Below are 576,716 nucleotides of genomic sequence, written 5' to 3' on the forward strand. Positions count from 1 at the left end.
GGGAGGTGCCTGATGCTGTCCACCAGATAGGAGCTCATCTGAGGTGTGTTGTAGGCAATTATTTCAAAGATATATGGATGCTAAAGCTCCTATCAAACTGGCAACTGACTTAAAATTCACATGCCTGTGAATTAAGACTCCCCTAACTGGCTTGAATTTCATTTGGTAGTGCTGGATGACCTTTAAGCAATATTCCATTGACCTCAAGCAGGTTGCAGGGTTTTCCCTACCCAGGCTGGTTGCCACATCTCTACACATGGTTTACCAGGTACTGTAAGAAGCCCCCTGGTGTGACTTCTCCTCCATCCCAAAACCAGAGACATGAGGGTTTCACATGCTGAAGGGGAGACATTTGATTACTCTTTGGAAGTCTAGAAAAGTGAATTTTACCAGGGATATGAACTAACTATGTGTACAGAAAGACTCCTGTACTGCTGGGGAGAACATGCTCCTGAAAGGGTTAAACTGAAAGAAGAAAAACTAGTGTTACATTTTGCTTGCCTCCTTTTATACGAAACCACATATGTTTCTGCCATCAGGATGCTGATTTGTATTGTAGAAAAGGCATGCATACATGCATCTTCCTTGTGGCATGCATGTGGCTGCTTGTTGAACAGACGTAGGGGCTTCTAAGTTCCTTTCTCTGAACTTGAGATAAAGTTACAGTCATTGGAATGATTTTTTCCCAATTGCATAACAGTGGAGGCAAGCAAGGTAAAAAGGGGAAGCAGAAAGGCTGTTACCATCAGGGAAAGGTCTCTGATCTGAAAATTGAGGTGCTCAGCAAGTTCACAGATGGATGGGAATCTCTCCTTCCCATAACTCCCAGGTGACCAATTCCTACAGTACTGTGGCAGTACTCCAGCTGCTTCAGAAGGGTTGGAAGTGCCGTAGCTGGACCATCCAGCCCTGCTTTCCATGCTTTTTACATTACAGATGTTTCTGTGGTGATAAAAGAACAAACTGTTTGATAGAACTCTAATAAGCCCACTGAAATCATCAGACTTGGTTTTAATGGGAAGGAAGCTGTTTCCATGATGTTGGCCTGGAAGTTTGCACAACCTGTTATTATAATACAGTGAAGGAAGAAATAGCTTATGGTAGGCCCAAGTGAAGAGGGCACTTCCCTTAAACTGGACGCCTAAGTTTTGGCCTGTTGCTGTCTCAATCTCATCTTGTCCATCCTGAAAGAAATACTGGTGCCATTCCCTGACTCCAGCTCAGGACACTAAACAGAGGCAGGAATTTTAAGTCATTTAGTCTTGAATGTTTTCCAAAATAGCCTTGCATCACAGAATCACAGAATCACAGAATAACAGAATCACCCGGGTTGGAAGGGACCCCAAGGATCATGTAGCTCCAACCCCCCTGCCTGGCAGGGCCACCAAACATACACATTCAGATCAGGTTGCCCAGGACCCTGTCCAACCTGGCCTTAAACACGTCCAAGGACGGGGCATCCACAACCTCCCTGGGCAGCCCGTTCCAGGGCCTAACCACTCTCCTAGTAAAGAACTTCCCCCTAACATCCAACCTAAATCTTCCCTCCTTCAACTTGGATCCATTTCCCCTAGTCCTGCTGTTGTCAGCCCTTTTGAAGAGTTTACTCCCCTCCTGGGTGTAGGTTCCCTTCAGGTATTGATAGGCTGCAATGAGGTCACCCCGCAGCCTTCTCTTCTCCAGGCTGAACAAGCCCAACTCCCTCAGCCTGTCCTCATAGGGGACATTGCATCCTTGTTTACTGATCTTCTTACTACACTGGTGAGCCCTGCTGATCTGTGGTGCCACTTTCTTACTGCCAGGAAAATTTCACCGAGGTTGAGTCAAAGGCTGCTAGGAAACGTGGTAAAGCAGAAAAGCTTTCCTATAAGTAGGGGAAATACAAATAGTAAAACAAAGAGGGAACTGACTTTCTTTGCATTCTAGGAAAGAAAACAATTAGTATTCTTGGGTAAGAGAGATGCTTAATGTTGACTTGGTATTTTATTTTGACACAGTTTAAATCCTGTTTCAAGAATGTCAGAAAAGGGTATTTGTGGATGCCCCATCCCTGGAGGTGCTCAAGGCCAGGCAGGATGGTGTCCTGGGCAGCCTGGTCTGGTGTGGGGCAACCAGTCCAACAGCAGGGGATTGGAACTAGAAGATAGTTATGGTCCCTTCCAATCCAAGCCATTTTATGATTCGGTGATCCCTGAATGTAAGCTCTAAGCAGGCTGAGTATTGTGCCTTATTACAGCTCTGGCTGGCATAGTGTGTATGCACCTGAGACTTCCCACCTGAATTTGTCCTAGCTGGTCCCAGCTGTTAGTACCAGGCTGCTGGAGGACAGAGGTGCCCGTGGGAGGAAGGAAATCTGCCTTACCGCACTACACAGAGGGCTTCTGCTTCTGTACCTCCTCTGAGCATCCATCCCTTGCACCCTGCTCAGCAGCTAACCCAGAACAGCTGAGCTGCCCTCTGAAACTAGTGCAGCTGGTGGAGCTCCACGTCTAGATGGTTAGGTGATATGCTGATACTCTGCTTCATTTAAGGTTGAGGTTTTAATTAAGCAGCCACATTAGTGTACACACACCAGTCAAACAACCCTTGGCAAGAGCCTTGTGGTGTGAGTAGGGGCTTCTATGGGGGAAATGCCATGTAATAAAGAAGCGAATTTGCTGTCCAAAAAAATAGCATTTTCTGCAATACTGTACACAGCAAGGTAATGAAAAACTATATTCCTTGCAGAACTGATGTCTTATCTTGTTCCCTCCTTTGAAAATAGGAGAAAAATCAAGAAATAGTCAACACAGCTAGGCTTTTCTTTTTGTTTACTTGGAAAATTTGTTTTAACCATCAACTTTAGCAAATTTTGGCAGTTACAAACCTGTACACTTTTTTTTGTTTGTTTGTTTGTTTTGTTTTTATAGCAAAAGAACACAAGACAATACTGCCAACAGCAATTATGAAGGAACAATTAGTTTTTGGATGAGGGACTATACCCACCTAAAGTGATAAACCTTCCCTTTCGCATAAGGTTGAATTTGTTGTCGTTGGAGAAATGACATCTCTTAATGCCTACTTGAAATGGCACAGAATTCATATCTCTTGAGTATTTTTGTGCAAAACACATTTCATTTAAAAAAAGTCAATAAAAAACGTCTTCTTAAGAACAGAAAAAGTTTAACAAAAAGAGCTGAACCAAAGAGTTACAGTACATTGTGAAATGATTAAAAAGTACCACTGTTCAAATCTAAAACTTTTTTTTTTTCTCTGTTACTCGAAAGTTTAAACCAACTTTGATGACTCTTCAAAATGACATCAAACAAACAAACAAAGGAACAAAAATTAAAGCGACCTGATTGGCATCAAATATCTACAAAAGCCTGGTAATTTGAAACCATTATATACATTATTTTATAAACTTCTTTTTAAACACCAAAACATACATCTTTTACAAACCAGCCTGCTTGCAACAGGTAAAATTTACAAGACAATCTTTTCCGATACAGTGCTTTAAAGAGAACTGCTTTCACTCATAAACATCTTTGTCACCTCCTGAAAAGTGGCAGTATGGGCTCATTGCATTGTTAAATAACAGCCATTCAGGTATTTCTATGACAGAAGAATGCTACAGTTCCGAGGGCTCTGATCTCTTTCCATAGTACAGTTCAAATGCACTCTTAACACTGGTAAAGATTACTTATGGCCTTTGTGTAATACGACACATTAGTAGTTATTGCTTTTTATTATTACAGAATGAAATGAATTTAATTTCATTTCTTCCCCACCCGCCCATCCCTTGGATGATGCAGCTGATTTACTAACTGAATGCCCCTTCTGGTAATGGAGATGTTAAATGTCAAGTTCATGAAGCACGGATTAATGGCCATGGACAATGAGCAACACTCTCAATTGCTAAGGCTCAATTCACAGTTTGGAGTATTGATGGAAAGAGGCAAAAAGCAGTTTTACTACATGATGAATGGCGGTAAACCATCAGAGAATGAACCTGAAAATATAACTCTCTCTTTGGAAGCCTATAAAATGTCCATTATTACTCGGTTAATAGCTCCAAAAAACACCAACAGAGCACAGATGTACATTCACTACTGGCTCTAAATAGCTGTTTTTCTCCATTATTGATCACATTACCTTTTCAAATGAAACTTAGAAAAACTGGTCCAGGGCACCTTCAACCCTCCCACGTTTGCATTTATTAAGGGCACACTACAGCATTCCTTTAGTTTTTCTAACAGGAACTTGATGAGGAGTAAATCATGTTTTTAGCCACTTGTCCGGTGATATATTTCTTTTCATAATGAATGTTTAATTGAGCCAACAGCAACAATTTTTATGCCACATTCTTGAAGCTTACCACTTGCCTGGCTCTGAGCAAACAGGCTACTGCCTCTCTATTAATCAGCATTTCAGTGGCATGCATTGTTTCCCTGTGCTGCATCCAGGCTGAGTTTCTGAGGTACAGATGCATGAAAACCAGCACTGCTTCAGACTTCGCTAGAGAAATCATTTAAGATTATGAAATCTCTCCTCATAGCTGATCCTGAAAGAAGATAGCGTGTAGTGGAGCCATCTACAGGAACATAAACTGAAATACAGAGATAGGACCAAGGCCAATCAGATCAGCAGAGATGGCAAGGGAAGCTGCAACAAAAGCAGGGAGCTGGGAATGACAACAGTAGCAACATAAATTTGCTGCATATGGCAGAAAAATAAATACATATTGGATGGAACAAGGTGAACACTAATTCTTATATTAGATTGGGAGGGTTGTTATCTTCCAGAAATTTAGGGCTTCTCCATGTAGAGCAGTAGTAAAAAGGATAATAAAACGGTTTGGATTAACAAGAGAGATGTTAATGCAAAAGTCTTACTCCCTAAGAAATATTTCACTTTGATCTCTGCATTCAGGTCTTATCACCATCAAAAAGAGCCAGAACAGAACCAGACAGGCCACAGAAGTACCAATATCCACAGAGGGGCATTTGCTTGAATATAGAACAATCAGGTTGGGAGTACTTCATTCGAAGGGGAGGAGATACTGAGGTATAGAAAGCATGAGTGGGACAGAGAACGACGAATGGCCGATCCTTGGCACCTTCCCCACAGCACTTTAATAAGTCGATGTTCAGTGAAATGCAATGGCAACAACATCAAAACAGAAAAAGTACTATACATTGTATTTATGCATATTTTACTAGTAAAATTCACTACCAACAAGATATTACTGAGGCAACAAGCTTGGTAAGAAACACTGATCTTTTCTGTATGGCAGCTGCTAAGCTTCTGTGGTGCTCTCCCTTGGGACACTTTTGATATGTCCCAGCACAGTTTTGATATCAGTGTCTTGGGCTTACTACAGAAGAATGATGACAAGAACACTTCATAAATAACTGGGGGCTAAAAGAGAATTAATTGCATGACAGATAAAAATGTCTCACACCAAAACTGAGTAGGAGCAAAACCTCATGTAAGCTATAAGCAGATGTTGAAAGAGTACCAAGCTCTCAAAAACATTATGCCACCTTTAAAATTACTTGGTGACAACTAAACTTCCAGCTTTGCTTTTTCACTCAGTTGTTCCTAACCTTGAAGAGATACCAATCTAATTCTTGCATCTGCTTTTCTGCAACACTGACTTGATGAGCAATGCACATCATCCTCTGTCTGCGCTTTGAGGCTTGCCAAACCACTTCATAGCTCATTGGCAAATCACAGAATCCCTCAGTTCTTGTGATACAAATTTCCATTATTTTTTCTTGAAAATGAGAGGGAAAGAGAGGTGAAATGTACTGTGAGCACATTCAGAATATAACACTGCTACAGAAGCATGTTCACTTTGAGAAGACCAAGTGACATTCATAAATTCAATGGACACGAACTATTGGCAGACAAGTACTTGACAATACTTGTACGTGCAGTATGTGGTCCTTCCAAAAGCTCACTCAATTCACAGACCTGTATAATAAGCCGTTTTCCAATGAAGAGTCACTGCATGTCATACCTGCTTCTAAGAATTTTAGAAATCCCGTTTTATTAAAAGTGTTACAAGCTGTAATTACTTCAATTATATTCTATTAACGATTTCTTTTTGCTGGGGGTGATTTGTGAATAAAAAAACCCACAACTTAATTCTGTGTGAAACTCCGCTCAGTCAAGAACACATCCGAGAACACAACTGCTGAAACTATTCCATTAACGTGTTTGAACAAGAGGCAGGATATGGAAAGTGGCATAAGAAATCTGTTAATGAATCTGTTCATTAATAACAAGGACACGCATTCAACAGCTTTTCAAAATGACTGAGCGATGCCATGGCAGGAATGGATGAACGTCCAGCAGTAATGCAGACTACAGACTCACATTCATTGTACCAGGTATAAAGATGATGTAAAAAGCAGTGGTTAAACATTTTCGTAGCACTGAGCAATGGGCATGTACACACTGAGTGCAAATCCACATTTCCATGTTGCACTGGGCTGTTCAGGCCAATCATTGCGAAAGGCCATTTACTCCAACCAGGCTGAGGGAAGCACAAGATCACGGTAATGCTGCCGCTGTCTTCACTCCACAGTGACATCCTGCAGTCTGCAAACAACCTTTGGAAATTCTCAAATCCTGTGAAATCACACGGACATCCAGCAGCAAATCTACAGTCAGATTCCTTGTCACGACCCATCCGTGCAGTTCCACCAACTGATCAGTTTGCAGCAGCTGAGAGCTCTTCCCATAAATACTATGGATGGACATTTGCCAAATGATGTTAAACTAACAATGAGATGATAGCAATGTTTTATGCAACTTAATTGCAACTAATTTTACTGCAATAATTCCAGCATGATGACTGCTGCTGAAGAAGAAATTGCCCAAAGAAAGAATTAAAAAAAATACCAACATCCGTGTTACACAGATACCCTAGGTTTCCAACTGCTTTCAGATCCATGTTCACACGTCATGCAGCAGTCAAGAGAAGTTCCCACTGGTGAAGTTGTACACATACGTCTGACACCGTGTTGAAAAATGGCAACCAAAGTGGGCTGATTTAGAGGGAACATATGCTGTACATGCGTTGCTGTATATGTGCATGAAGTAGAATGAAATATTATGTAACAAAGGAAACCGTAGACAAATATTTATGGACAAATGACTATCATCTCCGATATGTCAATTTGTAAATGCTGTTTTTTAAGCCATCTGATGTGATGTACATAGCAGCCTCAGCGATCAATTTCACTCTTTCACTGACAATATTTCATGCAACATTGCCTCTTGGAATCATCCATACCAGTTCTTTAATACTGTAGGAAGAACATAACACTGTAACACTTTTAATAATACAACAACGACAAAAAAAAAAACAACCCCAAATCCTAGGTGGAGGTGGGAGGGAGAAAAAGAATTTATTCAGCAATGAGATCATTTTCCCCTTCCTCATAAGTTTTACTCTTGTAATAAATAGAAGGTACACACTCTCCAGATTGTCTGTAACAATTTTGTAATGTGTAATACTTAACACAATTGGTCTCTTCATGTCTGCACATACAATACCATTTCTGAACAAGTTAATAATGGGTTATACTGTGTTTTTGCATTGCCCAATATATATAGATACACCTTCAGCAAAATTTCTTCTCAATATTTATACTATTAATTGGATCAAATGACAAAAAAAAAGAAAAAAAAGAAAAAAAAAGAGGAAGAAGAGAAAGAAGAAGGGAGCTTCCTTTTACACTTGTGTCTGATGCTGGGTCTCCACAAATGGAATGTGCACATTTTCTAGTTTGAGTTCCTCCACGCTTTCAAAGTCACTCATGGCTACTTCGGAGTCATCAAAGCCGCAGCTGGCTGAGACGTCAGAGGAGGAGGCATCTAGAGAGTTGTGCAAGGTTAAGGGCATCTTACCTGCACTAACGTTTTCTGTGTTCTGACTTGGGCCAACAGCAAAAGTACTAAACTCATTCCCAGTCTGAGCCCCTGTGGTGTCTGTCTCATGGGGGAACTGGTGAGGAGGGAGGTATTGGCTGGGGTGGAAGTGCGGCCGTCGCCGGCAGTCGGGGCTGAGAGTATTTGCCATCGAGACCGGCTGTGAGGGCGGGAGGGTTTCGTACTGGTCTGGGTAATCCTCTGGAAGAGGAGGTGGTAACTGATCCTGGCTCAGAAACTCCTCTTCGTGAGGGGGTGGGTAGTCGCTGTCGATGTCGTAGCCACCAAGATAGTAATCCGTCTCCAGCTCTCTGGTGCTGCCGTGATGAGCCGAGCCTCCGTCCGCCGTTTCAAAATTGGGCACTTCCTCTATGTCAGATAAACGAGCACTTGGCATCCAGTCTGAGGTATCCCAATGGTATGCTGGAAAGAGAATCACAGCAGTGAGGACAGGGCCGCTAATGACCAGGGGGCGACCGGCATGCACTCGCTAAAGAGCAAACTCTTAATCCTAAATACACATTTAGGTCACAGCATGCGTCAGAGGCTGTCTGCATGGGTCAGCCATGCTCTGACCCAATGGATAGGACAGAAGGACTACACGGTATGGCGATGCAATTGCAAACAAGCAAAGAAACAAACCACGGCCACTCAAAGGCAGTTCACGTTACAGGATGCTACTAGGTTGCATTAGAAACTATGAAGCTGAGAAATCAAAATGACAAAAATCTCTGAAACAATGCTTTTCAAAGTTAATTGAAGAAATACATAAAGGAAGTCAGCATGCTTATGGTATCATATCTAAACTCCCCTTCCACCTCCAATGGCTTTGTTTCAAGAAAGTGTGTAGGCAAACAATCTGATCGACTGAGAGACTAAGAACTGGATCCTGAAATAACGAAGTGGCTGGCCATTCTCATGCAGCATTTGCAACCCAACAGAATTCAAACAAAAGAGGACACAGGAAACAGTAAAAGAAAAACAGACCAAGTCAGTGCCCTCCCACCCTAGCACAGTCCAACAGGCAGAAAGGGTCCCCAAAAAATCACCTCTGCTGTAGTTCTGTCCTTGGTCCATGACAGACACTGCCAGATACAAAGTGAAAAGTAAAAGCTGGTAACTAGGAGCTTGTTACCAGCATGGACTTACATGTGAAAATATAAAGCTCTGCATGCATATTTCTAAAGTACAGCTGGCTCAGTGTTGTTTTAATAGGATTTTAAATTGTTCCTTATTTTAACATACAAGATAAGCTTGCCCAGTCAAATGCAGACATACATAAAGAAATGATTATGTCATGTGCATCATATTCCTATTCTATCATATCTTAACTATTTACCCTCACTGAACAGATATGAAATTACATTAGAGCTGGAATTCTTAGTACAAAAAGGGCTATCCACCATCTGTATGGTTTATAATTGCAAAGTACATTTTTCTTTCACTTGTTCACTTTGAAACAGAAAAATAAGAATCTACCATTCTCAGGGCCGGTTCAAACAAATCTGGGCCCACCTGGGCTCAGATACCATGGTGATGGGCACGGTATAAGAACCTGAATAGAATAGAATACAAAGCCATTTAATGGGGCCGTCAACTACAATGCTCCGCAACCCCATACCCACCTCCCACCTGCACTGCCATGCTAGCTGGTGGGGAGGGAGGCATTCCAGTATGGAGAGGGTGCAGGGGTTGGGGAGAGAGCAGGGGAAGAGGTTCCATGTGAGAAAAGAGCAGGGAAAAAGCTGCAGCGCTTACTAGATGGGATGGTTCTTGTTCAACCACATGTTATTTGGCTTCATGCAAGAACTGACTGGACGAGGTCTCTGGACTGCATCGCTGGAGGAGGCCTGTCCAGAAGAACTGCCTTTCATGGCACGACAGGTTTCCTCTCTTGGGCTCAGCCACAAAAGAGGGCAGAGCAGACAATTCTCCAGGCCTCCATCTATTAACACCACTCATGACCTGGTTTATCATCACATAAGCCATGTGATGATGGTGATTTATTTATTAGCTCATTAGCCAGATAGTGGCATTCTGCCTGCTCTGCATTAGCCTGGGCTGAGTAGGGCTCCGGCTACTGCAGCTTTAGCAGCACTGTCTGAACCGGCCCTAACCACTCTTCTCCTTTCCTCTAATTTCTCATAGTGGACGCTGCTGACTTTCAGAATAATGACATTGCCCCTGAGATGCGCCTGGTCCCTCCAAGCTGCATGACTTCAGGATCCAGGAGAACCTCACTAATACTGACCTGCAACACCTGCAGAGCTGCATGGGGAAGGAGCTCTGTTCCCTCCTGTGGCAGCCATTCTGCACCCATTACTGCTGCACAGCTTGTGAGAATAATGACTCTCAGAGAAGGGACTGGGAAGTGGGCAAAGCACTTTGAGTGACAGCCTTTTGAAAGCACTGCCAAGCTGGCTTTTTCTGACCTGTGAAGCATGACAGGAAGCCAGTGTGTTTGCTTATGTTTTCCATTAGGAAGACGGGGCCAATTACAGCGACTGTGCTTTCTTTTCAGGGGTATTTTCTTTTTTTCTTTTTCTTTTTCTTCTTCTTTTCTTTTTTTTTTTTTTTTAATGATTAGAACTAACTTTCTGAGTTAACCTTGGGTAGTTTTTTCTATGAAGTAGCAAGTAGAATGGCCATCTTACACTTCAGAAAATCAGTAAATATACTATAGACTATATTTTGGACTTTGAGGTTAGCTGGACTTGAGTCAACATTTTCCCAAAGTTAGGATGTATGTTGTATAAATAAATAAAACAAATATTTATCTTTGTTATATCACATTTCCTCAGTGCTTTGTTGGAGAACCAAATTGTAATGTAAGGAAATTAGTTCACTTGTAGTGAAATGGGTCTAAGATTACACAGAGGTCAATGGCAGAGCTGTATGATGGGCCCTCGGACCCAGTGCCACATTCTATTCAGTACACACATGAACCCCAAGGGGAAAGCAGTGGTGGCCAGGCTGCCTTGCTCCATGGGATGAAGGGAGCTGTGTCTGTACATCATCTATTTGATGTTATCACCTGGGAGAAACCAGCTACCTGCCCACCACCACTTTGTTGCCCTCCGTATAGTCCCAATGGAGTGTGTAATCCAGTTTAATCACAGTTTGGGATACTTTACAGATAACTTTTGGCATCTTCTGCTTCACATCCTCTGCAGATAGGATAATCTCAGTGATTTGGCTTCATTGTCAACCTCATCCTACGCTCTCTGAAGGCTATGGCAATTAAGCAAGCAAAATCATTGACTGGAACGAGAGATGATGATGGCCTTGATACCTTTTCTACCACTTCCAGTTACCCAAAGCTACCTTGTAGAACACCCTTTCAGGTTTGCTGGTGAACATGCTGATTTGCAAATCCCAATCCCCACTGCAGGTTTGCTGGTTGGTTTAGATTAGTGAGGTTCTGCTGGAATGTTTCACAATGAAAACAAGAAGCATTGTTGCATAACAAGAAAGAAAAAAAATTAAATACCTTCATTTTCTATAGTGTCAACTACATTGTTGACAAGCTGTATGACAGTCACTATGGAAGCTTGCAGGGGAGGGAAAGCAGAAAATAAAGGGAGGGGAAGGACAGCTTCAGGTTAGTATTTAAAACATACGTCATGTTACCACAATAAATTCTCTCAAACAGACAGAACTGACATTGGAAAAAAAAAGAAAAGGCTGCTGACCAATGCATGATTTATGCAGTGGATTGCAGGACACTTCATTTCAGATAATCCCATACATTTTCAGAGTGGAGATAAATTCCAAACCAACATTTCCAAAAAGGCGTATGGCATGATGTGTATCACCTCATAAATTCAAACAGACTGGCCAGCTGATTCAATTAACCACAGCAGTATCTTGTCTACCTGACACTAATTTCTAATTCATTTTTGCTTAAAGGTCTCCAGAGACCATGGTATGTGCTCCAAGGAATCATCATCCTCATGCCACCACACCATCTGAAAGGTGCTGGGCTTCATCTATTTCCTAAGAGGAATGTTTTACTTATAATTTACTTACATGCTGTGCAATGCAGTATCTCTGGGACATTAAGAAGCACTGCTATAATTAGAAGGACAGAGTCAAATAGGTTTGGTTCAAATTTTGACTTTTGCTTGACAGAATATTTTCACAAATGCCTTGTGTGTCCTCTGCAGCTATTTTACAAAATATACTTTTCCCTTGAAATAATCTGTATTGACCAAACAATCTTCTAACACAGAATAAAACAGTGGCACAGTGTGTGATATTGTAGGTGATTTTGGACAAAGTAACACCCTCGCCTTTGACTACTTGAGATAAAACCCAGTGAAAACAGAGGGAGAGCTCCCTTTAAATTCAGTTGGTACTGGCTTTTCTGCTCTCTTAATTACAAGAAAACTCTGACTGCTTTGGAGCAGGCTAAGAAGGCAACCAGAAATGTTGGGCAGGAAATAACATTTTTGTTTCACACAGTCAATAGACTTACAGGTCACAAAAAACACGTTAACAGTGATAGCACTTTTCACTCTACATTTAACATTCAGAGGCCACTTGAATTTTGGGCACAGGATCAAGAATCTCATCCAATTTCCTCAGTCCTTGTGAAAGCTTGGCAAAAATTCTTGATGAGCCAAAGGAACCATATTCTGTCTTTGACTATGTTTATGGCATCAGTGGCACTGGTAATTGTATAAACAAAGGAGGCTCGTATTGGCTAATGCATAACAAACATCATGGAAAACTAAATGGCACCATGTAAGTAGTTTCTGTGTGGGTAGAAAAAGAGGTTGAGGGTGGCTGAAAAATGCAAGAGAAGCCTCATCAGAGCTAAGGGAACCCCTGTCTTGGCAGTAGGTCCATAGTATGCAGCCCCATACCATTCCTGGCTTCTTCACATGCTGCTGGTGTGAGCGAGACATGACAGGAAAGGGCTGGAGACAAAAAGATCCCCACCAAGAAGGTCTGTCCATCCCTCCACTACTGAGAATGGCAGCCAGATGGGAACGGGTAATGAGAAAAGAAAGAACAGTGCTGCTGCCAAAGATCTGGGAGTCTTGGGCAACACGGACTGGAAACATGAGGTCAGAAACAGGGCAGTGTAAGTTTTCATGGCAGATATGGGCTGTCTCTGGTGAGAGCTGTGAGGAGCATTTTCACAGAAGGGAGGGAAACGTCTACCCCAGGCAGTTTAGTGCATGAGAACACCCAAAACCAGCACTGCCCAGGGGTAGAAAATTGGCATCATAAACAGTATTCCCTTGGACTACCCCACACAATCAGCAATTCACTGGCAGTGAAGTGATAACCCAGATGTCTGCTTTCGCCACATTCCTTTGTTTTGAAATTCCTTACGATGGAAACCTGCAACTTGTCTTTGAAGTGAGTTGGCAAGTATTATATTGCTGAGAGCAAGTGACTTTTCATTCTTCTATTTCATTTTCTTTATAATCTCTAAAAGTTTGGGGCTTTTTGATCACAAGGAATACCATTAACTACTTTTTATGGCTTCAGGAAGAATATCCATTACCCCCTATGTACAAGCAGAGTGTGTGCAAACACTTACCTATGCCTGTATTTGTATTTTAGGCTCTGCTACAGCAAACCCACTCTGCTGTTGCAGGAAAACCAGAGCGTGCAGTCTTGCACTGACCTCTGCAGAATGATTCAGATGATTTAAACTACTTCCCTCATTGTCTCTGAACTAGAATTGTTATCTTTAAAGACTATATTTTAAATGTAGCTTTCACAAAAAAGGAGCGGGCATATTCAGCTTCAGTGGATATTGTGCCAGTGACTGAAATGTGATGAAAAGCCTAATTAGAATGTGAGGGATATAAAAAGTTACCATGTGCCACACAAGAACACATGAATAATTATTATGGTAACAATAATATAATAAAAGTATTTAACTTTTTTTTTTTTTGAGGGGGAGCACAAAAAAGCCCTGAGAAGTGCGACAAAAAATACTCACAGTGCTTCAGTCACAGCTGAACCAAAAGCATCTGCAAGTGCCCTTCCCTTTAAGTGCATTTTCCAACATTCAGGAGTACCTAAGGGAAAGCTGCGTGACATGACTGAGAAGCTGAGCCTCCGACAGTTCATTAACTGGTGTCTGAGGAACCCAAGTGCAATTTCTTTGTGCTAATCTTTTATGCGTATCTCAATGAGGCTTCCCTGACAACCATCATCTCTCTCTGGCAGAAACATCTTGGCTTTTCTCAGCACCACTGCTCCACATGCACAGGCCTTGGAACAAGGGTTTGATCTGACTTTGTGTGCTGCTTTCTGGCTGTGTATGGCTCTGCCCACGTCACCTACTGAGATAATGATGTAGGACAACTAACACGCACAGAGCAAGGATTTAATGGTGCTCTTTTGTTCGCTGAACTGTGATTGCCAGGGAGAGGCCAAGCCACCAGGGGCTGCCTCATCTGCTCATTGTTGCATGCTGAGAACCTGCAGAGTTTTGCTGGGACTGTGAATGAGACCTGGCAAACTGTAGAGAAATTCCCTTTGATTTGACTGATAAAACATGAAAGTCATCTTCTTCCAAGAGGGAAGAAGATAGAACATCTACAGCTTAAGTTGCTACCTATTAGTCAGCTTCTATTTTAACAACGTGAGTCTGCTGTGTCCTAACTCTAATTCAGTGTAAAGCTTGGTACTGATGTAATGGCTCCATCCATCAAGATTTCAATCATGTACTACTAATTTAAAAAGTGGCCACAAAATGAAGGTTTGAATACAGAACTTTCTGACTTTCAGCATCATTAAAGGGTTTTCTAGATGTCACCTAATTGTTTTTATAAAGAGAGTTAAATCCCTTTGTCCCCAGCATAATAAAAATAAAATAATTTCTTACCATTATCATCACCGGAGTCAGACTGGAAGGAGCTGAGGGACTGCACTTCAGAGTTGCTGCCTTTATTACTTCCTGCAAAACAGGTCACTTCTTCAGCGTCATCAACCCCTTTACCTTCATTGACAGCAAAAACAAAGCAAAATGGTACTCTATAGGTATGCATATTTGCCTACTTGTACCACAGAGCCAACAGATTGCCTTCTCTTGTTATTGTCAGAATAAAAACATTTCCTCCAGATAGAGGAAATGAGCCACTGGCGATGAAGGCAGCTAATGACTTTTGAAGTGTTTGAAGCTTCTGAGCAGCTGACACCATTGCTATCAAGGAATAAACACCTGCAGTCAGTACTGCCTTTTGGACCCGGTGTAGTCTCAGTGGCTAGAAAACTGACGACTTTACAAATATGGTATAAACATCTTATACAAGAGATTACAGATACATTTATCTTTACTGTTCATTTCCCAATTTGAGAGTCACATTAGAGGCTCATACAAAGCCCAGTGAAGTTATTGGGTATCTTTACATCAACAGCCCTTGGATCCACCACTGATGTAGAGTGGATTTATGCATTTCATAATGGACATTCAGTCTTGTCAATTTGTCTACAGTTTAAGCATATAACTGCAGCCTGTGGTGTAAATTCTCATGTGATCAAACACACACATTCAAACATTCTGTAAGTGATAATAAGGAAAACATATCATCCATAGCAAGAATTGAGATAGATGCCTTAGTTAATTATGAATGAACAAGCTCAGGTGCTGCAAGCAGTCAATCCACCTAAGTACAGCCCTCTATTTGCTATCTGAAGATATTTCTACCCAGCATGGGGCACCTGCGTATAGTAACAGCTGATTTAGTCCTGCTGAGAAGCAGGGTACGGACTAGGTGGAGTAAGTGCTGCAGTAATGAAGCTGCACTGCTTCCCTCTCAGTGACAGCTGAGGCCCATCCCCATGGCATGACCTCATGCTGTGCAGAAATTCATGCAGATACCAGTGTCTGTGGTAAGAACACCCAAGGAATCACACAACACGCGTGGTGGCTTACATGCTGATATTTTAAATCAGCAAGACTGTATTTAATGGTTAAAGGTCAACCACAATGCAACAGTGAAACACATCCCAAAGGAATAATAATTAATCCCTGTTTTTCACTAGAAGACCAATATGCTGCCTTAGCTGAAAACGTGCATGTCGGATGTGAGGCACTGTGGAGAGTTCATCTCCTTGTTGCTCTGTTCTTATGCCTAAAACAACAGTGCTAAAAAACTTCCTGGACTGTGTATTTTTGTTGATAGATCTGCTCAAAGTTGTGTTGCTGTGGGGTTGAACACCCAGTAGAAAATGTTGCCTAAAAGAGAAAGCATGACTAAGTAAAGAAAGAAGCCTTGTGCTCTGCTAAAGCAAACATCTCAGTCCGTATGGAGCATTCTCAAGGATGGACAGCACAGGGCCTTAACTCTGGCTCAGCAAACTGGTGTTTTGCTATAAGAGAATACTTGAGGCTTGCTGTATCTCCAGCAACTCGTCCAGGAATGAAAATAGACACTATATTAAGCTGTTGAGAAACCATCAGAGAAGAAACAGCATGGCTGTGAGGATGAAAAAATTTGTGATCACTCTGATACAGAATGCAGATGAGAATGCAATAAACTGGAAGGGTGATCCTCTAAGTGGGGCTTGATTTCAGCTTCATTTCATTGACACTGGAATTAGAGAATATATTGGTGAATATCTCCCTTGCAAAATAGAATTTCTTCTTGTAGAAAGTTTTAAAATGTTAACTCTCCTGGGAGACCAAACGCCCAGACTGAGTGGAGTTTGAGAATTCTGCCTCAATCTTTTCTTCCCCAATAGAAAGATGACTGCATTGTATCACTTGAAGAACAAGTGCTCAGAGTGCTTATCTGTGCTTTTCGAACAAGCAAACAATGCGTTCGGTCACATTTAGTGCATGTAAGGAGATGTTTTGTGTGCCTAGTGTTAATCAAAATTTAAAATGCATTAGCCTTCAAGTTAGAGCATTAAGTATAGCCGTGCCTGCTGCAGCCTGTGAGGAACCTATACCTATGGTAAGAAGAGAGGCAGCAGCATGCAGCACTTACTTTCGGTTCCAGCATCCCACGTGCTCTTCCTGATGGAGTCACAGTCGGAGCGGCAGGGAGACACTGCGGGCAAGTTGGGAGCCACGCTGCACACCACCACACCCCGCCTGGCTGTCAGGATCCGGGGGGACTCGGGATGAAATGTTGTCATCTCCTGGTGCTCCACGCCAAGCCCATCCACTATCTTGTCCAGGTTATTCCGTGAGTCACTCTGGAAGCATGGGGTGTAGGCCATCGGCCTCACAGGGACCTGTGGAGGCCCAACCTCCTGGTAGATGTTCCTGCTGTCCCCGCTGTTCCTGATGTTCTTGAACTGGATGCCATTGCTCTTGTTGAGCAGGGCGGCAGTGGCTGGATCCTGTACCAGCGTGATGTTATTGCGGGAATAGTTCTTCCGGAACACTTTCTTGCGGAAAATTATAAAAAGGACGATCAACACAAATATGACAAACAGAACCACAGCTATTCCTATCAGCTCTTCCTTGCCGACATAGGAATGCCCCGCTTGTATATTGGGAACCACCACAGGGCGAAGACCACAGTACTGCCCCACGTAGCCAGGCGTGCAGTTGCACAGGAATGAACCAAATACGTTCACACAGGAACCACCATTTTCACATTCTTCTCTTTCGCACTCATTGATGTCTTCTTCACACCTTACAAGGAGAAAAGGAGAACACGGAGTTTGGAGATTGCAAACAGCCCAGCTTCCAGGTAATGACTTCTCAAAGTGGTACAACTACAATGCGCACCTTGCTGGTGCTTGGCCAATTATCATGTTATTATCATATTATTATCATATTAATTAATGGCATTTGATTTTTTTTTTTTTTTTGCAGGTATTCCATAGCTTTTTAACATAATAAAATGAAAATGTCACGAAGGAAATAAAAGTTTAAAGCATTTCATAGGTAAAGGCTCTTTGATCCTAAGATGGCTCACAGAACATAACAGAAGATCTGATCACTTTTATATCATTTTTGGACCAACACGTGGGATTCAATACAGTTATCAAGAGGATCCATGGAAAAAACAGAGCTGAAAATAAGTAATAAAAAATTCATAGGTTACTACTTTGAGAGAAAAGGGGAATACACTGAGTTTTAAAATAGATTTAAGGTTAGAGATAAAATGAATAAATATCAGAGAAGTGGGAAAAATGTAATGACAGGAACCCTAAACAGAGAGAACAGGGAAGAAAAGTAGGTGATAAAAAAAAGTAAAACAAAACAAAAAGTGCAAACAGACAGGGGAAATGAGAAAAAAGCACAGGGCAAGTTTCTATACCAAGTTTCTTATCAAGGTTTGAATTTTAAAACTGAATGCAATAAGTTAGGCTTTTAAGCTAGGCCTAAATAATCGATCCATTCTCAAAAAGAAAAGATTACAGATCAGCTTCCACAGGATTCATGGAATGACTCAGGTGTCCATATCTCAGCAAGATCACATCTTAGTGAGATCCATATTTCATTTGCAGATCACATCTGAAACAGTAGCTTCAGAGCTGGATTCAGAAAGCCTTATGGATTTCTCATCTTTCATTAGCTTGGACTTGATTCCAAGTGTCAGGTTGTTTTTTGCAAGGAGATCATAGAATTGTCTACGTTGGAAAAGACCTTCGAGATCATCAAGCCCAACTGCCAACCTGACCTACGGGGTCCCATCACTAAATCATGACCCTTAGCTGGATGCAAAGCACCCAGTCAAAAAAATAAACTCCACCACTCAATTAAAATGCTTTGATTGTCCATTTAGGAAAGTTTACTTACGTTACTCCAGTCAGACCATTTTTGCAGTTGCAGATGAAAGCATTGCCAATGGGATCGCATGAGCCTCCATTCCGGCATGGATTTGGGAAGCAGGCTGTGATCTCTGATTCACAATTTCTTCCAGTAAACTGTGAGAGGCAATTGCACTGGTAGCCTGGGAGGTGAAGGACACAAAGAAATACATCAGAAGCCATCCCCTGTTATCTAGAAGCAGGAGAATCTACTTGGCTAATTTACTACAAAAAATTTATTGTACTGTAGGGGAAAAGAGATGCTTATGCTCATTCTAGTGTGGTTCATACTAACTCCAGTGCAGCATTTGCTTATCTGGAATGTGGGGTGATTGGAGCTCATGTAATACAACCAGGGACCAGTGGAATCTCTGCAGCCCCAACTATTCCAATCACTGTGATTCCAATAAGAATAAATGCCCCCCGTGGACTTGGCTGCAGTAAATATTCCAGATCAGTGATGCATCTCCCTTTTTTTTTGAAAAGAAGGACCATATCTTCCAATAGTGGCAGCCCACACATCAAAGATCAAATATATCAGCTGAGATCTTAATAATAACACACTTGACTATGATATTTAACTCTTTCATAAAGTGCATCATCCAGGCACGAACCATGGGCTTCGTAACACTAGCTGAACAGGGAACTGCCACCCCTAATCAGAGCTCATTGAATGCAGTTTCTGCTATTAGGAGACCCATTCTGGAGAAGAGGAGGCTCAGGGGAGACCTCATAGCACTCTACAACTTCCTGAAGGGAGGTTGTGGTGAAGAGGGATTTGGCCTTTTCTCCCAGGCAACGAGCAGGACATGGGGCAATGGCTGCAAGTTGTATCAGAGGAGGTTTAGGTTGGACATAAGGAAGAACTTTTTCTCTCAGAGAGTGGTCAGGCACTGGAATGGCTGCCCAGGGAGGTGGTGGAGTCGCCGTCCCTGGCAGTGTTCAAGAGGCGTCTGGATGACGTGCTGCGTGATGTGGTTTAGTACTAGTGGTGGCAATGGTGATGAGGAGATGGTTGGACTGGATGATCTTATAGGTCGTTTCCAACCTTGTGATTCTATGATTCTATGATTAATTACTAGCTGCAATAAATCAGCCATCACACCACTTAAGTAGGGGACTGAAGGGGACCAAAGTACTTCCATGCTCCTTGCCAGCAAAGGACAACATGAGTCAGAAACATTTCCTGAAACCACCGGTTCACTCCCCCAAGTAGCAAATTACTATCTGTTTTATTCTCCTCTCCTTGTGATTTGCCATTAATAAATCCTTTATTTAAGGTCATAAAGAAATCCAGTGAGACAGTGCATGTCTTCATATTGTGTTAGAACTAAGTGTTGAAATCTGAGTATTTTTTCACTTGAAAAGAACAAGGAACAACCACTTACAAAATCAAAATGTCCCAACAGATGTGTAGGCAAGATTCAAGCTCCACTTATGTGGTTCACATATCAAAGCAATGTACTAAATATGGCATCTTAATCAACTAGAACAAGGAATCTTCCTGCTGTTAATACAGTTGAAATCCATATATCTATACTTTTGAAATATATATATGTATATATATATACTTTTGTATAATATATACAGATATGTATGCATTTTAAAACACACTGTTCTACTAACTGAGGCAGGAAATTTCAAGCACATTTATGAGAAAAAGAATTTCACAGAGACAGTGCAGTGGTGGCATGAGGCAAAAGCAATTCTGCATTAGAACTGCCACGTCTTTTATGTTCTGTCTGGTTCATTTTGACTTGTTCAGTTACGCTAATTGAATTCTTTCATGAGAATTCATGAGAGTTCTTTGCTCTAGCAAAGAAACTTGCAAACAGACTTACTGGCTCATTCAGTCAAGATTTCAAACCCATCTAGCTGAAGATAAATAAAATAGATAATCAGATACCATGCTGTTTGGTTGTCCTACTACAAAAAGGGGGATAAAAGCACTGCTATTTTAAGGTTACAGAATTAAGAGATGATTGCACTGCAAGGGTTCCTAGAAAGCTTACTTGATCAGCACCAGCAAGACAGATTATTTTGCTGTCTTACACATACTCACTCAGACAATACGAATGTATAAATGGCTTTTTAGACCTGTAGAGAGCTGGGACTGAAGAATTACAAAACAGCGACTGCACCAGGCATTTTGATGCCATTCCTACAAAATATTTATTGCTACTTGGTAAAACACCTGATCTAGAAATCCTTGAGGTAGAAATCACTGCATGAATAAGAGAGGCTGTTTCATTGCTCCATTTTATGACTGAACAGTGACATCTATGGTCGAAAAATTTACAGTAATGTTTTTGTGTACTTTTATGTTCTCATTGAGTGTAAGTGAAATGAAAATTTTCAAACATTTTATTCAGCAACATATATGTTGCTTTATAGAATAGCAGAATAGATCTGTTTTTCTAACTATCCAACAATTGGCATTTGAAAACTATATAGCTTTAAAATTATTTTTAAAACAAGCTTTCTGCACCTAGGTTACTAACTGCCAATCACTGGAACACCAAAGTCTTCAAATAATTGTCTTTTCACATCTTGCATTTGTTTCAGCTGCACTGAGTTAAGCTCTGGATTGTTGCTGTGTAATACGTTCTGTTACATCTATTCACTGTAGACAGCCTGAGAAATATTGATTTGACTAAAAAAAATCCTTTTTCCACTAAATATAGAAGGAGGATGGGTTTATTCATCATTATTATTGACAGGTATTTATAATCAAGATGCACTAATTTCAATTAGCATTTTGTATCACGAGGAGCTAAAACCGAATACTCCAGATGGGTCCAAGGTCTGCTGGGTGATGTATGAACAAAACAAAAATGAGAAGTTACTTATGAAAGCCAACATTTTGGACTGAATTTGACTTAATGATGGTGGTGGAGTGACTGACCCTGTTCGTGTTCAAGGAACATTTAGACATTGTGTTGAGGGACCTGGTTTAGAGAGAACTACTGGGGATAGGTGGACGGTTGGACTAAATGATCTTGTAGGTCTTTTCCAACACTGCTGACTCTATGATTCTATGATTTTGGAACACAATCAGATACTGGGCAGCTAAAATATTCAGTATAGTTTCTATAGTACAGTATTCAGTATAGTTTCTAAGTCTGGGGATCAAAGTTAATAATAAAAAAGGCAACGAAGTTAGGAATGAAAAAGGCAATAAAAGTCAGTGTTAAATTTCAGTATTTATCTCTGACTTCTCTTCCCATTAGAAGCACTGCCACACACCTTTTTACTCTAAGCCACTGGCAAAAGACACAGAACTTTCCTGTGACACACAATCAGAGCTGCAAAACATTCACTTGGGAGAACTCCAGCTCAGCAAAGCATATGTCAAAATTCATGGAGTAGAGCTGACACGAAGGCTCAGTTCACAGCATCTATCAACTAGGCCAGCAGATTTCCAGACCTTTCATTCCTTTCCAAACATCTCAGGAGAGGCTATAATGTCACCTGGTGCTGCACATTGTGGCCACATGGCTGTAGACAACGAGCATTCCTAAAGAAACCTTTTTGTTGGGGATGAATCCTAGGTCTAACAAAGAATTTTTATTACATATTTAATTTAATATCCAGGTAAAGTATCATGCATTTCTTCCCATCTGTTTAATGCAAGAGTAATATGCAAAATTCCCATGCCCAAAGATGAGTACAGGGGGCCAAGTGCCTCTGCCCTCTCAGTAGGAAAATTCCTCTTTCAAACTATCTAGGGCTGTTCCTGTTCACAGTGAAGACAATGGAAGTCTTGGAAATTCTTCAACATTTAAGATCATACAGTCATCTGCATTCCCTTCGAGAGAGATGAATATTTCATTTTGCATATTGATCCTGAAAAATGTTGATACCAGTGCAGCAAATCTTGTGCTGTCACTGCTGTATGGCTTCAAAAGGAACCACTGGAAAAAGACAGGAAGGTATGATAAATACATCTGCAGCACTGTTGGGATAGGGCCAACGCACCCTTGGTTTGTGTCACAACAGTCTGTGCCAACAAAAGGAAGACACTGAGGCTCTGGAGCGTGTTCAGAGAAGGGCAGTGAAGCTGTGAAGGGTCTGGAGCACAAGTGTAATGGGGAGAGGCTGAGAAAACTGGGATTGTTCAGTCTGGAGAAGAGGAGGCTCAGCGGAGATCTTACCACTCTTTACAACTCCCAGACAGGAGGCTGTGGTGATGGGAAGTCAGTCTCTTCTCCCAGTTAACAGCACTGGCACAGGCTGCCTGGGGAGGTAATGGGGTCACCGTCCTTGGAGGTGTTCAAGAACCTGTGGCACTGAGGGACATGGTATCTCTGGAGGTCCCTTCCAACCCCTACTATTCTGTGATTCTGTGATGGTTTAGTGGGCAATACGGGTGGCAAGTGGATGGCTGGACTAAATGATTTTACAAGTCTTTTTCAACCTTAATGATTCTAGTATTCTAATATTCTACGATTCTTTGAACAGCCGACTCTAAGGAACCATAAGCAATGAGCAATGACACTGCCCAGTTTGGCCATATGTATATTAACAAGCCCTAAGGAGCAATTGGCAGTGGGTTTGTGGAGAGAAATGGCACTGAGGACTCAACACCCTCAGTGCAAATGTTTCAGGGTTTTAGGATCAGGTTATCTGCACTCCTGATGTGTGCCTTCCAGCTCAACCCCACCCAAAGCAATTCTGGTTCTCTAAGGCCTCACCACTCACACTTCCATAGACACGGCTCTCTAATGCCTATTCACCATCTTGGGTGATCTGATAGTTTTACTAGGTTTCACCCACGCTCTTTCACTCAATCCTCCTAAGCAGCTGTGCCATATTCTCTGACTCCAGAGGATGTCCTCATATTTTTTTGACTAGATTTGACTTGACTCCGGCTTGTCCTCTTGACTTCTTGGTTTGTTTCTGCTCAGTCATATAAAGTGACAAGAAGAGAAGGGCTTTTTCAGCCCAGACCTTACCAAAGAGCAACATGCTGAAATTGAGGACGCTGCACAGGCTTCCTGTCTGTACCTATGTTTGCTTGGCACTTAATAGCAGTGACAGTGGCAAAAGACAGGCTCTGTGCCATCAGCAGATGGAATGCTGTTATGCAGTGAACATCCCTGTTGGTAGAATTCCCAGCCTGAGCACCTGAATGCCTATCTATCCTCAGGTTTACTTGGCTTTATTGAAGAGGATGTTCCTAACTGCTGCCAATTCTTTTTTTGAACATGTGCACGCTCCTGATTCTATCCACCACATGCAAGAGGAGCTGGCTTTTATTTGCTATGTGCTAGGCTTTTGCATTTGATCTCCCCATGCAGTTTCTTTCCCTGCTGTGCCACTAGCCCTGACAAACTCGATGTCAAGGAACAGGCCTGCCCTTGGCCCTGCTCACACATCATCTCATGTTGAGTTAAGTGATGAGAAAGCTGCAGGTGGAAACCGTCCATCCCAGCACTTATGTTTTGGTGTGTTTAGAGACATACCTGGCCAGCTTTAAGAGCTGTGTGTTCTTCAGCCATATGTATTCCTGCCACTTCAGATTTAACGTATCTTCAAAGAGATGATCACTGCCTTATGCTACAAGTTGGTAGGAAACTGGTGCTTTCTATAAAAGGGTTGGTGTATATTTGCTTTGAAACTGTGAATCTAAATCCAAATCTCTAAAAAGCATAGCTGTAAGGAAGATTAAAAAACAAAAAAATTCCTAAAAAAACCTTTAAAAATGAACTAATGCACATTTGGTATGCTTGCATTACAGTATGCTGGTTTGTGTGTGTTTGTTTGAAAAAAAAAGGCACTGAGAGTACACTTAAGGCCTGGTCAGTTCACAGCTACAGCAGTAATACACCCAGTTTTTCCCTGTCACTCTTGCAAACTACCTAGTCCTCAGAAACACCTGTGTGTTAATGTAGCCAACATGCTTTAAGGCGTGTATTAAAATCACCTAAGTGCCATGTTGCTTTTTTTTTTTCTCTCTCATTGCACTTTAACTTATAAAAAAATAAGAGAAAGGAAAAATGAGAGGGGAAAGCAATGACTTTCTGTCCTGATTCCCTGCCCTCAGTCCTTGACTTGCTAGATACTTTTGCTGAAATGTCTCATATTCAAATAAAATTGCCCACTTATATAAGCCATTTACTTCAATCAAAGCCAGATGTATATAGGACTGATCACATTAAAAGGAAGTAACTACACTTCTAATTGCAGGATTTACAAGCATGAGGTTTCTCTCCGTGGCTGAAAAGCTTGGCAAAAGACTCAGATTTGATTATAGTAAAGCTTTCTATTGCTGTGACTGCTCATGTTGTTATTCAAGCAGATAAACATACATTTATTATTGGCAGAATTGGTAACATCACTCTATCATTAAGGTTGTGTGACATTTCCCTTTTTAAGACCTCACATTCAACTGCTTACAGCTTAACCACACTTTAAACACTTGGTTGAGTTTTCTTTGGAAATTTTAGTCCAAAGAGACAAGCCATTAAAGAACATGAGGTTGTTTGTCAAGCTTCAAAATACTAACAGCTTTCTTTAAAAATAACTTTATTGACCCACACTTGAGGATAAGGACTGAAAATCTGCAAGAATGTGGTCTGTATTTCAGGACTGTGGTTTCCAATGTCTCCAAGAAAATTGTCCTTAAGCTGAAATCTCCTCCTGCTAGCAGTCTCCTGAGCTGTCAGGAACAATCCTGGTGAGTGCTCTTCCCCCTTTCTCAGGCTCTTTTAACCATGCATGAGATGTCCCTGTGGGCTCCCTGGGCACACTGTGCCCTGCCTCAGCTTTATAACCACTGACAGCACTGGACATCTACTGCTGACATGGGATTTGATTCAGACTTGTGGAAACACATCAGTGCAACTCATGTCATGGTAACTCTGCTGGTCCAGAACCCAAATTATAGAAGCAGAGAAGCTCTTACATGCTCTCACTGCATGGCTGTTGTTGGCAGGGACCTCTGAGTTCATGCGTTCCAAGCCCAGCTCCAGCAGGGGCACCCATAGCAGGCTGCTCAGGGCCATGCCCAGCTGACTGCTTTGTATCTCCAAGAAGGAGACTTCACAGCCTCTCAGTGATGAGCATCTGAACTATCTGTGCATCCTCTTGCAGGCTGAGATCGCAGTTTTGTTCTCCTGTTACAATACGTTCACGCTCCTAGTGCACACAAAGCACCACTTTAACAATTCCCCATCCAGGGCCATAATGTTACCCTATTTCCATAGCTGCACAGTAAAAAGCACTCAGAGGCAGCTTTTTATTAATGGTGAACAGTAGGCATTTCTACTGAAAGGAAGATCTCACAACAGGAATGCTATTACCGAGATTGTATTTTAGATGATCAATTTATGTAAATTGTGTTTAAATTAGACACTGGCCCTTTGATTTCTGGCATGTAGCCAGCAACTTTAATGCTATAATGTTGGGTAGCCTTTGTTTGACTGTTTTCTTTTAAAGTTAGCTACAAATTTGGGCTTTCTTTTTCTCTCAATTTCCTTGTAAAGCACAGTAGGGTTTTTTAAGGGAAAGGATGTTAACCGTATATGAAATCTGCTCTGTAAAATTCAAATTAAAGGACTGATTTATTAAAAGAAATCCTGCTATCATTCCAAACACTCGCTGTTTAGGAAAAGAACCATAATACTCCAGAAAGTTTAACAGGAGGAAAATATCATATCAAAGGAAGGAATCATAGGAAGAGGGGAAATTATTTCAAACTAAAAGAGGAGAGATTTAAATTGGAGATAAGGAAGAAATTTTTTTTTACTATAAGGGTGTTGAGGCACTGGTATAGGCTGCCTAGAATGGTGATGGATGCCCCATCCCTGGAGACACCCATGGTCAGGCTGGATAGGGCTCTGAGCATCTGATGGAGCTGTAGGTGGCCTTGCTCATTGCAGGGAGGTTGGACTTAGATGGTCCATAAGGATTCCTTCAAACTCAAACCATTCTGTGATTCTACGATTCTGTGAAAGCATTAGGAAAGAAACCTTGAACCTTTCAAATGCCCAGGGACTGGGGATGAGATTTCTGCTGGACATTTTAAATATCTATTTTCTCCCCAAAACCTGTTATTTCCATTCTTCAGATAAAAAATAAAGATTGATTAAATTTATCCTTTTTAAAATAAAATCCATCTGCTAACATCTCTGTCACCAAGCATGTCTGGCGATTCTTTAATGCACAGTGCAATTTGTGGCTCCATAACCAGCATTTGCAGTGCTGTTGGGCTCTATGGCATTTAATTACAGGATCTTTTTGTGCATGCAGGACACTATCAACAGAGTTGTTTTGCTTGGTGGAAACAAAGCTGCCCACGACTTCTAAGGGGCTGGGCTACAGATCTGCCAACATACAGTCAGGGCCCATTGCGCTAGAATTATGGCTTTATAACAACCTTGTATTTACATACACTGCTGAGGCAGTAAAAACAGCAAACAGATTTTGGAGCGGCAGGCAGCCGAAACATCCCCGCAGGGCACATGCCCCTCGCCGAGGCAGGAAGGCAAGGCAAGTTAAATCAGCTCCGTGACTGTGTTCCAGCAGCAAATTATGTTGACATGAGAACCGTGCCTGCCCATTCCAGTAACAAAATGGGTCCATTTTCAAGAGTCTGCCCAACCTTCAGGTTTCCCCATCCTACTGCTCCCCAAAGTGTGAAATAGCAAGCAGAGGGTGCTGGGAAAAATTCAGTTGCTGTGAAACTGTGAAACAGTTCCTTAGAAAGGTTTCAATTTACTCATCATGAGACCATTGAGCAGTATCGTAAATAGGCTCAAACAAATTCAACACAAAGAGCTGTTCTCATGCTTCCTAGGATGATGGCTTGAGGAATGGTTATCCTCATTTATTAAGCATGGAGTCAATCAAAGCCACACTACGTCCATATACATGGAACAGATGTATTTCCGAGCGATTTACGTAATCTTTACGTAACATTGCCATTGAAGAAGAGGTGGCTGAATCGAAGCCAAGCATTCAGAAGAGAAGTGAGCTGAGATCCAGCATCTGAAAATCCATAGTGTTGGACCTTAGTCTATAAAGACAAAAAACGTCTCACAGTGGGTTTTGCTCAGAATCTCACAAGATTTCGGCTCTGAAAACTAAATTAAAATGTTCTGAAGTTTAAGAATTTACTAAAGTTTAAGAAAATAGACACAGTTCTGTGAAGTGCACCTTCATAAAAATATCCCAGTTAAAAGTACTGTGCAGGTTAGGCACCAAAAATCTGTTTAGATCTCTGAAGACCCTGGTGCCAGCACGTGGCGGCATGGGGAGGACTGGGAATACATCCTGCAACTCCCTCCAGGACCACTGGATTCAAAGGTAACAGCCTAACTCTCAACTAAGAGGTAGAACTAGAGAGTGAGTGCAGAAAACCACCTGCCCCTGGGGAACCAGAAGGGAAATAAGAGAACTTTGGGGGAAGTTCTTTACTATGAGAGTGGTGAGGTGCTGGAACAGCTGCCCAGAGAGGTTGTGGATGCCCCATCCCTGGAGGTGTTCAAGGCCAGGTTGGATGAGGCCCTGGGCAGCCTGGTCTAGTATTAAATGTGGAGGTGGTGGTCCTGCATGCAGCAGGGAGGTTGGAGATTCATGATCCTTGAGGTCCCTTCCAACCTGGGCCATTCTGTGATTCTTTGATTCTATGAAAACTGAAAACAATTGAAAAACAAATGAGGGAACTACATAGACACAGTTAAGCAGAAAGGCCTGGATAATAATTAAAATGCATTTTCCCTATGGAAACATGACTTAAAATGCCAAAAATAAGTGAATGGAAAGCTCTGTGCTTGCAGAAGGTCTCCCTGTTGACAATGCTACTTTTTTTTTGGACTGAAAAAATGTCCTAATCAGGACATGGGGAGTGTCGAACTTTGCCAGCTCACTATGGCTAAATTTTAGCTTGCCAGAAAAGATGAACAATGCTTTCTGCAATGTAGGAAAGAGGGCAGAAATAGAACAGCCCTACAAGAAAGGTCCTATATGTATGTCATTTGCTGTTTTCCCACTAAGATGTTCTTATGGTTGGGGTATGTTGTGCACCAGATTATTTTACTACTGGTTCTACTACATTCAATTAGTTTACTAGTTTACTACATTAGGTTACTAGGCAGTGAATCACTAAAACCAGATTACACATGCCACCACTGGATAAGAAACTCTAGCACCATTTAAATCAATGCCCTATAAACTTTGATATTAGACCTTGTAGCACCCAGGCTTCCAAGGAAGCTGTAAGTACACTTCAAGGGGTTTATAATGGTGTAGACTCTCTCCTCTATGTGCAGACATGGAATCAAATTACTCACTCACAAAAGGACCAAGGTGTTTGTAGACAGCTCAATAATTATTTGTGACAGCTTCAGAAACAGAGAAGGGCAACAGTACCATTGCGTCAGTGATGGATGCTCAAAATCACCATCTTTGTGTATAACCTCTGCTGCTGTAAATGGTCCCGTAAAATCCAGCTGAGAATTACAGTAATTCTAATTCTATTGGTTTCTATAGAAATAGGATTATCCTAACAGTCAATAAATCAATTTCCTTTTGGAACATTAATGCAACGAGAAGGGGCATGGTTTTGCCATTATTTATAGAGCAAACAGCTTTTACACAATTTGCAATACCTATCTGAGCTTTATAGAGTTCACGAGATTTTTTCAAGCAGGCTGCTGCATAAAACCATTTCCAACAATAAATTGTAGAGGAAAACGAGAGGGAAAACCCATAAAGCAATGCAAAACATTTACCACCAGATGGCACGCTGGTACAGGTGCCGCCGTTCTGGCAGGGATGCCGTTCGCACGCGTCGGGGTACAGCACGCAGCCGAGTTTCAGCTCCGTCAAGCCAACCACTTCTGCAAAGCTGCTGCGCTTGTTCTGCAGCGGCAGCTCGTTGTTGTTTAGCACGACTGAATCCAGGCAGCCCTGGAAGCCGCTCAAGACCTGCGTGGTTCTCTTGTCTGTCAGGCTGCGGACGTTATCCACTTGCACCTGTGCTCCAAAATAGACAGAGCTATCCGTGCTGAGGGTCTGGAAATAGAGGGGGGCTTTGCGGCGCTCCACATAGCTGTCGTCCAGGGACAAGCTCGTGAAGTTGCGATTCAGCTCCAGGAAAACTGAGTGCCAGCTGCCATCATTGACAGCCCTGCCAGAAATTCCCAGGATCCCTGGGCCCGTCCCACAGTCCAACTGGAACCACAGTTTGCCATCAACAATCTGTGGGAGGAAAACAGAAATCATAGTGCTTCAGATTTCTCATCATAAGCTCTCACAGAGAATGAAAACACAGGGGACTTCCGGACTCTGTACAGTGCTAAAGATGGGCTTCTACATGCTGCAGAAACAACAAAATGCTGTGCTTTTATCACAAGAAATAAACACAAGGTAGTATCGCTACTTAGAATGTACCCAAAGCCAGTTACTCTAGGCAAACTAAACATATGGAGAAAAATAAATATGGATGTGTAACACACATCTCAGCATGGTGTGCACTTGGCCCCAGCTTCAGTTCCTCTAAGGATAACAATGTGATACAGAGGAAGGGAAAACCAGGAGGAGCACTAAGCTTAAGCCAAGGGATGGTACAGCACCATTTAGGCGTGGCAAGGCTAACGAGAGCATCTATGTTGCTCCAAGGAGCTCTAAGGGTTAAGAAGCACATCTGAAATGCTTGTGTATGAACATACCCAGTATGAGGAACAAATGAGGCAAACTGCAAGCTTTTCCTTTCTCAGAGTTGTATCATAGATATTAATGACATTGCATAGGATGAGTCCCACAACTAGAGTGCTGGGATAGATGAGTTATCGTAAAGGTAATGAGGGGAAATCTCTGGTTCAGCTGCTCTCATTGCTATTGGGAGAGTTCAGCTTCCCTGACATGAACTGGGAATATCATGCTGCTGTGACAAGCAAGTCTAGAGCTTGTTGAAAATCACAGAATGGTTTGCGTTGCAGGGAGCCTTAAAAATCATCAAACTCCAAGCCCTCTGCCATGGGTTGGTTGCCACCCACCAGATCACATTGCCCAGTGTCCCATCCAAATCTGCCTTGAGCACCTCCAGGGATGGGGCATCCATAACTTCTCTGGGCAGCCTGTGCCAAAGCCTCACCGCCCTTTGAGTAAAGAATTTCTTCCTAACTTCTTATCTTCAGTACTTATCTTAAGTTAATGAGGAAAAGTGCCCTTCCAGATCTGTTGTTTGAGAAAATAGTAGGCTCGTAGATGCCCCATGTCTGCAGGAGTTCATGATGCATTTTGCTAACATCCTCAACCACATGTTTTAATTTTCTGTGGTCAGGCAGTTGGACTTCCTGGTCTTTGTAGGTCCTTTTTTACTAATTACTTTATTAGTTTACTATTTTAGTTCTAGTTCTAATTCTAAGATTCTGGTTGGCTAGAAGTCATGTATTTTCCATTGAGGCCATACTATCCTTTGCATGTATTATTCATTGTGTATGCTTTACAGAATCACAGAATCACAGAATTGTAGGGGTTGGAGGGGACCTCCAGAGACCATCGAGTCCAACCCCCCTGCCAAAGCAGGTTCCCTACAGCAGGTCACACAAGTAGGCATCCAGGCAAGTCTTGAACATCTCCAGAGAAGGAGACTCCACTTCCCTCCCTGGGAAGCCTGTTCCAGTGTTTTACATTAAGATGGCTTTACTTTTTTTCCTTTCCTCATATTTATGCTGAGTTTGTGGCTTTAGAGTGATTGTTATGATTTCTTTTGATTGAGATACTGGAACAGGTTGCCCAGAGAAGCTGTGGATGATCAACGCTGGAAGCGTTCCAAGTCAGGTTGGGCAGGGCTTTGAGCAATCTCTTCTAGTGAAATATGTTCCTGCCCATGGCAAGAGAGAGGGAACTAGATGATCTTTAAGATGCCTTCCAACACAACTATTCTATGATATTATGATTCTGTGGCTCCATGATTTCTCACTCTCCACAATGCCCCTCACTCAAGAAAATGTTTTTCAAGAGAAAGTGGCTGAGGGATGCTAGGTAAGAGGCAAAGTGGAGCACTGAGGGGAATGAAACATTGCTGTGCTAATCATTTAATCTGTTCATGCATCAACTGTAAAACAATACAGCCCTTCTCTTCCTGATACGAAGGTCTGTAAGTAAAATCTGTCAAGAACTGCAAAGGGGATATAGTGATGAGAGCTGATGCAAATGCTTACAGACAGAGCTATGAAACTCAGACTTAGATTCCCTCTAATCTGAAGTCCTTATCCAGGGAAAATCTGTACTAGCATGCTGGGGCAGGCTGAGTGCAGAGAGAGGGAAGTGCTGCTTTCTCGATTAGCAGTTTATCCAAAGATTTTTAGGTTTCTTTAATAGATGGCAGATAAGTTTAAAATGGCTGTCAGGGTTAGGAGATAATTTCTTATGACATGTTAATTGGATTCAGGATCTCTGAAAGCTCTTGCAATTATTTTACCTTTATGTCATGCTCTAGGAAGTATTTATTCCTGCAAATCCCATCTTAAGACAGTTCTGTCCCATTATTTATCCCCCTGAAAAGTTCAGACACTGTGTCCTTTAGCAGCCTTCCTTGCAGCACAGACTGCACTCTGTACCAGTTCACTCATGACACAATCCTATTTCTCTCACCTGGCAAAGCAAAGGTGCCAAAGATGCCAATGGATCATAGACCAAAGACACAAGAACCCACCACAGCTTTGGTGGCCCATTAAGCTGGCATGGCTAGTGCATATGTGGGAAAGCTGCATTCTGTCCATGTCTTTGGACATTTTGGGCTATTTTTGCCATGGTTGACTGCATAGTCATTTAAAACTGGGATAGCTGATGACATCCTTTGGCATGTGTCTAAACTGGAGCTCAAACTCTTCTCTTGCAGCCACTCTGATGTGGTTTGATGGTAAATGGGATGCCATTAATCTGTAGGAATAGAGGGCATGGTTTCCAGCAAGTGAAAGTTTAAAATTATACTCTTTACCCTAGGAAAACAAATATTCCTTCAACTGCAGCGTGAGTTTGCCATTTGCCAATGCTCCAGCCTGATTCCTCCACTGAGCTTGAGTTTACATCATACATTAAAGCAAGGGTTCCTCCTTGACAGTCATGTTGTCAGCCCTTGGAAGTTCACAAAACTACCTGGAGAAAAAATATGGGTAAAATCTTGAACTCTGATGTTCCCTGGACTTTGCGTCTCTCCTTTCCAGATCTCAATCTCATGGCCAGCTGAATTTGAACTAGGCTGTAACCTCAAGGGAGGTGACATGAGCCAGATGGGGCACTCCTACAGTGCTCAGCTGCTCCACAAATGCTTAGGCAAGGTAGAAATAGAGATGCTAAGCACACAACAAGCTTCCTGAAAATGTCCACAACCTAAAATATAACACCAGAAGTGACTAGAATGTAGAAAGAGCTGAAGAACTAAATAAATTAGGTTCTCCTATGGACAGCTGGTTATTTGAAGTCTATGACCAGAAAGATGTAATGAAATTGAGAAGAAATGAGATCTATGATTGTAATACAATATGTTTGAGGGATGGGTATTGCTTGGTACTCTCTCAGCTCAATCAAAAAAGGCTAATGGACATGTAGAAAAATGTCTGGAACATTTTTCATCTAAAATCTATTCTTATAGGATTCAAATCTCATCTGCCGACTATTTCTGAAGATTTAAACTGGCCCTGTTAAAGCATCTGCTTGGGAGGAATCTTAGTAAACAAGATGCCTTGATAAACTGAAATAGTTTTCTCAAGAGATGCATCAATATTCTTTTCACCCGGTGCAGCAGAACAGTCCACAAACCTTGAAGATGCTGCCCAGAATGCATGGTCTGTCTCAACAGGAATAAAAATTATGCAGAAAAATACATGCCAAGACACTACACTTTAAAAAATGGCCATCATTGGATAAGCAGTTAACTTTCTCCTTATTCTAAAGGCTTTTTCCTATGGAAACCATACTACTGCTTGTGTGTAGTACACATATACCTCCCCTAAGACTACTTATACCCTGAAGGGCCAACTGCATGCATGTCTATTACCCTGACTCACAGAACATGCTTTTCCAATTATCTTTATAAATACAACACCACATATGAGCACCTGGGATAAATATTACAGCATTTATATATGGGAAATGATGATCTAAAATATCTGTAGTGCAAATATGTTTTATACATCTTTCTCATTTATTTCTCTTTCCTTTTACCAGCAGATGATTTGACACACATCTGAAATGCTGTGCTTCCTTCTCTTTATTAAAAAAGCACTAGTAACCCCAACCTTAGGCTAGAGTGAAAGATGGGAAGGATGCTCCAGCACTTGCAGTGCTAACCTGAGACATGATAGAAATGCATGGGAATCAAGACTCTGCAGTGCTCTTCCTCTGGGAGCTTAAGCAAGTCAATAGCTTCAGGTCTCCATCAGTAAAACAAGGATAACGTCATTTCCCTCCCTCACACCAGTGCTTTACGGATAAGCACATTAAAGACTCTGACATGCTCAGGGCCCCCTAGCACTGGGACCATAAGATTGCTCTCATTAAATGGATGGTCATAGACCTTGCTATAGCAGGGCAGGAAGGAAATGTTTGTTCTCTGCTGGCCCTGTGCCTCTAGCAAGAGTGAGGAACCCTAAAGAGCTCCTATCTTGCCTGCTTAGCAGCCCGGCTGGTTAGGGAAGAGAAGGGTTCTCCACTTAAAAGGGCAAAACGACATCTCTTCTCCTAAGCGTGGAGAAGTCAACCACAGATCTTCAATTCAGCAGTTAATCTCTGGTGTTCCCACAATTCTGCATAACCACTGTGAGGTTGTGGCACTGCTTCATCCTCATGGGGGAATCTTAGCTTAATAGCTTGGATCTTGGAACCAAGAAAAGCTGAACTTTAAGTTAACTTCTGATCAAATGAGTTACATGTAAAACAAACTGTATGAAAATCCCATGAGAGGCCCACCAAGCTTTCAGCTGCCCACATCCTTCTGGGCTTAGTTACACTGTCTCTCATTATATACTTTAGGAAACTGAGGTTAATACCCACTTAAAGACGTATGTTATTATAGACACAGAGCTCCTCACCTACACAAAATGAGTGGAGAAGTACAAAGAACAGAGAAGGCTCCAAAAGGTGATGCAATCTGTTACATTTCAACAGTTTCATTCAGTGAGCAAAATGGAGCCAAACACATATTGTAAATTATATTAGAATATTAGCCTGGCTAAGATGTTTGGCTAACGCCCATGTTTGTGTATCAACATAGGTAATAAAAAGATCAAATGGTTCTTCTGAGACCACGTTAGGCTCTCACAGTCCATCTGCAGTCACACACCACGGATACAGTGCGCTGCCTACTAATCTATCTGGGGAAATATTTCGTTAGCTGAATTACATTTTGGGTTTGTTTGTGTAAAACAGTATATTTAATTAAAACGTTACTTGTTTCAACTCCAGCCATAGCTGGGATCATATCCAAGCTTCAGCCTTACCCAGCATAAGCCATGCAGCAGTAACGCATTCAAACGAATAATACACACTTAACTAAACCATGCAAAGTTTCCTATTAACTGTCTGGATGGAAGAACATATGCCTTTTACTATTAAATAGCTACATTTCTGGCATGAAGATAAACTCTTCCTTTACCTGTTTTTAATACTTTAAATTCTAAAAATCAAATTGAATCTCAATTATACTCCTTTAAAAAAAATTAATTATTTGTGTAATTTTCAGCTGGAATGGCCTCAATGTGCTTTAAATTGTTAACTCTTATTTTTTCCAGATAGAAGCTCTGTCTGGAGCATCACATATGGACTTTGGAAATGGTTATACTGTTTTATGCACATGAAATCCTTCCAGAGAAGAAAAAGCCATCCACCTACAACTCATTTTTTTCCAATTGTCTTAAAAGCAAGAGTGAACAATGAAAAACTGGCCAGCCTCTCAAAATCGATGGATGAGTTGCTTTATTTGAAACAGCTGAATAAATAACACCCTTATTATATTGCATCAACACAGTGTAACTGGTAGGCTTTCAGCAAGCAGTTTGCTCTACAGAATTGATAATTCATCCAAGGACACTGTGTTATGATTATGAAATATTTCCATCCCTAGAGTTATCATAAATGTATGAGATCCCCAAATTAAGCTGGTCATTTAAACAGTGAAAACCATATTGCAGCATTAAATTTTAAATAGACTGCAATGGAGGGGACTTGCTTGAAAAAATCAATGCCACCACATTCTCTAGCAGTGCTGTTGTTTTCTGCCTGTTCTCCCATGGGTTCGTACTACAAGATGGGTCTAAACTTCTTCCAGCTCTACCTTTGTTTGGGCTCAGTGTTGGTACTAGGCCCTCTGCTGCTAAACCATCAAGACACTTAAGTACATGCTCAAAATTAAGTTATGTGAGTCGTTCCAATTGCCTTCAAATACAGGAAGTTAAGCAAGTGATTAAGTGCTTTGCTGGAGTGGTGCCAGGGTGCTCAAAAGAGCACAAGATCCCATTTTTTATCCTCTATTTGGAAAGCTTCTCCTCATGTTTAATTTAATTGAAAGCAATGCTCAAATGATAACAACTTCACATTTATAGACCGCTAATTAATCTACTTAATGGTCTCATTTCTGAGTGCCTCCCTATCCTGCAACATACGTATCTATTTAAATGAAAAAAAAAACAAAGCTCAACCTCTGGGTTACAAATGAAAATACATGCTAGCAAAGTTTAAGGCTAACTTAGTTGGAAGCATCTTAGTAAGAGATCCCAAAGTGCAGTACATGAGATAGGTGATATCCTTGAAGAGCCCTGCTATGGCTACATCCCTTGAGCACAGCACCTGTTGTCTGCCACAATGAACATTTATAAGATCTTAGTCTGAAGTTACTTTGCTAAATGAGCTTCATGAACAAAATTAGCAATTCCTGATGAGGTAAAGCCACATCTCCACAAACACATCACATGTAATGCTCCTCTTTAAATCTCTTGCTTAAACAATCTAAGGGCCAGACCTGGGTAAAAGGACCTACCCACTACAACAGCAAGTCCTTCCCTAATCTAAAAGATGAAAAACAAAGTTCAAGGCTTTAAGCAGGGATTTTCTGGTGTCATTCCCTGCCTGATGCATTGGAGATAGTGGCACTCTTGCATCTATAGCACTGCACAGATAACACTGGACCTTTCCTGTTGAACGTGTGAGGTGTTCAAAGATCTTTGTTAAATGCTATGAGGTGGGTTCAGATCTGGAAATCCTTCCTTAACAACTAGGAAGCAAAAAGAAGTTAACCTGTGAGACAGGAGCAGAATGTCAACTGCTCTTGTCACTGCTCCTTCAATTACCGTTCTTTATTCCCAGTATCTTTCAAAGCAAAATGATTAACTGATTGTGGGAACCATGACCAAGCCCACAAAATTTCAAACCTGTAACTATGAACCCAACCCAGAGAACTGCAATGACTGGCTCTCATTTATTTTTATGTAATAATACCACAGATTAATCAAAATTCCCAACTTCAAATGGAATTTTCCATTTGGTTGCCTACAAGCCAAACATTAGGGAACGTCTCCACGAGTTGAACAGCCTGAGCTCAGCCCATTAACATCAACATATCTCCCATTTTTAGCCTGAAGCACTATCCAGGTCATATGGGAATACAGGTGGCAGAAGAGGGAAGGAAAATGCCAGTACTGAATCCCAGCAACTAGGTCTGTTCCTAGCATACCGTCAAATGAGCTTCATGTGATGCCTGGTTTCCATGTAGACTTAAGTGGTTGGCTTAACTGAAGCAACTATGATTCTCAGCATGCTTTCTCTTAAAGCCTGAATTACTTGGGGGCTCAGGGCTACTTCCCTGAACAAAGCCCTGATAAATGGTGTATAGGATTTTGCTGTGGAAATCCCTTTACTTTTCACCGCAGCAAAGGTCAGTGCTCTTACATCCATCCACACTTTCCATAAAATTCGGTATAATACCAATGGTAACAAAAATTGTAATAATTTAATCACTTGAAATAAGCTAGATGGAAAGGTACATAGTATGCTTCCACTGCAGTCCTCTCTTTTATAATATTTGAAATAAAATGTTATCTAGAACAGTCACAATTTTTACATTATCGTTGTCCTGACCTTCTTGACTCCCTAATTATGACAGTTTTATACAGTAAACTCTGCTGTATTCACTGTAACACAATTTCAGTCTGCCTACGTATCATCTCCTATTGTTTTCAAGTGGTACCTTTCAGCAGGGCCATTTGTTTTTTTCCCAAGTGTTTTTCAAAACTAATCTGCAGTGTTCTTTACTGATACATAGCAAGAGCGACCACAATGAAGGCTTCAAAAAATGCCTTCAACTTTGCCCAGATAGGCTGTGGATGCCCCATCCCTAGAGGCATTCAAGGCCAGGCTGGATATGGCTCTGGGCAGCCTTATCTAGGAGTTGGTGACCCTGCACACAGCAGGGGGTTGAAACTAAATGATCTTTGAGGTCCTTTTCAACTCAGGCCATTCTATGATTCTATGATAAGCTTTGTCTTGTACAAATCTCAGCACTGCTAGAATTCTCAGAGAATGAAAGACAGCATTCCTGTGCATGAAATATTTCAGTCCAACAACTATACAATCATTTGTTGCCCAATAATAACTCATCTAGCAATTTTAACATTACCTAAGTATTCAGCTAAAAGAAATCTGAAGATTACAAATACAGATACAAGAGGCATTGTGCCATTTCTCCCACTGTTGAATTATAGGACATGGATGAATTACGAAAGTCAGCATCCTTGTTTTGTACCTTGGAGACTCTAGCAGTAATACTAATACACAGGCTCTTGGATGAGCCCAGCACTCCCTTTCTATCCAGAAGATACTGTCATTCTACAAAAACCAAACAAAGAATAGCAAGCTTATCAATTAAATAATCATTGGCAATCAATCTCCAGCTATTTTCTCCAGCTATTTCATGACTCTTTAGCCAATTTTAATTCACAGAGTGTAGAAATCTATTTATTCAGTAGGAGAGGTTCTCTAAGCAGTTGGGTTCTGGAATTAATTTGACAGCAGCACGGGCATATTCTCTAACCATAGGCATGGACACATGGGAAGAGAAGCTATTTCAGCATGTGTTATTTGGACTATATGGTCATGTAAATGGACAAATCTTACATCTTGTGCAGATCAGCTGTTGCATGCAAACACATTTAATATTCTTAAAATGAACAGCAACCAATTGAGCATTTTCCAAGTAAAGTACCACTAACAAGCTGCATTTTCGTTGCTGTTGTTGCAGACTCTCTTGAAATTGGTGTTTTTCCCTGTTAGTATGAAACAGATCAGACTTCATCTTCTCAATCTACAGCTGAAATGAGAACAACATTCCCCAAATCAAGAGCCAACAGAAAACATGTAATCAAGAAAAACAACTGCAGAAAAGATAAGTTATTTTAATTACCTTCAGAATTATACAGGGATTCGCTCTGGTGTACATTATAATCCCATTGCTTTGCAGGGTTCGCAGACGTAGAGCCAACTTGAACTCCTCTTTCTTGCTGTTTTCAGAAACGCGGTATTTAATGTAACTATTCCCAGCAAAGCTAAGGGAAGTGTGGCCTGAAATAACCATTTTGAAAAGACACATGTTCTTTTAGTGACACACAAAATATTCCTCAGCTGTCAAGCTAATTAAAGAATTTAAAGAGCTAATGAGAATTTTTAGGAAGAAACTTGTAAATAACACCCAACTGTGATGGGAAAAAAGCTTGCGCCTACTACAAATATATATTGCATTTTTTCAGGAAATTATTTTTCAGAGGAGAGGGATAGCTCTATTTCTCCAAACTTACAAAAAAATAATAATTAAAAAAAAGTGATTTCTTCCAAGCATTCAGCATTTTTAAGGCTATCTATCCCTGACCGCATCTATCTCTTCTCACCTGATAACAAAGGGAGTCCAAAATGGCCAAGTACATCAGGCAGTTGAGTTATGGGTAGAAAGCCAGGTGTGAGTGGATGCCAGTCAAAGCTGTACAGTCAGTTCCCTGCAAGCACTGCCCAGAATCACAATGAAACAAGATAGTATTTCCTGTGTTTTCCTGGAGAAAACACCCCTGTGCTGTCCTGGCACTACTGATGTCAATGGAAGGCTCTGCACCACACTCTTTGTATCCCAGGGAATAACACAGCTGCAGAGAACTAATAAATGTCCTGCAAGTTGATTTTTGGGATGGTGCAGTGTTTTTATTAATAAAGACTGGAATTTTGGTAATCTAAATTACAAGCAGAAGAGTTAAATTAACTATAGAGCTCTGTCCATGGCAAGACAACATCTGGCATAACAGCCTCTAGAAACAGCCCTTTATTTTTCTCAGTAGCCCGTTTTACTGATTGGGGAATTCAACCAAGTCAGTTTCAACAAGAAACTGCATTATGCATTAAACTTCATACAGCCTTATATGTAAAAAGCCAACTGCTATGAAGAGATACACTGAGTGCCAGTGCTGAGAAAGGTTAAACAGTACATCTTCTATTGACTTCAGTGGCACCTCTACCTACAAAAGAATGACAACATCTTTTTTCTTCAAGTACATCCCCCGCTCCCGCTTTGATGTGCACCTGAGCATTCGCCAAGCTTCCCTGGCGGGCACTGGCAGATGAAAGGTCTCCGGTTGGCTTCGTACCCCACACACTGCATGTCCCCCGGGCACGGCTTCTCCAGACAGGGATCGTTAGACCCTGGGCACAGTCCTCCTGCAATAAGTTAAAGTACTGTCAGGGACGCAGTGTGAAACAGGATCTTTAGCAGCACAGATGTAATAAAAGAAAGACAATTATTGATCTCAAACTTCAGTACAAGCCAAGCATGGCTTAATAATGCTAATAACTGCTAAGCAAAAGTAATCAGGGAAGAGATGCTCTTCAGACAATTAGCAAAACGTTGTCATGATTCCTAAAAGGGTGCCCTAAAATCCATAGCAAAACATTATGAGAACCAGCTGTTCTGAATGGTAACCGGTTATATATTAGTGATGCTCAGGTCACTCATTTACTCACAAAGCCTCCCATACAGGGAGTTTGGGGATACTAGGAAACAAATTACTCGAAGCTGTGTGCTCCTTTAGCCTCAGCACACTCACGGGAAGTAAATTTTAGGGAGTTAGAGTTCCACAGGAGACTGAATAAGAAAAACACACATTTCATGTTATGGAATCAAACCTTGCTCAAGAAAGTGTGAATTCAGAACTACTAGTAACTTTAAAAAGGTATTAAGATGGAGGAACAGCTGTATACAGTATTTTAAATTTGCTTAGAATAGTGTTTTTTTTTAATTGCATTAAGGATATTTGAAACCTGCTAAATTTTAACACGCAACATGCTGAGCACATCATGGGTTTACCTGAATCCCCATCAGTGTCAAACTGCTTGCATAAAACTTCTCTACAACTTTTCAGAGTGCCTAAATGTTCCAACTGTCCGATCCTAAAATGTTTGCAAACACTTTGTACTACACTGCAAAACACAATACAACTACCAATGCTCAATATAGGAATTCTCCTATGACTTTCTCAACAGTTAACCCTTTGTCGACTGTAATAGAGAATTTAGTTCATTTGGGGTCAGTTTCTACCTCTGGATGTCTGTACGCAAATGTTATGAAAGTACACTTTTTCAACTGCAGGAAGAGGCATCCATGCCACTGCTCCTATTGACTTGCTGTCAGGGCTTGAACTGAGAGAGAGCCAGCTGCTGGAATCGAATTTTTGCTTATCAAAATCATTTATTTAAAGTAGCTCATGCAGGTGGTGATTTTAATGATAGAATTTCAGCCCTTTCCTACCCATCACTTTCTGAATATTGGCCGTTCTTGTTTATTGCAGAACCTCAAATTGTATTCAAATACTATTTTATTTTTGGAGCATATGTATTTTATTTACAATTTATACAGGAAGAAATCAACCTGTCATAAAGTACATCTCCCAAAGTAATGGAGGGAAGAAACTTATTGCTTTCACTCTGTAGCACAAGCCAAGCAGGGCTCATTCAGAGCACAGCTGAAATTAGTTGGTACTATAAGTATTTTCTGGAAAAAGAAAAATCGCTGCTGCAGGTTCAGAATGGGCATAGGCTGACTACAAATGGGGGGAGGACTGTAAATGCCTTGCTTCATGTACAGCACAGTCAATTTAATCTTCAAAATCCTCCTCTCCTTTGTCAAACATTTGTTTGAGAGGTCTGTGCAGTAAACCATTTACAGTTCTGCCTGTAGCACTGTCAGAAAATGGCAATCTTTATTAATCGGTTTAGTAGGTAACATTAGCAGGAAAAACAGCTCCAATATACAGCCACACCTTAAATCTTATAAAATCAAGAAAAAAATATCATTTAATAGGATTCAACACTGTAGAATTATATTCTATTCAAATATAGTCTACAGAATTTAAGGAAGAGTACACTGTTTTCTATGGCTTATTTCTTTCACTGATTCTCTGGAATTCAATAGCAAGTAATTATTATTCCTGAAATTATATTGTATGTTAAATATTCCATTGGCTGGCTTGTATGCTTTGCTTGGTTCTGTAGACTCTTTTAATTTATTGTTGTGTGACAAACACACCATACTACGCTGTGTGCATGGTAGCTCTCTTCTCTGAACAGGCTTCCACCTTTTGTGAGGCTGCAGTTCAGGTACGCTCAGTGCAGCTGGCAGACAATCATTGGAGGAAAGCTGTACAGCACATCAGTGAGGAGCAGAGAGGGACAGCGAGTTTCCTCAATGAAGCTCCACAAATATTCATAACCCCTAACCTATGACTGCATCTCTGTTGTGAAGCAATAAAGCAGTAGGTTACATTGCTATCCATCTCTGTCAGTTTTTTAGCTGATTCAAGCTCTGATTTGTACTTCAGAGTCATCTTTCCACAGTCAAAAAATATACAGAAAGGATTTAACATATTTAGGATATCTGGGAATACACTAAAGAACTGCTTATCCTGGCAGGCCGAGAATAGTTCTTCTGCTAAGCTACGAGCAAATCAACTTTTTATTCATCATACTGCAGGATTTCATAGCTGTCAACAAAGTTTTAAAATATTCAGAGCTGGGAGAAGAAATGCTTTGTGTTTGTCTGTACGGATACAAGACAGAAGTTACAAATCTGCATTACTGCATTGCTCGAGCTAACACGGATTTTCAGGCTTGATTTCACAACTGTACGAAGCAAAACTGTGAAATCCTTCAAGGGTGTGTTGTCCACATCAAAGGTTTACAACCTGAGTTTTAAAAACATTTTTTTCTAATGTTGCATTTCCACTCTGAAGAACAGTCTATTTGCCATTCATTAGAGGTTCAAGAAATATGGATTTGATCACTTTTTTTTCTGTAGGCAAGTCCAGAATCCCCTTAAACTCACATTAGTATTAATAGAGCAGCTCTCTGCAAGGTATCCCAGAGATACATGGCAGTGCTTCACCCAGAGCATGGCAGGGAAGGTAGAAGTGGCCTATTTGATCTTGACAAATTACTTTCAGTTTTACCTCTCTGAATGAAGGTACAGAGCCATGCTGGAGCTTGAAGAGCTGCAGCCTGTGGGAAGCCCATGAAGGCTCAGTTCGGGAAGGATGGCATCCCTTGGGATGGATGGCATCCTGTGGGCGGGAGCCACGTGGAGAACAGAAGGACCATGGAGCAGTAGCAGAGGCAAAACATTATGGACTGAACAGAGCTCCCATTGCCCACTGTCCTGCACTGCTCAGGGAGAGGAGGTAGGATGGGGGGAAGGAGTTTGCAGTTCTCACTGCTCACTCTTTTAGTTCTCACTGCTCTAGTCCAGTAAATCACATTATTTCCTTATGAGACTGAGGCTGTTCGGCCCTTGAAGATAATTGGTGAGTGATCTCCTTGTCCTTATCTCCATTCATGAGCCTTTTGTTCAACATATTTTCTCCCTCTATTCTTTTAAGGAGGGGGCATGAAAAAGTGGTGTGGTGGACTTTAGCTGGCCATGAGTGTGAAACCACCACAAGTGCAGAAGGAAGACAATATCCGTATTCCTGTTGAGCTCTAACTTGTATGGCACACATATAAATTTATATGCCACAAACGTTGTTCTACACAAGTCAGCCACATGTTTCATTAAGCTCAAGGGCACTCAGTTGCACAGTGTGTCCTAATGAATCAGAGTTTCTCAGTTTTAGAAGAATGGACAAGATCGACCACTGTTCAGTCACAGCTTTCCTTAAGACCCAGGTGATAGATAGCAGTTTCCATTCCTCTTGATTCTACAGGCATGGTGCCACTTCATGCTTTGTCTCCCATGACTTTCATACAAGATGCTGTGTTCTCAGAGTAGGTCTTAAAATGGGGAATATTGTCAGGGAAAAAGTCTCCTCCTACACAAGTGCAACGTTAGAAGGGCTGAAGTCAAACCAACCAAATGTATCAAATAAATCTGCAAAGGTCTTTGTTCCCAAACCATTTCTTCTTTGCTTTTCCTTGTTACCTTGCCAGGAGAGCTCAACAGTACATGTGAGATTCTTGGAAACAGAGAAAGCAGAGGAAGGCCTACAAGGACAGCCTGAGAGAGCTGGGGCTGCTCAGCCTGGAGAAGAGAAAGCTGCTAGGTGACACGAGAGTGGCTTTTCAGTAGTATCTAAAGCAGAGCTGCAGGAAAGAAGGGGACAGACTCTTTAGAAGGGTCTGTGGTGACAGAGCAAGGGGAAATGGTTTCAAGATCAAAGAGGGTAGATTTAGGTTAGATATAAGGAAAAAATCTTTTGCAGTGAGGGTGATGAGGCACTGGAACAGGCTGCTAAGAGATGCAGTTGATGCCACATCCCTGGAGAATTTCAAGGCAAGGCCCTGGGCAACCTGACCCAGCTGTGGATGCCCCTGTTCATTGCAGGGGAGTTGGACTACATGGTCCTCAGAGGACCCTTCCAACTCTAACAATACTATGATTCAAAGTTCAGAATCCTGGTATTAGGATGGGGGTTGGATTTCTTATCTTGGTGCTGCAAAATACTCTGGTCTTCAAGAGGCAGTGTGTGCTTTGAGGACGTAGACCACCTTTCAAGATTAAGTCCTATATTAATACCAGATCTTATAATGCATCACAGTTTATGATTTCTTCTTGTCAGAACATTCACAAAACGCTAGAAGTGGCTTCATAAAATCTGAATTGCCTGGTTTCATGATAAAGTGGTGCAAGACTGCTATTCACTTGATTAAATAACGTGAATGTCCGCACTTTTGTTGAACACTTCTGAGTCTATTAGAAAAATTCTTTCAAACTATTAAGCCAGAACCATATTAAACACTTGAAATGGAATTCATCTCCTCTAACTTTAGGGCATGATTCATCTGACTGATTTTAGACATTCGGGGAGAGATTTATCACATCATTAAAAAAAACTTCATTCTTTCCACTGTCTGGAAATGGGGCCTGGAGTGACCAGCTCACATGTATATATATACCCACATTTGTCAAGATGATTTCAATCAAATCTTCTCCCATAAACATACTAATGGAACCTCCATTTGTAAGACTGTAACACGGAATTTCACTATAGCAAAGCAGCCACAAGAAAACCTACTTATTTCATGCATCTTTGTTCTAACACAAAAGAATTACCTTGCCACATGAAGAAATAAAGAACTGAAATAGATTTCTGCTTCTGAAAAATGAGAATGTCACGAGAACTATTTATTATATATATTTACTCTGGTCCTCCTGTCTTTGCTTCCCACAAACATTGACAGATGTTTTCATACCTTATGTCATGTGATGGGGGATTGGCAATTGCATAGCCCCTGTAGCTACACTGAAATCCCAGTTTGTTATAATATTTTTCATATAAACACAAGCAGAAGAGCCAGAAATCTAAGGAGACAGTCTGTTACTGGAAAAAAATTATAGTTCAATTTTATTGATTTTAAAGGCTTAGATTGATACCCCTGAACCTTCGAACTTACCCTTCCAGAACGGAGCTGCTGATCCTCACAAGTTCACACACTGCCTGCTTTACAGTCTCCCTGCATTTTTATGTTAGATAACTCTGTTTGCTCACAAAGGTAATCTAGGTAAGCTATGCACAGCTGGCACGCATAAATTGTGCATATCTATGACATCTGCCAGTGGGAAAATCTCTCCAAGTATGATACATATTTCAAGAATGAGTGAATTAGCTCAAATTCAAGCTTCTCTGGGTTATAATTGAATCAAACCACTGAAAACATATGGAATATTTTTAATGGGTTTGTCATATTTCAAGCTATTAATATTTACTGGACTGGATCGTTAAACTATCCTAGTAACAAAGAAAGTATAATGCTTTTATTATATTGATAATATCTTGCTAATGCATTCCTGTAAAAGGAAGCACAATAGGTGTATTCCACTATTCTCTGCTCTTTTTCTTGCTTTGCCACATTTATGTCCATGTACAAAGGATCAAAAGAAGCATTTGGATTTGTCTGATCAAAGGAAGTATTTGGATTTTTCTGACTCTTTCACTGAGCCTACTCTTCACAAAAGTAGTGCCATACCCAAGTTCTCTAATTAATATATCCTCAGAAGTCTGTGTCAACCTCCTAAGTGACAAAACACAGTATGTGTCTGTATTTATCTAAAGAGCAAGGCCCTTCTCGTGGCTCTTTTGATTAAAAAAATTAAAGTGCATGAAGTATTAACTAACGTTGAGAAGGGCAAATCATGTTGTTGTTTTTTTGTTTTTTTTTTAACTTCCTAACAAGGTCTCTTATCTCTGTACAAGTAACAAGCACCAAGGCTTTCATCTGCCTAGTGAGCTACATGTTTAGATCAGCAGCTCTGGACACGTTTTTGTTGCACACGAGGTGCACTAGGCCACCCCAAAGCATCTGTATCTCCCACGGGAAATGGGCACAGAGCAGCTTCAGCTCTGTGGGACCCCTCCAGCCTCCCAGCTGGACCAGGGAATGCCTGCACCAATGGCTCTCAACTGCAGGCTTCATGGCCAGGATAGATGGTCCCAAGGCTATGGATCACAGGTGGTAATTTTGGCAGCCTGAAATATTTTTTGAGGATTGATTGGTACATAACAGAAAAAAAATGGGAAATCGCTGTCCCAGCTGATTTTCTGTGCTTTCAGTGCAAGTGTGCTGAGCAGAGAGAAAGGAGAGAGCTGCTGGATCAGAACCATACCGCTCTGTAAAGCCAATTTTGGGAGCTAGGCTAACAGATTACGAGGCACATCCACTCACTACTAGTTTCTGAAGGGAATATACATCATTATTGACTTTAATAAGTAGTGAAATGAAATTATACACAGTGCAAATCCTGGCTGCCAGAAAAACAATTTCTGACACAGCGAGGGCCATAGCCATCCCTATGGAGATGAGGATTTGTGATTTCTGGGTACATAAACGAGACAAAGCTGTGAGTTAGGGAATATAAAAAGTGTTTTGCAGACAATGCTGATGCACTGGCTCCAGGACTCGGCTTGGGGATATTGCAGCATTGTCCCTTTCCAACCTGGGAAAATCCTTTTTTATTTCAGAGCCTTTCATGTGTAACAAAAAAGACAAGTACTATTATAATAGAAATATCTGTTCAGAACACAGAATGCTATTACTTAAAAACTGACCAAATAACCTGCTCTTCAATGTACATGAAAACAGCACAGATGGAAAATTCTGACATTTTTACAGAACTGAACTCCTATGGCATTATTATTCATGTGCTGCAGGACACAACGATTGCTGGTTCAGCTTTATGCATTAAGGCCTGTTTTCATTCCCACTGAAGTTGATGGTATGACATGAAGTCCTGCTGACTGCTGCAGGGACAAAGGCTGGTCACTGAGACACAGCTACTGAATTCCTATGCGGCTGTGTGTGTGTGTATGTCTACATGTGTGCTTCAGATGAGTGAGACTTGGATGTATTGATTTTACAGCAGCTTTTTTCTCTGCTCTTAAATGAAGTGGAATGAGGAGCAAATAGCTTGGCAAACAAAAGAAACAGAACTATTATTATAACTGCCTGAAGTGTTTTTCTCCAAGCACAGAGCCACATGGAAGACTGGCTGCCAAGTCTGTTTGTCATATATACCCCATGAAATCGCTGATAAAATGTAAGGCAGCCATCAGGATGTGAAATGTGAGGCAGAAATCAGGACAAAACCCCGTCCTGACTCCCCATGCAGCAATAAGGATCAGGAATAGTGCTTGGTATCAGTTACAAAATAAAATATTTCATTGTTTTTCCGCTCCTCTCTGTAAATATGGACTGTGCCTTGCACCTGTGTTGCTTAGGTCATGGGTCCTTCCCTTGGGGATTCCAGTGCACCACTGCAGACCAGGTGGCTCTGCCACAACCACGTGACTGGTTTATTCCAGTATTGGTTAAGTTCTTTACAGAGAGAGTGGTGATGTGCTGGAACAGGCTTTCCAGAGAGGTTGTGGGTGCCCTGTTCCTGGAGCTGTTCAAGGCCAGATTGGATGGCCCCCTGGGCAGCCTGGTCTAGTATTAAATGTGGAGGTTGGTGGCCCTGCCTATGGCAGGGGGGCTGGAGATTCTTTATCCTTGAGATCCCTTCCAACCCAAGCCATTCTGTGATTTGATTCTGTGATGGAATGGTGGTGAACTGAGTGGGAAACCACTAAGCTCCCACTCCTCTCCTTTCTCCTCCCCTTCCTTTCCCTCCCTTGGAAGTTTGCTGATGGCTCGGATCTTCCAGGAAAGCAGTCTTTGTCACACAAGGCCAAAGTTCACCAACTTCCATTTACATCAGTAAACACGAACAATTCTTCCTGAGCCTGAGAAATACATCAGCCAGTCGTGCTTTAACGGGCTGAATTGAAATGCCCTTTCTAATCTGCATCAGCAGCATAAAACCGATCCTATCGCATAATGTGTGAGGACGGGGGGAGCAGTACTCACCATTGCACATGCAGCGCACATTCCGGTAAAAGCGGGGGCACACAAAACTAATTCTTGCCGTGCTGTAGGTCATCAGGGAATGGGAATCAATAGATAGACTTTGTTCACAGTGTTGTTCCTGACAATCCAGTCCAGAGCAATTCTTCTCCAAGATAGCAGAAATACGAATCACATTTTCCAAGTGTCTCCTGGCATTGGTAAGCTTCTGAATCAAAAAGGCAGGCTTATAGAAACCGCCGCTGTGCATCTGAACTGCAAATAGCATGTCGAGCTGATTGCTGCCTGCCACTGGCTGAATGCTGATGATGTGCAGGCTGTCTTGTTTCTGAGACAGCACCGCGTTCCGCAAGGTGCGCCTGAAGCCATGCATGTGAAGGCCCACAAAGTCTTCTGGAGAAACGTTCTCGAAGCGGATGGTGACGGTGTTCTGCAGCATTTCCTGAAGTAATTGCTCAACGTGGACCACAACATCAATGGGGACCTGGAAGCGGCCATCACTGACAGACACATTGAGGATGTACTTGCCGTTATCGAGCCCCCCTAGGGCAATGATCTTCCCGTCGTGATTATTAACCTTGAACAAACTTTTCTGCTCTGATTTTAGTGTGTAAGTGAGGACATCATACACATCCTGATCCGTGGCGTGAATTTTTCCAATGACTCCACCTGGAAAATCATCTTCCATGGTGACAATGAAAATCTCCAGTGGAATGGCAGTTGGCTTGTGGATGCTTTCTTCAATAACCCTCACCTGAACGTAGGTGTGGGAAACCTGCTGAGGCTTCCCAGAGTCTTTGGCCTAATATAATTAAAACAACAACCAAACAACAAAATATAATATATATGTATAATGCAGCTGACAAGTAGAACTTTTTGCTACATGCATTCTAGACTTCCTGCTATATGATTTTCACAGCAACAGTAATTCTGAAGACCTCTCAAAAGAACTTCCCAAATGCATTTGCAAAATACATATGTAAAGAAATGTGCCATCTTTTTTTAGCAGTGAAACTTAAAAACTCTTTAGGGAAACACAGATATCTTATCTAAGTGAATTGCAGACAGAAATGTGTCAGCACTGTGTCTCATTACTCAATGTGAAAAGTTCCCAGAATCCCACAGCTATCACTTGTCCCCTTCACAGCAAAGCCATCTGAATGTGGTATATTTTACACCAAGTGAGTTTGGGCTCTCTTCTACCCTGGAAAATAGGCTGCATCCCAGTGCAATACCAGCAGCAGTTTCTGTGTTGCTCTGAAGTGCCTCAGACCTTGCTAAGCCTATGTGGATGCGAGGGAGTTGAGAGTTTTCCTCAAGCACTCTGTGTGACTTTCTCTGAAGCGTCCCAAGAATCATGCTTGAAAATAAAATAAAATTTATCACCCTCCAAAAGTGAAATAGGGTGCTTGTGCTGTTACTAACGATAAAATACGAGAGAAGCACTACACTTGGACAGATGACTGCATGACCCAGAGCACGTATGATAGCATCTGCACTTTTTTATAGAGTAAAGAGCAAGTATGACAAAAAATCCAAGGCTATCTTGACAGAAAAGTGTGCAAACTTGAATCAGTGCTCTTTCTTGTAGTAAGGAAAATGCTTCACTGAAGTCAATATGAAGATATACTAGTGCATGCATTCACTTGCTTCAGAGAAGAACATATGATGAAAAAATCACAGATGTAGCACACGTTGAAAGATGTTTGCATTTGGATACAGGGAGGAAAATCTACTCACTGAAGAAAAACAACAGGCAGGATGGCAGTACCAATATGGACATTACTAGGAAAGGATTAGTAACTCTGAGGCACTCAAAATCATGGCTCCTACCAGGGCTTTGTAGAGAATTTTAGAAAATATTTTATGTGCATGTGCACAGATACACATACATGCAGAGATTATTCCACATTCCACTTTCAACTTTAACACTACTTTTTTAATAAGCACAACACAGAGGAGGAATCTGATGGTGGAAAGAGGGAAGCAGCACTGCGGTACACATAAATGGAAAGAAAAAAATTCTATGCTTTATACACAACAGAAAATTGCAAAATATGTTTTCACTGAAGGAATCCCTAAAAAAATAATACTGGGAGGAATCAGGCTAATCCAACCGCGTGGTTTTCTGAATGTTTTGGTGCATCTCTGTGATTGCAGACTGGTTAATGCTTCATTAATATGACATACTTGGATGTATGTAGCTGAGGATGCTGCTTGAACTTAATTCCAATTTTGGTAATATTGGAAGTTTGGCTAGTAAATAGTCCTGAAAGCAGATATTTTTGGATGAGAACATAGCAGGAATGAAAAATGATTTTATTTTTCTTTTCCTACGCGGCTCAAAAAATAAGATTGCAAGAATATTAAATGGCAAACTTGTAAGCTGTCCCTTTGATTTGAACTGCTGATTGACATTAGAACTTGTATTTTTGAATTGTAACTCGGTGAGATTGTTATTGCTACAAACACCATTAAAAGTAGGTGTAAAAGAGCAGTTAGGCTCTAATTAGATTAACTCCAGCACAGCATGTTGAGAATGGTTGTATTTTCAGACTTAGATTGTAGGACCACATTCCATTTCAATGGAATTGCATGGACCTGCATACTTACTGAACTCTACTATGTTTTCCTATGCAGGCCTGAGAAATGGGCAAATTATTGCTGGATTTATAGCTACTCTGGTTAAAAAGTTCCTCAACAATGACTCTGGAGCTAAGTTTGAGCTGGCCTTCTATTTCATGTCTTCCTTTTACACTCCCTAAGAGCTAAGCTGACCTTGGAAATGTGATTTCATGAATTTTTGGTCAGGTTCCAAAAATTTTTGATTAAATTTATGACTTAAAAGGAGAAGTGATTTTCCTTCCTAGAACAATATTTTGCTGTCACTCGTTCCGTGGTATATTTATATGTACATAATGCATTTTTGCTTATTTTCTTCTCTAAGCTACAGAAAAAAAAGATGAAAATCTTAAATCATAACTGCTGCTGCTCAGAAAATCCATTTCATGCAGAGAAGATTGGAAAGGTGGCTGGCTACCTATTTATATTTACATGAAATTGGGTTTAAGGACATCAAAAGAAATATACAATATTGTGCACATGTAAAATGGAATGCATGGTATTTGCTCACAGACTAAAGTCAATTAAAACCAACCCAGACAGCAACATACACATGACCTGACACTATGAGTTTTTTCTTTCTGTGCAGATGCAAAAAATGAAGGCATACCTGCACGCAGAGCACATATTCGGTTGCAACCATGTGTCTGAAGATGACTGCAGATCTCAAGACACCGTTAGGGTCCAGTGTAAACTCCTCCTCTTCATTGCCAGTGAGGATGGTGAAGGTAAAAGGAGGGCCATTGTGAAAAGAGTCTTTGTCTGTCACTACCAGCTGCAAAATGCTTGTGCCCACTGGTTTATTTTCCTTTACACGTATACACAGCGTATAAAGAAAAGGATTAAAATGATACATCTTATCACAATGATAAAATACCACGTTTTGCTATCAAGAATATACAAGTAAAAGCTTTTTGGCCAAGATGCCATTTCACTGTGGCATTGCTTTGGCATCATTTGTACACCAAGGACTACTACTAGAGACAGAAGCACCCAGTGGAGCCTGTCTGGCCAGGACTGCCTAACCACTAGGACTTGCATCCCAAGCAAGGCATGGACAAGTGCAAGCTCATACCAGCTCAGAATTTTTGAGGCTAGAGAACATTTCCTGGTGCAACATGGATATAGAGTAAAACGTGTGATGGATGCTGAAGTTAAGGAGTCTCAGTAAACAGAATCTGAGCAAACGGCCAGAAAAGAAGTGTTTATACTTTCTTTTGAATAAGATCATTTGATACATCTTTGGCAGATAAATCATCAAAAGCTGCTTAACTGAAACCAAATGCTTTTGTATTTTAAAAGTCAGAGAAGTTTTTGATGTGCAAGATAAACTTACTTGAATTACAGCTGTATAATTAGCTGGAGTAAACACAGGGCTGTTATCGTTCACATCAGAAATGTCCACGTTGACCGTCACAGATGAAGACAGAGGAGGGGTTCCACTGTCTCTTGCCTGAATAACCAATGAATAACCAGATATCTGCAAAAAGGTGAAAATATTAAATCATCATGAAAGCGGTCCTAAATTTTAACTTGTGTTCTTTACATCCAGTACACCACCAACCATATTCTAAGGAAAGCTGTCTGGCCTCATTACCTTTCCTGCCCTTTGTATAACATTATCCTGTTTACTGCCAGACTGCCCCAAACTCTGGTTTATAAGGCTATCAATAAACCTAACAGCTTCACTATATTAAAATAACTGTATCAGCTGAAAACAAAGGGATAGACAAAAGTCGAATGATGAATAATATCCAAGCTCAGCCTAGGTCAACTGGGGTATGCAAACTAATTCCAGGATAAGATATTGAGTACTTAGGAGGAGAAGCCTCAATTTGACACAAACTGTTTCAGATAGTAAAGGAGCCCCTCCAAAAAAGTTAATGGGCAGTTGGATTAAGCATACTGGAAAACATTTGAGATCACTATGAACAACATATTCCTTGTAGCAAAAGGCTACAGTACTGTAGAAGATAAGGGATTTTTTGAGTCTTGTTCGCAACTGCCACAGACAGCTCAGCATGGTGTGGGTAGCTCAGTGCATCCCACCGGCTGTGGCACCCACAGACCCTCTATGCACATATGGGCACGTGCACAAAGTGTGAGCGTGTGTGACAATTTGGAAAAGATCTGTCTATGTGCTGCTTATGGATGACAGTGTGATTTCACAAAGTGCATCCTTATGTTGGCCTCCTTATGTCTTACAACTGCCTTTTACTGTATAGAGCTCTTGGATCCCCAGGGAGAGCTGCTGATATGTCTGCCCATGAAGCTTTCAGCGCAGGGGGAACAAAGGATGAACCACATGTCAGATAAAGCACCAGGAAGGGGTAAAACATGGCCCCACAGAGTGAAATGAAGAAAAACTAACGGAGCTTTTTAGGGCGGGAGGAAATCCAAAGGGACACAGAAGTAAAAGCTGCCGGGGTAGGAGAGAGGAAGGCAGGCTAAGTGTATGAAGCAAGGTGGCTCTTCTGAGCTATGGGACCAAGTTAAAGAAAAGGAAAGATTCTTAGGTGGATTACAGGGTCAAAGAAGTGTGTGATTTGATGGGGATGTACTGACAGTGTCAGGAGGAAGAATCCTTAACCATGGAGGATCAAGAAACTGAGGCTGAGCATTGATCCTTTTTTTTTTTCACTTTCAATGTTTAATTTTTACTGCTAAAAATCAGAGATCTTTCTGAAATTTTGTGTGAGTTTGTTTTCATTTCCACAGATCCCAGAAAGGTAAATGGCAGCAATCACGGTTTCTACGTGATTAGAGCTCTGGAAATGAGCTTCCTGATACCACTAAAACCTGGGAATCAGCACTGCCATTAGGGATCTACATCAGATGAGGAATCATGTATCATTTCCGCTGAAGAGAACATTTGTGTCTAGGAAATGTGCAAAGGAAGCAAAATAAAAGACAACACTACAGCTTACTTTATCTGAAGAAAACTTAGGAGAATGCAGATCTAGGAGCTGGCCTGAAATGTACAATGACAGTGAGGGTAAAAGCATGTGTCTGAAAGGAGACATATATATCTCAGCTAAATCAAATGGAGTCACTAAATAAAATATTAATAAAGTATGTAAGAACCAATAAACCATGTAAGAAATACAGCAAATTTGTCACATGTATAGCCTATTACTTCCTTGTTCTGCGGGACAAGGAAGGTCCTTCTGTCACCAATCACTAGCAATTTAATCCTGCCTGTATGATAACCTAGAAAGATTATTTGCCTGTTTTAAGCAGTAGCTCTGCTTCCAGCAGGAAGCTTTTCCAGCTGAGTCCATTTTCTGGGGACAGCAATCAGCTTTCCCAGTTTTGCAGATGCACTGCATGAGTGAAGTATCCTTGAGTCTTGCATGTGTTGCAGGACTTCTGAAGTCATGCAGCACATTCCTGCCCTGCTTGTAGCACAGGCAACAGTATTTGTTTGTTTCTTTTTCTCCAAAAGCTGCTAATTGCTAGCTATAGCAAAATGGTGATAAATCACCCGAATCTAGGGAGCAAACAAAGCAGCAGAATCAGATTAATGAAGCACTCTTTCTCTTTTGGTACAGCCTGGCTACTCCATAACATCAGTTCCCTTGTGACATGTTTTGCAGAGTGCTAATTAATGGCTGAAGTCTCAGCTCTGTACTTGGTGCCACAATTCGCAGTTTGCCGTGGTCCCTCTGTTGCATACAATGCTGCAAGCTTGTGCTTGCAGGCACAGAAGAGAGGTAGCTCATTAATGCAATAACAGCTGCCACAGGAAAAATCCAGGGTTGCTTCTTTCCCCAGTCTGGCCTCAGTAGTTGTGTTGGTGCAGAGTGAGAATGCTACCAGGGTAGCTGGCCTGGAAATACGACTGAGAAAAAGTCTGAGGTGGGAAAAGGGGGAAGAATGTTAGAAAGAGATGTTGGAATATCTTAGGCTGATTGCTGCAGAGTGAAAAGCAGCTACTTCACAACTGGCTAGCAGTAGAGTTGAAATTAACACACATCTGTAAGCCGTTGTAAGTCAAGAAATCTCACATCTTACCCTTTCTCTATCCAATTTCTTTTTAACTTTCACAAGTCCTGAACCAGGATCAACTGAAAATTCATTGTCTTGATCACCACTCACTATGGAAAAATGAATTTGGCCATTGGAAGGACTGTCCAGATCTTCTGCTATCAACTGTTTTGAGAGAAAAGTGAAAATTAGCAAAACAAATGTTAAGCCATCAGTATGCTCCATTAATCACTCAACACCCCACAGAGTAAGCCTTCATATTCTATCAGGCTAGTCACATTTGAGCTGCGCATCACTTGGCTGCTCTTCATAGGAGGCTCTCCTTGGATCTTTTCAAAATTCTAGCCTTAAAACACATAAAATATTTTAATCTTATTATATATAATACAAATATCATGTATTTCCCTGAAAAGTTGAATTTTGCCTTTCCAGAAAAACCTACTTATTTCAAGCTGACTCCTGAGATACAATGTCTTAAACACAGCACTGCTCTTTGACAGCATATTGTAGGAATTAAAAACTATTTTGGTATTACTACTTCTTTATTTCCTGGGGAAAACTGGCAGCTGTCTGGAAAGCTGTAGCAGACACAGAGTATTGGCTAGAGAACAGTTTGGTTGATTCAAGATGCATAATTTATCATTATTAATAAGTGCAGCAGTATCTTATTAAATGCAACAGAGGTCCTCACCCTGCCTAATCACGGCACATGGCCTCACTCACCATTATAACGGAATCACCAATTGCAGCATCTTCACTGATGACTGCACTGTAGACCACCTGGCTGAATTTTGGTGCGTTGTCATTGACATCCGTCACGTTGACGTTCACAGTCGTAACAGCGCTCAGGGCTGGAGTACCTCCATCTTTTGCTTCCACGACTAAGTAGAAATCCTTACACGATTCATAATCCAAAGATTCAGAAATGGAAATGGCTCCTTTGAAGGAAGGGAAGTAATGTCAGCACTGAGTGAAAAGGAAATGCTGCTGCAGATTAAGGGATTTCACTGCAGAAAATAGTACAACATGCTATTTATCACCTGAGCACAAAATATGTTGTTCTAAACTTAACACTGCTTAGTCCAATAAAAATATTTGGTCAGTTTTCTACTACTGTCATTTAATTAAAGAGAGACGACAATTGCACTTGGATTGCCTCTACAGAAAGACACAAAGCTATTAATGGTTTCTGACAGAAATAACTGTGGAAATACCAGTACTACAGACAGAGAAGCGAAGGCCACATCCGTTCATGTGCCTGGGCTCATGCACAGAGCCTGTGGGAGAACCAGATGCCAACTCTGGAAATCGACACTGACAAATCAACAGAAATTCAGTCCTACGTAATTAACTTCTCATGAATTAAATACTAACAAATGGGGTATGAATACCTTTGAGAAATTAGTTTTCTACCATCTGTGTGACTAAGCAGGGAGTTCCAGAGTAAACTAGGTATAAAAGTTCTCAGTTCTCGCATCACATAATAAAAATTAAGATTATTTGTAACTTGAATCACCCTCTCTCAGATCTCTTCTAGGACAGAAATAGTTTTTATGCACATTCTCTACTTGTCTCACATGTACCTATAACCTTATCAAGGAGGGGTGAGTGCGTTGCACACAGATTACCAGTGATGTCTTGAAGGAGGTGATGCTGGACATGGCAGGAAAGGCTTAAAAGCAAATCCCTAACCTTGGCAAGGCAAATCCTCTTTAGTATGAACTCATCAAGAGCAGGAATGACTGGGGCTTAGAGGTCATACAGTCCAACTGTTGCCCAGCACAGGTCACTTAAACACGATCTTTCTTGAAGCTACTCACTTCTAACGTCCTTAAAAAACCTCTAGACACATTACTTTCCTGTCTTTAGGAAATGTATTTATGTACTCAATAATTCCTACAGCAAGGAATTTCTTCCTGTCATTTAACTGAAATAATCCAAATGCAATTTAAGCTATTTCAAAACTTCTCTCATGAGTAGACACAAAGAAAAGTTTATTCCCCCCTCTTCACAGGTACTTTACAAGCTTGAATATTATCAGCATGTCTTCTTTTTTCTAGTTTAAATAGCCTCAATTCCTTCAGTCTTTCCTCCTAAGCCTCATTTTGTAGACCTCAGATCATTCTTCTTAATCTTGTCTGGGCTCTCTCCAAATGAATCCTACCTTTCAGCATGACTTGCTGAAAGCAGGAGCCCTGAAGAGAAGCTTCCAAGTGGCTAGCAGGGAGTCCCCACTGATAAATGCTGTGATGAGCATTATTTCTCAAGCCCTGATCAGGCATGCTACATCAGCACCCGGCTGTCTGGATCTCAGCTCCTGCCTCTAAACCGATAATAATGGAGCTGTCACACATTAATGAATAATAAATAGTTTTTGGTTTTTTTTTTCTTCCCTGTGTGATTAAGCTTCATTATGGGTTTTTATTGATTTATCTCCCTGGCTTCACTGTCAAATGCAAAGTTAAGTATTGCTGTCTAGACATATTTATGTTTAAATTTTGTTAGCACTAATCAACATTATGAAGATTGAAGACAACATACAATTATGTTATTTTAGGTCCTTTACATGTGAGGCAGTGGTCTTCACAAGGAGTGGAGAAAGATTTTTGCACACAGTAGTATAAATGACACAATGCATAATTCTGAGATTTTCCAGGTTAGAATCATAGAATCATAGAATCACAAGGTTGGAAACGACCTACAAGACCATCTAGTCCAACTGTCTCCTCATCACCATTGCCACCACAAGCACTAAACCATATCACGCATAGCACATCGTCTGGGTTACTGGTTATTACAGCTGCACTCAAACAAGTGTTAACTTCAGCTTTCAAAACCAAGACTGTTCTGCTCTGAAGCTCTGGTGGCAGATTTGTACCATCATCCTGAATGCTAGAAGAATAAGGGAATCCACTGCAGGAATCACAGAAGATTCATAGCTTACTATCTTTGTAGATTAAAGCCAAGCAAAGCAGAAGTTCCCTGCAGCCCAGCAGAGGCCCACAATGGAGCAGGCTGTCCCACTGCAGCCCATGGGCACTATGTGGAGCAGCTCTCGACGTGCAGCCATAGAGAAGCCCACGGTGCAGCAGTGGATGTGCCCATACATCTACAGTGACTTCAGTGCACATACCAATGGAGAATCCACTCAAGTCAAGGCAGCTGAATGGTGCCATAGTTTAGACCAAACTTCAATATAACATTTGTTTTACTCTGTGCAACAAGACTGACAAGCTCTGAGTCTCTCTTCTTGGAACTTATGTGGTCCAAATGTTTTCCCCAAAGCATCCACATTTTTTCTGAAACTTTCATTTAGTATTACAAGTAAGAACTAATTTACAAACCTGTTTTTGAGTTAATGTTGAACTTTCCCTTCTCGTTCCCAGATCTGATGAGATAGGTAATCTCAGCATTAGTGCCAATGTCCTGGCTTGTAGCAAAAACAGAGAGGACTTCAGTGCCAGGTGAAGTGTCTTCAGGTACTGTAACAAGATAATCTCTCCTTTCAAACACAGGGGGATTGTCATTAATATCTAGCACTGTAATGGTAACAGTAGCAAATGAGGACAAGGTCAGCACAATACTCTGATCTGAGGCCTTTACACTGATGTTGTAGGAAGACTGAAGCTCTCTATCAAGTGGATGCTCCAAAATAATGATTCCTGATGACCGGTCAACTGAGAAGTAACCATCTGCAGAGTCTGCAAGGGAATAGGTCACTTTTCTGTTCACACCTGAAAGAGAAGCAGATGTGAAAATGATAAAGTGTATTTAAAAAAAGAGACGCAAACCAACTCCACTCTTTTCACCTAATAGAAACTTTAAGCAAAATCTGCAACTGCACTCATCATTTCTGACTGATGGGAGCACACAGACATGAGAGCACTGAAAAGAACAGAACTTCTGAAGGTCTGGGAGACCAGGACACATGTCAGATCCCCATGGATAATTGAGTTCCCTCTCTCATCATAATATTTAAAAAGATTCCTTTGCAGAATTGCTGTGGAATGGAACTTGAAAGCAGAATCCATGTATAGATCCCGCCCAGAAAAGCTTGTAATTGAATGGAAAACTCTCAGTGCACATCTCGAAGGAACAGAAATGTACTTAAGGGAAAATAAATCCATAAAAATACATCAGGTGGCACAGATTGTACTTGCTCCCAGTGCGCCTTGTTTCTTCCGTTGAGAAGCAAAATAAAATCATAATACAATGACGTAGACAAAAGCTTCATCAAACAACTCCTGCAAGAACGTGGACATCTTACAAAGGGAAGTAGCCTCCTTCACTGTGAGAGCAAAAATTGAACCGTACAAAACTCTCTCATGTTTTCAAATCCTGCTTGTATTTCCCAATACATATCACCTATCCACCTAGCTGCTGACTAAGCAGATCTATGCTAAAGCTGTTAATAATGAGGGCTGAGAGGAAGTTATTAACTTGGTTGTTTGCTGCACTACAGAGGGACAGTCATTTCAAATCTAATTAAATGTGAATACAGTTGAAAACTCACTCAAGTTCCCTTGATGCTCCTTGACTTTGTGCTTTGGTCCTGGGTGCTGTGCTAAGATATTTTAACACAAAGATCCACTAAATTGGAGTTTCTATGTTTTTAACATCTCTCAGATGAGCATTTGCTGTCCTTTTTGCTGGAGAACAGACTTTACAAGCCTGACATTAATCAGATGAACAAGAGCTACCAATCCCTCCTAGGCATATTTTGTTAATTTAAAATTTGTGACAGTATTATTCTGCTTTCCAGCAGCAAAGCATTGCAGAAATGACTGATCAAAAGCAGCACAAATCACATTTGTTTTCTGCTTGACGTAGCAGGAGTAGAGCATCCACACGAGGGGAAGCTGGGGGGAGCTTTTCTTCAGCCATGCTCACATAAAAGGTAGAGCAACTATAAAGTTCCAGACCCTAATGGGATAGCACTATGAGTTACCATTTAACCTCATCAGGGAATAAAGTTTTTATGCAGTGCTTGAGACACCACGTCTATTTCAAATGTCTTTAACATAAAGAAAAGTTTAAATGCCGATATTGTAATGAACCAATTGTTTGTTTGTATTAATCACAGAACAACCTCTGCATTTAACACTGCATAATGAAAGTAAAAAGCACAGAAAAGCTCTTCTTCAGCAGAACATGCAATGCAAACAAGGAGGTTGTTCCTGTCTTACACACAAGCAACAGAGTGCAGCCCAGGAGTTAGTCAGAGACTCTACTGTGTGTTGAAGCACCTAGACTCTGAACACCTTACAGCCTGCTGGAAACCATGCTCTGCTTTTCACTTAGCCTCTTAAATGTATTCAAAGGCTCTGTTACCTGATGGTCAACTAAGGGGACCAGACCGAAGGAATAAAGCCCTCTGGAATTTAAAGGGTCTGAATGGCTGGAGATATGTCTACATTTCTGGTAAGATCTCCTGGCTGAAATCCTCCCTTAAGCTCCACAACACCAGAACAGTTAATGAGCTATTAATTAGAGTAGATATCTGCGTATGTTGAAAACCCAGAGGAACACTGAACCTACACAGAAATTTCAACAGTAAAGCTACTTAGTGTTCTGTACTGGGATCTCCTGATATCTGCCAGTCTCTGTATAGAATTGCATACATCCCTGAAGCTGGGACCTTAACTCACATGTTCCATGCCTATGTGCCTGTGACTGCATGAGAGATGTAGCTTGGTCTAGGCTTGCTCTGACACAAAGACCTTGCTTGAAACTCACCACAGCATATGTGAGCATAACAGAATCAGGAAACATGCTACTTAGTAGAAAAAAGATGGCCTACCCATGACTTGTGTCTTAAACACCTCAAAACTGCAGCCAGATCTTGCATGGGTTAAGCATTTGGTACATAAGACACCACATGGGGTGACTTCACATATAGCTGGTAACTCTACTGATGGCAATCTGATTGACATACAATTAGACCACACTCCTGTATTGCCTCAAGGTAATGACAGTTAAATAATACAATATGAATAGTGTTTGTTGATAAGAGATTGATTTTGATCCCACAAAAGATCCCACATTACGGTGTTGCGATTGCTATCTCTTAAAGAAGGAATTTTTAGGCAGAAATGGAAAAAGTTACTTCTTGAAGGTGTTCTTTTCTTGCAAAATAAGAGAGGAATACAGAAGTTCCAGGAGTGTAGGTTATTGCATACCAATCTATTCACATTAACAGGCTGATGATCAAAACTGTCTTATTTTGCCCACAGGACCAGGAATATAGTCTCTTACAGTGAAACTGCCATTTTAAGCACAGAGAGACAGAAGATCAGGGCAGAAGATATCACAGAATCACAGAATTGCAGGGGTTGGAAGGGACCTCCAGAGATCATCGAGTCCAACCCCCCTGCCAAAGCAGGTTCCCTACACCAGGTAATACATGCTGGGACACTCACATATTCGATTCCCTTACAGTTTCCAGCCTGAACACAGAAGCAGAACACATGGAGAAATAAAGATCTCAGCTTCTTGCTACTCTTCTATAGTGCTTTATGGGGAAATCAGTTTAACATTTGTTTTTTTGGAAGGACAAATAATTCAACAAAATGCTGCAGCAGAAACAGCACTCTGAAGGAAGTGCTGTGTTACATCAATAGTGTTCTCCCTTCACCTTCTCGGTACATGGCAAGAAAGAGAACAAGCAGGAGATGAAAAGATGAAGCTGGGAGCTATTTCTACTCAAATCCAAAATACTGGAGTGCTTAGGGCTGCCATCCGCAAAGAAGGAAGTGTCCACCAGTATGTGAAAGTGGCAGCCCTGCCATGGAGATGATGGTAGGCTGCAGATACACAGCACATTTTCTGTGGAAAGGAAACAACTGCTCCAGCACCGTGGTTCCTGGATTGGTAAGGAAAGCAATCCTCTGAGACGGACTGCCCACAGCTGTTGGGGGATTAATGTTTGCAAATTGTGTTTTGTCTATTCACTTATTTACTTATACTTCTCAGATTTCTAAGGTGCCAATCACAACCATAAGCTACATGAACATGAAAAGCTTTGCAGGAATTATTGTTCCTCTAAGAGGATTGTAGTATATTTTTCAAATAAAGGTATAAGCCAGCACATTTTATATTTAGACCTGTATTAGCATACGATACAAGACTGCACTTTGCCAGATCTCTGGTGTGAAACGTTTGTACAACGAACAGCCATCTCTTACCTCAGATGCCATCCTTCACTAGGGATTTTTTTTTCTTCTACACAAAGGAGCATGTACTGAATGTCACAATGACATCTATGTCATTACTACTTCAAATAACACCAGGGAAATAAAATATTTTCTTTATAATTAAGGAATACTAAAATTCTCCTTGTATACGTCAACTGAAAATGGTGGAGGTACAACACAGAATGGGCCAAGCATTAATAGAACAGATACAATTCCCATATGACAGTGAGATTCTCCAGTGAGCATTACCTGCTGACTGCATCACATGCAAATTTAAATTTATTTAAATTTACAGGTATTAAAGACCTTACACAGTGTGTTTCTCCCCTTTGTTTTAATCTGCCACCTGGCCTCATTATTTAATGTATTTCCCCAAGTATAGTTAGCCCACTCATTCTTGTCAATCTGTGGAAAGCAGTACTTAACTTTTTCTTCTGCTCATTTTTATTTTGAAAACCTTGAGAAAAAAAAAAAAAAAAAAAAGGCAAGCATTAAAAATAATCAATCAGAAAGGAAAATGGTAAAGTGTGCAGAAAGAGAGATGTAAAATAGTTTTTGCTTATCAATTTCAGATACTCGGTTAGTGTGCTGCCTCTTTCCTCTGTCACGGTGTGATAATGTTAACACTGGCATCTTTGGCGTTTGGTGATTAACCAAATGTTAACTGCACCATCAATTACTGCTAGTTAAAAGTTCACAACTTCATTAACAGCAAACAAGACAGAAAACAAATACAAAACCAGATTTTATAATTTCTACTCCATCATGTTGAGATGAAAGAGAGAGGTCTTGCTAGAATTACCTTGCTGAACTGTAGAAGAATATATAGCCATATACAATATAATATTCCAAGTGATTTTTACAACTTAAGCAGAAAAACTGGCCAAGTTCAATCCATAACACTGCCAAGGCATGCTTTCATTGTGTTGTCCCTTCTCTCTGGAGAAACAATAGCCTTAACCCCAAAACACCTTTACTCACATAAACACTTTGACAGAGTCATAGAACCATGGGATTGATGCAAGGCCACAGAAGACGCGGACGAAGAGACCAGCCCCTTACTGAAGGAAAGTACTGGACAGAAATGTCAAGCAGAAGATTTCAGTATATAGTATCTTCCATTGGCCCATTTTCTTGCTCACTGAGGTTGAGTATTTTCATTGGTGGGAAGGTGAGGTACGGATGGCTGGCTCGCTCTCCCTGTCTTTTCTAGCTGGGATTTATATAGCCCGTGGTATTGGCGTTGCATGAGTTTCTTCCACCAGTGATTGGGAATGCTTGATTATTTCATGGATAAGCTTGATGATTTTTTGAAGTGCAGGGAGGCTATGCAGGAATCACAGGTGTGAACACCATTTGTATACATTACTTTATAGACTCACTGGCTGCATTAACACTGTATCTGTGCAACACTGCTGTGCTACAACAGGGATCTGTTGCAAGGGAATGTGTATATATACACACACACACACACACATATATATATATGTTTCAGTGTATGTATGTTTCAGTAACCCCATTTAAATACAGGTTTTATCCAGTCAAGATAATCCAGGATATATAATTCTCCTTATTTGACATATTTCTAGTTCTCTGTTCCATATTATTTCTTGGAAATCTCAAAAATGAAATGGCAGAGTATAAGGATGGCAGGAATCTTACAAGATCATCTCATTTATCCCTGAACAAAGAAAGAAGGCATTAGATTTACCACTGAAGACAGGACCGTCCTTTCATTAGGAACTTGTACAACCTCGTTGGATATTACACCACAGTGTCTCACTTTCCTTACAACTATTATGATCTTACTTTCTGCTGAGAAAAATAATGAAAGATGAGGTAAAGCTAACAGAAGTCGATATTTTTCACCAGAGCTACTTAACTCGTATCTGATGCTTACTACAGTTTATCATCTTAACTCTGTTTTTCCATGGTACCCTCTTTCAACTATTTTAATACTGCTCATTAGCACACATTTTCAAGGCCCATGATCAAGCTCCAGGTAGCCCATATCTCTCTAGAAGTAGTGTTTCTGAAACGAGACACAACCTTTCAAATCAGGATTTTCCACCACCAAGTTAAACAGAAAAGATTACTTCTTTGCTTTCCAACATTACTCTTGTTTACCCAGCTGATTAAACTGTTTGCCTTTTCATACCACAATGGCAGTGTAAGCATACATTAACCTTGTGATTTGCTATAATACACCTGCTTCTCTGCAGGTCTGCTGCCCAGTCAGTCATTACCAAGGCAATAATGGTACCCTTGGTTATTCTTATCTAAACACAGGATTTCACATTTATCTCATGATTTGCATTGTATTTTTCCATACCACTCTTCCACCTGTTAAATCCCCCAACTAAGACTTAGACACTGTCCAGTGTACTCACAGCCCAATTCTGATTTCTGACATCTAGAACAAACCTTATGCCTACTTATTCATTCAGGAATGAAAATAAGAATACTGTGCTCAGTACCTTCCTCAACTTATTCCTCCAGTGTAAGAGCTCTTATATAGCAAACTTGTCTGATAACAACTTCATGTAGACCACGCTTCTCCCAGTTTTCTTGTAAAAATGTCATGCGGAATAGTGCCAAAAGCCTTACTGTGCCTACGCTATACTATTCACGTTTCCTTCCTTTCTGTCTCTTTCTCTTAGGACGTTACAGAAGGATATACGAATGGTTTTGTCTTCTGCTTGCTGAACAGAGACTAGCTCTGAGTAATTTCAATATGCAAGTTGGGTGCTGAAGTTCCCCTGACAATCTATTTGAAGTTTTCAAAATCTGGCCCTTTGAGCAATTCCACAATAGGTCCATACAGACTGACTGCTAACAGGATTAGGTCTCCTAAGCAAAACATGGAATATGAAGTAGGGCTTATTTAGGCAGAAACTGAAGTTTCTATCATAATCCCCAAACACCTTGTTTGTTTACTTCCTAACACTAAAGAAGTGTTAACTCCACTGAACCTATTATTTTTATTTGACAGTTTTTCAGGGGCCCAAAGTACATTTCTAAAAGTGTTTTTGATTTTATCAAAAAGCAAAAGCTAGGTTTTCTCCTTAACAGCTCTCTGGGTAAAGTTGGACCTGTAGCTATCCTCAGGACTGGCTAGCCCACACTGAAAGTTTTGGATGCTTTATATAATGCAAGAATAACTAAAACTTTGTGTTTGTTGTGTTTCACTTTAGCTGGGATCATGGGTTTGGACCTCCAATTCTTCTTCTAAGAAAATTCTAATGGTTGGGATACCTTGTATGAAGGAGAAGCAGTAGGGTACATTACTACAGGCTATTACTTTTCCCTGAATAAGCCCTGGGGAATGGAACCCAGAACCCAGTCACTCGTCTGGCTACAGAGCAATGCTCACTCACATTTATCTGATTCCTGAATCCTTTTTCAAAACAGCTTCAGTGATGGCAGAAAGTACCCCCTGCTTCAGCTGTAAGCTGAGCCTGTATAACCACCAACTTTTGCAATGTTGTTTTGAATAGCTGTAGAAAGAGGAGTCGATAATTCAGGTCTCATATATCCTGCATTAGTGTACTAACCTCTGACTATTTTATAAGGCAGCGAGGAAAAGATGAGAGTAAAGATATAGGAAGCTTCATATAAATTAAAAAAAAAAAAAAAAAAAAGAAACACCCTTGTCATATTTTTATAAACACTCAGAAAACATCCAGAAATATCATCTAGTTAAGGTTGGCTTCACTGCCGAAACTATCTACCTACCAGATGGGTTTTAGCAACTCTTCAGAACTATTTTTGTGTTATTCTTTTTATGTATGTTTCAGTCCTCATTTTCTTCTTTTTCAGATCTTGACTGCCTCAAAAATTTCTAGACTCATTTTAAGGGACCTGCCTAACATAAACAAACCGTACATGAAGCAGAAGTTTGCTGTACGTGGCTTTGCCAGCAAATGTCAAAATCAATGTATCCTTCATCATTTTCAAGTGTTAAGTATTACTTGCCATTGCTCATAATACAGAAAATTCAGTATGAATCAGGTTGCGGCCACCTTGTTCTCCTCTCTGGCACCTCTGCAATCTTACCTGGTAGCAATAAGTCTTCACCAGGCCTGGCTGTGTGGACCAACAGGCTAGTTCCCCTAATTCCTTCAAGAGTTGGTATCACTGAAATTTTGACTCACTGATTACATGCCCATGCTGCTGGAAGCAGTCAATCAGTGAATCACCTAATGAAACAATTTCTTCCTGTGCTGTGCTCACCAGCACTTTGATGCCACTTTCTGCAGGCAAGCATTTTGTTTGATAAACCCCAGATTGCTGTGTCTCTTAGTCATTACTTTGACAAGTATTTCATTTTTATTCTTTTAATTGATTCTTCAGCTTTCTTGTTGACCCAAGGAGTGTACAAGAAAAAATGGAAGATAAAACATTCTTGCCTCACCACTCTCTTGGGAATAGATACACTTTAGACTGGACTGAAGTTTAAAGGAGAGTTTATATTACCATTCTTCCCTAGAAAAGACATTTCTTATTTCCTGTCCACCTGCCTTATGAATGTACGTGGTAAAGGACTGTATTTTATTTTTTGACAAACTTAGTCTTTATTGAAACATCAAAACTCACTGGAATCAAACACTGCTGGGAAAAGTTTTATCAGGGATTTTTTTCAAATCCAAGATAAAACTTGCCACCATGAGGAGAAAACAAATGACACTCCTTACCCCAGCTCACCCAATTCCCCCCAGCTCAGGGAGCAGATGATGGACCACAGTTTGCTCCCCTGCATTTCATGGAGGAGGTCAGGGTTAGAAAGCAGAGGTCTCACAGCGTGAGGCCAAATGGATTCCACAGAAGGGCCAAGTCCCCTCTGCCACAGTCTTTGTGTGAATAGATGAATAATTAGTTTCTCCAGAGCCAGGCTGATTAGCGACTTGATTGATTAAAACTCTCTACATTAAAGGCACTAATCAGAGGACCACTGAATCTGTCTCCTAAATCTCAGCTCAAATAGTTTTTAACTATACACAACTCTTTAAAAAAAAAAACAGACAAACTCAGCTACAATTGACCTGCATAACCTGGCTGCATAAACTTATCTATGGGAGTCTCAAGAGTCTTATCCTGGCTCCCTGAATTAGGATTTCAACACACATTTTCTCCCTCATATCCTAAGCACTACAGCTTCGAAGGCTGTCTGTTTCTGACCATTTGTGAAAAAAAAGCAAAAACAACCAAAAAACCCCACATAACTGCATTTCCTTACTCTATTAAAAAGATATGGTAATTTTTGCTCTTGGCTTAGCCTCTCCTCCTTTCCTTAAACCCGCTGAGTCCCTTGATATGTGTGCTACATCCTGCAGGCCTTCAGTTGCTCACACAGACAACATGGCCCCAAGTGTCACGGTTGCTGTACCCAAGTCCTTGATGTGAATTCTCAGTCGTCCAAACATAAAACTTTGCCCAGAAAGCACTGCCACCTTTTTGCTGCCTGCAAACACCATGATCTGCTTTAGTTACAGCCCACGGAGAAACATCCATGGCCACACAAAAGAAAGAAAAGCTTCAGCAACACAGCTTTAGGCTGAGGGGAGGCCTGATGGTGGCTGCAGCTCCTCACAGGGAGCGGAGGGCAGCGCTGAGCTCTGCTCTGTGTGACAGGGAATGGCATGGAGCTGTGACAGGGGAGGACAGCTGGGGGTGAGGGAAAAGGTCTGCACCACAGGGCATAGAACAGCCTGCCCAGGGCTGTGTGCTCGGCCTCAACCTGCTGGAGTTCAAGGAGCATTTGACAGTGCTCTCAGACATTGGGTTTGGATGTTGAGTGGTGCTGTGTGGAACCAGAAGTTGGACTTGATGACCCTTGTGAGTCCATTCCAACATGGGATGTTCTGTGATTCTGTGAAATCCTCACCTTTGATCAGGCTGCAACACTGTATGTATACATAAAACATGCATGAGACTGCAAATCACTATGAAGCTGCAGCTCAGATAGCAAACTAGGCTACAGGTTTAGTTCTTTTTGTGCCCTAATATGAACAAAATTCAGTAATTTGGCACTTTGATTTGAAGACAGTGGGAGGTGGAAAATCCACCTGATCCCTGCGAACTCTTCTGACAAACTGTAAAATTAACATTTGTCCTTCCTTTCTTAGTTTGCACACATGCAAACCCTGTGGTGGTGAGCTAGTAGGAATAATTATCTCCTGGATATAGTAAGATTTTCCAACAGAATGAAGATGGAAGAAAGAACTGCTTTATAACAATGTCTGTAACATTTTTTTTTTAGCAAAGGGATGTGTGTATATTCTGTCTCCTCCAAGCAATCATTAAAGATACCTGGCTACATGGAGAAGTTATGTGAAACAAACTTTTATGCCTCTGAGTTAAATGCTTAATAGCTCAACTCATTTCCTTTACTGAGTATTGTGAAGAAAAATCATATCTCTCCTTCAGTGCATCTAGCTGGTACAGGTTGTTCCTAAGCATGTAACCAAATTACAAATATATACACATATATAAAGGATGTTCCTGTACTGAAGACTCCCAGAATATTATGAGTTCAGGAGTTCCAAGAGACATCAAAAGGCATACAGTGGATGCAATGCTATTCACCCTTTATCTACAAATTGCTTTAATTATCCAGCAGTGTCTGACAACAGTATTTTCAGTTTTACATTAAATTATTTTTAGTGACTTCTCTCAAGTTTTATCTCAACAGCCTCCTTGCCGATATTCCTACCCTTACAGTACCTAGTTCTTCAAATCCCAATGCAGAAGAATGGGAAAATTTTAAGACCTATTATAAAACAAATGTTCTTAATGCCAAAAATTGATTACTATGATGATTCTAGGCTTCATTCATTTTCAGGAAAACTCTGCATAAAACTCTATAGGAATTTCATAGCTCATCAAGAATATAAATAATAAATTTTTTCTCTGTGTCAGGGACATTACACTACCTGAATTTATTCATTATGTAGCAGCAGGAAATCAGTGATTTTAGTATTAGATTTAAATTTTAGTATGGACTAATAGAACAGTAATTAATATAAAGTCCTATTTCAGAGACTATGGTCACTTTCATACGATCTTGTTTGATTTCAGGTCTAATCATTAAACTCCATACCCCCTTCTCATTTATCACATACAGCCCTCCCTTTAACTTGTTTCAGAAAGGAGATGTAGCAATTAGCTCCTGTTTTTTTCCTAGCTAACCATCTTATTATGTAAAGTTGGTGCTAACAAGAACTTCTATTGACAACTTTCAATTTTAATCCCCTGTGTCTCCCCGCTCCTTGAAAGTCATCTCACCTATGAGAAAAATGGTAATTAAGACAACAGTGGAAAACAACAACACTTGGTGTTCAGACTGTTCAGTAGTTTACTACCAGTAATTGGCTCTTCACTGCAGGATGGTGTCATAAATTTTAATTGTGATTTTTCAACCAAGCGTATAATGCAGCTCTTCATAGATACTTTAATGAATGCTTGCTGCTCCTTTACTGATTGCTGTATATTTACACTACTAACATTAGTAACAGAGAGTTCCAGCATGAACTATGCTTAAAATGCAATATTTAAACTTAAATTTTTATCACTCAATGCAAGGCCTGTTTTTTATGTGAAGTTTTTACAAAGCACCTCCAAAACCGTAAGAAGAAAAAGATAAACTATGGGATTTATTTATTCCAGGTGAAGTGAATGAGCTCAAAATAAAATATGATGTTTAGGAAGTTTAACCACCATGCTACACAAAATAAACTCTTCAAATATTTATAATTGGGCCTAAATTTCAGTGTTAATCTATGGTTCAACAGCCAGAACATTTACAATGTACATTCACAATGTACAACAATAGTTTTATACTAAAGTAACCAGCTGGAACAAATGGGAGTTATAGCAATATAAAACTCTAGCAAAGCTGTGATTAAACACATATAGGTCCCTATGGCATGTAACTATAGTAGTTGCATAAGTAAAGACATAAGGGTTCAAAACCAGAGCTCAAGAAAGGAGGTGAGGCCAGTGGAGAAAGAAAGCTGCAATTTATCCCCACTGATCAGAAGAGTATAAGACTACATACCTCTTATGTAGTATGAGTGCTGGTGCACTGCTTTTCCTGTTTGCAACACTATCACGCCAAGCTTAGCCATCAGTATTTGCAAGTTAAGAAACATAAGACAAAAAAATGGGGTTGATGAAGAAACAAAAGGAGGAAAGAACAAAGAAAGGCAGCTATCGAAAAATCCATCAGTATTGAAGTTGTAATAGCCTAGAGTTTTCTTGAACGTTAGTTCTTTTTCACTTTTTATTCACTTACCAACATCGGGATCAGTAGCTTGGACTCTTGTTAGCAAAGCTTTAGTGGCTGTATTCTCATAGACACAAGCAGTGTAGTGATCAGATGAAAACACTGGTGGATTATCATTAACATCTTCTAAAATAAGGTGGATTTCTGACTGGCAAAACCTGCCACCACCATCTGTAGCTCGAGCAATCAAGTTGTACACAGGGATTTTCTCTCGGTCCAGTGGGGCCAAGGATTTCAGCTCACCTAAAATTGATTAAAAGCAGCAGTCACCATTACAGCTGTAGCAACGTCACTAATTTCTGTCAGTGGGCATATCCCAAATACACATATTTCACTGGAATTTAAAAGAGGAAGAAATAGCCTTGCTTATTCCAATCAATGGATTAAAAACTTCCAGCTGTCTCACTTCTGCCTCCTCTCCACTCAACTAAATAGTCTGGCATTGTGGGTGCAGGGAGGACAAGCCCTCATAGTAGCTTTTGAAGGCATACAGAGTAATATGGTATGGTTTTACAAGTCTGTTTTCATTACTCTCAAGATTAAAAGACTTCATGATAAAGGGAAGCACCCTAAATCTACTGATGACAGTAGCCATACTGAGCTGCAAAGTGCTAATGCTACCGTTCAAAATAAAGCCAATAATGCCCTTTCTTTTCCACATATTTTAACCTCCAACTACCTCTGAATTTCTGATATCCTTTCTCTCACAAATTCTAGGTATAAAAAGAATGTTTTTCTCACATGCTATAAAAACCAAGAAGCCCAGACCAATGTGGAAGAAGTAAATTCTAAAGGATTGTGCTGGCAGCTTCCTCTCTTCTGCACCAAGAGAGCCCCACACATCTCTGACCTAACTGGGCCTGGCTGGGAAACAGAAGGGTCAGTATGGATGGTCCTGAATACAGCATCCAACCTGGCCAACAAACCCAGTCCTCCTTCTGCTAGCAATGCAGCACTTCTGCTTCAGAAGTGCTCATCCATGCCTTCCAGAACAGGAACAACTGACTGATAACCAAACATACCCTGATTCTGCCCAAACCCTTGCTGCTGGTGTTGAGGGGATTATGTTAAAATATTTAGTTGTCACCTTACCATTTTCTGGATCCAAGAAAAATTTATTGTTCCCAGGACCGTAAAGAGAGTAGCGAATTTCACCGTTGGACCCAATGTCAGCATCTTTAGCACTGATTTTTAGAATGACTTTGTTTGAAGGAATGTCTTCAGGAAACAGTGCTGTGTATGCAACCTAGAGATAAAAACAGAAGTGTAAATTATGCAATAACAGTATTTTATAGCCTTTGCAAACTTCTTTTTTTTAAAAAAAAACCAAAAAACTATCTAGTGCATTTTTCTGTAAAGGAAACAATTTAACAATCTTCCTTTTTGTAACATGTCCCTAGAAATTCAAATCAGTGTTCAGCTTTGAGGTGTCACAAAAACACTGCCAAATTATGACTCTTAACAGGGTTAATGTTAGGCATAAAATACAGTCACATTTTCCATCTTCCATTTCTTTCACTGACACCTGTGAAATGGAAACTTTGTTAAGCGTGCTAATGAAGACAGCTGTTTTTATCACATCATCCGGCAATACTGAGAGAGATAAAGACTAATTCTTCTGAGTGGTGCTTGCAATGACAATGGTCCACTGATGATAATGTAATGATGATAATTACATACAGAAATGTATAAATAAGATTTTGTGAGCAGTACCATTAAGGAAATAGAGTTTTCATAGTGTCTTTTCTTTTGGGCACACCTTTCAATTGCATTAATATTAGTCCTCACATTATCTTTCCACAGAATAAGAGAGAGATGATTCTGTGAGAGCAGTGGTCAGGCCACACTGCCTGCATGACTGACAATGCGAAGGTAAGTTACATTCTTCTATCTCTTCTGCTAGGTCTGGCTGCTAGCCACTTGGTATCATCAGAAAGGCTGGAGTTAGCTTAGATTCCACTGCCTTTGCGAGGCCATTGTCTTTTCACCTTGGCTTCATCAGACTCTTCCATCCTGCTTCTCTCTAGGATGCTCTAGATCCTTCACATAAGACCTTCAGGCTGAAAATGGACACCTGCAAATCCAACAGTGGCATCCACTGGGAATCCATCACTTTCAGCACAATAGTCAATTGCAGTGGGTTTTGCTAACTCACCTGTTCACAAACCGGGCTGTTATCATTAACGTCAGTGACAGTCACTTCCACTGCAGCTTGGGTTACAAAGAGGCCATCTGTGGCAGTGATGTTCAGATAATAAACGTCTTGTTCTTCCCGATCTAGTGGCCTTTTTACGTAAACCTTCCACTCATTCTGAACCAGTCCTAGAGCAAACTTCCCTTTGGGATTCCCCCCTGCAATAAGACAAGAAACATGCAACAGGCAAGGACATCCCTTCAGAGCTCCCATTTGATTCAAACACAAACACAGATTCATCTTAGAGGATGTGGAATATGCAGTTGTCATTTGTTTCACAGTGATAGGTGCATTTCAACTTGCAGACTCGAGAAGTCTGTAATGAGATTATGCTCTCTGTGTTTATTGCCCCCTGAATGCCTTGTATGAAAGTGAACCAATAACTTTCCACGGAAACAAAATCCATTTAGCAGAGCTGAAGATGATCTCTTGTTTAGTTCCCCTTAAGGGCAATCAAATTCAAACTGTGAACAATCAATAGTCCTCTCAGGCTGGTACAATTGTCTTTCCACTTAGTCTCGGGAGAGGATGTAATACACCACGGCTCTTGTTACCAAGACAATTTCATTAGCTGTTGATTATGCAATCAAGGACTGGAAGTAGGTTCTATTAAGGAATCCTCTAATGAAAGCTTTATCATACAGCTGTGCCAATTCTTCTGCTCATTAAAATTCTAGTTTTAAAAAAAGTTTACATGACACAGGAAGACACATTAGTATTAAAATAGTTCTAACAAGAGGTCATTTGAGGAGCAGTCGGAAGATAAGCACTACAATCACATCAAATGTATCAGAGGGTGAAAGCACAGAGAGCCAGCAAGGACTGCAGGAATCGAAGCAGAACAGCTTTTTATCATGCTGTACCACTGACACTGAGCCTTCCAGGGTTGCTCTTCCACGTCATTAAATTGCATGGGGACAACAACAGGCTGGAAGAAGGAACTATTGTGCCCTCATCATCCTCAGGAAGGAAGGATGGACATCTCACACACAGAAAGACATGAGGAATAAAAGCAGGCACAATTCTTTGTTAATGTTTGTGAGTTATTTCCATGTTTATTTGAAATGGGACAATCCTCTGCCTGCCCTGTGGAATAAAAACCACTGTCAATTTTGGCTGGATGGTTGCACTCAGAGAATCACAATCAATGGCTCAATGTCCAAGTAGAAACAGGAGCTCCACAGGGATTGGTGTTGGGACCAGTGCTATTTAACATCTCTGTAGGTGACACAGACAGTGGCATCAAGTGCTCCCTCAGCAAGTTTGCAGAAGACACCAAGCTGAGTGGTGCAGTTGATACACTAGAGGGAAGGGATGCTCTCCAGAGGGACCTGGACAGGCTTGAGAGGTGGGCCCATTCCAACCTCATGAAGTTCAAGGCCAAATACAAGGTCCTGACACTGGGCTGGGGCAATTTCAAGTACGGATACAGGTTGGGTGGAGAATGGCTTGAGAGCAGCCCTGAGGAGAAGGATTTGGGAGTGTCGATTGATGAAAGATTCAACATGGGCTGGCAATGTGTGCTTGCAGCCAAGAGGGCCAACTGTATCCTGGGTTGCATCAAGAACAGCCTGACCAGCAAATCAAGAGAGGTGATTCTGCCCCTCTGCTCTGGACTACTGTGTCCAGTTCTGGGGCCCCAGCATAAGAATAGCATGGAGCTGCTGGAGAGGGTAGAGAGGAGGGCCACAAAGATGATCAGAGGGCTGGAGCACTTCTCCTATGAGAACAGGCTAAGAGAGCTGGGGCTCTTCAGCCTGGAGCAGGCTGGTCTGGGGGGACCTCTCACTGGGCAGTGAGAGAAGTACTCCTTCCAGTACCTGAATGGGGCCTACAGGAGAGCTGGTGAGGGACATTTTATAAGAGCAGGTAGTGAGAGAATGAGGAGAAATGGTTTTAAACTGGAAGAGGGCAGATGTAGACTAGATATTGGGAAAAAAATTCTTTACCGTGAGAGTGGTGAGACACCGGAACAAGTTGGAAGAAGCTGAGGATGACCCACCCTAGAGGCATTCAAGGCCAGGTTGGATGGGGCTGTGAGCAACCTGGTCTAGAGGGAGGTGTCCCTGCTTACAGCACTGGGACTGGAACTAGACGACCTTCAAGGTCCCTTTCAACCCAAACCATTCTATGATTCTATGAATCACCGCTCTGCGAGCTTGTTCTCACCCCCCCTGTCAGAGAGGACAGGAGATCTTTTAAGCCAAGTACCCAGTCCTCTGTAAACAGAATCTAACCTAAGTCTGTACTGTAATTTATAACACAATGTAGCTTGCAACATATCTGTAAAAGCAGACCTGCACATTTAACGATTAGGACAGAGCACAAAATAATTATAGCAAACTCATTCATTAGAGGAATTGCCTGTAAGAAAGAGACAGAGTCTTTAGGAGGATGCACTGTGACAGGACAAGGGGAAATGGTTTCCAACTAAAATAGGAGAGATTTAGATTGGATATAAGGAAAATGTTTTTTACACTAAGAGTGCTGAGGCAATGGCATAGGTTGACCAGAGACGTGGTGGATGCCCCTCCATGGAGACGCTCAAGGTCTGGCTGGATGGGGCTCTGAGAACCTGATGAAGCTGTAGGTGTCCCTGTTCATTGCAAAGTGGTTGGACCGGATGGCCTTTAAGGGTTCCATCCAACTCAAATGATTCCATGATGATTATATGATAAAAAACTATCATGCGTCTCGATTGGCTAACTTTAACTTCAGCTAACCCAGTACTACTTCCCCTCAATATTAAGCCTGTTTTTTCTGTACAAAAATGCTATTTCATAACTGTTTTCCATGTTTCTCACGTATAAAAGTGGTATAGAAATATTAAGGACATGATGCTTATTCTTTCTTGTGGCAGGATCAAGAATGTCAAACATGCCATGTTTGGTTTTGCTCACAAGTTATTCAGAGTCCTGACATGTGTCAGCGGATTTGTCCAATTTTAATGGCAAGATGAGATTTTTAAACCTTCCTCTCTAGTGCTTACGTTCAATGTTTGAGTGGGCAAGTATTTATAAAAAAAACCCACACAAATCCAACATAGAAAAAGTGCTTTTGGGGGGCTGAATTTACTTGAGCTGCCTCTGCTGTCAAGTGATTAGCTGTCACTGCTGCTGCTTCGGGTGTCACAGTTCTGTCAGTTCCCTGGGATCTTAGCAAAACATAAGAGATCTGAACTTAAAACTGAGCTTAAAATGGAGCAAGAAAGTGTAATGCACGTTTCTTGCCTTCTTTGTACATCAAAAAGCAGAAAAGAGGTCACAGGCTGTAATCTGTGCCTTTTTCATTAGCTACCAATGACAAGATAGACTGGTTTCTGTTTGATATGAAAGCTGTTAAGTTGAGACAGGCTGAGCAAATCTTCCCTGTTAAGCATCACCATTTGTGCCAACTGCAATTGTGCAAAAAAACCAACGTTGTAATGAATAAGATTTCCAGAAAATTAGTCAGATACGCATTATAATTATAAAAGGCCCTGAAGTCATATAGAGCACAAAACCAATTTATCAACCATGGATAACACGGATATTTTCTGCTGATAGAAAATCACCTTTTTAGGTCACAAAGCCGAGCACATTTCAATTTTCCCACTAATTTCTATGACAGTTTGGAATAATCATCAGAGAACTTGGATAGACGTTATTTAACCCGTTGTTTGGTACAAACCAATTTCTCCTAAAAAGGGTTACATACCACGCTGATGTGCACTGATGGCCAGAGCTGAATACAACCCAAGGCAATGAGAATCTACCCACTGGCTTATGTCTTAATGTGACTGTCTAAGAAAGCAGACCCCTGCTGATTAACATTAAATTCTCTCTATTCAGTTCAGCATCAGCACAAAAAAGCCTAACTCTCCTTTAGAAAAGGCTGTAATCTTGTCACAGTGAGTTTTATGTTGTATACCATTAATAAAAATGGTCTTAAGCACTCCTATTTAGCTTCATGATATCAATCAGTGCTTTCCTGCATATTATTTCCTTTGTAAAACGAAATGATTAACTGTCCAGAGCTACTGTGAAGCACTACACTCCAGGTACGGCTATCCCATGGCTAAGTAAGGAGGAAAGGTAAAATCTAATTAAAACCAGCTTGTGGCTTTTGTGGCTGGCATTTACAATAGCTCAAAGCAATTTTAAAATCACTGTTGCTTTGTTGTTAATGGAATACTTTTAGAACCACACATAGGAATTTTGGCAATATGTATTAAAAAATGGTCCCTGAGATCCCTTTCTTTCCCTGTTTACTTTACTAGAAGAGTACTGCTTGGAATGAACCGTGCAACACGCAGTACACATGCAAAACAGTTCATCTGCATGCTTTTTCACTACTGCTTCCTTCATTTTTCAGTTCTCAGGAGTGGCTATATAGTTTCTTAATAGGAGACAAAGTTGTGCTATACAGGTAACGGAATTAACAAGCTGGAAAGACTGAAATAATGCCAAGGCAATATTCTAAAAACAGGAAAGGCAAAAAAATCCACACTGTGGCTCAGGGAACCATTTCCCAGTACTTCTGTGAGAGTACATATGTCTTGATGCAGATCTCATTCTGCAGTGATTAATTAACTTTTTCACTAATATATGTAAGCAGATTCAGTATCCTAGGGGTGTTCTAATTAATTAGTTTTTCGCTCTGAATAATGTAGCTTTTCTAAAGGGGAGCCTCCTGACTGCATGTATTAATGGGCTCTTTAAAATCTGTTGGCAGTTTTCTTATGTTCTGCTTTGAATGTCACAACAGTGAAGTGCTAGCTACAAAAAACACTCCAGTAACTTTCCAGAATGGCTTTGAGGCTAGAAGAATCAGCCTTATCTTTTATCTTTTGTTACATGAAGTTTAAATAATACTCTGTCCCTTCCTACTCAGCAAATAGTACAAAGCCAAATCAAGCTCAAGTTTGGGACAAGAAAGAAAACAGCCAGATACAAATGATATGCAGAGACACAGTGATCCAAAACAAACAGATCCTGACACACATCATTACTAAAGCACACACAGAGGGAATTATAACAGCCAAAAGGGAACAGAACACTAGAAGTCAACAGTGTCAGTTTTCACAACAATATCCTGATCTGGGAGGGAGAACTGAATATTTACTAACTTATTTATTTAGATTCTCTCTTACGTTCATGCATCTGTTTAGATACTTTCAAATCCTAATTAGAACTCCAGGCGTTTGTGCAGCAGAAAATCAATAGTTTTAACTTTAAGATGTTGCTGTCAAAATGACAAACTCAGTGCTCACATCTTTGTTACTGTGAAGTTGTCCCTCAGTCTGCAGTACAAGTCTTCCACAAAGGTTTAAGCACACAGTTCTCCAGAACACCAGGATTTCAAATATAAAATTAACAAACAAACAAACAAACAAACAAGTCTGTTTGCTCACAGTGGGCAATTGACCCAGCAAGGTAATGACTGCACATAACACTAGAACTTTCTCCCCCCAGAAGTAACAAACGCACTAAATTCTTTCTATTTAGTTCAACCAAATACAAACGCTTGTCTCTTCTTCAATTGACATGTCTGATGGCACCTAATTAAAAGCACTGGGGAACGGGAAACACTTTACAGGGTGACAGTCCTAGGAACTCACATTCTTCTCGTGGCTCTTCCTAGTTTAGAATCACAGAATCATGGAATCATTAAAGTTGAAAAGACCACAAAGATCAACTAGTCCAACCTTCAGCCCACGTCACTCACTGTGACGTCTGCCCTTCCCTTGAACACCTCCAGGGACAGTGACTCCACCACCCCATGGGCAGCCTGTGCCAGTGCCTCACCACTCTTTCTGAGAAGAAATTTGTCCTATTATCCAACCACATTTCAGTCTCAGTAATATGAAGCTGGCTTTAGGATGGCTCAATATCCTACCTAAACATTGGCACAGCCCTTGTGCTTGTCAAACTGCCTCAAGTTACACAGGCGGTGAGTTCAAATGGGCCTTCAAAAGAAAAAACACTATGCTCCCTAGACACACTTGTATCACCTAAGCTTTCTGTTGATTTTAAGATTTTTATTACACTTTTTCTCTGTGAAGTCTCCACTTACTACTGAGCCTCAAATAACAAAAGGTAACTACAGAATTTTTTTCCACCATCAAATGCTGATGAAACTTGGTTTGAAAATGGCAACTTCCTGCTAGTAATTGTGGAAACCAATCCTACAAAGAAGGAGTTCAAAACAGAATAGTTATATCCACCAGAATGTATCCTCTCCTTTTCAAAGCTGATCAGAAAGACACAGCAAGGGTTTGTGTTTCTTAAAAAAAAAGCACAAAGTGCTTATTAATAATCACATCTGACCCGGAATGTCACTTCCTTTCATCCCCTAGATCTTTCCTTTCCATCTCTTTTCTGTGTGTTACTTTCCAAGCGATGCATTTGCACAAAGCTGGTTTTGATGGATCCAAATGTCATTCTCATAATTTGTCTTCTTTCCCCTTTTTGTCAGTGTCCTCTTTTACCTCAGTTTGTTTATTGTATTCATGGAAATTACGAGACCCCCAAATGCCTCCAAAAGGACAGCATTTGAATAATCACACAGTTAATCTGACTCCATGAAAAATTCAAGTGCAGTTCCCAAGGTTCACTTGGAGTGAAGTGTGAATAGACTCATTAATTAAACTACACTTAAGTATGTTTTAATATTTTAATTAAGAAAAACTCTAATTTTTCTAAGTGCATCTTCTGAATTCAAAGGATATATTCAGACCGAGGAGATTCTGAGCTCGTATGCCTTAGAAATTGTGCAATGGGCACTGTAGAAAGTTTGAGGCTTTGACATCAAATGTTTTCAGAAGCAACAAAAACCCAAAATATCTGGCATTTTGAAGTGTGGTACAAATTAAGGTACAGAAGGATATAAAACTGTAAATCATATGTTACTGTTACTATTCAAAAGTCCAATTTCTGCATAGGAATCTGAAGAAAACAGATTAATACATAACTAAAAGCATAATTAATTAGAAGAGATGACTAAAAGTCTTTAGAACAAAGAGAAAACAGTACCTTCAGCTAATTGTCAGCATATAGTAAAATATTTTTGTTACAAATATGAAGGATTTGCATTTCGTATAGCACTTTCTATCTTGACATCTCAAAATTCCTTAAAATATTACAAAATGACTAGAATGAAGCATTGCTTATTTAGTTTTAGTTTTGTGGAAACCAAGATACTGCCAGCTAACACACCTTGCTTAGAGCCTCCAGATCCTGTGCTTAACGCACAGGTCTGCTCTTTGCTTCTCCTTCTAATATCCTACCACACACCACACCACAAACACAGCAGCCCTTAGGAAACTTAAAACTGAATTCAGGCTCTTATATAAGTAGTCAGAATGGATTTCTGGCTGCACTGAGAAGGAGACTACTTGAGATGTGCAACAGGCACTCTACAGCTAACTGGAAGATCCCACCTGTCTCTACAAAGCATCCCACTGTCACTTCCAGTTTGGTAACCAACAAAGAAGCCCAAGTCTTGTCCTCCAGAGAAAAATATACAAACTGTTATCCTGTGAGTTGTCATCCTTGTAATTTTTGCCCACTGCCTTCTATCTATATGCTGTCTTGTGTGATACCAGTCCTATGAGGTGTACTAAATGTGAATCTGGCCAATAATATGGTTATTACTGTGTAATTAGAAATAGCTCTTGGATGGTGAAGTTTAGGGGGAATGACAAAGTGGTTCCCTAAAAAAATCTATTGGACAATGCAAGCTGCAGGCAGAAAAATAACCGTAGCACCTCATCACTCATAATATGCTCACATAAAATCCAGCCTGAATCTAGGAGAAAAGAAAGATAATAAAATACAGCACAATAGGAAAGAGCATTTTGAAAAATATGTTAGTAATGTAATTGAAATTGCCTCATGCTGTATATAACAATGTGTGGCAGCTAACCAGTATTTCAGAGTGGATTACCATTTCCCTAGACAGAAATCTGTGCTGATAAGAAATGGCATTCCCTGCTTGCTTCAATGTGCACTGCATTTTTTTTTAATAAGCAAAATAATTTCAAAATTATTCCTGTAGCATTTTCCTATCTCAAAAAATAAAAATGCTATTTAAAAACATGTAGATGTTTGAAAGTGCAAATATTTTCTCCTTAAGAATTAAAAGTTCTTCTCTTTGTCTGAAGCCTTGTAACTTACAAGCTGGCGCAGCAATTATGATGGGTTGACTGCACTGCAGCAAATCATGAAGAATTATTCTTGGAAATTAGAATCATCCAAACAAACACAGAAACACACAGATGCAAACACACATTCCCTTTTGCTGTTTTCCCTTTCTAGTTTTACTAGTTGCTGCAAAAGTCCATGCAAATTAAGGATACAGAGGTTGAAGGGAGATATAAGTGTCAGATTTACCTTGATAATTTAGCTGAAACCCTTCTAATCTTTCTCCGGCAATGGACAAACACACAGTTCTTCAATACAGCTGTTTGTGGGAAGAAAGCATGCTTGTTGTTTCTTACCTGTAATATGGAAGCTGACCTGCCGGTTGACATCAGATGTGTCTTCATCCCATGTGCTAAGGACAGCCACCACCTCCCCGGGGGGGTCACTCTCCTTCACAGACCCTCTGTACACCTCGTGCTCAAAGACAGGTGCGTTATCATTTATGTCCGTCACAGCAACTGAGACCAAGGTGGTTGATGACAGGGATAATGTTTCCCCCAGATCTGAGGCCACCACTGCAAAAGTGAAAGTGGGATCTTTCTCGTGGTCCAGATCCTTCAGTGTGCTGATCCAGCCACTGTTGCTATCAATGGTGAAAGCTTCTGTGATCTTTTCCAGCTCCGATTCCACTGCAAGTGTATATGTGACCTGCCCATTTGCACTTGAGTCTACATCAACTGCTTTAACTTGCATAAGTTTTGTTCCTATAGGCATCCCTTCCATTATTATGGCATCATAGCTAGCTGTTTCAAACACAGGCTTGTTATCATTTACATCCAACACCTTAACCTCCACATCCACCGTCAGGACAATGTCTACTTTGTCTAACTGAATGGTGGCTGCCACTTTGAAGTGAAAAGCAGAATTTGTCTCATGGTCAAGTCTCTTATCCAGTTTTATTAGCCCTGTATCTTGTTCAATGACAAATATACCATCTTTATTGTTTTCTGTCAGCTCTCCATTAACTGTGCTATACAAAGCCCCCTGATTAGGCACAATATGCACAATGTCAATGGTGCTGCCAATGAGGGTGTCTTCTGCTAAGGTGAAGGAATACTGAGGTTGGGAAAAGGACGGCAAAATAGTTTCTGGAGGTAAAACATGGATGTAGACAGGGATGAGAGAATGCTTCACGGGAATGCCACCATCAACTGCTTTGACAAAGAATGATAGAACTGTGTTTTTCAGTTGGTTAAAGCTACCCTTGGTGACCATCCATCCATTGTCTGGATCTATTTCAAGCAGATCAGCTACTGAAACTGAGGCCTCACTATACAGAGAATAGGTAATTCTAGAATTGGCTCCATCATCTGGATCTACTGCTTGCACTTGGGTCACCAGGTAACCCTTCCCAACATCCGCTTTGACACTTGCTCGGTATTCAACTGTCATAAACTGGGGAGCATTGTCATTCTCATCCACTACTATCACTCTCACAGTGCAAAACGTCGTCCTGCCACCTCCATCAAGTGCTCTCAGAAATATCCCGATATCACTTTCCAGCAAGTTCTCCCGGTCTAAGCGTTCGGTTGTCAGGATCTGCCCGTTGCTATCAATCAAAAATCGGTCCTTGGCAAAGTCGTTTATTATGGAGTAGCTTATCTGGCCATATACACCTGAATCTCCATCTGTGGCCTTCACATGGAGCACTTTAGTTCCAGGAGCTGCATTTTCTCTGACCTCTGCAACATAAACACTCTGTGAAAACACAGGGCTGTAGAGGTTGGCACCAAGGATCTGAATATGCACCTGAGCTGTGCTGGTGAACAACCCATCTGAGACAGAGACATTTAGGCTGTACATAGGCTCCATCCTCTGCTTCCGATGGTTGGAAAGGGTGATTACACCACTCTTGCTATCCATAATGAAACTGGTCCGATCATTTCCTGATAGAATACTGTACTCCAGTCTGTCAAAATCGGAGCTGTCAGCATCAGAGGCTTGGACACAAGTCACAAAATGACCCCGAGGTGCCAGCTCACTCACATACGATTCGTATATCAGCTGGTTAAAAACAGGAGGGTTATCATTCATATCTGTTATTGAAATACTAACAAGAACCTCACTGCTAAGTGGTGGGAATCCATTATCAGTTGCCCTGACTTTCAAGCTGCACTGCTGTATGAGTTCATGATCCAACATACGTGCTGTCAGAATTAAGCCACTTGTGCTGTCTATATGGAAATAATCCGTGCTGTTAAAGGTGTCTTGGACTATCTGATACTGCACAATTTTGTTATTGTCAGAGTCAGCATCAGTAGCAACAACCTGCAATACAGGAGTCCCAATCAAAGATGCTTCAGACAGAGTAGCATTGTAAGCTGACTGATCAAAAACTGGAGGATTATCGTTGACGTCATTAATGACCAAGTCCACAGTGACTTCAGCTCGAGCACCAGTGAGGGCATCGCTGGCTCGCACCATCAGCTTGAAAAGAGAATTTATTTCATAGTCCAATGGGCTGATGACACTTAGAACCCCAGTATCAAAATCAATATTAAACTGGTTATAAGGATCTCCTTCAACAATGATATAAATGATACCCTGGCCTTCTGGACTGGTTGCATTTATGCTTAAAATTGGTGTGTGGATTTCTACGTCTTCATTCACAGAGGCTGTGTAGAAGGGCTTGTCAAACACAGGCATAGCTTTGTTAACAATAGTAATGGGGAGCTCTACTGAAGCAGACAGTGATGGGTTGCCACCATCTTTTGCAAGAATTACAACCAAATACTCTATATTAGATAAGTCAGAATTGAAAGCTTCTTTTAGAGTGACGCTACCAGTTCCCCTATCTATTTCAAAATGTCCATAGTCTTCCTTCAGAAGATATGACACGTCACCATTTTCATCCTTATCTTTATCAATAGCCGTCACTCGATATATCAGGGTACCAGGCTCAGCATCAACTTGCACAGCAGCGTAGTACGGAAGCCCTACAAACACCGGTGCATTGTCATTTATATCCTCAATGTAAACCCTCACTACCACTCGAGCAACACGAAGGTGGTCCAGTTCACGGCTTGCTTCCACCACCAATTCATACAGCTCTTGCTCCTCTCGATCAAAGGATATACCAGTTGTCTGAATGACTCCTGAGGTGGATTTGATTTTAAATTTGTTGCCTGGGTTCAATATGCTGTACTTCAAGGGCTCATTAAGACGGTTACCAACAGCATTTACCACAGCAATCTTTGTGATGTTGGTGGTGTTTTCTGAGATAGAAGTAGAATAAAAGCTCTGTGTGAAATGTAGCCCGCTATCCATGGCTTCTTTTACCATTACTGTCACCATAGCAGTGCTGTAAAATTTCCCATCAGATACTCTTACTATTAGCATATAATGGTCTTTGGAGAGGCTACTGTTCCTAATGGTGAGTACGCCTGTGTTTGAGTCAATCAAAAAATGATCCATATTGCCTTCAATTAGACTATATGTGAGTTCAGGAGGGATCTCTGAATCTGGGTCTGTAGCCTTGACTTTGAGAACCTCAACACCAACATATGTGGGCAGAAGCAAGACAGTCTCAAACACTGCTTGACTGAAGACTGGTGAGTTGTCATTGACATCAGTTACCTCAATGGTAACTTCGACAGGACTCTCTGCTGTAAGCTGGGGATTTCCACTATCTCTAACATGAACATGGAAGTGGAAGTGGGCTATTGTTTCGTGATCTAAATTTGCAATTGTTCTGATTGCACCCGTGCTGGAATCTACCGTGAAATACTTCTTTGCAGTAGATTCAACAATCTGGTAGACAAGCAAGGCATTCTGGTTACTGTCAGCATCAGTGGCACGAATCACAAGGGGACTGTTATTTGCACTCCGGACAATGCTGTTTATGGGAGCAGCTTCACTTATGCTGCCTGAGTACTGAGAGAAGAGAAAAACTGGAGGGTTATCATTTTCATCAACAATCTGAATGTTCACTGTGGCATTTGATGCCATCCCTGCCATATTCGTTGCCTGTACAATGAGTTGATAGAAGGAAGCACGTTCATAATCAAGGGCCTTCTGACTGGTGATGACTCCAGAATATGGGTTTATAGCGAAGATTCCATCCACATTCCCATCTTTAATCTCATAAACTAATGTGGACTGACTGATTGCAGAAAGAGAGATGACAGAAGTACCAATATCCACATTTTCATTAACCTCAGCTTGGTATTCTTTTAGGGTAAACTTAGGGTGGGAGTTATCTGCCATTGTCACCGATATCCGTACAATTGCTGTTGCAGACAGGGGTGGAGAACCCTGATCAGCCACTTTAACCGACAGAACAAACTGTCCCATTGTAGTCAGGTCTGGCTCCTTCAGTAATGTAATGATCCCTAAAACTGGTTCAATCTTGAATGTGTTTCCTGTATTTCCTAAAACATAAACATTGCAAGCAAGTTAGAAATGAAATACAATACATTCAAATGATTATTATGGAGCAATTAGTGGCACTTTATCAAAGACAGTTGTCTTGTAAAAAAAAAACAACACACAACCAGTGTAAAATAATTCCCAAGGACATTCCAGTCTTCCTTTCTCAAAATCAGGCCCCTTCAGTAACATTACAGGTACTCAAATATTCAAAAAGTTGGGTGCTGGTATTTATTATTTTGATGCTGAGTTTTAGCATTGCAGTACCTGGTGAATGTACACTACTCCCACCAAACAAGGAAAAAGCATGTCTAAATTACGGGAGTTAGTCAACTACATGTACACCTAAGGCAATGAAATTAGATGAGAGGCTAGCAAGCCAATTACATGACAAATGGGTAACAACTCAGTCTCTTAATTGAAAGGGATATTAAGCAACCGTGGAGAAGATTACAGTAGTTCAAGACTCAAAGAACTGCATATAGAAAGGTTAAAGTGGCATTTAGAAAAATAAAATTGAACAAATAGCAAAGAAAAGAGATTAAAGTATCCAGTGGCACAAAGGTTTATTGTATGATCCCTGAGGAGGATGAATCTAGATGAATGAGACTTAGCAGAAAATGTCATGAAATGTCTGTTATAACATACAAGCACAGACACTACTGACTGCTTAAAGGTGAAAAGAGTGAGTTTGGAAAGGGACCTTCTTAAGGGCCTTTTTTCCACTTTTTACATAGCCATACTGCCTTCCTCTTCTTTAGCAAGGCAAAACTATTGCTATGATCCCTACCTGCAATTACAGACTGCTTTTATTAAACAACTGGTATTTTGTTGGCTCCTTGAGTGCCTGCTTAAAGGATAGGATGCTGTGTGTGCAGATGGCTTGGATAGGCATTCAGATTCTTTTTCTGAATTTGATTCTAAAAGCAAACTGAGTTTGTACTGAGTTACAGTGATTCCAATCATTATAACATGTCCCTGCTGTTGTGATAATTTATACTTCAATGTGGAAAATTGCTTGCAATCCATGAGGTAGAGAGGATCATGTTTCAGGTAACTGGTGATAAATACAGATTTGTTTCAGTGGTGATTGCTACAGGTGCTGTGCAGGATTGTAGCTGAAATACCAAATACACAGAATCCTAAATGAAGACATTTAATGTGTATTATTTTAAAGATGTGATTCACTATCTGTTGTAAATTTTGGTACTTGGAGGCTAACTTAAGCTACACACTGCTGCACGTAGATCAATGCCAGTAGTAGCTTTCTATTTATATCCATCCTTTCAGATCTGTAGTTTACTTTGCTAGATAAAATAAAAATTGTGCTATTCACTGAGGAGCTGAGATTCTGCCAGAGATACAAATTCTCATAAAGATCACAGTATTTGTCTCATTTGCAGGTTGTCTCATTGCTACAAAAGCCCGCTGTTGTTATTCTATCAGACTAGCAAATACAAAAGATCTGTAGCCACTGATTGCCTTATGTAAGGCCAGAGCTGGTTCTTCTCCCTTAGGAATTAGTTTTGAAATTTCACAGAAATTACTTTCTTTACCAGTTGTTCTCTTCACACATAAGTGATACAAGTAATTCACTGGAATGAAGGGGCTGTATACAATTTGAATGCTGCAGTTCAAATCAGTATCTTCAACTGCACAGATTTTATGGATCACACAGCAGCAAAAGGCTGAATTTTGATGCTTGTGGGATTTGAACATCTATGGATAGATAATGAATCTGTGGGAGGGCATGGCTTATAGCAAATGGAAGTTTGAAGTCTGACACTGCAGAGAAAGCTTGTGCTGAAATAGAAACAGGTTGTAGTAGGAGAGCTTCTAGCAAAGAGAAAAAAAAACGCAGACTGAAAAAGAACCATTTGATAGTGAAAGCATCCCTTCTGATCTTTGTATTTTTGTCTGCATTACGTATTCTCTATCCAGTGTAATACAGCCACAGTTCTAGCTTTTTATGGCTTTTTATGTTACATTGGCATCTAAAGGTGATTGCATTGGAGCCCATCAGAATAAGGCACTCAGAAGAAACTGGGAGTAGACTTGAGATACGTTGTCCCACAGAGCTGATCTGGCCTACTCAGGGTTTGTTCTGTAGGGCATTCTGCAGATAAGGATACTGATTTGAACAGTGCTGTCCTGCCTGGGCATGTGTAAAATTTTCAAGGCGACTGGAAAATACTGCAAAATCACTACTAAGACCAAAGTGCATAAAGGAAATATTAAGGGTTGGAATGCTAAGGTCTCTGTAGGATCACAAGAGTCTCACCTTTAGCTGCAAAAAATGTCACCCTCTGATTTGCTTAAAAGACTCTGTTATCACAGAGCTACAGGATAATGACAGAAACTAAGACTCCTTGGTTCTTCTGTAAGCTTAGGGTTATATCAGCTAAATTTAAGGTTTGAGCTCAAACCATGTAAAGTTATATTAGCACGAGATGCTGTAAATATTCTTACTTCAGTACTTGTCTTTTGACCTGTTCCTAATTGACTCAAGCCATCCTAGTTAGTGAAAAGCTTTTGTAATAAGATCAGGATAAACAATGATTCTGGTGGATCAGTGTCAATGATGGGAAAGGCATGATGTCTGGTTAAAATGAGGACAACGTGCAGCATATGAAACCTCTGCTCAGGGCAACGTAGTCAAGTTTTGTTAGCATCATAATGGGAAGATTTGTATTACCAAAAAGCATAAAATGGAAATGCAACATTAAAAACCCCAAAGGTTACAATTTCCATTTCCTCGTCTTTTTCTCCCAGGCAGCTCACTTGCATATATGCTAATTATTTAACTTAGAGATAATGCCTAACTTCAGATCCATGTAAACCAGAGAAAGTTACATTTGCTCGCATGAGTAGCAGACATAATGCAAATTTCCCACTGCCTTGCTGTTACACCAGCAAATATGATTTTGCTGTTTCAGTTTATATGGTAAATATAAGCATATAGATAATAACAATGAAAGTAATTTCATTCTGATATCACTGTGGCCTCTCTTAGGTTTTTATAGACATACATTCAAGAGCCATCATGTCACTAAATTACTGTGGCTTTGCTGGCCATTTATAGTCCCAATGCTCCTCTTATCCAAATACTGGAAAAGACGGAGGATTGCACAAGCCGTTGTGTCATTTTTTTGTGGAGGATCTACTGTGGACTACACTCAAGCCAGTAGCTTTCAATAACTTTTCTGTGATGGCTTTGAATGAGTGATTTAAAGGTAAAAGGATCATGGAGTGAATGTCAATGAGGTTCTGCACCGACGCTCTGTTCTAACCTGCTTCAATAGTGTAGACAAGCTCTGCATTTTCTCCTTTGTCTTTGTCTAAAGCTGTGACCTGTAAAACTGCTGATCCCACAGCTGCTGATTCATATACTGAGGCTTCATACAGTGGGCTGGTGAAGTAAGGGCTGTGGTCATTGGAGTCTTCCACATTTATGATGACTCTGGCCAGGTTTCTTCTATAAGGGAATTCTTGATCTCGGACCTACAGAAAAAGTACGTAATGTACATCCTGGTATCCATCCATTAAAACTTCACTAATATTAGTTATCTGAGTGCTTTGAGGTCTATTTAATACAAAGCAATGTAATTACACTAGTCCGAAGGAACGTGCAGTCTAAAACACAATCACACATTGCACAGAGACAGTAAATATTAAAATTCAAGAAGCTCAGAGATTTTTCATTTCAGTTGTAAAAAATTCATGGTAAGTAATCATTGTGATACGTTTTTAGATGACATCTTAAATTTAGTTCTAGGTTTCTTTTTTTGTAATACATGCTATACGGTCATGCCCTTACCCTAACACTCCTTGTTTCACAGACAAAGAAACCTTGCACATTGTTCCTTCTTTCAAAGAGCTGTAGTATGTAGAATTGTCTAGCTATCAGTCTGACATGTGGATTTTCCAGTGGACTTTTAAATATATAATATATTTAAATAATTATTTATATAATTAATAATTTAATATATTTTAAATAAATACATACCTTTTTGAAGATGATATCTACAGTAATCAGAGTAGAAATAAATTTAAGAAGTGCCAAGTACTCCCAACAGAAGTATCATTGAGAGAAAAGTCCCTCTCTCAACCTGATATTAAAACCTCAGCAACTCCTGATTCCTGGGCTACCCACTCAAAGTTGGCCCAGTGCCTCCCACGTTGTGAACTGTTCCTTTACAGAACTGTTCTGCAGGGCTCCTAAGTACTTAAATAAATATCAACCTGCAATGTTTAAAGGAAGGCAGATATTTTGTTATTAACTCCCACTTCATAATATACAACACTCACTTGAAACAGAGAGAATTAAATTCTGTAATCTATGCACACTGAGCAAAAAATGGTAGTAAATTTTTTTCTGTATATTCAAACACTTGGAAAGAGAAGTTGAAAACTACTTTGTATATCACTGATTATCTACTAAAATAAGTCTGTAAGCAAACTATAAATGAGGTCTGTATCCAGAGGGGCTGTAGCATTGTGTATGGCAAAAGAAATCATAGACTCATAGAAGAAAACAACACAGTTATCTCCCTGCGAGTAACTTCTCAAATAACTTTTGCCTCACTCCAGAAACACTGAAAATTACCTGGCGTGAGAAGACCAGATGCCAAGAGATTAAATAATTTCCTGCTTGCTCTCCTCTGAGATGGTAAATCATTTTGTATGAGGTGCAATGAATTCACAGTAAGTTTCACAGAAGTCCAAATAAAAAAGATAAAATAAATACACAGCAGGGCAGGCAATATGAAATTAATGGCTACATACTGCAGTGAAAGTACTTTACTCAAGCAAAGACCAAGGCATGTTTGCACTGCAACAGCAGTGGTTGCGTCCTGAGCCAAGTGAATATTGCATTCTTACCATGACATTAAGGATGTGCTTATCTTGAGCTTCATGGTCTAATCTCTCCGCAGTATAGAGCACCCCAGCACTGGGATCAATTCTGAATTTTCTCATGCTGATTGCATCAATGCTGCTGTGAACAGTGTAGCTCAGTTTATGTTTTTCATCTCTGTCTATAGCTTCAATCTGCAGAATTTCAGTGTCGGGGAGGATGTCCTCTGAGATGGTGACATCATAACTTGGCTGAGAAAATTCCGGACCATTATCGTTGTTATCCAACACTTTGATAAAGACCTACAGTTAATGAAAGAAAAAAACATTTGAAGTTACTGAAGTCTAGTCAGACTCCTGAACAGGCACCTGAAGAAATGTAATTGACTTTAGATAGCTGACTTTATGTTGTTGTATAGTGAGACTAGGAAACATAATTTAATATTAAATAGTTCAGATCTAAAGAAACTGTAAGGACTTTGGAGGCAAGATGTTCTAATTACTGAACCTACTTTAACTCTAACAAAGTATAGAAACTTTCAGTATCTATAGACTGGCAAATATTTCTGCAATGATAAACGGCACTGGTTCTGTTGTCCTTACAGTTCTGCTGGTTACTGCATTCTGCAGCTATTAAGGAATTTCCTTTTCTCCTTTTCCCCTCACTGTTAGTAAGACTATGAAAGAATCCTTATCAAGTTACTTAAACCCTTCCTTGATATGATCAAGATTACAAATCCTAAGAGTGTAAATCTTATATTGTTTTCTGCTCCGTATCTTGTGTTGCGACCTACTAGCAATGTCAAAACATGCAAGTTGTGCCACATCTCAGGCTATGAGGACAGTGCCAGCCCTCCCCAGCTGGATCAGTACACACCAGCCAGACAGGTAACCTCCAGGCACTGGTGCCAAAAAGGACTACTTGTATAGCTTTGCTTGTCTTTTGCCAGTGATGTCTGGCTTTATAGCTGACAAATTTTTCCTTGAACACTGACTTGCCTTCCTTTTCTTGCAGTTTATGGATGGTGGGACCGCTGCTAAAAGTGTGAATGAAAGCTACACCATTTGCATCAAGTCTGTCTTTGAAATTTGGGTACCAAGCCTTCAAGAAATGTGGAGAGGGAGAGGTCAGGCAGAATAACAAACTGCGTGGGAAAGGCTGTGCCCAGGACTGTTCCCTAAGACTAGAGGACTTGACTCATCCCTCATAATATTTTCTCTGTTGCTCTGGGAAGTACCTGGCCCTTTTTTAAGAAAGTACTTTATTACTTCACTTGATCAAACCTCATAAAGCCATATATTCTTAACAGAATAAAAATACAGTTATGCTTTTACTACAATATTGCAGAAACAGATGTTGGCCTCAGAGAGAAATGAAACTTTAGATTTCTCTGATCTTCGAAGAGTTTGCAGAATGCATTACCAGAAGGAACACGAGCAATTGTAAGCAGAGTCATAATGAACTAGCCTGGGAACTGTTTAAAAGACAGGTGAAATAAAATACTTTGTAAGTTAAATAGCATAGGGCTTCAACTGCACATTCCATGCTATTTAATTTTCAGCAGATTATGATACGCCAGAGTGAAGCAGAGAGAAGCCTTTATTAAGTTATGCTTCAGTCCTGGACAGATAGCAATAAAATTGGGGTGAAAACATACGTTGCTGAGGCTATAATAATGATGAAATGTTACAACACTTGTATTCTTGCTGCAGCTATACAATATATCAAGGCATATTTCTGACCTGACTGAGGAAGAAACAAACAATCAAAGAACTCACATCTGAAGAAGATGCAAATATATGTTTTTTAACACAGAAAGAAATCCCGAGGAAAAAAATAAGGCTCTATCATTACTCTAATGGGACAAAGGCAACGTCCCATTTTTGGGAACAACTTTTGCAAGTGTAAGGGACAATGAAGCAATCTCAGCTGAGGACAATCTGATTACTGGTGTTTAGCATTTCAAAGCATCTTCTTGAGCTATTTTGATACCCTCAATTCTCACAGAATCATAAAATCATAGAATGGCCCAGGTTGAAAAGGACCACAGTGATCATCACATTTCAAACCCCTGCTATGTGCAGGGTCACCAACCACCAGACCAGGCTGCCCAGAGCCACATGCAGCCTGGCCTTGAATGCCTGCAGGCATGGGGCATCCACAGCCTCCTTGGGCAACCTGTTCCAGTGTGTCACCACCCTCTGTGTGAAAAACTTCCTCCTACTATCTAACCTAAACTTCCCATCTTAATGTAAAACCATTCCCCCTTGTCCTGTCACTGCCCACCCTCATAAACAGCCGTTCCCCCTCCTGTTCATACGCTCCCTTCAAGTACTGGAAGGCCACAATGAGGTCTCCCCGCAGCTTTCTCTTCTCCAAGCTAAACAAGCCCAGTTCCCTCAACCTTTCCTCATAGGAGAGGAGCTCCAGCCCTCTGCTCATCTCAGTGCCCTCCTCTGGACCCGCTGCAAGAGCTCCATGTCCTTCCTGTACTGGGGACCCCAGGCCTGGACGCAGTGCTGCAGATGGGGCCTCACAAGAGCAGAGCAGAGGGGGATGATCAGCTCCCTGTCCCTGCTGTCCTCTTTTAGTGGAGCTCAGAACACAGATGGCCTTCCAGGCTGCAAGCATTGGGTTCCACTGTAACATAGCTTTTTAACAAGGATTATTTTAGTACTGCATTGCAAACAGAGACAACAAAAAAACGTTTCATTTTACTTATAGCTGATGGCCAGAAACTCTGCTCTAAATTGTTTTAGGTAGTCCACCAGAGAAGGAAAACCTTTTCAAATGGATTTGCTGGAGAACACCAAGAGTATTTGATTCAGCTGATGCTGAATCTCAGCCTACTTTGAGCAGGTAAGCTGCCATCTGGGGGTCAGCTCCTATGTGGGAGTTTGGTTTTAACAGTGCTGTGTGAAGGCTCAAGATGTTCTGTAAAAAAAAAGAAAAAAAAGGTAGAGATACACAGCAAAGTAAGTGTTGTAGAAGTACTGCCAGAGCAGGGACGTGCTGTGTTGTGTGCAACCACACAGCAGTGGGGTTCCCTTCCTATTATACCTAGTGCTTTTGGGGCTCATTCTGGCAAATTGAGGAAGTAGAGGAAGTCGTAAAACTTTAACCATTGCAAAGCTTGCACTGTGACTGTGCAAGCTGAGGATGCATGATTTATGCCTTCACCAGACTGCATAAGCAAAACAGTGTGGGATGAGACCAGCATCAGCAACCAGGCATAAGCCTTGAGGCTGTGGGTATCATAGGATGGCTTCACATAGCAACATTTCTTCCAATTGAAAAAGACAAAAGGTAGTGCCCTGACTTAAAGATATGACAGTGCTTGGAGAGCGAGAAGGATGGAAAAGGGAAAGTAAATACTGAGGCCACCAAACTGTGGTTGGTGAGCTCATGGGGAACTAGGCACAATATTATTTCAAGATAGAACTTCTATTTTTCCTTTCTCTTACCTACCGTAAAACCAATTGAGTGCCTGTTTACATGGTAGGAATTTTATTACCTGGAGATGACAGCATTTTAGTGATTTGTCAAATGATCCACACTGTAATATGCATTATTTACCATGTATTCTGTGTTTCAATAGCCACTTCCATCCGCAGGGGGAAGACAATGGGCTAATGATGTTAATGAATAAAGAGATCATTACTGGTTCATCATTTCTTATACCACAGTTAGAGTAATACTCATTTTTGTCAGATGTTCCTCAAAATCTCCAAGGATCATCTGTGATTTTAAGTTTACAGTGTCTCCTCTGCTGGGGCAGGGAAGGGGTAAATTCTCCTTATCAGAAAAGCAAATCAGAATATAAAGGGACACTGATTATGCATTCAAACCATTAAACTATGGAAAAATTGTAGCCTTATGGTCCTCAAAACCTAACCATTTTAGCAGCTACTGGAAACCAAATAATGTAAAATTAAATAGAACTTAAGTGTCATTTTGAGTAGATATTACTCCTTCAGTCCTTATAACATTTTAAAAAAGTAAGTGACAGTTATACTCATCCTCTGTACAGGAAGATACTGCCTGGCAGCACAGTTAAGTGACTTACCAAAGCAACATGAGAAGTAAAGATGGGGAAGAAGTTCAGGACCGCATTCATAGGCTTATTTTTGAGCCATCTCCTTCTTATTCAGTCATCTTAAAATCCTACTTTCCTATGCAGAGATTTCCTGCTACAGCAGGATGACTTCTAGTAAGGTGATATTTAATAAGAGGGGAAAATATTTTCCTTTATCTGAACGACAAACGTTACACTGACATGAACACCAGGCTCATAGAAAGCCTGATCCTACAAACATATGTGAAACCAAGCAAGTGGAATTCCACCAGATTGTTAATATAAGGAAAGGTTACTCAGATTCATTTAATCGTTGCCAAGCTTGGGCATAACATCTTGGCACTACTGGCAAACTTCCCACTGACTTCACAAGGACCACTGCTGCTCTGGAAGCTTTAAGCAATAGTCAGCCTGGAACAAGTCCTTCAGAAAACCACCTAAAACTGCGTGCTACCCTACTGAAGGCACTCAAGTACTCGTGGTGTGCGTACTTTCACACTTACTTCAGATTTCCTTCCAAATGGAAGATTCAACAAGACCGTGCTGTGTTGCACAAATATGGTTTAGTATTCTGCGAGTGCTCAAGTGCCCATTATAAACTAAAAAATAGGTTATAACAGGCTTCCAACACATCTCCAAAAAGTGACACACAGAAGTGGTTACTACTTGCTGTTAAAGCAGTGATTGCTCTGTGCTGTGGACCATACAAGGTTACTGACTAAAACGCTTTCCAGGACAAACATTAGCTGCAAGTCCCTTTTTCCATGCTCATAAAGCAAACCAGCAGCAAAGCAGCCTCTGCCCAGCCCTCCTTTGGAAGCTCGGAAACTTTCCAATCCATCGTGGGCTCCAGGCTTGCCATTGCTGCTCCATTGTGAGGTGCCTCATTTGCAGTCTGAACAAGCCCCTCTCTATAAAAGATTTGCTTCTCCCTGCTCACTTCCTATTTCCCACAGTTAAAGCAAGTTTCAAATAAAGGATTCACAGGTCTCCAAGCTTACAAATTAGGCAAAGTAACACTCAGAGCATTTGCAAAGACTTTGTATTTAAAATGGCAAGTGAAAGGCCTAGAGAAATACAATCAAATCAAGGCAGAACAAAACCTAATGCAGGAAGTCTTCCCAAAGCTGTTTTTAATGTGGCCCATCACAAATACCTTTGGTTTAGGCACAAATATACTTGAGTGAAAACTGGATTTGTGCCAGAAGCTGCTTTACAGACATTTGAAGCTGGAGGAATCTGTTTGGCTAATTGCTTGGTCTGGGCACAGTGTTGTAATATAACCTATTAAGCGCCTGAATGGCTTAAACTCAGGTTATGCTTTTGTATGGTTTTTGAAAACCTGCTTTGTTTTAATACAGCTTTCAGAAGAGTTACCACACAGCTTTATTTGCTACTTCCTGACAAGTTTTTCTCCCCCCAAACCTCAACCTTAACATAAAAATGCAAACAGTTTATCTGCAAACCTCAATGGCCTGTTATTTATACTTCACCATGTTCCTTTGTGTTATGTTAAAAGAGGGGAAAAAGTCTTTGTTTCATAGGCAAGGCAGTGCTGAGATGGCTGGAAAGGGCAGAAAAAAAAGCACAGTATTGAGTCACAGAATCATAAAGACCATCGAGACCAACTGTCCACCTACCACCAATAATGCCATCAAAACCATGGCCTTCCACACCACATCCATGCTTCTTGAACACCTCCTGGGACAGTGACTCCACCACCTCCCTGTGACACTGCCTCACCACTCTTTCTGAGAAGAAATTTCTCCTAATATCCAACCTGAACCTGCTCTGGTGCAACATAAGGCCATTCCCTCTCATCCTACTTGTCTGGTTCTAGTTTAGAAAAACATTCATCTGAGCAAACGTGAAAAACTAACTGGAAACACCACATCTTGTCAGTTCTCAAAGGCTCCACAATCCACACTGTCTGACTTCAGGGGAGCAATTTGCTCAGGGACAGAATCACAGAATCACAGAATCACAGAATCACCCGGGTTGGAAGGGACCCCAAGGATCATGTAGTTCCAACCCCCCTGCCTAGCAGGGCCACCAAACATACACATTCAGATCAGGTTGCCCAGGACCCCGTCCAACCTGGCCTTGAACACGTCCAAGGACGGGGCATCCACAACCTCCCTGGGCAGCCCGTTCCAGGGCCTAACCACTCTCCTAGTAAAGAACTTCCCCCTAACATCCAACCTAAATCTTCCCTCCTTCAACTTGGATCCATTTCCCCTAGTCCTGCTATTGTCAGCCCTTTTGAAGAGTTTACTCCCCTCCTGGGTGTAGGTTCCCTTCAGGTATTGATAGGCTGCAATGAGGTCACCCCGCAGCCTTCTCTTCTCCAGGCTGAACAAGCCCAACTCCTTGGACAACTCCTGGACAGCCAACATCTTTGCATACTCCCACTCTGCTGGAAAGGTGCAGGCAATGATGCTCATTTTTGACTTTTCTGAAGGCTCTTGTTTGATAGCTGCAGATCCTCCAAAGGAACAAATGTAATTGTACAAATGCCCCTCACCCACACGCAGACTCTCATATCTTGTCTGCACATTGGCCACAGTCTGCTAAGAAGAACTTTTCACTGTTTGGCAAAAACACCCACCCTCATCAGCTGTGACTGACCAGTTCCTCAGTGTTAACATAAACATAACATACCTTAAAATCACAGAACCGTTTGTGTTGGAAGGGACACCTAAAGGCCCTTAAAGGCCATCTCGTCCAACAATGGACTCTGCAATGAACAGAGACACCTACAGCTAGATCAGGTGCTCACTGCCCCATCCAGCCTGACCTCGAGTGTTTCCAGGGACATCCACTGCCTTTTTGGGCAACCTATTGCAGAGCCTGATCAAATCTTACAAAGAAAACTTTCTCTAGCAGGTAAAACAGTGGGATGGCTTCAGAGTAAGTGCAGCTAAAGCACTTTTTTCCTTCTAGCTTTGAAGCATTAGGCTTCATGCTTTAAAGCATCTTTTTATAGCAGTTAGAATGATGAGAAACAAGAAGGAGGTAAGAAAATAAGTAAGAAAGAAAAAGAAAAATGCCTTTTTTTTTTATATAATGCTATGACTCCAGGAGTTTGTTCTTCAAAAAATAATTGCCTGCTTGTACAAAATTATCCATTAAAGTGAAAAACATCATCACTTAGATGATTGTTTCCTGGTGTACTTCTGTAGGTAGTTTAGCAGTATACATTATAAAGAAATAAACATTACTACTATGCTGTGCTTGAAAGTAAAGGACTTGAGCTTCATTGAGGTCAATGAATTTAAAAAAAAGAAAAAGGATTTTGGTACAAACCTAAGTTATGACCCAGGGAATATCTGATGCTATTTAAAGTCAGACAGTAGTCTGGCTGAGTTAGCCAATCTCATGGCTACACCAAGAGATGCTGTCCCCATTTTTACCAGTGCCTGGGAGAAGCCCCATCCCCTCCCCATGGCCAGCAGCTCTCCTGGCAGCTGTGGGAATCATGTATCTAAGGGATTTAAAGCCAACGTATGCATTCAGCCTTTCATAAATAACCACGCAGCCTTGAGCAATGATGAATTAAGCTGAGGGGGAATAAAAACAAAAGCTCTCCTGGGCTTATTCCTGACTTAATTTATAATACATTTATATGTAAATATATATAAATATGCTAATACTTAGATATAAAAATATGTATGTAAATTGTTACATATATAAATAATACAGATATCAAATGAGGCAACATTTCTGCCTATTTTGCTCTCCATCCCTCCCTATCACCACTGTGTTCCACTGGGCGCGGTGAGTGGCAATGGCTCAGCGCATCCTGGTGCTATAATTCTCACTTAGGAGTTTGCAGTTCTGCAATGCTCATCACTTCCAAACCAAAACCACCTTCAGTTACAAACGAAGTTTAGGATTTTTTTTCCAACATTCCTTATGTTCTTTTCACCTCTTTTCACAACAGCAAACTGTTAATACAACAGATGTAGCTTTTAAATCAAAATGATTTCCTTCCTCTGATGGCAGAGCAGCGAACCATGTGCGCAGTAAGGCATGAAGGAAGCCAACAGTTTATCAGGATTCAAGGCGTGCAGGAGCATTGCTGCAGAAACTTATGTGAGGCCATGCCAGGGATCGTGTTACCCAAGCAAAAATCTTTGGCATTTTTATGCTGTATTTTACCACCTCCAACTGTGTACCAGACAAAAGGCCAGAAAGAGATAAAGGGGAACAGGTGGAGTGGAATAATAAGCAAGACTGTTCCACTTGGCACACTGCTGATCGGCTGTTTCACAATGAACCACATCACTTTGGAGGGACTTTTTATTATTTTACGTTGTACAAGTGGATGAATTCACCCATTTGCCTTCATCTCCCTTCCTCTTCCATCATATTCATCAGGCGGGATGGGGCTCTGAGCACCTGCTCTAGCTGTAGGTGTCCCTGTTCATTGCAGGAGAGTTGGATTAGATGACCTTTAAGGATCAGTTCTAACTCAAACAGTTCTCTAATTCTTTATCCTTTTGCAGCTATAGTTCAAAATGCAGGTACTACTGCACACAAGACAAAACACTTCCTGTGTCATCTTACCAGAACTCAGAACAGGGCCACCAACAGCCATGAGCAGATGCTATTTATACACTTTCTATGACATATATTACTTTTCAGTATTTTATTATTGTTCTGAAATGAAATGAAAATGAACAAAGTCACCAAAGGCTCCGAAGAACAGTCAGAAGTAAAGTAGGAAAATTTAGTGTTGTGGAGAGATAATTAAGCAGGCCAACATTCTGACAGGCTTGAGATACTGACTGCTTTTGAAATCTCTGTTGTGAACAGCAAAAGAAACACATTCTCAGGTACTGCTTGGGCCACAATTAAATCCACTAAGTATCTACATAGAGAGAAGGAAATGGGGAGAAGGGTTTGGACCCATCACTGATAATCAAATGCTATGATACTGCAATCTTAAATCATTATCTTAAAGCTTTTAAGTAGGTCACATCACTGCTATGAAGAATGCTTTGGCTTCTTTTAGAATGCAGCAGCTTTACTAAAATATGTTTTTACCATATGTTTTAATTAAAAATAATGGGTTTTCATCAAAACAGGTTTTGAGGATTGTCACAGGGGTCATTTTGTTAAAACATAAGCAACTAAAACAAGAAACATAACACTCATGCAAATACAAATCATCTGCATCCAGCCTGTTTGAAAGTCCTCCTGCTTTGTAACATTTGTTTGGCAGAAATGTTTGCACAAAGTGGTGTTAGCGATTCAATGCTCTGAAATGCGGACTGAAAATGTCACCAAGATTGAAATAAACAAAGCAAAACAAAAGGTTACTCGGGGGCTGAAGAAAATGCCTTATGGAAAGAGAACGTAAGGAGGTCAGTCATTCTCCTTTGCCTGTCTGCCAGAAGACTGGGAGGTGAATTGACTGCTCTGAGTAAGTGCCTTCCCAGGGAGAAAATACGGGTTTTTAAAGAGCTCTTTAATCGAGTAGAGAAAGGCATAACAGGGAATACAGGTCAGATATAATCAAGTTAAAAAATAACGAATGTTTTCAGTTGAGAGGCAGTTAATTACTTAAACTAGCAGGGAAAATAGTAGATTTCCCACCACTTAACTTACCATCAACTGATGTTTCTTATCAAGAGTGGATTATCAAGAGAAGTTATAGGATAGGGATAATTAGATAGAGATTTTAAGCCTGGTGACAAACAAGAATTTGGATTCAGAAAGCAGTCAATGATTTTCCAGTCTCATAGGAAAGTTACTGTTGTGATTCAGTGAATACAGATTTATATCCGAATGTTGAACAAAAAGGCAAGGTAAAAAGAAGAATCCACATGTGTACGTATATATCTATACACACAAATAAAAAAACATTCAGGCCTTCCTTCTGCATTATCATGAAACAAGTAACATCACAAATCTATTATTTTACTTCCTCTATAGGCCATATTTAACCTGGGATTTGAGGCTGCACACAGGTGTCCTGTGTTACTGTGCATTTTTTCCTGTGACAAATAACATTCAGGTTATAGCTCACTTTACACTTGGACACTAATTTTGGTGTAGGATTTCAGGATCTAGCAAACCCCTGCTCCACAACTCAAACCGTGTATGGGTTCCATCACCCTCACCAGATCCAGTGGGCAAAATGAGCAAATATACCAACTACCTCCCCTAGATTGATTCCTACCATGCAGACACCCAGACTGTGCATCACGATCTCCACAGCAGTGATGTGAAGAGTCAGTGTTACTCCAGCCCTTCATACTTACCTGATCTATCCTATTAATTCCTGAAAGGAACTGACCCTGATCAGCAAGTTTGGTTTGAAAGGCTTGACTATGGCTGTCCCTAGAAAGACAACGTAATCACAGGCAGTGACACTAAAGAGATATCCTTTAAATTTTAAGTGTCCTCGCTGAGCAATTCTGTCTCTGAACAATTGATCTTGTGTCCCACATTTGGGTCTTGGGAGGATGAGAGGCATAAACTCCATTTAATACAATCAATAGCAATATTCCCCAGCATCACAGAAGTACAGTTGTATTTTGGACAATTATGGGGTGATACAATTGTCAAAATCTATCAGTGCCAACAGAGACGGGGACTCCCTCAGCTGGAGGAAGGCAAATTACTTTCATGTGAGCACGAAGAGGACAAAAGGAGAAATACCGCTTTGAAGCATTCACCAGCCCATTCTTTACAACCAGATGGAAAGGCTCTGAAAAATATCCCTCCATTAGTTAACAGCGGTCTCAAAGGATGAGGTTTTAGCTCAGTAGCAAGATTATTAATAGCATATATATTTCACTAACAAACGAAAAACTTGTCAGAAAAGGAAGGTGATATTCTACCTGGGTCGTGGCAGTGTTTGTTCCGTCGGTGACCTCCACGGTCATATTATATATTGAGCGCTGCTCTGCATCCAAGGGCTTTGCAATGACAATAGTGCCCACTCCCTTCTCCGCGTCGAAGGAACTATCGTAATTCCCTCCTAATTGTTGCACAAAAATACAATTAAATTAGCCATCTCTGGAAAATTTCCATTGCAAATGTTCCTAAAAGTGGGCATATATATGTTTGCTGGCATCCATCTTAATGGCTTGCCTTAACACACACAATACATCCACTGATACGTCTTTGTTTGTAACTCATTTATATTTCAAAGCACAGTTTGTACACTGGAAAGCAGATATCATTAAAATGCACTGCAAGAAAAAAAATCTAGCAGTATATTTAAGTGAACCATAACTGAGTCTATAAAAAGAATGCAATGGCTATAAGCCCATAAGATGTTGCCCTTGCAGTCTGCGTAATAAATAAGCACAATAATCTTTTTGAATAAAAACCATTTTAAGAGAGTTCTATTCCACAAATTTTATTTTCAGGGAATTCTCACTGATGCCCGTGGATGTGAAGACTGAGCCTTTAAATATTACAACAAAATTATAAAATGCAAATAGAGATTTGTTATGTTAATTTCAAGGACAACGAAAATTACTGGCAGCAAAGGTCACATTCTACTGGTCTTTTAGGAATTATTTAAATAGATCGGACAGGATACACATCATGAATTCCTCTCCATTAAAAAAAACCCTCACAAAGCACTGTTCTGAAACTAATATCCCCTTATGCTGTCACACACTGACTGATGCAGCAGTGAAAAAACCCTCCTGAGTTTTAGGTGAAAGAAAAAAGAAGAAAAAAAAAGAAGAAAAAAATCTATTAAAAAGTAAGACAGAGCCATAAATAATTTGAGATTAAAGGGTTACAAGATTTCTCAGCCACAGCTATAGTTTACAGATTAGAACTGCTCATTATGTTCAGAAGTAAGGAGCACACTCCCTACTGCTAAGCTGCTTCCTACCCACTCCACTCCAAAGTGGAATTTATAGTGAGTTTGAAATTCTGTGGGGCTGGGGACAGGGAGAGGTGGAACGTAACACTGCTGACAAATGAACTCTTCAGGTGTATTCATCACAGAGCAATGCAATGCCAAAAGCTACGGACTGACAGCTCAGTCCTGCAAAGTGCTGTCAGATCTCACTGGCTAAGATCTTGTGCAGGAGCTGCTCAGATCTCTTTGCATTAGATCCACAGGTACAAAGACATCTGGTCCACTGACATAGTCCTTCTACAAGATGCATATAAATAAATAAATAAAATCAATTCTTATATTAGGACAAAATAGCTTTCACTTTCAGGCTGGAAACAAAGAAGTGGAGGGGATAGTTTTCCCTCCTCTGCCATCAAGTCCTGCATCTGCATGATGTGCTGATCCACAGCCAGAACATTCAGGAACACAGACATGCATTTAGTGAGGGAAGAAGGGTGTGGGCTTTCCAAGAAGCTGAAGATATAGGGGGATCACTGCAGGGGAACAGGATGAATTCACCCTAAATTCCATAACACAAAGAAATTCTCATTCCTCTTTCCCTCTGGCACAAGTTACTGCACAGAAAGTGCAAGATGGAAGCACTGCTTTGTCCTGGACTGCCTGGGAATGCATTCAGGGAAGGCAAGAAGAAAGAGGGAGAAGGAATATGAGAACATGTGATCTATGCAAAGGAAAGGAAGAACTGGTGAACTTCTGCCCTTTGAAAAAAATCTAAACATGATAATTTCAGACTCGACATCAGGTTTCCCTGTGCTGAATATCTGTGCATGCATATTTATAGCTCTGAGCCTAACAGATGCTGTTGTGGTTCTCCAGGAAAACACTGACACTGGATCTGCTGTGATTTATGGCGGATAGAAACACTGCTTATTCCCTAAACTCCTCCTGCAAGCCCAAATTGCATTGTTTTTTTCAATTGATATATATGCTTAACACTATTTGACACTAGAAAGAAAATGTAATTGTTCTTGACACTTAAGCAATACCAAGGTATTTGGACATTGATCATACGTTCAGGTTTTCTTTCTTCTTCTTTTTTTTTTTTAAGTTCGCAAGAAAAGGATGCCAGCTTCCAAGAAAAGTTTTAAATTGATTTACTTGAGAAAAACAGAGCCATGAAAACCAACTCTGACAAAAGCTTTCTTTGAAGAAGTGAATTTCAGATTCTTGCGAGGAAATCTCTGTTGAAACGAAGCTAGCCTTGGGACAGTAGGCACTTTACAAAGAGAATGTTTCATACTGATAACCATGAAAACAAAATGAAAGCCCTTACTTCAAGATGCTTAATAATCATCTTAATGAGCAGTCAAAAATTATATGCTGTCAACTGGCATACACATCCAAAGATACCCTGCCTTTAGAAATTCCAAGAAGTAAAAGAGAAGGATTAATAATCAATGTTATAAATTCCTTTCCTCTGCTGGATTACTGCAGGTTGTGCAGGGCAGCACACATTTGTGTTGCAAATAACCCAACTTCTTCAAGATATCTTCCCTAAATGCAGAATACTCTTCCCATGAATTATGAATTGAATACAGCATAAGAGCTTTTTACATGGCATAGGCATCTCCCAGATCAGTCTAATGACGAGCAAATAAATCTTGTTCACAAGCCATACCACTTTGGCCTGTACTTGTAACGAACTAGCCTATGCACTTTAATTCATATTGATTCATTTTCTATTAAGTAATGCAGAAACTGCATCAAACACTAAGACAGAGAAGAGGCAAAGAACTCATCTGTGAGATTTGTGGCTGTGATCTCTTCTGGAGTGAAATCCTGATTTATTTTTGATTTACCTGGTACATTTCAATGGACCATGGTTAGCTGCTGACAATGAAGAAGTCAGTGCTTGAATTTCTGGGAATAAGTTCTCATGTTCCCTGGGATATTGGTTCTGCTCCTCACCTACTAAATGTGGCCTGGAAATACTCCGTACTGCTTCTCAGCCTTCATATGGCCTCACAACAGTACCTCAGATAATGAATGCCTCTGAAGCACTTAAGAATAATTACTGAATTTGATATAAGTTTAGTCATATATGCCAAAAGAACGGCTATGTAAAGCCTACATCAGGCCTGTTACCAAGTCCCCAACAGAGTTACCTTTGAAAGATGGGTGCTGGAAGGGTACAGAGTGAGAAGAGTCATACAAAAACAAACAGGACTTTTCTATTAAAAATTTGTGCAGCTGAACTAATCTGGGAACTCCACTTGAAGCAACTTCCTTCCAAAGGGTGCTCACATGGAGGATGGAGGGCTGAGTCTGGAGCTAGTGAGAGCTGAGGAGTTGGCAGCTTCACACATTTCTGAGGTACCTGAATTTTCAAAATCATGCTGTCATGTAACTCCAAATCATTTTGAAGGGAGTTTATTTGCATTATTTGCATATAAACTCAAGCAGTATTGGTTTCAATAACATTACTGCAGGCCATTTCACATTTTCTTTGATCACAGTCTTGGAAGCAGGCTAAGGATGACAAAATTTTGTTTATCTGTTCAGTACTATTAATGTGAACTTGTATTACTTATTCCATTTTGTAGTATGTGGTACATGCTTTCCTTTCCATTGTCCTGCAAAACCTGCTTTTGGATACAAGATATGTGTAAGCTGTCTTTGCTAATGTGCTCACAATTGCATTAGGAAAGAAATAATTCAAATGAAGACAAAGTACTGTAAGTTCCTTGGACACTTTGGGAAAGTCAACGATAAAGAAGGCAAGTTAAATGAAATGGCAAAGTGGGTAATCAGGTTGATCTGAGAAAGCACTTTGACACTGAATGACCTAAGAAAGATGTGAATTAGCTGTTGTTTGCAGTAGCACTGCCAGCTAAGATGTAATGTTGGTACATTATATTAAAGACTTCCCTTTCAATACCCTAAAAAACTGAAACTCTCAGAGTGGAAAAAGTCCCATCTAGTTCCAGTGTCACCTTTGGGTGAGAATACATGTTGTGTTTGGATGGCATAAATTAATCCAGAAAGTGTTCTGTCTCTCTAATTGACTGTTAAGATTCCCAAGGAGAGCTAATGCAGATATTTATGTCTTCACTTTGGACACCTAAAGTGAAATGAAATGATTTCCACCCTTACTTTTTTGAGATTGGTCTTTATGCTCTTCAATAAACTGTGAAAGCATTAAATTTCCATAACCAGGAGATTTTTATGCTATCTGAAAGCATGTTGTCACTTATATAGCATTTTCCAATATAACTCTAGCCAACTCCAGATGCTGTCAAACTTGGGATGGCTGCAGAAACAGCCCCTGGTACAAAAGACCTTATCTGTTGACCCTTGCTAAAGCTTCATTATTTTCACAGCCCTGATTCTCAGTCTGGGAGATGCCATAGTATTGGCAAAGAGGTGGTCTCAAGAAATGGAATCTGGACACTTCTGGTTCAACAGTCTATAAGTTGTGCCCTTAGTACAGAATAGCTTTGATTAAATTTTCTGAATGTGAAATGCCACCTTGATTCTTAGCTCATTTCTTAGCTTCATAGCCACCATGAACCTACTTCTCTTCTGAAAAAAAAAATACTGAAAGATAGAAATAATTAATTTTCCTTTTATAAAAGGAGACGCCTAAGAAAAAAATGGTATAAAATCTTACATGACTAGCAGATAGGATCTTCTGATGTGAAGTTTACTACACACCTGGTGTAATGGCCAGGCCAAGAAAAGCCTTCTGAGCTGTTAAAAGGGACTTCTTGACATCAACTGGCAAATTTGCCTATGGCAAGATACGGTGCAGATACATTTCTGTCCTTTTTGAATTTCAGAATATGTTTAATTTTCATGCACAGTCTGCTTGTATTTTGATTATTGTATTTGCTGCAAGCAACAGTGTTTTCTTGTAGCGCTCCTTCTAGATGGAGTTCATTTCTGGTATGACGCTGAGCCTATTTATGTTTCTATTAGCTGCTGATACGCAGTTTTAGACAGGATTATCCTGCTGGGAGAAATGATTTTCTCCTCAGAGATGAAAACATATCTGCAAATCTGGAGGACTCACAGGCACATGAGTCTCTTCTAAGGGCCTTTTCACCTGTTTTCCAGTGGAATGATTCAGAAGAGTGGGATTGAATATACACCTAAGGAATGTCAGATGTCTGTGAACGTTCAGAATTGGTGGGTCTCAGATGCCAAGACTAATTAGACTGAATTCTGCAGGACATCTTGAAATCCGGACTCTTCCTTCATTGACAGATAGCAAAGAACATGGAAGCCATTTGCCCAAACTTCAAAAAACCAGGATATATTGTGTTCTTCACACAAGTGTCATTTGGCTTTCCATGATAGAAGAGTGGAGGTAAAGGGAAATACAGGAGACAATGCAATTTAGAGAACAATGCTCCAGAACAGATTTTCTCAAAGCAGAAAGAATTCTTACTTGTCTTGCCCCATAGTAAACTAACATCACCAAGAACGGTGATGATAAATTGGACCAATTGCTACAATTCTTCTTTGCTCAGAGCAGAGAATCAGAGGAAAATACAGAAGGCAAATTCATCCTGACTCTCAAGAACGTCTGAAGTACATCAAGGATTTCCAGGAAAAGAAAAAAGGGTCAGATTTCAAATGTTTCTGTTTGCTAAAATACCAAACAAACATATTGACTGCCTCAAGAAATATTAACTCAACTACAGACTTTTCTTAATCATGGCATAATACATATTAGTAACATTACATGCAAAGATTTATTATTTTATATAATGTATCAAGCTCAGAAGAACAGAATACTGCAGAGTGCAAATTTTCAGAAAGATAAAGCTATTGCAAGGAGAGTCAAAGCTTTGGGTTTGCTGCTAAGAAGCTGAAGGTACGGGCAAAAAAAAGCAGAAAAGAAATCAGAAGGTATTTTAGTTAGTTCTCAGAGGAGATAATTCACAGGAGGCTCACGACATACACAGCTTTGATATCAATGAACATTTGCAGAACTGTGAATTATATGGACAATTAACTAAAATTATTAGCTCTTAAAATTATTGCCACTTAAGCACCTTTGATAAAAAAGTCTGGATTTGTTTTTAATGTTTGGCTGGGGAAGAAAGAACAATAGAGGGAGGTGTTTTTGGAGAATCAGAGAGATGTTGTGCAACATGCTATGTAAGCAAAAACTAGCACCATGCAGCTGAGCTCCAATGGTCAAAGTAATCATCACACCATTCCCACCACTAACAAAGGAAGGAAAAGACAGAGGGCTGAATTTACCTGTGAGAAATAAATATCTTGTGACTTATGTTTGGAGCTTCTTTTATCATTTTTTATCTATCTCATAAATGAGTGAATAAATTTAACACAATTGAAACAACCTGCATTCATGTCTTCCACACTGTGTGATCTACATGAACTGAGAATGGCGTTGAATGCATTCTGAAAACAGAAACCAAGTGTGACATCTCAACCATTCCCAACAAATAACAACTAGATCCCCATCCTCTCTAATCTATCGAGGGAAGATGATCTCTCTGCACTCAAGGCATCTTCCTTATCTTAGATTAGCTCAGGAGCTGAAGCAGTTATTTTAGGAGCATACACTTTAGGTGCAACATGCTGAAGTTAGGCAGACAGAATCCTAGAAAACCTAATCTTCAGGCTCCCTTTCCTCTTGAGCTCAAAGAAAGTGTATATTATGCATTATAAAAAAGGTCCTCTCAAATTCCAATGCCCATTTAGTTTGAAAAGGTCATAAAAATAAAGGTCAACCTGCAAACTCTATATTAAATCATGCCTCTAGATAAGCCTTCATGGCTTCTGTTGACATTACTGTGAACTGTGCACAGAGGTCCAAAATCACAAAACACCAGATGTAGCAGGATCAAGTCTAGGTTTGACAGCAGCGCTAAAATCCTCTGTTGCATCAGCAGTCCTGAACAGCTTTCCATTTTCCACAACTAACCTACACCTTTCATGGGACTTTTGGGCACTAGACATCAGTATCAGAATCAAAGAATCACAGAATGGTTTGGATTGGAAGAGACCTCAATAGGCAGGGACACCACTTACCAGCTCAGGCTGCTCAGGGCCCCATCCAGCCTGGCCTGGGGCACCTCCAGGGATGAGGCACCACAGCTCTCTGGGCAGCCTGTGCCACGGCCTCACTGCCCTCACAGTGACAAATTCCTCACATTCCCCCAAAAGGAAAGTATCAACTCCTCCTACACGCTGGTATTGCAGAACAAGAAGAGCTCTTAAAACTGACACTGATTGAAGGCAGCAAACATAACCTAAACATGCATCGCTGTCTGTAATCCTCTCAGGACAGACTTTGTCTTTGCAGCCTGTATGCCTGAACAACCAAGTCTCCTGCATACCTGGGATTGCTGGCTGTTCCTATTGCGGAAATAGGGACTGTTGCTAATGCTGCTGGTAATAACAGCAGTGATATTTAATGACAACATCCATATGGTAACAGCACTGAACTGGATGGCTGGGGTCATCAACTTCTCATTAAGTCTAGGGGGGCAATGTCTCCTTGACGCTGTAAAGAAACCATTAGGATTGTCTGAATAGCCAAAATCTTCTAGACCATTTTGAACTATTTTCGCCATAAAGGTTACATTCAGGGACAAAATTAAAGGTCTTAAGTTAAGAATGTCCTCCCCATCATCTCTGTTTAGGAGGCAAACATGAAATGTTATTATAAGGTGTTGCTAGATTGCAAATGAGACTAACAACATAAAAGAAGGCAGCTGAAGAATGGGGGCTTCTCTCGGTGCTTAACACAGGCAGCATTTTAATGAGAGTTGGTGAATTCACTGAGGAAAAGACCAAAAGGCTGTAGAGGGCAGCAAAAGGTTCAAATGGGAAAAAAATTGTCAATAATGTCAATAAACACAGACTTCTCCTGGGAGGAAAGCTGGGGTCAGCAAGGAAGAAAAAGGGAATGTAAACATTAGCTAATAAATTGCACATAGCATACTGAAATAGCCAAGGGAGTGGAAGGGAAACAGTAGGAAACATATGCTGTCCTTCCCCAGAGGCTACCAGGAACCCCGGAACATGATAATAGCTTTGGGTTTAATTTTAATGCGGTTGGCACCTGAAACCTTGATACAAATTCAAAGAGGAAATGCAGCTGCTTCTGCCTTTCATCTGCACAAATTGGCAATAAAAGGTGGATGAAAACGACTCTGACAGAGCCTTTCTCTTGCGGTCCCTGCCCTTCCTGTTGGCTAAACCCATCCGCAAATAGCTGTGCAGAAATGGAAGCTGGGCTCAATCCCTGTAAACAGAGACTGCTGATGCACCCTTTCCACTAAGTCTGTGGCAAAGGCTTTTGTCTCTAATCTTTCATACAGTGTTTGCTTTATAACCCTTCATTTAAATAACACCACTTTGAGCAGATGCAGCGTTTGACGTCCAAAGACACACAAGCATTACCTACAAGTATCAGCAAATACTAAAATACCACAGCAACTTTGCAAGGCTGTTGGGAAAAGCCTCATTTTGGAGATGTCGAATGAGTTATTTTACATGACATAACTGAACTAGCAGAAGTAGGGAAGCAATGCTTAGGATTATCGATTCCTGTTTCCTCGCTGCAACCAAGCGAGAACTTCTATTCCATGTTTTTGTGGCAGCGACATCCTTAACTGCGTTTCCCTGTGATTTTAATAACACTGCTTCTGTGGCTTCTCCTCCTCTTTGCTAAGCGTATTTCTCCCTCCCTGTTTCTGTGAGCAATTTTACGTGAGGCAATTTTGTGGTTGAAATCTCACATCAAAACACATTTCTCTTTTTCAGCTCGCATTCAAGACAAACTTTTGGTGGCTCCATTTGTAACCCATATGTCGATGCATCCCATTCTGTTTCACAGTTAAATGGATGGCACTGGACTGTGAAAAGTTGGAATTAATTATTTGTGATAAACTGCGGAAAATCCGTGAATAAGAATGATAATAATTGGACACAAATACGGTAAAAGCTGTCATAGAAAGAAACACAGCACATCCATGTGTCGCATTGCATCCTGTCACAGGCACTTATGAAAGATGTAATATAAATCGTCTCATAGAACTTGCAAAAATAAAAGGCAGCCTGGATAGTTGTATTTTAGCAAATGTGTTTGCACTAAGGGTACCTTCTGTTGAACAGTTCTGCCCACAAGCTGTCTGTAGAATATAGAACATCTCTCGAGCATGCTTGCCACCTTGAAGCAGGGCAGTCGGAAGCAGAAAAAAAAGAACAGAATGCAGAAAAAAAGGTGAAGAAAGAGAGAAATGAGGGACAGCAAGTCTAAGTACCATAAATACATTTAGAAATGAGATTAGCAAAGTATGACAATAGAATTTAAATGACAGACAACATTAAGATTGCAGTAAATAACATACATTGAAAAAAAACAATTCAGCCATACAGCGCTTTTTTCAGCTTAGCTAAGGAGTCATAACAAAAGCAGGAATATTATTGTTAACACCATGTATAAATAGCATTTTCATATCAGCATTACAAAAATGGTTTTAAATAGGGGGGACAATTCACGGTTAGTTGTCTCACTCTCAACACCCCCCCTCCACACGCGTTGCTTCTCAAGCTTCTCCCCTACACCACCGCTCCCCCACTTACCCACAATGTCAAACCAGAGAGGGATGTTGGATGGCTGCACAGAAACCACCCCAACAATTTCTGTCACTTTGTCGCTTTCCATGACGGTGAAGTTGTAGAAGGGTTCATCGAAAGTCAGGGGCACAGGTGAGGGCGTGGGCTTCTTGATCCACTCGATATGGAGGCGCGCAGTCGAAGATTTTTGGGGCCGGCCATTGTCCACTGCTTTTATCTGGTGGGTGTAGAGAAAACAGGACTCAGACTGAGCACCCCAGCTTGGTACTTCAGACCTAATTCTATCCCAAGAAGATGCCTAAAATGGCCTTTCCAATCCTTTATGTAAAACTCAAGTAAGAAAGAGGGAGAGAAATGCTTATTTCACAGTTCTCAAGTTTTTTCAATTACGTTTTGACTTTTCATTGAAAAGTCTGGTTTCAAACTTCAATATTTTGACTTAGAACTGCTGATGTGAGGCCTTCAGGACATGCGCTCCACATAGAGATCCTCCCTTCCAAGATGACATCTTCCAACCAGTTTCCTCTTGCAGCTAATGAAGCCCTTGTGTTTTAAGCCATGTATTTAATGACACATGCTCACTCAGACCACGTTTGAATGCTTTAACTGGTGTCTGTATTGCAGATGAGATTAGAATCATAGAATCACAGAATCATTAGAGTTGGAAGGGACCTCTGAAGGCCATCTAGTCAAATTCCCCTGCAATGCACAGGGACACCACAGCTGGATCAGGTTGCCCAAAGCCTGATCCAGCCTCATCTTGAAAGTCTCCAGGGATGGGGCATCAACCACATCTCTAGGCAACCTGTTCCAGTGCCTCACCACCCTCACTGTAAAAGATTTTTTCCTAGTATCTAACCTAAATCTACCCTCTTTGAACTTGAAGCTACTTCCTCTTGTTCTATCACAACAGATTCTGCTTGAGAGTCTGCCCCCTTCTTTCCTGTGACTCCCCTCCAGATACTGAAAGGCTGCTATCAGGTCATCTTGCTGCCTTCTCCAGGGCTGTCCCCAATTGTCTCAACCTGTTCTCATAGGAGAGGCGTTCCATCCCTTGGACAGTTTTGTGGCCCTCCTCTGGACGTGCTCCATCAGGTCTATGTCTATTCCTTTTATTACTTTCATCAATATTTTCAATACTGAGTCAAATATGCTCCAGATCCTTTTGTCCATTTTTCAAAACAAATATATAGCTTTAGGACAATAGCTGTATCTATTGTCCTTGCTTTCTCTTCTCAGTTGTGTTTGCAAGCACTGCCCATCTTGGTTCTAATTCTTTATATTCCAATGTATGCTAGAGAGATGGATAGACTCAGTATTTGCCTGACATGCTTCACGGTTTCAGCACAGACGAGGTGATGACCAGTGACAAACTGAGGGATAAGACAAGGCTGAAAGTAGGTTACAAAATGGGTGCTTCAATGAATAATATCAATGCCCTAAGAGTGTGAAAGATTTTTCTTTTAAAACTAAAGTAAATGCTTCTGGCTATATGGGACCGCTGGTGTATAAAAAATGCTGTTACTACGCCTGTTAAAAATGGGAAATATTTTCCTGAAATACCATAGCCTATTTCTTTCTGTGGAAATGTGTTAAGTGGGCTTGGTGCTAATGCTTATCACCCTGCTTGCTCAGGAATGCCCACAGGGGAAAGAAGCTGAGCTTTGAGGTAGAAGACCTGCAGCTGTTACATTACAAAGAGGGCCACAACCCACACATCCAGCTCTGCACAGAGAAAAGCACGCACCCGATGGGTGCTGACCTCTGAGTATCTGAATATCCCTCAATATCTTGATACCTATGCTTTTATTTTCCTATCATAGTTTCCACCTCTATGAAGGTCTCCCAACAGACACCTGTAAATGACATTGTTTCCTTTACAGTGGTCTGACTGCAAACCTCTGACAACTTTCTGTCCCCTATTTTCTACAGTTTTGATGGACTCTTTATACATACTCTTTGTCTACAGAAGTACAACTTCAGCTTACTTCTGTAGACAAAGAGTACATATGCAAGCCTGGTACTTCTTTATATTATCAACTACATCTTCTTATTGTCTTTGACCTTGCCTGCATGGCTTGAGAATTACTTTGACTACTATTTCTTTTAAGTGAAATTGCTCCCATACTTAAATCCCAATGCACTATTTCATACAGAACCCAGTATTCCTCCTCCCTGAAACTTCCAGACATGAACAATGTAAGGATCCTTCCATGAGGACAAGCAGTTGGGTCTACACAAAAGCTGAATATTCAGTTGTAGCTTTACCAGCCCAGTTCAACATGTCAGAACACAAGCTTTTGGTCTTCAGTTTAGTGTATTTGAGGGAATGACTCCTGCCAACAATCTGCAAGCTAATTCTGAACAGTCTGAGAATAATTCAGCGTGTGCAATAGCCTGAGCAATCTCCAAATGTACTTTTTGTCTGCAGTTTTACATGAATAAGAAATTTTATAATACATTCAGATCTTACACGTAAGTCATAGATTAAATAGTTATGTATCACTCTTCATACAACAACAGCTGTTTTTAAAGTCAGTCACACTTGGATTTGTATGTTGATGGAAGCACGCTTACCGTTAAGATGTCATAGCTCCCTGCTGTGAACTGCTTTCTGGAAGACACCATCCCTGTCTTGGGATCAATAAAAAATTTCCCATCATCATTTCCATCCACAATGCTGTATGAGATTTCTGCATTAGGGCCTTCATCTTTGTCCAAAGCGAAAGCTCTGTAGATTGGCTCCCCTCTTTTCTTACGGTCCCTCTCTGGCAACTTGATCTGGTAGACTTTTTCTGGAAACTGGGGTTTGTTGTCATTCTCATCCAGAACCTGGACCACCACCCAAACCGAGGACTGCTTGGGAGACGTGCCTCCGTCTGAGACGGTCACCTGTAAACAGCAGCAGCAAAGGCATTACTCTGAGAAGGCAAAGCAGAATGTTGTCAGCTGGTGCAGCAAAACGTAAGGAAACAGTCCTCCCTCTCCAAATCTAACCTGTAGTTCACAAGGTCTTCTGTGTGATAAGTAACATTCAACACATGCCAGCTATAGGCATGCTGAGTGCAGAATTATAATGTACCTGTAATGGAATGGTGAAAGTTTTTCCTCTTGAGATGAATGTAGAACATGAATGTTGTGGATGAGGAACCTATTCCAAGAGAGTGGTGAGGTGCTGGAACAGCTGACCAGAGAGGCTGTGGATGCCCCATCCCTGGAGGTATTCAGGGCCAGGTTGGATGGGGCCCTGGGCAGCCTGGTCGAGTATTAGATGTGGAGGTTGGTGGCCCTGCTTGTGGAGGGGGGTTGGAGATTCATGATCCTTGAGGTCCCTTCCAAACCGGGCCCAAATGATTCCCCAGAAATGGAAATCTTTTAATTGCAAATTATGTAACTCAAAAGAAGACTGAACTGCAATTAAGCAACTAAGCAATATCCCTGCTTTTTTTTGCAGACATATTTTAAAGTTTCTTCAGTCACGCAATTAAGGATTTATTCTTAAATTATAGAAGAACTTCTGTCACTTCTTGCCATTAATTATTTGGGATTTCTTAAACAATGACAGGATTTTGTGCTGGTTCTTTTCATTCATTACCTGAGATTTGACAGCTCATTAATTCTAAAACTCCTTTATATGGTTTTAAGGGGCATAGAGAGGCATGTGGTAAAAAAAAAATAAATTGCTGCATTGTTAAAAAGTGCACTGTGCTGGCACAAATACACAAATAAAATCTCTGAGAGAAAAGTTAATTAGTAATTTAGCTGCAATGTAAACAGAATTACTAATAATTTTCAGTTAGAAACACTGTAAAAAAAAAGGATCCAAGACCAACAAGTGCTCAAGAGCTTCAATAATATGCCTTCAAAATGCAAGCAATCAATTTCAAACTTCTCTCTAAAAAGTTTGACTGTAGTTCCTAAAGAAATAAGGCAGAAGATTATTTCTGTTTGCACATAAGAAGTTCAGATTTCACTTCCAGCTATGTATGCTAACGAGAAATCCCACAGTACCATTTTTTGTGACAGCAAGCCAAAGTGTCCCATCCAGTTGCTTGGCTTGTATCCATCCCCACACATTGGGTGTGTTGCTGGTTAACTGCTCTGTGCCTTACTCTTCCTTGAATGTTAATGTGTAAAAAACACAGTCCCGATGCCCAATCCTAAGGCAAAGTAAGCATTTTCTGGGAATCCTGGCCCACGATGTTGATCTTGCCTTGCAACAAGAAATCTAAACTTAAGGTAACCCTGATTTAGTACTAACATCAGCAGAGAAACACACAACATCTTCTAAGAAAAAAGCAAAAGATCTCTGCAATTTCCTCTTTTTAACTGTACTTGCCAAAACTGATGCATTGGGAGTGGTGGACTGACAGCCTTAGGGACTTAAATCCCTTATTTACAGAAAAATAAGTGGTATGACATTACGGAGTAGAAACATAAAATCCCCAGATCAGCCCATAACTCATTTGTAGAGCGCAGCCTGTTCTCCCATCACTGCATAACGGCCTCCGGCCTCTGTCCCCTGAGGTGCCGTTGGGGCTGGCAATTAGCAGTCCTTGGGGTGGTGATGGTAAGGCTGTCTGCCGTCAGGAACCAGCCCCATGCTGTGTGCCACCAGCACACCATCTGCCTGCAGTGGGCATGGGCATGTGGAGAGCCCCTGGAGTGCTGCCTGCTCTCAGCACTCGCTGTGCTCCCCAATGCAGACGTCTTCCATTGTTGTGGGGCTACATACATGGCTGAAGATCTGCCTTCCCCTGGTGAGCTGGGAGCTCAGCCCCTCTGCTCCACCTCTCCCAGATGTTCCCCCCTCCTATTAAACACTCTTGCCCCACTTTTGAGGCTGATCCTCTCTGTTTTTGGTTTGCTGCGGCAGAATTGCTTGAGCCTGTAGCAGAAGTGCAGGTTAACAAAGAAAACCCTCATTCAGGATTTCTGCTGACTCCACAGATGAAATAACCCATGGTGCCAGGCAGTACAGCAAGGCTGCAGTGCACAGAAACAAAAGTAGACACATTTATTTAAATACTGGAAAAAAACACCTCCAAAAAGCACCCAAAAGGGTGCTAATGATCTTACTGCATAAAAAAGAAAATTGTGAAAAAAGAAACTTTTGTTGTCTGAACAGAACAGGAGTAAACTTTTAAGAAAAAAACATTTCCCTCAGGCTTTTAGCCAGGATATACAGGGAAGGGAAGGGAAGGGAAGGGAAGGGAAGGGAAGGGAAGGGAAGGGAAGGGAAGGGAAGGGGAAGGGGAAGGGAAGGGAAGGGAAGGGAAGGGAAGGGAAGGGAAGGGAAGGGAAGGGAAGGGAAGGGAAGGGAAGGGAAGGGAAGGGAAGGGAAGGGAAGGGAAGGGAAGGGAAGGGAAGGGAAGGGAAGGGAAGGGAAGGGAAGGGAAGGGAAGGGAAGGGAAGGGAAGAGGAAGATGGTGAAAAAGTTTACAAAAAGTAACAATAATACAATCCCTGAAAAGTACAGTTGTATAAGCAGCCAAGCAACTGTGACAAAAAACATGCTTAACCCAAAATGCTGCTCAAGAAGCTAAGTTATCCTCCTGCCATCACTGCACACAATCTCACAGTTTGCTAGGTTACTGCTGAAAGTGTGACTACAGTAGTGTGGCAGCAGATAGGTGCAGGCATTGGGTTGTTCCTGCAAGCTGAAACTTGTGGGAAATCCTTTCTGCAGTAGAAAAATTGCACTGAAAATAGTTGCTGGTAGCTAATTGAAAATTTAAAGGCCACCGAGTCCAACTGCCCTGCATTACAGTTAGATCAGGTGCTCAGAGCCCTGCCAGCCTGACCTTGAGTGTCTCCAGAAATGGAGAATCTACCACTGGGCAACCTGTGTCAGTGCCTCACCACCCTTAGCGTAAAAAACTTCTTCCTTATATCCAGTCTAAATCTCCTTTGTTTCCATTTGAATCCATTTCTCCCTGTCCTTTCACCACAGAGCCTGCTAAAGAGTCTGTCCCCTTCTTTCTTACAGCCCCTTTAGATACTGATACGCTGCTCTTGGTCTCTCCAGAGCCTTCTCCAATCCAAACAGCCCCAGCTCTCTCAGCCTGAATCAATGACACAAAATGCCATTTTATCAACAGGAACTAACACAGAAGGCCTGAAATCTGGCTCTGCCCTAATAAAAAGACAATACGTTGCCTGTTCAGAATTGTTCTGAGACAACGCAGCATAGTGCAAAACCAAGCCGTAAGGGAATGGGGGAAGTGGTGCAGTTGCCTAACCAACTGCTGTGCCTCCATCAAGACATCACACAGCACTTCAGGGCCCTTCTAACCAACAAAATATCAATTCAAACACAGCTGGAGATCTCAGAAAATCCTTGAACAGCTGGAAATCATGGTGAAAGGCAACCAGGGAGGGAAGGGAGGTTGGGACGTTTATAGGACAAAGACACAAAAGCTAATTCACAGCTGGTATCTCTGGAAATGGGAAAGGCAGACGTGCAAGGCATCTGTTTGCCAGGAGAGAAACTGCAACTCAGGACCAGTGAGGTTTCATTTAGAAACCTGCAGATGGCAGGGTGGGAAAACAAAACAAAACAAAACAAAACAGGAAAAGAAAGGTGATACACACAAATGACAGAAAAGTCAGTCCCAGTGTATGCTTATAGAGCACCAGAAACCCCACAAGAGGCAATCCTCAGAGCCATCGGGGTGGTGAAATGGCTAGGACCAGCATGACAGCTTTCCTGAAGGAGATGAGGAACTGCTGCTTGGACTGGATGTGCTTTGCTAAATGCTGAACACTTCAAGCCATGCTGACTGATAGACATTGGGGTGTAGACATTCTGCTTCTGGCCCAGGTACAACCTGAGATGAGGTTGGTCAGCTGCATTCTCTGCCCTTCTGATTTGATACTACTACTACTACTGCCTTGTCAACACAGCCCAAAAGAAGATATCACCTCCCTGAGCTGGAACAGAGCTGTGAGAGCAGCTGAGGTTTAACTCCCTGACCTATCACATGAAGGGCTGGTCCATTTACCAAGGGTGAAATATCTTAAAAGGAGTATGGCAACATGTTTAACGGGGTCTGACAGCCTCAGACAGCAAGAACATGAACTTTATTTATCACTTTCACAGGGAAGTCTTAAACATCACCGCTGTTCTCCCACAGCCTAGACAGTTCTTCATAAAATTTTCTTCATAAAACGAGCAGTTTTTTTGGCAATCTGCATTCCCCCATTGGCTTTAATGTTTACACCTTTACTGAACTATGTCAACCAATACGCATACAAGGTTTTAGTTACCTGGAAATTTTGTGGCAGAGCAACAGTAATGCACCTTCAACTTTCAGGACCAGGACAAAACACAAAAGATGTCATCATGCAGAGTACTGCAAATTCAATACAATAACAGATCCTTCAAAATCCAAGTAAGATAATCTCTATTTCTGGATACATTTCAGTAGGTTTGGTATGTAGCCCTTAAAACTACCCAAAATAAGTTTATATGAAATTATGTTTATGTTAAAGGCCACGGATCAACCACAAAGAGACTTCCATAGCAATGAGCTTTCACAGAGAAAATCAAAGTCAACAGTGTTAACGTGAAACAGTTGGAATGTTGGATATGGAAACTCCTTGTTTTTATGACCATGGGGAATGCATGGAGCAAACATCTCAGATTCAGCCAAATTACTGGCTAAAACACAGCGCAGGTCTAGCAGGCCTCAACACTGGTGACACTGACCATGTTATTTTGAGACAGTTGCTCCTCCTAGGAAGTGGAATGTCACGCTTAACTGAAGAAGGATTAGCCCTCACATTTTCTCAGAATACATATGCAACTGTGAGGACCACCTTCCCGACTTTAAAAGTACAGTATTGAATCTCAGTAACCAAAGCTCATGACTTCCAAGGTAATTACTAACTCAGTCAGGGAGAGTAGCTAGCAGGAATTTTCCTTTAACAACCTAACAAGACAATCAGTAGGTGTTTAATACATGTTATCAAGCTTCGGGATGAACAAGAACCTTCTTCCACATCACTCCTTGGCAGGAGGAAATACATAGCCTACCCAGTTTTAGGTCAAGAGGAATTGTCACATTAGTATCATTAGCATTGCGAAATGCTGAAGATGGCACACTTGCTTGTTTATTTTCCTCGCGTTGATACTACTTAATGCAAAAAGGCTGAGCTGGGATGCCTGCATCTCATCCAAGGCTTCCAGGTAAAAAGCTCTCCCTTCCCCCAGCCAGCAAGGCCAATTTTGCTTCACAAAACTTTAGAAAGGAGAATCTGGTTGAGTTACTCAGACAGAAAAAAATGATCAAAGGGAGCCTGAGAGCGGAGGCATACCCCTGCTGTTAGTGACTAATGGGTTTGTTTCTTCTGCCAATGCGAAAACGAGCTGCAATACCTATTGTAAGAGCCCCTGGAATTCAGCCCAAGTAACAGAAATAAAGGATTATAAAGCAGAGCTCCTTGAAGGATGAATGGAACTTTAAAGTCAAATACACTGAATTACTATCTATGCCTACTTCAGAGACACACTAAGATTGCAGCTAAATTCATACAAGGAATTTTTTATTGAAATACATTGCATTACTGAACTACATGTTGGATCATTGGTACAAAGTGAAGGCGGCCTGGCTCAAAGACATACAGAATAGGGGAGAAAAAAATACAAGTTACGCAAGAATCTTTTTTAGTCCAATGCATAAACAAGAATTAGATGTAGCAAACTAGATGTTGTTCTTTTTTAATTCTTTATTTGGCAGCTTTGGAAAAGAAGCAGACAGCTGTTTATTTCACTTACCCTTACACAACTTAGTGCTGTCCCAAAAGACAAATTATTTAAACACTTTTTGTAGGAAAGAGTGTCAATCATATTGATATGATCCATCTTTTTTGATTTCCTTTACAATGTGTTAATAAGAGGAACTCTCATTTTCAATCATAAAAAATTAATAGATTCGTTCTGGCCAAGTAGGAGAAATAAATAATTTAGAGTACTTCTGAAATACAGATTATCACTGACACAGGCACTCTAGGTGGCTGATTAGGAAAGTCAATGGCTCCCAGCCACATCCAAGCTAGAAAACGATGCATAATGGTCTGTTACACCATTTGAGAACTAACAATGACATCAGGCAATTTCAACGTGGTACTGCCAAAAGTCAGGAAGGAAGGAAGGCTGGCTTTTTCATCTGGAGTTAAATGCTCCCTACAGTATCTGCAAACCTAAATATTAGAGAACAGCACTGACAGAGGTCTTACAGGCTTCAAATAGTAACTTTGGTCAGACTCATTTACTGTTACCAGTAGGCAGTAAACAAATGGAAAGCAATGACCTGGCAGTACGAAATATCAGAGTGAGTGATCCAGAAGTCCTGAAATACTCCTAATTAGAGTTCCTTATTTTGTGCCATACTTTATCCTATGAGCTTTTTGAAAATTTAGAAAATAAAAGAGCTATCAGCTCTGAAAACAAACTGAAGGCTTGTGTTTTAGCTTTAGTTGTAGCAAAGGAGGATCTGCATACCTCTCAACAGCGGCTCTCAGAAAGAAAAATAGTCTTTTTCCATAGGCATTGCTTTTAAAGTTTGTTACATTGGCAACCTTAGTGCATGAAGCCATATTTAAGGTACTCATGAACTGATGGGTGCCAGGGTAAGTGCAGAACCAGACATTGCTCCATTCAATTTCCACAATAGAAATTCTGCTCTATGTCAAAAGAAACTCCTTCAAGCAATCACAGAATAGGATTCTGCTCTTCTCCTTTTCAGTAGCTATTGCTCTCAGGAATACCAATCTCATCTAATTTTGTTTATGACAAACTACAGATAAAATGTTGCCTGGAAGTGACTCAAAGCCGACTGCTTCCCAAAATGTGCCTCCTCCTTCCACACGTGGGGTTAAATGATCTCCACCTCTCCTGCATAGCAGCAGTGTATAGTCAGTTACAGTAAGAAAAGGCATTGCTCAACTAGGATTTTTCCTGACCTTGTAGGATATATCACCACCAACTGAAGCGATGCTTGGAACTGCATGTATAATATCATGTTAAGCAGTTTGCAAAGCTTGTATCTATGGGACTGGCAACTTTGAGGTGGTCACAGGAGGAACACCCACCTCTGCCTCACAACTGTAAAAGCCTTTTGAGTACATAAAAAATTTCTCTGTTGAAAAGGCTACAATAACCCAGCATACAATAAGGAAGACCTGGAAAGCAGAAAAAAAACATTAAAAATAGTCCTCTTACAATATCTGGCCGCATGAATGTTTAACCAGCTTCAAACTGACACTTTACAAACAAGATAAAGAACAATATGTGGTCTCTTAAGAACATTTTTACAGGGATTTGGAACCTCTTTAGAATTACCTATTAGTAAATAGAAGCATAACTACCCTCAGCCTCTGAGCAAGAGAGAAGATAAAAGTTGTGTATTGATCTTCACAGCAAACTTTGAAGAAGGTGTTTAGCTCCTGCTGATAGCAAAGATTAGAATCAAAGACTTTTGTGAACAGAAATGATGAGTAGTCAAATCTGAGAATATTTCATTTCAAGCAGCTTTAAATAAACTCAAGCTTGAAAATTAAGGTACTTAGGCAGTTTAATGTTAGGAATAATCTCTATGTCGATTCTAATTTCCTTAATACCTGAATATCTACTTCAGCCACTTGTGGATTTTGCTTTTCTCATGATAAGAAACACTTGTGATCAAATATCGATATGTGAGACTGTTCACCCATACCATATTTACCTCTACAGATAATGCCCTTCTCCAAAAATCTTATCTCAGCACTCAGGTAATGCAGTAGCTCTCCGTTCCTGTGCTTCAGAAGAGGTACGTATCAACTTTGAAGCTCACTGCACTCCCTTCTTCTCAAATATTCAACTACTTACCATTTTCCATCCACAGAACTCACTCGATTCTAATCTCTACTATAAGCAGGAGCTGAACTGAGTTTAATCATATACTAGCAAGAAAATAATTTTGGATATTAATAAAGACACAAGATTTTAGCAGTGCTTCCAAGAATTTTTCCTATAACTATTAGTCATTTATTTTCTGTTCCAATTATAAGCAGAAAAGCTGTATGCAAAAATACATGCTAATATATTTCTAGAATCTAATCAAGCTATAGTCATTGTAGAGTTTATTAATCAGGCAGCAAAACAAATTATACTTCACATCCCTGCTCTGGTGTGCTGTTGTATTGGTTTACAGTATAGGTCCCCAGATATTCAAAGTGATGAGAAATTAAAGCTGAGCAACTTTTTTAGTAGAAACTCTCAAATACAGATGATTTATTTTGTGGCAATACCCCTCTGTCTATTCTGCAATGAATCAGTAGCCTCGTGGTAACATGATACGTGTTGTTCCGTTTACTCCAAGACATGAGGGGAGGTTTAGGTGAGATATTAGGAAGAAGTTTTTCACCCAGAAGGTGGTGACGCACTGAACAGGTTGCCCAAGGAGGCTGTGGATGCCCCATGCCTGCAGGCATTCAAGGCCAGGCTGGATGTGGCTCTGGGCAGCTGGTCTGGTGGCTGGTGACCCTGCACATAGCAGGGGGGTTGAAACTAGGGGATCATTATGATCCTTTTCAACCCAGGCCGTTCTATGAACTTTGTAACTATGAATTACGACATAATATGAAGGAGCTTCCCCTGCTCTTGCTAAAATGTCTTTAGAGATATTACATGGCATACAGCTCCTGGTACAACAGAGTAGTAACTTCAAAGAAAACTTTCCATATGCAAAGGAAATATTGCCTTCTCTTCTGAACTATATTATCCAAACATACTTATAAACAATTTTAGACATGCCAACAGCCAGTGCCTTCTGATGTTGGATGAAACCCCCTTAGGTAAGGCTCTGCAACAGTCTTGAACTAGTCTTGCTATTATTTAGTAGGTAATACATGTGTTCAGCCACAAATCAGATGATAGATGCATGCTGTAGGTACAAGGCATCCAAATTCGATGTCGCTGTATGAAGCAGAACCATGTATTTTTGAAGGAAAGATAACACTTTTTTTTTGCTTTTTTTTTTTTTTAATTGCTCTAACAAACAGCCTTTGGTCGTGTTCCCGGAGGATGACATCGCCTTGTCCCTGTCAGAAAGGCAGATGAAGATCCATCCAGCCCCATCTCCAGCTCCTCCTCCAACCATTTGCTCTTCCCTTGTCAATGATCTGTAGCCACCTTTACCCGTCAATGCGCTGTTTGTGCATCTGTGCTACAAACAGGATTACTGAAAATAATCAGGGCTTAAAATGCACTGCTGAAAGCAAACAAAATCCCCCCAAAGGCAGATGGTTAACTAGTGCTGGGGTGGCAGCAAGGGAGCAGAGCGAGGCGATGAATGGCAGGAGGGGGGAAATTCCAGAGAACGTTTTGGACACTGAAGAAAAACGCAACGTGCAGCTATAGTTTGGTGATGAATTCTGCTGTTTCAGTACACATAGCCTCTTACTCACCTCCCCATTCCAAACCTCACTACAAAATTCATTGCTAATCAAGAAGCCTTTGATCAATATCAAAGCAGGCAAGGCCAGAACCAGGCACTGCATCCCCTCAGTAATTGCAGAACACATTCAATTTCCAGCTCACTCTAGTTTTCCACAACAAACAAGAAATAATGAATGCTCTCAATCCATACACATGTGCTGGGAAAATCCTGCATAGAATACCTCAAAGAGAGTTTTATAGCCGATAGCATGATGAGTCTCTGACGTTTATATGCATTTTATATTTTTCCATGTAGACAGGAAGCTTCTAAAGTTTTATGTTCAAAATAAAACTTATCAGTAAAAGAACTGATTAATAAAAAATGGTTTTCTTACCCAGATAGAAAGCATTTAATATCAGACCCTCAAGGGGCATAGTTCATTTCCAATTTTTGATTCTGGGGATACATTTTGAACTTGTAAAAGGCAAAATGAACTTTTTGTATCTCAGAAATTTCAATGGCTTTAGTGAACTATCGCCGAGGAAGACAGCTGTGGCGTTGTTCATTGATCTAAACGGGAAAAAATTAAAGATTTTTTTCTGTTGATATTCAAGTTAATTGCTGTAAGTTTCTTTGATTAACAGTGAAGTACAAAGGAAAGTTTTAATCAACTTAGATGACAGTCTATTAATGATAGTTTCATCTTGTTTTTGTCAGACCAGGTTAAAGTAAACTTATCTTTGCTTTGATTTTAGCAATAAAAATTCTACTTGACTTCTTGATGTCTACTCCACAACTTGCTGTGACAAATTCATTTTAGACAGATAATAAGCATTAATTGGGCCATATTTAATCACAGTTTCATCTAATAGGAAACAAAGACAAGCCTTATTATCTTAATCTCCACTTGTCTCCAAAGTGTCTATAAATATCTACTATCCAGTTTATGTTGATGGAGGGTCAATTCTACAAGCTGGTTGAGAATGATCATGGCACTGTGCACAGGGGGGAAATTCAGACGCCGACTTCGGAGCAGAACTTGTATTGATGGAGTACCTTTTTACTTCTTTCATGTTTAATTTTCCTACTTTAAAAACTCAGCCTGGAAAACAAGTTCAGTGCCTATACTTGGAGACAGAAGATGTGAAACTGAAATTCACTTAACTGTTCCACTGATAAAGATGAGAATCATCAGCATCTTCCCTGATGGGTACGTTAGGTCTCTGAGTTTCATCTAAATCTCTCTTCCTTTAGCTTAAAACCATTTCTCCTTGTCCTGTCAGTGTCTACCCATGTCAAAAGTTGATTCCCTCCTGCTTATAATCTCCCTTTAAATACTGGAAGGTCATAATGAGGTCTGCTCAGAGCCTTCTCTTCTTCAGAATCACAAATACCTGCTTGATAAAGGACCCATCCAGCTGTGGAATCTTCTGACTTAAGTCAGTAGGTATTTTCCCATTGGCTTTGGTGAGAACAAGGTTTCACTTGAAGTGCAACAATTTCAGCTGAACTTGTTTTCTCATTCAGCTTTTGCCCAGCCCTTGTCTCCAGCTGCATAACAAATAAATAGCTGGAAGTTGTTTGCCTTCAGCTGAAGGGTAAGAGAAGAGGTGTACTGCTGCAGCAGCACAACATCCATTGTAATTCACCAGGAAGGATCCTACTTTTACACCAAAACAGATTTTGTTCTAAGAAACAGTGATGCCATACATCATTCTTTTAACATGATTTTTCCTGTTGGTTACATGTATTACTAATGATCTTTCAAAGAGCAATGTATATGAATAATTTTCAGAACATCTAGAGACAGTACTGATAGCTAAATGGGTGTGAGTATGAGAACAGGGCTATCGTAGGGGTTAAGATACAACACGAAACTGTCCCCCACTTTTAATATTCCAAATGCATTGCAAAAAAAAAAAAAAAAAAAATCTTGGCCAGAAAACTGAATTTCCCTGAGTAACACTCAGAACCCATTAAAAATGTTCAGGTTATTAATATTAATTAATCAATTAATACTGTTATAATTAATTAATTATACAGTTGCCTGGAGTCCTGGAGAGGGATCTTTGTGTGTCTGAATAATAAAAAGATGACATTCTCCTCCCGCAATGCAGGAGGAATTTTAAAATAACACAAGTTTTTGAATATTCTTAGCGCTTCTATTCTTCTGCAGCATTCATCTTTGACATGCATTTGATTTTTGCAGCCACAGGATGGCATTCACTGCTGTGCAAAGGGTCAGTGGAATGTGAGCAGACCGTAGGCAGTGTATTTTCTGCCTGGGAAAGGGAAATGTTTAATCAAAAAAGATTAATATAAACTCACTGTTTCCTACTGATGGCAGCCATTTATATAAGAACTTAATATCAAGACCTTACCATGCATAGCCCTTAAGGTTCGTGGTCTTACTGTGTGGACATCCAGGTCCTCAAAAGATAGTTTGCTTGATTTCAGTACCCTGGGACATTCTAAAGCCAAAGCAGCAATTTCAACCCAGGACTCCGGCAACTGCATGAAGCACTGTACTTTTCCTTCCATGGTTTATGGAATCACCATAACTCTTAAATTTAGACTCATAATTTACTGTTTATTTTCCCATTAAGTCTATATACAGAGTATTCACATGGTGTGGTAATGGGAAGATAGATGAACCGAAAGGCCAAGGTGACTGATGATTGGATTGCAAATGTCAAATTGTGCAGTAGAATATGGATATATCAACCCAAACAGCCTTATCCTGGTTGTGAAATTAAAGCTAGGAGCAGGTAAATCACCTACAATAAGTTCCAATTTATAGAGGTGGAGCTGAAGGCAGTGGTAAGCAGCATGCAATTAACCTCAGTAGGGATGTCCAAGGCTGCTGGTAAAATGAGTGGATTTAGAGTGATGAGCAAGAATGTCAGACCAAAAGAGAACCCAGTAACACTATTAACCTTTGTGAGACTGCCCTGCTAATAATGTAATCTGGGGGAGAATAAAACACGGCGTGAGACAACATGCCCAAGTTGGTAATGCAAGGCCAATGATACATGGGAGAAAAACGAGAATTTTCGTTGATACATGTTATGGGCCTCCAATTAGCCCTCACTGTGTGAAGGGAGAGAAGGGAGGGAAGCAGAAGGAGTCCCTCTAATGAGTTGCTTTGTTGGTTTGCAGCAGAAGAGTTTGAAAAAGAAAAGTTTCAGGAGCTGCTTTACTTTTGAGATGGTCTCAGGGGGTGTTAAATGGGCCAGGCAGTTGGCTGGAAATAGCTGTGAGAAAGCTCCTGATTTATGGTGAGCCTGAACAGCACAAGTGTATCCCGTCAGCCTCAGCACCGGAGGCGTGATACCTCAGCAAGGGGAGATTGGATGTATCAGAGGCAGGCACTAATCCCGATGTTGAGATGCTGGGGTCATGACATGCTCATGCTGTGGAGCCATGGCCAACGCCATCCATACCACTGCTGCTTCCTTTAAGGAACTGTATAGTAAATATGCAGACACAGTGCTTGTTCTCTGTAGCTCTTTCTAGTGTTAGAAGTGGGAGATTAAGAGAGTTTAATCCACAGAATACTGATCTGACAAAATATCCAGATCTTATTTACAGGGTCACTGGGGCAAAGGCAGTTTGTCAATCAAGAGAAGTTTAAGATGCAGTTCCTGTTTTGCTGCATGAGCCTGGTGAATCTGTGTGCGTGAAGAACCTTTAAAAAATAGAGCATGAATATATAATTGATTGAGCTGCTACTGTTCAGGCACCCAAGAGGATCCAGGGGGTCTCAAGTTGAAGAGCTCAGAGGTAGATCTGAGTTCATGCTGCAGAGAGGAGCAGATGAAGGGACACAAATTAGCCCTGCAAGAACTGATGAAAACAGCTCACAGCTCCGAGCAGGATAATTTGCTCTGTCAAGAAGCAGGGCGAATGACAGCGTCATGCTGAGCACCGTGCTGCAGCAGAGGGGGGGTTTCTGGGAGCTCAGCAGCTGGAGAAAAGTTGGGTTCTGACGGCTGCAGGAAACACAAAATCCTCTGTACACATCAGACTGCTTCTTATTAAAAAAGGCACAGCTTTGAATTGATACCTTCACAGGCAGTGGGATATTAGAATTAAGTGCCTGAAGAGAAGACACTTAAAGCAAATATTAAAATGCCACTCCCTGGACAAGATGCTTGAATTATGGCTTCAGTCAGGCTTGCAAAAAAATACTGAAATATCCTGACCTGAAGAGGTGCTTGGTAAATGCCAGCACAAAAAGGACAAGAGCTGGGCTTCAGTAGTCGAGTTTCTTGCACAGACGCATGTCCAAAGCTGCAGCACACAGAGGGAGTTTGGGCAGGTCCATTTGAACATAAAGGTGAGAACAGGACAATATGCAAGCAAACCTCCTATGTCAATTAATATTTTCATTCCTTCAGCTATATGCTGTGAATTTCTTTTAGGAGTAAGGCAATTAGCCCCTTATCTTACTAATCAACACGTATCCTGTTGCCTTCTGTTTCTCACTCAGCTGAGAGGCCAAACCACCATGACACTGCTCTGTCTCATACCAAGACATGGTCTGCTGAGATAAATTGGGTTGTCTACGACTCAGGGCTTTCTGGATATTTCTTTCTCAGTATTTTTTTAAACTGTTGTCATGGCTAAAAAACGAAACCAACCAAACTAAACAAACAAATGCCTGTAGAAGATGACAAGTTTAAAATCTCCATGCTTTTTTTCAATTAAGTCTTTAAAGTATCTGTTTGGCCTTGGAGGTTAAGAACACATTTTTATTCATACAACGCCTTAAACATTTTCTGGAATGGTAGTGGAAGGGAATAAGATCCATAGGGAAAAACAAATATATGTGAGTCTAGGGCAGAAAGCATTAAGATCTTTTTTGGTAGCTTGATTAAAGATAACATGCTGGTTGAAACCATAAATTGACAGACCACTATTAGCAATATTTATATCTTTTACTTTCCCAGGGAATGTGAGAAAAAATAATTCATTATTTTGATTCTGACATTTTTGCTCTCAATTATCTACGCTAGTCCTTGCTTTTGAATATTTAGAACATTCCTTGCCAAAGAAAGCATTATTTTTTGCCAAAACATAAAATACTCTAGAGCTGCTATGATAACATTTTCAACATCTCTGTATCATGAGATTAGCAAACAGCAATATTACATTTCAGAATGAGGAGATTAATCTGTTTCCTGACAACTTAAATTTGTTAGGCTGGGAAAAGAAAATTACTGCTTTTGAGGGCAGATTTCATAGCACTTGATGCTTCAGGGCCTCAGTAAATTTGTTTTTAAATCATATCTTTGTAAAAAGTAAAAGAATTGTTTGGTCTCTGATTATTATCAAGCTGCACTCAGATAAGAAAAGCATTAGGATTCTTGTGTTCCATGGTAATATATTTAGGGAGAAAGAAGGTGTCAAATATGCTTATTAAACTGATGCTCAACCTGATTAGATGTTTTCTTATCTCTAGGTGTCTAGTAAATACATTAATTTGTGTCACATTACAAATTATGCTAAATATTCCAATCTTATTTCATCACACATCACACAATAATGTACTTTTGCCGTAAGAAATTATTTTCAAAATAAAAAAAAGTAAATACATTCTGCATATTTTTGCATGGTATTTTTTTCACCCTTTTTGTGCATCTTTTTGCTCTAGCTCAGTGCTGGAGGATGATGTGGGAAAGGGACAAAGTGGTAATCTGGGAAAACAGAAGAGTTGGTGAAGTATAGAATGTCAAAAGATATTACAGGCTGTGGTGAGAAAACTGTAAGGGATGCAGTGAATCCCCATCCTTGGAGACACTTGAGGAAGGGGCTCTGAGCACCTGACAGATCTGCAGGTGTCCCTGTTCACTGGGGGGAGTTGGACTGGATGGCCTTTAAAGGTCCCTTCCAACTGAAACCATTCTGATTGTATATGACAAAACTCAAAGAAAATGGCAGCGTGTTCAAGATGTGATTGAAATGTGATTGATTGTTGAGGGACATGGTTTAGTAGGAGCTATTGGGAATAGGTGAGCGGTTGGACTGGGTGATCTTTTAGGTCTTTTCCAACCTTAGTGATTCTATGATTCTATGATTCTATGATTCTATGATTCTATGAAAGAGGTTCTCATCAAGCACACTTCCTGGGGCAGATTTTGGGCCATGAATACCTGTCAGGGTATCACCAACACTGGAAATTATGAGACCCTGATAAGAGCAGGGTTTTCTCCATGATGGAGAAAAAAGGATCATGGGAAGACTGTAAAATATAACAGAACTTGCAAAAGGAAAGAGATATTCTATTTTTTCCATTATAGAATCATAGAATTGATAGAGTTGGAAGGGACCAACTTTTGCAAGGGGATGCCTGGAAATCAAAGGGCGCACAAGTGAAAATGATCAGATCAGGCTGAGGGCGTCTTAGGAACCCCCTGCAGTCAGACCCCATGGATATTGTGACAGGCTGTGATCAAAGAACATGCCCCAAAGCATGCCACTATCCAAGCATATCAAAGGAACTGGAGACTTGGTGCCAGGATCCCTACAGGCCGTACCACAGGGTGCTGGGCTTTGTGCGTGTGGAGGGTGGCAGGAAGTGAAGCATCCCTGAAAACATAGGACAGATTGGAGGGATGTGAAAATATCCCAGAATTACCTTTTTGTAGAGATAACAAGCATGAATTCTGAGCAGCTGAGTACTGATCATCTGAGAAGAAGGGATGAATGGATGCAAAATTGTGGAAGGGAACATTTCTAAATGCTGGATAAATTAAGAGATATTTAAGGATTTTCTAAGCCCAGAAGGGATTTTAGTACAGATGCAATGTGTTGCTGATGGGAAAAGAAGATGCCTTCTTGCTTTAAACCCAGTACTCAGCTGTCTTAGCCTGAGAGGCAGGAAACTGAGAGCTCCTCAAAATGTGTGTGTGTGTGCATATGTGTGTGCTCACACTTACAGACATAAATTAACAGTCTGGCAGCTGATAAGTGTTGCAAATGCTCCAGAACACATGATGCAGAGCTAAAGCAGACATGCTTCAGAAAGCGTACAGACTCTGCACATCTAAAATAGATTCAAATCATGTGAAAGAGTTCCTGCTGCTCCTGCAGAAGATTAAAACATTGGTGCATTCATCGCACAAAGGTGAAATTTAGCAAAGCAGTGCGCCCTTCACAATGACTCTCTATCTCACAAGCACAGAGCCTGGCCTACAGACATCCTGAAAGGGCACATCCGACCAATTTGTGACTGGTAGGTGGGCTCCATCCCATAAAAAGAACGCTACAGATCTTAAGAAACATACAAAGAGGAAAAATCCTGAGCTAATCTCTGAGCTAATCCATCAGCAGGAAAGCAGCATTAGACCAAACTCCTAAATCCTGCCAGAAAAGAACTGGGTGTAGATTAGCCACAGAATTTGCCTACACAACCTTAGCACAACGAATGATTTATAATATGGGAAGACCATTAATATATCCCTCTCTGTTTCAACAGCATTTAACACATGGCTGCAGACCTAATTTTCAAACCACACAATAATGTTTGCTGTTTTAATAATACTTTTCCATCCCATTTACATTGATCTAATGCTCTGCCATCTCATAGTTCTGCAAACAGAGCAGAAAGAACAGGTGTTGGGTGTACTTTAAATTGCTTTTCTCTCATGTGTTAACTCACCCATTTTCAGACAAACCTGGGGAAATGCAGCCATGGGTGCCAATGCTTAACTCCTTCATTCTGGGTACTGCCAGGGATAACCTCCAGTAGTTGGAGGGAGCTTACAAGCAGGAAGGGGACTGATTTTTACATGGTCTATTAGTTACAGGACAAGGGGGAATGGCTTTAAGCTAAAAGAGGGGAAATTTAGGTTAGATGTTAGGAAGAAGTTCTTTACTGAGAGGAGAGTGAGGCTCTGGCACTGCTGCCCAGAGAGCTGTGGTGCCCCGTCCCTGAAGGTGCTCAAGACTGGATGGGCCCTGGGCAACCTGGGCTGGTGGGGGGCATCCAGCCCATGGCAGGAATTGGAACTGGATGGGCTTTCAGGTCATTTCCAACCTAAGTCATTCCATGATTCTATGAATTTCAAGAAAGTTAGTGCTTCTAAAACCAGACTAAGGGCTCTACTTACTGAGCAAGAGAAACCACGGAGCCCCCAGGATAATGAATAAGACTTTCCCCTCCCTGCACTGACATCATAGATACCTTAACATAATACTAATAATCCAAAAGGTCACTTTCTTGTACTATTTGGCTTCACAGCTGCATGATGCTAAGTCTGGTGAGGTTTTAATTAGGTCCAGAGGGTTCAGAAAATGCTGATGCTCAGGACCTAGCAGGGTGGCAGCCTGCAGGCTGGATTTGCTCTCTGGCACAGTTCCACCTTTTCTATAATGCTGTTGAATGAGGTGGGGAACGCCTGATAAGGCAGCACAAGAACCCTACAGGCTGAGTATCTGCTTCCATGTATGCACGTGATGAAGGGCTTAAAGCTGATACCTGCTGCTGGATTGCTGTGGGTCCACAGGAAATCCCAGATGAGCATTTGATGCCCTGCACGAAAAAGCTGACAGCGCTATGCTTTATGGATTTTCATTTCTTCATTTCATGACCCAACAGTTCAGGTCAGTGATTCATGAAATCTGTAAAACAAGCTCCCTCCCCTCTGCCAACTCCAGATACATGCAAATCATTGGTAACTAAGGCAAAGCTCTGGGCAATCAGAAATGAGATTTTTCTAATGAGGCACCTGTGTTAGACAGCAGTGTGTGAACTGAAGCACTGCCCCTTGACATCGCTGATCTCGATATGCATCTATGAACCTGAATTAGTACGTGCAGAATCATCTTTATCTTCATACTGGATTTTCTTCAGATAGAGTTTTAGGAAAAACTTATTTCTGGAATGAGTGATGATACACTGGCACAGGCTGCCCAGGGAGGTGGTACAGTCACCATCCTGGGAGGTTTCAAGAGAAGGGCAGATGTGGAAGCGAGGGACATGGTGAGTGGGCATGGTCGGGGTAGGTTGATGGTTGGACTGGGTCATCTTAATGGTCTTTTCCAACATAAATGATGCTCTGGATCAACCTGTAACTTTTCATCTAAATGGCTAAACTTGTGTGGTTAGGAAATTAGGGATTAGGGGAAATTAGGAATTTAGGGACTTAAATTCTTTTTTTTTTTTTTTAATTCATATTTATTTTGCTCTATTATAATAGTTTCCATCCCATTTCTAGCCAGACTTGCTGTGCAGAAGAACATTATTTTGTGGAAGATATGCCCAGGGCAGTATTCCACTGCAGATGAAGAATCTATTGACAAACTGGGGGAAAAATCAAATCTGTTCCAAGAGCTGAGGAGTGACTAAATAATAAATGAGCTGTGCTTCTTTATTTTAATAACCAAACAAGTTAATGCAAGCTTACAATACATCTATAAAAGCTCTATAAATATTTGACTCATTGCCATAACTGTCAAACATTCCTAAGATAAAACAAAGTTTTGCATATAAAGTTACAAAGACCTTTGATTTAGGAAGTTCATTGAACATACAAAAGAAGATTGCTTTTCTTCATTACTATCAGTATCCTGAATCAATGGAATAGACAAACCAGTGTGAGATGCCATGTAAGAACTTCAGTACGGCACCAGATTATCATTAGCCGCTTTAAGCACTCTCCAAGGCCAGAATCTGATACTTGGATATAAGTGATCAGTGGTCAGATTGAACTGCCTGTGGTATGGTTATCCTTTGCATCATCCTTGTGACAGCATGTGCGGAACATTTGTAAGACAAACAACCTAATCTTGAGGGAACTAAAGGAGTCAGATGAACGGTATCTTAGAAAAATAAAGACTGAAATCAACCATAAGCACAAGGCCAAGAGCAAACAAAGCGTCCTCAGGAGTGACTTAAAAGTCTACAAATTGTGTGGAAATGTCACAGCCATTCTTAGCGCATCCAGCCTCTCAAGGCCATTTGTATTTCATTCAGTAACTGAGATGAGCTGAGGGTCACAGCTATTGATATATAGAGACCCATTCCTGCCCCTTCCCTTTGATATATATTATGTCATCAGACCTGTGTGCACATTTCCTATTGGCAATCTAAATTTCACATGGGAGAGATTTAAATAGCTTTTTTTTTTTTTTTTTTTTTTTTTTTAAATTCAGACTTATTTTACCCTACTGTAATAATTTTATGGAGGTTTTTCTTTTCTTATTTAATAACAAAGCGGAATTAAAATTCCACACGCATGAAGAAAAACACAGTCTTTCCAATGCTTAGGCTTTGTCATCTGTGTTACTTCTCAAGTCACTATCTAAAATAAAAGGACATCTGGGAGCTATTTAAACTTGCAATAGTCAAGGAAAAGAGAAGAATCTGTAAAAACGCCATCCCTTAATTATTTTGCAGTTTAACATTCCTGTTCATATCTCTTGCACGGGGGCCACTAAGCAAGTAACATTTTCAGTGATGCTCTTGATGATTCTTCATCTTATTGGATCCCATTAGCTAGAGACGATAGTCTGTGCAGGGAGACCACTTATCAGTGCAGACAGATGAATCACACCAGGACTCTCCCTGTGTTTTGCTGCATAAGACTTTATGCATGAGTACACATTAGAAGCAGAGTGCAATGTCATATGCAAATCTGTCTCTGAAAGAGAGTTTTAACCTCGGGTCACCTCCTGCCTTTGGAAAGTTGTTGGCTACTTCTGAAAATAGCAACTTGACAGAAGAAAAAATACTACTAAGCGGGAGGAGAGTGAAGGGGGGTGAGAGCAGTATGTGCATTTCTAGAAGGCTGGTGCACAGACAGCTCCTGAGGAACAGAGTGTGGGACGGGATCAGCAGCACGGGGTGAGTGAGCCCAGACTGTGTCCTGTGCTAGGAACACTGAGCTGGGCCAGAACCAGCAGAGCCTCTGAGACAGCATCCTCTGCTCATAAACCTGCTGGGATGAGATGAGCTCTCCTTTGCTGTTTTTAGAACTGTTTCATTACTTCCTTTTCTTCTTTTTCCTCTCCTCTCCTCTCCTCTCCTCTCCTCTCCTCTCCTCTCCTCTCCTCTCCTCTCCTCTCCTCTCCTCTCCTCTCCTCTCCTCTCCTCTCCTCTCCTCTTTTCTACATCATGACACAGCTTTCATTGTCTCTGTATAAAGTTTTCCCTTTACACCAATTGTTCCTCTACAAATCCTTTCAGACATCCTTGAAATAATAATAAACAAAGCAGTTCTCATTTCTCCCAAGCACCAACATTAGCAAAGCTTTAACTAGCCATTTTTAAAGTGGAGCTGGAATAAGAGGCTGTTTACCTACACTTCTGACTTCCCTTGCATCATCTGATAAGCTTCAGTGTTAAAACGGAGAGGCATGTGCCTTTGGAGCCATTAAAAACTCAGACAAAATGTTCAATCAGACACACTGCCTCATTTTTACCCCATTACCAGCATGTCACCAAGAAAAAATGCAGCTTTCTCTGCCAAATGTGGGCAATGTTAAAGATCCATGAAACAAATGCTCACACAGATTCGTAATCCAGAGTTTAAGCAATCAGTGTTCTGTAGAGCACTATTCAGCTACATAAACCCAATGAACTTCAGCTTTTGTAATTCTGCTGTGAAAAATACACACGAGCATATTGCCATACTGCTGCCCGTGCGCTTCGGAAAACACGCCAACTTCACACAAAGGACTCCTTGCTTCAGGCATCACCAGCAGTGAAGGGCACAGCCTAAATGAATAGGCTCTAAAGCAAAACAAGGTTAAATATATTAAGTTCTTGCGTGGGAGATCTTGGAGAAAAAGCGGAGGATGGCAGAGAATACAGCATTGGTTCAATGCTGAGCCACTACTGCGGTGTCTGGGGGAAGATTTTGAGAGGTTGCACTAATTTAAAGTGCTGCTTTTTAGTATACTAGGCCTCCTCCCCCCAGGGACCCTGGCCATAAAGGTTCCAGCAGGTCTCTCCACTGTGCTATCACTGACCAAATTCCAAATGGAAAACGATGACAGTCCCTCCATCTAAACACCCCCCGCAATTACAACTTCTTATTAAATGAGTGGACATTTGAAATCGTTTTGGAAGGCTGCAATTACAGCACATGATTACTCTTTCCTGTAATTACTGCACATAAATACATGCCATCTAATAGTTTATTGCACCTTGTTACTGTACTTACAGTAAACAGAAACCAATACAGCCCATGTATTTTGACACCCACATCAGATTTACCAATTTATCTTCATTACAGCCCCTTGTGCTGTTACTGTCACTCTTCTCAGAGCTATGCTAAGGCAGTGAGAAGATGGATGAGGCTTATGTACATGGACTTGCTGCTGCAGCAAGGCACTTGAGAGGCACAGTCACCCTTCCAGTCATATCAAGTTGGCTAAAAATCAGCTGCATTAAGCCAATGCTCTGCTCTCATTTCTCCTCCTCATAAATTACGGTACATGATTTGGACCTTGGAAGGTTAAGTCTGTTATAGGAGTAGTTTGAAACCTACTGTCTCCAGTTGCTTTGTCACCGTGGCAAAGATTTGACCACGCTACTACTTTTATTCCAACAACAGGCTCAAAATAGGTGTGTTTTCCACTATGACAGATATCAGAAGATATTTCTGAATGAATCCACGACAATAAATCTAAACCTAGTTTGGAATAACAGAGATCTGCTATGGCTACAATTGTCATAACTGGCCAAATGAGTTAAAAGCCTATGTTCTGTGAGGTCATCAAGAGGTGGCTGAAAAGCCTCAGCACTCTAAAAGCACCAATACATTATATTCCTCTACAGAGAAAATGAAGAGGTCATGTCTCACTGCAGATGATTTAGCTCTCCAATCACAACATTCTGGCATTTCAAAGGACTGCACGCTGAAGGCTGTAATAGTTTTGGATCATTCTTTTGCTAAATGCAGATCTTGCACCCCAGCAAACCAAACTGTCCAGCAGTGGGTGTGTGTCATAAAGATTTTCCCTGATGGAGGCTCAGGTAAGCCAGCATCTCCCACAGTGCATTCAGAAATCACTCAGACTCAGAAAGCATACACTCTGGGCTGAATGAGCAAGTCAATGAGCTGTAGCCTGGATAAACCTCTCCTATCAAGCTGAACATGTACATTGAAAAGCAGACCAGGAATTACTCATATTCTGGACATTTCCAAATCAGCTGACATAATACAAGGCTGTAGATCCTGCATTAAATGCTTACTGTTGAGCCTCCATTGCTCTAGTAGCTGTTTGCATATAATCCCATGGAAAAATCAGTGCAGGCAAAGCTATTACACCAGCACTAGAAAACAGTAAGAAGAAAAAATGGCAGCCCGTTTTCTGTGTTTTTCCACAGCTCAAACTCCACTCACATTCCCCAGTTTCAGATTCCTTTCTTTAGTAAATTGATGTAGTATATGATAGAAGAAGACAGAACCACAAAATCATAGAATGGCTTGGGTTGAAAAGGATCATAATGATCCCCTAGTTTCAACCCCCTGCTATGTGCAGGGTCACCAACCACCAGACCAGGCTGCCCAGAACCACATCCAGTCTGGCCTTGAATGCCTGCAGGCATGGGGCATCCACAGCCTCCTTGGGCAGCCTGTTCCAGTGTGTCACCATCCTCTGTCTGAAAAACTTCTTCCTAAAATCTAACCTAAACCTCTCCTGTCTCAGTTTAAAACCATTCCCCCTTGTCCTATCACTGTCCAACCTCGTAAACAGCCGTTCCCCCTTCTGTTTATATGCTCCCTTCAAGTACTGGAAGGCCACAATGAGGTCTCCCCAGAGACTTGTCTTCTCCAAGCTAAACAAGCCCAGTTCCCTCAGACAACATCTATCCAGAAAAAGAAAGAAGTGAAAGTAAGAAAAGAAGGAAGCCTATAGCCATAGTGCTGATCTGTTCAATTACTGGAAAAAAAAAATACATACAGATCACCTGAAAACTGCAATTCACCTCTCCTGGAAATTGCTTTCATTTCCTTGCAAAGTGAGCAGGTAACTATAAGAACTGCCTTTCTTGTTTTGGATGAGTATATACTTTATCCCAATTATAGACTCTTCTAGAAAGTGTGTGAAATAAAACAAATGCTTTTGGTTTACTTCATGTGGGACAGAAATGTAATTAAGTGGTCATTTTCCCCTGCTTCTGGCAGAAGCATTCCATTAGTAAGAATCCACTAAAGAAGAGACCATCCTGCATAAAATCCAGTGACATCCAATCTCCCCCAAAAGCAGAAAAATATTCCCTGATACCAAGCACTGAATAAAACCTGCACTTTTCCAACACATTATAGATGTGTAGAAAAAATTAAGCCCTACACTCGGGAGCTGGAAAAAAACATAGTGTTGGCAGTGCCACAATGCCACAGTCAATGAAAGATGTGGTAGAAGAAATACATCTTTTCTCAAAGAAGGTCATTCGGGGAGGAAGGAGGAAGAGATAGATGGATAATCTGAGTTTAAATGCACAGTGAGCCCTTGCTGAGAACTCGTGTTTCCTCTGACACTGACAGGCATAGAAGAGACACTCTAAGCCATCACCTGGAGATAGCAATGGCATGCAGAATTAATAAGGGCTAACATCATCCCTGTTTATAGAATTGTTGAATCACACAATATCTTGAGTTGGAAGGGACTCATTAGGATTACTGAGTCCAGCTCCTGGCTCCACACAGACCAACCAAAATCCAAACCTGATGTCTGATAGCACCGACCTGTTGGCTCATCTTGCTTTCCAGATAATTTTTGCAATGATATAGAAGTACTGCTGCTAATGGAATCAACTTGGTTAACAGTGGCCAACATGAAGTAGCATCCCTGTCAAATTCAGGGGGAAAAAAAGACAGCTTATTAAAAATAATTAACAAGTGGTATCTAGGAAAGGTCTGTCAGTGCTTCACACATGTATTGGGCAAAAGAGACCAAAGACTGTCAGGTCATGCACTATTAGAGCTTTTCAAAGGGAGCCAAATTTGCTGTCTTTTATAGCAGAGAGACTCCCGGGAGAAAGGTATGAAATGGAGCTGGAAGGGAAATACTGCACCATGGGAAGATTGTGGTTGTCTTGGCAATGAAGGCCTTCCCAGGGGGTTATTAACACAGCAAGTCAAGCATTAAATAAAATGCTTTTTGAGGGTGTCACAAGAATGTGCACACCTTGGCATGCCCAGCTCTGGAACTCTAGCAGCTTGTTTGTTCTGATCCACAGAATTCCCCTTCCAACAGGCAGTGCTGGGCAGTGCTCCTTAGCAGCTCAAGAGGTTGATTTGGCCATCGAGCCAAATCCCTCTCCTGGACAGCATCCCCAGCTGGGTTTTACAACATGGTCCTGCCCCCATTTCTCCATGAGACTGTCTCAAATCTCCACATTCAGGTGTTTTTCTTCTCTACAGCCTGCCTTCCATATGGTTTTACTGCTCCCCATTCACAGAATTATAGAATCATTAAGGATGGGAAAGACCAATAAGATCATAGTCCAACCACCAACCCATCAGCACCATGACGCTGGGAGCACCCTATGATACTATTCCTCAATTGTGCTTCCTGTCTTCAGAATCTTGTAGACAGTTATTTTCACAAATGAGACAAAAAACAGAGGAAGGAATACATTAACCTGTATTGAATTGATAACTAAACTCTAATTCTTACAAGCAATTATATATATATTTTTGTTCTTTTTGCTGTAAAAATTCCCCATCACTATAGGAATCCTCTGGCAAGTGTAATTGTGGCATGTTTCACTGTGATCTGATAGGGAAGCACATGAATGTGAAAAAGACTTATAGACCTAAGATTCTCATCAATATATATATTTCAAAATCAATGCCAATTTCATTCAGTTTACGACCTTCTCTGACCGTATAAACTGGAAAGCTTGCAGTTATTTGAACACATGATTACTTAAGAGTTTCCAATTTAATAAATCGTAACAAGGGCAAAATCCTTTTATTCCCTTCCATTTATTTATGGCCTGGAATGTGTGGGAATCTACAGTGAATTATCAAGGAAAAAACCTACATAAAACAATGTACAGTAGTAAATTAAGCACAATTTTGGATTTCTAGCAAAAAAACCCTCAACAAATATGGAATATAAATAAGTGTATTTTACTGCATTTTGCTGTGAAATAGTGACTGCACTGGGAACTATTTTATTCAGGAGCTTTTTAATTTGTATGCATTTGAAAATAATTTCCTAGAATATATGGTTGTAATGATTGATGATGTGGGACAATATGGCCATATTTCACTTGTACCAACATGAATCAAGAGCTCCTTATTTCACAAACTGACATGAGAACAGTCAAGGAAAGCACAACCATGGTGTACAGCAGTGCAAAAGAGATAGTAAACCAGTACATGAATATTTCAATCCGTACCCATTATATTGAAGCTGTTTCTAAACATTCCATTAAGATTAGATGAAGTGGTTGGTGCACTCTCTTCAGAGGGCAATTTTTTTATTTGAAAATTGTCATTGGTGGCCCTAATGAGCAAAAATTAAGGAATCAGTCATTGATTCTGAAGATGCAATGAAAGTGAATATGGTCAAAATTTGCTTTCATCAAACAGAATACTCTGAATCTTAGATTTGGGATGAAAACTCTAAACATGTTTAACTTCAGAGACAGGAAATGTGCCCATAAACTTCAAGGTTACTCAAGCTGCAAGAAGTTCTGTCCATACAAACCTTGGCAGGGTTGTGGTGATACCACTACTGTTAGAACAAGTATTTTCCTCTGGAATATTCTACAATTCTCTTACAAGTAAAACTTAAGGGCTACCATGAAAGATTTAACTGAAGCAGATTAGAAGTGGAAAACAAACGTTGTGCACATTTGTTTCATTTTTTTCCCATGCTTGTGAATTGCAAAATGTATTTTTTCCTCCGTATAATCAGGCAATTCCCATCTTTGTGTGAGTCAGTATATGTTGAGAGAAGGGAGAATTCCACTTTCTTGGCATAGGAAGAAGTGATTTTAAACTACAAAAATCAGTTAACCTTTTAACATATATTTTCCACTTAATCTTACCTCCAAAAAATGCTCTGCTTGCTGTTCTCGATCCAATTTTCTTGATGTTGTTGTAATCAGACCTGTGAACAGAGAATGATATTTGACTGTCAATACCAGTTGAAAAATATATATCTCTATCGACCAGAAGACCAAATTCATTTTTCAAACACTCAAAGGGAAAAAGTCTATTTGAAGCTGTATCAGCCACAGATTTCTTGACATCTGTCAAGCCTTTTCTTTTGCAGCACAGCCATTATGACTTTCTGACTAACAATGAATCTTTACAGAAAAATGCTGCGAGAAGAGTAACTGAAAAACAGTGAGCTGTGCATCTCTCCTTAACATGCTGCATTTATTATGCTGAATAAAAAACCTTAATAAAGAATCACTATTTGTCTTATGATTAAGTGCTTCATTGAATCATTTGCATTTGACTCAGATCCTTCCATAAAAAAAACTCATTAAATATTTCAGAGTTCTTAAACAATTAATGGGATAGGATGCTGATTACCTCCATGCCAAGAATGCTTGACAAAGAAGATTATTTCTGTAATACCTACTTGTATATGTAATGATTTCCAAATGTAATCATTCTAAGGTATTAAAGATTTTGTACCAAAATTTCATCAATTTGTTCCATGATCAAATTGAGTCTTTTGAATAAAGTATCTTATTACACGAGTATGATCAAAATATCTTTTCTTCTAAAGCAATTTTATGGCAACAAGTTGGGAGGTGGTGTTGATCTGCCTGAAGGTAGGGAGGCCCTGCAGAGGGATCTAGATAAGCTGGATTGGTGGGCCGAGGTGAATGGGATGAGGTTCAACAAGGCCAAGTGCCGGGTCCTGCACTTTGGCCACAACAACCCCAGCAGTGCTACAGGCTTGGGGATGAGTGGCTGGGTGAGTGTGGAGAGGAAAGGGACCTGGGGGTGTTGGTTGATGCTCAGCTGAACATGAGCTGACAGTGTGCCCAGGTGGCCAAGAGGGCCAACAGCATCCTGGCCTGCATTAGAAATGGTGTGGCCAGCAGGAGCAGGGAGGTGATCATCCCCCTGTACTCAGCACTGGTGAGGCCGCACCTCGAGTACTGTGTTCAGTTTTGGGCCCCTCACTACAAGAAAGACATTGAGGCCCTGGAGTGTGTCCAGAGAAGGGCAACAAAACTGGTGAGGGGTCTGGAGCACAGGGCTTATGAGGAGCGGCTGAGGGAGCTGGGATTGTTCCGACTGGAGAAGAGGAGGCTCAGGGGAGACCTCATTGCACTCCACAACTTCCTGAAGGGAGGTTGTGATGAGGAGAGATTTGGCCTCCTCTCCCAGGCAACAAACAGGACCAGAGGAAATGGCCACAAGTTGCATCAGAGGAGGTTTAGGTTAGACATAAGGAAGAACTTTTCCTCTCAGAGGGTGGTCAGGCACTGGAATGGCCTCCCAGGGAGGTGGTGGAGTCGCCGTCCCTGGCAGTGTTCAAGAGGCATCTGGATGACGTGCTGCGTGATGTGGTTTAGTGCTTGTGGTAACAATGGTAATGGAAGGTTGGTTGGACTAGATGATATTGTAGTTCCTCTCCAAACTTGTGACTCTATGATTCTATGATTCTATGATTCTATGCTGTGCTTTCAGAAATGATTAACGTCTTGTAAGATGTATAGCAAGTAAAGAAAATGAAGTACTTTACAAGTTCCCTCAAGAAAAGCAATGCACGCTGCTCTATGAACACAGGTTAGTTTTTACTTTTTCTCAGTAGAGATTTAAAGGTCAGATTTGAGTTTCCTCCACACAAAACATTTCTTTGAATGGGGAAATTCCTTGTTTGAATGTTGTCTGATATACTCAGACAACAGTAAAGGGACTGATTTCCCCTGGAGGTGAAGATGTTTTTGGAAACAATGCCAGTGGACAAAGTAGTTCTTAAGAACTCCTTCTCTGTAAGACTATCAACAAAGACAGGAAAAGGACTCCCTGTAGTACTTATAATATCTACTTATTTGATCAGAGCAGTCAATCACCTAAACACAAATCCGTGATAACTGCAAATTCTGCAGAAAACAACTGCAACAACATTTTATAGAGCCTCTAATTCCTGAAAGTTTCTACAGCTGCAACTCCTCATACACCGTTGCCTTCTACTTAGAGGCATCACTTATCTGTGTTAGTGAGAAGCGGGGGAAGAGGACACATTGTGGATAAAGAAGGGAAAATAGTACTTGAAGTAATGGAGAGGAAAGTCCAGTCTGCCTCCCATATTTCAGGCTCATTATGAGATCTACCAGACCCCAGAAGTGACACCCAAGGGGATATTGCAGGCACCAGATTGGATCATTAGAGCCATCTCAGTAATATTATTACATGGAAGAACAACCAGGTGCTGGCAAAAGGCTGAAAAAGCAAAATAACTGGTATTTCCTGCGCCAAGCAATTGTAAGTCTTCAAAACAGTTACACCATATGGGAGACTTCTACTCACTGCATGAGTTTAAACAGACATGACAGCATGGATGACAAATTGGTGTCATTCACACAAGATTCCCCACGTCTAGAGAAGACACAAGGAAGAAGTTCTAAGTTATGAAAGAAGCGTAGCTTCAATAAATTCATTAAACAAAAAATTCAGATTTGAAATATTTTTATTTGTTCTACACACGGTCTCTATGGAAATTAATTGTGCATGACCTAACTTCAGTAAGGAATATGATCATTTTTTATACTGTCTTTCACATTCATCCTTCTTACTGGGGTACTGTAAATTACAAAGACCTTCCCCTTAAATAATAAATGTTTAGAGTATTTACTATGCTGAAATATTAGTCAGCTCCCCCCACATACTGGGGAATGCTCAGGCAACTCTGTAAATCACAGACTTCTGTCCTTATCACCTACTTCAGGCAGAAGATTTCACTTCTGCTTTGAAGACCAAGAGCTAACATCTGACACTGAGCATCACTCACAGAATTTATAGTGCTTGTCTCTCACTAGTAAAACAAAAGCAGTTTCACACAATCGCTGTTCCCACTACAGGTGTGGGATTTTTCCTTTTTTCTTTTTTCAGTGTAGGGCCTTTTTGGGCTGCCACAATGGTCAGAGTGCTTGCAGAACTAAATTTACTTCTAAAGGGGGTATTTGAACACATAGCAAGAATCTACAACAAAAGTGCCTATATTTTAAAGTAAACAGATCTTAACAGATTTAGTACCAAGACAGCAGCTGCTCATGAAGAACAGGTAACCAAGCAAACAGATTCAACAACCAAGTCCTAATACTAAAACGCAGCTGCCCTTAAAGAGTGCTACAAAATACTTCTATACAGAGTTCTACAACAACAGTTTATTTAATTATGGTTATGTATTGGTACAGATATGAACCTTGTTCTTTCGGATTATAAAGCTGCATTCCAGGGAACTCTGCTTTAGATCTATCATTGACAGTGAAAAAGGAAAAAGATTCCAGTTATGTTTACTACACCAGTTCCTTCATGAGTTTCATGAGAATGTTGCTGTGTCCCTCTTGTATTTAGTACAAATACATAATAGTGGTAATTTTTAGCAGGATGTTTAACTTCCTTTTACAAGTCCATAGCCACTGAAAGAAACTTGGTTTTGCACAAGAGAATACACCCCAACTGCAGTTCTTTTGTAACTGTACTGTATCATCATACTGTTATGTTAGAAAGGCATTATCTAAAGAAAATAACTCGCAGGGAAATATATGCCCAAAGTAATGATGCTGGGCTGCACTGATACAAAATCTCAGGGGGACAATGATGAAAAATGACCATTTCTTTTTTTCCCATCTTCAATATGTGCCATAGCTCTTGTAGACACAACCATCTGGTCAACTGTCCGAAGCCAGCTGGGAGATATAGCAGGCATTTTTCACAAAATAGCAAAAATGCTAACAAGCTTCAGAAGTCATACCACACCACTCAGATGGTTTATCTGAAATTTCCAGGGAAACAACATGGTCCTTCTAGGTCCAGGAGATATTTCTAAGTGTGATGACTCTTAAAGAACAGCCAGGAAAGTGAAGAGAAAAACCGGGTGTGATAGAAAAGTTATTTGTGATAAAATCATCATCAGGGTTATGCGATTCTGTTCCCTGAATTTCTTACTTTTTCTTGAATTTCTGACTTAAAACATCTCGGTGTGCATCCTGGCACCTTGGCTCCTCAGGCCAGAAGCAGACTTTCTGACAAATTCAGGAACGTTGCTTGCTCCAGCATTTCAGGTTGGAGACAACCACGTTCTTATATAACTTACTTTTCTACAAATTCTCTTACTTTTGATATTGGAATACTCTTTCCATCCTAAATAAATTAACAGTTATTTTTCTCCTCGTGTTACAGAGTTTGGAAAAGATGGAAGGTGACTGAGCTCACCCTGTGCAGTATGTCCTGTAATCCTGCTCTGAATTTTGGCTGGTCCTGAATGGAGCCAGGAGTTGGACTCAATAATCCATATGGATCCCTTCCAACTTGGGGTCCTCTATGATTCTGTGATTCTAAGCCCCAGCTGAGACACAGAACTTAGAGTTAATGTCAGGTATGTGTGTGCCCACGGAGGCATGCAAATGTATGCGTATATATCTACGCAAGATGACATAAAGGCAGGAATATGAATTCGATGCCTGATGCTTTACAATGGGTTTTACAGAGAACTATCTTTATTAGTAATAAAGCCATCAAACCTGGCAAAGGAACAGCAACTTGATGGTTCTATCACGTCACCCAAGCTGTACTTTGTTATTCAGAACTGGAACAATGTTCTGTCTCAAATAAGAGTCTTTTGTGATGCATTGTATTTTTTGAGCAGTGTTCTGCTTGGACGCTTAGACGTGGCCATGCCAGATGAACGTATCTGAGAAATACCTCAAATTGACAATTGCTCTCTGACGATATGCAGGTAGTAGGCTCAATCTAGAGCAATTCCACTGGAATCAAGGCAGATCCACAAATTTATGCTAGCAAAGAACTTTGTACAGTGCCTGTAGTCTTTGCATTTTTATTGTCAATAACACATGAAAAAAGAAAATTACTAACTTACTTAATGTAAAGGAGCAAAGCAAACAAATTTATATTTCATGTAATTTGAGGCCCAAATCTTTCATTTCCGTAAGTTCTGTATCTATATTTGCATTTTGATATACTTCCTTAGAAGCTTGTGATACTGCCATTTATTTCTACTGCAGCTCCAAAATTTAAATTGAAGTCTAACATTTTTGCCAATCTGTATCAAAGCTTGTATTGTCCAGTACAGAAAATGGAAACATATTTTATATGATGGCCTAAAGATAACACATATACTTAAGTTTATGATTATTTTTATTATTAACTTGACAAGAAACAGAGTAATGAGCAAGCAGGGTGAGAGTTTTGAGAAAAACAGACATATGACTAAAGGCAAATAGTGACTTGCCACATACTCTCAGAATCATTGAGTGGTTTGGGTTGGAAGGGACCACAAAGCCCTGGCGTGGGCTGGTTGCCCCCACCAGCTCAGGGCCCTTCCAACCTGGCCTTGAGCTCCTCCAGGGATGGGGCACAACAGCTCTCTGGGTAGCTGTGCCCAGAATTTCCCCCAAACAGCTAAACTAAGTCTCCCCTCTTTTAATTTAAAACTGACCCCCTTTGTCCAATCACTACACTGCATGACAGAGTCCATTCCCACCTTTCCTTCAGGTGCCTTTTAGGTACTGGAAGGTCACTATAAGGTCTTCCCAGTGCCAACTCCTTCAGCCTATCTCCATAGGAGAGGTGCTCTAAATCTTTGAGCATCCTTCTGGCCTCCTTTGGACCATGCCCAGCTCCATGCCCAGGGACCAGACCTGGATGCAGTACCATAGTAGGGCATCATGAAAAACCTCCATGTGCCTTGTGCACTTAGGTAAACAGATAACATTATAGAAATGCATACATATGTTCTGTACATATGGTCCAATATTTGAATATGTGTATGGCTTTTTATATATATACCCAATGAAATGAACGTTAAAAAGTATCCTAAAATACACTAATTTAGAGAGTTATAGTAGTTCTGGTGTTCACCGGTGCTTATTCATTCTACATATATGTACTGTTTTAAACATTTGTGTTAGAAATAGATTGCACTTAAAGAGCCATGGAAGAAAAAATCACCCAGCTCTGTTGACCATAAAGCCTATGGTAGAGGTAACTTCCAAACACCTGAACAGTGCACAGGGAAACACTGCGGCACGTGTGCTTCTTCTGATGCTTATCTTCTGTGCATCCAGATCAGCCCAAAGCTGCAGGTGTGACCCTGAACTGAACTGACCTTTGACTTAGAAGAAATTCACATATTTTTCAATAGCACAGCATTTTGGGACCAAAAATCAGTTTGCTACAGGCTATTTTCTAGCACAGATTGCATTTCCCTAATATGGCTATGAAGCCAAGGAGAGTTCAATAGCCTTCTCCTTATGAAATCAAATTATTTTCTTTCAAACTGTAGATGGATAACCTTACCTGAGCTATGTTGTGAAGTCGCACTTAAAAGATAACAGAATCTGCTATGGAGACACAGCATATTTTACTGCTGGCTCTGGAAATACCACAAATTTTATGGGATAAAGCATTAATTTTTTGAAAATGAAATTTTAAAGAACTCCTTTATTAATATCTCATTTCTAAACTTGGTTTAGATGAGATATGAAGAGAGTACATGGCAGGTAATACAGGCTAAAGTGAAAGAAGACAAATATATTCTTCTGTTTTAAGCTGAAGACTGAATGTCTTCATAGGCATACAGAGATGAGCAGGAAAACAGCTCCCTCCCCCTCCCCAGAAATTTAACTGAATTCAATTTACTGCATGCTTTACTGTTCATCAGTAAATCACCTTTTTTTTTTTTTTCTTCCAGCCATGCATACTCATAAAAACAATTCATAAAATACAAGTGCGGATGGGAGAGAACTAGGACTAAGAGCTTCAGGTTATGGCTCAGAGCTTTTCTAATATCTTATAGGTGGAGGCAACTTTCTCCTAATAAAGGTATTGATCTTCATCTTATCAGAAATCAATTCTGAGTTGGAAGCAAGAATACAAAATTGGAGAGGCTCTTCTGCAGAGGCACCGTGCCCCATTTGATGCTCAGCCCACAACACAATTCCCAAACATCTTTCTCAAGCATTGTAAGGAATAAGCATACAGAAAGAAAACCACAGTAGGATATCAAAGGAAACTTTGTAGAACTACCCTTGGAAGCTCTGCTTGGGGAGAAAAATGCCTTGGGACTGTTTGCTGAGAACATGGCTCTTTTAACCCAACAAGTGAAACAGACAAAAGAACCTCTAAAGCAAACACTGCTTTTCCAAAAATGCTCCATGAATTCAGTGACTGGTTATACACACTGCCTGCTCCCGCAGGCCGACTGTGCAGAAATTCATGTGGGAACACACGGGTTTACTGATGAGTTTATTAGAAATCTCAAATATTTATTAACAGCTGACACACAGGTACAAATGCAGCCTATGTATTCTGAACACAGATAAGAGCACAGAGCTGTTCAGAAATACAGCCATCAGCTGTCAGCTGTCCCACTGCACTCTGATAGCATGAAACTAAATTTGGGGCTTTCAACAGGAAGGAAAAAAGGGAGCAGCCAAAACAAACAGCATCAGGATTTCCAACCTAATTCAGGAAAGTAAAACTATCAAGTATTCCTAACCACAGAAATGCAGAAACGAATAGCAATAACCAGGGTAATTTTATTACCCACAGGCAGTGAGAGGCACTGTAAACACTCTAACAGCACATTCATCTCCTGCAATAAATTAGAGATAGACAAAATGAAATTGAATTTCAAAGATAAATGATAGAAAATGATGTAAATTTTACTTGGAGATGTAAACAAACATATCATTTTATATAATTACATATGTAAACCTCTAATTTAAGAAGACTGTATTTTGATCTAAATGAATGATACTTTATTGAGCAAGAGAAAAAAAACCAGCAGGCAAGACTGTGCAATTACGTGAACGAGGGCTGCCTTATCGTTTTTCCAGAGGTGACAATGAGCAGAACGACCTCTTTGAAAATAGCTAGGTATCAAAAGTGATTGCTTTTAAAAACAGTTATGTTTTCTAATGTGTGGCTCTGAGGAATCGAAAAAAGTAAAGAACAAGCAGAAGAAAACTCCTTTTTTTGGTTGGACCTTCTGTTTCTTGCAAGACTTTTCTTCGCTTTTTCCTGAAAATGTGAAAACTGCACAAAATGCAAAGTGAACATTTCTTTCAGTGAAGAATTTGGATTCTGCCTTTAAAGGTAGCTTTTGGTTTGTTGTTGTTGTTCTTAAACTATGTTTAAAAGGCAATATGGTGTGACAGTCTGTTCTGCCTTTTGGAACGGAGGGCTCCACGGGACTTCCCCTTCTCACAGAACGGGTTGGGTTGGAAGGGACCACAAAGTCCCCCCTGCTGTGGGCTGGTTGCACCCACCAGATCAGGCTGCCCAAAGCCCATCCAAGCTGGCCTGGGAGCAAACCTGGGCTGTAGACCCCTACCACTCACAGCTTTCTCCCTGACTCTGTCTTCAGCTGCAACACCATGACAAATCTCCTACAAAGGGGAGGTGACTTATGCTGTGGGGACACAAGCCAGCTAACGCCACGCTGCCTACCAGAGACCCATAATAAACCCGCCAGCCTTTCTTTCGGTGAACTAAAGAGACTAAGATCCTTTGGCTTCCTTTCCTTTCCATTTTCCATTCATCTTCCTGCATTGCAGTTCCAGCATGTTGTCATCCACCCTGAGCCTAAGGAATGGAGAATGAATGCTGTGCTCCAATAACATCTCCACAGGCCCCATAAACCAGCCCAACCACTGCCTCAGTGCATGCGCTTTGAGCAGAGATGGGCAATCTTGTTTTCAGTCCTCAAATGCACTGCATATCTCATTCCATTTTGTTTCCTTGAACCCTCAGGTGTTTTTTCTTTTCCTTCCCTGGCACCTCCTCTGTGTATGACTGCTATTTCTGGATCAGAACCTTCCACTTTTGAAGCTGGCATCCTTGATGGGAACACCAAACAAGATCATTTGTCTAGCCAACACTTGAAACTGTTAATGCTCCTTTCAGCGTGGAAAATTCCTCTTTTAAGACTCATCACTTTTATTTCCTCCTCAGCCGGACCCATATGCACATATCAATTATCCTATTAATATCCATGTCCTCATGCCTCATAAATTCTGCAATGCAACCCTACCAAATGCATTACAGAAGTCCACGTAGATTACACACATAACATTTCTTACAACATCATTTATCTTATCAATGACATCAAGGTAGGCTAGCGCAATTTACTTCTGCTAAACACATGAGCACTTTTATTCCATTTTCAATCTATTTCCATGTCTTTAATTCTACTGTCCTTCAAAAAGCATTCAAAAGCCTTGAAGATGACGGAGGTCAAACAAAAAGGTTTATTCTTCACACTTCCCTCCATGGACATTCCATTTGTTATCTCCCACTTACATGACTCCACTCCAAGATTTGATAATACTTTTCAATAAGTAACTGCCTACAGGAGTCCAATTTAGCTTTCCTAAAACACTTTGTATGGAAATTCACAGGTTGTGGGCTATGGAGTTTTCAAAGTTCAGATCCTTTATTTAGGCTTAAATGAGTACATAAGAACAGAAAGAGCATTCGTATCTTCCTTTGTTTCCATCCCTAACGGAGTGCAGTGCTGCCTAAAAACCTCATTGCTAATATGATGCCTCAGCACAGATTTTAACATCCCCCTGCATTGCTTTCATTTTCAGCGAGAAATTGCAGAATTCTATTTGGGTTATAATTAGCATGTAATTGTTACTTACAGGAATAGCTATAAATATATCTAACTGGTGGCTAGCTTAGTAACCAGTGCACATAATCATTATACAATTTTCTTTAATTTTTTTTGTGCACAAAGGCCTCATCATTCTGCAAAAGTGACAACTGAGCCTAACTAGAATCTGGTTATAATTTATGCTAATGAATTTCACTGTTTGCAGGAGAGGAGAGTTATATAACACGGGTGATAGGGTGGGTGGTGACACCTTCAGTGAAAAGGGGACATGCAAATGCTTCTCATCCCATCCTGCTTTGTTCCATCTCTTTCTTTGGCATATTATGATGTAACAACAAAGGCAGGAAAAAGTAATAATAACTAAGTCCCCAATGTATGCTTTTGTATAACACATACCTAGGCTGCAGCAGGCTAAGTCCTGGTATTTTCTTTTCTCAGTTGTGGAGGAGATGTGGAGGTGTGTGCAGGTTACAGCTTCAGTGTTTTTTCCTCATCTGGACACCTTCATTACCTTCTAAAGACAAATGACTTTGCATCTTTTCATATACACCCTCAATGAGTGCTTTCACCCTTTATTACCAACGATTGCCTCCACCAATTAGCACCCATTGGTGCTGGGAAAGCAGTGCCTTGTGCTAACAGCAGATTCCCCAGATCAAGTAAATCTCGTCTTCATCTCTAATAAAAAATGATTCATTGGTGACGTGACCTTCCTGATGCAGGCACAGAATGCAGAGCTGCTGAAAGAGGCCTCATAGAAAAGATATATGGCCTTCTTTGGTGACAAACAACCTAAAAGACAGACCTATGTATACCTCAGCTGCCCTTCCCAAGGCGGTCTCCTGCCTGGGAAGCAGCACTGAGACACTCTGTTTGGTTTCTTGCTCACCCCCTGACTTGTTCAGTAACCTTCCATCCGATATTTGATGTCTCAGTGCTTCAGTTTCCCCTCCCATAAAAACTGGGATAATTGATATCTTTCTCCATAAAGTGCCTTGTGATCGATAAAGGAAAAAATCACTTGTGTAAGAGAAAGGTATTATTATTAACTAACAATCTCATAAAGCTCAGCCATAACAGCACTAAGCACTTTCCCAAAATTTATGGTTATGTAGGTAAAGAAAATAATTTCTTTAAAGAATAAAATTCATCTCTTTGGTTTCTAAGGTTTGCTGCTTTTTCTTTGCTCGTTCATACAGAGATTTACTTTAATTCTTAGCAAAGGATAAAATGTAGTACTGGCTTTGACCCCTGACTTCAATGGCTTTGCACATAACAAATAGCAATAACACACAGAAGGACTTGAACATAAGCAGGAACTGCTTTTCTCTGCAGAACGAGGCCAATACGTCAGTCTTGGTGACCAACTGTCAGAGCAGAGGGTCCCGCAGACAAGAAAATCTTTAGCTGAGGAAAAGCAGCAGAATCAGCTGTTGGCACAGAGCTCTCACCTGGGTACCAATGGTGAGATCCTCAGACAGCTCTTCCCATGTGCGCAGGCGGAAGGACAGCAGACCCAAGTTCTGCTGCTCTATCTGGATTCTCATCAAGACCCCAAGCACTGCACCCTGCTCTTTAGAAATGCACTTCAGTGTTACATGCAGTCTATCTTGGCCACAGCAACTGGACGCACGTGACCTTGAGTAGAGTAGGGAAAACCAACTTGTGGAGTAATATGAATAAATAAATAAATAATGTTCTTCTCTTTTTAAAAGCCTTGCCATGAGTTTTGTTCCATTTAACTGCAACACTGTTATTTCAGCTAGCTTTAATCTAGACAACTTTTCTACCAGCTTCTCCATAAAATGGATGCCACGTTTAACTGTCTTGCTGACCACAAGCTGAGAACTATGAGGATAACACACACACACATTGTGAAATCTATTCTGTGCTAACCTATCATGACACAAAAGCCAGTTGTTATTGAACTACTGGATACAAAGGCTCTGAAGCAGAGTGGGATGCTTAGTGTGCTCATTTGCATCTCATTACCCAGCATGCTCTTCCTCCTCAGAGCTATTTTCATAGTGGTATTGTTGTCCAAGCCCTGGGAACAAGTGGAAAGATTTGGGGGCTTTGGATGCAGGCAGTTCCTTTCTACTTGCTTTGCTCCTCTTTTACAATGAAAGGCTTTGCAAAGTGCTGAAAATGAACCATTTTTCCATTTTTAAAGCTGTATGGGTGTGGGGTGGGGGGTTCAGTAGTTTAAGCTATCAGGAACAAATCTTGAATAACAAATAAGACTTCAGAAATGTGAGCCTAATGCTCCTCTTCACAAGGTGCTCAGGCATGAAGGTTTTGATCAGAGAGGAAGAAATGAGATAGAACTTCCTTCTGATTTAAGTTTTGTTTGTACAAAGAACCTATTCCAGCAAAATGTGATTGCAAGCTCCCTGCTCAATGAAGGGCAAATATCTTCAATTGCAATCCAGTGCGATCAGCAGCTTTCTGTGTGCGTTATGAGCCTCAGCAAAGAGAACTGAACATGCTGGCTTCTGTCATTGTCTACATCTAAGACTGCGATGATTTCACCCTGTCCAATTCATTTCAAAAGCTGCAGCTTCCAATTAAAAGTACAAGTTGTCAGCCAGAATAAGTGTCTATCATTTGAGCCGGAGTGGTTTTGGTTTCTGGCAGATGTACTGCATCAAAGGGTTGATTTGTAGATCACTTACAAATTTTAGTCCAACAGTTAAGGGAATGAAACTGCCGCAGACACAGCACTCAGAAGAACACAAAGTTACTTGAACTTCCCATAGTTTGTGGTATGTTTTGTAAAGCTGGAAATCAAACCAATTTCCAAAATGACTTTATGTTTTTTCAGAGGTACCTGAAAATTAATAAAAAATAATAAAGTCCAGGAAAGCTGTTATGGTTTAACCCAGCAGGTGGTTGAGCATCACAGCTGTTCTCTCCTTCCTTCCCAGTGGGACAGGAGAGAGAATCGAAAACAAAGTAGAACTTGTGGGTTGAGCTAAAACTCTTTATTAAGATAGAAAAAAGGAAAAGGATAATAATCATCTATATAAATAAATACGTATGCATATAACAAGTGATGCACAAGCAATTGCTCACCACCCACCAACCAGTACCCAGCTAGCCCCCTGCGCAGCAGAAGAGAGTGTGATGAACTCCCACCACCTTCAAAATTCCTTCTGCATGATGATATGGTATGGAATATCCCTTTGGACAGTTTAAGTCAGCTGTCCTTGTTCTGTCCCCTCCCAGCTCCTTGCACCCTTAGGTGCAAATTGCCTTGGCTCTGTACAACGCTGCTTAGCAGCAGCTGTAACCATCAGTGTGTTGTCAGCATTGTTCTTCTAGAACCAAAACAGCATCATACCAGACATGCTGAAGAAAACAATTCCATCTTGGCTGTAACTGAGACAAAAGTCTATGAACCTCAACTTCATATTCATTAACACCATCTATCACACAAAAATCACATTGTACTTAATAAATGTCAATGAATTCTGCATCAAAAGCCAGTGTGAGGTTGGGAGTTAATTCCTCCACAGGTTAAGCAGATTTCTCTCATTTTACAGATACAGAAACTAAGCTATAAAATTAAAAATGTGTAGAAGACTGGTGCAAACCATAGCAGGAGTGCATTTTTAACTCTTTAGTCTCTCAGGTCTTTTTTTTAAGAATGGGATCAGTTTTGAGATTTCTCTTTGGGATAAAATGTGATTAGAGTGGCCAATGTCATACAAATAAAAACTAAAAAATCTTCAGATCAGAGGAAACCACGATTGATGGGCTAGGTTTCTAAGGCTAAGGCTCAACGCCACTTTAAAACATCCCTCATGTGGCAGGAGGCTGAGTGGCATTTCATAGCAGGATGGTGTGACGGTGCTTCTAGTTCTGTGCTGTACAAGCCTTGATGAAACAGTCAGGCATTCTCTCTCACCCAAGTTACTCATTTTATTTTAGCATTGTTTTCACAGCAGTAGCACAACCCTATGTCTAAAAAAACTGCTCCTGCAGGGTACAAAAGGAACAGGTTACACCTGTTGTGGATCCTTGGGAGTGTACTTGGTGAGTTTAAACCCAGAGATATCACACAAATGGATTGGATATTGAAAATATATTAAGATGGAGGAAATAACCACCAACTTCTTTATAGCCCAGATCAAACTCTTCTACAGTGCACTGCAGTCAGCTGGGGTGTCATGGAGATCTGCACACACTGCAAGCAGAGACTGGAGTGCACTTGGCAGCTGGGAAAAAGCTCCATCAGAGCCAGGACAAGCCCATCACAGCTAGGACAAGCCCATGCTTAACCACATGAACAATAAACCACATTCCATCAGCATTCCAAAGTGCCATGACATTTAGTATCGTCATGCAGACAGCTCTGACTGCTCCTGCACAAGGTGCAGTGATGGTGCAAATACAGGGATGCACCATCACTGAATGTTTCTCTTCCACTTGCAATGCTTGTCTGAGTACGCAGAAATAGATCTAGGCAGAATGGCAACACAGAATCACAGAATCATTAAGGTTGAAAAAGAGCACTGAGATCATCCAGTCCAACCAGCAGCTCATGCCCACCATGCCCACTGACCACGGCCCTCAGTGCCACATTTTCACCTTTCTTGAACACTTCCCTGGGCAGCCTGTGCCAGTGCCTCAACACTCTTTCTGAGAAGAAATTTTTCCTCATATCCAATCTGAACCTCCCCAGGTGCACCTTGAGGTGATCAGCTCTCACCCCATTGCTGTTACCTGGGAGAAGAGGCCGCCTCACCATAACCCACTGTTGTAGAGAGCAATACGGTCTCCCCTGAGCCTCCTCTTCTCCACATTGAACAATCCCAGTTCCCTCAGCTGCACCCCTTAGGAGCTGTACTCCAGACAGCTTCACTGCCCTTCTCTGGACACGCTTCAGTGCTTCAGTGTCCTTCTTGTAGTGAGGTGCCCAAAACTGAATGCAGTCCTTGAGGCATGGCCTCACCAGTGCTGAGTACAGGGAGACATTCCATCCCCATGCTTTAGGCTTCATCACTCTCCCACCACTTCTGCCAGGCTGGACCCTTTTAGTATCTGTGTGCAAGGAGTAGTCAGGAGGGACTGCTCCCACCGTGCAGCTCCTCCTGCAGCTTGTACTGGCTGCTGGAGGTCAACAGGGACATAGCACCTGTGACCCCTATTTCTGCTGCAGAGATAACTTCAACTTCCTATTCAATTTTATTTCTAGGTCAAGATAAGAATGATAGATTAAAACCAAAAATAGCAGAGCACTCAGTCTATTTGTTGTGCTGCACCTCAGACAGCCGGCTGCCTCTAACTATGCCAGTTATTGATTTTTGTACCAAAACATTTACACTGGCACAACCCCTAGTGAGTGCAATTATGTGGGCATAAAGGTTCTTTGTACTAGCATAGAATATGAGATAAATAAGGTCATTTATACTGCTCTAACTGCATTCATTTCAGGGTATTTGTATAACTTTAATCATATCAGGGTAGTTAAAGCAATACAACTTGTGTCTACAGACAGAACCTCAGCCTAATGGTAATTAATACAGACACTTTCAGCCAGCCTGGTCTGCAAGGCTTACACTAGAAGCAGCAACTGATCCATGATGATCTGCAGCCCTAACAGAAACCTCTATAAAACAAGCTCCACCTCCACTTGCTTTGGCCCCATTTGCAGGAAGGATGTTGTAGCAAGGAGGCCCTGAGAATTGCAAGTTGCCAGCAGTCGCTTTTCTCTTGAGTCTGGACAGCGGAACAAAGAAGAAATAATCAATTCACCAATGACATCTTGCTGTGAAAGGGCTGTGCCAGCACAAAAACGCTGACAGAGCAGTGGTTAACCCTGCACTGCCCTCACGGTGCTTCATTCACAAGTGAGCGGTGTGTGGGAGAGGGGCTGTTACTGCAATCAGTCCTGCTGGGCTTTTTGAGGCCATACAGGCACCATCCATCAGTAGGGACTTTGCTGTCAGCACTCTGCAAGGCAAAGGGACCTGCTTGGTGAGAGCTCTGGGTATTCATCAGGGTTGCTTTGGATGGAGTATGTTGTCAGGTCACCCTGGAGGCTGTGCCCTGCATGCTGTGTGATGTGATGGAGGGAAACAGCCCCTAGAAACAGGACCCCCTCTCCCACAAAGTTCCCCCAAGGGTTAAACTTCAACTCCCAAACACAGAAAACCAGCTTGTACTTTAGATGGAGAGCGGATTTGCCAAGAGACTGCTGAACCCATCACTGAGATAATGAGTAAACATTTTGCTTAGCTGCATACTCCCAGTCTCTTTTATCACTTTTCCGTAAATAGTAAGAGAACAATCTCACAGGAAACAAGAAGAAATTTCTCGTGAAGCAGCCATGAGTTCGATGGCCACAGGGCTGATGTGTGGGAATGCTGCCATGCAGAAAGGACCTGAGGCATGGAGCAGCTCAGTGACATGCTCGGTCTCAAGTCTGGATGTATGCATGGACAGGGGAAGCTCTGCAGTCCTGCAGCAGGACCACCTTCCACTCTGCCAGGTGTGTGAGTGGCTCATGCAATGTCAGAATGAAGAAAGGGCATGTATCACCTGTAAAGTATGTATGGCATAGATATGGCATACAGTGTCAGAATAATGGAACCCCTCACTACAAGGAAGATGCTGAGACCCTGGAGCATGTCCGAAGGGGGGCAACAAAGCTGTGAGGGGTTTGGAGCACAAGTGGTATAGGGTATGGCTGAGGGAGCTGGGATTGTTCAGTCTGGAGAAGAGGAGGCTCAGGGGAGAACATATCGCTCTCTTCAGTGGTGAGGTTGTGGTGAGGTGTGGGTCTGCCTCTTCTCCTGGGTTACAGTGATAGAATAAGGGGTGATGGCCTTATGAGGTAACAGGTGAGGTTCTGGTTTGATTGGAAAAAACTCTTCTCAGAAAGTGTTGAGGCACTGGCACAGGGTGCCCAGGGAGGTGGTGCAGTCACTGTCCCTGGAGGTGTTCAAGAAATGTGGAGATGTGGCACCGCGGGCCATGGTTAGTGGGCATGGTGGGGTGGGTCTAGTGGTTGGCGACCCTGCACACAGCAGGGGGGTTGAAACTAAATGATCATTGTGGTCCTTTTCAACCCAGGCCATTCTATGATTCTATGATTCTATGATCTTACTGGTCTTTTCCAGCCTTACTGACTGTGATTCTGTGATGGTTTTATGAATAAATGGTATGTATCATGTTTGAAATACATATGGCATAAATATGGAAAATTCCTAAAATAATAGACACGTATATTAAGAAACTTTGAGTGAAATACAGAGAAATTCCATTTGGAGAAGTTGAAATGCAATAAGTCTGCCAATATGAAACATAAGGTGGGATTAATTCTGAAATTATGACATGTAAATTTTGGTATCCACATGCAAGTTAGGGGACTAACACTGCACATTCAACTCAGTTGCCTACACTCAATCAGGCTTATGCTAGGAGTCTTTCTCTCAACTTTCACTGGAAGGAGGGGCTCTTCTGTAGGTCGTGGGCATCTGTGCCATATTCAGGTGTTTGAGGACTCCTCATTTAGCACTACATGTCCTGTCTAGGCAAGCCATTATGCCATCAGCTTGAGAGAGAAAAGAAAACAGTTCCTTGCCTGCTGTGTCAAGTTCGTGGCCACACGAGGACATTGGCTAGAATTGCATACCTCCCATTGATGAATGATTTAGGGTCTCAAAAGTGATCTTAATTTCATTTTTCTCCTACATGGTCTCTTCTCTGCATCTTATCTAACACAGAGCTGTGCTAATTCATATCTTCTTATACTGCACACCACCACTGATAGCCTCCCTCCCTCACAAATTGTTTTGACAAAATTGGGCATCAAATGAAGTGCTTTTCTCACTGAATCTCAGCTTTCCAACACTTCTTTTTTTTCCCTCCTGAAAAAAAAACCCACACCTCTTCATTACAGTGTTTTTAATTTCCATATTTTTCTCTAAATTTAGGAGTTTGGATTCAAAGATCCCACTGTGATGCTGAATAGTCTCACTTAATGCTTTGATAGAGTGTTATGTTCCCACAGCTCTTGTGTCCCGGTGTCCCAAGGGGTCAAAATTTCATGCTTAGGGGAAACCACAGCTACCCATAGGGAAAAGGCAAAGGTTTACTTTGGACAGTGCACGGGAGATGTTGAGTCCCCAATCTTCCTCTGTACTGCTTCACAGGAATGATGCTTAAATCAAGTTGTTTGACAACTCTATATTTAAATATCTTTTACTGGGGGAAAAAACATACTGCTCCTATAACTTTGCAGGAGCTACACCATGGCAACACTGTGCCCTCACAGGAAGAGAATTAATATTTCAACTGATATGAAGCCAAACAGTGCATAGGATGGAAGTCATCTTGTCTAATTTTAGCTAAGTAAATCTCAATGTACTGTCTAAAGTACAGTTTGGGTGTCTGCTGTGAGAAGCATAGGAAAAGACCAAACAGCATCAGAATTGTGGCCTTTTCTCCACTGCTTCCAGTCAAGTCAACACAGAGCTTAACTCTAAAACAGTGACATTAAAGCAAGGTAATCCCACCCTCACCACTACTTGCTCTGTTCCTCTCTCTTCTTTCACATGGGCAGACTTTGACAGGACAAGGGAGAATGGCTTTAAAGTAAAAGAGATGAGATTTAGGTTAAATATTGGGAGGAAATTCTTTACTCAGAAGGTGGTGAGGCCCTGGCACAGCTGCCCAGAGAGCTGTGGTGCCCCATCCCTGGAGGTCTCAAGGCCAGCTTGGATGGGCCCCGGGCAGCCTGAGCTGGTGGGGGGCAACCAGCCCATGGCAGGGGTTGGGGCTGGGTGGGCTTTGTGGTCCCTTCCAACCAAACCATCCTGTGATTCTGATTCTTCCCTGGACCTCTCAAATACATGCAGCATGTTTATGGGCAGCAGTGTCCTGGTATTTAGAAGTTCTGGTGTCTTTTGGCAATTCAGCCCTGAGGTTTAACTGTTTATACAGGCAGACTTAGTGAATGCAGTCACTTGTGTGAAAACACAAGCATCTGTGCTTGCGATTATGGCTGAATTCAGACTGCAACCTCAACTGTCAATAGCTTATTATCCTTTTTTTTTTTCCTCCAAATTGTAATATAACTCAATCGCATGCCCTAACTGCTAATTGTTCATTTTGATAAAGGTGCCGTGCACCTCCCAGTCAGGAGTGTGCTTTCTGTGTGCCCTCCCTGCCACCCTCAGTATAACACCGCAGCACTAATTGGGAAATTCCCTTCGATGTCAGCTCTCAGATGGCACTTGCCACTCCTGCAGCCTGTCATCATGCTGCCTCCTGCTCTGGTGATGGCTGCTGGCACGGGCTGTGCTCGCAGCGCACTGCATTATTAGCAAGCTGTCAGACACCGGCAGCTCGCTGCCCACGTGCCAGCACGGTTATAGGGGTAAGAATGCTGTGCGTTAGGTAAAAATAACTGAACTATTGGAGTACAAAAAAATAAAGAAATCATAAGCCTCGTCTTTGGCTGAATGCTGTTTTGTTGCCTTTCCCGTGCCAAGCTCAGAAGTGGGTTTACGAGGTGGATGCAGGCTGATGTTGAAGAGAGGTAATTTATTTGCAAAATTCTTACCGCTCTGCTTTGATTGCTTTTAATGGGCTGGGCAGTGCCTGCAAACCAAGAGCTGAGGAGGCATCTTGAGCACAAGCTGTCTCAAGGAGAGGAGCACCAGAGCTCTGGGGTTCAGACATCAGCTCCTGAGTCCCTGCCCCACACTGCAGTGGCCAACCTGCAGGGCTCCTTCCTTGGCTTCCTGCACAGTCACAAGAAAGGAGAAGCTGCTAGCACAGTCTCCATACACCTGCCTGGGGACAGTGTATAGGACAACGACTCCACTAGGGGACAATGAGTCCACCTCATGCCCACATCTGTTTCAGGCAGGAGATTTGCATTCTCCTGTGCAAATACCCATCCAAAGTGAACGTCCAGCTGTCAAACAGCTCATTCCTCTATACCGTCTTCCCCTACGTAAGGAGCAGCCCCTAGGTTCAGCTTTCAGACTAACACTTCATTCAGATCTCTCCTGAGGACCATAAAAATGTGTGAAGAGCAGTAAATATTTCATGAGTAACTCCACATTACTTCCCTCTTACCAGATCTTCCGCCTTTCTTGTTTCTCTTGCAAACCCAGGATATGACAATATCCTCAATTTGCAGCAGTGATAATTGTTCAAGTATTACATAGAATCACAGAATTGTTTGAGTTGGAAGAGACCCTTAGAGGCCACCTAGTCCATGTCCCCTTCAATGAACAGGGACACCCACGGCTCAATCAGGTGCTCAGAGCCCCATCCAGCCTGACCTTGAGTGTCTCCAAGGACAGGGCATCCAAAGAAATTATGAAGACAACAGGATAATAAAGCAATTTACAAGCAAATTGAAGCACTTAGCAGCTAATCTGCTTGCTGTGCCTATGAAATCAATAGCCAAAATCTTCCCTCCTGCAGTTTAGGAGTTTGGTTACTGTACTTCATTCATAGGCCCTAAATCCAAATGACCAAAAGCGAGATTCATTTACAGACACAGCTCAGGAAACTGGACAAAATCTGTGTCACTTCCAGTAACAGCTGAGAAATGCATTTCTGGAACATTTCTCACTTGCTTACACAAATGATCAATACTGGATTTGAAAGGACCATTTTAGCAACCACCAATTTTTTAAGCTGACACTTATGAGAATGCTTTTACAAATGATTCTCCCAGTACTGAAGATCTATTTCACTGAACCAAGCAAAGGCTGGGTAGATGCTGAACCCCTGGAAGACAAATGTGAATTCCTCTTGCCAAAACACCTCTGAGAAAGAAGATAGTGAGCAATATACTGGGTATGTGTGAGTCAAACTTTAATTTGAATTTTGGCTCTGCAGTACCAACTCAGTAGCCAGTTGGCAAAAACATAAATGAGCAATCACCTGTGCTCATTTTGTCAGATCTCATTGTGTTTCTTAGCACAGGAGTAAGGCTTGATGTGCTGATGGGGCTCCCATCTCTGGAAATCAGAGCCAAATACAAGTGATCACAGAAAGCCAGGCTTGCATCTGCTGAGCTGCACGGGGCTCCATTGCCTTCCACTGGAAGGGGCATGCCAACAACTGGGTCGAACTATTGCCAGAAACTCTAAAATACCGTGGCCTTGAATGGTGGCAGTGCATGAGCATGCTGACAGTGTCTGCTTCTGAGCCAGCCTGCCAACTGAACAAATCTACACCTGAGGGAATCAGAGGTAATTGAAGTTAATGCTCAGCAGTACAATTTGTGTTTTTATTCTCCTAGCCATAAGGTACAAAGTCGTATTTCAATATTTTATTTAGTTTTTTAGATGTAATAATTTGGGGTGCTTCAAAAAGAGGTATCTTTAAAAAGTCAGGTTTTTTAGAAGAATAAAGAAAAGCATTTGTTGAAATCACAACTGTGCTCATTATTTCATTCTGGGTGCCCTTACACCAAAATAACTATTTTACTTTTCATAATCTGCCTGAATTTAGTTAATGACTTCGAATTAGCATAGATAAGTCCTATATTTAAATTTAGATCCCAAGAAAAACTCTTCAGAGCCAGTTCTATCAGTTAAATTCCTCCCTTTACTATGAAGTCAGGTGCAGATTTTACCTGCTACAGCATCCCTCCCATAAATCAAGAGTTTGTGCTTTCTCTTTGACACTTTCCAAGCACATGGTGACATCTCTGGGTACAAATCAAAGCCATGGGGAAAGTGGCTTCAGCTGGGGGCTATGTGACACAGAAGAACAGCCTTACTTCTAGAGCCACTTCTTCACATCGTGGAATCATAGAATCATTTGAGTTGGAAGGGTCATTTAAAGGCCACTGAGTCCAACTCCCCTGCAGTAAGCAGGAACACCTACAGCTCCATCAGGTGCTCAGAGCCCTGTACAGCCTGACCTAGAGTGTCTCTGGGGATGAAGCATATACCACCTCCCTGGGCAACCTGTGCCAGTGCCTCACCACCCTTAGTGTAAAGAACTTTTTCCTTAAATCCAGTCTAATTCTCCCTCTTTTAGCTTGAAACCTTTTCCCCTTGTCATTTCACAACAGTTCCTGCTAAAGAGTGTGTCCCCTTCAAAGTATATGCGTTGCCTGGGACTTCAGCTGGAAGGGGTCAAGCCAAATACACCCACCTCTGCAGGCAGTGGAAAAACTGCATAAAATCCAATGCTGTTGGAAGAAGAGGATCTGGCTACAAAAGCTAAGTGATCTCTACAGATATGAGGTAATGGAAAAATTCAGCCACTTCTGCTCTTCAGAAAGACTGGGAAGAAGGTAAAATGGGGGAGAATGGGGTAAAACAGCTGTAATTAGTGTGAGTAAAAAAGAGAAATCTGGAAAAGAAAAATAAGAACATGACTGCACATACATATAATACAAGAAATAACGGAGCTCTAAGGCTTTGTAGGCTTTGTAGGTCTTGTGGGGAATATGTGACTTCTCTGCTGAATAAGGATGGGAAGAAAGGAAGGGAATGCAATGAGGATGAGTGGCCTCTCCACACGAGGCAGCTGATGGATCAGACAGACCTGTCTGACTCTCCCATGGAGTGGAAGTTAAGAAAATACTACAACCATCTGTACCTGATACAGCTGTCAGAACATGATGGGTCCAGTTAGTCAATGATCAGGTTGACAACTGCATCAGCTTCTCCTTCGCTTGGGTAGCTCTGAGGGGCAATCAAAGCTGCTGTCAACTAGAAGCCATCATTTCAATTCGGGGAACAGGCACATCTCTTCTCAGTGGTTTCACAGGCACCCTGTTCAGTGCCTGTTTGCAAATGAGATATTTTCTCAGCATAAGTTTATCTGAGATCGACACTTCTGCTTGCCCATCTGGTCTTATGAGATAATTCTTGGACATCTTTTGTTCTCCTTATTCCTAACGCTCTCTTTGCTTGTTTAGTTAAGTTGAAGAATAACTCAATTTATACAGCTCTCGAAAAGGAATACTAAAGAAATCTACTTGTTCCTCTAAAGATGATAAGCTATCCCTTTGAAAATGATAAGCTATTTCTTTTTTAGACTGAAATTTAAAAGGCCGTGAAAAATCCCTTACTCATTAATAAGTCTTCACGTTTACACAGCTAACAGTAAAATAGGAGGTCCATGTCTCTGTATGGCAGTACGAGCTTTATCAGACAATATCTTTGCCTTCCATCAATATATTTCCTACTAAATAAAGGAGTGGTCAAAGGTCTAGCTACAGCTGGACAATCTGGCTAGCTCCCTGAAAGCCACTTAGGGAATCTCTACCTGATGCTGTAATTATATTTGCATTCACATGGAGAGCAGGGAAGAGGTGGAGAGAAGCAAAAAGGAAGACTTACACGAGGAACTAACTGAGCCACACAGCTGCTCTGAAGGTCTTCCATACAGTTTTGAGCAGCTGCAAAGGCAGATCCTGTGACCAGAGCCAATGAGCTCTTAAAAACTCAACCTATCTTTCCAAAGGGGACAGAACTGGGGCTTAGTAGATACTACTCTCTTCCTCTGTTTGGAGATATACTGATCTTCATATAATGCAGCATACAGCACAGGTGATCATTGCTGATTCAGGACCAAATAGGAGAGAGAAATTTGTGAAAAGCTGTTGTTGGGGCAGCATACCTCAAGGTTGGATTCTGGGCATGAGTATAAATCTAGGAATCCACGCAATGAAAGGTGGTAGGGAAATTCCTCACTAAGATTTGCAGTATGATAATGTAGCTGAAGACAACAGCATTCAATCTACAGTTTTATATTAGCTTAACTCCACTGCCACCGCTTCCCATTCATGCTACTGCATCTAGGATGAGAATGAAACCTGGCACCCTAATGAAAGTTTAATTAATCATTTGGCACAAAACCACAAGAACATTTTAAAAACTGCAGAAAGCGGAAGCAAGTGCACAGACCAACTGGTTGGGAATGCTGTGGAGCTGAGACAAAGAGACACTGTGTCAAGTGTGCTGCTGAAAGGCTGAAGCAGCCCCAAAGAACACATCACTGACAGAGAAAATTACTAAACGTTTATAAATAATACAGTCTGCTCAAACCTATCACTGCAAGCACAACAGATCAGCGAGCTCTCAGGCAGCTGATGAGAGGAAGATGTGAAGCCAGCAGCAGCCAGCCAGCTGATGCCAAGTGATGTATGTGGGCGCAGGGCAGAGGGGCTGCAATGCGGGCTTTGCCCTGGTCATGTCCCCAGATGTTCCTGTCACTGCCCTATGCCTCAGCTCCCACAGCCACTGCTGAACCTTTTTCACCACCAGCAAGTTCTGCCAGGGAATCCTGATACAGGGAGCTGGATATGGGAGTGAAAGGGCAATTCTGATGCTGGAGATTACTTTCAGCAGGCAAGTAGAAGTGATACTGGAAGTAAGCTTCATGGATAAAAGACAAACACAGTCAATGAATCCTCAGTACTACTACAAGGCTCTGCAAATGAATATGTCTATTTTGAGAAACAATATAATTGGCTCTCGTGAAGTTTGAATGTCACTCATAGAGTTTAGCAAGCCAAAGAAGTAATAAATTATATCTAGAAGGAGAGTATTTTAGCAAACCAATGCTGAACCATAATGCTAGACAATGTCATAATACTGTAATTCAGCGCTCCTGTCAGACAGAAATAAAAGTAAACCAGGACTGTGTTATTTATAGGATTTGACCGACAGGTCAAGTCATCACTACATAAACAAATTGGTAATGAAACATAGGAGACTAGCTATATTAACTTCACTAAGATGTAAAACTTCTTTCCCTTCTCTTTTTACTGATGTTCAGCTGCCAGAGGCAGACTGATACTCACTTCTTAACTTACCCTTAGTTTAGCCTTCTTTTCTGAGATAAGGTGATGGCATGACTGTACTGCTTGATAAAAGCCCTCTACAGTTTCTATTAGGTAATTTCAACAAAATTTGACAGAGAGGTACAAGTCTCAATGATAGCAATTTGATGCATCTTGCTATATGTTTTGGAAATAGCAGCTGTATATAGAAGAGGAACAGCTATTTATGAGGGTGGACAGTGATAGGATAAGGAGCAATGATTTTAAACTGAGACGGGAGGTTTAGGTTAGATATTAGGAAGAAGTTTTTCACACAGAGGGTGGTGACACACTGGAACAGGCTGCCCAAGGAGGCTGTGGATGCCCCATGCCTGGAAGCATTCAAGGCCAGGCTGGATGTGGCTCTGGGCAGCCTGGTCTGGTGGTTGGTGACCCTGCACATAGCAGGGGGGTTGGAACTAGGGGATCACTGTGGGCTTTCTCAACCCAAGCTGCTCTATGATTCTATGATTCTATGGAGAGACCCAGCAAGCTCAGGATGGTGCTGCAGGATGTGCTCATGACAAGAGACAAAAGCCTCAGAACTAGCAGGGACCAGAAGGGATGGCCAGTACTCAGCTCCTGATTCTGGGTAAGGAATTCTCTCCTGCTGACCTACTTCCTCAGAGAACAGCCAAACCAAATGTCAGGGCATGTGTGTGAAATCACATGGAAATCTTGTTCTTTCTATGGGCACTGTGCCACACAAAACAAAATATCTAAAAGTAACTGTCTCTGGGAGAAGGAACAAACAGGAAGACAAAACAAGGAGCACATTATGGAGAAACTCACCTTGGAAATCCCCCAGTTCTACATTGGCCATTGGCGGTTCAGTAAGGAACATCAAAGCATCCTCAGCCCTAAAGCACAGAGTGTGGGCCGTCCCCTCCCAAGCAAATGCTTGAGACACTGTGATTGAAAACCTCATTTTCTCTTTGCTCTCTCTGCAATGCTTGCTTTGCTTCCCTTTTCTCCTTCCATTACAGAAAATGATGAATTATTTTTTCACTGAGAGTAAGTATAAAAGAAAGGGTACAGCAGTTATCAGTACAGCGCGTTGTATCTAGTACACTCTGCTTTTGAGCCTTTGGAGTGAGAGAACATTGGATTTCCTGGGTAAGTGCTCTAACCACAGCACTGATCCATCAGATAGAGGCCCTCCAACCTTCCCACAGCATTCTCCAAAAATAGCATGGCAACAGCAAGGAGCAGGGAGTTTGGCCCCATCAACAGGCACTCCTTATGCTCACAGAAAGCTTCCTGCATTAAGTCTATGGAGCCTTCTGTGTGAATTACAGCTGATGAGTCCTGCTAAGAGCCATCTGGGAAAGGTAAAGGATCCCAGGGTGGGGAGGAGCACGCAGCATTAGCACAGATTTAAGTGGCCTCAGGGTTGCATGCAAGTAATTACGGTTTTTGGGAGTGCAGTCTTAGATCTACATCCTTGGTCTTATTTTAGGCAATCAAGACATTATCTGGATCTAGCCCCTAGTGATTAGGCCATAGAAGTACGTTCCCTGCTGCCACGTGTTAAATAATTACTTTCTTCTGGAGTAACCACTTGGGCATCCATTCGCAGCCAGTGGGCCCGGGCTCCAGAACTGCTGACATTTTAGATGCTGTTTGAACAATCCCACCCCAGGTGTTCATGTCACACAGAAACAAAACTAAGCCACACTTTCAGCCTCAGCAGCAGTTTAACTATCAGCCTGGAGGAGCACATGCAGGTACAGAAACACAGAATCATCAAGGTTGGAATGACCAGTAAGGTGGAAAATACCACAGATGTCTTTTCCAACCCTGGTGATTCTAAGGTCACCTAGTTCAACTGCCTGTGACCACTCTGGACCATGCCTGAGTGCCACGTCTACTTTTTTCCTGAACACCTCCAGGGACGGTGACTCCACCGTCCCTCTGGGCAGCCTATGCCAATATCTCATCACCCTTTGTGAGAATAAATTCTTCCTGATATCGGGCCTGAACCTCCCCTGGCTTTATATGAGGGGGAAGCAAAGCAGTGGATGCTTGCTGGGAGAATTGGAACAACCACAGAAGGAAGGGGATAACCAAAGGGAAGGCTTTGCCATGCAGTCTGAATGCTCTGTCACAGCAGCCACACAGCAGGTGCTTTGATCACCCTTGCATACAGCAGGTCCATCTATTTCATGCACATACCACCATTTCCAAGCCTAATCCCTAGCAATTTCCTACAGGGAGTTATAAAACTCTAACAAACAATTCCACAAAAATTCCCAAAGCAATTTTCGTAGTAAAACACTATTCTTTCTTTTCCTGAAAATCTGTATCAGGAAGCAAACTCACCCACTGTAGCTCTCTGTAGAGCTTAACCTTTTGGGCTCCACACACAGATGCAGGGCTGCATGCAGCCTTGCTTTGTGCAGTCACATCCTCCCATGCCATTAATGTGCTGCTGCTCCACCCACTATCCGCAGCCACAGCCCCCAGGTGATTTCCAGGAGCAAGCATCTGCTTTGTGCTTTGTGCTTAAAATGACTTTTGGTCAGGTGACAGCACAGTGAGCAGGGTTCAAAAGTCAGGAGCTCCCGGTCATGGCTTTCCATGGCGAGCAGCTGGTTCTCACACGGAAACACTGAGATTACACCCAGTGGCATTTACTTAAGGAACACTGTCTACTTCAAATCTGTAAGAAAGGGTAAAAATGAAGGTATTTTGCAGTTGCTGTATAAAGCCATCATTGTGCCTTCCATCAGCTTGTCTCAAAGCAATTAAAAATAATTTTAAACAACACACCCACCTAAGACATTCTACAAAACCTACTCATTTTCCAGTCATGTTCTGTCATTTAAATACACGTGCTATCACAGCATCACAGAATGGCCAGGGTTGGAAGGGACCTCAAGGACCACAAAGCTCCAACCCCCCTGCCACAGGCAGGGCCACCAACCTCCCCATTTAATACTAGACCAGGCTGCCCAGGGCCCCATCCAACCCGGCCTTGAACATCTCCAGGGACAGGGCATCCACAACCTCTCTGGGCAGCTGTTCCAGCACCTCACCACTCTCTCTGTAAACAACTTCCCTCGACATCCAACCTAAATCTTCCCTCCCTCAACTTAAAACCATTTCTCCTTGTCCTGCAGTTATCAACCCTTTCAAAGAGTTGATTCCCCTCCTGTTTGTAGGTTCCTTTTAGGTATTGAAATGCTGCAATGAACTACTGTGCAATGTGCTACTGTGCATATAAAGATTTTCAACTACTTTTTCCAAAGCCAGTTTTCACAGTATAGATTGCACAAAGGCTCCTTCACTTCCAGGCTAGGATGGGCTGAAGGGATGGCAATGGGACAGGCAAAGTGAAGAGAGGCAGAAGATGGTGCTGCAGTGAGGGATGCACATCATCCTTGCAGAGTGGCAGGAGTCTGATGGCTACACCAAGTGTATAAGCCTGGGCACCAGTTTGGATAGGGATACAATGGAACATAGAAACATACAATCATTTGAGTTGGAAGAGACCTTTAAAGGTCATCTAGTCCAACTCCGCTGCAATGAACAGGGATATCTGCAGCTAGAGCTCAGCCCAGCCTAGGCAGACAGATTACATCTTCCATAAAAATAATGAGATTCTCAGTATCCATATGAGCCATGCCTCTCAGGACAAAAGACCCTGTAGACATGGAAAAAACATGGAAACAATGACATGTATGTATATATGTAAACATAAAACAGTCATGCACACGCTGCTTGTACCACTGTGTCCTCCCCATCCAGTGCTTTCCAAACAGAAAAATGAAAGAGCTCTGAGTCTCGTTAGAGACTCTGGATACTGATGGCTTTATGATAACAGGCTGAATGAAGATTAAAGCACAAGAGATCACTGAATCATAGAATGGTTTGGGTTGGAAGGGACCCTTAAGATCATACAGTTCCAACCCCCTGCTATAGGCAGGGACACCCTCCAGACCAGGGATGGCTGCTTCTGCAACTTGTCACCACTACTACCTGAGAGACATCCTGCTGAGGTTCACTGAGCTTCTCAGCACAGAGGTACTGTGAGTTCTTCCTACACTAGAGAAGGCACAAAACTTTTATCTCCGTTGTATTCAAGTTTGACTTTCACAGGGCCACAGAAGAACTTTAGGTTGGACAGAGAACACAGGCAGGCTGAGGTGGCAAACTAAATCCTGAACAAGGGCACTGAAATTAGCATCTCTACTGCTGTGAAACAGCTTAGAGACTAGAAGAGTACTTCACTGACTGATAAACCCATCTCTACATATTCATAAATTACTTTTGAACCTCAGAAAGCCGTAAAAAAACAGATGGAACAATTTAGATTAAAAAAAAAAACCAATCACAAACTCAATTCAAACACTGACCAATTTGTAAAAGATTCAACCACAGACTGCACACCTAGAGGCAGTCATTGCCTTTAAAACCAGCAAGAAACCTCAAACTCTGCAATAGCCAAAAATCAGGGTTTTTCAGCATTTACAGGTTATTCCCTAACCATGGCTAAATGTATTGCATCATAAAATGTCAACATCAAAACAATATAGAAAAAATAATTACAGACAGTGTTAGTGTTGTAAGCTGATAAGGACCAGATGGTCTTTTGTATTTATGGTTTGCCTCGTGCATACAAATGCTTTTGGGATCTAATTAGCCTTCTACAAAACTCAAACTGGGTAATTACTATCATTATCCCCTTTTCAAATAAATCTGAAGTCTAAACTGCAATTAAGTTTTTTATCTTACAATTCATATCTGTGCATTTTAAGAATTGTTCTTTGCTATCTTTTCACAAATCTTCTCTCCATGATTGACACAAATAAAATGCAGGAGCTGATAATTAGGGAAAAAAAAAAAAAAGAAAGAAAAAAGGAGACTTTTTGGTTAACACACTGAAAGCATTTCTGAGACTCACAGCGTTCACAATGAACAGGTTGCCAATTTCCTAAGCACTGGATTTTGCCACCCTCATAGTGGTTGGATGTCCCACATTCCCATTGATTGGGATCACTAAAAAGAAGGAATGAGACACAACCGGTAAGAGCTGCTGACAAACACATATATGGAGACAAACAACTTCTCCTGTACATACAATGATCATTTTTTATATAACATGAAGTGGCATTCTAATTAACTTTTGACTTTATCCTCATAGGCAGCACACAAGTTGATGATGGGCTATGAAAGGGTAGTGGTGCAAATAATAAGCAAGAATGTCATTTCTATTGGTTTCCTGCCCTCAGGGCAGCTAATCACATGACAAAGGTAGCACACACAGAAGAGAATGACAGCATGATAATGTACACCAGTGAATTTGGTTAATGGAGAATTAATCAAAATCCGTCCAAAAGGAGATAGCGAACAAGATTACTGTGTTATAAGCTAATCATCTTCCATCCCCATACTAGAAAAAAATATTATAGGTTACAGAGCTGTACTGCCATGTCCTCTTTCAAGAAGAGGACGTAGTTACAGTACAGTTACAGCAGTTCCATGTTTCATATCAGCTGATAGTGAAACAAATAACACTTCTAGAGACTAAGATAAGCACATATTAAGAAGTTGAAGTTTTGATCTCAACATCTGTTTTCCTGCTGGTATGTTTTCTTGTGAAGACCATTACTAAACTATGAAAATCAGCACTAAAATCAGACCAAAAGCTTTTATGTTTTAGCCTGGGCACACCCTCAAACAGTAACAACAGTATCTTTTAAAATAAAACTTGGAAAGCATCTTTCTGATGTCGAATGCTTACACTGGAAGCACATTTATACCAGATTGTTTCATGAACAAGGCTCTGAGGATTCTTAGAATCCCCAGCTATGAATCACACTTCTACCCATAGGACCACAGCATAATTCAGAGTCCAGTTTGTTGCATTCTCCACTGAATTTCTCATCCTTCTATGTTCTGCACTCACATGCACATTTGTACATGTTTATGTACAGAAAAGGCTCACTACTGCACTTTCCACTAACATGTTTGGAATGCAAAACTTTAAAGCTCTGAACAGAGAAGAGGAATGTGAAGAGATTCTCCAACCCCCTGCTAGGTTTCCTCCCATCACTGCCTGCACTCCTGAGCCCACATGCTGTATTCTGAAGAAACAGTTTCATGCCTGGCTGAACCTTTACGTGACTAAAATTAGGCACCCGTTTGCCTATCACCCACTTACTGAGGAAGCGTTGGTAAGCACACATAGGGCACATTTAGTCACAGACACACAAAGGCCACCGTGGCCATCTTGCCTCTCCACCTCCTCGCCCAGGCATCAATTCCTTCTGCTGGAATGAGTGAAATCAGAATTCAGCTCTTCCCTTCTCCTGCCTGGGTAAGGAGCACCCATTTGAAGCCGGTTCTGAAGGCACTCACGTAGCAGCAGTTTCCTGAGACATGCCCTCTTAGTGCAGCTGCTTCATTAGGGAAAGAAATAATTATAAATTCATGGGAACAGGGCAGAAAAGCAGATTTCTCTTTTCCCAGTTGAGCGCCTGTATCACCTGGCTACTGAGTCACTGTCACTCTTTGTGGCCTAATTCTGCAATGATTTCCATGACAACAGAGCGATTCCCTATTTGAATATTGTGGAGTCTGAAAAAAAATCTTTACACATAATAATGCAATGGAATATTACAGATAATGCGAAAAGTTAAAGAAAAAATGGTAACTGCAGCCACCACCCAGAAAGTAATCATCATCTCTGACTTCAGCAGGCAATTTCTCTGTTTGCAGGCTAGCAACAGAAACTGCTTATGTGCGTCAAAAGATTTTTTCTGCCATAGTGAGATAAATACATGCTTACTTGCTGATTTCCTAATCTTCCATTAAGAAATGCAGCATGTCAAAATGCAGCCTTGCTTGGCACCTCAGATATCTGTCCACTGTGTTCTTTTTGGGAGGAGGGGTTTCACTTGTGTATTTGATGTTTGTGGTATGCAAGGCAATCTCATTTCACATGAAAAAGGCTTCTTACAATTAGGAATTTATAGGTGAAAATAGCAGCTTACTTCTCAGGAACTGGAGTTCTTTGCAGTGTGCTTGCATTGCACGCACACATGTATCCTACGAGGGACATGCCTCACTCGTTCAGCTCCTAACAACTGGTTTCTTGCCCAGTGGTTTTCACACAGGGCACATCTGTCCCATCTCTCCATATGTTGTACATTGAAAGCAGAAAGCTTCTTTGTCTCTTCTCTTTCGTGGCGGACTCCAGAGTCCAATCCCAAGGAAAGAAAGAGGCGTAGCAAGATGCAGAATGTACAGGAACCGCAGTAAAAGATCCCCTAGTAGTTCCTCAGTCTCCTCCAGATGCTCACACAGATGCACAGGCTGCAGAGCAGACCCCAGTTTGCTGAAAGATGAGCCCCAAAGCTCTGAGCTGGGAGCAGACAGAGTGTACCTGGGTAAGTGCGCTCTCTCAGTGCCACTGCTATAACATCACATTAGGACTTCAGGAGGAGATGAGCTTTGCAGAAATCAGGAAAAAGCAGCTTTGTGAGATATGGAAAACCATGTAAGGCTGTGAGAACTCCTCCTGCTATTGATGGGATAGCGGGCATGGTGGTGATGGGTTGATGGTTGGACTAGATGATCTTAGTGGTCTTTTCCAACCTTCGTGATTCCATGATTTTACTATCTAAGATCCATGATTGCAGCTGGGTTGAGGCTGGAGATGCTGCTGCACACCCGAGTGCATGCTGAGGTCAAGAGGTGAACTCAGGTAAAGCTAAATTCTGGGTAATATCACTGTGACTTAGATCTTTTCTTTAATAAGATCCACATCTACAGTAATTTGTGGAAAGATTTTGTTCCATGAAGGTAAAGAAACAACATATTTTTATGTTAAGCAAAAATAGCAAATTATCAGAAGTGAAATTATTGTGCAAAAAGACAGAAGGCCTTGCATCCCTTTTTCTCAAATAAGAAGTGTTGTCCAAATCATGTGCAGGGGCTTCAAGCAACGTCTTTTTTCAGTAAAGATGTGCTTAATTTGATAAAACGTGCATTCTTGTGAATGGCCCTCTTCCTAGGCATACAAAAAACCAACACATCAAAAACCTTTTAGTAGACCTTCATCTCTCCCTAAGCGATACAGGCAGACTGTTTTGGAATGGCTCATGTCTTTCTACCAGTCACTGAGGGATCAGAGAAGCACAATATAATTCACATTGTAAGGAGTTTATGGAGGACATCTAGCTGAAATCACTGACCACATCAGTGCCAAAAAGACCAGATTGCTCAAGGATGGATATTCTGGGACTCCTCTGAGCACTCTTTCCAGAAGAAGACCACCCCATGTTGAAAACATTTCTTCTAAAGCTGCCACCTGTAAGCCTGGTGTGAGACACTCCATCATGGACACACAGCCTGCAGGTGCCAAGTACAGGTGATGAGAATATTATCTGGGCTGTTTGTCCACAGGTGGTGCAAATGGTGTTCCTCACCAACTGTCCTAACATTTCAACAGCAGTTGTCCAGAATGTGCAGCAGGTATAATCTCAAAGGTCCAAAAGAGTGATTTGGCATCCTGGCATCAAAAAATAACACAGGGTTGCAGGTTTTTTTTACTCCCCAGTTTTTCTAACCTACTCCTTACCTTTAGAGCTTTACACCACAGTTCCACATGTCTTTTGACCATGGAAGCAACAAAAAGAAATGGTAAGTGGTGAAAAAATAAAAGAGAACTTCGTAAAGGACTTGCCAGCATCCTGTGTGGGCATGGTATGAATTGCAGGCATCCACCATCCACTTCTTGTCCATTCTTGTTCTCCACTGGGGGGATGGGACTAACTGACCAATGCAAATACAGCCCTGAGTGCACATGGGAACTGCTATAACTCCTCCACAGGAATCATTAAAGTTGGACTTCCTCTCTGTGTGTTCTTTCATGCCTCCAAAGATACACATCTGTGATGTTGACAGAGTGATGAGTCCTCATCAAAAAAAAAGGGATGAATCAATCAGACAATCTGGAGATCAAATCAGAAAACTCTTGTTCCACAGCAATGGAACATAAAATCCATGCAGGAGAGAGCTTATGATGTGAAAACAACATATTGCTTGTGGTGTGATCAGCTTACAGAGTCAACACGTAAGTGGAAAGAAGGTGCACAGCCAAAAGAGCCATTTTAAGTTAGGCATATATCTCCAGATCATGAAGCAAGGAGGGTGAGCTGAGAACAGGAGGCTGAGCCTCAGGAACTTCTCTGAGGGTTCCAATGCCCCTGCAGGAGCTGCTCAGATCTGCTGCTATCAGAGAGAGAGAACCAGCAAAGCCCATCTTGAAGACAGAGCAGAAACTAAGAGCAATTTCCAAATGAGAGTTGGAAAGACAACAAATTCATGGCTAGCACTTCTGGACCAGCATGAAACCTAAACAGTACAACTGCAGCTGCACCACTCGTGAGCACAGTGCTGTGTAATGAAATCGCACCTCCAGATGCATTGCTACTGATGGAGAAATGTGAGAAGTCTACCAGTACAAAACACTGAAGTTCACAGTGCAAGGATACAAAGACTTGCCAGAGTGAGGCATGCAGTTGCTAGCTGCCAGAGGAGAAACTAAGTACTAAGTAAGTGCTTCCACACTTCCCAGAAGCTGAGCAGAGTTCTGCAGAGTGCTGGGATAACATCTGTGGGTTGCGTGTTATGTGGAGCTGCTCATGTTGATACAGCTGGGAAGAGTTTCTCAGAGAATCCTGCAGCCAACTTGTTTTTCTGAAAGCACACTCAATCCCCAGGTTGCTCTAGAAGTTTGTGCCCACTTAAGTTAAAGCATGCAACTCAGTCAAAAGAATCATAGAATCATAGAATCCTTAGAGTTAGAAGGGACCTCTGAAGACCATCTAGTCTAATTCCCCTGCAACGAACAGGGACATCCACAGCTAGATCAGGTTGCCCAGAGCCTGATCCAGCCTTGCCCTGAAAGACTCCAGGGATGGGGCATCAACCACAACTCCGGACAACCTGTTCCAGTGCCTCACCAACCTCACCATAAAAGACTTCTTTATATCCAACCTAAATCCACTCTTTTTAAGCTTGAAACCATTTCCCCTTGCTCTATCACAACAGACTCTGCTAAAGAGTCTGTTCCTTTCCTTCCTGTAGCTCCTCTTCAGATACTCTCAGATCTCCTTGCAGCCTTCTCTTCTCCATGCTGAACAGCCCCAGCTCCCTCAGCCTGTCCTCATAGAAGAGGTGTTTCATCCCTTGGAGCATTTCTGTGGCCCTCATCTGGATGTGCTCCAGCAGCTCCATGTCTCTCATGTACTGAAGACTCTACATCTGGACACAGTGCTCCAAGTGAGGCCTCACCAGCACAGAACAGAGTCCTCTGCAATGGGAACATGGGCTGACTCCAATCTGCAGTCAGCTCTCAATACACCGAAAAGTGGAAAGCATACAGCTAGCACAATTCACTGTGGAGATGGAATCATAAAGACCTGATTCTGTTGACCTCTAGAGACCCACATTGCTGACAGAAGGATAGTTCAGGTCAGTTAAGAGACGATGGCAGCATCCTTATTTACAGCAGCTACATGGTGCCCAGTGGGAGAAAATCATGTCTGAACTGAAGCTGACCCAAGTGACCCAGCTTTGACAATGACGTTGGGCTAGATGACCTCCAGGGTCCCTTTCAATCTAAACTTTCCTATGATTCTGTAGAGGAAAACATATCAAAAGACAGAGGGAAAGGAAAGGAATACAGAGTAACTCATTTGTAGGATGTTTGCAGGGGGTGCATGCTCTCTTGAATAACAGCAGTCAAGGGGAGCAGTGAGTTTGAGATGTCATCCAGGGCCCCTTTGCATGGGTTACTTAAAGCACCTAGATATATACACACAGCATACAGATACACTAAGCAGAAAGCCTTGGCATTTGTGTGCTGGAGGTGCGTGGAGGTCTGCAGTGCAGTGTGCATGCAGATGGCACTCTAAGGATAACTACATTTTATTCCCCAGCATAAAACTCAATTGTCCCAATAATGGCATGGCTTGCAGCCAACAGCACTGTTGTGTTTTGCTCCAAACAATAATTGAGTTGACAGTCCATTTTTTCACTGGGGGTTGAAATATCAAATTTGATCAGATATTAGTACTGATGCTGCTGCATTTTGCCAGCTTGCCAGTTTTTCTGGATGACAGGCGGATTTGTGATCACAGCACCATGACTGAGGACTGCAGCTGTGGCAGGAGATTGCCTTGGTCATGGCTTCAGCAACTTGTGCTGCAGAAGATAATGCAGTTCAGGAGTGGGAAAACAGGTCAGAAAGACAGGAGTCAGACTCACAAGTGACAGAATACGTTGCTTCCAAAGCCAGGCTGCTGTGAAACTATGAAGTCAGTGAAAATGCTGTGGTCTGTGATGCTTTTGCTGCAATTTCTCAAACTCTTGTTCCCTCTGATCTTTGTTTGAATTAGTATTTGAACAGGAGGGAAACGCTACACAGATACGGAGCATTACAGCGTGTCTCTTCTGTAGCTTTGTTATGCTTGAAGCTGGCAACTACATTTCCAGTCACTGAATCTCAGATTTTATTTAGGCTTTTATTCAGGGAAACACACCGTGCATATGGTTTAGTCTCCTTGTTTTCAAGAACATGCTTAGCTTCAAGAGTGTGCTTAGATGCCTTCTCAAGCTGCTTTGCGACATGTGCTTTCAGGCGGGCTGGCAGAGCAGCTTAGCCATGTAGCAACTCACCCAAAAACTTCTTCCTACCCAGATGGCTCATTACACCTCTCTTCTGCAATCTCTGCTGGGTGCCAAGTGGCTCTGAAGTGAAGCCTGAGGGGCAGTACTTGACCTAATGCCACGTATAGTTGATATACGCAGGAAGCCATCTCTCCCTTTATAAAGGCCAAGCAATCACAGCTTCCTGATGCAATGGTGGTGAACGAAGCTGCTCTGCATAAAAGCTTCATGATTTGAAAAGCGTGTGAGCAGGCCGGGAGTTCCTAAACGCACACAGCTTGTTGGTACCTCCCCAACTGTGCAGTGCGGCTTTCCCCTTCAGAAGCTGTACCTGCTGATGCACTGCAACCCTCACACAGTCCCTGCTTCCACAGAGCTGAGAGTTAAGTGAATACATTACATGTGCCTGTCATTCTTCCCCAATAACATCTTTTCCTCTCTTATCCAATTTCAAGCTTGATTTGACAGAAAAGAGAATTTTCTATCCAAGTTCCTATGAATTTGATGAAAACAACAACCAGCTAAAGAGCCAGGCCCACTTACTGCTTCCCTGCGCTCTAACTGTAGCACAAATTCAGATGGCTTAGTGGTAACCAGAGATTCCAAGGGGAAAAAAAATGCATTACAAATGGAAGAGTCACAGGAAGGGGGGAACTCATCAACACCAGCCAGGAAAGGAGGCAGGACTCTGTGCACTGCAGGGCTGAAAGCACTACTGCTCTGAGACAGGAGTGAGAAAGGAGGGTGGAAGAAGTGCAAAAGTTAGTTTTTGTTTGACAAAAATAGGGATGGTTCAGTGCAGTCTAGAATCAATATTTTCTTTTCCTGGAAGAACATGGTAGGGACAATCAATCGCTGCATCCTTGATGCTTCTGGGATTTTATCTTTTTTTGGGCACTATTGACTAACCATGACAGACAGACAGACAGCTAGAGAAAAAAAGAAGAAAAAAAAAAAAGAGAAATGCCCAAGCATTTTGTTCAGTTTGCTTCTAAAATCCCATCAGCTAATCTCTGCAGTTGTATAGAGCCCATGTGCTACTACCAGAATTCTCTGAGAACAGGAATGCAGAAGAAGGGAATTTGAGAGATCTACAAAGAGAGAATTCACTTTCCTGAACTTTAAGAGTATTTTTGGTTGTTTCTAAGTATAATTTTGATTAGTATTTTCCATAACACAGAAAACTTGTCACAAGCATGGCTGCAAAAAGATACCAAATTGAAAATATCTATTATTAATAAATACCATCAGTACCATCACTCTTAAAAAGCACACCTCTCTTGCAAATTGCTATCAGCTATTTTGACTGTAATTCAGACATTTCAATTTTGGGGTAATAGTGAGGAATATCAGCAGGTGTACCAAGGATGTAAAAGCATTTGTCACCTTCATCCCAGCCCAGTAAAAGGACAGGGTAATTGCACCCAGCTGGCACCAATGAAGGAGGAGAAAATGACTTCTCTCATCAGTGGGTCTCCCCTAGACCTAGCCTTCTTTGATGAAACATCTCCCAAGAAGCAAGTCCCCAGAAGATGCTTTCAGGCTTATAACCCTTTCTGGAAACTGTGTGTAAACCTGCCAGCTTGAACAGGCTCCTATCTTCTCTTCTTTCTGGTACAGAGCTGAACCAGCTTCTCAAGGTACTCAAAGACTCCCTGTGTCTTGTTCCATTGCCTTTCTCATTCAAATACAGGATGGCAGTAAGATGCGGTGTGCAACACTCCCTCAACCTCAAAACATCAGCACTCATTGCTAAGCAAATTATTCTAATATAAGCAGAACTTTAAACTGAATTTAAGCAGATGAAATGAGCACAGGATCCTGTTCCCTTCTACCAACACTAGATGCTAATATTTTTTTTTCTCTTGGCTAAATTGCTTTCACAGGGGACAAAGATCATTCATGTCCCACTACTGCTGTACTGTTTAAAAACAAACAAACACTTGAGTTTGCATTCCAAATAATGATACATTCACAAATATCAGCCCCAAGAGATCTCTTTGGAGGAGAGATGGTGCAATTACTACAAATAATCTTACGTCATTTGCCAGGCTGATTTTCCTCAGAGGAATGGCAGCTGTAAACTTGGTGGAGTTTCCATAGGACTGTGATGTAGAGAAAACCAGATTCCAAGCAATGCATCAAAAAGGAGCACACTGCTGACCCCAAACTGATAGTGCTGGCTTCCAAGTTGCTTGGAGAATGGCTGCTCCTTAGCAAATTAGAAGTGATAAATTTAGGGCAAGCTTAAAGGGAACAGAGTATTAATACAGGAGTTAGGGCACTGTGTAAGCTCTTCTTCTGCTACCGCAGTGTGGCTCAGCCCACTTCTCCTGGCTTTTCTATTCACATGCCAGTCTGTCACTTGCCTATTTACTCCGGTTTCTATTGGAATTCAAAATCAGTGCTCAGGTCAGAGCTCTAATGGGCAGGTATGAATCAGTACTGCTTCAGTGAAATCTTCAATCATTCCAAATTGTAAGAGAACAGATCTACACAACTCTGATCAGAAAGGGAACAACTCTAATCCTCCTCTTCACTCACACCCTGCTCCCTCCCAGTTGTTGCAAGCTTAACAGCATCTGCTGCCACAGATCTGAGTACTTTTATTTCTCTTCTCTGGTTAAACTCTGTTTTTATGATACTTTATGACCATTTACACCCTGTCAACAACCACCTGCATTTCACCGGGAATGGGGACTGGAAGGCAGAACTTGTCTGTGCTTCTCCTCTCAAGCAGGGGGTGTTTCTTTAGTCAAAGCCAAGAGGAAAAAAAGGACTGGGAATACACAAGCCCTCCAAATGTTTTCTACTGAAAACGCCTGGCGATATGCGGCCAAGTCCAGAATGTAGAAGTAACACTGTGTGCTTCAAGCATGAAGAAACAACGTGAAAAGACTGAACAAGGAACTGTTTGAGACAGAACAAGGGGCTGTCAAAGAATTCAGGTTCCTAGTGGTCCTACCACTCCATAATAATGACATCTCGAATGAATGTCTGTATTCGATTAAATTATACTGTAATTAGTGGGCAACAGCTTCAAGGCAACTGATCTCTGTTGTATTTGCAAGTGCTCCAAGCCAGTCCATATATGACAATGGTAGCCTGCTACTGAGAGCATGCTGTCAGCACTGCAGCCTCAAGAGCTTTGAATATGTTAAAATACCATGGAATGTATGTTAATATATCCATGGAAAAGGGCCATCCTACTGACTATTACCCTTTCTGTTCCATTGCCAAGCTCTTTCAGAGCCAAGGAAGGACATTTCTTTGAACATTTGTATTTCCCTGTGCCTTCACTCCCATCAAGCCACCCGTAACACATATTGCAGCCTCCTGCAGGCTTCTTTATACCCTGAGGGGAGAGAGAGGTGTGAACTGATCAGTTCCAAATCCTCACATCAACATGATGCAGCCTTTTATCTCTGCTTTTGTTGTAACTTAGTTCTCAAACTCATCATCCTGCAATTGTGAGAAAAGCAGGACTTGATACACCCAACACAGGTATATCAGCCACTGCCCTGGTGTCAACTGCTTGTGCTGTGCCTCAATTTGAAAGTGGTAATTAGTCATGAGAGCTGTGCATGCCTCCAGGACTGTTAGGCTTTGTCTGGTCTTCAACCTGTTTTAGGGTGATTTTTACTGTACCTGCACAAGTCAAGAAAATGCTACTGTGCTTGCTCTGCAGTCAGATGCTTGGCCCAGCAGAGAAGTAAAATTACCCTGTGATTATTTGCCTATCATCTGACTTCAAACTAAAAAAGGAAAGATTTAGACTTGATATAAGGAGAAGGTTCTTTACAATAAGGGTGGTGAAGCAGTAGCACAGGTTGCCCAGAGAGGGGCATCCCTGGAGACACTCAAGATTTGGCTGTATGGGGCTCTGAGCACCTGATAGAGCTGTGGGTGTTCAGTGCAGGGGGGTTGGACCAGATGACTTTTAAAGGTTCGTCCAACTCAAATGATTCTGTGATTCTATGACTCCTCCATGGTACCAATGATTCTTTACAGAAATTGCTATGGATTATTGCTGGAATTGTTCTAACAAGAAGCAGTTGTTGCAATTTGATTAGACTGTTAGACATTAGGAATAAAAATACATTCTGATTCTTGCATTCTCATATTAGATGTGCTCTTCTGGTTGCCTCTATTTTGTATGGAAACATTTGAAATTCTGCATGCAAAAATAAGCACATGTATATACATACAAAAAGAGATTTGCAGAACACTTATTTCACAGCAGTGCAGCCGTGGAAACTATCACAAGGTTGATTCATGAATATAAAATAAATCAGACCAAGCCAATTGCTGGATGCTATCTATGCTGGTAAGAAAAGCAATAGATGGAGTGCATGAAATATCTGTGGGAGCGGTCTTCTGAATCCCAGAATTAATACACTTTTCTAAATCGACTATCAGGAATTATATTCTTTTCATTACAGTAAAATGTTTAATTTGTGCAGCCAAGAACACTCCTTCTTGTTAGGAGAGATGAACCAGCACAAATTAGGAGGCAAGAGCTGCTTTCATAGCAAAAAGGGACCCACAATCAAGCAGTTCTGTGTTGTTCTGAGCAACACCAAGCTCTGAGCTCAGTCCACCCCACCCCAAGTCCTTAACCAAAACAATCTTTTTTCTTTGTTTTACTTATAGGAGTTAGTGCTAAAAGAGATGCTATTCAAATAAATTCTCATGCAGATTTACAGCACTGGCCCTTTCAATGCTCTTAATTTTTAGTGTCACATCAACTTCACCCTCACTGTAAGTCTTACCATCAAGCACAGATGATCACCCTTTATAGGCAGTCAGAAGAGGCTTCTGAGGGCTGCCAGCAAAGAACAATTAAGGAAAAACTTTCTGAACTACTGGACTACTTTCCTTTTCCTTATGAAGTTAACAGGTTATCAAATCTTCTTAAAAATAGACCACGGGTAAAAGAAGCCTTGGTGAATATGGGACAAATTGCATTTGAAAAGAGGTCAATGAGTGCATTTTCAATTCATTATCAGAGGTAGGAGCAGAGGACTGGTGGTCAGCCCCCAGCTCTCAACACGTTCATCTATCACAAGGCAAAATCCAATCCTTCATTTCCCCTGCTGTTTCATGTTGTTCAGAGGGCAATGTAACAGCAGTACAAACCCTGCAGGTTTGTTCTAGGCCACCTTTTGCCCCAGTGAGTGATTACTAAAAGTACTGCAGAGATACTCTGCTGAAGGGTTCATTCAGGCTCGCTAAGTGTGCCCGTTTTACCAGTGCTTTAATCACCAATTAGTACACATGCTGCTGCTGCTAACTCGCTTTATCTAAAGTGAATAAAAACCATCAGCTTGCTTCTGCTGTAGGAATGGCAATTGGAAGGGTGAGCGCAGCAGTGGCGGAGCTGAGCAGTAGCTCTGCTTTTACGAAGATAACCATGTCACAGGTTAGACAGAAAGCAGCAGGCATTCCTGGTTTTCAGGGACTGGACAAATTGCTTTAAAATGCTTCAAGGTCAAAAATCTTTTAAAATACATTCCAGACAAGCTAAAGATTTGGCATGTCTTTTATCTTGTAGTGTAGACAATTATGGAGCAGTGCCAAAGTAACGCTATTCACAGGCATAATGATGACCTGAAATCCTAAACCACTGCAGGCGATTTAACAATATATGTAGCTGGTTTCATTGTACATTCTTTCTTCGTGCATTGGCCAATTCCTAATTTATATATACCTTGGTCACTATTTCACCTATGTTTTCAAGCACACATCTGATTTTCTGCTTCCAATCATACATCATCTCTCCTTGTTCATTTTTCCTCCAAAGTAGGGAATTAGTCCTCTGCTGACCATTTAATAAAACTCCGCTCCACACAGGAATGTAAAGTCCTGTATAGCAATGTGTAACACCACCATCATGTTCAAATTACATACAGTTTGTCCTGAGCAATTCCAAACTGTCCCACCTTCCCTTTAACAGCAAGAAGTACCATATATTGTTGAAGAAGTTGCAAAGGAATCATCTAAATGTGTTCTTTTCGAACTGTGGAAGTTTCTTGATACTCCCTGCCAATTAGTGGCTGGCTCTGAAGCACGAAGGTTTATAATTCTTGGTTTTTCTCTTTATCCTTCCTAGTACAACCACGGCTATTCTCATTAGCTGGTTTCCTATTAGTTCCATACCTTGAGGCCACAAGCAGCACAGGTTCATTATCTGGCATTACTTTTAATTCCGATTGTTCGGGGCTTGAAAAAAAATGAACAGTAAAAACTTCTAAATGCCTTAATGACAAGAGATTCTCTAAGGGTGTTTCTAATGGGAAGTAAACCCACCTTTTCCACATAGAATAAAGCACTGGTGGTGGAATAAAGCTTACCATGACTAATGATTGTTCCTCACAAGTCATACACGTTCTTTTATGTTCCTAGGTTCTTTGCTGAACATTTGTTATATGGAAGCTACTTCTCATCCAATTCTTTGCTGAAGATATTTCAAAATCATTTGAAGCTCTAACAGCTTTAGTTTCTTCTTTTTTCTGTTTTTGCAAGCAAAGCAGCATTTTAAGTCCACATAACAGACCCGACAGATTCGCATTAAAAACATGTGACTTGAAAACAAAAACAAGGAGCCTTTTGACAAGCTCACTCTACAAACTGATGAATATAGTGCACCTAACTGTGATGAAATATTTAATACTACAGGCTATTTGCAGTTCTCTTATAAAAAGCCACTGACAACTCCGAGGAAACTGTGAAAAACATGCTAAAGCATTCTGCTGATGAGATACAATTTCAAAGGGAAGAGTCATTCTTCTATTTTCATAAGCAAGAAGGTTCACATTAAGAAACTGCTTATTGTGACTTTGACAATACCCTCCTGTGGTTTCTTCCTCACCTGCCTTCAGAGCCACGCACCTGTGAATGTGCAAACCCACATGCTGTACCAGGGACAAAGAGTCACAGATGTCTGAGCATGAAGTCTTAGAACAACTGGGGTAAAGCAGCTTGGCAAAGACTGACTTTTTCAGAAGCTCATGCCAACAAGAGTGGCTTTATCGTATATTCACACACAAAGGTTCCTCTTAGTGTTAGAGCTCCAAATTAAAGTACAAATATGGGAGGCGTAGGCAGAAAGGAAGAACTCGGGATATTTGGTGTGAAGAAAGCTCTCCCTTGGATAATATCCAAAGTGAGGAAGTACTGCCAATGCATTTTAGAAAAGCAAAGGTAGAAAGGGAGCACGAATTGGATGCGGTGCTGCAAGGGCAAGGACTAAACCCAGAAATGACTGCAGAGAGGCGGGGGGTAGGAGTCCTCTGAACCAACGGAGTAATGGACCATGCAGACCTGTACAGCTGGTGTAGCTCCCCAGGACAAATTGGTTCATTCTAAAATCAAGGCCTAAGGTAGGTTTGCTTTTGCTAATCATTTAGGGAACTGCAGGAAACTAGCCCAAATGCAAATAGTCCTACTACTGCTCTTAAAGGTTAGGAGACATAAATTCTGCAACTGTCTTAAACAAACAGCTCAGCAGTGCTGTTGTTTGGAAAACAGATGCCTGAGAAGCTGTTGGAAGCAACATTTCCAATTAGGAGTAATTTTTAGGAAATGTCAGTGAATTCTCAAGTTTTAGACACCTCATAATGTAAGTGTTCATTAGTACATGTGATCGCAACTTAATAAAAAAAAAACTACTAAAACATTGCTGGGAATCATCAAAATGTTTATGTAAAGCAGGAAAGCTTAAAGCAAAACTTTCATTTGGGAGCTAAATTAGCCTAACTGCTAACACCTTAAGCAACCAGCTGCTAAGGAGTGCAACCTGAACACAAGCCATGATCAAATGATATGCAGATTTTATCCCACTACTGTTATTGACCTGGACATACAGCCTGGATATAATGATTTGACTAATGGTAATGTAAGTGCCTTCAAAACATTAATCTGATTTACTTTGTCACATGCCTCCTTCCATAGAAGCTAAACTTAGAGCTGCGTACATATTCAGAGCAAACTTGTCATCCTCGACTATACAAGAGTTATATTAAAAAGGTGCATCAGGTTTTCTCTTTAGCCTAAATTAATTTCATATCCAAACAAAGCCAATGAGCAGATGAAGACAGAAGTAACTTTTGGAAAACGACAGAGAAGAAAGTCTGCCCAACAGGACTGGGATAAATAAGACTTGCTTTCCTGACAACAGAATCCCAGAATCACAGAATGGCCAGGTTTGGAAGGGACCTCAAGGATCACGAAGCTCCAACCCCCCTGCCACATGCAGGGCCACCAGCCTCCCCATTTAATAGTAGACCAGGCTGCCCAGGGCCCCATCCAACCTGGCCTTGAACACCTCCAGGGATGGGGTATCCACAACCTCTCTGGGCAGCCTGTTCCAGCACCTCATCACTCTCATAGTAAAGGACTTCCCTCGACATCCAACCTAAATCTTCCCTCCCTCAACTTAAAACCATTTCTCCTTGTCCTGCAGTTATCAACCCTTTCAAAGAGTTGATTCCCTTCCTGTTTGTAGGCTCCCTTGAGGTACTGAAAGGCTGCAATGAGGTCACCCTGCAGCCTTCTTTTCTCCAGGCTGAACAAGCCCAGCTCCCTCAGCCTAACAGAGGATCTGTTAGCCCAGCAGTTTGCCACCCAGAACCTAAAACAATTTCCAAGGACGGCATCTGCAGCAGACAGATGAGCTGATCCAACTCTCTACAAAAGGGGCCCACCCTGAAGCATGACATTATGGGATGTAGAGGCACTCAATCTATGAGCACACGGGTGAAGTAGGGACTTCTCAAAAGCAAGCCAAAGTGCTTTACTCTTAACCAACCCTCTTACATGGCTTGTTGTCCCTCAAGTACCTTAAAGTAGACTCTGAGTGCAGGTAACTTGTTCACAGAGGACTAGCCATCTCTCACCAGCTTTTCAGTGACTCTGAAATTACCTTACATTTTTGGAGGAAAAAAAAACACAAGTAAATGTACATCAATATTTAATCAATCTATCTGTACTACAGAACATCCATTCTTATAGAAGGATGGGCAGGGAACTTCTTCAGGCATTATGTAAAATGATCTTATTTATAACAGCAGCTTCCCAGATGCAAACATTAGTACTGGGGAGAAAAAGGCATACTAAAGAGATACACAGCTTTATTCATATTTATGTAACTCCACTACAACCATGCAAAAACATAAAGTAGCACTGAATAATCTTAAGAACTAACATTTCTGAGCAATATCAAGTTACTGAAATAACATATCTGAACCAAACTATCGGCGCCATTCTTCGATAGGGTCTGTAAATCTTAGCCATGTGCACTTCAGTACAGGCACAGAAGCATCCCAAATTATAAAACCAATGAGGAATTCCCAGGAATGGAAGGAAATGTAGGAATGCTTGTGAGTATTCATTTGTATCACAAATAAAACAGCAGATTTTAATACTTACACAGGATCAGTTACGTGACTGCTGATATCCAGCTGCTTACAAATGCTCTATGCTTGAAAATATTCATTATTTGCCTGACTGATCTCTACATTTAACAATGAGAGTTTCACTTGCTGGCTAGGAGTTATTTTCTTATACATGCTGCATTTCTGAACAGCTTAACTCCTACCCTTACAGCAGGAGGAACACCTAAAGATGCCTTATTTCCTGGGCTGCGTGGAAATGCAAGAGAACATTTTCTGGAAGCAAGAAGGTCTGCAATGAGTCTTTTTTTCAGCCTCTTTCTGAGAGAGGCTGGCGAGGTTGAATCTCTTCCCTTTTAAGTTTTATCAGCAGCCTCTTGACTTTAAAATGACCTTTTCTCTTTGGAATTGGCTAGTGTTGTTCCCAGTCTATTTATATCGCCTTTATAGCCTGATCACTCTAATAATTTTGGTCTTTGAAAAGTTACAGATCCAAACTTCTGCGCAACCAGTAGGTGTGAAAGCACACACCTTTAGGCACTGCTAAGCTAGTGTTTCCATTGTCCTAAAAATCCTTCTGTAAAACTAACTACAGAAAAGCAAGATTAATGAAAAACTAGTCACAAGTTTAATCAGCTGCATCTGAAAAGGCACAAACAGATTTACAGTTGGTGGCTTACTTATGTTGACTTTCTAAGCATGATGCAGAGTAAAGATACTTACACCTGCATCATAACTTGGTGCTCAATTTGTGCACTTACAGTTCTAAGTGGATAATATACAGCCCTGATATCATCAATGGAAAGTCACTGCTGCCTTTAAAAACTCACCTTACTATGCCATTCTCTTTATTACACATTTCATTGCTCAGACACCCATAAGCAGGTTGAACAGTGCGTTCAGAACAACCCATTAATCAACAGATTAAATACAAGAATGCAGAAGACAACACCAGAAGGACTTAAACAGATTTTGTCCAGCACAGGCCGCAAAGCTGGATCACCAATACCTAAACGATTCCCAACAGATATTCTTTTTACTCCTTCTAACTGTGAATGCAGATGTTTCAAGACTTTCCATGTTTCATTACTTCCACGCTTATCCATCCTTACTGTTAACGATGTTTCCGACAAAGTTTAGCCCGAATCTCTCTCATTACCATGAAACTTAGAGAATGAGCCTGACTTTTTCTTTTGATCACAGGTCCAGAGAAAAAGTGTCATGTAAAAAATTGATGTAAGAAAATCCTTTGGAAGCCTCCACTCTGAATATCAAGGAAAGGAGAAGAGCAGGAGTGCTATGAGCAGCATCACCATCTGCTGGAAGGAGTGGATTCAGCCGATGTACGAGGTGCCACCAAAGGAAGAGTGAAAAATGCCTTTGGCACGTATGTGACATAATGAGAGGAACACGAAGTCGTACACTGCCCAGTTCACAAGAAGCAAAAAGTTTAATAGCTTTCGCAGACTGCAGAACAGAATAAATCTACCCAGATTAATATCTCTTTACCATCCGTTAGCTAATGAGCCCAACATTTTTGAAATTCACCTTCCTCCTGGAAGAGGCCATCTGCTGTTGTGGAGGCCTCTCCATGCCCATCAGATCTGGAGGGATCAGGACAGCAGGCATGTGTGTGCTTCACAACCTGCCCATCCGTGTGGGGCGAACGGGAGCAATGGTGGTGTGAAAGGCTGCCAGTCGCCTCGGGAACAGATTGGGGTCCTGCTGAACAGGAATTTAGCACTTCTCCGCAGGCACCGCCTGGTCAGATGGTGCTCCTTGCTGCAGTTCCGTGTGTGGCACAACAGCTCACTTTCACTGTGCTTTCCTCATCTTTGTTCTCCTCTTTGTGACTGCTGTAGCAGCTTCAGGGGCCTGGTGAAGGGTAAGACATGGCCAAAGACTTCGAAAACAATTAAAGGAGGGAGCAGTGCCTCAGAGCACGTGGTTGATAAATTTGGCAGCAGCAGCAGCCTGGCTCTTGGTGCTCTGAGCCCTTCTGAGAGCTCACACTGACAGCACATTGGAGGCATGTTACTGCACACCAACTGCAGTCACCTGCGGTGTCATTTGTGGTGGTGAGAGCCCAACTGCAGTGGGGACAGCCTCCAAGAGGGGCTGGGAAGGGTGAACACATCAGCTAATGTCACCTTTCACCACTGATGAACGGTGCTGTGAGGTGCCGGAACAGGAGAGTGTGCAGACGGAGAGAACAACACCCATCAGGTCTCCATCACATTTCCTGGCCCCAGCATTACAAAGGCTGGGAACTGAGACTGAGAATAGGATGTGAATCACCAACAAGTCATTCGTGCAGCTCTGCTCTCTCCTTATCCCCCTTTCCTTCCAGTAAACCTTTCTTTACCTAAGCCCCTGAAATAAGCACCAACAAAACCCAGCCAGGAAATCGCCTGCAATTTATCCCAACACAGAAACAAAGTGGTGACAAGGACTTTGGCTTCCATTGAGATACCGAAGATCCCTCCTGGTTAGGTTGCTAACTAGCAGCACAGGGAGGTTGTCACCACCACAGATTTTAGAGATACCAATTACTGTGTGACAGCTCTGGGGAAAAAGAAAACAACGCATCTGTCTTTGTGTCACTGGAGATGGCCCCTGGGTCTCCTTCGTGCTGCATCTCTTCCCTCATGTCCCTGGCCAGGTGCCATGATCACAGTCCCACAGAGTTCCCCATTCAGCAAAGCACCTCCGCATGCTCTTCTGATAACACATTTCCTATCATAGCTGTTTTCCTACTCCTGCCAGGAAAGCATGTGTCAATTAGTTAATTCCAGTCTTTGAGACTTAACTGTAACACTGAATTTACCGCTTTTTTCACGGTATTCAATAGAAGTATGCTATCCAACAGTAGCTACCTGCAACCCACGTTTTGCAGACTGCTTTCATGAGTCTTTGCATTACAACACTGAAGCTTCCACCAACATCTAATAGCAAGAGTTAAGACATTTGCTTTTTGCTGTAAGAGAAGACCAGAAACCCACTACTAAAAGCCCTCTTGGAGCCCACAAGGCTGAACAGCTAAAGTGATTATCATCATGTGCCTGAAATTGCTACGTTTTATTAAAGCTGGCATGTCACATCCAAGGAATTTGCAGCAAGCAGGCTCCTCATGGATGTTATTACTGTGGAATCACAAGTGCAAGCACGGCAGTACTCTGCAAGCTGCTAGGAAGGCTGATCAGATTTCAAGTCTAAATACAAGATGGGAACCCCTCAGCCTGTACTGCTAATTGCAAAAAGCACCACTCTGCTGATTACAAATGGTTTGGTAACAAATATCTTGGTTCCCAGCCCCCAGCTTGCTACAAACAACATGAGATAAACCCCTGCTTATGGAAACAGTAATGTTTAACTATGGCAAAATGTAGCTCTGCACTATCTATATTTTAGGTGCTAAGTCTATGCCTATATATTCAGTCACTAATGTTGTTACTGTTCTGCACCCTGCACAGTCACAGTCTCCTGTGTCCAACTGGACCCTATAGGTGCTCTTAAAAAGTGGAAATGAGATTTTGGTAGTGTACCACTAACACCATTTTGGTTTAATTGAGCCATGGCAGCTTTTTGCTGAGCAGCTACCAGTAAGGTCCAGGAGTACCACAGGTAAGTTTCCTCAGTTTTTATATCTTGTGGCAGATTGATGATGGTGTCTATGATGATAGAGATCTGCAAAAAATGTCTTGTTACAATATCTCAAACTCTTGCTTTGTGTGCTTCCTTCAGTGCCCATCACACAGATTCTCTAGTGTTCACAGCACATGCTTCTGTTTCTTCTTTTCCTCCTGTAATTTCATATCCTTACATCATTTGAAAGAACTTCATCATCTTCAAGATTCCTATCTTACTGCCAAGGTTGGAACTGGTCAATGAACTAAGTACACATACATACATATACATATCTATCAGCAGTACACTCAGCCCCAGAGACTAAGGCACAAATGAGATGATCACAGAAGAAGGCAGGCTATAACAAATCACTGTGTGGTGGAAACATATTTGATTTATACCAGCAATGGTGTCCTTCCCATCAAACCTTTCTTCAGAAAGCAGACATAATTGATTTGAGAGATGAAGAGCATAAGGATCCCTTCTAAAAGTTACACTATATTTCTTTAATATAGAGATCTGATGTTTTCCAGAGTAACACTTTGTATTTAAGCGGTGATCTTCAGAAGGTGTTAATCCTGAAAGCAAATACAACATTACAAGAGAAGCTTAATATTCTTCCCTGTTCATGAGGGCTCCTGGTGGTCATCCGTAAGGGTGACAGTACCTTCCAATAATTATGATGCTCTGACACACAGAGTACTACATAGACAGATCACTATATAGACATGTTTTACTTTAAATGATTTTCAGTATGAATCTCGTCTGCTATCACTGCCCCTGTGAAGCAGCTATGTTTTGTTACCCAAATCGTACCAAGGAGCCAAATAAGTGACTTCAGTGCTCTCATACATCTGGGAAAGAGATTTCAAGAGCAGAAAAAAAAAGGATTAAATGATACATCAGCTGGAGATGAGATGAAAAAAAATATACGCAGCTGTTTATGCATTTAAGTAATATCAAATGTCTGCTACAGAGGAAATGTCTTTATGTGGTAAGTGGTAAGACTGACCCAGATTTTCAGGTGCAGGTCCCTAGGAAGTGGATGATTGCAGCAAGGCTGGGTAGCTGATATTCCAGGCACTGCAATGGCCATTTATGGGCTGCTGAGTGCTGCTGAGAACTGAACCTTGTGTCTGCAGAATATAGAAGGTCCTACCAGGGGGACTGTAGGTTTCCCTATCATCTTTCCTTTTAGTAAAAGCCCAACCCCAAAGCTTTGCCCAAGGAAGAAAAAGAAAGCACTCATCAGAAACCCGACATCCTTGTGGAATCAACCCCTTGAATTTTTCATCACTTTCTTGAATTCAGACATCAGAGCAGGCAACTAAGTTTGACAGAGTAAATCATCCGAACATGAGCTATGTAACTGCTTCTGATTTTACATGGAAAAAAATCTTGGACAACGTAGAGAAGAGTATCAGAAACATTTGAATAATCTTGTATTAAAGCAAGTCAAGCTGACGAGCAACAGAAAGCACAACACGAGGAAAATCAAATTGTCTAATAGTGTTAGGAGGAACCTCTTCACCAGAGAGCTCGCTGTGTACCATTTGATTCAGAAGCCATTACCCTGCATCTGTATGTTAACGAAGCAGCTGTTCCACTGCTAATTGCTCTTCCGACAAATTGCTTTTTTCCAATTAAGATTTTATTATAGAATTTATTATCGCAAACAGAAATAGATGTATTTCAATTTTAGAAAGACAACAGAATGGTGCAATTACCCACCAGTCTTCCAGCAGGGCATAAATCAGAATCCATAATGTCAGGGTTTTACAAGTTCCTTAGAAATTGAGCAGACTATTAGATACATACTTCTTTGGTCAATGTCTGTCTCCACAAGGATACTCATAGTAACCTTTTCATACTGGATTGCCACAAGCCACATAAGTCCAAGTGCTTATCCAGGTATTTAGCTAAGTAGCTTTCAGAGATGCTGAACACTTACAAAACTATCCCCACTACAGTTTGGTAGTCCTAAACATCTCATACCACAAAAGGAATTAAAGTAGTAGTTATATTTTTCTTAAAAGAGTCCTCTACTACAAGACTGCCTCATGAAACAGTAAATTGACTTTTAAATGATCTGAGAATGTGTAAAATGTAACTAAGCAACACTTCAGAAATAAAGGATCTGAAGAATCGGTTCAGAAGAGTACATCTCAAGGTTTCTGCAATGGTCCACCATGGCTGGAAATGCAGTCCTCTGCTCCCTGTTTCTAAATGTAATACTTACAGAATAGACCAGGTAACAGACCACTGAAGGTTGGACTTGATGATGCTTCTTTCAAAGTACTGCTACCAAAGCCCTAAAGCTGTGTGCGCTCACTGGCTTGGAGGCATAAAGTTATTTTCCATTCAGAGGAAAGTCAAGTATTACCACAGAAATAAACTACAAGGCTGATCTGAAAATAATGCCTTCTATTTTATTTTGCTCACCCACAACATCAGAGGTGGATGTTGGTGGTACAGCAACAGAGGCTGAACCTTCCCACTAACATCCCATTACATTTTATTGCCATGTGACAAATGGCAGAAGAGGATCAGTCTGAAAAAACGGAGTCTGACATGAAGTGCATATGAAGCAAAGGTGTGGGACTGAATTCCTCCAGTGGTGCCAATTGACATTCACTGATGCTTGCTGAATGTTCACGGAGACCAAACGGTGGATGTGAGCACAGTGAGTGCATTTCAGCAGTGGCAACAGCAGCATGAAAGACAAGCCATGTTCTGAACGGCCATGCACATTTTTATGAGCATGGCATGCAGGCTCTTGTTCATTGCTGATTAAAATGCATAGCTAATTGTAGCGACTGTTTTGAAAAGTATCATTGTGTAGCTCTGTCAAATAGAGTTATTGTGTTCTTTGCACATATTGTACTTTCCACGGAAATAAATAGGAGGCACTACTTTCAGAGCAACCTATGCATTTAGCATCCTTGCAGAAAACTCTGAACACCAATTACCTGTTTGTAACAAACAAAAAGAAGGGCACATCTGTTCACAGAAAATGTCTCAGAGAGGCCAAGCAGCAACGAGCAATAACGCCCAATGTGAATGACTACCACTGCAGCAAGGATGGGCAGTGAGAATTATACAGTGGCTGATCTGCAAGGAACCTCTGGGTCTATCCGGTCCAACTTCTGCTCTAGCACCAAGAGCAGGGTGTCAGGTGGCTGTGGAACATCCCCAAGGGAAGGGAAAGTACCCCACAACCTCTCTGGGTAAGCTTTGCCATTGCTTTGGCACCTGCACAGGAGTTCCCGTGTTTCAGTTCATGCCCATTGGTCTTGTTCTGTTTATGAGCATAGAGCACGTTTCTTTTTGTTTCTTTTTTTTTTTCTTTTTTAATTTCAAAATGCTAAGTTCTCTAAAAACATTTCAGTGGCTTTTTAGATGGATGGAAACAACTCTGACAGCAAATTTATAGCTGGAGAAATAACTACTTTCACCACAAACATGGCAATAACCATTCATCTATCAAGAACCAGATTAGAGTAATGGATTACGGAGAAGAGCCACTTTAGTTAATCAGGTTGGACAATGTAATATTTTTATGTTCCATAAATAATTTCTAACAGGAGCTTTATTGATAGAGACCACTTTGAGAGAAGGGTGAAAATAAGTCCGTCCTTTGCTTTGTCAGAAAGCATCAAACAAAAAGACACACTGATGGATACCTCTGCCCTTGGAAGCAAACTACTAGAAAATCAGTCTCGTTAAAGATGACCTGTATCAGCATCAAGAAAGACCTAGCAGCTTCAAAATCATATACTGACTGTCCGAAATAACAAGGCTAAAAGGAGCAAGTCAGAAAGATGCAAATGTGGCTATTTTCTCTAACTTAAAAGGAAAAACCAACCAACAAAACAAACAAAAAAACACTGAAAAACATTAAAACTTCCAAGGTCTCAGAAGCAATGATTTGCGAATACAACTTTTATCAAGGAGCTGTGATGAATACTGCACTAGGGGTATGATTAAGTGGTCGTGTAAGAAATGCACAAGTATTTTTTTTATTGGTTCTCATCAAAAGTGCCTATAACACATCATATTGAGTTGAGGTGTGTGAAACCAACACATTTATACAGACTTTGGAAAGTGGGTTTCCCTAGTTATGCAAATACTTGGGTTCCTAGGAACGTTCTTCTAGGCTACCTTAGGAAGTCTGTCAGTAGTGCAATAAAATCAGTAAGTGAAAATGAGTAATCCATTTATGGCAGAAGAATCTAAAAAGCTTAGAAGCATGGTGCAGTCATGATGCCTTCAAGTTCCACATGCTCTTCAAGAAGTGAGCCTGTTATGGTGATCAGAAACTCAATGTCACTCAATGATATACGCACTGCCAAAGCGTTCCCCTGGGATACGCACTACAGTCTTGGAGGCTGCAGGTAATTTGTAATGCAATCATGCAAGACAAATCCAGTCTGTAGTGATTTGGCAAATTTCTACTATTACCAAAAGTGGTAATGGAATGTAATGGCCACATATATCAGATGTGGTCTCAGTCATTAAGATCTCATCTGAAGAAGAAAATGCAAAGTAATGGCTAGCTTTTAATCCTCATAACAGGAAAGGATAAACACTAAGGTGATTCGGCCAAGATCTACAACTGTTGTTCCAGGAAATTGAGGTATTTTTGGCTTGATGCTGCAGGTGAACAGTCAATCTTATCTGTCTCTCAATGTATCATCTTTCATCCCGAAGCATTTAAAAAATAGTACACAAATCAGGATTTCTGTTCATGGGAGCATTCACTTCTACTCTTTACACTTTAAGTGCTCATAGCACATGCAACAGAAAAGAAATGGAGGCAACTTGATGTGTTATGTCCCACAGATCATTTTAATCTATCCTTAACATGAAATAAACATACAGTCATACAAGCTCTTCCACCAACAAGTAAACACTCAGTCTTGCACATGGGCTCGTGCTTGCTTTCTCTTGTGCGACTGCAGACCATAATCTAAATGGAGACACACTGATGCTAGGCGTAGGGCAAAAAGGCAATCTCCAATAAAAGAGCAGTGAACACATCCCTGTTGTTCAGTGTTTCAGTGTTAGCCACTGCCCTGACAGCACGATAGATACTCTGACAGATCTATAAGGAATGCAACTTTGGTTGCATGGAAGTGTATGTTGTACGGTTACATCTTCTAACAATAAAAAAGGATTAAAGAAAAAAATCTCTTCCACGGAATTGGTTCCTATTTCACAAACTGTGGCTTTTGTGAATTCTGACTGGAGCTGGCCACAAGGACTGCTAAATTTCCATGGCCAAAATAAATGAAGATGTACGAGTTTTACAAGAAACAAGTCTCACCTTCCAATGTTCACACATTGTTAATCCATGTAAAACCATTTCTGCCTTCATTAATCTCTTCTCAGTTTCTTTGCTTAGCTGGATATTATCTCCCCTGTATCACCAAAAGTCTTATTTGAAAGATCTGATTGATTCATTGAAAGGAACCTTGTATTAGACTTCCCAGAATCCCAAATACTGGATGCTTCCTACAGAGATGCAATATACCTATAACCTGCAGAACTACTGCACTCCATGGAGAAAAAGTCTTTTTAACTCTATGAAGAGCATACAGTTCTTTTCTGTTTCTCCTTAAGCCATAAAACTCGATATCACTTATTATTTCTTTCCTACTAAATGTAACAGTGATTGTAATAAAAAAGAAAAACTATTCTTTTTCTCCTGATAAAGGAGAAAAATTTCTTGAACACAGCTCTGGGAAGTTATAGCACTATTACCTCAGCCTAAATGAAGTTAAAACTTTCAGGAACCTAAGAGTAAACCATGGTTTTTACACTGTACTCCATCAAGCTTATCAACTTTCTCAATATGAGGAGAAGGGCTGCTGGTATTTAATACGTGGATTTGGAAAATCAAGCCACTGAGGCTCACCAGGAGTCACTGTTGGTAAAAAATAAAACAGAAATTCTGGCTAGCACTTCCAAATAGGGTGCCCACAATTCTCTTTCCAGGACAACTGAAGGAGGCTCTTGGACCCAGGAAGACACACTGCTCAGCAGGTCCTACGGCGAGTCAGGGTCTGAAATCCTTTACAGTGAAGGTGGTGAGACACTGGAACAGGTTGCCCAGTGAGGCTGTGGATGTCCCCTCCCTGGAAGCATTCAAGGCCAGGCTGGATGGGGCTGTGAACAAACCTGGTCTAGAGGGAGGTGTCCCTGCCTATAGCAGGAGGTTGGAACTGGATGATCTGAAAGGTCCCTTCCAGCCCAAGCCATTCGGTGATTCTATTCTATAATTCTGTGAAATGTATCAGTTTGTCCTATGTGTGCTTACACTCTAACCAGATTGAGAGCTCTGACAAAGACCGGAAGACTGGTTTGGGTGTTTGTTTTTTGTTGTTGTTATTGTTTGTTTTGGCTTTCTATTGTTTAAGCAGCAGAGCCATCTTTGGTAGCAATAAGTAGCAGATAAAAGGACACAAGTCTTGAAGTTTTCTAAATTTTTCAGAAAGAAAAAAAAGGAGCCAAGTAAACAGCAGAAGACCACATGTACACCCAGTTTCTAACACTACTGTAAGATAATTCAGCTTCCCAATTTAAACATGCCCAGAAGAATTTGCCAGACACGGATGGACTACTTGATGGTGTGTCAGTTATAAATGATCTTGAATAAAGTGGCTAGACTTTCTGTCTCATTCCGTCTTCACAGTGAAGGCAGCACCTGAGACTTTCCTCCCCTCTGCTGAGTCTCCAAGCAGAAGGGAAGAACTGAGTACCTTTGAAACAGAGCATCTCTGTGCTGCTTCCCTTTGATGAAGCAGAACAATTCTTGACTATCTCTGCACTTATCCCTCAACCTGATGGCTGCTCTTCAGAGACTAAATTAAATGCTGCAGCTAGTCCATCATCTCACTGCAACAGACTTCCTGAGAAGCACACACAAACCTCAGGCACAATAGTTGCCTGATTACGCTTCTGAGAAAAACCTATTTCTTTTTTTCCATTGAAGATAAAGTGCTCTGTAGGAAAACCCAACAAATCCCACTCACGGCTGCACAGGCAGACCGTGGTAAAAGCTCTCCTCCTTTGCCAAGGCATTCTTCCTGTACCTGGGCCAGATCTGTTACTGACTGGACACTGAACCACTGAATTAAGCACCCAAATGCTATCAAGGAAACCATTTTGGAGAAGGTGCGTAGGAGTTCTGTACTCCCATTAGCTTCTGTGAGATTGATTTCCGTTACTTACACTGCCTTGCATGACAAATTGTTCTTGATGCAGAGGCTGATGGAAACATGAATGGCCCCAATGAGGATTCTTTTTATTAAGGATGTATGAGAGGATACACGAGTTGCTTAGCTTCAGATAAAGAATGACTCAATCCCTTCTGACACTAATGCAAAAGTTCTTTAAAGTGTAGGTCAGTTGCTCAGTTATTTTAGGGACCCTGGAAGCACGATATTGGTTCGTAAGGCTGAAAATCCTTGGTTGTTGGTTTTTGTTTTGTTTTCTTTCTGGAATGCCCTCCCTTTCCTTTATAAAACTCCACTAAAGGGGCTGGATCTCACTAAAGACTTTTTTCAGGACCCAATTACAGTCATCCTATGGAACTGACCCACAGACTTAAAGTATGTAATACAGTAACAACCTTCTGCTTGTCCTTAATCTCAGGAGTACCATTGTTGCTCTTTAGCAGAGCAGTTTATGTTCCCCTCTGCATTGCACATCATCGCATTTACTTATCAGAAGAATTATGAATGCTCCAAAAGAGAAAAAAATAACCTTGGATGTCTGACTGAACAAAATCTGTACCTTTTCCACCTCTTTAAAGTCAGACAAGGAGCTTCTCATATTCATTCTTTCAGGCTTTAGGCAACTGATATTCAGGAAACCAAAGATTTCATTATGATCTCTTGCATTTTCTGTAATGGTTTGATGGAGATTAACCTCCAGGTTACACTGAAAGCTCTCATGTCTTCTGCTCGCAGTGACTAAAAGAATTATCCAGCTGCATAAGATTATTCCCTTAAATGAAACTGAAAAGGTAACACAAAACTTTTATCGTACAACGCCAATGCCACATACTGTCATAAAGAACCGCGAGACAGGCAGAAAGACAACTATCAGAGAGGTGAAGGCAATCAAGCAAATTACCACAGTTTGAAGACTTACTGCTGAACAGCAGCATATTGTGTGCATGCTTTAACTGTTTCAAATGCAAAGAAAAGTGTGCAAAGCTCAACTGTCCTAATTTTTGCATTGGAATTAGTCAAGAGTCTTCACCACCCATCGCCATGCTCTGCTGATGAGAGTGGTTCATTAACCATAGCAGATGCAGTGCTTACACCTGTCAATACCCTCCTCCTGCACAGTGCTGAGAAGAGCTGACAAGGAAAGCATCATTACAGTGAGGAAGGATAAATAAAAGATATTTGAGACCAAAAACATCAAAATCAATACGCAGGGTAAATAAAGAAGCTAAAGGAAGCAGTAATTAGATAACTTGTGCTATGAATTTACTTTGTTCAAGCAAAGGGACAAAAAGAAACATCCTGAAAAATTAGTGAAGGAAATTGGATTTGAAGTGTAATTGTGGTTAACTGGAGGCAGTTCTGTCATTCTGAGAGAGGAAATAATGTCTCCGGACTCGAACTGCCAGGATCTAAGCTGGTCAACATTATCTAAAGAGAAGTGACTTAGGTCACCCATTTTAATCATGATTTACATCAGCAAGCAGGAACAATTCATTTAAATAATCAATTCTAATCTTGTTTTGTAGCAGTACCTTTTATGTATTTCCCTGAAGTTAGTTTCAGTCCTGTGATTGGTAAACATTAAAACAATGACTTGTGACTTTACACGAAATCAGATCCCCTTTTCTAACCAAGAAAAGGGTGTTAATCTATACATACTTTAGTGCAGTCCTATGCCTCGTTATGCTAGATTTGTGAATTTTATATTTGCTAGGCTATTTTTATTACTTCACTTTGTGTTTTATTCCTGTACAAAGTCGCACTGGGAGGCAAACTGGAATTCATTTACAAAGCCCATAAATGATGTTTGGAAGTTACTCGCTAGTTACTATGAAATGATAGATTAATTGTAGGAAATGCACAATAAAAATGGACTGATATATTAGATGGATGTAACACAAGTCAGCAAATTGATCTTCTGGTGTCTAGTCACAGTCACTCTCTTAAGATTTCAGTTTCTGTGAATCTCCATCTGTGCCTCTTTAACCTGGTCTGATGTTAGAAAAATCATTTTCTTCCTTTTTGAACTTCAAGTCCATTTCTGATGAATAGGACATCGAAGGCAACTACAGGAAGCCAACCAAACGCAATCTGAAAAAGAAAACTAAAGTAAAGGCTCAGATTAACAAGAATCGGTTCCAATCACTGAACTGGTGACATCCAGCCATCCGGGGTCAGGATCTGGTCTGAAGATAGAGGATAGTGGGCTCACTTGCCACATGGGTGGGTGCTCTGGAGATGAGAGCTGAGTTCTGCAGCTCCCCCTACTGCCTAAGCCAGATGCACACCAGAAGTTTTGAACAGTTTGGTAGATTTGGGATGTGTCTGCTACCAAATTTATGTAAAAATCATGATACTGGGATGTCTGCCACTGTATAAACTGGATTGCTCTAGGAGACAGTGAGGAGCAAATGGCAGCGAGATCAGCACATAACACTCATTAATCAGGAAATCACTGCTTTTCTGTGACTGTGCTTCTGTGTTGACAAGTGTATTGCCTTTTAGGCGTTTGTAAAATAAGTGTTAGCAATGATCACATAAATGTATTACCTATCTTAAACGAAGCTAGCTGAATCCATAAAGTACCATCAACCTATCAGTTTCATTGATTGCAAATAGTTGGAATCATGCTGCTCATCAGTGCAACATTGTGCAGAAGGCATTCTATGGGATGTGCACAGATTTCTTCTTGCTTGCACTTGTATCTGAGTGCAGTAGCAGCCAAGACCAAGCTCACCAGCATAGCAGGGCACGCATGCTTCAGCATCCCATGTCAGGCTGCAGCCAAGGGGCCTCCAGTCTCCTCCATCAGCATCATCCTAACAGCATCCATGCCGCAGGCATTTAAGATGCAAATGTTAATTTTACTTAATGATGCATTGTACTTCTATTTGAACATTTACTATTTGAGTTCAGAGAACGTAGTATTTTGTGCCCCTGCCCTGAGCACTCAGCAAATACAAGCAGTGAAACATGTTACGGGGCACAAGAGGCCATGCGGTCTTACTTAATGTGTGCTGCTGAATGAATGGGACATAACTGCTACCACCAAAAGAATTAGCTACTCTATCATGAAAAAAGTGTGCCCGTTCTCTTTCATGTGTTATCTTTATGTTGGAAGCATTAAGTAGTTTTTCTGTGTATGCATAAGGTTTTTACTGGATTATGCAACGGGCGAAGAGTTGAAGCAGCTTGAAAGCCATTAACAAGAGAAGTCAGAACAGTGCCTTATCTTAAGCTGCTGCAGAGAAAATGACTGACGTGAGAACAACAACATAATAACAGGATGCAATTAACAGCATGAAGGACGAATTCTGCTCTAACTCTGGATCAGTGCTGTAAAACCCAACCAAATCTAATGAAGCACCTCAAAATGAAGATTTCATATAGCTCTCTGCCTATTAACCTATTAATTAAGTGTGTGCAGAACCAGTGTAGTCAGAAGACACAAACAGCTGCCTCTGGGTTTTTTAAACACAATCACAGGGTGTAAGGGCTCTTTGGAAAATGCCACGCATTATGTTCATCAACACTGCTAATTACAATACTGGGATATCATGACTGTACTCATTCCTAAAGACAGAGTGGTAATTGCTGCCTCTCAATCTGGAGTGGGACTAGTTGACTTTTTAAACTGAATCGGATCTAAACTTCTGAGAGCACTGATGAGCACCAGACAACAGGCAAACAGCAGCTCTGCGTTTAGCATCTTCAGCTCCAAGTGAGTCAGATCTGGGCAAAATTAAAAGGATTAGTCCTGATGGTTTAGAAGTCACTGTCAGGATGACACTTCTGAGTTTTAATAATGCTTCAATATTTAAGTTACATTTATCTTCAGTTATTAACTACACTTATCAGCGATCTCTTCCATCTTCACATTCTACAGAACCTTTTGCATTATTAATGGAACCAAAAATTGCATTTTTAATGTAAATTACTGGCAATATTGAGCTTTTCTTTGCACAAATTCAGAATTATACTTCTTTAAGTCCAAAATATCAATGAGAGAACTGTATCAGACAGAAATCTTCCTAAGCATGTGCTATTCCCAACTGTACATGAGCATTTTCATTTTTTTTAACTTACAAAGAACTGTGTAATGTCTACATACATCCATAAAGCAGCCTCTTTCTTTTCATTTTTCCCCACTTTTGCTATTCAGTCATTAATAATGCAAGAGACCAATTCTGCACTGACCTTCAAGCCATATGATGCTAACCGAATCAACTGAATTACTCCAATTTGCAGCCTGTGAAGAAATCAGTTTTCAGGCCCTGTGCTATACTCAACTTGCATTTATTGTACACTGTTCTCTTGCAATAATGAAATCAAATTTCTGTGCTCACGAGTAAAGCTGAAGAGATTGGAAACTCTCACAGATCAGAATATACAAATCCCTTTCACACAGAAGTGTGACTTCTTCTATTTATTGATTTTTGAGGCATTCAGAGAGTAGATGCATTAGTCTCCTCTCTTCCGCTGGCTCTTGTTTCTTACAGTGAGTTCAGCTGCAGCCATAAACTGGGATGGCTCTGAAAAAAAAGTATGGCAAGAAACATGATTCCAGATTACTCTGTGGATTTTTGCTTTGGTGGGAAATTGTGTATTCAACTCCAAAGAACAAATCCTGTCCCGGTACAAAAAGATAGTAAAAAATGGGATCCTGAGAACCTTTCTTTCAGAACTGATTTTTGTTCATCCCAGCTTTCTGCAAGTGAAAAACATAACTTATATTGCTAATGACATGTATATATATATATATATATAAAACTTACATATTACTATGAAGATAACAGTACTTGTTTCCTTTTTCCTTAAAAACCTCTTAGATCCTGAGCAGGGCTTTCCCCATTTCTGTTCCTGGAGCCCAGCTTAATGGGTGAGATGGCTGGCCTGAGGTCACAGGGTAAAACTCTTCAAGGAACTGCTTTCAGTATTAATTAATCCAACAGTAGTCTGGGTGGGACATTACAGACCTCAGTATCTACCTCTGAGAAGCGCACATCAGACTTTGCAGAGTAAGTGAATGAGGGGAAAAAAAAAAAAAGGTTTAGTGAAAAAGAATTAAAATCCTGCAGGCATCCTTACTCTAAACACCACCAGAGAAAACAGCCTGAAATTCCACCCACCTATCTACAATTACAAAAACACTGCTGTGTGCAGAGACCCTTTCTGTGGACAAAATAAAACCTGATATAGAACACTTCATAACTTCACACTTCTAATAAACATCAGCACAAAACTTTTTAGAAACCCTTCCAGAAACTCAATATGCTTTATCAGCTGGGCTACACAATTCACTTACAGAACTCCAGTCCTTCTGGAGATGCTGATATCCTCTACATAAGCTGCACAACAAAAGTTGTGTTGGATTCACCGGCCTGAAATTTCTGGTGGCATCTTTTCAGATGTTTCTGCAGAGTGCTGCCAAACACTCCAGGCCATGAAAAACTGAATTCTGGGCTGGGAGGAGTAGAAAAAAATAAGGTAAAATAAGATTTTGATATTGAAACTTGTAGAAAAGATTCCAGGTATCGCAGTGGGAAAAGCTATGAACAGCACTTCTGGTTGAGACTGCCTTGGAGAAGAAATGCATTAATAAAGCTTGAAATAGTCTAATAACGGTAGCAGAGAAAAAGATGCTGTAGGTGAAAAGACCTTTCTTAAATCAAAGCTCAAAGCAAATCTAAAAAAATTCTGCCTTTTAGCTCTCTTGTAAAAGTACATCTGAAAGATGTTACTGCATTGCACCGATACCTTCATTTAAAGGAAAAAAAATGTTTTAACCTATACGTGAAACAGAAGGAATGAATAAAGTGTCTTAACATGCAAAATACATTGTCTCTCTTGTCTGGTACTACACAAGTGACTAGAATCTCTAATGAAGCCAAGCACACCTCTTTCTTTCATATGCTCAAAATGCCCTACTTTCCTAACAGCATCGCCTGCACTAGAAGCATCGCCCATGCAAAACTGCTTCTTGTACTACACTGCACTCTCTTCCAAAAAAACTTATCTATAGAAACAGACTGGTTTATTCACAGGAGTGTTTTTATTCAATCCCCCTCTCCTTTATCCTCGTACAAACTTGAGTTGAGAATAATGTGCATTTGCACTCTGCTTTCTCACCAGGAGCTGTTGGTACTCTCTATGTGCTGGCACCTGGGGAATATTTTTTGAAAGCCTCAGGCAAACTGTCTCTTAGATTTAGACATTCCTTTTATATTGAAGAGCTTGTGCCTCTCCTTGAACAGTTCAAATACTGCAGTATAAGGTGTATCTTTCGGTTGCTGCCTTGTAGCAGTTAATAAAAGTCAAATCTGAGAACCTTAAGATAAAAACAGGAAAAAGGATGAAAATAATAATAAATAAGAAATGGTGCACATAGATGTTTTAAAGTTGTATGGCAAGGAATGCGGGGTACCGTGGCTCTTTCTCTATATAAAAATAATGCATCATTATTCTGAGGTTCTGCTGAACAATGAATTCTACAAAGCTGTTTCTCACAAAACACAACTACAAGAGGTGCTAAAGACTTTTCCCCAGTGACCTTTTGGGACCAGATTGCCAGGTTGACTTCACTGTAAAACAACTCTTATCTTTACATGCTGCAAAATTCCAGCAGTGAACAAACTGAGTCTTTTTCTTCCCCCCTCCCCCCCCCCCCCCAAGTAAGTTTATATTAAGTATTAGTTTTAAAAAAGGCACAAGTTCCAGGCAGGATACAGTTTATGCAGTGTATCTCATCTATATCTGTACCCTCCGTTCTTGTGAACCTACAGCACTGAAAACAAAGCACCCGAAACACAAATGGCTCTGTAAAAGAAATGACCTATAAAGAGTTTGCTCTGAAAACCCAGATAGTCACAGAGTTACAGCATACATCACAAAGGCAGAAAATACAATTAGTGTATACGTTGTGACATCACTGACTTTTCTGTTCAATATCACAAAATCGATGCGGTTTAAATATGGAATGCCTCATTTTATCTCATTTACAGCCAGCCCTCAGTGGTTTGTTACAGAGTACACTGAGTGACAGAAGATTGTCCAGGGAAAAAAAACCACCTTTTTATGACAAGAACCTACAGAACTAGAAATACAGAATTAATTAGGTTGGAAAAGACCTTCAAGATCACCAAGTCCAACCAGCAACATGACCTACTGAGTCCAATAATTAAATCATGTCCCTTAGTGTCACATCCACACAATTCTTAAATACCTCTGGGGATGGGGATTCAACCACTGCCTTGGGCAGCCTATTCCAAGCCCTAACCGCGCTCCCTGTGAAGAAATACTTTCTAATGTCCCATTTAAATCTTCTCTTCCTATTATGAAGAAGAAATGAGACACGATGCTTTGAGCCCCATGCACTGCCTGTTCTGCAACAAAGAGCACAGACTATCTGCCTTTTATGTCTGCTAATACAAATAAATGAGCAGATTTCCAGATTTCCCAGTGGAGAAAATTCTCACACAAAAACTTTATGCAGAACAAAACAAGGTTGGCGAGCTTTTTGTGTCATGTGTGTGCGTGACAAGGTGTCATAATGACAGACTGATGAGCAGGCTCAGCCTCTGCTAGCCTCCTTCCCCTTGTCATAGAGACATTAATCAGGCTCTGCTCTTCTGCAAGGACTTCAGGATGTTTTGGTCAATGTCAACACTGGGAAAATGAGAAGTTTGCCCTTTTATTAAACTTGCCTTGAGAGACGTCTTCACCAATTATATCTAGGGGCAGTTCAGAAAAAAAGCTCCAACTGTACATGATTTGTACTAAGGCACTTGACAGCATAAAAAATGACCAATGACTCACAGAGTTCCCCTTCCTGTGTTTTACTGTCTCTTTATATCTTGTTCAAAAATTCTATGCAAAGCTGTATTGTTCATCATCAATCCACCTCCTAACAGGTTACCGTGGGGCTGAGGAAAGCTACTGAGAGCTCCCTGAAGCCACACTCCTTGTTCTTCATAATCCCAGAAGTAATTTGGATCAACCAAAGTACAATACTGGGGCTCAGGTTCAAGATATTCATTTTAGCTTCTAATACCATGAGAAGGTTGCTTTCTGCATCCAAAGGCAACACAGGAGGAAATATTGATGAACAACTCTGCCATTTAGTCAGTACTGCCAACCTGAAGAATTCAGAACCTATGAAGATGCTCTAATCAGAATGATATTTGTAAACAAATGCTAGTAATAAGATGCATGCAATTTCTCCATTTCAAGGATTTCTAAATACAGTACCCAAATGTAAGAAAATGAGGAAGGACAGCAGATGTTCTCCATCTCCTTTCTTCAGGATCTTCTCCATCAGTAACTTTTCTATAACATAATGGGAATGAACTGAGCCCAGGATGCATTTGGTTCTCCTGCACTGTGTCTGATACGAGTTCACAGTACCTGAACACCAGAGGCAAGTTCTACCCAGCTGCTGGTGTACTGTATAGAAGATTGTAAGCTTCTCCTCCAACACACAGCTTCCCCAGCACCAAGCCTCTGTATGAAGGCAGATGAGGAGCAGCTGAGGTCCGTGGTGTGATCAGCCCAGAGCAGAGCAGGCTGAGGGGAGGCCTGATGGCAGCTGCAGCTCCCTGAGAAGCGGAGGGCAGCGCTGAGCTCTGCTCTGTGTGACAGAGACAGGGAACGGCATGGAGCTGTGACAGGGGAGGGCGGCTGGGGGTGAGGGCAAGGGTGTGCCTAATGCCTACACCTCGGCAGCCTTTTCAGCCAGGCTGCAGTGCTCCTCTGTCACTAGTTAAGCACTACTGCAAAAGCCGATGGGCTTTACAATTTCTTCTCCAAAAATGAGGCTGCATGTCTGTGCACAGGATTGCCACTCATTTACCCGCTGGCTGCTGTGAGGGCTCCCTGCACCAGCACAGCCCCCGCTGCTTCCCGGGGAGCACTTCCAAATGCAGCAAGTCTAAAACAGCACAATCCATGAGAGACTTCACAGCCAGACTCCTGCAGAAGCCCACACAGCCTATTTATACCTCAACAGCTGCAGAGAGGCAGAACAGGTTGAACGCTTGCAGACTCAGGAAAATATCACGGCCTCATTTCGGAAGATCATTATAATACGGAAAATGTAGACCCCTTTTGTTCATCCTTAAAGGAAAAGCTGAGACTGATCAATCTGCTCTTCATGATAGTGAGAAATGCTCTTTCTTAACAGCTGCTATCAGTAACCATTTGCTGGAGACCTGAGCAACTGTGAAGCGTAAGTATTGAGCCCTCCATGTAAAAAACAACTGGCAATTTTATCTGCCTCTGCACCCGAGCAGTGCATGCTTGCAGGCAATTAGTCACTGCAGATTACTTTTCAGCCCACATGGCCATAGTTTTCTGTTTGTTTGTTTGTTTTTATCTGAGAACAAGGAGAATGAGACCAGAATGGTGGCATTAAATTCTAATTCTTGCTCAGGTGGCCAAGAAGGCCAATGGCATCCTGGCTGCATCAGAACCAGTGTTGCCAGCAGGAACAGGGCAGTGATTGTGCCCCTGTACTCAGCTCTGGTGAGGCCGCACCTCCAGTACTGTGTGCAGTTTTGAGCCCCTCACTGCAAGACACTGAGGCCTGGAGCGGGTTCAAAGAAGGGCAACAAAGCTGGTGAGGGGTCTGGAGCACAGGGCTGATGAGGAGGGGCTGAAGGAGCTGGGATTGTTCAGCCTGGAGAAGAGGCTCAGGGGAGACCTCACTGCTCTCTATAACTGAAGGGAGGTTGCCCAGGGAGGTGGTGGAGTCACCGACCCTGGAGGTGTTCAAGGAACATTTGGATTTTGTGTTGAGGGACATGGTGTAGTGAGAACTATTGGTGATGGGTGGATGGTTGGATTGGATGATCTTGTAGGTCTCTTCCAACCTTGGTGTTTCTGTGATTCTGTGATTCTGTAATTTTCTGATGTCCCTACAAGTAGAAAATTGTCCGCTTACCTGCAAACCTCTAACTACGTATCTTAATGCTTTTACAGCCAAACATTAATTGGTGACTAAAAACAGTACTTTTTCAATTATTTTAGAATTTGCTTTAACCAGACAAGAAAAGAAGAAAAAGACCACCAATGCCTACCACTGTACTCCCGTCAGCTTTGATATCTAATCAGTAAATAATGTCAGAAGAATATTCTTCCTCTGCAAACTGCCTTCTGGAAGACAATTCAAGTAACAAGCAGATTTGCTATGTAAATTAAAACTTGACAGATTCACTCAACATCTTTTTTTTCTTTTTTTTTCTTCTTTTGTGCAACATCTTCAGAGAGATGCACACTCCGTTTTACATTTACAAACCACAGGAGGTTAAAAAGGTTAAAGATCTTTAATTGTTACTAGATGATCATCAGCCAAAAAACTGTATTTTAACAAAGATTGCACTGTTAGATTCATCCCCCCTAATTCCCCCTTTCCCCTTGGAATTTATTGTTAAACTGCATTTATGTGTATTGAATGACATACAGTCAGGAATCAATCTGAAAAGCCAAATCTGAAAGCTTCTTGTCATTTTCCATTTTCTATGACCAAGTAAGGGAAAAATGTACATGCTTTCTTTGGTGGAAAAGACCAGCTTTGCCATTTTCATCATTTGTGCTATGACAGCCTACAGAGGTCCCAGATGTGGAACAAAATTAATTGTTCCAGACCCAAGATAAACAAAATATAAAACCAGGCTGGATGCCAAAATACATATATATGTGCATAATTTCCCACCTTTTTTTCCTCTTCTTTTACTGAATATGTTGCTGAACCGGGGCATGAAAGAATAAAGATTTTGCATGCTACCTGTCCTGTGGTGCCCAGTAGTGCTGCATGACAGGGAACAGGAAAGACAGAAGAAGCGAAGTCATGGAAATTCTCACCCTGAAGTATCCTTCTGCTTTCTGGTCTCCTTATCTGGAACCACATGTTCTGCCATGCTTGTGGTAAGACTCCAGAGAGCTACATTAAGGTACTGCTACTTGCTCTTTAGGACTGCCAAAGAGCCATTCATCCTCTTCTAAATAAAACCACAATGGGAAGATCTGCACTCTGGAGGTTTTTCTCTCTATGCTTTCACTACAGAAGGAAAGTGGAGAGTTTTTTGTTTTAGGTTACTGGCTTATGTAAGCTCTAATGCAGCAGGGAGTTTGAAGAGTATATTAATATTATTTATTATTCAGAATAAGCCTCTGTTTTCCTGGTGATGTTAAATGGACTGGTTAATGATTTCTTGAAAGGCATTTAGATACTGTGATGTTTAAGCATGATGCAAAAATCTGAATAAAACACAGCCAAATGCAATTTAATAAATACCTTAGTATATACACTGCAGTATTTAAGGCACCAATTTAGGCAGCAAATCTTGTCTTTTAATGACCTTACATTTTCCTCTGATCAAAAAGCAAGAGACAAAAAGGCACTAGAGCACAAGGGTCTCGAAAGTTGCACAGTACTTACAAGATCATAGAACTGGATGGAAAAAGGTCACGTGCAGGATATTTTGAAATGTGCACGCCTCCAAGCATCTGCTCACATCTACTCCTTCCAGACTTGAAACCTATAGCACCGTGATTTATTATTATAGCACTGATTTTGGCCCAGACGCTAGGAATAGAGCTGGCTCTAATAGATGGTCATCACCAAGAATTAAGCCACGCAGAATTTTTTGCTAGAAATCACAAAAATCTGGATATGATAGGCAAAGCACCTGCCCTGTGCAAGGGAGCCCTACATGCAGACAGAGATCTCCGTGAAGGTGTGGGACTGGGGTGAAGCTGTGCCTTGCAGCAGTGCCGGGGCCTGAAGGTCACCGTGCTGCACATTGAGCAGCTGCAGACAGAGCAGCAGCAATGCCATGTGTGACTTTGCAGGTTGACTTTGGTGATGGAGAGCATTTACACTGAATGCAGATTGCATTTTAGTGAAATCCAGTGCTGCAGCATATTATATCCTTCTAAACAATATTATTAAACTACCATAATAATCACCCTGCTCTTCAATCCAAGGTCTCAAAGCACATTACAGGCGGTAATGAAATAACTCACACAAGACCACAGAAAGGAAGAGGGGGATCATTACTGCTAGTGCTTGCAGTCATAAAGCTGTGCTCAACACAGTTTCATTGCAAGAAGCCAGGCACAACCAAGTGGTCACCATATACTTCACTCCCTGGAAGTCTGTGATCAGTATGGGCCCTGTCAAGCATTTATCAACTCTTTCCTGATGCTCAGTATTTTAGCTGAAGTTCCAGGCCTTGAGACTCTTCTAATTACAGGAGACTCTCAGCTTCCAATTACAAAAAAGAAAATGAAAATAATCCCTAGAAACAATCAAACACACCTGTATTTGTGGAATTAAAGGTGGAAAATCTGTTCAGTCTACCCTGAAACAGAAGGCAAATGAAGACAACAAAGATGTACTTTCTTTTTGTGCTTCAGATAGTCTCATCCTCTTAATCAGTTGCAGCATTTTCTTGGGGGCTGAGCCATGATTTTCTTCTGTCTGCGCCTGTTAGCTCTGTGCAGCTGCATGGGACAAAGTCCCAAACTCAACACTGAGGAGGCTGCCCCAGGAGACATTTCCAAATCATGCAGGATCCTTATGGCTGAGCAGAGAAAGGGATTCAGATCTTAATTATACCACACTTCACATTAACAAAGAACTGTTAATACAACAACGAGTTAACTGGCAGCTTGCTACGATGCAGCATCCTGTGGTTCGGACTTTTAGCTGGAGCTCAGAGGAGTCGAGTTCAAACATGTGACCCTGACACAGCTTTCCATCATTACCAATGGCAAACCTCTTACCCAAAAGCCCTGTTTCTCAAAAGCACTGCTCACACTGATTTGCTGCATTATTTTCTGTGCCAGTAGCCACTTTTTGCTTGCAGTTAACAAAGCAAGCATCCTTCTGGGCAAGCAACAGAGTCAGTGAATTGATGGGAAAGCAACAACCAGTAGCCTGGATGCCAGTGTTGGTGTTCTAGGGGACCAGTGTGTCCCTATGCAATTGGATCAGACCAGACTACTCCTCTTCTGCACTACTCACTGACTGTGACTGATGAACCACGTTGGTCAGGCTTGCAATGTGTGCAAACCTGAAGGCGGAGGCAACAAAGATGAAAACAATGGGAATTTTGATGAGTTTCTGCTGCACGTTTCAGAAAATACATACTGGGATGCATACAAACCTACCAGCTGTCTAAATTCTCAACCCCCAAAATCCCTTCTATATGCTTAGATGTAGTACCAATTTTTCCACCTTTGGACAGTAAATGAAGTATTAACTGGGATGGAAAAAAAAAAAAAAACAAAGAAACCCACACAGCAAAAGACAAAACACACATACTGAAAAAAAAAAAAAAAGCCAAAAAAATGTTTAATCTTTAACCATAAACATAACTCAGCAATTTGCCCTTGGGGAGGGAGGCAGTATACACAGTAGATGACAAATGGCTAAGCCATATGCATTCACTTCCTATCTATGCTGAAAAGAAATTAAGCAGCTATCAGCTTACCATGGAAGCCAGAGCCACGAGCAATAATTTTTGTGAATGATAACCTGGAACATCTCCTCTGCTGCAATGGCAGCTGCTGCTTCTCGTGTCAAGAAGGTCCTTGGAGCTCCTCTGGAGCTCTGCATTCAGTCTGACTCTGAACGTGAAGACTTGGAGAGGAAGGACTTTGGAGGTCACTGCTGGACTGTGACTGTGGCTTTTTGGGGGCAGAGCCACCTGTGTTTTCCTACATGGAAGTCAATTAAATCTAGTGCTAATTAAATCAGTGCTTCTTCTGTCTGCATTAAAGAACTATACTATGTGTAATTAATTAATAATTGCATTAATGCACCTTAGTACCTGCACAGGGAGAAATTACTAGAAAGTAATGAGCTCTTTATTGCAGCACACGAAGGTACAACCAAAGCCAGCAGCTGGAAAGAAAAGGCAGACAGATTCAAATGAAAAATAAAGCAGACATTTCAAAGAATGAAAGAGATAAGCATCAGGAGAAAAAAAAGGTCTTGTAGCCTTTGAGTCAGTAACTTCCTGGAATAGAAGCTTTGGTCAAATACCAGTTAGACCTGTCAGTGCAGAAGTAATTAGGTGATTTTCTACAACTTGAACTATGTGTGGGGTCAGTGCAGGTGAACTAATAACCCCTGTGACCTTATGATGATGAATCTTTTCATTCGCTATCCTATCACACTGCAAAACCTCTGCTTTCACCTCTAAACCAGACAATGTTATAAGCAGGAAAAATAGTGGGGCTTTCATGCACTGTGCTGGAAGGTCTTGAATAAAATCACTTCTATCAGCAAACAAATGGAGCACAGTATCAAAAATGGTAGTACAATAACATTACAAAAATAATGGGATTATAATCATAGCAACAGGAATATCATCTTCAACTTTGTATTTTCCTGAAGCTAAAATAATCCTTTAATTATGGTAAACTTTTGAGGGCAAAGAATTGAACAATTTGCATTTTTTTCCCCATGTTTTGTTACAGTCCCCTTAAAGTGAGGAGACAGATACAGCAGGAAGGGTTATTCCACACTCATAACAGAATTTATGGTCATTATGCTGGAAGGCCAGGGAAATTAGCTCCAACAGTTATCCTGGACAAGAATGTGTATCTAATAGTCTCATAGGAGCCCAGCTAAATATATTTTCTCTCTTCACACTCAGACAAATACTAAGGGTTCAGTCCCACACCCATCTGCGGCAATGGCAGAAATCCCATTGACTTCACTGAGAGCAGGAAAAAACTCATGCCTTGTAGGTGTTACAGCATGGTTCTAGCCCCTTCTTTACAAGCATCTAACAAAAGAGCGGCATTTTTATTTTTTTATTCCTTTTTTCAAGTTAAACCAGCAGAGAAAATGAAGTTGAGCTTCTTTTACACCAGCACTCAGTTAGATATAAAATAGTGGAAGTGCCAATGCCCCGCATCAAGGCAGCCAAGCCAGGGACTTCATTATAAGCTCACATGGGCAGTGCTATTTTAAAAAGCATCTAAAATGGCTTCTCAAAAGGCACTTTTAAAAATAATTTGCTGGCATTTTTGATGACTTTACCATGGTTGCTGTGCCACCTATCTTACAAATCAATCTTGACCAGACAGAATGAAAGACTGCAACAAAATTCAAGGTGGGAAAAGGATAAACTCTAAAGTAATAAGATCAGGCTGTTACTCATTTACGGTACATTCACATCCTGACAGTTCCACTATTTCTGGGAAAGATTTATCTTGTCTTAACAAAATCATTTCTCAAATGTCAGGACTCGAGCGGCCCCTGGCAGAGGCAGGGCTGAGGTGTGAGTGGGAGCCAGGGGCAGCACCATCAGCCTGGCCGATGGCGTGGGTGCACAACAAAGAGGGATGCTTTTGCTTGGATGGTGGCAAAGTAAACCCACAGTTATCCCAAGATGACACCAGTGCCAGAATTATCACCGAGTTGGAACGCGTTTGTCTTATCTTTAAAAAACAAAATGTGTACGCAACTTGCAATTGCAATGCAGTGAATATTTTATGGCAAGGACTCACTTATGAAGGGCACTTCACAGGCTCTTGTTCCTATAAAGCATTTCTAAGCCACTCTGAGCCACATTTCTACTTTTTTTTCATTTTAAAAGCAACTGAATATTCAAATGCACTTTTGTATTTTAAGTGTAATTTCTAATTACATGCACAATTGCTAATCCATCTGTTTACTACATACTGTAAATGTCTGCAGTTATATATGCTTGAATAATTATTGAAAATTAAATATTGTAAACAGTCAAATTAATTTCTTCCAGCACACTAAATTGCAGGAAGGCTGCATGATGATAAGATATTACTTGCCCTTAGACATGGAAGAAGTCACTCTTATACCACACCTCACTGAATGTGCTTAGTGCTGTGCAGGAACTGATAGGAAACTTTTTAATCCAAAAATTTCTAACAAGAAGTGTCTGAAAAGCTCCATTACACTCTGCTATCAGTGAAAGAGTGATTTAAAAAGAATGTGGTCTGCACATGTTTCAGCCGTGTTGGAACAAGAAAATGATGCTCTGTATGTAAGGCAAGTTGCAGTTAACAACTTCTCATTTTTGTTTTGTAAGAAGCACTGTAAGCATACATACAATAAGATGAGTTAAATAAGTTTTTTCTTTCATTGATTTATTTATAAAGTCACATGGAGAAATGCTATTTGAGAAGCCCAGAGCAGGAAAATACTGGAACACACAGATGTATATTTGAATATAAATTACCTGTTCCCAGAACAGACATGGCCTTTCTTCCCAGCTTTCTGTGCAAAACTGCTGTGGCCATTTTGGGTTTAAATTTTGTTTGTTATGCATTTAAAGGTTTTCAGTGCAGGTAAGACCATCGACTTCGAGCACCTGCTTAACAGCACTTGAGGACTTTCACTGCTCAGACTCCGCTTCATGGACTGCAACTTCAGAGCAGCCCCTTTACAGCTAGTATTATCCTGAGACAGAAAGATATGATTTTTTCCTGTCTGAATTCATCTAACTTCACCTTCCGCTGACTTTTATGCCTTTTATCTTTTAGATGAAAGAAAACTTTTGTCAGAAGTCCTGTCCCTGTGTAGGCACCAACAAACTGAAAGCATCACCTCTTGAAGTTTTCTTGACAAATTAAACAGGCTGAATTTCCTCACCTTCTTAGTGAGGCAGTGCAAATTTTAGGTTTTCAAACAGGCAACTGAGAACCTTGGCAATGTGATCCTTTCAAGTGCATGGTTGACACAGGATGCAGGCATGCTTGAAAAGAGATGACAAGAGACATCGAACTTCTTCATTTAAAAGTGAGTCCTACTGCCTACACAGTGAGGAAGAAGATTTAGGATCATAACTCTAGGACAAATGGCTACAGCTATCACAGATGTCACACAATAGTAGTGGGACATCAGGTACCCAGACACCTTCCTAAATCTCACTTTGGCCATAGACAACATGTCTTCCTCTAAATTTTCCCTACAAAAATAACCTTGAGCTATGGTATTGGAGGAGGCAACTGAGATACTGTTAAATACTGTATTTTTTAACTCTGTTGAGAAGACAGAGAAGACAGCTTCTTCCTGAAAATAAAGGAATTTCACCTTTCAAGATCACAGCTGGGCACCGTGTTTGAAAAGCTCAGCCTTCCTAGGTGGCTCTACATACACAGTCCAGTGAATCTGCGACCAAGCACTTTTATTCTAAGACTGCTGCTGTCTTTCTTCTCTCATGAAAAAGAATGAGGAGAGGAGGAAAAACAACAGTGTGCTATGCATGCTATCAATGAAAAAAATCAAGAAAAAAAAAACACACTTTGTATGTTTCTGTTGAAAAACCTTTCCCTTTACACACAACAAAACAAAACAAATACTTTGCAACCTGGGCAAAAATTTGGTAGAAATATATAGATACATATCAATTAAGTATATTTCTATAGAGACATCTGAGAGATGGGTAGGGGGATGTCTCTGTGGATGCTGATGCAGATGCACCCACTGTCAGCTCAGCTGGAGGAGCAAGGAGCTGAGGAGCTGACACCTGTAAGACAGAGCAGGGAGGAGGCCAAGAGCTGCACCCACTGCACCCCTGCGGTGCACGGAAATGCCAACCATGTCCTGAAGCCCATTCATACAATAAGACCTGGGGAAGCCGCTTGGAGCCTGAGGCTCCAGCCCCCGTGGAACACCATGTGGGGAGCTCAAACATCATGCCAGAGTATCCAATACAGTCACCTGCATGCAGGGTCAGTCAGAATTTGCTGGGCATGGCATATGTGATAGAATCTGTCAGCCACATGCTACAACACCACTGCTTCCCTCTCCCATTCCTGTGATAATTTAGGGCAAACCCATTCCGCCATCTCCTTTCTGCCCTACCTGGTGCCAGGAGGCACAGCCCCAGGACAGTTCTGTGGGCACACACATGCACACCAGCAAGGTGGTGGAGTCACTATCCCTGGAGATGTTCAAGAAGAGGGTAGATGCCACATTGGGTGACATGGTTTAGCAGTATGACGGTGATGGGTTGGCGGTTACACTGCATAATCTTAATGGTCTTTCCAGCCTTACTGATTCTATCATTCTATGAGTCTGTTTTCACAGTGTGGTCTCAACTCCCTGAAGGATGATCAATACCGCCTTGGTTTTTCCATCTGCTTTTTCCCATCTGTTGTCTCAGGCTCCCTTTAGACTGTAAGTTTTTTGGTGCAGCAACCATCTTTTACTCCACTTACATTGCCAAGCTCAGTGGGGTGCTGCCTCATGATTGTCGCTATGAAGGTGCTACAAAACTGCAAATACATACTTTAAAAAGTCATACTTTCAGCTTACCAGGATCATAGTACAGGTTTTGCTTTTCCTCGCAGAATTCTTTTTAGTTCTGTATTATTTCTAAATACTAAAGAGAGAGTAAAAATGAAAAGAAGTCTCTCATTTTACCATACAGCACTCAATACAGAAAAATTAAGATATCCTGAAGGCACTGTGTTTTTTGTTGTTGTTTGGAAAAAGCATTCTCAGTGGTAAAGGTGAGAGTTCATGAGAACAAAAGCCAAATACATACACAGTCCAGATCACTTTGAACCACTCTTCAATGTGGAACATTTTTTGTTTGAGAGAATGTCATTGTACAGTCATTTCAATGAAACATATTATCTTACTGAGGTTTCCACCTCTTGCCTTGTGTTTGTTGATAAGAAGAAAACAGTCTCTACAGAAACTTTCCTTTCTCTCACATTTCTGTTATCCAATTAAATCTTTTAGCGCATCCTCAGTGCTGTGTTTGTATTGTTAACAGAACAGCAAGTTAAAGAGGTCAGGTTGATGCCTTGCAGGGTGTTTGTAAAATCCCAGCTATTCTGCACAGCAATTCAGGGGAAAACAGTGAAAACAGAAGTTTTGGAGGTGGAGAGGAAGATTCTTCCTCTATAGCACAAATAAGTGGATGAAAATCACAGAATCACAGAATTCTAGTGGGTGAAAGGGACCACTAGAGATCATTGAGTCCAAAGCCCCTGTAAAGCAGGCCCAGGCCCCATAAAGAAGGCTGCACAGGTAGGCATCCAGGTGGGTATCGAATATCTGCAGAGAAGAATCCACAACCTCAGTGGGAAGCCTATCCAGTGCTCTGTCACCCTCCCTGTGAAGAATTGCCTTTAGATACCAGAGCTGAACATCCTATGCTTCACTTCAAGGCCATTACCTCTTGTTGTATCCCTGCAAACCGCCATGTCCCTCAGACTCCAACACATAAGATATTTATAAACACTGACACCACTGCCAACCCTGGCAGGAGTTCCAGTGCCCTGTCACCCTCATTGTGAACACGTTCTTATGCACGTTTCTGCAGAACTTCCTATTTTGGCCATTTCCCATTGTCCTATCACCATGCACAGCTGACCCAGCATGACCCCACTGGGACGTAGGTTCCCGCTCAACATGTGCTGTCTCCCCTGGGGCATGGCTGTCTCTGGACACTTCACAGCCACCAATGCCTCTTTAATCCCTGGCCCACCACCCTTCCTCCTGCCTAGGAACATGCCCCCAGTCCCCGAACAGCAGCGCTGTCCTGCACCAATGCCTTTAGTGCTGCCACTGTCCCGGACGCACTGCCACCACAATGACACAGGCTGTGGAAATGATGATGTTATTTATTTGATGACTGATGGAAAATGGAGGTGATGATCAGGGGGAGGTTGGTGTCCACCCAGTGGAAGATGTTGTTGTCATCGCAGTTGCCTTCAGTGCCTCCTTTGGTCACCATTTGACCCACAGGCTGCCGGATGGACAGAAGCGCCTTGTGGAAATCACTCTGTTCGCATTCTGAAGCTGAGGCCGTTTGTTCCGTTCCCTGGAAATGACAGGGCATGAGCGCAGAGAAAGGGATGCAGGCTCGTTTTGCAGAGCATCGCCCTGCAGGGCTCTGATTCTTGCGCGGCTTTTCCAGCGTCCCAGGACAGCTCGGGGCAGCCCGTGGGGCTCAGGGCACCTCCGGCAGGCCCCGTTTGGCATAGGAGTCTGGGCTGGCTGTCAGCCCTATGGCTGGGCAAGTCTCTGGGGAGAGCTGATGGACCTCTGGAGGTCTGCTTTGCTTGGAAGCCCTCACAGACCAGACCTTTGCGGTTCCCTGCTCCCCACCCTCAGTCCCTTCTGTGCAGTATGAATCCTGAGCGCTTACCTGTGCCTGATGTCTTCACAAATCTCTCCAGAGCCGGTAGGCAATCCACAGCAGCCGGAACAGATAGCAGTTTCCCCATAAATCCAGAATGACGCAGATTATCAGGGCTGGCGTTATTAAGTCCTTGAAGTTGTTGAGGACGTCAGGCACGCTGAAGGCGTTTTGCTCGGTGTGCGGGGACTGCTGCTTTGGGCCCTCTGGCTCAACAGACTGGCTGGCCGTGTTCGGGACCCATCTGGGGTGTGGAGAAAGGCCAATCCAGAAGGGCCAGTGGGAGGCACGGCGCTCAGCATTAACGGGCAGGCTCTTCTCAGAATGCACGACTTTTTTCTCTCCATTCTGAGGACAGGTGTTTAGTCCAATCCAGCAGAGCCAGTTGGAGGGCTGGCCCTTGGTTTCAACGGGGCTCTGCTCCTCATGAAAGACCTTGTTCTTCTTCCCGTCCTCGGTCTTGGGGGAGCAAGATGTCAGTCCAAGCCTGCAGAGCCAGTTGGAGGGCTGGCTCTTGGACTCAAACAGGCTGTGCTCCTCGGGAAGGACCTGGTCTTTCTTGCTGTCCTCGATCTTGGTGGAGCAGGATGTTAGTCCAAACCAGCAGAGCCAGTTGGAGAGCTGGCTCTTGGACTTAACAAGATGCTGCTCCTCATGAAGGACCTGTTCTGTTTTCCCGTGCTCTGTGTTGGTGGAGCAAGATGTTAGTCCAAGCCTGCAGAGCCAGTTGTAGGGCTGGCTCTTGGGCTCAAACAGGCTCTGCTCCTTGGGAAGGACCTGGTCTTTCTTCCCGTCCTCGGTCTTGGTGGAGCAGGATGTTAGTCCAAACCAGCAGAGCCAGTTGGAGGGCTGGCTCTTGGACTCAAACAGGCTCTGCTCCTCGGGAAGAACCTGGTCTTTCTTCCCCTCCGCAATCTTTGTGGGGCAGGTGGTTAGGCCAAACCAGCAGAGCCAGTTGGAGGGCTGGCTCTTGGACTCAATTGGACGCTGCTCCTCATGAAGGACCTGGTTTTTCTTCTGGTCCTCCATCTTTGTGGGGCAGGTGGTTAGGCCGAACCAGCAGAGCCAGCTGGAGGGCTGGGCCTTGATGTCAACCGGGCTCTGCTTCTCGTGAAAGACCTGCCTTTTGTTCCCGTCCTTCATCTGGTTGGAGCAGATGTTTCGGCAAAACCAGCAGAGCCAGTTGGAGGGCTGGCTCTTGGTGTCCGTAGGTCCGTGCTCCTGGTGAAGGACGTTCCTTTTGTTGCCATCCTCGATCTTGGTGGGGCAGGTGGTTAGACCAAGCCAGGAGAGCCAGCTGGAGGGCTGGCACTCGGTGTCTAAGGGATGCTGCTCCTCGGGATGGGGCAGCTTTTTGTCCCAATTCCCGACCCAGCTGAGGCAGCTGGACGTGTCAGGAATTGGAGACATGAAAGCAAATAAGATGAGGAAGAGAGTCAGGCTGAGCTTCATCCTGCTCTCTCCCAAGGACCGCTCTCAACACACAAGTGGCTGTCACCCAGAGCAGAGCTCCAGCAGCGACCACCAGGACGGAGCGAGTGCTCCAAGTGTCTGAGCTGGGGGAGGCCGCCAGCGTGACTTGATCAAGACTGATGTCATGCCCCGCCTGTGATGTCACAATGCCTTTCCCCGGTGCGGGTGTGGCCGTGCACCCAGCTCGGGGCTGGGGACCCTACACCCAAATCCCACCTCCCTGTTCCACCTCCCCTTTTTGCAATCCATCTGCACTCCGTAATTTTCATGAGCGCACGAGGCCACAGAATCACATAATCGCAGATTTGTAGGGGTTGGAAGGGATCTCTAGAGATCATCGAGTCCAACCCCCCTCCCAAAGCAGGTTCCCTACAGCAGGTTGCACAGGTAGGCATCCAGGCAGGTCTTGAACATCTCCAGAGAAGGAGACTCCACGACCTCCCTGGGCAGCCTGTTCCAGTGCTCCGTCACCCTCACAGTAAAGAAGTTCTTGCGCACATTCGTTCGAAACTTCCTATGCTGCAGCTAATGTCTGTTTCCCCTTGTCCTGTCTCCACTTACCACTGAAAAGAGACTGGCCTCACCGCTATGGCTGCCACACCTCAGATATTTATCAACCTGGATCAGGTCCCCTCTTAGCCGTCTTTTCTCAAGTAATTCTCTCTGTAATTTTCATGAGCGCACGAGGTGATAGAATCACAGAATCATAGAGCAGCCTGGGTTGAGAAGGCCCACAGTGATCCCCTAGTTTCAATCCACTGGGCAGCCCAGAGCCACATCCCGCCTGGCCTTGAATGCCTGCAGGCATGGGGCATCCACGGCCTCCTTGGGCAACCGGTTCCAGTGTGTCAGCAGGCTCTGTGTGAAAAACTTCCTCCTACTATCTAACCTAAACCTCTGCTGTCTTAGTTTGAAACCATTTCCCCTTGTCCTACTGTCCCTTGTTCCCACTGTCCACCCTCGTAAACAGACGTAAGCAGAGGTCCAGTGCTCCCCTCCCATCCTTTTGAGCCCTTCACTCCAACAGCAATGAATATTGGATTAATTTCCTTTATTTATACGTAGGAAAGAAAATAAAAGAATAGATGATAGTACAGACCGAGAGATTTGAACGTTTGCTTTGACACCTCCCGCAGCAGTGTCCGTATTTGCCTTCTCCTCCTTGGCAGCACAGTGTTCTCCCTGATGCAGAATCACAGAATTGTAGGGGCTGGAAGGGACCTCTCGAGACGATCGAGTCCAACCTTTTTGCCAAAGCAGGCTCCGTAGACCAGGTTGCACAGGTTGGCGTCCAGGCAGGTCTTGGACATCTCCAGACAAGGAGACTCCACAGCCTCCCTTGGCAGGAGTTGCAGTGTCCTCTCACCCTCGCCGTGAAGACGTTCTTCTGCACGTTTGTGCAGAACTTCCTACTTTGGCCATTGTCCTATCAGCACGCACGGCTGCAAAGAGCTTGGCCTTGTATTTTGGCCGCCGTCACCCCGTAGGTACAGACATTGATCAGGTCCCCTCCGAGTCTTCTTTTCTCAAGGCTGAACAGAGCCAGGTCGCTCAGCCTTTCCTCGTAAGAGAGGTGCTCCAGGCCCTTGATCATCTCCATGGCCCTCCGCTGGACTCTTTCCAGGAGATGGCGGCCTTTTCTTGTACCGGGGAGCCCAGAACCGGACGCCATACTCCTGGTGAGGCCTGACCAGAGCAGAGTGGAGGGAGAGGATCACCTCCCTTGACCTGCTGGCCACGCTCCTTTTAATGCCTTGTAGGATCCCAGTGTCCTTCTTGGCCACCAGGGCACCCTGCTGGCTCATGGCCAGCCTGTTGTCCACCTGGAGCCCCAGGTTCCTCACCGCAGAGCTCCTCTCCAGCAGGTCGGGTCCCAGCCTGTACTGATACTTGCGGCTGTTCCTTCCGAGGTGCAAGACTCTGCGCTTGCTTTTGGAAAACCTCATCTGTTTTCTTCATCTTGCATCCCGCTGGCATACTCAGAAAATTAGTGTACTCAGAAAATCATTGTTTTCTCCCTTAGCTCGTTGCCGTTGTTTTGTTGTTAGTCCCATCTCCCGACCTTTTCACCCCCTCTCTTGCCCCTTTCCTGGCTCGTGGCTTCATTTGTCCCTCCACCCCATTAGTCACAGCACCGGGCTGGAGCCGTGACAGCGCGCCAGTGCCCCAAAGCCCCGTTTGACAGCCCACAGGCTTCTCTCAGCGCCTTCATGGCTGCCGGCCTGAGCTACCAGTCAGCAGTAATAAGCAGAGGGACGAAACGGACCAGGGAGTCTGAGCCGCCGTGCCGCAGGGCCTCCCTCCCTTCCCCAGCAGATCTTGCTGTGGTGCTTTGCCGCCGTTTTCCCTTTCTGGGAAGGATCCCTTGGTGCGAGCCTCCTCTGTGAAGGTGATGCGCATGGGATCCTGGCAGAAGTAGCCCAGCTGAGGATTCCCAGTGTGCTCTGGATGCTTCCCAGCGTGCTGGAGACTCCCGGGACCTCCCCGTGCACTCTGGGGGACGCTGCATGACCCCACTGGGACGTAGGTTCCCGCTCAACATGTGCTGTCTCCCCTGGGGCATGGCTGTCTCTGGACACTTCACAACCACCAATGCCTCTTTAATCCCTGGCCCACCGCCCTTCCTCCTGCCTAGGAACATGCCCCCAGTCCCCGAACAGCAGCGCTGTCCTGCACCAATGCCTTTAGTGCTGCCACTGTCCCAGACGCACTGCCACCACAATGACACAGGCTGTGGAAATGATGATGTTATTTATTTGATGACTGATGGAAAATGGAGGTGATGATCTGGGGGAGGTTGGTGTCCACCCAGTGAAAGATGTTGTTGTCATCGCAGGTGCCTTCAGTGCCTCCTTTGGTCACCATTTGACCCACAGGCTGCCAGGTGGACAGAAGCGCCTTGTGGAAATCACTCTGTTCGCGTTCTGAAGCTGAGGCCGTTTGTTCCGTTCCCTGGAAATGACAGGGCATGAGCGCAGAGAAAGGGATGCAGGCTCGTTTTGCAGAGCATCGCCCTGCAGGGCTCTGATTCTTGCGCGGCTTTTCCAGCGTCCCAGGACAGCTCGGGGCAGCCCGTGGGGCTCAGGGCACCTCCGGCAGGCCCCGTTTGGCATGGGAGTCTGGGCTGGCTGTCAGCCGTATGGCCGGGCAAGTGTCTGGGGAGAGCTGATGGACCTCTGGAGGACTGCTTTGCTTGGAAGCCCTCACAGACCAGACCTTTGCGGTTCCCTGCTCCCCACCCTCAGTCCCTTCTGTGCAGTATGAATCCCGAGGCTTACCTGTGCCTGATGTCTTCACATATCTCTCCAGAGCTGGTAGGCAACCCACAGCAGCCGGAACAGATAGCAGTTTCCCCATAAATCCAGAATGACGCAGATTATCAGGGCTGGCGTTATTAAGTCCTTGAAGTTGTTGAGGATGTCAGGCACGCTGAAGGCGTTTTGCTCGGTGTGCGGGGACTGCTGCTTTGGGCCCTCTGGCTCAACAGACTGGCTGGCCGTGTTCGGGACCCATCTGGGGTGTGGAGAAAGGCCAATCCAGAAGGGCCAGTGGGAGGCACGGCGCTCAGCATTAACGGGCAGGCTCTTCTCAGGACGCACGACTTTTTTCTCTCCATTCTGAGGACAGGTGTTCAGTCCAATCCAGCAGAGCCAGTTGGAGGGCTGGCCCTTGGTCTCAACGGGGCTCTGCTCCTCACGAAAGACCTTGTTCTTCTTCCCGTCCTCGGTCTTGGGGGAGCAAGATGTCAGTCCAAGCCTGCAGAGCCAGTTGGAGGGCTGACTCTTGGACTCAAACAGGCTGTGCTCCTTGGGAAGGACCTGGTCTTTCTTGCTGTCCTCGATCTTGGTGGAGCAGGATGTTAGTCCAAACCAGCAAAGCCAGTTGGAGAGCTGGCTCTTGGACTTAACAAGATGCTGCTCCTCATGAAGGACCTGTTCTGTTTTCCCGTGCTCTGTGTTGGTGGAGCAGGATGTTAGTCCAAGCCTGCAGAGCCAGTTGTAGGGCTGGCTCTTGGACTCAAACAGGCTCTGCTCCTCGGGAAGAACCTGGTCTTTCTTCCCCTCCGCAATCTTTGTGGGGCAGGTGGTTAGGCCAAACCAGCAGAGCCAGTTGGAGGGCTGGCTCTTGGACTCAATTGGACGCTGCTCCTCATGAAGGACCTGGTTTTTCTTCTGGTCCTCCATCTTTGTGGGGCAGGTGGTTAGGCCGAACCAGCAGAGCCAGCTGGAGGGCTGGGCCTTGATGTCAACCGGGCTCTGCTTCTCGTGAAAGACCTGCCTTTTGTTCCCGTCCTCCATCTGGTTGGAGCAGATGTTTCGGCAAAACCAGCAGAGCCAGTTGGAGGGCTGGCTCTTGGTGTCCGTAGGTCCGTGCTCCTCCTGAAGGACGTTCCTTTTGTTGCCATCCTCGATCTTGGTGGGGCAGGTGGTTAGACCAAGCCAGGAGAGCCAGCTGGAGGGCTGGCACTCGGTGTCTAAGGGATGCTGCTCCTCGGGATGGGGCAGCTTTTTGTCCCAATTCCCGACCCAGCTGAGGCAGCTGGACGTGTCAGGAATTGGAGACATGAAAGCAAATAAGATGAGGAAGAGAGTCAGGCTGAGCTTCATCCTGCTCTCTCCCAAGGACCGCTCTCAACACACAAGTGGCTGTCACCCAGAGCAGAGCTCCAGCAGCGACCACCAGGACGGAGCGAGTGCTCCAAGTGTCTGAGCTGGGGGAGGCCGCCAGCGTGACTTGATCAAGACTGATGTCATGCCCCGCCTGTGATGTCACAATGCCTTTCCCTGGTGCGGGTGTGGCCGTGCACCCAGCTCGGGGCTGGGGACCCTACGCCCAAATCCCACCTCCCTGTTCCACCTCCCCTTTTTGCAATCCATCTGCACTCCGTAATTTTCATGAGCACACGAGGCCACAGAATCACATAATCGCAGATTTGTAGGGGATGGAAGGGATCTCTAGAGATCATCGAGACCAACCCCCCTCCCAAAGCAGGTTCCCTACAGCAGGTTGCACAGGTAGGCATCCAGGCAGGTCTTGAACATCTCCAGAGAAGGAGACTCCACCACCTCCCTGGGCAGCCTGTTCCAGTGCTCCGTCACCCTCACAGTAAAGAAGTTCTTGCGCACATTCGTTCGAAACTTCCTATGCTGCAGCTAATGTCTGTTTCCCCTTGTCCTGTCTCCACTTACCACTGAAAAGAGACTGGCCTCACCGCTATGGCTGCCACACCTCAGATATTTATCAACCTGGATCAGGTCCCCTCTTAGCCGTCTTTTCTCAAGTAATTCTCTCTGTAATTTTCATGAGCACACGAGGTGATAGAATCACAGAATCATAGAGCAGCCTGGGTTGAGAAGGCCCACAGTGATCCCCTAGTTTCAATCCACTGGGCAGCCCAGAGCCACATCCCGCCTGGCCTTGAATGCCTGCAGGCATGGGGCATCCACGGCCTCCTTGGGCAACCAGTTCCAGTGTGTCAGCAGGCTCTGTGTGAAAAACTTCCTCCTACTATCTAACCTAAACCTCTGCTGTCTTAGTTTGAAACCATTTCCCCTTGTCCTACTGTCCCTTGTTCCCACTGTCCACCCTCGTAAACAGACGTAAGCAGAGGTCCAGTGCTCCCCTCCCATCCTTTTGAGCCCTTCACTCCAACAGCAATGAATATTGGATTAATTTCCTTTATTTATACGTAGGAAAGAAAATAAAAGAATAGATGATAGTACAGACCGAGAGATTTGAACGTTTGCTTTGACACCTCCCGCAGCAGTGTCCGTATTTGCCTTCTCCTCCTTGGCAGCACAGTGTTCTCCCTGATGCAGAATCACAGAATTGTAGGGGCTGGAAGGGACCTCTCGAGATGATCATAGAATCATAGAATCATAGAATCACAAGGTTGTAAATGACCTATAAGATCATCCAATCCAACCATCTCCTCACCACCATTGCCACCACTAGTACTAAACCACATCACGCAGCACGTCATCCAGATGCCTCTTGAACAATTCCAGGGGTGGCGACTCCACCACCACCTTGGGCAGCCATTCCAGTGCCTGACCACTCTCTGAGAGAAGAAGTTCTTCCTTATGTCTAACCTAAACCTCCTCTGATACAACTTGCGGCCACTGCCCTTGTATTTTGGCCGCCGTCACCTTAGATACAGACATTGATCAGATCCCCTCTGAGTCATCTTTTCTCAAGGCTGAACAGACCCAGGTCATAGAATCACAGAATCACAGAATCACCAAGGTTGGAAAAGACCTAAAAGATCACCCAGTCCAACCGTTCACCTATTACCAATAGCTCCCACTACACCATGTCCCTCAACACAACATCAAGTCGCTCAGCCTTTCCTCGTAAGAGAGGTCCTCCAGGCCCTTGATCATCTCCATGGCCCTCTGCTGGACTCTTTCCAGGAGATGGCGGCCTTTTCTTGTACCGGGGAGCCCAGAACCGGACGCCATACTCCTGGTGAGGCCTGACCAGAGCAGAGTGGAGGGAGAGGATCACCTCCCTTGACCTGCTGGCCACGCTCCTTTTAATGCCTTGTAGGATCCCAGTGTCCTTCTTGGCCACCAGGGCACCCTGCTGGCTCATGGCCAGCCTGTTGTCCACCTGGAGCCCCAGGTTCCTCACCGCAGAGCTCCTCTCCAGCAGGTTGGGTCCCATCCTGTACAGATTCTTGCAGTTATGCCTTTTAGATCCTCCCTTGTTATCAGCAGGTAAGTGGGAGGGGAGAGACATAGTAGACAGATGGGAGCTGAGCTCATGCGAGGGTGATGGTACCACTGTATCCTGTTGGTCTGACGCCAGGCTGCCACTCAGTGGAGGACTCTCTCCTCATCAAATGAAGACAATTCAAGCAGAGGGGCTTACAAGCATAGAAATTCAGATTATGGGCCTCTTACTGAGTCAATGTAGCTGTTTGTCCCTGTGGACTACTTTGCAGTTAATTTTGGTCATATGACTTATTTTTTTTCTTTTAATACATAAGATTTTCTTAATCTGTTTGTATTACATTAAGTATTACAAGAGAAAAAGAAAGTAAAAAAAGATAAATCTCATAAGAAGTTATAGACTCACTTGAAAAATATCTACTGCATCATGTTCATCTAAGCCCTTATTATTATCTGCCATTTTTTCTATCCCTGCACCTATTTTGGGTAATCTTTTGTGTGTTTATTCTCTCTGTTTAATCAGTCCAATTCACACATATTCAATAGATTAAATTCAGCAACAATTATTCCCAGTGTCATTTCTAATATGTTCCCAGATTCCACCTCAAGAATTGTCTTAAATTCATTGAATAATAATGAAAATGAGAAACTTCTTCCTCAGTTGTTTCTCCCAAAGGATCTCTCTGAATAATGTAAAGTCATGGGCACACAACATTTCTTCAGAGATTTAAAAATGCCCTGTTTTCACATTAACAGAAATGACTTGAACATTTTTCAGCAATGACAATATCATCTTGTAATAATATCTGCTAAAGGATAAGATGGCCAAATTCTTGGATGGTATAAACTGCATCACTCAGCCAAAGTTTTAGTATTATGATCACTTGTGCTTCTCTCATAAAATATTTTTTTTGATACTGCACATTTTATTATTACTCGCTGTCGGTGATTGAAGTGATGGTCAGAAAATATGCAGCATATGGTGAATGGATGCAAATTAACTATAGCCAAAATAATCTCTTGCAGAGCAGGCTTACATTTACCTTTTGGGTATTGTGGCTACTTGAAAAAAGAAGTGAGTGTGCATCAATGTTCATACACTGCTATGAAGTTGAAGTTCAGGAATTAGGCAGTTTTAAAAGCAAATCCTTTAAAGATCTGAAAAGCTACTTGTTGACTGCCACATAGATCACTGTAGCACAGATTCCTTGCATGCAAACTATCTGACAAAAACATGATATTTCTCTTAAGAGGGCAGCAAACCCAAAACAGATAATGACATTGACTCATTCACAGGATGCAATGAGTAAAAATGTTCTTGCAAAGACAATACAAAGAAATGTACTGGTGACAAACAAAGAGCACAGTTGTGTGGGGGCAGTCTGAGATGTGAGAGCTCCGGTTTTGCCTCCTCACCCCACGACATCAGACATACTGACAAGCTGCTGTGTAAGCATCAGGCTGATGGTGATGGGCTTCACTTTATTTTCCCAAGGGACATGAGTCAGCTCTGTCTCTACATGCCTTGGAGGCCTCATTAGAGCCATCCAGGTCCTGCACATGGACAAACTGGAATCCTTCTTTGCCCTTGGGCATCCCAAGCTTGCCTTTGAGCAAGAGAAGAGGAGCTGAAATGCAAGGATGGGAAATGGTGGGCTAATTAGAAATAGAGTAGGAAACAGGTGCTCCTACATGCCCACCCCAGGCACTGTGCACATGTAGAGGAATCTCTGCAGCTGAGAGGGAGGAGGTGTGGCATCAGCATCTGAAATTCAGTGGGGCAGTCTGGACCCTCACCAGAAAGGCTTTATGTTGTACATAGCTAGTGGTTCTGAAGGTAAATTAAGTCTGCATCTTCACTATTAGCATAGCTTATTAGCAACTCTCTTTGCCTCAGTTTCTGATTTGCACAAAAGGGGCAGCACTGCTTCTCTGTCTCACCACATGGCATGAAGGACTCTGTTACCAAGGGAAGAGACACCATGCAAGTACAACAGGTGAGAAAGTGCAGATATTGTAGAAGCCACGGGATGATGAATGTGAAAATATAGCTAGGAGACCAGAGTCCGTTACAGGGAAACTTTTTACATTTAACGTGGGGTCTAAGATTTCTGCAGAAAGTTTTGTATAAGATGAAAGCTGTGATTAGGGGGGTCTTCCAATATTTAACCCCCAGATACTGCTTTATTTTTACACATATATGTCTTCTGTTAAATTAAGCTCAGTGCATCTAGACATATGGCAATGCGATCTGTACAATTATACTGATAAGGTCACATACTTAACTGGCAAGAACTGGCAACAGCGTTACTAACTTCAAAGAAGTTGTGTCAATCTTACCAGTGAGAGAAAAGCACTCTCATTAACACAGAGGGAAGGGAGAAAGTGATGGGAGAATAATTTCACAAGAAATAATTAACTTTGGTTATAACAGAGTAACTCTAATGGAGACAGAGAGTCAGAGAGGGAAGAAGAAAAACAACATTAATCTGCTATTAACCTTAGCTGTGATCAGACCAGTTCAGCTGTATTGTGAGGTGATGAAGCTTTGCAAGTTTATTAGGTGCTGATGCAACCTCCTATGTGATGGAAGACAAAGAAAAATTAACACTGCAATTACTGACATCATAATGGCTTATGCAAACACACCTGTCTTTACAGTTGCCCCCTCTTCTTCTTCCCATTTCCCAACTATTTTTGTTCAATATTCACATACAGCATAGGTCAATCTCATTTCCTCAGGTTGGAAATGTCTCCACCCCTGTTTTTTAAGAGCTGAAGATGGCTGTTACCCTCAGAGCAAATACTGGCTGCAGGCTGCACTTCTAACTTCCAGACCATAGAGAGATAGAATGCTCATACAATAATGTGAAGATACACCATTGAAGCCAGGAAAAGTGCCTGACCTGAGATGACAATATGAGCATACTCACAGTAATGAAGGAAAAGATAAAAATGTTGATCCTAGCAATATCTGCTTTGATATGTCTGCTAGTGATATCTGTTCTGATCCCAGCACGTCCACTTTGTCCAAAATGATTGGCACCATTAGTACCTTTGACTGCTAGGCAACAGCAAGATGCAAGTTACTTGATTCATTAAAAAGCAGTAGCAAATCAAAAGAAACCAAAAGTCATTACCCCCCCACCCCAAGTCTTCCCCTCACCTGGCCTAACATCACAGCTTTACTTTCCTCCCTGGAAGCTCCTGGCACACCCACAGGGTTCTACATGAACATCACATTCTCAGGCTCCATGTCTCAGCATTCATAACTCACAAACCTAATTTCCCTTGCCAGAGTTCAGGCTTGGGCCACAACCAATTACTGTAACATAAGGGCATTCACTGCTATTATCATAATAACGTGTGGCGGGATATGACAAGTATCCATAGACTTGTGCATGTGTTTAACAGGGTTGTGACTCAATATTTACGGTGCAGAGTTTCCCCCAATAATCTCAGTTATGCTTGTCATTAGTAATAGTTATATCAAGAGTATTTGTCCACCTGCAAGTGAATGCAGTGATCCAAATTACAAAGTAGTGAAGGAACAGAACAACCTATGAAAAAGACAGATGGTTTCTTGACCAGTTCTGACTGGTTTAGACTTCTGGAAATGCATGAACAGAGAAATCAGACTGACAGACAGAAGGTGACAGCCAGAGTTATGAATATGACAGAGGTCTGCTTTCCTGATGTTCTTGAAAATAACATGACAGATGTAACATACAACAAGATCAATTTATGGGCTAGTAGCAAAATTCCTGCTGTCCCAGAATCTGTAACGAGGCAGGGCAGGAGGGAGTTATTTTCCATCAGGGAAATGTCGAAGGTGTTCAGCATGGGACTGCGACAGGCGATGGACTGACGCTCCTAACATCTGCGGGGAAATTCCTCCCCACTGGCATGACATTAACCCAAGATCTGTGCTTCCCTGCTTTGTTCTCCTGTCAGGCAGTAACCTTTTCCTTGAGCAAACACAGACTCATGGGCTCACGCCATGCTGCTGCCCTTCGGACTTATAAGTCTCTACTGAATCAAGTAGGAAGCTCAGGTTAAAAAATGTTTATTGAGTAAGTGAGGACACAATAGACCAGTCAATGGGAATTCTCACAAAGCTTCTTAATGTGGAAGAGGGAAAAAAGGTCATCATGGAGATCCAAAGAAAGGTTAAAATTTCTATATGCCGTGTTTAAATCTGCTGATTATTAAAAAAATGGCATTTATGAGCAGTATTGTATTTGTGAATGCAATTTTAAAAGAGGCACTTGGTATCAGAGCCATCCAGCAAGCTCAACCGTATTCAGCTGCTCAGGAATCAAAACCCACAGCTAGCAGAAATCAAGTCTGCTCAGCAGAGGTGATAAAGCTGGATTTATTATTTTATTAATAGCAGCATTACTATAGTCTTAACTAAGGTGACACAGCTCACACCTTCATCCCCTCCACAGATAACACAGAGCGTGGAGGAAATCACAACCATGGAAGAAGGAAGAGATGGGTGAGCTGAGCCCAAGCCTTCTCCTTTTCTTAATGGAATCAATGGTGTGGCACTAGATTATAGTACTTAATCTAAAAGAGTTATTTATTCCTCTTTAATCTATGATTTTAGAAGTGATGTTGCTCTTTCTTCTTGTTTGCCTACGAATAAATGAGTGCACATGGATGTCTGTGAATGCTTAGATGCCTGAAAAATCAATAGCTTGCATTTTCAGAGCCCATTTGACTCTATATGGTGGGCAAATTTTCAGAAAATGAGCTCAGAAAATATTTCCAGTTGGGAAAAAAGAAAAGAAAAAAGAAAAGCAGTGAGTTTAAATGACTCATTCAAAATCAAAAGAAGAGTCTGCGTCACTGCTGAGCTGCAGGAGTTAATTGAGAATGTGCTCCGGGGAGCAAATATGCACTGACAAGCAGATGGACTTGATGATTTACATCCTTTCCTCCCTGTTATTTTTTTTTTCCTAATTATTATTATTATTACTGTTACTATTGTTGTTATGACAAGTTCCTCGAGGCAGCAACTTTGTCAAATATGTTGTACAGTGCCTGGTAGGTTGCTTAGGTCCCACTGACTAATACATAACTGCAACATCTCTGGACCTTTGATTTGCGAGCTGCTAACCCCAAGCGCAAACCACCGGAAATATGGTGTCAAGTAAAGAATGAGCCATCCCAAAGTAGAAATTAAAGCTTTTAGAATACTTAGAAGCTCGATTTTTAATAGTTAGCATATAATAAAGAAGTCATTAAGAGTTATACTTTAAATAATATTGAGAAGTGAAAGAAAAGAGAGTAGATCGTTTAGTATGTGTTGATATAACATAAATTACAGAAAGGGGAAGCTAGCTAATGCACTAAGGGAATTACATTTTAAAAATCTGTGTTAGTTATGGATAGTTACAGATCAGTTATGATATATTGGGCTGGACTGTGCAACTGTTGGAGAACTGAGTATTTGTATAAAGCTGGATGTAAAATAAAATAAAATGAAAGCCAACTGTATCCTGGGCTACATCCAAAACAGTGCGGCCAGCAGGGCAAGGGAGGTGATCCTGCCCCTCTGCTCTGTGCTACGAGGCCTCACCTAGAGCACTGCGTCCAGGAGTGCTCAGTACAGGAGAGACATGGAGCAGTCAGAGCACATATAGAGGAGGGCTATGAAAATGATCCAAAGGATCCAAAGGATCCAAAGAGGATCACACCTCTCCTATAAGGACAGGCTGAGAGAGCTGGGGCTGTTCAGCCTGGAGAAGAGAAGTCTGCAGGGAGACCAGACTAGAGATGTAGTTGATGCCTCATCCCTGACAACTTTCAAGGCGAGGCTGGATCAGGCCCTGGGCAATCTGATCTAGCTGTGGATGTCCCTGTTCATTGAAGGGGAGTTGGACTAGGTGACCTTTACATGTCCCTTCCAACTCAAAGAATTCTATGATTTTGTAACAGAAGGGAGAATGAAACCATTAATTTAAAGAGATCTACAATGGAACCAATGGTTGCTTCCATCACGAAATTTCACATGACCTTGGACAGGTCAGCTGAGTTGGAGAGGGTCTGGGGATATCTGATCAGGTCTAGCGTGTAGCATCCCTACTCACAGCAAGGAGGTTGGAATGAGATGATCTTTAAGGTTCTTTCCAAGCCAAGCCTTTCTACATTCCTGTGATTCCGTGGTTCTATGAATGGCAATGAGCATGACACAATCTGCGCAGCCGTCACACAACACATGGAGCTGCTGAACATGGCACTACACCAACAGTGTGCAGGAGATACCACCAGGCACACTGCAGAAGGACCTTCCAGCAGGGAGGGAGGTGATTTCCCAATTTGATCACAGTAGCACCTGATGTATTGTGGAGGGAGATGGCAGCTTAGAATGCAATTAAACAAACAAACAAACAGGCAAATAGAACAACCCCCTCAGACACAAAACTACAACCAAGCAACCCAAAAACTACTAGCGTTCATTTACAAGATGCCTTAAGATCTCATTTCATGGGATATTTTAAAAGAGCTTAATAGCATAAACACCATCAGCTGCAATCTCAGCAGGTCCTCCAGTAATGCAGAAGAACTCTAAAACTACAGAGGAAGAAGAAAGAATCGATGTTCAAGAATGAACATATGAAGTTGTCTATTCTTGAAGAACAGACGTTTTTAACAAGTAGCATGAAATGCTTCTTACACAGTAAGAAACTACATTTAGTTTGATACTGCTGCTCCAAAGTCCCCTAGAAATGTTATTAAGAAATTATTTTGTTTCATCTTCTCAAATGGTCTGGTGTTTTATATGGAGGAAGTTTTAAATGCCCCTTGCTTTATGGAACCAATAAATATTAGTCTTTCCATTGACCGAAGGCAGCATGAGTTTAAAACCAAAAGATCTGAATGCAGCATGGACTAAGTTGCTTTAGCTTCCATTCATTATCCATATGGTCCTTGGCATAACTCAAAGTACAGCATAAATGTCAATAATTGGACTATTGTCCCTCTGAAATGTTATCTCCACAAAAACCCAGCAGAACTTAAAACAAAAATCTGGAATATTTAACATTTTTTCTTCCTCTACTGGAAAAAAAGCAACACGGAATCACTTGGGCCTTGGAGAGCAAGCATTTATTGCAGAGTTCCAAGAACTCCTGAGCATAGAAGACAAAAGCAGATGTAAAAATCGGGAGGCATGAAGGAGGGTGAAGTCCAGGATTTATGTGGCATGGCAAATGTGGCGTTCACCCCCAGCAGGATGCTATGCTGTTTCAGGAAGTGCAAAGAAAGAAAAGCCTTCAGAGGGGTATTATCTTCCTTAGCATTCATATCAGTTAAAACCTGACACTCACTACTCCCAAATTAGCTTATGTAAATATTAATATTACTTCAGTCCGAAAACATCCGGTCTCTGTCAAATCTTGATGTGACAGTTCAGAGACAACTTCCAGAAGCTGAGAATTGCTGCTCTGAAATGATACATTGACCTCCACGCACAGTTTCTAACCCCACTAGTTCAATGTGCTTTAAAGCCTCAGCAAATACTGTTTTGGGAATGCCAGGGATCTGTCTTTGTTAAACATGACCAGCAAGAGCCAAAGCCAGGTATAAACAACATTCTCAGACAGACCAGCTTAAATGTAAACTCATAAACATCAACAGAATCACTGTGTGTGAGAGCTAAGTATGGTCTGCTGGAGTGTTAGTTAAAATATCATTTAATCAACATAAGGCTGAAGAGAACTTTATTGGGTTTGTCCAATATATGTGGAACTCTATAAAAAAACAATGTAGTGGTTTGAATTAAAATTCATTATTTTCTTCAGAGCACAAAAACTAATAAATCAATGCAGTAAATTATCACTGTGCTGTTCTGTGAAATTAACACCCATATACGTGAAATAAAAGAAGAATTTACGGCTCTAATCAATCATTTTTTTATAACTCCATCACACATTTTATTTACCTTCTTCCACTAGCTTCTCACCCTGAAATAACTCACCAGGCTGGGAGCTGCCATGGCATCCCGTGGGCTCAGTCCCTCTGCATGCCTGGTCCCTGGCTACAGCCCCAAATCCCAGCCCTTACCAGTGCTGCTCCTCCAACTGCACGAGCTAAATGCAGAGATCAAGTCCTCCCCTGCACAACAGTCAAGGTAAGAAGGGAAAGCCCAAGCTCTACATCAACCCCACCAGGTGTTAGCTTGACCCTGATGACAGGCAGGCAGTGTACCAGACAGTGAGAACTCATCCATCCCTGCTGAGTGCAAGATGTCACTGAGAAAAAGCAGCACAGAAATCACTATGCCTTTCCCTGCAGTAAAGTAACCATCAGAGTCATTCTCAGCTATTTGAAAAACACTTTAACCACCCCCTCAGAAAAATATGTATGACAATACCCCTTGCCCAGTAAAACTAAAGAAAATCCTGATTTGCTGAATTGGACCCTGAGCTGTAGAAGTAGGCTCCAGCAGGCTGCAGCACAAGGCTCCCTTGTTCAGGAGTGTGGGTGATTTATGGTTTCACACATACTCATGTGCGCCATTATTCACTTAGTGCTTGTACCTATGAATATCAGCTCATAAGATAAAAGCACGCTCTGAGACGCAGAATGATGCTTGGCTGTGTGCTAGGAAAGAAAATAGAGGTGAGAAAACAAAGACCTTCCCTTGAGATGACAGCAGTTAGCTGCACAAGGTAGGGCTATGTGCGTTCCCATCCTAACTCTAACCCCATCCACAGACACATGGCTCAGACCCCAAACAACCTCTATAAACCCCAAACATGATCTAGCAGAGCCCCCAAGTCCCATCTGCATCCTCAGCAGAGGTGGGATGCTGGTGGTGTGCTGGTCTTGCTTTCACAGCTCTGCAGCAGACCCTTTCACAGCTCTGCGGCAGACCCTGGCTCCTAGGGGAGCAACTGTTTCTCTCTGTTTTATGTGGGGCAGCCTCACCTTGAGCACTGAGTGCAGTTTTGGGCACCAAAATATAGAAGGGGCATAAAGCTATTAGAGAAAGTTCAAAGGAGGGCTGCAAAATGTCTAGAGGGTAAATGACATATAAAGAGTGGCTGAGGTCCCCTGGTTTGTGTAACGCCAAGCAGAGCAGGCTGAGGGGAGGCCTGATGGTGGCTGCAGCTCCTCACAGGGAGCAGAGGGGCAGTGCTGAGCTCCACTCTCTGCTCCCGAGGGAATGGCACAGAGCTGCATCAGGTGGGGCTGAAGGAAAGGTTCTGCACCAAAGGCCGAGCTGCTGGAGTTCAAGGAGCAATTGGACAATGCTCTTTGATGTGGAGCCAGGACTCAATGACCCTTCCAACCCAGGATATTCTATGATTCCATGATTTACCAAACAGGTCCAAATGCACACTGTTTACTTGCAGTCCATCATACTTAAAATACCCATCCAGAGTTGGGCCAGTCTATAATCATGGAATGCTTTGGGTTGGAAGGGACCCTTCAGATCATGTAGTTTTAACCCCCTGCTATAGGCAGGGACACCTCCCTCTAGACCAGGTTGCACACAGCCCCATCCAGCCTGGCCTTGAATGCTTCCAGGGAGAGGACATCCACAACCTCACTGGGCAACCTGTTCCAGGGTCTCACCACCCTTACAGTCAAGGATTTCTTCCTGAAATCTAGTCTATATCTACCCTCCCCCAGTTTAAGCCCATTTCCCCTTGGTCTGTCACTATCTGTCCTTATAAAAAGCCCCTCCTCAGCTTTCATGTAGGCCCCCTTCAGGTATTGGAAGGCTGTTATAAGGTCTCCCCAGAACCTTCTCTTCTCCAGGCTGATGAGTCCCAGCTCTCTCAGCCTGTCCCCATAGGAGAGGTGCTCCAGCCCTCTGATCATCTCTGTGGCCCTCCTCTGGACCTGCTCCAACAGCTCACACCCTTCTTGTGTTGGGGGTCCCAGAACTGTATGTATAATGTAGGAAGTTACAGGTTTTCTATTAAAAGGTTTCTTGTACCTACAGACAAAGCATACAAGGAGTACTGGAGGAGAAATAGAACTGACTGCCATAAAAGCACCCAAATGCTTCAGAACTTCCTCTCTCCAGTTGAGGCCAACTTCTCCTGCATCCCAGAAAAGGTCGTAAAGATTTTGTGTCAGGGCCTTCATGCTGCCTGTAGACACGGTGAGTCACAGCAGAAAGGTGTCAGTTTGCTGGCGCTGTTTGAACTCTCAAACCAACAAAGAAAATAAAAGATCCTTTCTAACAAATGACTGCTCTCACTCAACCCACACTCCCTTCCATCATCACATATTTGGGTTCACATTAAACCTTTTAATCTTGATTATACAGCACATTGCCACATTTACAGCTGCTGTGCAAAGTGCTCCATGAGTTATAGTGTCACCGAGTCCCAGCAAGCACGCTGAGCTGGCACACTACAAATCTCTTCTGCATGTGCAAAGTCACCGAGCCTAAATCATTGCGTTAGCAAAGGTAATGCCCTGCAGGAAAGTCCTGGCTGAAGATTTTGGGGACGTTTTCTCGGCAAACCCATCAGCCTTTTGTTCCTGGGACGCCAGCCTCCTGTCGGGAGGAAGGCTCTAAGCTGAGCAGAGGGAGGGCAAAACTCGCCATGCTTCAGTACTTCACAAGGGAAGACAAAATCCTTCTGTTCAAGTGACAGAACTCTTTTTTGGGACAAGGGGCTTCAGAGTGCACACACTTCATCAGCCTGATCAAAGGGAAAATAAACAAGAGAGAAGGGGCAGCCTTGGCAGCTCGCACCGCTCTGTGTTTGGCACCAAGTGGGCTGGATGGAAGGGGATGATTTATTCCCTCATGCAGTCAGGCACTGGCTGGGAGCCTCACCTAATGCAATGGGGGCCGGGTTGCCCAAACAGTAAAATGTTAACCATGCTGATGCCTTTTAGTTCTCAGAATTTTCTCAGCTCAAAATGAAGTTGAACCATCCTCAGCATTAACTGCAATTCAATAGGGTGATGCTCTCAGTCTGGCACAATCTGCTCCAGCAGAAGGAGCAACCCCACACCCTGTACCGCTGGAAGCAGCCAGCACCCACCTCTGGTACGTGACACTGAAATCCAAAACTGTGTGGATAAGTGGAGTTGTGCTGAGCAGGATGCTCTACAGTAGGAGCCGATGGCAGGGATGTGCATGCATTAAACATGGCAGAGTCCTAACTCTGCTATTTTGTCCATATGGGATTTCTAGGGCTGGGGGAGGAAGGGAAAGGATGCAGATGGAAGAGCCATCTTTGACCATTTCAAGTGTTAAAAATAAGTGAGATATGTGCCTTAGGGCTCACCAGATTGAACAAAGTGAATACACATGCTCTACGATTTCTTCACCTGGGCTTGTGCCTGACTGATCCCGACCCCTTCTTATGCTACACACTGCATTAGGCTTGCCCAGCCAAATGGTGAAAAGTTCTTTCATGAATATAATTTTTTTATACCACAGTATAAGTATTCCCTTTCAGGTGTATTCCTTTTGTTTCTCTAGCCACTTAGAAATTTGCAGCAGATATAAATAAACTTGGGAAAAAAAGAAGTCAAAAGCTCAGACCAAAACCAGGAGCATAAGAACTGCATCAATCCTCTGAGGTACTGTGGCACAGATCAGCCCACTCCCCTTGGCTCTTCAGCCCACACCGTTAGGTCAGACGCCTCCCCGTACAGACCATGAGCAAGGCAGATGGTGGAATGAGGCAAATGCTGGAATGAGGACTGCTGGTGGTCAAACACAGGCAGACATCCAATGGAGCACCCATGACATTGGGTGACATCTGCATCCTCACCTGAACAGCCCAAGGGTGGCAATGAGGGCGCGGCGATGCCCAGGGCTGTTCCAGCATAGTGGGGCTGGGACAGCCAACCACAGCCCCATAGGTTCTTTTTAAGGCCAAAAGAATTTTTAGATCATCTGCATTGTCTTTTTATATGAAACAACCTGTACAGTTGCATCCGGCTGCTGTAACAGACAGCCTAATTACAGGTGCTTGTCAAGTGTGCTGCCACTCACTTCAGCAGAGCCACAACGCGTTACAAAGCATGAGGCTCTGCTTCATGGTATACAACAGCTTGAATCTGCCTCCCAGCACTTCTTAGCAAAGTCTCATCCCTACAGACACAGAAAAGAGGCCACAGCCAGCAGCTATTCAGTGACCTACACGAGAGTGATCATTGCAGCAGCATCAGCTGCCATGTGCTCATTTACAAGTGCACAGGAAGATGCTTTAGGCACATAACTAAGAAGAAAACACATCTTAAGAAAGCAATGCACCATCAACAGATCTCGAAGCCCATAAACAACTGAATAGCATTTCCTGACCACCATAAGGCAGCAGGATTTTCTTACCTGTTTTGGGATTGATTGCAAAGAAATTCTGGGGATTTCCACTTGTAATCCGGTATGCCAGTTTTTCATTAGTGCTGGAGTCAGGGTCCTGGGCTTGGATCTGAATGACAGATACATCCTTTGGCGAGTTTTCCATGACGGATGGGTAGTAGATGGGTTCAGAGGTGAGTGGGGCATTGTCATTCACATCCTCCACCTCGATGTAGACTTCGATAGTAGCATAGAGCGGGACAACCCCGTGGTCAGTGGCATACACTGTCAGCCAGTAGGATTTGGTTGTCTCCCGGTCAAGGACATCTGCTGTGTAGATAACTCCTGTGGGAAAACAGCAAGCAGAGGATCTCAGGAATAGGATCAATGAAAAACCACATCCATTTTGATTTGGCTGTTTGACAGAAATGTGTGCAGATTTTTTAATGCTCCAACCATACAAAACTAAATATGTGCACATAAAGAATCTCAGCCATTGATTCCTGAAACCTGCTCAACATCTCAGCCCTTTGCACTGAGAAAGATGGTTCTTCGTAAGTGTCCTAATGCCATAACCAGTTCCATGCTGGGGCTGCAGCTGAGTAACAGAAGCAGTGCCTTCCCTTTCTGCTGGCGATGCAAGCTTGTACAAACCTTGGTAGGGAAGGAGCTCACCATTGGCTATGAATTGCACAAAGAAATATGGAGGAAAGCAGAGTTCTATGATCAGTGCTAGCAATGAAGGTGTCTTTTTTGCCTTATTTTTTTTTTTTTTTAAGAATCAGACTGTTCTGCAATTTTCTATAAGGCCTTAGAGAGGCTTTAGGGATCCCATAATAGGCACAGATGACGCTTCAGAACCCCCAGCCTGCAGCAGCACCCAGCAGAGAGGCTCTGGGTGCTTAGCAGTGCAGGGTGCAGGATGCTGGGAACCTTTCTTAATTCACTATCTGCAGTTCAGCTGTAATTCATCTGCATTACTCCTCAGCTCCTGTCCAACAACTTATGCATCAAATCTGGCTTTTGAGAAACTAGCAATTATTCCATTTATGACCCTGGACACAGCCATGACCTTTGGTTTAAAAGCCAACTGGAAAGTCTATTACATTTCTTGAAGAGAAGCCATGAAAATGTCTGCCCTGTAATCATGAGCCATCAGGGGATGGAATGGATTTGATATTCTGATAAAGCTTTAGACACCTAATGATCTAAACAGCCTTGGAGAAAACTTCCCTGGACAGCAGAACCCATCCTCTGGTCGAAGTTACTAGTGAACTTACTGCATCATTGGTATGAGGGGCAGCAGCAAGAGGCAGAAAAGGTAACTTTCCTCCTCGGGGAGTACCACTCTGATCGTGAGACAGAAGATCCCTGAGCAGAAGGGATGCTGTCAGTTCCTAGGAGTCAGGCTCCAGCTCCTGATGTCCCCACTCAAATCTGCTGGACAGCAGGCAGCACATGACCACTGAACAGTCTACTTGTGTTGGTCTCCTAGGACACGCTTTTTTTTTCCTTTTTTTTTTTTTTTCTCAAGTTTAGATTTTTTCTACTAAGCTTTTAACACTAGTTTGAATTGGCAGGTATTTTCCTACAGCTTTATCAGCTATACAGAGAGAAAGGAAGAAGGAGCAGTGCCAGTTTGAGCCACATACGGGCTCAGGTCTTCTTCCAAAACATCAGGTCAGAGATATATTATTCACCCAACAAAGGTGAACAGCATAGCACTGTAGGATAAAGGCAGAGCATTCTAAATATTCCTGTCAGTAGCCGGCTGTGCTACATAATGACTTTCTGTAGAAACATGGGTGAAATATGTAGTGAAGTGTGATGAAAATGCCTACAAGTCCAGAAGAGAAATTACATCGCAGGGATGAGAAGAGCCTATAATAAACAGCATATTGTGGAAATAAATAAATAAGTCCACGTGGGCAAAAAGTGCTGCTTCTTGAGATGTTGATTTATTCAGACGACACGAAGAATTATTTTAGATCTTTAAACACAAATTGAAATGAGTGGGGTTTTCCCCCAGTGAGAGCAAGGAAGGTTTTAGCAGATTAACCTCTGTTTATGAAGCTGAATTGCACCAAAATTGAGATGCTAATAAATCTATCTTCTGAGTTTTTCCTTCATTTTATGACTCCTGGCAACAATTCCTTTCCATTTGTGTATTTCAGACAGATAGGATCATGAAACAAGTGTTAGCAGCTGCCAGCGGGGCTGCTACACTGATTCTTCGTTTTACTTTTGATTTATTAAAAGGTCTCAGATACAGATTAATTTCTTTTGCTCAATATGTCTTGTCATTTCACCTGTCAACACACAGCAGCTTGATAAATAAAGAAGAAAGTCTTCTCTCCCTTTCAGGTTCTCCAGGTGGGGACCCTGTGTCACCACTGGAAGCACCCTTCCCTTCCACTCGAATGACCTGCACAGAGCTTGTCCATGCTGCCTTTCTGGCTATGGGGCTGTAGTTCACACCCACAAGAATGCACACAAGAGTATTTAACCCATATATATGGGTGACACGTTCTAAATAGATGTCAAATTTTATCTTCAGATGAGGGGTGAACTCTGAAGACTAATGGCAACAATAAATATTATTACTGTTTCTTCATCAGTATGGCATGAAAGGAAAAATGCCAACAGTGCCGGTGTCTGAGCTGCAAAACACTGCCTGTGGGTCTCCATGGGTTGGCCTTGGGGTAGCTCAGGTTAGCTGAGTGAATGTGGCATCCAGGGATGTGGTGTGTGGGCATGGGGAGGTGGGCTGATAGTTGGACTGGATGACCTTAGTGGTCTTTTCTAACCTTAATGATTCTATGATTCTATGATACTCTAAGTAAATTAAACAAACAAACAAACAAACAAAAAACCCCAAACCTCCCTATTTCGAAGGTTTTTGATATTAATAGATAACAAAAGAGTGGCTTTTTTTTTTCAGGTAAATTAGGGCAGAAAAGAAGACAAACTTTGGAAGGTTTTTTATGGACTGTTTTTGTGGTTCGCTCATCCCAGCTGCCTGTTAATTTGAAGAGAAACATGACTAAGGCAACGACACCCTAGCTAAACAAAGCAAGAAGTAAGAGGCATCAGCAGAGATCCTGAACATTTCAAAGTGATTACAAAAGAAGTTCACAATTTTGCAGACGCATTCATGAACCAGGCAGAAAAACAGATGCTGCTGTCCACCGGGACGCCACATTACAGAGGCAATACTGCCATTCTACACTGGGCAGCTGAAATCCAAGTAAGCAGGCTCTATGCCAGCCCTTTACATCCCCCTCAGAGAGAACTGCCTCATTTTACAGCATCCCTGAAGGACTGAAGCCAGCACTTCCTCGGGCTCTTGGCACCCTCGGAAATAAACCAGCAATCCATCAGGCCAGCGGTGCCTGGGTACCTCTCAGCCGCATTCCTCACAATCCATTTGTCCTATGCAATCTGCAAAGCACCACGTGCGTTATGAGCACTGTAAGTGAAAAATAACAACAGAGCGCTAATCCCTGATTAAAATCCTGGGCACATTTATATGTAAATGAGGTGCAACCCTCCAGCTCAGCAACTGCCAGAGCAAAGGTTGTGTGGTTGTTTCTCTTAAATGTTTGTTTTCCCTCTTTTCTCAGGGAAACAATGGAACAATGTTTCCTGCATGGCTCTTGCAAGAGGCATGCAGTGAGAGGCTGCACTGTGATGGGCAAGAGCAAAAATAAAAAAGGCAATGAGAAGCTAGTAGCTATTCAAGTGGCCCAAAATCAGCAAACCTAACTTCCTTTCTGCCTCTCCCATTCACTTGACGCCTATCTTTCAGCAGGCCATTTCAAATGACGCACGCCACACAAAATTCACCTGAAAGTTACACATTTACTACTGTCACAAGAAACACAAGAAGCTCTTAAAGTAAAAGAGAAAACCATTCTTTCTTCCCTCACTTCTTTCTACTCCCTGCTTGTGTGCCTCACACATCTGGCATGTTCTGTGTGCAGACTGCATGATGAATGGAGCTGCCACAGCCCTGCAAGGGAGTGCTCACAGGGCTGTCCGTGCAGGTGCTTACCGAGGTGCCCACTGCCATGGGTATCTGCTCTGTAACATACATTCCTCCCGAGAGTCACATCATCCCTCAGGAATACTCTCAATAGTGCAAGCACTGAAAGGAGTTGAATTCTTCTTCTGAAGGCAAGATTAAAAGACAACTTGGTGATCCGTAATAAGTCAGGCAGAGAAAAGACAGAGGAGAGTAACAAGGTTCTTTAATCTAGCTGAAAAAAAACAAATTAAGGTCTGATGGTTGGAAGCTGATGTCAGAAAAAGGAGAGTGCAAATTTGCACTGGGCACCTGGCAGCAGCACCTGCATGCTGGAGGTAGGCCAGAGACTCCCACCATTCGGCACCTTTGTGTGGGACAAGACGGTATCGCCTACTTTCCTGCCCACGTTATTGGCCTAGATGCAAAACATATTTTAGTGTATGATTTTGCTGACTTGACTCAAGTGCCTGTGTCACGGAAGTTGTCGGTGTAAGTAGTCATAATCTCACGGTTTCAGCAAATGATGGACAAGGAAAGCTTCTGAGCTCTTAAACAGGAAGATGGGAAGTATCAGCTACTCTTCTCAAAATGTTGCTATTCAGCATTCTAAGGAAATGCTGGGGACAGTGGCAATGACAATCATTCTGCTAATCAGGAAAGCTGAAAAAGTACTCTTCATTGGAGAGTGTAGTGATAAAACAAGGGCTAACAGCTTTAAAATATAAGAGGGCAAACGTAGGTTTGATATTAGGAAGAAATTCTTCACCCAGAAGGTGGTGAGGCCCTGGCACAGCTGCCCAGAGAGCTGTGGTGCCCCATCCATGGAGGTGCTCAAGGACAGGTTGGATGGGCCCTGGGCAACCTGAGCTGATGGGCAACCAGCCCATGGCAGGGGTTGGGGCTGGGTGGCTATAAGGTTGCTTCCAACCCAAACCATTCAGTGAGTCTGTGACTAAGAGTGATGCTCAATTCAGCTACAAACTCATCATCACTATGTGCAAGACCACTTTAGCTTGTGCCATGTAAAGTGCATCCAAAAGTTATTTCCAGAGCTTCAAGCATGCATCTCCTTCCTTCAGCTTTAAAACAAAAAGGGCTCCATGCAAAACATCCACAAAGCTTATTTTATTCTGTCCACCATTTGAAATGATGAGAATGAGTTAGGAATGAATACTGATAAGGAAGTGTTCAAGTGTTCTGTTTCATCACTTGAATTCAAAGGAAGAAAGGCAAAATGGCTGATTTTGAAATACCACTAATTATTCACAACCTTCATCAAAGACTCTGCCAGTCTCCTGGCAGTAAAACAACACCTTGTTGGTCATCAAGCCGCCACCCAATGCTCCTCACTTGCATTTCCTTGCTGGCAAAGAAACAAGCAAAGAAATTGAGCTCTAAAAGAAAAAAGTTCATAATAACATCTTTTTCAAGCTTTCCAAAGGGGGAGAAAGGGTTTACTGAGGTGCTCAGGCCTGCCCAAGATGTGCAGGAGTCTTGCAGCAGTCTCTGAACGCCAGGTTCCTCACACTGAGCAAATATGTCATTTCTGAAGGACGTAGAACAGAAAGCTAACGTTGGCAGGAGAAGTTATGAAATTATACAAGCCCTTTATTCATCAAACTAACAAACATAAAATCAACCCAAATAGCATGATTTGTAGGCAGAAATTACACTTTCAATTAAGAAAGAAAATTTATGATTTAAAGAAGGCTAACATTACACCTAACGCATAATTCTTTTATTTAGGTACTTCAAAATAAAATGAGTCAGACATACATAAAAGTCAAGCGTACCTCTTTTAGCTGATACTTATTTTGTTACTTCCAATGAGGATAAATCTAAAATATAGGCTGTAGGATTGAACAGCTTTAGCGTGACAAAGATGCACAGTGGACCTGAGCACCAGTGCCAGGCAAACTGAGCATGCTGTGGGCACTGGAACTGGTGGGTACATGAACAAATCCTACATTATATTCACCTCCTTTGAAGCCATGAATTGCCAGGACCCGATATGAATATGGCCATCATATGGCGGCGTCGCATCAGCCATGAACCTGGCGCAGCATGGAGGCGGCCCATCGCCCATGCCACCCACTGCTCCCAGCGGGCAGCTCTGAAAGCCAGCCTCTTTACACTGGTGATTAAATGCTATTTCTGTGCCTTCATTTAAGCCCCCCCGCTGTGCAGAGCGTGTCCTCCTGGTTTTATTTTATTGCACACATTTTGCAAGCTTTAATGCACATTAAAACGCAAACCCAGCTACTACTGAAGCTAAAGGAAATATCCCCGTTGACTTGAATGGAGATTAGATCATGCCAAGGAACAACTCCAAAAGCAATATTAACTTTGTGAGGTTATACATATGTAGAACTTTGCAGTATTCTTTTTGTCCATCAAACAGTGCAAGACAGGTAACAGTCTTGTCCGGAACTTAATTGTCAATTTTCTCTTTTTTACTGATGCTTTTAATGTACAAATCTGCTGTTACCTCAACATGCAGTTTCTGCAGTGGATATTATATCAAAGTTCCCATGGCAGTAAAAGAGAATTAATTAAAAATGCAATCCTCAGCAATGCTATTGAAATGCCATTGGATCAGTCGGTAAATACAGCTTTTAACAAGTTACTGTTCATTGTCATGAATATCAAAACCAGCCAGGATCGTGACAAGGACATTAACACTGCTGTTAATAAGTGTAACATATTTGCACATAGTAGACAAATAGGTAGATAATGTGAAGGCTTACAACTTCTACTCTGCATGAGTGCCACGGCGCACAGAAGTGACACTCAAGTTGAGATCTGGCCAGTGCTCACTCAAACAAGAATGACAAGGAGAGGAATCATATCTGTGGCTTTGCATACCTTTTGTACCACTACCAGCTCTGGGCTTCCCATGGGGCTGAGGGGAGCTCCCCAGGTCTCACAAGGCAACTTGAAGGCAGCAGTGCTGCCTGGCTCTGGAATAAAGGCATGTCATAGTGTGGGTGCCTGACCTCCACACTGCTTAGATTTTGAAGAAAGATTCTTCCTTCTTTACTTTCAGCCCCATGCGACACATTTTCTTTGCTTGCTGTGTTTGGGGAGGGAGAGGGAAAAAGAATGCTTACAGCTTCAGATCAAAGTGAGCTATCACTTAAATATGACATCTTCAAGGTCACTTACACATCAATTTCAGAGCAATTTTCCAAACATATCATCAAGACACTGAACCAGGTGCTTAGTCAAATAAATTCTCTATCTTCTTCCATTTATGAATTAAATGAAATAAGATGTGCCAACATTTTAACCTGACTGGGCTTTATTGTAGTTTCTGCATCTTCCTTCACAGCACTCTAATTATTTAAAGAAATATTCCTATTCTTTTTGCTTTGATGCTTTTCTGCTTGGGAAAAACAACAACAACAACAACAAGAACAAAAATAAACTTATATGGATAAATGAAAAATATACAGTGGGCTCCCCTGGAAGAACCAAATTGTCTTCAAATGCACAAATACTATAAAAATCCTTCTCATTTATGAATAATCTCTGTCAAAGCCTAACGCAGTCCCATTGCAGCTGAACAGTGCAATAAAACCTTTCAGTTAAACCACACTGAGAGGAGCTGGGAAGCTCCTGTGATGGCTGAATGCTGCCACGTACTGCTTCCAACCCCACATGGTGCAGAGAGATGGGACCATAGGCTCTGAGGATCACAGAATGGCTTGAATTGGAAGGGTCCATAAAGCCCACACCATTCTAAGCCCCTGCCATGGGCTGGTTGCCCCCCACCAGCTCAGGCTGCCCAGGGCCCATCCAGCCTGGCCTTGAGCACCTCCAGGGATGGGGCACCACAGCTCTCTGGGCAGCTGTGCCAGGGCCTCACCGCCCTCATCATGAATTTCTTTCTAACATCTAACCTGAATCCACCGTCTTTTGGTTTGAAGCCATTACCTTTTGTCCTGTCACTGTTAGACGGTGTAAAAATTGTGTGGTGTGTACTGGAAGATCGCAGTGAGGTTTCCCTGAGGCCCTCTCATCTCCAAGCTGAACAAGCCCAACTCGCTCCTCTTTTCTTCACAGGAGAGGTGCTCCGGCCCTCTGATAATCTTCGTGGCCCTCCTCTGGACCCACTCCAACAGCTCTGCAACCTTCTCGTGCTTGGGGCCCCCAGGGCCTGGACTCAGAGTAGATCAAGTGTTAAGTGGCCGTGACAAAGCAGGATGTCCTCAAGGCCGGTGGCTTCAGCCATTTCCTTCAACCTGCACGACTGAGGCCTTCTGAATTTTTGGCTGCTCATGAATTGCAAACTGTGAATTCCCTTCAATACTGCAGCACCTCTGTAAGTATTTCTCTCCCTGTATCTGTTTGTCTCTACAGCAAACTGAGTTCTGCTTTGCTTTCTGAGCTGCTCAGGTTATACGGCTCACCTCTGCAGTCCTTGTGACCAAAGGCAACCCGCAGATGGCATCAGCACAATTTCTCATTGTTAACAACAATGGAAGTTGTTAAGCCTCACTAATAAACCGCTTGTGCAGAGGCACTTTTTCACAAAGGGCCTAGCTAATGCCCACGGTAACCCAGATGTTCTGTACATCCTCTTTAGTAGATTAATAAAGAGATCACAGTCCAACCTGTGTGTTCTCCACCGTAGGGACTGGGAAACTCTTTTAAAAAGGATTTGGTCCTGGTTATTTTAGAAATGAGATCAGAAGTGGAACAAAGCCAAAGAAGAAAGAGGAGACAGAGGAAAAAAGGCACGGGATGCTAAAAAGGATGTGGACACAAGTCCTGGCCTGAGCAACAGCAGGAAGGGACTTCTGTGCAGGTTCTTCTTATTGGCACAGAGCTGCTTATCTTTTGCATGGCCTAAGGGATGAGGGATTGCTCTGGGAACCCTTCTGCTACATCCGTGCTGAGCTGCTCCAATCATTGAGCACCAATGGGGAGAGAAAGAAAGGCTGAGCTCTGCTGCTAGAAGAGGCTGCCCAGGGGCCTCCACCTCCCCAGGCCCACAAGAAGGCATGATGACTTGGCTTAACATAATGGGCATCACTGCTCTGACGGATCTCAATAGCGAAAGGTCAGCCAGGGATGGTTGGCCAGAGCAAATAAGGGCCAACCGGGAATATTGCTGAGTTACTTCAGTCTTTTATTACACTGAAAACAGAATCTTGTTGGTTTTCCTCCTTTGCCACTGCTTCTTTCAGCAGCCTGTCAGACCACAGCAAATGGGTAACCCTGTGAAAAGAGTAATAACATCAACCCTGAAATATGCCTGTAAGTGTTCCTCTGTCCAAAAATAAACCCAGAGGAGTAGTCAAAAAGAAGAGAAACAGTACCTCTGAATAGGGTTTAATAGTCACACCGTGCTTGAACACAGACACTGCAGGGAAGAGGCAAGAATGAAGCACAACATAAGCACCAAAGCACAGTTTAACCACTGCATGGCACAGCAGCATCCCCTCTATTCAGAGATAGCATACATGACTCTGGAGTCTGCTTCGCAGAGTGCATCAAAAATTGGAGAAGATGTAAAAAAGGAAGAACTCTACAAACAGTATGAGGAGCAGAGAGAATGATTTACAGTAAGAGAGTTTAAGACTTCGATCTGCAAAGCTTATTAAAAAGAAGATGGAGAGGAGATTTGATTATAAAATCCATGTAAAGTTCATGGGGAAATATTATGGGAAACTAAAGGGCTCTTTAATCTAACAAAATAAGGCGGAGCAGCATCTCATGATTGGAAACTGAAGCCAGAAAAAATAAAATTAGCAATCAGCTTGATATCCTTCTCTATTATTTATTTTTCTAAAGTGAGTGATTAATTTCTGCAATAATTTTTCCCATTTCTAGGTATCTGCAAATGAGATCTACAGTCTGCTGAAGGAGAAAAGCTTCATGGCAAATATACATTATGTACTAAATAAAGAGGTATAAAGGTGAAATATGGAAGGCTCAGATTTAAGGCAGATGAAAACAGGCAACCTGGTCCATTCTGGCCTTCAGCACTTGCAATCTGCAAACATTGTACCCATCGAAGGAGCACTGAGAGGGGAGGTTCCTTCTATAGTGATGGGTAACTCCTAAATTGCCCAACTTGATTTGATTCTAAAACAGCGCTAAAAACAGCGATGGTGAAAAAAACAGCTCTTTCCCCACTTTGAAATCCTTGTCATCAAAATAGTTATGGCTGTAGAAAAATATTGTGTTCACTGGAAGGAAATTTGGGATTCCAACAGCTCAGTGACACCCAGGTGGGCATGCACTGAGCATGAGAATGAGTCCAGCTGCACAAGACATCACTTCTCTTTTTCATAGAGTCATAGAGTATTCTGAGTTGGAAAGAACCCACAAGGACCATCAAGACCAACTCCTGGCTGCCCAGAGGACCGTCACCTCACCCACAGCCACATCTATGGTTGCAAAAAGTGAAATAACAAGAACTGATTTCCTTGCTGGATTTTTTCCAGAACACTTCAACCAATCTTGCAGTAACTTTGTAGGAAAACACTGCATGTGATCATTAAGATAGCCAGAACTTTAATTTTCTACTTTGTGTAAAGCATGGAGGAAATGGAGCTGGGGTTACAACATCAAACCTTGCACAGACTCCAAACAAGCAGACGGTAATGGTGTTTCCGTTTCACTCTCCATACTGTGTGCAATAATAAACCCAAGGGTTAAAGAGTATATGGGAATATGTCAGAGTGCATTAGTGCAAAGTGCTATTCTTTTAATCTTCAGGTACCTTTAGTCTGAAATTTATCATCTTCAAAAATATTCTACAGGTAGGCTACCCTTCTTCAGACAAGAAGACGGAAGGAAGCTGAGATACACAAGGGATTGTGGCAAATCAAAGCAGCACAATAAAAAGCCTTAAAGCAGACAGCCCTACGGTGGTCCTTGGGAAAGGTGCCAGTTACTCAGTGGGTGCTTCCTTTTGGCTCTGAACACAGCGAATCAAATAAATGGGCTGTGGCTGCATCTTTTCGAAGTACCGTCTTTCACGTCAGACTGAAAAGTCAGATCTTATTCCATCAGCATCCCCAGAAGTCCTAATGTTTTCTGCCAGCTCTCTATGCCCGTTCATCCAGGAGATGACGTGCCTCTGCCCAGAAAGCCAAGAAGCAAAGCAGGCAGCCTGGCATCCACGAGTACCAAGACACTGGCATCTGCCCAGATGCCCACTTCCCATCTGGGGCAAGATGGGCAACATCTGGGGCAACAGAAATAAGTTCCACATTCCCCAGTTGACGTATACACACAGGCACATAAACTGCAGGAGCTCAGTTTTAAAGTGCTTTATGACTGGGCTCCCTAAATTAGTGCGGAAAGTCAACATCCTGATAAAGCAAATAATGAAATGTTGCAGCACTGATACACACTGTGTGATCCCCTGAGGGAAACCACAAGCATGAACTACGATGAAATAAGGCAGAAAACAAAGCCTTTGTGTGGACACAGGCCCTATGTGCTCTTTATGCACTGCAGTGACTTCTGACACCTGCTCACCTTGGTGAAACACTGTATATATCTACAGACATATGATATGTATAAAAGCACATACACGCTCCCTTGAACATGCAATAGGAAGTAAATGTAAAGTACAGTAAGTACTTTATAATACAAGTAAAGTAAAAATGATTTATTTTCATTTCTGGAAATGGCCAGATCACAAAAATATAGCACTCTTCTCCGTATGGCTTGCCTTACAAATCCATCTTCAGATGCAGTTTACAGCATTCACGAGCACTTAGCATTTGCACGTGTGAATATTTTTGCTTTAAAAGTGCCTTTGCATTTTACGCTGCAAGTTCTTTAACACTTGATACTATCAATGAGGGCTGTGCCTAGGGCTAGTCTATAGTCTTCACTTAAGACAGCAAAAATCTATGTATCTATTTATGCACAATTTTGAAATTGATATTATTTTTTTCCTATTTGAAATGCATCGATTTGAGCAAATCATGACATGGGATTGAATTATTTATTTATAATGCAACTTTGCCAACTGTGGAAGCAATAAGACCAGCCAAACAAAAACCAGGAAATTATCCCAGATCCAAGAGCAGGAGCAAGCATGCCTCCCTCTAATTGAGTTTCCTCCACTCTTATCTTCATAGATCCTTGAGATTGGTTTCCAATTTTCATTTCCATTTCTTCCATTAAACGCCCCTAACCTACGACCTCCATTTACTGGCTCCCATTTATCTTCTGTTCTTAATTGAGATGTAGCTTGTCCACTTGTCCAGCACTGAGTGCTCAAACTCTGACAGCATTCTTGATAAACACTGGCTCCTTCAGCAATGCCTACTTGGGAAAGTACAGTGCAAAGCTCTACTTTTGAATGAGTAAGTCTACACCTCTAAAATGGAATTCCCCTAAAAAACACATGGCAGTGAAGGCCAAAATCCCAGCAACAAATAGTAATCGCCTTGGTTTGATTTGCTTTTAAAACACGAGATGGAATTAGCTTTGTTTTGACCCTGGTAGGATGAGGCGTGACAGGGCCAACGAGAAGACAACAGATATGGCGAGCTCTCAGCAGTCCTTTGGAAGGACAGCAGTGTTCAAAAAGCAGTTAGACCCTACACTACATCTCTGAGAGAACTCTTGACAAGCATCAGTGACCTCCCAGCAGCCAGGTGCTGTTGCACTGACGTCACCAGGGGTAAGCCCTGCGTCACGGGGGAGAAATACAACAGGAGAAGGAAGCCCCAGCTGCTAAGCTGTTATTTAATCCTGTGGGGCGCTTCTGATCTAAAGCAAGAAAGAAGTGAGCAGCATTATCTTAGCCACTTGGAACAGTACAGCAAAATTAATACAGCACCCCAGGCTGCTATTAAATTGTAGAATTTAAGAAAACATACTGTGGTCAGGCATTCAACCTCTCAAAATAAATAAATGAATCACTCTCCGCTTATTCTAAAAGGCTTCGTGTTTGCACCAGTGATACCAAGGAAAACATGACTTTGCTGTAGACCTGAAGGCAATCATCCAAGTAGAATATTTTTCATTCAAAACCATTGTACCACAGGGCCTGGGCTGGAAAGCACTATGGCCAAAATGTCTGAATGCAGTGCTCTCCCACTTCATACTGCAGAGGTGTGACTGCAAACGGGGCTGACGTACCCCCGACAGCTTCAAATTAAGGTTAAGGCTTGGCACTGGCAGGCTGATGGTGGCAGCCCTAAGGCTCTGAGAAGGCCCCACAAATTGCACCCTGCACACTGCATCTGAAGATCAACCATCGGAGTGATTCTGCTGCATCCCCAGACACAGACAGGGGTTCACCCAGAGAGGAAAATGGTGACAAGGTAAGTTGGAGCACTTTGAGTGAAGTCCAGGAACAAGGAACATAGGCTGTGCTATCTCAGTTTCTGAAAGAAGGTGGCAGGTAAACCTGCTCTTCTCCCTGATTTGCAGCAGTCTCCAAAGACAGAGTTAGGGAGCATTTAGCTTTATATGGGTGCCATTTACAGAGATGGTGACAGACAGTCAGGTATCAGTGTGGCTCCCAGCAGAGAAGAATATTAAACTTTACATTACAGACATTTATAAACAACACCGTGCTCAAATTACTTTTGCTGTTTTTCTGTGTCTGGTTGTCCCCAGGAGTCCCACGTGAAGATCACGTCACCTATTGCCTGCATGCCCAAATCAACTCCAAAAGGATTCAGTCTGGATTGCTGTTGGTATTGGAACAAAGTGGTTGGGACTTCTCGCATCTGTCATTGTGACTAGGAATGGCAGCATGGACTTTGCCTTAATCCGAGTTTGCAATTCCAAGGAGAACTGGTCCCATAGAAAATCACTGCTTGGAGAACCTCATGTATGACAAGGAAGGGTAAAGTCCGACTGATAACGCCAGAATGGGACCCATCAATGAGCTTTATGGATACACTTTAATCACAAAACTCCCAATCCTATACACAGCCAGAAAAAGACATTGGGAAAGTCCAGTGGCAAATACTCCCTCTGGTTAGTAGTTTTTAAGCAAAGCATTAGGCCATGCAAAGCATTGGATGGGATGGTCCTTGTGAGGCACAAGAAAAAGGAATGCAGAGGCTGAGAGTGAGGAGAGATCGTCACCACAGAGAGCATCACCCTGAGAACAAATCGAGATGGGAGGTGGAAATGGCACTGCAAGGACATTGGCATTCCTGACACAGCCTGCATTCCCGGCAGAGCCCTTTGTAACTTGCTTACCACCAAACATCTGGTGCCACCTAATTAAAGCACCAGTTCCAGGAGGTGGCATCCAGCATCATGAATCAAATGAATCAAATGAAACATCTGCTAATTCCTACAACAGTGAGACAAAACAAGCCAAAAAATAGCAGAACAAACACACACACAGACTTTGCTAACTTTGGCACTCACATCCTACTCTACACAAGAAGCACATAAAATTCCCACATTATAAACCAGTGCACAGTCAGTTTAACTGATCATCTGTACATATTTGCAGCAGTTCAGTGGTTCAGTGGGCAAAAATAGATCCAGTTTTACAAAGGTGGGGAGTGGCTCAGCACACAGCACTGCAGCATGGAGGGGAGCCTCCCTCAAGCTGATGGCACACGCTATTAATGTGGTGATTGAAGGACTAGAGAATGCAGGAATTTCAATCTGTGCACAACCTCTAATAGAAAAATGCATGGTGTGTTTTCCCCAGTGACAAACAGATTGTTTATTTTTTTCTGCTATAAATAATTGTTGTTGTTGGGTTTTAATAGGTATAGATAATCAGGCGTTTACATCGTTTCCAGCAGAGAAGCAATATTAAACTATCATGTTACAGCCATTCATAAACTGAATACATTGCTGGAATTACTTTTTAGTGTCATTATTATCCAACAATCTCTACAATATGTGTTGTTACCGCAGAAGTAGAGTGATTAGATTCTGAACATCGCTGGAAATCTGTAAGTAACACCATGGTGGTGAGCCATCAGGCATTCAAGGAGAACTTCCTGTCATCATCTGTACAAATATTACACCAGCAACATTTCATTTATTTGGCTTAAACCTTCAAATGAGCCTACAGCACAGGTGGGCAATGGCACTTCTCTAAGTGCCTTATTTGAACACATAATCTCATTAGCGCTTTATTAATTCTTATGTTCTTTCTCCCTTCTGCTCTTACACACACTTCTGGCCTATCTTGCTCTGAAGTGGCTTTTCTCTTGCTCTACTGTAAGACCTTGGAAGCAGAGGCTATGCTTAACCTGAATGAACCCTCTGGAATGTAACATCCCCGACTTGCTCTGGTACTGATTTTTAAGCAGTATTTTATATAAAAAATAAAATCAGAAAACAAGCAAAAGGACAAAAGATATCTTACAGCTACTGTACAGATGACTAGGTCAATCTATCAGGAGGGGCGAAGGCACTTTGGAAGTCATCCAAAGAGATCTAGTCAGGCTCACACTGTGGGCCCAAGAGAACCCTATGAAGTTCAACAAAACTGAGCCTGCACCTGAATGGTAGCAACCAGCACTATCAGTAAAAGCTGGGGGATGCATGGATTGAGCACAGCCCTGCTGAAAAAGAACTGGGGGTACTGGTGGATGAGAAGCTGGACATGAGCCAGCAATGTGCCCTTGCAGCCCAGAGAGCCAACCGTATCCTGGGGCACAGTCAAAAGAACGTGGCTGTGCATGTCCCTGTGCAGTGCACGGGAGTTGGACTAGATGACCGTTAAAGTTCTTTCCAACTCCAAGGATTCTATCATTCTAAAAGAGTGGAGATTTACACTGGATAGAAGGAAAAAAAGGAGTCTTGTAGCACTGACAGGTTGTTCAGAGGTGGTGGATGCCCCATCCCTGGAGACACTCCAGGTCAGGCTGGATGGGGCTCTGAGCACCTGACGGAGGTGGATTTGGACCAGATGCCCTTTTATGGGTCACTTCCAACTCAATTCTGTGATTCTGTAATTAATTGATTCTATGTGTTGCAGAAGGAAAACCTAACAGTAACCTTTAATGACCTTTCCATGCTAAGTCAAAAATAAGAATTTCAGGAAGGGATAATACGCAAGCTGATTGCAGCAACTTGCAAATGAACTACTGGGGAGTATATGGGAATAGATAGTAATTTCCTTTGCAACAGGAGTGGAAGTTTCCTTATTAAAAGGTATTATTTCTGAGCAGTCAGCACGGAAGGAGAAGCTGGTGCAATAAAACATTAAATTTCTAAGTGATCAGGAACAGAAAGAGAGCAGGAAAGTAAAGGAGGCTGCAGCCTGGCTAAATATAAGATGGGGGGATATGGAGAAGGTGCAGCTGCCAAGGCAGTCACTGAACAACACACTTCAGAGATAAGAGGCACCAGCCATTCTGCGAAGCAATCATGGCTGCCAAAAGCTACAGAGAAAAGACTGAATTGAAAGGATAGAGGGGTCAGCTGCAGTGAATACAAAAACAAGTGAAGGCCAAGGACAGGCATGATGCTTTGGGATTTGGCCAGGAGGTGATAATTTGTGGGTTTAGTTAACTGCCATCTCAGTGGAGTATAGAAGAGAGAATCTCAATGAGAAAAGAGAGTTGGCAGTGGGAAAACGAAGGCAGCCAGCATAAAGAGCAGGAAAAAGGAGCTTGGGTAGGAGAGAAAAGGAGAAGGGCTGCCTGGCATCAGCAGATATGTTTGGAGAACTGTGTGTTTTTCCCAGTCTAGGGAAACAATGGCGGATCTGAAAGTTGAAGTGATGCCAAAGGAAGAAAACAGAGTTAAGTGAGGTGACAAGAAAGCGAAGACTGAAGAAAGTCATGGGGGATCCAAGGAGCAGCTCAAGAGAGTAAGTCAAGAGTGGCAAGACTGAGATTTATCTATCATGGACAAAGGAGAATTCCTATCCCAAATCACTACTAGCTGGTACTCCTCAGCCAGGCTAAAGAGCCATGTCTTCCCACTGCACCCTCCTTAATCAGCACCCATAAGCCCCACAAAGACTACTTGCTTGCATTTCCAGTAGGACAATCACAATAACCTCTAAGCAAATGTTCCATGAAATCATAACTTATCTGACGTCAACACTAAATCTCTTACATCCTCTGAAGGAATCTGGATCTCACTCTCTGGTTTTAAAGGTTTCTTGTAAGAGAAGCCATAAACAACAGAACTGTTTCATAGCATATGCTGGACATGGTTTCTTGTATGTTTCAGCCAGACAACTTTTCTTACTTGATATATGTATTACTAACTTCAGGATATAATTACTTATACTGTTTACAGAACACAAAAATATGTCCTAAGAGTGCACAGGGGAAAAAAGAATGCTCTGAATAGACAAGGACAACAGCATTGCAATCACAGTGACAACAAAGCTGCACTTATTGACCCCAGCAACAAAGGAAGAGTTGGAGGAAAAATCTGTTTAATACTTTATATCCTGAGCTAATTAAAGATCTCATTCCCTGAACAGCCAGATAGCAAACATAAGCAGTGCCTCCAGAAGAATTCCTATTTTGATGGTTACTGTAATGAGCACACTCCCAAAGGAAAGAGCCAATAAAAAGCATCTCCTATCTGGAGGATGCTGAACGAAAGCTGACTTTTCTTCATTTCAAGCAATTCCTTATTGCATCATATCAGCCTCCACCAAAGGTCTCAGTTCAATTTTTCTGTAATGAATTTGGAGACTCCAAAGAAAAATTTTGTCCCAACTTTGCTAGCTAAATTTCTCTCCTTGACTTAGGGCTGTCAATGACTATGAGTAAAACACCATTTTTTACATCATTTTCTGCAGTTTTAATTAAAGTTTATTAACTTGAGAGAAGCTACCTTCTTATCACCAACAGACACTATAAAAATGCCTTTTATTGTGTGATTAAAGTGGTTTTGGACAGAACCATCTCTAGTGCCCAGTGGCAAGATCTTCCTTCCTCTCCCTTTCTTTTCATGTGTACTGTGCCTCTGGAAAAAAAAGATCACATCGGTATCTTCTGTAAAGTGTTGCAGTTACAGCTTATGTCTGTGGTATCTTGTAAAGCTTTCCTTACTCAATTGCCAAAGGACAAAGGAACTATCCACCTGTCCAACTCTTATCATAAAAAAAACAACATACATCAGAGGCCAGGTCGTGATGCCACCAAGATCCATGTGTACAAGACTTTGGAGCCACTACTGCCCAGTTGGCCAAGAGGGCCAACAGCATCCTGGCCTGCATTAGAAATCATGTGGCCAGCAGGAGCAGGGAGGTGATCATCCCTCTGTGCTCAGCACTGGTGAGGCCACACCTCAAGCATTCAGTTTTGGGCCCCTCACTACAAGACATTGAGGCCCTGGAACGTGTCCAGAGAAGGGCAACGAAACTGGTGAGGGGTCTGGAGCACAGGGCTTATGAGGAGCGGCTGAGGGAGCTGGGATTGTTCAGTCTGGAGAAGAGGAGGCTCAGGGGAGACCTCATTGCACTCTACAACTTCCTGAAGGGAGGCTGTGGTGAGGAGGGATTTGGCCTCTTCTCCCAGGCAACGAACAGGACCTGAGGAAACGGACACAAGTTGTATCAGAGGAGGTTTACATTGGACATAAGGAAAAACCATTTCTCTCAGAGAGTGGTCAGGCACTGGAATGGCCTCCCAGGGAGGTGGTGGAGTCGCCATCCCTGGCAGTGTTCGAAAGGCGTCTGTATGAGGAGCTGTGAGATATGGTTTAGAGGCTTGTGGTAGCAATGGTAATGGGAGGATGGTTGGACTAGATGATCTTGTAGGTCGTTTCCAACCTTGTGATTCTATGATTCTACTGAAGAAGTGATAGATGGAGTTAAGAAAGCCAGAGAGAACACATAAAAGTAAGAAGAACTTTTAAAAATACTTCTAGAAAAGTAGTGATGGAATCACAGAATATCTGGAGTTGGAAGGGACCCACAAAGATCATCAGTCCAACTCTGTGCTCTACACAGAACCACCCTACATTCAAACCCAGTGTCTGAGTGCACTGTCCAAATGCTTCTCATCACCTTAGTGCTTTGTCCACTGCTCAGAGGAGCCTATTTCATGCCCTCTGGTGAATAATCTTTTCCTATCACCCAGCCTGATGGTCCCTGACAGAACTTCATGCCATTCTGCCACATTCTGTTGTTGTCACCAGAGAGAAGAAAACTCAGAATGCCAATAATTATGATGGTGGGAGTTATGCAGTAGGGAATAATTCAGGGAGCTTGAAGAGTGAGCAGTAAACCAGGAGAACTCAGTATTCCAAATTGAAACTTAATCTTTATAGACTGGGAAGATGGTGTTCAAGATGATGGTGACCAAGAAGAGATACTAGTGACCTTGCCAGAGAGTAGGGGAACGGGGCCCACGAACAGGGATAAACATAATATCATGAACACAAATCATTTTTTTCTTATCTAGCAAAAATGAAATAAATTAGGAAGGCATGGTGAGAGGAAGATCCTTCTCCTTGGTGAAGGGGAGATGGGAAAAAGGACAGAAAGTATAAAGGGAGAGAATCCCCATGAGGTGAAGCTCACTGGCCTGAAGTGGTTAAAGAAGGAATAGGAAGATAAACAAGAAAAGCAGAGAGAAGAATCAAATTGCTTCAGTGATAAAGGACATTCAAGGTGACAGACAATGCAGTGGAATAGGTATTTACTGGAGCAGATTGAGTTGAGCGAGATCATTTACGTGGGCTTTGAAAATCAGTACAAACCCACCAAGCAATTACACTGCAATAAATAAACCAGTAGCACATGTGCAAATGAGGAAGCCTAAAAGAGTGCACACAGGAGATGGAGCAATTGCCAGGAGACTCAGTAATTGCTCCCTAGAGCCTTACCCCGAGGGGCCCTGTGGCTGGAACAGGGACGCTGTGTCCACTACTGACAGAAGGAAGCAGGCATGGTTCTGCATAGCACTTCTGTGCACAAGCACTGAACCACAAATGCCTGAACTCACGGAAAATCAGCATGTTTTTGCTCCCTTTTCTCACCTCTCTGAAGATGATGACCTGCACTGCAACACAAATGCGGAGCTAATTCAGGTTCCCAATCCTGAAAATCATTCCATTTCAGTTTTAATGAGCTTTTGCAATTCACCATGCCCAGGTTCCAGCACATGATTTAGGCTTCCTTTCTTTCCAGTTGTCAAAACATCAACCACTCCTCCCCGTAACATGGCACTTGTGTGACCATTCACAGTTAGTACAGACCTTAGAATCTCTCTGCCCTCCCCGTGGATTCCTCGCTGTGCTACCAGCAATGGTAACATTTCTAATTAAGTCTCAAATCCCCTTTCCTTCTGCTATTTTTTAAGTCATGTCCCCATATAGTGGCTCCTCCTTTGGCAGGTAGAGGACCAAGGACGGAGGTCTATGCCTGACTGAGAAGAGACCACTTTGGATGGCTGAGCTGAAGCCATTAGCTTGCACTCCAGCTTTTTGCAGGCATTTCCCCACTAGACATGCTCTGGAGATGTGCAGAAACTTTGTTTTCCCCTCCTCCTTCCCAGCAGCATCTCCTCCTAATAAGCTGCAATTTATATTTGCACTTACCCATTCAGCACTTCTAGGACTCACTCCATTCATGCTGCACTGTGATGTGTTTCTAAAAATCCCACTGCCTGGGTTAATGGAAAAAATGAGTGTCTGACATTAACAGGACATCTTCTACCTACTTTATGTCTATTTATGATGAGGCCGGAGGCGATGCTCCCATCTCAGAGGTAGAACCTACACACAGTCCCACTCGCTGAGCGAAAGAAAAGGCTTTGTCATCTTTCTCACAGGCATCACGACTTTGTCAAACTGCCAGTCTCAACTGAAAACAATCCCAGTATTGATTGGCACTGGGGTGCATTTTAAAGCTGGCAGGGGGAAGTACTTTCCTACTTGCAAGCTCAGTGAATTTGACAAAGAAATGTACTTGGACAGCTACAAGTCTCTTTTTGCAAAGTCAGTTTTCAGAATGAAATCACCCAGTTAAGGCTTTTCCCTGACAGTTGCAAATAATTCCAGCAGCAAAGTTATAACGTGTCTAACAGATGTTTTAACCTGTCTTGAAGAGCCTGTATGACATCCATCAATGGTTGCCATGAGAAGGACAAGGATTAAAAACACAGTGGCAGTAAGAGTTGCTCCTGGAAACTAGAAAAGCAGGTGCACCAAAAGTTTATAGAGAAAAGAAATAGGAGAAGGAAGAGACATAAGCGACTTTTTATGGAAGAGAGAAAGAAGGAAGCCATAGCAATACATTTCTTCAAATTTAGATTGGATACAAGGAAAAAGTTCATTACAGTAAGGGTGGTGAGGGACTGGCATAGATTGCCCGGAGAGGTGGTGGATGCCCCATCTCTGGAGACACCCGAGGCCAGGCTGGATCGGGCTGTGAACACTTGATGGAGTTGTAGGTGTCCCTGTGCACTGTAGGAGGGTTGGACCAAATGACCTTTAAGACGGCTCTTCCAACTCAAGTGATTCTATGATTCTATGATTTTCTGTTCTGAATACAGCTGAGGAAAGCCGTGCTACAAAACAAACTATAAAACAGTGGAGCAGTCATAAAAATGGCCATTTCGATCCTTGATAATCAACTCCACAGCTGCTCTAACTCCAGCTCCACGTGCTGTGCTGACCACTGCCATGTGACCACACATAGTCCGAAACAGCGAACACAAACATACAAATCACAAGCACACAGAAAGCCTATATTTGAGCTTATTATCATAATTACTTAATCACATGTTAAACGAGCTAAGAATTAACAGTTAACCATGAAAAAATTTGGCTTTCCATCAAAAGCAATTATAATTAATTCCTAAGAAATGTATTTCTGGATGCCAAATCAGATGGAGGAATCGACTGGGGGATAGATAAACTCCTTCCACAGCTCCACTCAAAATTCTAATTAAGACCAGAAATACAAAAGTAGTTGTGATGGAAAGGTTAATAGAAGAGGAGGAAATTTCAAAGGAAACCACGCCAGTTATTCAGTCCCTGCTCTTGGCTCTCTGCACTTTTTTCCTTGATGGAAAGTCCCTAGAGACAAGGACATATGTCTATACATGCTTTATCATAAGGATATTTCAGTAAAAATAGAATGATAGAAAATAATGCACCCTGCCATCCTAAACCAAAGGTCTTTAGATTAAGTGGCATTGAATTTTTTGTCTCTACTGTAGACAAAAATCAGCTGTGTCAGAAAAGTTCAACTCCTAGAGCTATGGAGGCATGAGGAGAAAGCGTCTGTGATGGTGAAGATTCTGCATGCAATCTGCCCCTAAGCAGCAGTGATGCTGAACAATTGAAGTTCAGAAAACAGGATAACAGTGCAGAAGAGCTAGGAGAGCATTTCAGTTAAAATGTTCCCTTGTATTGTACAGATTCTCTTGAAATATTCATAATGTGAATAGAAGCTGTAGAAAAGAAAGGAGCTTTCTAGGTGAACCCATCTCAGGGTAGGGAGAAAAGAGAGGTGAGTATTTATGGCAGCTTTTTGTGCTGGGGTCTCCCAGTGGTGTACTGAAAGGAAGCTCAACATACAGCAAAGCTTTTGAAACCTTATGGAAACCTCCAAGTCCAGGCTGGGGGGCACCATTTTGCAGTTTCTGAGTAGGTTTGCCAAAAAAACCCTGAATGCAGTCCTTTGTTACAAAACTTATCCTCTTCATTTTATCTGCAGGTATCGCAGTAAAAGGAGCAACACCTACAACACTGTCATGGTGCAAAACGAGGCCACTGGGTGAGAACAGCCTGGCTAAGAACCTGCCCAAGGACAACAACAAGAGGTTTTGAGGAAAGCTACCAGAAAATATTTTTTAAACTTTCATCCTTTATTCCATGTATCATTGCTTGAAAAGACTGGGAGGAAGTGGAGTATACCAGAAAGCCTCTATGCCCCTTCCCAAATCCTTTTGCATACATTGCATAGAGGGAAATCCTGCAAAAGGAAAAAAATAGCTTCCAAAAACTTCCAAAACATTTTCTGTTGGAAGTGATTTCACAGAGTATTACAGAATGGAGCTGGTTATTTTATTTTATTTTTTTTTTACTTCCCTTTAAGATAATTTTCTTGGAGAAATCATCTTCTCATTTGGATCCCCCTGGCAGCCCCAAAATGCTCCCAATGAGAGCTGATCCTGCCTCCATGCATCAAATCCCCCTCCTGCATTTTACATCAGTTCAGTGAGAAATGATAAATAGTCATGATGGGGCCCTGTGCTATAAACTGTTTGCCTACAACACCTTTTTCTTTGCTATTTCTCTTTCAAAGCCTTCTATCTCAAAGTAAAGCTCAAAACATCCCTACAATCAGAAAATAACACTGATTATAGCTGTAGTTATTTCAGGAGGTGCAGGAGCTCCAGGTGCTATTCTCTGATGGAGAACCACTTCCCTGTCCCAGGTATATCTGTCTGGGCCTCCTCTACCTCCTCCTTCCCTAAAGGCATGAACAGAACCTGGAGTTATCAAATGAATCAAATTAATGTGGTAAAAAAACCCACTCCTTACTTCGTGTGCTTTTTTAGATTCTCCAGTGGCACTCATCTGGAAACAACCAGAAGTGCTACTGCCTGGTGATTTCAATAAATATTTAGGCTGTATAGCCAAAGCACAGTGCACAAAGGTATCTTCAGGATTATTCTACACCTGCCATCTTATCAGCAGAAACACTTCCCTTCGTATTATTTATCTTGCATGAAGTGAGCCATCATGAGTTGCTGGGTTGTTTTTTTTTTAAATATAATTTATTGGAAATTCTCTGTCTGCATTAAGATTAATTTAAACCCACTAAAACTGATAAACCATTGTTATTGGCCTCAATCCATACTACCTTTCAAATCTTTGGAGTTTCATTCCAAAGTTCTGATGAAAGATTCATTCCAAGTGCCTAAAATAATCTCTACTTTCTACTCCCTCTTCCACACTCTGCTCTCTTCCACTGTAATCCATTTTATGCTTTCAGTTATAAATACACAGCTCTGCCTACCTGGCACTTCAGATAACAGAGGCCCCATATAGCACCATCTGCCTTGGCCATCTTTAATGTCAATCACGGGCACATTCTTATTCCTGATTCTGGTCACTGCATCCTTGGTGTAAAGGCAGAGGGCTGAAATATCGCCAAATTCAAGCTGGAAAGATGGAAATCATGGCTATGCCCCAGGTCTCCATATCTCAGTAAAACAGCATACATAAAACATTCCCAGTGTATCAGTTTGGGGATCAAACCTAGGAAAAACCGACATCCTGAAGAGAGCGGATAAACTTTCCTTAAGCAGAGGTTAGGTCATGCAGCGTTTCTCCTATTCTTTTAATTAACTGAAATGTAAAAGACAAGTGCTATGCACGGCACTTCCTGCCACTGAGGGCTACAAATCAAAGCGGGGGCTTTCTGTAAAACTATTTTTCCAACTATAAAATTTATTTTCTATTCTTACATTAACAATCTCAGCGCTCTGGAGAATTTCTGATGCCACAGGAGATAAGAAGCTGCAAACAAAGAAGCCAATGCACATCAATGTGACTGTACCAACACGGTTACACACAGAGAGTTTTAACTTAGTGGAACTGGATCTGCAGTTGAAACCCAGCATACACAGGTACATAATTTCATGCTAAACAGGCATTAAAGCTTAGGTAATAGTCAGCAATGAAGGGCAATAAAAACAAGGGCAGAAGTGTAGAAGCTTCCTAAAACAATGTTTATATGGATCAGCTTGATTTTTCATGACACCTTGCAAGGCATAAAATCCTTTAGTGGGTTAAATAATAAATGATAGGAGAGAAATGTGGAAGTTGTAAAGACTAAATTTTCTGTCATCTGATGAAATATGTAATGACATGGACTTGCTGAGGGAGGAAGATACAAAGAAGCTGGCCCAGATATCGGAATCTGCAGAGGTTCTTTAGTGTTAATAGTGCCTGCTTTTTCACTTTTATCTGAAATCTCGTTTTCATTCTAGGATAATACAGTATTCACAGGCCATCTTAGGGGTAAGAGCTTTGTCAAAGCACAATATGTATTAAGTTATTATCAAATATTCCCCTATTCATGTTTTCAGACCTTAGATTAATTCTATGTTTTTAAGCCAGCTCCGCAACCTCTGGTCCCTTGTTCCCTGTGAGTGCAGGTCAAGGAGGAGGGCACCCGGCACCTCACAGCCTGTAACACATGCGTGTCCAACCTTGTGGCTTGCCTGGGCTGCATTGAGTGAAGAGGAATTGTCTTGGGCCACATACAGAATATATAATAATAGTTAAGGTATATAAGAAACAAAACTGATTTTATTCATATGTTTTTATTTTAAAAAGAGAGAAACAGAAATGTCAAACTAGTGGGATATTTGACCTTGTTTTTGTGAAACTAGTGTATCAGCCTGGATCGATGGCTGTGGTTTCAATTCTTAGTGAGTTCACAACATGTTCCGCAGAGATTGTTTGAGGAAATCTTGCTCTTTCGCTTCAAATGTGTGTACTGCCAAAAATCAGTGATGTGACTCAGGCATGACAGTGAAGCGAGAGATATCCTTCTCTGGTAAAATATGGCTTATGAAAGTCTGGTGAAGTGACACTGCCACTAAGTACCACCTGGGTCATCAACGCTGCCTGCTCCAACCACCCAAAACCCCACTTGACAAGGCTCTACCAACTGGTGGTCATACTGTATGGAATATTCCTGCCAGATCCACTGACTGACAAAGCTTCATGGGGAAGAATAACAGCATGCATCAGTACAGGTCAGAGGATAACCTGCTGGAGAGGAGCAATGTGGAGAAGGTCCTGGGGGTGTCCTAGTGGACAACAGGTTGGCCATGAGCCAGCAGCATGCCCTTGTGGCCAAAAAGACCAATGGTATCCTGGGGGGCATTAAAAAAAGTGTGGCCAGCACACTGAGGGAGGTGATCCTCTCCTGCTACTTTGCCCTTGTGGGGCCACGTTTAGACTACTGTGTCCAATTCTGGGCTCCCCCATCCAAAAAAGAGAAGGATCTGCTGGAAGGAGTCCAGAGGAGGGTCACAAAGATGATAAAAGGCCTGGAGCATCTCCCATAGGAAGAAAGTAACCCACGTGAGGCTGAGTAACCTGGGTCTGTTCAGCCTGAGGAAAGGAAGACTGAGAGGGGAGCGGATGAATGTTTATAAATAAGGGAGGTGGGAGGCAAATGGATGAGGCCAGGCTCTTCTTGGTTTTGTGAAGTTATAGGACAAGGAGTAATGGCCTAAAACTTGAACACAGGAAGTTCTGTACTAACATGCGGAAGAACTTCTTTGCAGTAAGGGTGACAAAAGGACTGGTTGCCCAGAGAGGTGGTGGAATCTCTTTCTATGGAGATATTCAAGACCTGTCTGGATGCCTACCTGTGCAACCTATTGCAGGGAACCTGCTTTAGCAGGGGGTTGATCTCTTGAGGTCCCTTCCAACTCCCATGACTCTGTGATTTGTGCCTACAAGACCGATACATTTCACTCTGAGGTTTCAGCAAACTGTTACAGGACCGAGAGCTGCCAAACACAAAGCTCACAGGGTGACAGTGCAAAAATGACAAGCATTTTCTTAAATGCGTCTTTCAATTATTTAGAGATACTTGGCAAATGCGCTGCTAACAGCTGTTTTATAACAGATTTCATGGTACCGTACACCTGGTGCTAATGCTTCAGCGTGTCTAAATGGTTTTCTAAAGATTACACAGTCAAACACTGTAAGATAAAATCACAGTAATTGGAGCCCTCATCAACACAGAAATTACTGTTACACTTTACAAACCGCATCTATTACTTTCCAAAGCTGAGCAAAAGGTAACGATCCCATATAATAACCATAGTGTTAGATCTCTCCTGGCCTCTCTCCAAGCACAGGTAGCTCATTTCTGGTCGTGATCCTTCATCAGGTACACATGGTCCTTGTGATAATCTGCAACGCTACACCCATCACTACACCCATCTCTGTTATACCTTCTCAATTTTAAGCAAAATAAAGATTCTGGCAAAAAATATACAGCAGAAAAAAAAATAATCAGAAATATTGTGTCACAGACCCTTTTTACTTATCTGGTGGCATCTCTAAAGTCAAAATTTATTAGTGACCTTTGAATCATGCCTTAAAAATTGATTTCCTCAGCAGTGACACCATGTTGAAAACCTTTATTCTGATCCCTAAACACCACATAAATAAGTGGATGTTTTTTTAGATGCTGAATGTCAAACCAGTGCCAGATAACTGTTAGCTTCACCCAGGTGTTTCCAATAAAAGGAGCTGGGTAAAAGTAATACAACACAGATTTGCTGAATCTGATGATGGCTTCAGGGAATTTGCTTGTAAAACAACACACAGGAAACGCAGGCATATCTCCAGGTTTATAATCTGCTCCTGATTCCACAACGGGAAGAGAACTTTTAACTATGTTAATTTTTGTGTCTATTTAAATGCTGTGGAATTGCGGTGATTGATTTGCACAGAAACAGCTCTGCAGATGGCCAGGTGTGCAGCCATCCTTAGGGGCTGAGATCCTACATTTATTGAAATTCACGCTAACCTTGCATCTAACTTCAGCAGGGATTTTGAGCACAAACAGATTATGTTAGATGAAATCACGTCAGTTCACAGCAGATCAAACGACTAATTCCTATGCAATATTGGCCAATAAATGAAGCAGCCTCCTCCTGGCCCCCGTGGGCCATTCCACAGGCACATTTCAGCTTACAGAAGGAACCAGCAACTTCTTTCTCAGCACAAACCTTTCTGTCCCTGCCAAGTTTAAATGCTCGCTTCGCTGACAGTGTGAACAAAGCCAAATGCCCACCTACTTCTTGGAGCAGCTCAACACGACCAAGCAAGTTAACATAAAAATTACTCCTATTAACCCCCTTCTGTTGTCTTCCCCTCAGAGAGTCTCACTCCCACTCCAAAAGGCTGGAAATAAACTGTTTTTATTAAATCACATTCAATTACAACAGTATTTATTAAAACCAATAACTGCAACTGGTAAGAATCCCCCTGTGCTTGTTTCTAGGTATTTAAATTAAGTTAAATGCACAATAAACTTTGCATTGTTTCAATTTACATGACCCCAGAGTCTTTAGACATCCCGTAGGCAAAATTCACAGACTTATAAACTGCTATTAAACATGAACATATGGTGGACTCGGCATCGTGCACTGTTCATGTTTTTAAAGGAGTGTTGTGAAGTGCCTTGCCGCCACTAAATCCACTAAGGCAGCCTTGCAGCAGGCCCAAATCCCCTTCAGCCCGAGGAAAGGGGCTTTCTTTCCAAACGCATCTGGTGTAAAGCAGAGATGTGCCAGGTTGCAGCTGCATCTTTCACTGAATGATGTCCTGGTCACCACGGCTACTGTGACCAGTCCTGGATCTCAGAGCCCAGCAGAAACATGGATCTGACCTCAGTGACTAGCATGACAAAGTCTTCTTACTGAAGAGCATTCCTCTCCTAGGAGGTGTTTCTCCTCCCCTTTGAGCATCACCTCACCACCTGCTCTGGGGAGGAAGGCACCAAGGCTTCCTCACCCACCTCAAAAACCCGACTACTTCTTGTGATCAAGCACAGATTACCTGCTCTCAGTTACCATCTTTACACTTGTATGCAGTATTGCTTGGTTTTCCATTCAGAATAGAAAAAAATCACTGCATTTCTTATGCCAGTTCTTGATCCCCTGCTTTTCAGTCCTCACAGCTTGATTTACTTCAGTGTCATATTCAGGCAAATAGCTGCTTTCATTCCACCCCATTAGTAAATCTGCCCATAACATTTCTTCCAGGTTCAAAGTTTCCTGAGTCCTTCCTTGTGTCTTCTACTAAGGAAGTGACACTCAACTTCCGCAACAAAGACAACTTTGTGTCCTATACTAAAAATTACACACAATGCAACACATCTTCCCTGTATAAGAGAAAGTTCAGACAGCACTTGCTGCGAACTCTCCAATAGAGTCACTTGTCATTTCATGAGTTAAAATCAAGTGAAAATGAGTTGGCAGCAACCTCCTCCAGGCCCCTCTCTAGCCATATCTTTATCCCACAGGCACAACTGAAGAGGAAAGCATCATTTAAAAGACCAATTTAATCTGTTCCAGGACTTTAAAAAGAATAGAACCCTATTATTCACTCACAATAATTATAGAGATATTACATGACCTCAGTACATAACAGTTCAGATTTTTTCGGTGAACTGACCGTGCATTTCCATTCCTTAACATGTTTGATTTTTCATAAGGTTAACCTTAACTCTGCATGTACTGCATTTATTAAGTTTGTTTTGGAATAATTGCAATATCCCTACAATGTGCCTAGCCCAAAAATACTTACACATACTCTCATCCTTAACTCCTTTTTAATAAAACTTTCATTTTTGAACATGTTTTAAATTATCCCTTTGCAGAACACAAAGAAAATTTAAGTTACTTTGGACTCTGTGACTCTAAGGAAACCCTTATTTGAAGTTGAATCACCTTTTATTGTGTCTATTAATGTCTATTTTGCCTTGTGAAGTCCCTATCTCACTTCAAAGGCTACAGAGTGTCCAAGAAAACTCATTTTTTGCTCTGAAAATCCAGTCTGCGCCATTCCCTACTTCTGACATCTGTTTCCTATATGGGTTCACTCTCATCATAATATACAAAACACAAAACTTATTCTACTTCTAGTAACAAAACTCAACACCACAATATTTACGTAATACACTGGAGCAGAAAGTACAGTACCTTGTATTCCATCACCTACGTGTAGTACTGGAGGTCTTTACCTCAGGTCCCTCTCAAGTGTTTGTTAAGTCACACACTGCTTATTTTTCTACCATAGGCATTACCGAGTGCAACTCAAAGAATGAAAAGAATGAATAGCCTATTTCAAAACAATGTCTAAATGGCCTTGACATGTATCACAAGCCTCTTTTCAACAACCTTTATCTGGCAGCCAGACAAATCACCAAAGCCTGAATCTGCATCTGTATTAAAAATGGAAGAAAATTCCCCAAAGGAATCTGGTACAAAGCCGTAACACTCAGATACTGTTAACTAATTGTGACATTTTTCTCCAGCTAAACAGCATCATAACCATGACCTGTGTATAACAGATGTGGATTTCCATATGTGAAACTGATAATGGCATGTAATACCACTTCACAAGGACCACTGAGTGTCCTAAACCGACCTGAGGTGTAACACAGCCCCCTGACCAAACCTAACCTGGGCTATGCAGGTTACGTACTCCCTGAAGGCTGTTCCAATGGCTGCTCCCACTCGGGATTGAAATGGAGTGCTGACATATAACCTTGAGTTCTCTGCCCACAACTTTCCCTTCTTTGCTTCTTTCTTTTCCTCCTCTTTCTCTACTGCAGTGAAGATTCCATGTGGCACAGTACTGTCGCTGGGTGAAGGTTTTCATCTCATTCAACCATCACCACCTATTTGCCTTAATGGACTACACAAAATAAACCTGATGATTTTCAGATTTCTCACCATAAAGCATTTTCTCCAGTACTTCCACCACTACTGCTCCATCAACAGTTCTTCTAACTCATTTGAGGCACACATACATACCTTCCAAGCTCTCAACTCCACAATCACTTTAGAAGCCGCTGATTATTCTTTTTCCCTTCTTTCCTTTCAGTGTCAGTGAAAGATGGGTTATTTCATTAAGGCATCATCCAACCCAAAATTTAAGCAGTCTGTCTGTGCAATGATAAACTAGATATAATGCAAGTTATGTCCAGAGAAATAATAAGTGCACCTAAATGGATGTTACAGCTTGAGCCAAGACGTGGATGTTTCCACACATCCAATCCCATGCCACATTGTATCAACCTTCATGCCCATAAACTTTACTATCTGGTTTGAGCCTTAATCACCAACCAGCCTGGCAGGCTGCAATGTCCAGCTGCAATGAAACGCATGGGAACGCAAAGGATAAGTGCATGCCATCAACGAATCTAACGGACCTCAAAAAGAATAAAATATAACAGATACTCGTTGTGTCCTACAGCAATATCTGCCAACAGGGAAGGATCATGAAAAACAATGGTAATGTTGTACTGAAGGCACTTTACTTCCTTGTAAACTACAATTGGAGCAACTGTACAAGCCCCTCATTTCAAACAGTCTTGACAGTCCATGGCTTTTGCTTTCTCATTCTTTGCTACTGAACCACTTCCTGTTTCCATCTGCTTCCAAAAGTCCATCTCCCCCATTCCTTGGACTGAAAAATAGCCTACTGTTCCTACAAGCCTTTCTTTTCAGCCAAAAACTTGGAGAAAAACTCAAAAACCTGGCTAGCTCTGCCACTGAGGTGAGGAAAAACCATCTGCAAGCTTTTAAAAGCACACACACACAGATAAAACAAAGATACCATTTCAAAGGGGAAGCTATAATAAGAAGGGTTTGTATTAGAGTCAGAACAACTTATGGCAGAAGGCCTGGAACAACCAACAGCAAAAGAAGAGGCATCTTATCCAATTTTATTTTTCTTCTGATAACTTAAATTTAAATGCAGATTTCTCAAAACAAAACCTACTGTGGTTAGCAATTGCTCTGATGGGCAGAGCCATTAACCCAAAGGACCACGGAGATGTTTCCTCTGTCCCACTTTACAGAAGAGGAATGTATCACTACTCGTTGAGGTTGCAGCTGCCAGAGGGAAAGACACTCAGCGAGCTGGGCCAAAGACAGAATTGCCTTGGGGATGTAGCAGGAGATATGCAGGTTTTTACCTTTTTATTGAATGCAAAATTGAAGCAATCAGCAAACTTGACTATATGGATAGATCCCAAATCTATGAAGTGTCACACTCTTTGACTATCAAGAACTGTTACATTAAAATTATAGTAATTATTCATCTGGTAACTATTCGTCTGGTGCAGTCAACATGTACTGTACACAACTAGTTTGCATTTTCACACTGATAACACGGTATAACACAGCAGCAGGGGAGACCACAATCTGTGCAGTGATGTCCCAGGATGAGCACTGACCCTTACCTTGCACCTGGCCTAACCTGATCTCGTGATTTCCCAAATGGGCAAAATCCAGCAGGCTGCACTGCAAACATCTCCTGCTGTCCTCAACCACTGCAGTGGGTGCTTTTCCCAGGTGAAAACATTCTTCAGGTCTGCTCACATTTGCGGAGGTCAGAATGAGCTTTTTATTAAAAATTTCCTACTGGAAAGGTTTTCCAGGTTTGAGAGCCACCATAAATGATGATTTTCTATCATTCTAGAGGACCCAGAAGGATGGTCATGGGTAATTGCCAATGCCTTATTTCATGTGAGAGAAATGATTAGCCCAATTATATCTTATAAATTCTATCTTCCACTCCCCTGCTCTGCCAAGGAAAGGCAGATGGCAACTCAGCCTACATCTAGAACATGAAAAAGGAAAAAAAAAACCTTCAAGACAAATAAGAGCAAACTGACCTACTTCCAAACAAGAGTTTGAAAGAGTTCTGGGTTCTAATTACAGTTATATTAAAACAAGGTCTCTTCAAAACCTTCTAATAATATTTGCCACGAGTAATTTGAAAGCTCAGCAACGCAGCAGATCCCAGGACTGCTGGGCTGAACCCACGCAGGAGTGCAGTTGTGCTGCTGCTTGCAGCCAGATGTAAGGCTGTGGGGACACCTCCCCAGCCAGACCTTATCAGCTTCCGGCAACCTAAAATTAGAGGTTTCCTGAGCCATGAGAAACAACTGTTCCTTTGTAAGCAATGACAAGTGAAAGGCTTTTATCCCTGATTCTCTTCAGTCTGTTTGGGAACCTGTTTGGTCTCTGGGCAGAGCAGCCCGTGGGTGTGGAGCAGTGCAGTGCTCACTCAAGGGGAACACTCCCCCCTTGTTGGCTCTCACTTTGCTGCCTGGTTATCCCATTTGAAGCCCACAGACCTTTTAGCAGGCACAGCCATGAAAAATCGCTCCTTCTCTTTTAGCCACTTTGGAGCCTTCCACCCTTCATTCCTATCCATTCTGCTGTCTTCATCCATCTGCTCCCTCTGGCATAAAGCCACTCCACACACCTGATAGTCACCATTTTATGCCTTATCCCTGTGGCCCGCTGACAGGCATATTTTTTCAGGCCTGTTTTATTTTTTCAGCCTCAATTCCTTGGCAAGAGGGCAATACCAATGACTCAGCCATACTCAGCATACACACAGACGTATGGAGTGCGCACCCGCTATACAGGGGAATGTGCACTTCAAGTCTCGTTGCTGTTAGTGCACACGCTTACAGCTGCACTTTCAGGATCCTGCTCCTCAGCATCGTGCCAAACTTCAGTGATTCAGGATTTAAACGTTCATAATGGAGCTCTGCCTGACAGCAAATTAATTATCATCACTGTTTATTTCAGGCCAAAGCAGAAATAGTGACTACTTCTCTGGATCAACCACTTTGCTTTGTAAATCTAATGGGGAAAATCTCAGTTTTCATGGGATGATTAGAGATGCATTTGTGTTGGCCTCATCAGGATGCTCTTGGAGTGTGAGCTGCAGATTCAGGGCATGATGTCTCTAAGCATGGCTGCAGCAGCTCCCATCACTACATTGGGTGGCAGGGGAATTTTCATATTGTATATGAAATGATAAAGGAAAGGGGAAAACTGGGAGCCACTGGGCTGTGGATGCCCCATCCTTGGAGGTGCTCAAGGCTGGGCTGGATGGACTCTGGCAGCCTGAGCTGGTGGGGCGCAACCAGCCCATGGCAGGGAATTGGAGCTGGGTAGGTCCTTTCCAACCCAAACCTTTCTGTGATTCTCTGGCAGAGATGGACTAGGACAAACAGATGACATGGGGACAACGAAGGATGAAGGTATGTGACATCCCCTTTAACCACTCCCAGGACTGGAAATCTCACCACTTCAGGAGCCTGTGGATATCTATAATACTCACAAGAAGGCCCCTGCTCCCACTGCTGGGACTCTCTGAGCATCTAGGGGGAAAATTAAAAATAGCAATAATAACAATGAAAAAAAAAGAAGAATCAAGAGGAAGAATGACAAAGCTGCGAAGTCAAGCATTCAGACTTGGAAAATGCCAGAAGTTCTGATCATCCAAGGCTTAATTCCTCCCTGTTCCACACATGCATTTCCTTGAGCAGCCTGAGTAGAGTTTTAGGCAGCAGAACAAGTGTCGGCTCATAGACATGGGTCACAGTGTGATGCTACTGGCTACCACTATAACAAACGCATGACATGGTTAGTGGGAATCGTGGTGATGTTGGACTAGACCATCTTAGTAGTCTTTTTTAACCTTAATGATTTTATGATGCTAGGAAACACGTTCCCAGCTGCACTCAAACTTGGTTCAAGTTATCAACACATTAATTCACCCTGTTTATTGCCTAGTTCACAAAGGAATCCTGGCTCCTATCCCTATACAAAGGAAAAAAATAATGGGGATAACAGAACGACCCCTTAAGCCCCAGCATTTTAAATAGGGCCTTTGTGAGAGAAGACATCACGCTGCTACAGCGTGCTGGTGTACAAGGATGTACAGAATGGGCTAACAGGGTGCATGCACACAGCTCCAGATAAAGGCTGACCCATCTGTAGATCAGGAAAGGAGGCCCAGAAAGCAGCTCCCTACAAAACAGAACCAGCAGCAGCACAGTGCTTCTGCCACAGCTTTATAATGTTGTTGCTCCCAAGTTTTGTTTCTTCTCGTTTTTGTTTCAAAACTGGCAAAGAGATCACAGAATCACAGAATCACAGAATTGTAGGGGTTGGAAGGGACCTCCAGAGATCATCGAGTCCAACCCCCCTGCCAAAGCAGGTTCCCTACAGATGAGGGTCTTCCATTGCTTTTGTGTATAGAATTTTGTGTGTAGTATTAGAAAACCCATCTGCTCTTTAAAAATTCTGGTACCATTATTGGTTTTGCATGAACTTTGTGTTGCAAAGCAAATGGGAGTCTGAGCACTTCGAACATTCAAATATAATTCCATTAAGTTTTCAATTAGCAGTTTGCCCACGTACATGCAAAATAAATTGATTTAGCACCTTAGTCCTGAGATACCGAAATCTAAATGGAGGTTTTTTTCTTCCTCTATTGTATCCTGTCTGCAAATATTAGTTACCATAACGGAATATCACGTAAATCAAATAACCACCTCTCTTTCATAATCACGCTGGCAGCTGCAGTGCCATGTTTCAATGGCTATCCACTGGAACTCATTAAGGAAGCATTATGTATAGTAAATTAAAATGCAGGGTCTCTGATCTGCAGACAAAAGGATGACAAAGCTTATCAAATGTGTGCTGTGGACTTCTCATTAACTCGGGGCTTTAAACGGCATTGTCCTCCCTGAGCAGGTTCCTGCGCTCGAGGATATTTCTGTGTGTAATGAGCAGCCTGTATCTGGCCTTGTGGAAATTGCTCTGAAGGGAAAGCTGTGTTCCTTAATCAAAATAAGAAGAAATGTTGATTGGGATGAGATTGTGCTCTGAGTCAGCTCCCAGAAATTTGGTTGCCGCAAAGAGCACCAGCATAACTTACTCTCAGCCAAGCAGAGTTGCTCAGAGACAAACGGTGCCTGTGAGGACATATGGTCACATATCATTTTTGCTGCTGTGACAGAAGCTGGTCTGCCCCGAAGCTCTCCAGGGCAACAGAGGGGTTCTCTTCCATCCTCACTAGGAACCACAACCAGAATCCTGTTGGCAGGACTCATGTTCTTGCCATCTCCTTCCCCTGTCACAGCCCTGCATGTGTCGTGGGTAAGTCCCACAGACTGTAACAGTCTTTTGTTGTTCACTCCAATGTTGTGTCTTGGGTGACTGTCCTTTACATTATAGATGGAGCACAAAGCGTCTACACCACTCAACACACTAAAAAGCTATTGGAAAAACAACCCAAGGTCCCAACAGCTGACACAAATTTTCACAAGTTCAATGCAGGGATGTACCGAGCATTTCTCAGTGCATCTGACAGATGCATAATTAGCTCTGCCCAGAAGCTCTGCAATAATACTGCTGGACTTGCACTGAACATGACAAAGCAGACAACACCAGTGTGCTTCAGTACATCTCTGATTTCCCCAGTGACAGCTCTCTTTGAGGAACATCATTCATTCACCAGAAAATTAAAAAACACATCAACAAACTGCCCACATCCAGACAAGGGCTTAATTAACTACAGCCTCTTTAATCCAACTGGGGGTATCAACGCCTACACCCTTTGCCTCACCTCTGAAAAGAGGAACCAAATCCATCTCCCAGAGATCATTTATTAAAAACTGCCATCAAACACTGCTCTGAGTTGCAAAATCCACAAGCAAAAAAGTGCAGGGAGGGAGTAAGCGCTAGGGCAGAAAAAGTAATACACGTTCTTTAAATACCAAGCAGTGAGCATGGCTTACACCTCAATAACTGAAGAAGAAAATTTTCCATTTCCAAAGCATTTTTTTATCTATTTTCAATGCATCTTGGTAATTACTTTTTGTTACTTCCCAGTGCTCAGCACGCTGACAAGCAGTGTACGTAAAATAAAGAACACCTGCAAAAGAAATAATGCATGGCAATGTCCCATGTTAGCAACACTCAGAAGTTGTCTCTGAGAAGATGCCAGCACAGAGGCCTCCCATGAGAGAGAAGCCAGAGAAACAACCTCCAGATACCGGATTTCAGCTCTGTCAGCCTTTCCAAAACCAAATTACGACACTGGCAAGACGCCTATTCCTGTGGTTGATCCATTTCCATGTGCTATCGCCTCCCTCTTGCAGTACCCAGACCACAGGTACGTCACTGGCAGATTAATTAAACAAGGGACCCACGTCAGAGCAACCTCATGAGCTCTCCCTATTTTCCATCAGCTCCTCCTGCAAAGGGCTAAAGCTGCCAAACGTTCCACATCGTTTCAGCCTCTGCATCTCTGCACATGGACAATCCATCACCCATAGATGAACCACTTACGCCAAAGACTTCAGAAATGCAAACAAGCTGGTTAAGATGGGAGTGAAATCTTGACCCATTCAGATTTTCTCCTAGTCCCACAACGTGGCTGTTTAGCAGTGTCCAGTGTAGAGGAATCAGAGGACACCAAGCAGGTGATCCCTTGCCCAAGCTTGGGCATCACATGCGTTGCTACAAGCACCCAACTCTCCTACACCAAAGACAAACGTGGGATTAAAATGCAGAGCCCTCCTGGAGTCCAAATTTTGGAAAACTGCTGTGTCGCAAGAGGCCATGTCTGGGTCTGACAAAGCAAATCACCCACAGGAAAGCACTTTGAGGTCAGACCGCATCAGCCTTTCAAACTGCTGAGGTCCTGTTTCAAAGTCCCACAAACTCCAGCTCTCTGGTACTGCCTAAAAGCCCAAACCGTGTGATTCGTCCCTTCCTTCCCCTCCCCCTCTCTCCTACTGCAAGACTCAGAAGGTCTTTGTGTTTATTCACGTGTAACGAAGATAACAGCATAGCCAAGGAAAAATAAAAGGAAGATTGGAGCCCCTAAGCTCTGCCAAATGAGTGAACCTTATACAAGCTTTACAGTTTTCTTCACTGCACACAGATGTGACAGAGTATTTGGAATAGTTACTGTTCTTCCTAAATAGTCATATGAGATGATGCATTACTGACCGACAGTGGAGGCTGTAAGACTCTACAGAAGTGAAAATAGGAGATGGAACCTTGCTCCTGCAGTTCAGTGCTTGCTGAACTACTCACATGCCACATAACTTTTCCTGGTTACCTCATTCCTCAAGAGAGCCAAAGGATTTGAAGACAACAGTCACAGAGGTAACTTCGATGCCAACAACCCTCGGAAAACAGGAATTTTTTGATCCTGTGAATTCTTGATAGCTCAGAACTTTTAGGTAATAAGGACCAGGAATACAGAAGGACACAAAAAATTATGAAATATTTTTGACTGGATGGGTAAAACAAATATAACAGGCTGGGATAAACCTACTGCAGCACTTAGGATTTTATAAACATCTGCCCTACACACAGAGATGTGCTCCCACCTCCATGGCCTCTGGAAGAAGCCAAAAAGATACATCTTGCAGTAAGGGTGGGATGCAATCAGGAGCACAGTGAGACCAGTGTGTTGAGGTCTTACAGGGATTTCTCAAGAATGTGTGTCTTTAAGGCTTGGGTTGGGCTCATGTCTCCCTGGGGAAGGAGCATGGGCTTCCTGTGCTGCTCGCTTAAACTACAGAATGGGGTCAGATAGGGTTAATGCTGGGTGAGGGCCCAACCTTCTTGACAGAATAAATACACAAAACAGCAAAAATAGTGAGTGGTTTTAATCTGTATTGATGTCCTTGAGGAGCTCAGAAAGCCAAAGTAAACTTGGAGTGAGCCATGCCACCAGGCAGTGGGCACACAGCTGAGGCATTTGATCACTCGTGACCCCAGGTTATAGCAAACAGACTGTAAAAATATTCAGATGTGGGGGTTGGTTTGGTTTTTTAAACATTTTCTTTTTCTTGTGGGTGTCACTAGATGGCAGAGCCCATCATTGGGCTTCCTAGTGACACATTCCTGCAGCTTTCAGTATTTGGATTTCAATTAAGGAGTAAATTCCTGAGGTTTTCAGTGGTGATCTCAGGGGTAATTACAAAATCAATGTCCTTTAAAACAAACAAAGAAAGCTTATAGGTTAATGATATGAGCGATTGATCCAACTTAATACACTATATATGGGACGATGACAGAAATTTAACCTTGGCTTTAAAAATTATTCAAAATACCATGCCATCATTTAAATCACCTGGGCTGAAAAGAGGCTTTAACACTCTGCTGCTTCATTGTGTAAGACGCATTTACAATACAAATAACAGGGATTCCACTTAGCCAAGAGACTGAACTGCATCCTCAGCATGCCTGGGTGCACAGGGATGCAGGAGGAGCATCGCTGCCACTCTCTTCGGGCTCTTAATTCAGTCTCCAACACAGGGCCACAACTGACAGTCAGCAGTGAAATGTGCACACGCAAAGATGTGCACACAGGTATGTGCAGAACAGGAGAGAGCTCAGCCATCACTACAGCTGGGAACAACAGATTGCTCAAAACAACAGAATCCTGCTATACATGTCTCTGGGCTGTTCTGTTTCTATGCATTTTCCAGTCAATACATTATACAGTATATTATAACATAATGTATTGTAGGAAACCCTACATCTACTGTTGGTACAGCTCTTGGGAAGGAAGACAGAGGCAATCATTGCAGGAGTCTGAAGGCGGCTGAAAAATTTTGCCTTTCCCCCAAGAAATTAAATAAATAAAAGCAGGGTTTACACAGCTTGTGGAAAATTAATATCCAGGAAATTAAATCTCTGTAACACCTTCATCTTATTAGCCTACTTTCCAATTACTTCCCTCCCTGTGATTACAAGGCACTCAAAAAACGAACCTCGTTGGGAGAGCACCATGTGCTGCTGTACGTGATAGCCCATCATTACTCCATCTGCGACAAGCAAAAGCCCTCATGCTTCAAGAACTGTTCTGCTGTTGTGTTTTTTTTTCCATAGCACAGCCTGATGATCTCTCTAGAAAACTACAGTTCCAGACTATTTAATTTAGGACTTTGTCCCTAAGTGCTTGCTTTCATTTCATTTGTCCCAGAATTTCCTTCACTGCCTGAGGAGGAGAGGTGGCTCTGGTCCCTGAGTGCAGCCACTTCTCTGTTGGAAAGAACCTGGTCTCTAATCTTTCTCCTCTTATTTTCCTCTTCAGCTCCTTCCCAGGGCCGGTCAGAAAAGCCTGCTATTGTTTACAGGCTTGTAAATCGCTTGAACTAACCCAACTAAACCAGCCCCTTGAATATGCATGATGCACATCCATAGAGCACTGAAGGACATGACAAGTGCTGACAGTAGTTTGAGTCTATAAATGCTGTGGCCACTGAAAAGACAAAAAAAAACCAGGGTGAAAGTCCACGTTCATGGTTTAGTAATGGATCAAAACCAGTGAGAATGCCAAGGAGATGGCATTTGCTCGCACACTGGCTTATGTACATACAGAAAAGATGTTCTACGATCTCAGGTGTCCTGTTCTCTTTTTAAACCTAGATCCGAAAAAGAAGGAAGCTGCACATATATAAAAAATGCCCCCAACCCTGTGTGAGCTCCATGCTTTTTCTTAGCCCACGTTTTGCTCAGCTGCAGGGAATACAATTCACCGTCACCATTTCAAACCCCCCAGGGAACGACTCTGCCAGAGGAGTTTCCACGTGACCCAAAGCTCCTCTGTACAGCTTTCTCCCTTCTCCAGATCAGCCTGAAGAATGAGACTCCCAGATCCTTACAAGAGATTTGTTTAGCTCTCACTACTCTCCAGGGTAAAAATAGTCTTTAAGTAAAAATAACACATCTACACGTCTTGGATTTTAGTGTGGCATCCGCAGCAAGCAACAGCCCTCTGAGTTTGGACGTGAGAATAACAGTACCACAATGACTACCAGCAAGAAGGTTTGCCCTTCCAGTGAAGAGTCGGCCCTGAAAACAGGAGAAAGCTAAAACTGCAAGCTGCCATTCAAGCAGTGTCCTGACTGCTCACCTGGCACAAGCAGACTCATAACTCTCCATGGGATTACTAAAATGCAGTATTGAAAGATGGTTGGCTTTTTTTTTCTTTTTTCTTTTCAGTTTGCTCTGCTGCTTTAGTGGTCATGCCAGAATTGAAAGGCTTCACAGCCTTTTCTATGTTAAAAATCAAAAGATAAAGTTAAAAATGCAGTGTCAGAATTACTCAAGAAGCATGTAACTGGTGCAAAGCCTGGCTTAGAAGAGCAATCACCACCTCTGGCTTTAGATATCACTATTTCCAAATCATTTTCCAATTTAAGCATACAAATACGTGGTTACTTCAAGGATTTCTTTCTCAGCAGCAAGAGGACTGCTGAACGATGCTGAGGTATCTTTCAGTACCTATTTCAGCCTTTTCCTTTGACATCATAGCTGCAAACCAAAGACCTCTCCTACCCCCTCCCTCCCCACCATCCCACCATGCCCTCGAAAGGACCTGACCTTGTTTGGCAGCCAAGAGAATCACCCGGATTGGAGCCACATAAAGATAATTCAAAACATCAAATACGCCTCACAGAAAGCAGCCTTGTTTGCAGCTTCAAGCAATGTTGAAATCGACATTAAACAAAAGCAGAAATGCTGGGAAGCAGCACATAGCAGTGAGGAAGCACAGGGCATTTACGAGCAGAAGTATTTGCACAAACGTCTGTACAATTTGCTTTGAACTGGAGCATGTAAATGAGTGAAATATGAAATCCTGCGTTTTAAAGCAAGAACAAAAGTATCAATCCAGAGTTTTCATTTTTAATCTTTTAAATGACGGAGTTTGTTGTTACTCACAGATAGAGAATGTATAAAGCCATATGCATGCAATTATACAGCTTTATTCTGGCTGTTTCCTAAATTATTTTCCCTTGGGACTGGATACGAACCGTTACTATATTTGTTCTCCAGTTATTTATATTCAGATTTATCGCAAAAATCCTGCAACAGATTATAAGTTTTTGGCTAGGACTGGAATCATCTGAGAGAGATGTTTTGTTACATTTTGTTAGAAGTGTAATTACAAAAATATAAACATGCAATTTACATACAATAGATATTAAAAAAGTCAGCGTGTAACCCACTTAAAATAGTTGGCAGGATATTTATCTAAACAGTTTCAATTTAATGCAGATGTGCCCTGACAAATAAAAGTGCTTTGAAATCTGTCGTCGTTCCCAGCTAGATAACCAGTTGTCCATACCCTCTGGTTGCTGAATACTTTGCGTTGTAATAAACTGTTGGAGACAGTGACAGTGGCACTATTAAACATTATATTAATCAGGAAAGATTGGGAGCGACTCTATCAGGGAATGTATAGATAGGAAAAGGGCTAATGGATTTAAACTAAAAGGAGGGAGATTTAGATTAGATATAAGAATTTCTCCATGATGAAAGCAGTGAGGCCCTGGCACAGCTGCCCAGAGAGCTGTGGTGCCCCAAACCTGCAGGTCCTCATGGCCAGGTTGGATGGGTCCTGGGCAGCCTGAGCTGGTGGGTGGGAGCAGTGCTCATGGGAGGGGGTTGGAACTGGATCTGCTTTAAGGTCCCCTCCAATCCAAACCCTTCCGTGATTCTTTACTTACCTCATATTCACTCCTTTGACAACAGCCCAATGATACCCAGTGAAATTATCACATCTCTGCTAAAATTTGCCAAAATTCTAACTAAAATCAAGTCAAAATAAACAGTAGCAACACCAAAAAATAAAAAATAGAAACAAAAAGTAAAAGCAAACCAGTATCTCATCCCACCAGAAAATCAACAAATCTTTCTTTAACTTTTAAATGGGATTAATAGCAGGAAAATGATTAGAAGGCCCAAGATATACAGACTAACTTCATTACTGGAAGCACGTGGAAAGAAGGCAGTGGTGGGGCTCCAGGTGAGCTCCTCTGCAGCACTCTCTGCCTGTGAAAAGAGATGGGACTGTGCTGCATTTAGATAGCAGCATATGGTCTCTTCTACCATTGTTTCAGCTTTCTGTTATCTCAGAAACACCGACACTCACACACTCACAGCAGTTGTAGAGATTTTTGTTATTTGCATTTACCAAGAGCAGACTTTTAAGAAATTTAACACAGTTCAGCTGTTCCAGGTTGTGAGCACAATGTGTGTGCCATGAACATTCACCTCAGCTGCAGTGAGTGCATTTTTACAGATCAGCAGCAAATGCATTTCATGAATTTCAGCTACCAGCATCATCAGCCAAGGACAGCTGGGCAGAAGGATGAGAGGTCATTTCGAGGAATGAAAAGCATTTTTGTGCATTTCTTTTTCATGTTTGTATAAAGTCTCATGATGGACAGGTAAAAATATGGCAGATGAGCAAACTGTGCTTCCAGGAAACAGAACCTGTTGTCACTGCCAGCTGGGTGAGAAAAGGGATTGTCTCCTCTGCTCCATACTGGTGCTGTCTCACCCTGAGCACTGCGTGCACATTTGGGATACAATATAAGAAAGGAATAAAATCATTAGAGAGGATCCAAGGGAGGACTAGGAAGATGGTGAAGCGCTTTGGGGGCAAGCTGAATGAAAAGTGGCTGAGGTCCATGGTGCGCTCAGCCCAGAGCAGAGCAGGCTGAGGGGAGGCCTGATGGCGGCTGCAGCTCCTCACAGGGAGCGGAGGGGCAGCTCCTCCCTGCTAGGATTCTAGCAAGTCGCAGCATCTGGGAACACCAGCCACCCCTTGGTGTCGTAAACAGGACACTCTCCCAAAACAATGGCTTTGGAAGTGACTGACTCACTGAGGGTCTCACTGCAGTCAACGGTGATTTAAGGTTGGGGAGAAATTCCATCTGGCGTTGGACGTTTCAGAGCAGTGTTTTCTGTCTCTGGGTGATGATTTACAGGAGATGATTACCCATTTCTCATTACAACCAAAAGTGAGATTAAAATGCTTTGGAGGCAACTGCTTGTATCAATCTTCCAGTGCGGGCTGAGAGTGAGGCTGTCTACAACAGTGGCAGTGGCACACTGCTCTGGGTGAGGAATCATTAAAAGCAAATACCTTCTAGTAAAAAGAGATTGCAGACAGGGAGAATTACAGTCAGCTAAAGAGTGTTTCTGAAAGCTGGCCAATACACACACAAAAGCAGCCAAAATGCACTGACCATCTTCTGCTGATTTCATCTCAGAATGGAAAAAAACAAGGTGAAATCTCTAAAACCATACCAACGCTGTGTATAGGAATAGCGTATCTACTTAAACTGCCTATACTTAAATTATCTCTTAGAATCATAGAACTGTTTGAGTTGGAAAGGACCCTTAATGATCATCTAGTCCAACTCCCCTGCAATGAACAGGGGTATCCACAGCGAGATCAGAGCCCCGTCCAGCCTGACCTTGGGTGTCTCCAGGGACAGAGCATCTGCCACCTCTCTGGGCAACCAGTGCCAGTGCTTTAGCACCCTTACTGTAAAAAACACCTTCCATCTATCCAATCTAAATCTTCCCTCCTTTAGCTTGAAACCATTTCCCTTGTCCTATCACAGCAGAACCTGCTAAAGAATCCGTCCCCTTCCTTCTTCAAGTGTGGCTTGGTGACTGCACCATTCAGTTCCCTCAGGACTCTGGGATGCATCTCATCAGGACCCACAGTCTATGGAAGTTCAGGTTCCTCAGGAAGTTGCAAAGCGGTGCTTCCCTTACAGCAGGAGGGGCATTGCTCTCCCAGTTCCCACCTTCTGAACCATTTGCTCAAGGGCTGAGTATAGAGAGGGCTGCCTCTCTTGCTCACTTGGGGGATACACCCTCCTGGACTTTCCTTTTTTGGTCTGTGACTCCTTTATGAGTAATAAATTAAAGTGCAGGAAGATGGACGACTTAGCGACTGGTCAGAGACAGCAGCCTTGGCCATGCACACAGCCCTCGTGGCACAAGTTGTGGCCTGCAGGAAGAACTCTGATACTGCTAGGGCTAAGAGGCAGGAAAAAAGAAACAGGGAGAAGACCCTCTTGTTATCCAACTTCAGATTGCACCACAATGTCCACTCAGGGTGGAAGAAAATTAAAAAAAAACCACAAAACACCAAGACAAAAGTCACCTTGTTACTATCAATGAATTTAGCAAATACTTGAACAGCTGAAGTTACCGTTTTCAAGGGATCTTGCAAACACCTGAACAGTGGCAGTTGCTAACATTAGCTACATCTGAGTGCCTGATCCAGCGCAGTAAGAAATGCAGCTCATAGGGATGTTTAGCATGCTGCACATCAGAGCTAAATATATCCTAATTACAGACTACTTCATTCTGTCACAGGGGGAGACAGACATTGCTCTCTCTGCCTGTCTGCCCACTCCCATGCCTGACATCACTTTTTTTTTTTTTTTTTTTCCCTTCTAGAAATGAAAAATAAAAACAAAAGGCTTTACTGTAATGCTTTACTGCTGGGTCAAGAACACGCTCCGGGGGTGGTGGCGGCAAAGAGGAACTACAGTGGAAATACAAACAGATACCTTCCTCCTAAAGTGCTTTGATGTGCCATTCCTATGAAGGCTGGATTTCTTCCATTTACAGCTTTGGGCCTGTAAAGACTTTACACTTTTTTTAAATTCTTTTTTTCTCCCAGATATCCTTTACGTAGGACCCTTTTCTGACCCTGCAGTAATAACAAACAGAAGAAAAATCCATGTGCCTTCTTATCAAAGCCATCTGCAGAATTTAAGCTTTCATTTAAAAATCAAAATTAAGCTTCTAGCCTTTAAAGGTCGTAGAGATAACCTTCTCTACGTGAACTGATCCACAGCCATCTTCTGTTCCTACAGATGGATAACTCCCGTGTCAGCTTTCCTTTGGGTTCACAACTGCTCCCTCTAGTCAAACTGACACCTGGGGGAAAGCAGCTTCACAGATAATGGCATCTTGTCTCTCTCAGGTGAAATAGCACCAGTTGCTCCCTATTGATGTTTAAAGCTGATAAGCAGAGGCAAAGTAAGGCTTTTCCTGGAATCTCCATTGATTCACAGGACTCAAATGTGGACCTTTATAACAATCACGCATGTCTGTATCTGAATACTTGGTGAGACACCACTTTTGGGAGTGATTCATGTCACCAATGTACTGTGTCTGCAGACGAGAGGCAGGGGCTTCTAGGTGGGACTCCTCAGATCCATTTTAGTCACTGATCATAAGATGAACTGCTCTCAAGATGGTTGAGGTTCAAATTCAGAATGGCTTTGGTGCATATACTTCTACTGGAGACATAGCAGATTAAGGAAGATACAGCAAAAATGACTGCCCCAGGTGATGGATGAGCCTCATTGAGGAGATTAAATTTTCCCAAGTCCTCAGTTAATCACAACAGTGAAAAACCTTCTCTTCCTTCAAACAATCACCACCATGATCTTGACCACAGAAACATGCCTTGTTGGCCAAATTGGTAGCAGCAAGCATTCGTCCATCATGTTCAGTCTCTTATCTCCAAATGAGGTTTCTCCCTCCCCAGAGAGTAGAGAAAAAAAACCCAAATTAAATAAAAACAGACACAGAGAGATCTGGCACACGCTCAAGTAGTGATGTATTGAGAAAAAAAAAAAAGCAAAAAAAAAAGCAAAAAAAAAGCAAAAAAAAAAAAAGCATCCATTCTGATCCTGGTAGGTAACAAGTTCAAGAAGAGATACAAGGAATTTATTTTATTTATCAGCAGCACAGAGAGTCATGACTATTTAAAATTTCCTGAAGACAACACAGGTAATCTTCATTCTACTCAAAGGCCATCAAGGGCCAGGATGAGCAGGTGGATGTATGACTTCTAGTTTTCAACAGCAAAAGCATGAAGCACAGCTGTCCAGTAATATGTTTTTCTTTTCCAGAAATAACTATTTGAAAATTTGAAAGTCTCCAAGCCATGGATACATTACCTGTCTCTGTTACTATTCTGATATTTAACGACAGGAATGAAGCCACTGACCAGCATCTTCATTGATAAAAGCAAATACACTGAGATCCTTGCTGCCATGTCTTTTTGCAGTGATTAAAGTCTCCTCTGATCTCTGTTCAGTGTGTGCATAGCTGAATAGATGGAATATGATGATGGGCTTTTTGGTTGTACTCATTTTGAAAACAAATTTTCTTCTTTGCTTCTCCTTTTATGCCTCAGAGGATTGAATTAGCCCTTTTTGCTACAGCACTACAATGAAAGGTAGCCTCCTCACTTTCTGCACCTTCTGCTGTCTTTATGTCATCTGTAAAGATTTTGTACCACTGTCTAGGTTGCTGCTAAAAATATTATGCAGTATGAGCTCAAGAAATGTTTCCAGAGGCACCTACACAGAAATAATCTCCTCACTGGTACATTCTTTCTACAAGTTTTATCAAAAGGACTTGGTGTCACCAAGTCCAGTGCTTTGGAAAAATGCAACTATACTGTAACAGTAGACTTATTAAGCAGGTCTCTAAATCTTGGACTGGAAGAAAATATCTTTATAGATGTAATATTTTAGTAATGGAGTGATATCAAGGGAGCTTTTACTTTATCTAACAAAGCAGTGAAGTACGAAAGGAGATGCAGAAAAGAGACTGAAAAAAAAAAAATGCCAAAAAGCAGCAAGTGTTGTATTCTAGCACAAAGCTAAAAGAATCACTGAGCAATATATCATTTCCACTATTCAGAAAGATTAAGAATAGTCCTTCAGGGTTTTAAATTCTTTGACTGGATTAGAACAAACCACTCTATGCCTATATTAATAGCAATATGCATTTGGAGCAGGTCTGTAAAGCAAAATAAGTGCTGAGGACCACAAAGTTATGCTGTCTGCATTAGGGGTCCCACTGCCATCATGGCCGCAACAGGGAGATTTATCATCAAGTCTGCTCTTACAGCTGCATGCCCAAGCTGCTGGATTACACCAGGTGCACCTCTTCCACATCAGTTCTCCAAAATGGAAGCCAGTTTGGGCACTTTGACACCATTCCTCAGCCTGAAGAAAAATCCACTAAGTGGGGACAAGCAGAACAGCTACCCAAATCCCTCCTGGTCCCAGCAGATCCATGTATGTGCCTACAGCCAGAAGATTTAAAAGGAAGATTAAGAAGATGTGAAAGGTAAGCAGAGCTCACTTATAATAAATAACCAGATCATTTTATGAGTTGGGAAAAAAATGTTCTCTACTAGAGTCATATTTTCAGGCCTATTCTACTGACAAAATGCAAAGCTCTTAGTAACAGACCTAAGAGAACATCATTAACACATTTACCAGTAAAAGAAGTACCAAGAGGACACAGCGGGAACTGTGTCAGCCTTTGAAGAAACAGTGGGACACTGCCTCAAAAAGAGTGAACAGCTCACCTCAAGATCATAGAGTCATAGAACGGCTTGGGTTGGGAGGGCCCTTACCGGTCATTTACCTACAGTCCCCTGTCATGGGCTGCCCAGGGCGCACCCAACATGGCCTTGAGCACCTTCAGGGACGAGGCACCCACATATTCTCTGGGCAGCCTGTGCCAGGGCCTCACCGCCCTCTGAGTAAAGAATTTCTTCCCAATGTCTAACCTAAAGATATCAAAATACAAACACTTTTGCCTGAGCCTGTGGGAATTACGGCTGGCCGTGTGGTGCGCATGGCTCAGGACCTGCCCAAGCGCTCAGTCCCACAGCTCAGAGCTTCCTGTAGCAAACATGTAGCAGAGGAATGTGGTCTCACCACAAAGCCCTCAGTGCAGATGAAAACCAAACATAAGGCACTTGGACTACAGCTCCCATGAAATAGCACAATATTTCTAAACAATTTTTTCCTCAGATTTAAGCTTTTTTTTTTTTTTAATTTTGTTTTTTTTTTCCTTGTATTCTTTGTCTGAAATTGTTTGAGCTTTGGCCAGTATATTTGATTATTTTTGTTTTTAACACAAACAAAAAAGGCATTATCCGTGGAGCAGGGCACACTACTCTTTCTTTTTTAGCTTTCAAAACAACCATTTTCTCCATTAGATCACATTTGTTTGCTTTAGACTTCAGAAATAAATAGCAGATGACATTATGCTACAGTTACTGCATGCGTTGGTTTTCCCATTCTTGTATTCACTGCAAGGAAAATTTCCTTGGTGAACATTTCCCCAAATGCTACTCTTCCCCCAGAAATGTACTACACCCCTTGGAAATGGTGCAACCCTTATCATTGGAGATAATCCCAGCCTGTTCTCAAACACTGCAATGAACCTTGCACACAGCCTTTACTAAGGGGTCTTTATTTTCTATGTTTTTTTTATTTTTTTTGAAAATGTTGGTGAATTTGTCAGCGTTCCTCTCACCCACTGCTTCTTAAGCAACTGGAAACAAACAGGCGTGGGTAGGTGTAGAACAAAATACATTTAAACAATTCTCACAGGAACGCCATTTGAAATCAGAAGAAAACAACAAAACCCACAAGCAAACACAAATCAGATTTGTCCTGCCGTTAGTGCTATTTTGCTACTTTGTGGCACAGCACACTGTAGAAATCTTCATTAAATAAATTTGAAAAAATAACCTAAAAAACCCGCCACAAAAAGCGAAAAACAGCAACAAAAAGCAAAAAACAGCCTCCAGGACCTTCACAGAGAAAGGCGCTGGGAGCAGATCTGGCACTGCCCACCATCCAGGCACAGATTTCTGCCACAACAGCTCTGAAGGCTTTGACCTAAAACAGTCAAAAGCATAAAAAAACCCGTGGGTTTCGAGTGATGGGCAAGGCTCTGGGCAACTGCATTGCAGCCAAACACCTGATTTCTTTCAGGCCAGCCTGCTTTGTCCTACAGCAGAGGGTCTGCCCAGACAAGGACACTGCGAAGACACCGCTGTGTGTTATGAGGTGGTTGTGGTGCCTTCTCCTTACCCAGCAGCAGGCTCCAGGTCCTCAGCAGAATGACTCATCAGCCTTCTTTCTCTCAAGGCATGCAGCTTTCCACCCATTCTGCCCCAAAGAAGCCCAAGGTATATGCTTCTCTTCAGCCTTCATCACCAACACAACAGATGATGGGTTAAAAAACAAGGGCATGCATGAGAGCCTTCTCAGGGTCCAGTCCAAGATTGCAAATTTAATTCCTCCAGGAATACAGGCACGCATATTTAAAAACAAAAGGCAAAAGCGCTGCCAAGCAAAACATTTCTGTGCATGCACACACTGCTCCGTGCGGGGAGGGAGTGAGCCACACAAGACAGATTTTGGCCATCACTTAATGCTCAAGCTTATCATTATAAAAGCAAAGAGACAGCTGGGCCAGATGATCAAAGGATACATTATTAGATCATCACCACTGATGTCTAAAGCAAACACAGTGGGACCACATCCTAGATTTAGATTGGAGGCATTTGGTCCGTGTGACGTCATTTGGTCCGTATGACGTCATATGACATCTGTATGACGTCATATGGGGTGTCTGGCGTCATTTGGGGTGTTTATGTCACTTGGGGTGTGGGACATCATTTGCTCTGTGTGACGTCATTTGGTCCGTATGACATCATACGATGTCTGTATGCTTTTACAACTGAAAACCTAAAGACAAACAGCAGGTAACTTCCCATGGATTTGTGCTCCTTGCAGTATGTGTTTGCATACTATATGATCAGACTAATTTAATATTTTAGCCATTAAGAAGGGTGAGGGTTGTGTGGTGGAGAAATAAATAAATAGAAGGAGTGGGAAGGGCTCCATTCATTTTTGTTGGGATCACCATGATGTAGAAACTGGATCTAAAATATTCCTTGGAATGCAAAAAGCAGATTCTTACAAAGCTTTGTATTCACACATGTGGAGTAAGGCCATTACTTGTCACGCTGCCCAAACAAGTGGCATTTGGTGGAGGAAAGGCTCGTGACAGCATTCCTCTATGAGACAGCAAAGACAACTCTCTACTCTTCAAGAAAAGAATATTACTATCTCATCTGGAGCAGTTGTTCTTTTTCTCTCTAATAACCAGTTGGAAAAGCAAATAGTTCATCCTTAAAAGTTTGCTTCTCTGTGTAATGAATGTGAAACAAGCTTCACAGAAAAATGTTTTTGGTGATGGTGTTGGTTTGCGTGTTTATGTTTTGTTTTGTTTTGTTTTGTTTTCTTAACAAATATCCTAAAGCTGTCAATATTCATTTTCTGTTAAGTGATCAGTGATCCATTTAATGTCATCTGGCACAAGGCAAAGCAGCCTTAGGATGCACTTGTTGACAGCTGCACTTAACACAGGTTTAGAATTAGAGTCTGCACTGATTCCTTCCTCTCCTTGTCCAGCGTGCCCTACAGCAGAGTAATTGACAAGCTATTATGTGCTTACACTGTTTCTTCTGGGATCATGACTTACAGTAAATATGTAAATGGCAGTAGTCTTCATTAACATTTTCTTACAGTCTTAAAAAAGATTCTTAATACCAATGTTAAGTCTCAAGAGCCACACATCTGCTCTCCCAGCTCGCTTACAATGCAATGTCATCCCACAGTGTGACGATGTCAAACCTTACTCTCAGCAGCACACAGAACCTCAGCCAAACAGTGCTGTCAAACCTGTCACTCGTGCCTGGGAATGAGAGAGAAGTGCAAGGCAGAGCGGAGCCTCAACAGCTGAATGTTTATAAAAATGTGCATTAACTTTGCACCTCTGTGTGGGGAAAGAGCCTTGTGGTTGTTGGCGTCTGCTGCTCTCCCTTCTATCTGCTGATCCATGCAATGGGAAGGGACCAATTTTGAAAACTCATCAAACTCTACCATCACGACAGAGACATCCGGTGTCTCTGTAAGAAAGCTTAAATTTGCAACAGTATTTCCCAGAGGAACTGGTGTTTCAGTGACCCAGCCAGCTAACTACAACGGAAACACCATCATGCCTCAAATGTCCTTGTACCCACAGAGGGCCCTCATCTCCCTGGCACTGGAGCACCTCACACCAGCTAATGATTTGAACTAGGAAGAGTTAACTTTTATCCCTGCCAACAGACTAAAAGTACGTGGTATCAAATTCCCTCCAAGATCAAGAGAAGCTTCCTCTATACTTTTCAGGACCTGGACCTAATTGATTTGCTGAGAAGTTTTCAATGCACCACTATTAGAGTAGGAAACTGGGAGGTTTCTGTTTACTGAACGCTGCCTATGCACCATGCATGTCCCACAGATCTGCCCCAAATCAGCTCATGGATCCTCTCTACCATACCCATGAGCTGGGCAAAGGAGAGAGACATAAAAGAGCAGGAAGTCTTTCTAATCATCATAAGCAGGCATGTGTTAGGTGACACAATTGGTCTATCCATGAGGGGAGCTAGAAACTGCCTTAATTAATGACTTCATCCTCCTTCCCCATGAGGATGCTACAGGACTTCAGAGTGGAGCAACATTTCTCTGTGGAGGAGCACAGAACTCTAGATTCTACATGAAAAGCTTGTTGTATTCTCTGACCAGCGTCGCCAGTACAGCACTTATATTAGCATAACTAACAGATTTAAGCAGGAAATGAATTTAAGGCATCATTCTATGATTCTGTGATCTGTAAGCTGTAAACAGCGTTTTTCCTTTTGCTTCAGCGTCCCAGTTCTAGGCAGTTGTAAAGAAGGATGCTGTAGAAGATGACTTTGCAAAGTCTTAACGCAGAACTCTCAATCTGTTCAGCAGATCTCTATCTTGAAAAGGAAAAAAAATGAGTTTTGTAATGAAAACTAGAAATACCATGTAGCACAACTAAAAACTTCAATTTGGTGTGCGTTCTTTATTCCTACATTATCTATTTATTCGTCATAATCAAGAACTTAAGATGAAAAATAGTCCATGAATAGATACTACAGAAACATGAACAGAGCATGAATAAATACTATATATGGGTACCAAAGCACTAAAGAGTGCCTAGAGCTCATATGAATCATGCTAAATGCAAGTTCTTCATAATTAATCAAAATAAATAAATCAGAAATACCTCTAAAATTAAGGTTATTATTTCCTATCAGTGGTGAATATCTCAAACTGTCTTTAACTGGAAAAGGGCTCCACGCAGAAGAAATAACCATTCACTGTGCATCTCTGTATTGTAAGACTGTAGGCTTCTACAAAGCGGAAAACATGGTATACAAAGAGCATGTGGGGAAGTGAAATACCATCTATCAGCCATCCTGTATGATGCCCAGGTAGGACCCCAACACCTGCTAAGTGATCATTTATACTGTTCTCAAAGTATTCACTCCCAATTGCCACAGGAGACCTTTCAAACAAGTGCAAACAAATGGAAAGAAAAAGTACATTACTTTTTATTTTGTAAATGAAATTATATGAAGTAGAATGATTGATGGAATCATTATAAAATCAACTCCAAAGAAATATAGCTGCTGCTCTACATGGTTGTTGTTGTTTTTTTTTCCTCTAAGCAAGCTTCAATAGATCATTTAGCTGGTTTCTCCCTACACTTTCCCTTTTTTTCCCTTCTTCTTCTTCCTGGTTTTCTTTTCTTTTTTTTGGTGGTTGTTGTTGTTTAAATCCCTTGGGGCAGAGCCAAGAATCTCAATGTGCCACAATAATCACGGTTACTTATTTCCAACTTGTATCTGTAACATCATGTTATATCAGCTCAACCTGGCATCAACATGGTGCTCCTTGATGATGAGCCTAGTCAGGAATCCAATCTGTTCCTCATTATGTGATGCTAGGGAGATGTGGGAGGGTAAGAAATGGAAAGGAGAGGAGGGACAGTGAACCAGGCAGCAGGGAGCAGAATGAGATATCGGGAATAAGAAGGTTATGATGGACAGAAGTGTGAAGGAGAAATATATTTCAGAGACAGAAAGAGTGAAAAATAAAAACTAATGACAATGAACCAATGAAGTGAACCGATGACAAACTGGGTTGGCTGGGAAGGAGAAAAACACGGCAGCCTGAGTCAGTGAAAGTGGAAGTGAGAAATCCTGCTGAAAACAAACCCTCTTGGAACAGAGTCCCATTTCTCCACAAAGCGTAGGCTTTTTTAATACTTCTTCCCAGAGCTTAATTTGCTGTCAGAATTAAAAATAATAATAACAATAAAAAAAATCAACAGAAAAGAAAAACTTTCAAGGCAGGTGAAAAGAACTCCCACACCACCTCACTCCCAGTAGGCCATGATTTTCTCTAACTGCAAGTGAATAATCAGGTTCCCTCCAGGGCAAATCGTTAGTGAAAAACCAGAATTAAGCAAGGAAGGGAACACCTGCTTAATGAGTAGATTTGCTTTTCCAAAAAAGCTGGTATGTAGGTAACATTATGCAGAGCTGCAGCAGAGTTAAGGTGTAGGCGTGAGTTTACACAGTCAATTAAGCATAATTTAATTACATTTGAATAATTAATAACGAAGCATTTTAATTGCAGACAGTTGTATGTTGTGTCATGTTGGGCACCTCACAAAGCCCAACATGCAAACATGGGGCAGTCAGCATACCCAGGCTGTCTGTAGCTGCCTGTGCCTGGGACACAATGTGCAATTAGTTTCATCCCTATCAGTACTTCATTTGCTCCCTGCCTCTTGCAGGACACAGAATGGGTAACAGTTCCTGAGATGATCGTCAAAGTCCCTTACATCCCAAGGTATTCTTTGATTCTATAATAAAGGAGCTGTTCAACATCCTTTACATTGTGGGCCACCTATGATATCAAGGCAGAGGAAACAAGATGATGACTATCAAAAGCAGCAGTTGGGAGAATGCACCCATATGATACTGAAAGTCTGGTCTCATCTAAACCTATGTGTGCCTCTCTACAGGTATAGAGGTATATCACATGTGGACATGGCACTAGGGGAGATGGTTTAGGGGTGGGACATTGTAGGTCAGATTGATGGCTGGACTTGATGAATTTGAAGTCTTTTTCAATCTAAATGATTCTATGATCTTTTCAAGAGTCATCTCCAGAGGGCTCCTTGCACAGCACATGGATTCAAAGACTATTCATTCCTCAGCCACAAGCCTCTTTCTTTTTCCTCCTTTTTTTTTTTTTATGATACTCTAAGGAAATCCAGATGCTTCATTTCAGTTGCCTGCTGGAGCACCACACATACTGCGAAGGCTTTATTCAGCTATCAGAAGAAGTATGTATGGCTCTGGTCTCTATGCTTTCAAGTCTCTCAAAGATTTCTAAAGCAGTTACTGACTAGGTTTGCCCTGTAATTCTTGCGTAATGGTGTGATTAATACAAGTTTCCTTAGAACTAGCTCAGGTTGATTTCCACATCTCACAGCCAATTAATCAAGAAGCAGTACAAGCCTTTTTGGGCCGGAGGATGATACACACAAAAGATTTTGAGCAGAACGCAAGATCAGGGCACTGAGAGATGCCTGAGGGAGAAGGATTGCAGAAGAGCAGTTATTTACAACTCCTTTTGGACAACAGCGATCTTATGGCATCTGTGCCTGGATGCAGTGAGATGCCAGGTCACCTAGATGTGCAAACATGTCAAAAATCACCAAACCCAAAATTTAAAGGTCATGCACAATAAGCAAGCTGGAAAGAAAGGGAAAGGATGTAATGGATAACTTGGGAAGCAGTATGGATAAGCAGTTGGTGTTAAGTAAGTTCAGAAAACTATCAGACTATATGGGTTGATTTGTATGTAAAAAGTAAGTATACATCTCCTAGTCACTACTGTACAGAGGAATCTGCCATTCACTGAGACAGCAAGACAGCCAGTGTGATTTGTTTACAGAGAGAAAAATCCAGCACTTTCAATGATAATTTGTTCCAGCGGACTGTAACTTAAAAATGCATCTCACTTTCTACACAAATTTGCCTGTCTACTGCTTTCAGACCCCAGTTTGTGCTCTGCCTTTCTTCCCTAGATTGAAGAGCCCTTTAGTGCTTAATGTTTTCTCTTCTTGATGGTCCTTAATGCTCACAGTGAAGAACTAGCCATTTCAGACAATTTTCCTTTCAAAGCTTGTTATTTTAAAGTAACTGCATACCAAAGTTAAAAATCACAGAAGTGTCTAGACTAGTGAATTCCCTGTGATAATGTGCTTACCGAGCAGGATTAATGGCTAAAGCTCAACTTAGCTGGTCAGCTGTGTAATAGTGTCTTGTTTATCTAACACTGTTACCAAAGGCTTTACAAATTGCCTGTATAAAGTCTGCCCATCACTGAAATCATCCACTTCATCACTGCAGGCTGGTGGCTGTTTAACATGGCTGAGCAGCAATATGAACGTGAACGCAGGGCTGCAGGCTGCTCACAGCACTGGGCCCTTTCCCTGGCTACCTACTAACAGCTCTGTTCTGCTTTTCAGGGCTGCTCCTTGAACAATGCCAACTGTCACAAAGGATATCGTATTCCAGTATAATAGCACTCTAAAATCAAGTTGGTATTTTAACCTCTCTACACACCACTTGTGCACAGGAACAGACTGTTCTGATTGCCATCTACATTAAATGCTACGTGGACAACAACTGGGTGTGCTATGGAGCTGCATGCACAAATCCATGCTTGCTGGAGTGGTGGTCAGTACCATACCCTATTGCTACGCTTGCCCTAGAAGCCCATACAAACACTGTTCTTAGCAGCTTACTAGCTACTCATCCAACTGCAACCACTCAGACTGAGATTTTCCAGGCCAGGCTGTCTGCATCACGGTGAGTCCTTTCAAAATTTTTACTGCAGGCAGTCCAATCACTTTATTACAACTGCTAATAAATCAGACCTGTCTGAAAATTTCCACTGTCCTCGAGTTTGGGATGATGGACTTGAATTTGGCAAAGGAGAAGCCTTTATGTCACAGATATATTTGCTTTTCTCTGTTCAAATGCTGGCTGTCTTCTCTCCCAAATTATAAGCGCTCCAAAAGCTGATGCTCAGAAATGCTTGAAGCTTATTTCCTAAAAGCAATACCACTGCACCATGGGTGAGATGAACTCTGTCTCAAATAGGATCCTCACACTACTGCCTGTACTGGCTGCACTAAGCCTAAGCACCTTGTCTTTGTTGTGTGTTCAGAAGGATATCCACATTAATTTACTGCAGAATGAAGCTTTTGTGGATGTTAATTGTCCCCTGGTATGGGACAACTAAGGATCTATATACATATAGATTTATGACAGGGGAATGAGAGGATGAAGAGAGGTCCGTGGAAAGGAATATAGGGTTCTGATTGATGGCAAGTGGAGTGTGAGTCAGCAGCATGCCCTGGGACACCAGCACGGCCACCAGTATATAGGAGGGACTGTTCCCTCTGCTCTGCAATTTTTGGCCTCACCTCAAGTGCTGGGTGCAGTTCTGGGCATGATAACATACAAAGGACATAGAACTATTAAAGAATATGCAAAGAAGGGCTACAAAGATGGTGTAGGATCTGGAGAGCAAGGTATATGAGGAGCAGCTGAGGTCCGTGGTGTGCTCAGCCCAGAGCAGAGCAGGCTGAGGGGAGCCTGATGGCGGCTGCAGCTCCTCGCAGGGAGCAGAGGGCAGCGCTGAGCTCTGCTCTGTGTGACAGCGACAGGGAACGGCATGGAGCTGTGACAGGGGAGGGCGGCTGGGGGTGAGGGAAAGGGGCTGCACCACGGGGCGGTGGGCATGGAACAGCCTGCACAGGGCTGTGGGCACGGCCCCGAGCTGCTGGAGCTCAGGGGGCATTTGGACAGTGCTCTCAGACATTGGGTTTGGGTTTTGGTTGGAGATGTGTGGAGGTGAGAATTAGACTGATGATCCTTGTGGGTCCCTTCCAACTTGAGATATTCTGTTATTCTATTATTCTGTTCAAACTCTGCCCTAAAAACTTTGATCAAATAAAGGCCATGCTCTGAACAGCTGAAGCCAAGAACCAGCCAGAGGGAACTGCACGAGGCTACAGCTGACAGCAGCTGTGATTCCACAGGCCTTCACAGCAAGGCCACATGCAGCACAGGGTGCAGAGGCAGCGTGCTGCTGGCAGCTGTCGTGATTTTGTCATTTTTTGTTGCTGGTATTCCAAATCATAACATCATGTAAGGCAGTGGGGGCATTTGGCTCTTGAAAGGGAGGACTTCTTGCCCAGAAGAGGAAAGATGGAGCTCCTGGTAGGTCAGCAGGCTGTTTCCTGCAGAGAAGCACGTGGTCCCTGGCTGCTTTCACCTGCAGTGGTACAGTAAGGCCTCGGTTGGACACTCATTCTGTTTGATTTGTTGGTCTCAGTTCCAATTGTATTGTGTTGTATTATCTTGCATTCTGAGATCGTATTTTAGAAAAATAATACTCCTCCTCAGATCATAGCCGCTGTTCTCTTTTTGGACTCATCTACTATCTCCCCACCTGTCCACCTTTTCCCCTCCCCCGGGGTGCAGATCCATGAGTTCCCTGCCTCATTAGTCATGGGGCCAGGCTTAACACTCCCCCCCCCCCCCCCCCCCCCTTCTTTCTTTCTTTCTTCCTTTCTTCCTTCCCTTCCCTTCCCTTCCCTTCCCTTCCCTTCCCTTTCTCTCTTTCTCTCTTTCTTTCTATTTATTTATTTACTGGGGAGGGGCAGCCTGTGTCCCCTGTCACAGACACAGATAACTCCATGACTGCAGCCTTACTACAACACAGCTCAACTCCAAGCACTAGCCTTCCCTCGTTAATAAGTTCTGTGTCCCATAACAGTTTGCAGAGATAAACAAAGACACCATTTGTTCACTCAGTGATAGACAATTTGGCTTTTTTTTGACTGTGGCAACTTTAAAAACAAAAACAGAAACCAACAATAACTACATATTAATGTTTTGAACTTTTATCTGCCTAAACCTATAAGCAAGTTGTGCTTGCTTTTTACAACAACACGTTATTTTCTAACAAGAAAGCAGAATTATCTGATAGGAAACACAGCTAATGTAGCACAAGCAAGTTTTTAAATGAAGTCCAACTGGGCACATGATGAGTAATCCCAGAAACACAATTCAAGGGGTGAACCATCACCATGCAACTGAGCATAATAACCTGCTTGCAAGGTTTTGAGACTACATGCAACATAAATAATTTTAAATCAATTGAGTTACTGTCTTTTGCCTATTTGATAGAAAGGAGAAACAGTGTAATTGGCAATCAAGTACTCCTTTGGGAGCTTCCAAAGAGCCAGCTGGATTTGTAAATGCATGGTAATCTGCTGGGACAAATCCTGCAGCTGCTTTAACAGTGGTATAAATTGCACGTAGGGTGTAAATTGCTCCAAACATGGATGTAAGCAGTAAAGCACTACCACTGGCATGTCACAGAAATGGTACTCTTGTCCCTGGGTGTAAATACAAATCTGCTGGCTCTCCCTTGCCAAAACAGGGCTGAATGCAATCAAGCTCAGATCTACTCACCTTTCACTTGCTAAGCGGCAACTAAATATAGCTCAGAGATAAAGACACTGTCTGCATGGTTAATTAGATGGCTTCTTTATCTAACTTCAACCTTTACACACTTATCTATTTATTAAATCAACAGGCTTATGTATAAAGGCAAGTCTGTTAGCTTAAGTCACTATATATAGACACATTTTCATTGCAGAAGCAAATAGTATAGGCAAAGTTCTGCAGTCAGATGGAAAAAGAGTCTGGGAAAGTGAGGGGGAGACTATCATTTCAATTGAGCTAATAATGTTTGCATTCCTGGGAATAATTCTCTTCTAATGTTGGCTGCCTTTATTTAATAAACATAAAAGTTAGATAATGTCCCATGCCATGATGGAAGAAGAACTGGAAGTGACCTTGTTTTGCTTGCCAATCAGACTGTTTGGATGAAGTCCTATTCAAAGAAAAGAGTGCTTCTTGCTCATGACTGCATCTCAAAACCATCCAACCAGCCATTTTAGATACCTGATTGAGGAGGATGGCACTGTGTCCTACGAGCTTCTCTCTCTTCCGTCTAGCAGAAGCCTAGATAAGTTCTTAAAATTATGCACTTCACTTTCAAACAGATAAAGTGAGATGAATCTCACCTCATGTGGTCTCTACAGGACGCTGATTCACAGCAACTCTGAGAATAGGGCAAACTTTCCAGAGAGCATTTCCAATGTGCTTCACTTTTGTGGATTCATTAACAGATTGCAGAATGGCCCGGATTGGAAGGGACCCCAAGGATCATGAACTTCAACCCTCCTGCCACAGGAAGAGCCACCAACCTCCCCATTTAATAGTAGACCAGGCTGCCCAGGCCCCCATCCAACCTGGCCTTGAACACTTCCAGGGATGGGGCATCCATAACCTCTCAGGGCAGCCTGATCCAGCACCTCACCACTCTCACAGTAAGGAATTTCCTCCTGACATCCAACCTAAAACTTCCCTCCTTCAACTTTAAACCATTTTCCCTTGTCCTGCTGTTATCTACCCTTTCAGAGCTTTACCTAAAATAGCAAAGCTGTCTGCTGTCTCTTTATCCATTAAGCTTTTCTGAGTGGTTAAATAAGGAAACAGGGAATCCTAGTCTCAACACCGCTCATCTATATCTTGAGAAGTGTTTGAAGTTGCATGCAAATATAGACCTTGCAGCAGTAGAGACAGGTGTCCTACAAATAAATCTCTAAAAACAGCTAGGAGAGCCTGTAGGATACCCAGTGGCCCAGCCAGGCCAGCATCTCCAGAATGCTCTCTTGTAGTCTGATACTCACTTAACTCTACATGGGGCATAAGATTTCAGAGGGCTTGCAAGCCAAAACGGGGTCAAATATGAGCAGTTTAGGGAATGTGCCCAGCTGAAAATTACTGTATGGCTGGTACTTCATAAGCAACATGAATGGTAACGAAGAAAAATCCTTCCCAGGTAAATGACGAAAAACACTTAAACTTCATTACAACAATCCTCCAACGAGGCAGAGGAAGTGTGAAATTGATGACTGGACAGTGAGGTGGGTTAAGTTCTAGCAGACTGCTCAAAGGGTTGTGATTGCCAGCAGAGAGTCCAATTGCAGACCTGTCTCTAGCAGTGTTCCCAAAGGAGTGATGCTGGATCTGCTTTTGATCAACATCTTCATCAGTGATATTAATGAGGGGCTACTGTCCAACACCGGAGAGCATGCTGATGATACGAAGCTGAAAGGAATAGCAGACGAACAAGCATGCTAGGATGCCATGCAGCAAGACCTAGACAAACTGGAATGTTCACTAGACAAAAACCAAAAGAGTTTTAAAAACAGCCAGTATAGAATTTTACATCTGTGAAGATACAGTGACATGCATCAGTACAGGCTGAGACAAGACCTCCTAGAGAGGAGCAAAGGGATGAGCCCATGGAGGAGCAACAAGATCAAGGACAGCAAGAAAGACCAGGTCCTTCCCGAGGAGCACAGCCTCTTTGAGTCCAAGCGCCAGCCCTCCAACTGGCTCTGCAGGCTTGGACTGACATCTTGCTCCCCCAAGACCGAGGACGGGAAGAAGAACAAGGTCTTTCGTGAGGAGCAGAGCCCCGTTCAGACCAAGGGCCAGCCCTCCAACTGGCTCTGCTGGATTGGACTGAACACCTGTCCTCAGAATGGAGAGAAAAAAGTCGTGCGTCCTGAGAAGAGCCTGCCCGTTAATGCTGAGCGCCGTGCCTCCCACTGGCCCTTCTGGATTGGCCTTTCTCCACACCCCAGATGGGTCCCGAACACGGCCAGCCAGTCTGTTGAGCCTGAGGGCCCAAAGCAGCAGTCCTCGCACACCGAGCAAAACGCCTTCAGCGTGCCTGACATCAACAACTTCAAGGACTTAATAATGCCAGCCCTGATAATCTGCGTCATTCTGGATTTATGGGGAAACTGCTATCTGTTCCGGCTGCTGTGGGTTGCCTACCGGCTCTGGAGAGAATTGTGAAGACATCAGGCACAGGTAAGCGCTCGGGATTCATACTGCACAGAACGGACTGAGGGTGGGGAGCAGGGAACCGCAAAGGCCTGGTCTGTGAGGGCTTCCAAGCAAAGCAGACCTCCAGAGGTCCATCAGCTCTCCCCAGACACTTGCCCAGCCATAGGGCTGACAGCCAGCCCAGACTCCCATGCCAAACGGGGCCTGCCAGAGGTGCCCTGAGCCCCACGGGCTGCCCCGAGCTGTCCTGGGACGCTGGAAAAGCCGCACAAGAATCAGAGCCCTGCAGGGCGATGCTCTGCAAAACGAGCCTGCATCCCTTTCTCTGCGCTCATGCCCTGTCATTTCCAGGGAACGGAACAAACGGCCTCAGCTTCAGAACGCGAACAGAGTGATTTCCACAAGGCGCTTCTGTCCATCCGGCAGCCTGTGGGTCAAATGGTGACCAAAGGTGGCGCTGAAGGCACCTGCGATGACAACAACATCTTCCACTGGGTGGACACCAACCTCCCCCAGATCATCACCTCCATTTTCCATCAGTCATCAAATAAATAACATCATCATTTCCACAGCCTGTGTCATTGTGGTGGCAGTGCGTCCGGGACAGTGGCAGCACTAAAGGCATTGGTGCAGGACAGCGCTGCTGTTCGGGGACTGGGGGCATGTTCCTAGGCAGGAGGAAGGGCGGTGGGCCAGGGATAAAAGAGGCATCGGTGGCTGTGAAGTGTCCAGAGACAGCCATGCCCCAGGGGAGAGAGCACATGTTGAGCGGGAACCTACGTCCCATTGGGGTCATGCAGCGTCCCCCAGAGTGCACGGGGAGGTCCCGGGAGTCTCCAGCACACTGGGAAGCATGCAGAGCACACTGGGAATCCTCAGCTGGGCCACTTCTGCCAGGATCCCGTGCGCATCACCTTCACAGAGGAGGCTCGCACCAAGGGAGCCTTCCCAGGAAGGGAAAACGGCGGCAAAGCACCACAGCAAGATCTGCTGGGGAAGTGAGGGAGGCCCTGCGGCACGGCGGCTCAGACTCCCTGGTCCGTTTCGTCCCTCTGCTTATTACTGCTGACTGGTAGCTCAGGCCGGCAGCCATGAAGGCGCTGAGAGAAGCCTGCGGGCTGTCAAACGGGACTTTGGGGCACTGGCGCGCTGTCACGGCTCCAGCCTGGTGCTGTGACTAATGGGGTGGAGGGACAAACGAAGCCACGAACCAGGAAACGGGCAAGAGAGGGGGTGAAAAGGTCGGGAGATGGGCCTAACAACAAAACAACGGCAACGAGCTAAGGGAGAAAACAATGATTTTCTGAGTACACTAATTTTCTGAGTATGCCAGCGGGATGCAAGATGAAGAAAACAGATGAGGTTTTCCAAAAGCAAGCGCAGAGTCTTGCACCTCGGAAGGAACAGCCGCAAGTATCAGTACAGGCTGGGACCCGACCTGCTGGAGAGGAGCTCTGCGGTGAGGAACCGGGGGCTCCAGGTGGACAACAGGCTGGCCATGAGCCAGCAGGGTGCCCTGGTGGCCAAGAAGGACACTGGGATCCTACAGGGCATTAAAAGGAGCGTGGCCAGCAGGTCAAGGGAGGTGATCCTCTCCCTCCACTCTGCCCTGGTCAGGCCTCACCAGGAGTATGGCGTCCGGTTCTGGGCTCCCCAGTACAAGAAAAGGCCGCCATCTCCTGGAAAGAGTCCAGCGGAGGGCCATGGAGATGATCAAGGGCCTGGAGGACCTCTCTTACGAGGAAAGGCTGAGCGACCTGGCTCTGTTCAGCCTTGAGAAAAGAAGACTCGGAGGGGACCTGATCAATGTCTGTACCTACGGGGTGACGGCGGCCAATACAAGGCCAAGCTCTTTGCAGCCGTGCGTGCTGATAGGACAATGGCCAAAGTAGGAAGTTCTGCACAAACGTGCAGAAGAACGTCTTCACGGCGAGGGTGAGAGGACACTGCAACTCCTGCCAAGGGAGGCTGTGGAGTCTCCTTGTCTGGAGACGCCCAAGACCTGCCTGGACGCCAACCTGTGCAACCTGGTCTACGGAGCCTGCTTTGGCAAAAAGGTTGGACTCGATCGTCTCGAGAGGTCCCTTCCAGCCCCTACAATTCTGTGATTCTGCATCAGGGAGAACACTGTGCTGCCAAGGAGGAGAAGGCAAATACGGACACTGCTGCGGGAGGTGTCAAAGCAAACGTTCAAATCTCTCGGTCTGTACTATCATCTATTCTTTTATTTTCTTTCCTACGTATAAATAAAGGAAATTAACCCAATATTCATTGCTGTTGGAGTGAAGGGCTCAAAAGGATGGGAGAGGAGCACCGGACCTCTGCTTACGTCTGTTTACGAGGGTGGACAGTGGGAACAAGGGACAGTAGGACAAGGGGAAATGGTTTCAAACTAAGACAGGAGAGGTATAGGTTAGATAGTAGGAGGAAGTTTTTCACACAGAGCGTGCTGACACACTGGAACTGGTTGCCCAAGGAGGCCGTGGATGCCCCATGCCTGCAGGCATTCAAGGCCAGGCGGGATGTGGCTCTGGGCTGCCCGGTGGATTGAAACTAGGGGATCACTGTGGGCCTTCTCAACCCAGGCCGCTCTATGATTCGGTGATTCTATGAACTCGTGCGCTCATGAAAATTACGGAGTGCAGACGGATTGCAAAAAGGGGAGGTGGAACAGGGAGGTGGGATTTGGGTGTAGGGTCCCCAGCCCCGAGCTGGGTGCACGGCCACACCCGCACCGGGGAAAGGCATTGTGACATCACAGGCGGGGCATGACATCAGTCTTGATCAAGTCACGCTGGCGGCCTCCCCCAGCTCAGACACTTGGAGCACTCGCTCCGTCCTGGTGGTCGCTGCTGGAGCTCTGCTCTGGGTGACAGCCACTTGTGTGTTGAGAGCGGTCCTTGGGAGAGAGCAGGATGAAGCTCAGCCTGACTCTCTTCCTCATCTTACTTGCTTTCATCTCTCCAATTCCTGACACGTCCAGCTGCCTCAGCTGGGTCGGGAGTTGGGACAAAAAGCTGCTCCATCCCGAGGAGCAGCATCCCTTAGACACCGAGTGCCAGCCCTCCAGCTGGCTCTCCTGGCTTGGTCTAAACACCTGCCCCACCAAGATCGAGGATGGCAACAAAAGGAACGTCCTTCACCAGGAGCACGGACCTACTGACACCAAGAGCCAGCCCTCCAACTGGCTCTGCTGGTTTTGCCAAAACATCTGCTCCAACCAGATGGAGGACGGGAACAAAAGGCAGGTCTTTCACGAGAAGCAGAGCCCGGTTGACATCAAGGCCCAGCCCTCCAACTGGCTCTGCTGGTTCGGCCTAACCACCTGCCCCACAAAGATCGCGGACGGGAAGAAAGACCAGGTCCTTCCCGAGGAGCAGAGCCTGTTTGAGTCCAAGAGCCAGCCCTCCAACTGGCTCTGCTGGTTTGGACTAACATCCTGCTCCACCAAGACCGAGGACGGGAAGAAACACCAGGTCCTTCCCGAGGAGCAGAGCCTGTTTGAGCCCAAGAGCCAGCCCTACAACTGGCTCTGCAGGCTTGGACTAACATCCTGCTCCACCAACACAGAGCACGGGAAAACAGAACAGGTCCTTCACGAAGAGCAGCGTCTTGTTAAGTCCAAGAGCCAGCTCTCCAACTGGTTCTGCTGGTTTGGACTAACATCCTGCTCCACCAAGATCGAGGACAGCAAGAAACACCAGGTCCTTCCCGAGGAGCACAGCCTCTTTGAGTCCAAGAGCCAGCCCTCCAACTGGCTCTGCAGGCTTGGACTGACATCTTGCTCCCCCAAGACCGAGGACGGGAAGAAGAACAAGGTCTTTCGTGAGGAGCAGAGCCCCGTTCAGACCAAGGGCCAGCCCTCCAACTGGCTCTGCTGGATTGGACTGAACACCTGTCCTCAGAATGGAGAGAAAAAAGTCGTGCGTCCTGAGAAGAGCCTGCCCGTTAATGCTGAGCGCCGTGCCTCCCACTGGCCCTTCTGGATTGGCCTTTCTCCACACCCCAGATGGGTCCCGAACACGGCCAGCCAGTCTGTTGAGCCAGAGGGCCCAAAGCAGCAGTCCCCGCACACCGAGCAAGACGCCTTCAGCGTGCCTGACGTCCTCAACAACTTCAAGGACTTAATAACGCCAGCCCTGATAATCTGCGTCATTCTGGATTTATGGGGAAACTGCTATCTGTTCCGGCTGCTGTGGGTTGCCTACCAGCTCTGGAGAGAATTCTGAAGACGTCAGGCACAGGTAAGCGCTCGGGATTCATACTGCACAGAACGGACTGAGGGTGGGGAGCAGGGAACCGCAAAGGCCTGGTCTGTGAGGGCTTCCAAGCAAAGCAGACCTCCAGAGGTCCATCAGCTCTCCCCAGACACTTGCCTGGCCATACGGCTGACAGCCAGCCCAGACTCCCATGCCAAACGGGGCCTGCCGGAGGTGCCCTGAGCCCCACGGGCTGCCCCGAGCTGTCCTGGGACGCTGGAAAAGCCGCGCAAGAATCAGAGCCCTGCAGGGCGATGCTCTGCAAAACGAGCCTGCATCCCTTTCTCTGCGCTCATGCCCTGTCATTTCCAGGGAACGGAACAAACGGCCTCAGCTTCAGAACGCGAACAGAGTGATTTCCACAAGGCGCTTCTGTCCACCTGGCAGCCTGTGGGTCAAATGGTGACCAAAGGAGGCACTGAAGGCAACTGCGATGACAACAACATCTTCCACTGGGTGGACACCAACCTCCCCCAGATCATCACCTCCATTTTCCATCAGTCATCAAATAAATAACATCATCATTTCCACAGCCTGTGTCATTGTGGTGGCAGTGCGTCCGGGACAGTGGAAGCACTAAAGGCATTGGTGCAGGACAGCGCTGCTGGTCGGGGACTGGGGGCATGTTCCTAGGCAGGAGGAAGGGTGGTGGGCCAGGGATAAAAGAGGCATCGGTGGCTGTGAAGTGTCCAGAGACAGCCATGCCCCAGGGGAGAGAGCACATGTTGAGCGGGAACCTACGTCCCAGTGGGGTCATGCAGCGTCCCCCAGAGTGCACAGGGAGGTCCCGGGAGTCTCCAGCACGCTGGGAAGCATGCAGAGCACACTGGGAATCCTCAGCTGGGCCACTTCTGCCAGGATCCCGTGCGCATCACCTTCACAGAGGAGGCTCGCACCAAGGGAGCCTTCCCAGGAAGGGAAAACGGCGGCAAAGCACCACAGCAAGATCTGCTGGGGAAGGGAGGGAGGCTCTGCGGCACGGCGGCTCAGACTCCCTGGTCCGTTTCGTCCCTCTGCTTATTACTGCTGACTGGTAGCTCAGGCCGGCAGCCATGAAGGCGCTGAGAGAAGCCTGCGGGCTGTCAAACGGGACTTTGGGGCACTGGCGCGCTGTCACGGCTCCAGCCCGGTGCTGTGACTAATGGGGTGGAGGGACAAACGAAGCCACGAACCAGGAAACGGGCAAGAGAGGGGGTGAAAAGGTCGGGAGATGGGCCTAACAACAAAACAACGGCAACGAGCTAAGGGAGAAAACAATGATTTTCTGAGTACACTAATGTTCTGAGTATGCCAGCGGGATGCAAGATGAAGAAAACAGATGAGGTTTTCCAAAAGCAAGCGCAGAGTCTTGCACCTCGGAAGGAACAGCCGCAAGTATCAGTACAGGCTGGGACCCGACCTGCTGGAGAGGAGCTCTGCGGTGAGGAACCGGGGGCTCCAGGTGGACAACAGGCTGGCCATGAGCCAGCAGGGTGCCCTGGTGGCCAAGAAGGACACTGGGATCCTACAGGGCATTAAAAGGAGCGTGGCCAGCAGGTCAAGGGAGGTGATCCTCTCCCTCCACTCTGCCCTGGTCAGGCCTCACCAGGAGTATGGCGTCCGGTTCTGGGCTCCCCAGTACAAGAAAAGGCCGCGATCTCCTGGAAAGAGTCCAGCGGAGGGCCATGGAGATGATCAAGGGCCTGGAGGACCTCTCTTACGAGGAAAGGCTGAGCGACCTGGCTCTGTTCAGCCTTGAGAAAAGAAGACTCGGAGGGGGACCTGATCAATGTCTGTACCTACGGGGTGACGGCGGCCAAAATACAAGGCCAAGCTCTTTGCAGCCGTGCGTGCTGATAGGACAATGGCCAAAGTAGGAAGTTCTGCACAAACGTGCAGAAGAACGTCTTCACGGCGAGGGTGAGAGGACACTGCAACTCCTGCCAAGGGAGGCTGTGGAGTCTCCTTGTCTGGAGACGCCCAAGACCTGCCTGGACGCCAACCTGTGCAACCTGGTCTACGGAGCCTGCTTTGGCAAAAAGGTTGGACTCGATCGTCTCGAGAGGTCCCTTCCAGCCCCTACAATTCTGTGATTCTGCATCAGGGAGAACACTGTGCTGCCAAGGAGGAGAAGGCAAATACGGACACTGCTGCGGGAGGTGTCAAAGCAAACGTTCAAATCTCTCGGTCTGTACTATCATCTATTCTTTTATTTTCTTTCCTACGTATAAATAAAGGAAATTAACCCAATATTCATTGCTGTTGGAGTGAAGGGCTCAAAAGGATGGGAGAGGAGCACCGGACCTCTGCTTACGTCTGTTTACGAGGGTGGACAGTGGGAACAAGGGACAGTAGGACAAGGGGAAATGGTTTCAAACTAAGACAGGAGAGGTATAGGTTAGATAGTAGGAGGAAGTTTTTCACACAGAGCGTGCTGACACACTGGAACCGGTTGCCCAAGGAGGCCGTGGATGCCCCATGCCTGCAGGCATTCAAGGCCAGGCGGGATGTGGCTCTGGGCTGCCCGGTGGATTGAAACTAGGGGATCACTGTGGGCCTTCTCAACCCAGGCCGCTCTATGATTCGGTGATTCTATGAACTCGTGCGCTCATGAAAATTACGGAGTGCAGACGGATTGCAAAAAGGGGAGGTGGAACAGGGAGGTGGGATTTGGGTGTAGGGTCCCCAGCCCTGAGCTGGGTGCACGGCCACACCCGCACCGGGGAAAGGCATGGTGACATCACAGGCGGGGCATGACATCAGTCTTGATCAAGTCACGCTGGCGGCCTCCCCCAGCTCAGACACTTGGAGCACTCGCTCCGTCCTGGTGGTCGCTGCTGGAGCTCTGCTCTGGGTGACAGCCACTTGTGTGTTGAGAGCGGTCCTTGGGAGAGAGCAGGATGAAGCTCAGCCTGACTCTCTTCCTCATCTTACTTGCTTTCATCTCTCCAATTCCTGACACGTCCAGCTGCCTCAGCTGGGTCGGGAGTTGGGACAAAAAGCTGCTCCATCCCGAGGAGCAGCATCCCTTAGACACCGAGTGCCAGCCCTCCAGCTGGCTCTCCTGGCTTGGTCTAAACACCTGCCCCACCAAGATCGAGGATGGCAACAAAAGGAACGTCCTTCACCAGGAGCACGGACCTACTGACACCAAGAGCCAGCCCTCCAACTGGCTCTGCTGGTTTTGCCAAAACATCTGCTCCAACCAGATGGAGGACGGGAACAAAAGGCAGGTCTTTCACGAGAAGCAGAGCCCGGTTGACATCAAGGCCCAGCCCTCCAACTGGCTCTGCTGGTTCGGCCTAACCACCTGCCCCACAAAGATCGCGGACGGGAAGAAAGACCAGGTCCTTCCCGAGGAGCAGAGCCTGTTTGAGTCCAAGAGCCAGCCCTCCAACTGGCTCTGCTGGTTTGGACTAACATCCTGCTCCACCAAGACCAAGGACGGGAAGAAACACCAGGTCCTTCCCGAGGAGCAGAGCCTGTTTGAGCCCAAGAGCCAGCCCTACAACTGGCTCTGCAGGCTTGGACTAACATCCTGCTCCACCAACACAGAGCACGGGAAAACAGAACAGGTCCTTCACGAAGAGCAGCGTCTTGTTAAGTCCAAGAGCCAGCTCTCCAACTGGTTCTGCTGGTTTGGACTAACATCCTGCTCCACCAAGATCGAGGACAGCAAGAAACACCAGGTCCTTCCCGAGGAGCACAGCCTCTTTGAGTCCAAGAGCCAGCCCTCCAACTGGCTCTGCAGGCTTGGACTGACATCTTGCTCCCCCAAGACCGAGGACGGGAAGAAGAACAAGGTCTTTCGTGAGGAGCAGAGCCCCGTTCAGACCAAGGGCCAGCCCTCCAACTGGCTCTGCTGGATTGGACTGAACACCTGTCCTCAGAATGGAGAGAAAAAAGTCGTGCGTCCTGAGAAGAGCCTGCCCGTTAATGCTGAGCGCCGTGCCTCCCACTGGCCCTTCTGGATTGGCCTTTCTCCACACCCCAGATGGGTCCCGAACACGGCCAGCCAGTCTGTTGAGCCAGAGGGCCCAAAGCAGCAGTCCCCGCACACCGAGCAAGACGCCTTCAGCGTGCCTGACGTCCTCAACAACTTCAAGGACTTAATAACGCCAGCCCTGATAATCTGCGTCATTCTGGATTTATGGGGAAACTGCTATCTGTTCCGGCTGCTGTGGGTTGCCTACCAGCTCTGGAGAGAATTCTGAAGACGTCAGGCACAGGTAAGCGCTCGGGATTCATACTGCACAGAACGGACTGAGGGTGGGGAGCAGGGAACCGCAAAGGCCTGGTCTGTGAGGGCTTCCAAGCAAAGCAGACCTCCAGAGGTCCATCAGCTCTCCCCAGACACTTGCCCAGCCATAGGGCTGACAGCCAGCCCAGACTCCCATGCCAAACGGGGCCTGCCGGAGGTGCCCTGAGCCCCACGGGCTGCCCCGAGATGTCCTGGGATGCTGGAAAAGCCGCGCAAGAATCAGAGCCCTGCAGGGCGATGCTCTGCAAAACGAGCCTGCATCCCTTTCTCTGCGCTCATGCCCTGTCATTTCCAGGGAACGGAACAAACGGCCTCAGCTTCAGAACGCGAACAGAGTGATTTCCACAAGGCGCTTCTGTCCATCCGGCAGCCTGTGGGTCAAATGGTGACCAAAGGAGGCACTGAAGGCAACTGCGATGACAACAACATCTTCCACTGGGTGGACACCAACCTCCCCCAGATCATCACCTCCATTTTCCATCAGTCATCAAATAAATAACATCATCATTTCCACAGCCTGTGTCATTGTGGTGGCAGTGCGTCCGGGACAGTGGCAGCACTAAAGGCATTGGTGCAGGACAGCGCTGCTGGTCGGGGACTGGGGGCATGTTCCTAGGCAGGAGGAAGGGTGGTGGGCCAGGGATAAAAGAGGCATCGGTGGCTGTGAAGTGTCCAGAGACAGCCATGCCCCAGGGGAGAGAGCACATGTTGAGCGGGAACCTACGTCCCAGTGGGGTCATGCAGCGTCCCCCAGAGTGCACAGGGAGGTCCCGGGAGTCTCCAGCACGCTGGGAAGCATGCAGAGCACACTGGGAATCCTCAGCTGGGCCACTTCTGCCAGGATCCCGTGCGCATCACCTTCACAGAGGAGGCTCGCACCAAGGGAGCCTTCCCAGGAAGGGAAAACGGCGGCAAAGCACCACAGCAAGATCTGCTGGGGAAGGGAGGGAGGCCCTGCGGCACGGCGGCTCAGACTCCCTGGTCCGTTTCGTCCCTCTGCTTATTACTGCTGACTGGTAGCTCAGGCCGGCAGCCATGAAGGCGCTGAGAGAAGCCTGCGGGCTGTCAAACGGGACTTTGGGGCACTGGCGCGCTGTCACGGCTCCAGCCTGGTGCTGTGACTAATGGGGTGGAGGGACAAACGAAGCCACGAACCAGGAAACGGGCAAGAGAGGGGGTGAAAAGGTCGGGAGATGGGCCTAACAACAAAACAACGGCAACGAGCTAAGGGAGAAAACAATGATTTTCTGAGTACACTAATTTTCTGAGTATGCCAGCGGGATGCAAGATGAAGAAAACAGATGAGGTTTTCCAAAAGCAAGCGCAGAGTCTTGCACCTCGGAAGGAACAGCCGCAAGTATCAGTACAGGCTGGGACCCGACCTGCTGGAGAGGAGCTCTGCGGTGAGGAACCGAGGGCTCCAGGTGGACAACAGGCTGGCCATGAGCCAGCAGGGTGCCCTGGTGGCCAAGAAGGACACTGGGATCCTACAGGGCATTAAAAGGAGCGTGGCCAGCAGGTCAAGGGAGGTGATCCTCTCCCTCCACTCTGCCCTGGTCAGGCCTCACCAGGAGTATGGCGTCCGGTTCTGGGCTCCCCAGTACAAGAAAAGGCCGCCATCTCCTGGAAAGAGTCCAGCGGAGGGCCATGGAGATGATCAAGGGCCTGGAGGACCTCTCTTACGAGGAAAGGCTGAGCGACCTGGCTCTGTTCAGCCTTGAGAAAAGAAGACTCAGAGGGGACCTGATCAATGTCTGTACCTACGGGGTGACGGCGGCCAAAATACAAGGCCAAGCTCTTTGCAGCCGTGCGTGCTGATAGGACAATGGCCAAAGTAGGAAGTTCTGCACAAACGTGCAGAAGAACGTCTTCACGGCGAGGGTGAGAGGACACTGCAACTCCTGCCAAGGGAGGCTGTGGAGTCTCCTTGTCTGGAGACGCCCAAGACCTGCCTGGACGCCAACCTGTGCAACCTGGTCTACGGAGCCTGCTTTGGCAAAAAGGTTGGACTCGATCGTCTCGAGAGGTCCCTTCCAGCCCCTACAATTCTGTGATTCTGCATCAGGGAGAACACTGTGCTGCCAAGGAGGAGAAGGCAAATACGGACACTGCTGCGGGAGGTGTCAAAGCAAACGTTCAAATCTCTCGGTCTGTACTATCATCTATTCTTTTATTTTCTTTCCTACGTATAAATAAAGGAAATTAACCCAATATTCATTGCTGTTGGAGTGAAGGGCTCAAAAGGATGGGAGAGGAGCACCGGACCTCTGCTTACGTCTGTTTACGAGGGTGGACAGTGGGAACAAGGGACAGTAGGACAAGGGGAAATGGTTTCAAACTAAGACAGGAGAGGTATAGGTTAGATAGTAGGAGGAAGTTTTTCACACAGAGCGTGCTGACACACTGGAACCGGTTGCCCAAGGAGGCCGTGGATGCCCCATGCCTGCAGGCATTCAAGGCCAGGCGGGATGTGGCTCTGGGCTGCCCGGTGGATTGAAACTAGGGGAACACTGTGGGCCTTCTCAACCCAGGCCGCTCTATGATTCGGTGATTCTATGAACTCGTGCGCTCATGAAAATTACGGAGTGCAGACGGATTGCAAAAAGGGGAGGTGGAACAGGGAGGTGGGATTTGGGTGTAGGGTCCCCAGCCCCGAGCTGGGTGCACGGCCACACCCGCACCGGGGAAAGGCATTGTGACATCACAGGCGGGGCATGACATCAGTCTTGATCAAGTCACGCTGGCGGCCTCCCCCAGCTCAGACACTTGGAGCACTCGCTCCGTCCTGGTGGTCGCTGCTGGAGCTCTGCTCTGGGTGACAGCCACTTGTGTGTTGAGAGCGGTCCTTGGGAGAGAGCAGGATGAAGCTCAGCCTGACTCTCTTCCTCATCTTACTTGCTTTCATCTCTCCAATTCCTGACACGTCCAGCTGCCTCAGCTGGGTCGGGAGTTGGGACAAAAAGCTGCTCCATCCCGAGGAGCAGCATCCCTTAGACACCGAGTGCCAGCCCTCCAGCTGGCTCTCCTGGCTTGGTCTAAACACCTGCCCCACCAAGATCGAGGATGGCAACAAAAGGAACGTCCTTCACCAGGAGCACGGACCTACTGACACCAAGAGCCAGCCCTCCAACTGGCTCTGCTGGTTTTGCCGAAACATCTGCTCCAACCAGATGGAGGACGGGAACAAAAGGCAGGTCTTTCACGAGAAGCAGAGCCCGGTTGACATCAAGGCCCAGCCCTCCAACTGGCTCTGCTGGTTCGGCCTAACCACCTGCCACACAAAGATCGCGGATGGGAAGAAAGACCAGGTCCTTCCCGAGGAGCAGAGCCTGTTTGAGTCCAAGAGCCAGCCCTCCAACTGGCTCTGCTGGTTCGGCCTAACCACCTGCCCCACAAAGATCGCGGACGGGAAGAAAGACCAGGTCCTTCCCGAGGAGCAGAGCCTGTTTGAGTCCAAGAGCCAGCCCTACAACTGGCTCTGCAGGCTTGGACTAACATCCTGCTCCACCAACACAGAGCACGGGAAAACAGAACAGGTCCTTCACGAAGAGCAGCGTCTTGTTAAGTCCAAGAGCCAGCTCTCCAACTGGTTCTGCTGGTTTGGACTAACATCCTGCTCCACCAAGATCGAGGACAGCAAGAAACACCAGGTCCTTCCCGAGGAGCACAGCCTCTTTGAGTCCAAGAGCCAGCCCTCCAACTGGCTCTGCAGGCTTGGACTGACATCTTGCTCCCCCAAGACCAAGGACGGGAAGAAGAACAAGGTCTTTCGTGAGGAGCAGAGCCCCGTTCAGACCAAGGGCCAGCCCTCCAACTGGCTCTGCTGGATTGGACTGAACACCTGTCCTCAGAATGGAGAGAAAAAAGTCGTGCGTCCTGAGAAGAGCCTGCCCGTTAATGCTGAGCGCCGTGCCTCCCACTGGCCCTTCTGGATTGGCCTTTCTCCACACCCCAGATGGGTCCCGAACACGGCCAGCCAGTCTGTTGAGCCAGAGGGCCCAAAGCAGCAGTCCCCGCACACCGAGCAAGACGCCTTCAGCGTGCCTGACGTCCTCAACAACTTCAAGGACTTAATAACGCCAGCCCTGATAATCTGCGTCATTCTGGATTTATGGGGAAACTGCTATCTGTTCCGGCTGCTGTGGGTTGCCTACCAGCTCTGGAGAGAATTCTGAAGACGTCAGGCACAGGTAAGCGCTCGGGATTCATACTGCACAGAACGGACTGAGGGTGGGGAGCAGGGAACCGCAAAGGCCTGGTCTGTGAGGGCTTCCAAGCAAAGCAGACCTCCAGAGGTCCATCAGCTCTCCCCAGACACTTGCCTGGCCATACGGCTGACAGCCAGCCCAGACTCCCATGCCAAACGGGGCCTGCCGGAGGTGCCCTGAGCCCCACGGGCTGCCCCGAGCTGTCCTGGGACGCTGGAAAAGCCGCGCAAGAATCAGAGCCCTGCAGGGCGATGCTCTGCAAAACGAGCCTGCATCCCTTTCTCTGCGCTCATGCCCTGTCATTTCCAGGGAACGGAACAAACGGCCTCAGCTTCAGAACGCGAACAGAGTGATTTCCACAAGGCGCTTCTGTCCACCTGGCAGCCTGTGGGTCAAATGGTGACCAAAGGAGGCACTGAAGGCAACTGCGATGACAACAACATCTTCCACTGGGTGGACACCAACCTCCCCCAGATCATCACCTCCATTTTCCATCAGTCATCAAATAAATAACATCATCATTTCCACAGCCTGTGTCATTGTGGTGGCAGTGCGTCCGGGACAGTGGAAGCACTAAAGGCATTGGTGCAGGACAGCGCTGCTGGTCGGGGACTGGGGGCATGTTCCTAGGCAGGAGGAAGGGTGGTGGGCCAGGGATAAAAGAGGCATCGGTGGCTGTGAAGTGTCCAGAGACAGCCATGCCCCAGGGGAGAGAGCACATGTTGAGCGGGAACCTACGTCCCAGTGGGGTCATGCAGCGTCCCCCAGAGTGCACAGGGAGGTCCCGGGAGTCTCCAGCACGCTGGGAAGCATGCAGAGCACACTGGGAATCCTCAGCTGGGCCACTTCTGCCAGGATCCCGTGCGCATCACCTTCACAGAGGAGGCTCGCACCAAGGGAGCCTTCCCAGGAAGGGAAAACGGCGGCAAAGCACCACAGCAAGATCTGCTGGGGAAGGGAGGGAGGCCCTGCGGCACGGCGGCTCAGACTCCCTGGTCCGTTTCGTCCCTCTGCTTATTACTGCTGACTGGTAGCTCAGGCCGGCAGCCATGAAGGCGCTGAGAGAAGCCTGCGGGCTGTCAAACGGGACTTTGGGGCACTGGCGCGCTGTCACGGCTCCAGCCTGGTGCTGTGACTAATGGGGTGGAGGGACAAACGAAGCCACGAACCAGGAAACGGGCAAGAGAGGGGGTGAAAAGGTCGGGAGATGGGCCTAACAACAAAACAACGGCAACGAGCTAAGGGAGAAAACAATGATTTTCTGAGTACACTAATTTTCTGAGTATGCCAGCGGGATGCAAGATGAAGAAAACAGATGAGGTTTTCCAAAAGCAAGCGCAGAGTCTTGCACCTCGGAAGGAACAGCCGCAAGTATCAGTACAGGCTGGGACCCGACCTGCTGGAGAGGAGCTCTGCGGTGAGGAACCGGGGGCTCCAGGTGGACAACAGGCTGGCCATGAGCCAGCAGGGTGCCCTGGTGGCCAAGAAGGACACTGGGATCCTACAGGGCATTAAAAGGAGCGTGGCCAGCAGGTCAAGGGAGGTGATCCTCTCCCTCCACTCTGCCCTGGTCAGGCCTCACCAGGAGTATGGCGTCCGGTTCTGGGCTCCCCAGTACAAGAAAAGGCCGCGATCTCCTGGAAAGAGTCCAGCGGAGGGCCATGGAGATGATCAAGGGCCTGGAGGACCTCTCTTACGAGGAAAGGCTGAGCGACCTGGCTCTGTTCAGCCTTGAGAAAAGAAGACTCGGAGGGGACCTGATCAATGTCTGTACCTACGGGGTGACGGCGGCCAAAATACAAGGCCAAGCTCTTTGCAGCCGTGCGTGCTGATAGGACAATGGCCAAAGTAGGAAGTTCTGCACAAACGTGCAGAAGAACGTCTTCACGGCGAGGGTGAGAGGACACTGCAACTCCTGCCAAGGGAGGCTGTGGAGTCTCCTTGTCTGGAGACGCCCAAGACCTGCCTGGACGCCAACCTGTGCAACCTGGTCTACGGAGCCTGCTTTGGCAAAAAGGTTGGACTCGATCGTCTCGAGAGGTCCCTTCCAGCCCCTACAATTCTGTGATTCTGCATCAGGGAGAACACTGTGCTGCCAAGGAGGAGAAGGCAAATACGGACACTGCTGCGGGAGGTGTCAAATCAAACGTTCAAATCTCTCGGTCTGTACTATCATCTATTCTTTTATTTTCTTTCCTACGTATAAATAAAGGAAATTAACCCAATATTCATTGCTGTTGGAGTGAAGGGCTCAAAAGGATGGGAGAGGAGCACCGGACCTCTGCTTACGTCTGTTTACGAGGGTGGACAGTGGGAACAAGGGACAGTAGGACAAGGGGAAATGGTTTCAAACTAAGACAGGAGAGGTATAGGTTAGATAGTAGGAGGAAGTTTTTCACACAGAGCGTGCTGACACACTGGAACCGGTTGCCCAAGGAGGCCGTGGATGCCCCATGCCTGCAGGCATTCAAGGCCAGGCGGGATGTGGCTCTGGGCTGCCCGGTGGATTGAAACTAGGGGATCACTGTGGGCCTTCTCAACCCAGGCCGCTCTATGATTCGGTGATTCTATGAACTCGTGCGCTCATGAAAATTACGGAGTGCAGACGGATTGCAAAAAGGGGAGGTGGAACAGGGAGGTGGGATTTGGGTGTAGGGTCCCCAGCCCTGAGCTGGGTGCACGGCCACACCCGCACCGGGGAAAGGCATTGTGACATCACAGGCGGGGCATGACATCAGTCTTGATCAAGTCACGCTGGCGGCCTCCCCCAGCTCAGACACTTGGAGCACTCGCTCCGTCCTGGTGGTCGCTGCTGGAGCTCTGCTCTGGGTGACAGCCACTTGTGTGTTGAGAGCGGTCCTTGGGAGAGAGCAGGATGAAGCTCAGCCTGACTCTCTTCCTCATCTTACTTGCTTTCATCTCTCCAATTCCTGACACGTCCAGCTGCCTCAGCTGGGTCGGGAGTTGGGACAAAAAGCTGCTCCATCCCGAGGAGCAGCATCCCTTAGACACCGAGTGCCAGCCCTCCAGCTGGCTCTCCTGGCTTGGTCTAAACACCTGCCCCACCAAGATCGAGGATGGCAACAAAAGGAACGTCCTTCACCAGGAGCACGGACCTACTGACACCAAGAGCCAGCCCTCCAACTGGCTCTGCTGGTTTTGCCAAAACATCTGCTCCAACCAGATGGAGGACGGGAACAAAAGGCAGGTCTTTCACGAGAAGCAGAGCCCGGTTGACATCAAGGCCCAGCCCTCCAACTGGCTCTGCTGGTTCGGCCTAACCACCTGCCCCACAAAGATCGCGGACGGGAAGAAAGACCAGGTCCTTCCCAAGGAGCAGAGCCTGTTTGAGTCCAAGAGCCAGCCCTCCAACTGGCTCTGCTGGTTTGGACTAACATCCTGCTCCACCAAGACCGAGGACGGGAAGAAACACCAGGTCCTTCCCGAGGAGCAGAGCCTGTTTGAGCCCAAGAGCCAGCCCTACAACTGGCTCTGCAGGCTTGGACTAACATCCTGCTCCACCAACACAGAGCACGGGAAAACAGAACAGGTCCTTCACGAAGAGCAGCGTCTTGTTAAGTCCAAGAGCCAGCTCTCCAACTGGTTCTGCTGGTTTGGACTAACATCCTGCTCCACCAAGATCGAGGACAGCAAGAAACACCAGGTCCTTCCCGAGGAGCACAGCCTCTTTGAGTCCAAGAGCCAGCCCTCCAACTGGCTCTGCAGGCTTGGACTGACATCTTGCTCCCCCAAGACCAAGGACGGGAAGAAGAACAAGGTCTTTCGTGAGGAGAAGAGCCCCGTTCAGACCAAGGGCCAGCCCTCCAACTGGCTCTGCTGGATTGGACTGAACACCTGTCCTCAGAATGGAGAGAAAAAAGTCGTGCGTCCTGAGAAGAGCCTGCCCGTTAATGCTGAGCGCCGTGCCTCCCACTGGCCCTTCTGGATTGGCCTTTCTCCACACCCCAGATGGGTCCCGAACACGGCCAGCCAGTCTGTTGAGCCAGAGGGCCCAAAGCAGCAGTCCCCGCACACCGAGCAAGACGCCTTCAGCGTGCCTGACGTCCTCAACAACTTCAAGGACTTAATAACGCCAGCCCTGATAATCTGCGTCATTCTGGATTTATGGGGAAACTGCTATCTGTTCCGGCTGCTGTGGGTTGCCTACCGGCTCTGGAGAGAATTGTGAAGACATCAGGCACAGGTAAGCGCTCGGGATTCATACTGCACAGAAGGGACTGAGGGTGGGGAGCAGGGAACGGCAAAGGTCTGGTCTGTGAGGGCTTCCAAGCAAAGCAGACCTCCAGAGGTCCATCAGCTCTCCCCAGACACTTGCCTGGCCATACGGCTGACAGCCAGCCCAGACTCCCATGCCAAACGGGGCCTGCCGGAGGTGCCCTGAGCCCCACGGGCTGCCCCGAGCTGTCCTGGGACGCTGGAAAAGCCGCACAAGAATCAGAGCCCTGCCGGGCGATGCTCTGCAAAACGAGCCTGCATCCCTTTCTCTGCGCTCATGCTCTGTCATTTCCAGGGAACGGAACAAACGGCCTCAGCTTCAGAACGCGAACAGAGTGATTTCCACAAGGCGCTTCTGTCCATCTGGCAGCCTGTGGGTCAAATGGTGACCAAAGGTGGCGCTGAAGGCACCTGCGATGACAACAACATCTTCCACTGGGTGGACACCAACCTCCCCCAGATCATCACCTCCATTTTCCATCAGTCATCAAATAAATAACATCATCATTTCCACAGCCTGTGTCATTGTGGTGGCAGTGCGTCCGGGACAGTGGCAGCACTAAAGGCATTGGTGCAGGACAGCGCTGCTGTTCGGGGACTGGGGGCATGTTCCTAGGCAGGAGGAAGGGCGGTGGGCCAGGGATAAAAGAGGCATCGGTGGCTGTGAAGTGTCCAGAGACAGCCATGCCCCAGGGGAGAGAGCACATGTTGAGCGGGAACCTACCTCCCAGTGGGGTCATGCAGCGTCCCCCAGAGTGCACGGGGAGGTCCCGGGAGTCTCCAGCACACTGGGAAGCATGCAGAGCACACTGGGAATCCTCAGCTGGGCCACTTCTGCCAGGATCCCGTGCGCATCACCTTCACAGAGGAGGCTCGCACCAAGGGAGCCTTCCCAGGAAGGGAAAACGGCGGCAAAGCACCACAGCAAGATCTGCTGGGGAAGGGAGGGAGGCCCTGCGGCACAGCGGCTCAGACTCCCTGGTCCGTTTCGTCCCTCTGCTTATTACTGCTGACTGGTAGCTCAGGCCGGCAGCCATGAAGGCGCTGAGAGAAGCCTGCGGGCTGTCAAACGGGACTTTGGGGCACTGGCGCGCTGTCACGGCTCCAGCCTGGTGCTGTGACTAATGGGGTGGAGGGACAAACGAAGCCACGAACCAGGAAACGGGCAAGAGAGGGGGTGAAAAGGTCGGGAGATGGGCCTAACAACAAAACAACGGCAACGAGCTAAGGGAGAAAACAATGATTTTCTGAGTACACTAATTTTCTGAGTATGCCAGCGGGATGCAAGATGAAGAAAACAGATGAGGTTTTCCAAAAGCAAGCGCAGAGTCTTGCACCTCGGAAGGAACAGCCGCAAGTATCAGTACAGGCTGGGACCCGACCTGCTGGAGAGGAGCTCTGCGGTGAGGAACCGGGGGCTCCAGGTGGACAACAGGCTGGCCATGAGCCAGCAGGGTGCCCTGGTGGCCAAGAAGGACACTGGGATCCTACAGGGCATTAAAAGGAGCGTGGCCAGCAGGTCAAGGGAGGTGATCCTCTCCCTCCACTCTGCCCTGGTCAGGCCTCACCAGGAGTATGGCGTCCGGTTCTGGGCTCCCCGGTACAAGAAAAGGCCGCCATCTCCTGGAAAGAGTCCAGCGGAGGGCCATGGAGATGATCAAGGGCCTGGAGGACCTCTCTTACGAGTAAAGGCTGAGCGACCTGGCTCTGTTCAGCCTTGAGAAAAGAAGACTCGGAGGGGACCTGATCAATGTCTGTACCTACGGGGTGACGGCGGCCAAAATACAAGGCCAAGCTCTTTGCAGCCGTGCGTGCTGATAGGACAATGGCCAAAGTAGGAAGTTCTGCACAAACGTGCAGAAGAACGTCTTCACGGCGAGGGTGAGAGGACACTGCAACTCCTGCCAAGGGAGGCTGTGGAGTCTCCTTGTCTGGAGACGCCCAAGACCTGCCTGGACGCCAACCTGTGCAACCTGGTCTACGGAGCCTGCTTTGGCAAAAAGGTTGGACTCGATCGTCTCGAGAGGTCCCTTCCAGCCCCTACAATTCTGTGATTCTGCATCAGGGAGAACACTGTGCTGCCAAGGAGGAGAAGGCAAATACGGACACTGCTGCGGGAGGTGTCAAAGCAAACGTTCAAATCTCTCGGTCTGTACTATCATCTATTCTTTTATTTTCTTTCCTACGTATAAATAAAGGAAATTAACCCAATATTCATTGCTGTTGGAGTGAAGGGCTCAAAAGGATGGGAGAGGAGCACCGGACCTCTGCTTACGTCTGTTTACGAGGGTGGACAGTGGGAACAAGGGACAGTAGGACAAGGGGAAATGGTTTCAAACTAAGACAGGAGAGGTATAGGTTAGATAGTAGGAGGAAGTTTTTCACACAGAGCGTGCTGACACACTGGAACTGGTTGCCCAAGGAGGCCGTGGATGCCCCATGCCTGCAGGCATTCAAGGCCAGGCGGGATGTGGCTCTGGGCTGCCCGGTGGATTGAAACTAGGGGATCACTGTGGGCCTTCTCAACCCAGGCCGCTCTATGATTCGGTGATTCTATCACCTCGTGCGCTCATGAAAATTACGGAGTGCAGACGGATTGCAAAAAGGGGAGGTGGAACAGGGAGGTGGGATTTGGGTGTAGGGTCCCCAGCCCTGAGCTGGGTGCACGGCCACACCCGCACCGGGGAAAGGCATTGTGACATCACAGGCGGGGCATGACATCAGTCTTGATCAAGTCACGCTGGCGGCCTCCCCCAGCTCAGACACTTGGAGCACTCGCTCCGTCCTGGTGGTCGCTGCTGGAGCTCTGCTCTGGGTGACAGCCACTTGTGTGTTGAGAGCGGTCCTTGGGAGAGAGCAGGATGAAGCTCAGCCTGACTCTCTTCCTCATCTTACTTGCTTTCATCTCTCCAATTCCTGACACGTCCAGCTGCCTCAGCTGGGTCGGGAGTTGGGACAAAAAGCTGCTCCATCCCGAGGAGCAGCATCCCTTAGACACCGAGTGCCAGCCCTCCAGCTGGCTCTCCTGGCTTGGTCTAAACACCTGCCCCACCAAGATCGAGGATGGCAACAAAAGGAACGTCCTTCACCAGGAGCACGGACCTACTGACACCAAGAGCCAGCCCTCCAACTGGCTCTGCTGGTTTTGCCAAAACATCTGCTCCAACCAGATGGAGGACGGGAACAAAAGGCAGGTCTTTCACGAGAAGCAGAGCCCGGTTGACATCAAGGCCCAGCCCTCCAACTGGCTCTGCTGGTTCGGCCTAACCACCTGCCCCACAAAGATCGCGGACGGGAAGAAAGACCAGGTCCTTCCCGAGGAGCAGAGCCTGTTTGAGTCCAAGAGCCAGCCCTCCAACTGGCTCTGCTGGTTTGGACTAACATCCTGCTCCACCAAGACCGAGGACGGGAAGAAACACCAGGTCCTTCCCGAGGAGCAGAGCCTGTTTGAGCCCAAGAGCCAGCCCTACAACTGGCTCTGCAGGCTTGGACTAACATCCTGCTCCACCAACACAGAGCACGGGAAAACAGAACAGGTCCTTCACGAAGAGCAGCGTCTTGTTAAGTCCAAGAGCCAGCTCTCCAACTGGTTCTGCTGGTTTGGACTAACATCCTGCTCCACCAAGATTGAGGACAGCAAGAAACACCAGGTCCTTCCCGAGGAGCACAGCCTCTTTGAGTCCAAGAGCCAGCCCTCCAACTGGCTCTGCAGGCTTGGACTGACATCTTGCTCCCCCAAGACCGAGGACGGGAAGAAGAACAAGGTCTTTCGTGAGGAGCAGAGCCCCGTTGAGACCAAGGGCCAGCCCTCCAACTGGCTCTGCTGGATTGGACTGAACACCTGTCCTCAGAATGGAGAGAAAAAAGTCGTGCGTCCTGAGAAGAGCCTGCCCGTTAATGCTGAGCGCCGTGCCTCCCACTGGCCCTTCTGGATTGGCCTTTCTCCACACCCCAGATGGGTCCCGAACACGGCCAGCCAGTCTGTTGAGCCAGAGGGCCCAAAGCAGCAGTCCCCGCACACCGAGCAAGACGCCTTCAGCGTGCCTGACGTCCTCAACAACTTCAAGGACTTAATAACGCCAGCCCTGATAATCTGCGTCATTCTGGATTTATGGGGAAACTGCTATCTGTTCCGGCTGCTGTGGGTTGCCTACCAGCTCTGGAGAGATTTCTGAAGACATCAGGCACAGGTAAGCGCTCGGGATTCATACTGCACAGAACGGACTGAGGGTGGGGAGCAGGGAACCGCAAAGGCCTGGTCTGTGAGGGCTTCCAAGCAAAGCAGACCTCCAGAGGTCCATCAGCTCTCCCCAGACACTTGCCCGGCCATACGGCTGACAGCCAGCCCAGACTCCCATGCCAAACGGGGACTGCCGGAGGTGCCCTGAGCCCCACGGGCTGCCCCGAGCTGTCCTGGGACGCTGGAAAAGCCGCACAAGAATCAGAGCCCTGCAGGGCGATGCTCTGCAAAACGAGCCTGCATCCCTTTCTCTGCGCTCATGCTCTGTCATTTCCAGGGAACGGAACAAACGGCCTCAGCTTCAGAACACGAACAGAGTGATTTCCACAAGGCGCTTCTGTCCATCCGGCAGCCTGTGGGTCAAATGGTGACCAAAGGAGGCACTGAAGGCAACTGCGATGACAACAACATCTTCCACTGGGTGGACACCAACCTCCCCCAGATCATCACCTCCATTTTCCATCAGTCATCAAATAAACAACATCATCATTTCCACAGCCTGTGTCATTGTGGTGGCAGTGCGTCCGGGACAGTGGCAGCACTAAAGGCATTGGTGCAGGACAGCGCTGCTGTTCGGGGACTGGGGGCATGTTCCTAGGCAGGAGGAAGGGCGGTGGGCCAGGGATAAAAGAGGCATCGGTGGCTGTGAAGTGTCCAGAGACAGCCATGCCCCAGGGGAGAGAGCACATGTTGAGCGGGAACCTACCTCCCAGTGGGGTCATGCAGCGTCCCCCAGAGTGCACGGGGAGGTCCCGGGAGTCTCCAGCACACTGGGAAGCATGCAGAGCACACTGGGAATCCTCAGCTGGGCCACTTCTGCCAGGATCCCGTGCGCATCACCTTCACAGAGGAGGCTCGCACCAAGGGAGCCTTCCCAGGAAGGGAAAACGGCGGCAAAGCACCACAGCAAGATCTGCTGGGGAAGGGAGGGAGGCCCTGCGGCACAGCGGCTCAGACTCCCTGGTCCGTTTCGTCCCTCTGCTTATTACTGCTGACTGGTAGCTCAGGCCGGCAGCCATGAAGGCGCTGAGAGAAGCCTGCGGGCTGTCAAACGGGACTTTGGGGCACTGGCGCGCTGTCACGGCTCCAGCCTGGTGCTGTGACTAATGGGGTGGAGGGACAAACGAAGCCACGAACCAGGAAACGGGCAAGAGAGGGGGTGAAAAGGTCGGGAGATGGGCCTAACAACAAAACAACGGCAACGAGCTAAGGGAGAAAACAATGATTTTCTGAGTACACTAATTTTCTGAGTATGCCAGCGGGATGCAAGATGAAGAAAACAGATGAGGTTTTCCAAAAGCAAGCGCAGAGTCTTGCACCTCGGAAGGAACAGCCGCAAGTATCAGTACAGGCTGGGACCCGACCTGCTGGAGAGGAGCTCTGCGGTGAGGAACCGGGGGCTCCAGGTGGACAACAGGCTGGCCATGAGCCAGCAGGGTGCCCTGGTGGCCAAGAAGGACACTGGGATCCTACAGGGCATTAAAAGGAGCGTGGCCAGCAGGTCAAGGGAGGTGATCCTCTCCCTCCACTCTGCCCTGGTCAGGCCTCACCAGGAGTATGGCGTCCGGTTCTGGGCTCCCCAGTACAAGAAAAGGCCGCCATCTCCTGGAAAGAGTCCAGCGGAGGGCCATGGAGATGATCAAGGGCCTGGAGGACCTCTCTTACGAGGAAAGGCTGAGCGACCTGGCTCTGTTCAGCCTTGAGAAAAGAAGACTCGGAGGGGACCTGATCAATGTCTGTACCTACGGGGTGACGGCGGCCAAAATACAAGGCCAAGCTCTTTGCAGCCGTGCGTGCTGATAGGACAATGGCCAAAGTAGGAAGTTCTGCACAAACGTGCAGAAGAACGTCTTCACGGCGAGGGTGAGAGGACACTGCAACTCCTGCCAAGGGAGGCTGTGGAGTCTCCTTGTCTGGAGACGCCCAAGACCTGCCTGGACGCCAACCTGTGCAACCTGGTCTACGGAGCCTGCTTTGGCAAAAAGGTTGGACTCGATCGTCTCGAGAGGTCCCTTCCAGCCCCTACAATTCTGTGATTCTGCATCAGGGAGAACACTGTGCTGCCAAGGAGGAGAAGGCAAATACGGACACTGCTGCGGGAGGTGTCAAAGCAAACGTTCAAATCTCTCGGTCTGTACTATCATCTATTCTTTTATTTTCTTTCCTACGTATAAATAAAGGAAATTAACCCAATATTCATTGCTGTTGGAGTGAAGGGCTCAAAAGGATGGGAGAGGAGCACCGGACCTCTGCTTACGTCTGTTTACGAGGGTGGACAGTGGGAACAAGGGACAGTAGGACAAGGGGAAATGGTTTCAAACTAAGACAGGAGAGGTATAGGTTAGATAGTAGGAGGAAGTTTTTCACACAGAGCGTGCTGACACACTGGAACCGGTTGCCCAAGGAGGCCGTGGATGCCCCATGCCTGCAGGCATTCAAGGCCAGGCGGGATGTGGCTCTGGGCTGCCCGGTGGATTGAAACTAGGGGAACACTGTGGGCCTTCTCAACCCAGGCCGCTCTATGATTCGGTGATTCTATGAACTCGTGCGCTCATGAAAATTACGGAGTGCAGACGGATTGCAAAAAGGGGAGGTGGAACAGGGAGGTGGGATTTGGGTGTAGGGTCCCCAGCCCTGAGCTGGGTGCACGGCCACACCCGCACCGGGGAAAGGCATTGTGACATCACAGGCGGGGCATGACATCAGTCTTGATCAAGTCACGCTGGCGGCCTCCCCCAGCTCAGACACTTGGAGCACTCGCTCCGTCCTGGTGGTCGCTGCTGGAGCTCTGCTCTGGGTGACAGCCACTTGTGTGTTGAGAGCGGTCCTTGGGAGAGAGCAGGATGAAGCTCAGCCTGACTCTCTTCCTCATCTTACTTGCTTTCATCTCTCCAATTCCTGACACGTCCAGCTGCCTCAGCTGGGTCGGGAGTTGGGACAAAAAGCTGCTCCATCCCGAGGAGCAGCATCCCTTAGACACCGAGTGCCAGCCCTCCAGCTGGCTCTCCTGGCTTGGTCTAAACACCTGCCCCACCAAGATCGAGGATGGCAACAAAAGGAACGTCCTTCACCAGGAGCACGGACCTACTGACACCAAGAGCCAGCCCTCCAACTGGCTCTGCTGGTTTTGCCAAAACATCTGCTCCAACCAGATGGAGGACGGGAACAAAAGGCAGGTCTTTCACGAGAAGCAGAGCCCGGTTGACATCAAGGCCCAGCCCTCCAACTGGCTCTGCTGGTTCGGCCTAACCACCTGCCCCACAAAGATCGCGGATGGGAAGAAAGACCAGGTCCTTCCCGAGGAGCAGAGCCTGTTTGAGTCCAAGAGCCAGCCCTCCAACTGGCTCTGCTGGTTCGGCCTAACCACCTGCCCCACAAAGATCGCGGACGGGAAGAAAGACCAGGTCCTTCCCGAGGAGCAGAGCCTGTTTGAGTCCAAGAGCCAGCCCTACAACTGGCTCTGCAGGCTTGGACTAACATCCTGCTCCACCAACACAGAGCACGGGAAAACAGAACAGGTCCTTCACGAAGAGCAGCGTCTTGTTAAGTCCAAGAGCCAGCTCTCCAACTGGTTCTGCTGGTTTGGACTAACATCCTGCTCCACCAAGATCGAGGACAGCAAGAAACACCAGGTCCTTCCCGAGGAGCACAGCCTCTTTGAGTCCAAGAGCCAGCCCTCCAACTGGCTCTGCAGGCTTGGACTGACATCTTGCTCCCCCAAGACCGAGGACGGGAAGAAGAACAAGGTCTTTCGTGAGGAGCAGAGCCCCGTTCAGACCAAGGGCCAGCCCTCCAACTGGCTCTGCTGGATTGGACTGAACACCTGTCCTCAGAATGGACAGAAAAAAGTCGTGCGTCCTGAGAAGAGCCTGCCCGTTAATGCTGAGCGCCGTGCCTCCCACTGGCCCTTCTGGATTGGCCTTTCTCCACACCCCAGATGGGTCCCGAACACGGCCAGCCAGTCTGTTGAGCCAGAGGGCCCAAAGCAGCAGTCCCCGCACACCGAGCAAGACGCCTTCAGCGTGCCTGACGTCCTCAACAACTTCAAGGACTTAATAACGCCAGCCCTGATAATCTGCGTCATTCTGGATTTATGGGGAAACTGCTATCTGTTCCGGCTGCTGTGGGTTGCCTACCAGCTCTGGAGAGAATTCTGAAGACGTCAGGCACAGGTAAGCGCTCGGGATTCATACTGCACAGAACGGACTGAGGGTGGGGAGCAGGGAACCGCAAAGGCCTGGTCTGTGAGGGCTTCCAAGCAAAGCAGACCTCCAGAGGTCCATCAGCTCTCCCCAGACACTTGCCTGGCCATACGGCTGACAGCCAGCCCAGACTCCCATGCCAAACGGGGCCTGCCGGAGGTGCCCTGAGCCCCACGGGCTGCCCCGAGCTGTCCTGGGACGCTGGAAAAGCCGCGCAAGAATCAGAGCCCTGCAGGGCGATGCTCTGCAAAACGAGCCTGCATCCCTTTCTCTGCGCTCATGCCCTGTCATTTCCAGGGAACGGAACAAACGGCCTCAGCTTCAGAACGCGAACAGAGTGATTTCCACAAGGCGCTTCTGTCCACCTGGCAGCCTGTGGGTCAAATGGTGACCAAAGGAGGCACTGAAGGCAACTGCGATGACAACAACATCTTCCACTGGGTGGACACCAACCTCCCCCAGATCATCACCTCCATTTTCCATCAGTCATCAAATAAATAACATCATCATTTCCACAGCCTGTGTCATTGTGGTGGCAGTGCGTCCGGGACAGTGGAAGCACTAAAGGCATTGGTGCAGGACAGCGCTGCTGGTCGGGGACTGGGGGCATGTTCCTAGGCAGGAGGAAGGGTGGTGGGCCAGGGATAAAAGAGGCATCGGTGGCTGTGAAGTGTCCAGAGACAGCCATGCCCCAGGGGAGAGAGCACATGTTGAGCGGGAACCTACGTCCCAGTGGGGTCATGCAGCGTCCCCCAGAGTGCACAGGGAGGTCCCGGGAGTCTCCAGCACGCTGGGAAGCATGCAGAGCACACTGGGAATCCTCAGCTGGGCCACTTCTGCCAGGATCCCGTGCGCATCACCTTCACAGAGGAGGCTCGCACCAAGGGAGCCTTCCCAGGAAGGGAAAACGGCGGCAAAGCACCACAGCAAGATCTGCTGGGGAAGGGAGGGAGGCCCTGCGGCACGGCGGCTCAGACTCCCTGGTCCGTTTCGTCCCTCTGCTTATTACTGCTGACTGGTAGCTCAGGCCGGCAGCCATGAAGGCGCTGAGAGAAGCCTGCGGGCTGTCAAACGGGACTTTGGGGCACTGGCGCGCTGTCACGGCTCCAGCCTGGTGCTGTGACTAATGGGGTGGAGGGACAAACGAAGCCACGAACCAGGAAACGGGCAAGAGAGGGGGTGAAAAGGTCGGGAGATGGGCCTAACAACAAAACAACGGCAACGAGCTAAGGGAGAAAACAATGATTTTCTGAGTACACTAATTTTCTGAGTATGCCAGCGGGATGCAAGATGAAGAAAACAGATGAGGTTTTCCAAAAGCAAGCGCAGAGTCTTGCACCTCGGAAGGAACAGCCGCAAGTATCAGTACAGGCTGGGACCCGACCTGCTGGAGAGGAGCTCTGCGGTGAGGAACCGGGGGCTCCAGGTGGACAACAGGCTGGCCATGAGCCAGCAGGGTGCCCTGGTGGCCAAGAAGGACACTGGGATCCTACAGGGCATTAAAAGGAGCGTGGCCAGCAGGTCAAGGGAGGTGATCCTCTCCCTCCACTCTGCCCTGGTCAGGCCTCACCAGGAGTATGGCGTCCGGTTCTGGGCTCCCCAGTACAAGAAAAGGCCGCCATCTCCTGGAAAGAGTCCAGCGGAGGGCCATGGAGATGATCAAGGGCCTGGAGGACCTCTCTTACGAGTAAAGGCTGAGCGACCTGGCTCTGTTCAGCCTTGAGAAAAGAAGACTCGGAGGGGACCTGATCAATGTCTGTACCTACGGGGTGACGGCGGCCAAAATACAAGGCCAAGCTCTTTGCAGCCGTGCGTGCTGATAGGACAATGGCCAAAGTAGGAAGTTCTGCACAAACGTGCAGAAGAACGTCTTCACGGCGAGGGTGAGAGGACACTGCAACTCCTGCCAAGGGAGGCTGTGGAGTCTCCTTGTCTGGAGACGCCCAAGACCTGCCTGGACGCCAACCTGTGCAACCTGGTCTACGGAGCCTGCTTTGGCAAAAAGGTTGGACTCGATCGTCTCGAGAGGTCCCTTCCAGCCCCTACAATTCTGTGATTCTGCATCAGGGAGAACACTGTGCTGCCAAGGAGGAGAAGGCAAATACGGACACTGCTGCGGGAGGTGTCAAAGCAAACGTTCAAATCTCTCGGTCTGTACTATCATCTATTCTTTTATTTTCTTTCCTACGTATAAATAAAGGAAATTAACCCAATATTCATTGCTGTTGGAGTGAAGGGCTCAAAAGGATGGGAGAGGAGCACCGGACCTCTGCTTACGTCTGTTTACGAGGGTGGACAGTGGGAACAAGGGACAGTAGGACAAGGGGAAATGGTTTCAAACTAAGACAGGAGAGGTATAGGTTAGATAGTAGGAGGAAGTTTTTCACACAGAGCGTGCTGACACACTGGAACCGGTTGCCCAAGGAGGCCGTGGATGCCCCATGCCTGCAGGCATTCAAGGCCAGGCGGGATGTGGCTCTGGGCTGCCCGGTGGATTGAAACTAGGGGATCACTGTGGGCCTTCTCAACCCAGGCCGCTCTATGATTCGGTGATTCTATGAACTCGTGTGCTCATGAAAATTACGGAGTGCAGACGGATTGCAAAAAGGGGAGGTGGAACAGGGAGGTGGGATTTGGGTGTAGGGTCCCCAGCCCCGAGCTGGGTGCACGGCCACACCCGCACCGGGGAAAGGCATTGTGACATCACAGGCGGGGCATGACATCAGTCTTGATCAAGTCACGCTGGCGGCCTCCCCCAGCTCAGACACTTGGAGCACTCGCTCCGTCCTGGTGGTCGCTGCTGGAGCTCTGCTCTGGGTGACAGCCACTTGTGTGTTGAGAGCGGTCCTTGGGAGAGAGCAGGATGAAGCTCAGCCTGACTCTCTTCCTCATCTTACTTGCTTTCATCTCTCCAATTCCTGACACGTCCAGCTGCCTCAGCTGGGTCGGGAGTTGGGACAAAAAGCTGCTCCATCCCGAGGAGCAGCATCCCTTAGACACCGAGTGCCAGCCCTCCAGCTGGCTCTCCTGGCTTGGTCTAAACACCTGCCCCACCAAGATCGAGGATGGCAACAAAAGGAACGTCCTTCACCAGGAGCACGGACCTACTGATACCAAGAGCCAGCCCTCCAACTGGCTCTGCTGGTTTTGCCAAAACATCTGCTCCAACCAGATGGAGGACGGGAACAAAAGGCAGGTCTTTCACGAGAAGCAGAGCCCGGTTGACATCAAGGCCCAGCCCTCCAACTGGCTCTGCTGGTTCGGCCTAACCACCTGCCCCACAAAGATCGCGGACGGGAAGAAAGACCACGTCCTTCCCGAGGAGCAGAGCCTGTTTGAGTCCAAGAGCCAGCCCTCCAACTGGCTCTGCTGGTTTGGACTAACATCCTGCTCCACCAAGACCGAGGACGGGAAGAAACACCAGGTCCTTCCCGAGGAGCAGAGCCTGTTTGAGCCCAAGAGCCAGCCCTACAACTGGCTCTGCAGGCTTGGACTAACATCCTGCTCCACCAACACAGAGCACGGGAAAACACAACAGGTCCTTCACGAAGAGCAGCGTCTTGTTAAGTCCAAGAGCCAGCTCTCCAACTGGTTCTGCTGGTTTGGACTAACATCCTGCTCCATCAAGATCGAGGACAGCAAGAAACACCAGGTCCTTCCCGAGGAGCACAGCCTCTTTGAGTCCAAGAGCCAGCCCTCCAACTGGCTCTGCAGGCTTGGACTGACATCTTGCTCCCCCAAGACCGAGGACGGGAAGAAGAACAAGGTCTTTCGTGAGGAGCAGAGCCCCGTTGAGACCAAGGGCCAGCCCTCCAACTGGCTCTGCTGGATTGGACTGAACACCTGTCCTCAGAATGGAGAGAAAAAAGTCGTGCGTCCTGAGAAGAGCCTGCCCGTTAATGCTGAGCGCCGTGCCTCCCACTGGCCCTTCTGGATTGGCCTTTCTCCACACCCCAGATGGGTCCCGAACACGGCCAGCCAGTCTGTTGAGCCAGAGGGCCCAAAGCAGCAGTCCCCGCACACCGAGCAAGACGCCTTCAGCGTGCCTGACGTCCTCAACAACTTCAAGGACTTAATAACGCCAGCCCTGATAATCTGCGTCATTCTGGATTTATGGGGAAACTGCTATCTGTTCCGGCTGCTGTGGATTGCCTACCGGCTCTGGAGAGAATTGTGAAGACATCAGGCACAGGTAAGCGCTCGGGATTCATACTGCACAGAAGGGACTGAGGGTGGGGAGCAGGGAACCGCAAAGGCCTGGTCTGTGAGGGCTTCCAAGCAAAGCAGACCTCCAGAGGTCCATCAGCTCTCCCCAGACACTTGCCCAGCCATAGGGCTGACAGCCAGCCCAGACTCCCATGCCAAACGGGGCCTGCCAGAGGTGCCCTGAGCCCCACGGGCTGCCCCGAGCTGTCCTGGGACGCTGGAAAAGCCGCACAAGAATCAGAGCCCTGCAGGGCGATGCTCTGCAAAACGAGCCTGCATCCCTTTCTCTGCGCTCATGCTCTGTCATTTCCAGGGAACGGAACTAACGGCCTCAGCTTCAGAACGCGAACAGAGTGATTTCCACAAGGCGCTTCTGTCCACCTGGCAGCCTGTGGGTCAAATGGTGACCAAAGGAGGCACTGAAGGCACCTGCGATGACAACAACATCTTTCACTGGGTGCACACCAACCTCCCCCAGATCATCACCTCCATTTTCCATCAGTCATCAAATAAATAACATCATCATTTCCACAGCCTGTGTCATTGTGGTGGCAGTGCGTCCGGGACAGTGGCAGCACTAAAGGCATTGGTGCAGGACAGCGCTGCTGTTCGGGGACTGGGGGCATGTTCCTAGGCAGGAGGAAGGGCGGTGGGCCAGGGATGCAATGTGTTGAAGACAACTTCCTCATGCAGGTTGTTGAGGAATCGACGAGGAGAGGGGTACTGCTGCACCTTATTCTCACTAATAGAGAAGGGCTTGTCAGGGAAGTAAAGGTCGGGGGCAGCTTAGTTTGTAGTGACCACAAGATGGTGGAGTTCAAGATCCTGAGTGGAAGAAGTAAAGCAAAAAGTAGGATTGCTATCCTGGACTTTAGGAGAGCCAACTTCGATCTCTTTCGGGGCCTACTTGGAGCTGTCTCATGGGCTAGGGTGTTGGAAGGCAAGGGGGCCTGTGAGAGCTGGTCAGCATTTAAGCAGCTCTTCTTCCAAGCTCAGGATCGGTGCGTCCCTGTGAGGAAGAAATTAGGAAAGGGTGGCAGGAGACCTGTGTGGATGAGCAAGGAGCTCGTGCACAAACTCAAAGGAAAGAAGAAGGCCCATGAAATGTGGAAAAAGGGTTTGACTACTTGGGAAGAATACAGGAATGTTGTCAGGGTCTGCAGGGATGCGACAAGGAAGGCTAAAGCCCGCCTGGAATTAAATCTGGCAAAGGGGATAAAGGATAATAAAAAAGGTTTTTTCAAGTACATTAACAGTAAAAGGAAGACTAGGGAGAATGTGGCTCCCCTGCTAAGTGACGGGGGTGTTCTGGTAACGGGGGATGCTGAGAAGGCGGAGATACTGAATGCCTTCTTTGCTTCTGTCTTCAGTGAAAAAGCTCCCCCTCGGGAATCTGAGACCCTGGAGATTAGTGAGAGGATCTGGGGAATGGAAGACCCCCCTTCTGTCATGGAAGAGGTGGTCCGGGAGCGCCTAGGCAACATCAATGTTCACAAATCCATGGGACCCGATGGGATTCACAGAATCACACAGAATCACAGAATCACCCAGGTTGGAAGGGACCCCAAGGATCATGTAGTTCCAACCCCCCTGCCTAGCAGGGCCACCAAACATGCACATTCAGATCAGGTTGCCCAGGACCCCGTCCAACCTGGCCTTAAACACGTCCAAGGACGGGGCATCCACAACCTCCCTGGGCAGCCCGTTCCAGGGCCTAACCACTCTCCTAGTAAAGAACTTCCCCCTAACATCCAACCTAAATCTTCCCTCCTTCAACTTAAAACCATTTCCCCTAGTCCTGCTGTTGTCAGCCCTTTTGAAGAGTTGACTCCCCTCCTGGGTGTAGGTTCCCTTCAGGTATTGATAGGCTGCAATGAGGTCACCCCACAGCCTTCTCTTCTCCAGGGTGAACAAGCCCAACTCCCTCAGCCTGTCCTCACAGGGGAGGTGCTCCAGCCCCCTGATCATCTTAGTCGCCCTCCTCTGGACCCTTTCCAAAATCTCTATGTCTTTCTTGTACTGAGGGCTCCACACCTGGACACAGTACTCCAGATGGGGCCTCACAAGAGCTGAGTAGAGAGGGACAATCACCTCCCTGTCCCTGCTGGCCACCCCTCTCCTGATGGAGCCCAGGATCCCGTTTGCCTTTCGAGCTGCCAGAGCGCACTGCTGGCTCATGATTCATCCACGGGTGCTGAAGGAGCTGGCAGAGGTGATTGCTGAACCGCTTTCTGTCATCTTTGAGAAGTCTTGGAGGATGGGGGTGGTGCCTGAAGACTGGAAGATAGCTAACATCACCCCGGTCTTCAAAAAAGGCAAGAAGGAAGACCCAGGCAATTATAGGCCAGTCAGCCTCACCTCTGTCCCTGGAAAGGTGATGGAACAGCTTGTACTGGATGTCATCTCCAGACAACTGGAAGAAGAGGAGGTTATCAGGAGTAGTCAGCACGGGTTCACAAGGGGGAGGTCGTGCTTGACCAACCTGGTAGCCTTCTATGATGTTGTCTCTGGCTGGGTGGATAGGGGGAGAGCAGTGGATGTAGTTTACCTTGATTTCAGCAAGGCGTTTGATACTGTCCCCCACGACATCCTTATAACAAAGCTGAGGAAGTGTGAGATAGATGAGTGGACAGTGAGGTGGGTTGAGAACTGGCTGACTGGCAGAGCACAGAGGGTCGTTGTTGGTGGTGCAGAGTCCGGTTGGAGGCCTGTAACTAGCAGTGTTCCTCAGGGGTCGGTGCTGGGTCCGGTCTTGTTCAACATCTTCATCAATGACCTTGATGAGGGGATAATGGCCACCCTCAGCAAGTTTGCCGATGATACGAAGTTGGGAGGATTGGCTGACACGCCTGAAGGCTGTGTTGCCATTCAGTAAGACCTGGATAGGCTGGAGAGCTGGGCAGAAAAAAACCGGATGAGGTTCAACACAAGCAAGTGTAGAGTCTTGCATCTGGGGAGGAATAATTCCATGCACCAGTACAGGTTGGGGGATGACCTGATGGAGAGGAGCTCTGCGGAAAGGGACCTGGGTGTCCTGGTGGACGACAGGTTGGCCATGAGCCAGCAGTGTGCCCTTGTGGCCAAAAAGGCCAATGGCTTACTGGGGTGCATTAAAAAGAGCGTGGCCAGCAGGTCAAAGGAGGTGATCCTCCCCCTCTACTCTGCCCTGGTAAGACCTCATCTGGAGTACTGCGTCCAGTTCTGGGCTCCCCAGTACAAAAAAGACAGGGATCTCTTGGAAAGAGTCCAGCGGAGGGCCACAGAGATGGTGAAGGGCCTGGAGCATCTCCCCTATGAGGAAAGGCTGAGTGAACTGGGTCTGTTCAGCCTTGAGAAAAGGAGACTGAGAGGGGACCTGATCCAGGTCTATAAATATCTAAGGTGTGGGGGGCAGAATGGCGAGGCCGGACTCTTTTCAGTGGTGAGTGGAGACAGGACAAGGGGAAACGGCTGGAAACTGCAGCATAGGAAGTTCTGCACAAATGTGCACAAGAACTTCTTTACAGTGAGGTGACGGAGCACTGGAACAGGCTGCCCAGGGAGGTGGTGGAGTCTCCTTCTCTGGAGATGTTCAAGACCTGCCTGGATGCCTACCTGTGCTACCTGGTGTAGGGAACCTGCTTTGGCAGGGGGGTTGGACTCGATGATCTCTGGAGGTCCCCTCCAACCCCTACAATTCTGTGATTCTGTGATAAAAGAGGCATCGGTGGCTGTGAAGCGTCCAGAGACAGCCATGCCCCAGGGGATAGAGCACATGTTGAGCGGGAACCTACGTCCCAGTGGGGTCATGCAGCGTCCCCCAGAGTGCACGGGGAGGTCCCGGGAGTCTCCAGCACGCTGGGAAGCATCCAGAGCACACTGGGAATCCTCAGCTGCGCCTCCATGAAGGAAGCTCAGGTATAGGCTAGCTGCACAGGTACACCAAACCCAGGAGTCCTCCGAGATAGGGTGCAAGGAAAAAGCAGCCTGGGAAATCCTTGGAGGGTAAGGAAGGGGACAAGATGCTTTATTTTTGGCTGTGACTAACACAGAATCCAGAATGCTTCTCACGGAACTTGTAAGACAATGAGAAAAAAAAATAAAAGATTCATCTGTCTCTATTATGAAACATTAATGTAGTACTTAAGCCTTCTCTCTGACTAATGCTGTGATTAAAAGGTATATAAAAACAGCTGTGATTTCACATTTGAACCTGAACAGCAGGGATAGAAATTGTCAGCTGTTTAATGATTAAGAAGTCTACTGTGAGGTAATCATTTCAGTTCCTATTGTATTTTGTGTAGAAACAGACCTCCTACATGTATCTTCAAAACAACTTCTTAACTTACATTAAAAAGCTGTTCATAGAGTTGCTGCTGACTTCAGTGGTGAGAGGACGAACTTTGCAGGACTCTAAAATATGGCGGTTATTTTCTAACCTGAGAATGTATGACATTTTCTGGTAGGAGACTGCATCAAGTGGAGAAAGAAAGATTAATTTGGGATTTTTCTCCACAAACTGTTTTGTGGTTTCATGTGTCATCTCTGTTTCCTTCCTCTCTTTCTTCTTTCCAGTTTCTTTTACTAAAACTGCAACTTATGCAATGAATTTAGAGTTGGGAAGCCAAAAAAAAACAAAAAACAAAAATCAACCAAACAACAACAACAAAAGAAGATTTTCCCATTTTACTAATTTTAGAATGAAAAATCCAGTTTCTAAGGTCAGATTAAAAGTTCAGCTTAAAATGTAATTTCACCTTTCAACACAAAACAAAACAAAACAAAAAAAGCCTCGCACTGAAATGCTTTACTTAACCCTGCCACAAATTTTCTGGATTCTTTCCTTATGAGAAGGCTCAGTTCTGTTTTTTTTGGATCATTTCAAGAAAGAAAAACCCTCAGAATACCAAAGATAGTACCTGACAAAAAAACAGTTCCTACCTTGAGCATATTTCTGTGGCTCCTAGCTGCTAAATATCTGGGGCCAGATTAAACATGGCCAACTAACATTCTTGTTAGTCGTTTGACTTTCAACTTCTAGAAACTTCAGTAGAGGGATAAAATAATAATAAAAAACAAACTAGCAGAGGTCCCTTCTTGTCTGAGAGGATGAACCTGAACAATCTCTGAATTCAGTCTTTCGTTGCACAATGCCAAATGGACTGTGAAATTGTTTACCCTAATGGACAGTGCTGGTTTCTTTTAGAAAGAGAATGAAATTTATTGGGTAATCTAAACCAAAATCACTGGGTTTGATTCATTTTTAGTGAAATTGCTGTTGTCATTTTTTTTCTTCACTAGGGAAGGGGAATCTTTAGTAGGCACACCTGCACCTCCATGCAAGTCCCTACAGAAATATATGGAGTACTATCTTAAAAAAGGACTGCATCTGGACAGCAGCAGCTACACTTCGCTCTGACCCAGAGCCTACAGACCACAAAGAGAGCTATGGCAGTGACAAATGGGGTTACAGGTCATCCAGAATTCAATCTCATTTGATGTTTATGTTAGTATTAAAGTAACATCGGGCCATAATAGAAAATGATTCAGAAACTGCTGGACAGAATTCTAAAGCACAAGAACCAATAATCCATCCGAAATTGTTAACATCAGTAATGATAAATCTTTGTAGCCTTAGAAATCCCCTTTAACACACAGAATACCATCAAATCGCTTCCTGCAAGTTATCAAGCTGATATCAGATGGCAGCATTATCAGCCCAGGGCTATAAATGAAGAAGTCTGCTTCCACAAACAATGCCATAAGCCCTCATACATTTCTTCAGATCTCTCTTTGGAAAACACTGCCAGAACCAATCATGCAACACACGACAAGTACACAGCACGCGGGGAGAAATCCTCCTCCAGAAAACCCAGGCACTTCCCTCAAACTTCTAAAACAGACAGTTGCAGCATTTGGGTTCTTCTTTATTTTATTTTATTTTTTGAGGGAACATAAGAGGAAAAGAAACTTGAGATTACCAAAACTGCTATAAATACCAGATGGAGAAAATAAGGCGCATTGTAAAAGATACAGGGAAGAGACAGAAAACAGGAAAAACTCCAGGATAAATGATTGCCTCATTCTCCACCCATCCTGACTGTCCCACAGCATCACAATATGGGAACCCAGGAATCTCACAGTGTGAGGAAAAATGAAATAAGAGATCATTCGATTTGCAGCATTACGCAAATGCCACAAACAATATTCTCCAACTTCTAAATAAACAAATCAAATGCAAGGAAAATTAGATGGGAAGCATTAATGCTCTCTGCTATTCATTCACATATAATTTATGCAAACAATTCACAGAAAATATCTGAGATGCTCTACAAGCTTGGCTTTTAAATCCATTTTCCTCTCAAATTAAAAGGAGATAATGTAGTTTGACTTCAAATGCATCTAAATTAGCGTCTTTACCTGAAATCCACTGCAGAAAAAAAATCAAGCCATAATCTTGAAATCTACTGTAATACAATCCCCTTTTGCAGCTTACCAAATTCAGACACAATTTTGGGTGGGAGATGAGGCGAGAAAGAAGATCCCCCTTCTCCCATCCCAAGAGACAAAGCCATAGAACAAAGCTTTCAACCAAAACACCAAAGTTCCTACAAAAGAGAGTAAAACTATCTGGATATCATCAAACTTCTCTGTACTGAAATTATCTTTTCTCTTTTATAATCTCAGAAGTATTAAAACCACTGCCACATCTTACAGCGGATAAAATAGTACAAAGAGTCTGTTTCAAATGCACTGAAATTCATGGCAAGAAGAAAATACAGTGAAAAACAAGAGCTAAGTTCCATCAGACCAGACTAGAGCAGATCCAGCAGCAGAACGGGAAAGCCTACTGGACCTAAGCACAGAGCTTGTGAAAAAAGGAGTTGCTCCTTGATAGCTCAGGGTCCCTACATCTCACCACATGTATCCATAAGGTTAAGAAATTTATGGATGTTGTTTCCATCATGTTGCCAACACATGGGCTCTTCTGGCTGCCCTCATCCTGCCTCCATTCCAGAGCCCAGCAATGTCCCCTCCACGAATACACTGTTTCCCCCGCTCACTGCGACTTGGGCACACTACAATAAACAGCAATTAAGACTGTAGACAACAGAAAACCCTCAAAGCACAAATCAAAAGGTTTCCTGGCCCAGCTTCCCAATGCGAGAGGCAAATGTTAAGAATGAAAATCAGTGACATTTTTTGAAATTCTGGAAGTCAGTTTGAATTTGATACAAGGTTATGATTTCTTTCCAACTACCCCACACATCTAAAATTTCAGTGTCTAGTCCTATCTGGTTTGATAGACTTGCTTTGCAGCTAGTATAAAGAGACAGTCACTTCCAGAGAGCAAATCACCTGCAGCACCTCAGCGGGGCCCATTACATAGGACATCAAAATGACTCGATGAGACACAGCACGTCATTTCTACACCACCAATGTCAAGTGTGTGCTGCACTATCTGACAGGCAAAACACAACGCAAGGAAGTGTATCAAATACACAGCACTGACTAGGCTGCAGACCTTTTCTTGAAGCATTCTTCCTCGCAAAGCCAGGATGAGTTTTGGTCCTTCCAGTTCCCTGTGGTTAGCCTACTCCAGCTCATACTCAGAGCGAGAAATGCGTAAGAGAAATAAATACAAAGTGTGCTGACACTTATCCCCATAATACCGTGAAGAAATATAGTGAATATGACAATTATTTCAGAGTAACTTCTAATAAACAGTAGTCCAGCTGCTAAATAGCATATGCTGATTAACATTAGAACTATCATCATAGGCACCACAAGTCACATTTTCAGTTCAACTTTATAAGTGTTTCTGTAGGTAAGGAGGCAACCCATGTCTTTAGAGGCCATGAGAGCTTGCTCCAACCTGCAGCTGCAAATTGGGCTGTGGAAGCAAAAAAAAAAAAAAAAAGAAAAAAATACTGTGAGATGACTAAACATGCTCAAGTAGGGCTTTCCACTTCACCAAGAGCACCACTCAGAGCCTGAGGTGCAGGATCAGCATGGAGATACCATGTGGAGCATCTACAATAGACTATCCTGGATAAAAAAGAGGGATGGAGCTCTCTTTCAACTGGAAGAAAGTTGCAGTTGTTGATTGTGGTACTCATGGTGGATTTACCACAGCCAAACCAAAGCTTTACAGCAAAAAAAAATCTTGCTGGAGGTAAGTGAAAGCTCACAGCCATAAGACTGATGAAGTGTCACATCAATTCCAACAGTGCTGAACTAACAATGAGTTTGGATCAGGGTGGAGTAAGAGGATGGACTAGAAGACATTCCAGTCTGACCATTTCTACAATTTTACGATGTTCTTTGAAATACAGACTGTTGTATTCCTTGCAAAATCAGACCTTAAAATTGCTGCATATTTTCTGTCTTCATATCTTTGGGCCTATGCTCCCCATCTACAGTGTGGTAATAACATTAACATCAAGGACAGAATTCAACTCCAATCCAACTCAGATTCCTGTCAATTCAGGATATCCCCAAGGGACTGACAGATATGACAGAAATTGTGCACGGACCAGTACTCCTGTGCAGCTGAAGCAGGACACCAGGTAGGGCATACTAAATAAACTTCTGGGGAAAGTTCAAGTGGGTTCAGCTGATCAAACACGAGTTCACATCCAGCAACTCCTGATGCCAAGGCAACGTGTCTATACTTGCAAGTCTGAACCTGGGGCTGATTCCTAACCATAATTTCCACATCCAATTAGGGTGGTGGTGAAAAAAATTTAAGAGACAGTGAGGAGTGAAGAGCACCAAAGGAATTCCAGTAAGCATAATGGAATTTATCCTGTTGGAGGAGACCCTCAAGAGTGTTAAAATCTGGAGAACTGAGGTACAATCAATGAATGCTAAGGAAAAATGAACAGTCTCCAAGAAACTTTGCTTTGAATGAGCAAAATGATGCAAAAATAACCCTACTACTATTAATGATGATAAAATTAATGAGTGTTTGATAATGCAGACACAGAATGGGCAGACTAGATTTGAGCAGGCATTTCCATTCCGCTGAGTGCTTTAGCTTTGCCAACTCGATCACAATCTTTTTGTGCACTTTCAGTGTGCAGCATTCCAGGTACATGAATACTAAAACGTGAAGTTTCCAAAGGCACTCAGCGTTGGATTAACATTTCTCTCCCTGAAGAGCAGGGTGATTTCTTAATGCTCCTTCTTACATTTTCCTCTCCCTCCTCCTCTCCCCAGCCTGAGATTTATAATGTCATTTTATGCAGCCTTACTTTTTCTTCTTGAAATAATTCCTGTAGCTTTATGAATTGTGTCCACAACATCGCACTCTGAATACATATTTCAAGGTGTTTCTTTCGTCCTATTGGTTCGAACAGAAAATCAGCTGAAGTTGGAAAAACTCCAGTAAAATCCATATACAGTTTCTCCATTAGGGCAAAAGGCTTTTGCATATGCACTACCCTACAATATAAACTAACACATACATGTGAAATACTGTCATTATTTTACAGCACTGTCTGATTTCCCTTTGAATGCCCTAAAATGAAGGGTTTCTTCTGTGTACAAAATGCAGGACTGGAACTTAAAAATGATAATTCAGTGGCACTCTGGTCTTTTTATTATTATTATTTTATCTCCTATCATTTTAAATAACACCAACTGACAACAGCTCGCCGTGTTGAATGAATCCAGATGCATTCGCTGACTGTAAAGAATCAGAGAGATGGAAAGAGGCAAGAGACTGGTATTGTGCTCATTAGATCACTAAGCAGCTGCTTTTATAAACAGAATATTTAACAAGGCTCTACAAAGATATTCAAATGTAGCTGCTAGAATGCACTTTGAAATTTTCCGCCTAATAAAAAAATGCAAGAGATGAGAAATTATCTCCCTTTAAAGTAAAGAGTTCAAGGTGAATGTTACCTGATTAACTCACTTTGTTATTAATTAAATTCAATAAAAATCCCAAATACGGCATGCCATCCTTTATTAGCATTTCTGCAGATATAAGAACCACGCTTACCATACAGTGAACAAAATTCAGTCGGAATGTATGAAATATCAAAGAATAACATAGCAGAGAAAGGAGTTAAGTTCAAATCATGAGACTAAAGTGCAAAAAGAACCATCTCCTAGTGAGGTTTATTAAGACCCAGGAAAAAAGTCATTATTATGTATTTACCTACACATTTCTAAAATGTGTATTTATATTATATACTATGACACCTCTATATGCCCTTCAAGTTATAGTAGTAGTCATTATTTGAAGGTTAAGATGTTTTGAGTGGAAAATGTTCATTTACAAGTGAGAACACACCAGAAAAGCAGTTCCCTCCTCTCCCCACCTCTCACCTGGACTTTTTCTGATTCAGTCATGTGGTTCTTATCTCTTACTAGGCGGTGCTAAGTTTCATTTAGCTGTAATATCAAATTGCCAAGAAATGGCCTGGACAATATTTGTCTGTGATCTCATTCCAGTCTCAGCATTCACATTAGCCACCTACTACCTTTTCAGTAGAGAGGAGAGATGAGTGGATATGCAAACTGGGCAGCATTGCCCTGTTAATTCTGCATGTTATTGCTGGAGTGTTCTGATGAGCCCTGGGAACATAATTGCTCTGCTTCTCTTATCCCAAACTTCTGGGATATAAGCAGAAAACTGCAGTCTTTTCAATGTCTTCTTTCAGCAAAACAGAAACGAACATTATAAATATGTATACTCCATATAAATCTATATTTCTACAGAAATTGAAAGTTAAGCTAGTTGAAAATCAAGACTTAGTTCCCAAGAAGATACATTTCTAGCAAAAGGAAAATTCTGTGGTACAATCTGCTCCAGCACCAGGACGGAGAAGGATCTCTCCAGGTATTTGTGTGGGTGGGACAAGCAATACCGAGGACTCCTTCCACAATTCAGCAAGAATTAATGCCCACTTAATATAAAAGCATTGCTAAATGTGTGACTTAACAGAAAGCTGTAACAGGTATTAATTGATGTCATCTGTACACAAGAAAGAATCCATTTGTGACCTAAGTGTCATGAAAATCAGCATAATTACCCACTTTATCATTCGGGTGATTTTTTCATTAAATTAGGAGTTCAGAGTGTGACTACAGCTTCATTATTTGATTACTTTTATCTCATGGCTTGCATTTCCTTCCAGCTAAATCTGGAGCACGACACTGAACATTAAATACACATGTGCACACTGTGAGACATATAAAGGGCATTAAAACCTGAAATACTCCATATTTCAAGTTTAGGAACTGATAGACAACGGGCAAGTACCAAGAAGTTGCCAAATCTCACCACATTGCTGAAATATAAGAAACAAGCAGCTCCAATGGGGAGAATGATACCCTCAGAGGTACCATCTCTACCAAGGAGACCAGTAGGAGTAACTCTAAGAAGCTCCATCCAATCCTTCCTTAAGGAATGAGACAGTGACTGCCTCTAAAAAAAGAGAAACCTCCAAAAAATGTGAGATTTGATTCAAAACATAAATATGCCTCAAGCTAAAGGGTTATGAAAAATGTTCCCAGTGAATTTATCCGTGAGACAAATCCATCATTCCCATACAGCAAGAAACAGATTGTATTCAGGAGACAGAGAACTGCATTCCCTCATGGCGCAAGCAATTTGGGAGGCACCATGGTATTTATTTAGGGAATGACTAATTAGGTATGAAGCCAAGGGGAAAAAAAAAAAGGCGGGAGGGAGGCTCTAATGTGCTAAAAATATAATTATTAAGAAAACACATGAACTACAGCTAAAAACATGTTCTTAGGGAGAGCCCAGGGACACGTCAGGATTAAGCTTCAGCTCTCTGAACTAGCGACGCGTGAAAGAGTTTATTTGTCACCACGCCAGACACCTGGACATCACTGAAGTAATGATGAGGCTGAGGAAGGAGAGACCTGAGGGGCAAAAAGGAAATTCGCATTAATTATAGATTAGAATTGGTTCAGTATGTGCTGTGGGAAGGAGGGACAGGTATGAGGACACGAAGCCACCCCAGACAGCTGCTAAGAAGGGAGAAGGAGGCGGCTGTCTGCGATGGGGAGGGCGGGAGAACTCTGCACTCTGAATGAGCATCCAGAAGTATTTATTCCATAGAACCACAGAATAGAGTGGGTGGGAAGGGACCGTAAAGACCATCCATTTCTAACCCACTGCCACTGGCACAGTTGCACCCACCAGCTCAGGCTGCCCAGGGCCCATCCAACCTGAGCTCCTCCAGGGATGGGGCGGCACAGCTCTCTGGGCAGCTGTACCAGGCCTCACTGCCCTCTGAGCAGAGAATTTCTGCCTAGCATCTAACATAAATTTTCCCTCTTTTCGCTTAAAACAATTCCCCCTTGTCCTATCACCATTAAACCATGTAAAAAAAAGAAGACTGTATATCTGCATGCCTAAAGAGGTAAGTATGAAGAATTTTTTGGCCCCTCTAGAGCAAGGATATGACAGGGATCATCATATTCAAAAGTATAAAATTAAACTTCTTTTTTTTAATGTTAGTGCATTGTGGGTTTCCACCACCTGCCCAAACAAAGCCACACGTCCCTATGCTAGTAAAAGTCTTGCATGGGGAAAGGAAGAAGTCCCCCACATTTGGAATGTTTAAAATGGAGGTCTGAGGAAATCATGCAGTGGATCAGCAAGTGCATAAAATAACCTGCAAGGTCATAAGAATTCTAATCACTGATTTTATGACTTTATCAGGTACTTTAAAAAGTCAAAGACTGATATATTACTATTTTAAAACAGAAAAGACATTCAACCGACTTATATACACCCACGTATGCACTTACCCAATATATTAGTCATGTACCACTACCAAAACAGAATAAAAATATATTTAACAAACCCTGCAGAAAGTCAAAATATTAATTCCTTGCAGACACGTTAGTCAAAAAACCTCCTCTTGCATTCAGCTTAGGCTGTCAGAATCTCTTATGGACATCTGTGAGACGGATCTGCCAAATCAATAACTCACTTTTTGACAATAAGTAATAAATATATAAAGTAATAAATACAGACACACATTTGTTCTTTTCAAGATTCAGCTGAAATCCATTTCCTTATATAAGAGCATGACCTGTTCAAGCTACTTTCCAAAATTTAGCAAATCTCTCTCTACTTAGGCATGCACTGATGCAGGATATCTTCATGTCCTGTCTACTACTTGGAAAAGAAGAGCTGTGCACATCCATGCATTTGGCATGAAAACAGCAATCTGTTCCTGCTGTGCATGCCAATGACATCAAGAAATGCCATCCCTAAAGCAGAGCCTTGTGGCAGAGTTCATTGTACAGGCAGAACTGGAGAGCGCAGGATTCATAATGAAAACATTCACAAGGAAAATGCTCAGTAGCCTTCTCCTGTGCTCAGGAAGCGCTTCATTTTAGGATCTTTAACCTTAGATTATGTATATTAGCCTGCAGGGTGGAGGGTTAAACTAATAGTGAACTTTGCATTTTGCTAACAGTTGCACTTATACTGTCCCCTTAAACACGCTTCTAGAAAGCGAGGCTGATGTTGAGACAGAAGTTCACATTTAAGTAAATGCCTTGCTCCTCACTGCTTAGAAATGTCAGCATTGCCTTTCCAGGGCTAATGCAGATAGAAAGGGATTTGCACTCTATAACACTTACAAAACCTCCCGGACAGCAGCCCTGTTGATCAGTGCTTCCATTTCGTAGCCAAATGGAGGTCACTGCAGTAGATGTTTTTCAGAGGAAATGATTAGGATGGCGAAGGATGTAGGGAGGATTTGCAAGAGATGAAAACAAATGACACTGGCCTTGTAATAAAAATTCAGAATGCGGCAGGGAGGGGAAGATGTATCATCATTAGCTCATTTACTGGTTGTGAGCTACTGAGGGCTCACAGCCATGAATCTTTCCATGCCGCATGCACATTTGTAAGAAGGCAGCGATCTCTAACACACATCCTTAAGATCAGACTCAGTGATCACTAATAACGTGCACTCAGACTAGAAAACAAAAGAGTGGAGGTTTTCTAGGTGGTGCATTTCAGAGCCTGGACACTTCAAATATTGCAGGAAACGGGGCCAGAATCTTCCAAAAGCGAATCGCAGTGGAATTCCTCAGCTAACAAATGGAAAGCCCATCCTAGTCACTGCTTTGCAACACTAGGACTAAGCTCATCAAAACAGCAAGCCCTAGGAAATTTGAGCACTAACCTTCATCCATGACTGTGCAAAACTAGGCATGTAGGAATGAATGAAGCACTGGAATTCTTCTGGATTACCACCTGTACAGAAACACATCTGGCTTACAACATACCAAAAAAATTAGTGAATCTGACTTTCAGTGACATTTGTGCTGCTTTGCTGCATAGAGGAGTACAATAAGGCTGATGGTGATAAAAGGAAGATAATACTCTGGGTATATACAGGGTGAGACCTTTTCATGGGGAGCCACCATCCCATCTGCCACCCCTACAAAGAAAAGCCAGCAGTCATTTAGGAGAAGCAAGAAAGAGATCACTTCAAGAGCCAATTCAAGAGTCTGGCAGTAATTCAACATGAAGATTTATTGGTCTTGCTTTGTGAATAAAGGCAGAAGATGTCCTCATTCCACAGAACTGACCCCCATATACAAGTAAAGACTTAAGGATCACGTAAATCAAAGAGAAGAAACAATCAGCAGCTGTGAAAGCAGGAGGAGACATAGGAAAGAGACATCATCGTCATTTTCTTGTCAAGTTATATAAATTAAAGCACTAAACCATAGAATATAGAATCATTAAGGTTGGAAAAGACCTCCAAGATCATCTAGTTCAAAACCAGCCCATCCCCACTAACCATGTCCTTCCATGTACACATGTGTTCCATTGAACACCTCCAGGGACAGTGACTGCACCCCCTCCCTGAGCAGCCTGTGCCAGTGCCTCACCGTTTTTTCTGAAAAGAAATGTCTCCTAATATCCAACCTGCCCTGAAGCAGTTTAAGGATCAAACCACACTGGTAGAAGGTTCTTAAATATTCAGTGATCATAAGATGACTCCAAGCAAATCTTCCTTCCCAGTGGTATCTTTTCCCTGGGCTTCAGCTTTCTGTCTACACAACAGAGGCAACTATGCACTGCTCCATTTGGAGACTGAAACATTAAATTCACCGAGGTCTGAGTTCAGAAAAGGGTAATGCTAATACCATTCAAAGACATTCAGAGAGACACTGAAATCCCACTGGCTTCATTGGGTTAAAAGCACTTAGCTGAATCAGGCCAGCCTGGTGGCAGGGACAGTGAGACAACCTGAGACAGATGGGCAGGTGGAGAGGACGCACATTGGGATATGTCTGAATTTGCTAGAGAAGGCTTTGGAAGGCAGCAAGAGAATTAAAAGTGGGAGAAAGCTTTTTAGTTAATTGAAGATTAAGAAGTAGAAAGTGTAACACAGCTGAAGGTATGAGAGGTTCACAGCAGAAGGCGGGAGATTACTCAATATTCTTACACAATAAAATTAATTCCTTTTAATCTTTTTATACACATTGTAAACAAGATCTCTCTATCCTATGAAAATTACCTTCTAAAGGCTGGGTAAATACATTGACTAATCCTAAAATCCCAGAAATCCCAATTTATTTATTTATTTATTTTTAAAGACAGAAGCCAAGTAGGAAAGAGCTCTGTAAACAGTTCTGACCTTCAGAGAGCTCGGCATTCTGTTTGTTTATTCCAAAAATGAAATGCCGCTAACAGGAGGTGAAAAAAAATATCATTTAAATGGAAATGGCTACACCTCATTTTCAGTAACCAAGAGGATGAACTCCAAACATTTGCAATATTACAGAAAACTCACAGAGCAGATAACGGGTACCAGCAGCCAGGAGTGAAGTAGAAGATAAAGCTCTCAGTTCTCTTTTTGTAGAACATTTTAAAATCAGCTCAGAACCATGCAGCAGGACATGGCAAAGGAAGGAATCTTGACAACAGCTCTGAGTTTACTACCAAAATGACTTAATTGCTACTACCAATCATTTTTCCATTGGCAGATCATTTTAATTCTTGCTGTTACTGAGGCACACTCACAGCTGTGCCCTGGGTGAAAGAGCACACGTGTGATCAGATGCACATTTTGGACAGAGGAACCCAGACCATTCTCCAGGTCCAGCAATGTCACAGCCAAAGCCCAGGGCTGGGATGCAGGGCATGGCCTGACCCCATGCTGGCATGCATGCAACCACATCGCTTCCCAACCAGCTCCACAGTGAGCCCTGCGTACTGTCTCATTTTCCAGCACAGAATGTTCCTTCAGGGAGAAACACCTCAGTGAATAACAGGAATACATTTCCATTTCTCTGTAAATGTAATCAAGCATTTGAAGGGACAGCTAAAACACGGCCACAGTGTAGTAATCTATTTCTGCTCCACCACATCATGCACAGAAAAACAGAAAGAGAAATGAAGAGCCTCTAAGAAGTTTTATAGTTCTTTTTCCAAGTCTCAGTAAGTGGAGAAAAGAAACATCAAGATAGCCAATGTTAGATCTAAAAATACGGACAATATCATCATGCAAAAAATATATAACATAATACAAAGGACACAGTACATGTTTCACTTTTGTCTAAACATGTAGACAAGCGTGTATGTCTGTGTATAAATTGGGCAGGAACATTGCTTATGGCCCAAATAATTCCTGCTGCACCTTATCGGTGAGATCAGAGTCCCGTCACACCCAGCAAAACACAAATCTAAATGAACACCAAAACAGAACCACAGAATCACAGAATCATTACGATTGCAAAAGACTTCTAAATCCATGTAGTCCAACCATCCCGCTACCGCCAGTGCTGCCCACTAAACCACATCCCTAAGAAATGGCAGTTTATCCTGGAGCTGCTTCCTGAGAGCAGCTACCAGCCCACTACTTACTGTCCAGCTCTCATTCAAGAGAGAAAGCATTTAAATAAAGGGCTAAACATGGACATATTGATGTCTCCCAGGGTGAGCAGCTCTGAAGGCCAATGGCAGAACATCACAAGGCACACACACTGCTGCTGACAAGAAGCGTGGTCTGGAGTATTCAGAATTCAAGTTTCAAGACAAGAAAACCCAAGCTCAGCAGCTGCTGCCACAGTGCAACAACTGGCAAGGCAGTCTTTCTTTTTTCTTGCTTTATTTTTAGTTCTTCTGTGATACTGCGCATATTGCTGCCATGACAACTAAACGTTTTTTGCCCATCTGTACGGTGACACAATAGATATATACATCTGTTCGTGAATCTTGCTTTTAAAAGACAGATAATATTTCCCAACTTTTGTACATTTTTAAGCCTCTCTTTGGAAGGAGGCAGAATATTGCAGCTTCTCGAAAACAGCAGCCCATAAATCACGCCACACAGGCAGTGCACTGCCCAGGAGACACTCCAGCATTGCTTATCACCACCACAAATGAAAAAGTCAAACTGGAGGCTAGTGACAAAGACTGGGGAACATATTCCCTCTCCTTGTTGCCTTTGCTTATCACTGTTAGCAGTGTAACCACTGTCTGATTAGAAACACAAAGACATATTCACCGAAAAACAACACAGTATGAATGATTAGGGACAGGGAAAGCTATTTTACTGCAATGTAGTTTAATAACTCTTTAGAATATTTGTAAGGTTTTCCATTTCAAGGCTCCCACATCTTTAAAACACAGAATTCAATAAATAAATAAACTTTACAGACATCAAGCAACTCAATCAAGGCTGCAGCATCACTAATCTATGGATTTGCCTTGTCCCAGGGCATTTCTATTAAATCAAAGCTTCTCTTCCACACTACCAAGACCTGGCTCTACAGCCAGGCCAAGTTGTGGCATGAGGACGTGGGATAACTTCCGACCATGACATGCAACACACTCCTGGAATCTCTAAAAAGATGCCCAGCCCTGTGCTTTAATTCCAAATTAGCGAGAAACTTGGAGGAACGAAAAAATGACTCTGGATTAAAGCACTGCATCCTGAACACAACAGAGGAGTTGTTTTTTTTTTTAAAACGGGGAATTTGACATTTAGATTGGCAAGGAGAGGAGATTCTCATACACTGATGTAAAGCAAATAGAAGAAAACTGCAGCAAAACTAAAAATAAATTAGAACAAAAAACAAAAAACAAAAACAAATAATAGAGAAAGTCAAGAATCACATGTAAGAAAGAAGCGATCTGCAGCTCTGCCTGCAGGGCTTGTAGTGGACATCTTTGCCCTCATTTCCACCCCTGTGTGACCACAGTCAATACAGTTATGAAAATAAAGCAAAAAAAAAAAAAGGAGAAATATGCAGCATCCTTCCTTGAAAGAACTACTACTGTGTTTTAAGCCACATAACACAGGAAAGGTCTTGGCAAGCCCCTGAAACTATGCTTGACTCGTTCTTTCAGCACATTCTCGAGCCAAAACATTCCATGCTGCAGGCAGCGCTGAAGTGCTCCCCTTTCGTGCTGCCTCGCATCGCCTGGCCCAAAGCCCAGCCACGGGAATGAGTTGCTCAGGTTAATTCCTGTCACCTCCCTGGTGAGCCTTGTGCTGTATTTAAAACAAGGACACCAAGGGTTTTTCACTGACATGGTAATCACTCCAAAAATGCAACACCAAAGGTTAGCTGGGAGCTGCCAAAACTATTTATCAAAGTGAATCAAGAGAGAAGTGGAGCTCCCAGTGTGCACTGCCCTCACCATTGCTTTCCCGTGTGGCAACGCTCATACTGCACACTTAAACCAAAGCATAGGGCAGAGACTGCTCATTTTAGGGTGTTCATCTGGGGCCCCATAGAATCATAGAATCAACCACAGAATCATTAAGGTTGGAAAAGACCTCCAAGATCCTCTAGAACCATCAACCCATCTCCACCATGCCCACTAACTATGACCCTCAATGCCACATCTTCACAGCTCTTCAACACCTCCAGGGATGATAACTCCACCACCTCCCTGGGCAGCCTGTGCCACTGCCTCACCACTCTCTTGGAAAAGAAATTTCTCCCAATATCCAACCTGAACCTTCCTTGGCAGAACTTAAGGCCACTCCCTCTCGTTCTGTCGCAGTTATCTGCAAGACGAGGCTGCCCCCACCTCACCACAACCTTCTTTAAGGCAGTTGTAGAGAACAGTAAGGTCTCCCTTGAGCCTCCTCTTCTCCAGACTGAACAACCCCAAGTTCAGACTTGTGCTCCAGACCTTCCACAGCTTCAATGCCCCGGGCTGGAGTCCAGTGCTTGGTGTCCAGCCACACAGGTTTCTTGGTCTTCCCCCTCCATCCAGAGACAGAATTTATCATGAACCTTCTCCTTCTGCCTAGCAGAAGCCAGATCTCGATAGTTGGTCTATCACATCACAGAAAGCACAACCTCTCAGTAACAGAAGCAGCAACAGAAGCACTGCAGCCACAGCAGGCAGGGAACAACAGCAAGGATTCATCTCACTTGATACTGAAATTAATCTTCCATTTTGTTTTCATTGTGCATTGAATCGTGCCATGTTTTGGAGTATCATTCAAGCCCAGAAGGCTGAATTGGGCAGCCTGACTGTGGGGCTGTTGGCTATGCCCAGTGCAGTCAATGTAACATTTCTACAATTAATTATTTGGAATAAATGTACAAGCTTAAGTAGGTCACTGAGATACTACAGTTTTCCTTGGAGATTAGAATGGGAAAGATGTGAATCCTGAAGGGGCTTCTCCTTTAACACCCTTCAACTTCAAACAGCAAGTGACTGTATTTATGCAGTGCTCTTTGTTGTGTGTTTCCATCAAAATCACTTGTAGCATTTTAAAGCCATTAATCATGCGGGCATCATAACTAGCACAAAAATGCCTTTGACAACACGATGGTCATTAGACTTATTGTACAGACAGGTAAAGTGAGGCATGAAAAGGTTAGCCGTGCTGCCAGAGGGATTTTGTATCTTGTGCAACATACAGTAAGCAGCTTTAGCCATCTGATAGCTGCTCTTACTTGTGTTATCGGCTCCAGGCTAAGGGGCGCAGACCATAACTACAGTGGAGCAAATAGCCACCCTAATCAGCTAACACACCAAATCCCATCTTAGCACACATCCTGCTATCTCATTCACTACTGCTACTTCCACACCAAAGCCTGGACAAAGGAGCAGCTCTGACCATGTAGTATTTCCATGCTATTCCTCCAACCTGCTTAAATTCACTACTCATTTATCTGAAAAACCTTCCATTGAACAACATCTACAGAATAAACTTCAAATTTCCTATATGGACAAAATGTGATTATCTGTATTTATCTTGGTATGAATTTCAACAATGAAATATTGCCCCATAGCTACTTGCATGGATGCACTCAAACCCACAGGGTCTCAGTCATGTTAATCCAGCATAAAACCATCAACAGCCATCAAAAAGGCAACCCAACCCTGAGCTTTATAGCTGAGCTTTGTACATGCCAGGTTAAAGGGAGCTGGGAATCACAGCTTCATTTTACGGCAAAAACGGTATTCTTCAACTATAATAATGTTAACTATTAAGTAACTGCTTTTTCTGTTTAGATGTGTCCTTCAGGAATCAGAGCAGACAATGACATCTTCCAGGAGATGGACTCAGTGATCCTTATGAAGCCCTTCCAACTCGGGACATTCTGTTACTCTACAATACCCAGATCCAGCTGAGCAGAGAAAGGGAATCATGGCTCCCTTGTCAGAGGTTCCCATTACCTCTGGGGACTCTCCAGGAAAGCATGAACCTTCTCATCAAAGTGGACTGGATCACACCTGGCAGAGCAGAGCAGCACAGTTCTCTCTGCAACCACTCAGTTAATTCTGGCCACACTCAGTGTCTAGATAGAGCTTCTAACCAGCATCAGAGTGGTTTTAATTTGTGGGTATGGACAAAGAGAAGCAGATTTTCTGAGAATTAGATGGATTTTATCTTTGCCAGTGACAGATTAATGTTCATTATGAAAGATTAAGCAATTAAAGGAAATCCCCATGAAATAGCTGTGCTATTAACAAAATAGCAGTTCAGCACTTAGTCTTTCAGAATCAACAAATTAAAACTTTCTAGAATCAGAGAATCATGGTCACTTGAGTTGGAAGGGACCCTTAAAAGCCATCTAGTCCAACCCCCCTGCAATGAACAGAGAAACCTGGTTGCTCAGAGCCCCATCCAGCCTAACTCTGTCTCCAGGTACGGAGCACCCACAACCTCTCTGGACAACCTGTTCCAGTGCTTCACTAAACACTTCATTATAGCTTGCAATTCAGATATTGCCTTCCATGTTTAGCGAGAAGCAGGACTGCTTTTTGACAATTAATAAACGGTGAAGGGCAAATTCTAGTGTCAGCAGTCCTCAAATCATTAGGTCTCAATTAAACAGATTTTGTCATTTACCCCTTGGACAGCACAGCTCAATGCCAGTTCTTTTCCATGCCCATGAACAGTCCTGATCTCCTCTCCATTCACTGATCATAAAACATACTTAGTCGGAAGGGGCCCATAAGGATCACTGAGTCCAACCTTAAGCCCAAATGGCCCTGTGGGTGCTCTCTCCCCATCTGATCATTTTCCCTCCTCCAGAAGGACGCTCTGCACATCAGGAGTTGCTTGCTACCCATGCCAAAAGACACACTGTTCAAATGACAGTCTCTTGATAAAGGCAAACACACTCCAGATCTCATAAACAAATGGCTGACCCAGCCATAGGTCTCACTGTGCGCTCAATGCCCAAGGCTCCTATTGCCCTCTGACTGCATCTGGTTGCTGGTGCTCATAGCTGTAAGTGCTTTCCCTCACAGCAAAACGTAGGACTGTGGTCCCAGAGGGAACTGCCTTAATCATGGACTTGGATTGTGATCTGTCATCACCTCGGAGTTACTGCCTAATGATAATTAAGCAAGGTTAAAAAACAAACACTAAGAGAGGCAATTAGAAGTAACACAGTGCAAATCAGTTTGTCCTTGCAGAGCATCTCAGGAAGAAACAAAAAAATCCGCTCCTTTTAACACCATCTCCAGGATCCTGTGTACCATCTGACGGCTGGTCTTCTATGGCAAGACACAGTGGGAGTCAGAAAAATCCACCTCACTCTACGTTGTGGTGAAGTGCTGCCCCGTGACAGAGATGCTGAACACCCCAAGTTCCTGCTGCTGTGTTGCATTTCTACTCTGCCATTCCCAACCCCCTCAAAGAATCAAACTATTAACTTATCTGCGCCTCTCACAACCTATCACTAAAATGGGAAACTACATAAACACTGCACATCAAAGAGCTTCCTTCATTAAAATGTGAAAAATAATTTGTGTACTTTAGATGAAAGGTATTTGGGGACTGTGAAGTATCCCAGCAAATTTAATTAAACCCCATAGTTATTCTCTCATAAAAAATAAAGCTTTTGGGAAAAAAAGTTATTAAAAATTTAACTGATTTGTAGTGAGGGTTCGGTTTGTTCTTTTTTGCAAAATCTCACCTTATAAACTGAAGCAATGGTGAGAAGCAAAACTATTTTTAACAATCTGTGTGCAGAGTCACATTTTCAGAGCACTAATGATCAGCACAGCTTTCAAACGAAAGAAGAGGAAAAATGCCCAATAAAGAGGCACATAAGTCATTTTGGACTGCAGTGATCTGCAAATCAGAAACAAATCTGCTATGCATATTTTGATAAAGCTGAAAAAAAACCTAGAACACTTCGATTGTGAAAAAAGGACCAATCTAGCCCTCACATTGTGGAAACAGATGGCTGTTTAAAACCACGTACATTCAGGTTACTTTCAGGCCAAGGTAAACACTTCTTAATAATTAGTCTTCTCATAAATTAGAGCAGGAAAGCTTAATTTTGTTCCTTACAGTCGCTAGGATGATTATCCATCAGTGTTAATGGCTACATGCATGCAGACACCCACATTTTGCCTTGGATAGAACTTATATTTCTGGCTCTAACCGAAAAATCTCATTAATTCACCACAATTTCTCACCAGCCACCCCTCGGGCTGCATCTGGCATCACTGCCATGTGCTGCTGGTGCTGCAGGCTCCCTCCCAAGCCCTGTGCACAGCTCCTTTTGCCTCTGTTTGGCTTGGGCTGGGGCTCTTCCAGTGTCCACAAACCTGTGCCTCTCAATAAAGTCATTTTCTGTATGGAAAGCTCAGATTGATTACCAGAATCTGTTATTTTCACTGGAATAAGCAGCCACCCTGCTCAATCTCTAGACACAGATATCTGCATCTCTTCAGCCCAGAGCTCAATATAGAATCATGGAACGATTTGGGTTTGAAGGGACCCTTAAGATCACGTACATCCAACCCCTCTGCTGTGGGCAGGGACACCTCCCACTAGACCAGGTTACCAATATGTCTCAAGTCTGTCATTTCAGAGAACGTGTCAATCACACCTGCAACATGAGAACATTTTGCTCAACTACAAGAAAATGCCACCAAAGTAACAGAAAAGCATCATCTACCCAAAGAAATCTCAGGGGTTGCATTGACAGAGCATGCAGCTACCTACCCCACACCCTGCCCTGTATGCAGCAGAACATAGGCAGCATGGATCCTGCAGAGATGACCTCAAAACAACCATGGAAAAAGTAAAGGATGTGACAGTCTGCTCAGTGCATGTAAATGGACTGAGCATTTTTTCATATGAGGTGTGCAGAAAATGATCAGGTCAGTGTCAATGGACAACTCAAGTTTGAGAAACTCGTTAGTCTAAATGCCTAATGAAAACCAACTGCAATGAAAGCTCCCCACCCACATGCATACAGTTTGGCTTTCTCTCAGTTATTTCTTACTGGCAACACTTCAGTGCTAATAAGACACCATAAGTGTATAAAATGTAATAAAGATGTTTACATTAAACAGCAGACTACAAATCAAAAGGATCTGCTCTGTGAGCTGTAGAAGCTCAACTCTGCTCATTCATTTTCAGGTAGGCCTGTATGTACAGAGAGCTATCCAACAGAGGAAGGACTGTTTAAAACAGTTTACCTTATTGACAAAGACCCAGCAAGTTCCAAGACTTGAATGCTGAAATTAGCCAAACTAAATCTTGAAATGTGATATAATTTTTAATCAGTGAGAGCAGTGAAAAAGTGGAAGAGCTCTCCAAGCCAGTGCCCAATTCCCCACTACGTGCAGTCCTTGGAGAAAGAACAACTCTGTACAAAGCATAATTTAAGCCAATTTCCAGGGTAAATTCTTGACACGGTGTATGTACTGAAGCAGGGGAAGAAATGTACAGACTTCAATCCAGTGTTGCCACCTCTCTGTGCCACCAAACAAGTCCCAAAAATTCCTAACCACCTCCATCCAATCTTATTGCTTCCTAAAAAGCCTCACAGCCTGCTGCACGGGTCAGATGGAAGTGTGTCCTCAGTGTTATTGGTCATCAGGGAATCCTCTTTGTTGGACACATTTCAGAAAAGGATTAGGCAGTGCTGTGAAGTGGTTCCATGTAATCTCAGACACTGCTTTAACATCCATTTTCCTCTTCCTCACTACATCCCAGGAGGACTGGCCTGCTTGCTTTGCTCTCAACACAAACAAACATGCACTTTTGCATCAACAACATCACTTCTCACAGCTATGGACTTCCACTGGTGCCTTGAAAGATTTAAAATATATTTTCCTTCCCCAAAGCTTTCCTTTTTCTCTCAGTTGCCACAAATCACTCACATGTGAAGGTAGATCAGGGTTAGAAGTGATGCCAGGATAAAGCTGGTGCTCATATGCTCAGACCAAATGGTAGACACAGGAAGGAAATTTTGTGTCTAAGAGGAGAGTGGGTGGCTTGGTCCCATGGCTTTATGCAGGAGCACCTGGGTGTAACTGAAGGGATTGTGATGCACAGGATAATGTGGGGTCACTTTGGAGCAAAATAAGCTAAGGGAAAGAATAACAGAAAACAACGGTACAAAATATTCTTTAAGCAAATCTCAAGGAGGATGAAGGTAAAGGAGGAAATAAAAACTGTATTTCTTTATTAATAAATAAATTGGTCTAAAGAGTTACCATGCCTGCAGTAGGGGGGTTGCAACTCGGTGATCCTAAAGGTCCCTTCCAATCTAAACCATTCTATGATTCTAATTTATTCAGAGACTGAGAAGTGTCCTATTATCAGGAGCATCCTTAATAATAAAGGAGTTTCTCCAAACACTTTCCAAAGAAGGAAAACCATGCAAATAACAGTTAGCTATGAAAGCTGTACATGGGGTAGAAAGCCAAGAGGACTGAACAGCTTGAATGGAACAAGTCTGCATGGCTGGTCTCACTTAGGAAACTTTCAAAATATGTCAAAATGATATAAAGGACTTTTTAAAGTAAATATTTTTGTAAGCTGAGGCATTATTTTAGGGTTTGTATTGTTAAATAAAAACTTAAACACATTCACTCCAGTGAAACCAAGACTGGTTTTACCAATTTATAGCTACAAGTGACAGGGAAATTATAAATACACAAAGCAAGAATTTATTAAAAAAAAAGAAAAAAAAAAAAAAACCACTTTCTTCTCCACCACAACTAATTTTAAAGAAAAGGAGAAGTGTTAACAATTACTTTCCTAAAGTTGGATATCATAAATGATGGGAAGATTGCCCTATTAAAAATTGCCAGAGATAGCTCACAGAGTAACGATAACACATTACAGCAGACTCCAAAATAGCTGCTGCTAGGAATGCTTTACTCATGCCTGACACAGACAGAGGCCGACAGATCAACTTTTGGCTAGAGTTGCAACCCAGCATTCTCCTTCCCATAGAGAACCATGAAGGAGAGCTGGCTCAGCACCAACCAGCGCCAGCCCTAGGGGACAGCTGCAGCGAATCTTGCGAGCATCCTCACCCTGCCTTCCCGAGCCAGCACACAGCAGCACCCACTGGCTTTTCTCTTAGCCTAAAGTTACTCTTCAAACTGCTTGCAGAAGCCTCTGCTAATTAAGTGGCTCAGAAACGCTTGCTCTCAGCAGTTAATTTTGCCTACACTCACCAGGAAAATGAGCAACGTCTGTAACACTGATACCTCAAAACTCCACAGTGGGTTCAAGTCTATGAGTGAGTCTTCACAGATTCAGTCACCGCTCTTACATGCTTTGCTAAACAAGTCGGGGAAAAAGGAAGCGCATATCACAAACCATTTTCATTTTTACTTGATTCCGTTGCAAGGAAACACTGGTAATGGTCCACATAAATATTTATCAGCCCACTCGGATTGTAATAAATGGAAGTATCCTTTAACTTGCACACACAATAACTGAAAACTCTTTTAGAAGACAGCAACAATATGCAAGGAGACTGAAGAAATACATTTATCCCCTTCTGCCAGACAGATGTAACAGAGCCGGCAGGTCTGTTTTATTGTAAACTATATAGTCTAGTGTTTCTTGTTTCCATTATTACTCGTTTGAAGCCATGATTAGGGTTTTCCAACACCAACTGGCGTCTTTTTGGACTCCAGCAACAGTTTGTCAGGAATTTCAATCACTCCTGAGGCACCTTAAGAGGACTCAAAATACATCAGACTGCTACACTTGGCAAAGTAAATCCATGGAATTCATAATAATTTGAAATCCACTTTATTTAACATCATCTTTAAGATTTCTATGCTGTGAAAGGCAGACTTGGCTTACTCATTTGGATTTGTCAGGGCTGAAAACACCTAAGGATAGCAAGTTATCGGGGTCATCCTCCAGTTTCCCTTCTTATTAATGGGGGCTGTGCAAGGGTGGAAATGACTGCCATCTAATGCCAAAATTTCAGGTCCCAATAAAAATTAGGTGACTCAAGCTGCTGAATAATCCTAGAAAATAGCACTATGAAGTTTCAAAAGTGTTGTTTAAATCCATGGTTATGGCCTTGGCTTTGCAATACAATCAAATATCCCAGAAGTATTTCTTTAACACCACTATTTTTTTCACTACATGTTAAATTTCAATACAATTTGAGATGTTACAGTGCTTTTCTGAGAGGCAGCAGTTTTCCTGCCCAAGCAGTGGGGTTAGTCATTACCTGCATCCTGGGCTGCTGTCATGCCAAGTCTGCCAAGACTCCAGAAGGCTCAGCAGCAGAAGATGCTGTGTGCCTCATCTCTCTGCTGCTCTGGAACTCAGCTCATTCCCTTTCTATTGCTAGTACAACCACAAGTAAAGCAGGGGTAAATATAGAAACTCTTCTAATGCCAGGCTGTTACATCAACTGTGCAAAGAGTAGAAACACATGACAGACTAAAAAGTGGAGCTGGAGTATAAAATGATGTTTAGCTGCACCACAAATCATGAAAAAATGAGAAGAGGGATGTCAGCATTTAGACTAGATATGATCTCATCTAACTCAACTTCTTGAAAAGTCAGGCAATCTCGGTAGTTGTCAAAGTCCCTGCTAAGCTAGGACAGAAATACTGTTGGCTTCCACCAAGGCAATGGCATCAAATGCCCATCATTTGCTGGAGTCCCCACCAGCTCCCGAGACAGCAAAAACGTTTCACTTTGTTGTGGCATTAGCACTGCAAATGTGTTTGTATGAGAGTAGACAAAATCCAGCAATTAAGATGGCAGTAGAGGATTTCTGACAGAGACCACTTCTGAAAGACAAATTGTATCCATCAGAGTTATCATTAGGATGACATCTCAGAGCATGCTGCCATCCCAAAAAAACCCTTAACACATCTTTCAACAGATAATTTAAAATGAATATAAGAATTTATTTATTTATTATTTTATTTTTACAACAAGCAGAGTAAAGCACTAGCACAGGTTGTCCAGAGAGGTGGTACATACCCATCCCTGGAGTCACTCAAGGTCAGGCTGGATGGGGTTCCAAGCACCAGACTGAGCTGTAGGTGTCCCTGTTCCTTGCAGGGGGGTTGGACCAGATGACCTTTAAAGGTCTCTTCTAACTTCAAAAATTCTTTAATTATATGATCTTTGGTCATTTCATGTTACAGCACTCTGGAAATATGAGGATTTTTACACACCTCTTTTCTAAGGAACCGAAATTACGAGGCCGGTGGGTAGTATGGAGAAATACACCCAGTGAGGAGTGGTATCAGGGATGAAGAAAAGCCTTGAGGTCCTCCATAGCCATGAGATACATATGGAAAAAGTTGTACTGAGGGACATGGTTTGGTGGGAAATATCGGTGATAGGTGGATGGTTGGACTGGATGGTCATAGAGGTCTTTTCCAACCTTTGTGATTCTATGATTTTATGATATTCACCCACGTTTAACAGTAAGAACAGGGAACAAGGTTTTGTTCCCTTTCTATAGGCTGAAAAAGAGAGTGCGATGCTCCTGTCCAGAGAATTTTTACAGCATGACTCAACCAATTTATTTCATATTTTTACTTTGGCATGTAATAAATTATATTTCTGAGTCAACTGTTTTTCTCTATTGCCCATAAGGAAAGCCTAGCTCTGTCTGCAGATGATCACATGTCATTATGTACATTACATTTCAACTCCAAGAGAAAAGAGATGTAAAAAGAAATGATCCTGAAAGGAACACAGAAGGAAAAAGAGAATCCAAAAGTGGCGAGATCACATTGCACACCTCTCTATGTAGGTATTTTCAATGGCAAGCTTGTGGCATTTATCTAAGAGGCAATGAATAGGCTGAAGAAGACAGAAAAGCAATGAGTTTGAACTGTATACCTAGGCTGGCAACAAACTGAATGCCTGCTGAGGCAGGGAGCAATAAAGAGTTTCCTCCAAAAAAAAAAAAAGCCCTTCTTTTTTTCCCTTTTTTTTTGCCGTGACTCATGAGCTGTTGTGTAAATCCAGGAATCATCATCAGCCACTGCTGGCTAAGGTGCTAGTGGGAAACTGGGGCTGGAGTTGGAGGAGGTCAGGAATTGCTGCCTACTACAGATGGAGAGTTTCTGTTGATATAGAGATTTGTGATGGCTCCACCCCCTGGTAAGGGAAATTAGAATAAATCTAGAGAAACAATGTGGGAAGCTACTCGTGAGGTTGCGAGACCAAATACATGCAAAATTTTGCTTATGAACTGAAGTATTTAACAGCAAATGCTGTAATGCCACAGCAACAATCCTCAAATCTGGTTCTCCACAACACAAGATGAAGAACCATAGTGAGTGAATCCCAGCATCACAGTGGCTCATATCCTACAAAACAGCAACAATATCAGAATTTGCACATGTACCCTTTGCAGAATGACCCATGTTGGCCTACAGGCTGTTGGACTGGATGATCCTGGAAGTCTTTTCCAGTCTTGGTGATTCTGTGGTTCTGTGGTTCTGTGCAGGCTAATCCCAAGCCTGCTCGCCATGAACCACAGGCTCAGACCTGAAAGTAGAACTACCAATAAAAGCACCTGCCCCAGCAGCCAGGTAAAACTCAGTTAAATGCATAGTAGTTAAATGCACCTATATGTACTGTATCCATCTAGAGAGGACCAAGAAGAAATCCATCCTGCCAAAAAGCACATGGCAGCATGGCTTGGTGAGGATCCACCATGCAGTAAAACTCATTCATCTTCAGGCCCTCCACAGCTTCTCTGGGTTTCAGCACACCCCAAGGAATACAGGCACACTGACACCACTATGCTGGAATATTGCAGAAGAATAAAAATAATGCATTCGAGCAGAATTCTGCTGAAAGCATGGACTTGCTTGGAGTCCAGCCTGCTCACATTTCAGGATGAATTTGGCCCAGTTTATATTCAAATGATTATAATGGATACTGCAGTCTTCTTTTCATTAAGGCACTAGCCAAAAATATTGATTTGTTGTACTTCATGCTCCTGCTTACCTCCACGAATTTCAAGAGGCGGTGCATAAGCCAATAGAGTCGGTCAGTTTTAAAGTGACAAATTAACTGCACTGAAAGTAAATAAACAGCTGTCTCTTTGCAAATTAATTCAATATGTGACTTGAGCTCTTTTCTACATCTAGGAAGCAGATTCATCACTCAGCAGCATTTAAGTTGCCACCAGTTTAAGAGCAGAGTGTTAATGTTTTGTCCTGTTTGACGCAGCGGGTCGAATTCTGCACTCAAGTTACAAAAGCATGACTTGGAGTAGCTCCTGAATCCCTAAAATTTGCTCCCATGCACCCAAGCTGCAGTCATGCATACAAGTGCTCTTTGAGTTGCTTTCAAGATGGCTTAAGGTACACTGAACAACTGGGGAGAAACAGATACAAAAAGGATCCAAAAGAGAACTGTGAACTACTGAGGTATGGAATACCTTCTGGAATGGCTGTGGAATGGCTGAGATGGCGTAGCTGATGGGGTTGGCTCTTTTTCATGAAAATACTCATGAAAGACAAGGATTTGCAACATATAAAGATCTTTTTTGTTGACTTTTTTTTTTTTTTTTTTTGTATTTTTGTTGTTCGTTTTTTGCTTTTTATTTTCACAAACCAGATTTGTACCTGAAGGGAGGTTATGGTGAGGTGGGGTTCGGCCTCTTCTCCCAGGTAACTAGTGATAGGATTATAGTGAATTGCCTCAAGCTGTGCCATGGGAGATTCAGGTTGGATGTTAAGAAAAATTTCTTTTCAGAAACAGTGGTCAGGCACTACAACAGGCTGCCCAGGGAGGTGATGGAATCACTGACACTGGATGTTCAAGAAACGTTTAGATGTTGTACAGAGGGACATGGTTTAGTGGGAAATATTGGTGACAGATGGAGGTTGCACTGGCTGACCTTAGAGGTCTTTTCCAACCTATGATTCTATGATTTCAATTCTAGGAATAAACTAACCCTATTTCTGTCATCTCAATATGTAATTCATGTCTTAGTGAACAGGGGCCCCAACTCGGTTCTGGGTACCGCCTTGCTAATAAATTAACTCAGGTTAATTTATTAATGAACAATACACATTAACTCATCTTCCTGGAAGCCTATTTTCTAACAATCCCTTTCAGTTCTACAAATGCTGAATCCTGGGATTTTCAGAACAAAGCTAGAGCATTCAGACCAATATCCTATTGCTGAGCTTCATGCTAACTCAATAATGTAGGCCAACATTTTCAAATGGAGGGGCTTAAGACTGAAATTCATGTTCAACTGCCTAAATAACATCTCCCACACATGTTCAACTTCTATTAACACCTTCGCATATGTGAGTTCTTAAAATCTCTGGTAATTAGACAAGGTGTCCTCTTGACTTCTGACATTCAACTTTAATGTTTCTTTGACTATCATCTGTGCACAGTCGCAGCTCAGAGGCTACAGCACAAATAGAATAAAAATATTTTTCACTGCTTATGTTCAGACAAGATCCATTTGCATTTGTAATGTCGTCTGTTTTTCATAACGTTCAGTTTAGAAAGTTGTCATTTGATTAAACAGTTTGAATTTGTCAAAACATACATGTTAATCTTATGCTTTAATACCACGTTCACAAGTAAAAGCTTCAGCAAAATAAGACATACAAAGTCTGCTTAAACCACAGCAAGCCCACAGACTCAACATATTTAATTTTGGAACTGTTGACTAAAATTTTCTAATATTGCTTCTTCTAGTATCACAGCTGCACCGTTGCTCTCAACAGCTATCGAACACTTAAACAGCCAGCTTGTTAGCTCTGTTTTATCAGATGGTCTTCTATACTTCATGTTTCCTACACTTTTCTACAGGATATAGTAGAAGTGAAGTTTAATATCTTAAAAATAGTCACTCTGTCAATGCTACTGTCACCAAGGAAAAGCTACCACAGGCTGAGCATATCTTACCCTGTATTTCTGCCTTTACACAAGCATGCCTACACTGACGAGGACCATGTGCTACAGTACAGTACATGATGCAGAATGGCATCTCATTCCAGTCTGCTGAGTCCCATAAAAAATTACTCTCACCAACAACAAGCCAATGAAGCCAGTCTTATTTCTCACCTCTTCCTTCCTTCCATTGGATTTAAAACTACATTCACGGTCATGAGTGTTGTGATTCTGCTGAGATGACCTGAGCACCTTAGAACGATCAACAGGTAATATACCGTGTTGCAAAAAAGACCTTACAGAACTACCACTGCTTTTTAAATGGAGTCATTACACAGCTACTGAAAAGCAATGCCCATTATTTCACACCCACAGAATGATGAATGTAAGCAGATAATTAAATCATGTATTGCTGTACCCGGAATATTCGTATTTATAACTTTATCTTTCCTGTTAAGAAGACATGAATTTCTTGTTGTGAGTAGAAAATAATTATGCAAAAATCTCTATAAATGGAAAATGATATTAGAAACAAAACTCACCGGTCTCTTCATCTATGCTGAATCTCCCCAGTCCACTGCCATCCCTGATAGAATACTGGATCTCTCCATCCCTTCCAGAGTCCTCATCTCGAGCAACAACTTGCAAAACACTCGTACCAATACGGGAGTTTTCCTTTACAGATCCAATGACAGCAAAGTCAGGAAAATAGGGAGCGTAGAGATTTTCATTAACATCCACCACTTCCACTTCCACAAAAGAAACAGAAGAGAGAGAAACTGGGCGTCCCTTGTCCTTGGCGCGCACAGTCAGGTTGTAGAACTGCTGCTTTTCATAATCCAGCTCTTTGCTCAAACGGATAGCACCACTGGCTTTGTCTATCTCAAAACGCCCGTTGTAATCATTCACCAGTGAGTATCGGACCTGACCTCCCAAGCCGAGATCCGGATCGTGGGTTTCCAACCAAGCTATGACAGTGCCAACTGGCAGGTCCTCAAGCACCTTCACATTGTAACTGGATGGGATGAAGGCTGGAGAACAATCATTGACATCATCCAAAAACACCTTCAGAGGCACAACAGAAAACTGCTGATGGCCGCTCTCTGCTTTATCCCTAGCCTCAATTTTTAGGGTGTAATTTGCTTTTGTTTCCCGATCTAGTTGATCAGCCACATACACCACTCCCGTAGAACTGTTGATGGCAAACTGCTGGGTGTCTGTCAGAACTGAGTAAGTCACTTCCCCGTTGGACCCAAGGTCTTTGTCTCTGGCTTCTACTTGTATAATTTCTGTACTAATACCTGTACTTTCTAAAATGTTAACTGAGTAACTGTCTTGTAAAAAAATAGGCTTGTTATCATTTGCATCCCCTACAGTGACAGTCAACAGTCTCCACGCAGATTTCTGTGGGTTACCTAAATCATAAATTGTAATATTAAGGATATAGAGATCTGTTTTTTCACGGTCCAACGGCATAAGAACTTTTAGTACCCCTGTCTCTATGTCAATGTTGAAACGACTATCTGCATTACCATCAGAAATTGTATAAACTACCCTTCCATTAAAGCCTGAGTCTGCATCATAGGCTTTTATCCTCAGGATGGTGGCACCAACTGGCAGATCCTCGGAAACCATCACATCAGTTGGGAAGGTTTTGTCAAAATGCGGTGCCTGCCTGTTCACCGAATAATAATCGAGAAAACCGTCTTCTAAATTCAACTTCACGTTTGCTTTTGCCTTTTTGAGCAATTTTTCTGCCAGCCTTTGTGCAACTCTTGTCTCTCTACAGCTAAATGTCTTTGACGATACTTTCCCATGAACTACTGAAATATTAACAAACATAGCATCAGCAAAGTTCTCTCCATCAGTGGCTGTTATCTTAAGGCCAAAGTTGCTGTTCTTTATGCCAGAATTAATAAGAGATTTTTTAAGTTGCAGGACACCAGAATCAGGATTTAAATAAAAAATGCCAAGCTCATTTCCAGAGATTATTTTGTACTTTACGAGCTCTAACTCATCTATGTCTATAGCAGAAACAGCAGTAATGTGACCGCCGACAGGAAAGTCAGATGAAATCACTCCCTGGCATGCCACTTTTTCAAAGAGGGGCTTGTTATCATTGACGTTACCTATGTATATGGTAACATTCACTTCGCTTTCATGCCGGTAGGGAGAACCCCAGTCAGAAGCCCTCACTATGAACCTGTAGCTTTCTGGTGAGGACTCAAAATCCAGTTCTTCAGATGTGCTGATGACACCTGTAAACTGATTTATTATAAATGGCAGTGAGTTCAGACTAGCAATGCTGTATGTTATGTATCCATTTTCTCCCCTGTCTTTATCGACTGCTGAAACTGCCAAAACGCTAAACCCCACAGGGACACTTTCATTGACGAATGAGCTGTATGAAGGCTGCTGGAATTCCGGTGTGTGATCATTGGCATCTTCTAGCCTGATAGTAACGTGTGCTTTCAAGTCGTCACCTTTGTTGGTACACACTTCTAACTCATAGAGGTCCTTCTCAATGATTTTTAAAGAACGAGCAGTAGTAATGAGGCCTGTGATGGGATTGATCTTAAAATTCTCAGCACCCTCACCAGGAGATATTCTGTATTCCACACCCAGGGGCTCAGGCATCAGCTTAACGACTGCAACCACCACACCTGGAGGTGAAAATTCACTGATTGAAACATCATATGCTTCCTTTTCAAACTTCAAGGGGATAGTTTCTTTCTTGGGACTAGCAATGTGGACCAGTTTGACTGCAGAAAATTTCTGAGGAGACCCTTTGTCTTTTGCTTGGAGAGTCAGATTGTAACCATAAGGGAAGCTGTCCCAGTCAATAGGCTTTCTCTCTTTGATTTTGTACTCATTCATCCATTTGCCTTCTTTAATCAGAAAGAACTGCTCTAGCGGATCTCCAGCCACAATTGAAACAGATTCAATTTCTCCATTGGCTCCTTCATCTAGATCATCGATGTTAACAACTGCATAGGTAGGCTCCTTGTCTGATGGGAAGGGAATATGCGTTACTACACTTATTGTTGGAGCGTGTTCATTTATACGTTCAATGTGAACATAAAGCTTAGCTGTACTGCTTACACCGTTATTTCCATAAAGCTTCATCCCACGGTCCACAGCCAAAATCTCAAGATCGTACCTGTTTTTTTCATCATAGTTTAACCGGCCACTTAAGGAGATAACGCCACTTGTAGGATGTACTGAGAAGAGATCAACTTTGCTTTTGAAATAATAATAAAATTCGCCATTTGACCCAATATCCGCATCTGTTGCAGTCACCTGAGCAATGCTAGTCCTTAGTGGAGTGCTTTCTGCTATTGTGACAGAATAGGTGGTTGGTGAAAACAAAGGTCTTAAGTCATTCATATCCAAAACCTGGATGTTCACTTTCGTCCACGCTTCCAAGTCCTCTCCTCTGACAGACCCTTTCACTATCAATAAATAGTTGTCCTGGATTTCTCTGTTTAATATAGCAGAATTTCCACCTTTAGTCCTTATTCTCAGGAAGCAAAAGTCAGCAATGACAACTTCCTCTGCTTTAAAAAAGCCCTCATCATCACCAGACACTATCCTGTACTTGATATCCCAAGAAAGGTCGGACAAGGTAATGCCCATTCTCGTTTGACTGTTGACGTAGGTCCTGGCTGCCGAATTCTCGTACACAGTTGCATTGTAAGTGGAGTGTGTGAAGTGAAAGCCAAGCGGGGCGGCTCCGTGTGCTACCTGGAAGAGTGTGGCCAGGAGCTCGGCAAGCAGAAGGGCAAGGCAAGGCGGAGGGGGCCGAGTGCCTGACCAGCGGCCCATGTTTATCTCCATCACATCATCCTTTCACACTGTAACAGAGAGAGAAAAGGAAGGTGAGTGATCGAGAGGTAAAAACTGTACTGAAAAAAGAACTAGTTACCACAGATCTAACAAAACAGAAAGGGAGAACACTATATGCACACAAAAGCAACAATTTTTCATTATATTTTTTGTCTGTGTGTATGCATATATATGCATGCATACATACAAATATATATGTGTATATGTACACACTTTTTTAAGATAAAAAATCTCCATGGAATCCAACCACATCTGTATGTATATGTAGACAATACAAAAACCACAGTGGAAAAAGAATAAAATCAGACACACATTTGAATAAGTTCATATAAGATGATGAATCACATTCTGAAATTATTGTTTATATTTACCAATAGTTTCAATTAAATCTAAACTTGATTGCTTTTACAGCACATTGGAAGACTTCTTTTTAGTCCCAAACTTTGGAAAGAACAGGATTCTCATTGTCTATGTAGCACCGTGATAGTCAAGGCTATCAGGTTTTATATAGGAAGCTAAAGATCACATAATGAAATCTGAGAAATCAAGAAAAAGTAGTACATAAAAATAAGAGCCAACCACTACTGACACCTACAAAACTAACCAAAATCAAAATTAAGGAAGAACTATGGCTATTTAAATGTAATTGCATACACATATGCACATGCATACCCAGATACTGAGAACAGGCAAAACACAGTGAAGAAAATATAACTGCTCAACAAAGTTTCCAGGTAAATACTCGGGTCAATAACCATCACAGCCAGATAGCACATCAGAGTCCACTCTTGTCCACACATTAAGTCCACTCTTGCTTATGAACTACAAGGTATTTGTAATTACCATCACTACTATCTACCCAGTACATGTGGTAATGTGCAGTAAAAGAAGAAAGTGCAGAACAGTTTTCAACTGGTGAATGCTGAATGCATTCCATAAACGCTCCATTAGTTATTTATTCCAGCCTCATCCCAACCTAGGAAAAATGTTCTCCAATCTACTGCCTGTCCTGCTGCAAACAGGCTGCCCAAGGAGGCTGTGGATGCCCCATGCCTGGAGGCATTCAAGGCCAGGCTGGATGTGGCTCTGGGCAGCCTGGTCTGGTGGTTGGCGACCCTGCACATAGCAGGGGGGTTGGAACTAGGGGATCATTGTGGGTCTTTTCAACCCAGGCCATTCTATGAGTCTCTAACTTCCAGGCTATACAGAGATAGGGGAAGCAGAGACTGGCGGAGATTGCTGGAGGGTGCTGCAGAAGATCTGAGTGAGGTTTCCACTGATGGCTTTCCACTGAAAGAAAGGGAAAGGGGCCTGAGGAAATCTGTCAGATGCTTTAAGTGAGGCAGTGTGAAGAATAAGCTCCCTTGTTACAATGTACCTTCACTTGTGAAAATCACAGAAATCAATTGCAAAAGGCAATTATTAAAAGACCCACTGCACACATGCATGGTTCTCACTGCTATTTAAAAGCTGCTTGAAAATGCAGTTTTCTCCAAGCTAGAATACAGAGTGGAAAAGGATAGGAAAAGTTGTCAATAATGACGGGAGTTCATTTAAATTTCCAACATGATTTCAGCATCCCTTAGGAGATTAATAAATTGCAGGCAAGTTTTGGAATAAGAATTCATGTTAGTTATCACTTCCAATACAACTGAATGACTTTTGCATTTTTAAGTACTAATGACAATCAATTTATTGCACCAATGTTAAAACATTCACACAAAACACTTAACTTCCTGATCCCACAGTCTATATCCCATTTCTTAGCATATTAATCAGTTTGATAGCTTTCCCAAATGTTAGTCAAGGCACACATCTTTCAACACACTTATTTGCACATGCAGCTCCCCCTGACCTTGTTTCCTTTTTATTTTCTATTTTAATAACCACAAGTAAAGAACTCTTCATCAAGGAAATAAACATCAAAGTTCCTATCACCTCCTGGACTTGCACTCCCAGCTAACAAGGCAAAACCCTACAGAAGCACAAGTGGCGCTTCCCTGTCTGAATACACGCAGAGTGTAAATGACTGCAACTCAGCAGTTTCTCAGAAACAGGTCAGTTTGGGGTACAAAGAGGTATAGTATTCCATTTGTGTCTCATTCAGTGGTAAAGCTCTTCTGTCCACACCACAGCTCAGCCCAAGTTGGCTTCTTCTCTTCTCTCATAGCCATCAACATCAGGTTTCCAGATCCTTTGTAATCAGAAATCATCTGTCCTGAAAAATACCACAAGCAAAAGCAAACTGCCACAAATAACTCTATCTTCAGATACAGACTCTGCAGTGGCAGACAGGAACCAGAATAGACATTTACAAAGCTGTGCATTATGAGAAAGCTGTGCTTATTCCAGGCAATATAATGGGACAACCTTATGCTCATTGCATTTATCTATTTCTTTTTAGAGAAAGCCAGGGCCAAAACCTAATCTCAAATGCACAACTGTAAATCCACTTATGTCAGCAGTCTATAAGGTTTTAGTGGTTCAGTATAACCAAGATCCGGAAGCAGTAAGTTCCATGTAGAAACAACACAGGATACACACAGACCTATGTTTATGTGTATGTACACAGAGCGCGCGTGCTTGTGAATGTGTTTCAGTTCTGTACACATGTATGCAGAAACGGTTTGTATATTTTTAGGTATAATTTCAGGGTTGGCACTGGAAGAATTGGACTTTCCCATCAGGCAGCATTTTTAGAGTCTGATTTCCCTTCAGATGCAGTATGCAGTGTTGTAACAAGCTCCTCACTGAAGTTATTCATCTATCCATACATTTACATGGTCATCATTATTGTATTATTTGAAAGTCCCAACAGACAAGCTATTAAACTTTCACTTGGGCTACCCAAGAATGTTTTATTCATTTACTGAATTCCTTTCTTCTGGGGTATTTGTTTTTAAGAGCTCATAACACATACATACTTAACGCACAGGAAATGTAATGTGATAGGTTATAGAAACAAAGTACAAAGCAACCCACCGTAAATTAAGAGGCATTTCTTTAAAGGCACCTCTTGTCAAAAAAATGTTATGGTTTTGAGTGAAGAGAAAGACTGTGATTACTTGTGCTTGATTTTGAAACGTTTGGGCAGGAGCTACTAAAAAAAAAAAAAGACTCCCAACAGTGCAGAAAGAAACAGCTTTTTTTTTTTTACAAGAACAGAGACTAAAACACAAAACTTTCTAAATACCCAAGGAGGCAACAAGATGACATACAGTACGAGTCCAGCAACCTTCTGCTCCAGGTCACATTCAATTCTCTGGTCTTGAAGTGGAAAGAAAGGAATGGGGACATAGAAGCTGTGGTTTCATTTTTAATCTTGTTAATAACAAGATTAAAATCTAACAGAGTGACAGAGAACTATGACTTCAAGTTTAGTTCTCCACTCAGCTGCTTGTCCTTCGCCTCTTGAACAAAGAATAACTATATAACTCAGACCTTGCAGGGTAGCTCCAAGATCTGTGGGTGGACGGTGCTCCTTAGAGGAACTATGAGAGGTATGAGACTCAATCCTTCTTTTTCATCTTGGCTCTGGCAATCTGCAGCCTACCAGACTGGGAAGAACAACTTCAGTCCCAAGAACTGCCAAGACTCCCACACACCAGAACTGTGGGTCTAATCTAATGTGCAGATGCAAAACAAGTGCTGTATGATCCTCCTTTTGGTTCCCTCTCCCAAGACTAATTCCTCCAATCCCAAAGATCTCCATACTGAAAAATACATATAAGAGAAAACAATATATGTACTCTTGGGTAAACTATGACAATACTGAACAAGTGCCAAAAAGACGTTTAGAAAACATGAAGAATACAGCAGGTAAACTTCTTCAGCAGACAGAAGGAATAAGCTTTTAGCAATACACAGTTGGGAAAAGAAAAATATTTGCCTATCCCTTTACTTATCCCCCCTATCCAAATATATCCTATAGGAGTATTTGCAGCTGACCATTAGATAAATTATAGAATCATAGAATGGTTTGGGTTGGAAAGGACCCTTAAGATCAAATCATGTAGTTCCAACCCCCCTGCTATAGGAAGGGACACCTCCCTCTAGAACAGGTTGCTCAAAGCTCCATCCAGCCTGGCCTTGAATGCTTCCAGGGAGGGGGCATCCACAACCTCACTGGGCAACCTGTTCCAGGGTCTCACCACCCACACAGTTTAAGAATTTCTTCCTAATATCTAATCTACATCTATCCTCTTCCAGTTTAAAACCATTTTCCCTCATCCTGTCGCTATGTGCCCTTACAAGAAGTCCCTCCCCAGTCCTGTAGGCCCCCTTCAGATACTGGAAGACTACTATAAGGTCCCCCTAGAGCCTTCTCTTCTTCAGGCTGAAGAGCCCCAGCTCTCTCAGCTTGTCCACACAGGAGAGGTGCTCCAGCCCTCTGATCATCTTCATGGCCCCCCTCTGGACCTGCTCCAACAGCTCCCCATCCTTCCTGTGTTGGGGGCTCCAGAACTGGGTGCAGTACACCTGGTGGGGTCTCATGAGAGCAGAGTAAAGGGGTAGAATCTTCTCCCTCTAATGTCAATGATTTATGGGCTGTTTCGGCCTGGTTCCATGACCAGCAGGGTGGAGGGATCCGCAGATCCACGCCTCTGGAAAAGGGAAACAGGGGACCCCAAAATAATTGAAAACAGCGGCAACGATCTGAGGTGAAACAAACTAATTTACTAAATATAATATCAGCAAAATATAATGACAGAGAGAGAGTGTATGTCTGAAAGGTGGACAGGCCTCACTGCAACGCCGAGGTGAGAAATGCAGTCCAGTTGAGTGATGGAAAAGCAGACGGCGAAGAGCCGGCGGAGAGATGCAGGTGAAGAAGAGCAGGCGAAGAAGAGAGCATCAGGTGACCCTGCCAGGAGTTCTGTCTCCTCGCTGACCACAAAGCCCCCTGGGGAAATGTAGCTCTTCTTCTCCTCTGGACAGGCACCCGGAACTTTAGCATAGCACTCAAACCCCCAGTGCATTACATGATGTTATGGTATGGAATACTGATAACCAAAAATCATAAAACCATGACACTCAACCTGCTGGTCACGCATTACTAGAAAGATATGGTTGGCCTTCTGAGCTGCACGTGCAAATGAACTTAGAGAATGTTGGCATCCAATACAATACAAATATTTGAAGAATTTCTACAGGTCCTTTTAAAGAGAAGAGAAAAGAAACCAATTTCACAGAATCACAGAATCTTAAGAGTTGGAAGGGGCCTTTAAAGATCAACTGGGCCAACTCCTCTGCAACGAACAGGGACATCCAGAATTCGCCCTTGGTGAAGATACGCTGGTTTTCCTATATCACCTCCCTGTTGTTTTTTGTACTTCACCTCCCAACTTCACCACAGACTCACTGAAGCTCTTATCTAAAAGGCCTTCTGGACAGCAGTATGATGCAAGGAGAAAGAAAAACAGCTTTTTAACTCGAGAAGACAATTTTATGAGAATCAAGGTATTTATGAACCTTGGTCCAAGAAGGAAAAGAAGAACATGAAAACAAGGTTTGGTCTTGACCGAAATTTTTTATCATTATTTTTATTATTCCTGTAGAATTTGTGAAAGTCAGGATGTCTCATCAAACAGAACAGATGTGGTGAGTTCAAGGCGCAGAAAATACTACAAAACTGGGAAATACAAGCTCCTTCTCAGGAAGGGTGTCGTAATTCTCATTCAAACAATAGCGTTGTGGTTTCGTGATTTTTTGTCGTCAGTATTCCACATCAGAACATCATGTGGACCAGTGGCAGTTAATGAGCTCTGGTTCCGTTTACGTCCTTTTGTGGACTTTGAGCGTTCTGTTGGGAGGGGAGGGGCGGCATTCCCGGAGGACCTGGCGGGCAGAGGCAGTGGGCGGAGCTGCGGACAGGGCCCGGAGCGCCCGCCTCAGTCGTCTCAGCGGGCCGCGGAGAAAGCGTGCGCTTTCCCTCGCACTATCGTGGTTTGACTCATTTTTTGATGCTCTTGTCTCTCTCGTTTTGTTTGATTTAGTTGGATTCATTAAATTACCCTTCCTCCTCAGATCGTTGCCACTGTGTTTTCTCTTTGTTAAAAAGTATCGGCGAGCTCCCTGCCCTTCCCCCTCTCCCGGAGCGGCCGGGTCGCGGCGAACCATTCGTACCCGTTTGTTGTTTTTTTTTCTCTTCTTCCCGGGGCCTCCGACCCCTGTCACAGACTTCTATCTAAGAATAACTCCGTGACAAATAGCTATTTACATTCTATTAAATAAGCAGCTTTACGGAAAGAAGGTATATTTGAAAATATGAAGAACTTTTTTTAGAAAGCAGGAAAACATCACTTGCAAATGACATCGAAATAGTAGGTTGCAAAATGATGCAACTGCAACAGGAACAGGAGGTTTTGTTGGAAGTGACCTCAGTCTTCCAAGTAATTCCTTCCTTTCACTCAAACAACATCAGCATCGGCAGTAGCCTTCTTTTACAACTTACAGTATAGTCATGCAAGAAACTGCTTTGCATTTGTTACCTATTTAAGTCCTACATCAAGCTGCAACACTGATAGGAAAAACTGATTTTCACCAAGTCAACATCTTGCAGACAGGAGATGGGACCCATGTACATCACTGCCTTCTCCTGGGAAGAACCTCTTCCATAGTTCAGAACTACAGAAAACTCCTCAAAGCTCATAGAAACCCATATTTAAGGCATGTAAAAAACAGAGTGTGAAGAAAGGATGTCTGTCTGCCAATGTACTTTACACACCGCCTAGAGATAGCCATGGATTTTATACTCTGTACTCAATATGCAGGCACTATTTTTGGCATTCTGTTAAATGAGAACACTGTGAAAAAAATAGCATTTAAATGACACTTTCTCTAGTCAGACACCTAAACTGTACCCAAATGTACTCCAGCATAATTTACCCAGCTAGGAAAGGCTTAGAATTTACTGACCAGGGAAAGAAATTAGAATCTACAATAAGAACTGAGAGTTAGTGCCATATGGAAATGAATTAGAAATGCACGTTCAACTCTAGGCAAGAGGGAAAAACCACTCAACTGACACTGATAGTAGATTTATGCCAGAGAATATATTCACAGGGCTACCAGCTCTCTGATGAGTACAAATATATGATTTTCCATATAGATTATTGTATCACGATGTGTTTATTCCAAAAAGAGAAGATAAAGAGAAACCAACCATTCCTGCAGAGTAACCCTTTGCAACAGACAGAGCAATAAATCCCAGTCTTCCTTAGAGCTGCAAATCCTCCTGCTGCCAGCATATAATTCTGCACGGGAGAAAGGCCACTCAGCATCATGCAGCAAGTGTAATTCCAGGCTGTCCCTAGGAAGTGAAGATTTAGCCACTGAGCCTTATGTTACGAATAACTTTGGCTTGTTAGCATTTGCTGGGGATTTTTCCATGCAACACCAAATTTGCTCAGTATCAGTATCAATACTTCCACTTGCAAGCAGGAGCGAGTGTTGTCTGTCTCCTCGGGGAGCTGCTGCAAAGCATCTTTGAAACTCTCCCTCCCCCCAAGGGATGAAACATGGCTTGGAGAAAGGGCAGTGGGGGAGAGGGGAGGAATAATTTGCCGCCATGTGAGATTTGTCAAAAGGGAATTCCAGGGAGCAATCTTACAAGGGATTTGAGCTTGTCCCTTGGTGGTCTGTCCCAGAGGAAACAAAGACCAATACCCAATTTTTATGTTTTATCTCCAATCCCCCCAGCTTTAGGGCAGTTTCAAAATCAGCAAGCTATCTTCATCTGGGCTGCATGCTTCTCCATGACACACACTCAGATATGCAACTTTTAGCTTGTTCAGCTTTTCTGAAAGGAGCAGTTGGCTCATGCACTCTCAGCATTTGTCCCTGCAAGCAGCAGGCTGAGACAGGTAGCAGAACCACACTGCACCATGCAGCACCTCCACTCAGTGCTAAAACTGAGGCTTCAGCGACATTCAGACAAAGGGACTCAACTGGGCTCCTTATTATAAAGCAAATAAACCATAAATAATGCATCAGCTCCAATCCACCAAGAGCTGTAGCACAGCGCTGATGCAAAAGTGCCTCTTCCGAAGATGAAAAAACATCTCCCACCCTTCTCACATAAGGTTCATTCCCACCCAGGGGAGGTGGAACATGCCGTGAACATCATTCCACGGCAGTTCTCTTTCAGATCCAGTTCTGCCCTGCTGCGCTCTGCAGCTGCTCTGCTCTCTGTTTGGGATCCTGCACATGCTCCTCATGACAGCTTGTATGGTCTTGTATACGCTATTTGGCTGCAGTTTATAGTAAGAAAGAAATCTGTGAGATTTCCAACTACTGTTTTCCAGGGCCATAATAGGTATGTAGGTATAAGGACTACAGTAGTTGTTACTCTCAAACGGAAAAAGTACCTATCTTCCTCAGCCTCTCTGCATTGTTGAGGCCAAGCAGCTCAAACGGTTCAAATCTTTATATAAGGGCAAGAGCCAGCTACTAGAAAAGGAGATGAATATACAAAAGTTCTTCCAGTTGACAGCTGGGCATATAAAGAAACACAATATAAAACGGAGAGCACAGAAAAAGATAACAACATTGCAAGACAAAATAATGGCACTCCAGTGAGGGTTATACAAAAAGCTCTGTGAAATATGGAGGATGGAATTCGATGATCTTTAAGGGCCCCTTCCCTAAACTCAAATGATTCTAATCTATTCTCAGATCCAATATTGTGAACAATTTCTACTCAGAAAAAGCAGTCAGGCTCTGGAACAGGCTAAACAAGGAGGTGGTGCCTTCACTGTTCTTGAACATGTTTGAAAAAGTTCAAAAGTCTTTCCCAAACTTAGTGATTCTATATCCCTAAGATAATATGAGGAGAAATGGTTTCAAAATAAAGGAGAGGAGATTTTGATTGAAATAAGGAATAAATTTTTTCACACTAAGGATAGTGAGCCACAGGCACAGAGAAGTGGCAGATGCCCCGTCCCTACAGACATTCCATTTAATAAGTATAGTATTGTAAGCAAGATAGCACACTGTAACACAATATAATCAGAATTGAAGCTAATAAATCAAATATAATGAGAGAGAGAATGTCCGAAAGGTGGATAGGCCCCACCACAACGCTGAGGTGAGATGCGCAGTCCAGTTGAGCAACAGGCAGAAGGGAGCAGCGCCCACAACGAAGAGCAGGCGAAAAAGAGCACATCAGGTGACCTCACCAGGAGTTAAACCTCCTCTCCCTGACTGCAAGGTCCCCTAGGGAATGTAGTTCTTCTTCTCTTCTTGGCAGGTACACAGGACTTGAGCATTAACAGTTAAACTCCCAGTGCCCCACATGATGTTATGATATGGAATACCGAAAGACAAAAATCAAAAAACAATGACACCAATTCGAATGATCCACTGATTGTAACAGTTCAGAAAAAGAAGAATGGCAGGCAGGAAAGAGATGCATAATAGATAAACAAAAAAACAAACAAAAAAAAAGGATAAAGTTATGGATTAAAGGAAAAAAATAAATTTCATACTTAAGCCTAGAGACAAAAAAAAACAAGTACAGAGTCTAGCACCTTGAAAAGAATAACTGCAAGTAACATACAGATTAGAAAATGACATGCACAAATCGTGCAGAACTGTGCATAAGAAAGTCCTCACAGAGAGGACGACAGAGCACTGCAACTCCTGCCAAGGGAGGCTGTGGAGTCTCCTTGTCTGGAGACGCCCAAGACCTGCCTGGACGCCAACCTGTGCAACCTGGTCTACGGAGCCTGCTTTGGCAAAAAGGTTGGACTCGATCGTCTCGAGAGGTCCCTTCCAGCCCCTACAATTCTGTGATTCTGCATCAGGGAGAACACTGTGCTGCCAAGGAGGAGAAGGCAAATACGGACACTGCTGCGGGAGGTGTCAAAGCAAACGTTCAAATCTCTCGGTCTGTACTGTCATCTATTCTTTTATTTTCTTTCCTATGTAGAAATAAAGGAAATTAATCCAACATTCATTGCTGTTGGAGTGAAGGGCTCAAAAGGATGGGAGAGAAGCACCGGACCTCTGCTTACGTCTGTTTACGAGGGTGGACAGTGGGGACAAGGGGAAATGGTTTCAAAATAAGACAGCAGAGGTTCAGGTTACATAGTAGGAGGAAGTTTTTCACACAGACTGGAACCAGTTGCCCAAGGAGGCCATGGATGCCCCATGCCTGCAGGCATTCAAGGCCAGGCGGGATGTGGTTCTGGGCTGCCCGGTGGATTGAAACTAGGGGATCACTGTGGGCCTTCTCAACCCAGGCCGCTCTATGATTCGGTGATTCTATGAACTCGTGCGCTCATGAAAATTACGGAGTGCAGACGGATTGCAAAAAGGGGAGGTGGAACAGGGAGGTGGGATTTGGGTGTAGGGTCCCCAGCCCCGAGCTGGGTGCACGGCCACACCCGCACCGGGGAAAGGCATTGTGACATCACAGGCGGGGCATGACATCAGTCTTGATCAAGTCACGCTGGCGGCCTCCCCCAGCTCAGACACTTGGAGCACTCGCTCCGTCCTGGTGGTCGCTGCTGGAGCTCTGCTCTGGGTGACAGCCACTTGTGTGTTGAGAGCGGTCCTTGGGAGAGAGCAGGATGAAGCTCAGCCTGACTCTCTTCCTCACCTTACTTGCTTTCATCTCTCCAATTCCTGACACGTCCAGCTGCCTCAGCTGGGTCGGGAATTGGGACAAAAAGCTGCCCCATCCCGAGGAGCAGCATCCCTTAGACACCGAGTGCCAGCCCTCCAGCTGGCTCTCCTGGCTTGGTCTAAACACCTGCCCCACCAAGATCGAGGATGGCAACAAAAGGAACGTCCTTCACCAGGAGCACGGACCTACGGACACCAAGAGCCAGCCCTCCAACTGGCTCTGCTGGTATTGCCAAAACATCTGCTCCAACCAGATGAAGGACGGGAACAAAAGGCAGGTCGTTCACGAGAAGCAGAGCCCGGTTGACATCAAGGCCCAGCCCTCCAGCTGGCTCTGCTGGTTCGGCCTAACCACCTGCCCCACAAAGATTGCGGATGGGAAGAAAGACCAGGTTCTTCCCGAGGAGCAGAGCCTGTTTGAGTCCAAGAGCCAGCCCTCCAACTGGCTCTGCTGGTTTGGACTAACATCCTGCTCCACCAAGACCGAGGACGGGAAGAAAGACCAGGTCCTTCCCGAGGAGCAGAGCCTGTTTGAGTCCAAGAGCCAGCCCTCCAACTGGCTCTGCAGGCTTGGACTAACATCTTGCTCCACCAACACAGAGCATGGGAAAACAGAACAGGTCCTTCATGAGGAGCAGCGTCTTGTTAAGTCCAAGAGCCAGCTCTCCAACTGGCTCTGCTGGTTTGGACTAACATCCTGCTCCACCAAGATCGAGGACAGCAAGAAAGACCAGGTCCTTCCCAAGGAGCAGAGCCTGTTTGAGTCCAAGAGCCAGCCCTCCAACTGGCTCTGCAGGCTTGGACTGACATCTTGCTCCCCCAAGACCGAGGACGGGAAGAAGAACAAGGTCTTTCGTGAGGAGCAGAGCCCCGTTGAGACCAAGGGCCAGCCCTCCAACTTTCTCTGCTGGATTGGACTAAACACCTGTCCTCAGAATGGAGAGAAAAAAGTCGTGCATCCTGAGAAGAGCCTGCCCGTTAATGCTGAGCGCCGTGCCTCCCACTGGCCCTTCTGGATTGGCCTTTCTCCACACCCCAGATGGGTCCCGAACACGGCCAGCCAGTCTGTTGAGCCAGAGGGCCCAAAGCAGCAGTCCCCGCACACCGAGCAAGACGCCTTCAGCGTGCCTGACATCCTCAACAACTTCAAGGACTTAATAACGCCAGCCCTGATAATCTGCGTCATTCTGGATTTATGGGGAAACTGCTATCTGTTCCGGCTGCTGTGGGTTGCCTACCAGCTCTGGAGAGATTTCTGAAGACATCAGGCACACGTAAGCGCTCGGGATTCATACTGCACAGAACGGACTGAGGGTAGGAAGCAGGGAACCGCAAAGGTCTGGTCTGTGAGGGCTTCCAAGCAAAGCAGACCTCCAGAGGTCCATCAGCTCTCCCCAGACACTTGCCCGGCCGTAGGGCTGACAGCCAGCCCAGACTCCCATGCCAAACGGGGCCTGCCGGAGGTGCCCTGAGCCCCACGGGCTGCCCCGAGCTGTCCTGGGACGCTGGAAAAGCCGCGCAAGAATCAGAGCCCTGCAGGGCGATGCTCTGCAAAACGAGCCTGCATCCCTTTCTCTGCGCTCATGCCCTGTCATTTCCAGGGAACGGAACAAACGGCCTCAGCTTCAGAACGCGAACAGAGTGATTTCCACAAGGCGCTTCTGTCCATCTGGCAGCCTGTGGGTCAAATGGTGACCAAAGGTGGCGCTGAAGGCACCTGCGATGACAACAACATCTTCCACTGGGTGGACACCAACCTCCCCCAGATCATCACCTCCATTTTCCATCAGTCATCAAATAAATAACATCATCATTTCCACAGCCTGTGTCATTGTGGTGGCAGTGCGTCCGGGACAGTGGCAGCACTAAAGGCATTGGTGCAGGACAGCGCTGCTGTTCGGGGACTGGGGGCATGTTCCTAGGCAGGAGGAAGGGCGGTGGGCCAGGGATAAAAGAGGCATCGGTGGCTGTGAAGTGTCCGGAGACAGCCATGCCCCAGGGGAGAGAGCACATGTTGAGCGGGAACCTACCTCCCAGTGGGGTCATGCAGCGTCCCCCAGAGTGCACGGGGAGGTCCCGGGAGTCTCCAGCACGCTGGGAAGCATGCAGAGCACACTGGGAATCCTCAGCTGGGCCACTTCTGCCAGGATCCCGTGCGCATCACCTTCACAGAAGAGGCTCGCACCAAGGGAGCCTTCCCAGAAAGGGAAAACGGCAGCAAAGCACCACAGCAAGATCTGCTGGGGAAGGGAGGGAGGCCCTGCGGCACGGCGGCTCAGACTCCCTGGTCCGTTTCGTCCCTCTGCTTATTACTGCTGACTGGTAGCTCAGGCCGGCAGCCATGAAGGCGCTGAGAGAAGCCTGTGGGCTGTCAAACGGGACTTTGGGGCACTGGCGCGCTGTCACGGCTCCAGCCCGGTGCTGTGACTAATGGGGTGGAGGGACAAACGAAGCCACGAGCCAGGAAAGGGGCAAGAGAGGGGGTGAAAAGGTCGGGAGATGGGCCTAACAACAAAACAACGGCAACGAGCTAAGGGAGAAAACAATGATTTTCTGAGTACACTAATTTTCTGAGTATACCAGCGGGATGCAAGATGAAGAAAACAGACGAGGTTTTCCAAAAGCAAGCGCAGAGTCTTGCACCTCGGAAGGAACAGCCGCAAGTATCAGTACAGGCTGGGACCCGACCTGCTGGAGAGGAGCTCTGCGGTGAGGAACCGGGGGCTCCAGGTGGACAACAGGCTGGCCATGAGCCAGCAGGGTGCCCTGGTGGCCAAGAAGGCCACTGGGATCCTACAAGGCATTAAAAGGAGCGCGGCCAGCAGGTCAAGGGAGGTGATCCTCTCCCTCCACTCTGCCCTGGTCAGGCCTCACCAGGAGTATGGCGTCCGGTTCTGGGCTCCCCGGTACAAGAAAAGGCCGCGATCTCCTGGAAAGAGTCCAGCGGAGGTCCATGAAGATGATCAAGGGCCTGGAGCACCTCTCTTACGAGGAAAGGCTGAGCGACTTGATGTTGTGTTGAGGGACATGGTGTAGTGGGAGCTATTGGTAATAGGTGAACGGTTGGACTGGGTGATCTTTTAGGTCTTTTCCAACCTTGGTGATTCTGTGATTCTGTGATTCTATGACCTGGGTCTGTTCAGCCTTGAGAAAAGATGACTCAGAGGGGATCTGATCAATGTCTGTATCTAAGGTGACGGCGGCCAAAATACAAGGGCAGTGGCTGCAAGTTGTATCAGAGGAGGTTTAGGTTAGACATAAGGAAGAAATTCTTCTCTCAGAGAGTGGTCAGGCACTGGAATGGCTGCCCAGGGAGGTGGTGGAGTCGCCACCCCTGGAATTGTTCAAGAGGCATCTGGATGACGTGCTGCGTGATGTGGTTTAGTACTAGTGGTGGCAATGGTGATGAGGAGATGGTTGGATTCGATGATCTTATAGGTCATTTCCAACCTTGTGATTCTATGATTCTATGATTCTATGATCATCTCGAGAGGTCCCTTCCAGCCCCTACAATTCTGTGATTCTGCATCAGGGAGAACACTGTGCTGCCAAGGAGGAGAAGGCAAATACGGACACTGCTGCGGGAGGTGTCAAAGCAAACGTTCAAATCTCTCGGTCTGTACTATCATCTATTCTTTTATTTTCTTTCCGACATATAAATAAAGGAAATTAATCCAATATTCATTGCTGTTGGAGTGAAGGGCTCAAAAGGATGGGAGGGGAGCACCGGACCTCTGCTTACGTCTGTTTACGAGGGTGGACAGTGGGAACAAGGGACAGTAGGACAAGGGGAAATGGTTTCAAACTAAGACAGCAGAGGTTTAGGTTAGATAGTAGGAGGAAGTTTTTCACACAGAGCGTGCTGACACACTGGAACCGGTTGCCCAAGGAGGCCGTGGATGCCCCATGCCTGCAGGCATTCAAGGCCAGGCGGGATGTGGCTCTGGGCTGCCCGGTGGACTGAAACTAGGGGATCACTGTGGGCCTTCTCAACCCAGGCTGCTCTATGATTCTGTGATTCTATCACCTCGTGCGCTCATGAAAATTACAGAGAGAATTACTTGAGAAAAGACGGCTAAGAGGGGACCTGATCCAGGTTGATAAATATCTGAGGTGTGGCAGCCATAGCGGTGAGGCCAGTCTCTTTTCAGTGGTAAGTGGAGACAGGACAAGGGGAAACAGACATTAGCTGCAGCATAGGAAGTTTCGAACGAATGTGCGCAAGAACTTCTTTACTGTGAGGGTGACGGAGCACTGGAACAGGCTGCCCAGGGAGGTGGTGGAGTCTCCTTCTCTGGAGATGTTCAAGACCTGCCTGGATGCCTACCTGTGCAACCTGCTGTAGGGAACCAGCTTTGGGAGGGGGGTTGGACTCGATGATCTCTGGAGGTCCCTTCCCACCCCTACAAATCTGCGATTATGTGATTCTGTGGCCTCGTGTGCTCATGAAAATTACGGAGTGCAGACGGATTGCAAAAAGGGGAGGTGGAACAGGGAGGTGGGATTTGGGTGTAGGGTCCCCAGCCCCGAGCTGGGTGCACGGCCACACCCGCACCGGGGAAAGGCATTGTGACATCACAGGCGGGGCATGACATCAGTCTTGATCAAGTCACGCTGGCGGCCTCCCCCAGCTCAGACACTTGGAGCACTCGCTCCGTCCTGGTGGTCGCTGCTGGAGCTCTGCTCTGGGTGACAGCCACTTGTGTGTTGAGAGCGGTCCTTGGGAGAGAGCAGGATGAAGCTCAGCCTGACTCTCTTCCTCATCTTACTTGCTTTCATGTCTCCAATTCCTGACACGTCCAGCTGCCTCAGCTGGGTCGGGAATTGGGACAAAAAGCTGCCCCATCCCGAGGAGCAGCATCCCTTAGACACCGAGTGCCAGCCTTCCAGCTGGCTCTCCTGGCTTGGTCTAAACACCTGCCCCACCAAGATCGAGGATGGCAACAAAAGGAACGTCCTTCACCAGGAGCACGGACCTACGGACACCAAGAGCCAGCCCACCAACTGGCTCTGCTGGTATTGCCAAAACATCTGCTCCAACCAGATGAAGGATGGGAACAAAAGGCAGGTCGTTCACGAGAAGCAGAGCCCGGTTGACATCAAGGCCCAGCCCTCCAGCTGGCTCTGCTGGTTCGGCCTAACCACCTGCCCCACAAAGATTGCGGATGGGAAGAAAGACCAGGTTCTTCCCGAGGAGCAGAGCCTGTTTGAGTCCAAGAGCCAGCCCTCTAACTGGCTCTGCTGGTTTGGACTAACATCCTGCTCCACGAAGACCAAGGACGGGAAGAAAGACCAGGTCCTTCCCAAGGAGCAGAGCCTGTTTGAGTCCAAGAGCCAGCCCTCCAACTGGCTCTGCAGGCTTGGACTAACATCTTGCTCCACCAACACAGAGCACGGGAAAACAGAACAGGTCCTTCATGAGGAGCAGCGTCTTGTTAAGTCCAAGAGCCAGCTCTCCAACTGGCTCTGCTGGTTTGGACTAACATCCTGCTCCACCAAGATCGAGGACAGCAAGAAAGACCAGGTCCTTCCCAAGGAGCAGAGCCTGTTTGAGTCCAAGAGCCAGCCCTCCAACTGGCTCTGCAGGCTTGGACTGACATCTTGCTCCCCCAAGACCGAGGACGGGAAGAAGAACAAGGTCTTTCGTGAGGAGCAGAGCCCCGTTGAGACCAAGGGCCAGCCCTCCAACTGGCTCTGCTGGATTGGACTAAACACCTGTCCTCAGAACGGAGAGAAAAAAGTCGTGCGTCCTGAGAAGAGCCTGCCCGTTAATGCTGAGCGCCGTGCCTCCCACTGGCCCTTCTGGATTGGCCTTTCTCCACACCCCAGATGGGTCCCGAACACGGCCAGCCAGTCTGTTGAGCCAGAGGGCCCAAAGCAGCAGTCCCCGCACACCGAGCAAGACGCCTTCAGCGTGCCTGACATCCTCAACAACTTCAAGGACTTAATAACGCCAGCCCTGATAATCTGCGTCATTCTGGATTTATGGGGAAACTGCTATCTGTTCCGGCTGCTGTGGGTTGCCTACCAGCTCTGGAGAGATTTCTGAAGACATCAGGCACACGTAAGCGCTCGGGATTCATACTGCACAGAACGGACTGAGGGTGGGGAGCAGGGAACCGCAAAGGTCTGGTCTGTGAGGGCTTCCAAGCAAAGCAGACCTCCAGAGGTCCATCAGCTCTCCCCAGACACTTGCCCGGCCGTAGGGCTGACAGCCAGCCCAGACTCCCATGCCAAACGGGGCCTGCCGGAGGTGCCCTGAGCCCCACGGGCTGCCCCGAGCTGTCCTGGGACGCTGGAAAAGCCGCGCAAGAATCAGAGCCCTGCAGGGCGATGCTCTGCAAAACGAGCCTGCATCCCTTTCTCTGCGCTCATGCCCTGTCATTTCCAGGGAACGGAACAAACGGCCTCAGCTTCAGAACGCGAACAGAGTGATTTCCACAAGGCGCTTCTGTCCATCTGGCAGCCTGTGGGTCAAATGGTGACCAAAGGTGGCGCTGAAGGCACCTGCGATGACAACAACATCTTCCACTGGGTGGACACCAACCTCCCCCAGATCATCACCTCCATTTTCCATCAGTCATCAAATAAATAACATCATCATTTCCACAGCCTGTGTCATTGTGGTGGCAGTGCGTCCGGGACAGTGGCAGCACTAAAGGCATTGGTGCAGGACAGCGCTGCTGTTCGGGGACTGGGGGCATGTTCCTAGGCAGGAGGAAGGGTGGTGGGCCAGGGATAAAAGAGGCATCGGTGGCTGTGAAGTGTCCGGAGACAGCCATGCCCCAGGGGAGAGAGCACATGTTGAGCGGGAACCTACCTCCCAGTGGGGTCATGCAGCGTCCCCCAGAGTGCACGGGGAGGTCCCGGGAGTCTCCAGCACGCTGGGAAGCATGCAGAGCACACTGGGAATCCTCAGCTGGGCCACTTCTGCCAGGATCCCGTGCGCATCACCTTCACAGAAGAGGCTCGCACCAAGGGAGCCTTCCCAGAAAGGGAAAACGGCAGCAAAGCACCACAGCAAGATCTGCTGGGGAAGGGAGGGAGGCCCTGCGGCACGGCGGCTCAGACTCCCTGGTCCGTTTCGTCCCTCTGCTTATTACTGCTGACTGGTAGCTCAGGCCGGCAGCCATGAAGGCGCTGAGAGAAGCCTGCGGGCTGTCAAACGGGACTTTGGGGCACTGGCGCGCTGTCACGGCTCCAGCCCGGTGCTGTGACTAATGGGGTGGAGGGACAAACGAAGCCACGAGCCAGGAAAGGGGCAAGAGAGGGGGTGAAAAGGTCGGGAGATGGGCCTAACAACAAAACAACGGCAACGAGCTAAGGGAGAAAACAATGATTTTCTGAGTACACTAATTTTCTGAGTATACCAGCGGGATGCAAGATGAAGAAAACAGACGAGGTTTTCCAAAAGCAAGCGCAGAGTCTTGCACCTCGGAAGGAACAGCCGCAAGTATCAGTACAGGCTGGGACCCGACCTGCTGGAGAGGAGCTCTGCGGTGAGGAACCGGGGGCTCCAGGTGGACAACAGGCTGGCCATGAGCCAGCAGGGTGCCCTGGTGGCCAAGAAGGACACTGGGATCCTACAAGGCATTAAAAGGAGCGCGGCCAGCAGGTCAAGGGAGGTGATCCTCTCCCTCCACTCTGCCCTGGTCAGGCCTCACCAGGAGTATGGCGTCCGGTTCTGGGCTCCCCGGTACAAGAAAAGGCCGCGATCTCCTGGAAAGAGTCCAGCGGAGGTCCATGAAGATGATCAAGGGCCTGGAGCACCTCTCTTACGAGGAAAGGCTGAGCGACTTGATGTTGTGTTGAGGGACATGGTGTAGTGGGAGCTATTGGTAATAGGTGAACGGTTGGACTGGGTGATCTTTTAGGTCTTTTCCAACCTTGGTGATTCTGTGATTCTGTGATTCTATGACCTGGGTCTGTTCAGCCTTGAGAAAAGATGACTCAGAGGGGATCTGATCAATGTCTGTATCTAAGGTGACGGCGGCCAAAATACAAGGGCAGTGGCTGCAAGTTGTATCAGAGGAGGTTTAGGTTAGACATAAGGAAGAAATTCTTCTCTCAGAGAGTGGTCAGGCACTGGAATGGCTGCCCAGGGAGGTGGTGGAGTCGCCACCCCTGGAATTGTTCAAGAGGCATCTGGATGACGTGCTGCGTGATGTGGTTTAGTACTAGTGGTGGCAATGGTGATGAGGAGATGGTTGGATTCGATGATCTTATAGGTCATTTCCAACCTTGTGATTCTATGATTCTATGATTCTATGATCATCTCGAGAGGTCCCTTCCAGCCCCTACAATTCTGTGATTCTGCATCAGGGAGAACACTGTGCTGCCAAGGAGGAGAAGGCAAATACGGACACTGCTGCGGGAGGTGTCAAAGCAAACGTTCAAATCTCTCGGTCTGTACTATCATCTATTCTTTTATTTTCTTTCCGACATATAAATAAAGGAAATTAATCCAATATTCATTGCTGTTGGAGTGAAGGGCTCAAAAGGATGGGAGGGGAGCACCGGACCTCTGCTTACGTCTGTTTACGAGGGTGGACAGTGGGAACAAGGGACAGTAGGACAAGGGGAAATGGTTTCAAACTAAGACAGCAGAGGTTTAGGTTAGATAGTAGGAGGAAGTTTTTCACACAGAGCGTGCTGACACACTGGAACCGGTTGCCCAAGGAGGCCGTGGATGCCCCATGCCTGCAGGCATTCAAGGCCAGGCGGGATGTGGCTCTGGGCTGCCCGGTGGACTGAAACTAGGGGATCACTGTGGGCCTTCTCAACCCAGGCTGCTCTATGATTCTGTGATTCTATCACCTCGTGCGCTCATGAAAATTACAGAGAGAATTACTTGAGAAAAGACGGCTAAGAGGGGACCTGATCCAGGTTGATAAATATCTGAGGTGTGGCAGCCATAGCGGTGAGGCCAGTCTCTTTTCAGTGGTAAGTGGAGACAGGACAAGGGGAAACAGACATTAGCTGCAGCATAGGAAGTTTCGAACGAATGTGCGCAAGAACTTCTTTACTGTGAGGGTGACGGAGCACTGGAACAGGCTGCCCAGGGAGGTGGTGGAGTCTCCTTCTCTGGAGATGTTCAAGACCTGCCTGGATGCCTACCTGTGCAACCTGCTGTAGGGAACCAGCTTTGGGAGGGGGGTTGGACTCGATGATCTCTGGAGGTCCCTTCCCACCCCTACAAATCTGCGATTATGTGATTCTGTGGCCTCGTGTGCTCATGAAAATTACGGAGTGCAGACGGATTGCAAAAAGGGGAGGTGGAACAGGGAGGTGGGATTTGGGTGTAGGGTCCCCAGCCCCGAGCTGGGTGCACGGCCACACCCGCACCGGGGAAAGGCATTGTGACATCACAGGCGGGGCATGACATCAGTCTTGATCAAGTCACGCTGGCGGCCTCCCCCAGCTCAGACACTTGGAGCACTCGCTCCGTCCTGGTGGTCGCTGCTGGAGCTCTGCTCTGGGTGACAGCCACTTGTGTGTTGAGAGCGGTCCTTGGGAGAGAGCAGGATGAAGCTCAGCCTGACTCTCTTCCTCATCTTACTTGCTTTCATGTCTCCAATTCCTGACACGTCCAGCTGCCTCAGCTGGGTCGGGAATTGGGACAAAAAGCTGCTCCATCCCGAGGAGCAGCATCCCTTAGACACCGAGTGCCAGCCTTCCAGCTGGCTCTCCTGGCTTGGTCTAAACACCTGCCCCACCAAGATCGAGGATGGCAACAAAAGGAACGTCCTTCACCAGGAGCACGGACCTACGGACACCAAGAGCCAGCCCTCCAACTGGCTCTGCTGGTATTGCCAAAACATCTGCTCCAACCAGATGAAGGACGGGAACAAAAGGCAGGTCGTTCACGAGAAGCAGAGCCCGGTTGACATCAAGGCCCAGCCCTCCAGCTGGCTCTGCTGGTTCGGCCTAACCACCTGCCCCACAAAGATTGCGGATGGGAAGAAAGACCAGGTTCTTCCCGAGGAGCAGAGCCTGTTTGAGTCCAAGAGCCAGCCCTCCAACTGGCTCTGCTGGTTTGGACTAACATCCTGCTCCACCAAGAGCGAGGACGGGAAGAAAGACCAGGTCCTTCCCAAGGAGCAGAGCCTGTTTGAGTCCAAGAGCCAGCCCTCCAACTGGCTCTGCAGGCTTGGACTAACATCTTGCTCCACCAACACAGAGCATGGGAAAACAGAACAGGTCCTTCATGAGGAGCAGCGTCTTGTTAAGTCCAAGAGCCAGCTCTCCAACTGGCTCTGCTGGTTTGGACTAACATCCTGCTCCACCAAGATCGAGGACAGCAAGAAAGACCAGGTCCTTCCCAAGGAGCAGAGCCTGTTTGAGTCCAAGAGCCAGCCCTCCAACTGGCTCTGCAGGCTTGGACTGACATCTTGCTCCCCCAAGACCGAGGACGGGAAGAAGAACAAGGTCTTTCGTGAGGAGCAGAGCCCCGTTGAGACCAAGGGCCAGCCCTCCAACTGGCTCTGCTGGATTGGACTAAACACCTGTCCTCAGAACGGAGAGAAAAAAGTCGTGCGTCCTGAGAAGAGCCTGCCCGTTAATGCTGAGCGCCGTGCCTCCCACTGGCCCTTCTGGATTGGCCTTTCTCCACACCCCAGATGGGTCCCGAACACGGCCAGCCAGTCTGTTGAGCCAGAGGGCCCAAAGCAGCAGTCCCCGCACACCGAGCAAGACGCCTTCAGCATGCCTGACATCCTCAACAACTTCAAGGACTTAATAACGCCAGCCCTGATAATCTGCGTCATTCTGGATTTATGGGGAAACTGCTATCTGTTCCGGCTGCTGTGGGTTGCCTACCAGCTCTGGAGAGATTTCTGAAGACATCAGGCACACGTAAGCGCTCGGGATTCATACTGCACAGAACGGACTGAGGGTGGGGAGCAGGGAACCGCAAAGGTCTGGTCTGTGAGGGCTTCCAAGCAAAGCAGACCTCCAGAGGTCCATCAGCTCTCCCCAGACACTTGCCCGGCCGTAGGGCTGACAGCCAGCCCAGACTCCCATGCCAAACGGGGCCTGCCGGAGGTGCCCTGAGCCCCACGGGCTGCCCCGAGCTGTCCTGGGACGCTGGAAAAGCCGCGCAAGAATCAGAGCCCTGCAGGGCGATGCTCTGCAAAACGAGCCTGCATCCCTTTCTCTGCGCTCATGCCCTGTCATTTCCAGGGAACGGAACAAACGGCCTCAGCTTCAGAACGCGAACAGAGTGATTTCCACAAGGCGCTTCTGTCCATCTGGCAGCCTGTGGGTCAAATGGTGACCAAAGGTGGCGCTGAAGGCACCTGCGATGACAACAACATCTTCCACTGGGTGGACACCAACCTCCCCCAGATCATCACCTCCATTTTCCATCAGTCATCAAATAAATAACATCATCATTTCCACAGCCTGTGTCATTGTGGTGGCAGTGCGTCCGGGACAGTGGCAGCACTAAAGGCATTGGTGCAGGACAGCGCTGCTGTTCGGGGACTGGGGGCATGTTCCTAGGCAGGAGGAAGGGCGGTGGGCCAGGGATAAAAGAGGCATCGGTGGCTGTGAAGTGTCCGGAGACAGCCATGCCCCAGGGGAGAGAGCACATGTTGAGCGGGAACCTACCTCCCAGTGGGGTCATGCAGCGTCCCCCAGAGTGCACGGGGAGGTCCCGGGAGTCTCCAGCACGCTGGGAAGCATGCAGAGCACACTGGGAATCCTCAGCTGGGCCACTTCTGCCAGGATCCCGTGCGCATCACCTTCACAGAAGAGGCTCGCACCAAGGGAGCCTTCCCAGAAAGGGAAAACGGCGGCAAAGCACCACAGCAAGATCTGCTGGGGAAGGGAGGGAGGCCCTGCGGCACGGCGGCTCAGACTCCCTGGTCCGTTTCGTCCCTCTGCTTATTACTGCTGACTGGTAGCTCAGGCCGGCAGCCATGAAGGCGCTGAGAGAAGCCTGTGGGCTGTCAAACGGGACTTTGGGGCACTGGCGCGCTGTCACGGCTCCAGCCCGGTGCTGTGACTAATGGGGTGGAGGGACAAACGAAGCCACGAGCCAGGAAAGGGGCAAGAGAGGGGGTGAAAAGGTCGGGAGATGGGCCTAACAACAAAACAACGGCAACGAGCTAAGGGAGAAAACAATGATTTTCTGAGTACACTAATTTTCTGAGTATACCAGCGGGATGCAAGATGAAGAAAACAGACGAGGTTTTCCAAAAGCAAGCGCAGAGTCTTGCACCTCGGAAGGAACAGCCGCAAGTATCAGTACAGGCTGGGACCCGACCTGCTGGAGAGGAGCTCTGCGGTGAGGAACCGGGGGCTCCAGGTGGACAACAGGCTGGCCATGAGCCAGCAGGGTGCCCTGGTGGCCAAGAAGGCCACTGGGATCCTACAAGGCATTAAAAGGAGCGCGGCCAGCAGGTCAAGGGAGGTGATCCTCTCCCTCCACTCTGCCCTGGTCAGGCCTCACCAGGAGTATGGCGTCCGGTTCTGGGCTCCCCGGTACAAGAAAAGGCCGCGATCTCCTGGAAAGAGTCCAGCGGAGGTCCATGAAGATGATCAAGGGCCTGGAGCACCTCTCTTACGAGGAAAGGCTGAGCGACTTGATGTTGTGTTGAGGGACATGGTGTAGTGGGAGCTATTGGTAATAGGTGAACGGTTGGACTGGGTGATCTTTTAGGTCTTTTCCAACCTTGGTGATTCTGTGATTCTGTGATTCTATGACCTGGGTCTGTTCAGCCTTGAGAAAAGATGACTCAGAGGGGATCTGATCAATGTCTGTATCTAAGGTGACGGCGGCCAAAATACAAGGGCAGTGGCTGCAAGTTGTATCAGAGGAGGTTTAGGTTAGACATAAGGAAGAAATTCTTCTCTCAGAGAGTGGTCAGGCACTGGAATGGCTGCCCAGGGAGGTGGTGGAGTCGCCACCCCTGGAATTGTTCAAGAGGCATCTGGATGACGTGCTGCGTGATGTGGTTTAGTACTAGTGGTGGCAATGGTGATGAGGAGATGGTTGGATTCGATGATCTTATAGGTCATTTCCAACCTTGTGATTCTATGATTCTATGATTCTATGATCATCTCGAGAGGTCCCTTCCAGCCCCTACAATTCTGTGATTCTGCATCAGGGAGAACACTGTGCTGCCAAGGAGGAGAAGGCAAATACGGACACTGCTGCGGGAGGTGTCAAAGCAAACGTTCAAATCTCTCGGTCTGTACTATCATCTATTCTTTTATTTTCTTTCCGACATATAAATAAAGGAAATTAATCCAATATTCATTGCTGTTGGAGTGAAGGGCTCAAAAGGATGGGAGGGGAGCACCGGACCTCTGCTTACGTCTGTTTACGAGGGTGGACAGTGGGAACAAGGGACAGTAGGACAAGGGGAAATGGTTTCAAACTAAGACAGCAGAGGTTTAGGTTAGATAGTAGGAGGAAGTTTTTCACACAGAGCGTGCTGACACACTGGAACCGGTTGCCCAAGGAGGCCGTGGATGCCCCATGCCTGCAGGCATTCAAGGCCAGGCGGGATGTGGCTCTGGGCTGCCCGGTGGACTGAAACTAGGGGATCACTGTGGGCCTTCTCAACCCAGGCTGCTCTATGATTCTGTGATTCTATGACCTCGTGCGCTCATGAAAATTACAGAGAGAATTACTTGAGAAAAGACGGCTAAGAGGGGACCTGATCCAGGTTGATAAATATCTGAGGTGTGGCAGCCATAGCGGTGAGGCCAGTCTCTTTTCAGTGGTAAGTGGAGACAGGACAAGGGGAAACAGACATTAGCTGCAGCATAGGAAGTTTCGAACGAATGTGCGCAAGAACTTCTTTACTGTGAGGGTGACGGAGCACTGGAACAGGCTGCCCAGGGAGGTGGTGGAGTCTCCTTCTCTGGAGATGTTCAAGACCTGCCTGGATGCCTACCTGTGCAACCTGCTGTAGGGAACCAGCTTTGGGAGGGGGGTTGGACTCGATGATCTCTGGAGGTCCCTTCCCACCCCTACAAATCTGCGATTATGTGATTCTGTGGCCTCGTGTGCTCATGAAAATTACGGAGTGCAGACGGATTGCAAAAAGGGGAGGTGGAACAGGGAGGTGGGATTTGGGTGTAGGGTCCCCAGCCCCGAGCTGGGTGCACGGCCACACCCGCACCGGGGAAAGGCATTGTGACATCACAGGCGGGGCATGACATCAGTCTTGATCAAGTCACGCTGGCGGCCTCCCCCAGCTCAGACACTTGGAGCACTCGCTCCGTCCTGGTGGTCGCTGCTGGAGCTCTGCTCTGGGTGACAGCCACTTGTGTGTTGAGAGCGGTCCTTGGGAGAGAGCAGGATGAAGCTCAGCCTGACTCTCTTCCTCATCTTACTTGCTTTCATGTCTCCAATTCCTGACACGTCCAGCTGCCTCAGCTGGGTCGGGAATTGGGACAAAAAGCTGCTCCATCCCGAGGAGCAGCATCCCTTAGACACCGAGTGCCAGCCTTCCAGCTGGCTCTCCTGGCTTGGTCTAAACACCTGCCCCACCAAGATCGAGGATGGCAACAAAAGGAACGTCCTTCACCAGGAGCACGGACCTACGGACACCAAGAGCCAGCCCTCCAACTGGCTCTGCTGGTATTGCCAAAACATCTGCTCCAACCAGATGAAGGACGGGAACAAAAGGCAGGTCGTTCACGAGAAGCAGAGCCCGGTTGACATCAAGGCCCAGCCCTCCAGCTGGCTCTGCTGGTTCGGCCTAACCACCTGCCCCACAAAGATTGCGGATGGGAAGAAAGACCAGGTTCTTCCCGAGGAGCAGAGCCTGTTTGAGTCCAAGAGCCAGCCCTCCAACTGGCTCTGCTGGTTTGGACTAACATCCTGCTCCACGAAGACCAAGGACGGGAAGAAAGACCAGGTCCTTCCCAAGGAGCAGAGCCTGTTTGAGTCCAAGAGCCAGCCCTCCAACTGGCTCTGCAGGCTTGGACTAACATCTTGCTCCACCAACACAGAGCACGGGAAAACAGAACAGGTCCTTCATGAGGAGCAGCGTCTTGTTAAGTCCAAGAGCCAGCTCTCCAACTGGCTCTGCTGGTTTGGACTAACATCCTGCTCCACCAAGATCGAGGACAGCAAGAAAGACCAGGTCCTTCCCAAGGAGCAGAGCCTGTTTGAGTCCAAGAGCCAGCCCTCCAACTGGCTCTGCAGGCTTGGACTGACATCTTGCTCCCCCAAGACCGAGGACGGGAAGAAGAACAAGGTCTTTCGTGAGGAGCAGAGCCCCGTTGAGACCAAGGGCCAGCCCTCCAACTGGCTCTGCTGGATTGGACTAAACACCTGTCCTCAGAACGGAGAGAAAAAAGTCGTGCGTCCTGAGAAGAGCCTGCCCGTTAATGCTGAGCGCCGTGCCTCCCACTGGCCCTTCTGGATTGGCCTTTCTCCACACCCCAGATGGGTCCCGAACACGGCCAGCCAGTCTGTTGAGCCAGAGGGCCCAAAGCAGCAGTCCCCGCACACCGAGCAAGACGCCTTCAGCGTGCCTGACATCCTCAACAACTTCAAGGACTTAATAACGCCAGCCCTGATAATCTGCGTCATTCTGGATTTATGGGGAAACTGCTATCTGTTCCGGCTGCTGTGGGTTGCCTACCAGCTCTGGAGAGATTTCTGAAGACATCAGGCACACGTAAGCGCTCGGGATTCATACTGCACAGAACGGACTGAGGGTGGGAAGCAGGGAACCGCAAAGGTCTGGTCTGTGAGGGCTTCCAAGCAAAGCAGACCTCCAGAGGTCCATCAGCTCTCCCCAGACACTTGCCCGGCCGTAGGGCTGACAGCCAGCCCAGACTCCCATGCCAAACGGGGCCTGCCGGAGGTGCCCTGAGCCCCACGGGCTGCCCCGAGCTGTCCTGGGACGCTGGAAAAGCCGCGCAAGAATCAGAGCCCTGCAGGGCGATGCTCTGCAAAACGAGCCTGCATCCCTTTCTCTGCGCTCATGCCCTGTCATTTCCAGGGAACGGAACAAACGGCCTCAGCTTCAGAACGCGAACAGAGTGATTTCCACAAGGCGCTTCTGTCCATCTGGCAGCCTGTGGGTCAAATGGTGACCAAAGGTGGCGCTGAAGGCACCTGCGATGACAACAACATCTTCCACTGGGTGGACACCAACCTCCCCCAGATCATCACCTCCATTTTCCATCAAATAAATAACATCATCATTTCCACAGCCTGTGTCATTGTGGTGGCAGTGCGTCCGGGACAGTGGCAGCACTAAAGGCATTGGTGCAGGACAGCGCTGCTGTTCGGGGACTGGGGGCATGTTCCTAGGCAGGAGGAAGGGCGGTGGGCCAGGGATAAAAGAGGCATCGGTGGCTGTGAAGTGTCCGGAGACAGCCATGCCCCAGGGGATAGAGCACATGTTGAGCGGGAACCTACCTCCCAGTGGGGTCATGCAGCGTCCCCCAGAGTGCACGGGGAGGTCCCGGGAGTCTCCAGCACGCTGGGAAGCATGCAGAGCACACTGGGAATCCTCAGCTGGGCCACTTCTGCCAGGATCCCGTGCGCATCACCTTCACAGAAGAGGCTCGCACCAAGGGAGCCTTCCCAGAAAGGGAAAACGGCGGCAAAGCACCACAGCAAGATCTGCTGGGGAAGGGAGGGAGGCCCTGCGGCACGGCGGCTCAGACTCCCTGGTCCGTTTCGTCCCTCTGCTTATTACTGCTGACTGGTAGCTCAGGCCGGCAGCCATGAAGGCGCTGAGAGAAGCCTGTGGGCTGTCAAACGGGACTTTGGGGCACTGGCGCGCTGTCACGGCTCCAGCCCGGTGCTGTGACTAATGGGGTGGAGGGACAAACGAAGCCACGAGCCAGGAAAGGGGCAAGAGAGGGGGTGAAAAGGTCGGGAGATGGGCCTAACAACAAAACAACGGCAACGAGCTAAGGGAGAAAACAATGATTTTCTGAGTACACTAATTTTCTGAGTATACCAGCGGGATGCAAGATGAAGAAAACAGACGAGGTTTTCCAAAAGCAAGCGCAGAGTCTTGCACCTCGGAAGGAACAGCCGCAAGTATCAGTACAGGCTGGGACCCGACCTGCTGGAGAGGAGCTCTGCGGTGAGGAACCGGGGGCTCCAGGTGGACAACAGGCTGGCCATGAGCCAGCAGGGTGCCCTGGTGGCCAAGAAGGCCACTGGGATCCTACAAGGCATTAAAAGGAGCGCGGCCAGCAGGTCAAGGGAGGTGATCCTCTCCCTCCACTCTGCCCTGGTCAGGCCTCACCAGGAGTATGGCGTCCGGTTCTGGGCTCCCCGGTACAAGAAAAGGCCGCGATCTCCTGGAAAGAGTCCAGCGGAGGTCCATGAAGATGATCAAGGGCCTGGAGCACCTCTCTTACGAGGAAAGGCTGAGCGACTTGATGTTGTGTTGAGGGACATGGTGTAGTGGGAGCTATTGGTAATAGGTGAACGGTTGGACTGGGTGATCTTTTAGGTCTTTTCCAACCTTGGTGATTCTGTGATTCTGTGATTCTATGACCTGGGTCTGTTCAGCCTTGAGAAAAGATGACTCAGAGGGGATCTGATCAATGTCTGTATCTAAGGTGACGGCGGCCAAAATACAAGGGCAGTGGCTGCAAGTTGTATCAGAGGAGGTTTAGGTTAGACATAAGGAAGAAATTCTTCTCTCAGAGAGTGGTCAGGCACTGGAATGGCTGCCCAGGGAGGTGGTGGAGTCGCCACCCCTGGAATTGTTCAAGAGGCATCTGGATGACGTGCTGCGTGATGTGGTTTAGTACTAGTGGTGGCAATGGTGATGAGGAGATGGTTGGATTCGATGATCTTATAGGTCATTTCCAACCTTGTGATTCTATGATTCTATGATTCTATGATCATCTCGAGAGGTCCCTTCCAGCCCCTACAATTCTGTGATTCTGCATCAGGGAGAACACTGTGCTGCCAAGGAGGAGAAGGCAAATACGGACACTGCTGCGGGAGGTGTCAAAGCAAACGTTCAAATCTCTCGGTCTGTACTATCATCTATTCTTTTATTTTCTTTCCGACATATAAATAAAGGAAATTAATCCAATATTCATTGCTGTTGGAGTGAAGGGCTCAAAAGGATGGGAGGGGAGCACCGGACCTCTGCTTACGTCTGTTTACGAGGGTGGACAGTGGGAACAAGGGACAGTAGGACAAGGGGAAATGGTTTCAAACTAAGACAGCAGAGGTTTAGGTTAGATAGTAGGAGGAAGTTTTTCACACAGAGCGTGCTGACACACTGGAACCGGTTGCCCAAGGAGGCCGTGGATGCCCCATGCCTGCAGGCATTCAAGGCCAGGCGGGATGTGGCTCTGGGCTGCCCGGTGGACTGAAACTAGGGGATCACTGTGGGCCTTCTCAACCCAGGCTGCTCTATGATTCTGTGATTCTATGACCTCGTGCGCTCATGAAAATTACAGAGAGAATTACTTGAGAAAAGACGGCTAAGAGGGGACCTGATCCAGGTTGATAAATATCTGAGGTGTGGCAGCCATAGCGGTGAGGCCAGTCTCTTTTCAGTGGTAAGTGGAGACAGGACAAGGGGAAACAGACATTAGCTGCAGCATAGGAAGTTTCGAACGAATGTGCGCAAGAACTTCTTTACTGTGAGGGTGACGGAGCACTGGAACAGGCTGCCCAGGGAGGTGGTGGAGTCTCCTTCTCTGGAGATGTTCAAGACCTGCCTGGATGCCTACCTGTGCAACCTGCTGTAGGGAACCAGCTTTGGGAGGGGGGTTGGACTCGATGATCTCTGGAGGTCCCTTCCCACCCCTACAAATCTGCGATTATGTGATTCTGTGGCCTCGTGTGCTCATGAAAATTACGGAGTGCAGACGGATTGCAAAAAGGGGAGGTGGAACAGGGAGGTGGGATTTGGGTGTAGGGTCCCCAGCCCCGAGCTGGGTGCACGGCCACACCCGCACCGGGGAAAGGCATTGTGACATCACAGGCGGGGCATGACATCAGTCTTGATCAAGTCACGCTGGCGGCCTCCCCCAGCTCAGACACTTGGAGCACTCGCTCCGTCCTGGTGGTCGCTGCTGGAGCTCTGCTCTGGGTGACAGCCACTTGTGTGTTGAGAGCGGTCCTTGGGAGAGAGCAGGATGAAGCTCAGCCTGACTCTCTTCCTCATCTTACTTGCTTTCATGTCTCCAATTCCTGACACGTCCAGCTGCCTCAGCTGGGTCGGGAATTGGGACAAAAAGCTGCCCCATCCCGAGGAGCAGCATCCCTTAGACACCGAGTGCCAGCCTTCCAGCTGGCTCTCCTGGCTTGGTCTAAACACCTGCCCCACCAAGATCGAGGATGGCAACAAAAGGAACGTCCTTCACCAGGAGCACGGACCTACGGACACCAAGAGCCAGCCCTCCAACTGGCTCTGCTGGTATTGCCAAAACATCTGCTCCAACCAGATGAAGGACGGGAACAAAAGGCAGGTCGTTCACGAGAAGCAGAGCCCGGTTGACATCAAGGCCCAGCCCTCCAGCTGGCTCTGCTGGTTCGGCCTAACCACCTGCCCCACAAAGATGGAGGACGGGAAGAAAGACCAGGTTCTTCCCGAGGAGCAGAGCCTGTTTGAGTCCAAGAGCCAGCCCTCCAACTGGCTCTGCTGGTTTGGACTAACATCCTGCTCCACCAAGAGCGAGGACGGGAAGAAAGACCAGGTCCTTCCCAAGGAGCAGAGCCTGTTTGAGTCCAAGAGCCAGCCCTCCAACTGGCTCTGCAGGCTTGGACTAACATCTTGCTCCACCAACACAGAGCACGGGAAAACAGAACAGGTCCTTCATGAGGAGCAGCGTCTTGTTAAGTCCAAGAGCCAGCTCTCCAACTGGCTCTGCTGGTTTGGACTAACATCCTGCTCCACCAAGATCGAGGACAGCAAGAAAGACCAGGTCCTTCCCAAGGAGCTGAGCCTGTTTGAGTCCAAGAGCCAGCCCTCCAACTGGCTCTGCAGGCTTGGACTGACATCTTGCTCCCCCAAGACCGAGGACGGGAAGAAGAACAAGGTCTTTCGTGAGGAGCAGAGCCCCGTTGAGACCAAGGGCCAGCCCTCCAACTGGCTCTGCTGGATTGGACTGAACACCTGTCCTCAGAACGGAGAGAAAAAAGTCGTGCGTCCTGAGAAGAGCCTGCCCGTTAATGCTGAGCGCCGTGCCTCCCACTGGCCCTTCTGGATTGGCCTTTCTCCACACCCCAGATGGGTCCCGAACACGGCCAGCCAGTCTGTTGAGCCAGAGGGCCCAAAGCAGCAGTCCCCGCACACCGAGCAAGACGCCTTCAGCGTGCCTGACATCCTCAACAACTTCAAGGACTTAATAACGCCAGCCCTGATAATCTGCGTCATTCTGGATTTATGGGGAAACTGCTATCTGTTCCGGCTGCTGTGGGTTGCCTACCAGCTCTGGAGAGATTTCTGAAGACATCAGGCACACGTAAGCGCTCGGGATTCATACTGCACAGAACGGACTGAGGGTGGGAAGCAGGGAACCGCAAAGGTCTGGTCTGTGAGGGCTTCCAAGCAAAGCAGACCTCCAGAGGTCCATCAGCTCTCCCCAGACACTTGCCCGGCCGTAGGGCTGACAGCCAGCCCAGACTCCCATGCCAAACGGGGCCTGCCGGAGGTGCCCTGAGCCCCACGGGCTGCCCCGAGCTGTCCTGGGACGCTGGAAAAGCCGCGCAAGAATCAGAGCCCTGCAGGGCGATGCTCTGCAAAACGAGCCTGCATCCCTTTCTCTGCGCTCATGCCCTGTCATTTCCAGGGAACGGAACAAACGGCCTCAGCTTCAGAACGCGAACAGAGTGATTTCCACAAGGCGCTTCTGTCCACCTGGCAGCCTGTGGGTCAAATGGTGACCAAAGGTGGCGCTGAAGGCACCTGCGATGACAACAACATCTTCCACTGGGTGGACACCAACCTCCCCCAGATCATCACCTCCATTTTCCATCAGTCATCAAATAAATAACATCATCATTTCCACAGCCTGTGTCATTGTGGTGGCAGTGCGTCCGGGACAGTGGCAGCACTAAAGGCATTGGTGCAGGACAGCGCTGCTGTTCGGGGACTGGGGGCATGTTCCTAGGCAGGAGGAAGGGCGGTGGGCCAGGGATAAAAGAGGCATCGGTGGCTGTGAAGTGTCCGGAGACAGCCATGCCCCAGGGGATAGAGCACATGTTGAGCGGGAACCTACCTCCCAGTGGGGTCATGCAGCGTCCCCCAGAGTGCACGGGGAGGTCCCGGGAGTCTCCAGCACGCTGGGAAGCATGCAGAGCACACTGGGAATCCTCAGCTGGGCCACTTCTGCCAGGATCCCGTGCGCATCACCTTCACAGAAGAGGCTCGCACCAAGGGAGCCTTCCCAGAAAGGGAAAACGGCGGCAAAGCACCACAGCAAGATCTGCTGGGGAAGGGAGGGAGGCCCTGCGGCACGGCGGCTCAGACTCCCTGGTCCGTTTCGTCCCTCTGCTTATTACTGCTGACTGGTAGCTCAGGCCGGCAGCCATGAAGGCGCTGAGAGAAGCCTGTGGGCTGTCAAACGGGACTTTGGGGCACTGGCGCGCTGTCACGGCTCCAGCCCGGTGCTGTGACTAATGGGGTGGAGGGACAAACGAAGCCACGAGCCAGGAAAGGGGCAAGAGAGGGGGTGAAAAGGTCGGGAGATGGGCCTAACAACAAAACAACGGCAACGAGCTAAGGGAGAAAACAATGATTTTCTGAGTACACTAATTTTCTGAGTATACCAGCGGGATGCAAGATGAAGAAAACAGACGAGGTTTTCCAAAAGCAAGCGCAGAGTCTTGCACCTCGGAAGGAACAGCCGCAAGTATCAGTACAGGCTGGGACCCGACCTGCTGGAGAGGAGCTCTGCGGTGAGGAACCGGGGGCTCCAGGTGGACAACAGGCTGGCCATGAGCCAGCAGGGTGCCCTGGTGGCCAAGAAGGCCACTGGGATCCTACAAGGCATTAAAAGGAGCGCGGCCAGCAGGTCAAGGGAGGTGATCCTCTCCCTCCACTCTGCCCTGGTCAGGCCTCACCAGGAGTATGGCGTCCGGTTCTGGGCTCCCCGGTACAAGAAAAGGCCGCGATCTCCTGGAAAGAGTCCAGCGGAGGTCCATGAAGATGATCAAGGGCCTGGAGCACCTCTCTTACGAGGAAAGGCTGAGCGACTTGATGTTGTGTTGAGGGACATGGTGTAGTGGGAGCTATTGGTAATAGGTGAACGGTTGGACTGGGTGATCTTTTAGGTCTTTTCCAACCTTGGTGATTCTGTGATTCTGTGATTCTATGACCTGGGTCTGTTCAGCCTTGAGAAAAGATGACTCAGAGGGGATCTGATCAATGTCTGTATCTAAGGTGACGGCGGCCAAAATACAAGGGCAGTGGCTGCAAGTTGTATCAGAGGAGGTTTAGGTTAGACATAAGGAAGAAATTCTTCTCTCAGAGAGTGGTCAGGCACTGGAATGGCTGCCCAGGGAGGTGGTGGAGTCGCCACCCCTGGAATTGTTCAAGAGGCATCTGGATGACGTGCTGCGTGATGTGGTTTAGTACTAGTGGTGGCAATGGTGATGAGGAGATGGTTGGATTCGATGATCTTATAGGTCATTTCCAACCTTGTGATTCTATGATTCTATGATTCTATGATCATCTCGAGAGGTCCCTTCCAGCCCCTACAATTCTGTGATTCTGCATCAGGGAGAACACTGTGCTGCCAAGGAGGAGAAGGCAAATACGGACACTGCTGCGGGAGGTGTCAAAGCAAACGTTCAAATCTCTCGGTCTGTACTATCATCTATTCTTTTATTTTCTTTCCGACATATAAATAAAGGAAATTAATCCAATATTCATTGCTGTTGGAGTGAAGGGCTCAAAAGGATGGGAGGGGAGCACCGGACCTCTGCTTACGTCTGTTTACGAGGGTGGACAGTGGGAACAAGGGACAGTAGGACAAGGGGAAATGGTTTCAAACTAAGACAGCAGAGGTTTAGGTTAGATAGTAGGAGGAAGTTTTTCACACAGAGCGTGCTGACACACTGGAACCGGTTGCCCAAGGAGGCCGTGGATGCCCCATGCCTGCAGGCATTCAAGGCCAGGCGGGATGTGGCTCTGGGCTGCCCGGTGGACTGAAACTAGGGGATCACTGTGGGCCTTCTCAACCCAGGCTGCTCTATGATTCTGTGATTCTATGACCTCGTGCGCTCATGAAAATTACAGAGAGAATTACTTGAGAAAAGACGGCTAAGAGGGGACCTGATCCAGGTTGATAAATATCTGAGGTGTGGCAGCCATAGCGGTGAGGCCAGTCTCTTTTCAGTGGTAAGTGGAGACAGGACAAGGGGAAACAGACATTAGCTGCAGCATAGGAAGTTTCGAACGAATGTGCGCAAGAACTTCTTTACTGTGAGGGTGACGGAGCACTGGAACAGGCTGCCCAGGGAGGTGGTGGAGTCTCCTTCTCTGGAGATGTTCAAGACCTGCCTGGATGCCTACCTGTGCAACCTGCTGTAGGGAACCAGCTTTGGGAGGGGGGTTGGACTCGATGATCTCTGGAGGTCCCTTCCCACCCCTACAAATCTGCGATTATGTGATTCTGTGGCCTCGTGTGCTCATGAAAATTACGGAGTGCAGACGGATTGCAAAAAGGGGAGGTGGAACAGGGAGGTGGGATTTGGGTGTAGGGTCCCCAGCCCCGAGCTGGGTGCACGGCCACACCCGCACCGGGGAAAGGCATTGTGACATCACAGGCGGGGCATGACATCAGTCTTGATCAAGTCACGCTGGCGGCCTCCCCCAGCTCAGACACTTGGAGCACTCGCTCCGTCCTGGTGGTCGCTGCTGGAGCTCTGCTCTGGGTGACAGCCACTTGTGTGTTGAGAGCGGTCCTTGGGAGAGAGCAGGATGAAGCTCAGCCTGACTCTCTTCCTCATCTTACTTGCTTTCATGTCTCCAATTCCTGACACGTCCAGCTGCCTCAGCTGGGTCGGGAATTGGGACAAAAAGCTGCCCCATCCCGAGGAGCAGCATCCCTTAGACACCGAGTGCCAGCCTTCCAGCTGGCTCTCCTGGCTTGGTCTAAACACCTGCCCCACCAAGATCGAGGATGGCAACAAAAGGAACGTCCTTCACCAGGAGCACGGACCTACGGACACCAAGAGCCAGCCCTCCAACTGGCTCTGCTGGTATTGCCAAAACATCTGCTCCAACCAGATGAAGGACGGGAACAAAAGGCAGGTCGTTCACGAGAAGCAGAGCCCGGTTGACATCAAGGCCCAGCCCTCCAGCTGGCTCTGCTGGTTCGGCCTAACCACCTGCCCCACAAAGATTGCGGATGGGAAGAAAGACCAGGTTCTTCCCGAGGAGCAGAGCCTGTTTGAGTCCAAGAGCCAGCCCTCCAACTGGCTCTGCTGGTTTGGACTAACATCCTGCTCCACCAAGAGCGAGGACGGGAAGAAAGACCAGGTCCTTCCCAAGGAGCAGAGCCTGTTTGAGTCCAAGAGCCAGCCCTCCAACTGGCTCTGCAGGCTTGGACTAACATCTTGCTCCACCAACACAGAGCACGGGAAAACAGAACAGGTCCTTCATGAGGAGCAGCGTCTTGTTAAGTCCAAGAGCCAGCTCTCCAACTGGCTCTGCTGGTTTGGACTAACATCCTGCTCCACCAAGATCGAGGACAGCAAGAAAGACCAGGTCCTTCCCAAGGAGCAGAGCCTGTTTGAGTCCAAGAGCCAGCCCTCCAACTGGCTCTGCAGGCTTGGACTGACATCTTGCTCCCCCAAGACCGAGGACGGGAAGAAGAACAAGGTCTTTCGTGAGGAGCAGAGCCCCGTTGAGACCAAGGGCCAGCCCTCCAACTGGCTCTGCTGGATTGGACTAAACACCTGTCCTCAGAACGGAGAGAAAAAAGTCGTGCGTCCTGAGAAGAGCCTGCCCGTTAATGCTGAGCGCCGTGCCTCCCACTGGCCCTTCTGGATTGGCCTTTCTCCACACCCCAGATGGGTCCCGAACACGGCCAGCCAGTCTGTTGAGCCAGAGGGCCCAAAGCAGCAGTCCCCGCACACCGAGCAAGACGCCTTCAGCGTGCCTGACATCCTCAACAACTTCAAGGACTTAATAACGCCAGCCCTGATAATCTGCGTCATTCTGGATTTATGGGGAAACTGCTATCTGTTCCGGCTGCTGTGGGTTGCCTACCAGCTCTGGAGAGATTTCTGAAGACATCAGGCACACGTAAGCGCTCGGGATTCATACTGCACAGAACGGACTGAGGGTGGGGAGCAGGGAACCGCAAAGGTCTGGTCTGTGAGGGCTTCCAAGCAAAGCAGACCTCCAGAGGTCCATCAGCTCTCCCCAGACACTTGCCCGGCCGTAGGGCTGACAGCCAGCCCAGACTCCCATGCCAAACGGGGCCTGCCGGAGGTGCCCTGAGCCCCACGGGCTGCCCCGAGCTGTCCTGGGACGCTGGAAAAGCCGCGCAAGAATCAGAGCCCTGCAGGGCGATGCTCTGCAAAACGAGCCTGCATCCCTTTCTCTGCGCTCATGCCCTGTCATTTCCAGGGAACGGAACAAACGGCCTCAGCTTCAGAACGCGAACAGAGTGATTTCCACAAGGCGCTTCTGTCCATCTGGCAGCCTGTGGGTCAAATGGTGACCAAAGGTGGCGCTGAAGGCACCTGCGATGACAACAACATCTTCCACTGGGTGGACACCAACCTCCCCCAGATCATCACCTCCATTTTCCATCAGTCATCAAATAAATAACATCATCATTTCCACAGCCTGTGTCATTGTGGTGGCAGTGCGTCCGGGACAGTGGCAGCACTAAAGGCATTGGTGCAGGACAGCGCTGCTGTTCGGGGACTGGGGGCATGTTCCTAGGCAGGAGGAAGGGCGGTGGGCCAGGGATAAAAGAGGCATCGGTGGCTGTGAAGTGTCCGGAGACAGCCATGCCCCAGGGGAGAGAGCACATGTTGAGCGGGAACCTACCTCCCAGTGGGGTCATGCAGCGTCCCCCAGAGTGCACGGGGAGGTCCCGGGAGTCTCCAGCACGCTGGGAAGCATGCAGAGCACACTGGGAATCCTCAGCTGGGCCACTTCTGCCAGGATCCCGTGCGCATCACCTTCACAGAAGAGGCTCGCACCAAGGGAGCCTTCCCAGAAAGGGAAAACGGCGGCAAAGCACCACAGCAAGATCTGCTGGGGAAGGGAGGGAGGCCCTGCGGCACGGCGGCTCAGACTCCCTGGTCCGTTTCGTCCCTCTGCTTATTACTGCTGACTGGTAGCTCAGGCCGGCAGCCATGAAGGCGCTGAGAGAAGCCTGTGGGCTGTCAAACGGGACTTTGGGGCACTGGCGCGCTGTCACGGCTCCAGCCCGGTGCTGTGACTAATGGGGTGGAGGGACAAACGAAGCCACGAGCCAGGAAAGGGGCAAGAGAGGGGGTGAAAAGGTCGGGAGATGGGCCTAACAACAAAACAACGGCAACGAGCTAAGGGAGAAAACAATGATTTTCTGAGTACACTAATTTTCTGAGTATACCAGCGGGATGCAAGATGAAGAAAACAGACGAGGTTTTCCAAAAGCAAGCGCAGAGTCTTGCACCTCGGAAGGAACAGCCGCAAGTATCAGTACAGGCTGGGACCCGACCTGCTGGAGAGGAGCTCTGCGGTGAGGAACCGGGGGCTCCAGGTGGACAACAGGCTGGCCATGAGCCAGCAGGGTGCCCTGGTGGCCAAGAAGGCCACTGGGATCCTACAAGGCATTAAAAGGAGCGCGGCCAGCAGGTCAAGGGAGGTGATCCTCTCCCTCCACTCTGCCCTGGTCAGGCCTCACCAGGAGTATGGCGTCCGGTTCTGGGCTCCCCGGTACAAGAAAAGGCCGCGATCTCCTGGAAAGAGTCCAGCGGAGGTCCATGAAGATGATCAAGGGCCTGGAGCACCTCTCTTACGAGGAAAGGCTGAGCGACTTGATGTTGTGTTGAGGGACATGGTGTAGTGGGAGCTATTGGTAATAGGTGAACGGTTGGACTGGGTGATCTTTTAGGTCTTTTCCAACCTTGGTGATTCTGTGATTCTGTGATTCTATGACCTGGGTCTGTTCAGCCTTGAGAAAAGATGACTCAGAGGGGATCTGATCAATGTCTGTATCTAAGGTGACGGCGGCCAAAATACAAGGGCAGTGGCTGCAAGTTGTATCAGAGGAGGTTTAGGTTAGACATAAGGAAGAAATTCTTCTCTCAGAGAGTGGTCAGGCACTGGAATGGCTGCCCAGGGAGGTGGTGGAGTCGCCACCCCTGGAATTGTTCAAGAGGCATCTGGATGACGTGCTGCGTGATGTGGTTTAGTACTAGTGGTGGCAATGGTGATGAGGAGATGGTTGGATTCGATGATCTTATAGGTCATTTCCAACCTTGTGATTCTATGATTCTATGATTCTATGATCATCTCGAGAGGTCCCTTCCAGCCCCTACAATTCTGTGATTCTGCATCAGGGAGAACACTGTGCTGCCAAGGAGGAGAAGGCAAATACGGACACTGCTGCGGGAGGTGTCAAAGCAAACGTTCAAATCTCTCGGTCTGTACTATCATCTATTCTTTTATTTTCTTTCCGACATATAAATAAAGGAAATTAATCCAATATTCATTGCTGTTGGAGTGAAGGGCTCAAAAGGATGGGAGGGGAGCACCGGACCTCTGCTTACGTCTGTTTACGAGGGTGGACAGTGGGAACAAGGGACAGTAGGACAAGGGGAAATGGTTTCAAACTAAGACAGCAGAGGTTTAGGTTAGATAGTAGGAGGAAGTTTTTCACACAGAGCGTGCTGACACACTGGAACCGGTTGCCCAAGGAGGCCGTGGATGCCCCATGCCTGCAGGCATTCAAGGCCAGGCGGGATGTGGCTCTGGGCTGCCCGGTGGACTGAAACTAGGGGATCACTGTGGGCCTTCTCAACCCAGGCTGCTCTATGATTCTGTGATTCTATGACCTCGTGCGCTCATGAAAATTACAGAGAGAATTACTTGAGAAAAGACGGCTAAGAGGGGACCTGATCCAGGTTGATAAATATCTGAGGTGTGGCAGCCATAGCGGTGAGGCCAGTCTCTTTTCAGTGGTAAGTGGAGACAGGACAAGGGGAAACAGACATTAGCTGCAGCATAGGAAGTTTCGAACGAATGTGCGCAAGAACTTCTTTACTGTGAGGGTGACGGAGCACTGGAACAGGCTGCCCAGGGAGGTGGTGGAGTCTCCTTCTCTGGAGATGTTCAAGACCTGCCTGGATGCCTACCTGTGCAACCTGCTGTAGGGAACCAGCTTTGGGAGGGGGGTTGGACTCGATGATCTCTGGAGGTCCCTTCCCACCCCTACAAATCTGCGATTATGTGATTCTGTGGCCTCGTGTGCTCATGAAAATTACGGAGTGCAGACGGATTGCAAAAAGGGGAGGTGGAACAGGGAGGTGGGATTTGGGTGTAGGGTCCCCAGCCCCGAGCTGGGTGCACGGCCACACCCGCACCGGGGAAAGGCATTGTGACATCACAGGCGGGGCATGACATCAGTCTTGATCAAGTCACGCTGGCGGCCTCCCCCAGCTCAGACACTTGGAGCACTCGCTCCGTCCTGGTGGTCGCTGCTGGAGCTCTGCTCTGGGTGACAGCCATTTGTGTGTTGAGAGCGGTCCTTGGGAGAGAGCAGGATGAAGCTCAGCCTGACTCTCTTCCTCATCTTACTTGCTTTCATGTCTCCAATTCCTGACACGTCCAGCTGCCTCAGCTGGGTCGGGAATTGGGACAAAAAGCTGCCCCATCCCGAGGAGCAGCATCCCTTAGACACCGAGTGCCAGCCTTCCAGCTGGCTCTCCTGGCTTGGTCTAAACACCTGCCCCACCAAGATCGAGGATGGCAACAAAAGGAACGTCCTTCACCAGGAGCACGGACCTACGGACACCAAGAGCCAGCCCTCCAACTGGCTCTGCTGGTATTGCCAAAACATCTGCTCCAACCAGATGAAGGACGGGAACAAAAGGCAGGTCGTTCACGAGAAGCAGAGCCCGGTTGACATCAAGGCCCAGCCCTCCAGCTGGCTCTGCTGGTTCGGCCTAACCACCTGCCCCACAAAGATTGCGGATGGGAAGAAAGACCAGGTTCTTCCCGAGGAGCAGAGCCTGTTTGAGTCCAAGAGCCAGCCCTCCAACTGGCTCTGCTGGTTTGGACTAACATCCTGCTCCACCAAGAGCGAGGACGGGAAGAAAGACCAGGTCCTTCCCAAGGAGCAGAGCCTGTTTGAGCCCAAGAGCCAGCCCTACAACTGGCTCTGCAGGCTTGGACTAACATCTTGCTCCACCAACACAGAGCATGGGAAAACAGAACAGGTCCTTCATGAGGAGCAGCGTCTTGTTAAGTCCAAGAGCCAGCTCTCCAACTGGCTCTGCTGGTTTGGACTAACATCCTGCTCCACCAAGATCGAGGACAGCAAGAAAGACCAGGTCCTTCCCAAGGAGCAGAGCCTGTTTGAGTCCAAGAGCCAGCCCTCCAACTGGCTCTGCAGGCTTGGACTGACATCTTGCTCCCCCAAGACCGAGGACGGGAAGAAGAACAAGGTCTTTCGTGAGGAGCAGAGCCCCGTTGAGACCAAGGGCCAGCCCTCCAACTGGCTCTGCTGGATTGGACTGAACACCTGTCCTCAGAATGGAGAGAAAAAAGTCGTGCGTCCTGAGAAGAGCCTGCCCGTTAATGCTGAGCGCCGTGCCTCCCACTGGCCCTTCTGGATTGGCCTTTCTCCACCCCCCAGATGGGTCCCGAACACGGCCAGCGAGTCTGTTGAGCCAGTGGGCCCAAAGCAGCAGTCCCCGCACACCGAGCAAGACGCCTTCAGCGTGCCTGATATCCTCAACAACTTCAAGGACTTAATAACGCCAGCCCTGATAATCTGCGTCATTCTGGATTTATGGGGAAACTGCTATCTGTTCCGGCTGCTGTGGATTGCCTACCGGCTCTGGAGAGATTTCTGAAGACATCAGGCACACGTAAGCGCTCGGGATTCATACTGCACAGAACGGACTGAGGGTGGGGAGCAGGGAACCGCAAAGGTCTGGTCTGTGAGGGCTTCCAAGCAAAGCAGACCTCCGGAGGTCCATCAGCTCTCCCCAGACACTTGCCCAGCCATAGGGCTGACAGCCAGCCCAGACTCCCATGCCAAACGGGGCCTGCCGGAGGTGCCCTGAGCCCCACGGGCTGCCCCGAGCTGTCCTGGGACGCTGGAAAAGCCGCCCAAGAATCAGAGCCCTGCAGGGCGATGCTCTGCAAAACGAGCCTGCATCCCTTTCTCTGCGCTCATGCCCTGTCATTTCCAGGGAACGGAACAAACGGCCTCAGCTTCAGAACGCGAACAGAGTGATTTCCACAAGGCGCTTCTGTCCACCTGGCAGCCTGTGGGTCAAATGGTGACCAAAGGTGGCGCTGAAGGCACCTGCGATGACAACAACATCTTCCACTGGGTGGACACCAACCTCCCCCAGATCATCACCTCCATTTTCCATCAGTCATCAAATAAATAACATCATCATTTCCACAGCCTGTGTCATTGTGGTGGCAGTGCGTCCGGGACAGTGGCAGCACTAAAGGCATTGGTGCAGGACAGCGCTGCTGTTCGGGGACTGGGGGCATGTTCCTAGGCAGGAGGAAGGGCGGTGGGCCAGGGATAAAAGAGGCATCGGTGGCTGTGAAGTGTCCGGAGACAGCCATGCCCCAGGGGAGAGAGCACATGTTGAGCGGGAACCTACCTCCCAGTGGGGTCATGCAGTGTCCCCCAGAGTGAACGGGATGTCAAAGCAAACGTTCAAATCTCTCGGTCTGTACTATCATCTGTTCTTTTATTTTCTTTCCGACATATAAATGAAGGAAATTAACAGACATGAACTAGATCACTTTAAGTCCTGCACCAGTGTCCCAAGGAGTTTCTTCACAGTGAAGGTGAGGGAGCTCTGGTACAAGCTGCCCTGAGAGTTTGTGGATTCTCCTGCTACGGACATATCCACTACCCATCTCAAGACATAGCTGTGCAGCCTGCTTTGCAGAGGAATTGGACTCGATATCTATAGGTTCCTTCCAAGTCCTACAATTATGTTATTCTTGGATTCTGGGTGAGCTGTGTCACATAGGAAAAAGAATTCAAGCTCTAAACACAGGAATCTTAGACTTTGATTGGGATTCTCAGCAAGTTTGGTATTTGTGAACAAAGCCTAGATTCAGCAGTGTTCTTTGTCCTTTCGATAGGGCAAGTTTCTTCAGGGTACTGGCTCATGTCACAGGAGTGCAGACATGTCTCAGTTCTGCCTCCATTTCTGCAGCAACCCAGGTGTCTACAGCCAACTGACGATGCTTATACAGAGCTGACTTCTAGGCAATGCTGAGCAACCATTTTGAAACACAATGTCCCAAAACTACCTGACATAAATCAGTCTCTGACAATTTGGAGCCAGTCTTCACCATCAGATGTTCACATAAAACAAATGGAAATAACCAGTGATGAAAACAGTCACTAATTTCTGCATCTTCCTGTGCAAAAGGAATTTTTTTCTCTAACAGGCAGCAGTTAGAGAAAGGGCCACAGCCACCACTTTTTAAAATTACACACATTCAGGTCATGCAAATTGATTAACCTGCCTAAGTAAGAAGCAAAGCATGGATACATTGGGCCCAAGACAACACAGTTTCTCTCAGTTAAGTAGAATCCACACTGTTGACTAAAATAGAAAAGTGATGGGTGCGTCTTAAACCCAACAAAGCTATTACAGAAAACCACTGATTTCCTTTCCAGGCTATGTGTTAAGGCCAAAGCACCACAAGAACACAACTTTCCTTCACAGACCACCTTGGAATGTTACCTGCATGAAAAAAAATCTGAATCCATGGATGGTGTAGATGCCAATTATTTTCAATGGGATACTGTAACATGCTGTTTCTGATGTACATGGAAGTGGTGATGGCGCCAGGACAGACCTGCATTTGCAGCACAGGGGAAATCACAGAATGGCCAGGGTTAGAAGGGACCTCAAGGATCATGAATCTCCAATCCCCTGCCACATGCAGGGCCTCCAACCTCCATATTTAATATTTGACCAGGCTGCCCAGTGCCCCATCCAATCTGGCCTTGAAAACTTGCAGGGATGGGGCATCCACAACCTCTCTGGGCAGCCTGTTCCAGCATCTCACTACTCTCTCTGTGAAGAGCTTATGGTACCATCAGCCACCAAAGGACAGGCAAAGCACTGAAAGTCTTCTGCATGCTGAAAGTTCCCTATACTGAAACCACGCATGCTTCTATCCCACTCTAGTCCTCCAATGGCTATTTCATGCACAGACATTTGAGATGATAACAACATTTTATCTAACAAAACATTAACTCAAACAACTTCAGCTTCCCAACTTGTCTGAGTCCAATCACCACAGCAGGGATTCAGTGCCTGCTACATGTTTGGGAACATCCCAGTTCCAAGCTCCAAAGAGCAGAGATCCCCATTTAAAGCCAAATTGTTAGCTTCTGTTTATTCATAGCAAAACCATTAACTGCCAATCAGTTTTCCAGCAAACAAATAAACAACACTCCAAAATAAACATGAGTTGAAAGACCATTCCCAGAACACTGAATGATATCAGGCGCAGAGCTTAGAATGTGAATCTGAAACATCAAAACTCATGAGGAACAAGCAATCCGTTATTTCTGAGACAGAAAAGAGGTTACCCATAAGCTGCCAGCTAGCCGCATGATTATCTACAATCTACAAGTTATTTATGTCCTGGAGGTGACAGACACCTCTGTACAGTATTTGAAAATATCTTCATGGCAATCAGCATGTGATCGGTTAAACCAGGTATCTCTTAACTCAGAGTTTTGATAATCATCATGGGAAACTGCCTTTACAATATATGGCATTACAGACAGACCCTAATAAAGAGTATCACTGTATCTATGAGCCCAAATCATATACCAAAATCATACCAAAGAGAAAAGGAAAAAAGTAATTTATATTTTTAGTCCTCTTCACCTTAGGAGAAGGGTGAAGTTCCCTCTAAAAGGAATAGGATTCCTGCATGGGAAGTGAGTGAGAGCAGCCTTACAGAGCTAGGGTCCACCCCTTCTCCAAGAAAGGTGTTTAAAACAAGTAGGGCACTATGGGGTGCATGGGAAACCCCACACGTAGGCACACGGGGAAGCAGCAACTGCTCCAAAGCTGAATGCTGGCCCCCTCTTGACATCATGACAGATGCAGGATTTTCCTAAAGCATTCACATTCAGTGACTGTCAGCAAAGCTTTGCTTCCCAAGTGTCTGTATCTATTTCAAAAATGCTGCCATTGAACTCCATGATTTTCACGTACGTTTGACAGACAGATCAGTGCATACAACTCATCCCAATTTCCAGATCAGGAAACAGGCACTGATGTTGCAAGCCTCCTGCTCCAACCCACATAGGAAAACCCCAAACATGCTCCTGCTGCCAGCCATCACTGCCTGCCTGTGCTGCTCACTGTACCTGCACAAGTCTGGGTAGGAAGGTTTCCTTACAAAGCAGCGCTCGCCAGCATTACAGGGCTACATTTTCAAAACCAGAGGTCAAATAATTATTCTTCTTCTCATCCTATTGCTGTGGCATAGCTTTGAAATCGCATGATTTATTCACAGCTGAGCAGTTTGTCTTTAGTTTGACAAATCATACCAAAATCTTCAAAAGTTAACTAGAGACACTGATCATGAAATGCAAACAAGTAATATTAAAAATAAATAACAAGAACAACAATATCATGACTGTGAGTCCATGACTCCATTATGCTGCTGAAACTGGTAATCACCAGGAATCATACAATTATAGAATCACTTAGGTTGAAAAAGACCACTAAGACCATTTGGTTCAACCATCAGCCCCATCGTGCCAACACACCACGTCCCCCAGTGCCACATCTCCATGGTTCCTGAACACCTCCAGGGATGGTGACTGGACCACCTCCTGGGCAGCCCGTGCCAGTGCCTCATCACTCTTTCTGAGAGGATGTTCTGCCTGACAACCAACCTGAACCTCCCCTGACGCATTTTGAGGTTATTACATCTCACAGAAGAAGGTCATGAAGAAGAGGGCCACCTCCTAATGCCTTACCCTACTTCATTTTTCTCCCATAGCCAGAATCATCTGCAACCTAAAGTCAAGCTGCAATGCCTGTACTCAAATTCTCAAAGTCCATGCATGCCACATGTACACTGAGCACTGGTTAGGGTAATCACCCTAACACATGCAGCAGGGTCAGGCTTGGTTCCTCTACCCTCGCCTTCCTCATGCCTCCTCCTTTAACCTCAACATGCTGACAGTTTGCTGGAACATGTCACTCACCTCAAAGTCCCCAGAACGAAAGGATTCCAGACTAAATATAGCTGTTAACTCACATCCAGTGAGACTCTTTACTACTGAATTTAGAACCTCAACTTGAAAATGAAGTTTTGCTTATCAAGGTACTTCTTGCATATAGCTCATCCTCATTCTCCTCTGTGCACTGATCGGAAGTCAGCTGCCATTTCAATCTGACGCCTGAAAAATCACCAGAAAGGTAAAAATATATATATATGTGTATATATATATATATATATGTGTGTGTGTGTGTGTGTGTGTGTGTCACACAGCTTCAGGTCACAAATCAAAGTCATCAGGGAAGATTTAGAACGAGTTGAGACTGCACTGTTTTCTCTGTACTTTTAAGATGAAAGTAAAAAACAAAAAAGTAAGAGTCATAAAACAGCAATGTAGCTGCTTGTATCATCAATGAATATTAAGATGTTATTACAAAATAAACAAAGAGAGCTTAGCACAAATAATAATAACAAAAAAGAGAATAGATAGAAAGCTTACCCCTATCCTAGGCTCACTTACAAAACTCCAGCAGAGCAGATCTCCAAATGAGATCCTTCCCTACTGGTAGCCAACTCTTAAATAGGTCTAGGAGGGGTGGAGCCAGGCAGCACAGGTGAATTGCCCTCACCTGTGCTCCTCCAGCTGACTCATGGCTCGCCTCAGGTGATCAATCAGAGGTTCAGGCCGTGACTCAGCAGTTCCCATACACTGCTTGTTAAAATAAATCTAGCAATATCACAAATCCATACAGAAAGGAAAAAACAGAATGCGTGTCACACTTGCGAAACTAACTATTACGAATAAAGAGAAAATTTGTTTGAATATAATAAAAGAAGACTCTCAATAGCTCTTGGCATATGAAAGTCACTGCGAGGACTACGACAAAACTGAGAATACTGTAAAAGAGCCACCTCACATACGTCTCTAGAATTTATGCTCCAATGCTAGTGTATTCTTTGGCTTTGGGAAAACATGATTTTATTTTATAAAATGAACTATCATATATATTGTTTCTCTGAGAAAAAGTATCGGTAGGAACATAAACAAAGTAGCTTTTTTAACATTAAAAATAACTGGCTCAACTTTTGAAGTGCTTCCTGAAAGTGAGCACACTTGCAATATAAGCAGGGCTATGCACACATCCAACCCATCGCACCATGCCCAGCTGCCCTTGTTTTCCACTAACTACCCATCCTGAGACATCTAAACTCATTTGCTGTTATCGTTGCAGTTGTGCCCAGGAGATGTTCTGATGCCAGCTACCACAGCCTGACGCCTGCCAACTCCTTCATGAGAACTGCAGGCACAGCTGAATTTGAGACTTGTTATTCTTAGGCATCCACATCCATTGCATTACAGCTTGCAAACCACAGCAGGTTAAGCCACCATCACCACCAAAGCAGCTTCCAGATTCACCTCTTTCTTCCCTTTTTCTACTTTTTTTTTCCACTTTTATTGGGTTTGTTTTGCTTTTGTTTTATGAATTTTGTCTTCCCTGAGCTCCCCTATCACAAACAGCCACAAAGGGAGACAGAGCAGGTCCTCGGGCAGGTGGGAAGCATCCTCCTCATGTCCATGGCAGCCCAAACTGTTTGTCAATAACAGCCAGAATTAGGGCAACCAACGTGGTGTGTGCAAAGAAGAAAGCACCTTCAGGAAACATACTGAACACTATCAAAATATCAAGAGTCTGAAATAGACAGATGAAGTATTTAAATGCTTTCACTCAAAACAAATTATGCTTACTACCCAGCATTTGAACAGCTTTTTCTCTGCTATTGTAAGATTGTTCCCAAACAGTCTGAATTTGATGCTGTAGTGAACAGTAGCACTTTGACTCCCATTTGAAACCCATTCAGCAACACAACTCCACAAATAACACGTAGGATTTCCACACTTTATAAAAAAAACCCTGTTTTTGGCTCAAAGGAAATTGTGCAAATTAGCTGACAAAATCATTCCCTTTTGTTTTCTCTCTTTAATGTAAAAACTTAAAGGAAAAGGAGGACCATTAATCAGTAAGTAGAAAAAACTTTATTAAAAGCATATGACAGCCACCAAGCATTGTTAATGTCCCTGTCGTAATGACATGCACAACGCTGAGTATCCAGGGAAACGGCGTCGTAATGAAGTTGGAGACTACTGTATAAATGCACCTACTAAATCACCCCCGAGAATGTAGATTGCTCAGGGACTGGCCAGTTTATTAGTGTGACACCCTGATAGCTTTGACATGCTGCAGCTTCAAAACAAAAAGCTAACAAGCTACTTTGGCATAAAGAGCCTTTCTGTCCGCAGTGCACAGACTCTTCTTAGCATGTGCATATGGAGTTGGTACGTGGAGGTTTCTCTAAGCTTCCAAGCCATTCAACTTCATGAGCCTTATTCAAAAATCTGTAATGATAGGCATTAATTAAATGGCATAACCAGCAACAAACAGAGCAGAGATGTTGTCATTCCTTCCCACTTCTCAGTGAACTGAAATGTGCAACAAGAGAAATACCGCAACCTTCCGCACTACTCAGGAGCCCAGTGGCCTGAAACCCACTCCAACAAGCATTCAGTTATTCTCCTGATTTCTGTGGCAGCTTATTTCACCCAACAAACAACTGAATATAAAGCAGTTCTGGTCAGGTTCAACCACTCCGTCACTGTGTGGCTGAACTCTGGTATTCTTCCCTTCCAGTGCATGTCAGGGCTTTATAAATGCACACACTTTAACATGCCCCTGTAAGCTTTCTCTCTGACCTTTTCACCCTGGCAGAACTGAATTCTCTTCGGTTCGCACTTTTCCACAACTGTAACACCCTTTATGAGAACAAAGTACATAACCTACCCTATCTACAGTATTTCCAACATGCCCTCAGGAATAGAAGCCAAGTGCTAAGTCATCCAACTCCCAGCTGCTACTCCAAGGCACGCGCACAGTCACACAACTCCATGCTCTATTTGATGCTGTCAAGAGTTAAGCTGTATGACAAAAAAAGAAGACTCCATCATCCTTGTGCTGCTGCTTCTTTAGAGCCCCGTCTCTTTGGTTTTCAGAAGCTGTTCTCCTTCCCTGTCACAATCCCCATGACGTCTGTACTCAGACCTGAAGACAACACATTTACCTCTCTCTTTGCTGTTTTGGGGACGGTCTCATACCATTCTGGAGATGTTTACATTCCCAGTAAGTTCTGCTGCCCTTCTCACACCTCCCCTCTCATAGATCTTGGTGGGACTGAACCTCATTCCTCACCTCTACAAACAGCTCCATCTCCTGAGCTGCCTTGTGGAAGTCTGATGCTTCTTCATCCTCTCAAGCTCTGAAGCTCATTTACAAATACCACACAAAATGATCTTAGCCAATTAACCGTTATAGCTGGTTCTACTGCCTAAGACATTTTCTTAAATGGCCATATAAATTAGGGCTGTAGCCTTCTCTCACTACTCATTTCTAACACAGTGGATGGAACAGCTCCCCTTCAAGGACAAGCTCAGAAAGTTGGGCTTGTTCAGCCTGGAGAAGGATGCGGGGTGACCTCATGGCAGCCTTTCAGTACCTCCAGGGAGCCTAAAAACAGGGAGTCAACTACCCAACAAAGGGTAGATAACAGCAGGACAAGGAGAAATGGTTTTAAGTTCAGGGAGGGAAGATTTTGGTTGGAGAACAGGGGGAAGTTCTTTACTATGAGAGTGGTGAGGTGCTAGAACAGCCTGCCCAGAGAGGTTGTAGGTGCCCTATCCCTGGAGGTGTTCAAGGCCAAGCTGGATGGTGCCCTTCCAAAATGAAGCTACTTGTGCTGATTCACTGAGAACTCACCAGCAAGAAGTGTTAAAGTGAGGAGATTTTAACTCTTTTGCATCTCTGAAAGGCAGATGCTAGATGCAGAACTGCAAATGTAACTGATTCCATTAAGCTTGTCTCCAAAGCGACCTCACTTCCAGTGGTACAAGGCACCTATAGCTCTTCTTCACTCAATGGGAATATCACTAGTCTCTATCATGAGAAAGTTGAGCTCTTCACCACAGTGCATCTTAGCTTGTTTACTTGTCGTTCACGCTTATCTGCCTGCAGTGAATGCTGTAAGGTTTAATTAGTTTTGGTCCGTAAAACACACCAAGATCCCCTGGAAAAGCTCTCTTTACACTCACAGTACAATGTCTGCAAAACTATTTTCTTGGTACCCCTGGAGTAATGAGCAGGAGCAGCTAGAGCACAACTCCAAAGACGAGGCACTGTAAGCACAAAGCTGTCTGCAATCCCCATCTGTATTTGGAAGATCAAAAGTTTCAGGGGCAGCATTTTCCCTCAACACATGCTGAAACTGATCTGGGAGTTAACAAAGGTTTTACAGTACAGCACTGGCAGAAAAAAAAACCCAACCATTCTCATCAGCATCTTTAAGCAAAAATAAAGAAGGTTAAAAAAAAAACAAAAAACAACATGCACACCTGGAATAAAATAGAAATCTACAACACTAATGAAAGCACCGTATGGGTTTTTTAAAATATCCCAAACAGCTTCAACTTACCCAGGCTTCAGTATTCATTAATTGCTCAGGACACAGATTTATTTATCTATGGCTCAGAAAAGAATTCCCAGCTCAGAGGCTTTCCAAAGAATAACCCTCTCCAGTTCTGCATGGCCACCTCGGCCAGCTCACCCCCCAGTTTCTCATTCTGATGCTAATGCAGTTCAAACAACCCAGCCTTGCATTTTTTATGTATGCAATAAGCCTATCTTTAGGTCACTTAGTTGTGTCAGTTTAAATCACAACATTCCCATAGAGAAAAATCTGATCGTTTTCTTTCTTTCTGGAGAAATAGAAGGGAGAAGAAAAAAAAAAGTTCATTACAAAAATGCTGTTTCTGTTGTGGTGCCTTCAAGTCCCACTGAAATCTGCACGAATTAACAGCGGTTGAACCCATGAGAAATGACGCATTCTAAGTAAGATTTGCATAGCTGCCCTCAAGTCAGGATACCCTGAAAACATCTGTCCAGGCATAGGTATATTATATAATTTCACATGTTATTGGGTCTTACCCAGAGACTGCTGGAATACAGGCTGAGATCCCTTTGGTCTCAGTGGGCCTCAGATCTCTCTCCTTTGTAAATAACCTTGGATTCTACCACTCCGGCTCTCACAAGCATCCACACGGGGATATTCTCAGGGCTTCTCACAGGAGGAAGAAAAGATGAAGTTGAAGCCATCCATGAAAGGTACTGGATTTTTTCCAGATGTGGAGCTGTTTTTAATTAATTTGGAAACATCTGAGGTATTTGTTCATTAAATATGCTTTGTATTTCACACATACACAGAAGAGAGTAAAGAAACCCAAAACTGAAGCCAAAATCCTAACATCTTTCTTAAAAAGACTCTTGACATCACTTTGAGCAAAATTAGGCTTACAAGAAAACCGCAGTGAGAGCTCTGCCATAGCACAGCACAGCAGTATTCAAGGCATGTGCTTCCCAACCCCAGGAAAGCTCACCTTGACCTGGAGGACCCACTGATGCGGAGTTCTCCCACCCTACTCAGCCCAGCAGTTCTGAGTGCAGGATACATCCTGCTGTGCCCATCATAAAGTCATAGAATCATAGAATCATTAAGTGTTGGAAAAGACCACTAAGATCACCAAGTTCAACTGTCAGCCCTCCCCCACCATGCTCACCCACCTCAGTGCCACATCTCCACAGTTTCTGAACACCTCCAGGAACAGTTGAAAACCAGATGATCTTCCAACCTCAATGATCCTATGATAGTGTCTCCTCCACCTCCCTGGGCAGCCTGTGCCAATGCCTCACCACTCTTTCTGAGAAGAAATTTTCCTAATATCCAACTCAAACCTCCCCTGGCACAACTTGAAGCCAGTCCCTCTTGCCTTATCACTGTTACATGGGAGAAGATGCCTATCATCCTATCTCACCACAACCTCCTGTCAGGTGATTGTAGAGAGGCAATAAGGTCTCTCCTGAGCCTTCTCCTCTCCAAACTGAACAATCCCAGCTCCCTCAGCCACTCTCCCTAAGATTTGTGCTCCAGACCCTTCACTTCTTTGTTGCCCTTCTCTGGACACGCTCCAGGGCCTCGATGTCTTTCTTGTACTGTTGCTCATTCCACTGTACAACTGTAATAAGTAAAAAATTTCTTCTTCCCTGAAACTACCTTCTCTGACATACAATCCGGTGGCAATGCTTTAAGTTAAAGACTGAAAGGGATGAAACTTACAGCAAATCATGACCTGGTAGAAGTTCTGAAGTATGAGCATACAGAAAGTTCAACAGCTAACAAGGGAAAGAGAGACATTTCTGAGATTTCAAGCCAATGCCTATGGACCACTCACTGCCAGTCAACCCCAATTAGAGCAACCAGGAACATACCATAGCCATCTAGAGGTGCAAGAAGCAAAGAAACAACTCCCAGCCTCCTGCTTTTTGCCACATTCATAGCAGGAAGTTCCACCACCAAACACAAAGGTGAATCTGCACTCCCACCCAGCCCAGGCAGGAGGAGGTTGCATGCAGCAGCACTCAGAAAACCAAGGGACTTTCATCACAAAGAGTAGACACATTTCTGCAATATCTAACTTTGTAACAGATGTCATTTACCCAAAAAGCACGGAGATCCTCGAAGAAGGGCTGCACCAGCCCATACGCCTCTCACTGCCATCGCTGGCTGCTCCCAGCATCTGGAGCATCCAAGTTAGCTCGGCCGTTCGGCGCCGCAAAGCTCTCTGTAGGCATCACCCTCCCGACGCTGACACGCTCCGCATTACCACAACGCAGCTCTCGCCTCCCCTCTAGCGGCGGAGCCATCCGCTGCCGTCGGAGCGGTCCCCGGGCAGAGGCAGCCAAATCCCGGCCCCACGGCACGCTGCCATCAGCCGGCAGCAGCACGGCCCTCCTGCCGCCCCGGGAGCTGCCAGCCGGGCCGCGAGGTGAGCAGAACCTGCAGTCAGCGCGGGGAGTTCGGAACGAAATTACTGGCTTCTCAGAGACCTGAAAGATTTGAGTATTTTGTAGCAAAGATACGCTCCAACTTTTCCTGACCAAAGGGAAAGTTATGTATCTGGTAGCTCCGGTTGAGGGTCAAAATCAATCTAGTGATCACCTGGCGAGCCAACGTCTCAATGACCTGTAATCAATTTCACCACGCACTGCACTGCATGTGATGCTCTCTCCCATTCCGACAACAGCACACAAACATAAAAAAACTTAAAAAACTTCACGTTTCTTCACAAGCACTCAAGTTTCCTTCCTTTGGTTGCCAGTGCTAAAATATGCTAACAGCATTAAGGCAAAGGGACGACTCGCGGAGCTTGCAATCTGTATTCAGCATAATTAGCAGATGCCAATTTAACTTATTACTGCTTCTTCCTTTCCATATTATAAAAAGGATGTCAATGAAAACCTGTTATCTAAATGAGTGTTTTCTCAGTGCTGATATAAAGCAACAATCATGGGAAAACACAGTTCCAGAGTATGTGTTAGGAAATAGCTGACTTGGAAATGACATTATAAACAGCTACAGTAAAGACAGAAATTGATGCCTTCAGACAGGACTTCTCTCTCCTCCTTCATACTTTGGATTTTTAGACTGTTTTTCAGTCAAACTGGTTACACGTCTGGTGGCATTCCTGGTGAGTTGATAAGCAATACAGCACTCAAGGTAAGGCAGTGTTAGCAAACGAGGCTGCTCAGCCGTCTCCACCGCTGTTCATTTTAAAGTACAAGAAACAAACACCCTTAAAATGCATTTCCTCGGCAGAGAACCAGCAGCCAGCAAGTAAGACAGAAGGCAAACGCCTAAGAAAGAAACCAAAGTCTTCCAGATGAGCCTCTCCCAAAATGGCCAGTAATGCACGGTGTTACAGCTGAGGGGACAGTTACGGAGTGCACTTCCCCTGCCTGCCAGCCTAAAACACATTTCATAAAACAAAGCCCTCTTGAACCAAGAGGCTGCAGCATACACACATGCAGAAACGCAGTGCACACCAACGTTAGGGATGAAGGTTTCTAACACAGAAGATATAAAGATGCAGTCTAGGCACCATTTGCTGCTACTTCTGCTGGGTGAAGATGCCCTCCCACCAACATTTCTGCATATTACAGTGCAGCTCAAAAAAAATATTTCAGTCAACTCTCTCCTGACTCTCAGGGCTGAGTTGAAGAGCCTTGTAAGGCTATGTTCCTCTGCAGCTTTACTCCATTTCTGCTCTAACTTCATTTGTTACGCTGAGCAGAAAGTGTAAACTTCACTCCTCGCAAGAAGTAAGAAAAAAAATACTATTTCAGGCTGTGTGAAAGCACAGAACAGAACCACAGCACACATACCCCCAATTAAACTGGGTCTCTGTGGAAACTAATAACTTTCCACAGTGTGCACTGTAATCCAAGTAATAATTTTAAACAGGCATAAGCTGCAGCATGCTGAACTAAGGCATTCTTACCTTGCAAAGAGTGCTTGAAGACGGTTAGTTACACCAAAGGAGAAGAATGTGCATGCTGCCAGGCATTCCCATGTATGAGGGGACATGCCTTGCCCCACACATGCGCACGCATGCCAGCGCCTTGTGTGCTTCTAGGTGGGGAAAGGAGCAGTGAAGATGAGCAGCAGTGATAATGTCCCAGCCTTATGGCTCTATTAGGGACAGTCAGGCGGAAAGAAGCATTTCAGGTGAAAAAGGGAAAAAAAAAATCCCCCTCAAAAAAGATTTTTTTTTCCTCTGGATGTCAGGAGCTCTACAGCTCTTTGGATAAACCGTATGTAATACCTTAACGCAGAAATCCTCCCAGCCCGCCTCCCTCACCAGCCAATTAGTTGCACATGTCAAATGACACTGCACAAACAATGCACAAAGACTTAGCAAGAAAAAACAAAATATTAAAGAATCCCTTACCTTTTAGTCAGAATAAGTGACAGATAACAGGCACGAGAAACTCAGTTGGCACAGTTGCTGTACATATTTCTCTGCGGACTGCTCCTTAGTGGTCCCAAAAGCACTGAACATAAAAAACTCCAGCCTGCCTGCTTCATTCTTCAGCAACAGAGATACATGCTGTCACGGTAACAAGAAAAAGCAAAAAGAACTACAGATCTTAGGGTTTAAAAGCCTTTGTGCTTACAGAGAAGAAAAAGAGGGAGCAAGGGAAAGAAGGAACAGAGCAAACACTTTTTGTAAGAGAAATCTGGTCCTGGCTGCAGAACTAACCACGGCACAGGATCGTGCAGTTTGAATTTCCCTGTTTGCAAGCTCCTTGGGAAAAAAAAATCAGTCTTTAGGAAGAAAAAAAAATTCAAATGCATGGATTGGGGGAAGGGAGAGAGGAGGAGGAGGAGGAGGAGGAGGGTACTGCTCCTATGTGACATACATATGGAATGAGCATTAGAACAATGCTGACAGGACAGCTAAGCAACTGCACTCTGGGGCAGCAGTTTTCAAAGCAGAGCTGTTGCAGCTTTGCAGAAAGGAGAAGAAAAACAATAAAATAAAATTTAAAAAAAAAGCTCTGCAAAGGGGGAAAAAAAAAAAAAAAAAGAAAAAGGAAGAAAAATAATGTGAAAGAGCTGTTAATTCCAGATGAACTGCCCGACGGGGGGAAGAAAGAATAGAAATGAAATGAGTTGCCTAATTTCTGAAAGGGGGGTGGGTGGGAAATGCCGCGACTGCTTTGCAGCGCAGGCAGCAGAAGCCCTGTGTCTGTGCACTTACATCTCATGCGGCGCGCAGCGGGTCCCCTCCTCCCCACGCCTCCCTCCGCCTCCTGCCTAGGAAGCTCTTGGTCCCATGGGCAGGGATTCCAGTGGACCCAATTAACACCATACTTCGCAGGCTCCTTGGTATGATCGATATTAAATAAGCTGAGTTTTAGCAGCACCGAGAAAGAAAGCTGCCGTGTAATTGGTGGCTGATGGAAGCAGCGGGATTTGGGTGCTTTTTTTTCCTACTTCCCTACTCCCCAGCTCTCAAAACGATCCAAGGTAGGGAGGGGGGAAATAAAACAAGTACGTGCCAGCGCCAGTGCCACAAGCTGCATCAGATATTTGTTAGAAACTTGATAGAAGCAGAACATCAGTTGCTCATTTCACTAGCTTCGCCAGTACTTTATTAAAGTGGATTTACAAATCAATGGAAGGAATCCAAAGGTTCACAAACGCGCTCTTTCATCAGGCCCGCCGCCTGGCCCTACAGGAAGTTTGCTGAAGGGGTCTGGGGGCTGTTTTGCCAGCACACTTGTTTTAAATGGGCTCCCAACAACATGACTGGTTTGGTTTGGTGAAAGAAATGCACTAAGACGTTTGCTGCTGGAAGGGAATGCAGCCTAGTGTGTTTACTGCTTCATTCCCACAGCACGTGCTGCAGCCACCCTACAAATTGCAAATTATTTTAATCTGAAGGGGAAAGTGGTTGGGAGGCAGTAACCTTCTTTGGTCGTGTTTTCCCTGATCTATCAATCACAGATTGCCACGTAAAAACAATCTACTACAGGCTCTCTCTATAGAGGAAACGCAATTACTAGCATTAACTCTTGCCACTGCAAATTAATACAATACAGTTCACAACTGATAGAGTCTGCCTGCAAGCCATTAATCTAGGAATGAATGGCTTGTTTGCTTAAATCCAACCTGTCTGAAATTCTCAGGTCAAAATGTCCCTTTCCAGATTTCTACTTGTTTGGGAGAGGAAAAGAAAAGGTTTTCCTTTTCTTTTTTTTTTTTTCTGTGCTGGGGCCAGGACAAATTCAACCTAACAACACCCAGCAATGAAACTGCTTACAAATTCAGCATTTCTCTACCAGCAGTTGTTTTGCATTTTTTTGTTTCTAGGGTGGTCATAATCCTCAAACCAAACCTAATAAATAGCACTGAGCAACACCCTTGAGTGAGCAGCTGGGTTGACCAGTGACTTGTATCCATCTTCTTAAATTAAAGCAAGATTGCATTTCCATACGAGTAAGATCAATTAAAAATACTCATAAAACCATGCTACTAAAGGCAGTGAAGAGTTAAGTTAATTAACTCACAAAGCTTCCAATTAAATAATGTTAAGGTTATTGCTTCTAGCTGAGGGAGAAAAAAAAAAAAAAAACAACAAAAAACAAGAACAGGACAAAATCCTGATAGTTAGTGACTACTGGTAGCCCCACCACGTGCCGCACTGTTTGTCACAAATTCTTTATGATTCTTAATAAGATGTTCCTCACAGCAAGTGGAGGGCAGCGCTGAGCTCTGCTCTGTGTGACAGCGACAGGGAACGGCATGGAGCTGTGACAGGGGAGAGCAGCTGGGGGTGAGGGAAAGGGTCTGCAGCACAGGGCGGTGGGCATGGAACAGCCTGCCCAGGGCTGTGGGCACGGCCCCGAGCTGCTGGAGTTCAGGGGGCATTTGGACAGTGCTCTCAGACATTGGGTTTGATTTTGGTGGTACTGTGTGGAGCCGGGAGTTGTCCAACTTGATGATCCTTATGAGTCCTTTCCAACTCGGGATATTCTGTGATTCTATGATCCCACCAGGCAAGGAGAAGACCCAAAAGAGCACCAGTAAATTACTTATGCACACTAAGTTAGTGCTTTTTGAGCTACAGTAACTCCAGGCTTCTGTACACTTGAGGAAGATGCTATATTTTACATTTATTGACTTCACAAGTTTAATCCAGCTGATGTAGAGATTCTGGTACAAGAAAGGTAAGGAAGGAAATATCCCCAAGTAACACAGCACTGAGCAGGGTAGTTCTGGGTCAGAATCTGAAGGAGGGGAAAACATAGAAACATCCTCAGGACATCACAGAAAATGCTGCAGACCCTCTTCACAGTTGATATTGACCCAACACTACAGCGCAGCAAACATGGTCCACAAGATGATGGATTTGAAATGATCACTGGTAACACCAGCCTGACTATCCAGAGTCTGCACAACTACACTCGCCTTCAGTTCCTTACCCTAAATTAGGAGACAGTGTGAAATGGTTCTGAGTGACCCCAAAGCAACTTCAGCCTTGTGTAGAATGCCTCCCACCACAACAGAACTAAAGGTAGGGGAAGCTCATCCCAGCAAATTATTTTCACAGAAGAACAGTGTAAGAATATAACCCACTGAATACATCCAGGCTGAAGACGTCCAGTGGGTAGATGCATTTTGGGAAAGGCTGATGTTTACAGTTGCAGAGGGGATCGTAAGTGCTTTTGGAACCCATAAGCGATCCATCAGTTGATCTGTCATCTCAACACTCTTAGGCACCAGGAAAGTCTTATTATCTCCATTTTAGAGATGATGATTTGAACACTGAAAGCCTAAACTGCTTCCCCAAGGAGATGCAAGAAGTGCTGGAGAATAGCAGGGAACTGATTCCAGGCTTTTCAAGTCCTTTAACTGCAAAGACAGTTCTTGTTTCAAACACAAGCAACTAAATTTGACATATTTTGAAAGTCAAACGATTTGTTCCCTAAAAAAAATCACTGTCATCCTAGTCTACTCTAACACATAAGCCAAAGCACAGTCTATGGTACTTAAGGAGCTCCTGTACTATTTAAAAAATATGCATGTGTGTATGCTGACAGGTTTTATTACGAACAAAAAAAAATCATAATCCATTTTACTAGAAAATAAGTCAAATATCATTCCATGATTACAATCACGGTCCCATTTTGGTAGGACGTTTCAAGCCAGTGGAGAATTGCACAGGATAACTCACAGGTGTGAAGTAAACCCAACAGGAAACATTTCTCAAAATAATAATACTTATTTCTCAAAATGAGTATCAGACCACATTATTGGCAAAGATGTGGTAAAGGTAAGACTTGTGAGTGCCGCAGTGCAGCCCCGGCTCCCTGCTCCCAGCAGAGGAGGCCATGCTGGTACTGCTGGCGTTGCTGGAGTTGGGAGTAGGCCATGAGCCTCTCTCAGCACACAGCCCCACCACAGCTGCCATCCAGCAGCCTCCAATGACAGCAAAACGATGAGATGAGCCACGGGGCAGCCTAATAGAATTTGGAGGAAGAATGTGTCTTTTTCTCAGAATTTGTTTTTATCCACGGGCAAGCCAGCGCTACAGGAGGTGTAAAGAGTACTTAACAGAAGTCCAAGCCAAAAAGACCTAGCAAAGAAAAAGAGCCATTACCAGAAAAGAAAGAAGTCAGTTACTTTCAGAAGAGAAAGAAATCAGTTACCTTACTGCTCAAGGGCAGGAACTAATGACTGTTAATGGGGATGTACCATAGGACCCAGAGCAAAAGCAATAAAGATTTTCCTCTTTCCTCTATCAAAATCTATACAAAGTGTCAGCATTTACAACACTCTTTGGAGAAGTACAATCTAGCTGGATGCTGCTCAAGAACCTGTGACAGAAATTGCAAACGTAAGAGATTAGCTATGTTAAGATACGCGGTGTAAAGCAATTTGCAACAGCTCTGTCCGTTATCCAAACCTTCTAATTCAACTGTTCTGCTCTCAAACACTACAGCCTTTGGCAGCATTTAAAGTTGCTTAGGTTTTCTTTTTCATTTCATTTGGATTACTAAAAAGCAAATAAATTGGTAGGCTTCTCTTTCTTCCTTTAATATTTGGTTTCGTATAGAATGACAAACACTAAAAATTAAAAAAGAAAAAAAAAGAAGTAACTAAATAAACCATAGCTTCAAAACATCGGTACTCAGAAACAATATTGAATACAGGTGATGTGGTCTTTGTCCAAAATGTGAAAAAATGTCACTGGATATTTTAAATATTTACCAAATGACGAGGAGATGTATCAGGTTGCAGAGATTGGATTACACACACTTTCAAGAGATGATTCATTTTAATCTACATCAGCAGGCTTTGAGGTTTGCTTTGTTCTTTTTAATTTCTAATTACATTTTACAACTGGAATAAACAGTGAACACAAAAAAGTAGAAAAAAAATAAAGGAAAAACAACCATTTAAGGCACTTAACATCAGAGAATGTTAGTCAGATAATTAGGATTTACAACTACACAATAAACCATGGTGAGGTTCAGCTGACTAATGCTCTGCACTATTATGTTGTGAATACCAATGATAAAAGGGCAATTTCCCATCTGAAAACAGGGTTTCAGTGACTTGCAGCTGTTAGGTAGAAGGGCCTGGTTAGTGCCTTCTCAATGGCATTTATCACAGAGGCCCAGCACTCCTGAATGGAGCCACGGCACCCGCTCCACCTGCTCCTGCAGGGGACCCAACAGGAAGCCCAGGCCATACAGCATCCCAGAGGCCTCCAGGGTGACCACATCACCACCCAGGCAAGCTTGGTTAAAGCTAGCCGGACACTCACACTGTAAATGCAGCTCCTTCCTTTTAGAACAAACTGAAAGAAAAGAACTGCTGGAAGAAATTCCTACTCCTAGCTTTAAGTGTCTGGCTGTGGTTCTCAAAGCCGGCAGTGCAGAGCTCCTGCATGTCAAGCCCTGGATAATTCCATGGTCAGCAGGATGTAGTCCATCCCACTGCATGTTTATGCACACATCTCATTAATGATACTGCTTAAAGATGCAGTGTAATGTTCATGGGAAGCAATAACAGCTCTCCTTCAACTGTTTTTCTACACACCTTTCCCTGTAAAGAGTTCCTCCTCTACAGCAAGGAAACCTTCCCCCCCTGCTCTGGCAATAGGGCAGCTTTGGGATGAAGCTGTCTCAGATGTAGACAGAAGGGCATCCTAGCACACAGCCAGAAGAGCCCTTACTTGGTCAGGACACATCAGCACCTCCCTGCTGAAAAACCACCAACGTGGGTCCAGATACTGGAGTGGGAAAATAAGTATGAATAAAAGCATTATAAATATCTAAGTAAATTGCTATGTGGTGGTCTGTTATTCCAAGGAAAAAGAAAAAAAAAAAAAAGAAAACCAGAAAAAAAAAAAAACAACATATGATGATATGGCTCCACAGCTAATTTTGGTTACTGATCCATCAGGCCTTTCTATAGGATGCTGACATATAACATGGAATGTATTTTAAGTGTCACTTTGCTTGAATATATACCTCCAACACTTGCTAATAACAGTTTAAATGTAAAACCTTGCCACGTCACAGCTGCTCACATCTATTACTTCTGAAGACAGAAAGTAACTGCTAAGTATCATTCTTCAGAAATGGAGAGAGAATGTGGGAAAAGAGATGGATGGATTTGGCAAGAGATTGCAAATGCCTAGGATTTCTGTCTCCTGCTCACGGCAAGCTTGCATACTTTATTCCTTCTCCAGTTTTATTTTAGCACCGACTTTTCTGAATGCCTTTTGCAAGCCAGCTCAGCCCAGCATGAAGTGTGCTGGCACATTGCACCGCTGCAACCCCGTCACTGTGGTCAAGCAGTCAAAATCCTCATCAGCTCCCATTTTTAGACTGTATGTTCCATAAGAGTAGTTGAAAGCTTTCCTGCTATATGTGGATGCCTCTTTGAGAGCCTTCACATGGATAGCACAGCTTGCAGGAGGACTCTGAGCACACCAGAAGGTGAGAGCTTCCCGTACCACCAAGCTCAGCTCCTAAATTTCAAGGGGCATCTGTGGGGGTCGCTGGTCAACCTGTAGCTCAAATGTATTAGCTGCAGACTGAATAGGCAAAATGATAAAACTCTCTTCTGAAATCTCTCTTACTTTCCACTGTTCTGGCATCAATTTTCTAATTACATTCCTTTTTTTTTTTCCTTCCAGACAAATACTTCATCTATAGTTTGCCTATAGATGCCTCAGTTACCTCTTACAGAGTAAGGCTGAGAAAATACATAGACACCTCTTTGAAAAACTGCCCCTTTCTAGCAGCTTTCCAGCAGTAAAAGGACTGAGGGTCCTTTTACTGGGAGAAGGCAGATTAGCATAATTGCCTTATAGTTTCCACAGTTTCTGTCATCTTCAGAAGAGATGTTCTCCAAGTTCTGCCTTATTTGATAAATGGTATCAAGTGACAACTCACATCCACTTTGTGGAGGGCTCCCAAAGTGAACTGAATGGATGTTTAAAGAGACTTGTGCTTAGGACTACACCTCCAGTTGCCATGACTGCTGGAGGCTAAACCTGGCAGGGCTGATGTCTTTATCTAGGCCCTGAAGGCTGAGGATGCTCCACAAACAGACAACAAGGCTGGAGGTCCTGGCACAGGGAGCTGGAAAGGAGCAGGTGATAAGCTGCAGCACCCAATTATTAAAAGGTAACTGGGATGTTCTCATCATAGTGCAGTGGTGGCAGGAAGGAACTGCCCAATAACAGAAGAAGAAAACAAAGATTCGAGCATTTTCCTTCAGTTTGATTTCAATGGAGATGGCTCCACGTTCGGCACAAAAGCAGACAAGTATCTCCATCAAAGGCATGAAACCGAAAGCCACGAGAATCCGTTATCATTAGACAATCCCACTTATATTTTTATGATATCAAGAAGAGATGAAAAACTACAGCTTAACACATTTCCTTAGAACTACTTTACCTCCCTAAACTGTCACAAGGAAGAGTGGATAAGAGAAAGGAGGAGGATAAATTTATGTTGCACTCGCTGCTCCTTAGAAGAGACTGTTGCTGCTGTCATAAGCCATTACGAACCCATCGTTTGTCAGCAAGCAGGAGGCCATGAGCTGGGCTGAGACAGGCACTACAAGACAGCTCCAAGGAGCTGCTCCATCTCCACCATGTGTGGCATGGCTTAAGTGTGCCTGGGCTCAATGGGCGCTATACTCCACAATTCAGGTTTGGACTGTTATTACAGCACAAAGCAAGGCTTTATGGTTTCTTAGCACCGTACTGCTCTTTTTCACAGAGCAAAAGGCACCCAGGCCACTAATTGTACCTGCAGCTAGCTTACATCTCATCTGAAGACCTAGTGAAAATGTAGCAATAAGAACTGCTGCCGACAGTATCTATCACTACACAAACACAAATATGTGGGCAGACTCACCTTACAGAAAGCACAGATCTCGGTTTGTGTCTCCCCTGTGTGCTACATGAGTAATTCGGTCTATGGACATTCCTAGAAGAGGCAGTGGGGAAGCCATCCTCGCAGGGTAGCTAAGTGCTTGACTTCTGTGTATTTTTATGCGTTTGTCAAACACTTAGACACCACATGCACTTAGAATGCTTTAAATAAATGAAGTACATCGGGGTTGTTTAGTGCAAAAGGCACTGTACCAATGCACCTTAACCACCTCCAGTGGAAATTATAACAGGATATGAGCATAGTAAGTGCAGTCCAAAAAAAAAAAAAAGCCTAATAAAAATAGGGTAGCAGTGTGAGAGAGGAAGAAATGTAAGACTGGCAGCATTGCTGCCTGAAAGAAATCAGGACAGCAGATCTGAGAATAGCTCACATCATAAGATGGAAAGGGAGCAAAAGCACCTCCCGTTTTACTACGACTGGGCCTGCTTACATTTCATTACAGGCAATCCAGGATAGGCAATTGTGTAATCAAGAGCCAGACGGCTTTACTCATTTATAATTAATTCAGAGTACTTTGAAAGTGAGCTTAGAAAACAGCCAAGTGTTTCCCTTTAAGGGAACCTCTCATAATGCTTCTGCAGGGCACAGCAAGCAGAGCAGTTGTTCAGCTGAAGACAAAAGGTTTTCTTCTGACATAAATGAATAAAATGTTACCACAAGCAGTGAAGCAGAGAGCATGGCCCATCTTGAAGGAAGGCTCTAATCCAAACACTGGAGTTTTACAGTGAGAAACACCATTCTGGACATTTTTATACCATTTTAAGGGTCGAGAGAAGTCTCAGTACATTATAGAATGAGATGGAAACAATTCATCGTCCAACTCACGGTTGGACTAGATGATCTTGTAGGTCCTTTCCAACCTTGTGATTCCATGATTCTATGATTCATTCTTCTATTTATTGTATATAGACATCTGCTCCCTTAAAAGCAATGATGCTAGAGCAAACACAGTTCTTGGCTACAAAACCACAACCTCCTTTTGCATGTACTCACTACACTTGCCAGGAGAGTAGGTGTTAAAATTCCTTCTGGTTGCATTGGCCCCATACAGTCGCCATTTTCCCCAGCCATCCCACTGTGAATCACCTCAACAGCACTGCCCTGCATCCCATAACTGCTCGTTTGTTCAGATCCTCAGGTATTCATTAGCTGTCCTATGCCCACACAAATAATTCAGAGCATTAAATGCTGCCTTCCGTTTTGCGTGGTTGCTAATTTATCTACACTTTGCTTTTCGTCTGTAATTCACATTGACATTAATGGATAGACAAATATGTGTGCAGCAGAACAGAGGCAGACCAAAATAAATGAGAAAAAATGTGGTCACCAGAAACCAATTATACATTCAAAACTGCAGAGTGGAAACCACCAGAGTGTTGAAATCAAGCGAAGAAGAAAATATACCAAAACCATACTTGGGCTGGGGGAAGAAGGAGGGTGCAGAGATTCAATCAGTCTCAGCCTCATGGAAAAGAATATAAATGTTTAGACATGAACAGACCTCTTAAAATACAGTTGCAGAGTTTGCTGGCAAATGGACAAACATGCAATAAACTCACCAATGTGGAGACATATCAGGTAAGTCAGACATGAAATTGGCAGACAACACGTGCAAGATGTGTCTTGTAAGGGCAAGATGTTCCCACCAAAAACACAGATGAACTCTCCAAGATAATCTGAAGTTGCTCTGTAAGAGAAACAAACATAAAATATTTAAAATGCTATCACTTGGAGCACATGGTGGTTTTGCTTCCATCAGTATTCTTCTCATTACAACGAAAACCAAAGTCTTTAAGGAGAAATACTCCAATAGTCTTGCTACTTTGAAAGCTGAACATCTGCCCAGATGGCCCTGAAAGAGTTAAGTGCTTCAGAGCTCAGATATTCTCCTTCCTATGTCTCACCATAAGAACCAGAAGATTTATGTGCAACGTATTTCCAATTACAGATCTCCACCAGCTGGGCTGTCAATCAACCTGCCTATCCATTGCATGTCTTCACCTTCCTATGTTCTCACTGCACTTAGAGGCTCCCTCTCTCCCCTTGTAAGCACACACAAAAGCATGACATCCCCACATTCCTATCAACAGGAGTAGGTTAAATGTTGCTTTAGATTTGCTTCTCCAGTTCAAGACAGACAGTACTGCCTCGCCACAGCATCCAGGAGAACTACTGCAGCAATTAATCTGATACAGCAAGCCTATTTAAAAAGCAGAATGACATTTCCTCCAAGGCTTTTCCCATTAGCAGCCATTGGCAAGGAATGCAGAGTATGAAGGAAATCTGGGAGGAAAGCCCTTGGATTAGGACACAAAATCCTCCCACACTGGTACCAGAAGTCCAGATGCAAGGTTTAAAGAGGAAAGAAAATCCACTGCCGTATCAAAGTCATTCATTATGTTTTTGCCAGGTGAAAAAAAGTGTGCAGATATGTCAACTCTGAGATCTCCAGAAAGCTCCTCAGATTCACCTGAAAGAGGTATTCTCCCAGTAATTGCAAAGCCATGTTCTGAGTCTCAACTACTTTCTGTTCAGCAGACATAAAGAGTTCATGGAAACAGGTGCTCTGCTCAGGGTCACCATCCATCCCACTTTAATGGATTATCCTTTATTTCTTCAGTGCTCCAACTCGCTCTCAGCACCACACATCCTTTACTCAATTTCTCAGCCATGTGACTAAGGGAAATGCTGAATCAATAAACCTTTGCAGAGCAATACTAAGCAATACAACCAGTGATTAAATCTTGTTTTCAGCGTGGAATTCAACCAGGAGAAACATAATTTAGAAAAGCTAACCACAAAGCTCTGAAAAAATATTTTCCTCTCCTGTTTGCTAAGATCTCCCAAAGCCATAGCCCTGAACTGGAAAAAAAACAACCAACAGACATGGCATCATCCTTGAGACTTCGCCTGTTACAACACAATATAACCCCAGGCTGTTGTTTTTGCACCTGCATCTCACTTCCTAACCTCGATTACAGAGAGGATGATTCTTGAAAGGTTAATTAGCAGCTATGTAAATAGAAAATCCTTGCTGCATACTGGAGTGAACGTGTTCTACTGTAAGGGCTGAGCCCTGTGCAAAGGCCGGGGCACGGTTACCAAGCCAGGTGCTCTAGCAGGACCCATAAGGTGGCTTTTTTTTTCCTTCAGAGGCCTTATCAGAGCTCTCTGGAAATTTTCACCCAGCCTCGACTGCCTATAAATAGCGAAGTGCAGCCCCCAGGGGCTGCGTGGCTCTGTGCTGCTGGTTGCTCCGAGTTGCTAAGGAGATGGCAGAGCAAAGGCTTGCAAACCATGTGGGGAAAGCAGCACTGCGCTGGGATTAGGCCCCAAGCCAGGTAGGTGTCCTTCAGATCAGAAACCTCTCTTGGAAAACAAAAAATGAACATTTGGATGGAGATTCCCTTCAGTTTACGGAAAGACTGAAAAATGAGCCTGAGAGAGGCCAGGAGCAGGGAACGTCAGGACAGACATCCCCACCAACAGACTTGTGGATAGCTGTTACCAACCACCAGCCGTCTGCGTTCTTGCAGCATCCCTGTTTCCTGAATGCAGACCTGGGATCTTTATCGCAGAGGAAAGTAATTATAGTTTATACTACACAGCACCGTCCCAAAGCAGAAGGAATTTCTGAATCCTTTTAAGTCACTTCTGTGCAGACTTTATAAACATGACTGATATGCAAAAAGTCAAGCTTTGAACTGCAGCGCTGCAATAAACTCCCTAAAGGAACCGAGACCAGGATGATCGCTTCTATGCAATCTTTTTCACATCTGAACATGCACCCAATTCATTCATCTCAGGCTAGATGCCATCTGAATGGAGACAGAGTCTGCCCAAGACAGGGAAGGAAAACAAGGGTCATCATGAATTAAGGTTATATGTAGATGTGACTGTCTACCTCCTCTGGTCAAATTACATCCCTAAATAGATGATGACTCACAATGGCTGTGATGGTAGCAAACATCAGCCAGATTAAGAGCACAGTTTGACAAAAGGAGGTTCTGCGTTTCCAGGATGAATGGAGATGTGATTTTACAGGGATATATAAGGCTTGTTTAAAGTTTATGCGGGAGCAACTTCGCAATTGCTCCTGGTGGACTGGAAAACAGCCTGCAGATAAACATATCTATAAAGCAATGAAATTCTGCAGTACTTTCTAAGAACAAAACCCACAGGAAAACAACAACAAAAAGGTGTAGGAATCCCTCAAAGAAAGATGCAAATAGAAAAAAGCCAAGGTAGTTCCTACAGACAGAAGCAGAAAGGCAGTTCCTACAGACAGGAATGCCCTGTGCTCTTATCCAGTTTCTCACCCAGCTTACCTTCTTGCAGTAGAAAATTAAATGCTTTTGTTTTCCAAGACTCAATCACAACTACAATGATACATCTTAGCAGAACAAGGGCAGTCCCTCCTGCCAGCATTGTATTAGCTCATCTCTCATTGAAAAACGAAGAGTGAGCAGAAAAAGGTGCATTTTTCTCTCTGGCCAAGATGTTCCAAGCCAGAGAAGTATCAAAGCGTATCCATAGCTGACAGTTGCTTAGTGTTACACAGGTGAAAGAGAAAACTACTTTTCTTTCCGTTCCCCAAGACAGCAATGAAACCACATTAGGAATATTTGAGACAAAAAAGCAGAGAACAAGTGAGTGACCTGAATGTTCTGCCTTCCATCTTCCATAGATGACAATGCTCACACGAACTCACTGGCGACGAATCAACAAAAAAAGAAAGAGCGCATGATCACAGCTTATCTCTCAACGCGTGCACTTCTTAATATAGGAAAGTGTATGACGGATCTGCCACCATCTGATCTTGATTGTTGTAAAACCAGTCATTCTCCCTTCATCTGCCAGAAGAGTGTTAGAGTGATGGGGGGTATTTCTGGCAGCCTTACGGATGCAGAAGAGCTGAGGCATATTCCCAGAGGACAGCTGAAAGTTTCTTAGCAATTTCCATCTATTAGATGCCACTTCTGCACATTACTTGAGGATTTTCCAGTGTGATTTTGAGTTAATTAAGGATGATGAGGATGGGCAAAGAGTCCTCCGGTCTCATGGCTGCCTACTGCATTTCATTTTTCTCCACAGCAGTTTTTTTTATGATGGTCTTAAAAACTCAGAGATCTGATCCTGTAGCTACTGGATTTTATGACATAACACATTCACTGAAGATCTGATAAAATATTCTTTGGTCATAAATACAAAGCTTAACTGGAAAAAAAAAAAATCAGAAAAAAAACAACCACTCCCTTGCATATTAAGCAGAAGAAAAAAAAAAAAGGTAAGAGCTCTTATTCAATGCTACAGTGACAGACTCTTTAGCAGGGTCTATTGTGATAGGACTAGGGGACATGATTTCAGACTAAAAGGGGAGATTTAGGTAGATACAAGGAAAAGTTTTTTACAATGAGAGTGGTGAGGCACTGAACAGATTGCCCAGAGAGGTGGTGGCTGTTCTGGAGACACTCCAGGTCAGGCTGGACGGGGCTCTGAGCATCTGATGGAGCTGTCGGCATCCCTGCTCACTGCAGGGCACTTGGACTCCATGGCCTTTGAAGGTCCCTTCCAACTCAAATGATTCTATGACTCTGTACCCCTATATACTACTTTGTAAAGCTGGGAAATCTCTCACTGAAAATCTCACTGAGATTTCTGCAAACAGAATTATTTCTAACTTGATTCAGCCACTTTCCATTTGGAAAACATCTTAATTTTTCAGGAAATTACAAGCACTGTGGAACCAATGTAATTTGACAAGAGGTTGACTACACATTATTCTTATGAGAGTAATTATTCTTATGAGAATATGACAGCTATGAGGCAATGGGCATAAACTGAAATATAAGAAATTATCTTTGAATATTAAAAATATATATATTTTTCACCATGAGAGTGGTCAGGCACTGGAAGAGTTTGTTCAGGAGGTTTGTGAAGCCTTCATCCTCAGAGATAGCAAAAGCCTGACTAGACATGGCCTTGAGCAACCTGCATGTGCTGCCCTTGCTCTGAGCTGAGGCTTGGGCAAGGTACTCTCCAGCCACTCTGTCACTCCAAGTATTAAACACAAAGATTCAAATATAACAGTTTGTTAAGGCTGAAACTCAGCTCACAAGATGTACTGAAATATCATACATATATATATATATGTAAGTATAAAATGCACTGAAATTTTAATGGATGGTATTCCATATTTGTGAGCTAAAGTTAGCTAGAAGAGTACAACTAAAAGAAAAAAAGCTTCTTTTTTTTTTTTTTTTTTTTAACATATTCTGTATCTCCAACAAATCAAGTGCTTTGTCAAGCAATCCTCATTTTCCATCAGAGAAACAGGTCTTCAACATGGATCCTGGCTTTCTGTACCCACATTGCTATGCACTTGATGGCTAGGGCTACATTTCTTGTCAATCTTCATTTCCCTATGTCATGCAATTGACTATTACACTTCCATATTTCCCTATATATTTCCTCTATGTCTTAAGGTGGAGAAACTACAGCGATTCTGTGATTTACAGTTACTGAAAAATAACACGGTGAAACAAATAAATGATGCAGCCCTTTATAGGTGTGGGAGTGCTGGCTATGGAAGCCTCTTCAGCTCCAGCTGAGTTTGAAAGTGCCTCTCATTACTGTGTGATACACGGTCCAGCACTGACTGTGCAATTCTACAGCTCTTACTTAGCCATCAGCACTAATGAAGAAGGGAGTTGGAACTGAGCAGCATTATTAGCAGCTTTGTCATCAGTGGCATCTATTCAGAACAGATCTGTAAGTGTCTTGGACAGGTCTAAGACGTGCAGGGAGGACTGCACAAGCTCAGCTTCTGCCATGAGCGCAGGGCTGAAGCACAGACAGGCAACCAGAATGTGAAAAACTCCAAACTATGCTGAACAACAGCTGAACAAGCAGTATCTGAGCACACACAAATCTGGAAGATAAGAGCACACGCAGCAAGTACAATGGTGCAAGTCGCCAGAGTGCAAAGTCAGAGAAGGAAAGCATTTGAGGGCCAGCAAATTCAATTCATAATCCTCTGAATTCAGTTATTTCTACAACACCAAATAAAGAAACCTTTCAGACAACAGGCAGTTTTCCTTTAATACACACATGTTAAAAATAGTTTTTAAAAAGTGAGGGAAAAATTAAAAATGAATCAAGCATACGAATCAATATATTCCAGATAACAGCATCCCTACATATCCTGTATGAATTCTTTTCACACTCCTCATACTGATTTACTTCACATATTTATCAACCAGGCTATTGGAAGACTCAGTGCAACACTCAGGTTTGCATGCATTAGAATTGTTGTGATATCCAAGCTGCTGAAGAGCAAAGGTTTATTTCTGTGCTGAAGCCAAACCTTTCTCTGGGTGAAAAGAGAATAAAATTTCAGTAAATGTGAGGATTCATGCAGGCATGTTTGTGAAACACTCTGCACTGAGAAGTCTGTGCTCCTCTTGAGCATCCACAGAAGTTCAAGTCCTCAGCACTGCCTTGCCAAAGATACTGGGAAAAGCATGCTCAGCAAACACCACAGTGCTGAAAATGAGCTCAACACATCGAGAAGTTTGCTGCTGAGACTGCAAAGAGTTAAACACCAGAAGGCATTGCTCTGATCTCACACATCAGTGAAAGACCAGCAGCAAATCTACCCAAAGCAATGCTACAAAATAAACACAGAGCTCAATCAGACCTGAAAGCCCTTACAGAGAACAGTGAGCTAGATATGGATACACATTTCCCAAGGTGAATTCCTTTTGTATCAGTGCAACCTCTAAATATTATCATTTAACCTTCCTCAGGATTTAGGCTTGGTTTCCAACTGACAGCAGCCATTCAGATCAGCCATGCAAAGTAAACCAAGAGAGCTAAGAGGATCCAAAAAGGGAAGGGAAGTGAGCACCCACTTGAAACATTTCGCCAAACATCAGCTGGGCTGAAAAACACAGTAACTGTTTACAAAGTGGGACACACTTTAAGTACGCCCTTAATAAGCTCAAGTGATCCACTTGCCACCTGAAGCTGAGTTCCTAAGACACTAAATGACAAGACCCTAAAGGCACCTTTTTTGCCTATATGCAGTGACAGCACCTCTATTCGAGGTATGGATAGAATTCTTATGATCTCGCAGCATTATCACTGTCCATATGCAGTCCACACAGGGTTAACATTTTAAAATCCAACTCCAGAGCTTTTTGCCACCGTGACCAGCTGTAAAAGCTTAGGCGTATCATCAGGAATTCAGTGACACAGCAAAGGTCTGAATGTACACATACATTTCTGACTCCCAGGACGCAGAAGGCAGACCTAAAACTGTGCCCGTGACTAACACGTCCCATAATGCCTCATAAGCCTCTTCAGTATAAACTGATTCGGGAATGTAACAGTGGTCATAAACATTACATTTGTAGAGAACTTTTTTTCCAAAGGGCTTTTATCCATGGGGCTTGTGAGAGGGCGCCGCGAGGCCGGCCGTGGCGGCAGGGAGGCCTTACAGGAGCTGACAGGAGATCCTTGGGAAACGGGCCAGGCCCAGATGCTGGCCCACAACTGACAAACAAAATCGGGTTTTGCACGTGAAAAGTGGGTCAGGGCTATGGAGAGGAGGCCGAAACGAACGCCAGCAGGGACCCTCGGGCCTCTATTAGCGGTGCTATTATGCAAATGTAGCAGTGCCCATCAGCATGTCAGACCTGCAGCGGGAGCTGCCCTAGGTGAATCTCATTAAAAGCCCCTTCCCCAGCCTGCATTTGTTCATGCCGCTGTAACCCTCTGAGCCCTGCTGAGCTGCCTGTCTTGCCCCCTTGCTGATCCCCTGTGGGCCATCGTCTCCATCATCCCCATACATGCCAGCACAGCTTGGGATGGCGACACCACGACAGCCTTTGCTTGCCCCTGACCACCTCTACCCTCCACTTTTCTTGCAAAGCCAAATGGTGGTCGCACACTGAGAAGCCCAGAATCTTTTTTAAACACTCACATCTTTTCCCCCAAAACTCTGAGCCCCTACAGGCATGAGGCTCCCATGGAGAGGACATGACCCAGCACACACCTGGGACACGTGAGAAGGACAGAAGCACCAAAAGCCCGCTGTCCCACACACAGCAACCTCGGCCGAACCCTGAGCTTTCCCAGTCGTCCCCTTGGCGATCATTATTATCATCTTCGCACAAAAAATCTGGACTTTTTAAACAGTGCTTAAATGATTCTCTCCCCCAAAGAATTAAATTACCATTTATAGTCTATTCTTCCTATTAAAAATTTATCAATTTATTCATCGCTTCTAGGACTGAGACCTTTCATTTGTTTTACAATGAAGAAACCTTTGATCCACAATTCTCCAAGGCTACCATTTTTTATTCTTTAGTTCTTCTCATTAAAAATAAAATACCTCTATTCTCCAACACGCCTTGATGGCACACTCAAAATGCACACTGTAACAACGAGAAACTTATTTTAGCCTTACCTTGTGATAGGCACTTCAGAAGTTTAAAAAGGTTTGGGGGGTGGGTTTTTTGTTGATTGTTTTTCCTTTTCAGTACAGGACTGTTATGATTTAATAAAGCCAAAGGGGTTCTACATCCTAGAATCACCAGGTTAGGAGACTGAAACCAGACAGTATTTACAAAGTGAGCCAGAAGAACGCCTTACTCCCAAAGACACAAATGCAAACAGCGGAAGTAGTGCTCCCCAGAACTTCCCTCCCTGGGAGGGGACCTGAAGTGCATGTGCTCCCTGACAACCCCCCAGTCACCCCTTAACTACCCCCCCCAGGCTGCTTTTGAGGAGCAGCTCCTCAGCTGAGTCCATGCACTGAGGCTCACAGAAACAACTTGCAAAACATTTGGAAACCACATTTCAGCAATTCCTCTCCCCCATCCCCAGTTTCTCCTGTTCTCAACAGCTGGACATACAAAAACCCCTCTCCAGCAAAACAACCCTTTGCATCTGGGTGTGACGATGACCACAGAAAGCAGATTTGCCCCCACTCAAACTACTAAATGTGCCTTTCACATCAGCAGCTTTGGACTGCTCCTACAAAGAAGACAAAACATCCAACTGGATTTACTATTCTGTGGTCCGGGTACAAGTCACATCTCACACACTGTGAGGACTTTTGCATTAGTTTGCTCTGTACAATCTTCTCCATTTACATTATTATAGGCACATGTGGTACCCCTTACCCATTAATAGAAAGATCTGAGGGCATTTGCATTAGTTTACTCTATGATGTTCTCCTTAGAGGCACACATGCTTCTCCTTCCCCATCAATAACAGCTACGGATCATTTGCCCAATCTCAGGTTACATGGTACAGCCTGGCCCTATCCACCTACCTTGGCCCCATATGAAGCACTAGGACATAACCATTATTTGTCACACGTTTCCAGAAGTTTGAGGAGAGCTGAGGGCTGTCCCCATCGCTTAGCCAAGTGGCACCTTCATGGCCTGCTGCAGGAAAGCACCGGGGCGCAAAGCCAACAAGAGATTCAGCCATGGTGCTGATGCCCCATCACCTATGGGGAACGGCTCATGGGTCAGATAGCATGCTAACACACCTACAACCTTGTTCTTCTCAACATGAGGAGGAAATACAGTGAGAAAAGACATTTATTTGCTGCTGATCCAGTGTAAGGTCACCATGTGTGGCATCAAGTGATCCTCCAGCACAAGAGCATCTCGTGGGCTTTGTGCTGCACACACAGCTGTGCATCAGCAGGGCTTCCTCTGCGCAAAGGTTTCTGATCTTTCAGTACACCTTGCTAAAAATTTTCCTTTAAGTTCATTTTTATCCCATATACACATTTCCCCCCGTTTTGATCTCCACAGAAACTCTGAAGTCTGTGAGAGAATTCTGCCTGAAAAGCAGAATGTGCTCTTTGCAGCTCTGTTTTTTAATACAGAAACATTTTCTACACACTGAAATGCTACTTTCTACTCACCTCCGTCACAGAAAGCTGAGATACAAACTAAAACTGAACTCTGAAAAGTGACCAGACCCTGTTCAAAGCCTGAATTCAGCTCAATGCTGTGCTTAATCACACCCACAGTCATTCTGTGAGAGGTTAAGGGAAAAAAAAAAAAAGAAAAAAAAGAAAAGAAAAATCTAAGCCACCCAATTCCCAATGCTTACATTCAGTAATACCAAAGCAGACAAATGACCAGATAACTTGGTAGAGAAACAACAATCTTCTCCACTACCAGAGCAAGAGCATATCAGAGGACCAAAAACCACTTTGTGTCCAAGTCTCTGTTTAGTGCAAAGTAAACCCTCCAGCTGCGACAGGGAGGAGAACAGAAAACCTCTGCCAGTTGTGCAGGAGCCCCTGCCATGACCAATAAACATTACCAAAGGTACCTGCGGTCCCTCCTCACCCTCAGCAGTCAGCAGCTACAAGCAGCAGGAGGAGCACAGTCAGCAGAAAGCACAGGAATCCAGAACACAGCTCCATAAGATAGCACATGGCTAAGTGTAGCTAAGTATGCTTTTGTCACCAAATATAAGATGGACTGAAAATATTGCTGCCTTGTAAGTCACTTGCACATGCCAGAATATCTGCACTCTGTATAAATGGATTCCTTTCAAATATTGTGAAAATGAATTCATCCCACAGAAACACAACAGGCCTAACGGCATGTCACCAGATGTCACCCAGGCTATGATACAGCCACTTGACTATGCTCTTCACCAGCATCGCGGAGGAGCCACGAATGTCTGATGAGCCCCAGGAACACAGGCTTGCCAAGCACTTGTCAATCTCCAGTGCATGTTATTCCTCTTCAGCAATCTCACACCGGCATCTTGTTCCTGTGTATATAAAAGCTTGCTCAGCATGTTCAAATTGCTGTAATTCAGACAGCCTAATCATTTGGCGAAATGCTGCCATATTAGCAGATAGCAGCTTGCCCTCTCTGCAAACAGGAGGCTTCTACTCCGCATCACTCATTTCAGGAGCAGGATGGACGAGGGGCCTTCACCTCCTGCTCCTGTTGGCTTGGTAATACTGATGATAGTTAAACGCCCGCTGCCCCCACAGTGCTGACACACATCGTGGGGGGCTGGTTTACTGAGGCAAGACAAAGCACACACACAGAAAAGACACACACACTATTCCCATTTTACAGTGCTTCGCAGAGACAGAAAGGAACTTTCTGTGATAAACGAAATGCATGGGCTCAAAAGGCAAACTGTATTCATCCCACCCAGTCTTAGTCCAAATAACCATAATATTATTGAATTTGTGCTCTGCTTAAAATGAGTGGAGATCAGAGGCTCTCCAAGTGTGGTTTGTAGTTAACCTTTGCTCCACGAGTCACAGGAATGACTGACAGAGGTCAGGCCAAAGGTTTCCCTAGCCCAATATTCTGCCCCATAGTGGCCCACAACAGATGCATATGGAGAAGGAAAAAAAAAAAAACAAAAAAAAACTGGCAAAATACATTGTAATAACTCTACACCATCATCTAATTATCTGCAGCTCCCACATTTCAAGAACCAGAGAGAATTTCTTTCTTCTTAAGAGCATTTGATGGATTTCTCTTCCAGGAATGAGGACAGATGCTGTCTGTTGGCATGCAAACTTCTGGCATCAGCAAGGTCCAGTGGCAGTGAATTGCATGGATTCACTACAGACTTCCATCAGGTCATTGCAAGTTCCATGTCTCACACTTGAAACAGCTGGGAAACCTGGTTATGTGACAGAATAACTAGTCCTTCCCTTTCCGGTCAAGCAGCTTTTCCTTAGTGGTACCAGCTATTTTAGATACCATTACCATGCAGATAAGGTTATTCTCTGCACTACTTTGCACTACTTCAAGTCTGTCCTGCACACAACACTAGGTCCTTGTCAAAAAATGCAGTGAAGTATGAAGACAAATAATATATTTAAATTTTGCAGCATGCCCTCCCAGTACAGTAACAGCAAGTAAAGTCCTTGACTTTTAGGCCAATGCTTCCCAAATGCTCTTCTACAGAATGTGAACCACCTTCATCCAGTTGTGCATTTTTCTATATAAACTCCTTCCACCCCCTCTTCCCATAAACAGTGGATCAAGTTACTATTAACTCTGTCTTCTTGTTTCTTTTTGCATTTTCTCTACAACTTTGATAATCATGTTAATGCTCACAATATTGTTGTCAAGTCCTAGGCCTCTCAAAGAGACCAGTAAAGGGAATACCTTCACTGTATCAACAATTCATTGATCAATGTACAAGCTGGTTTGTACAGGAAATAAACAACCTCCATTCTGATCAAAGGTCCTGAACATGTTGCTTGACAGACTATAAGGAAGTGTTTTAAACACTGCAGGGCACTATGTTTGCATTTAATCTTTTCTTTTTTATTACTTTGGTGTTTTTTTTTTAACATTTTTCCCCAACCTGTCAGTGTTTGCTTTCCAAGATTTGTTTATGCTATGTAAGCTGTAGGTTATTTCTGTTAGAGACCCTAATTTCCTCCTCTGCTGGGACTATGGCGATAGCCCCAAGGAAGTTTACACTGAAAGAGAAGAGCATGACAGGCAGTGAATTAAGTGGTTCAGAAAGAGATTCAATTAGCTTTCTCAGTGGTGGAAAATAAAGATTTTTTAGAAAAAGGAAATTCTTGGCTGTTTCTGTCAAATGGACACCAATGAACAGTCAAAGAAAATAATAATCAAAATATGAAATCTAATAAAAAGTTATTTATCAGTACAAGAAAAACACCAAAACCTGTCTTTGTTTTTCTTCAGGTATCATGTAAGATGAAAAATGTCTCTAATACCTCCCACTGAGTATCCCAGGACAACTATAGCAATGAATCTGCAGGAGCTGACTGGAGGCCCTCCCCCATAGATGTCACAATTTTCAGTGTGAAGCACATCCCTCACCTTTCCCAGGCCTCCTGTGGTGAGGACCACTGCCAGGTAGAGAGGAAGGAATCACGAATAGATACAATACAGAAAATAAATTTATAAAAATGTAGTGGGAAAACAGCCAGTTACCTGCAAATTAAGTTATACTCCTGCTGTCATCAACAGACCCACCATATGGCTGGAGCAGCCTGTGGCAGACCCATCAGAGGCAGCAAAACTCCTGTGTCCCAGCAGCACCTGGCGTTCCTCCTGCCCTCAGCCTCCAGGAGCCACCCTGTGGCCAGGAGCTTTCCACCACTCAGAATCTTCCTACACAAAGCACTGAGTTCTCCTGACGGTCCTTGGCCTTCCTCCCATTCTGCAAAAAACATCTTTAAGTCCCAGTTCTTTCCTTGGCAACTCTCTAAAAAGACAAAAGTGTAAGGGAGGCGCTTTCCATGCTCCACACACACTCCCTATTTTTTATTTGGTAGTCAATTCACCGGCTGGCTGAGTTCAATTCATTCGTTTCTACTGGATGTTTGCTTTTTGGGCTGCTGTAAAATTAAATGGCAAGAAGCCTAGAGCTCCTGCACAGGCATCTTCCTTACCATCTCCTAAGCCATGAAACGCAGAGATGGTGCATTCGCTCCAGTGAGGAAAGCCCAGCCAACATCTCCCCAAGCCTTAAAAATGCTTTGAAATCCAGTGTTGAAATGTCTCAGGACTGATCAGGACTCACGTCCTGCTGGAGAAATCCCAGCTGAACGAAATAATAATGCCAGAACTGAGAGAAGCCAGACCCTGAGAGGTGTTGGACTTCTAAGTTTTGAAAATGCCAGATATTTCTACATCTCATGTCTAAACTACTAAGCTGTTCCACCGCACGCCAGTGGAAGTATTTATTATTTTTAATACATGCCTGCAGGCAGAGGCAAACAAAGTAAAAGAGAAAGATAACTGCCCCTTCAAAGGCACTGCCAGCTGAAACAAGAAAGCAGCATGTATAGTTTATTAGACTTTGTACTTTTGAATGTATGTACACCTACAAAAGGAGACAAAGCATTACGATCATAACATTCCTGACTCCAACCACTTCTTTGCATTTAAAAATACATTATTCTTTAATGGCACACTTTGGTCAACAGAACCAAAGGCAGGAAAATGAAAGACCTGGTTTCCTATTGAAAACTAAAGGCTTCTCATTAAAAGTTTTAAAAAAGAAAAGTGCAATAGTAAGAAGATGGTGTCTACTTTTAACTCCCTTCTCTTGTCCCTCCCCAGCTGTGTTCCGGGCCACGAAGACTAAGAAAGTATTAAGAAAGAATGTTGAAGAAAACTTAAAGAAAGGTGGCCTTTTCTTAAGAGCAGATTGTAATAACTGTAAGAGAAACTTAATCTGATTAAAATAACAATGACATTTTCCAAACCAGAAACCTGGTATTTAATAAGGAAGTCTACGTACATAACAATAATTTTCACATTTTTGTGAACAGAAGACTATTTTATGATATACTATAAAAGGCAATGTTCAGCTGTCCTTGGGATTTACAAGATGCTAATAACTGGTCTACTGTACGTTGTGTACCACAGCAGAAATACATTTAGGTAAATGTCACTGCGGTGGATGACTGATGCTACCCCACAAGGATTCCAAGTACCCTTGAGTCAACACACAACCTCTTCACAGTTCTCCTTGGTAGTCACAGAATCACAGAACCATTTATGATGGAAATGACCTTTAATGGTCATCTAGACCAAGTCCCCTGCAGTGAACACAGACACCTACAGCTCGATCAGGTACTCAGAGTCCCTTCCAGTCTGACCTTGAGTGTCTCCAGGGATAGGGCATCTACCACATCTCTAGGCAACCTCTGCCAGTACTTCACAACCCTTACAGTAAAAAGTCTCTTCCTTATATCCAGTCTAAATCTCCCCTATTCTAATCTGAAACCATTTCCCCTTGTTCTGTCACAACAGACCCTGCCAAAGAGTCTGTCCCCTTCTTCCCTGTAGCCCCACTTTAGATATTGATGTCTTATCTGAAATAAGTCTGGCACAAAAGTCAAATTACGTTAGTAACCACCAAGGACATGATACGTGATCCACACAGTTCATGAAGGCTAGTCCTTGGAGAGACAGAAAACTGCTCCCTAGTCAACCTGTTTTGTGCACCACAGAATCTTACACAAGCAAAGCTGGTAGTGCACAGCAAAACCTCCAACAGCTCAGTGATGGCAAAGGCTGGACCTCTGCAGCATTCTGCAAAAGGCATCAGCTCTCAGCTTCCACTCAATTTCTACTGGTACATGGAACCTCTAATTTAGGAAAAAAAGGTTACAGGATGGCATATCCTTATTGAATAAGTGCCAACACTTGCTTTACAGTAGCCCTTTTAAATTCTAGGATCTCTTCCAGCCAGTTTTGTCTAACTTCCATTTCATTTCATTTCTACAGTCTACAGCCTCTTCACTCACATACCTTTTAAGTCATTATTTCCCGAAGTGAAAGATAATGTACCATTATTATCCTATATCTTAAGAAAACGGGATACAATACTAGATCAATATCCCAGCCTACTATTAAATGGCTACACAGCCAGCCACAAATCTTCTTGTCCTTATCATTCAAATAATGAAATACCTAAGGTTCTTCTCTCTTACAAAAAGCTCTTGAATTATCCTATTTTCCACTTAACAGCTTTATTTCTTCTTAAAGTCAGTTGCACATATTCTAATGATGCATTTCCTCTATTAGTTCTCCATCTGCAACTTATGCATCTGAATGAATTTAACTCCAGTGAACAATAAATTCAGATGCAGAAGAAAGAGACAGCAAGCAGTCATCGTACAAGCTTCTTCAAATCCATCTGCTTTAGTTCTGGTACACGAGCAATCAAACATCTAGCGTTCAGCAGGGTACCATCCTCTATTTCAGCTGACATATCACAAAGTCTCTGATGACAAGGCCAGAGAGAATAAAATGGGCATCCTTCTTGTAAGAAAAGGGCCTTGAACCTTTGCCTGCTCCACACATTCCATGTGGGCCAGAACAGCCATCCTATAGTATAATAACCTTGACCCAGTGCTCTCCTCAGTAAGATTTGAACTAGCCGCCAAGGAGTGAGCTGCCCTATGCAGGTGGCTTCATTAAACACGAAATCACAAACTGGCTGGGGAAACACCTAAGTCATGCTCTCCTTTTATATATAGCTTGCTTTGAGAATGCAGCTCCTTCAGAGAAGAAAGGAATGGAGGGTATCTCCTATTATAATGCCATTATAAGAAATGTCATAAACATTAAAAACAGTGAGCATGAGGGATGACTGCCTTCGAAGTCAACAACAAACTAATCTCTGTCACTCATTAAAAACAATTCCTCTAGAAAAACTATGGCTTTTGTTGCTGTTGCTGCTACCTTAGTTAAAAGTAAAGAAACCAAAACAAAGCAAAAAACACCAAAAAAACTCCCAACCACTTTGGCTTCCAAAAACATTTTGGCATTAGAAGAGTTCTTCCAGTCCTGGTCTTATATTTCTTTCCCTCATTTTTGTTTGGCATTTGACAAAATGATAGAAACACAGAGGAGGGCTAGCAAAGAATGATTGAAAGTGGCAATTCAAAAGCTCAGATCACAGACATTCCCATTACACAGTCCTAGCAAAATACCATCCTAGCACATTTCTAGCAAGCCTTCCTGGTTTCCTCATGGCCAACAAAGGATAACTACTCATAAAGAGTTTATAGCCATAAAATGAAAAGAGGAAAAAACAACACACTACGATTAGACAAAATTATTGTAAGATTTCTAGGAGAACTGCACTACGTTATTAAATGTGAAAAAAATCAAGAAACCCCTTATGGGGCAGCAGGTGGAGGGGCCACAGCTGGGGACCCAGCCCCAAAATGCCAAGTTAGCATCCATATCTCTGCAGCACTTTCAGATGCGTTAAGAGGAAGGGTTCCAGCTATGCTTACTGTTAATATGCAGGAATTGCTCTGAGGCTCCTCTCAGTCTGCAGGAGTCTGTGTGGGATCCTACTGTCAAGGTCAGACAGTGCTTAGGGAAGAGGAAAGGAGAACGAGAGATTTCCATCCCTGGCTGATGGGTGTCCATCATGTAGAGGAGAACTCATTCCACCGCCATGTTTGCTCCCTTCAACAAGGCAGGGCTTGCAGGGAGCCCTCTGCCAACTTCCTTGCTGCAGGCAAAACAACAAAACCTCCACTTTACCTCAGAGAAGCATCACTGTTCTTTTGTTCTCATCTGTGTCCCCTGTCATCCAGGAGAGTAGGGCAGATGACAAGTCTCAGGGAGCAGGCCGGCTGGGCCCAACAGCGCCAACATGGCTGCCACAGCCCCAGTCATGCCCCCCTGGCCTGGTAAACGCCGATATTTGAGTTTCCTCACCCAGGAGCATCCATGTGGGCACCAAAGGGTGGTGAGGAGGTCTGCAGTTCTCCAACTCTGCTCCCAGCCATCTCTCAGCAAGCCAGGCACTGCCAGCAACAGAGTACGAAGACGGCACTGTCCCAGACTGAAAACCTTCAATTTGGTTTCAATTAGGAGAAACTATTTTGAAGACAACTCAGTTCCAGTTCCAGGCACTGCAATTTTCCAGCTCCCCGTTTTAGAAAACTCCCTTCCAAATACCGCTGGTCCTTGGCCACTGTACAAGCTGTGCTCTTTTTAGGTTGTGGACGTTAATCAAACTGCTCTTTATTTTTAGATTTTCTTCATACGACTCTATGCCACAAACTCTATTAATGTTATGTCTTGGAACATCAAAGTTATTCACAGATCAATCAAATTGACAGAAAACGTTCCTCTTGCTTTGGGAAAACTGAACTCAGCTGGCTTTTTAATAGGAGAATCTGACAGTGAAAAAAAATAAAAAATAAAAATAAATCTAAAAAATACCCCACACACTATAAATCAATGGATCAGATACACTGACTGTGAATGAAATTTCTCCGAGGAGGTGGAGAGGGAGCTGAGCAGCAGTTTTTCCCCACAAGTGCCTCTGTGCATAGGTCTCCCCCAAGGAGCATTGAAAGAAGCTGAACATAAAAAATAAAATTACTTCAAATCCTATCTTTTCTGTTTACTGTTTTGGAGACTGCTGAAAATAGCTCCAATCCCTCACTCACATCAGGAACGAGACCTGGAGCCCTGCAGTGAAGTTTCAGCTTCTGTCGCTATCAGTCAGCTGCTGCAGTACCATTGGAGGTGTGAGAAGGGAGATGTGTGAGCAGCTGAGAACAAGCAACACAAAAGTAGTATGGCAGTAAGGAGATGTCTTCCCCCTCTCCTCCTTCAAACCAGAAATCTGATGCTCGCTGACTATTTGGGCTATCCAAATCTCTGTTTCACAATTAGGTTAGTCTTAAGATTGCAAAAATGTAAATGGCAACTTTGAAAAAGCTGTAAACTCTGGGAATAATTCTGTCAGCAGCCAAAGCAAGGTGATATTCCTCGACACTTCTCCAGCCTCATGCTTAAAATGAAGGGGATCATCCTCAAATTTCTCAGTATGAACAACTTGAGATCTGCAGCCCATAAAAATACATTCCTATTTGAAAGGTGCTACAGCACATTTTTGAGTTATGCTCTAACTGAGGGAAACGAAGCAGAAAGCACTGGACAGGGCTCTGAGCACCTGAGCTCTAGCTGCTCCTTTTCATTGCTGGGGACTTGGATTAGATGATTTGTAAAGGTCCATTCCAACTCAAACTACTCACTGTTTCCATGGTTCTACGTTCACACAGGGTGCTCTTAGCAAAACCCCAGGGGTGCACAAGCTGCCCCAGGCTCTCTGTACAGACCAGCCAAGCCAGATGAATGGCAGCATCCTGCACACAAACCAGCATCATGGCGCTGGGCGAGGCCACACAACTGGATCCCAGGCATAGCATCTCATTTCAGTTCCTGTCATCCACAAAGCAGAAGGTGGTGTGTTGGTCAGCAAATATGGAACTTCTACTGACAAAACACCATCGCTACAGATGGGATGGAGAGAAAAAAAAAAAGTCTAACTAAAGGTGGGCTTATGATTTAAGGACTAGAGGAAGCAAGTTTAATCTGTGACTGTTTTTTGCCCCATTACCAGTCAAGAATTACTGGTTCTGCCATGTCAAAGCACACAGGGCTTTTGTTAACCTTTTCTGAAATGTTATATTTACACACCGTGGCTATATTTTTTCTGGCTGCTGCTCAGATGCTTAAGGAATGATAAGGATTCCTTACTGCATTAAAGGGGTTTAAAATGCAATGCACAGCCAAGCAATTTGGGAAGTAATCGCTATGTTTCTAAAGTGAACTTTAATCTAGAATTGCTCATAAAAATCATATTATGGCATACAGAAACAATAATGTTAATTAAATAATTTGCATTTACATAGCAATCGGTCCCAAGGGCCAAGCATACAGTAACACATTCACATGAAGTACACCGTGTGCTCAGAAGCAACAGATCTACAAGGTTTGACCTGAAGAAACCCAAAACCCTTCAGCCTTCTGCCTGTACGTCCGAAGGCAGCCAGCACTTTTAGACCACCTCACATTATGGAGCAGGATTTTTATTCTTAGTTATTAGCTGAATGAGAAGCAGCCACACTTTTGGTATATTGTATTTTCCATTTTAATAATCTGTACCCTAGGAACAGCAGGATCTCCATGCGGCAAGGAGATGCTCCACCCAAGCACCAGCACCCTGCTGAGCTTTCCTGGGTGCAGCATTGCTCCTCTCAAGAAAAATGAAGCATGCAGGACCATCCATCCTTGAGCCTCTTTTCGTTTGTTTGGTACAAGCAAAGATAACTGTGAAGATATTTAACACCCACAGCCCAACTCTAATTCAATATTCTTGGTCAGACAGGATTTGTGCATGACAGAAATAGAACTAACCGCATTACAAGAAAAATGAACTCTTTCCAAGATCCTGCCCATTTTAAGAGCAGTGCCAAGCTCCTTATATTTATGTAGGTCTCTTGACAATTTACTAAAGAATTAGTAGTGGCAAGAACCAGAAACACTAAAAGCACACTATTGTTTTTTAAATGAGGACATTGTCTCTCTCTATGTATACGTACATATATATATATACAAATAAACACAGTTAAAAGCATAGACAACTCCATCTTCATTTGCTTTTTTTTGTTAGATTTTCTGCCCCATTTATTAGCTTTGTTGGGGAAGCAGCAGTAGCTAATTTCATATTTGTTCTCAGCCAATTTGCCTTTTTGGCTCCCTTCCTGTGCCCTAACAGAGTTGCTGTTTCCAAAGAAGGGAAAGCTACCATTGCCTTGCTGGAGATGGGGTAGTCTTTCAGGGGTAGTTCTCCAGTCTGCTCTGGCTCCATGGCATACAGTCAGCAGCATACATTGTCACCTACAGTGCCACCACCAGGAGGGACAAGAGCAGGCAATGCTACAGGACAGCCTGCAGGAGAGTTGGAGCTGCTGGGTGAGCAAAGCCCTCAGACCTTCCCCTAAGACTTCAGCTAAACACTCAATTCAACACAATTAAATCAAAAGGATGTTTCAAGTAACGCAGATCTTCATAAGCTTGGAGATCACAATCTTTTCGTAAAACACCGATTTATCTTTCTTTCTGGGAGAAAAAAAAAGAGCCCCAAAACCTCGAAAACAAAATAAAGGGTGAAGAATTAATAAAAGGTCGGTCTAATCTAAGTCCCATGGATTTCAAAGGGATTTGCATACGGCCCAGTGCTGCCGTGGTATTTTTCACATCTGTGGGGCATTAAGGGAAATAACCAAATCTTGAAATTGAAGTTGGATGTCCCTTGTGGCAGTGCAGAGGAACTAAGCCTTTTTCCTTGCTTCTTCATTTTCTTTTCATCTTCAGTTTTGTTTGCCACTGCTAACTTAATATACAGGAGTTAATTTCTTTCCTGACTTGAGGTATCACTAGGGGAATATTGGGTGTTACTGTGGCGGCTGGAAGTCATTACATCTATATAAAAATTAACCTGTGGCACTACTCTTAATCTTTTTTTTTTCTTCTTTTATAATTTGTACAAAAGCACCTGCTTTATTAATACTAAAGTCGAAGCAATTGCTAATGCAAATAACTGCCACCCTAACTACATTAAATATGCAAATGTAAATCACTAAGCATTTCCCTCAATCAATACAAACACGATCCCAGTCCTTGAGCTGCAGAAATACAAGGTATTCTGAAGCCATACAGCATGCACCAAGCAGAGATCAGTTTTCCATCCCACTCACCTTCACGATAAAACTTCTGTACGAAATCAGCCCTCCTATTTTAGACAACTTCACAAGCAAAAAGAGATACTAATGTTTATATTTCAGGAACAGATTTGAGAATAAGGCCTTAAGGAAACAAGTAAAACAGACTGTAAAAGAAGAAACAATAGACAGAAAACAACCGGAGCTGCTGAGCACCTAGAATATCATGTTATATAAATTCAGACATTCAAACCACTAATCCTTAAACTCATTTCTGAAATGGACTCTTCCAAGCTGAAATACTTATCAGGTCTAAATTTAGGGAGGGGAATCACCACATCCCCAAAGCTAACTAATTGGGATGTTTGAATGTGTAACATTCTTCTTCCAGAAGTATTCTGAGGATGTCTATACCATTTTCCTGGTTGTTCAGTGCACACAAGCAGCAGAGCAAATTAGCCTGTGTCGAGCTCCATGCTGCTATCACTAGATTGCGGCTGGTACCCAACATATCATTTAAGGCAAGCTGGGCTGTCCATATACTGCAGTACATTTTCAGGAGTACTACAGTCATACCTATGAGAGGTCAGCCAGTAATGAAACAAAACTTTCAGGCTTATGCTCATCCCAGAAACGTGTAAAAATCTATCCAGTCCTTGTCCGTTTGAAACCACTTCATTCAGTCTAGGGACATAAGAAAACACATTTTTTAAGATTTAATACACGGATGATACCATACCGTGAAGCCCAGCACAAAGTGATGCTGTGCATTTCCACTTCCCCTGACAGAATAAAAACGTAATGAAAATGCCAGAGCATGGACAGCAAAAGTAGAACAGGAGAAATCCAGAAATCCTTCAAACGCTGAAAACGTGTTCGATAGGCTCATCAGTTACAAACTGTACCAGCCCTAAGGACTACAGCAGATGTTTCCATATGTGGCAGACCACAGTTTCTCACAAAAGTGCATTGCCACCAATGCCAATGAACTGAAGAGTTTTTAGTCAGAGAGGGAGATTATTCTCACTTAAAACTGACCCATCTGAAGACTAGTCATAGAAACATATAATAGAACTATAGAATGGCCTGGGTTGAACAGGACCTCAAATACCATCTCGTTTCAACCCCCCTGCTGTGGTCCTGGGTAAGTCTCTCACTTTTGTCAGTGCAAAGCAACCAGCACCTTAGCAAGGCAAGGTGCCCCATTCCAAAAGAGGTGCCTCAAAAGACACACACCCACTGCTGGGTGCGACCTGCTCTCTTCATACCTGCAACACTCCTAGCTCATAAATATGGACATTCAGCATGAGGAACCCTTCCTCCTAGTGGACACTGCACTCGCTCCAGCAGCACCATGATGGCAGAGCTCCCCCATAGGGCTACTATTGACTCATGCTAGACAAATGAAGTTCTGGGTCGCTTAGGGGCAGCCAAATGTTTTCCAGAAAATGGAGTAATTAGGAGATTGGGTGTACAAGAATGTGAGGTAAGCAAAGGTGGGAAATTACAGTATGTTTCTGACTGCTTTTGTGCATTTTGCTACACTGAGATTAAAGGGCATGCCAGCTCTCAGAGAGAGGGATGTGTATTTACCAGGATGCTTATGCGGAGCAAGTTACAGCTGGGAATGTAATGCACTACCGGTCACCACCTTGGTTTACCCTCTGACAATCTGAAAAGTTACCTGACACTCAGAAACTGCAATGCACATTTGGCCGTCCCTTTTGCATCCCTCCTTCACTGTGCTCTCTGCTACAGACTCATTCTCTGCCTGGGAACTGCACACATCCCTTCACTTAGAGAGCAATGGGATTAATGCAACCTCTAAACAAAATGTTCAGTGTAACCCAAAGCACATCTTCACAACAGACCTGTGGAGAGATAGCAGACAGCATTCCAAGACTGCAGGACAGTCCTCACAACTCCTCATGAAAAGCCAAGCAGAAATGCTTCTGATGCCGCTGTATTTGGGTCAAGACTACAAATCCAAACTTCAGACCCAGTCCCCACCTCCCAGGTTTGGAATTCAGGTGGCAGGGAGCTTGCTGCAGCTAGAAGCCTGCAAGCCATGTGCAAGGTCCCAATGTGTTGTCTAAAATGTATCCTTGCTGTTCTCCTCTAACACAGCAGTGTTATTACTGCTGTCATCCATAAATGAAAACTATCAAGCAGCAGTTCAATACTAAAGATTTTTTTATACATATTATATCACAGGACCAAGATTTTACATATTCTATTTCAGCCAAAGCTCTGACTCATCTCCTGTCCCAGGCATCTGCACAGCAGTGGATGAGAAATCAAACACAGCAGCACCTAAGCACCTTGAGGCTAAAGGCTAAACATGAACCCAGCTCCTTTCTTCTCCTAAAACCATTTCCAAAGCAGCTTAACAAATGGGAACCTTTTAATGTATTTAATTTTTGCATCCTTCTCGACTCAACCTCCCTTCAGAAATATGATCCTTTATAGAAACCTCCAGGGATCCCATCTTTTGATTTATTGGAATAATATTCTAGTGCAAAAGTACAGTGCCAGAGTTTGGGGATATGAAAAATGATACAACTTCTGTTCCACTGACTCTCCCTTTCCTGTAATAAACTACTACTGCACTACGCAAGGATAATAGGACAATTTTTCTCCTGCTACTGTAACCGTTTAGTATCCACACACAAAAAAAAAACAACTGAATGACACACCTCTTTTTGTTATTGTCTTGACATCTTTCACACTGGCATAAAACCTGATTAATTCCAAAGCATTTTAATGAGATTTAGGTTTCATTGTTCAAGGTGCTGTAGGTATGGTTGTGATCATTCCTTTCTAATTTTTATGTAAGATAGGGTCCAGACATTGCACCCATTACAGTCAATGTCTAAAGCAGCAAGGCTGCTACTAAGCAGGAGGGAAATCAACTTTTTACACAGGTAGATGGTGACAGGACAAGGGGAAATGGTTTTAAAATAGAAGAAGGGAGATTTAGGTTGGAAGTTAGGAGGAAATTCTTTACTCAGAGTGGTGAGGCGCTGGCACAGCTGCCCAGAGAGCTGTGGTGCCCCAAACCCGGAGCTCCTCAAAGCCAGGTTGGATGGGCCCTGGGCAGCCTGATCTAGCTGTCGTGTCCCTGTTTGTTGCATGCAAGTTGGACTAGATGGCCTTCAGAGGTCCCTTCCAACTCTAAGGATTCTGTGATTCTATGACTCAGTGACAGTTTTGGTTTATTACCTGACAGCACTAGGTTTGCTTAGGAACGATGTTTAACCAGCTTATATTCATAACCCTAATTTTCAAAAATACAGAAATTCAATTTTAGTGCAACCTGTGGTTCTTTTCATCAAGTCTACTGAAAACAGCAGCATTTGCGTTCACCCCTTTCTCAGTGTAAAAAGTTGCAAAATAGGAAAAATCACAGAATCACAGAATGACTCGGGTTGGAAGGGACCCCAAGGATCACCAAGTTCCAACCCTCTGCCACATGCAGGGCCACCAACCTCCAGATCTGGTACTAGATCAGGCTGCCCAGGGCCCCACTCAGCCTGGTCTTGAACACTTCCAGAGACAGGGCATCCACAGCCTGTTTCATTTTACAAAATGAAATAAGACACAGCAGATTGCCCTTCTTTTTTTACCCACAAAGCTGTGGGCTGTGGAGACAGCAGTCAGTGCAGGCAGATCACCCAGCTAAGGTGCTCCTGGCCCATGGCACACATGGGATGTGATGCTCCTTCCGCAAGAGAAAGCCAACCAAAGCAGTACCTGGGGTAGGAGTGAAGGGGAGCCAAGCTGCTCACAAGGTGCTGCACAAAGGGCAGGGAAGGCTGGGATCCTGGCTTTGTTTCCCTGCAGACACAGGAAGCTTTTATCATGTTAACACTGAAGTTTTACAAAGGAATCAACTGGAATACAGTGACAGCTTCAAAATTAGAGACCTCACAGTCTACATTTCAGATCTAATCCCACAGTCCCTATCAGCACAAAATTACTACTGGCTTTGACAAGTCATGCGTAAGCTGCAGGAGCTGCCGGTGGGAATAGAAAGCACTGTGCTCAAAGCAGAGATCTTGGGAGATCGTCACCCAGCAGTTTACGCTCCTCTCTTTTGTTGGGTGATTTTGGCTCCAAACATCACTTCTGTGGGGAAAGGTCATTGCCAAGCGGTAGCTAAGCAACAGCTGAAGAGTTGCGGCAGTCAGAAAAAGCCACAGTGTTTTGTTTTGTTTAAGTTAACTTTTTAAAAAGTGACGGACAGTCCTCCAAGCAGCCAGCAGAGCCCCCCACAGGAAGCCACTTAAGGTGATTTTCTTTTTATTTCTTAAGTAGTTCGCATATTGGAGCCAAATGAAGCTAGGAACTAATCCGGAAAAAAATACTGTATAAACACAGAAAAGCTGTTTGAATTTCTGCCTGGTCATGTTTTGTGCCACACCAAAACTCCAGCTTGCAAAAGGCAATGCTGAGAGGCTGCTGGTGGGAGGACAGCTCACTGGGGATCATCCCCCCTGCTCATCTCCATCTGCTGATGCACAGATGCAGACCACAAACCCAGCTGCATGTTCAGGGAACTCAAGGGTCTGCCAAATATCCCTCCAATTATCTGGTTAACAGCTGCATGAACCCAGGCTGTGAGGGACTTTGGATATGCAAAAGCTTCTAGCTGTACTAGTTGGTAACGCTACCATGTGCTTTCTTAATCATTTTCATTCCTTTTTACCCCCCCTTTCAATGAACGCCTCAAATCTCTGTGCAACAGGGTTGAGTTCCCAGTGTCTGTTTTCACCATACCCCAATGATTGCTGGCTACAGCAACTTTAAAAGTAGGATCAAATTGGAGTGTATGTCCATACTAAAATCAAAGCACTACTGAAATGCAGGTGCTGCAGAGCTAGGAGGCCTTAAGTCTATGCACTGAAGTGCCTTCTGCAATTCAAGCAGATACTCATTCAGCACACATTTCAGCAGCCAAAAACTTAAGCACCCCTTTGCCTCATCTGTGCTTTGATTCATCTACCTGAAGTATTTAATAGTGAAGAGAGCAAGGAAGTCAAAAAAGCCTTCCAGCATCTCATTCCCAGTCAACTCCCAACTCAGAAACAGGGACACTAAGCAAAGGGGTGAGCAATGCCTTCTGACTGGCTGGATCTTTGGTACCTTCAGCTCTCAACACACCCCCTATAAGCATACAAATGTGAGCAGGCCAGACTGACCTATTTTCATTCCTCTGCACTCTTCCCTTTACACAGAGTATGGTGCCATTGTGAAACTGCCACTGAATTTCAGTTTCATAACAATGACGAGAGGATTGCAAGTGGCCACACACTGCGCGACTAATGGTGCAACCCTAAGAATTGCTTTTCCCTCTCCATCCCATCATGATCTGCCTTGACAGCTATCCCTAAGTGACTGCACGGAAGATTATTCCACAACCTCTCTGCCTTTGAAGACCTTTACGCTTCCAGGACTTTCCAGCTGCCTGGCATAGAGACCAGTGCACCACAGCCAGGCAGAGTCCAACGGTGGTCATCGGTTTGTGCTGATGACAACAGCAACCCTTGCACCAGGCATAAGCTCAGATGTAAATGACTATTTGAGTAATTTAATATACATCAGAAAGGCTGGAGCTTACCTTACTTTAACTATGATCTTCAAATGATGGTCTATTATGTCAACTGCAAAGCAAGCCTCACCAAGTGCTTCTATGTAATATTAAATGACAGGAAAATAGGGATAGAAGTCCTCTCAGTATTACTGCAAGAATAGCTACTTCTCATCACCATCCTATGAGGAGACAGTAAGCCTTAATTCCTACCAAACTCTGCACCTAAGTCCTGGTCCAGATAACACTGACAGCTGTTTCAGTGTTTTGATGGTTTGATACCTACTGCGGCTCCCTGGAGCACTCCTTCTTTCACTGCAAAGGAGCTTGTTGCACAATACCCGGCTGGTGTTGCACCATCCTAAAAAACACTTTGCTATTAACCTAATTAGCTGATTAATCTTTTCAGCCCCATTTAGCATTAAGTAAGCACCTGGATGTAGAATGCTTTCTCCTGAAACTAAGTGCAACTCAAGTGTTTATCTAGCACATTAACACAAGGGATACCGCCAGTGGTCTAACTGGCTGTCAAGACAAGTCAAAAAATAATGCTGGGCACACTGGGGACAAGCAGGTCATGAAAAACACATCACAACAAAACTCATCCTTTCACGAATATCTCAGTGGGACAACTACTGTTCTCCTTAGAATGAGGCAATTACCATTTTCTTAAATACAGAAGAACTTTGTATTGATAAGCCACACACAAGAGTGATTCACAAAGGAGTCTCACAGAATTTCAGGCTGGTGCCTGACCCATACTGCCACAAATTTCCCCAGATACCTGCTGGATAGAGCCTACCATTTCATGAGGCTCAGCACATCTTCCAGAGAAGCCCTGGATTGTGAAGGGAGGCTATAGCCAGGCTCTATGTTTCTGACTGTGTTCTTTCCTACAGCTAATTGCCCCCACTGTGAAAAGAAAAACTCAAGTGTGCCTTCCTTCTTGTAGTACTGCTTTCCAGAATGCTGGGGTTCATAACACCTCTACCTGATAGACTGAAGTATCACTTCATCTCAGCAACCTTCTCCCTATTCAGGTACAAACAGATGATGAACAAACGCCTTTTTCATTACTACTTTCACTTTCATCTGAGAGTGGGCTGCAGGGCTTTTCAGTTTCTCCGACAAACAATGCCTACTTTCTGGCTTGTAAAATTACAAGGTTTGGTCATCAGGTGAAATTTCCTTAAGCTCCCATTTTTTATTCACATTGCCTCCTTCAAAGCTTTTACTTTGAAATCACTTGCTCATAAATAGTGTAAAATACATGAGATGCCACGACCCTCCTCCCATTTTCATTGCATCACAGACAACAGGGACATGCACAGTGACCCAAAAGATACGGTGCAGCACACAAACAAGTGAGCAACGCCTGTTTCTCAGCTTTTTAATAAAATGCTGCTTTCCTGTGTGTCCTCAGAGAGGTGAAACCTGTTACTTCCACTGAAAGATTGGTCATGGCACTGAGCTGCCAGAGTTCAAGGAGTGTCTGCACAGTGCTCTGAGACATCAGCTCTGATTTTGGGGTAGTCCTGCGTGGAGCCAGGAGTTGGACTCCATGATCCCCGTGGGTTCCTTCCAACTCAAGATATTCTGTGCATCTATAAAACCAGTACTGAAGATGAGGACTTGCTGCAAAGCTTTAAAACTTACTGTCAAGCCATTGAAATAAATAAATAAGCCACAGGAACATAGACACAGAAAGCTTTCATGTTCATTTTGCAAACTTAGAATCATATAGAACTGCTCAGGTTGGAAAAGACCTTCAAGATCATCAAGTCCAACCACAACCCAACCACACTACCCTAACTAACAACCCTTCGCTAAGTCATGTCCCTGAGCACCACATCCAAATGGTTTTTAAACACATTCAGGGATGGTGACTCAACCACCTCCCTGGGGAGCCTATTCCAATGCTTCACAACCCTTTCTGTAAAGAAGTTTTTTTCTGATATCCAACCTAAAACTCCCTGGCACAATTTGAGGTCATTTCCCCTCATCCTGTCACCTATCACCGATGAGAAGAGACCAGCCCTGCTCTCGCTGCAGTCACCTTTCAGGTATTGGAAGACAGCAATAAGGTCTCTCCTCTGCCTGCTCGTCCCCAGACTGAACAGCCCCAGTTCTTCAGTCTCTCCCCGTAGGGCATATTCTTCAAGACCTTCACCAGCCATCTTGCCCTTCTTTGGACCTGCTCCAGCATTTCAGTGTCCTTTCTGTATTGAGGTGCCCAAAAACTGAACACAGTACTCAAGATGAGACCTCACCAGTGCTGAGTACAGGGGCATGATTACTTCCCTAGTTCTGCTCACCACACCATTCCTGATACAAGCCAGGATGCCATTGGTCTTCTTGGCCACCTGCACACACTGCTGGCTCACATTCAGCCAACTGTCCATCAGTACACCAAGGTGTCTTTCCATCAGGCAGCTTTCTAGCCACTCCTCCCCAAGCCTGTAGGGCTGCTTGTGGTTATTATGACCAAAATGCAGAACCCGATACTTGGCTTTATTGAAATTCACACAGTTTACCTTGACCCATCAATCCAATCTATCCAAGTCCCTCTGCAGTGCCTTTCTTCCCTCTGGCAGATCAACACTCCCTCCCAACTTGGTGTTGAATGCAAACTCACTGAGGGTACACTCAATTCCCTTGTCAAGATCGTTAATAAAGATATTAAATAGAAGTGGCCCCAGTACCAAGCCCTGGGGGACACCGCTCGTGACCAGCTGGATTTAACTCCATTGACCACAACACTTTGGGCCCAGCCATCCAGCCAGTGTTTCACCTAGCGGAGCGTATGTCCATCCAAACTGTGAGCAGCCAGCTTCTCCACGAGAATGTTGTGGGGGACAGTGTCAAAGGCTTTACTGAAGCCCAGGTAGACCACACTGACAGCCTTACTGTCATCCGCTAAGCGGGTCATCTTGTCATAGAATGAAACCAGGTTTGTCAAACAGGATCTACCACTCATAAACCCATGCTGACTGGGCCTGATCCCCTGGTTGACCTTTAACTGGTCCATGATGGCTCCTGAGATTATCTGTTCCATAATGTTCCCCGGCACAGAGATGAGTCTGATAGATCTGTAGCTACCAGGATCATCCTTCCAGCTCTTTTTGAAGATGGGCATCACACTTGCCAGTCTCCGGTTTACCAGGACATCCCCAGTTAGCCAGGACTGCCGAAGGGTGATGGACAGAGGCTTGGAAACCACATCCACCAACTCCCTCAGCACTCTAGGGTGAAATCCATCTGGCCCCACGCACTTGTGAGCTTCCAGGTTTTGTATCTGCTCTGAAAGCATCTCATCATGATTATGCAGAGACTATTCTGTTCACCATCCCTATCTACCAGCACAAAGGGCTGTATGCTCAGAGAGTAACAAGTCCTACTCTTAAAGACTGAGTCAGAGAAGGCATTAACTACCTCAGCCTTACCCTGATCCTTAGTCACCACGTTGCCCTCTGCATCCAACAAGTCTCGTCCACCTCTTCATCCTGGTTGGGTGGCCTTTAGCAGACTCCAATGATAATGTCAGTCTTACTGGCCTTCACTTTTATTCTGACCCATAGGCTTTCAATCCTAACATCACCATCATTTATTTCCATATGTTCACGTTCTTAACATTCTTTTTACAGCAGCACCTTTCCTGCCTTGCCTATTCCTTCTAAAAAGTGAAGAGCCATCCATCACAGCCCTCCAACTGCGTGAGTCATTCCACCCTATTACCATGATGGTAACTATATCATAGCTTTCTAACTGCACAACAGCCTCCAGCTCCTCCTGTTTATTACCCATGCTGCATGCATTAGTATAAAAGCAACTAAGCTGGGCCTCCTTTTGAGTGGGAGTAGCCCTAATACTCTCCTGATCATACTCAGGTATTTCTATAGCACCAACCTCACACCAACCCCTGTGTTCTTCCTACAAAAAGCGAGTTGTTCTCCTCCTTCACCAAGACACAAGACTGTGGGATCTTACTAGCACATCCCTCTCCCACAAGCACTGTCACAGTACATACAAGCTCCGTTTTAGTGACCCCATTTACATCCCCACCCAAATCTATACCTAGTTTAAAGCTCTATCAGTGAACCTGTCCAATTCCCATTGTAAGACCCCTTTCCACCAGTGGGATAAGCTACTTCTATTGGTTGCCAGCAGGTCTGGTCAGGTCTAGTCTCATGTAAATCAAGCAGCGGTCAAAAAACCCAAATCTCTGCTCGGCATACCAGGATCAAGCCCAGTATTAATCCATGGGCTCCTCATATTTAGTTCCTTATCATTCCCTATGACTGGAGGCATGGAGGAGAACACGACTTGTGCTCCCAAACCCTTGACCTGTCACCCCAAGACTCTGAAGTCCTTCTTCATAGGCTTTAGGAAAGTTATTCCTATATTATCACTGCCTACCTGAAACAACAATAGGAGATAGTAATCTGAGGGCCATACGATGGAAGTAAATTTCTTCCTTACATCTTTAACCTGGGCCCCCAGGAGGCAACAGATCTCCCCGCATAGAAAGTCTGGTCTACATATTGGTCCTTCTGCTCCCTTCAGCAGACAGTCACCATTGACAATGACCCATCTTTTTTTCTTTGCTGAGGAGGTTTTAATGCTAAGTGTGGTCTGGCTAGACTTCAGTGACACCTGCAAGTGGGGAGAACCATCATCACCACCACTGTCCAGTTGTCCCTGCAGAGCACTGTACCTGTTCCACAAGGCAGCTGGTAAGACAGGGGAATCTCTGGGCGGAAGCACCTGCATCACTGAGCAAGGGCCTTTTGCCATTGCCCCACAGCCTTCTTCTTCGCTGCTGCTCCTAGAGGGAGGAGAGGACAGAGGGTCACTGCAGCAGGAACACTGCCTGCCAGTTCCCCTCTATCACCTGTTTGCAAGGCAGCAGAGGTTGATGTGCTCCATGTGGAGCCTCAGCTGGCTGCCTAGATCTCAGGGCTGGTAGGGACTAATGCTCCTCAGCCTCTCCACCTCGTCCTTCAGGTCAGCCACAAGGCTGAGTAAGCCATTTAGCTGGTTGCATCTCGCAAGTGCTGCCTCCGTCACCCAGCACCGCCAAGGCCAGACTCTGGCACTCACCACAGCCAGAGATCCGCACACTGGCATGTTGTTTCGGGACTTCTGTCTGGGTCTCCCCCTTTTTCCTGGCAGTAACCTTCTGCCAGAGCGCAGCTACAAGTCACTGCCGTCCCCGAGGCTTTTCCCGAGGGCCGCTGCCAGAACAACGGCCACTTCACGTCCGCAGTTCTCGCGAGAGCTGCTGGGCCGCTGTGTTCGTTACCTCGGGGTTTCGTGGATGAAGGCGCCGAGAGAAACCGCCCGTACCTCAGATCAATCGCTGCGGCTCTGGCCGGGGCAGCTCTGAAGCAGCCAACCTCGGCGATCAACTTCATTAAGAAAGGACATGTGAAGGCAATTACTAAAGGTAGTTAGTAGCTACCACTCCTCTGTTCTCCACTCCTGAGTGATGCCGCAATGATGATTTTGACAATGATGTCCAAATGGCTCTGGTAACTTTAAAACAAGCTGGCTTTCTACATATAAAGGGCTCTTAACAAAAGACTCAATGTTTCAGAGGGAAAAGCTCATCTTGCATTCCCTTTTGCTTCCACCAAGCGTCAAGGAACAAGCTGAAGTGGGCATTAAGTATCCTGCCTCCATGACAAGGCAGCACACAACACCCAGAGCCTTTCCCCAGGCACTCAGAATACAACCCTGTCAAGTGCCAGCATTATATCGAGCTTGTGCAATTAGTTTAGGTACACACGTAGGCCAGTAACAAGGTCTTCGGAACAGAATTTCCCTGTCATTCATATAGAGAAGAAAAATAATAATTTTATTATTGCACGTACACAGTAGCACATGTCATAACCAAGCAAAAATTTGGCTCCCCACTTCCCACACTTCATACAAAACAAACGCAATTCACATTCTCCATCTTGTCTCCTGCTTTTGTTGTTAAGTTTCAGCAAAATCCCTCCAGGCACATTACAATGCTGCAAGGGCATAATTAAACCCTCAACGACCCTGAAGGATATTACCTTTTGCAACAAGAATGGGAAAGAAAACTCCTATCCTCCTCTAAGGACCAGATCTGCTAAGTATAACACTTAGCGGCCCCTGACTTAAGCCTTCTTAACTTATATGTGAAGGTAATAGTGATTAATACTAAACATCCGATATGTAACAGAAACCTTCATATGCTTGTAACTCTGGGATAGCAGCGATCCCAAAAGGATCACGAAGGTGTACTACCACGCATACACCCCTCTCATTTTTCCTGTTTTAGAAATTGCCCTAGGTTGGCCAGAGTTCCCTCTTCCCTATAAAAGAATGTCCTACCTTTCTCCAGTGCTGCGAAAGGCTCAAAGATACACACAATCTAGGCGTTTTGATGTGCACTTAGCACACAGCTAGGCAAATGCACAACATAATAGGTGAGTAATTGTCTGAAGAATCAGGCTCCAAGGGTTACAATAAATGAAACTGTATCAACCCAGCAAAGTTCCGCATTTTGGAATCAGCCCTCTTCATTGTTTTTGTAAATGGTCTCAATACACGACTCAAATGCTAGGTGAGTTTATGGGTAACATCAAATTAGGAGGAGATGCTGACTCCCTAGAGGGTGAGGAGAGGACTTGCAGAGAGAACTTGGCAAATTAGAGGGCTGGGTAATTATCACGAACATGAAACTTAACAGGAGCCAGGTGCTGGATTCAGCAGCTGGCACTAGGCAACCCTAGATTTTATAGACAGACTGGGGAACAAGCAGCTTCAACTAGGACAGAATCACAGAATCATAGAATCATTAATGTTGGAAGGGATCTTTAAAGGCCATAGAGTCCAAATCCCCTACAGTGAACAGGGACACCTACAGCTCCATCAGGTGCTCAGAGCCCCTTCGAGCCTGACCTGGAGTATCTCCAGGGATGGGGCATCCACCACTTCTGAGCAACCGGTGCCAGTGCCTCACCACCCTGGGTTCTGTGAATAAAACCAGGAGGCTAAGGTGGTAATTTTTAGAAACATTTAATCACCACAGTTCAGTTGGCTGGTGGCTTACACTGGAGTATTTCAGACTCTGAAGGCACACGTGCTCTGCAGAGGGAACCCCAAACACCAGCCCACCAGCAGTTGGCTGTGTGTGCTGTGGGGAAGATGTTGGGCAGATGTGTCCCTGCCTCTTCTCTGAGCACATACTTTTATCATCTCTGAGGTGAGGCAAGGAGGGATTCAGAGCAGCGGATGCTGCTCACCTTCACTTGAACAGAGGCATTCAGCCTCACTGCACACACATCACAGCATGTTGTAAGTTCAGCCGTTTCTGACGGCACGCCAGTACACGTCAGGACTCAGATATGCACACAAGCTGTCCAATAAAACTGATCTAAAAAACTACAGTATCTTTTGTCTGTAAAGATAATTGCCAAATGTGGAAAAAAAAAAAAAGAAAGTCTCGATCTTAAAAAAGAAACATAATCTTGCTTGGAACTGTTTTTTAACACAGCATTTAGAAGAACGTACATTCCTGTTGAAGGGAGAAATGTGTAGGTTTTGTAAGCTGGAAGACTTTGGTGCAACTCAGGAAAACACGCTTATAAAAATAATTAGACTTTTCTTCTCTCATGTTGGGTATGCAGGATGAATAGTGAAAACAAGTCATTTCTTTATTTCCCTACTCCACCTGTTCAGAAGGATCTGTTCATGTAGGGCCAGATGCAAACTCTCTGCCTGTGTTGGGTTTACATGACAAGGCATCGGTAGTGGGGGCTGAGGGGTGTCCTCTGTGAGCAGTGCCCAGCACTGCCCCATTTAAGAGCAGAGCAGCTGCAGCTGCTTCCACAGGGACCCACTGCTGGGCAGAGCTGAGCTGTGAGCAACACTGGGTGCACATCTGGGAGAACAGGCTGAAGGAGGAAACAGTGCAGTGCAACTGCAGCTGGGAGAGAGGGGTGAGAGGAGCTCTAGTCTGTTATCAATAGGGAATAAATTGCATTAATCTCCTTTATGCTGAGTCTGTTTCACCCGTGACAGTAACTGGTGAGTGATCTCTCTCTTCCTATCTCATTTCAAGAGGTTTTTTCCCCCCCCCATTTTCTCCCCCTGCCTCTTCAAGGGGGTGAAATGAGACAGTGACATGCTGGGATTGAGCTACCCATCAGCTGTTAAACCACCCCACTGATACAGTGCTGGATTAAGATAGGGAGGAAACTTAGAAGCTTGGATTCCTCTTCTCTCTCATTTACTGCTACATCTCCTTTCATTTATTTTCCCGGCTTCCTTTTGCTAAGATTTATTTTAACAATATCCAGTTATTAAATGTACCAGATAGCATGCAACTAGAGATAAGTTTGCAATACATGACAGCAAAACAAATTAAAATAATGGAAAATGTCAATGTTCACCTAACTCCTCCTGTGTAATGCCAAACTCCTGTCTTGCAGCAGCAGTACTCTACTGAACAGTTAGATATAGGCTCACCTCAACAGATTTATCACAGCAAACTTGTTTTAATACATTGCTACCTTCCAACTCATCTGTATTGCACTTTCTTCACACCCAAAAAAGAAAATTCCAACTTCCTGAACAAGGGCTGTATTAAATTAGAATAAACAGATAGTATCAAACACACTTCTGTTTTGTCAGGAAATAAAAAAAATGCAAAGCGCCACACCACAATAAGACACAGACTGATTTTCCTCCTTGCATAGCAAGCTAACACCTGATTAACAAACACACAACAAGAATTTTATGTGCCCAAGGATGGCGTCATGTTGACATTTCAAACGCATCCTGGAAGCTCTAAGAGATCCATGTCCTTCTGCAACAACGATATTGCTACAATGATTACCTTACAGTTCTGAACACGGCCATAGATATCTGTATTTAGGCAACCTAATTCCAGACTTCATGCTTATTTAAGCATTGCAACGGTCAGTGAGCATGGCACCAGTTGGCTTTAGGCCTTCGTCATTTGAGTGCTCTCCAAAAGGAACCCTGAACACTGCCAGGACAATGGGAACCAGTCAGATGCTTTTAAAAAGGAGTTGAGATGGAAGAGGAATACAGACTACATCTCTCAAAAAGACAGACAGCTGATCAGATAATTCCTTAACCCAAAGGAAAACAAAACACTCATGAATTTTCATACTGCATGGAGTTATTACAAAGAGCAAGTTTGGGAGTATGTGCCAGCATGGGCGTACTGTTTGGGACTCTGTATTTGGCATCACCTACTGCAGCCATCAGTTGTCTTCTAGGAAGAGATTAGCTAAATTAGCTCACACACTTTTATTTTGCTTGCAGATCACAGCAGTTCAGCACAGGACAAAGAGGGCCAGAAATGCACCAGACTGGGATGTACCTGGGCAAAGGGAATGCCCCTGCACCACTCAATTCAAAGGAACTGGATGACAAAATGTGCTAGAGCTGAAGCTGGCACTGGTAACTGCAGTACTCTGACAGTGATCTCATGGAAAGGTGGGAGAAGAGTGGTGCAGGCTGCTACAGCCAAAGCAGATTGCAACCTCTACAGGTAACTGAAAGCATGACTGCGTTTCTGTGGGCAGCTCAGGTAAGAACATGTGGGATGCCATGCAAAACTGCCAATCATGGAATCACAGAATTGCAGGGGCTGGAAGGGACCTCAAGAGATCATCAAGTCCAACCCTCTGCTAAAGTGGTTCTCTGCAATAGGTCACACAGGTAGGTGTCCAGACAGGTCTTGAATATCTCCATAGAAGGAGACTCCATAACCCCCCTGGTCAACCTGTTCCCATGCTCTGTCATCCTTGTCATAAAGAAGTTCTTTCGCATGTTTGTACGGAACTTCCTATGTTCAAGTTTTAGGCCATTACTCCTTGTCCTATCACTACATACCACCTAGAGAAGAACCTGGCCTCATCCATTTTGCCTTCCACCTCCTTTCAGATATTTATAAATATTTACCAGGTCAGTCTTTACTCAATCTTCTTTTCCCCAGGCTGAACAGACCCAGGTCTCTCAGCCTTTCCTCATACATGAGATGCTCCAAGCTCTGTATCATCTTTGTGGTCTTCCACTGGACTCCTTCTAGGAGATCCCTGTCTTTTTTTAACTGGGGAGCACAGAATTGGACACTGTATTCCATGTGCGGCCTCACCAGGGCAGAGTAGAGGACAAGGATCACGTCCCTCAACCTGCTGGCCACACTCTTTTTGATGTACCCCAGGATACCATTAGCTTCCTTGGCCACAAGGGCGCACTGCTGGCTCATGGCCAGCTTGCTGTCCACTAGGACCACTAGGTCCTTCTCCACAGAATTCATCTCCAGCAAGTCATCCCCCAGCCTGTACTGCACAGTTATGTCTCCCAAAGAACAAGACTATACTCTCACTTTTGTTAAACCTCATCAGGTTCCTCCCTGCCCAACTCTCCAGTCTGTCTAAGTATTGCCAAATGGAAGCACAGCCTCGCGTTGTGCCAGCCACTCCTCCCAATAGTCACATTGCCCATATGTCTACATAACCCTCTTAGGCATCCTTTGCTTTTTAAAGTCCCCAGATGAGTAATCACAAGGACTTATTCATTGCTGGGTCAAGCTCCTCTCTGGTTCTTTGCCAGCAAATTAGAGACTTCATCCATCCCTTAAGCTACCTGAGGAAAAATGCAGGAAAGCTCTGGATTGCTTATTAGTACTGCTAGAGAAGTATGAACTCTGCAGCACAGCATGTTTGCAACAGTGCTGCATCACAGCACCAATTATGGAGAAGCTTAGTCAGTACCAACAGCAATGCTGTGCATACAGCTACAGCCTGAGCTCACATCTCAGGACTCTACCTCGAAGCCAGAAAATCCAATTCCAGCCCGTCTGTGCAGCTGCAATAGCTTAATCATGGCAGCCCTCACCTGCAGGAGAGTAATAAAGCAGCACAGGTAACATATCAGCAGCACTCGCCATCAGAAAGCCACTGGCAGGAGACCACCACCATCAGCCTGAGTGCTGTCTGTTCATAGGCAGCTGCTCGAGTAAAGTACCAGGAATCTCATTTAAAGAGTGAAAACAACAAAAAGCATTTTTTTCCCTTTATTTTTTTGTCTCTGTAAGGTATCAGGCCAATATGAGGTCTCCCCAGCCTGGTTTCTCACCTCCAGTGATATTCCAGTGATATTAGGCACTGGAATGGGCTGCCCAGGGAGGTGGTGGAGCCACCAACCCTGGAGGTGTTCAAGGAACGTTTGGATTTTGTGTTGAGGGATATGGTTTAGTGAGAACTATTGGTGATGGGTGGATGGTCGGACTGGGTGATCTTGTAGGTCTTTTCCAACGTTGGTGTTTCTGTGATTCTGTGATTCTCTCAGGTGGTGGTAATCCTGCTTAAAAGCAAGGAATTAGGGTCACAGTGCCAATGTATAATGCTTTGGCAACAGACCAAGCACTGTAGCAGACAATGCATAACATGAAATGAAGAAAAGACTTTCTTTTTGCATTACATTTTCTCTGATTTAAAAATCTAAGGCTTTATTCTTAACAGCTCCATGAGCAAAGCGATTTGTCTCCATGGTCTGTGTATGGCATCCCTTTGCATGGGGGCTCCCAGCATGCTGCTGTTCTGCTCCATTTCCCAAAATGCTCCAAAATAAAGAAATATTTCTGAAAGAAGAACTATCAGCAATGTCATACAGAGAGTATGGTCACAATGAAGGGGAGGAGAGGAAAATGTATCACAGCACACTTTCAGAGTTCACGTTCCTCCAAAACCCATCTCCTGTCAATCCAAGCGCGGTGATAACCCAGCTGCTCTCTGTATCTCAGCAGTTCCAGAACTGTGCGTTTTAATTACACATCAGACACGAACTAACAAAGTTCACGTGGATCTGGGACTTTAGTGTGCCTCACACAAAAAGGAACAAGCGCTTAGCATGTAAAGACAATACGCCACGCAGGTATTCCTTTGTCTTTGGCAAAGACAAAATTCATCCCGTCCCTATCTGCCATGGTCTTCTCTGCTGCCCTTAGATTCTCATGCAGAAAAGCAACAGTTAAAACCCTTGCATGCATTCCTGACCAGCATTCTGCAATACGTTCTGCCACTGCACACAACAGCCAGCCTCTCCTCATCTCATTAAGGCCATATTGATGAACAACATGGGCACAAAACACAACAGCACTCCTAAGTCTTGCCTTATTTTCATTCAGTACTATGCCAAGCTCCAATTTAAGAAGGGCACCAAGCTTTCTCCTGCATAAACAGAAGTGAAGAATAACTTAAAAACAAATTATGAACCCAAAACGTTATTGCACTTTTCCTCTCTTGAGTCTAGCGCTGTGCATTCAAAAAAAAAAAAGCCTGGAACATTTCCACAATGAAAATATGTAAATTAATTACTCTCTTATGTTGATTGATGAAAGTTATTTTGGTTGAGAACAATGCAAGTCACCCGCAGTTTACAAAACAATATGTCAATAAAATGAGTTAGACCTGCTGAAGAAAATATTTGTTGTAGCCTACAGCTATTTTTGCACATGCATAACCTTGAATTACAGTTCTTAGGAAAAAAAAAATACCACTTCCACATTCAGATTAGCAACTAGTAAGTTGAGACTTGCATTTCCTCGAGTACTAAGGAATCTATTAACACAGCAGACAAAAATACACCAAAGAAGGTTAGAGAGCATATTACCATCCTTCATGATCCCAGCAAACAAGAAGTGACAAAACTTAAATTTACAGCAAAGGCTTTTTATCATGAAAATAAAAATGCTTCAAGGCATAAGTGCTACTCTCTCTCTCAGCATGTATTCCTCCCCTACCCCTCCTCACAACCCAGGAAGATTTGCATAAAGAAAAGAAAAGAAATGAGAAACAAACAAACAAACAAAAAAACCCTGTACAAAGTATCACTACAAATAGCATCTCAACCTTCACAACACTTGCAGGATTTTCTGCGAGGGCCAATATTAACTGCTGCTCCAGCCCCAAATGCCACATGCACAAAGCTCTTCACTGGGACCAAAAATCAGGATTACAAGTCAAGGCAGGGAGAGCAAAGGACCCCTTGAACAAGCTTGTACAAAAGGGACTGATGGGTTGGGGACCATCACAGAGAAGTGGATCAAGTTTGTTTGCAACATTTTAGGTGTGACATCTCCACAACTATCCACAGGATGCCAAGTGAGACCCCAGTGAGACCCCACAGTTACAGCAGCCCCACGATGTGGGGAGGACAAGTTGGACCTTTGCATTGGTGAGGCCCTGCACAGGATGCCCAGAGAGCTGTGGTGCCCCATCAGTGGAGGTGCTCAAGGCCAGGTTGGATGGGCCCTGGGCTGCCTGAGCTGGTGGGGGGCAGGCCTGTCCATGGCAGAGGGTTGGGATTGGGCAACTCTGAGATCCCTTCCAACTCAAGCCATTTTGTGATTCCATGATCGAGGAGCTCAGCTCAGGGCATGAAGGTCTTGAACTCAAGGTTCCCATAAAAATTAAAGGGCTTGCTTGTTTGCTCTTTTTCAGACTTGAGCAAACTAAAATGAGTCACAAGTATCAGAAAGCTTAAAATATGCAAATATGCACAGCAAAGAATCAAAACATTTACCCGACACCTGCTTGCTGGAGGATTCGATTCCTTCAACAAAATTCTCGGGTAACTCCCGGCTGAGCACCCAGCTTCTTGTCACCATCTCAGCTTCTGGGAATGAAGGTTCTGGGATTTCTGTCAGAAAACTGTCTCCAAGGCCTATCTATTTCTTGTGTTAACTTTCAAGAGCGAGATGGGAGAAAACTGTGAAGTTTCACATTCCTCTCCAATCCAAGTTGCTGGAGAAAGCTCACTTTCTCACTTCCTCCCCCCCCCTTTCTGAGCTTTTCCCTGAGATGGTAATACAGGAAATCAGTCTGTGCTCCCCACAACCTGCAGCATCCTGTATTACAGCCTGTCTGGAGGACAACCCTGCATCACTCTGCACTGCTACGAAGGGGAGCAGGGAGACACATGCCAGTTCCCAGCCACAAAGCTCCCAGCATCAGCTGCAGAACAGACCGCAGGTCTTGCTAACTTCACTCTGCAGCTGCTAGGAAAAGTATTTCAGCTGCTGATCTGCATTACATTAAGTTGTTTCCCTAGAAACATAAGTGATATTACAAATTCGAGTCTGAAAAAAAAAATTACATTTTGCAAAAGAAACTTAGCATCTTTCTCTATGCCTTCCCCCTTTCCTCAGCTTCTTAAAAAGCTTAAAACCCAATAACTGCAAAGAGAACCACAAAACAGCCTTCCAATTACAGACAAGCAGCAATTTCCAAGCACTAACAATATCTGCATCATACTGGACATCATACTGAGACCTAGCAAACTAAGGCAGATTTTGCAATGAGGCTATATTATTCAGGTCCAATTAACGGTAGATGCAAAACTGAAATGAGATAAACACCACTTTATGCTAGCAGTCTTACTGAGTCTGTGACATTACCAGAGATCAAAAGAAGCATCTTAAGCAAGCTATTCTCGCCACAAAATAAATAAATACATTTTAATGAGAAGGAAAATATCCTGTGTGTCAAGACTTTGCAACCTGAATGTGGAGCAAGTCTGCCTGCCTGTAATGGAAAGGACACCTTAAAAACATGAGATTACTTAGAAATATGCAACAATAGCATCTTAAAACTGGAGATGCAGGAAGAAAAGTAAACTAATATATATTCCATTTCTGCAGGATACATATTTTTCTTACTCATCTCCTCACATACGGATATTACTTTAGCATAGGTGTATTATCTCTCCGTATTTCTATTTCTAGACAGAAATATTAAAAAATTGTATTAATCCAAGTCTGACTCAGAAACAGGAAAAAAGGGTTCCAAAAGTCACCTCCCTCTCCTCCAAACTTAGACCAAGGCAGTATTTACCTGCTGCACTGTCAGAATGAGGACACCAAATCAGAAGATCCAATATTTTTAAATGGCACATGTGATGTGATGGGTTTTTTTCATGGCTTTTATAAATATAAGGAAAGCACAGAGAAAAACTGTCAATCTCTTAAAAAAAAAAGATAATAAAATAAAAATTTGGAAAGCTTACTCCAAAAATGAGTAAGTAAGACCACAACTTATGACATACATTTCTACTGCACAGAAAATAGGATAGAAAAACAACCAAACTGTATTTCAGAGTTCACTCTGCACGTTGACTTGTTGAAGCCACAAAAGACAAAACCAGGAATGTGTGTTTGTGCACTACTGCCTAAAGCCTTTGCTTTTGCACAAACACATTTCCATGCTTACAACAGTAAAAATAAAAGAATAATTAAAAAAAAAAAGAAACACAGGAGTATCCAGCCTGAAAAAGCTAATGCCTTGTGAGAGCAGTGATGGCTGAATGCCCCACCCAGGCTGAAAACATAGCATTGATGAAAAGATGGAGGAAAAAGAAAAAGGAAGAGGCACTTCCTTCTTACTGTGAATTCATTTCAACCAACCAAGCCAGTGAGACACAAAAATGAGAGACTTAAAAACATCAAGTTTATTTTGAGAATCAGTTGTGCAGAAATTAGAACCCAGAGGCAAATGAGCCACATCTACTCCTCTACTCATTACTATAATTTACAACTTGTATTAATTTATCCTACCACTCCTATGGCTTCACTTAGTAACTTAAAGAACGCTGAACTTGTCTTTTAGTCCTAGTCATGTGCTGGCCTAACTTTGATTATCCCTACACAGAATCACAGAGTCATTAACGTTGGAAAAGACCACTAAGATCACCTAGTCCAACCATCAGCCCATCCCACCTTGCCCACTCACCATGGCCCTCCGTGCCACATCTGCATATTCCTCAAACACCTCTGTGGACGGTAGGTGACTCCACCACCTCTCTGGGCTGCCTGAGCAAGCATCTGCTCACTCTTTTGGAGAAGAAATCTTTCCTAGCATCCAACCTGAGCCTCCCCTGGTACAACTTAAGGCCATTCCCTCTTGTCCTGTCGCTGTTACCTGGGAGAAGAGGCCAACCCCCACCTCGCCACAGCTTTCTCTGAGAGCACTGTAGAGAGCAGTAAGGTCCCCTGAGCCTTCTCTTCTAGAGACTGAAAATCCCAGTTCCCTCAGCCGCTCCCCGTAAGACCTGTGCTCCAAATCCTTCACAGCTTCATCGCCCTTCTCTGGACACGTTCCAGCACCTCAATGTCTTCCTTGTAGTGCAGCTGATTCCACCGTACAACTGTAATTAATGAATGATTAATGATTTCTGATCTCAAACTATCTCAAAATATAATCCTGCAATGCAGTAAGAAAATATTTTACTATGCCCCCTTATTTCTGCACCACTATTTTTACATTCCTCTAGAAGACTCTAGAAATTGTTTGCTTAACTTAGTTAGCCCAGGAAATAACAGGTGTCTCAGTTAATTTATTTTGAGTTCTTGTAATTTGGCATCTGAGCCCACAGAGACATTACTTTGTTGTCATCCTCATTCACTTTCCGCTTTGTTAGCACCTAAAGAAATCAATGCCATGCAGCACTTCATTTTCATAACTTCATCTTCTTTCAACCTAGATCTTCCTAAATGTAGAAACTGAGCAGGTACATAGCTTGCTGTCTCCCCAGGCTTTAATTATATTTATAAATAAATAAACTCAAGAGGATGCTTGTTAATTCAGTGCATGAATACAATCCTTATTAAATATCCCATTCAAGTTTACCGAAGTTTTTTTAAGCTGTATGAACAGCTGCAGGATTTGATGAGCAGACCACTCTCTCCTTGTTATTCCTTCTCCATTTTGTGTCGTAAAGAATGGGAAAAAATGTCCAAAAGAATTGGAAAGTGGAAGAATTGCACTCTCCATTTTTTACACGGTTCTGTTTAGGATTTTCACCAAAGCAACCAAACAAAAATAAGTAAAACCTTAGTGCTTCCACAGCACTTTCAGAACAACAGCTGGCTCAGGTTTTCTCAAGCAGTGCTGCTCAGACTCTCCAGGATGCTGCAGCTTTGCAGCCAACACGTATCTCATCCTGGGCTGTGCTTCCTGCAGCATCCCGTCCCCTTGCAATAGCAGCCCAGTTTCATGGTACTTCCCTGGGTTGAAATATTACTATTTTAATCCCTCACTTAACAGCAGTCTGCATAAAGATAAGTTAAAAAAATTTCTTCCTGTAAAAGGACTGTTAACACTAATAGATTTGATTATTTTTTCGTATTGACATGTCCATATTCAGAACCATGCACTGTTTTCCTCTTCCATTATCCCAGGATGTTCCCAGAAAAGCTTGGCTATGCAGTTACTCCCCCAGTAATCTTTCTGACGATACCCTGCATGATCCCCAGACATCCCATGATGACCACTGACTCCTTTCGAGTCCTTAAAACCTCATGAGCCAGAACTTCCCTCATAACCACGTAACCAAATAATGATGTTTCCCGTGCAAAACAGAAGCATGAGAACGCTCCCATTCTGCCCTGCCAAACTCCAGCCTCTTTCAGCGGCCTCCTCATTACGTGCAAAATAATTGGACTCCAACCCTTGTGTTCACAGGAGAAAGGCAATGGGTGCTTTACTCACCCAGCACACAAATGGCTTTCTGAGAGTGGGGCACCCCAGTGCATGCCCTGGGACCACAGCTCCCACCACAAACACAGCAGCACCCTGGCTCTACACAGGACACACACAGAGATGCTGTCTTGTGCCAAGGTCAGCAATCACATGCACTACACAGAGCAATCGTGTACGGCCTCAATTCATCTGCTCTAGCCCCTCCATCCATGAAACCCAAAGACAAGAAGGTTGGCAAGCTCTGCGTGGGAATGCAGAACTGACACCAGCTCAAAATCAGAGTGTAAGATGCTTTCTGCAGTTTTGATTATGTACCCACATGAGCAGTTCCTGATTGAATCACTGTCTCTGCTTCAGCATCTTCTTTGCAGCCTCACTGGGTGAGAACTACAAGTCTGTCTGTGGTCTCTCTCAGCTCACTGACCTACTTACTATTACAAAGGCAGACATTAATGGACTTCTCTTTTAACTTCCACTAATTCTTCCTTTCTAGCCATTGCTTTCCAAATACAGACCACCTGGAAGTTAAACGTGTTTAGCCCTGTCAAGATTTTTGGTCCTAAAACTACCTTCCCAAAAAACAACAGCCCCATGCTCCCAATAGCAGATACCTTCAGCAAGGTGCATTAGCAGCTGCTGACCACCCGTGAACTGTAGTCTACGGATCAGGCCTGAAGTTCACTGAGGGCTCCAGACTACCTTAAAGTCTAGACCAAGTTTCTATTTTCTCTGTACAAAGAATGGGAGGGAAATCTTGAGTTAAATCAGCACATGCACTTTACTAACCATCATGATCTTCATTTGGCTACCATGATGGAGCTGATTGCACGAAGCACAGCTGAGGACAGAGCTAAGGCATGCCCCATGTAGGGACTCAGGAGCTACAAGGCAATAAACTGAGATTTCTTCTTCTTACACATTCCTTTTTTCCCTTGTGTATTCCCTGCTACACACATACATACACACTCTGCACAATGAAAAGTCCAAGACAGAGCTGAACAAATAGCACTGGAACAGGCTGCCTAAGCGGATGCCCTGTCCCTGGAGACACTCAAGGTCAGGCTGGATGGAGCTCTGAGCACCTGACAAGAAGTAGGTGTCCCTGTCCCCTACAGGGGAGTTGGATGGGATGACCCTTAGTGGTCCCTTCCAACTCAAATGATTCTCTGATTCTATGAAATACATAAAAAAGACAAGAGGAAGAAGAAACACAAAGGGCTGAAATCACAGAAATGGCAGCTAATTCTCAATTCCAGCAGAGCTGGGTTAGCAGAATAAAATGGTGGCAGCAGAAAAAAAGGGAGTCAAAAATATCCATCACCCATCTCTAAGCCCTATGCAAAACCAATGAGCATGTTAGAAAGCATGTTATATGAAGAAGTGGTACATCAATTCTTTACATTTACTGAAGTGGGACTGTATGAAGATATTGTTCTTCCTTGTGAAGCATTTTGAGATTTACAAGTGAAAAAAAGAAGTGTTTGTGAACCGAAGCTGAATCCCCCCCACATGAGCGCAGTGGAGCCTCCTGAAGGCTGTGAGCTGTGAGCCCATACAGACAGCCGCAGCTCAGGGCAGGTTAGCAGCACTTCAACACATTATCAGTCATTCCTATCAGACTGTTCCATAAACATCCTCCTTCTAAAGAAGGTGTCTTCTGAACCATCCACATGCCGAATACCACGTCACATGAAATCTTTTCTGAGAACTCATTAGAGAGAGTCTTAATGCTCACAGCAGCACCCAATGAGAAGGATGGAAAGATAAGAACCAACTAGCCAAATCTCTCTTAAGAAATGCACCCAAAGCGAGCCCATCTTGGCCATTTTCACAGAATTTCAGCCCTATGACAGACATCTGAAAGGAAGATGCTCTCAAAGACTTCATTTTTTCTTCGGATGTGAAACCATGAACCTGATTTTAATATCACATATTTGATCAAATGCCATGCCATGGGCAGCTCTGGTTCTAGAAGGCTGTTTTGACAGACCTACAGATGAATATTACTGCAGATAAAACTACTCTAAAATCCAGAAATCAGCTACCACTCCTGTTACAGTCAGAAGTGTATTACAACAGAGGCCTTAAATTACAGCCCAGGCTTACATTTTTACATATTTGTTATAGTTACCCCTGGATACTTTGCTGTGAAACTTGATCAGTGCGTTGATATATGCAGAGATTAAGTCATCCAGTCTCCACTGGCAGAGAAATGTGCACTCACAAGAAGAAACCACTATTCCTTTTGTCCAAAATCCAAAGAATTCTAATCTCAACTTCACTGTGGTGGATTGAAAACGACTCCACGAGTGCCAAGAACGACTTAGCGGAGAGGACAGTACAAACCGGGACTTGTGCTAACCTCCAGCAACACGTGTCAGTACAATAAAAACAGCCCACGCACCAAATGCACCCCGAAGGTGGCCAGCCCTGTTACGGATAACTTCACAATCACGTAAGAGCAGCATTATTTGAACTCAGCAAGGATACGCCACTAGAACAGCCACAATCCTCAGCACACACACACTGTAAATGAACTCACACTCCACACAGAGTAATGATCTACATAATTTCTGTTCAATGATTCCTAGTAAAGCTAGTGCATGTCTATAGAGCCCCTGAAAGGCATTTCCAAGAGTGGTTGTGAGTATAGCATGCTCCATGGCCGTGGCAGGAGCCATACATGTCCTGTCTTCTGCACATGGTGAGCCCCCCAGCTGCCCCAGGGGACCAGCAACCAAAAAATATATTCAGGTTCACAAGCTCCTCATTCAGTGGAGGGCTGACCTCTGCCTGATAGATGACAATTTTTGTCCTGATGGCAGTGTCAGAGCAACCCTCAAGATGCAGGTTTGACATACACAGCAGAGCTACTCAAATGAGTAATGCTCCTGAGACTCCAAGCAATGCAAGTCAGATGACAAACGACTTCTGCTGTAAAAGGCTTTTCTACACCCCCACGTAGACGGGGAATGCCTCACTGTAGCTGGGCACTGGGAGAAAAGAGCGTACAGGAGATGAAAAGCAGCAGAAATGAAAAGTGAGTAACACACACTAGAGGTGATCCCTCTGCAGATTCCCCCTCTCCTGCCAGTGACCATCTCCATGCAGGTGTGACCCAGGCGTGCACACTGGGCAGCCCTGCAGGGCGCACACTGCGAGCTGACTGAAATAGAACTGTTACATCTGCAGGGTGAAGGAACGCCACATTCACTCCGTAAACACTTTGGCTAAAAAATACTTACACAACAGAGAAATTATGAAGCCAAAAGGATATATCTTAACAGTTACTGTGAGAAGTGATGTGATTTCTGCAATAAACATGCTCCTTTGGCCTCTGTCTGCCTATCACAATAATACTTATTCAAAGCTACTGGGAATAGGCAGTAAAATTCCTTTTATTGTTATTATTACCCTCTTCATTTCTGCAGAGAAAACAATAAAACAGTAACACAAAGGAAGAGACATGCACAAAGTTACTGACACTTTTATAAAAGTGAGAAATTAAAATCTGGTTTGCTCTCAGCAAGGTCCTCTGCACATCACTGCTTCCCAGAATCTCTGTGCAGTTTCTGCTTGCATATACAGTCAGTTGATGAAAGGCTGAGTATGAAAGCACACTAAGGATTTCCCCCCTAAGCACACCAAATAAAACCATTTACTATGTCATTTTAGCCATGCTAAAGATGTCAAGTATTTAAGAGAGCTTAAAATAAATGTATGTATCTTTGAAGACTTACAGGGGCAAAACTCTTTCTGCATCTTTCCCTCTCTCACCATTCACCATGCAGGTACCTGGTGAGGCACTGGCACAGGCTGCCCATAGAAGTGGTGGATGGCCCATCCTTGGAGACGCTCAGGGTCAGACAGAACAGGGCTCTGAGCACCTGATGGAGCTGTAGGTGTCCCTGTTCATTGCAGGGGGGGTTGGACTAGATGGTCTTTAAGGGTCCCTTCCAAACAAAACATTCTATGATTCCATACCTAGCATAGTCTAACATCCCAAAAATTCCAGGTTCCTTTCCTCAGTCATTACCACCAGGAACCAGCATCCTCCCACTACCCATCTGCCCAGCCTTTCCACCTCAAAGCTTTTAACCCGTGCTCAGACAAGGAAGTACCATCTATGTAGTCCTTATTCAACTTGAAATCCTCTCTCCTCCCTTCCACTTTCTCCTTTGTCTTCCCACACTCACATCACACTTGAAAAAGTCAACAGTGGGACAACCGACACTTGGTGATGCTCAAGAATCATTTCAGCTGTCACCAGACAGCTCCAAACTGAGGGGAACAACATAGGAGAAGATGTCTATAGATGAAGACTGTGAGAATATCTGAGCAATAAGACAAGAAAGGGAAAAACTGACAAAACTGCACATCCTGGTGTCTTAAGATAGACTGCAGACCTTTCCTGCTGTAAATTGGCTCAAAGACAAATCGCAGTCAAAAGCACACATTGGAGAGAGCCAACCCCAAGGCCCTTCTGCAGCATACATCCACAATCTCACAATATGGCTGCAAAAGCATGCAGGGTATTTGCTCGTACTCCTAACAATCTGTATCATAATGCTTCTTAGTAACACAATAAACCACACCAAAGGAGCCTTGTGGGCATCTTTAAATATTCCCTGCACCACTCATGTGAGGTAACAACCTCCCAGCCAGACGTGGATGTGGGCCAGCAGACATCCGTGAGGCAGCACTGTCCCAAGCACCAGAGGTGATCCAAAGCTCACACATCATTTGGAGAGAGTTTTGTCTCCACATCACAGGTCAAGAGCAAGATTTTAGAACCGGCCTGCTCCATGAAAATTCACATGACACTCGTGTCCAAAAACACCAAAAGAATCCCAAAGTCACGTCCATCTGAAAAGGACAGCAGGACCCTACACAGATTGCAAATGAGAGCAGAAACTAAAATGCTAGAAATCCCTCTCTCTGTGTACAGAGCAACAGCTAAACCTTGCCAAAATCCAGGATCCTTGATCCGAAACCAGCCTCCAGGATCCTTGATGCCTTTGTAGCTGCCCCTCATCTCCACTTTATGTCAGTCACACTGAAGTCAGCCTGGATATGGCTATGGGAAGCCTGGTCTAGTGACCCTGCACATAGCAAGCGGGTTGCAAATAGATGATCATTGTGGTCCTTCTCAACCCAGGCCATCCTATGATTCTATGATTCCATGATTAAGCCTCTTGGACACTGTGAAGTAGCAGCTGCTTTTTCACTCCATTTGCATCCAGGCCCTGAAAACCTCCAGCTTAAGACAATAATAGTAATAATTATTGTTGTTCTTTCCCATCTTGTTGTTCTGTCCTGGCTTCTTTGCCAGAGGAACATTTCCTTCTGGGTGCCACACACACTTTATCTACCACACACTACACTTTATCAGACCACAGCACTACAATACTATGAACACCCACCACTAAGGCCAAAGCAAGAACAGAAAGTATCGCTTTATCCAAGGAACAAAGGAAAAGGCTGGACTTTTCCAAAAGAAACCAGCAATTAGGTACCCTAGAAGATGCTAACTGTGAAAAGCAGTGCTTGAATTTTGGCTAAGAAAATATCATACCAAACCTCAGGGAAAAAAAACAAGCTCACGTAAATTCTCAGCTCTGGATTTATTGACTGCCAGCATATTCATCATATGCATTGCATTGCAGTGAAAATCCATAAAGATAGGTCATCCCAATGAAACGCAAGCTGGCAACTCCACACTGCATTTGATCGCACCACAGTGATGCATCCATGTAAGCAGTCACTTAACTCATCTGACCACTGCACGAGCTGCTGCTACTTAATGCCGCTTGGAGGATACAAGCAGAATTTTAAACACCATATTTCTAAAAATATAAACACAACAACACCCCAGACATGCAAATGTCAAAATTATTAACCAATTATTTCAGAACAAAGTCAACAAATGACTTCAGCCTGTGGCAGAACATAGGGGCATCCTCTTAAGACTCCTGGATGCCACGATTTGTTTAAGCAACATGGGACATAATCACTTCTAATACTGAAAAGAACATAACGTGTCTGATAGCAAAACTGACATTTATACCGTCATTATATGCACTTGTCACTAAATTTAAACTGCATTATCATGTGAAGTGCTCAGATGGTTTGAAGGCAGAAGAGTGATGTATGATCAATGTTATTTAGGAATATTAATAATCTCCTTTATTTTAAAAGGGGAAACATTAATAGTTGTTCTGAAGAGGGCTCACTTTTAACCTTCAACAACACTCAAGTGGTTGCAATTTTTATCAGACTGCTTGGATTTTGATTTAGTTCAAGTCCTGGAGCCACAATTAAACTTGCAGCTACCTTCTCTCACTAGGCTTCCTCCAACAGCTGGAATAAGCTTTGAAGTCTGCAGAGACACAAGAGAAATGTTATTTACAGCCCATATGTACAGTACAAGCAGAGACAAGTCGTGTTGTGCACTTCCGAGGCTGGTGACAGACCATTTCTCACCAGCTCTACAGGAAGTCACTGAAACTATTTTCCCCTGCTCAGAAGCTCCACAGGCTTAAAAGGTGGAAATGCTGCAAGGCTGGATCTTAAGAAGCATCCAGAATGTCCAAAAACCAATTCTCATCATCAGCATTTAACCCCATCACTGGCTCCTCTGGAGACAGAAGTGATCCAGCTCCATCTGTTGAAATCCAACAAGCCTGGAAAGCCAGATGTATATCCAGATAAGACACTAAACCCATTAAATAAATAAACAAATAATCTCAAAGATGCACTTTCACTAAGAGGGAAACTCCCTCTGATGCCCAGGAAGGGAGGGAGGAGGACTTCGGCCCACAGGAGATGGGGGCATGACTTACTTAGGGATATGGTTTAGTGGGCAACATTGGTGGTAGGTGGATAGTTGGACTTGATGCTCTTAGAGGTCTTTTCCAACCTCAATGATTCTATGACTCTATGAGATAGGCCACATGATGTCACTCCTCTGCAGGCAGCTATCCAGTCAAGGGATGCTGCTGTGGTCTCCAAAGGAGCACACAATAACCAAGGCAACACTCCGTGATATCAAAGGGAGTCATGCTCATGGACTGACAGCCAAACAATTAATATAGGCGGCATCTGGAGGAAAGAAATAAAATACTGTGTTCTCCCAGGCGAAGCCACTGGTGTTTTCTGTTTGTGTTAACTTGCTGTCAGTGCCTGCGGGGTCTGAGCTTTGATTAACTGTGGATGACTGGTAGTGCAGACACAGACATGTTTAGGTAGAATTATCGTAGTAACCAGGCTCATACACCAAGAATGACAGAAAAATCAACAACAGCTCAATAAGATAACAGAGAATTTTCCAACACAAACTGCTACACCACTCACACCAAGGTCTGCTCTTGGTGCAGGGAAAGACCAGTGTTAATGTTGCTACAAACACCTTTTCAACCAAAGTGACTCTTTATTTGACCAGTTCAGTGTGCGGTGAAGCAAAAGTCAAGCTAAGGACACTACATCTCTCAAACCACCGCTCAATGCACCTGCTGGCCCAGGGCCAGCCAGCCCTGCCTCCAGCTCCCAGCTCAGCCCTGCAGATCGAGCGCTGCACAGAATACAGTCCTTACAGCTTAGACAACATGAAGAGGAGAGGATATTAATGGTTATGTTCAAGTTTTTGATCTGCACTTTAAAAAAATCACAAAGCAGCCCAGCAGAGCTCTTCTCTTCCCTTTTCACAGCACTGTCCTCTTTTGCATCCTGACAGTCCCAACTGTGCCCAAACCTAACAGCTCATCCACATTTCAGCACTCTTGGGTCTGATTTGATGCCTATTACAGTATCAATGCAACTATCTGAAAGGTTGCAGCAAGGTGGGGCTCAGCCTCTTCTCCCAGGTAACAGCAATCGGATGAGAGGGAATGGCCTCAAGTTGCATCAGGGGAGGATATGAGGAAAAATTCCTTCTCAGAAAAAGTGCTGAGGCATTGGCACAGGCTGCCCAGGGCTGCAGTCACCTTCCCTGGTGATGTGGCACTGACGGACATGATGAGTGGGCATGGTGGGGATGGACTGATGAGTGGGCATTGTGATCTTAGTGGTCTTTTCCAACCTTAATGATTCGATGATTCTAAACATGCTCATCTAAATGAAATGAGAATTGAGAGTGTTTTAGTTAAGATCTGTAAATTCTCAAAGAAACAAGCTGAGAGACACTAACGAGCTGTACTTTATAACTGTTCAATATATCCTCTTTACATAAGTCTCTTTCACTAAGGACAAAGATGCATATGGAACACAAGCTACTTGCTGTCATGTTTGTTTGTATTTTATTTTGTCATTCTACATGAACAAAATGCCTGTAAGTCTGGGATGAATGCATGGTTGAAGACTGCAAAGCCCCCCAGAATCATCTGCACTGGAACTACGGACACCAAAGTGTTCCCACAGTAAACTATTTTGTTTGAAAAATAAATAAATATAGACCCAAATACCCCCATCCCAATCAATATCTTTGTTGTACATCAGCAAATCTTCTTGTATGCCACTGAAAATAATAAACTGAAAATTCTGTTTGATTTGGTCATTCTGTTCCTACTGAAAAGACCATTTCTACTACACAGACCCAACCTGGACCAGCTTTCAGCCAGCACTGATTAAACACAAATTCTGATATGCTGCACCACACATCTTCCACATGTGAAAGAAGTATCAAACACCTCTCATTTGTCACTGTCGTTTAATACAAAACATTGATCTGGATGCAGGGTATACCAAGTGTCTCAGAATAGCTCTCCACCTGCACAGAAAAAGCTCCATGTGCATGGGCTAAGTAGGGTTGAATTAATGAATACACCACTGCTGCACACATTGAATGCCCATCACCAAGCTGATAATTTGCAGATGCAGAAGTGAGAATGCCCCAACTGCAACCATCACTGCTCTCCCTGCACAGTCCTATCAGCTGGGTCTTGCTGGGTTCTGACTGCAACCTGGGTCACGGGCAGAGGGACAGTCAATGTGTGTCAACGTTTTCACTCCTATTTGCTCAAAAACACCATGCCTGTGCAAGGCACAGAGTGACATTCAAAGAGACTGACACCACCACACAAACAGCAACAGGCTGAGAGGCAATCAAAAAGCAAAAGCTTCCCTAGAGCACTCTGGGATTACCAAGGAGAAGAGAGGACTGCTTCTGGATGGAAGTTCTGCCCGTTGTTATCTATGCCAAAATTCCCACTGAAGACAACATAGACAGGATTCCACTTCTCCACAGCAGTGCTGACTCCCTGCCCTGGAACTCCCAACCAGAACTGTCAGAGTGGCATCAATGCCAGCAGCTTTCGGGCTGGGAGCACGAGGAGCAATCGTGGCACAGGAGAAATCATAGAACACGTGGAATCCTTCATATAAGCAATCAAAGGCTTCTCCAGGCAGTGGGAATCTAAGGGCATTCCCAAACCACACAAGATTCCAACCTGCAGCCAGAAGCAGGACATTAAGCACTGACACACCTTGCTAAAAGAGGTAGGTCCTGGTGCTTCATAGGCTAGGTGAATTGGGTAGCTGTGGGCATGAAGACACTGGAATGGGTTGATTTGGTCTAGTACACGTGACATGACAACCACTAGCTGGGTCTTTTCTGAAGGTAGAATGGCCAACATGGTTTGAGTGCAGGAAAACAGGAATGCGCTGCCCAGGGTGGTGGTGTCAGTGTCTCTGAATGTGTTCAAGAACCATGGAGATGTGGCGCTGAGGGATGTGGTGAGTGGGTATGGAGGGGATGGGCTGATGACTCGATGATCTTAGTGGTCTTTTCAAACCTTAATGACTCTTTTGACTTCCTGTGATATTAAAACAAACCTTCTCCATACCAGCTTTCTGTCCTTCAGAACCTGACTGTAAACACGAGCATTATGAGTGCAGCTGGCATGTGTCAGAAGGCATTCAAGAATTCAGCACAGAAATACATCTGTAGGGGAACAGCAGCTATAAACTGCTCCTAACAAGCGGCTGCTGAAATCCCCAACTCAGTCCTAATTGCTCACTTTATTGTGTTGGACAGAATCCATCAGCCAGGATGCATCAGGTCAGCAAAGAACAACTTCATAACTTCATGGCAACAGCACAACCTGATGCCTTCAATTCAGGCACTGCAGGAAGCAGGGAGAATGGGGGTAACACCATATAGAGATATATGCATGATAACCACCAGGTGACATTGCATGCAGTTCACAGAGCATCCCATGTACTGCCAACACACAGGTACAGGATGCAATTGTTACAAGCAAACAAGATACTGTGCTAAGAATCAAGCTTAAAAAAAGAGTGAAAAAAAACAACCCAAAAGAGCAGAAGTGAGGAAGCAAAGAACGAGCATGACTGCTGCACTGCCAACCTGCATTTCCTACAGCACGAGCACCACCCAAGGACCAGGCAGAGGATGTCCCCGCTCCCAGCCCTGCAGTGCCTGCTCCTACCTGGCTCTCAGTGGGACTCCGGAGCTTTCTGGGTGTGGAGCTCACAGCCGTGAGCCCTTTCCCAGGCAGGCTGACTCCAGAGGGATCTTTCCTCCTCTCCCGGTGTTTGCCACCAAGTCCTTTCCAAGCCACAAAAGTAACTTTTCGTTCAGCTGGAGGATGAGCTCTCTGTGTGCCAGCAGGAAAGGAAGGAAAAAGCAGCCGGGACCTGGCCAGGCTGTTTGCCAGGCTCTGCTCTCCCAAATAACCCTCTGCACAACAGTTCCAGACCAGGAGCAAGCACCCAGCACAGAAGCCTGCCTCGGTGGTTAGGGAACAGTGTGGTACTCTGCATCGCTCACATCGCCCTCTCTTGCTTCCTTTGCTGAGATCTCAGAGCAGATTTCCTTAAGAAAAGCATCTGCTACACGAGTGACAAGTTAAAACGCCTCTGCGTGGGGAAAGCATGGGTTTTTCCTTTCTGTCTGCCGGACAGAGATTGGTTAAGGACTCACAATCCGAACTGCACACCTCTCTCAGCCTGTCAGAGGAAATCACCAGTCAGAGGAGAGCTTCCATTCCCATCAGCTCCTTCCTTTAACCAACACCAAGGCTGCGGTGCCTCTGCCGGGATGCCAGCGCCGACTTCCCATTACGTCCCACTTACAGGCGTTTATTTTAATTGGATCTGGGACTATGGACACTCGGCAACCCTTAATCCTCCCAACCACAACACAAGGGCACGAACACACAAACACACACACACAAAAAAGGAATAACACGATAAGACGCTCACTGACACATTTCTCAGGGCAGCGCGGCTCTCTTTATCCTCCCGCAAATAATCCGGTGGGGTTCCAGAAGTGGCCGAGGAGCGGAGTTCCTTTCACAGCACAACTTACGCGCTGCGAGAGACGCGTTCAGCCCATCCCCGGCATCAGCCCGGTCCTCCCCGGCTGCCCCCACACACCCACACTCGGTGAGTGCCCCCGAGCTGCTGCCTGGACGGGGACGCTCCCGGCTCTGCCCCGCACAGCCGAGGGCACGGAGAGCGGAGAGACCAACGAAGCTAGCAAAACGCGAGCAGGGGAACATCCCTCTCCTTGAACCCAGCAGCTGCAGCCACAATCCCCCGGGCTCGGCCGGGAGCAACTGCAGCTGAAGAGCAGCGACAGGCACACACGCACACACAGATCTATCTATCTAAATAAACAAAGCAGAAAGAAGGTAAAAATTAAAAAGCGACGAGGGAAAAAAAAAAAAAAAAAAGTAATACAATTACATTAACACACATTAATATATTCATAACAAAAAGCAAAGATTTAAAATAATCATAATAAAAGAACTCCCGCCCGCACGGAAGCAAAGCCCGGGGGCAGCGGCCGCACCTTACGAGCGGAGCGGGGCCGCAGCCGCCCCTCCCCGCGGCCGGACCTCCTCCGCCCGGCGGCCCCGCGCCCGCTGCCCCCGCGCCGAAAGTTTGGCCGCGCTCCGCCCGCCGCTCCCGCAGCCCCGCGCTACGCACCGTGTGGCTCAGCTGCCCCGCGGCGTGCCGCTGCCGGGATCCATCGGGAGGCTGCAGCGGGAACTCCGTGCCGGAGGGTTGCGGCGGGGGGAAGGAGACGAGGAGGAGGAGGAGGTGGAGGAGGAGGGGGCCGAGCCCGGCCGGGCGCGGCGTGGAACACAGCGCAGCGCTGCCTGCCGGGAGCGCAGCCCGGCCCGCGGGGAGGGACCGTGCCCACCCCCGCCCGCCCATCCATCCACCCACCCATCCGTGGAGCCGAGGGGTCTCCCCCCCTCCCAGAGGGGTCGGAGCGCGGTGTTCCCCCCCCCCCCCCCCCCCCCCTCCCGGTGCACCCACCCCGGGCACGGCTGCAACTTGCCTGCGAGTTCCGGTGCCTGAGCGGTGCATGTGCTGCTGGAGGTGCACCTGTCCTAAGGGCTGCTCGCTTCGCTTTCCCAGCGAGGCAATACAGCGACTGTCCTCTTATGTCGAAGTTACAGTTCTGCCTCTTTTATTAGAATGTTGTGATAAGCGCCTGTGTCATCACCAGCTCTTTCCTTCTGGAGTCCAGACTCCGGTTTACAGGAGCCTCACTGAGGAGAGAAATACAGACAATGCAGCTGCATTCTTTCCCTTTCCCTTTTCCTCTTCCTTTCCTTTTCCTTTTTTCCCTCTCTCTTTTCCTCTCCCTTTCCCTTCCTTTTTCTCTTTCTCTTTCCCTTTCCCTCCCCCTTTCCCTTTCCTTTTCCCCTCTTCTCTCCCTCTTTTCCTCTCACTTTTCCTCTCCCTTTACCTTTCCCTTCCTCCTCTTTTCCTTATCCTTCTCCTCTTCCACAGTGGGCTCATCTCTCCCCTGCTCTGCAGGAACGCTGAATTGCTGCTAATTCCTTTGGCTCTCCAATCTGCTGCTCTCGTGTCCATGCCTCCCACTGGGTCACAGCCATCAAACCCACATACAGGTGAGCAGCCCCCTTGGGCAGTGCCTCATCCCTTAGCGTGCCCCATGCTGTGATTTAGTGTGTATGTTACGAAATAACTGAGCAAAAGCTGATCAACCAGCCCCTCTGCACTGACTGCAGCAAGTAGATAATAATCTCAAAGCAGGAGGACATGGTCTGCACCAGGAAAAAAGAGAACAACAACAAAAAAATGTACGCGAAAAGCATTCATAAAATTTACCAGCCGAAATTAAAAGTGCTGATGTTCTGCAATGGAAGAGTATGACAAATTCCAGCTTTGTCCAAAACATACAGAAGAGTTAATGATTTGACATTATTGCTCTCTACTACTCCCTGACAGGAGGTTGTGGTGAGGTGGGGGTCAGCCTCTTCTCCCAGATAGCAGCAATAGGATGAGAGGGAATGGCCTCAAGTTGCAGCAGAGGGGGTTCAGGTTGGACATTAGGAAAATTTTCTTCTCAGAAAGTGTTGAGGCATTGGCACAGGCTGCCCATGGTGCAGTCACTGTCCCTGGAGGTGTTCAAGAACCGTGGAAATGTGGCACTGAGGGACGTGGTAAGTGGGCATGGTGGGGTGGGTTGGGGTTGGACATGGCATAATGATCTTAGTGGTCTTTTCCAACCTTAATGATTCCATGATTCTGTGATTCTATAGCTCATGGAAGTCACAAGTTGTTAGGTTCCTCCCAGTTGCAGTTACAAACTACCTGTAAGTCATACGAAAGCATCAGTGTCTCATCATGTCGGTTGCTAACAGAACACAGTGAGGGAATGTCCTGCTCCAAAAAGCTCTGAATCCACTTTGGCGAGACAAATTCAGAGTGGGAGGAAAATGTATAATGCTGCAGATGGTGCTGAGAAAGAAACTGATTTGCCCAAGGTCATGTACGAAGTCTGTGGCAGAGCCAAGAGCTGAACACAACTCTACTGAAACCCAGGCTAAAAATAATGCTCAGTAATTGCACATAGAGTCCAGCAAACACAGATTACACAGAGAATCATCTTTGGAGCAGTATTTTGGGGGTGTTGGGTGCTATTGCACTGAAATTTTTCACTGAACTGATAGCTGAATGGTCACATCCAAAATGTAAACCATGTTACTTGGAAAGCCCCGTAGCACCAATCCTTATCACGGGACAAAAGGCACTCTCAGCTAGCACTAATGGTGCCTTCCTGAGGTCCTCCTCCTATCCTGACTCCCTCCAACTGATTTTCTTACCCAGTGCAGAGATTGTTCTTGCAATACAAAACCCAAGCAAGCAGAAAGAAAAGCTAACATCACGTTGCATCCTTCAGGCACCCTTCCCTGTCACTTAGGAGCACTATTTACACATGCATTTAGTGAATGTTACGATGTGTAATTGCTAATGGGTATTAGTAGAAGTAGTTAATGCAGTTTTCCTTATTAATCAATCCTACCAGTGTGGTAATGATGTCTGTTGTTCTGCTTATGCTTCTTCCAGTAGGGAGCAAGCTCTGTTGATTAGCAAGACCATTTCACATGTGTTGCTCTGGATCAATCCCATTACCATATTTTTTCTCAAGGAGTGAGTGGTTCCCAGCTTATGCTTGAGGAATAACAGAGGCAGAAGGAATGGTGCTGGCTCCCATGCCACCATTTCGTATTTCCTTATCTGTAAGGTTCAGTGAAGTTACACCACTGTGGAGCAGGATGGCTGAGATGCCATCGGTTGACAAGTTGAGGTCAAACCCCAAAATCTGCTTTATTTTTTAAAATGATAAACAGCTTTAAATGACTGTTGGAAGCATATCACTATCACGTCTGATTAATGATGCCATCATGCATTTCAGAACCAGTCCAGGAAGCAGCTTTTAGGTTTCCACATCCTGAGTCGCAAGAAGAATCTCTCCTCATTTCCACGCCAAGATGATCTGGTTCAAAAGGATGTGAGTAAACCACAATGACAACAGAGTGTTTCACTTTTTCTTAACTCAGCAATTTACGTTGAAATTGTCATAAATAATTCAGTTAATGTAAATAAAAATAAACCCAAGCAGAAAGAAAAAGTTCCCCCAAAGACTCAAGGTTTAGGAGACAGGAGGGCAGGCTTTAGACCTGATGCTAACTGAACCCGTAGTGAGCTATTGAAGCTGAATCTCAGCATACTATCATAAATTATGAAACACTGACATTTCACTTTGAATTAATGCAAAGGGCTATTTATACACTGTTTTAGAGTCAGTTGCCTGGGCAAATTAATGCACTTTTTCCTTCACCAGGCCAAATGTTAGCAACACTGCTATTTTTCAAGGTATCAAGCTATTTGCATATTGAAAATGTCCTAATGCAAGCTTTCCCCCAGGGCTGTAGTATGAGTTACGCTGAAAAGGTGATCAGCTAGAACACACTGGCTCCTTGATCCAAACTTGATTCAAGATACTGGATGAGAGGATGCTCAATATCTGGGAATTGCTTTCTTCTCATAGGGCAACAACTATCAAAAAGGAAAAAATCTTCTACGGGCTATGATTGCTGTCCTGGTCCTGCCACCAGCAAAAGCTCTGGGTAGCAAAAGAAGTCCTCTTGGGAGTGAAAGAACTACACGTGAGCATGTCATAGAAACATTCACTGCACTGAACTGAAATTTGAACTTCGGATGAGACTGTTCATTGAAATAATCAAAAGGAGGGGGAAAAGAGAACATTCCAAAATGACTTTTTGTGAAACTACTCTTCACGGACCGATGTTTTACATATCATTTCAGCGAAGCACTGGTGAAGAAAGGACTTAAATACTGAATGTTAGCCTTAGAAATGTGCTTAACTGCTTCACTGAACTGTGTTTTACCATAATTAAAATAATTATTTGAAATGTCATCACAGTGGTATAGAAATAAGTTACTTTTAGCAAACTCCGTGGTCTGCAGGTCCGTCATTAGGAACAAGATACCTGGTGTCTCTTGCTCGGAGTCCTTAGTTTATCTCAGAGAAGGAATCTCCCAAATCAGAAGTGCCTCAGGGCTGATGTGAACACAAACACAGTCAGGAACCTATCTTGTGTCCTGCAGATGGGTTTCTATCTGATTATCTGATTCTCCTGGTCGTACCAAGGGCTTCTGTACAAATTCCTTGCATCATTTTCTCTCCTCTCATGTCCCGTGGTGGTGAATAACGCTGGCACAGACCTTAGGAAGATAACAGGTTGTGACAGTGCTTATGCACTTCTGCAGAAACATGATGTGGCAGCGCAGGAAGTCTTGGTGGTGACGAAGCCAGAAATCTGCTTTGAGGCCATTCCTCATGTTTCCTCAATTCCTACACAAATGTTATTCAAGGGCGTTGCATGGCCCAGCTCTGCAGGAAGATCTGTAGTCCTGAGAGAGGAGGATGGGTATGGCACACAGCTCAGCTCTAGCTGGTGATGCTGCTCAACAGGCCCTGTTTGTGCAGGAAACATCACAGTTAGCTGTTACAGGGTCTCTCCATCTTGTTCAGAGACTGCAGTGAGATCACACATCACCAAATCCATGTTGACAAGTTGTGCTGAAGCATTTCTCTCCTATTATGCCAGATGATGCCTTACAGCATCACACTATTAGCACTTCCAGCAGATGCATGTTAGAGTTTTCACTCAAGCCCACACTAGTGAGGTCATTCCGCATAGTGGGAAGCAGCTGAGCTGCACTGCCTACAGTCCCTCCCATCCCAAAGATGCAATGAGTTTGTGGAGGATGGGGTCAGCTTGTGGTAGTAACTTTCATTATTAAGAGCAAGGTTTTATGGCTTTCTTTTTTTTTTTTTTTTCTCTGAGAGAGTGCCTTAACATCAGCCAGAAATTTCACGTTCCTTTCCCTGCTCTGCCACTGAGCTCCAGGTAGCCCGTGATCTGCACCTTAACCCCCTAGAATGAAGTTTCACATTTTGAAAAACTAAATTCACAGAGTTGTTAGGGAACATAAGAAATGATTTTTTTTTCATCAAGTTATTGGCTGAACTGTAGTTTAATTCCTTATCTGCCATCTGTATCTTGTGAGACTATTGAAATCATGAGTAATCTGTGATACGAAAAACAGAAATACTTTTGGCCTGTCTCCTGCCTTTAGACAAATAAAAATACATATTGTTATATATTTTACCTTGAATTACATTGTAAGTATTTGGCTGAGATCCTGTAATAACAAGATGGGCTAAATAGCTGTGAGGTTCTTCCTTGGAACCTCTGAGATAAATGGGAAGATGAGGCAGAAACATACTATAGAAACAGAATTATTAAGATCAGAAAAGACCTCCAAAATCATCCAACCATCAGTCCATCCCCACCATGCTCACACACTTCGTCCCTCAGTGCCACATCTCCATGGCTCTTGAACACCTCCATGGATGGTGATTCCATCACCTCCTTGGGCAGCCTGTACCAGTGCTTCACCACTCTTCTGAAAAGAAATTTTTCCTAATATCCAACCTAAATCTCCCCTGATGCAACTTGAGGCCATCCCCTCTTCTGCTATAGCTGTTACCTGGGAGAAGAGTCCAACCCCCACCTCACAGCCTCCTGTCAGGCAGTTGCAGAGATTGATAAGGTCTCCCCTGAGCCTCCTCTTCTCCAGACTGAACAACCCCAGTTCCCTCAGCCACTCCCCATAAGACTTGTGCTCCAGATCCCTCACAGCCTTGTTGCCCTTCTCTGGACACACTCCAGTGCCTCAGTAGTGTAGTGAGGGGCCCTAAACTGAACACAGTGCTCGAAGTGCTCTTATTTTATACACAAGGAAGAATGAAATGAAAGCAACTTGATGGTATAAAAATCACGAACAGTCCTTAACATACAATGCAGATCCCTAAGGATTCAGGATATTGTACAGCATAAGGAAAGTACTGATCATACCCACAACACTTTTACATAGCTTTTTCTATCTGTTGTACCAAGCACTAGATCCAAGAAACATTTAAGCATGTGCTTAACTTGATAGACATGGGGAGCTTTTTATTTAATGCACATCTAAGCTGAGGCATGGCTGTTTGTGGGATGGGGTTTTAGCCCGGGATTCCCTGCTCCTTTACACCACATGATTTCATTAGGTGTTGTCTGTTTCTGTAGCACTGCCGTAGGGCATGAGCCAAGCCCAGCTGAAGTCAGTGGGAATCTCTACAGATTTGATGGCAGTTGGATTGGACCCTTTATGGGAAACAAAAACAGATCTTGTGGAACATGAAAGCCAAAAAAAAAAAATCCTCTTACATTTGTGAGGATAAAATACTAATTTCCTGTTTTAGGATGAGAGACTTCATAAATCAAGTTTCTATCCAGAGAAAAATTTTACCAGCTGTACTATAAGCCACGGAAAATAGAGGGAGAGCATAATACTCTTAGCAACCCCTGAGTTTAGCTGAGTGGAAGGCATTGCTTGGCTGCACGTAACAATGCAGCAGGAAGGAATGATGGTGTTTATTTGAGCTTGCAGGTTCTTCTGCTGTTGTATGCTTTCACGGTACCTGGTTTTCAAAAACAAACAAATAAATAAATAAATATGTTTGTGAATGCTTACATGTCTGTGGTTTCATGCCATAGCTGTCATCTAACACGAGGTGAGATGATTTTCAGTTGCCATGCCAAGCCGTTCTAGCTCAACTTTTATCACAGCTCCACTTTCTGCTGTTGGCATCAGCTCTGAATTTTGTTGCAGGATTAAAAGCTTGCCATTCCTGAAAGACTTTTTGGGAATAAACAGTTTGAGACACAAAGTTGGGTCCGATTTGATAGCACTGCTTTTCTCCCTTTTTAATGGTGGCCATATTAATGACAGGTTGGCATCTGCGGCTCACAGTTCTGCTGTTGGCTTTGCATGCTGTGTCCTATGCTTCCAGCTGAGTCTTTCCCAAACCACAATCCCTGGTACTTCCACTCAGTGAGATGAAGTAACAAATAGCAGTGTTGGAAAGTGAGAATCGCAGAATCATGGAATCCTTAAGGCTGGAAAGGACCTCTATGATCAAACTCTGGTCAAATAAAAATCTCCAGTGTGCCAGTGGTGATTGGCTTCAGCCAAGACAGATGATAATGATCGACTATCTGATAGGACAACAACAGGAGTACAAAAGACCATGCAGGATGAAAGGACAAAAAATGACAAGTCTATCAAGATAGTACTGGATCTGGACATTGGTGGCCCTGCCTGTGGCAAAAGGTTGGAACTTAATGATCCTTGGAGTCCCTTCAACCCAAGCCATTCTATGATTCTATGATTCATCCTAAGATACTGACAGCTCAGTCAGATTGGTGCATCACTGTGCTGTGAGTGCTGGTACCTGTTGGGTGCCTGCTGCCCCTCAGCTCCTCCGTGCACCAGATGGACCCAAGAAATCAAAAGGTCCAGGTTTAGAAAGCATGTATTTATTGCTACCCTTTCTGCATTTTGCTACAAATGTTACCATCTCTGCCAATTGCGTACCCAGATTCGCCTCTGTGTAGGGGCTATAGGGAGATTCAAGGAACGACAAGGGCAGAGGATGTTGATAAATGCCTATTTACAGATGGTGCAAGCTCTTTGGGGCAATTTGCAACAACTAGGAAAAGATCTGATTAATTTTTGTCTGTTCTATACCAACTGAAAATCAAGAAGCTGTATCATTTCCTTCCATCTGTGCAACTAAGCCTCGGTTACAACACTTATCCTGGGGCCACAAGAGCAGAAATGGGTTCTCTAGTTTCTATTAAGATGCAAATTGAGATGTTTTCCACTTTAGAGAAGTGATAGTATCTCTTTGTAGACTGAATTTCATTGGTAACTAGTAGTTTCATAGAATCATAGAATTATTACAGAATCGTTTGAGTTGAAAGGGACAATTAAGAGCCATCTATTCCATCTCCCCTGCAAGGAACAGGGACACCTATAGCTCCATCAGGTACTCAAAGCCTCATCCAACCTGACCTTGAGTGTCTGCAGGGATGGGACATCCACCATATATTTTTAAGTCTGATAGGAATTTAATATCTTTGAGATCCCTGGACTTCTGAACAGAGATTCAAAAGTTTTGAAAGCAAAAGCAGGCTGACTGACAGAGACTCACATGCAATGTGACTGAACAAGTCATTTCCTTAGCAAACCAAGCTGCAAACTCGGAGGGAGCACTGCATTGAAACCCAGTAGGTTGATGCGCGTGATTTAAACCTAGTGAAAGATAGGCTGAAAAGATTTTGCTTTCAGTTCTACCCTAGCAGTCTCCAGTGGGATCAATCTTTTGTCTCTGAATTTCCCTGGAAAATAATCTACACCCAAACATATATCAAAAGCAATGCTGCAAGACGATCTATATCACAAACCACTCAAAGTAGGAGCTTTTCTTTTTCCACACCCAAATATACCTCAACAACACAACCTCCAACACACACATAACTCGTTTCTCTAGAAACACCACAAATCAAGGCTCTTTCACTCCATCCAACAGAGATATCCCCTCTTCTCTCACAGCCCCTTCTCAGACAGAAAGGTGTTTCAGTATCCAAATGGGAACTATAAGAAAGAAGGGGACACACGCTTTAGCAGCATTTGTTGTGAAAGGACAAGGGAAAATGATTTCAAACTAAAAGAGGAAGATTAAATTGGATATAAGGAAAACATTTTTTACACTAAGGGCAGTGAGGCACTGGAACGGGTTGCCCCATTTATGCCCCATCTATGGAGACATTCAAGGTTAGGTTGGGTGGGGCTCTGAACAACCTGCTCTAGTTGTAGGTATCCATATTCATTGCAGGGGGATTTAACTAGATGGTCCATAAGGGGTCCTTCCAACTCAAATGTCTCTATGATTCCCTTATTTGGTTTGAGCAGACTGTGAGGAGATCATGGCTATTGTTGGCTGGTGAAGAGACAGTAACCCATGGGAAAGACATTCCCTGAAAGTAGCAGTGGTTTATGTGTTATGTCCGATAGGCCACTTCACAAAGTGAAGTGAAAGGCTTAGTGAAAGGCTTCATTCTAAGACAAAATACAGTTATTTCCCTACTAGCAAAATTTCAAGCCTTTTAAAGGCTTTTCTTACATTCCACTGTTGCTCTGTAAATTCCCCAGGGTTTCTGGAGACATAAGGGTGTGTGATACGAATGCAGTAAGGTTGTCAAACTCTGCTTACTTCATATACTTCAATTAGCTGTGGAGATTAACTTCATTAGGGTGAAGTGGCAAGGGCAAACGGAAGGAGCCAACTGAAAGTGAGCTTAAGACAACAGGAGAACAAATGTAGAGATGCAGGAGCTGAGATTTAAGAGGCACACTTAGGAGAGAGCTGGAGAAAGTGATAAAGAGCTTGAGGAACTCAGGTTAGGGACTGCCTGGGAAATGATGCTTCTGTGAGGGACTAGAAGAAAGTAAAACCAGAGAAGAGTGGTAGAAGCACTTGAGGCACACACTGCAAGGGGAGACCTCAGCGGGTAGTTAGAAAAACTGAAGGCTATTTGAAGGAATGTGTGCCTCCCAAAGATGAGAAGTGCAATATTGTGATACAGGGAAGACCCAACAGGTTTTATTAGACTCCCAAGGCAAAATATGAGACTGTAACTCTCTGCATTACTGGAGATTCATACTGGGAATAAATTTTTTATAGTGAGGGTGATGAGACACTAGAACAAGTTGCCCAGAGGAATTACGGATGCCCCATCATTAGAAGTGTTCAAAGTCATGTTGGAACAGGACTTTAGGCAATCTGGTCTAGGGAGACACATCTCTGCCCATGGCAGCAGGCTGTGTGAGAATGATTCTAAGGTCCTCTCCGACAAAAAACATTCTGTAATTCTGCAATTCATCACGCTGTCAGGGTCCTCCTCACCATCTGAAAAACAGGCGCTTGTTGCTATCTCATTTTGCTACTTGAAAGACTTGGGAATAGCAAGGAAATAGCTTGAGCTAAACTCATTCAATGATAATATATATACATGTAGAGTTGTTTTGGTAAGCATAAATTTTGTGGAAAAATCCCTGGATTAATCTTCATTTGCTAGATTATTTGATCAATTAGATCAATTATTTGATCTAGCAAAGTATCACACTTCATTTATGCAGTGCAGTAGGAATTGAGGAATTGCTACACTTTGACCCAACCAGACACCAGTGGGATGCATCAGCTTGGCCTGGAGAAAGTGCTTCCTCATATTTTGTGGAGAAAAGTAAGAAATACCCTAGTACATGATAAGGGATAACTTGTGAACAGAAAGTTTCTTCTGGATAATTCCACACAGTCATTGATTGGCTTCTGCCCTGAGGCATTACAGTTTATATCCCCATTATCTTTTTATATTGCCTAATAAAACTGTTGGCTGTTGCCATTACATGGGTAATGGACATTTATATAAAACTCTTTATGAGCTGTAGATGGAGATCATCCTCTTCTCCACACACATGGAGCCACCTTTGAAGTAAAATGCAACAGCTGCTTAATAGCCAGGCTTTATTAATAAACCCCAGTAATACTGGAGAGGAAACACGACTCCACATCAAGTGGAGATTGAATGAGAAATTTGGAAAAAAACAGATTTCCCTTCTCACAGAAGAAATTACCCCTTTCTTTGCTTGCTGGAATTCACTGACTCCAGGCAGTTCAGGTTTCACTTGTGTACCGCCTTTTGAAAGAGAGAAAATCATGGCACTTCCAGTGTACAACATGATGGCTAAGGGGCTGATTTAGGAAACAGCCTCCTGGCTTCTCAGGCCCAGTTTCTGCTTGGAAGAGCTCCTCACTGAGGGCCATCTGCTGCTGTCTGGGAGGGACAAGAGATTCCAGCACCCCGATTCCAGTGAATTGCTTCAAATAGGTTTCTTTGGTGAGGTTTGATGTAGAGAAAGTTTTCTACTTGAACACATTTCCTTTTTTGTCACTTATCGCTTTGTGCTCTTCATCACCTGAAATCATTTTCTTTGTTTTCCTTTTAATTCTGATTCTGCAGATGGCAAGAAATTATTCCTTTGGGAATGAAGAAAAGTCATCACTGAAACTCAAAGCGATAACCGATTTCCACTTCCTTTCACAGCAGCACTGTTCAAAAGACAGAGTGAAAAATGACTCCTGGAGTTATGAAGTCCTTGGTCCTGTCAAGGGAAAGGACTGTCTAAAAGAGATGGAAATGTTTGTTTTTCTTTTTAAAGCACAAGCAATGTTTGCAAGGAGTCTACATAGCATTTCAAGACCAAGAGAGAATAATGATTTATAATTTTTGTTTGTTTTATATAATATATAGCATTTGATGCAATAATCTGTTTCAAAAATAAACTGATTTATTTTTCCACTCTTTTTTGCTTTTGTATACTTAATAGTATCCAGCACTCGTGTAAAGATTTCTATCTTCAAAAGATGAGAATTAGTTAAAAGCATTAACGGATTAATCTCCATAATCTCCCAAGGATAAACATTCCCTTCATCTGGCATTTGGGGAAACTGAGAACAGATCTTAAGTGGATTGCAGACAGTTTCATGTACCTGAGCCTGAATTACCACAGTGGAGCCCTTGTTTCCCAGATTTCCCTCCTAGAAATGCAGAGGGAGCTCTGTACCACCCCATCCATTTCCCTGTCTTTCTTAAATACATGCCGTCATTATCACATATCTCACCCACTCGAGTTAATCGGATATAAAACATTAACTTTTGCAGCTTCACAAAGGTGCACTCACAGATATTACAGAGGAACATCAAATTTAACTTGGAAGAAACATAGTCCTGTGGTTTAAATGCCTTCAGCAAAGGATTAAGGTTTTCCCTTCACCACTCAAGCACTGCCTTACGTGCACCCTGCTTATCGTGTTCCCCCTTCTTACAGGGCGTTTTAACATAAATGCAGTGTGGGAATCTGTCCTTCAGCTCCTGATGGCTTCATCATTTAGTTAAATAAATAAATAAACAAGAAAAAAAATAAATAAACAAGACTGTGCTGACACCAGTCTTACCAATGTGTGGCTTATGCTTTCCTATAGATATTACCTATAACATCCCAATGTCTTAACATTTGTGAAGCTTCTCCTCCACAGGGCAAGGACTGAAAATAAATGCTGATATGAGAAGGATTACTGGATGGGAAAGGCAGCATTCGTTAATACATCCCAATCACACCTGATGAGAAGGCTTTGCATATCGATGTTGTGGATTAGCAGTGAAATAGGATAAAGCAAACATTTTCCTGCTGGTAGAAGCGATAGGGATGTGAAGGTTGAGGGCATTTTTGCTTGTAGCAAATAACTCCCTCTCTTCACGTGATGTGCCAAGGGAAAGGAAATTTTTCCCCTGGCAGATTACAAGAGATAAAGTAAGTGGAGGTGAATTTCAAATGTACCCATCAGCACATTTCAACCAGAGTGGCAATCAACACAAGCTTGATACGTGCATCCATGCCCCATTAGATACCAGAACATGCAGTTTTTAAATACTTGCAGGTGACCTTTTCTGTGATATACTGATATAGTTTGCCTGCCCATTTCAATAACCCACTGCTAGGTCTCCTTTTTTAAGCAACACTGCTTTTGAGGTGAGTTTATGATGCGAAAGAAAGATGCATCTCTTGTTGATGGGAGGAAGTGAAAATGAAGTGAGCATGAGAAGGAAGGGTGCCCTGGGCTGGAAGTCAAGAACTCTTTTTGTTCAGAGGAGCCCCAGGCTGCCAAGTGTTGCCAACCCTGCCCACTGCAGGAGGTCGGAGCTCAATGACCTTTAAGGTTGCTCCCAACTTAAGCCATTTGATGAGTCTATGATTCAGACTGACTCAGAGTACACACTAAGGCTCTCACTGAAGAATCAAGAGCCTCTTGGTGTTTCTTTCTCCTGGGAACCCTTTAGATTAGATCACTGTAGGTATAGTTAGTACATGGTGATGATAAGTATATCAGAGATATCTAGAGACTGCATTAGGACAAGTAATGGGGATGATGCAGTAAGAAGAATAGTTCTACGTGGCAGAAGAGATGAGTTGGAGGCATCATGGAAGGAAGGGAGGTTTTCAGGGAATAGCTGCAGGAAGGCTGGAGTCTGCCTCAGGCAGAAAGTGATCATACAGAATAAGAAGAGAGATCTAGCTTGCCGGGACAGTCATATTTGTGAGGAGTCTCATCACCTGTTTGAACTGGATATTATCTACACCTACAGATATTTCTTGACATTTGGACTTCTGAATTTTAAACTGAATTTGATCCACCATATTCCTGAGCTCAGAGCAGGAGCACAAGGCTGTTAGATGAAGAGGGAAGATCTCCTCTCTTCCAGAAAGGAAAGTTCACATGGTGGGTGGTCTAACTGGTTCTCAGTGATGAGGCAAATGTACATCTCTGAACCTCACATAGTCTCAGCCACACAAGGAGTGACCAAAGTGGCTCCATGCCATGGCTGGAGCAGTTTGCTGTAGTTGGGAATATGCCTTTGGCAAGTGGGAAGAGGCCTGGAGTTTGGATCTAACTATAGGTGAGGTGTGAGGAATGGGGAAACAGACTGGGAAGAAGACAGTGTGTCAGAGCTTGGAGAGTTTGTGCTGGCCTCTATTCCAAAATTCTACCTCCTTTGAAATAAAATGTGTGTAGAAGTTTGAGTCCTTTTTCCAATAGAGCCCTGGTGATGTTGTCCAGTGTTGAGGCTGATGGGATATTGGGTATTGGCTTGTCCCGGAATATGAAATTGCAGATTGCTAATGCTATAAATGATTTGGGGCTATGGGGCACTCAAAGAGGGCTCAGCACATAGCTAGGATTCCTTCCAGAATACAGTTCGGCATGGTCTGGGATATCCAACAGGACCTCTGGTCCTCCTGGGGGAGCTCTAAAGATCAATGAAGCAGAAGAGCAAGGAGCTGTATGCGAATACCTCTTCCCATTCTTCCTCCCACGGTCTTGCCCCATGCTGCACAGATTCTCTTCAAGGTAGTTGTGCTCCTTTTGCTGTGCAGCTGGCATCGATGGGTGCTGCAGAAATATCTCTCCATCTCCATGTGGGTATTCTGTCAGCTTGAGATGTCTCCATGCTGTTAAACCTTTTTTTTTTTCATCCTTATAAAACTGGGAGGCTGCTGCCAAGCTGCCTCTTGGCCTTTAGTCCATGCTAACATCTGTTCCACAGCTTAGAAAAGGGACTTGGCCTGGGATGAGTGATGTCAGGGACTCCCAACCAGTCAGCAGTGTAGAGGACTGAGTTCCAGCACTTGGGAATATTCCTGGCGCTGTTTGTAAGCAGAAGTGTATATAAGTTTATAAGCATATGTGTAAGCATACTCTCTAACTACTGTTTCCCCACAAACCCTGTCATCTTTCAATGATCCTTCATTTATTCGATCCAGATAGAAGCTGGTTCCTCCAATTTACATTTTTTACACTCTTTCATGCTTCTGCATATTTTAAATCTGGAAGGAGTGTTTGTGATCTCCCAGTCTGATTGCCCACGTAGCACTGCATTTCCCCATCAGTCGACAAAACTGAGAGCTAAATGGTTAAGGCGTTCCCTTCATAAGCAAACAACCTGTTCTTTTGGCTCTGATTGGTGCACTTGGAAATGCTCACTGGTAGATTTAAATTAGCAGGATACCACTCTGAATGCAACTACACCAGCTTTCAGCCTGCTTTCAGTCTGAAACAAGGCTTCTGGGCTCATACTCTATGTGCATCTATCTATCTGTCACTCTCTCCCCCAGGGTTTTTTGACTTGTGGGGTTTCAATCACATTTAGCAGTGGCCCCAAGGAGATTATTTTTTGACAAATTCCAACACAGCAGAGGGTGGACTGATGAGAAAGACATTTATCCCTGGGATAAGGGCACAAAAGAGAGCACACTGCAAGCTGTAGATCCATAGGAGACCAGGCTTCCTCAGTTAACACTGCTGATGTCCATGTTGCACTATGTCCATATTTACCAATTTTTATACGTCATTGGGATTTTCTCCAGTTTCACTTTCAAATTGGTTCCCAGTGGGAGTCCTGGGTCAATGAGATCCCTGCTGAATCATAGAGTCATGGAATCACTGGGGTTAGAAAAAACGTCTAAGATCATCTTGTCCAACTGTACACCTACTGCCAATAATAACCACTAAACCATGTCCCTAAATACTACATCCCCATGTTTCTCAAACTCCTCCAGGGACAGTGACTCCATATCCTCCCTGGGCAGCCTGTGCCAATGCCTCTCCACTCATTCTGAGGATTTTTTCCTAATACCCAACCTGAACCTCCTCTGGTGCAAACTGAGACTTTTCCTTCTCAGCCTATGAAGATATTCCTGGATTAGATTTCAAGTGACCATTTGCTTTGAGAAATGATTTTTACCAGAATATAAGTTAAGAAAGCTCAACACTTGGTTTGTCATGAAAATGAATAAGAATCTTTTGATATTTTTCAGCTTGAATATGTATTCTGTTTATGAATCACAGCAGAGGGAAAAGATGGGAGTAAAAAATTGTTTTTGGAGTTGAATTAAAAATGGAAAAGGTGTCACCTCTGTCTCAGTGATGGTCTTTAGTGCCTCCTGACTTGCTATTGGGATTTTAAACAAAGGCTGCAAACTGGAAAAAAATGAAGCAGGTTGGGCTCCCATTCTACCGCATCTCTGCACTGAACAGTTTTCTTCCATAGCAAGTGATAGAATACGCAGCAGCTGGGAGTACAGAAAAAAAAAAAAAAAAGTAGCAAAAAAGAAGAAGGAATTAGAAAAACCTCATGCAAGCACTAGTGACTCATCATTTCCACAGGCTTTCAGCTTGCCCAGCATGCTATCTGGGCGCCAAGACGCGGGAAAATCACACCACTTCATTAAGGTAAGCTGCTTTCCAAAGGCCAGGCTGGTATCTGCATGCTGTGACCGAGGGAGGCTGTCACAGTCCTAGCCCAGCACAGAAAGGTTCAGATGATGGCTTGAGATTATTTCAGATGAATGAGCCCCAGCATGCAGGCAAGCCTTCTTCCCCAGATCTGTGCTTTCACTGCGTAAATGTGCGACAGATACCATGCAAATTCATCCAGGTAATGGCTCACTTCCAGCTGTAGCCACAAGTCGCATTGGTGGCACACAGTTGCACTTGTGGACTTCTGAGTGCTATTTCATCCCTTTTGTGGATGAGAAGAAGAAAAGGGCTCATCTGATAGAAGCAGTAAAGGTGGAATCCCCTGCCATAGGGCTGCTTTGGGAGCTGGTACCTAAATCAGCTGCACCAAGGAGAAGAAAAACTATGCACAAAACCAAGCTGCAAGAGCTATCACCAGTAGGTCAAGAGAGGCAATTCTTCCCCTCTGCTCAGCACTGGGGAGGTCACATCCGGAGTTCTGGATCCAGTGCTGGCACACCAGTATGAAAGGGACACAGACATACTGGAGGGAGTTCAGTAGAATGTCACTAAGATGATGAAGGGACTGGAGCATCCCTCATATGAGAGAGCTGAGACAGTTCAGCCTGGAGAAGAGGAGGCTCAGGTGGATCTCATCTATGTCCATAAATACTCTTGTCACCAGACAAGAGGCAGTGGACACAGACAGGAACACAAGAGTTTCCCTCTGGACAGCAGGAAGCATTTCTGTGCTGTGTCATTGTCAGAACACTGGCACAGTTTGCCCAGAAAGGCTGTGGGTTCTTCTTGGAGATCTTCCAAAGCTGCCTGGACATGGCCCTAGTCACCCTGCTATGGGGTGTACCTTCTGGAGCAAGTGTTGGAGCAGATGGACCCACAGTGTTCCTGCCAACATCAGCCAATCTGGTGTTCATCATCTGGCCAGTGCTGGGATCAACATTGCTTGTTTAAAATCAAGAACAATAATTTTGACTCAAGTGCCAACTGTGGGAGCTTTGGCAAAGCATTCATTGGGTCAGCCCAGGCTTGGACAAGTGACACTTATCCGGCATATAGAAGAGAGGGGTTGTATTACCACGCTTTGGAGTTATTTTGTGTAAGTGGAAGTACAAAGCCTGGTTAAGCATTGACTTAGAAAGACACTCCTTTTTTAAAAGGCATTGTGGCTAGTTAAAAATGTTCTGTGCTGCTTGTAAGGAATGTTTGCTGCTGCTTGTATGCAACCACGATTGCTGCAGAGTTCAAGCATATCAAGATTACCCATGCAGAATAAATGCTGAGAAAATTAAGTTCACATTTTGGAACACCCAGCATCAACAAAGCCTATTCCAGGCACTAGAAACAAGTCTTGATGAGGACTGCTGATACACTAAAGTGAGCAGAGAGTGAAAGAAATAGCTCTCCCTTTGATACCACTGCAGTTTTTCAGTAAATAGATTTTCTCTTTCTGGAAATCAGTAGCTAATTATCCTGAAAAATCATGATCCTTTAAGAGTATAAATATGTCTAAACACCAATTAAAAAATCATTATAACCCAAAAGCAATCAACAAATTTGAGAAAAATAAAGTTATCCCGGCTGGTAGAAAACATGCTGTAGGTCAAAGAAAAAATTGTTTCAGATTTTTTTGTTCTCATACCAATTTTACCTGCTGCTGTTTGTTGCCTCTTCACTGCCTGACCCTTGGCCATGGTTGTATCCCGACTGTTGGAGCACGGTAGGAAACACATCCCACTTTCCGGGATTCTCACCCCAGTTTTGGGTCACAGCCACTCCAGCAGTTTTGTCTATGTCACTGCTTTTCAGGGAAGCTGTGGTTTTTCTGAAAAAAGCACTTTTTTTTTTTTTTTTTTCTGCCTGTCAGATTTACTGTAGTATTTTTTTAAGAGCTAGACAAGCTTGAAATTAAAGCAACAAGCAATGTGTTAGCAGGATTAACTGCTTAATTATGAAATTGGAAGCAAGAAAAAGAAGCCTGTGGAAAGAGGTCCTTGTTTATGCTAAAACCCACCCTCCCCTTTAGCTCTTCTAATACCTCAACTGCTGAATGAAGCTGCAACAGCACTGAGTTGTGCCCACTATTGGTATGGCTTGGCTTAGAAGACCTGAAGCTCCATTGGATTCCTTAAGGAAAGATTCTTCTTTGCTTCTGTTACTTGCAGCACTTTCCCACCTATTTCTTTTATTATTGGATTTTTAAAACTATTTATTTATTTATTTATTTTTGTGTGTGTGGTTATTTTTGTACTCAACCTCATAGTGAAAGCACACATGAAGAGCAAGGAGGAGCCAAGCACTGCAGAGAAATGAGATGAATTATATTTTATTCTTTAAGAGTCTTGACAACGGCCACTGTCCTCTTTCTCACAAGCTGGAGGTGAAAGAGTTTTTACAAGGCACTTGAGATCCTTTCTAGCTCTATTTCCTACAATTTCTATAATCTCGTTAAAATAATTTCCCACTTTACCCTTAGCTTTTCCTTGAAAAGATATATGCTGTATTAATAATATAGATGGCAGATAAAGTATTTTGAATAGTTTGATTTCTAAGTTTCCTCCCTTCTATGACAAGCACCTTCTGTCGGGTTTGAGGTCCTGCCATAAAAGCTACATCCTTCAAACAAGACAAAAAGAATTGGCACCAGTTTTAACCATGATTCCCCTAAAAATATCTCTGAATACCAGATTGTAGATCTCTGATGCCAAATTTGCTTTTGTGTGTGCTTTAGTTCAGGCTCTGAGGTTCATCACTATGGGCTAGGTTTCGCCCTAACATCTCTGCTTGGAGGAGAGATGGGTGCATTTGGTTAAGCCATTGGGTACTCAGCAGGTAAAAGGTAACCTGATTAAGATGCAATGAGAGTGCCTGCTGAGCCCTCAGGTAGGTTGGAGCAAAGCAGTTCTGACAGCAGGCAAGGACCAAGATTTTCCAAATGACTGGGAAAGGACATGAACCTGAACACAGATGTGAAAATATAAAAATCTGTGTAGCAACAGCAGAAAACAAGAAGACCTGAGTGAAACAAAGCAGTGCATCAAAAGGGACTGATGAGAAAGCTCAGAGACAACAGAATAAGGTCCAAAGACAGGTCTGTATGGATGAAAGATCCTTACGTCAGGATGAAGCACAGCAGACTGATTTCATCATCTCAGCATATTGAGGAAAGCTTTGGCATGGAGGAGTGACTTTGTTTTGGTCACTGTGTCGGGCAACCAATGTGCTGACCCTACTGGATTTGCCTTAATGCCAAATTTGTCATCTAGAGCTGTACTGCTCCTTGCATTGGAGGAGCTTCACTGAGTTATAACATCAGCATTCTAATGACAGTAGTTTGCCTTTCACAGAAAGAATGGTGAAGTGCTGGCACAGGCTGCCCTATCCTGTAGGTTTTCAAGGCCAGGTTGGATGGGGCCTGATCTGGTGCTTGATCTACAGTTGACAACCCTGGATTGGAACTATATATCTTTGAGGTCTCTTTCAGTTCAAGCCATTCTGTGAGCAGAGAGGCTTAAAAACCTTAGAATCATGGGATTATGTGAGTTGGAAGGGACCACTAAAAACATTTCATCCAACTCCACTGCAATGAACAGAGACACCTACAGCTTGATCAGGTCTCTCAGAGCCCCATTCCGCCTGACCTTGAGTGTCTCCAGGGGACACTCAAGATGCACTCCAATGAGAACATCTGGTGTGTAGTGGAATCTCTATCCAAGGGAATCTTGTGCTTCTGAAGAATGCACAGGCTGATGGCTCAGGATGATGATGTGTTTTCCTGGAAGTGTGCTCTAGAATGGTCCCAGAGCCTGTGGAGTTGGCCTATTTTATGCTCTATTTATGTTGAAAAGAGGTAACACAGTACAACATGGAAAAACACATTTCTATAGACTGTACATTCATGTGTGCATATACAAAGGCAAGAAAGAACAGGATACATTTCAACATGGAGTTGGCCCTTAGTTATCAGCAGCTAAACACAGAGAGCTGAAGGCAAGAAGGGACCTGTAAATCACCAAACTTCCTGTACATAATAGCATATTGCACTTCATTCACTTACCCTGCAGCCCAAACCCTGTGTTATTCTGAGGCAGCTTCCAGAAGGTGCACTGTGGCTCTGAAGGCACTGAATGATGGGTAATTCACCACTTCCTTGGGTAGTTTATTTAGGTTAAGCACTCTCAGAGCACTCGAAACGTTTGTTTTACTGTGTTTTTAATTTGTATTTCTTCTCTTTAGCTTCCATAGGTTCATGTTTTGCCTGTTTCCACAACAGTGAAGAGTTTTTCTGGCTCATGTTGGGTACCCTTGCAGAGATGGACTGCCTTTAGGTCACTTTCCAGTTCTTTCTGATTAGCAGATTCAACTCTGCCATTTTTTTTCCACCAGGCATTTTCTCTGTTCCTCACATAGATTTGTGCGTCCCTTTCCAACTCACAGCATCATTCTGATATCTGAGCACTTGACCAAGCTGCCAGTGTTGCCTTACTAATGCAATGGATGGGAAGAAAAATGTCTCATCACATCTCCTGTGCGTCCGTATATCAAGACTGTTAGATGGACCCCCTGTGGCACAGAAGCATGGGGTATAGAGAGATGTGTGTGTACTCAGTTCAGTGCTGTGCCATCTAGAGAGGCCACATTCTTTCTTCATAATGGTTGGTCTGGGTCTTGACTCTTGACTTTTTTTTGTTATTCTCCTGATTACACTGTAGAGAAATTGGATGAAAAAATAAAGAGTTAACAACTTTATTGTAAAGAAGTAAGAAGTATGTTAAAAAAATAGTGGTGGAGCAAACTTGGTTTAAAGTCAGATTAGATCACCCGTATCTGATTATCAGAAACTTATAAAATAAGATATAAAAAATACTAAGCTTCGCTGCAAGAAAAGTCAAAGTGATAAAAAAAATGCATTTGCCCTCAAGTTCTAATTTTTGTAAAATTAAAAGTATGGTATCTTTGTGGCTTTTATATAGATTTTGGTCTGACTAGTACTAGCTTAGCTCCGTCTTGCCTAGAGGCAACTCATCACAAGTATTAATCTTTTCAGATACTGCCTTCTCTGTGTTAAAAGTTAACTTTTCTCTAAGCTTCTGCTACTGCAATATCAGATCATAATAGCTGCTGATGCAAGGAAGTGGGCTATCTCCCTTGATGCTGCTTTTTGGGAATAGTTGTAGCCCAATTTTCCCATTCTTTCACTGTATTAGGAAGACCTATACCACTGACAGTGGTAGACTATGGGGATGTTGAACAGAGAAACTCAAAAATAAAGGAAAAAATGAGTGAATTGCATTGAAAACAAAGGAGAAACTACCCAGTCTTTTTTTTTTTCTTCTTTTTTTTTTTTTTCTCCAAATGCCTCTGTTTCTTTGGGAGTGGTAGACACCTTTTTCGTGTAATGAAAGGGAGATTGACTTCATGAAGACCCAGAGCTTGTAGCAGGGCCATTGACCAGGGCTTTTATGGAGATCATCAACCACGCAGCTGCAATACCAGGTTGTCTCGGTCTGTACCCTGGATGCTGGGAAGCAATGTATGCAGATTTGGGATGAAGTTTTCAGTGCTGCTTTGCTGTGTATCATCCCTTCTGGTAAAGATGCTGTGCTGATGTATCTGAGCTTCTTCTGGAAATGGTTTAGGTGTTTCCATCCAATTTAGCTTCATCCCATGGGAAAACATCTGGATTACCACCAGTGTATGCACTGGAAAACCAAACTGTTTCTTTCCACGGTCTTCTGGGCATCTCTGATAGACAATGCAAAAGAGAAAGGCACTCTGCACAAGCTCATATGTTTGCTGATATGTTTTGATGGTCCATGAGCAGTTAGCAGAGTTAGCTGCATTCAAGCGTCTCAGTATCTTTGCTGTGAGGAGTGAAGCAGTTTATATTTCTTGGAGCAATTGTTTCAGGCTCCTCTGCTGCTACAAGCCCACACTGCTGCTTTAGAAAAGCTCAGCTTGGGATTTCTTCACAGTTGTGACAACCAGAGACATCTAAAAATACAGAGCTGAGACTCCTCCAAACAGTTGTGACTTCCATCTCGCTTTCTCCCCACCTATTCCTTCTGTTTCCCGGAGAAAAAAAAAAGTTGTGTTTAACTTTTTATTTTTATGCTATTTTATTTTCTGGGGGGAGGGAAATAGGGAAGGGGTCATTTTCAAACTTTTGTTTGCTTTGTTCTTTTTTTTTTTTTTTTTGAGGTGGGGGGTAGTGTAAGGGGTGCTTTTAAGTTAAGGCACAAAGTGAAGGAAATCAAGGTACTGGCTGACGCACCATCTATAAATACACAGCAAACACAATGCATTAACAGTTTTGGATTTGCATTAATATGTTGTGTTGACGTGACGTATATAATACATAAATGCACAGCAATAAATCAGAAAGAGCATGCTAAAATTTTACAGGTTTGATATATTTTCTACTTAGGAGAGAGAAAAGAGGCAGTTCTTCTTCTGAGCAATCCCTGCTTCCAGAGCTGTAATGGCTTCCTGGGCATGGAAAGATTTTTCTTCCAATTCTGCACACACCTTTTTTTTTTCTTTTTCTTTTCTTTTTTTTTTTTCTGGGAACTGCATTACCATAAGCTGCGAGCTTTGGTTTGCTTCTTGAGAACAGCATATGGTTCCTTCCTTCAAGGAATGTCATGAGCATATCACTTGATCTTTCACGTTTACTAGGAACTCAGGAAACAAAAGAGATGCCAAAGATGCTGGTTTGTAACAGAGGCCCTGTCACTGAATCATTGCTGTTAGTTTATAACCAGTTTTACGATGTAAATTGCTCCTGAGGGAAAAGCAGAAGGGAAATAGAGGCACCACACCAGCAAAAGGCACTGCCCAGGTGGGCAGGGGAAGGTAAGTGTACCCCCACAGTGCTTTGTCCAAGCACACTGCTGTTCCTGTTCTGTCATCATTCCTTAATGTTAATTTTCTTCCTTCTTTAGTGGCATTGTTACTTTATACATTACTGAGCTAGAAAAAGAGATATGCTTTTAAAAATGCCCACCTCCAAGCAAAAAATGAGCACTTGTTTGCATTTAATAATCACTGAAAACTTGAAATTCTAAATTGGATTAATTGTGTCTATTATAAATTGAAGGGGGAATAGCTATGCATTAGCCCTGAATTCTGATTACCTGAGAGGTTCCACTTGTAGTATAATTAAGAGCAACTTCATAATAGTGGTAGGTGTATGATTGAATAATACATGCATCCCCTGCTGATGAAATTCAAGGCAAAGTGTTCGCGAAGAACGAAAGCTTTTCTTTCTCTTGTTCCTGCTCTTAAAATATCGAAAGATTATTGCAATTACAGCCATGTTTACACTATTAGCAGAGACATGCCTGAGCCCTACATGCAAACACCTTCAGATCTAAGAGGGCTTGGTGAAAGAATCTGAATTTTGTGGCTCAGCCCTTGCTCTGCATAATGTCATGTTCCCAGGTGCCTGGGGTGGCTGCTTTAATTAGGAACGTAGCTCAGACCATGGAAGAGGCAAGTGTTACAGCATTACAGGGGACACCACTCTGTTGATGGCTCTTTGCTTCATACGTATGCCCACTAGATGGCTGTAATTGGCATGGTCATTCATTACTTACAAGATACTGTGCTTATTCCAGGTTCTGAGGCCTTGTTTAGTCCTGTCCTTTAGTGGCTTCTTACGCTTTTCGATCTTGCTGCATTAAATCCAACCGAACAAAAAAAAACCCACAAAAAACCACAAACCAACACCTTAAAAGACACACACACACAAAATTAAACAACAGTGAAAAAAAACCTCACTAGTTTGCATCCACTTATCAGATTCTGGCTGAATATTTACAGGTTGCAAGGCCGGAGGGGCCACATGGATGCTGCAGACTGACCTCTTCTTCAGCATGAGGTTTCACAGCTCTGTACCCACAAAGAGATGTGCCTGATTCCACTCCTCTAAGGAAAGATGCAGCCCAGCCAGATGTGCACTACACTTGTGGGGATAAAATAACCTCATGCTCAATGAAATTGCACCTTGAAATTTCCCAAGCTAGAATCACAGACTCACTAAGGTTGGAAAGAGCAGTAAGAGCAGCTAGTCCAACTGCTGACCCACCCCCACCATGCCCGTACACCACGTCCCTCAGTGCCATGTCTGCCCTTCTCATGAGCTCCTCCAGGGACGGTGCCTTCACCTCCTCCCTGGGCAGCCTGTGCCAGAGTGCCTCACCACTCTTTCTGAAAAGAAAAGTTTCCTAATATCCAACCTGAGCCTCCTCTAGGGCAATGTAAATCCATTCCCTCTCATCCTAAAGAAGTAAGCAGAGATGAAGGGATTCAGGAGCAGGGGCCTGAAAGGACGGTAGAGGGGAAAACTCTGCAATGAGATACACACATAAATGTGCAATGGCAGCCAAAAGCTGTGCCGATAGTACAGCCAAAACACTGGACTCTTTCCCTCCATGCCATGCCCCAATCAGTGATTCCAGCTCTCCCTTTTCTGCTGCTCTGCCCGATAGATGTTTAATTCTGAAATGATGCATTTATCATCCTTGTCAGCACAAAGGCTAGCCGCTTAGCTAATCTCTTCATTCATCATATATCATTGTGGTGAAGGGCTTATCATTAGTGTGAAGGCACATCTAATCATGTTTTGCTGATATCAAAGTGGGGGGAGCTGGGGTAATGCTTAGCAGTTTCAAGCCTTACTGACAAATTCCAGATGGAGCAACATGGATATTCTCCCTTCATGTTGCCATTTCAACTTCTAGTCTTGCTGCTTGTTGCCTGGCACTGATGCTGAAGGATTTTGTGGTGATTTAGGAATTCCAAACCTGTGGTTTGGTGACCCAAGGAAAATGATCCACTCATAGTTTTGGACAGCATTTTGAGTAGGGTTTTCCACCACGCCTTCAGCTGGAAGCTGAATATAATGGGATATATTACCTCTAAGAGCTTTGAAGCACAGCTGGCCTAGAAAATTTTAGAACCACCACCAGTGCTTATAAATATACATTTTCAAAAGCAGTGTATGACGAGCGATCACGTAAGTCCACTCAGATATCTGTGAATGCAATAGGCAGAAATTTTACTCGTAAGCAGCACATGCGCAGTCTAAAGCAGTGCTATCACCTAAACTTTCTGGCACCTGGTAGTGCTGCAGTCCTGTGCACACAGCCATGTAAACAGTCTCGAGGTACAGCACTGATGAGGCTATTCCACCAAGTACCTACACATCCAGTCCCCAGCCCCGCTGCAAGCTAACAACCACAGTCTAACACAGGGTACTGCTATTTTCTTTAGTGTGGGTAAGGGAATATCTCGGAAGGCTCTGATCAATACGCAGCACTGACTGACCCTGCTGAAGACAGCACACTTCTATTTCAGAGGGGATTGGTCCTGTGATCATTGCTCTTTCAGCACTTTTTGCAGAGCAGCATCAGGAAATGCTACACTTTCTGATTCACTCTTCTCAGAAACACCCCTGCTTAGTCTCTGCAGGCTAAAAGTTTAGCTGGACTGATGGCCTCAGCTCTTAACACTCACCCTGGGCTCAAACACAACCACAATCCCTGAGTTTTTGTTTTTTTTTTTCTGTACATAATGTGTATTTTTCAAAGCTACAATTTTCATTGTAAAATTTGTATGATTTATCAAAAAGCTCCAAGTGATGTGTGCCCAGATGTTGCCTTTTAACTATTTATCTTTTATGTTGTTGGCCATATATTTCACATACACAAATTAATAGAAAATAAACCAGAAACAAAACCCTCTGATTTGAAACATTTCCAGAGGCTAATTATATTATGGCAAAAGCTTTCACTTTGTTTTAATGGGCAGTAGAATTTATTCCTTTTTTATTTCCTTTTTTTTTTTTTGGCTGAAAATGTGTGATGTGCCTATCATGGATACTGTGACAGAAAGAGCCAGCCAGCACATTTCTTCAAACTGACTAGTTCTTACCCCAAAGTTACATCTTCAGTGTTTTTGTCTGAGCAGTGGAAGTTGAAATTTGCAAACAAGACTCTTAATATCTCCAGCTTATGAGGATGGGAAACAGTAGAACAAGTCAACAGCAAATTGTCTGTGAGAGACAACATGCCATCAAAAAGTGCTTACCGTCTGTGTGCCTGCAAAATGTTGCTTTGTCTTTATAATCTTTTTGCTACAGTAGTGGTGTATCATGCACTGAAAATGTGGTCCTAGTTTTCTAGTATGGAAGAATATTTTCTGTTCCAAAGATGTGATTAAAAAGAAGGGATAACTTTTTCTTAGACATGAAAGAAATTAAGTCCAGACCGATTGTTTTGCTTACCATTACACAAGAAAACAAAAAGTTGGAATTATATATCTTAAGCAGTAATCACAACATTGGTCCTGGTTCTCCTACCTTGCATAGCACCTGTGCATTGCTCTCCTGCTCAATAAGGGGAAGCTTTGTATCACCACTTGCCTGGGATCTCTTTAGAAACATGGTGAAGTCTCACCCATTCCATAGCCAGAACTCTGTCCTCTTTCTCTGAAAAGATTGATTTTTCCAATCCAGGTTCCCTACATTCTGACCCAATACATACTACATTTCATAGCCACAACCATATTTTCTTGTTTTCCTTATAAGCTTAATTGGGAGCTGGGAGTTTGACTGGGGACAGCCAAGTGTGCAGAGTTCAGGGATCCTGTTTGTTGTATTGAACTGGTGCATCTTCTGCATCTTTTCCCCCTAACAGTTCCTTGTAGCAGTATTACTGACAAAGTTTATCCTTACTCCTAAAGTGGAAAGCCTCAAGCAAACTCCTTGCAGCACCTGCTATGGCCAAGGCAATGGAGACTGCAAGTGGAATCACAACTCCAGGACAGTCATTTGTTGGATCTGGGGATCACATCCTGACATTTAACATATTCCTGTCCACTTCAAGTATGCCACTACATACAGAAAGGACTCACCTCATGGTAAGGCAGAGGGACAAAATGGGAGGACTGTTTCTTCCTGAGTACATCTGATCTGTTTAGAGTACGTGTACCTCGGTCTGTTTTATTCCATTCTCCAACTCCAGTGCTGCAGAAAGACTGCACAGCTACTTCTTTCCTTTAAACCATATGCTCAGTTTTTGACCCAACTAGGAAAAGGCCATGAAGCAGTCCTCTGTCAATTAGTGCCATTCTGCACATACAAAATCTGGCATTCATAGAGCCCCTCCAAATGAACGAGAGAAAAAGCATAAGACTGTCAGAAAACTGAAAACCCAGTTAATTCATCCTCCCACCTTCCACAGTATTCTTGGCTTCCTTTTTTTATTTGTCTTCATATTTTTCAAGCTTCAAGCTTTCTTCTCCAACCATAAAAAGATAGAAACATTCTTGAGAAATGAAAATAAAACTGACATATAGTCACCAGACTCAAGGAACTGTGACTTTAAGGAAATAAGTAAATATCACAAGCCTCAATAAAACGGAAAAGTTGGCAGCCCTGGAGCACTGACTATGCAACCTTATTTATTTTCTGTTATTTCTTTCCTATGCAAGTCTCCAGAAAGCAGTACAGCATACTAGAAGCACTGAAAAATTCTTGTCTCTTCACCACTCTTACTGTGACCCACTGTAATCCCATTTTCTTAATATGTGTATGTAGAGAGAACCACGTCATTCACTAGGTCAAAAGCTCAGCAGTTGGGGTACCTGAATTAGAAACAGAGCCCCATTAAGCTTCTGCTGCCATCAGCAGTGAAGTAGGACCATTTCTCAAAAGTGGTTTAGAACTTAGGTGGTGAAATCTGGAGCTTTATTTTTCCTGTTTCTTGTACAGGGACATTGCCTTTAAACAGAATATATTTACTGCCTTGCTTACCATCATTTTTACATACAACATTCCCCCTTTCACTTCTCAGGACACCCACTTGGGGCTCAAATCACCATACTTTGTAGGATCTACAGATTGAAAGGCCTTCTTCTTGTTCTAAGTGCCATACAAGTGCATGGAGAAGTTACAACATCAGCTTCTTAATGATGAATTGATTTAAGATGAAATGATATTTTGAATGATTTTCATACAGATTAGGTCAAGGCATTTATTTGGACCAGCAAAATACAGATGTACATTTTCTTTGCTCTGTCTCCATGATGCTTCCACACAGTGTTGATATCAGATTTCAAAGCATATGCTTTTTTTTTCTCTCTAGCACGAACAGAGTTGAAGACAGTTTTGTATTCATAGTTCTTTCCGAACTTGTGCATAAGCATTCAATTCCTCCGGGAGTGGGAAAATATCAGAAGCTACTTTAATACTCTCTCTGTTTTGGAGACATGAGGATTTTCAAAGTTGCACATGCCAAAAGGTGATGTATCGATGTTAGAAAATGTCACATCCCTTGACATTTGAATAAGCTAATGGTAGTTTCCCTTGGGCTGTCTAATGTTGGAAAAACCCCAGGTATTCTGACATTCAACTTGCTAGACGTGGAAATACAGACGGCCACTGAACTCATTTCAGGGAGAATGAAAATTGAGGGCAGAGGTTAAGAAGGAGGCTCTCACAGCAGCCCCATATTTCCTAGTGATAAAATGGAAGTCAGATCTGAATGCTGTTAAATACAGAAGTCTCATACAGTGTGGAGCAGGATAGTCTTCCTACCCTTTCCCCCAAAACATATTAAGGTAGAATGATTTTGGAGGTAAAGAGAACGGGCAAAGGGATGTATTTTTATGACAGAAAAAAACCCAACAACAACAAAAAAGGATAATTTCTTGCTTAACAGGGACAGCTGGACTGAGCTGTCCATATTTATAGGACATACCATATTTAAAGGATAAGGACCCAGTCAGGCTTTCTTCTGGGGAAAAAAATACTGGTTTATTTGAGGATACTGCCAAACTTCAATGGAATAGATTGAAGTAATCAAAAATACAGTTCCTAATTGTTTATATAAATCTTGCTGCGGTTTCCTTCCCTGGGGTGCCCAGATAGAATCATGTAAACTGATGACTCTGATTGCAAGTTGAACTGTATGGTTCTATTCTTGAGGGATTCATTTTATTTCCTTCTATTTCTACAAATCATCCCTGACCTTCAACCTCTAATGCATGCCTCTGTAAGAAAAAAAAAGAAAAATGAAAAAACAGACGCTCTAAAATGGCTTGTTATAAAATGTTTGTATCACTTTGAGAAGTTTGGGGAAATTGTACCAGGTAAAATATTCATTTCCCATTGTTTCCTGAAAGATGTGCGAACTTCTGCAGTTAATTGGTCTAGTATTAAATGGGGAGGTTGGTGGCCCTGTACGTGGCAGAGGGGTTGGAGATTCATGATGCTTGAGGTCTCTTCCAACCTGGCCATTCTGTGATTCTGCAGTTCTGAAAGCAGTAGGATGATCTTGGTAGCCATGCTAGCCCCTTCTACATGTTGGGCAATAGGCACTGATTCATAGCACAAAATCTGTTTCTGATAATGTCACTGGGTTCTGTGGGGTTGAGAATATGCCTCAGATGGTGTTGCTCTGCAATATGCAGAGCACGATGGCCCTGATCCAGCACAGCACGTGAAAACCATGTTTCTACGCATACAAGTTTAATCCCCATCTTCAGTGGAGCTGTAAAGCCCTCATCTCTCACCACTGAAAGTTGAGGGAACAATCCCATTGTTGTTGAGGACAGTAGCAAAATGAGAGAGAACTAATGGTGAGAAAATGGTCCAGGTCTAACTTTGTTATCTGGAACGTAACCTCAGATGTCATCAGCATAAAATAGTATAGCTTTCAATTAAGAACTTCGCATGAGTCTGTTCTTTGTTCTTGTAGCACAAGGCTTATGAGGAGCAACTGAGGGAACTGGAACTGTTCAGTCTGGAGAAGAGGAGGCTCAGGGGAGGCCTCGTCGCTCCCTATAACACCCTGTAAGGAGGTTGTAGTGAGATGGGGATGGATCCCTCCTCCCAGGTAACAACAACAGGAATAGAGCATAGTTGTCAACATTTTGGCTTGGGTTGGCTGCACTGATCAAGCAGGAATTGCCATGGGCTACATATAAAATAAACAATAAAATTAATGTATATAAGTAACAAAGATAACTTTGAATGTATTTTTATTGAAGTATAAAAAACCCCATAAAATTAGTGGGATGTTTGACCTTGCTTTTGTGAATCTAATACATCAGGCTAGTTTGATGGCAGTGGTTGCCATTGCTAGTGAGTTCTCAAAGTATCTATCAGAGATTTTTATGAAATATTACTTTTCCTGTGCTTCATCTTTGACAGTAATTGTTCACAAATGTATGTACTGCCAAAAAGTGATGATATGAATAAGGCATAACTGTGAAGCAAGGGATATTTTTCTCTGGTAAGATAGAGCTTATGGAAGTCTGGTAAAGAGACACAAACAATTTTTCCTTTGAGCTGAGTGTTTGATTATAACTCTGTATATTCCATGTGAAAATTTGCAAGTAATGTTTTTATGTTGACTGAAAATGGAATCATAGAATCATAGAATCACAGAATCACAAGGTTGGAAAAGACCCACAGGATCATTGAGTCCAACCATCCACCCATCACCAATAGTTCTCACTACACCATGTCCCTCAACACAAAATCCAAACGTTCCTTGAACACCTCCAGGGTCGGTGACTCCACCACCTCCCTGGGCAGCCCATTACAGCGCCTGACCACTCTTTCAGAAAAGCAGTATTTCCTAACATCCAGCCTGAATCTCCCCTGGCACAGCTTGAAGCCATTCCCTCTAGTTCTATCACCGGTTATACAAGAGAAGAGGCCAACCCCCAGCTCACTGCAACCTCCCTTCAGGTAGTTACAGAGAGCAGTGAGGTCTCCCCTGAGCCTCCTCTTCTCCAGGCTGAACAATCCCAGCTTCTTCAGCCACTCCTCATAAGGCCTGTGCTCCAGACCCCTCACCAGCTTCGTTGCCCTTCTTTGAACAAGTCACAAGTATACAAAAAAAGATGATTTTTTTGAAAGTCTTGAAATCTATTTTTGTATTTCTTTATCAAAATTGAAAGCACGACTACATGTTTTTCACTGTTAACTGGGCTACATTTAAGTCAGTGTATCAAAATGCATGGAATTACTTGTCGTAACTTGAGCTTGCCACCATTTAGGCTTAATTTCAAATGCTGTTATTGCTTGAAACATAGCACAGATAAGGTAATTTTCACATTGAACATGCATGTTTAACTCATTTCAATGAGCAGTCAATTCCGCCAAAAATGCTATGTCTGAGAACCATTCTTAATCTTCATGTTCTAACACAAATTTTCCTTTTGATTCCATGAAGGACTTGATTTCACTTTGCTAAGTCTTTTTAGCTTTTCACCCTCACTTAGCCACCATCCTTAAGAAAAGTAAATGATGACTGCATAACCAACATCCAGACTTTTAATAATTGGTGATGATTCAGACCCTTGGAATTTATGAAATTCATAGCATTGATGACAATTTAAAAGACATTATCCATTTTTTAAATTTTTGCACATAAATTTGCTTGATGTCTGATGCAATGATATTTCATTAAACGTGAGTAACCAGTGGTAATTGCATCATCTTCTATTAATTTGTAAGGCTCTGTTTTTAACCAGTCATCACTGGGGTGCCATCAGTAGCTGTAACAGATATGTTGACAATGGTTAAAGAAAATAATGGATTTTTTTTTAATCATTTCATACCAATCAAGAGATTTAGTGGTTTAGTCGTTTAGTGGTACCAAAGAAGCCATTTATTCAGTGAAATTTCTTCATATTACATTTGTTATTAATATCTCTAGTGAGAATGTCAAGTTGAGCCATATCAGTATTTTCATCTATTATAAAAGCTTAAAATATGAAATTAGCAGCTTTATTCTCCATATTATTTTGGATAGATTTTCCTATTTCTTCAGCTCACCTATCTATAGTCAGATGAGATAACTGATTTTAGAAAAATCTTTTTTTTTTTTAATCAAGACACATTTTATCTGTCATACTTTCCATACACTGCTTAACAAACTCACCATGAAGAAATGATTTTGATCAGATTTGCTATCAAATAACTAACTTTTATAGTAGGGTCCATTTAAGTTTTAACTATTTAAAATATTTTGTTGAGGTGAACAGACTTTTTTCAGTTCCTCTGTTTTGTTTTTTTGAGGCATTCCTTGGTATGCATCAAAATTGGCAGCATGCTTCTGCATATTGTGTCTTCTTAGTAATATTTGAAAGCCAGCATGATTTCCTTGCAAATGAGCATAGTGCCATATAATATGTTGGCAGTGCACTGAGATCACCCTATGCCCCAGGGCTGGGCTGGAGCACTTAGTGGGGCAGAGCTGCTGCTGCCATGATGGCACAGCAGCAGGGCACAGAGGCTGCACTGTGAGCTGAGTTGCACCACATGCAGACTGCAGGCCTTGGATAGGACAAGCCTGCACTAAAGGGAATGGCCTCAAGTTGCGCCAAGGGAGATTCAGGTTGGAAATTCCTTTGAAAGAGTGGTGAGGTTTTTGGCCATGAGCCAGCAGTGCCCTCGTGGCCAAAAAGGCCAATGGCATCCTGGGATGCATTAAAAAGAGCGTGGCCAGCAGGTCAAGGGAGGAGATCTCCCCCTCCACTTTGCCCTGGTCAGGCCTCATCTGGAGTACTGCATCCAGTTCTGGGCTCCGCAATACAAAAAAAACAGGGATCTCTTGGAAAGAATCCAGCGGAGGGCCACAAAGATGGTGAAGGGCCTGGAGCATCTCTCCTATGAAGAAAGGTTGAGTGAACTGGGTCTATTTAGCCTTGAGAAAAGAAGACTGAGAGGGGACCTGATCCAGGTTGACAAATATCTGAGGTGTGGCAGCCATAGTGGTGAGGCCAGGCTCTTTTCAGTGGTACGTGGAGACAGGACAAGGGGAAACAGACATTAGCTGCAGCATAGGAAGTTTTGAACGAATGTGCATCCCTTAGAGATCGAGTGCCAGCCCTCCAGCTGGCTCTCCTGGCTTGGTCTAAACACCTGCCCCACCAAGATCGAGGATGGCAACAAAAGGAACGTCCTTCACCAGGAGCACGGACCTACTGACACCAAGAGCCAGCCCTCCAACTGGCTCTGCTGGTTTTGCCGAAACATCTGCTCCAACCAGATGGAGGACGGGAACAAAAGGCAGGTCTTTCACGAGAAGCAGAGCCCGGATGAGATCAAGGCACAGCCGTACAAATGGCTCTGCTGGTTCGGCCTAACCACCTGCCCCACAAAGATGGAGGACGGGAAGAAAGACCAGGTCATTCATGAGGAGCACAGCCTGTTTGAGTCCAAGAGCCAGCCCTCCAACTGGCTCTGCAGGCTTGGACTGACATCTTGCTCCCCCAAGACCAAGGACGGGAAGAAGAACAAAGTCTTTCATGAGGAGCAGAGCCCTGTTGAGACCAAGGGCCAGCCCTCCAACTGGCTCTGCTGGATTGGACTGAACACCTGTCCTCAGAATGGAGAGAAAAAAGTCGTGCGACCTGAGAAGAGCCTGCCCGTTAATGCTGAGCACCGTGCCTCCCACTGGCCCTTCTGGATTGGCCTTTCTCCACACCCCAGATGGGTCCCGAACACGGCCAGCCAGTCTGTTGAGCCAGAGGGCCCAAAGCAGCAGTCCCCGCACACCGAGCAAAACGCCTTCAGCGTGCCTGACATCCTCAACAACTTCAAGGACTTAATAACGCCAGCCCTGATAATCTGCATCATTCTGGATTTATGGGGAAACTGCTATCTGTTCCGGCTGCTGTGGGTTGCCTACCAGCTCTGGAGAGATTTGTGAAGACATCAGGCACAGGTAAGCGCTCGGGATTCATACTGCACAGAAGGGACTGAGGGTGGGGAGCAGGGAACCGCAAAGGTCTGGTCTGTGAGGGCTTCCAAGCAAAGCAGACCTCCAGAGGTCCATCAGCTCTCCCCAGACACTTGCCCGGCCGTAGGGCTGACAGCCAGCCCAGACTCCCATGCCAAACGGGGCCTGCCGGAGGTGCCCTGAGCCCCACGGGCTGCCCCGAGCTGTCCTGGGACGCTGGAAAAGCCGCGCAAGAATCAGAGCCCTGCAGGGCGATGCTCTGCAAAACGAGCCTGCATCCCTTTCTCTGCGCTCATGCCCTGTCATTTCCAGGGAACGGAACTAACGGCCTCAGCTTCAGAACGCGAACAGAGTGATTTCCACAAGGCGCTTCTGTCCATCTGGCAGCCTGTGGGTCAAATGGTGACCAAAGGAGGCACTGAAGGCACCTGCGATGACAACAACATCTTCCACTGGGTGGACACCAACCTCCCCCAGATCATCACCTCCATTTTCCATCAGTCATGAAATAAACAACATCATCATTTCCACAGCCTGTGTCATTGTGGTGGCAGTGCGTCCGGGACAGTGGCAGCACTAAAGGCATTGGTGCAGGACAGCGCTGCTGTTCGGGGAGTGGGGGCATGTTCCTAGGCAGGAGGAAGGGCGGTGGGCCAGGGATAAAAGAGGCATCGGTGGCTGTGAAGTGTCCAGAGACAGCCATGCCCCAGGGGAGAGAGCACATGTTGAGCGCAAGAACTTCTTTACAGTGAGGGTGACGGAGCACTGGAACAGGCTGCCCAGGGAGGTGGTGGAGTCTCCTTCTCTGGAGATGTTCAAGACCTGCCTGGATGCCTACCTGTGCAACCTGCTGTAGGGAACCTGCTTTGGGAGGGGGGTTAGTCTCAAAGATCTCTAGAGATCCCTTCCAAACCCCTACAAATCTGCGATTATGTGATTCTGTGAGGTGTTGGAACAAGCAGCTCAGGGAGGTGATGGAGTCACTGTCTCTGGAGGCATTCAAGAAACATGGAGATGTGGCACTAAGGGACATGAGTGAGTGAACAACATGTAGATAGGTGGATGGTTGTTTTCCAATCTTGATGATGCGATGATTCTGTCATTCTATCCAGTATTTATTTGGAAGAGGTTTATACTTTCCAATTTAAACCAGAGATACCATGGGTACATTATGCTGTAAGGACTCCTCTTTTATACATGGAAGATAATTGCAGATAATTTGGTACCTTTTTTTTTTCCCAGTGGGCGCTTTTCTTTCCGATGCCCTCACCATATCTTCCCGATATCTGTGGCACTGTGGAAATATCATCCGGTTTGAGCACGTCCAGATGTGAGCTTTGTTTTGCACTGTCAAGTCACTCTACAATCATGAGTTTAAAGTCCAAGAGGAGAAAACAAGTTGGACCTTCTTTGAATTACATGTTTTAATCCCAGGGTAAATGTGAATTGTGTGTGTGAGCTGCGTAATTGATATCTCCTGAGTGAAGAACTCGTATTGTAGACAGGAACAATCATTTTGTGGTGAAATGAATGGGTAAATTCTCTGGAGACTTGCTGTCTATTCTTGCTTCAACAGCAGATGTCAAGAATGGTTTGAGACGTGTTACTTAATATCTCTCACCAGTCTGTAGTATCTGAAATCCAAGATGGTAGCAAAAGTTTTTGAAGTGCAGTGATTATTTAAATTGCTTGTGTCAAGTGCTGTAGATGTTCAAAGGAGTATTACTATTACTGAATTTATTTTGATACGTTGCTCTAGAGTAAGCCTGTGCAGAAGGAAATAATGTCATAAACTGGAAAGAGGATATGGATGTTTCCTTTTCTTAGTTACCAATATCTGCCATGTTAAGTTCAAGTTAGAAATCTTCAACACAAATGCTATTTCTAAAGGCGTATGAATGATAGCTGGGCATTCATCAATGTTGCAATTTATGCCTATATGCCTTTGAAAGCTGCAGAAAAATATTGGGTACCAAATGAATTTATAAAAATACTGAGATTCATCAAAGAGATCCTTGACCTCTGCGTCCCCCAAAAAACTGGGACACACTAGAAGTTAAACCAGAATCTCTCCTGTGGGGGCAATATCTTTGCACAGCTGAGAAACAGAGTAAAAATGTTGCAGAACCAAATCTGAACCCTTCAAGAGAGGAATATAACATCAGGGGTGACTTTCAAGAAGCATCTTAGAAATGACTGGTATGACAGTATTTCTGTCTCTTGCAAACAAATTCTTGGTGAAGTGCTTCTGGGCATGAGCAACCTCCATTCCCTCCTCACCCTCTCATTACTAATCCTATGTCCTCCTTTTATCTTTCTTCTCCACATCAGGTGCCAGCAGCTTCTTCCGGCTTCTGCCACAGTCCTGATGTCTTTTCTGGGTGTTAGCAAAAATGTTCAAAGAACTTGGGTGTATTTATTGCTATGTTCTTTTGTTCTTCATATTCACACTTCTGTAAACAATATCTGTCAGGCAGAAATTTAGAATGATAGCATCATTAAGGTTAGAGAAGACCTCCAAGAATATCTGATCCAACCAATATTGCCATTACCATCAATATTGCCCACTAAACCATGTCCCTAAGTACCATAGGAGCAGGCAGTCCCCCTGAGCTGCAAAATGAGCCGGCGGGGAAGAAGACCGGCGTGGATGAATAGGGAGCTATTCCTGAGGCTCCGGGAGAAAAAGAGAATCTACCGCCTGTGGAAAGAGGGACAGGCCACTCAAAATGAATACAGGAAAGTTGTTAGGATGTGTAGAGGTGAAATCAGAAAGGCAAAAGCCCAGCTTGAATTTAACCTAGCCGCTGGTGTGAAAAGGAATAAGAAACTCTTTTATAAATACATTAACAGTAAGAGGAGGACAAAGGAGAATATCCACTCTTTGCTGGATGAGGCTGGGAATGTGACCACTGAGGATAAGGAAAAGGCGGAGGTTCTGAATGCCTTCTTTACGTCTGTCTTTAAAAGTCAGACCAGTTATCCTCAGGATACCCCTCTCCCTGACCTGGTAATCTTGGCCGGGGAGCACACTAACCCCCCTGTGATTCTGAAAGAAACAGTCAGAGACCTACTGCTCCAGCTGGACTGTCACAAGTTGATGGGGCCAGATGAGATCCACCCGAGAGTGCTGAGGGAACTGGCGGAGGTGATAGCTGAGCCGCTTTCCATCATCTGTCAGCGCTCCTTGTTGACTGGTGAGGTCCCAGAAGACTGGAGGCTTGCCAATGTGACTCCCATTTATAAGAAAGGTCGTAAGGAGGATCCGGGGAACTACAGGCCTGTCAGCCTGACCTCGGTGCCAGGGAAGGTTATGGAGCAGATTGTCTTGAGGGAGATCATGCGGCATGTGCAGGGTGACCGGGGGATGAGGCCTAGCCAGCATGGGTTCATGAAGGGCAGGTCCTGTTTGACCAACCTGATCTCCTTCTATGATCTAGTGACCCATCTGGTGGATGAAGGAAAGGCTGTTGATGTGGTCTACCTAGACTTCAGCAAAGCCTTTCACACTGTCTCCCACAGCATTCTCCTGCAGAAGCTGGCAGCCCGAGGCTTGGATGGGTACACTCTTGGCTGGGTAAGGAGCTGGCTGGAGGGCCGGGCACAGAGAGTGGTGGTGAATGGAGTCAAATCCAGCTGGCGACCGGTCGTGAGTGGTGTTCCCCAGGGGTCGGTGCTGGGGCCTATCCTCTTCAATATCTTTATTGATGACCTGGATGAGGGCATCGACTGCACCCTCAGTAAATTCGCAGATGACACCAAATTGGCTGGAAGTGTGGATCTGCCTGGGGGTAGCGAGGCCATACAGAGGGATCTGGACAGGCTGGAGAGCTGGGCTGGAGCCAATGGGATGAGTTTCAACAAGGCCAAATGCCGGGTCCTGCACTTCGGCCACAACAACCCCAGGCGACGCTACAGGCTTGGGGCCGTGTGGCTGGAGGACGGCGTAGAGGAAATGGACCTGGGGGTATTGATTGATGCTCGGCTGAACATGAGCCGACAGTGTGCCCAGGTGGCCAAGAAGGCCAATGGCATCCTGGCTTGCATCAGAAACAGCGTTGCAAGCAGGAGCAGAGAGGTGATTGTTCCCCTATACTCAGCACTCGTGAGGCCGCACCTCGAGTACTGTGTCCAGCTTTGGGCCCCTCACTGCAAGAAAGATATTGAGGCCCTGGAACGTGTTCAAAGAAGGGCAACGAAGCTGGTGAGGGGTCTGGAACACAGGCCATATGAGGAGAGGCTGAAGGAGCTGGGAATGTTCAGCCTGGAGAAGAGGAGGCTCAGGGGAGACCTTATTGCTCTCTATAACTTCCTGAAGGGAGGTTGTAGTGAGCTGGGGGTCGGCCTCTTCTCTCGTGTCATTAGTGATAGGACCAGGGGGAATGGTTTCAAGCTATGCCAGGGGAGATTCAGGCTGGACATGAGGAAGTATTACTTTTCAGAAAGGGTGGTCAGGCACTGGAATGGACTGCCCAGAGAGGTGGTGGAGTCACCAAGCCTGGGGGTGTTCAAGGAAAGGCTGGATGTTGCGTTGAGGGACATGGTTTAGTAGGAGCTATTGGGAATAGGTGAACGGTTGGACTGGGTGATCTTTTAGGTCTTTTCCAACCTTAGTGATTCTATGATTCTATGATTCTATATCTTCATGCTTCTTGAACACCTCCAGAAACAGTGACCCCACCACTTCTCTGGGCAGCCTGTTCCAGTGCCCGACCACTTCTTTGGAGAGGAAGTTTTAGTTTGGAAAAATAAGTTGTGATGATCTTACTGACCCCAACTGGAGACATGCAATTCCTAAGTAAAACCTTTTTTTTTTTTTTTTTTTTTTTTCCATCCATTTGTAGGAAGACATAGTGGCATTTAAAACATGCTTTACCATATCTCATACATTCATGAAAGCTGATATAAAAAGGAACCTGTGTAATAATCTCTTCTGACTTCCCTACAAGACAAATCACAGATTTTCTCTGACATAATTCGTGTTGAAACCAGAGGAGATATTTCAAAGATCAGAAAATCACCAGTGGGAGAGAGCCACAGCTAAGCCATATCAGCAAGTAATTACCCTTACAAACACAAAGACATGCTCCTGTGTTTGAATTTAATTTTCATTTTTTTCATTTAATTTTCATTAATTAATAAATTTCATTTTTTTCATTAATTTTTGAATTTAATTTTCATTTAATTTTCAGCCGATGGTGTTCATTGCATCACTGTCTATGGATCTGAGAACTTGTTAACAGTGTTGTGCAGGTATATATAAACTGTGACCAACTCACCACCTGATCTTCTGTCACACTACAGTGGATACAGACAGTCCAAGTTTCCTTTATTAGAATCATCAGCTAACAACTTGAAAAAACTGTTTTCAGATACAGCACAATTATCTATCTGATCACGTGACGAATTAGTCACTTATTTTCTGGTTCAGCCAAGTTTTTTCACCAATTTTTATAGTAGCATTTCTTAACCGTAAGATACTGAACCTATCAGAAGTATCTTATGATTCAGTAAGTGTTTTCTTAATCTTTTGTTTTTAATAAATTATACAGTTTTGGTGCCATTTGCAATGACCTTCGTCTGGAACTGACTGAGAGTTTCATGTTAGGGAAAACTTTGCATGAAATCAGCTTTTAACTAAGTAGATGTCTTTATGAGTGCTATCTGCTTCCCATAAAAATCATGCATTTGTACCAACACTGAACACTTGAAGACAAGCTCTGAAAAACCAAGAATCTCATTGCCTCTGCGGTTCAGACATCTCCTGATCTCCTATTATGTGTGTGCCGTGCTCCTGGGCTGGACTTCATTCTCCAATATCCAAAAGGGTCACTTTGTCCTTAGTCAGATACCATTTCTTCCCTTTAAAAAAGATAATGATGTTATGAGGTGAGAGAGATTTTCTGAGCAGCTCAGAAGAGCATAGGGAGGTGAGGGAGGTGTACAAATCCATGCAAAGTGCCTCCAGGGTTTGATTATCAAAGCACTGCTTTGCCCCCAAATGAAACATGAGGTCAATGGGGTGTGACCAACTCTCCTCCGTGCTTCTGTCTTCCCACCTTGTTCTACAAAGCAACTGGTGGCTGACTTCATTTTCTCCCTGGTCCAACAGGATGAAGTCTCAGATGATTTTTATTTGAACTGGAGTAAACAAACAGATGAACAAAAATCTAGACTTGTCTTCAAAACTACCAATGGGAGGAACTCATGCCATCCTTTGCAAATTATCTGATAAAATCAAATCACAGAATCACAGAATGTTTTGGGTTGGAAGGGACACTTAAAATCATTCAGACCCAACCCCCTGCTATAGGCAGGGACTCCTCCCTCCAGACCAGGTTGCTCTAAGCCCCATCCAGCCACTTCCTTCATCTATGAAAATTTACATCTTGCTTTTAACATGAATTAATCAGCGTCCAATATTCACTCAGCGATGGCCAGTCTGTGGCACTACGTGTCTGTCACATAGGCTGTATTCCATCAAGACTTGTTTATAAATGTCATTTTCCTTCCTTCTCTGTTGAAAGCAGCTCTGGGGACCCAGCCACTTCAAGTACCATGGAAGAAAGATTTCAGCCACAGCACTGGCAATTGGACCAAGGCTGTTCCCAGGAGCTGTTATGTGAACGAGCTGCAGAAATTTGAAGCTCTGGCATAAGACAACCCAAGTGACTGCAGCTTGGTCACTCAGTGGTATTCAGGTGAGATGGAGAAAGCGTAGTGAGTTCTTCGGAAAACTGGAGCTGTGACATTACTAAGGGAAGCAATTATGTTAGGGGAGTGGAGAAAATAAATGTTGCAGAACTATTATTAGCTTATTTCAAATCTGAGAATGGGAAAAAACCAGCAGAGTTACACACTTCAGAACAGGTAATTGTTAAATTCACTTAAGTGGAATTCCTTGCTCAAAGCATAATTATGTCGGGAATGTACTTGCAGGCAGAGGTGGTGGATACCCAGATAAAAACAAAGGGAAGTATTGGAGTGTGGCATAAAAGGACAACTGAGGTCTTTGATTCATTCTGGCAATTAAACACCTTCCCAACCATGACCAACCATATCAAGACAGTGATACTACTCATGCATTTGGAAGCAGCAGTCAACTGGAGGTTAAACCCAAAGCCAGTTAAGAGAAATGGTGGTATATTACATGTAATATTAAATATAGGATTTTCTATATATGAGATATGTATTTTCTGCTTCTCATTCCAGTATGAGCTTTCCTTCATCCTGTGATTGTTCATGTCTACAAGTCTAACATCTGGGTTGTAGTAGAACATAGGTTTTGTCTCTTTTGGACACCTTTCCCCCTGTAGCAATACTCTGGTTTTGAATGGCTTTGGATTGAACTCTGCTGTCGTCTGTTACTCTCATGCTTTCCTTTGGCTCATTAATTCCCTTGTTGCGTTTTGTATTCTGCAATTCCAGTTTGTGTCATATCTTATATCACTCCCCATGAATCTAGAAAACAGAACTTAAGATTTTTTTTCTCCCCATTATTTAAAGAGAGTATAGTAAGTAAATAAGTAGATTAAAAGATTTTTTTTTTAAGCGCTTTGGAATCAAACTCAACCTCTGACATATTTTCCTGTCTAACCTCTTTCAGCATGAAGAGGAAAGTCCACTTGTGGCTCTTTTCTGTGTGTTTAGTGCCTTGTGCAGGCAGTTTTTGATACAGCAAGAACCAGAAAGTTCCCCTGAAATATTCATTAGACATTAACCTCACAAGAAGAACTTTTCTGGGTACATACTTGAAGCTGAAAGGCTACAATGGCTATTGCAACCCTTTTGTTTGTTTTTAACTGGAGCAGTGACAGTTAATACGTTTCTGTATTGAGCTGGGGTGGGAAACATAGTCCCTTGTTTGCCTTGGAGGATTGATAGATTTCTTTCCTAATGGTATTTCTTGCTATGTTCCTGCTATGTTTGCAGAAATTAGGGGATTTCTTTCCCAATCTTCTTCCCAGTGAAAGCCAATCACTGGAAAAAAAAGCTCAGTGTACAACTGGATGTAACTTGATGTGCAGTGTTTATTATTTTTAAGCCCTTTGCAAAAGGAAGGCATAAGTATATCCTTATGTACATTTCTTACATGTTTTCTAGATTGGAATTGTGTTTGTTTTTTTCTGTATAAACCGTCTAATCTTGTTTGGTCTATGCTGTTTGAATGCAGTTATTATACTTTGATGTTGAAAGAGGCTACAGATAAAATATACCATACTTGTTTCAGTGAAATTCTTTTTTTCTTCTTTTCTTCTTTTTATTTTTTTTTTTTTTTTCCAGGAACAGGAAGAAGAGAAGATATATTGCAATTAACACAAGCTTTCCATTTTGAGCTCAGAGGTAAAATGCACATTTCATGCATAATACAGAGTTGAAAAAGAAAACATTAGCTATCAGACACAAAATAAATGAAATACTCCCTTATAGTATGCAACATTCTTCATCTTAAAGTGACCCCCTGCTTTCTAACAGGGATATTTATATTGTACGTGTGGTCTCCTAACACTGAAATGAGCCTGTCTCTAAGGGGGAGCTTCTTAAATATTTACTAACAGAATCTAAAACAGTCACAGAATGATGTTTTAAATACGGAATACAATTGGTTGAGAATGTGATAGAACATCAAGATGAAGGGTTCATTCTTAGGTAGAGCATCTGGGTATTTTCAGTGACATTTGTCAGAGATATAATTTTATTTTATGTATGAAGAATTGGAAGTTTCACGTAAATGTCTTACTTTGTGCTCTCCTGGTTCTTTCAAGTTTACTTTAGAAATGCAAAGAAAATCAACTCACACAAAACTTCACAAGTGATAAAGGAAAGCCACAAAGCTTGTCCTGCTTTATGCCCATTTATCTTATAGCTTCATTTATACTTGTGCAGGACAATTGCACCTAACCCCATTGGTCTGATATAAAGTTTGCACGTGACACTTTTTGGTTGCATGGACAAGATGCAGGGCAGAGGAAACAGAGCTTTTCTATTCCAAGAGCACCCAGATCTCTGAAGAAGACAATTTAGAGCCCAAACAGTCCATTTCTCTTGTCTGTGCGATCAGGTGCCCTGCATCCTTCCATTCTTCTAGGATATCCAGATGCCTAAAAACCCACACAGTCTTATCTGGGGCAAGTGGCAATTTCAGCTGATGTAACCTGGCAGCTAATATAAATAAGTAAGAAAGAACAAACCATTCTCCATATTTGAGACTCTCCTTCAAAGTCCCAGAAAACCTCAGGAGATATGTAGCGTAAGTGCAAATCAGAGTCTTAATGTGATTTCCCAGTCCTCTATGCAGATGTGTAAGTGCAAAGGAGTAAAGGAGAAAGTTAATCCGATAAAAAATTCAGGAGTCCCTGAGCATTTAGATATTTCCCTTCTGGGGAGACAGAAAGAAGCTGTGTGTCTCTCAGAGCTGCAGAGAGCTGCAGTGAGAGGTAATGCTTCAGCCCTTGTCTGTTCATACATGAAAGACAGCCACACAGAAAATCAGCAGAGGAAACCCAGAGTTCAGAGAAGGTGTTGGTTTTTATTTGCTGTAGGTAATGAGGAGACAATGGAATGAATTGTTTTTTGTTGTGGATTGAATAAAACTTATTTTTTGAGTAGAAGAGAGATTTCCTTCCTTCTTTTCCCCCCAAATATCTGTGGATGTAACTCACAGGGGTGTGGGTGATTTCTGGATCTCGTCTCATGACTGATCTCTGTCTCAAGAGCAGCTCAAACTCATCTCTCAGATCAGAGAAGCCACTGTTCTGCATGCATGCATGGCTATGCATATGTGCAGTGTGAAATCCAAATTTAAATCCAAGTTCACTTCATCCCATCTGTGGTTTTAACTTATTTGGATGCTGTTCAAACCCTACAGAAATGAAAGTTTCAAGTAGCTGTAGGATTGGCTCTGCCCCAATCTGAGCAAATCATTTCCAGAGTTTCAGCCCTGTGGATCACCATCATCCCAGAACAGGAGAAGTACAACAGTACCAGTACCTCTAGCTATCTGGTTGAGCTTCTGCAACTAGCTAATGATACCTACACAGAAGAAGAATTTATGCACACCACATATGCTGCATCTGCTGTCAGGGTACTTCTCAGTGATCCCTGTGGTCTCCCTCTAAGTCATGCTTCTCAGCCCAAACATGCACAGTGCTTTACTTGTAAGAAGGGCAGAACAGCTGCTGTTTGCACTTGGATCTCTTAATTTCAAAATAAAATATATTTTTTTCCCCTTTCATCACAGATGTCTTCAAATGAGAACGTTATCAGTGGGGCATGCAGAGCTCTCAAGTGAAGTGACCTTTGTCTCAGTATGTGAAGAACTTCACTTGAATCAAGGGACTGAGCTGTACATCTATGGATGAAATGGAGTGTAGGTGGTACCCTTTCAAGGGCTGCTATGAAGATGGAGATCTTCTCTGGGAAGGTTTTTCTGCCAGCTTCTGCAACGTGATCATCAAGAGTAGTACTTGGTGACCATTATCCTGTTCCCATAGAACAATAGAATATCTCAAGTTAGAAGGAACCACACGGATCATTGAGTCCAATTTCTGACTCCATACAGCACTACTGAGCATTCAAACAATATATTCGAGCTTTCTATCAATCAACCACCCAAGATTTTACTCTGCAGGGTTGCACTTGAACCACTTGTGTCCCAGTCCATTTGAACATCCAGGATGACAAGGTCAGAGGTGCGTAATCTGTCATTTGCTCTTATTAAATTTTGTATGGTTGGTGACTGTTCAGCACTTAAATCTATCAAGACTTCTCTGTAAGGCTTCTATGTCCTCATGGAAACCAATGCCTCCAGTCAATTTAGTAGCAAATCTAGTTAGTGTGGACTCAACTCCTGCACCCAGGTCTTTCACAGAAACATTGAAGGGAGCTGGCTATAAAACTGATCCCTGGGAACAACACTAGTAACTAGCCACCAATGTGCTATTATTCCATTTACTACTATCTGAACCTGACCCTTCAAATTGTTCACTCGTACTGTGTGCATGCCCAGCTGTGTGTTCCGAGACCTGTAGACTTACAGGTAAAAAGATGCAGTAGCAAATCCCAAACAAGTCTAGTGTCAACTGGAAACTTAAGTGTCCTCCCTTTGCAGTCCTCCAACACAGGGTTCCAAGGATTACAGACTCACTGCTGGTATTAAAGATGAAAGAAAAAAAATTATTAAATACCTCTGCTTTATCTTCATTTTTAAATCAAGTAAAGGCCTAATGTTTTCATTTGACTAGCTTCTGCTGTTAACATGTAAACAGAAATCCCTTGTAATTCAACATAACACAGAAATGCTTCAATGCAAACAAGCCTTTGGATTTCCTCCATATGGTGGTGAACACTACCTCTATAATCGCATTTGAGAGTTAATAGAGTATTTGAGTTCTCTCGGTAAAGCAGACTAGAGCAAGGTGCATTTATACCAGGTCTACATTACTCTAGTGTAAAAGCTACAGCTCAGGTTAGACTTTCCACAAAACTTAAAGTGACACTGCAGAGACTGGCCTCAGCATGAAGTGAGTCAACTCTTCACAGATGAATAAAAATATATTGGAATTGAGGACACTCTAGCATCAGCCAATCCTCGTGGGACTGAGGTAATAGTTTAATCTGCAAACAATGCACTTCAGAAAGTTGGAAGAGTTCCAGCTATTTCTGCAAAGGCACACACACAAGGGGCCTTCCATCATCTCCAGGCAATAAGATGTGTGATGGAGGGGGCATAAAAGGGAGACAGGGGTGACTGCGACACACCAGATTACGCACCATCCTATTCCATACTGCTCAGAAAGAGAGATGTTCTGCAAAAGACAAGTAAATAGATACAAAGATAAAACATCAAACTAACACCAGTCTGGCAGTAATTTGGGCATCAGACGCAAGAAACTGCCATGGTGATGGAGTGAATACATCACAGAAGAGAGAATGTGGACAATTCCATGAGCCAAAAAGGAACTGGAAACATGGCTGACATACAGACATCAGAAGAGACGAAACTTTGAAAGCCCAGGCAAGAAAAGAGAAGGATGGTAAAAAGATGCAGTGGCGAGAAGGCAGGACAGAGGATGTAGAAGGAAAGAGATTGCTACGGGGCAGGGAGGAAGGGATGGCTGTCCTCCACCTTTTTTTTTGAGAGCCAGAGGCCCAGAGCAGGATATGAGCAGAGCAAGGAACCCTCCTGTCTTCTGCTGCTCTGTTTTGGAGAGAAGATCCATCATGCACCTGGACATGGATACAAAGATAAGTTCCAAATTTAACAGCAGGCTGGCTGTAAAGTGGGCATGAGCTGATTGCAGATTGTTTTGTGATGCCCTGGGCTTGCAAAAGCAGGTACTACATTGGCAGTTCTCAGTGTCACACAGGCTTTGGTGCCCTGGTGAATATAGTTCGAAAATAAGAAGAGCTCCAGCGGTCAGCTAGGCCATGCCAGAGAGAGAAGGTTGGTAAGCAGTGGCAGAGATTTGAGGGAAAGCTGTAGGACATGGATGGGAAGGGCTGGGGTTCAGGCATGTTGGCAGGAGTGGCTGTGATGTAAGAGATGGTGTGTCCTCCTCCTTTGTCTTTGAGAGCTAGAGGCCCAGAGGACGATATGAGCAGAGCAAGGAACCCTGCTGTTCTCTGCTGCTACGTTGTGGAGAGAAGTTCCACCATGCAGCTGGACATGGATACCAAGATAAGTAATGAAATTAATACCAGGCTGCGTATATAGGGGGCATGAGCTGATTGTAGGGTGTTTTGTGATGCCCTGGTTGCCAAAACAGGCACTACATTGTCAGTTCCCTGTGTCACACAGGCTTTGGTGCCCTGGTGGAAATAGTTCTATCAAAAGAAGAGCTCCAGCGGTCAGCCAGACCAGACCAGAGGAGAGAAGGTGGGTGAGCAGTGGCAGAGGTTTGAGGGAAAGCCGTAGGACATGGATGGGAAGGGCTGGGGCTCAGGCATGGAGGCAGGAGTGGCTGTGATGTAAGAGATGGTGTGTCCTCCTGCTTTGTCTTTGAGAGCCAGAGGCCCAGAGCAGGATATGAGCAGAGCAAGGAACCCTGCTGTCCTCTGCTGCTCCATTGTGGAGAGAAGTTCCAGCTTGCACCTGGACATGGATACCAAGATAAGTAATGAAATTCATGCCAGGATAGCCATAAAGTGGGCTTGAGGTAATTGCAGATTGTTTTGTGATGCCCTGGGCATGCCAAAGCAGGCATAACATTGGCAGTTCCCTGTGTTACACAGTCTTTGGTGCCCTGGTGGACATAGATGGAAAACAAGAAGAGCTCCAGCAGTCAGCCAGACCAGACCAGAGGAGAGAAGGTGGGTGAGCAGAGGCAGAGGATGGAGGGAAAGCCATAGGACATGGATGGGAAGGGCTGGGGCTCAGGCATGGAGGCAGGAGTGGCTGTAATATAACAGATGGTGTGTCCTCCTGCTTTGTCTTTGAGTGATGGAGGAAAAGAGGAGGATATGAGCAGAGCATGGATCCCTCCTGTCCTCTGCTGCTCCGTTGTGGAGAGAAGTTCCACCATGCAGCTGGACATGGATACCAAGATAAGTAATGAAATTAACACCAGGCTTTCATTTAAGTGGGCATGAGCTGATTGCGGAGTGTTTTGTGATGCCCTAGGCATGCCAAAGCAGGCATAACGTCGGCATTTCCCTGTGTCACACAGGCTTTGGTGCCCTGGTGGACATAATTCAAAAATAAGAAGAGCTGCAGTGGTCAGCCAGGCAAGGCCAGAGGAGAGAAGGTGGGTGAGCAGAGGCAGAGGTTTGAGGGAAATCCGTAGGACAAAATGGGAAGGGCTGGGGATCAGGCATGATGGCAGGAATGGCTGTGATGTAACAGATGGGTGTCTTCCTTTGTCTGTGAGAGCCAGAGGCTCAGAGCAGGATATGAGCAGAGCATGGAACCCTCCTGACCTCTGCAGCTTTGTTTTGGATAGAAGTACCACCTTGCACCTGGACATGGATACTAAGATAAGTAATGAAATTAACACCAGGCTGTCTGTAAAGCAGGCATGAGCAGATTGCAGGGTGTTTTGTGGTGCCCTGGGCATGTTAGTGCAGGCACTACATTGTCAGTTCCCTGTGTCACACAGCCTTTGGTGCCCTGGTGGACACAGTTTGATAATAAGAAGAGCTCCAGCGGTCAGCCAAGCCAAGCCTGACGAGAGCAGGTGGGTGAGCAGAGGCGGAGGATTGAGGGAATGACGTAGGATATGGCTGGGAAGTGCTGGAGCTCAGGCATGGAGGCAGGAGTGGCTGTGATATTACAGATGGTGTGTCCTCCTCCTTTTTCTTTGATAGTAGCCCAGAGGACGATATCAGCAGAGCATGGAAGACTCCTGTCTTCTGCTACTCTGATTTGGAGAGAAATTCCACCTTGCACCTGGACATGGATCCCAAGATAAGAAATGATATTTGCACCTGGCTGGCTGTCATGTGGTTGTGTTCTGATGTGGCCCTTGGTGTCTGCTTATTTTCTTTTCTGTTCTCAATATATAATTGTAATCGTTTTATGGATTATCGTGCAGTTCTTATTAACTGAATCTGCTATGTTTTTGCTCTGCTTTCTGCTCTGTTCCATGGCTTTTTTCTTTATTCTTTTCCAAGAGTCCTGTCTTGGATGCTGTGTCTTTCATCAGTGGGTAAGAACCAAAACATCATGGCAAAAGAGTTCCTTTTCACCAAAATTGTGCCATGCAGATCCAAATGCTGTACATCTTAACACTGTTGATTTCCTTCTTTGTACTCTGTTATTGGTTTTATATCTCTCCTCCATTGTGTTGCCCAATATTGCATATAGTTCTGGTGATTCAACATAGGATTCATTTTGTACAGACCATTTTGTTCAGGTCCCACCATTGAAGTAATTCCCTACTAACATATTCCTTCTCCATAAATAGGACTAAAGAATGAGAATAAAGGAGTGAAGATGAGGAATAAAGGGGGAAATGAAGAATGACTCTATTCTGCAGCCGAGCTTTGGCAATATTTACCGTGTCTATGCTTCGTGTTTGCGGCTGCATGTGTCTGCACGGATTTGCTATCTGCCAGAGAGAATTCACCACCTTCCAATAAATATCTGACTCTAACTTTGTTGCCAAATATATATATTTTTCTCTTTGGCTGTTGCATTTTATATGATGCCACTACGAATGCCAGATGACAATGTTCCCTCCTGCAATCGTGGAATGAAATGAAGCAGAAAATGTGAAGACAAAAGGAAAAATTGTTTTGATCTGAGAGCATTTGTTAATGATTCTCCCATTGGTCCCAGGCTGAGTTGGTTTTCTTCTTTCACTGCTTTGCATTTATCTAGGTATGGAGAAACCATATCAGGCAGCCTGGGTCACAATAATTTGACAAGACAACATTCCATAGATACCATTAGTATTCATGATTATCAAAGAGACAGCGGAAGAAGAAATTGTCCTACTCTTGTCATGTGAATATATCTATTTCACATCTTTTTTTGAAGGCAGATATGAGGCAATCAATTCTGAGGTTGGATTTTTAAGTTTCACTGCCACTTTGCCCTATTTTTCTCTGTCGCTTGAGACTTCCCCAGAAAAAATCAAATGAATGAATGCAAGATGAAAAAAACATTGTTCATCACTGCAGAAATGGCTCCATTTCGAAGTGTCAGTGGGGATGTTGCATCACTGATAAATTCAGCATTTTACATATTCAGGGTTGCTTGCCCTGGGGAGGTGGAGGATAGAACAGGTTATTTCACCTGATACCATCAGCTGGTGATTTATGGCCTACTATCTTTTCTCTGACATTTATCTAGAGTTTTCATTGTTCATAACCTTACAAAATGCCTATCAGGCTTCTCTTGCTCTTCTGTGGGTGCAGCAGAATTTTAAATATGAGCACAATTAAATATAAGGCTGAATCCTTGCCAGCAGGATCTTCACAATAATCCAGTACACTAGGGCGCTAGGCAGTATTGATCTTCTGATGTTTCAGTGGGAGATGACTTAAAGCCAACTTTCTTTATAAAAGTAGGTGTTTTTTATTGAAACTTCCTTTTTATTTAATGGTGAGTTGTGCCAGCAACAGAAATAATCAGTTCTGATGCAAAACAGAAATTTGGGATTAAAAAAAAGATCTGCCTTGATTGTTGTTCAACTGTGTTGAAGACAGCTCTGTTTTCTGAGACAATTTCCAATTGTTCATCACCATTTTAAAAAAGGAAAAATATACCTAAAGCAAGAGTACAGCCCCCTGCAGCCCAGAAACAATTACAGGCTACAGACAGAAACAGAGATAGCAAATAATGCATGCAAAGATGTATAAGAGTAGACAGTTTCACAAACAACATTTTTTCCACCTCATAACTGAGAAACTGCCAAGAAATAAATTGGCTGATGCAAACCAAGTTAACTTGTCTATATAAAGGCACTAAACTCACATACGCAGATATTAGAATTTGCACATTTTCTAGATTTATTCCTAAAATGTTGGCACACCCAATAAAGGAAGGAAAATACTGCATATCATTCAGTATAAATCACACCTGGGGCACAAACTGATTGCTTTTTCATTATAATAAACAAAAGGGGCAAGGTATAATCCTTTATTTTTCATCCTTTGGGGTACAGGTCTGGAGATGAGTGTGCATAAAAAGATTCCCTTTTCTTTACAGAGAAGTGTTGTGTAAACTGAGTTGCACCAATTATTTGTGGGAGTGGCAAGGCAAGGTGGCAAACTATCCCTCTGTTTGGATTTAGACTTCTGCAATGGAGATGTTTGTGTGCGAAACAGTCAATATTGAATCCTGCCTAATAAAAGGAGTTAAGCAGGAACCTCCAGGGTGTGATTCATCTCTTTATCAGGTGGATGTCTAAAATAGATGAAATGAAACATGCCTTGGCAGAGGCAATTTCTCTCCAATTTCCAAAGGGCTCTTGATGTGTGACCACAGACTCATCCATCCATCCAGCATATCCTTCAGCATGCAACTATATGACTTCAGCATAAGGTGAGTGCCTGTATGTCAGATGAACATAATGAGACCAAAAACTACAGCAGGGACCTTCCAGGTCTAGCCTGGAAGTGGAAACCTGAACAGCAGAGGCTGAGCCAGGGAGACAAATTGTATTTACATGCTTTCAAATAAAGGAGCCATCTTCAACCTTATTTCTAGTAGGTGCAATTCCAGTGAATCATGATGGAGACAGAGCTGAAGTTGGATTTCTCTTTCAAAAGTATTTTATGGCTATATTTTTTTTTTCCTTGAATTAGTTTATAAATAAATAAATAAAATAAAATTAATTAATGGCGGCACCTGACCTTGTTCTGTTCCCCAGTGCTGCTGGAATAGAAAATCATTTATGTTTTCTCCATGCTGAGAGTACACTGAAGTCTTTAAATTACTGATGTTACCTAAGACTTAGGGAGCAGGAGAATATTCATCTGAAGATTCCAGAAAGAGAGTAAGGGATAGGGTCCTAGATCTTTTTATTTCAAAGACACCACAAGAAAAAATGAGGGAGAATTCATAAATAGACAATAGCCATATCAAGGAGATCCCCACAATTTCAGCTGTACACAAAAAACTGAATACAGGGTTTTCACTGGCAAGATAAAAACAGTGCTAGTGCATCCCATTATACGAGATATAACCACTCAAATGCCCAAACTTACAGTTCTGCTGGATACTCCTGCTTCTGATAGAGATCAGCAGTACCTGATGCCCAGCTGCAACTCCCAGGACTCACTTAGATTCCTCTGATGTCCAGGTATCTTGAGACTGAAAAGCAGAGTAAGTGTCTGCCAGTTGGTTTCTTCAAGGAAAAGGCAATTGACCTGCATAGTTGGATTGGCCATGGGTTGAGAAATCCACAGATTACCTTCCATCTTCCTCGAAGACAGAATAAATCTCTTCCTTGGTTTCCAGGTCTTTTGTAGAGTTTGTTTCCCCTGATGCAGTTTGTGATTGTTCTTGGCTGTCAGTGTGTGCTCCAGTAGGTAAAGTTACCTTAGCTTTGTGGTACCAAATTGTCTGGCAGAAAGATACCATGTATAAATTCCATTGGTATCATTTGAGCTCAGAGTACGATGGAGCTGTTTGCACATGACTGGAATTGGAGACAGGCATTTTTTGTCACATGAATACACAGAAAAAGTGAAAAAAGATTGAACACATGCAAATATACTGCCTTGACCAAATACACGTTCAATTAAGAATTGGCCAGATGTGTGTCAATCATAACCAAACAAGACCTACAGCACTGTGATAGAATCCTCAGACCAACTTCTTTCTCATGATCCAATGTCCACTATATGAGATAACTACTCACTGAGTCAGATATTCATCGGTACTTCAGAGTTAGGGAAAAATCTTCTTCAGTAGTTTGAGGTAAGACCTATGTCCAAGAAAGAGCTGCTTTACAAGCCCAAAAATACATCTTAAGTTTTTTCTTTCCCTCATTTTCCCTATTTCAGTCTAAAGCAATGGGTGAGTGTATTAAAAAACTGTTAGAGGCTTAGTTTGATTCATGTCTTCTTCAGTTTGACAAGTTCCTTTATGTGGGCTGTGTTTCCTGGTGTTTAAGATCAGAAACAGCCAGTTCATCATCTACCTGACCTCTGTATTTATCCCAGGCCAGTGCACTTCTCCTGGTTTCCATCTCACAGTCCCAGTAACTTTGCTTAGACAAAAGGAGTTATTTCTGGCCTGGAGGTGAATGGCAGGGGAGTAAAACTGTGTAGGATAAGGTTTTTCTGTTTTGTGAGTAACTATGTGAAGCTGACATATTTTCTTCCACTCCAAAATGGAATGAAAACAATGTGCTTGTTAAAACAATGTCTATAAACCCTTTCTAAGAAACAATCCCAAGCTTCAAGGAAAACATTTCAAACAAAGAAAATCATAAGACTATTTTGATAACAAGGCATAAAGCATTCCACTTAAAAACAAAACAAAACAAAAACGAACAACTTACTTTATTTCAAATGTTTAGTGTAAAAGATAAATATAGAAAAAAATGTCCGAGAGGTCTAAGTGTTCTGCTCCTTTTTATTTTTAAAGTTTTATCTCACTGAAATTAACATAAAACATTTAGATTTAGGTGACAAGAACAGTGAAATTAAGTATTTAACTGTAGGCACATGAGATAACTAGCTGGCCTCCTGCTGAACATTTTGTAGTTTGTAGGCTAGAGCAGACGAGTCAGTGATAAGGGGAATTTGCCTTTCTATGCATCTAATTCAAGTTCTAGAGGAAAATATGTAAATAACTTGTTCCAAATCTGGGTTCTATGATTACTCCCATATGGTGCTTTTGGAGGTAACTCAGTCATTGGGAGTTTCCTTATCAGTCTGTCTCATGGAGTAGGTCTCAGAAGAGCAAGAGGCTTTCATAGAGTCACAGAATCATAGAATCGTAGTCACTTGGCATGGAAACCAAGTAGGTGGCAAGCCTCCACTGAGTTGAATTGTGTGACACCTTTCCTTGCTCTGCCCAATAAACATGACTTCCTCTTAGGCCAAAAAAATGAATCATTTGGTGGTTAATGATGGTGATGATACAAATACATTGAACACATCACCATACAACCTATGTCTTAGACTCTTCTCCCTTCCATAATTTGTTGACACAGCCCAAACAGTGAGAATGTGCCTTACTGGCAAGGAACAAAAGGATTAGAGTATCTATTCAAGGTAAGTCTCAGTGGCAGTCACCTTCCATGATAAACTGCAGATCATTAGCAGTGAGTGTCACACACCGAGACTGCATTTCCCAAATTACATGATGAAAATGCAGTGTTATGTGGTTCTAGAGGTGTGCAAGTGCTTCCAAGAAGGATATGCCTTTTAAGAAGTTATGTATTATTAGAAAAATGGGGCCATATCTCAGTATGTACATTTTACCAGGTAAATCACAACAATATCAGCAGCCAGACAATAAGAGTCACCATGAGGAAGGGATTTCTTGCAGTTCGTCTCCCCTGCAAGTTGTTCTAAGATATGTCTTGTATGGGGAAATAACTCTGAAATGGTACTCAAAGAAGTTCTACTGCTTTGTTTCTTAGAGGAACACCGGAATTTATACAGTTTGGACACTTCACCTCCCCCCAGAAATCTGCATTTGATATTCTGCATTAAATAAAATTCAGTTCTGATTGCAAAGCAACTTAGTCCTGAACAGTGTCTGAAGGTGCCGGATGCAAAGTATGTTTCATGTGAAACTACTGTGGACAATCTAATGACTTTCAAATAATTAAACATAATACTCTGACTGATTATAAGTGTTGGTCAGTATAGAAGGTCAGCATTTTACTGACAGCCCCCAGAAATGAACAGTAAAAGGCAATTTTAATAAAGTGGGTCTGTATTGTATTCCAGAGAAAATCTGTGCTCTGTGCTTAGGTTGAGATAATTACTTTAATCTATACAGAAAAACAACAAATGCTCTTGGAGAAAATCCCTTTCACACATCTGTCTCTGCTGCTGCTGCTTTTTTTTTTTTTTTTTGGAGTCTTATCCAGAGCTCAGCTGTTGACTGCAAATTGGAAACAAAGCACCATGAACACTGACCTGGACAAATTTGGGGACAGCAGTCATGACCTACTCCCTGGTGTTCTCTGTGTGTGTTTTTGATCATTTATGAGCCAAGCAAATGGTTTTTCCCACTGTGTGGTGACTCAAGTCCATGACCAGGGTAATGATGGGTGAGATAGGACCTGCTTTCCTGCCAGCCCCAGCTGCTCTCCTCACCATGGGGAAACCTAAGCACAAAGTACCATTTAAGGTTGGTGTTTGAATGGAGGAGAGTGAAGCTCCATTTAGAGGTGTCTGTCCCTCCACAGGAGCTAAATGAGGAGTATAGGCCATGTAGCTAAATGTTACATTTGTGAATGCATGGGTTAGAAAGGGGCCTTGATTTCTAGAGATTTGTACTACCTGATAAGCAACGTTCTCTACCTCTTACACCCTGATCCTCTAAATATCTTTGTTCAGTAAGCAATACATGATGAGATGGATGAATGCCATTATGATATTTGCTGGTACGATTTTATTTTCTAATTGAATTGAGCTCAATGAATTCCTTCTAATGTGACATAGCATCACTCTTCTGGATGCATCCATACATTTTCAGCATGTTAATTTGACATGAAGAGTTCCTGTCTAAAGTAAGTGTAAAATAAATTGTTCTATGTGAAGGAAATCCATCCCTCTCCAGGAGTTCAGCACAAGACCTGTTCACTTCTTGCTTCCCATTTTATGGTAGCTTTTTCTTTTTTTCTTATTTTTGAAGCTTGTCATATATAGGTCACAGAATAATTTATGAGTGAGAATATAATTTTCCCCTGTAGAAGTGTAAAGCACCAGTACAGGGTTTTAACATCTCGTAATACTGACTCAAGTGCTTTGATTCTGAATTTTAATGCAAGAATCCCATCTACTATATGTTGCAGGACCTCAGGTGGTGCATGTTGATATATGGACCATTTATTGATCTTCTGTACAGGGACAAATTTTGCTTATTGGAATTGGTGAAGAGCAGTCCAAGTTTTAACGTAGTGCCTCATCTGTGCACTTAATTTTAATTTCATTATTACCAGCAGTTTGGAGTCAGATTTGTTTTGATATCATCAACAAGTATTTGTACAGTAGTCTTCCTAATTAAACTGAAATGTCAACTTTATGCCTGCATGCAATTTTATTTTCTAATTTAAGGATCTGTTCTGTAGAAAATGCTTTAATTTAAATAAGTATCTTCGGGGAAATTTATTTCTTTGTGGCTTTCGAGTAAATTATTATATTTGAAGCAAACAAGCCATGCAGTAGAACTGTATTGTCTAACATTTATGATGTAAAAGCAAGACCGTTGCAGAACTAGAGAAGGGGTGTCTTGAGCCCTGACCAAAGAGCAGACCTCCAGATGGGCTGCTATAGAATCATGGACTCCATCTTTCCACAGGATTTTAGGACCTCCTGGTTTTGCTGCAGAGATTTACCCTCCAGGGATGCTGAAGAGGGGGACTTTTTGATCCGGGAGGTGATATTCAGCCTTCACAGCCACTCAGTTTCATGCTAGTTAGGATGCAGTGCTGTTGGTTGCGAGAGGCTTCTGAGATGGAGCTCTGTGCATTAACCATTAGTTCTTTTTTTTCCCCTTTTTTTCCCACCAGGGGATGTGTTAATGTTCCCAGTGGTCCTGCAGTAAAACAGAATAAATAGATGAAATGCAGGCCCAGGCAGGTTAATGGCAAAATTCCCAGTGACTTTACTGGAGCCAAGAATTCACCAAGAAAAGGTATTTGTAACAGCAATGCATTTATGTTGTATCTGAAGCTTGTTTACAGCCTTCTGGAGTACTTATCTCTGACAAATAATCTTTATAGAGCATCTGAGCGCCTAACTGCCTTGAAGCAGAGACATTTGCAAGTGGACACTGAGGAGTGTATTTAAAAAAGAAACTATGGGACTATATGCAAAAGCAACTATTTACAGAGATAAGAAATGCACAAGATATTCAGAAATTGCAAACTTTTCCATCCTCACGTGGCTTTACATAGGCAGCTTAGGAAATCTGAAAAATGATCCAAATATAATAATGGCAGCAAGTTGTTAATGATAAATCATAGTAAACATGGAGCTGGATATATTTTAAATAATTGTTTTGAAAAGATTATTCTTTGGTTTTCCTTTTTTTTTTTTTTTTTTTTTTCCTCCTTTTTTTTCAAATTTCTTGCCCAGGACTACGATGCCACTACCTGCACTGTGTATTTCTTAGAAAAATGCTGTGCTATGTATCAGTGTATCTTCACTGGTGAGATTAGCTGAGTTTTGAAACTGAAGGTTTAGAGACGCAGACTTTACATACATATTATCATCAATATGTTGTAAGAGCCTGTCTTGATTGTGAGCCTCCTTTGCATTCCAGATTTTCAGGTTTTTAAGCTGAGATGCTAAATACATGTTGAGAGCTGAAAATCTATTCTGCCTCACTCCTACTGGAAACACATAACCCACGCATAACCCAGCCATACTCTACACAGAAAATGAATGTGAATCATTTTATAGATAATTCTGCAAAGACAATTCTTATTTGTAGAGGAATAGAATTAACTTTATTTTCAATTCTTTCCATTTTTGACAGTTTAATTATATATATATGTGTGTGTGTGTGTGTGTATGTATGTATGTATATATATGTGTATATATATGTGTGTGTGTATATATATATATACATATATATATAGGGGAATCTTTAAGAACAGTATACATTAAAATAAGTGTTAAAGCTCTATTCCACCTTGAACCAGGCAAAAGGTGGATCTTGGAACCAGTACAGGTCTTATTACAGTATTTGTTGCTTTAGCCCAGTGACGTCAACTGTAGCATTTAGAGCATCTGATGTGTATCATGAGATGTCCCTCAATGCAAGGGCAACCTGCTCTCTTGTCCAGAGAGCTCCTCTAGCCTGAGTACAGCAGACAAGGCACTTTGTCTCTGGTAGCCTTCTCTGTCATTACAAGAACAATAAGAGGCTGAATCACAAGCAAAACCAGAATCCTTTTGTTCCACTTCCAGACACGCCATATTTAGAAAGATTTTAATTAACTTAGCTGTTTGCACCATGTTCAGAGAACAAATACTGTATTAAAAAATGTTTAGCATTTCCTTTAGTGCCTGCCACATCTCCTCAAGATTTGCTCATAACACTCACTTGTAATGGAGAGACTCCAGATGCAATCTATTTGATAGATATTTTCTCGAGCAAGATATTGAACATCCATAGCAAAGCTTCACGGTTATTAGATTTAGCCATTTCCAAAGAACAAAACAGTGGATTAAGTTCCCAGTTAATTTTTCTTCCCTTTAATAGCTTCGAAGATATTTTTCCATTCCAAGTAAAAAAAAAAAAGCCACCATCTTTTCTAAGTTATATCTGTAATGCTGCTCCTTACAAGGAGTGACAATGCCAGCAGTTGTTCCTTGGCTGTGTTCCCAGCAAGTATAATCTAACAGGTGAGAAATAAAGTATGTGAGTGAAGTAACAGTGTGATACTCTACATTTAGATGATGCTGAGGACTTTTTGTATATTCTAATTATTCTTTCTGAGTTTTTGTTGCTGTTGTTGTTGTTGTTTTGTTTTTTTTTCTCAGAAGTGTGGAGAGCCGTCTTTACTGAAAAGAAAGAAGGTTCTAGAGTTATTTATTGTTTCACAGCCTTCCTATGAATAAACAGCTCTTTTGGAGCTACAGTTAAAAAAATAGCAGCCAGGAGCCAGTGTTACTGTAAATTCTGCTGATAGATAGTATTTGATTAGATTGCCATTTCAGCTGGCTGCTCATTTCTGTTCTGCAAGGAGTTTGTGGAGCTTTTAGCCTTGACTACTTGTTTGGAATGAACAACTCAGGCTGAGTTTTCTAGTAAGTTCTAAAAAAACTTTGCTATCTAAACACATTTTATTTTCTTAATGTGCTTTGATGAAGTGACTGAATGCGTTCTTGGCTGAATGCGTTTTCTGAAGCCCTGATAACAGTGTTTTGTAAACATGAAGCTGGATTTGAATCTGTGAAGAAGAGTCTTCTGTCCTGATTCCCTGCTGAATAAATGGGCAGCAAGTACGTGCTTGGTAGGTTTCTACAGAGGGGCACACTGAGGTTATGGTAATAGTGAGAAATATTTTTGGGGGTGATTCTGTCACAAGGTGACCCTGGAGGTTCAGACCACTTTCCATGAAGAGAAAAGGTTCTTCTCACTTGAAAAAGCACTTTTTAGTCACAGCAAAAGACAGGTGTAGCTAACCAGTATTGATAAATGTAGATTTAGTTCTGATGAATTTAGGATTTTGATCTTATGTTCCTAAATATGGAACAAGACTACTTATCATCAGAGCAAAACTTCATGTCAAGAGATGGTGTGTTATACTACCACATTTTGTAGACATTTTTGTAAGTCTTGTGCATTGTCTCTATGAACATAATTCTGCAGATAATCACATCAACTTTTTATATTAGATTTTTCCATATGATTACAGTCTGTTTGCAGAGAGATACTTATCACTGTTTTTTAGGACTGCCAGATCAGTCTGATCTTCTGAACATATGTAAAATGCTGTCATTGCTTCAGAGAGGAAGTTCTGTCTCCAGTATTCTGCATCAGCATCCCAATTTCACCATAGTGTTCTACCATGTCACTTATATGTTGTTGATCTTTGTGAGGCTTATTTGTTTATTTCAAAGGCCTTTGGTTTCAGAACAAGAAAATATCCAAAAGGATATCTGCCTGAACTTGTTTTAATGTGTCTACATTTTGTTAACTTATTTCAAAGTGAATTTTTAAAGCCAAATATTATTATACTATAATGTGCAATATTGAGCTTCTTTGATTCAGAATCTGTTACTACTTCAAGCCTATTAAATAAAAATTAGTATCTCAACATCAGAATTTGAATTGAAATACGTAATGATTCATGTGTTCTCTGCTCTGATTAGCTTGTTAATCAATATGCATTTCAACATGCAATCAACAACAATCTCAAATTTTAATAACTACTTTTCTTACCTGTTGTTAGTGTTTGTCATTTTAATGATCTCCACATATGTCTTAAAACCTAAGCACCTTCTGCAAGCGTTGTATTAGGAGTATGATAATAAAACTCAACCAACAGGAAGTCATAAAAATTATATTCATGTTTTCTTTCCATTTTAATGAGTCATGGTTTGATGTTCTTCTTTAAACAAAATATCTTTACTTCAGAAATGATCCCAATGATTTTAGTGAGAATATTCAGAGAACAGGTTATTGTTCAGCACCAATAACATGACCAATAAAATAATATTGCATTCAGGATGCAGTAAATATTCCCAGTTTTAAATATTCTTGTTTTGGGATTCTTTAAAAACAGGGAGAGAGGAAAAAAGTATGTAGAAATAATCTTCCCTTTATGTTTGTGGAGCAGCTAATGGATGGCACAGAAGTTATTCACTAAGCCAGTGTTTTCAGTACAGTCATCATTTATCTTAAAAAGAAAGAGCCATTTTAATTTCAGTCTCAGAGCTCTTCTTCATATGATCGTTGCCCACTGAGTTTAGAATATCAATTACTATACAGTTATACAATTCATCACAGTTACTGAAATTAAATCCTAGTAAATTTAAATGACTTAGCTTTTCAAAACCCTTTTGCTGAGTTTATAGTTCAGTATAGTTCTTTATAGACAAAGATTGATTGTCTCTCAAACTCAAAGGAGGCTGGAGCAGGGCTAAACTAATCTGTGGCTTTCTTGGCATTGCTTCTTCATTGCCTTCAATCCTAAAACAATCCCTTTTAGAAATTCTGTTGTTTTCTGAATGCAACTGAAGTCAAGAAAGACAAAAGACCTGAAGTTTTTAAAATAGATAGACACCACAACACTCTGGACTTTGACTGTGATGACAAATGTCAGAGATAATGAGGTATACTCATGTCACACCAATTACTTTTACCCATGGCAGAGATCTGGGCTGTAAGCAGCATGATCAGTCTTTGCTTGTGGTTGCTGCTGCTTTCTATAGGAAGTTACACTTTTTTGACTGGCAGGACAACAGGAGATTTACTTGGGAAGGAGCATGGAAGACTAATCTGTCTTTTGAGGCTGCACAGTATAATCTAGGAGGAAAGCAGAATGTAGTAACGTCTCCTCTTCAGTTCTGGCAGTAAAAGGTTGAGATCTGTGCTCCATGGGATATGGATGCAAGAAGATGGTGAGATGCTATGTTGAATTTCCTGCCGATTTTGATGAGAGATCTTGTTTTATTGTAGACTTCTAAGTCCCATGTCTGGAGCCCCCAACACAGGAAAGATGTTGAGTGTTTGGAGAGGATTGAGAGGAGAGTTACAAAGATGATCCATGGGCTGGAGCACTTCTCCTATGAAGGCAGACTGAATCAACTGGGCCTGTTCAGTCTGGAACAGAAAAGGCTGCAGGAAGACCTCATTGTGGCATTCCTATATTTAAAGGTAGATTATAAACATGGTGGAAATCAACTTTACAAAGGTTGATAGTGATAGGTGAAGGGGGAATGGTTTTAACTAAAGGAAAGGAGATTAAGATTGGATGTTAGAGGAAAGTTTTTTACTGAGGGAGTAGTGAGGAGCTGGAACAGATTGCCCAAAGGATACCTTGTCGGTGTTTAACACAAGGTTGAATGGGGCTCCGGGCAACCTGATCTAGTTATTGATCTAACAGTTTCCAACCTGTCTGTGTCAGGGGGATTGGAAGTTGATGATCGTTGAGGTCCCTTCCAACCCAAGGCATTCTATGTTTCTCTGATTCTATGTCTACATAGTCCTATGATAGCCAGAGTTTGCGCTTGATCACGCAAGTCAGAATCATGCTACCATTACATACACCACATGCCTTGTTTGTAATTTGTATTTGATTTCTTGCCAACCAAGAAGGTTCATCTATCATATGGCCTGCCTCTGAGTATCTTGTGAAGGTGTCCCAAAAATGGGAAGGTCTGTAATTTTGTGCTTGTGTATTCAATGATTTTGTGGAGGAAAATGAGTGATTGTGCACATGGAGATCGATCTGCATGCGTGCACTATGACTCATCATGGCAGGAAATCAGGATTAACTGTGTGCCACAACAATGAATTTGGGCACTGTTGGCCTTGCACCAGGTAGATGAGGCCTCCTGGCTCCACTGCAGTTCAAATATTTAACATCACCCTAGATGTGAGCTGAGAAAGTAAATAATTCATAGAGTTTGCCATAGAAAGAGCCAGACAGTCAGAGAAAACGTTAAACAGAACTTTACTCAAAATTGCAAACATCAGTATAATAAAAGGTGCCAAAATAACACAATATAAAATGTAAGAAAGCCTGCTGTAGAAAGAAATATACAATCTACTGGCACCAAACAAGAGTGAGAAAACAGACATTTAGTAAAAAAAAGACTGAAGATAATTCCTCAGGTAAGTTGGCTGGTTTATTAGTTGAAGACATAATGATTTCAGGAACTGTGTTTCAAAAAAGATCTTGAAGCACACATAGATGGGAATTTCTGAGTTGATTTAAAGTGGAATGCTATATCAAGCTGTTAACTTTAGTTATTTATGTGCAAGTTTTTTCTTCTCATCTCAGTATTGGAAGATGTAAGCTTGTTTCTCACTCTTCGCATTTCTGTTCTGATATTTTCCTGTTATTTTATCTCACATCAGCTTGACTAAACTTGCTGCCAGCACGAGGCCTTCACAACTTGTGCTCCTCTTCTCCTTGGGATGTGTTTATCACACCTGCAATCCATTCTACATCAGTTTGATTCTATCTTATATTATGTGTACCAAACAAAAAGCAAGAAAAGGACAAATTGAAAGAGACACTGCAGCAGCAATATGGCTTCTCAGGACACTTAAGTTCAGCCAAACAACCAGTGCAAAATGGAGCAGTTGAAGTCACTCCAAGATCACCCTCTAGGCTCTGACCATCTCACAAATGCCTGTTGAGAAACATGACGATCCATGGGGATTTGAGCTCCAGCTATCTGCTGTGTGCAGCTCCACAGAATGGCCAGCCCTTTGTTCATGGCTGTCCAGGACCTGGACATCGTGTACCTGCTCCTCACACATACAGCCAAAGGCACTGCTTCCAGCCTTGTTTTCCCAGTGGAAACCAAAGTGAAGCTGACAGGTGCTGCTTGGCTGGAAAAGCTAATAGATTTCATGCCACTTGCTGTGAAGAGAGAAGGAGGAAGTTGTGGGAACATTTTTAAAGAGTCAGTTTTAAGAGATAAAGAAACATTAAAAATAAGTGATTTCATTGGCAATCTCTAGACTGATTTTCAAGTGTGTGAATAGAGCTTACTGACCTTGCTGAGTTTCAAATCTGGGACAATTCAAACAGGGGTCTAAAAACAGCATATATACTGCTTATCTATATGGGATATATAATATTTATATTATCTAACCAGATATATAATCTTGGAGGATGTTGTTAAGAGACAGAGGAAATACAGTGGCTGCAACACGTCTCTATTCTTCTCCTTGTTGCAGGGATGGAGAAGCAGTTGAAGGACTGGCCCTGGTCCTGCTGTGCCTGTTGAAGATGGAAGGTGGCTCATTGGAATTTTCATAAGTACTCCAATTACCAAGATTTAGAGAACATCTCCACTTCAGCACTTCCATCATCTTCATAGTGTTCTTCTGTTAGAGTAAACAAACCAGAAGTTTGTATACAAAAAAAAAGGAATCATCTGCAGTTAGCAAGGTCTTCTGCACCAACGGTTATAATCACAAGCAATTTCTTTGAAATGAGAGGAATGTCTGAGAAAGGTATTTGTCATCTGTTGGGTAAATTTGTAACAACTTATTTTAGCATTATAGATATGAAAGACATATCGAGTAAGGTAGTACTAAATGGAGTCATAAAACAGACAGAAACCTCATCCAGAGGGCTGGCAGCAATGACTCAAACACAAATCTATTAGAGAGCACAAAGGACAGGCAGACAGTTAGCAAATCTAAAGGAAAACCAGCCATCCATCTCCTCTGGACACTGTGCTCACGTGTCCCTTTGCTGGCAGAGCTCATGAGCCAGGGACCATTCACAATGCTGCCAAAAGTAAAATATCAGCTCCTTGCCCTGCATGCATGACAAAATTCTCCTCATGCCCCTTCCCATCTGCTCTCTTGCAGCAGAGACAGACTTCTGCATAATACCCCATATTTTCTCCACACTTTATTCAGCCCCATGGATATTTCCATCATACATTTGCCTGATGTCCACTGCTCTTCTGATAATCCACAGGCAAGCTTTCACAGAATCATAGAATGGCTTAGGTTGGAAGGGACGTCAAAGATTATCCAGTTCCAACCCCTGCCATGGGCATGGTTGTGAACTGCTAGATCAAGCATGACATCAGGTTACTCAGGGCACCATTCAACCTGGCCTTGTGTGATGCAGAAAGCTGTGCACCAGTCTCAGTGTTCTTTTTTCATTTATGCTTTTTTTCTTTTTGTAGACTGATAAATCTGTGAGTAACAAATGCTTCTGAAAATATAGTTTGTGTAGGCCATCTTAAGGCCTTGCAAGTGGATGGGGTCTTCAGGAAAAACAGAAAAATAACTTTTTTTTTTTTTCCAGATGCAACAACAACAAAAGACAAATACTTTTGTTAAGGTGACTGATCTTCATAGTTGAGAAATAGATGTTTGGGAAGTCAGCATTCCCCTTTTGGGAGAGCCATTACTAACTGTCAGTAAGAAACACCTGTAAGCAACAGGCTGTTAGTTTTCTATCAAAAAAGAAAACAATCAGCATGAGCTTTGCACAGAGCTGGCTTGCATTGTTCAGGGGAAACCAGGGAAGTTATAAATGGAATGCTGCAGTGAAGCATATGATTAGGACCAAGATGAAATTTCCTTTTGGCAAAACCTGGTGCTGAGGGTGTGAGCTGGGAATAGGGAGGAGCCATACTGTGTTGCACATTGCGTGCTCTGCATCCTGCAGTGTAAGGACAACACAAAGCCATTGGCTGCTTTCAGAAGCTGACTACTTTCTGTGTGCAATAGGAACAGTACATAAAGCTGTGGAAAATAGGGAATGTCACTGAGTAGCTCAGTTTCTTTTGCTGGAATTAATTGCCAACTGCTGCAGTTCTTCGCTTCAGTTTGGCTACTATCCATGGACTTTGAAAGTGCTTATCAGGTTGTACTCCTTATACTTTCTTGTCTTCATCTGACCTCTTCAACAGCTGTAGCTGGTTTACTTCAAACGAGCAGATAGGAAACCATGGCTTAAGTGTTATTTTTGAAGAAAATTCCTCCCTTCCCAATTAAAACTGATAACCTATGACAGATTTATTATTCCTTGTGAAGAGTGCTCAAAAAAGACACTTACTTTAGATATTCATGCAAAATGTTATAGTTTATTTCATCCAGGCACCTTACAGACATCATTCTTAGTTCTTGTCTGATCTTTTCAGTTTTCATGACCTTCATGTGGTGATTAGATCAGGATTGGCAAGCTTTCACAGTAAATTCAAGTGGAAGATGGGATCCGAAGGACTGTGCAGATTTGTGTTGCTACAGAATCATTAGAAAGCTATTTTTTTGTTTGTCTGCTTGTTTATTTAAGATTTGTCCTATTGTAACTTATCTGAGGGCCATGTATGTGTCTGTATTTATTATGATTTATTTTTCATAGTGAATGTGTCTAAATAGAATGCATTGAGGGAGAAACAGTTGGACAGTGCTGTAGTCAGAAAGAGAAGATATATATCTGAACACTTTGCAGCTTTCTCTTCTGTTCTAGAATTTGTGTACAGACATGGTTTATTCAAGGTTGCTGTAAAGCTGGAAATGCTTTAAACAGCTAGCACACTTTACAAAGCACAGGAGACAAGATAAAAATGCATTTTCTCCATCAGAACAAGGAAAAGTTGGGAATTTGGGAAGTCATCTTTTGACTGAATGTCATAAATGACTTGGAAGAAGGAGAAGAAGGAAACAAAGTGTCCCTCATTGCTCTGATTCTGAAGGAGAAATTTTCCCATAAGTTCCTCTGCTATTGTCTTGTGACCACGGAGTCAGTATAAGAAACTGGTGACAATGAAATAGACTGGCAGTAATCACTTTTAATAAGCAGAATAGTTGCAATGACATCTCATTTCCCTTGGACTGCATTTAATGGAGTCTTTTTGTACAAATACAATGGAAAGAAATGTCTTGTAGATGAAATATCAAAAGCATATATATAATGGCAGTCCTCAAACATAGCCCTGAAGGGCAGGTTTCGTGGGAGAAAAAGAAAAAGCAAACACAAAAAGCTTTTCTTTTTTTATTGCTATTTAGTATTTCAAATGTGAAATTTATGCTTGCATCAAGAGGAAGCGTTACACAGTGTGGGTTAAAAAACAAAAGCCAGAATTCACAAGGCTGAGTTTCAGCACAAACACTAACCCGCACGATTAATAAAACACTACTGAAAGTAATAATAAGTCAGCAGCAGTTTTACAGGAACTCTTCTGAAACTAGTTGAAAATATCCTGTCTTTGTTTCATCACTCAAAACATTTGTGTTGTGTTTCTCTTGCAGCTAAAAACTGTTTGCTTTCTCAAGATACATTGTTGTACTTACCAGAACATGCTCTCTGTTTGCTGGGAGCAAACGGTCCAGGGGAATGAGTTCTCAGTGTGATGGGCAACATATGGGATTGAGTGAGACATCCAATGAATGTGGATGCAGTAAAAGCTGTTCTTTTGCTCAGAGTGAATGTTAATGATGTTTCCACGGTTCATGAATAAACTCACTCAGAACATGAAGTTCTTGGGGAAAAAAACAACCTCTGTTATTTAAGAAATATGCTCATGTTGCTATTGAATCAGAAGCCAGCAGTAGCAACAACAGTTGCTGAAAGTATTAAAAAATAATATATTTTTTGTGCAATCAGCTCAAAATACTGAAGATACCAGTGCAAAAACAGTCCAGCTCAATACACTGGCAGCATGTGGTCTTGGACCATCAGTTCAGGTTTTCAGCCAATGCTTTGTCTCTGGCTGTGTCAAGGCTTGTTGACTTACCTGGAACAAGATCAGGGTTTTTCTGGCCTCACTGTGGGTCCTGAATGCCCAGATTTTCTTTCAGAGGACAGTGGGGCAATGAGAAGGAGAGAAAAGAGATGTGCTCAGCTGTATCATGCCACTATGCAGCCCTGCAGCAAAGCTGGAAGGTGCTGGCCTCTGCCATCTAAACTCTGCTTTCTCCCAAATCTGACCATTGTGATACACTGTTTATGAAGGTTTCCTGTAAAGGCACCCTTGACTTGCATACTCATCCCTTTACCTTTTTTTTTTTTTTTTTTTTTTTTAGTATTGAAATAAAGAATAAACTCTTTTCTCTGGACCTCAGCAAGGGGCCCTCACACAAAGGTGTATCAGTGTGTGTACAGCTTGAAGAAAATTGATTGCATGTAGACTTTGGATTTTGGTGGAAAGCAATTGGAATCTGAAGCATCATAGACTCATTTGAGTTGGAAGGGACCTTTAAAGGCCATCTAGTCCAACTTCCCTCCAATGAACAGGGACATCTGCAGCTACATCAGGTGCTCAGAGTCCCATCCAGCCTGACCTTGAGTGTCTCCAGGGATGGGACATCCACCATCCACCACATCTCTGGGCAACCTGTGCCAGTGCTTCACTACCCTTATAGTAAAAAATATTATCCTTATATCCAGTTTAAATCTCCCCTCTTTTAGTTTGAAACCGTTTCCCTTTGTCCTATTACAACAGACCCTAGTAAAGTGCCTGTCCCATTCTTTCTTACATTCCCCCCCTGAAAGGCCGCTCTCAGGTCACCTCGCAGCCTTCTCTTCTCCAGATCAAACAGCCCAAAGCTCTCTCAGCCTGACCTTGTAGGAGAGGTGTTCCACCCCTTGGAGCATTGCAAGGTGGCCTTCCTCTGGACATGCTCCAACGGCTCCATGTTTCTGCTGTACTGAGGACTCCACATCTGGATGCAGTGCTCCAGCTGAGGCCTCACCAGAGCAGAGCAAAGGGGCAGGATCACCTCCTTTGCCCTGGCTGTGCTGCTTTGGATACAGCCCAGGATAAAGTTGGCCTTCTGGGCTGTGAGGGCACATTGCTCATATCCAGCTTCCCATCCTTCCCCAAGTCCTTTTTGGCATGTCTGTGCTCAGCCCTAAGCAGAGCTCACAGAACTTTGATCAGCGATAGGATCTAAGATAGGATTGCACAGACCCTGTGATGTGAAAATCTCTCTAGAGACCACAACCATGGTTTTAACAATAGTTATTATTGTGTGCTGCTACCACTAAGAAGCATTTCCATCAAATAAGCAAATACATGTCCTTTAAAGAAACAAAATAGAAGGTTTCTCCATATATTTCAATATTGCTGCAAGCATGAGAAAAAACAGGAATGTGGCTTTCATTCATAAAAAAAAAAAGAGCAAACAAACCAGCAATGCAGAGACAGCCCTGGAGAAGCTGCAAGAGCCCAAGTTCACACCAACATCGTGGAACATAGCCTCTGGCCCTGCTGTACTTCCATTTGCCTCTTGCTATCACACGCTTGGGGCTCCACAGGCTGATTTGTTTTCATATCAAACAGTAAAAATAGGTAAGTTTGCTTAAAATGGAACATCTTGTTGTTATCTCTTAAAATGATATGCACTGACTGATGCTGGATTTTGGGTTAAGGCTATTGCCCTCTTGACTTCTGGGTGTAAAGGTTATTAGTCATGATTGAAAATAAGGTCTGAAGTCTGCCTTTAGAGAGACACTGAAGTCCTGCAATCTTTAAAGTGCAAATTAGTAAGCCTAAAAGAAATCCCTGAGTTATCAATTCATATCCACTGTGATAAAAGTACATATATATATATGAATTTTCTATGTATAGACTCATTACGATGGATGCCAGCCTTGTTTTCTTCCTCTGTAGAGGAACTGTTTCAGTAAGGAAGGATCCAGCAAGAATGAGCTTTCACAGTGAGAATTTACGAGAAAAGCATGCCTCTGATGAACAGGAGATAAAAAATGCCTTGAACAGCTTATAGCCTAAATAGACAGACAGTGTTTCCAGAGACAGTCTCAGTCATTCAATAAAGGACCAGTAAAAGCTTTTTATTGAGTGTGGATTTGATTTTACTCAGTATATCTTAAGGTTACCAAGCCTTCCACTTGTGCTTTTTTTTTTTTTGTCCTGGTCTGGATTATACAGCATGGTAAGGTTTCCTAAATGGGCTGCCTCCATCCAGGCATTCCAACCAAAATTCTCAGTGTAAAGTCCTGCAAAAGGCTGCAGATAATTATACTGAACACATCTTTTACTGTTTTTAAAAGAAAGCATCAGATAGGACCAGAAACAACACAGGGCATTACAGTGACATTTTTATTAGATGGAAAGAAAATATATAGCTAATTCTTACTTGAAGGAATTGCTCACAGTTATGTAGTTAACTTCTAATTTATAGCCAGAATTTATTTGCTGTTAGGTGACATTGACTCTGGTGACCAATGCCTTAGATTATTTTTTAAGGAACAATTTTATAGCTGAAAAAACCACATATTACAGAACCATTTATAAAGTTTAAATGTCTTAAGCTAACAATATGTGATTGCACAGCCAAAAGTGAAAACATTATGGCTTGCTCAGAGAATTCATAGCTCTAATACGTGGTTATGAAATTGGGCTTACGACAATGAAAACACAGCTTATGTCAGCACACTTCCTCTAATGAGGCTGCAATTGTAATAGAAATCTCTGCTTCATCTTACCTAGCCGCTCAGTTTATGCCCGTTCCCTGATTGTTCTGATTTCATGCAGTCACACTATGAAGCTTTTGTATGAATATTTAACACTGTGATTTGCATTACATTGGTGCCTCATTGTGTAGGGGACTGTACAAGCCACATAGTGAGAGGCAGTCTTACTGCTAGGAGTTTAAATTTGACAAGACAAGAAGAGTGGGAGAGGAAATAAAAGCGTAGGGAAGGAAAGAGGTGCACCTAGAAACTCTCTGCAAAACTGGAGCAGAGAGGGCATTTCTGGGCTCTGTGTCCCATTCCCTCTCTAGGAAGTTTCTTATATATGTAGATTGCAATAACAGTATTAATCACTCAGGATCATTTACATTTTTACTTATTAACTGGTTACTAGCTCCTTCAAAGTGAATGTGTCTCTGTGTTCTGAAGTACATCTCATCACTGACATAAGGAATACAAACATTTCATTGCTCAAACAAACACACATTGCCTATTTGCGGAGGTGAAGAACTACCACTTCTTCCCAAGTTTTGGAGGCTTGTTCTTGCTCTAACTTACATCACCTCCAGTTTTGCCTTATTTTGTTCTTAGCTATCAGTACACAGTAACACCTGCAATTTCAGAGCAGGGCTATGAAGCCACTGAAAAATTTAACACTTTTTATTTGGATGAGACAGATAATGATGCCAGTGATTTCTATGTGAAAGTGATAATCTTTTCTTCACTCCTTTTTAATCAGTATCATTCACCTATGTCACTGTGAATGCTAAATCTATGTTCAAGAGCAAATTTATTTTGGGGACTGGGTACAGAAATTTGTGATTTGCTACTCTCACCCCATATTTTATTAATGGTTTTGATGTTGCCAGTTATTACTTCAATAACCTTCTATTCAAGCAGTTAAAGCGCAGATGATATATTTGTCTCCTAATAGTTCTTCATCAATTAGTTGGCAAGACTGGAGCTACACTGAGCCAAATGATAGCCACACGCTCTGATGAGCTGGGACAGAGAACACAAATGCAAGAGAGCAGTACTTGGTTGTTGTGTGATATGCCTGAGAGAAAGTTAATTGGAAGCTGTCTTAGTGAACAACGAAAAACCACATTAGGATTGAACTTCACAGTAATGCAGACACAGAGGTTTGTATACTATTTAACTTCTTTCCACGTATCCAAGTGTTTATATTGTGTATTCAGACTGAAAGTAAACCCAGGATTTTCACTGGCTGTCTAAAGTTATATGTCCTTGCAGAAAGGGCATACAGTTTTGTTTGGATGGATGGATGGATGGATGGATGGATGGATGGATGGATGGATGGATGGAGCTGTCTAGCAATCTACACCTCAATCCACTTGATCATTTTAAGGCTGTCACTTTCCCTAAGGGCCATAAGCATTTATAACTTCACACCAATAGCAATGGTGTTACTTAATCCATGCGTGTGTAGGTAGATCTAATTCTTCCTACTAGAGAGCAGCAAAACACATCACTATTTAAACATACTGCTTTACATATATATAAAAAATATATAATATCTATGCATGAACAAAATGAAGTGCAGCAGGAGGTCAATCAAAGCAATCCAATCTAGAGATCATAGAATCATAGAATCATACAATGGCTTGGGTTGGAAGGGACCTCAAGGATCATGAAGCTCCAACCCCCCCGCTGCAGGCAAGGCCACCAGCCTCCTTGAATCCAACCTGGCCTTGAACACCTCCAGGAACGGGGCATCCACAACTTCTCTAAGTAGCCGATTCCAGCACCTCACCACTCTCATAGTAAAGAATTTCCCCCTGATATCCAACCAAAATCTTCCCTCCTTCAACTTAAAACCACTCCCCTTTGTGCTGCCATTATCTACCCTTTCAAAGAGTTGATTTATTTCCTATTTGTAGGCTTCCTTGAGGTACTGAGGGGCTGCAATGAGGTCACCCCGCAACCTTCTCTTCTCCAGGCTTCTCTTCTGCCCAGCTCCCTCAGCCTGTCCTCATGGGTGAGGTGCTCCAGCCCTCTGATCATCTTTTGGACCTCCTCTGAACCTTCTCTAACAGCTAACAGGGATGGAAGTTGACTCTCATTAGGGAAACAAGTGAAGTGTTTACCTTATATGCAGGCAAACTGAGATTACAGGTTCTAGGATCCAGGCCTGTGGTTCATTTCTATTTGCCGTGTAGCTTCTAGGAAGATATTATTTGCACTTTTCAGTCTGAACTTTTTAACCATACCTTTAAAATGAGCAGGAAAGAAAGTTGTGCTGTTTTAAACTAAATTCCTACCAGATACTCAGTTCCAAAGCATCACACATGAATACACACAGATGACTGTTTTATATCAACAAGAAATAATATGTAGTGAGGCAGAAGAGGAAATACAGGAATTTGTGCTCTTCATCTGTAGAAATGTAAAATCTGAAATATAAGACATATCCTCTTCTAGGAGATGCCTGAATTGTTAGTTCTATGCTTGTCTTTCATATATGTCATTGTAACTGCTTCTGCATAGGAATTAAATAGTATTATCATCTCCAGGAGAAAAAAAAAAAAAAAAAGGAAAAAAGGAAGCCTAACAACAACAGGCATTTCTTAATCATTTTGCTTGAAGAGAGATGCTAGCTGTGAGCCATTAGTGTGTGTAGAGAGAGATAATTAGAAGAAAAGCAGAGATTAAACAAAAAAAAAATTAATTTATGTGTGAAAAAGCAAATGCTCTAAGATAAATGTTTAATCCAGAATATTTAACTATTTCATTCTTCACCCTCAGCCTGCTTGTTGAAATGAAATTTGATGTAAAGAAACAGAATCTCGTGGTATCTTTGTGCTTTCTTAACTGGATCTACTTATCTCTCATCTTGGATGATGAACTCTGAAAAGGAAGGCTCATTTTTCCCCTCTCTGTGTGGGTCTCTTGAATTTACAACTGCAAGTGCATATTTATAAAGTTGCACCCTTTGTGACAGTGCAACACATTAAAGGCAAATTAGTGACTAGCAAATTAGTTCTTCCATAGTGGAAAGCCAGTCAGAGGAGGGCCTTGGAGGGTGCAATACCAATGCCAGGAGATTTTGGAGAGACAGATGGTCCAAGTGGCCCCAAAGCCCATCACTGTACTCCATGCCTACTGAACTCAGTGACTGCTTTTGATCTTTTGTCTTTAGGAAGAAATGTACTTCTGATCTTTCAGGAAGACTGAAGAACCGACGCTGGATTGTAAAAATAATGCTGTTTTCTGGATATAGTGGGAAATTATGGAAACTCTTCCACCACACTGCTGCCATACTGGTTGCTGTTTTAAGATGATCCAAGGAGTGCAGTGCTTTTTTCACTTGCATGTGCCAGTCAGATAGACAATAACAACCTGGTAGATCCTGACTGCAGAAAATGCTATTGATCCAGGGAGAGAGAGATTTGGATTGTGAGCCAAGTGACTTTTTCCTGTATCAACTCCAGTGCCAAAGAGTGAGTATAAAAGAATAACTGAAAAGTGTCAAATTCATTCTGAAATATATCTCTACAATACAGTAACAACACAGTGTGTTGGCAGTACATATCTTATCTTTTATCCTGACTGGGGGCTGATTCTTAATCTGCTATATCAAGTCTCCTTTATACTCTTCTGTCAAAATATAGGATTATTTTATAGTCAAAAAGCAGACAAACGTGACTCAGATACACTAAAAGCATAAAAATCCTTGCAAAAAGAAAAAAAAAAAAAAGAAAAAAAAGAAAAAAAAAAGATTTGAGAATATTTAGGGTGCATGAGGCCTTTAGTTTTGGGATGTAAAGCTCATCCAGCTCATACATCCATTCTGTTATTTTTTTGGTTTGCACTGCTCCTGTGTGACTGTATTGACCAGGCTGTGATTTATAGCTGTGCAACCAAACTGAGAATCCAGACCACAGTAAGATGAAGGTACAGAGAGCTCTGACTAGCTCTGTATCTCAGCACATCTAGTGCTTCACTGTCAGTTTCTCTGAATATTTACTGGGAGAGAGTACACATTAATTAAAAACATAATTTTGGATCATAATAGGTGTGAATTTGAAGTCTGCCTGGAACAGAAATATCACAGTTCTCCTGTCTGGTCTTGCTAACTAATGAGGTAAAAAGCATCGAATGCATGGGTTTTCTGTTGTTGTCTCTTCTTACTTTCATTGAATAAATCTTTATCTAAGGCCTGTTTAAATAAATGTCACACTGAAACACTGGAAACTGCCAGGCAATGCAATATAATGAGGATGCACTCCTTCTGCCCCATCAGGATGACCAGTTCAGTGGCAGAAGCCACATGTAGGGGTCTGCCCTTGGCCAGAGGTCTCCCTGAGATGTCATTTGGATCTGAGGGGAGCTGCTCCTGGGCATGGGAACAGCTTTAGGGATTTCCTGTGGTGTCAGTGCATTGAAAATAAAAAACGCGGATTCACGCCTTAGTGGGACTGTGAGAGGCAGTGAGGAGAGACTGACAGGAACATGCTGCTACAATTAGCTTCACTCATAACTTCAGGTGAGGCATGAGCAGGCGAACAGGCAAGCACTGCTCATGTCAGTTCTGATTCCAGTTTCCAGGTAGATGACAGAGAGGACTTCTAAAACCTGACGTGTAAAATCTGCTATTGTACTAAAATTTGCTCTAATATATACTTGGATAAAGTGACAGTGAGGTTAAGGAAAAGGATGTGTACAGACCACGAAAGCTGTTCTGAAATGCAGAAGTTGTGGATTTGTCTCAGCCAACTTTCAGAGCTCTCAGCACAGCTCAGATAGCAGCATACCAGAGCCTGGGGAACAATTCTCATCAGCACCTCATCACACAGTAGATATCTATTTTTGATCAAGGTCACCACTGTAAGCTCTGCTAACTGTATTGACTTCATCTCCTTCTATAGATCTCTGTTAATAATGGAAGCCAAGATACCATATTTAGCCTTCTTATTGGAAGGAAATGCATGAAATAGGCATGGTTTATTTTTTTTCATTTTTTTCTTTGTGTTTTTTTTTTTTTTTCTCTGCAAGTTAGATATTTAAATCCAGTACTCCAAATATTCTGTCACTGTGCCATAGAATAACGGTCTATCAGAATATGTGCCAGCCTTTTATCATACCCATGAGTATATGTGTACATGTATATGCATAAGGCAAAACTCAGCCTCGTTTATTCAGGTGCAATGCATGGTGTGATTCTAAGATTATATGAGAACAAGGAGGCTGTAGTGGGCCACATAGCAATAGAGCAGCCTAGGGCTAAGCTTCCGAAGGAAAATGTGCTGTTAGGACAAGAGTTATTTGGCCCCTCCTGCTCTGTAATACTGTGTCTTCTCTGCTGCTCCAGTAATTCATGCACTCTGTATCTGTAAACAAGTTGTGAGTCCTGTGAGCTACCAGGTATTCTGCAAGGTGCCATAGGGGAACTGTATGGGAGCACTGGTTGTTAGCTCAACATTGATTAGGCCTGAGATCACATCTGTCTGGAGAGGTGCAGACAGCTGTGCATGCATCTTCTCCACCTGTGCTTCTGGACTCGATTCAGTTTTGACATGGAAGCCATGTAAATAAAGAGCAAAGGTTTACATTGAGGTTCAGCCCTGTGCATCTAAAGGGGTTTCTCCTTAAAGGACATGGTTTATAATTCTGAGTGAATAGAAACTGTGACACGTGAGATTGTGTGAGATTGTGAGATTGGATGTGCTAAGAACATTATGAAAATCCTAGAGGAAAAGCCAGAGCATTGAGCTGCCTCCTCCAAAAGCCTGGTTCACCAGATATATAAATAATCATGCCTTCCTTAGACTCTGCAAAAATTTGCCTCTCTTCCCCTTATCCATAATCTTTAACATGGCATCTGGAGGTGGAAGGAATTAACACGGGCCCCTCACTACAAGAAAGATATTGAGGCATTGGAGCATGTCCAGAGAAGGGCAATGAAGATGTGAAGTATCTGGAGCACAAGTTCTGTGGGGAGTGGCTGAAGGAACTGGGGTTGTTCAGTCTGGAGAAGAGGAGACTTGGGAGACCTTATCTCTCTCTACAACTGCCTAAAGGAGGTGGTGGAGAGATGTGTGTCAGCCTCTTCTCATGGCTAACAATGATAGAATGAGAGGTAATGGCCTTCAGTTGCACCAGGAGAGGTTCAGGTTGGATATTAAGAAAAACTTCTCTGAACGAATAGTAGTGCATTGGCACAAGCTGCCCAGGGAGGTGATAGAGTCACTGTCCCTGGAAGTGTTCAAGAAACATGGAGATGTGGTACAGAGGAGCATCAGTGGGCATGGTGAGGGTGGGTTGGAGTTGGGTTGGATGATTTTAGTGGTCTTTTCCAATCTTATTGATTCTATTGATTGGTTCTATGATTCTATCATTCTGTTTTTTAATCTTCAGTTTCCCCATTCAAAACCAAAAGACAAGCCAAGCTTTTCCTTTAGCAGAAAGGGAGGTTTCTGGTTAGAGATCTTATTTGAAGGCTTGCAATATTGAATTCATGAAGTGACTTTCCCATCTAGATGTTTTCCATTTGATAACACCAAGTCAGTGGTTTAGACATACCTTGTTAGTATTGTCATTATCCCTTACAGTGTACTTCTTAGCCTATAAGAAGTGGCAGAAGATGCTATTATCTGGTACTGCTAAGAACCAGAATGTGGGGCAATTGCCTACCTGTGTCCCTGCACTCAGTTCTGCATATTTCTCACATCACTAAATGTTACCTCAGGAGCTACCTCAGGAGCACTCTATTTCTGACTTATTGAATTCTGGAGCATTGTAAGTTGTTAGCTATGACAAAGTCAGTCTTTCAGCTGGGCCTTTATGATGAGGAACTTGAGTGTCTGCCTAAAGACTTGTTTGAGGTTTGCTTTTGCGAGAGGGTTGCCACATTCTGTTGAGGACCTAGCTCCTAATTATTATTCATGGGAAGAACAGTCCATCTGTCATCAAGATTTATTTGGGGATAAATATTAAAATTCTATTCTCATCTGAAAGGCTAGTATCTGTCTGGTGTATATTCCCTAAGGAAGGCAATCTGGATAGATGTCAATGTGGTCAAGAGGACCCATTTCAGAGAAAGAGCAGAAGGAGATGGACACATACACACATAAATACATGTATGTCTGTCCTTGTGTGTATATTTGCACAGGTAAATATATTTGGATTTGTGTTTTGTATACTTAGAAGTACATATGAATATAGAATCAAAATCAGCTTGCTCTCAGTCCTCTATGATCTGAATGCATGAGAGGTGAAAATGTTCGAAATTGTTCTTCACTGTGGCCTTTTTTATTCTTCCTTCCTCAAAACTTTCATAGTGACAGAACTATCCACATAGTTTCAGGAAAATAGATATATCTTCTAAAGAAAGAGTAAGGTAGAACATGGCCTCAGATATGGGTCACGAGTTAATATAAAATACCTTCATTAATAGAGTTTTGATTCCCACAACAATTTATAGTTGATCTACTACCTTTTAGTCTTATGTTATATTATCTTATCTTACATAAAACAGCAATAATTTCTAAAAGTCTTTTTTTTTTGCTATTAGTGAAAGATGCATTTTTAAAAGAGTTTATCATGCTACTGAAGCATCAGAAAATGAATCGACTAACATCATCATAGCAAAATACGACCTTTTACTGCTTAAAAAATCTTAAAATAATTAGGTCAAAGTTTTCTTTGTGGATATTTGTGTACAGTAATTCATGGCTGATAATTTAATTGAATTTTCATATGTATGAAGCAGATGTTATAAGTTCTCTGCTGCATCACTATGGCAGTGTTAGTCATGCAGATTTATAATAAAGCAATCCCTTATTGTTCATTCCCACATTTATCTACATTTTGTGCTGCAGCTGATTTTGCAATTGTCTCATTTAATTATGAACATTGACATCATTTACAGGATTTATGCATCTAATTAAAGGGGCTCTAATAGAGAAGTTTCAGAAATAAAGCCAAGAGACTAGTATGTTTGCAAGTGGTAACACTGGTTTCTATTGTTTCTCTTAAGCAAGAGTGAGAAAAAAATAAGGTCTTTGTTCCCTGCTATCAGGAGAAGTCTTAAAATAAAACATTTTCAATCTTCCCAGTCATATTATTTGTGAAGGAATATTTTAAAGTGTTAAATTGACTGTTAACAGTAAACATGGTACAAAAGCAGTGGAACAGAATACAAAAGCGGAAATGCTGAGAAGCCATGCTTCTAGGCAGTTTGTTGATCAAGGTGATTCTATACCAACTGGTAAATCACTTATTAAAGTGAATACTTATTCACTGAATGTATTAACTGTGTGTGTGTGACATTAATACGAAATGTGAAGCTTTTCATTTTCCAGGTAAATGTTAAATGAAAGAGATCTGTTGATTAACGATCCTCTGAACTGATGGAATGGCTCAGCAAGGTCAGAATCAGAAAAAAATCCATCAGTTCATTACTCAGCAAGTTTTGCTCTGCATGCTTTTGTTGCCCAAGTGTTCTTATTCATTGTTCAAGACAGGTGAAATGGACAGGAAAAGGGCCAAGGGGTTACAGTCCAGCTTTGCAAAAAACAGATAAACCTTTCTGCTCTTCAGGATTTCCATTTTTGTTCTTCTTCCAACCACCAAATGTTGGTGATGACACAATTTGATGAAAATCGCAACTGATATTTGTTATTCTCACCTCTGTTGTAAACAGGACAATAACTATGATCATTAATTTCCATAAATCTGTTAGCATTTGATAGTCCCTCATGTTTTAAAAGTTTCAAGTGAAGCGAGAATCTATAGTGTCCTTAGATGCTTTGTCTGGTGGTTTATTCAGGACAGCAGTCATTATTGTGAAACCCTTTCTTGATAAATATAACAGTGAGTTTGTTGGGGTACCAGTGGTGAGGGTGGAGATGTTCAGAGTAACCTATATATAATAAATGCTTCCTGTCTCATGGTAATACCTCCTATCTGAATAAGCATTAGGTAGATAATGGACATTCAAAAAGATTTAAACTTGGAGTAAATCATAGCAGATGAAAAACGATGTTTGGTGAATCGTGGAATGGCAGAGTTCAGAGTTATTTAGCCCACCCTGGTGCCCCAGCCCTTATCCCTGTTTGCCTAAAATACCTTTCCTCTTCTCCCTGCTCATTCAGGACTATTCAGCAGTCTCTCCAGGAAATCTGCATGTTTATGGGAAACAGTTGGGAAATTCAATGGCTGGGAGATGCTGTGAATTTAAAATCTCTTTTGTGTTGATTGAATCCTATAATCTTGTGTGTCCATTTCCAGAAAACATTAAAAAAATAAAATAAAAAAAATCAGTGCTTTCTTTTTACGTGTTTAAAGGTTTGTATATGTTCTTTCCATCTTCTGTAAGTCGAAGAAGATTTTTTTTTTTTAAGGAGGGGATGTAGAGATGTATTCAATACCTATGAATTGAATACCTATGGTACAGAATTCTTAATTACGCAGCTGTCATCTACATCCACCAGCTTTTCAGCGTATTTGTAACGAACATTATGTCTTTCCCTTCTGATCTTTTCATCAAAATATGTTTTCTGTTTTCCGAAAAGTCAAGTCTCCAGGAGTCATGGGCTTATTTGAAATCCAACTTTTCTTAGAACAACTTTTCAGAGAGAAATAAGAAAAAAAAAGAATATGCCCTGGGATGTGGATGCACATTCTTCTTTTCCCTCTTTAGCTGTTTAACATATTTTTTCTCTCTTTAAAAGAGCGGATCAGCAGAAACTTTTCTTTTGCTTATTTTAGAAATTCAGATGAAAGCGGGTTCACTAACATTGTGTTGGCCAGCAGACCATGCAACAGCTGTGAAAGCCTCCCAGCACCTATGATCAGTGCAGAAATGGCTACTGTACTAGTTGACAAACTGCAGTGTTTTTGAGAAATTCATTACTTCTAGGAGAACTGTGATATCGTTCTCAGAACACAGAGAAATCTGATGGCTGAAGTATGGTATTTTTCATCCACGTGCCTTCAGTTTGAATAGAAAACAGATGTAGAGGTAGTAGCTTTCTTTCCTCATAATACTGTCACTCTTATCAGCAACCTGAACTGATAATATGTTGAAAAACAGTGGCTGGGTGGCCATTACTTTTCATCTTACAGCAGTTATTTTTGCCCTGTTGTTTCTCACTGTTATGGAGATTACCTTGCAAATACCCCACAGTTTATCCACTGCCACAGAGCAGGTATTTCCAGTGGAGTTATTCTGCGGCCCCATGGAAAGCAGATCAACCTAGCTGTAAATTCAGAAATGAATCAGGTTGGGCGAGACCCACAAGGTGACTTTACAATAAGAGCTCTATCAGAGGAGGAGAGGTGTGACTGGAATTAAGTAGAAGACAGCTGTGGCAGTGATGTGCCAAATGACAGAATGGTGTCTTTTATCTGAAATGTTTGCCACTTAAGCATATACCAGTACTTGAATAGGAAATTTATTAGAAAGTTGGAGTATTGCTCTCCATGTTTATGTTCCTCTACGTATTAGAAGAAGAGGTATATTTCATGTTAATAAGCTGAATGTGCTTCTCCTCTGTCCACAATCCACAGTTAAATGATTTAATTTTCGTGTCTGCCTTCTATTTCTTCCAGAGACACAAATGTTACATCTGTAATGGTCTGATGCAAATTCCTTCAGTAGTCAGTGGAAAGTCTTCAGATGACATTAATAGACTCTAAATCAGACTTCAAATCAAAGTCTTAAGTGAAGAATGTCATTGGTAGCTTCTGTTTTAGCTTATTGATAACATTGGGCTATATTTTTAAGAAGCGGAATTTGTGTTACCAAAAGTACATGCAAATCAGACATTTGCTCTTCTATGTGCAATGTCTGAAAGTGAGCATGCTCTTTTGTGTTAGCACAGTGGAATTTTTCTTTTTAATGTAGCTCCATCATGCTAAATCAAAAGGAAAATTAAATCATTTTATTGCTATAAGCTATTCATATTGTTATAATCTGTGCATCTGTCAACCTTGGATATTCTTGAAGGGGAGAGAGTGAGGAGTGAGCTCATCTGAGCACAGCAGGAAATTAAGGAGGTACTTGCAAAATAAAATGGCATACAAATAGAAATGCATGCAAGGAGGTAAATAGAATTAATGTATGGAAGTAAAGAAGAAAAAGTTTATTGGTCCTGAGCTAAGTTTCTATGCACAAAATAAGGAAAAGAGAGGATAATGGGATGAGAGGACTCTGTTCTTTGCATTCCTGTGGGATCTAACAATGGCTGATCAGCTAGGGATTGCTTTCTGTGTGCTCCCATGTGCTCTGGTTGTGGGATTGAGTGAATGACTGGAAACTGCTAATCAAGCAGAGGATTTTGCATTCCCTTTTTTTGTCTTTTGTGAATATCCATTAATCTGAGGACTTCTGTTCTTTCGCAGTTTTTGTCTTGTCTCTTTGTATAGAGAATAGAGGGGAAAAAAAAAGGTGCTTTAAATATGCTCTAAAGGCATATAGATAGATGGATAGACGAGCTGAGAACAGGTACCTCTGACATACATCACAGCATCTAGTTTTAGTGGTGCCATGTGGTTGTGACAGCAAAGACAGCAGCTCGCAGCTGTTGGGACTCCCCTTCCCCATCTGTATTTATATCCACAGATATTTTCACTCTGTTAATTAAAGAGTTGATTTCCATACCTGTAATTACTGCTCGTTGTTACCACCGTCGAACAGGAGCGCTAACATGAGAACATAGACTACACATGATTTTTTTCAGTCGTATAGTGAATGTCTTGAAAACATTTCCAAACATATTTGTAGCTTCCCAAACATGTCTGCAATATATACAACAGACAGCAGAACATTATGGAATAAGATTGTATCCTTATTTTATCCAAATGCAGTAGTGTTTCCCTGCAAAGCTAGCTGTGAGAAAACGTGTGTTGCTATCTTATCTCAGAAACATTTCATCTTCCTGAAATAGATTGCAGTGTGAATATAGAACCATAGAATGGCCTCAGTTGAAAAGGACCACAATGAGCATCTAGTTTCAACCCCCCTGGTATGTGCAGGGTTGTCAGACCAGGCTGCCCAGATCCACATCCAGCCTGGCCTTTTTCCCCAATAGAAGCATTTAGGCAAGGTGAAGAACAAGCTACCAGGGAAAGAGAACACCCCACTGGACACAGAGGGGTAGAACTTGTTGAGCAGACCTGTACTGCCTGGGGTGCCCCATGTCATCCTGCAGAGTTGAGTCCACTCATTTCAAATCTGTAGAAGCACACAGAGGCGAGGAGCACATCCACAATTCTGTCATCTCCAGGTGATATTATATGTCTTTACTACACATACATGCTCCCTGTCCTTGAAATGAATGAAGCAGGAAATGCTTGCTATAAAATAGTTTCCATGCTCCTCTGAAAAGGCAACACATCTGCTAACATTTATGATTCTTCCATTTCTTTTGGCAACCCCCCTCACCCTCTGCACACAGTGCCATCTAACACTGGTCTTTCATTTACCCAGGATCAAACCTACAGATTTCGCTCATCTCACATTTAATGGACAATAATCCCCAAGACAAAAAGAGAAATTATGCTAAGCCTCTGGCACAGTCTGTTCAGCTCAGTGCTGAAACAAGGCACTGCAGTCTCTTCTGTGGTACATAGGCATCTCTTTCTTCCTTCACGAATATGGAGAATGCCTGAAACACTTCACATCACAATCACAGCTCTCCTGATTTCTCCATAAAATCCTCAGCCTGTCAGGACTCATGCAATTAATAAACTAAAAATGGCTAAACTATTGGCAGGTGCTTGCTCACTCCATCTTATGTAACTAATGGTCAGAAGGATTAAAGTTGTTTCAATAAATAGCATATGTGAATGGTTTATCAAAACTACTTCCTGGTTTTCAGAACTCTGAGTTTTAGGAGAAAAGTTGCAGAAATTATTGCTAGAAGCTGCAAATAGCTTTGGGCTTTTGGGGAGTATTATACATCATGGTGAGTCTGAGTATTTTCACAAGAACAAGAAACATCTCCCCAAGTGTACAGCCTGAATTACTGTGCTGGGCATAATTTGGGCTCCTGTGACAAGATGTGGAGGTATTTTCCTTCCAAATTACAGCTGAAATCTGCCCAAGGAGCAACCTGATACTTGTGTAAGGTTCTTGTCTTGCAAATATTTATTCAAAGAGTGAAGCTATCTTTGAGTTCTCACCTTTCAAACATCGGTCATAGGTATCGTGTTCTCACATTACAGACCCTTAGAGTCCCTTCTACAGAACGCTGAACATTTGTTTCAACATCTGAGCACGCTCTGAGTTCCCATTTATTTTAGTGGACACTGGGAGCCTTGGAAATTTCCAGAAGTGCCTGCAGCAGCACTGCCCACTGGTGGGATTTCCCATCGTGGAGGAAGCCCAGAGGAGCCTTGCTTCTGGAGGTGCTACAGACTGCTGGCACAAAGTTGCTCATGACAATACTTGTGGTCTCATAAGGCAGCCACCTTCTTTGTCACTAAGAGGAAGATGTTTCCTTATATGACTACAGTCACAATGATCACTTCAGAGAAGAGGGACTATCTTTAATTAGCTTTAATATGTAGCTTATTTTATGTTAGTTTAACATGAGTTATCTTAGTTTAACAGAAATTAGCTAAGAATTTGGGGCTTCTCTTCTTAAGCCACGTGGAAATCCCATAAATCTTAGGTAATATAAGACACCATGTAAAACAACTATCCCTGTGAACCTTCTCTTTTGGTGAAGAAAAGTTTTTGATCAAGAGATATTTTTAATCTGCAATTAGAGGGTCCTTGATAGAGCGATACCAAGCAGCAGCCAGGAGCTGAATATCTCGGTGTACTCTCTCCAAATCCAGAGTATATCTATACTGGTTCTGTTGTGTCCAAGTCTGATCTCCCATTCACTCAGGGAACACATATTTTTCTGTGAAGAGTGGATGACCTCTGTACTAGGGTGAAATGCTACCAGTGAGGTTGTGGATGTCTCCTCCCTGGAAGCATTCAAGGCCAGGCTGGGTGGGGCTGAGAGCAATGTGGTCTAGAGGGAGGCATCCCTGCCTATAGCAGGGAGTTGTAACTAGGTGATCTTAAAGGCCCCTTCCAACCCAAATCATTCAATTTTTCTATTAATTTTTGATTTTTAAAACCAGGAAGACAGGCTGCCTCAGACTCCTGAAACACTTAAAGATGGTTCTATGAGCAGCAATGATTTACAAATATTTGCCTGCAAATTTATACGACTGTCTCGTCCATTCTGAAAATGCTTTGGAAAACAAAGAAAATGAAAGGTATCAGTTAAAGCTAGTTGCTGTTCTGCACAGATGTTGTTAAAAAAGTTAACACTTGGAAAATAATCCCTTTGGTATTTTCTACCTTACAAGAAGATTCTGTGGCAAAATGATCCTATGCACACCGTCAGAAACAAGTGAAGATATTGTTTTTGTCTTTTCTACTGGAGAGATGTGTTTTTTCTTTTCCTTCTGTGAAGGCAATCATAAAAGGTTGGACAATAAAAATCAGTCAACAAAATTTTTTCCTGTCAAAAATATGAGGAAGTAAAGATACAAGTGGAGCTATTTCACTCATTGAATGATTCCAATGTGTATTAGGAAAAAACAGAGGTGTACCTACAGAGAAAACTTTTGGCAGAAAATCTTAGCTAAATAGAAATACACTCTGTTCTCCTTTACATGAACCAGCCTTGCTCAGTCTTTTGAACTAAGGCACATTTGCCTGAACTGAAGGTAGAAGTGAAGTTCATAGGTTCATAGAAACATTTGAATTGGAAGGGACCGATAAGGGTCATCAAGTCTCACCCCCTGCAATGAACAGAGACACCTACAGCTTGATCAGGTGCTCAGAGCCCCATCCAGCCTGACCTTGAGTGCCTCCAGGGACAGAGCATTTTCCACATCTCTGGGCAAGCTGTGCCAGTGCTTCACTACCTTTATCCCAGAAATTTTTTCCCTTATATCCAACCTGAATCTACCCTCTTTAATCTTGAAGCCATTTCCCCTTGTTCTATCACCACAGACCCTGCTAAAGAGTCTGTCCTTTTCTTTCCTGTAGCTCCCCTTCAGATACTGAAAGGCCGCTCTCAGGTCTCCCAGCAGCCTTCTCTTCTCCAGGCTGAACAGCCCCAGCTCTCTCAGCCTGTCCTTGTAGAAGCGTTCCATCCCTTGGAGCATTTTTGTGGCCCTCTTCTGAATGCACTCCAACAGGTCTATGTCTCTCACTTCAAAATGCCTGACTTCCAGGTAGTCCTGTATTCCCAGATGTCACTGATGTGATGGCTGTCTGAAGAAATAGGATGACCTAATTCTTCAATTGATAGAAATTTTCCTATGGACTTAGCTCGTGCAGGAATGTTTTGTGGGGAAATGAATTATGCCAATAAAAGCAGAGTCCTGTCAGTAACATTCATTTAGACCATATGGAGCAAAACCATAAAGGCCTCACTTTCTAACAGTAGCCACCAAGACTGGATTTTGCTATGGCTCTGTTGGATAACTTTTCCAGTCCCTTTTACTGATCATTCATGCTCGTGTCCTGTGTGCTTGCAAAGCACCACTGCAGTTAATTTCATGTGAGTGATAATTCCCATGATTCCCATCTCACCCCTACACTTCTGCAATTACTCTTGTTCCTCCACTATGGAGAATTAGTCTCACATTTTTATATTATTTTTGAAATATTTTTCACACAGAGCTCTGCTTATGTCTGCAAATTTAATACCTGTTCCAGCATGCTGTACTTGTCCTGTCCTTGATTTACTGTTTGAAATAATAAATGCAGAGCATTTGTGTAACACTTTGCCTACAGAGGCTCCACGGTGCAGAACAAAGAAGGTAGGTAACCCTAACCCTGCTTTACAAGTAGTAAAACATGACATAATGGTGGTTTCGGCCATTTCAGGCACTCCTAAAATTAGGTTTGGAATTCAGTGGAGTTATACCAGCATTAGACCAGTGCAAAGCAGTGTTAAATCAAGTATTTATAGAACACCAGCCCTGCGATATCTCATTTCACTGGTATGGGGCTGAAGAACAGCAGTATTGAGATGGAGAGAGACAAAGTGCCAAAACAAGCACCTATGCTGAAGTGGTCCAGCAATGAGCCATGTGTTTCAGCCGACCTTGTTCCAAAAACAGTAAAGAAAAAAACCTTTTTTCTTTCTATTTATCTATCTTTTCTCTTGAAATAATAATAATAATAATAATAATAATAATAATAATAATAATAGTGTCAGAATTTGTGCAATTTCTTGCAGCCAAGTTGATCTACCAAGGACTGGTGGGAGATGAGGTGGGCTTTCTCCAGGACTGCTGCAGACACGTGTTTCACATACCTTCACACTGCCCTTTGACACCTCTGGTATGTCTATTGAGATGCTTAGCTGTCCTAACACAGCATAGCCCCGTGTGAGCCAACAGAATGATTCTGCTCAAAGCCAGCTGACAGCCTCAGTCATAAACATCCCGAGCTCCTCCACAAAGAGACAAATTTGCTTTTTAAGATGCAGATGGGATATTGATTGAAAAGTAGATGAAGACCACCAAGGATAATTTTGTGTCTGATGCAAGCATCAGTCTTCTTCATACATTAAAAGCAGTTTGTCCATGCAGTGGCTCCATTTCTCTCATCATTTGTTTTAATCAGTACTGACTCATTGTTTTGCTTGCAGTTACTTGGCTGTGACAACAGTGATTAATAAGGATAATTCAGAAAAATATGCTGATGAAGAAAGTGGGAATTAATATCCAGGTGACAAGCATATAACTTATCTTTTAAAGAGAGGCATCAAATTAAATCACAGTATAGAAAATACTGTCGATTCTCTAAGCCATGCTGTGCTTTTACGTGAAGAATGCATTGTAACCCAGTCACAATAACAAATCACTATACAGTTATATATATCTAAATCATATGAAGAAATTGGGATGCTGTATTAAAAATTCTTCAGATTTTTGTTAATCTAAGACAGTCTTGAAGATTAAAGTGTACCAGCAGCAAATGACCATACTGCAATTCCTTGTGTGATCCCTGTAGAAACCACTTTCAACTTGGAAATGAGGCATAAACAGAGGATTTTAAAGGAATTAACAAAAGTCATGCACCGAAATCCAAAAATCCTTTTCATGTTTCAGATACCACCTGATGTGACACAGAATAGCCATAATCTGTTTCCTATTTCAAGAAATAGAAGCAAACAACAAATTACAAAAGCTCTGCTGTATTTAATTCCAGAACTTATTGTCTCGCTGCTTGAGACTGTGTAGACACTGCCTTTAGCAGCTAAGGTTCAACTATGCTTCATATGCCACACATAGACAAAGTTTCAGCAGCATTCAACTTCTGCTAGTGCAAACACGTCAGCCTAGTGTTTTGTTTGCAAATGGATGTTTGCATTTTCCAGAGGGATTATGGGAATAATCCATACAATATTAAAAACTGACATACAGAACATGGTCAAAAATTCCATATCTAACATCTGACTTCTAAAACTCTACACAAACAAGATGAGATTAATGTTCAAAAACACTAGAAACCCACCACTGTCATTGACCTTAGTGGAAGTCTGGAGTACTCTGCAAGTTGGAAAATGGTACCACATTTTTTTAGCTGCCTACATAGGAATTTTGGACCTTAATGTAGATGCTCAGTTGATGGCAACACAAGTTTAGCAAGACAGGGAAAGCTGCTGGGCATGGAGGTCATTTACCCTGGCATAGCTTGCATCTGTATCAGTCAGATGCTTCAGATACGAAGGGAAGTACTAAATGCAAAGTACCTGTTAGAAATGGCCCCAAAGCAGTCTAACTGCCTGCACAAGTCTGGGATTTCATTGAAGGAGCTGGTGTGAAAACCATACATGTTCCAGCAAACAGTCTAATGGTTTATTAGCAGAGATGACCTTGCTTTAGGGTGTAGGAATATTCTTGCACACATTTTAATTCATTACTATAGGTGAAATGTATTGTCTCAAAATTTAGCCTGATATTTTATGAGAATCAGGTTTAAAATAATGTAATGGGGTAATCCTGTAGTTGTTACTCAGTTGAGAGCTGTAGCTTGCCAAGAAGAAAACTTTTAGAAACTTAAATCCACACAGGCATCTTAACATACTTAGCTACCTCTTGGTCTGCACCTTGAGCATCACTGCTAAGGATCTTACTTTGCTCCATGACATACACAACAGGAATAAACACCCAGGAATAAATGACAAATGGTGAGCAGGCTGTAGCTGAGTCCAGAAGTTGTGGAAATAGCAAAATGTATGTTTCATGATGAATGGAATATCAGTAATACTTCCCGTCCTATCCTAGCAACTAGTGGGCATCTCATTGTCTTATCTCCTCCTCCCATGCCAATGCACACATCAGCTCTGAAGATGGGGCCCTGCTGGCTTGTGCTCTCGTACTTCACTGAATGCTCCACTGTGAGGAATGGGCTGGCAGTGAGTTTGGGAATCAATTTATAGTGAGTCTTTACCAAAAGGGGTAAACTGTGGTGCAGGACCACTTATTTGGAAAGCCCATTTTTTTTGTGCTCTCTTTTTTAAGGCTGACATCAAAGCCTACAACACAAACGTCTAATCGTACGGCACAAGGTGTTGGCGATGCAAGCCAAGACCCCAAACTGTTCCCACTCCCTCACTGCTGCAGTAAAGTATCAGGTTTGGAATGTGGAAACCATCCTGTCTGCAGCTCTTCCCAGTCCACAAGGATGTTTGCATAATTGTAGCAAGCAGCACTCATTGCTATCTCTGTACATGAGTTCAGACCCACTGCTCCCTAAGGTTTTAATTCCTAAAACATGTTGCATTTCTCCATCCCTTTGCCTCTTTCTTTGCTGATATATGAATTTACCACACTTTGATATCTAGCTGGAAAAATGCCCATAATGCTGGGGAGCTGTTTGGCACCTGCTCAACCAGTGGCTGTCTGAGAAAAAGCACAGTAAAACACGTCTCACAATGCTCCAGACTGGGAGAGCACACTTATCTAAAGTGAATCAGGAGAACACACATCTATACTACTTGTTCTCTTAAATTAACAGACAATTTGACAGCACAATAACTTGTATTCACGAGATGCGACTGAATGGAAAGTTGACTTTAGACTTATTGAAAACCTCTCTAATGAGAAATTAAAGCTACTGAATGATCTTATCAGAAAGGATTCTGAACACTGTCCTTGGACTGAGAAACAAAATCTCTGAATACCCTTTTGTGCTCAGAGCCACAGAACATTACATGCTTCTTTAGGAAACTTCTTTAGCTGGCTATTAAATGAGATTGGAACCAATCAGTCAATCTCTTGCTGTTGATTTCTAGAGCAAAACATGAAAAGAAACAGAGAATTTGATCTCTCATTTCCTTTTCTGCTCCTTTCATTCTGTTTAGCTGTGTTCCCTTTTTCTTGTTGACTGATTAAACAGCATTTTAATGTCACCAAAGGGAAGCAAGGTGGGATGTGTTTTGAAGGTCTTGGCCAAAACCAAAGTTCATTAAGTTCATTTGCAAAAACAGCTTGAGACCTCAGTGGGTATCTTTGTATGTTTAGTTCCTTGGGGAAAAAAAAAAAAAAAAAAAAGAAAGAGAAAAAGAAAGAGAGGAAGAGAGGAAGGGAATAAAGAGAATAAAGAGAATAAAGAGAATAAAGAGAATAAAGAGAATAAAGAGAATAAAGAGAGGAAGGAAGGAAGGAAGGAAGGAAGGAAGGAAGGAAGGAAGGAAGGAAGGAAGGAAGGAAGGAAGGAAGGAAGGAAGGAAGGAAGGAAGGAAGGAAGGAAGGAAGCAATATTTATCAGAAAAAAATATTTGGTTCCAAATATGAATCAAATAAGATTCTTAAGAGCACATAGAAATACTGTCTTCCAATTAGAGAATAATTTCTGAAGTGGCAAAACTGTGCAGCAGGAGCAGTATGAAATGTCCACAGACTGAGGGCTAACAGACCAGGCTAGAAGAAACACATGAAGGAGAAGAAGCCAGAACTTGGATCTGTGGAGACTGCCACAAGCTCAGTTCACCTGGCTTCTAAAATGATGAATGTTGTTAGTGAAAAGCCTATCAATTCTGAACTGTAGATTTTTCCCAGGTTTGTAACACTCAAGAGGTATTTCTTCAGGCTAAAGAGATGACTTACAGACCTCTTAGAAGTACCATAAAAACGATTATTAGGGAATAATATGCTCCACACTATGTTGGCTTTGTGTAACACATAGCATAATGTGTCCCTGTGTAGCACATTTTTCTTTGTTGTGTGAACTACTCACAAACATTTTCAGAGAGAGATAATTTTTGTAGTGTGGCATCAGCTGTGTAATCAATGTTTTATTGGCCAACAAGATTGAAATGCTGCTCGCTCAATATTATTATGTGATTGAAGTCAGAAATCCCTCCCCCACCCCCAAAATAAAGCATTCAGTAATCTCTATTTAACATCCTAGTGGTATCTCATTTCAAGTGGACACTTTACACAAATACAGAAAAAAAATATTTCTGTAGTCTTAGAGGTCAGTAAAGTGGAACTGCACACATATTTAATTCCTTATAATCCTGATGATCAGCTGTGTTTGTTTGCTAAATGCAGGTGGGATGAGGTTTGGGATAGAAGAGATCTATGACAAGGAAAAATTTTGTACAGTTTCCTCTTCCTCACATCTATGAGATCCTGGGAAAAATTAGTAAGATCACTGCATTCATCATTAAGCTCAGACCTGAAACCACTTCAGTTTCACTTTGGTTTGCACAGCTACATGACCTACTGAAAATCCTTCCCCTAACCTAAAGCATTGAATCACTTGATATCAATTTGGATGCTTGCTCTGAATAAATGTGTCTGAGCTATTCACCATCAGCTCTGTGTAGTCAGTAGAAATAATCTGGTGCTTAAGGACACAAATTAGCTCTGTGATTTTAGATGTGCACTAGAGGATAAAAAAATACATTGTATTTCAGTACCTATTTCTCTCCAAAATCTACACAGGCAAGGTAGCAGACTACCTTGTATTCTGAAGTCTGTGCTGAAGAAACGTAGTCAGTGAAACTCTGCTTAATAAAAATCCAAAACAAATACCATAAAGATCTTTATAGCTACAAAGATTATTAGCAAGGACTAAACAAATCATCTTATAATAAAGACCAAAAAGTAAAATACTTGCTTTCCAGTCAAAATGGCTATTACAGTTTTTATGTACGCTTTCTGCTTTACTGAGAGATTTTGAAGTAAGAATGGTAGGAGAGAAAGAAAGAGTTGAAAAGAATACAGAATACATAAAAATGACTGCAGTATTATGCTCAGTAATCTTCTGCAGAAGGATTTTTTTCCCCCAAAAGACTGTAGAAAGAGATCTTCGTAAGATGCTATATGTAGAAATAAACAGATGATAGAGCAAACACTCATTGAAGATACTTTCAGTGTAAAATAATTCACAAACAGAAACACTTTTCAGGTTGTAAAACATTTTATCTTGCATCTTGAGGCATATTCATGTGACAAGTTACAAGATGAAGCAATTTGGCAGGTATATATTAGGACTAGTATTTAAATCAAACGTAACTTCACTGATTTGGTAGAATTTAAGTTTCTAGTGCTCTAGAATGCTTTTGGGAAGCCCACTTGAGCCTCCTTATAAAATGTGGGCACAAATGGTGATATTATTCCTGCAAATGAATCCAAGTTACACATGATGAAACTCAATCAAGCCTTGGAAACTCAAAATCTATCACACATCATCTGAGCCCCTAGCACTGATTATTTCAACCTTTTTGGCAAACAGCCAGTGATGATGGAGTCACTGTGGTGTAAGGAAGCACTGCCCAGCAGCTAGATGCTAATCACTGATTCTTCATGTTTTTCCCCATCACTGGGGAGATGCATTTTACGTCATCGAATGTTATGACACATTATTGGAATAATTAAGCCAGGAGGCACAACTGGACAGCTGTGGTGGCTCAGTGGCGTGGTGGCAATTTGTCCACCTGCCATAACGCAGCCTGTTTAGATTGTGTGATCACACCTGCTGTGCTACAGACCCCAGACTTGGCTCTTTGAAAGTGGATTATAAAACATAGAAATTTGGAAAAATATACCCCTTATGAACAGAACTTTTAATTGCAGTTTAACCAACACGAAGATGCCAATGTCACCAAACAAAAGTAGTTCAATCCATCAGTCAGCTCAGTCTTCTGTCCATTTATTCTCAAGATTTGATTTGGAAACTGTAGTCTTTTCTGTTGGTAAAGTGTCACTGAAATTAAGGACGAGCAAAAGTTTTAAGTAGAAGTGATGTTAACCTGTAATGAAGTCTAGATGTAACCTTTGTTTCAGAAGCATCCATACAGATAAAAGAAGGATCGGAATGCTGTTTTCCTACTTTATTACCCCCAGGAGAATGTACTGATATGGAAAATCAGACTGTCCCTGCATTTATTCACAGAAACACAGTCTTAAACTCATGCTCTGAAATAACTTCAAACCTTAGAAGTTGTCTTCAGTCGTTTCCTTGTGCATCTTCTGTTTCAGTAAGCATCAGCAGCAGATTCCTTCTGAAAGTCTCAGGGACACCAGAGGTCAAGTAATTCCTTAAGGTGGTCCTTTGGGACACATCACCGATAAAGCAGAGAGCAGCGTAAACTGCAAAAAATGTTTTCTACAAAATACATAATAGGGCTGCACTACACATAGGATTCCATGAATAATTGATTTGTTAGTACATCTGCTAAATGGGAGCAAACATTGTATTTCAAGCTGTAGCTTTATTTTTTCACTTGTCTAAATGAAGAAGGAAAGGAAAAGGGAAGGAGAAGGGAGGCAAGGCGAGAAAAAGTGTCGTTTCAGACAACTTTAGCAGAAAGCAGACTTTTCCTTTTGTAGAATAGTGGAATAAAGGAAAATGTTTCCCTTTTAATCAACAGCATAATGTCAAGGCAATTTTTCTATGATTGAGACATGGCACATCAGTTCATTTCTTTGTTTAGGACGAGGAGAGCTTGCGTCTTTTGTGGATGTCTCCCTAGTTAACCTGCTGATGGAATTTATGAATGGATTGAGTTCTCCAGCTGTTATAGAGTCAGGTGGAAGATCAGATTACCATTGAAAGCTGAGGGAATGCTTTTCCTCCACTGCATTCTGAGATGTCTACCTCCTCAGTGGTGGTGCTTCTGTTTCCAGAAGTATGGCCTGACTGCAGGCTAAATCCATATAGAGAAGGAAAATAATTACATTCAACCAGACCCAACTCTATCTCCAGGCTTGCTGCTTAGCTGCCCAAGTGCTGGTGTCAGTGCAAAGTGAAGTGTGGCTACACTGTTGGAGCTGGAGATAGGGGATGCAGCCCCAGGTTTCAGCTGTCTGTGGGCCAAGACCCAGGTTTGTGAAGTGGTATGATCTGATCTCAGCCTTACTGAAATATGTTGGTGCTGAGCTCTGAGTGAAAGAAAGACAAAGCTTTGTAAAAAATGGTATAAAACTCCAAGAAATAAAATAGGAGCAGCTCAGCAAGGTCAGGGTTGAGTCATTTCCAGCAAAGAGGCTGATGCTTCCACGTCTGACTGATGGCTGCCTGGCCTCAGGGGTATAAGTGTGCTATGCTGAGCCTGGTGGCAACCCTGGCTGCCTGCTGTGTGTGTGAACTGATTAATAATTGCTATGATCTCATAAAATGTTTAAGCTTGTGCTTGCAGCATCTCTGCAATAGGAAGGCTGCAGGGCTGTTCAAACTCCTTTTCTGAGTTTTTTCTGGTTTGCTAAATGCACCCCCACAATCTCCACACTGGAAGCAACATCCACAAGAGAAGTTGAAATTTGCTCACCACATCATCTCACGTGATGGGTCATCACATCACCCTGTGTGGTGGGACACCACCTCAATTTGTATGATGGAACATCATATCATCCTGTGTAATGGGACAGTTGTGGCTGTGATGAGACTCAGACCCTCTCAAGCAGAGCTAGGAACCAAGACTGGGCCAAAGCCCCAGCCGCTGTGCCATGGGATAGATGTGGGTGATCATCAAACTGCACGTAGTTAAGTCACTGCACACCACTGCAGCCCAGCATGAATTCCAGTATGCTGTGCCCTGTGCTGTTCCAAATTAACATATGGTCCACCACCAGCAGAGACAGACATCATATTGCTTATAATTGACATGCGTGGACCTGTGCCAATCAACACCAGCTGAGAGTCTGGCTTACGTACAGCTTGCACTGGATTTATTGGCAGCTCAGTTTGTTCATATAGGCTTTGTCTTCGGTGCAGATGAGGGTGTTTCTGAAAGATGTACAGCTATCTTGCTGTGATGTACCAGCAGAAACAGGATGTTGGTACATTTGCTGCAAATAAGTAGCCAGAATTGATTGCAGGTGAGGATTGTTGGGCTGAGTTCGTGTAGCTTAACTGAGGTTAGAAACGGCCTTGTCATTAGGAGTTTGCAGCATGAGTGATCTCTGTGCTGAAGGAGCCATCTCTGGAGCGAAGACAAGTCACTACTGACACCAAAACCTCTGTGATGCATTGTTTCTTCCTCACAGAAAGAGCGCATGCTAGATGAAGACAAAAAATCCTCTGATACATACTATTTGGTTTAGTAAGAAGACACATTACATCTCTTTTGTGCATTATAGACCTCAGCTAAATTGATCCTAAAAACGTAGTGGTCCGTACAAGTGGGAAAGCTGTAATAGTTTGTACATAATAGTCCCATCCGTGCTGGGAGCTAGTGGTAGGTTATGGGTAGTTGAGAATCGACATGCCTAATTGCTTCACCTGGGTAATCTGTGACAAAACGCAGGGCACGGAATGGGGGAAGGAGCAGAGGTAGCCATCATGCAAGCTCATGCATTATTCAGCTATTTCTTCTCACAAAGCTTCATTTCCTAACCAGTCATCCTCACTGTAACTCCTATCCTCTTTTTCATTTGCCTCATTAGACCCACTGGACTCATTTCCACCTGTTCAGATGAGTTCACTTTCAAAGACGATAAATGAGGGGGGAAATGAAAAAATTGCCTGCTCCCCAGGGGTATTTTCCTACTAACCCATTCATTACTGCTTGACTAATGTCCTGAAGCATGAGATTTTATAACCTTTACGCAGTTTTATTCTGTTTTATGTAACCAGCTGATATTATCCTTACGTCTAATTAAGATTCCCAGTCCTTAATTCTGAAATAGAAGAGAATTACAGCTGTATTTCCTCACATACAGCTATTTTATGAGCTGGCAAAGCGATCTTTGTTCACAATCTGTAAAACTCTTTGCGCTTCTTGGGAATGAAAAATGTTAGCAGAGTTTTCTGGAATATGAGCATAGAAAATGTTGGCATTTAGAAGCTTTTTGGTATTTGTAAATTCAAATGAATGGATTCAAATCAGTCAGTTGTTTAGGACTTACGGGGCAGATAAATGAATCCATTAGCTCTTATTATTGTTGTTATTATTTCTGTTAAGGGGAGGTATTCACATCAAGAAATAACCAACAAAATTCTGTGATTCTGTGAAAACTGGTAATCAGCA

General features: G+C 43.7%; 3 protein-coding genes and 1 long non-coding RNA gene across 16 annotated transcripts; 2 read left to right on the top strand and 2 right to left on the bottom strand.

The window, feature by feature from the left end:
• Positions 1 to 2,800: 2,800 nt before the first annotated feature.
• On the bottom strand, positions 2,801 to 482,729 carry FAT3 (FAT atypical cadherin 3). 12 transcript variants are annotated; one of them, XM_048949088.1, is made up of 31 exons: positions 482,558 to 482,729; positions 426,978 to 427,105; positions 360,182 to 363,493; positions 237,346 to 237,660; positions 140,188 to 140,249; positions 113,323 to 113,637; positions 110,752 to 110,962; positions 110,267 to 110,335; positions 101,141 to 101,280; positions 90,241 to 90,516; positions 88,650 to 88,860; positions 81,288 to 85,361; positions 72,770 to 72,966; positions 71,707 to 71,860; positions 70,624 to 70,857; positions 58,482 to 58,871; positions 55,861 to 56,075; positions 55,165 to 55,302; positions 52,487 to 52,630; positions 51,761 to 51,958; positions 48,532 to 49,330; positions 40,228 to 40,362; positions 39,068 to 39,225; positions 29,400 to 29,868; positions 18,653 to 18,806; positions 16,884 to 17,539; positions 14,777 to 14,890; positions 11,414 to 11,473; positions 9,403 to 9,478; positions 8,973 to 9,008; positions 8,282 to 8,346 (listed from the first exon to the last, which is right to left on the bottom strand). In XM_048949088.1, the coding sequence occupies exons 3-29, from the start codon at positions 363,474 to 363,476 to the stop codon at positions 9,408 to 9,410; spliced, it is 13,254 nt and encodes a 4,417-aa protein (XP_048805045.1). In that variant the 5' UTR covers positions 363,477 to 363,493; positions 426,978 to 427,105; positions 482,558 to 482,729; the 3' UTR covers positions 8,282 to 8,346; positions 8,973 to 9,008; positions 9,403 to 9,407. The 12 variants fall into 12 exon arrangements, 11 of the variants coding, with proteins under 11 accessions (XP_048804999.1, XP_048804967.1, XP_048805009.1 ...); XM_048949042.1 differs by lacking the exon at positions 9,403 to 9,478 and having other exon boundaries at positions 2,801 to 8,346; positions 14,777 to 14,848; XM_048949010.1 differs by lacking the exon at positions 9,403 to 9,478 and having other exon boundaries at positions 2,801 to 8,346.
• Positions 305,396 to 311,112, top strand: LOC125695117 (uncharacterized). The gene is made up of 2 exons (XM_048949236.1): positions 305,396 to 306,023; positions 310,246 to 311,112. Exons 1-2 carry the CDS (start codon positions 305,577 to 305,579, stop codon positions 311,110 to 311,112), a joined length of 1,314 nt encoding a protein of 437 aa, XP_048805193.1. The 5' UTR covers positions 305,396 to 305,576.
• On the bottom strand, positions 322,525 to 327,822 carry LOC125695297 (uncharacterized). Its single transcript, XR_007377915.1, has 3 exons — positions 327,667 to 327,822; positions 322,989 to 323,444; positions 322,525 to 322,874 (listed from the first exon to the last, which is right to left on the bottom strand). It is a non-coding gene; the product is annotated as an uncharacterized LOC125695297 (long non-coding RNA).
• On the top strand, positions 379,233 to 403,928 carry LOC125695128 (uncharacterized). 2 transcript variants are annotated; one of them, XM_048949240.1, is made up of 3 exons: positions 379,233 to 379,296; positions 393,660 to 403,353; positions 403,582 to 403,928. In XM_048949240.1, exon 2 carries the CDS (start codon positions 398,003 to 398,005, stop codon positions 399,314 to 399,316), a length of 1,314 nt encoding a protein of 437 aa, XP_048805197.1. In that variant the 5' UTR covers positions 379,233 to 379,296; positions 393,660 to 398,002; the 3' UTR covers positions 399,317 to 403,353; positions 403,582 to 403,928. The 2 variants fall into 2 exon arrangements, with proteins under 2 accessions (XP_048805197.1, XP_048805195.1); XM_048949238.1 differs by lacking the exon at positions 379,233 to 379,296 and adding an exon at positions 388,846 to 388,876.
• Positions 482,730 to 576,716: the final 93,987 nt, after the last annotated feature.

This window comes from Lagopus muta, chromosome 1 (assembly GCF_023343835.1).
Source record: "Lagopus muta isolate bLagMut1 chromosome 1, bLagMut1 primary, whole genome shotgun sequence".
In the NCBI taxonomy this organism is placed as follows: domain Eukaryota; kingdom Metazoa; phylum Chordata; class Aves; order Galliformes; family Phasianidae; genus Lagopus; species Lagopus muta.

What these genes read in the sequence shown, in the direction of transcription:
- LOC125695128 (XM_048949240.1), top strand. Translation starts at nt 398,003, where the DNA reads ATGAAGCTCAGCCTGACTCTCTTCCTCATCTTACTTGCTTTCATGTCT.
- LOC125695117 (XM_048949236.1), top strand. Translation starts at nt 305,577, where the DNA reads ATGAAGCTCAGCCTGACTCTCTTCCTCATCTTACTTGCTTTCATCTCT. An exon ending in CGGACGGGAAGAAAGACCAG is followed by an intron (nt 306,024 to 310,245) that starts GTCCTTCCCGAG and finishes AAGAAAGACCAG; the next exon opens with GTCCTTCCCGAGGAGCAGAG.
- FAT3 (XM_048949010.1), bottom strand. Translation starts at nt 363,476, where the DNA reads ATGGAGATAAACATGGGCCGCTGGTCAGGCACTCGGCCCCCTCCGCCT. An exon ending in GGAGCTATGACATCTTAACG is followed by an intron (nt 110,963 to 113,322) that starts GTAAGCGTGCTT and finishes TACACCCACCAG; the next exon opens with ATAAAAGCAGTGGACAATGG. An exon ending in GAAGCTTGGCGAATGCTCAG is followed by an intron (nt 39,226 to 40,227) that starts GTGCACATCAAA and finishes TGGTTATTTCAG; the next exon opens with GCCACACTTCCCTTAGCTTT.